The sequence below is a fragment of the Mobula hypostoma genome, chromosome 9 (assembly GCF_963921235.1).
Source record: "Mobula hypostoma chromosome 9, sMobHyp1.1, whole genome shotgun sequence".
Taxonomy (NCBI): domain Eukaryota; kingdom Metazoa; phylum Chordata; class Chondrichthyes; order Myliobatiformes; family Myliobatidae; genus Mobula; species Mobula hypostoma.
Window position 1 is genome coordinate 145,284,100 of NC_086105.1, and position 527,096 is coordinate 145,811,195.

General features: G+C 43.8%; 2 protein-coding genes across 3 annotated transcripts; one reads left to right on the forward strand and one right to left on the reverse strand.

The window, feature by feature from the left end:
* Positions 1-166,438: 166,438 nt before the first annotated feature.
* On the reverse strand, positions 166,439-484,397 carry trrap (transformation/transcription domain-associated protein). Of its 2 annotated transcripts, XM_063059361.1 has the most exons (72): positions 484,371-484,397; positions 483,551-483,772; positions 477,757-477,806; positions 475,546-475,656; positions 472,414-472,518; positions 470,479-470,562; positions 469,384-469,440; positions 469,175-469,300; positions 468,215-468,292; positions 464,190-464,278; positions 460,759-460,855; positions 460,523-460,661; positions 458,088-458,166; positions 456,053-456,287; positions 449,438-449,750; positions 448,309-448,406; positions 444,953-445,147; positions 443,781-443,972; positions 433,477-433,642; positions 431,189-431,445; positions 424,521-424,721; positions 419,293-419,444; positions 414,210-414,409; positions 410,728-410,945; positions 408,209-408,406; positions 403,949-404,209; positions 402,826-402,987; positions 400,095-400,191; positions 398,056-398,177; positions 393,915-394,085; positions 386,331-386,399; positions 383,301-383,420; positions 382,477-382,596; positions 373,659-373,820; positions 371,316-371,497; positions 369,841-370,039; positions 368,958-369,086; positions 360,145-360,411; positions 356,228-356,434; positions 354,630-354,788; positions 353,091-353,216; positions 348,797-348,907; positions 345,815-345,961; positions 338,772-338,985; positions 337,420-337,545; positions 331,211-331,357; positions 316,010-316,209; positions 308,615-308,736; positions 301,755-301,968; positions 294,974-295,153; positions 290,335-290,481; positions 283,810-283,929; positions 279,428-279,715; positions 271,551-271,688; positions 268,262-268,374; positions 267,618-267,753; positions 255,602-255,793; positions 253,080-253,275; positions 244,579-244,614; positions 242,336-242,601; positions 240,396-240,496; positions 234,053-234,254; positions 231,693-231,857; positions 225,112-225,202; positions 218,621-218,820; positions 216,770-217,031; positions 182,331-182,556; positions 180,122-180,339; positions 177,230-177,414; positions 171,365-171,568; positions 170,353-170,547; positions 166,439-167,842 (listed from the first exon to the last, which is right to left on the reverse strand). In XM_063059361.1, exons 2-72 carry the CDS (start codon positions 483,645-483,647, stop codon positions 167,558-167,560), a joined length of 11,517 nt encoding a protein of 3,838 aa, XP_062915431.1. In that variant the 5' UTR covers positions 483,648-483,772; positions 484,371-484,397; the 3' UTR covers positions 166,439-167,557. The 2 variants fall into 2 exon arrangements, with proteins under 2 accessions (XP_062915431.1, XP_062915432.1); XM_063059362.1 differs by lacking the exon at positions 244,579-244,614.
* A 10,024-nt stretch (positions 484,398-494,421) lies between these two features.
* Positions 494,422-524,548, forward strand: tmem130 (transmembrane protein 130). Its single transcript, XM_063057515.1, has 8 exons — positions 494,422-494,786; positions 495,441-495,746; positions 500,346-500,517; positions 501,287-501,429; positions 504,036-504,120; positions 506,773-506,978; positions 513,007-513,119; positions 518,958-524,548. Exons 1-8 carry the CDS (start codon positions 494,738-494,740, stop codon positions 519,219-519,221), a joined length of 1,338 nt encoding a protein of 445 aa, XP_062913585.1. The 5' UTR covers positions 494,422-494,737; the 3' UTR covers positions 519,222-524,548.
* The last annotated feature ends 2,548 nt before the right edge of the window (positions 524,549-527,096 follow it).

Genomic DNA, 527,096 nt, shown 5'->3' on the forward strand with positions numbered 1-527,096 from the left:
GAATCGTGCTCGTGAAACTCCTCCAGGCCCTCTCTAATGCCAACACATCCTTTCTTCAATTGGGGCCCAAAACTGCTCACAATACCTTATAGAACCTCAGCATTACATCCTTGTTTTTATATTCTAGACATCTCGAAATGAATGCTAACATTGCATTTCCCTTCCTTAGCAATGATTCAACCTTAAGGGAATCTTGCACGAGGACTCAGAAGTTTCTTTGCACCTCTGATTTCTGAATTTTCTCTACGTTTGGGAAAGGATTGGAGTAATTGTCCAGAGAAGATGGGGTCAAATCCTACTGCAGTACCCATGGTATGCTGAGGGACAAGATCTACCAGCACGTGGAGAGACAGGTCAGATTTGGAACAGTCAGCATGGATTTGTGTATGGGAAGTCATAGAGTCATAGAAAAGTACAGCAGAGAAATGTGCTTTCAGCCTATCTAGTTCATGCCAAACCATTTAATCTGCCTAGTCCCATCAACCTGCACCAGGACCCTCCATACCCCCACCTATCCAAACTTCTCATAAACATTGAAATCAAGCTCGCATGCACCACTTGCACTGGCAGCTCGTTCCGCCCTCTCGACCAGAAAAGTTGACTGTTTATTCATCTTCATGGATGCTGTCTGGCCTCCTGAACATATATGTAACTAGTGAGGTGACTTTAAACTAGAATGGTTGGGGGGTGGGAATCAAATTAAAGCGGCTAGGTGTGAGGAGGTTAGTTCACAACAGAGGGATGGGAACCAGTGCAGAGAGACAGAGGGGTGTAAAGTGAGCGTAGAAGCAAAAAGTACAAAGGGGAAAAGTAAAAGTGGCAGGCCGACAAATCCAGGGCAAGCATTAAAAAGGGCTAAGAGAGTTGTAAAAGAGCGCCTGAAGGCTTTATGTGTCAATGCAAGGAGCATTCGTAATAAGGTGGATGAATTGAAAGTGCAGATTGTTATTAATGATTATGATATAGTTGGGATCACAGAGACATGGCTCCAGGGTGACCAGGGATGGGAGCTCAACGTTCGGGATATTCAATATTCAGGAGGGATAGACACGAAGGAAGGGGAGGTGGGGTGGCGTTGCTGGTTAAAAAAGAGATTAATGCAATAGAAAGGAAGGACATAAGCCGGGAAGATGTGGAATCGATATGGGTAGAGCTGCGTAACACTAAGGGGCAGAAGACGCTGGTGGGAGTTGTGTACAGGCCACCTAACAGTAGTAGTGAGGTCGGAGATGGTATTAAACAGGAAATTAGAAATGTGTGCAATAAAGGAACAGCAGTTATAATGGGTGACTTCAATCTACATGTAGACTGGGTGAACCAAATTGGTAAAGGTGCTGAGGAAGAGGATTTCTTGGAATGTATGCGGGATGGTTTTTTGAACCAACATGTCGAGGAACCGACTAGAGAGCAGGCTATTCTGGACTGGGTTTTGAGCAATGAGGAAGGGTTAATTAGCGATCTTGTCGTGAGAGGCCCCTTGGGTAAGAGTGACCATAATATGGTGGAATTCTTCATTAACATGGAGAGTGACGTAGTTAATTCAGAAACAAAGGTTCTGAACTTAAAGAGGGGTAACTTTGAAGGTATGAGACATGAATTAGCTAAGATAGACTGGCAAATGACACTTCAAGGATTGACGGTGGATATGCAATGGCAGGCATTTAAAGGTTGCATGGATGAACTACAACAATTGTTCATCCCAGTTTGGCAAAAGAATAAATCAAGGAAGGTAGTGCACCCGTGGCTGACAAGAGAAATTAGGGATAGTATCAATTCCAAAGAAGTAGCATACAAATTAGCCAGAGAAAGTGGCTCACCTGAGGACTGGGAGAAATTCAGAGTTCAGCAGAGGAGGACAAAGGGCTTAGTTAGGAAGGGGAAAAAAGATTATGAGAGAAAACTGGCAGAGAACATAAAAACGGACTGTAAAAGCTTTTATAGATATGTAAAAAGGAAAAGACTGATAAAGACAAATGTAGGTCCCCTGCAAACAGAAACAGGTGAATTGATTATGGGGAGCAAGGACATGGCAGACCAATTGAATAATTACTTTGGTTCTGTCTTCACTAAGGAGGACATAAATAATCTTCCAGAAATAGTAAGGGACAGAGGGTCCAGTGAGATGGAGGAACTGAGCGAAATACATGTTAGTAGGGAAGTGGTGTTAGGTAAATTGAAGGGATTGAAGGCAGATAAATCCCCAGGGCCAGACGGTCTGCATCCCAGAGTGCTTAAGGAAGTGGCCCAAGAAATAGTGGATGCATTAGTGATAATTTTTCAAAACTCGTTAGATTCTGGACTAGTTCCTGAGGATTGGAGGGTGGCTAATGTAACCCCACTTTTTAAAAAAGGAGGGAGAGAGAAACCGGGGAATTATAGGCCCGTTAGCCTAACGTCGGTGGTGGGGAAACTGCTGGAGTCAGTTATCAAGGATGTGATAACAGCACATTTGGAAAGCGGTGAAATGATCGGACAAAGTCAGCATGGATTTGTGAAAGGAAAATCATGTCTGACGAATCTCATAGAATTTTTTGAGGATGTAACTAGTAGAGTGGATAGGGGAGAACCAGTGGATGTGGTATATTTGGATTTTCAAAAGGCTTTTGACAAGGTCCCACATAGGAGATTAGTGTGCAAACTTAAAGCACACGGTATTGGGGGTAAGGTATTGGTGTGGGTGGAGAATTGGTTAGCAGACAGGAAGCAAAGAGTGGGAATAAACGGGACCTTTTCAGAATGGCAGGCGGTGACTAGTGGGGTACCGCAAGGCTCAGTGCTGGGACCCCAGTTGTTTACAATATATATTAATGACTTGGATGAGGGAATTAAATGCAGCATCTCCAAGTTTGCGGATGACACAAAGCTGGGTGGCAGTGTTAGCAGTGAGGAGGATGCTAAGAGGATGCAGGGTGACTTGGATAGGTTGGGTGAGTGGGCAAACTCATGGCAGATGCAATTTAATGTGGATAAATGTGAAGTTATCCACTTTGGTGGCAAAAATAGGAAAACAGATTATTATCTGAATGGTGGCCGATTAGGAAAAGGGGAGGTGCAACGAGACCTGGGTGTCATTATACACCAGTCATTGAAAGTGGGCATGCAGGTACAGCAGGCAGTGAAAAAGGCGAATGGTATGCTGGCATTTATAGCGAGAGGATTCGAGTACAGGAGCAGGGAGGTACTACTGCAGTTGTACAAGGCCTTGGTGAGACCACACCTGGAGTATTGTGTGCAGTTTTGGTCCCCTAATCTGAGGAAAGACATCTTTGCCATAGAGGGAGTACAAAGAAGGTTCACCAGATTGATTCCTGGGATGGCAGGTCTTTCATATGAAGAAAGACTGGATGAACTGGGCTTGTACTCGTTGGAATTTAGAAGATTGAGGGGGGATCTGATTGAAACGTATAAGATCCTAAAGGGATTGGACAGGCTAGATGCGGGAAGATTGTTCCCGATGTTGGGGAGGTCTAGAACGAGGGGTCACAGTTTGAGGATAGAGGGGAAGCCTTTTAGGACCGAGGTTAGGAAAAACTTCTTCACACAGAGAGTGGTGAATCTGTGGAATTCTCTGCCACAGCAAACTGTTGAGGCCAGTTCATTAGCTATGTTTAAAAGGAAGTTAGATATGGCCCTTGTGGCTACAGGGGTCAGGGGGTATGGAGGGAAGGCTGGGGTGGGGTTCTGAGTTGGATGATCAGCCATGATCATAATAAATGGCGGTGCAGGCTCGAAGGGCCAAATGGCCTACTCCTGCACCTATTTTCTATGTTTCTATGTTTCTAGTGTGCCTGGGACTTCTGCAGAGTACTGTCAGCATGGAGTTTGTAAATCTGGTGGGAGTAAAGGACGTAGGGAATTGCAGGGGTGGAGCGCCATGGGAGGGGAGTGGGACAGGTGGCAGAGGAGTGCCAGGGACAGGGGCGGTGCGGGTGCAGACACCAGGGTGTCACTTGATACCAAGCGATTGGTTTATTGATCATTACAGAATGCCTCTCTGGTGCTTCCCTCTCCCTCCCCTCTCCCTGCCCCCTTCCCACTCTGAGACTACAATAGAGACCCATATCAGAATCAGGTTTAGCTTCACTCACACTTATCATGAAATTTGTTTTTTTTGTTGCAGCAGTACAATACAATACATTAAATTACCACAGTACAGTGCAAATGTCTCAGATGCCCTAACTATACGTGGCGCCTCAGACTTTAGCAGAGTACTGTGCTCTATATGTAACAAATATGTGACAGCACTGTATGTTGTGAAATTTCTTGCTTTGTGGCAACAATGCAGTGCAATATATATAAAAAATATAACATCACTTACAATAAGAAACTTATAAAGCATCAATAAGTAGAGCAAGAAGAGAACAAAATATTAAAGTCCTCTGGACTTCCCCCTCCCCCTTTTCCTTCTCCCTGGGCCTCCTGTCCCATGATCTTCTCATATCCCTTTTGCCTATCACCTGTCCAGCTCTTGGCTCCATCCCTCCCCCTCCTGTCTTCTCCTGTCATTTTGGATCTCCCCCTCCCCCTCCCCCTTTCAAATCCCTTACTCACTCTTCCTTCAGTTAGTCCTGACGAAGGGTCTCGACCTGAAACATCGACTGCACTTCTTCCTAGAGATGCTGCCTGGCCTGCTGCGTTCACCAGCAACTTTGATGTGTGTTGATTAAGGTAGAGTTAACAGGTTCATGGACCGTCCAAAAATCTGATGGTGGAGGGGAAGAAGCTGTTCCTAAAATGCTGAGTGTTTGTCTTCAGGTTCCTGTACCTCCGCTCCGATGGTAGCAATGAGGAGAAGACGTGTCTCTGGGTGTCTGAAGTCCTTAATGATGGATGCCACCTTTAAGGCATTACTTTTTGAGGTGTCCTCGATGGTGGGGAGGCTACTGCCACGGTGCAGCTGGCTGAGCGTAAACCCTCTACAACTTCCTCCAGTCCTGCGCAGTGGCCCCTCCGTACCAGACGGTGAAGCAGCTAGTTACAATGTTCTCCATGGTACATCTGTAGAAATTTGCAAGAGACTTTGGTGCCAGACCAAATTTCAAGCTCCAAATGAAATGTATAAAAGTCCTGCAGGGTAATGACTGCTTCTCGTGAAATATATTATTTTACACATAGAATATTTCTATATCCTTCCACTAAGTTACAGAGACACCAGGACACCATTTAACTAGCCCAATGAACCAACTGTCATTTGTAAATCTTATTTACTGCACATACTTCTTTCTGTCTTCATTACAGACTGAAATCACAGGCTCATCTACCAATTCTCTCCCAATTAATAAGGCAGTGAATCAGCTTGGAACAACACCATCAGTGTGGCGATGACTTCAAGGACATCAAAGATCAGCTTGCAACTTGTTCTAAGGCGGCATAAAGAACTGTCTGAAATGCAGAGCCCAGGGGTAGAGAGACACTTTCCTTGCCTCACATCTCTGTGCATCGAGATGAAGAATGCAAATCCGTGAGTCCACTAGAGGCTGGAGGCCAGAGGGCTGGGCTTGAGGGACTCTGTGTGTGTGTGTGTGTGTGTGTGTGTGTGTGTGTGTGTGTGTGTGTGTGTGTGTGTATGCGCACGCGCATGGATGGGTGGGTGGGAGGAAGGAATGGGGTCTCATTTTGATCTTGATTTATTGCAGTTGTTCTAAGTTCAAAGCAACTTCATTATTAAATTACATATATGTCACCACATATAACCCTGAAATTCATTTTCTTGAGGGCATTCACAGTGGAACAAAGCAATACAGTAGAATCAATGAAAAACCACACACAAAGACAGGCAAATAACCAATATGCAAAAGATAACAAATTGTGCAAGTATAAGAATTTTTAAAAAACAAAATAATATTAATAATAATAAGTAAGTAATAAATAACAAGAACAAGAGTATTTTTCACAGTGCTCAACAAAAGTATATTCCAGTCAAAAAATAAGGACAGTAAGTGTGGGGAGAGCCAGCCTTGGATAATTAAGGAAATAAAAGATAGTATCAAATTAAAAGCTCATGTGTACAAAGTCGCAAAGAGTAGTGGGAGACTGGAGGATTGGGAAAAGCAACAAAGAACAACTAAACAAGAAATAAGGAAAGGGATGATAGAGTATGAAAGTAAATTAGCACAAAATATAAAAAACAGATAGCAAAAGTTTTTATAAATATATAAAGCGAAAGATGGCGGCTAAAGTCAACGTAGGTCCCTTGGAAGACGCGAAGGCGAAATTGATATTGAGTAATAAGGAAATGGCTGAGGCTTTGAACGACTATTTTGTGTCGGTCCCAAACTGTCACTGGATACATTCATTGCTTTCCCCTGTTACTTATCTCAACTGGTTGTTGAATATTGTCGACCAAGGCTTGTAAGTGTCTCATGAATAAATCATACAGACATTGGAATCCACCTCCCTGGCCTCTGAGGAATTCAATGTGGCTTCTTTTGTGGTTAATCACGTGTTTCCTTAATGAAGACCGTGCATGTCAGAATGAAATCCCTGTTGGATTGTTGGCATCTGCTCCATTGCCCTCATTCCTCTGAATCTTTCACCATCTCACCCTTCAGGGGAAGTTGAGGGGATTCCAGACTAAGAGCTCCGAGGTGACCTACAATGTCCTGTTTGTCCCCCCGGATCAGATTCAAAGTTCAAAATAAATGTACAGATCAATCGATAGTTGGTTAGATGATAGATCAATAGATAGATAGTTAGATCGATAGATACCGTAAATAGATAGATAGATAATGCTGAAAACATGACTTGTAGAGTCCTTGAAAGTTAGTCCATAGGTTGAGGAATCAGTTCAATGTTGAGATGAGTAAAGTTATCCATGATGGTTCAGGAGCCTGTTGGTTGAAAGGTAATAATTAATATGGCATTAGTAAAGTTCAACATTCAATGTTCAAAGTAAATTTATTATCGAAGTACATATATGTCACCATATACAACCCTGAGGTTTGTCTGCTTGTGGGTGGGGAGTGTTCTACTCATGATGGACTGAGCAGTATCTAATAGTTCATGTAGGATTTTCAGTTCAAGGGTACTAGTGTTTCCGTACCAGGCTGTGAAGCAGCCAGTCAATATACTCTCGTCTCCAAGGAAATCTATAACGAAATTCCACATACACAGAGATTAAGTAGAAATCTCTGACCTCGGTGACTGGGGCTGTCAGTTAGTTCATGACCATTGCTCTGCTCAAGATGTCAATCATTATCCCCCATCTAGATCCAGAATACATTGCATGCAAAAACAAGGATTTTTTTCTGTAGCACACACTAACCTCTCCAGTCTACAATGTGGACACGCTGCTCAAGAATACTAATAACATCCAAAAAGAACACTAAAGAACATAGCAGAGACAGGAATCATTCCTGAATGACACACTGGTGAGGAGACAGTCTTGCACTGTGCCCGTGTGACACACCCGTGAGGAGACGGTCTCACGCCGTTCCCGTGTAACACAACTCTGAGGAAACGGTCTCACACCGTTCCTGTGTGAGGAGGAGACGGTCTCATACCGTTTCCGTGTGACACAACTCTGAGGAAACGGTCTCGTACCATTCCCATGTGACACAACCGTGAGGAGACGGTCTCACACCGTTCCAGTGTGACACAACTCTGAGGAAACGGTCTCGTACCGTTCCCGTGTGACACAACCGTGAGGAGACGGTCTCATACCGTTCCAGTGTGACACAACTCTGAGGAAACGGTCTCGTACCGTTCCCGTGTGACACAACTGTGAGGAGACGGTCTCGTACCGTTCCCGTGTAACACAACTCTGAGGAAACAGTCTCACACCGTTCCCGTGTGACACAACCGTGAGGAGACGGTCTTGTACCGTTCCCGTGTGACACAACCGTGAGGAGACGGTCTCGCATCGTTCCCCTGTGACACAACCGTGAGGAGACGGTCTCACACCGTTCCAGTGTGACACACTGGTGAGGAGACGGTCTCACACCGTTCCTCCATTCCTGTATGACACGCACCAATGAGGAGACGGTCTCGCGCCTTTTTCGGGTTAGATAGCAGCGGGAAGACACATCATTACGGAGCCTCCACGGCTCCTGATCACAAGAAGGTGCGGATGGTTGTAGACACAGTCAGTTCCATCGTAGGCTCAAGCCTCCCCATCACCAAGGTCTGGTCATTCAACAACTCTCACAAGATGCTCGATGAACTCAGGTCGGTAGGCAGCTTTGGAGGAAAATGCACAGTTGACATCACATGCTGAGTCCCTTCATCATGAATTGATCACGGCTCTGTAAATGCTGCCTGGCCTGCTGATTTCATGTGTGTTGCTCATCTGCAGGATCTCTTGTAGATCCATCATTAAAGGCCCTCACCATCTCTTTCTGTATTGGTTAGGTAGGAGGTACAGGAGTCCGAAACCCACACTCAGTGTTTTAAGAACAGCTACTTCCCCTCCAACTTGAGACTTCTGAATCATCCATGACCTCACAATACATCGTATTTATCTATTTTTGTGACTTTCAGTAACTTTTATGTCTTGTACTATATTGTATTTCTGCTGCAAGGCAATAAATTTCAAACATACATTCAGAGGCCACATTATTAGATGCTGTAATGGAACCTGGTGTGGTCTCCTGCTGTTGTCGCCCATCTATTTCAAGGTTCAACACGTTGTGCATTCAGAGATGCTGGTCTGCACACCACTGCTGTAACGTGTGGTTATTTGACTTACTGTCACCTTCCTGTCAGCTTGAACCAGTCTGGCCATTCTCCTCTGACCTCTCTCATTAACAAGGTATTATCTCCCACAGAATTGCTGCTCACTGGAAGTTTTTTTTTGTTTCTCACACCGTTCTCTGTAAACTCTAAAGAATGTTGTGTGTGAAAATCCCAGAATTTCTTCCCTATTCTGATGTTTGGTCTGAACAGAACCTCATAGACCAAGTCTGCATGCTTTTATACACTAATTTGCTGCCACATGATTGACTGATTAGATATTTGCATTAACGAGCAGGTGTACAGGTGTACCTAATAAAGTGGCCACTGAGTGTATGCCAGTGATAATAAACCTGATTGTGATGGTTTAATCTGCTGTTCAAAGTTGAATGCAGACCTTACTGAATGCTAGAACTAAAGGTGAAACATTGAGCTGCTGTGGGAATCGGCTGTGATGCAATGGATATTGCTCTTGTCCCTGGGAAAGAACGCTATGGGATCAGATCCCATTCCAGATATTGATGCTTGAAATGGTAAACTGATATTCCCACTGAGAAGCTGCTCGTCAAATGTTGCCTTCTGGGTTCCACATCACATTGAGTGTCTATCCGTGTTTTTGGTTGGTGCTGCACAGTCCTTGGCTTGTGTGCAGACGGGCAGATGAGATTTCTGATTAGTCTTGGCCTGTCTGCTGTGTTTCCCCCTGCACATTTCCACAATGCTGCATTAGCTGCCAGGTGCTTCAGAATAACTTGAAAAGAGCTGCATGGCAGCTAGTCTTTTGCGTAAAACTCCTGCTCTACTTCATCAGGAGGCTGAGGAAATTCAGCATGGCCTGTTGACCCTCACTGGTTCCTATCGATGCACTATTGAAAGTTTCCTTGCCTGGTACAGCAACTGCACTGCTGGTGACCGCAAGAAACTACAGGGTTGTACTGAGTTGTGTCCACATTACAGAAGCCAGCCTTCCCTCCAAGGATTCTGTCCACACTTCTTACTTCTGTCTACGCTTGAGGGAGGAAACATGTTCCCGATGTTGGAGGAGTCCAGAACTAGAGGCCACAGTTTAAGAATAAGGAGTAGACAATTTAGAATGGAGTTGAGGAAAAACTTTTTCACACAGAGGGTTGTGGATCTGCGGAATGCTCTGCCTCAGAAGGCAGTGGAGGCCAATTCTCTGGATGCTTTCAAGAAACAGTTAGATAGAGCTCTTAAAGATAGTGGAGTGAAGGGACATGGGGAGAAGGCAGGAAAAGGGTACTGATTGTGGATGATCAGCCATGATCACAGTGAATGGTGGTGCTGGCTCGAAGGGCTGCACCTATTGTCTATTTCTGTTGTCTATTGCTTCTCACTGCCATGATAAAGGGGCTTACATAGAATCTACAGCACATTACAGGCCCTTCGGCCCACAATGTTGTGCCGACCATGTAACCTACTCTAGAAACTGCCTAGAATTTCCCTACCACATTGATCTCTATTTTTCTAAACTCCATCTACCTATCTAAGAGTCTCTTAAAAGATCCTATTGTTTCCACCTCTACCACCATCGCTGGTATCCACCCCATCCACCCCGGACATTCTCGCTTCTCCCCTCTCCTACCGGGCAGAAGATAAAAAAGCCTGAAATCACGTCCCACCAGGCTCGAGGACAGCTCGATAGGAGACGTCACAATAAAGTAGTGGTTCGTGCAGTGCTTTACAGCACCAGCTGTACGTTCAGTGTACAATTCCAGCCACTGTCTGTAAGGAGTTTGTATGTTTTCCCCATGGTTAATACTACGTTTTACAGAACCAGCGACCCGGGTTCAACTCCCGCCACTGTTTGTACATTCTGTTCGTGACCACAGAGCTTGCCTCCCACAGTCCAAAGACGTACCAGCTGATAGGTTAATTGGTCATTGTCAATTATTGCGTGTTTAGACTAGGGTTAAATCAGTGGTTGCTGGGTGGCATGGCTCGAAGAGCTGGGAGAGCCTGTTCCACACTGTGTCTCAATAAATAACCAACAACCCTTGCCGATTTGATTTGATGCAAATGACATATTTCACTGTATGTCTGATGTAAACGTGATGAATAAAGCTAATCTTTAATCTTTATCTTTAGCTTATAGCCCGCTGTTATAAGATTGGCTCCCTAGCACAATAAGGTGGATTTTTGACCTCATAATGTACCTGATTGTGTGATTGTGGCCTTGCACTTTGTTGTCTGCCTGCACTGCACTTTCTCTCTGTTACACTCTATTCTGCATTCTGTTATTGTCTTACTCTTGTACTACCTCAATGCACTATGGGATGATTTGATCTGTATGAACAGTATGTGACAAGTTTTCACTCTGCCTCAGTACATGGGGAGAAGGCAGCAGAAAGGGGCTGAGAAGGAAAAGAAATGAGCCCAGATGGAATGGTGGAGTAGACTTGATGGGCTGAATGGACTAATTCTGCTCCTATGTATTATGGTCTTGTGTGATAATAATAAACCAGTTCCAATCCTGATTCCAGTGGCCCCAGTGATAATGTAGGCAGGAGATGCATAAAGGGCCCACAGTGTAAGCAATATGAGGGAAATTGGCCCAGTAATTGTAGGTGCTTTGAAAAGCCATGGCCAGAGCAGCAGCGATATTGTGGAAATGGTGGGCCAAAGGGGTAGGCCATCTGGCCTTCTAACCTGAGGAAAGAGCCTTTGGTCCCACACCACCAGGTTCAGGAACAATTATCACCCTACAATCATCAGGCTCTCAATAACTTCACTCACCTCAACACTGAATGGATTTGACAGCCTATGGGCTCACTTTCAAGAACTCCACAATTCATGTTCTCGATATTATTTATTTATTATTATTGTTTATTTGCTTTTGTTTGTATCTGCATGGTGTGTCTTCTTTTGCACATTGCATGTCCGTCTTTCTGTGCAGTTTTTCATTGATTCTGTTGATTTTTTGTTTGACCGTGAACACCCACAAGAAAGTGAATCTCTGGATAATATGTGGTGACGTATACATACTTGGAACTTTGAACTTTGAATATAACTGTAGCTAATTGTCATTCACAATATCGTGCCCCGCTCTCTCCTCACAATCCCCGATGCTTCTGACCTCTAGGTGTTTATCTATCACCTTCTCAATATGTTCAGTATCTTGGCCTCTACAACTCCCCATGGTAGAGAGGGACAGGTTTACCAAGCATCAGATGTTCCCCTTTTCAGGAAGATTCTTCCAGGCTCCTTCCTGAAGACCTCGTCATCTCACCAGCCAAGTCCGCTCATGTGACATGCTAACGAGATCCAGCCGAGAGCATGGGGGCAGTGGAGGGGCTACGGGACCAAAACCACATCCAGCTGTGGTACAGAAGACCTCAGCTTCAGAACCAACAACAGGCTCTTCTCAATCAACATCCTGCCACTCAATTGCACCCATGTGACCAATTAACCAACTAACCCACATGTCTTTGAAACGTGGGAGGAAAGTGGAGCACCTGGAGGACCCACATGGTCACAGGGAGAACGTACAAACTCCTCACAGCCAGCAGGGGAATTGAACCCAGGTCACTGGCACTGTAAAGCGTTATGTTATGTTACCTGCCACCCTGTCGCAATTGCATCTATGGGCTGGGTCCAGGACAGGTCGTCTGCTATGTTAGCTTCCAGGAAGTTAAAGCTACTGACCATCTACACAGTCAGGCCACACCTGTGGGTAGAGAAACAGAGTTAATGTCCGTAGAAGAAATTATTCTGGTTTACCGTAAAATAATTTCATTGCCAATCATTGTGAGAGAATTTACTCTGTTAGGGAACAGAAATAAAGAGACAGATCTCGGTATATGGTTAACCCTTTATTACGTGATCTTACCACTCCAGCAATGTCAGATTACCTCTTAGGTTTATACAGTAAATTCTGGGCACTAGCCAATAGCTAAACATACTTGGTCAGTGATTTTCAAAGCACTTGTTAGGTATCAGCAAGTGTGCTCACATTCCCGCGCGATACACAAAACTAGAGATACGTGTCTACAGTTTGCTGCTTGCTAGACAATCTTGGAAAAAGGTTAACAAACCCTCATTGCTGGCATGATCTACTGCTAGTTATTGTTAGCCCGCACAAGCAAGGCAGCGTCTGCCTCTTATCCCGTCATTCTCATGACCAAAGCCTTGAGTAATATCTAGCTGCTCAAGCTTGACAACATTTAATTCAAAATAAATCTTAACTTTATAATTTTCTTCCACAGTGTCTCAGGTCCTAGGTTAATTTAAGCCAAATTGTTGACCACAAGGCTGCTTCCTCCTGGGCATTGTTCCCCACCCACCCCAGACCTCCATCATGTCTCATCTCTGCAGCTTCGAGGGCTGGGATTAGGAAGGGGCATCCCCAGAGCCAGTGTGGAGGAGCAGATGGACCTTGGGGTCCACATCCATAGATCCCTCAAAGTTGCCGTGCAAGCTGATAGGGGGGTTCAGAAGGCATACTAGTTGGCCTTCACTAGTCAATGGATTGAATTCAGGAGCCGTGTGGTAATGCTGCAACTCTGTAAAACTCTAGTTGGATCACACATGGAATATTGTATTCAGCTCTGGTTGACTCTTCTGGAAAAGATGTGGAAGCTTCCTAGAGGGTGCAGAAGAGATTTACCAGCATGCTGCCTGCATTAGAAAATGTATCTTGTGAGTGCAGGTCGAGCAAGCTAGGGCCTTTCTCTCTGGAACAGAGGAGGATGAGAGGTGACCTGATAGAAATATATAAAATGATAAGATGCACAGATTGAGTAGACAGCCAGTAACTTTTTGTCCCAGGGCAGATATGAGAGGGTCATCGTTTTAAGGTGATGGGAGGAAAGTATAGTGGTGGGAGGGGGGGATGTCAGAAGTGTAGATGTGTGAAACACTCTGCCAGGGATACTGGTAGAGGTATGTACAACAGGAACATTTAAAAGGCTCTTAGATAGGCACATGGATGAAAGAAATATGGAGGGCAATGTGGAAGGTGTTACATACGCACAGAACAAGAATAATGATGGAGCAGTATGATTAAATGTGTTTCCTGAGTCACGTTAGTAATGGCACACGCCGGGAAACTTATAGTGCGGGAGTGTCAAACTGTGCCCACCGAGACAAAAGACATATACACTCAAAAGCCTGTGCCAGAAGAGAGTGTGTGTAAGAGTGCAATCGATCCATCATGGTTCAGAAGGAAAGGGTTAGATTGCTCTTAGAGTAGGTTAAAAGGTTGGCACATCACTGCCACCCAAGTCAATGAAGAATCTGTACTGTGGTGTCCAGTGTTAGTGTTCCATCTTTGCGTTCACAACCTCTCCCATCAGTCTCCACTGCACTGTGAGAAAGGTGGAGATTTAGATGCAGGGTCAATTCCCCGATGCCCTGAGTACAAAAACTGGTGCCTTAGGAGCTGAGATGCTAATGCAGTATTAAGCTATTGGCTTCCTCCCCAGGCTCATTCGACACAGACACTGGCAGAAGCACGCTGCTCTGTTGGCTTCACCCAAGTACCAGCTGTCCGGGCATTTTAGCTTTAATTACCTACCAGCAAAATTACTGTCAACACAACATTAGTCAACACAGAGGTCTGGTGACAGAGTGCACAGGGTGATTTCACCCAGTCAGCTGAGAACATAAAAGCAAGGATGTAATGCTGAGGCTTTATAAGGCGTTGGTCAGGCCATACTTGGAGTATTGTGAGCAGTTTTGGGCTCCTTATCTAAGAAAAGACGTGATGGTATTGGAGAAGGTCCAGAGGCGGTTCACAAGAATGATTCTGGTTATGAAAGGGTTAGCAATATGAAGAGCGTTTGATGACTCTGGGCTTGTACTCACAGATTAGAAGAATTTAGAAGAATGGCGGGGGGGAGTCTCATTGAAACTTTTCCAATATTGAAGGGCCTTGTTCGAGGGAATGTGCAGAGGATAGTTTCAAAAGTGGGAAAGTCTAGGATCTGGAGTATTGTGTGCAGTTTTGGTCCCCTAATCTGAGGAAAGACATTCTTGCCTTAGAGGGAGTACAAAGAATGTTCACCAGATTGATTCCTGGGATGGCAGGACTTTCATATGATGAAAGACTAGATCACTAGGCTTATACTCTCTGGAATTTAGAAGATTGAGGGGGGATCTTATTGAAACGTATAAAATTCTAAAGGGATTGGACAGGCTAGATGCAGGAAGATTGTTCCCAATGTTGTGGAAGTCCAGAACGAGGGGTCACAGTTTGAGGATAAAGGGGAAGCCGTTTAGGACTGAGATTAGGAAAAACTTCTTCACACAGAGAGTGGTGAATCTGTGGAATTCTCTGCCACAGGAAACAGTTGAGGCCAGTTCATTGGCTATACTTAAGAGGGAGTTAGATATGGCCCTCACGGCTAAAGGGATCAGGGGGCATGGAGAGAAGGCAGGTACAGGGTTCTGAGTTGGATGATCAGCCACGATCATACTGAATGGTGGTGCAGGCTCGAAGGGCCGAATGGCCTACTCCTGCACCTATTCTCTATGTTTCTATGTTTCTATCAGAGGGCATAGCATCAGAATCCAAGAATGTCCTTTTAAAATAGTGAAGAAGAGGAAGTTCTTTAACTAGAGCATGGTGAATCTATGGAATTTATTGCCACTGATCACTGTGGAAACCAAGTCGTTGGGTATAGTTAAAGTAGAGGTTGATAGGTTCTTGATTTGTAAGGGTTTCAAGGTTTACAGGGAGAACACAAGAGAGTGAGGTTGAGAGGGGAAGTTAATCAGCCACGATGGAATGGCAGAGCAGACTCAAGGGGCAGAATGGCTAAATTCTGCCCCTATGCCTTATGGTCTTACAGGCTTGATGTCAGTCAATATTGTAATTGATACTAACAAGGGTTGGAGAAGATGCTGCACTGGAGAATCATTCAGAGATAGAGAAATAGAGCAGGGAGGCAGGCTGTTTGGCCCACTGAGTCTGTGCTATCAACCCCACCAAACACCCGTTTTCTTCTTCCACATCCAGTCCTGTGGAATATCATGAAACTCAATTGGCAAGACAGAATTCCTGACGCGGGAGTGCTGTCTGCAGCAGACATGTGCACCAACCACACACTGCTGATGAAACACCAAGTCAGACGGGCAGGCCATGTTGTCAGGATGCCAGCCGATTGCATCCCCAAGCAGTTGTTCTTCGGGGAGCTTTCCACAGGGAAGAGATCATGTGGTGGTCAGCGAAAACAATTCGAGGACACGCTCAAGACTTTGCTCACGACCCTTGAGATCAATCACCCTTCCTGGGAACATGCAGTCTTGAATCACTCATCCTAGCGCTGCTAGCCTTCTCAATAAAGGCGCCACCAAAGTTGAAAAGAATCGCGACGCTGAAGCACAACGGAAACGACGACAGCAGAACGGATGAGCAGCAGGCACCTTGACGACAGAAGCGTCACACACTTGCCCGTGTGTGGGAGGTACTTCCCTAACCCAGACTGGACTCATCAATCACCTCCAGACACACAAATAACAAACACACCCACTCAAGGATACCAGTGGTCCTTATGGCTCACGCGAGCGTGCGCGCGCGCGCGCGCACACACACACACACACACACACACACACACACACACACACACACACTATTGCTTTCTTCTGTTCCTTGTCCAGTATTACTATGTCTGGTTGGTTGGCCAGTACCTGCTTATCAGTCTGTAATTGGAAGTCCCACAGGATCTTAGCTGTCATTATCCATTATCTTCTCAGGTGTTTCCCATTTGGACTTGGGAGTGTCCAATCCATACACAGCGTAGATGTCCCTGTACACAATTCCTGCAATTTGTTTGTGCTGTTCAGTGCATGCTGTCCCTGCCTGCATTTTGCACCCTGCTACCATGTGCTGGATGGTTTCAGTGGATTCCTTGCACAGTCAGCTTCTTGGGTCTTGTCTGATGTGATAGTTCCCTGCTTCTACTATTCTTGTGCTCAGCGCCTGTTCTTGTGTAGCCATGAGCAGTACCTCTGTGCTGTCCCTCACCCATGCCATTTCCAGCCATTGGTAGGACTTTCTTACATCAGCCACCTCTGATATCTGGTGATGGTACATCTCGTGCAGTAGCTTGTCCTGCCATGGCCTCTGGTCCTCTAGCTTTGCTACATCCACTTCCATTTCCATATCCGATGCCTGCTGCCTGAGGTATTCTCCTATCAGGTTGTCCTTAGGGGCCATCTTCCTGACATACTCATGGATGTTTCGCATTTCTTCTTGAAACTTCCAAGTCCCCATCCTCCTTTATTCCGTGGGTGTAGTCACTCAACGTTGGACATTGGGTGGAATCCAGAATCCTGGGTGTGTGTGTGTGTGTGTGTGTGTGTGTGTGTTTATTACATCTATTGTAATTCAGTTTTTTTCTATATATTCATGTATTGCATGATACTGCTGCCGTAGAGTTGGCTAATTCCACGACATACGCTGTTGATACGAAACCCGATTCCAATCCTGTCCACAGCAACCAACAATTTACAAGGTAACAGTGCAAACAGCCATGGACAATCAACAATTAGCAGAACGGTCACATGTGCAAACATCAATAATCAAACTTAAATAAATATGAACATATGAAGAAACTCTATAATCATCAACAGAAGAAGGAGAGCGGGAAAGACCGTCTAATGGATGTTGTGCAGGGACAGTCAGCGTTTTACACCTGAGTGAGTTCTGTTGGGAAGCTGGATAACTACTGGAAAGAAGCTTACGAGATGACGTGTAGTCCTGGCGTCTCCCTGAAGCCAATTTGGTGAATAGGTGACTACTGGGGTGGGTGGAGTCAGCCGTAATTTTTTCAGCTCTTTTCTTTGCTCCGGCAATGAACAGGTCTTTTAATGTAGGTAGTGGACAGCCAATGATCTTCTCTACTGAGTGGAGCACTCGCTGCAACCTGGGCTTGGAGAGGGAGGACGTGGTGGGAAACTAAACAGTGAAAGAGGTGGTCACAACATTCCCAATGTGACGGCTGAGTAAAAATTCATCAGGATACACCCTGAGAGGTTAAGTTGCCTAAGCTGGTGTAGCAAGAACACATATAGCAACTGCATGATAGCAGTAAGCATACGGTCACACACAACGAAATAGTGTTGGCCATTGTAAATTGCTCCAGCGTGTAGCTGGGTGATAGGATTTGGGAGAGTTCATGGGGATGTGGGAGCAAAAAATGGGATTAGTATGAATGGGTGTTTGGTGGGACTGATAGCATGGACCCAGTGGGCCAAAGGGCCTGTTTCTCTGCTCTATCTCTCTATAACTGAATGATTCTCCCATCACAGCATCTTAAACACACGCACCAACAAATACTGTTTATATACACACACAAAAGCATTCACACATGCATACATACATAGACACAAGTGTTCACTTTTTACTGACCCTCCAAAGTTTGGAATATTTAAATCTACAGTATTATATTAAATCTTTATTTAAAAATTAAGCAGGGTGCGTTATAATCTTCCCATCCTGGGCTGGTTTTCCTTCCTCCTGCCCTGATCAACTCTGAGACCAGACAGCAGGAAGGAAGCAAAGGTTATTGATCCTCCCTCTGGTGATCAAAATCAAAGTCAAAGTCAAGTTCATTGCCACATGCAAAAGTACACATGCACTTAGTTACTGCCTGTTACACCACTGACTTTTAGGGTAATAATGAAGGTCCTCCAGGTGCAGAAGGGTTCTTCATTCCTGTTTCTATTACAATTTTGTTTGACCAGTCAGGGTTGTTAGCCCTGAGCCGAACCCCAAAACCTGGAGGACTGGTGGACCTCTGCGTCTGCCTTCTACCCTTTGACCTGTTTGGCATGGGTGACCCTACCAAGAGCCAAAGCAAAAAGCCCTGACTCCAGCCAACATAGCTCTCCCGGTCACTGAGGCACGCAATCCTCCAAACCCAACGACAAGGTCCTTTTGTTGGACACATGCAGCAGTATCACACACACATAGCACCAGATAAGCAGAGTTCACAAGAAAAAGATAAATTATTCAGCATTTATATAAAAACACAGCTAGAACATGTAAAGTCCATGGTAGAGCAAAGTGATCAAAGTGATCATAGCATTGATCTACGGTTGTGCCAGTTGGTTCAAGAACCGAGCGGCTGAAGGGAAGAAGCTGTTCTTGAACCTGGGGGTGTGGGTCTTCAAGCATCTGCACCTCCTGCCCGACATATATTTTCCTCGTGCAATTTGACCTCTGACACTTAAACTGTGTCTGCCATTTTTCCACCCACATTTCCAGTCAGTCTATATTCTGCTGAAAAATGTGACTAACGTCATCACCAGCCGCAGCTGGGCCGCCATGGTAACATAGGGGTTAGCGCAACACTATTACGGCTCGGGGCGTTCCAGTGTTCAGAGTTCAATTCCAGCACCGTCTGTAAGGAGATTGGACGCTCTCCCTGTGACTGCATGGCTTTCCCACAGTCCAAAGACATGCCTGTTAATTGGTCACTTTCCACTATAGGTTAATTAGTCATTAGGTTAGGGTTAAATAGGTGGGTTGCTGGGTGGTGCGGGTCTTAGGGCCGGGTGGCCTGTTTGATGCTGTATCTTTAATTTTAAAAAATCTTTAAACCAAGTTCCTAGGTGTCAATCTCTCTGAGGATTGATCCAAGGCCCAACGTATTGAGGCACCTGCAAAGAAGGCATGACAGCGGCAATTCTTCATTAGGAGTTTGAGGGGATTTGGTATGTCACCAAACTTCTACAGATCTACTGTGAAGAGCATTCTGACTGGCTGCATCACTGTCTGGTACGGTGGGGGGGCTACAGCTCAGGATTGAAATTAGCTGCTGGGAGCTGTAAAATTAGTCAGCTCCATCTTCGGTACTATCCTCCACAGTATGGAGGACGTCTTCAAGGAGCGATGCCTCAAAGAGATGATGTCTATCATTAAGGACCTCCGTCACCCAAGACATGCCCTCTTCTCATTGCCCTGTACAGCAGCCTGAAGGCACACACTCAGTGATTCAGGAACAGCTTCTTCCCCTCTGCCACCTGATTTCTCAATGGACATTGATCTCATGAATACTACCTCACTACTTTTTTATTTCTATTTTTGCACTACTTATTTAATTTAACTATTTAATAGATATAACATAATTCACGTTTATTATGTATTGCATTGTACTGCTGCCACAAGGACAACAAATGTCATGATGTATGCCAGTGATATTAAACCAGATTCTATCTAATCCTGATTAAGTAACTCCATCAATTTTTGGATCATCTGCAAAACTTCGTGTTGTCAAGGACTTTGAACTGGCTTATAGTTTACTGTTTATCATTTCCAGATTTATTTAATCACTTTAAATTGCCATGATGGGATTTGAACACACTTTTGGATTGATGTCCAGCCAGCCAGTCTTACCCTAAGTATTGTATCCACGAACATTTCAATTTTCCTTTATAATCAGAGAATTATGTGAGTAATATTCAGTCAAATAATGTCAACAGCAGTAAATAATTAAAACCAGCAAACCCAATGACACGGGATAAATGTCTTTATTAATGTTGTTCCAAAGAGTGAACGACCTCTGGGGAGTTTTATTTCTGCAGTGGGAGGTTCTGCAGATTGCAGACCATAAAACCATTTCCTGAACTGCCTTGATAATAATTAATTTTTGTAAGGTGTCATTAGTGCCATATATTTGATTGTACAATAGCGATATCTGGCTTCACAGATAAGGCCCAAGGAGCAGCCAAAACTTTTATCTTTGAGCTCCCAGCAATCTGGCCAGCTCCTATAACCGTGTACGAGAATGGCTTGTGAGGGTGGCAGAGAGGGGGAAACGACTGGAGGGAGTTTTACATGATGACACAGCTTTTAAGATTCTGGTTACTCTTTCGCCTGCTGTGATTTGATTTCTGTGGAAAGGAGCTTTTTTTTTTGTGGCTAGACAGGTCGTGCAATGTGGTTGAATTTCCTGCCCTGGGAATGGCTGTTCGGCAGGGTGGAGGGGAGAGAAGGAGCTCGACCAGGCACGTGACAGATACAGGAGAGGACCCTCACCCAGGACTTGCCCCGTTCTCATTACTATCATTAGAGAGGAGGTACATGAGCCTGAAGACACATTCTCAATGCTATCAGTTTTCTGAACACTCCATGAACCTACCTGGTAGAACAGAGAGATCTGGGAATACAGAGCTATAATTCTTTGAAAGTAGTGTCACAGGTAGATAGGATCATAGAGAGTTTTTGGCACATTGGCCTTCATAAATCAAAGTATTGAGTTCAGGAATTGGGATGCTATGTTGAAGTTGTAAAAGATATTGGTGAGACCTAATTTGGAGTATTGTGTGTAGTTCAGAGCAAGCTTTTTATACACAGGGAATGGGGTGTGCATAGAATGGGCTACCAGGGGCAGTAATGAGAGTAGATACGATTCAAGGGGCTTTTAGTCAGGCACATGAAAATACAGGCAAATGGAAGGATGTGGACCATGTACAGGCAGAAGGGATTACTTCAGCACATACCTCATGGGCCAAGAAGTCTTCTCCCATGTAAAACCGTTTTATTGTTGCCAAAGCCCAGGACCCGAGAACCTGAGTTATCGGGAAAGGTTGAAAAAGTTAGGACATCATTCCCTGGGTTGTAGGATAATAAGGGGAAATTGTGTAGCTATATACAAAATGATGAGGGGTATAGATAGGGTAAATGCAAGCAGGTTTTTTCCCCCACTGAGATCGGGTGAGACTAGAACTTGATGTCATGGGTTAAGGGTGAAAGGTGAAATATTTAAGGGGAACCCAAGGGGGAACTTCTTCACTCAGAGGGTGGTGAGAGTGCGGAACGAGCTGGCAGTGAAATGGAGGCTGTGGATTCATTTTCAACATTTCAGAGAAGTTTGGATAGGTACATGGATGGGAGTGGTATGGAGGGTTATGGTCCAGATGTGGGTCAATGGAACGAGGAAGGTGAACTGTTTGACATGGTCTAGATGGGCAGAATGGCCTGTTCTGTGTTTATAGTGCACTCTGACTGTTTTGCTCCCTCTTGCTCTACTTACTTGTATTTTAATATTTCTTATAGTCATGTTTTTATGTACTGCTGCCACAAAACAATAAAATTCGTGACACATGCCAGTGAAAATAAGTCTGATTCTGAGAAGGGGGTACATCACCACTTTAGCCCAGGGTGAATCTCTCTGGCCACTTACCCTGACTGGCAGTTCAGCAACCATTATTGGTATTGATCCATTGTCATATGTACTGAGATACTGGGAAAAGTTCATATCATATACTGTATTGTACAGTACCCTCAGTGGCCATTTTATTAGGTACCTCGTGTACTGCAGAGAGCTGTGGACACCGCTTAGCATATCACAGAAAACAGCCTCCCCCTTTGTCTTCTCACTGCCTCGGTAAAGCAGCCAGCATAATCAAAGACCCCATCCACCCCACACAGCCTGTCTTCTCCCCTCTTCCATCATACAGAAACTACAAAGCCTTAAAGCACATAACTCCAGACTCAATGGCAGCTTCTATCCCTCTACTATCATCGTCTTTATGTGTCGTGACGTAGGCAATCATGATTGTTCTTGGCAAATTCTACAAAAGTGGTTTGCCACTGCCTTCTTCTGGCTGGTGTCTTTACAAGATGGGTGACCCCAGCCATTATCAATATTCTTGATCGCATAACCAGGACTTGTGATATCCGCCAGCTGCTCTCGTAGTTTCACGTGACCCTGATCGGGGTGGGAGGCTAAGCAGGTGCTACACCTTGCCCAATGGTGACGCAGGCTAGTGGAGGAAAGAAACGCCTTACACCTCCTTGGGTATCTACACCCTGCCACCCCATCCCACTGCTAAGACTAGTTGAGTAGTTCCTTCCTACAATAAGAAAGACTCGACTTTAAAGATAAACTGTTTTTCATTATTTAATGCACCTTGCATCCTCCGCCATCAAATTTCTCAATAGACCATCTTTATCATTCAGTCATAAACATGAATCCAGCAAAACAAAATAGTGTTCCTCTGGGGCCAAGGTGTAAAACACAGAACTAATAGTCACACAAGGCACAAACCACCATAAACGTACACAGGCAGCAAAACATACAGTCACAAAAAATAATCTGATAATAATAATAAATGATTTTTATAATAAAATCTTAAACACAACCTTACTCTTTGCCCTCCTTATTTATAATGGACTGTGTATCACGTCCTCCAAGAGGACCATAACCTTCTCGTGGGTTGGAGGTTTGCGTGCTTCAATGACCCAGAGAGCTACGTTGGCTGGAGTCAGGGCTTTTTGCTTTGCCTCTTGGTGGGGTCACCCATATCGAACAGGTCAAAGGGTAGAGGCCAGACCAAGAGTGGTCCATCTGTCCTCCAGGCTCAGGGTAAAACAAAACTGTTACGGAAGCAACAATGGAAAATCCTTCTCCATCTGAGTGTGACGGTCTTCCTGAGTCTCCACCCAGGACTTGCATGACTGACAGCAGTGAAAACCGCGAGGAAGCAACTGACACAATAAACACGGTCAGAGATGGTGGACCTTCTTGGCTGCCCTAAACACCAGTGGCGTAATGGGCAGTAAGTGTATCATAGAGACAGATAGGATGCAATATCCGCGGCTGACCCCAACCAGCGAAGAGCCTCTATTTATATTTTATATTTTTAGTTGTAAATTTTAGTAATTTTTATGTACTGCTGCTGCAATACAACAAATGTCATACCATATGTCGGTGATAATAAACCTGATTTTGACTCATATTTGCCCATCGCACGTTTCAGACTGCTGAATACATTTGGACATTGATAATTCTCTACAGATGCCCCACGTTTCTTTGTCTCATCCAGTTTTAAGGCAATTACATTACTTCCCCAAATTAACTAACTCAACACCCCATTGGGAATTAATCTTGGGACACAATTTAAATCCACATCAAGCGGTCAGGTTAGTTAATGAGACATTGAGGGAGCTCTCATTTGATGTCATCTGCCTTTGACTGTTCCTTGTTACGAGCAATCATTTGTTAAATCGTGCTTTCAGCTTTTACTAAAAACAGGCGCTCGTTAAGTTGTGCCTCGAAGCAAAAAAAAATGTGCAAGATTGTGGTCAGTTGAGATTACTACATGATCTCCTGTATGTAAGGATAAGAAAGTATTAAGCAGTTAGTAGAAATGGTTCCCAGACCTACCAAGCCACAGAGTGCTGTACAGAACACAGTCATAAATCGTCAGCTTTCATGATGGCTTTTTCACTTTATTGATACCCATTATTTCCATGGAGGCCCATTATACCGACTATAGAACAGCCTTCGCTGCAATGATTTTGTTCACTTTATAACCACAGGCTGCTGTTCTCTAGCTCGGTGACCTGAAATGAATTCAGACTACAGGGCACCGCAGTGTTACAGTAGTTTGGGTGACAGAGATTCGCCCTTACAGAATTCACAGATCGCTGTGAAAGGGGTTGAGAAACAGAATTAAAACATGCCCTTATGGAGTTATACCAAAATAGATACAAAATGTGGGGGGGGGGTGGGGAAATGCCCATGGCTTGTGCAAGTCCTCAGGACTCACACTTTCAGCTTCAGGAACAGTTATAAAAATTTAGATTATAAATCATAAATAGAAAATAGAAAAATGGGAAGTAAGGTAGTGCAAAAAAACCGAGATGCAGGTCCGAGATCTGAGCCGTAACCTCGAAATATCTGGACCTGCATCTCAGTTTTTTTGCACTACCTTACTTCCCATTTTTCTATTTTCTATTTATGATTTATAATTTAAATGTTTTATATTTACTATCGATTTGTAATCCAGGGAGCGGGAAGCGCAGAATCAAATATCGCTGTGATGATTGTACGTTCTAGTATCAATAGTTTGGTGACAATAAAGTATAAAGTATAAGTATAAAGTTATTACCCCTCAACTGTCAGGCTTTTGAACCAAACCTCACTCAACTTCACTTGCCCCATCATTGAACTGTTCCCACTTCCACCGGACTCACCTTCAAGGACTTGTCATATTTTTGATATTTGTTGCTTATTTATATTATTGTTTCTTATTTTTGCACTGGCACAGTTTCTTGTCTGTGCACTCTGGTTGAATACCCTAGTTGGACGGTCTTTCATTGATTTGTCATAGTTGCTATTCTATAGATTTATTGAGTACGCTCACAAAAAAATGAATCTCAGGGTAGTATATGGGGACATACATGCACTTTGATAATAAAATTTACTTTGAACTTTGTACGGGTGGTTTTCTGAGAATGCAAGCCCTCTGTATCAAGGGGATGTGCCTTAGTAGGAAAAGCAAGTGGGCTGATACTGCCAAGGTTACGATGGGCCGCATCACCTCCTTCTCAGCCGATGTGTGTGACGGGAGTGCAGTCACTGGAAGGACCACCGTCTCACAGCACCAGAGATCTGAGTTCATTCCTGACCTCAGGTACTGTCCATGTGGAGTTTGCGTGTGCTCTCTGTGGCTTTGTCTGCTAAGTTCATCATTGTCATGCCTACCAAGATGCAGTGAATAGAAAATAGAACAGTACAGCAGAGTACAGGCCCTTCGGCCCACAATGCTGTACCCACCTTTTAACCGACTCTAAAATCAATCTAACCTTTCCCTCCCACGTAACCCTCCATACTTCTAACATTCAAAGAGTCAAAGTACATTTATTACCACAGTACATACGCAGTGTACAATCCCGAGATTTGTCTTCCCACAGACAGCCACAAAACAAAGAAACACCATGGAACCAGTTCAAAGAAAAACATTAACCCTGCCCCCACCACATGCAAAATAAAAACAAATCGCACAAACGGCAACTAACGAAAGCAGCAAAAAACACACAATGTATGACACAAAATCAAAAGAGTCCAAGCATGAGGAAATCTGCAGATGCTGGAAGTTCAAGCAACACACATCAAAGTTGCTGGTGAACGCAGCAGGCCAGGCAGCATCTCTAGGAAGAGGTACAGTCGACGTTTCAGGCCGAGACCCTTCGTCAGGACTAACTGAAAGAAGAGTTAGTAAGAGATTTGAAAGTGGGAGGGGGAGGGGGAGATCCAAAATGGTAGGAGACAGGAGGGGGGAGGGATGGAGCCAAGAGCTGGACAGGTGATTGGCAAAGGGGATACGAGAGGATCATGGGACAGGAGGCCCGGGGAGAAAGAAAGGGGGGGGAACCCAAAGGATGGGCAAGGGGTATAGTGAGAGGGACAGAGTGAGAAAAAGGAGAGAGAGAAAAAGAATGTGTGTATATAAATAAATAACGGATGGGGTACGAGGGGGAGGTGGGGCCATGCATCTATCTAAGAGTTTCTTAGATGTCTCTAATGTATCTGCCTCTACCATTGCCACTGGCACCCACCACTCTGTGTATAAAAAACCTACCTCTAACACCCCCCCCCCACTCTTTCAACCAAACACCTTAAAATTATGCCCTCTCATATTAGCCATTTCCACCCTGGGAAAAGTCTCTGGCCGTTCCCTCTATCGATGCTGCTAATCATTTACTATCAAGACACCTATCATCCTCCTTCCCACCAAACAGAAAAGCCCTAGCTCACTTAACTTATCCTCATAAGAGATGCTCTGTAATCCAGGCAGCATCCTGGTAAATCCCCTCTGCAGCCTCTCTAAAGCTTCCACATCCTTCCTATAATGAGGTGACCAGAACTGAACACTTCTACCAAGTTACTTCTTATCCATCTTTGCTTCAAAGAGAATATTATGCAAAATTATTCAATATTACAGGAATTCATGATGAACACTATGTACAGTTTCACAATTAGCCCACAAGATAGTTACCCCAAGGTGTCCACTGGTCCCTGAATTCTTCCATTGTATCCATGGACATGGCATTCTCCTTCTTCAGGGACACCATAAAACCATAATTAGGCCATTCAGCCCATCGAGTCTGCTCCACCATCTCAAACCCATTATCCTGCCTTTTCTCCATAATCTTTGATGCCCTCACTAATCAAGAACCTATCAACCTCTGCTTCAAATACACCCAATGATTTCACCTCCACAACTCTCTGTGGTAATGAATTCCACAGATTCACTACACTTTATTTAAAGAAATTCACCCTCATTTCTGTTCTAAAGAGACATTCTTGTATTCTGATGCTGTGCCCTCTGGTCTTAGACACTCCCAATAATGGAAACATCCACTTCACATCCACTCTACCTCGGCCTTTCAATATTCAATAAGCTTCAAAGAGATTCACCTAATTCTTCTAATCTCCGATGAGTACAGGCCCAGAGGCTTCAAGTGCTCCTCATACCTTAACCCTTCCATTCCTGACATCATTCGCGTGAGCCTCTTCTGAATTCTCTCCAATGTCAGCACATCCTTTCTAGTTACGTGGACCAATACTGCTCACAATATTCCAAATGTGGTCTGACCAATACATTATAAAGCCTCAGACACCTGGGCACATTTGTAACACTGGCAGTTGGCTCGAATGGAACTCCCAGTTGTCCTGCCATCCCCTCCATGGACCTGTGAATGGCCACCTTCACCTTAGCCAGGACTAGGGCAAAACTAATTACCAATTTGTACACAACTCAGATGTTAATAGCCTAGGGAGGATCGGTAGTCACCCTTTGAATCAAGCATGGACAAGTAGAGGCAGTGTACACCCAGTGGCCACTTTATTAGGTTCACCTGTACACCTGCTCATTAATGCAAATATCTAATCAGCCAGTCATATGACAGCAAATCAATACATAAAAGCATGCAGACATGGTCAAGAGGTTCAGCTGTTGTTCAGACCAGACATCAGAATGGGGAAGGAATGTGATCTAAGTTACATTGACCGTGGAATAATTGTTGGTGCCAGATGGGGTGGTTTGTGTATCTTAGAAACTGCTGATCTGGAATTTTCACACACAGCAGTCTCCAGAGTTTACAGAGAATGGTGCAAAAGAAAAGTCCAGTGAGTGGAAGTTCTGTGGATAAAAATGCCTTGTTAATGAGAGAGGGGAATGGCCAGACTAGTTAAGCTGACAGGAAGGCAACAGTAACTCAAATAACTATGCATTACAACAGTGGTGTGTAGAAGAGCATCTCTGAATGCACAACATGTCGAACCTTGAAGAGGATGGGCTACAGCAGCCCAAGACCACCAGCGTACACACAGTGGCCACTTTATTAGGTACAGGAGGTGTTTAATAAAGTGGTCTCTGAGTGTATTCTTTGCTGCGCCATTCTGTAAGTCACAAGCCAACCAGCTGCTCTTCTGGAGGCCCTGGTTACAGCACTGAACCTCCAGCAAAGAGCTTTAAAGGCATCCAACTTCTGTTGTGAGGTGCCCCTGGGGATTGTGTGGTCCCTGCACTCTGTTCCTAACAGTTTGTGGAGAACTATGAACAATGATGTTAAACAGCAGGCAAAATTATTCATACAAGTGCATTAATCAGCTCACCTGCTATTGAATGTTAAGCACTCAAACTATGCAGAGGCCACTGGGTGTATGTTCATGGTTTTCTGCTGCTGTAGCCCATCCACTTCAAGGTTCTCGATGCGTTGTGCATTCAGAGATGCTCTTCTGAACACCACAGGTGTAATGTGTGGTTATTTGAGTTACTGTCACCTTCCTGTCAGATTGAACCAGTCTGGCCATTTTTCTTTCTTTAAGGTGTTATCGCCCACAGGGCTGTGCTCACAGGATGTTTTATTGTTTCTTGTACCATTCTCTGTAAACTCTAGAGACTGCTGTGTGTGAAAATCTCAGGAGATCAGCAGTTTGTCAGATACTCAAACCACCCCATCTGGCACCAACAATCATTCCACCGTCAAAGTCACTTAGATCGCATTTCTTACCCCATTCTGATATTTGGCTTGAACCTCTTGACTGCATCTGCATGCTTTTATCCATTGAGTTGCTGTCACATAATTGGCTAATTAAATATTTGCATTAACGAGCAGATGTACAGGTGTACCTAATTAAGTGGCCACTAAGTGTAGCCGATGAGAAATTAGTTGGTACAGAAGAGAAGACAACTGCAATTAATTTAACTTATCAGTACCTGAATCCGCTCAGCTGAATTTATATATTAAACTATTTAAAATCTTGGTGAATTTGCATGTCTCTTACCTCTCTTGTCGATATCTTCTTCCTGAGGCTTAGCATCTAGTGCTTCAGCAGATACTAGTCTAACTCACTGGGCAATGTAACTATTGATATAGCAGTTGCAGCCGTGAGGCGGTATGGTAACTTAGTGATTAGCACAATGCTTTACGTCACCTACTGTGAGATTGGGCTTCAACTCTCATTGATGTCTGTAAGGAGTTTGTACTTTCACCCTGTGACCGTGTGCATTTCCTCCCACATTCAGAGCATTTGCTATACTGGCAATGGAGAGACCGTGAGACAAGGAGCAGATTTGGCCATTTGGCCCATTGGGTCTGCTCTGCTATTCAATCATGGCTGATCCTTCTTTTTCCCCCCTTAGCCCCACTCCCCAGCCATCTCCCTGTAAACTTCGATGAAGAGGGTCCGGAGGTGGTGCACATGCATGATTCCAGGAATGAAAGAGTTAATGAATGAGGAGCGCTTAATGGCTCTGGGCCTAGCTGGAGCTTAGACGAATGAAGGGGGATCTCATTGAAATCTATCAAATATTGAAAGGCCTAGATAGAGTAGACATAGAGAGGATGGTTCTATAGTGGGGCAGTCTCGGACCTGAGGGCACAAACTCAGAATAGAAGGTGCCCTTTTAGAACAGAGATGAAGAGGAATTTCTTTAGCCAGAGGGTGCTGAATCTTTTGCTACAGACGGCTGTGGAGGCCAAGTTATTGGGTATATTAAAGTGGAGGTTAATAGGTTCTTGAGCAGTGAGGGTGTCAAAGGTTATGGAGAGAAGCCTGGAGACATGTGCGGGCTGCCCAGCACAACGCTTGCCAATTTGATTTGAAGCAAATGACACATTTCACTGTATGTTTTTAGAAGTACGTGTGACAAATAAACCTAATCTTTAAATCTTTCAAGTCAATGAGTTGGAAGAAGACAGGGAGGTGTCTGGAATCAACATAAACAGACCGTTGAGTGTCAGGCCAGGCCAGATCAAAAAGTACAGGCCCCCCCCCCCCCCAATTTACCCCAACCCCCGTGCTAACTGACTAACACATCTGGATAAAAGGAGCAATGATGTATTCATGTAACAAGGGAAAAGGCCCTTCGGCCCAACTAGTCCATGCTGACCAAGATTCCCATCTGAGCTAGTCCCATTTGCCTGGATTTGGCTCGCCTGACTCTGAACCCTTCTGTGCAAGTTCCTTTGAAAGATGAAGTTCTTAATGTGTTCCTGCCTCAACCACTTCCTCTGGCAGCTCGTTCCATTTACCGACCACCCTCCGGTTGAAGAGGGTTACGCCCCAGGTTCCCATTAACTTTGTCACGGACAGTCCCAAGACCGGCTGTGATAGGAGAAGGGTTGGGCATGGGGGCTGGCAACCTCACTCCATAAAAATCCAGAGCCACAAAAATACCAAGAGGAGCTCCAAAGTCCCCATCCTTGGGAGAGAAAGGATATTCGAAAATGGGCTACAGCTGGGGACAATTTGAAAGACAGGCCCAGGTCAAAGAACTCTAGTGAGCTGATGTCAACAGCGTATGCCTTTGCAGGAGTGATGAGCTAAGCAGAAAGTCCCTATAAATTTTCTTCTCTCTCACCTTCAACTGAGGCCTACTTATTTGTGATTCCCCAACCCTGGGAAAAAGACAGGGACACAAGAGGCTGGAGATGCTGAAATCTGCTATACGCCTAATCTGCTGGAAGAACTCAAAGGGTCATGCAGCATCTGTAGAAGGAAAATAATTGTCGATGCTTCAGGTCAAAACCCTGCATCAGGGCTTCAACCCAAAACGTCAACAAGTTCCTTTCCTCCCGCAGATGCTGCTCAGCCTTCAGGTTTCCTCCAGCAGATTGTTGCTGGGAGAAAGTCTACTCTATGCATGCACTGCATCACTTTATGAACCTCTAATGCAGGAATTCTTTGCCTTTGTATGCCATGGACCCCTGTGGCAGTCCAGTGAAGCTGATGGATTACAAAAGAAACCAATTACATTGAAATACAGTTATCAAAATACTTTAAAATGTGTGATAAAGTAATACAGGTGCTTCTCTATGAACACATTAAATAAAAGACTATATTTTTAAAATATAAGCAAGTTAAAATTAAATTTTATTTTTTAAAGACATATCAGTGTGAAGACTGTTGTTGCTTCACTTGAATAAGAACATTAAACCGTGGGGTGATCTTTGACAAGGCAACACATTCGTCATGTTGGATGTCCAATCGCAGGGCTCCCTGATAGTTGTCCAGCTATGTCGCACGAGCCTCTGCAGACGGGAAAACTGTGATCACATCCAATCCAGTCGCACGGCTAATAACCACTGTAATTTCCAAGTATCGATGAGCATGCCATGAACACTGTTTTTAAGATGCTTGAAACAACTGTAATATGATATGAAAATATCTGTGATTTCTATTAGTGACAAAGTCACAGGTACTCTGATACTCTTGTGGTTTGTTGCCTACATTCATCATTGAAGGAAATGATAAATCTCAGTTAGAGCTCAGTGAAAATGAAGAGGTAAATTTTTCCCATCCAAGTTCACAGACCCCCTGGAATCCGTCCAAGGGCCCCGAGGGTCTATGGACTCTAGGTTAAGAACCCCTGTTCTAAAATATTCTCCTATGTCATTCTCCTACGCTCCAACAAAAATAAGACCTAACCCGTTCAAGCTCCCTCCAGAGCTCTGTCACTCAAATCTCCGCAATATCCTCGTAAATCTCCTCTGCGCACTTTCCAGCTTAATGGGGATGAAACTGCTGATCTCCTGAGATTTTCACGCACAATAGTCCATAGGGCTTACAGAGAATGGTGCAAACAGCAAGAAGCATCCAGTAAGCAGAAGCTCTCTGGGTGACATTGCTTTGTTCATGAGAGAGCTCAGAGGAGAATGACCAGACTAGTTCAAGCTAACAGGAAGGCTACGGTAACTCAAATTACTGCTACTGTGTGATCCAGAATCTCCAGAGGAGAAGGCCCCGAGTCCTCGGCTTTGCTTGTTGCTCGGTGGCCGGGGCAGGGTCGAAGCGCTCGGCAGAGGATGGTGCTCGGAGAGGCTGTATCGGAGGGGCTGGTCGGAGGCTCGAAGTTTTCGGACGGACTCAGAGTCGGCTGTGGTCGGGTGCTTCCAATGCATCAGCCTGGAGGTTTATGGCAGGGAGAGTTTCTCCCTTTTGCCGCCTGCTATTGGGGACTATCAGGAGTTGATTGGAACTTTGATACTTTTTTACCGTGCCCATGGTCTGCTCTTTATCAAATTATGGTATTGCTTTGCACTGCTGTAACTATATGTTATAATTATGTGGTCTTGTCAGTGTTAGTCTTTGGTTTGTCCTGTTCTTTTGTGATATCACTCCGGAGGAACATTGTATCATTTCTTAATGCATGCATGCATTTCTAAATGACAATAAACGAGGACTGAGTGTCATCATAATCTAATTACCACGTGTTACAACAGTGGTGTGTAGAAGAAACACATGCAAGAGAAAAAAGATGAGGAGTTAGAGTTAGAAGGTGGGGGGAGGAGGGATGAAGTAAAGAACTGGGAAGTTGGTGGAAGAGCTACAGGGCTGGCGAAGGGAGAATCTAATAGGAGAGGACAGAGGGCCTTGGAAGAAAGAAAAGGGGCAGAAGCACCAAAGGGAGGTGATGGGCAGGCAAGAAGGTTAGGTGAGAGATGGAAAAGGGGACGAGGAATGTTGAAGAGGTGGGTGGCATTACTGGAAGTTCAAGAAATCAATGTTTATGCCATCAGGTTGGAGGCCACCCAGATGGAATATAAGATGTTACTCCTCCAGCCTGAGTGTGACCTCATCCCGACAGTAGAGGAGGCCATGGATTAACATGTTGGAATGGGAATGGGAAGTGGAATTAAAGTGGGTGGCTACTGGGAGATCCCTCTTTTTCTGGCAGTGTAGGTGTTCAGCGAAGCCTTCTCCCAATCTACATCGGGTCTCATTGATATACAGGAGGCCACACTGGGAGCACCGGATACGGTAGATGACCCCAACAGACTCACAGTTGAAGTGTCACCTCACCTGGAAGGACTGTTTGGGGCCCTGAATGGTAGTGAGGGAGGAGGTGTAGGGGCAAGTGTAGCACTTGTTCCACTTGCAAGGATCAGTGCCAGGAGGGAGATCAGTGGGGAGGGACAAATGGACAAGGAAGTTGCACAAGGAGCAGTCCCTGCGGAAAGCAGAAAGTGGGGAGAAGGGAAAGATGTGCTTGGTGGTGAGATCCCACTGGGGGTGGTGGAAGTTCCAGAGAATTATGTGCTGGACGCAGAGGCTGGTAGGGTGGTGGGTGAGGACAAGAGGATTCCAGGAACCCTATCCCTGGTGGTGTGGCGGGAGGATGGGGTGAGGGCAAACGTGGGCAAAATGGAAGAGATGCAGTTGAGGGCAGCATTGATGGTGGAGGAAGGGAAGCCCCTTTTTTTGAAGAAGGAGGCTATCTCCTTCTTTCTGGAATGAAAAGCCTCAACCTCTGAAATGAAGAGCAGATGCTGCAGAGATGGAGGAATTCAGAGAAGGCATTTTTACAAGTAACAGGGTGGGAAGAGTTACAGTCCAGGCAGCGGTGGGAGTCGGTGGGTAACCTGCCTCCAGAGATAGAGACAGAGAGAATCGAGAAATGGGAGGGGGATGTCAGAAATGGACAGAGTAAATTTGAGGGCATGGTGAAGGTTGGAAGCAAAGTTGATGAAGTCGACGGGCTCTGCATGGGTGCAGGAAGCAGCACCAATGCAGTTGTCCATGTAGCGTAGGAAAAGTGGGGGGACACACATCAGCGTAGGCTTGGAACTTTAGACTGGAGTCACTCCATGCTCCTGCCACCCCACCATGGATAGCATTCCTCTTGTCCTCATTTACCAACCCACAGGGATAGGGTTCCTCTTCTCCTCACTTACCTCTCCCCACTTTCGGCTTTCCCCAGGAATCCAGCCATCAGGATTGAGACTACCAAGGTGTTGCTCCTGCACCCTGAAGGTGGCCTCATCTTGGAAGAAGAGGAAACCACAAGATCTGGATAGCGTTGACGAGGAGAGGACAGAATATAGTACAGGCCCTTCAGCCCACCATGTTGTGCCAACGTATATACACCTATTCCACAATCAACCAAACCCCTCCCTCAAGGGTGTTTGCATCAGCAGTCGAGTCCAAAATCTGAGGGCACAGACTCAGAATAAAGGGAGACCCTTGAAAATGGACATGAGGAGGAATTTCTTCAACCAGAGGGTGATGAATCATTACCACAGTCGGCTGTGGAGGCCAAGTCATTGGTTGTATTTAAGGTAGAGATTGATAGGCTCTAAGATAGGAGAATGGGGGTTAGAAAACAAATCAGGCATAGAAACATAGAAAATAGGTGCAGGAGTAGGCCATTCGCCCTTCGAGCCTGCACCGCCATTCAGTATGATCATGGCTGATCATCCAACTCAGAACCCTGTACCAGCCTTCCCTCCATACCCCCTGATCCCTTTAGCCACAAAGGCCATATCTATAGCCAATGAACTGGCCTCAACTGTTTCCTGTGGCAGAGAATTCCACAGATTCACCACTCTCTGTCTAATCTCCGTCCTAAAAGGCTTCCCCTTTATCCTCAAACTGTGACCCCTCGTTCTGGACTTCCCCAACATCGGGAACAATCTTCCTGCATCTAGCCTGTCCAATCCCTTTAGAATTTTATACGTTTCAATCAGATCCCACCTCAATCTTCTAAATTCCAACGAGTATAAGCCTAGTCAATCCAGTCTTTCATCATATGAAAGTCCTGCCATCCCAGGAATCAATCTGGTGAACCTCCTTTGTACTCCCTCTATGGCAAGGATGTCTTTCCTCAGATTAGGGGACCAAAACTGCACACAATAGGCATGATTGAATGACAGGACAGATTTGATGGGCAGAATGGCTTAATTCTGTTCCTATATCTTATGGTCTAATTACTCACTTATTGAGCCCCTTGGAACCCTAAGGAAAGCATTCCCTTAATTTCTGCCTTAAATACATCCAACGTGGCCTTCCCTGCCCTCCATGGAAATGAATTCCACAAGTTCGCCACCCTCTGGATGAAATTCCTCTTCAACTCAGTTCTAAAGGAACGCCCCCTTACTTAAGTCTGTACCTTTGGATCCTAAACTTTCCTACTGACACAAACCTCCTTGAGGGAAGAGTTTCATTAATAACTTCAGCCCCCCCTCCCCCGCACTGTACTGGAGAGATCTTTTTTTAATGGAAGTGGTGTGGGGAAGAGCTCAAATCCCTCGAGTGGGATTCGAACCAACAGACATCAGCCTTCCAGACTGACACACAACTGGTGGGAACTGTGTATCCGCTGATGAGATGGGGAGAGACAAGTTACCTCTCAGAGGAGAAGCCCAGAACGACCTTCTGTCGCTCAGACATTGACACACTGAACTGTGAGAATGTGGAGCTCTCCCTCTTAAAATTCTGATCCGGTCCAGAGGCTTTAGAGCAGTGGCTGATAGGTTCCTGTAGGTCATGAGTATTCATGGGAAGTTCCACACTTAAAGACAAAGCACTTGATTGTGTAAAGGCAGATGGGAGGTTAGACAGAATGAAAAAAACAACAGCAAATAATTACTGGGTGACACACACAGACACAAAATGGTGGAGGAACTCAGCAGGCCAGGCAGCATCCATGGGGAGAAAAAAAAATGGTCTGGGCCGAGCTCCTTCATCAGAACTGGAAAGGAAGAGGGAAGAAGCCAGACTGAGAAGGTGGAGTGAGGGGAAGGAGTACAAGCTGGCAGCCGTTCAGTGAAACACAGACAAAATGCTGGAGGAACTCAGCAGGCCAGGCTGCGACTATGGAAGTGAACAGTCAATGCTTCACCCTTCATCAGGACCTGTTTATCCATTTCCATGGAACCTGCTGAGTTCCTCCAGCAGTTTGTGTGTGTTTCTCTGGATTTCTAGCATCTGCAGAATCACTCCTGTGAGGGATAGGTGAAGCCAGGTGAGGGGGGAGCTAGCTGGGTGGAGGATGAAGGAAGAAGCTGGGAGGTGATTGGTGGAAAAGGTAAAGGGCTGAAGGAGAAGGAATCTGATAGGAGATGAGAGTCGACCAGTGTGTGGATTTCCAGCATCTGCACAATTTCTAGTGTTTGCAAATAACTATTGGAAGGTTAATCAGTAATAGAAATGCTTTGACTAGAAATGAAAAGGAAGATCATTAAAATTAATAAAAAGGGTAAGGCTAACACCGTGAGTGTTGGTGCTACAGAGAGTGAGCCTGGGGAATTAATAATGAAAAAAAATACAAGCAAAAAGCAAATAAATTAACCAGGTATTTTGCAGGAAGTTTCATTACAGAGAATACAAGTAACAACCTAGAAATAGCTGTTAACTGGGAATTCGAAGGGAGGGGGTAACACGGGCAAATTACACTCACCGGGCTGTGGTACTAAACAAATGGTTGGAGTTACCGGCTGACAAACTCCATGCTCTTAAATGCCGCGGCTAACGACGCAGTTAATGCATTGACTGAACTTTTCAAAATCCCCTCGGTCTGTGACAAGTTGCAGCAGATCTGAAAACAGCAAATTTCACAGCAAAAGAATTCAACCTCTTCATTCAAAAAGGAATCAGCAAGATTCAGAGCAGTTAGACTAACCTGTGTCAGATTTGAGGGAAATTGTACTTCTGTGAGTTAATTCAAAATAGCATTTAATTATTGTGTAATCTATGGCACGTTAGAATGGTTCAACTCTTTCTAATAAATGTTAATTATTTAATTATTAAATGGATATTATTTAATTAATTATTTAAATGAATCATTAAACATATTTAATAATACAAATAATTTGTATTAGATTTTGAATGATCTTCAATGCTCGTGAGCAGCAGACACATTAGTAAACACTCTGATGTTCGGAGTCAATAAGGTGATACTGGGACTGCCGGAATAAGCTGTGGAATACAGGGCTCATCTTTGCCCAGCTCTCCCTCCAGTTTCACAGTTCTTCTACTGCAATCCATCCCATCACCATCATCCCTACGGCACCACATTATACACACACACACGCGCGCGCGCTCTGACACGCTGCTGGAATATAGAGCAGTACAGAAGATGCTATACGAACTCAGTGGGTCAGGAACTGTCTGGGAAGTGAAATGGACAACTGCACCTCCGCCCACCCTCAGCTGGATCCACTCGTCACCCGTCAGCTCCTGCTCCACCCCTTCCCTCCCCACCTCTTTATACCAACCATCTCCACTCTATCTCTTGTCCAGATGGGGAGCTTGATCTGAAATTTCGAAATTCAAAGTAGTTTATTATCATTATTATCACCATATACAACCATGAGATTCATTTTTTTCCGGGCATTCGCAGTAAGTGCAAAGAAACAAACAAAATTAGTGAAAGACCAGACCCAACGAAACGGACAACAACCAGTCTGCAACAGACAATAAACTGTGCAACTACAAAAAGAGAAGTAACTGATGAAAGTACTAATAAATAAATAAATAAATAAATAAGCAATAAATATCAAGAACATGCAATGAAGAGTCCTTGAAAGTGAGTCCATAGGTTGTGGGAACAGATATCTCCTCTGACAACTCAAGTGAAGTTATCTCCTCTGGTTCAAGAGCCTGATGGTTGAGGGGTAATAAGCTGGTGGTGTGTCTTGAGGCTCCTGTATCTCATTCTTCATGGCAGCAGCAAGAGAGGACATTACCTAGATGGTGGGTGTCCTTTTTCCTGCGACAGTGCTCCGTGTAGCTGTGGGGAGGGCTTTAACTGTGATGGACTGGGCTGTGTCCACTACTTATTGTTGGCTTTTCCATTCAAGGGTGTTGGTGCTTCCATACCAGGCTGTGATACAACCTGTTAATATACTCCCCACCGCACATGTATAAAAGTTTGTCAGGTTTAGATGACACGCCGAATCTTCAAAAACTTCAACAGGTACTTTTAATGTCAGAGAAATGTATACAATATACATCCTGAAATTCTTTTTCTTCGCAACCATCCACAAAAACAGAGGAGTAGTCCGAAGAATGAATGACGGTTAAATGTTAGAACCTCAAAACCACCCCCCAGCTTCCCCCTCCTATGCATAAGCAGCAGCAAAGCAATAAACCCCCTCCCCACCAGCAAAAAGAGCATCATTGCCCCCCATCGAGCACTCAAACGTGCAGCAAAGCATCAATAAAGACACAGACTTGCAGTACCCCAGAGACTACCTGTTCACCTGGTAGTCAACATAGCACAAGCTCTCTCGTTCCATAATAAGGGAAAAAGAGGTGTCCCCGTTTCACAGCGAGAGGGGAGACAAAACAAACAACTCGCTGATGTTAAGATTCTGTTGCGTCGCTTCTTCCGAGTTCTGTGCCCAAAGGACTCGGGTCTCTGGGCACACAGCCAGAAGCCAACTCGCTGCTTTCGATCTTGCATCTCCCACAACACCCCAGTTTTTTGCAGCAGCACCGACCACGAAGCCGCCCACCTCCAGAGCCACGAAATCCTGGAACCCTGAAGGTACTAGTCTTCTGGGCCGCGTCCTTGGCATGCCGAATTGCAGCCAGTTGTGAGACCCCGAGAGTGGGTCCCATTCCCGCAAAGAACCGAAGTCAGCGTGTAACTCCAGGTCAGGGTCTTCAAAAGAACCCTGATAGGGAAAAATAGAGATATTAAAGATAGAAATAGAGCTGTTTCCAAAGATGTAAGCAAAGGAGTCACTGGTAGGTGCCATTGTCCTCCTAAGCTCTCAGAAAGCAAAGGTGCGGCCATGGTTTTTTTGTGATGTCACTTACCTGCCCAGGGCAGATCCTCTGAAATGATAACACAGAAAGATTTAAGGTTGCTACCCTCTCCACATCCCCCAACGCAGTCTAGCTCATGGACCTCTGGTTTCTTCCTCCTGTAGTCAATAATTAGCTCCTTGTCTTGCTGGTTCTTGTTCTGGCACCACTCAGCCGGATTTTCAATCTCCCTCCTGTATCACCACCTTTGATTCAGCCAACCACAGTGGCGTCATCAGCAAACTTAAACAGGGCATTAGAGCTGTGCTTACCCACACAGTCATAAATATAAAATGAGTTAGAGCAGGGGCTAAGCACACGGTCCTGTGGTGCGCTTGTGCCGATGGAGATCGCGGAGGGGATGTTGTTGCCAATCCGAAATGACTGGGACCTGCAAGTGAGGAAATCGAGGATCCAGTTGCACAAGGAAGTGTTGAGGTCCAGGTCTTGAAGGTTATTAATTAGTTCTGAGGGGATGATAGGGGATGGAAAGGAACCATTTCCCTGTGCAGATGTTGTCTGACCTGCTGAGTTCCTCCAGCATGCTGTGTTTGATTCTCACAAGGACATGTGTACACATAAATAAATAATTTGATTGATTAATTAATAAATTGGTTGTTTATGCATTTATTTATCAGATAAAAGATATAAATCTCTGAGGAATAAGCTAGAATGAGATAAAACCATACTATGCAAAATGAGTAGAAAAGCTACCAGAAGTATGTAGATCAGGTGAACAATAAGGTATGCAAGATCGTAACGAGACAGATTGCGAGGCCAAGAGTCCATCTTATTGTACAAGAGGTCCATTCATGATTCTGATAACAGTGGGGTTGAAGTTGTCCTTAAGCCTGGGGGTGGGGGGGGGCGTGCTTTCAAGCTTTTGTATCTTCTGTCCGATGAGGAAGGGGAGACTAGGTTTTCTACACAGACGGTGGCTGGCGCATGGATTGTGCTGGGAGAGGCAAATACATTAGGGGCATTTAGGAGAATCTTAGACGGGCATATGCATGATAGAAAAATGGAGGGCAATGTGGGAGAGAAGAGTTTGATTGATCTTAGAGTAGGTTAAAGAGTAGATTGATCGTGGGCCAAAGTGCCTATACTGTGCTCTGCAGTCTACGTTCTACATTCTAACTTAGGCCCACAGCTGCACAAAAGCAGCAGGAAGAGAAAGATCCCATTAATCCTGCAAGCAGTACAGTGCGGAATTCCCACTGCACACTTCAATCTTCTCAAGTTATTTTTTAATAACCATTGCAGTTGCCTGCATAAAATTAGAATTTGTATTCCAGTTTCACTTTTATTAATAAATGGGACCATTGCCAGCCATATTTCTCTGACAGATGGTTAGGAGCATCAGTGCAGTGTAGCCAGAGAATGAATTTTACCTTGGCTCACTACCTATGTGCTTGTCTTCAGAACCAGCTGATCTCATTCATTCTCCCGGCAGGGTTTTCAATACGTTAAGACTTAGAGATACTGCTCGGTAATGTTATTATGGTACCAGCGACTTGGGTTCAATTCTTGCCACAGTATGTTACGGAGTGTGTATGCACTGTGTGGGTTTTCTCTGGGTGCTCTGGTTTCCTCCCACATTCCGAAGATGTACAGATTAACAGATTTTTTTAGGATGCCATGATAGCATCGTGGTTAACATGACATTATTCCAATTCGGGGTGTTCCAGTGTTTGGAGTTCAAATCCGGCGCCATCGATCAGCAGTTTATACAGTCTCCCCATGACCATGTGGGTCTCCTCTGGGTGGTTCGGTTTCCTTCCGCATTCCAAAGATGTACCGGTTAGTAGGCTCGTTGGTCATTGTAAATTGTCCTGTGATTAGACTAGTGTTAAATACGTAGGTGGACTGGTGCATTGGGCCAGAAGGGCAAGTTCTGTGTTGTACCTTTAAATAAGTAAATAAATTACCCAACAGGTTTGGACTGTGGGAGGAAACCAGAGCACCCGGAGAAAACTCATGTAGTCATGGGTAGAACGTACGTACAAACTCCTTACAGACAGTGGCAGAAATTAACCTGTGCCCTAGGCACTGTAATACATTACGTTAATGGCTGTGCTACTGTGCATCCCCATCAGCTTTGAAGTTCGCTGCTGATCAAGATGTTTTGGTGAACTAGCCCATCTCACCTTTTATTCCTTGTCCCCCAGTTCAATTCTCAGTCTACACAAGGTAATGTTGCAGCTCTATAAAACTGGTTAGACCACACTTGTGGTATTGTGTTCAGTTCTGGTCGCCTCATTATAGGAAGGATGTGGAAGCTTTAGAGGGTGTACAGAGGAGATTCGCAAATGATGCATTTCACTCTGTATTTCAGTGTAAATAAAATAAAGGCATCCATTTTATCTCATCTTGCGAGACCATGGATCTGCGCCTGGAAAGTCTTCACTCTCCAGGGCACAGGCCTGGGCAAGGTTGTATGGAAGACCAGCAGTTGCCCATGCTGCAAGTCTCACCTCTCCACCACACCAATGATGTCCAAGGGACGGGCATTAGGACCCATACAGCTTGGCACCAGTGTCGTCGCAGAGCAATGTGTGATTAAGTGCCTTGCTCAAGGACACAACACGTTCCCTCGGCTGGGGCTCGAACTCATGACCTTCAGGTAGCTAGTCCAATGCCTTAACCACTTGGCCACATGCTCACATTCAGTGTACGTGTGACAAGTAAAGTAAATCTTAGTCTTGACGAAGGGTCTCGGCCTGAAACGTCGACTGCACCTCTTCCTAGAGATGCTGCTTAGCCTGCTGCGTTCACCAGCAACTTTGATGTATGTTGCTTAAATCTTAGTCTTAATCTTTTTTGATGTTCGGCAACACCTTCCCTTGGGTTGAAAGGAATGATAAATCAGGAATGACTGAATACTGGAGCAGACGAGATAGGCTGGATGATCCCATTCTGCTCCAGTGACTTACAGCCTTATGGATTAGAGAACATGTTTTATGAAGATAAGTTGAGCGAGCTGAAGCTTTTCACTTTGGAGTGAAGTAGGATGAGAGGTAACTTGATAGAGGTGTACAAGACTGTAAGTAGCTGATAGGTGGTGTTGTACGCCACCCCCTCTGTTCAGGGATTGGTTTCCCAGTTTGACAAAGATGGCTTCTTTAACCCCTCTTTCAAACCACCTGTCTTCCCTGTCCAAATTGTGCACATTGTTAGCTGAGCTTTGACCTGAGGTGTCAGCCCTCCTTATGTTGGGCCATCCATTTGTGAAGTGGTTGTTTCGTCTCGCCGTTATACAGATCTCTGCAGCTCTCATTCCATTGGATAGCATATACGATATTGCTCTGTTTATGCTCGGGCGTAGGATCCTTGGGGTGGACGAGTTTCTGTCTGAGAGTGTTTGTAGGTTTGAAAAACATGGGATTTGGTGTTTGCTGAAAATTATTCTGAGTTTCTGTGAAACTGCAGCTACATATGGGATGACTACGTTTTTTCTTGTCCTCTTTGCTCCTTGTGTCTGTCTGTTGGGCTGTCTGCTGGGTTTTATTGCTGTCTTGATGAAGGCCCAGTCTGAGACCACAAGCTTTTTTTTTTGATCGGATTGATTCTATTATTTTATTTTTCATTTGGAATAATAAAAGACCAAGAATTAGTAAACGTCACTTACAAAAGTTGAAACAGGATAGAGGTCTTGCTTTGCCTAATTTAAGGATGTATTACTGGGCTGTTAATGTGCAATACATGTCCTTTTGGTTATATTGGGTTGAGGAGAACGATCGGCAATTTTGGGGAGACCTGGAATTGAAAGCTGTGAAACAGTTTTATTTAACCTCATTATTGGGAGTTGCTTTATCTATATGATTAGCTAAGGTCGCTAATTTAAACCTATACCCTGTGATTAAGCATTCTTTACAAATTTGGCTCCAGTTCCGCAATTTTTTTTTAATCTTAAAAAATTTAAGCTTTCAAGGCTTCTCTCAAATGCTTGTGTTCCTTGTCTTTCGCTGTAACGTTGGGGGACACATTCCCAGCACCGTGATGTAGTGTTCTGACAGCCCCCCACTAATGTTCTAGTGGGTGATGAGAGGTACTGGTCTGTGTGGGTTGGTTCCCTGTGAACTTCACTGCCTAGCTGTCCATTTCCTTCAATAACTACTGCATAGTCTACAAAGGCCAGTCTATTGTTCTCAACATCTCCTCGTGTAAATAGGCATATTCTCTTAGACAGGCACATGGATGATGGGAAGAAGGAGGACTATGTGGAAGGGAAGGGTTAGATTGATCTTAGAGTAGATTAAAATGTCAGCACAACATTGTGAACCGAAGGGCCTGTAGTGTTCTGTAATATGTTCTATATTCTACGTACTGTGTTCTATGTACTAAGTTCTATTACTCAGAGCCCTCAGAGGAAAGAATGTGACTAGGTTTTCTATATCGTCTCTTCCTACAATCACACTCACATCCAGAAACCTTGATGATCCTGACTGATTTGCAAATGATTGCTGTGGGAGTTCGTGGCATCAGAGCCTGGAAAGCCTTTTACTGATTTCAATAAAAATCTGGTGCCATGTAATCACTGCTCCCACAGGCTTGGACTGGAAGAATAAATAGAGGTTGAATTAGTGGAGACAGGAGTCTCTCAGTATCAGGCAGAACCATCTCTGGGCCATCTGTGCTATCCTGATATTGAACAGGGGAGGATCTCTGAGACAAGGGGCACAGCACACCACCATTTAGGGTATCAGGGAAAATACTACGCAGAGTAGGAAAATATTACACAAAATGGTGTTCATATTCTCTTGGTGAACACTTTATGAGCTATCTCCTGTACCTAATAAAGTGGCCACTGTGTGTATGTTTGTGGTCTTCTGCTGCTGTACCCATCCGCTTCAAGGTTTAATGTGTTATGCATTTAGAGATTCTCTTCTGCACACCACTGTTGTAATGTGTGGTTATTTGAGTTACTGTCGCCTTCCTGTCAGTTTGAACCAGTCTGGCCATTCTCCTCTGACCTCTCTCATTAACAAGGTGTTTTCATCCACAGAACTGCCACTCACTGGATTTTTTTTTGTTTTTTGCACCATCCTCTGTAAACTCTAGAGACTGTTGTGTGTGAAAATCCCAGATCAGCAGTTAATGAGACAAGCAAACCACCCCATCTAGCACCAACAATCATTCTACAGCCAAAGTCACTTAGATCACATTCTGATGTTTGGTCTGAACAACAACTGAACCTCTTGACCATGTCTGCATGCACTGCGTTGTTGCCACATGATTAGATACTACATTACTGAGCTGGTGTACAGGTGTACCCAATAAAGCAGCCACTGGGTGGACATTTAAACTTCTGTTAGTCATAGAATAATAATCCTATGAATTTGTTAATCTGTTGGGGTGTCACAGTCACATAGCGGTTATTGCAGTGTTATTACAGTGTGTAGCAGTTCAGTCTGGAGCTCAATCCCGCGTCCTCTGTAGGGAGTCTCTGTATGTCCTCCCCGTGGAGTGCATGAGTTTTCTCCAGGTCTTCTGGTTTTCTCACACAGTCCAAAAATGCACTGGGTAGTAGGTTACCCGGTCATTGTAAATTGTCCCTTGGTTGCCAGGGGTTGCTGGTTGAAGGGCCAGAAGAGTTTATTCTGCACTGCATCTCTAAATTTAAAATTCTTCTGCAGAGAACAGTGTTCCTTCTTTCTGACAGATCCCTCATGTCCTTCTGCTGTAAAAGTCATTTGTTGGATAAATATTATTTCCAAATACTGTCAGTTTTGACAAATTTACTCCTTGTGCGGACAGAATGAAGAAGGTGAGATGGTAAATGTAATCCCTGAATAGCTTTGACAATGGGTTATGAACGAAACAGGAATGGGAGCTTTGCATGCATAAGTATATCTCCCGTATGTCTCCCCGTTCTGATCCCACACGCTGTAGCCTTGTTATAAGGCACAGTTTTTTTTGGTTCGTTTGTCCAAGGCGTAAAAAGGTGCAATTCTTCATCTAGAGCTATATATCAATCTGTTTAAAGTCAACAATGTCTCAACTTATCTCTGGGAATTTTCCAAAGGCCGACAGCAGAGAATAGAGTAAAACACTCATCTGTCAGGTGGATTGTGATTGTGATTGACCCTGGATGGATAGCAAAGGAGGGTGCGGGTGGGAGGGGGGTTGTATGATTCCTGAACGGATTTTTGCTTGCTCCAGAATAGATCCACAGGCATGATCTGGAGATCCCAGCAGACAGCCGTGTTACACAATCCTGAGTCGTCCCACCTGTGTTGACTAAGTTCATCAACTGAGCTGCTGATGGAGACACAAAGGTTTTGGAGTTCTTCGCACAGAGGCACGGACAGCATCCGGGTGCAGCCTGTCTTCAGCTGGGAAGGATATGGTGTGTGACCACTTGTGGGTATGTGTATGGGGTGAGTGTGTGCACATGTTTGATGTGTGTGTGTGTGTGTGTTTGTGTGGATGAACGTGTGATATGTGTGTGTTTGTGTTTCGATGCTTTGTGTTGGAGTATATGTGTTATTAGAGGTATGGGTATGAGGTTGTGCGTGTGTCTGTCTGGTGGAGTTTTAAGATCAGAATCAGGTTTATTATCACTGACATAGGTCAAGAAATTTGTTGATTTGTGGCAGCAGCGCAGCACGATACATATAAACAATAATATAGATTATAATTTAAAATATAAAAATAAATATATAGTGTAAAAAGTGAACAAGATAGTGAGGAGACTGTGTCTGATGGCTCATGGACCGCTCAAAAATTGGATGGTGGAAGTGCTGTGAATTTACTATTTCAATTATATTTGAGTAATCTTGTACATGTATTGATCGATTAAGATTTGGTTGGTCAGTAAAGGCACTAGCAAATTTCTACAGACGTACCATGGAGAGCATTCAAACTGACTGCATCACCGTCTGGTGGGGGGGGGGGGCACAGGATGGAAACAAGCTGCAGAAAGTTGCACAATTAGCCAGCTCCATCATGGACACGAGAGTATCCAGGATACGCATCTCCAAAACGGACCCCCATCACCCAGGACATGCCCTCTTCTCGTTGCTACCATCAGGAAGGAGGTACAGGAGCCGGATGACACACACACTCAGCGATTCATCTTCTTCCCCTCCGCCATCCGATTTCTGAATGGACATTGAAACCATGAACACTACCTCATTACTTTTTTTATTTATATTTTTTGCACTATTTATTTAATTGAACTATTTTATATAAATATACTGTAATGCACAGTTTTTTTTCACTCTTTTATCATGTATTGAATGTACTGCTGCCGTAAAGTTAACAAGGTTCATGGCGTATGCCAGTGATGTTAAACCTGATTCTGATCATTGTTTAAACAATATATTATGGATTATATGTAAAACACGTAATTATACATAGAATACGTTCATCGCATACGTCCACACTGCCGCATGATAGGTGTGCAGCTAGTTCAAAGTAAACTTAAAGTTAGACCCGCATTTCGGGCCCCCGTGTCTTCCTTTGAATTGGTTTAATGTTTTGAAATCACAAAACACAAGAAGGGGGGAAGAAGCTGTTCTCAAAACGTTGAAAGTGTGCGCAGATGTTCCTTAAACGTTCAGTGTGAGCTGAGTGATGAATTAGAATGGGTGTTGGGTGATATAGTCGGACTCTGTGTTATGTACATGTGTTAGTTGGATAGAGGAGATGAAGGTTGTGTGTGTGTTCATGTGGCGGGTGGTGTAGTGTGTGGTATGTAGCGTAGATGTGGCAGGTGAGGACGTGGGGCCCTCAACAGCCTTCGGGAATCTCCAACTGAAACAGGACCCAGCTCACCAAAAGAGCCCCCGTTTTTCACAGCGCCGATTAGCTGTACGACCACCGGAATACTCCGGCAGTGCAGTGCGGCAAACTTTGGACTGATCTGCACACAGCAAGCTCTTCCACACCACACATCAGAGCATTAGCCAAGGGAAAGATATCACTGAGGACACCCTATTCCATTGCAACATCCCTGTTTATAATTTCCTCTCATAATAAGACTTTAATCATGTCATCAATTCTGCTATCAATTGATAAAAAAGCTATTTGCGCTGTAGCGTCTGCATGCTCAATTTTGATTTGATACGGAGAGGTTACATGGCAGGAGACGCAGTGGGAATTGTGAATTGGAGCATTAAGTCAGCCAGAGTCAAAACCCTAAATCGATTTAGTTAAATTACTAATGATTCCTGTAGGCAACCTCTTTAGAATGGATCGGAGCCAAAATCAAATCATAATTAGTTTACTTAAAACGTCAGCCTGGGTGGAATCGAAGCAACGGGCTAACTGTATCGTGTGCCTCCCCCACCACGAGGATTGTTGTAGCGTCAGCTTGCGCTATTTATTCTTTTATTAAGTCTGTAATCATGTAATCAATTCCAGCTACCAACGCATTAATGAGCCACTGATGAATTTTTGATCACGCTGTGCGAAGTTTCACTCCGCTGGCCGGTCAATGGGAAAACTTTGTAAAAGTTTGGACGCCGCGGTTAGCGCAAGGCCATTAAAGCCCGCGGCTTGGAGTTTGTCTCTGCTCTCTCCGTGAGCCGCGTGGGTTTCTTCCGAGTCTTCCAGTTTCCTCCCACAGTCCAAAATCGTACCCGTTAGTGGGTTAATTAGTCGTAGTGAACTGTCCTGGGATTAAATCGGTGGTTTACCTGTTCTGCGCTGTATCTCTGCATAATAAAAAATGCAAAAGTTTAATATGGGATCCTGTGGCTGCATTTTGCACTGTAGTGTAGTGATTAGTGGGCACTTAATAATTTCAAATGGTACTGCGCTGCTTGAGAAACTAACCTGACTTCTATCTTGGCACAACAGACCCTTCGACCTATAATATCGGTGCAGAACATTTAATTTAATTTAATTTTTATTCAGAGATACGGCACAGTAACAGACCCTTTGGTCCAACGAGACGTCGCCCATGCGATCAATTCACCCGCTAGCCGGCAGGTCTTTGGGAAGCGGGAGGAAATCGGAGCAGGCGGAGGAAACTCGTGGCTACGGGGAGAAGTACGAACTCCTTACACACAGCGGCGGGGGTTGAATGCAAGTCACCAGCACCATGAAGCGTTCAGCTAACCGCGACGCTACTGTCGCCACATTATACAGTAGTGAATTAAACAAAATCGCTTCTGTCTGCGCCCGATCCATTTCCCTCCTTTCGCTGCATACCCATGTGACCATCTCGAACACTATTGTCTCTGCTTCCAGCGCTATGCCAAGTACTAACCATTCTCTGTGTAAAAACCTCCTTTAAACACCCCCCCTCCTCACGTTAAATGCGTGTCCTCCAGTGCTTGACGTTTCTACCCTGGGAGAAAGATTCTGATTGTCTACGTCTCGCATAATTTTATAAACTTCTGTTAGTTCCCCTCCCAGCCGCTTGTCGAACCTCTCCTCCGAGCCCATACATGTTAATCCATGCCGCACCTGGCATACCTGTCACCTGCAACACTCACAGCACGCTGGAGGAACTCAGCAGGTTGGGCAGCATCAGTGGAAACGATGAGTCGACGTTTCGAGCCGGAACCCTTCGTCAGGACTGAAGAAAGAAAGAGGGGGAAGGATTTGAAGAATGCTTGTAGGTTCAGTTGAAAAACCAGTAATACCTGTCACCTCTTGCCTCTTCCTTTCCTTTCCCCTACGGTCCACTCTCCTCTCCTATCAGATTCTTTCTTCTCCAGCCCTTTGCCTTTTCCATCCAGCTGGCTTCACCTGTCACCTTCCAGCCATCCTCCTTCCCCTTCCCCCACCAACCTTTTTATTCCGGCATCTTCCCCCTTCCTTTCCAGTCCTGAAGAAGGGACTTGGCCCAAAACCGTCTATTCATTTCCATTGATACTGCCTGACTTGTGAGTTCCTCCAGCAATTTGTGTGTGTTGCCCTGGTATACCTCTTCTGCACCCTTTCCAAAGCCTCCACGTCCTTCCTATATTCCTCCAGGAACAGGCTAACCAAAGTATTACATAGCTACAACATGGCTCCTTCCCTTGTCTAGCTCCTTCAGTTTCCTCACCAACAAGCAACTCGCTGATGGGGTAGACGAGAAGTACTTTAAATTCTTAACATCCAGCAGGGCCTTACAATCATGAAAATTATGTTTAAAAGAAGTTCAAGCACACCGCCATCTTACCAGAAGGAATCATCATACGGAAAGCATTGTGGGGAGCTCAATGCAGCCGGCAAGAAGGTAGCAGAGTTGGGGAGAGTTCTCTCGATGGTGTGACCAATGATTACAGATGTTCAGATGGATTTGGGTACTCTGCTTGCCGGAGTTGTGCTGGCTCAGCAAGGAGCAAGGAATAGAAGTGGAACATCGTGTCAAGTTTAATTGTCATCGTGCAGAAGTACAGGGAGGTGAAACCGCATCACAGGCACGTACAGTACTGAGTGAAAGTCAGGCATAATATATATAGCCAGGGTACCTAGGACTGTGGTCACTTCATGTATTGCACTGTCCTGCTGTCTCAAAAATAAAAACAGATTTTTGTCCTTTGCTCTTGGACCAGGCCCCTAGAGTGTATCGAAGTGGCAGGGCCCACGTTCGAGAGTGAGGACTGTCTTGCTGTTTGGCCATTTTAAGCGTCGAGCCAGATTGGGATGGTTGGGTACAGGCAGAATTGAGATGGCGGGGCCTGGGCCTCAGGGTGCATTGAAGTGACAGGGTCACTTGAGTTGGGGTTTGGCTGGTTTAAGCGCCGTGCCAGAGGCGAGGGACGGGCCGGTGCCCAGCTCGCTGCTCCATGAGGTGTACTCGCCTCTGCGCTGAACTGAGGCTGTGGTCTGCAAATAACAGGCTCCTGGAGTGGCTGTGACTGGCTTCGTGGCCATGAAGTCACTTTCGTGGACTTCAGTTCTGAATGTTATTTACTTATTTCACGGCTTCACGTCACCCTGACTGGCAGCAGAGGTTAAGCAGCTACTGCACCTTGCCCAAGAGTGAACTGCAGGCTAGTGGAGAGAAGGAGCACTTTACGCATCCTTTAATAGAGACATACCTTCACTCTAATTGTAAATATACTGCAAATTATAAAAAGAGATGCATATATTTATAAAAAGAAATAAATAAGTAATAGTCATAGTCATAGTCATACTTTATTGATCCCGAAGGAAATTGGGTTTCGTTACAGTTGCACCAACCAAGAATAGAGTATAAATATAGCAATATAAAACCATAAAAAATTAAATAATAATATGTAAATTATGCCAGGAAATAAGTCCAGGACCAGCCTATTGGTTCAGGGACCCTCCAAGGGAGGAGTTGTAAAGTTTGATGGCCACAGGCAGGAATGACTTCTTATGATGCTCTGTGTTGCATCTCGGTGGAATGAGTCTGGCTGAATGTACTCCTGTGCCCACCCAGTACATTATGTAGTGGATGGGAGACATTGTCCAAGATGGCATGCAACTTGGACAGCATCCTCTTTTCAGACACCACCGTGAGAGAGTCCAGTTCCATCCCCACAACATCACTGGCCTTACGAATGAGTTTGTTGATTCTTTTGGTGTCTGCTACCCCCAGCCTGCTGCCCCTGCAAACAACAGCAAATATGATCACACTGGCCACCACAGACTGATAGAACATCCTCAGCATCGTCTGGCAGATGTTAAAGGACCTCAGTCTCCTCAGGAAACAGAGACAGCTCTGACCCTTCTTGTAGACAGCCTCAGTGCTCTTTGACCAGTCCAGTTTATTGTCAATTCGTATCCCCAGGTTATTTGTAATCCTCCACCATGTCCACACTGACCCCCTGGATGGAAACAGAGGTCACCGGTACCTTAGCTCTCCTCAGGTCCACCACCAGCTCTTTAGTCTTTTTCACATTAAGCTGCAGATAATTCTGCTCACACCATGTGACAAAGTTTCCTACCGTAGCCCTGTGCTCAGACTCATCCCTGTGCAAAAATGCAAAAAGAGAACAAAACAAGTGAGGCATTGCTCACTCTTTCTATATGTTGACTCTCTCTAAGTCAGAACACACAGTTGAAGTCAAGCACACAAGTAGTGCTGAGCCACCAACTGTGAATTATGTTAATGCACACCAACTGGATCATGGTTAAAGAAACCTCCAATGTAGCTTATGCCAAGCAAATATCTCCTTATGTCTGCCTAACCTTAGAGCCATCACCCCGATGTCCAGCATGTCCCCTTCTCTCATTGCTACCATCAGGGAGGGGGTACAGGAGCCCGAAGACACACACTTAATGATTTAGGAACAGCTTCTTCCCCGTCCATCAGCTTTCTGAATGGACATTGAACCCATGAACACGACCACACTATTCCTCTTTTGCACTATTTGTTTTCAGTTTTGGTACGTTATAGTAATTTTTTGTATGTCTTAAGACCATAAGGCATAAGAACAGAATTAGGCCATTTGGCCCATCGAATCTGCTCCACTATTCCTTCATTATCCCTCTCAATGCCATTATCCTGCCTTCTCCCTGAAACCTTTGATGCTCTGACTAACCAGGAACCTATCAACCTCTGCTGTGAACATACCCAATGGCTTGGTTTCCACCGCCATCTGTGGCAATGAACTCCACAGATTCACCACCCTCCTCATCTCTGTTCTAAAGGAACATCTGTACATGTGCTTTCTAGTCCTTGACTCCCCCAATATAGGAAACGTCCTCTTGACAACCACTCTGTCTAGCCTTTTCAATATTTGATGGGTTTCAAAGAGATCCTTCCTCATTCTTCTAAACTCCAATGAGCATAGGTCCAGACTATCCATACGTTTCACTTTCCCATCCTTATTTTCATTAGGACCCTCTATTCAAATAATGCCCAATAGCTGTCCAATCCTGACCTCACCATCCTTCCCTCCCACTGGACAAGATTTGTTCCCAGTGATTCACCATCTCTGGCCTATAAGAGGAAATTTCTCCACACTATTTTTTTCTCCCTTCCTAGCCAGTGACCAATGGTTTATGACTGTCTGATGTGAAGTATGTACAGTTGAAATCAGAAGTTTACATACACCTTAGCCAAATACATTTAAACTCAGTTTTTCAGAATTCCTGACATTTAATCCTAGAAAACATCCCCTGTCTTAGGTCAGTTAGGATCACTACTTTACTTTAAGAATGTGAAATGTCAGAATAATAGTAGAGAGAATGATTTATTTCAGCTTTTATTTCTTTCATCACTTTCCCAGTGGGTCAGAAGTTTACATACACTTTGTTAGTATTTGGTAGCATTGCCTTTAAATTGTTTAACTTGGGTCAAACGTTTTGGGTTGCTTTCCACAAGCTTCTCACAATAAGTTGCTGGAATTTTGTTCCATTCCTCCAGACAGAACTGATGTAACTGAGTCAGGTTTGTAGGCCTCCTTGCTCGCACACGCTTTTTCAGTTCTGCCCACAAATCTTCTATCAGATTGAGGTCAGAAAATGATGTCAAGTCTGGTTCATCCTTGGGAGCAATTTCCAAACGCCTGAAGGTACCACGTTCATCTGTACAAACAATAGTACGCAAGTATAAACACCATGGGACCACGCAGCCGTCATACCGCTCAGGAAAGAGACGCTTTCTGTCTCCTAGAGATGAACTTACTTTGGCGCGAAAAGTGCAAATCAATCCCAGGACAACAGCAAAGGACCTTGTGAAGATGCTGCAGGAAACAAGTAGACAAGTATCTATATCCACAGTAAAACAAGTCCTTTATCGACATAACCTGAAAGGCTGCTCAGCAAGGAAGAAGCCACTGCTTCAAAACCGCCATAAAAAAGCCAGACTACAGTTTGCAAGTGCACATGGGAACAAAGATCTTACTTTTTGGAGAAACATCCTCTGGTCTGATGAAACAAAAATTGAACTGTTTGTCCATAATGACCATCGTTATGTTTGGAGGAAAAAGGGAGAGGCTTGCAAGCTGAAGAATACCATCCCAACCGTGAAGCATGGGGGTGGCAGCATCATGTTGTGGGGGTGCTTTGCTGCAGGAGCGACTGGTGCACTTCACAAAATAGATGGCATCATGAGGAAGGAAAATTATGTGGATATATTGAAGCAACATCTCAAGACATCAGCCAGGAAGTTAAAGCTCGGTCGCAAATGGATCTTCCAAATGGACAATGACCCCAAGCATACCTCCAAAGTTGTGGCAAAATTAATTAAGGACAGCAAAGTCAAGGTATTGGAGTGGCCATCACAAAGCCCTGACCTCAATCCGATACAAAATTTGTGGGCAGAACTGAAAAAGCGTGTGCGAGCAAGGAGGCCTACAAACCTGACTCAGTTACACAAGTTCTGTATGGAGGAATGGAACAAAATTCCAGTAACTTACTGTGAGAAGCTTGTGGAAAGCAACCCAAAACATTTGACCCAAGTTAAACAATTTAAAGGCAATGCTACCAAATACTAACAAAGTGTATGTAAACTTCTGACCCACTGGGAAAGTGATGGAAGAAATAAAAGCTGAAATAAATCATTCTCTCTACTATTATTCTGACATTTCACATTCTTAAAGTAAAGTAGTGATCCTAACTGACCTAAGACATGGAACGTTTTCTAGGATTTGTCAGGAATTGTGAAAAACTGAGTTTAATTGTATTTGGCTAAGGTGTATGTAAACTTCTGACTTCAACTGTCTGCAAGAAGAACTTAAGTCAGTATCAACATCCATGTCTTCACTTGTGGCAACAAAACAACAAATTTCATGACATATACTCAGCGGCCTCCTGTACCGAATAGAGTGGCCACTGAGTGCATATTCATAGTCTTCTGCCGCTGTAGCAAACCAAGTCAGAGTTTGTCGTGTTGTGTGTTCATAGTCATAGAACACTACAGCATATAAAACAGGCCCTTGGCCCACCTAAGCTGTGCCAAGCCATTAATCTGCCAAGTCCTTTCGAACTGCACCCTGACCGTAGCACTCCATACCCCTCGCATCCTCTATCAATACCTCTATCAAATCTCCCCTTACTCTTCTACACTCCATGGAATAAAGTTTTAACCTATTCAACCTCTCCCTATAACTCACGTCCTCAAGTCCTCCAACAAATTTGTAAGTTTTCCCTGCATTCTTTCATCTTATTTATATCTTTCCTGTAGGTAGGTGAACAAAACTGCACACAAAACTCCAAATTAGGCCTCACCAACATCTTATACAATTTCGACACAACATCCCAACTCTTGTACTCAAGACATTGATTTATGAAGGCCAACGTGCCAAAAGCTTTCTTTATGACCCTATCTACCTGTGACACCACTTACAAGGAATTATGAATCTGTATTCCCAGATCCCTCTGTTCTACCGCACTCCTCAGTGCCCTACCATTCACTATGTAAGATCCACCCCAGTTGGTCCTGTCAAAGTGCAACCCCACACTAGTCTGCTTTAAATTCCATCTGCCATTTTTCAACCCGTTTCACCAGTTGGTCCAGATCCCACTGCAAGCTTTGATAGTCTTCCTCGCTGTCCACTACACCCCTCCCCCCAATCTTGTTGTCGTCCTCAAATTTGATGATCCATTTACCACATTATCATGCAGATCATTGATATAGAGGACAAACAACAATGGACTCACTCCCTGCGGCAGACCACTAGTCACAGGACTCCAGTCAAAGGAGCAACCACCTACAACCACACTCTGACTTTTTCTGCTAAGCCAATGTCTCTTCCAATTTACTAACTCATCTTGAATGCCAAGCAACTGAAACCTTTTGACCAATTTCCCATGTGGGACTTTATCAAAGGCCTGGCTTAAGTCCATGTAGACAACATCCACTGCCTTGCTTTCATTAACTTTCCTGCTAACTTCCTTGAAAACCTATTTAAGATTTGTTAGACATGACTTGCCACGAACAAAGCCATGTTGACTGTCCCTAATCAGTCCCTGTCTATCCAAATACTTATATATCCAGTCCCTTAGAATACATTCCAATAACTTTCCCGCTACTGATGTCCAGGGTCACTGGCCTATAACCTATAATTTCCTGGTTTATCCTTACAGCCTTTCTTAAACAACAGAACAACATTAGCTTTCTTGCAATCCTTCTGCATCTCACCTGTCACTAAGGATGATATAAATATCTCTGCTAGGACCCTGGCAGTTTCTGCTCTGGCCTCCCACAGGGTCTAAGGAAATGTTGTCAGGCCCTGGGGATAACTCTGCCCTAAGTTGCTTCAAGACAGCAAGCACCTCCTCCTCTATAATTTGTATAATGTTCGTAACTTTGCTGCTGCATTGCCTCATATCTCTAGATTCTGCGTCCATCTCCCGAGTAAATACAGATGCAAAAAAAATTCATTTAAGGTTTCCCCCATCTCTTTCAGCTCCATGCATAGATTACCACTCTGATCTACCAGAGTACCAGCTTAGTCCCTTGCTATCCTTTTCCTCTTAACATATCTGTAGAATCCTTTTGGATTCTCCTTCATCTTGTCTGTTGGAGCAAACTCATGCCTTCCTTTCGTCCTCCTGATTTCTTTCTTAAGTGTTCTCTTGCATTTCTTATACTCCTCAAGTACCTCATTTGTGGCTGCCTGCCTATACGTGCTCTGCACCTCCTTCTTTTTCTCAACCAAAGCTTCAATTTCTCTTGAAAACAAGTTCCCTAAACCTTTTATCCTTGCCTTTTATTCTGACAGGAACATACAAACTCTGGATTTCCACTTACCGAGTACACCTTTGCCAGAAAGCAGCCGGGCCCAATTCACAATTGTCAGATCATTTCTGGTGCCATCAAAATTGACCTTTTACCAATTTGGAATCGCAACCCAAGGACCAGACCTATCCTTTTCCATAATTACCTTGAAGCTAATGGCATTATGATTACAAGATGCAAAATGTTCCCCTACAAAAACTTCTGTCACCTGCCCTGTCTCGTTCCCGAATGGCTGATCAAGTATCACACACTCTTGTTTCTATGTAATGATTAAGGAAACTTCCTTGAACACATTTGACAAACTCTTTCCCATCCAACCCTTTTACAGTATGGGAGTCCCAGTCAATGTGGAAAGTTAAAATCACCTGCTATAACATCCTTATATTTCTTGAAACAGTCTGTGATACCAGTACAAATTTGTTCCTCTAAATCCCATGGACTGTTGGATGTTCTATAGTATAATCCCACTAACATGATCATACCTTTCTTTTTCCTCACTTCTACCAATAAAGCCTCAGTAGACGAGCTCTCCAGTGTGTCCTGCCTGAGCACTAATGTGACGTTTTCTCTGACTAGTAATACCACCCCTCCCACTCTGTCATGTCTGAAACAACAGAACCTCAGAACACTGGGCTGCCAGCCCTGCCCCTCCTGCAACTAAGTCCAACTAACGGCTACAGTGTCATAATTCCACATGCTGATTCATGCCCTGAGCTCAACCACCTTTCTGACAATACACAGCCCAGAACATTGGTCCCACCTCCTCAGCCTTTTGATTCCTGACGTTGTATGTAGGGGTAACAACATCTTTCTCCATATCACTCCATTATCTGTTCTGGCGCTCTGGTTCCTAGCCCCCTGCAACTCTAGTTTAACACCCCTCCCTCTGTGCAGCAGTAGGAAACCTTTCCCGAGGCGCTCCTCTGCACACCACTGTTGTAACACTTAGTTAATTAAGTTACTGTTGCCTTCCTGTCAGTTTAAACCAATCCCGCCATTCTCCTCTGAGCTCTCTCGTTAGCAAGGTGATTTCGCTCTCAGAACCTCCGCTCACTGGAATGCATTTTGTTTTTCGCACCTGTGATAAACCATTGTATATAGGTTGTAACTGGGTTACCTGTCTGGACACCCCCCTCTGCTGACTGCTCCTGTGGCTCCTCCCACAGACCCCTGAATAAAGGTGATTGTGCCTCTGCTCCTCCCTCAGTCCAGGGCAGACACAGCACGGATGAGCACCCATTTTACTGTTAATAAAAGCCTTTCAGTACTTACTCTACTTCCAGTCTTTTGGAGTAATTTAGTGCATCAGCACTGTTCTCTGTAAATGGCTGTACATGAAAATCCAGGAGATCAGCATTTTCTGGGATACTCAGACCACCATATCCGGTATCGACAATTATTCCACCGTCAAAGTCAATTAGTTCACATTTCTTCCTCATTCTAATGGAACATCTGGAGAAATTTCTGAAAGGTCATTCGCTGCTGTCGTTACTGCGCGGTCGGGAATCTTTCGGAGGGAAGGTCTCAAAATCCCCGGCCTTGCCTGCTTTTGGCGACTGAGAAGGAGGTCGAATCGTTCGGACAGAGATGGCGCTCAGTACTCGGTGTCGGAGAGCTGATCAGAGCTCGAAGTTTTCGGATGACTCAGAGTCGGATTGTGGTCGGCATGGCAGGGAGAGTTTTTCTTTCTTCTCCCGTCTGCGTGAGATGTGGAACATTTGAGAAACTTTGAACTTTACTGTGCTCACGGACTTTTTCATCAAGTTATGGCATTGTGCACTGTTGTAACTATATGTTATAATTATGTGGTTTTGTCAGTTTTTTTAGTCTTGGTTTGTCCTGTGTTTTTGTGATATCACACCGGAGGAAATATTGTATCATTTCTTAATGCATGCATTACTAAATGACAATAAAAGAGGACATGTCTTCATGATCATCATAACGAACAACAATTGAACCTCTTGACCATGTCTGCATGCTTTTATGCATTGAGTTGCTGCTACATGATTGGCTGATAAATATTTGCATTAACGAGTAGGTGTACCTAATAAAGTGGCCACTGAGTGTATGTCTGTGATAATAAATCTGATTCAGATTCAGATTAATTGATCTTCTGGTCTGGTTTCTATACATTTGCATCTTCACTCTGTGAAGATTACGTCCGAAGATGCAATACATCAATTAGGCCAAATGATTGCCAAATACGGTTTTATTAAATAGCAAGATGAATTGCAGAGAGGTAAAACAGCATAGGTGATGACTGTACAATTATTCACAGAGCCAGCAAGCAGAGAAGATATTGATGGAAAGAAGGAATTTGCATTTTTATTATGTCTCAGCTTAGAATGCTCAAAATTACATGCTAGGGGTATCAAAACCAGGAGGGCATAGTTTTAAGGTGAGAGGAAGGAGCTTTAAAGAAAATTGGAGGCGTTTCATGCAGAGAGCGGTTGATATCTAAGCGGTGTTGCCAGGAGCAGCACGGGAGCGCATAACGCGTTATATCACCAGCAACTGGGGTTCAAACCTCCGTGCTGTTTATAAGGAGAATCTGAATCAGGTTTAGTATCACCGGCGGAGGTCATGAAATTTGTTAACTTTGCAGTAGCTGTACAAGGCCATACATCCTAATATAGAAAAGAAATTGAATTACATTTAGTATGTATGTATATATTAAATAGTGTGGGCACGTGGCCAAGTGGTTAAGGCATTGGACTAGCGACCTGAAGGTTGTGAGTTCGAGCCCCAGCCGAGGGAACGTGTTGTGTCCTTGAGCAAAGCACTTAATCACACATTGCTCTGCGACGACACTGGTGCCAAGCTGTATGGGTCCTAATGCCCTTCCCTTGGACAACATCGGTGTCGTGGAGAGGGGAGACTTGCAGCATGGGCAACTGCTGGTCTTCCATACAACCTTGCCCAGGCCTGCGCCCTGGAGAGTGAAGACTTTCCAGGTGCAGATCCACGGTCTCACAAGACTAACGGATGCCTTTAACTTATATATTAAATAGTTAAAAATGGTGCAAAAGCAGAAATAATTTTTAAAAAGTGAGGTAGTGCTCATGGGTTCAATGTCCATTTAGGAATCAGATGGCAGAGAGGAAGAAGCTGTTCCTGAATCACTGAGTGTGTGCCTTCTGGCTTCTGTACCTCCTGCCTGATGGTAACAGTGAGAAGAGACACGTCCTGGGTGACAGGGGTCCTTAATGACAGACACCTTCTTCCTGAGGCATCGTTCTTTGAAGACGTTTTGGATACCACAGAGGCTAGTACCCATGATGGAGCTGACTGATTTTACAACTTCCTGTAGCTTCTTTCGATCCTGTGCAGTATTCCCCCCCCCCCCACCCTCACCACAACCAGTCAGAATGCTCTCCATGGTACATCTGTAGAAGTTTTCAAGTGTTTTAGGTGACAGACTAAATCTCCTCAAACTCCTAATGAAATACAGAGTTCGTACATTCTCCCCGTGACCGCGTGGGTTTCATCCAGGCGCTCCGGTTTCCGGTTAATAAATTGTGGGAATGCTCTGTTGGCGCCAGATGTATGGTGACACTTGTGGGTTGGTTCCAGCTGTCATGAGCCCTGCAGGCCTCTGCGGCTTGACATATAGTGTTGGGTTTCTAGGTTTCTCCAGCACCTGTATTTCATAATTGTTAGAGCCGTTAAGGCCTAGTGGTTTCTGTTTAATCTGGTCAAGTTAATTGTGCCTGGCACAAACAAGAGAAAATCTGCAGATGATGGAAACCCAAGCAACACACACAAAATGGTGGAGGAACTCAGCAGGCCCGGCAGCATCTATGGAAAAGAGTGTAGTCGATGTCAACTGTTTACTCTTTTCCATAGATGCTGCCTGGCCTGCTGAGTTCCTCCCACATTGTGTGTGTGTTAACTGTGCCTGGCTCGGGTTTCCAGCATACTATGGTTATTTAAAGAGGGCTCTCGTTTGGCACTGGTTCAGAACCCTTGTGTCTGTGCAGAATAATTTGTCTCGCAGTGTTGCTTGGTCCTGCCTCTGATATTCGTATCCCTATGACTCACCTCTTGGCTTCATCTCTTCACAGGGAGTCTGCCATTCCTCCGCTCCTGCGTCGAGTTGTTGCCAGTGCTCACCGTGACAAAATCTGCTGTTCCCCCGCACTTGGGCCCAGTCCTGCGAGCGTGCACCGTGACACCAGCACATCCTCGAACTGTTTTGGTCGTGGCGCAAACAAATCATTTCACTGTAAGTTTGGATGTTTCGATGTACATGTGACAATTAAAGACAATGAATAGACCAATTATTTTCAGAAAGCCTATTTACTATTGCGATACACAATTTATGGCAGCTACTTACCTCACAACAAGCTTCCATAAACAAGAATCTGATGGTGATCAAGCAATCTACAGTTCAAAGCTCAAATTTCAAAGTAAATTTAGTATCAAAGTTCATACCTGTTAACATATACTACCCTGAGATTCATTTTCTTCTATTTGAGGATTCCATCGGTCAGGATCGACCATGGATGTTGTGTCCCAGCTATCTTGACAGGCAAGCCTGGTCAGTACAATATGGAGAGCAAGCTGTTCTCCATGTAGCAAGCTCCCCCTCTCCTCACGTCTGATGAACCCAAAGGAATGGCAGAGACTGATACAGTTTGGCACCAGCAGCGTCACAGGAGTTGCCAGTCAGTGTTGAACTCAATGTAGGACTGACTTAGGGACCCCAGATTTACTCTCTGAGCCTTCCCCATGAGTGGGTATAGCCGCAAGGCAGGGGAGTTTGATATCAGAGTTTTCCTTCTAGACGAGCCCCATCTGCCCAAAGTGACTGGTTTTAAGGGGCCAGTAACCCGCCATTGCCCCTTCTCCTGTCAGTAGAAACAGTTCTGCTGGGCTTCGTAGCTAAGCCACATGTGAAGGCCAGGAGCTGGACTTAGTTGTCAGAGGCTATTTGAGTCACACACTACCAGGAGAATTTAATCGGTAGTGGGAGCTTATCCCAACTATCACTCCCAGTTATAACAACGTTAAGGAACCTTTGTCTACTTATGTACTTATTTATTAAGATACAGTGTAGAATAGATCCCTCCAGTCCCTCAAACTGCGCTATCCAGCAACCCGTGATTTAACCCTAGCCCAATCACAGGACAATTATTAACCTACTAACTGGTTAGAAGACAAAGCAGAATGTTAAAAGGCAGAGCAGGGAAGTCAGCGCCTGTGGAGCTGGAATCTCGAACACTGCAGCTTTGAATACTCCTTTGGCTCAAAGATGCTTTGGGATGTACTCTGCTCAGAAAAAGATCGATCGAAATAGCACATCCTCCTTCACTCTTGCAAGGGCAAACAAAAGAATCAAGAGTAGCAAAAATAAACTGCTTGAAACTCTCAACAAGTCAGCCTGCATCTGTAGAGAGAGATACAAGAGTTAATTTTTCAAATCATCCATCTTCCTTGGAGTTAAAACAAGTTTCAATTTCAGAGAGATTGATAGAGCAAGTGGGGATGGAGAGGAAGAGATACTGAATGGCTGTGCAAACTCCCTTCTACGGCCTCTGTTTACAGTTCTTGCTGCCTCAGCCGAAATAATCAAAGTCCCTACCATCCCCAGACATCCTCTCTCATCAGGCAGAAGATACAAAAGCCTGAAATCACAGATCACCAGGCTCAAAGACAGCTTCTACTTCACTGTTATAAGACTATTGAACAACCCCCTAGTGTGATAAATTGGACTCCTGACCTCACGATCTATCCTGTTATGATTTTGCACTACTGGCACTGTACCTTCCCTGTAGCTATTCCGCATTCTGTTATTATTTTACCTTGTACTAACTTGATGCAAAGAACAAAAAGCAAAGAGCATTACAGACCACACTGTGCCAACCTCTTAACCTGCTCTAAGATCTACTCTTACTCTTCCCTCCATTTTTCTATCATCCATATGCATATATAAGGGTTTCTTAAATAGCTCTAATGTGTTTACCTCTGCCACCACACTTGTCAAGGTGTTCCATGCACCCACGACTCACTGTGTAAAGAATTTATTTCTGACACCCCCCCTATATTTTCCTCTATCCCCCTTAAAATTATGCCAACATGTATTAGCCATTTCTGCCCAGAGAAATGTATCTAGTTGTCCACTCCATCTACGCTTTTTATTATCTTGTACATCTCTATCAAGTCACCTCTCATCCTTCTCTCCAAAGAGAAAAACCCTAGCTTGCTCAGCCTATCTTCATAAGACATACCCTCTAGTGCAGGCATCGTAGTGGTAAATCTCATCTGCACCCTCTCTAAAGCTTCCACATCTTTCCTGTAATGAGGTGACCAGAACTGAATACAATATTCCATGTGAGGTCTGATAAGGGCTGCGACATTACCTCTGGGCATTGTGTAATGATCTTAACTGTACGAGCAGTATGCAAAACAATCTTTTCACTCTATCTCAATAATAAACCAGTTCCAAGTCCAACACTCTCACTGAGAGCACAGCACTGACTCTGACAGTACAACACCAGTTTTGCCAGTGAGACATCCCCTCTAGCAGTGTAACAGTCTCCCTGAAAGTTCAAACCTTTCCTTAAGGATTTTCAGGATTAAGTTGTTCTGACACAGACTACCATACTATCAACAAAACCACCAATTTCCGTGTCATCTGCAAACTGTCCCCTATGATCACATCCATACTGTTAATATGTATAAAAAGCAGTGCCAACCCCTGCAATACATTCCTGGCTTAGGCTTCCAGTCACAAATACAGAGTTCAACCACCACCTTCTGCCTCCTATCGCCAAGCCAATTCCAGATTCAATTTACCAACTTTCCGTGGAACCCCAGTGCAGAATCTCTCATCCTCCTTCACTCCAACAAGAAGAGCCCAAGCTTGCTTAACCTCTCCTCATAAGACATCTCGGCAGCATCCTGGTAAATCTTCTCTGAACCCTCTCTAAAGCTTACGCATCCTTCCTATAATGAACACGAAACCAAGCGTGTGTGTCTGTTGAGTGTGTATTGTGTGTGTTTGATGTGCATGTGTTGGGCGCATGTTCCAAGTGTGGTCTAACTAGAGTTTTATAGAGCTGCAACATTACATTGGACTAACCTGGTCTCGCTTATCTCCTGCCAGCTTGCACTCCAACTCCTCCCCCCAACTTCCTATTCTTGGTTTCTGCCTCCTTCCTTTCCAATTCTAGTGAAAGATCGCGACCAGATACGTCAGCTGTTCACTTCTTCCATAGATGCTGCTTGACCTGCTGAGTTCCTCCAGCGTTTTGTGTGTGTTGTATTACATTACATTTAACTCAACCCCCCGACAAATAGAATCACAGAGTGACAGAGTACTACAGCACAGAAACAGGCCCTTCAGCCCATCTAGTCCATGCCGAACTGTTGTTCTGTACCTGTACCTGGACCATGGCTCCCATTACCCTCCCATCCATGTGCTTTTACAAATTTCTCTTAAATGTTGAAATCGAACCTGCGTCCACTACTTGCGCTGGCAGCTCGTTCCACACTCTCACCGCCCTCTGAATGAAGAAGCTGTCCCTCATGGTTCCCGTAAACATTTCACCTTTCATCCTTAACCCATGACCTCTAGTTCTAGTCTCATCCAACCTCAGTGGAAAAAGCCTGCTTGCATTTACGTTATCTATACCCCATGTAATTTTGTTTACCTCAAATCTCCCTTCATTCTCCTGTCCTAGGCGGGAGAAGAAGATGGCGGCACGACACAGCGCGCGTGGCCTCTGCGATGAATATCCGTTATCTGTCAAGTAGGATGCCGTGCACAATTCTGATTTGATGGAGGCAGACGTGAGAGCTCGGAGGAACATCTGGTGAAACTTCTGAAATGCCTGTTTCGCTGCTGCTGCTACTGTGTGATCTGAAATCTCCGGAGGGGAAGGCCCCGAATCCTCGGCTTTGCCTGTTGCTTGGCGGCCAGGGCGGGGTCGAAGCACTCGGCAGAGATGGTGCTCGGTGTTGGAGGGCTGGTCGGAGGCTCGAAGTTTTTGGACGGACTCAGAGTGGTACTGTGGTCGGGTGCTTCCAGGGTGCTGCATCGGCAAGTTTGTGGTGCTGGAAGCTCATGGCAGGGAGAGTTTCTCCCCTCTACCGTCTGCGCGAGATGCTGGGCCTATCGGGACTTTGAGACTTTTTTTAACCGTGCCCATGGTCTGCTGTTATCAAATTACGGTATTGCTTTGCACTGTTATAATAATGTGGTTTTTGTCAGTTTTAGTCTTGGTCTGTCTTGTGTTTCTGTGATATCATACTGGAGGCACATTGTATCATTTTTAATGCATGCATTTCTAAATGTCAATAAACGAGGACTGAGTGTCCGCATAATCTAATCTAATCTAATCTATTCAACCTTTCCCTATAACTCAGGTTTTCAAGTCCCAGCAACATCCTTGTAAATTTTCTTTGTAATCTTTCAATCTTATTGATATCTTTCCTTTAAGTAGGTGAACAGAGACGCACTCAATATGGAGGCCAACACACGGATGTTTTCTTCATCCATATGGGATAATTGTGAGGTATTGCATTTTGGGAAGTCAAATCAAGCATGGCCTTTCATAGTGAACGGTAGGGCTCTGAGGAGTGTTGTGGAACAGTGAGACCTCAGAGTACAGGTAGATAGTTCCCTTAAGGTAGAGCCACAAGTAGACAAGGCAGTGAAAAAGGTGTCTGCAGGCCCGGGTTTACATATGGCAGAAGGCTGGAGCTGGAGGCTCGTTTTGCAGTTAAAGGACGGCGTCTGGGAGCCTTTTCCACACTGTATGAATCCATAGTAGTAGCAAAACTAAATCCAATATCATTTGCCACTTGCCTGCGACCGTACAGACTGTTTCACTGGCGTGACACACCCACAGCTCCAATGATTGCTCTGAAAGTCAAACGCTTTATTCAGTCCTTTATTAGCAACTAGTTAAATATACAATTAAGCACTATTGAGCGTTATCTCAGCAGTCAGCAAAAGATATGACCTCCACCACGAGATAAGCAGGAATATGTAATTTACCCCCTTTGCTTTTACCACGCTGCCACTCACGTGACTCGTTATCGTAATAAACTCCATAGCATAGAATACAAAGCACGTAGAGAACAGCTATGTTGATGTTGCATTAGACATCGGTGAGAGATCATTTGGAGTATTGTGTGCAGTTTTGGTCACCTACCTACAGGAATGATGTAAACAAGGTTGAAAGAGTACAAAGAAAATTTACAGGAATGTTGCCAGGGCAAGAGTTATAAGGAAAAATTGAATAGGCTAGGATTTTATTCTTTAGAACATAGAAGATTGAGGGAGATTTGATAGATGTATACAAAATTATGAAGGGTGTAGATACGATAAATTGAAACAGGCTTTTTCCGCTGAGGTTGGGTAGGTCTACACCCAGAAGTCATGGGTTAAGGGTGAAAGGTGAGAAGATTAAGGAGAACATGAGGGGGAACATCACTCAGAGGATCAAGGGAGGTTGGAATGAACTGCAAGCCCAAGTGGGGCATACGCGCTGGATTCAACATTTAAGAGAAGTTTTGGATAGGTACATGGATAATAAGGGTATCCATGCAATGGCCATAGTCCCATTGCAGGTCCCTAACTGGTTTCAGCATGGACTAGATGGGCCAAATGGCCTGTTTCTGTGCTGTATTTCTCTGTGACCCTATGACATGGCTCCTACATCCATGACTCTATAAACAGTACACAGTAGTGTATCAGTTAGCGTACAGTTCATGATGAGAAGATCGGGACTCAATTCCTACTGCTGTCGGTAAGGTGTTTCTAAGTTCTCCCCGTACTGGTGAGAGTTTCCTCTGGGTGCTCCGATTTCCTCCCACTTCATAAAGATGTACAAGTTAGTGAGTTGTGAGCACGCTATGTTGGCGCTGGAAGCGTAGCAACACAAGTGGGCTGCCCCCAACACATCCCTGGATTTAGTTGGTCATTAACGCTAAACGACTAATTTCACCCTGTGTTTTGATGTACAAGTGACAAATAAAACTAATCTTCAATATATCACCTCTGACTCTATGGCTTTCTGTTGGAAAAGGACATTAGTATGGATGGATACACAACGCAGAAATGGTGGGCGGACTGGCTGTTTTCATGCTGTATAAATCTACCATTCTATGACATTTTATAAAAGTTCTGACTATCCTTTGTATAACATAAATTCCATGGTGACAGCAAACCAAGGAGAAATCCAATGTATTATGAAACAAAAATACTCTCAGTGGCCACTTTATTGGACACCTCTTGAACCTAATAAAGTAGCCACTGGGTGTGTGTTCATTGTCTTCTGCTGCTGTAGCCCGTCCACTTCAAGGTTTGATCTGTACTGCATTGAGAGACACGCTTCTGCCCACCACTGTAGTGACGTGTGGTCATTTCAGTTACTGGCAGCTTGAACTAGTTGGCCATTCTCCTCTGACCTCTGACCTCTCTCACTGACAAGACGTTTTCATCCGCAGGACTGCTGCTCACTGGATTTTTGTGGTGTTTTTTTGCACCATTGTCTCTGTAAACTCTAGAGACTGGTGTGTGTGAAAATCCCAGATCAGCAGTTTCTGAGATACTCAAAACACCCTGACTGGCACCAACAATTATTCCATGGTCAAAATCACTTAGATCACATTTCTTTCCCATTCTGATCTTTGGTCTGAACAACAACTGAACCTCTTGACCATGTCTACATGCTTTTATGCATTGAGTTGCTGCCACATGACTGGCTGATTAGATGTTTGCATTAACGAGCAGGTGTGCAAGTCTAATAAACTGGCCACTGAGTGTGAATGCTGGTGTAGCTACACTATCATTTGATGCTCAGATGTGGACTAATAATTTACGAGATGCAATCACTGTTCAGCTTCCCTGCCTAAATTTCTTCTCCTTGGGACTGTTCATGCAGGAACCTCTGTCACACATTCATTTTCTGTTTGATTTGCCTGTGTGCGTAGCTGTGCTCAGTGCTATCACTCCACTCCCTGAAGCAATCTCACTGAGAATTAAAGATCAATTAAAACACGGTTTTAAAATCCACAGGTTTAGTCATTAGGACGGGAGCCAGAACTGAACCCAGTCTACTTCACCATTTGTTCAGATCCTGGACCTCAATTCCCACCACTATTCATGATCCACATACCCCACTCCCCATAATGCCTCGTCCCCCTGAGGATTAAGCTGTCTATCATGCAATAAGGAATACACTGAATGAATAGGTACGCACAGGCCTCTAAGATGACAGAAGCTTCATTTGTCAGAAACATCAAAACATACAGCGAAATGCATTAATGACTAACACATTCTGAGGATTGTGCTGGGATCAGCCAACAAGCCTAGATTCCTAAGCTCTGGAACCTGGGCCTTAGCACTCAGATCTGCAGCTGGATCTTCAACTTCCTCACAGACAGGACCCAGGCTGTAAAAATAGGGGACAAGCTCTCCTCCACAATCACTCTGAGCACCGGTGCCCCACAAGGCTGTGTACTCAGCCCCCTGCTGTACTCACTGTACACACACGATTGTGTAGCCAAGTTTCCATCGAACTCAATATATAAGTTTGCTGATGACACAACAATAGTAGGCTGTATCTCGGGTAATGATGAGTTTGAGTACAGAGAGGAAATTAAGAATCTGGTGGCATGGTGCGAAGATAATAACTTATCCCTCAACGTCAGCAAGACGAAGGAATTGGTTGTTGACTTCAGAAGGAGTAGCGGACCGCACGACCCAATTTACATTGGTGGTGCGCAAGTGGAACAGGTCAGAAGCTGTAAATTCCTCGGGGTCAATATCACAAATGACCTGATTTGGTCCAACCAAGCAGATTTCACTGCCAAGAAGGCCCACCAGCGCCTTTACTTCCTGAGAAAACTAAAGAAATTTGACCTGTCCCCTAAAACCCTCACTAATTTTTATAGATGCACCGTAGAAAGCATTCTTCTAGGGTGCATCACAACCTGGTATGGAAGTTGTCCTGTCCAAGACCGGAAGAAGCTGCAGAAGATCGTGAACATGGCGCAGCACATCACACAAACTAATCTTCCGTCCTTGGACTGACCTTACACCGCACGCTGTTGGAGCAGTGCTGCCAGGATAATCAAGGACATGACCCACCCAACCAACACACTTTTCATCCCTCTTCCCTCCAGGAGAAGGCTCAGGAGCTTGAAGACTCGTACGACCAGATTTGGGAACAGCTTCTTTCCAACTATGATAAGACTGCTGAACGGATCCTGACCCGGATCTGGGCCGTACCCTCCAAATATCCGGACCTGCCTCTGGTTTTTTTTGCACTACCTTACTTTCCATTTTTTTATTTTCTATTTATGATTTATAATTTAAATTTTGAATATTTAGTCATTTTTACTATATTTAATATTTAATATTTGAAATCCAGGGAGTGTGAAGCGCAGAATCAAATATCACTGTGATGATTGTACGTTCTAGTACCAATTGTTTGGCGACAATAAAGTATAAAGTATGAAGTATAAAAGTGATGCCAAACTCCCAGTATCAACATAGCCTGCCTACAATTTATTAAGTCAAGTCAAGTCAAGTCACTTTTTATTGTCACTTTGACTATAACTGTTGGTACAGTACACAGTAAAAACGAGACAATGTTTTTCAGGACCAATGTGCTACATGAAACAATACAAAAACTACACTGAACTATTTAAAATAACACAAAAACTACACTAGACTACAGACCTATCCAGGACTGCATAAAGTGCACAAAACAGTGCAGGCATTACAATAAATAATAAACAAGACAATAGGCACAGTAGAGGGCAGTAGGTTGGTGTCAGTCCAGGCTCTGGGTATTGAGGAGTCTGATGGCTCAGGGGAAGAAACTGTTACATAGTCTGGTCGTGAGAGCCCGAATGCTTCGGTGCCTTTTGCCAGATGGCAGGATGGAGAAGAGTTTGTATGAGGGGTGTGTGGGGTCCTTCATAACGCAGTGTGTGGTGTAAATGTCTGTAATAGTGGGAAGAGAGACCCCAATGATCTTCTCAGCTGACCTCACTATCTGCTGCAGGGTCTTGCGATCCAAGATGGTGCAATTTCCGAACCAGGCAGTGATGCAGCTGTTCAGGATGCTCTCAATACAACCTCTGTAGAATGTGGTGAGGATGAGGGGGTGGGAGATGGACTTTTCTCAGCCTTTGCAGAAAGTAGAGATGCTGCTGGGCTTTCTTTGCTATGGAGCTGGTGTTGAGGGACCTGGTGAGATTCTCCGCCAGGTGAACACCAAGAAATTTGGTGTTCTTAACGATCTCTACGGAGGAGCCATCGATGTTCAGTGGAGAGTGGTCGCTCCGTGTCCTCCTGAAGTCAACAACCATCTCTTTTGTTTTGTTCACATTCAGAGACAGGTTGTTGGCTCTGCATCAGTCCGTTAGCCGCTGCACCTCCTCTCTGTATGCTGACTCGTCGTTCTTGCTGATGAGTCACCACGGCTGTGTCATCGGCGAACTTGATGATGTGGTTCGAGCTGTGTGTTGCAGCACAGTCGTGGGTCAGCAGAGTGAACAGCAGTGGACTGAGCACACAGCCCTGGGGAGCCCCCGTGCTCAGTGTGATGGTGTTGGAGATGCTGCTTCCAATCCGGACTGACTGAGGCCTCCCAGTCAGGAAGTCCAGGATCCAGTTGCAGAGGGAGTTGTTCAAGCCCAGTAGGCTCAGCTTTCCAATCAGTTTCTGAGGAATGATTGTGTTGAATGCTGAACTGAAGTCTATGAACAGTATTCGAATGTACGTGTCTTTTTTGTCCCGGTGGGTTAGGGCCAGGTGGAGAGTGATGGCAATGGCGTCGTCTGTTGAACGGTTGGGACGGTACGCAAACTGCAGGGGGTCCAGTGAGGGGGGCAGCAGGGTCTTGATGTGCCTCATGACGAGCCTCTCGAAACACTTCATGATGATGGATGTGAGAACAACGGGACGGTAGTCGTTGAGGTAGGACACTGAAGACTTCTTTGGCACGGGGGCAATGGTGGCGGCCTTGAAACACGTAGGAATGACTGCGCTGCTCAGGGAGATGTTGAAGATGTCAGTGAGAATCTCTGCTAGCTGGTCTGCACATCCTCTAAGCACTCTGCCAGGAATATTGTCTGGTCCAGCAGCCTTCCGTGGGTTGACCCTGCACAGGGTTCTCCTCACATCCGCCACGGTCAGACACAGCATCTGGTCATTTGGAGGAGGGGTGGTCTTCCTCGCCGCCACGTCATTTTCAGCCTCAAAACGAGCGTAGAAGTTGTTCAACGCATCTAGGAGGGAGGCACCACCAGCACAGGCAGGTGGTGTTGTCTTGTAATTGGTGATGTCCTGAATGTCCTTCCACATGCGCCGTGTGTTGCCGCTGTCCTGGAAATGGCTGTGGATTCGCTGGGCGTGTACACGCTTTGCCTCTCTGATGGCCCAGGACAGTTTGGCCCTCGCTGTTGTTAGGGCTGCCTTGTCACCTGCTCTGAAGGCGGAGTCACGGGTCCTCAGCAGCGCACGCACCTCCGCGATCAGCCATCGCTTCTCGTTAGCGCGTGTAGTGATGGTCTTGGACACAGTGATGTCATTGATGCACTTGCTGATGTAGCTCGTCACTGATGCCGTGTACTCCTCTAAATTGGTAGAGTTGCCATCGGTTGCAGCCTCCCTGAACACGTGCCAGTCAGTGTTTTCAAAGCAGTCTTGAAGAACAGAGACGGCTCCTGCTGGCCAGGTTTTCACCTGCTTTAAGCATCCAAGTCTATGCAACTTCTCCTTGTAACTGAGAATTGGAATCAGGTTTAATATCACTGGCATGTCATGAAATTTGTCATTGCAATATATTAAAATAAAAACTGTAAATTACGATAGTTTCTACATATAGAATGGGAGGAGAAGTTGGCGGCATGTGTGGCCTCTCCAGTGAAATTATATCATACTTGTTAAATAGGGTGCCGTGCACAATCCTGATTTGATGGAGACGGACGTGAGAGCACAGAGGAACATCTGGAGAAACTTCTGAAATGCCCGCTTCGCTGCCGCTGCTACTGTGCGATCGAGAATCTCCGGAGGGAAGGCCCCAAATCCTTGGCTTTGCCTGTTGTTGGCGGCCAGGGCCGGGGTCGAAGCGCTCGGCAGAGATGGTGCTCGGTGCTCAGTGTCAGAGGGCTGGTCGGAAGCTCAAAGTTTTCGGACAACTCAGAGTCGGCTGTGGTCGGGTGCTTCCAGGATGCTGCATCGGCAAGTTTGCGGCGCTGGAAGTTCATGGCAGGGAGAGTTTTCTTCCTTCTACCGTCTGCGTGAGATGTGGGACTTTTGAGAGACTTTGAACTTTTTTTACCGTGCCCATGGCCTGTTCTTCATCAAATTACGGTATTGCTTTGCACTGTTGTAACTATATGTTATAATTATGTGTTTTTTGTCAGTTTTTCAGTCTTGGTCTGTCTTGTGTTTCTGTGATATCACACTGGAGGAATATTGTATCATTTCTTAATGCGTGCATTACTAAATGATAATAAAAGAGGACTGCGTGTCCTTATAATCTAATAATCTAATATTTAAAAAGTTAAATTAAATCAATAGTGCAAAAATTAAAAAGAAGTGGTGAGGTAGTGTTCATGGGTTCAATGTCCATTCTGAAATCGGATGACAGAGGGGAAGAAGCTATTGATTAATCATTGAGTACGTGTCTTCATGCATTTACCTCCTCCCTGATGGTAGCAATGAGAAGAGGGCATGTCCTGGGTAATGGGAATCCCTAATGGTGGACGCTGCCTTTTTGAGACATCGCTCCTTGAAGATGTCCTCACTGCTGGGGGTCAAATGCCTATGATGGAGCTGGGTGAGTTCAGAACTTATCTCAATCCCCCCCCCCTGTACCCCCAAGCCTCCAAGTCTGGGCAACACACTGGTAAATCTTTTCTACGTTCTTTCTAGCTTAATAGCATCTTTCCTATAATAGGGTGACCAAATTTATACACAATATTCCAAGAGCAGCCTGACCGACATCTTATAATACAGCAGTATAAGTTCCCAGCTCCTATATCCAATAGCCTGGCTGATGAAGCCAGTGTTCCAAGCACCTTCTTCACCCTGTCTATCTGAGACATTGCCTTCACTGAACTATGAACTTGTACTGCTAGGTCTCTCTGTTCCTTAACACCCTCCAGGGCCCTACAATTCTCTGTGCAAACGTCTTGTATATATAGCTATAGTGCCCGTGGTAAGACTGTGGTAAATTTGTGTATTGCACTGTACTGCTGCCACAAAAAAGAACACATATGTGAGTGATGATAAACCTGATTCTGATAGGGGTCTCCGTTGTGGACTGAGAGTGGGAAGGGGGCAGGGAGAGGGGAATCATGCTTGGGAGAGGGGAGGGAGCAAGCAGCACCAGAGAGGCATTCTGTAATGATCAGTAAAACAATTGTTTGGAATCAAATGGCCTTGCCTGGTGTTTGAACCCACACCACCCCTGCCCCTGGCACTCCTTCTCTACCCCGGCCAACACCCCTCCCACGGCGTTCCACCCTCACCATTCCCAACACCTTTTGCCCCCACCAGATTTACAAACTTGCCTCAGCAAGGACCTGGACCCTCAGCAATTTGCCTATCACCACAATAGGTCTGACTGGCTCATCACACAGCCTTAGATCACCTTGACAGTACAAGTACCTATGTCAGGATGTTATTCATTGACTATAGCTCAGCGTTTAACACCATCATTCCCACTGTACTGATCGATAAGCTATAGAACCTGGGCCTCTGTACCTCACTCTGCAATTGGATCTTCAGCTTCCTAACCAGAAGACCACAGTCTCTGCAGACTGGAAATAACATCTCCTCACAAGCAATCAACACTGATAACATCTCCTCACAGGCAACCAACACTGGTGCACCTCAGGGCTGTGGCTTAGCCCACTGCTCTACTCCCTCTACTCCCATGACTGTGTGGCTAGGCATAGCTCAAATGTCATCTTTAAGTTTGCTGATGATACAACCATTGTTGGTAGAATCTCAGGTGGAGATGAGAGGGTGTACAGGAGTGAGATGTACCAGCTAGTGGAATGGTGCTGCAGCAACAACCTGGCACTCAACGTCAGTAAGACGAAAGAGCTGATTGTGGACTTCAGGAAAGGTAAGACAAGGGAACGTGAACCAATCTTCATTGAGGGATCAAAAGTGAAGAGGGTGAGCAATTTCAAGTTCCTATGTGTCAAGATCTCTGAGGATCTAACTTCAATGCAGCTATAAAAAAAGGGCAAGACAGCGGCTATAGTTCATTAGGAGTTTGAGGAGATTTATTTTATCACCTAAACACTCAAAAACTTCTACAGGTGTACCATGGAGAGCATTGTGACAGGCTGCGTCACTGTCTGGTATGGGGAGCTGGAGGGGGGTTGGGGGAGTGCTAATGCACAGGATCAAAAGAAGCTACAGAAAGTTGTAAAATTAGTCAGCTCCATCATAACCTCCGGAGTATCGAAGACATCTCCAAGGAGTGGTGCCTCAGGAAGGTGGTATCCATTATTAAAGACCACCATCACCCAGGACATGCCCTCTTCTCACTGTTACCATCAGGAAAGAGGTACAGAAGCCTGAAGATATACACACACAATGATTCAGCAACAGCTTCTTCCCCTAAATGGACATTGAACCCATAAACACAACCTCACTTTTTTATAGATTATTTCTGTTTTGCACAACTTTTAATCTATTTAGTGTACATATATATACTTATTGTAATTGATTTACTTACTTATTTTTCTATATTATTATGTACTGCTGCTGCTAAGTTAACAAATTTCACAACACATGCCGGTGATAATAAATCTGATTCTGATTCTGAAACTTGCTCTCCTCTCCACGTTGACAAATACAATACTGTGTAAAAGTCTTAGGCATCGTAGCTATATATACATGGGCCTAAGACTTTTGCACTTTTGTACTCTAAATTCTACCTTGGTCTGATCTCCAAAATCAAACACCTCACATTTCTCAGGCCAATTCTCAGCCCACATACCCAGCTGATCAAAATTCCCCTGGAAATTTTTCATAACCTTCTACACTATCTACAACAACACCTATCTTAGTATTATTTGCAATAGAAATGGAGATTACATTTCAGTTTAATAACCTTCTATCAACCTGAAGAGATATCTGTGTTTTCTCTCCACAGACCTGCCAGGTACCCCCAGCGTTTTCACAGGATTATGCAGAACATACAGAACAGAAATCGCCAACATCCAAACACAGTAGGGTGCAATGGGTGGCATATTGGTTGGCACAAAGCTATTAGAGCTTGGGACGTCGGAGTTCAGAGTTCAATCGTGCCTGTGAGAAGTTTGTACATTCTCCCTGTGACTGCATGGGTTTCCCTTGGGGTGCTCCAGCTTTACCTCACGTTCCAAGGACATACAGAACGATAGGTTAATTGGTCATTGTAAATTGTCCAGTGATTGGCCTAGGGTTAAATAGGTGGGATGCTGGGCGGTGTAGCTTGTTGGAATGGACGAGTCTGATCTGTGCCGTATCTCTAAATAAAGAAAGAAAAAAAGAAGAGACTGCTAATGCAGGAATTTAAAGCAAACACACAAGATGCTAGAGGAACTCTGAGGGTCGGAGAGCATCTGTGGAGGGAAATAGACAGCTGAAATTTCAGGCCGAAATCCTGCGTGTCGACTCTTCATCACAACCTGCAATGTCACATCGATTGTCCATGATGGGAAGCATTTACGTGAGTTATGTCCATTGCCTTATATGCCTTGGTCTTTCCCATGGGCCTTGGTCTTGTCTGGTGCCAGGTAAACAAACTCCTCCTCCATGTCAACAAGACAAGGGAAGATTGTTCTGAACTTCAAGAGAACTCACACCATTCACGGGGGACGGAAATGGAAACCATGAGCAGTTTCAAACTCCTGGGAGTGCACATCCCACACCACCTCTAATAGTCACAGAACACACTCTACACAGTCAGGAAAGCTCACCAATGCCTCTAATTTTTGAGGAAGCTGAAGAGAGTTGGACTTTGTACATCAATGCTCATGACGTTCTACGGGAGCTCAGTAGAGGGACCATCATAACAAGCTGCATCACTGCACGGTACAGAACCCGCCCTGCAGAGGACAGGAAGCCTCCACAACGGGTAGTTCACACTGTCCAATGGACCACCAACACCAGCCTACCTGGCATCAAGGACATATATGCAGAAAGTTGCAGGAAAGGGGTCAGTAACATAATGAAGAATCCTATCCACCCTGCTCATGGACTGTTTGTCCCACTCCCATCAGGGAGGAGGTTACATAGTATCTACACAAAGACCACCAGACTCAAAAACAGTTACTTTCCCCAAGCAGTCAGGCTGATCAACACCTCCACCCACTAACCCACCCCTCCACACCCCCAACCACCACTACTTTATCATTTGCTGTCAGTCACCTTACGTACAGACACTCCTGTGCCTAGCGACACCTTATAGAAATATAATTAATCCCTGTATATAAGATATCTTACAGATTTAATTTATTGGTTTTATTATTGCATTCTTTTTGAGCTGCATTGGATACAAAGTAACAACTATTTTGATCTCCTTTACACTTGTGTATTGGGAATGACATTTAGCAATCGTAAATCTTGAATCTTGAACCCCTGTCTACATGAAACCAGTCAGAGCCTCAATCACCTCCATTAAAATTTATTATTCCAATTCCGCATGGCTAAAATTCTTCTTGGAACACGGAGCAGATAATCATGGTAAGGTTAGCCAAGTTGACCTTCAACCCCAAGGAAGATCCAAATCCACAAAACTCACTGGGCCAGACATTCAGTCTGAGCTCAAAGGTTAGAGAGGTCATAGGAAGATGAGGTGCCACTGACCACACGCAGGAATATTGATTGATGAGTGAATATTTCACTTAAGTTTTGGTTCAGGGACAGAGAAACAATAGAGAGGCAGACAGAGCAGAGCCTTGGAAACAGATTCAAAGCTTTCCCCAACCTTATTATCCATTAAAGTGATCCCCCCCCCACCCTAAAATCCAATTCAGAGTTACTTAGCAACACACTCAAAATGGTGGAAGAACTCAGCAGGTCAGGCATCATCTATGAAAATAAATAAATGGTCAACGTTTTGGGCAGAGGCTCTTCATCAGGATTGGAAAGGAAGGGGGAAAGATGCCAGAATAAAAACCTGGGCCGGGGGAGTAGAGAAGGAGGATAGATAGAAGGTGATAGGTGAAGCCAGGAGGGTGGGAAAGGTAAAGGGTTGGAGAGGAAGGAATCTGATAGGAGAAGAGAGAGGACCAGAGGAGAAAAGGAGGAAGGAGCACTAGGGGGAGGTGATAAACAGCTGAGGAGAAGAAGATAGAGGCCAAATGGAGAATGAAAGAAGAGGGAAGGGGGAGTGGAAAAGAAAAAAAGAGAGAAAAAATTACTGGAAGGAATCAATATTCATGGCATCAAGCTGGAGGCTACCTAGACGGAATAGGAGGTGTTGCTCCTCCACCCTGAGGGTGGCCTCATTGTGGCAGGAAAGTAGGCCACGGACCAACGTGTTGGAGTGGGAATGGGGTAGGAATTAAAATGGTTGGCCGCTGGAAAATTCCATTTTTGGTGGTAGATGGAGCAGCGGTTCTCAATAAGTCGGCCCCACCCCACCCAATTTATGCCTGGTCTTATCACATGCACATCGAATCCTACAGTAAAATGTATCATTTGCGTCAATGAACAATGCAACCAAGGATTAAGTATTGGCCCTTTCAAATAAAGCTAGAGTCACATTAATGCCCATATAAAGTAACAATAAATCATGTCAGGTGAGGGTGGGGGGGGTTGTGGGTTAACGTCCTATTCCAAAATGAAGGGTGTCAGCCTGAAAACATCAACTGTTCATTCCTCTCCATAGATGCTGCCATCCCTGCTGAGCTCCTCCAGCATTTTGAGTGTGTTGCCCTGGATCTCTACCATCTGCAGAATGTCTTGTATCTCCTTTGAACAACTTAAGGGTGAGTAGAGCCTGAACACCCCATACTATCAGCCTGGCCCTCTGAGTGTCACACTGCTGGAGGCTCCATCGTTGCTGAAACATTCACCAGAGCTGTTCTCTCAATTGTTTATAATCAACAGGAAGATCTCCAGAACGCCCGATGCATCTCTGGCACCAGCCTCCACACCATCAAGTTCACGTGTACAGAAAGGTGCCGGGGAAGGGGCCGTAACACTACGAGGGATCCCACGCACGCTGCCCAGGATCCCACTCACATCAAGGAGCAGGCTATGTGGCATCAACGCCAGGACCACCAGACTCAAAAACAGTTATCTTCTCCGAGCAGTAAAATTAATCAACACCCCCACCCTCCAACCCAGCCCTCCACACCCCCAGCCACCACTGCTTTAACATTTCCTGTCAGGGTCACATTATGTACAGACACTACGTCACCTTATGGGCATACTTATTAATATACTGTATATACTGTAAACTATTTTATTTGTTTTTATACTATTGTGTTTTTTCATCCAGACTAACAACTGTTTTGTTCTCCTTTACACTTGTGTACTGGAGATGACCTTAAACAATCTTGAACCCAGTGTAGCCTCCTGGTAAGCCTCGGGCTCGCTCAGCTCGCTTTCGGCTGGGGAAGCAACCTTCAGCCCCGCCAAACTGGGTAATCACGTTTGTGTGATTGCTGTGTGATGTACCCCACATCGCCAATTAACAGACAATACACCATATGCGATTAAATGATTACACTTTATAGATCTTACTGGAACTATGTAATTCATAGAGATAAACTAATAAAAGGAAAATAAAAGGCGCCAAGCTTATCAAAGTTCAACCACTTCATGCACACAGTTGAAGCTCAATAAACGGAGTCTTCTTTCCACCATTCGATCCCCCTCCGACCTCCTCAACTCGCCGCTTGGGACTAACCACGGTGGTCGACCAGAGTGCGTCCAGCACGTCCAGTCCTCTTCGGTTCTCCTCCTGAAAACCCTGGGCCTCAGACTCCTGCTCGGGGTCCATCCCATTGCCCAGCTTACAGTGTCACGTCTCCTCTCTCTGCTCCCATCGCGCCTTCTGCCCCAAAGCCCGCGAGAAACAATAGCTTACAGACACACAGGAAAGAATAACATCTATCCCAATATAACCCAAACAAGCTGCTCGAGAGAGAACTTTCTCAGCAGTTAACATAACATTTTATTCTAACATAACAAAGAAGCCATTTTTATTAGCCTCAGCAATAACATAAAAGAAGAAACTCCCTTTCACCCCTCCCACTCATGTCAGCAAGCAGAAGGAAGAAGCCAGAGGTCCATAGGTCCATGAGCCAGTCCTCAATGGGGGATCAGAGGTGGAGAGAGTCAGTAACTTTAAATTCCTTGGCGTTATCATATCAGAGGAGCTGTCCTGGGACCAGCACGTAAGTACCATCACAAAGAAGGCACAACAATGCCTCTACTTTCTTAGGTGTTTGCATAGCTGTCGTTACTGTGTGGTCGTGAATCTTTCGGAGGATAGGCCTCAAAATCCCCGGCCTTGCCTGCTTTTGGCGGCCGAGAAGGAGGTCGAATCATTCGGACAGAGATGGCGCTCAGTATTCGGTGTTGGAGAGCTGATCAGAGCTCGAAGTTTATGGATGACTCAGAGTTGGATTGTGGTGGCCATGGCAGGGAGAGTTTTTCTTCCTTCTCCCATCTGCGTGAGATGTGGGACATTTGAGAAACTATGAACTTTTACTGTGCTCATGGACTTCTTCATCAAGTTATGATATTGTTACACTGTTGTAACTATGTGTTATAATTATGTGGTTTTGTTAGTTTTATCAGTCTTGGTTTGTCCTGTGTTTTGCGATATCACACCGGAGGAAATAATGTATCATTTCTTAATGTATGCATTACTAAATGACAATAAAAGAGGACTACATATCTTCATAATCCTATCCTAATCCTAGATTTGGCATGTCACCAAAAACTTTGACGATCTTATATAGATGCAGAGTGGAGAGTACCTTAACCTGATGCATCATAGCCTGGTATGGAAACACCAATGCCCATGAATGAAAAAGACTCCAAGAAGTGGTGGATACGGCCCAGTCCAGCACAGGTAAAGCCCTCCCCACCACTGAGCACATTTACATGGAGTACTGTCCCAGGAAAGCAGCATCCATCATCAAGGACCCCCACCATCCAGACCATCCAGTGGTGTCTTCTCACCACTGCAGCAAGCAGGAGGTAAAGGAACCTTAGATCCCACACCACCAGGTCCGGGAATAACTATTACCCTACAACCATCAGGCTCCTGAACTGGTGTGGATAACTTCAATCACCACAACTCTTAAACTAATTCTACAATCTACAGACTCACTTTTAAGAACTCTTTACATCAGTCTTTGTTTGTGTATAGTTACGCAAAGGGATTTTGGAGTCCTTGTGCAGGATTCCCTAAAGGTTAATTTGTAGGTTGAATCAGTGCTGAGGAATGCGAATGCAATGTTAACATTCATTTCAAGAGGACTAGAACATAAAAACAAGGATGTAATGCTGAGGCTTTATAAGGCACTGGTGAGGCCTCAGTTGGAGCATTGTGAGCAGTTTTGGGCCCTTTATTTAAGCAAGGATGGTTTGAACTTGGATAGAGCTCAGAGCAGGTTGACAAGAATGGAACTCATTGAAAACTGTCAAATGTTGAAAGGCCTCGATAGAGTGGAAGTGAAAAGGATGTTTCCTTTGGTGGAGAAGTCTGAGACCTGAGGACACAGCCTTAAAATAGAAGAATGTCCATTTAAAACAGAAGATGAGAAGGAATTTCTTTAGCCAAAGGTTGGTGAATTTGTGGAATTCATTGACATGGGCAGCTGTGGAGTCTAGGTCATTGGGTGCATTTAAGGCAGAGGTTGACAGATTCTTGATTAGTTAGGGCACAAAAGGTTACGGGGAGAATGGGGTTGAGAGGGAAATGGATCAGCCATGATGAAATGGCGGAGCAGACTTGATGGGCCAAATAGCCTGATTCTGCTCCTATGTCTTATGATCTTATAATATTTTTAAAATGTATTTATCCATTGTATTTCTTTCCCCCCACAGGAAAATTAATCTCAAGGTGGTACAATGGATTCTGGTTAATTGGGACACAGCGGGACATTTTGGCCCAGTTAAGAGACTGCCAAATTAGCCAAAGTTTCATGGAAATAGCTAAAAAGGTACAAAAAGGTACAAAAAGGACAAACTACCACTAAACCGAGTAATGTAATTAAATGAAATACAACAAATTGGAATACTACCAACCCCACCTCGTGGAGATCACAGATGGGGACCCCGAAAGGGACCGAGAACACGAGCTAGCTCATGGAAAAGACTAGAGATGAGACGCGGGGTCATGACCAACTCCATCTTGAAGCGACGAAGAAGATTGAAGCATTGAAGTAAATGCGGGTGGGGGGGGGTCAGCAATCGCTCCCAGCAGAGACCACCGGGTTGGCGGTGCTCGGACCCAGTAGGTGATCGCACCCAGTGGAGGCCAAACGGTCAGCGATTGCTTCCAATGGGAGCCACTGTTCGGACCAGGCTTGCGTTCTGAGTCACAGAAAGACATTCAACGTTCTGAGATTTATGTGATTGGACTGTATTTTATATCGGTCTCCTTCAGGTTTTCAGTGTTTTCTTTCTTGTGGCCGATTGTCAGGTGGGTGATCTGTTGGTTTGCTGTGTGTGAGTGTGGGGGAGAGGGGGAGGGATTTTTTTGATGCTACTGTCACTGTCCTTTTTTGCAAGTGAGGGGGTTGGAAATTGTTATTGTTGATGTTTTTCTGCTGGGGAGGGGCTGGGGACGTTTCGCTATTGTCACTGTCTTTTTTCTGCAGGTGAGGGGGTCAGGGATTATATTGTCACTGTTTTTTTTCTGCAGGGAGGAGGTGGATATTTGTTGCTATGGTCACTGTTTTTTTGCAGGGGAGGGCGTGGGCGATTTTGGGGTCTGAGTGTTTTGTGTCTTTTTCTTTTCGTGTGTATTTCATGGCAATCTGGAAAAGACAAATATCAGAGTTGTACTGTACATGCATACATTGACAACAAATGAACCTTTGAAATTCAGCAGGTGCTGGGAATACAAAGCCATACTCACAAAGTGCTGGAGGAACTCAGCATCTATGGCGATGAACAGTCGACATTTTGGGCCAAGACCTGTCTTCAGGACTGGAATAACTTTGACAATAAATTGCCTATGAACTTTGAAATGGGTTGCGTGTATGTAGCACTTACACCTATTGAGATGAAGTGCTTGGAGTGATGAGAATTAATTCCTCAAATTCAAATTCAAGTTCGAGTTTGTTGCCATTCAACCGTATCTATGTATACTGCCAAATGAAACTGTGTCCCTCCGGATCAACACAGTACATGTAATTCACAGACAACACCGAAGGTAATACTACTACGAATAAGTTAACAAATAATTTATTTAGCCAGACAGTGAGGAATCTGTGGAATTCATTGCCACAGGCAGATGTGGAGGCCAAGTCATTGGGTATATTTTAGGCAGAAAGTGATAGATTCTTGATTGATCAGGGCATGAAGGGATATGGGGAGAAGGCAGGAGACTGGGGCTGAGAGGGGAATGGATCAGACATGATGAAATGGTGGAGTAGAAATGGCCTAATTCTGCTCATGTATCTTATGGTCTTATGGTCCTGTAGTCTAATAAGGTACATTTACAACACAAAAAAGTAAACAGTATAATGCTACTAGTGCTTCATATGGGATGAGAACTGGATGGTAGCAGGGAGTTCAGTAGTCTCACCGCCTGGGGAAGGATTGGACCTGGTTAATGAAGGCGTGGGCCAGATCAAAGTGGCGGTGTTGTGCAACACTGAATCTCTAGAAATAATATCAAGAAACACAAGAGGTTTCACTTTCCCACTGCCCATATAATCACAACCTAACCCAGACATCCCACCTCTCCCGGAAGTTCCGGGAGTCTCCCGCATATTAATAGTGGCTTCCTGATGCCCGCAAATTATATACAATGTCCCGGAAATCAATTTTTTTCAGACAGAAAGCGAGCGCGAGAGAGACCATGAGAGCGAGAGAGAGCGTGAGAGAGAGCACGAGAGCGACCACAAGAGAGCGCGCGCGCGAGAGAGAGAGAGAGGGCGAGAGCGACCACGAGACAAAGCGTGCGAGAGAGTTCCAAAAAAAGAAAATATAAAACGTACGTCACCCCAGACTACACTAAAGTGTACTCCTGCCTAATAGGGGTCAAAAATAATGACAGTGTTGCTCGCTGCACTGTTTACAACAGTGACTTTTCTATTGCCCATGGTGGGTTAAGACTGTAAAAGACATGTTGAGGTGAGTTAGCTGTCATTCGTTCATTAGCATAGCTAACGTTATTTAAACTAGCTGGCTGGCTGCTAAGGAGCTACTCTATTGCAAACATCCCACCTCTCCCGGAAGTCTCTCACAAATTGATGGTGCTACCTCCCTGAAATGAGTTTTTGTCGGGTGGGATGTCTACTAACCAAACAATGATATGCTTTTTATTATCCCGGTCCACAAATCTCCAACAAAACGCCAACATACCAAGAAGGAACCAGAAAGTTAAACTCAAGCTGGGGCCACAGAAACCAGGCACTGCTAAACTCAAAGTGGCAGGGTTGAGTGATGTGGAATCTCCAGTAAACCCTGTTAATTTAATCCTGGGGTCCCCACACACCCAAATACAAAATAAAGATCAGTGTAAACTAAAGGCTGGGAAGTGACATCTTATTTTGAGATGAAGCCTAATAACTAGGCCTCAAAATAATCTACTCCCCAGATGGTCAAAATAAAACCAAGAAATGAGGTCTAAAATACCCTGAACCTTGAAGCGACACGCCTTTCATTATCTAGGTCCGTGGGAGAGACACAAGCTGGGCCTGATCAACCCTGGCTGGGTCACCTGGGTGAGGGTGTCTGCTGTTTAAAGACCCAAAACACCTGAGAACCCCAGGTTATAACACTGATGATGTGTCCCAGTGCACACCAGGCTGATAAGGCCAGGTAGTGCTGAACCAGGTTCATGAAAGGTGTGGGTCAGGTCAAAGTGCCAGGGTCAAGTCACACTGAATCTCCTATAATGAGATCAAGAAACACAAGAGGGATAATTTTCCCACTGCCCACATAATTACATCCTAACCCTAAACCTAACACAATCTCACACACCCCAACCAACACTTGCCTGCATAACCACAACAAACCGTTGCCTACACTTGTTAGTCATTATCATGAATACTCCTTCACTGCTATATTTTCCCATTTTTTCTCTTTTTTAATTTAATTTAAATATATATATGTGTGTGTGTGTGTGTGTCTACACTTTCTACCATACTTTATAGTTTATTATTATTACGTATGCAATTTACTGCTGCCACATAACAACAAATTTCATGACATATATAGAACATAGAACAGTACCTCACAGGAACAGGCCCTTCAGCCCACAATGTTGTGCCAAACCAGCTAAAAAGTAAATCAAATGCCCCCAAACACTAATCCCTCCTACCTGCACAATGGCCATACCGCTCCATGTTCCTCACATTCACATGCCGGTGATATTAAACCTGATTTTGATTCTGATTCTGAATATTCTATATTCTATATTTATTTTTGTTTACTCTTTGATGCAAGTTGTGTATAATTTATATTAATTCAAATTTATACATTTTGTACATGTTATATTTGTAAAGTTCCGTGCAAGGAAGAGAGTTTACATGGCTGTTCCCTGGGTATGAATGCCAATGGCAATAAACTTAAACAAAAAGCAACAGGGAGCAGAGATATGGTTGGCTGCAGGATCTGTTACTGTACTGTAACAACTCTATAATACTGAAACTATTTCTCAAAGTCCGTAGGGGTTGTGGAACCTGAATTAAGCACGTCTTTCAGAAGGGTGTTAGACAGGAGGTCGTCATGGTGTGGAGAAAGAGCAGTGGAAAGGTGCCACAAATCATAAATACAAGTCGTTCTGCAGATGCTGGAAATCCAGAGTAACACACAAAGTACTGGAGTAACTCAGCAGGTCAGGCAGTATCAATGGAGAGAAATAAACAGTTAATGTTTATTAACTATATGAGGGGGAGGAGGAGCTTAGGAGGAACGATGGCCCCTAATGGCAACTCCTCTGCTTACATCTTCGGAAACAGCTCTATTTCCATCTTTAATATCTCTATTTTTCCCTTTCAGGGCTCTTTTGAAGTCCCTGACCTGGAGTTATACACAGTCTTTGGTTCTTTGCAAGAATGGGACCCGTTCTCGGGGTTCCACGACTGGCCGCTATTCCACATGCCAAGAGTTTGGCCTGAGAGTCTCGATCGTGTTCGGAAGCCTAAGATCTTGGGGCTCTGGAGACGAGCGGATCGAGGGTCAGTGTCACAGCAAGAGTCTCATGTGTCGTCGGGGAGGCCGGAAAATCTTTCACTGTTGGGTAGAAGACCCGAGGTCTTCGCGATCTTCAGACACAGATCTCGAAAAAAGCAACGATACAGACTTTTAACATTGTAAACTAGTGGGTTGTTGTTATGTCTCCCGCTCGCTGTGAAAATGGGGGACACCTCCCTCTCCCTTGCCACAGAGAGAGAGAACCTGTGGGTTGTTGAAATACAGATGAACTGCGAAGCCTTTGGGGCAACTTTGGTCTATGTCTTTGCTATCGCTTAGCTCACACTTGGGCTCGGTAGCGGGTGCGCTTATTTTGCCGGTGGGGGGAGGGGGATTGTTGCTCGCTGCCGTTACACACGGGTGGGGGGAGCTGGGGGGTGGTATTTGGGGTTCTCACATTTAACTGTTGCTCATTCTTTGGGGCATTTCTCTGTTTTCGTGGATGTTTGCAAAGAAAAAGCATTTCAGGATGTATATTGTATACATTTCTCTGACATTAAATTTGACCTTTGAACCTTAATGCTTTGGGCTGAGACCCTTCATCTGGACTGGAAAGGAAAGGGGGAAGAGCCAGAATAAGAAGGTGGGGGGGAGGGGAAGGAATACAGGCTGGAAGGTGATAGGTGAGACCAGGTGAGGGGGGAGGGATGAAGAGAGAAACCGAGAGGTGATAGGTGGAAAAAGTAAAGGCCTGAAGAAGAAGGGATCTGATAGGAGAGGAGACTGTAGCACAGGAAAACGGGAAGGAGGAGGGGCACCAGAGCGAGGTGATGGGAGAAAGTTGCCAACAGTGTTACTGCTCTAGGACGGACAATTCACTCCTTCTCAACCATAATTGTGTGATGTTGCGATTCTCTTCATGGACACCAACAGTGTTCTGCCAATCAATCTAACAACAGAGAGAAAAACATGTTTCCCTAAATATGGATAACATCCTAGTGGAATTTTTCTAAGGACTGTGTTGCTGACAAGATGTTTGAAAACTGATGTGAACGTGGACAGTACTTTCACAAACGAGACAGAGCTGTCTTCCTCTAGGGCAGCGCTGAAACACATGCTGTCTTCAGAATGCTGAGATCATTGTATCCGTCCCTTAATGCACTTTTCAATTATTCATAGGGAAAGCTCTACTCGAAGGACCCAGAGACCAGAGAATTTGTTTCATCGCTCCTACGATGCATCCTTTCATTATTCAGCAGGGCTGGAACCCAGATTTCTAAAGCGCACAGTGTTCATGACAAGAAGAATAATCGCTGCCAGAGCTATCCAAATGGAGTCGGAGACACGGACACCCCAGGCGGGGCCAGCATTTATTGCACATCCCCTGCTGCCCCCTGAGAAGAGGTGACCTTCCTTGCTGAACCATGGTAGACCATCTAGTGAAGCTGTCCCATGGTGAGCACTATTCAAGCTCACACCATTCTTCAAACACGTAGCACACATCTCCATGAAACTCTGTCACATCCATCATCAGGGACCTCCACCTCCCAGGCCATGCTCTCTTCTCACTGCTGCCATCAGGAAGGAGGTACAGGAGCCTCAGGACCCACACCACCAAGTTCAGGAACAGTTATTACCCCTCAACCATCAGGCTCTTGAACCAGAGGAGAAAACATCACTCAGCTTCACACACCCCAACACTGACTGGTTCCCACAAACTATAGACTCACTTCCAAGGATCTTCCATCTGATGTTCTTGAAATTTATTGCTTATTTATTTATTTATTATTGTTGTTCTGTTTTGTTCTTTCTGTATTAGCACAGTTGGTTGCCGTTTGCACAGTGGTTGTTTATCTGTCCTGTTGTGTGCAGTCTTTCATTGATTCGATTGTGTTTCATTGATTTACTGTGAATGCCCACAAGAAAATGAATCTCAGGGTTGTATATGGTGACATGTAGAGTACTGTATAAAAGTCTCAGGCACATATATATATGTGTGTGTGTGTGTGTGTGTGATGCACTATTCCCACTGCTGTTCTGCATAGGATTCAGCCCCCCTCAGCTAGATCTCAAAGAGTGGATATGGGTCCAGGTTCAAGACTGGAGTGACCATCAGCCACCTCCTGTACATGGATGACATGTATCTTATTTATGCCAGAATGACATTTATGACATTTATGCCAGAAATGAAAGAGACATTGACTCACTTATCCACCCAACAAGCGTGTACAGCAGAGACATCGGGATGTCATTTGGACTGGATGGTAGTGAAAACAGGCAAACTCATCAAGACTGAAGGAGTCGAGTTACCTGAAGACCATGTACCAAATGTACAGGGCAGCTACAAATACCTGGGGATCCTGCAGGCGCATGGGAGCCAAGATGAGGACACAAAGAAGGCTACAACATCCAGGTATCTCCAAAGTGAGACAGGTCCTTGAAAGCCAGCTGCATGGGAAGAACAGGCTCAGAGCCATCAACACATTTGCCCTACCAGTCATCAGATACCCAGCCGTGATAGTGTGCTGGCCAAGGAACAAACTGGAAGCTGCTGACAACAAGACCCAGAAACTGCTAATGATACTTAGGGATTCCATCCAAAGTCCGACATCCAGTGACTGTATACCCATGGAATAAAGGAGGATGGGGACTTGGAAGTGTCAAGCCACAGTACTGGAAGGCCAGCCTCAGGCGTTTTCATGCCTTACAAGGTGCAGATCGGAAGGCTGTGAGGGGTGCCACTCCTCACAAAGACATTTTGGAGTATTTTTCTTTATTTTACGAGGTCGAGTTGCGAGCTCAACACTCAACCCGGCACGGATGGAAAGCATACTCGGGAGCGGCCCGGCTGGATTCGACACCCGGGAACCTCCGTTCCGGAGTCCGGCGCTGATGTCACTGCGCCACCAGCCAAAAAGGAAGCGGGGGGAGCCAGAGTAAGAAGGTGAGGAGAGGAGAAGACGATAAGCTGGAAGGTGACAGGTGAAGCCAAATGAAGGGGAAGATGGGTGGCAGTACAGGAGGCCATGGGATCTCCTCTTCTTCCTGCTACCATCAGGGAGGAGTTACAGGAGTCTGAAGACACACACTCAGTGATTCAGGAACAGCTTCATCCCCTCTGCCAGCAGATTCCTGAATAGACATCGAACCCATGAACACCTCTAGTTTTTTTCTCTCTTTTTACACTTCTTATTTCATTTAACTTAATATATATAAATCAATCCTCTGTCAGTCAGGGTCGACCGTGGATGTCGTGTCCTGGCTGTCTAGATACACAAGCCTGGGCAGTACGATATAGAGAGCAAGCTGTTGCCCATGTAACAAGCTCCCACCCTCCACACATCTGATGAACCCAAAGGAACGGCAGAGACTGACACAGTTTGGTACCAGTAGTGTTGCAGGAGTTGCCAGTCGGCGTTGAACTCAACATAGGACTGCCTCAGGGACTTCAGCTCCAGATTTTTCCACAGGATTTACTCCTGAAGCCTTCCCATGAGTGGATGTAGCTGCAAGGAAGCAGAGGTTCAATAGCAGGGTTTTCCTTCACCAAGATGAGCTGCCAACCATGGCTGACGATCCCCACCTACCCAAAGCTACTGGTTATAAGGCACCAGTAGCCTGTCTTTGCCCCTTCTCCTGTCAGTAGGAGCGGTTCTGACAGCCTTAGTAGCTAAGCCACACGTGAAGGCCAGGAGCTGGACTTGGTTGTCAGAGACTATCTGAGTCGCACACCATAACGTAATTCACAGTTTTTATCATTATGTATTGCTATGTACAGCTGCCACACAACAACAAATTTCAGGACATATGCAAGTGATATTAAATCTGATTCTGACTTGTCAAAATGGGAAAGGGGAGTTGGCTACTGGGAAATCCGGCCTGTTATGGATGGAGTGAAGGTGCCCTTTGAAGCGATCACCCATTCTATGTGGGGGGAGGGGGCCGCACTGAGTGCACCAGAGAGAGTCGATGGCCCTAATAGACTCGCAGGTGAAGTGTCACCTCTCTCCTTCCACGTGTGAAAATGTTGTGAGGCTGGGGGCAGGTTCCTTAACCCAACACATCGCATAGGAATTAGGAAATGGAGACCAAATGATGCTCTTAGATTCCATTTTCTAGGTAAATCAGCACAGGCTCCGGTAACAGGAGATGGAGTTGCTAGGGAATGTATCTCTGTAGTGAGACTGGTGGAATCGTTTGGCTTGTCACCCTCTGTTTAGTTGTGTGTCAGGAACTGGAGCCTATTTCCATTAACGGATAATCACATTAGTTTACAACTCAAGGCACAGGCAGCAAATTGTCTAGTCAGTTGAACGAGATGAGATAGCTCATTCTACAAGCATTAGGCTGAATCTATTGAGCGCCTCTAACCAAATAAACTATCCCACAACCCAAGAGCCTTTTCAAACTAGATGTAACATTCAGAATCCTGTGAAGGTTATATAACAGATTACAAGGTCTTGGCCAAAGAGAGAGTTGTGAAAGGAAGTCTGAGAGGAGAAAGACGGTGGTTTAGGGAGGGAATTCCTGAGGTTACCCAAGCAACCAAGGAAACTGGTTCCCCTCCTCCTTCCCTTTCTTCCACAGTTCACTCTCCTCTCCTCTCAGATTCTCCGTTTTTCAGTCTTTGCTCTCCCACCTCTCACCTCCTTACTTTGTTATCCCTCCGTTACCCATGAGGCCCCCCCCCACCCAGTTTCACCTATCTACTGGCAACACACACAAAATGTTGGAGGACCTCAGCAGGCCAGGCAGCATCTATGGAAAAGAGTAAACAGTCAACGTTTCAGGATGATACCCTTCACCAATCCTGAGACCCCCACGACTCTGGACTCATAGACCTGATGACGCCATGACACTATGTCCCTATAACCCAATGACACTATGGCTGGATAACTCTATGACCCCATGGTCCTAGACTGATATTGTCAACTAATGTGGCTGGGACAAGCAAAATTCTAATCACAGATGACTTTGATAGCCAGCACAAGGATAGACCCAAAGGGCCAACAAACCTGTCTCTACGCTTCATGCGAGCAAGGAACTTCATTGCACTGTGCTGCACACGATAATAAACTGACCTGAATCTGACTGATTTCAGACTTGCCAACGTTAACAAGGATGTAACACAGAAAATGTCAGGAGTGTCAAAATCAGGGTTATGCAGCGCACCTGGAGTATGCCAATGTCTTTCAGCGTTTAATCCTAATACTTCTGTCTAGTGTTCACCGTGTTAGGCTGTTAGCATAAACTATGTGCATGTCTCTTGTCCAGAACATGTACCCTCGCACATATCCTGTCTGACACCACAAGTCCAGGATCACTACTTAACCCTTAACCAGCCTCACTCACCTCCAGACTTTTCCAATGTGTGGAGAACATCGAAGACAAGAGCCTGAAGACAGTTGTAGACTCAGCCAGCTCCCTTTCAGGCAGAAATCTCCCCACCATCGGGGACATCTTCAAGAAATAGTGCCTGAATAAGGCAGCATCTATCATCAAAGACCCTCAACATCCAGGACATGCCCTCTTCTCATCACCACCACCAGTTAAATTAAGTGGTGGTGGCATCCATTAGTCTCGTGAGACCATGGATCTGCGCCTGGAAGGTCTTGCTTCAGTCTGTGTTAGAGCAGCATCTGCTGTGGCTGTAGAGGCCCACACGGGAGTGACAGTCTCGGCTGCAGTGACTGCACTTGAAGGCGCTGTCCTCCGGTGTTGTCTTGGTGCTATTTTTCCGACGAGTGCACTTTTCTTCAGCAACAAGCCTCATCTTCTCTTCTCCTCTTTTTAGACCTCTGCGTATTTCCAGCCTCCAGTGAGAGCGATGGCTTGCGATGTCCTCCCACCTCTCGATGTTCATTTTCAGTGACTTCATGTCTCTCTTGCAAACGTCTTTGAAACGAAGATGGGGCCGCCCTTGTGCTCTCTTGCCGGAGGCCAGTTCCCCGTACAGCAGGTCTTTCGGGATCCTCCCATCTGACATGCGGTGTACGTGGCCCAGCCAGCGGAGACGGCGTTGTTGGAGCAGGGTGAAGAGGCTGAGTATCTGGGTACGGGCCAGGATCTCGGTGTTGGTGACTCAGTCAGTTCACGTGATGTCCAGGATGTGTCTCAGGCTGCAAAGGTGGAAGGCGTTGAGCTGCTGCTCTTGTCTGTAGTAGAGGCTCCAGGTCTCGCTGCCGTAAAGCAGTGTGCTGAGGACGCAGGCCCTGTAGACTGCAACTTTGGCGTGTATCGTCAGCTTTCTGTTCTCCCAGACTCTCTTTGTCAGCCTGGCGAATGTTGAGGCTGCTCGTCCAATCCGTCAATTGATCTCGGGGTCTAGGGAGAGGCTGTCCGTGATGGTGGAGCCAAGGTATGTAAACTCATGAACTACCTCCAGCTCATAGTTGTTGATGGTAATGGCAGGGGGGAGCTCAACGCCTTGGCCCAACACGTTGGTTTTCTTCAGTAAATAAGTAGTGCAAAAATAGAAATACAAAAGTAGTGAGGTAGCGTTCATGGGTTCAATGTCCATTCAGAAGTCAGATGGCAAGGGGAAGAAGCTGTTCCTGAATCACTGAATGTGTGTCTTCAGGGTCCCGTACCTCCTCTGTAACGGTAACAATGAGAAGAGGCCTGGGTGATGGGGTCCTCAGTGATAGATGCTGCCTTTTTGAGGAATCACTCCTTGAAAATGCCCTGGAAAAGAAGCCTTCGGCCCCACATCACTGTAGCAAAGTGGTTTACAGTCGCAGTGACCCGAGTTCAATTCCCACCGCTGCCTGTAATGAGTTTGTACACTCTCCCCATGACCGTGTGGCTTTCCTCCGGGTGCTCTGGTTTCCTCCCACACTCCAAAGACATGCTGGTTGGTAGGTTAATTAGTCATTGTAAATTGTCCTGTGACTAGGCTAGGGTTAAATAGGGGGTTGCTATGCAACATGGCTTCAAAGGCCAGATGGACCTATTCCCCACTGTCTCAATAAATCAGTTTTAAAACGGAACACTAATTACATCAGCCTCCTGAACCAGCACAGATAATTTCATTCACCACCACTCTGAAATGATTCCACAACCTGCAGACTCACTTTAAGGAAATTTTACAACTCAAGTTCTCAGTATTTTTTTATTTGCACAGTTTGTCTTGTTTCGCACATTTGTGCTTCGTCAATCTTTGTCTGTTTATGTATAGGTTTCATAAATTCAGTTGTATTTCTTCTTCCCCTGTAAATGTCTGCAAGAAAATAAATCTTGAGATAGTATATTATAGCATGTACTTTGATTATAAATTTACTTTGAACTTTGCACGTAACGAAAATCTGTTTTATCTCCATTTTACAGCACGGGCTGGGCAGAGCGAGGCCTTGAGCTAACGACGAGGAAATTCTGGTAACAGAAATTAATTAACTGGCCAGACAACTCTGTTGGATGCGTGGGATTGTGGGGGTGGGGGCACGGTGGGTGGTACTCTTCATCTCCACATTCTGTTTAAGTGGGATTCAGCTAAAGTAATAAAACATTAGAAACTTGGACCCCAGAAGAGTGTCTGAACCCCACCAATGCAGTCAGGAAATTTGAATTTAGTTAACCTGTAAGTGGTGATGGTAGGGATGGGGCAAACCGTGTTGGTCATTGACAAAAACAACGCATTCCACTGTATGTTTCGATTTTCTATATACATCTTCAGGGTCCTCCACCACCCAGGTCATGCTCTCTTCTCACTGCTGCCATCAGGAAGAAGGTACAGGAGTCTCAGGACTCACACCATCAGGTTCAGGAACAGTTATTACCCCCAACCATCAGGCTCTTGAACCAAAGGGGATAACTGCACTCAACTCTATTTGCCCCATCTCTGTGGAGTCAGTTTCAAAGACTCTTCATATTCTCAATATTTATTGCTTATTATAATTATTTCTTTCTTTTTGCATTTGCACAGTTTGTTGTCTTTTGCACACAGGTTAAGCGCCCAAGTTGGTGCGGTCTTTCATTGATACTATTAGGGTTATCGGATTTAATGAACATTCCCACAAGAACATGAATCTCAGGGTTTATATGGTGACATATATGTACTTTGATAATAAATTTTCTTTGAACTTTGGAGTGACAAATTAAGCTAATCTCTAAATCAGTGCATGGAGTCAGAAGGTATAAAAGAGGTCCAAAGTGAATAATTTTCATTGGTGTTCACAAACAAAACAGGCTTTGTTGTTGGAGGATAAGGTGAAGGAGAAGATCTAGTGCAAATCCCAGTATCTGCAGATTATTTGGATGTTGTGTTCAGTCCTGGTCGCCTCATTATCGGAAGGAGGTGGAAGCTTTAGAGAGGGTGTAGTGGAGACTTATTAAGATGCTGCTTGCATTAGAGAGTATTTCTGATGAGGAAAGGTTAGGTGAGCTAGGGCTTTACTCTAAGGAGAATGAGAGGTGACTTGATAGAGATGATAAGATATAGACATGGACAGCCAGAGACTTATTCCCAGGACAGAATGGCTAATACCAGGGGCATAAATTTAAGGTATTGGAGGAAAGGATATGAGAGATACTTTTTTTATACAGAGTAGTGAGTGTGTGGAACGCAATGCCAAGATGGTGGCAGAGGAAGATACATTAGGGACATTTAAGAGACTGTAAAGACACATGGATGAAAGAAAATTCAAGGGCTATGTGGGAATGGTTAGCCTGAACTTGGAGTAGGTTAAAAGATCAGCACAACATCGTGGGCCAAAGAGTCACTACTGTGCTATACTGTTCATTATTCTAAATAATTAAGGGATGTTCAATTCCTTGGCTGATTTAAAGGTGGGTAAATTCTCAGTAGTGGATGAGATTTATCCCAGACTGCTGTAGGAGGCAAGGGAAGAGATGCTTCTGATTTTTAAATCTTCACTGGACACAGTGAGGAACCAGATGAATGGAGGACAGCAAACATGGTCCCACTTTTAAAGGAGAGCGGCAGGGAAAAGTTGGGCAACTGAGGACATCTCAGTCTGAAATCAGTGGTCAGAAAGACAAGGGAAACAATTCTGAGGCAGAGAGTTAATGATACTTGGAAAGATAGGGAGCAATGAGAAACGGACAGCAAGGCTTTTTCAAGGACAGATCCGGCACGACTAATCTGATGGAATTCTTTGAAGAGGTAACAAAATGTAACGAAGTGTTAATGTGTGGAAGGTGCTGCGAGGGGTGGTGGTAGAGGCAGATACATTAGGGGAATTTATGAACTCTTAGATAGGCACATGGATGATAGAAAAATGGAGGGTTATATGGGAGGGAAGGGTTAGATGGACGCAACAGCGTGAGCCAAAGGGCATGCACTTTGCTGTACTGTTCTATGCCCTGTGTTTTGGAGAGAGGAGAACAATAGATGTGCTCTACTTTAGTAAATTCAGAATTTTAAATTCAGTTAAGGTGTCTAGACTCTAGGCATTAAAATTCCCTCTTGAAACCAAGGCAATCCAAAATCTCTCCTCTCCTCTCTTCTCCTTGTAATCCACCTCTTGTCCAGCACTGTCTGAATGATTCCAAAGATGTCTCCACACTCGCTTCCATGAAACACCTCAGGACCTTTTGTGATGTAAAACAAATTATATAAATGCAGTTGGATTCTGTTGTAAAAGGCCAGGGAGATAATGATCCCGGGAATTAAAGGGATAACATATGAGCAGTATTTCATTGGCTCTGAGCCTGTACCGGCTGGAGTTTAGAAGAATGAGGGGAAGTCTCATTGAATCATACGGAATATTGAAAGGCTTAGATAGAGTGGACATAGAGAGAACGTTTCAAATAGAGGGTGAGTTTGGACCAGAGGGCACTGCCTCAGGATGGAGGGGCATCCATTTAGAACAGAAATGAGGATAAATTTCTTTAGCCAAAGGGTGGTGAATCTGTGGAATTCTTTGTCGCGAGTAGCTGTGGAGGCCAAGTCACTGGGCATGTTTAAAGCGGAGATTGATAGGTTCCTGATTAATAAGGGTGTCAAAGATAATGGGGGAGAAGGCAGGAGGATGGGGTTGAGAGAGATAATAAATCAGCCATGATGGAATGGCAAAGCAGACTCGATGGGCTGAATGGCCTAATTTTGCTCCTATGTCTTATAGTCTTATGATCTCATAGTTAGTTCGGAAGGTGGGCAAACTCACCTTTCCCTCTAACTAGTGAGATTTCAGGAAGCTGGAGCCAGATGCTAATATCCCAGATTTTAAAAGCACATTAGATTTCCAAAGCACATTTAGAAACCTACTTTACTCAGCACTGATATGACTGTCTGTCAGATGTATAATTGATGGGACTGGAAGATGTCTTGTTAGACAGAGAATACATTAACACGCAAAATAACAGCAGAATCATTTTGTGTAATATTTCAATTTATTATTAATTCATGCGATCTGGGCTGCAATGATAAGGCCAGCATCTCTCTGCTGTCTCCAGAGAAGGCATTGGCAAGCATCCTCTCCTCCTTGAACCACTGTAGTCTGAGTGGAAAAAGGTGCATTCTGGGAGGGGTTGAGGTGATAAATGCCATTCTGGGAGCTACAGAAAATCCCAGAGACATCATCCCTGGGAACAGAAGGCTGACACCAAGAAGCTGGGCTACACCTGGGTTCGTTCATTATCTGCTGCATTGACGACATAGGCGATCATGAGTGTTCTTGGTAAATCTTGTTACAGCAACTTATACCTCCTTTGGCAGAGCCATATCTCCACCACATCACCCTACACCTGGTTACAACTTGAAAAACTTTTCAAGGATGGAGGACGCTGGCGAGCTCCTGTTGGAGGCCTATACCCCAGTAGGGGTCGTGGATGGGCTTAAGTAAGTGAAGTAAATACAATGAAGGTATGGAAGATTTATGCTCAAATTGGGGTGTGGGAAACATGGGACTGAACTTCCTCCTTGGCAGATTTCAGATTCATTAGTTCATTACGTGTACATCAAAACACACAGTGAATTGAGTCATTTCTGTTAGCAACCAACACAACCTGGACGAGAGAGCAAGAAACGCGTTTCACTGTGTGTTTCCATGTTCATGTGATAAATAAATCTGAATCTGAGAAGCCTGAAGGTCAAAGGCCAAAGGTCAAGTCCTGACAATGTCACGGAGGTGGAGGTCATCAGGGTCTGAGGTCTGCATGAGTCTGGAGATCGAGGCCCAAAGGTCCAACACATGATCGGCAAGTCCCGGGGCGAAGGCCGGAATTGGAGGACTGATGTCTGTGAGGGTGAGGTCAAGGACTGGAGTCCTGGAGATGGCCTGTCCTGTGGCTGGAGGCCAGTCGGTGTGTGTGTGGCTGAGGCAGTGGGTGGGAAAGGGGCTTGTTTTGCTGTTGTTGTCTTTTGTTGTCGTTGTTGTTGTTGTTGTTGGTGACACTTGCGGGCTGCCCCCAATACATTTTTGAATGTGTTGGTTATTAACACCAACAACGCATTTCACAGTATGTTTCGACGTACATGTGACAAATAAAGGAACCTGAATCAAATGCCCAAAGCCAGTCTCCTAGCGAATTGTTTCTTTACCATCTGCAGGAGGATTCCCCATAGAAATGATTGGCTGGGAGGTAAAACAGACAGAGTAACGATTCCCTGTTGGTGCATGAATGTTTAAACTGCCAGCGCACTGTAACAGCTCCTGCGCAGAAATGCCTGCGTTGTTCATTCCAGTCCCACCAGGACGTGAAGCAGCCTTAACTAACAGATGGTTTGAGCTGGAAGTGGAGCAACTTTGAACAAACTTTCAATGCACCAGTGAGATTTCCATCTCTGAGAGAAAAGTACAATTAAGGACAGATCTTGCTGATGGGTCTGTGATAAACGAGGGTATTCTGACCCTCTGAAGACAGTCAGCAGAATTTAGTCAAGTCTCCACCTCCACAGAGAGACAGAGTAATTGGTGTTGGCATTGGTTTATAATTGTCACTATATGAAAAGTTGTATAAGACATTGGTAAGGCCTAATTTGTAGTACTGCATGCATGTTCTAGTTACCTATCTATAGAAAAATGTCAATAAGATTGAAAGAGTGCAGAGAATATTTACAAGGATATTACCAGGACTTGAGGACCTGAGTTAGAGGAAAAGTTTGAATAGGTTAGAACATTATTCCCTACTATTCTTACAGTAGATAAAAGATCACAACATTGTGGGCTGAAGGACCTGTACTGTGCTGTAGTGTTCTATGTTCTACGTTCATTCCCTGGAGCATGGGACAATGAGAGGAGATTTGATGAGGGGCTTTGATAGGATAAATGCAAGCAGGCTTTTTTCCTCTCAGATTGGGAGAGACTAGAACTAGAGGCTGTAGGTTAAGGGTGAAAAGTGAAATATTTAAGCTGAACGAGGAGGAACTACTTCACTCAGAGAGTGGTATGAGTGTGAATGAGCTGCCAGGTAGATGCAGGTTCAATACAACATTTAAGGGAAGTTTAGATAAGTACATGGATGGGAAGGGTGTGGAGGGCCAGTCAGTATGGGACTAGGCAGAATGACATGCACTAGATGGGCTGAAGGCCTGTTTCTGTGCTGTAGAGCTCTCTGTCTCTCAGACTCGATGGCATGTACTCACGGACGTGTGCTTATCCCTCTGCTCTTCTCTACTCGACACGCGTGACTGTGAGGCTAATGCCACCGATAAATTCACCAATGACACCCACTTTTGTTGCTGGACTCTCGGATGCCAATGAGAAGGTGCGCAGGAGTGAGACAGTTCACAGGTTGAGTGTCGTCACAACAACTCCGCACACACACACCGTCAGCAAGAGCAAGGAATTGTTTGTGGAAGCGGAAGTCACCCAATCCTCATTCTGGTTGTCAGCACCCCAGACGATCTACCCTGGGCCCAGCACATCGATGCAACCATGAAGACGGCATGCCAGCTGCTCTGCCTCTTGAGGGGTCTGTCGAGATTTGGTATGTCCAACAAAGACACTTGTGAACTACTGGAGTTGTACAATGGAGAGCACTTGGACTGGTTGCATCCCTGTCTGGTACGCAGGCTTCGATTCACAGGATTGCAAGTGGCTGCAGAGGGTTGTAGAGTCAGCGAGCTCCTTCCCAGGCACAACCATCCCCACCATCGAGGACATCTTCAAGTGGAAATACCTCACGAAGGCGGTGTTCATCGTTAAGGACAAGAATCTTGAATCTTGACCTTGATCTGAGCCAATAGACTGGTCCTGAACTTATTCCCTGAGCCAATAGACTGGTCCTGAACTTATTCCCTGAGCCAATAGATTGGTCCTGGACTTATTTTCCATCTGGCATAGTTTGCATTTTTGTTTGATTGTTGGGGTTTTTCTGTATTGCTATATTTACGCTCTATTCTTGGTTGGTGCGGTTGTAACAGAACTAAATTTCCCTCGGGATTAATAAAGTATATCTACCTATCTGTGTTGGTCATTAATGCAAAACAGTGCATTTACTGTATCTTTTGATGTAACAAGTATAGCTAATCTTAAAAGAAAGGAACTTGTAGCTCTCAACCATCTTCTCAGCATCATTGATACAGACAGTGACATATGAAGACAAGACTTTCTGAAGTCAGTGACCAGCTCCCTCGCCCTGGGGTCAGAGAACTGTGTGTGTGTGTGTGTGTGTGTGTGTGTGTGTGTGTGTGTGTGTGTGGTGAGCGGGCAAAGTGGGTGTGAGAGGGAGGAATGGGGCTTGCTTTATTGACTTCTGTCTTCGTTGCGTTCGGCGTTGCTGTTGCTTGCTGTTGGCGCCAGAATGTGTGACGTCACGTGCAGACTGCCCACAGCACGTCCTTAGGTTATGTTGGCTGTTATGTAAATGACCTATTTCACTGTACGTCCTGTTTTGTTGTGTTCTGTGTGTATCTTCATGAACACTGAGGGCACGCTCTTTTGGTACCAGGCACTTGTGGGCTGACCCCAGTACATCTTTGGGTGTGCTGGTTGTTAATGCAAATGATACATTTGGTTTCGATGTACATATGATAAATAAATCTGATCTGAATTGGAATTTCAGTCTGAATCAGTATGCTATAAAAATGTCATGAATGATTTTCCTCACTGTGAATTATTGTCTGACATGGATTAGCAAAGCAAACAGCAGCATTACCGAAGGAGCTTTAGTCGAAGTTGTAAAACGACTGGCTGTGCGAGGACAGTTTAAGGCAAGGAGTGTTGAATTTACTGCACAAGCGTTATTTTTTATGATAATTTGTCATCCTCCTCAGGGAGAATCTGAGACAGATTCATAGCAGGGGAGATGATCTGGTCCCCTAACAGCAGCACAAAAGGCCGGCTGCAGGAAAGTTTGTTTGCTGATGCCAAGGGTACGGATTTAATTTTAGTTTCATGCTCGGTTTTGAAACAGTTATTTAAAAACAAAGCAGAAAATAAATCACGCTTGGGCTCCACAGAGCTCATTTGCCAGAGAACACAGCAGTCGCTGCTGTGGGTAACAACTGTATCGCCAAGAAATGTGAGGGGCCCGCTGAGAAACAGTTCTAAACTCAACAAGCTGTGCGTGTGAGTGTGCGTGTGTGTGCGTATATAAGACCATAAGATATCATCATCATCATCAGGTGCCATGCCCAGTTTGAGCTTTGACTGACATGGCCACACACTCCTGTTTCGGGTCAAGTGGATCAATTCATTAGTATTCATTTCCAGTTCTCTGGATATAGGAGCAGAATTAGGCCATTTGGCCCATCAAGTCTGCTCTGCCATTTCATCATGGATGATCCAATTTCCCTCTCAGCCCTAGTCTCCCACCTTCTCCCAGAATCCCTTCATGCCCTGACTGATCAAGAATATATCAACCTCTGGCTTAATATACATTCAGAGTTGGCACCCACAGTACCTGTAGCAAAGAATTTCACAGATTCACCACTCTCTGGCTAAAGAAATTCATCCTTATCTCCGTTCTAAAAGGATGCCCCTCTATTCTGAGGCTGTGTCCTCTGAACTTAGACTCTCCCACCATAGGAAACATCCTCTCCATATCCACTCTATCAATGCCTTTTACTATTCAATAGTTTTCAATGAGGTCACCCCTCATTCTTCTGAATTCTATTGAATACAGGCCCAGAGCCATCAAATGCTCTTCATATGACAAGCCATTCAATCCTGGAAACATTTTCGTTAACTCCTTTGAACCTCTCGAGTTTCAGCACTCCTTTTCTAAGATAAGGGGCTCAAAACTACTCACAATACTCCAAGTGAGGCCTCACCAGTGCTTTATAAAGTCTCAACGTTACATCCTTGCTTTTATATTCCAGTCCTCTTGAAATGAATGCTAACAATGCATTTGTCTTCCTCTCCACTGACTCAAGCTGCAAATTAACCTTCAGGAAATCCAGCACAAGGACTCCGGAGTCCCTTTGCACCTCAGTTTTTTGTATTTTCTCTCTGCTTAAAGAAATGGAAAATAGCCAACTGTTTCATTTCTTCATCCAAAGTGCATGACCATACACCTCCCGACACTGTATTCCATCTGCCATTTCTTTGCCCGTTCTCCTAATGTGTCTTAGTCCTTCTGTAACTTCTCTACTTCCTCAAAACTACCTGTCCCTCCACCTATCTTCCTATCATCTGCAAACTTTGCAACAAAGCCATCAATTCCATCAAAACCTACCCTTTCAACCCTTTTAGAAAGTCAAGTGTGTCTGACTTCACGTTCGGACACATTATACATCAGAGTAACTCGAATAAAACCTAAGATCATAAGACACAGGAGCAGAATTAAGCCATCGAGTCTGCTCTGCCATTTGATCATGGCTGATTTTTTTTATCCCTCTCAACCCCATTCTCCTGCCTTCTCCCTGTAACCTTTGACACCCTGACTGATCAAGAACATACCAAGCTCCGCTTTAAATATACCCGATGACTTCGTCTCCACAGTTGCCTGTGGCAATGAATTCTGCAGATTCACCACGCTCTGGCTAAAGAAGTTTCTTCTCATCAGCACAGGTTCCCCTAAACTCATATAAATATTGATCACCCTAATCTGACGTTTTTACCGCAGTGAACCTTCCCTCAATTACCGCCACTGTTGTAACGTTAAAAAGGTCAGAATTGTAGGCAGTAGAGGAAGTCTGGTGTGACCAACAAGACTCCCCTTCTTGTGTGCTCCATCCCTCTTTGTGGCGACACCCAATATCCCAATTGCCTCCTCGTCACTGAAAATAATCAGTGACAATTTTGAATAAATGGCTTTCTGTTCCATCATTCATGTTGGTTTAAAAATGAGTGATTACCTAAAGCAAGGAACTTCTTGCAGTGTGATCTTGGCTAGCTGAAAAAATGGGCTGAAAATGGTAGGTGGAATTTAATGCAGACAAGTGTGAGCTGTTGCACTTTGGGAGGATCAACCAGGGTAGGTTTTGCACAGTGAATGGTCGGGGACGGAGGCGTACGGTAGAACACAGGGACCAGGGAATACAGATTCTTAATTCCTTGAAAGTGGAATCACAGAAGATCATTATACCAAAGAGAGGTTTTGGCACATTGGCCTTCATAAATCAGGGGATTGAGTGCAGGAATTGGGATGTTATGTTGAAGTTATACGAGACGTTGGTGAGACCGAATTTGCAGTAGTGCGTGCTGATTTGGTCACCTACCTGTAGGAGAGCTATCAAAAAGATTGAAAGAGTACAGAGAAAATTTACAAAGATGTTGGCAGGACTTGAGGACCTGAGTTAAAGGGAGGAGTTGAACAGGTTTGGACTTTACTCCCTTGAGCTCAGGAGAAGGAGGGGAGATTCGATAGAGGTATACAAAACTATGAGGGGTATAGATGGGGTTCGGGCACATGGGGCTCATCAGCCGTGGCTGGCAGCTCAGCTAGGAGATGGAAAGCTGATCTCAAACCTTCGCTGCCTTGTGGCTATATCCACTCATGGGCAGGGCTTCGGGAGTAAACACCGATGGAAAAATCCGGAGCTGGAGTCCCTACATTGAGTTCAACACTGACCGGCAACTCCTGCAACACCTCTGGTACCAAACTGTATCAGTCTCGGCGTTCCTTTGGGTGCATCAGTTGCGTGGAGAGGGGGAGCTTGCTACATAGGCAGCAGCTTGCTCTCCATATTGTACTGCCCAGGCTTGCATATCTAGACAACTAGGACACCACATCCTGACCGACGGAGGCCTCAGGCAGACAGATAGATAAGGTAAATGCAAGCAGGCTTTTTCCTCTGAGGTTGGGTGAGACTAGAACTAGAGGTCATAGGCTTAGGGTGAAAGGTGAAATATTTAAGGGGAATCTAAGGGGAAGCTGCTTCACGTAGAGGGTGATGCGCGTGTGGAGCAAGCTGACGGCGGAAGTGGTGGATGTGGGTTCAATTGTCACATTTAAAAGAAGTTCGGATAGGTAAGTGGATGATTGTGGTGTAGAGGGTTATGGTCTGGCTACAGGTAGATGGGACTAAGCAGAAGGTGAGGTCAGCCCAAACTTAATGGGCCAAAGGGCCTGTTTCTGTGCTGTAATGGTAGTAGTGGGATCAGTCAAGTGGAGAATGATGTCTTCCTGAAGGACTGTCCATTGAAAGGTCCTCGGTGACTGTAGAAGTCGATCCCAGATACACATAACTGGGATGTTGGGGTGGATTCCCTTAATGGAGAACGTGTGTTCATGACTTTGTTTAACGTGTGTGGGGGGAGGTTGGTGGGGTCTGATACACAGGCAGCTACCACTCGGTCCTTGACAGATCGAGGTCAGGGTCCAGAGGCATGGAATGAAAGACAACTGGGGACGCTTCACTGCTGCAGTCATCCTCCACCTTCACAGTTGTGATGTGTCATCATCTCCCGCCACCTCCACTACTGACGTCTTGGTTGGATTGCTCTTTGTCTGACACCACCCCTTTGATCTTACCGCCGCGGGTGACCCTGCCAGGAGGCTCATCTCCAGACGGCATTGCTCTTGGGATTTCAGGAACTCACGAGCTTCTCCACCACGACAAGGCGATGATCCTTGAAGAAGATGTGCTGTAGTGCTCTATCACTCCACAGCGCTTTGTGAGATCCAGCAAGACATTGAAATGAGGCTTCTCCTGACTGAACCTGCATTGACCATCAACTGCTCACTAACCCCACTCTGTACCATTAAATTGTCTGACATTTCCGTCAGCTACCTCCAGATTCTACCACTCACTGATGTACTAGAGACAATTTATAGTGACCGATTAATCTGCCAACTTCCACACCTTTGGGATGAGAGACGAATCCGCAACAACCGGGGCAGGGAGAAACACACAAAGTCAAGGAGAGAATATGGTCAGAGATCATGATCTCCTGGAGGTCGGAGATCACAATTTCCGGGAGTGTCGGAGATCATGATCGAACCATATCTCTGGTGCAGTGAGACAGCAGCCCCACGAGCTGTGCCACCGAATATGAGTTCTTGCCCATTATCACTCCCCTTGTCTTAATAACATAATCCCAGCTTGCAAATTAGTATCCATGGACCTGAGACAGTAATTGGTTCAGGAAGGAATGCATGCTTTATGTGAAAGAAGATTCTGGGAACCGTAGTGCTTGAGAGGTTTCCTACAATGGGATATTTCTTCTTCGCTCTACATTATCATTTTGCTCATGGCTTGACCCATGCCACACCTCATTCTGTGTTCCTGATCAGGTTTCCCCTGTGATGAATTACGCCTCTATGTTCAAGGAGGTTCAAATGAAGAGCACATTACGCCAGAAACTCAATCCTTTTATTTTTGTCAGCAGAGAGCGAGTCTGGTCAGACAGTTCATAGTAAATCTGTGCCAGGTTTGTATCAAGTGTCTATTAAAAATACTCTTGATACTTGTCTTTTGTTTTCAATCTCTCCCAGCTCCCTCACCACCTTGTACCACCTCCGGACCTCCTGAAGGCGTCTGCAGCTGATGCTGAGGTGACTCCAGAAAACTTGGTATTAGAGTAACTTGGTACTAGAGTCATAGAATAACAGCACTGAAACAGGCCCTTTGGCCCAACCTGTCCATGCTAGCCAATATGTCTTCCTGAGCTAGTCCCACTCGCCTGCATTTGGCTAATGTCCTTTCAACTTTTCCATCAGTGGGGACTGGCCAAGTGTCTTTTAAACAATGTAATTGTAGGAGGTGGGGTGGAGCTATGTCTCTACCAAAGGAGGTGTAAGGTGATCCTTCCCTCCGCTGGCCTGCAGGTCAGCTTTGGACAAGGTGTAACACCTGCTTAACACCCCCACCCCCAGAGATCAGGGTCATGTGAAGCCATGGGAGCAGGTGGATGGTCGTATGAGCAGCTGGTGCAGATCACAAATCCTGGTTATGCAGGCAGACAATCTCCAAAGAGTATTGATAATGGCTGGGTTCACCCGACTTGTAAAGACACTGCCCAGAAGGCTGCAATGACAAACCACTTCTGTAGTAAAATTGCCAAGAACAATCATGGTCATGAAAAGACTATGATCACCCATATCATAAGGTAAAGGCATCCGTTAGTCTTGCAAGACCATGGATCTGCGCCTGGAAAATCTTCACTCTCCAGGGCGCAGGCCTGGGCAAGGTTGTATGGAAGACCAGCAGTTGCCCATGCTGCAAGTCTCCCCTCTCCACGACACCAATGTTGTCCAAGGGAAGGGCATTAGGACCCATACAGCTTGGCACCAGTGTCGTCGCAGAGCAATGTGTGATTAAGTGCTTTGCTCAAGGACACAACACATTCCCTCAGCTGGGGCTCGGCCTCATGACCTTCAGGTCGCTAGTCCAATGCCTTAACCACTTGGCCACGTGCCCACTCACCAATATCATAGACACAGCACATAACGAACAAACGCCTCTGTCATTTCCTCTGACAGCTCATTCCATAAACCCACCACCCTCTGTGTAAAAATGTTGCCTCTTAAGTCACTTCTAACTCTTTTCCCTCTCACCTTAAATCTATGCCCTCTAGATTTGGACTCTCTACCCTGGGATAAAGACAATTCAGCTTATCTACTGTATCTCCGTCTTGGTTTTGTAAACCTCCACTAGGTCACCTTCAGCCTCATTCTCTCCAGGTAAAACAGTCCCAGACTATCCAGTCTCACCGTTTTTAGCAATTTTTTAAATTCATTCATGGGATGTCAGTGTTGCCAGCTAAGCCAGCACGCATTGCCCATTCCTAGTTGAGGAGGTGGTAATAAGCTGCCTTCTTAAACCACTGCAGTCCCTGAGGTGCTGTTAGGGAGGGAACTCCTTGATTTTGACCCAGCAACAATGAAAGAATGGCAGTGTATTTCTAAGTTAGGATGGTGAGCGACTTGGAGAGGGATTTCCAAGTGATGGTGTTCCCAGGTATCTGCTGTTCTTGTCCTTCTAGATGGTAGTGGTCGTGGGTCTGGAAGGTGCTGCCTTAGGAACTTTGGTGTGTTGTTGCAGTGCATCTTGTAGATAGTACACACTGTTGCAACTTTTCATCAATGGTGGAGGGATTGGATGGCTGTGGAAAGGGTACCAATCAAGTGGACTGCCTTGTACTGGATGGTGTTGAGCTTTCTGAGTGTAGATGGAGCTGCACTTATCCAGACGAGTGGCGAGTATTCCATCATACTCCTGACCTGAGGATTTGGGGAGTCAGGAGGTGAGTTACACGCCATAGGATTCTTGGCCTTTGACCTGCTGAGGTAGCCATGATGTTTATACAACTAGACCAGTTCAGTTTCCTGTCAATGCTAACCACCAGGATGTTGATAGTAGGGGATTCAGTGATGGTGATGCCACTGAATGTCAAGGAACTCTATGTATAAATCCATTAATAATTTTGAAGGACTCTATGCGTGTGTGTGTGTGTACATGCATACATCTTCTCCGACGATAGTCACCTTGTCACGGTGGAGATGCCTGTATCTTTCCCCTTTAGCCCGTAGAATGATTGCATTTCTTACTTTAATGGCGAAAAGATGTATTTTACAACATTGGAAAGAGCTTAATGCTCCAACTACCTTTTTTTGGTTTTCTCAGACGATTTTATGTTTGAATTTGGAGAAAATTAGAAGTAACCTTTATGATTCTTCATTTAAATTTGAACAGATTTGGGGACCTTTTATTCGATATTTTCATTTAATGTAATATTTACCCTTCTTGTTTTTTTTTCACTGTTTTTAATGGAGGTCGGGATTGAGGACGTGATTTTAAGTTTAACTCTGTTTGGTTTCAAGTTAGCCCATTGCTTTGCCTTGCTTTTAGTTAGCTGCACGGTGGGTTTTTTTTGGGGGTTTTTTTTTCTTTTTTTTTCCATTGATATATATAAAATTTAGTATACTATTATGTTATCTTGGTTTCTTATGTTTAAATTACATTGTTTGTAGTATTTTTTTTTGGTATTGATATCTTTTGGAATTTTATTATACTTTAACATTGTATTAATGTTTACATGGCTTACCTTTTTTGTATACTTACTCAATAAAAAGATTTAAAAAGAAAGGAGATGCCTGTGAGTTCCTGAGATCCCAAGAGAGATGCCATCTGGAGTTTAGCTCCTGCTAGGGTCACCAATGTCGTAAACTCAACGGGGAGATTCCAGACAAAGAACCATCCAACCAAGACCTCAACAGTGAAGCTGGCAGAAGATGATGACACATCACAACAGCAGTGAAGGCGGGGGAAGGCAGCAACAGTGAAAGGTCCCCAGTCATCTTGCATTCCATGCCACTGGACCCTGACGCCGATCTGTCCAGGACTGTGTGATGGCTGCCCGTGTATCAGTCTCCCCACGTTAAACAAAAGCCACACTCAAGTGCTCTCCATTAAGGAAATAACCCCTCAGGCAAAAATCATTCTTGACTTGACTGCACGACGAATATTACTCCTACAGTACAGTCTTAGGCACATATGTATATATAGCTAAGGTGCCTAAGACTCTCACACAATAATTTTATGTGCTGCACTGTACTACTGCCACAGAAAAAACAGATTTCACGACATATGCGAGTGATGATAAATCTGATTCCGATATGGGTCTATTGTGGACTGAGAGTGGGAAAGGGACAGGGAGGGGGCAATCAAGGTTGGGAAAAGGGGGAGGAAGAGGGGAAGGAGCACAATGTAGTTGTGCTGAGGGACATTCTGTAATGATCAATAAACCAACAGTTTAGAATCAAATGACTTCTCCTGCTGTCTGAACCCATGCCATCCCAAGCCCCTGGCACTCCTCCTCTGCCACCTGTCCCACACCCCTCCCCCGCAGCGCTCCACCCTCACCATTCCCAACATCCTTTGCTCCCGCCAGATTTACAAACTCTCTCTCCACTCCACATTGACAGGTCTTAGGCACCTATATATATATTTTTTTTTAAAGGCACCCATTAGTCTCGTGTGGAAGGTTTCCAGGGCGTTGGCCTGGGCAAGGTTGCATGGAAGACCGACAGTTGCCCATGCTGCAAGTCTCCCCTCTCCACGCCACTGATGTTGTCCAGGGGAAGGGCACTAGGACCCATACAGCTTGGCACCAGTGTCGTCACAGAGCAATGTGTGGTTAAGTGCCTTGCTCAAGGACACAACACACTGCCTCAGCCAAGGCTCGAACTAGCGACCTTCAGATCACTAGACCGACGCCTTAACCACTTGGCCACGGGGCCGACACTGGCACCTATATACTGTATGTGCATAAAACTTTTACACAGTACTGAACATAGACATTTCTGAACGGTCCATGGACCCATGCACACTACCTCGTTATTCCTTTTTTGCACTCCTTAGCTATTTTTGTAACTTACGGTGAATTTTACACCTTGCTCTGTACTGCTGCCGCTAAATATGACACATGTCAGTGATAATAAACCTAATTCTCGTTGTGGCTCCAGAGTCCTCGCTGCCCTCCCAGGTAACCCATTGCAAAATCTGATTTGTGGCAACTCCTGACAGGCATTGTGAAAGATGCGACATCAATTAAACATTGTGTTCTTGGCTTCAGACGTCGGTGGAAGTGCACAACACACCTCCAAGCTTTCTGCATCCCTTGGCCCTTTAAGCTCTAGCAGTTAATAGTGGCTTGAATCATTTCACTAGCTATAGGAAACCAAATGTGTCCTGTGATGGACATTATAACCCTTTAATGCCTTTGATCTATAGCAGGAAATGCCACAATCTTACTACGAATGATGAACAGTGGTGGATTCCTTGAAGTGATATGGCGCAACGATCTCAGGAGAAGCATTTATTTATTTATTTGGTTCATGATAAAGCGCTGGACAGGCCTTTCTGGTCCAATGAGCTGCGTCACCCAGCAACCGATCATGGGACTAGGACAACATACGCTAAGTAGGAGAGAAGGTTCTTGCCCCCGTCACATCTTGGATACCTCCTGGAGGGACAGAGTACCCAATGCTGGCCTTCTCGCTCATGCGGGTCTCCCCAGCGTACACACCCTGCTCAGGCGGTGTAAGTTGTGCTGGCCGGGCCACGTCTGCCGGATGCAAGATGGCCGCATCCCGACGGACATCCTCTGTGGCGGGCTGGTTTCAGCCAAGAGGAACCGCTGGCCTCCTGTAACTGTACCGCAAGGATGTCTACATCAGGACGTGACGGCGCTGGACACCGGCACCAAGTCCTGGGAGGAGCTTGCAGCCGACTGCACCAAATAGAGAAGCACCATGAACCAACACCTTAAGTCAGACGAGGAAAATGTTCTCAGTGTAGCAGAAGACAAATGGGCCCTTAGGAAGGAACGTTGCATCTCCAGTGAAGCTGTGACCATTTATAGATGCCACCTTTGCAATAGAGCTGGATTTGAACTCTGAACTCTGACACCCTGACACCCTGTGCTGTATAATGTCATGCACTACGCTACCAGGTATTGTACAGTAAGGTGAAATATTATTAAGCAATCAAAAATTTATTCTTCAATTTCTTAAATCACAATATTGCACCCCCTTGACCTTCTTATCAAAATCTCGAAATCTACAACATGTGATTAACATCACGTAATAGAAATGCATCCTGCTAAATATTTCAGTGTTTTTCCCAGTTCTGCTCTTCTCTAAGCCTAGATACCAAGGCAGCTTGAGTGAAAGATTAAAGTTTGCTTTACTTATCACATGCACTGTATATCAGAACATTGAAACATACAGTGAAATGTGTTGTAACACACACAAAATGCCGGAGGAACTCAGCAGGTCAGGCAGCATCTATGGAAGGAGATAAACAGTCGATGTTTCAGGCTGAGACTCTTCATCAGGATATGTGGAAGAGGGAGAAGAAGTCTGTTAGGAAAGGAGGGTGGACAATGAAAGGAAGGAAAGGAGGAGGGGCACTGGAGGGAGGTGATAGGCAGGTGAGAAGAGAAGAGGAAATGTGTCGTTTGTGACAGCAACCAACACAGTGAAGGATGCGCTGGGCGGACGCAAGTGTTGCCATGCTTCCAGCACCAACACAGCATGCCCACAACTGATGAGGGGTGATTGATAAGTTCATGGCCTAAGGTAGAAGGAGTCAGTTTTAGAAAACCTAGCACATTTATTTTTCCTACATTTACACACTTAGTCCAGTGGTTGTGGAGCAGACGGATCCCTTCTTTGTCGAAGTCGGCGTCTTGGACCTCCAGAAAGTGGTCCACAGCAGGGGTGATTGATAAGTTTGTGGTCTAAAGTAGAAGGAGATGAGTTATTAACTTCAAACTTTCTGCATTTTCACTCAAAGAGTTGAACTGCACGTGCATGTAACGAGAGCTGTATAACTCATCTCCTTCTACCTTAGGCCACTAACTTATCAGTCACCCCTTGTACTAACCTTTGGAATGTGGAAGGAAACTGGGGCACCCAAAGGAAATCCACACACTTCACTGGGGAGTGCACAAAGTCCTTACAAACAGCAGTGGGAATTGAACCCCAATCGCTGGCACTCTGAAGCGTTATACTAATCACTTTGCTGCTGTGAAATTCCTCTTTAACTCCAGTTCCTACCGGTTGCCTGGGGTGGTGGTAGAGGCGGATACATTAGGGACTTCTAAGAGGTGTTTAGAGAGGCACATAAATGCGAGGAAAATGGAGGGATGTGGACACTGTGTAGGCTAAAAGGATGAGTTTAGTTGGCCATTTGATTATTCATTTAATTGTTTTGGCACAACATATTGAAACCTGTCAAATATTGAAAGGTCTAGAGAGAGTGGAAGTGGAGAGCATGTTTCCAATAGTAAGGGAGTCTAGATCCAGGGGGCACAGCCTCAGAACAGAGGGACGTCCATTTAGACTGGAGATGAGGAGGAATTTCTTTAGCCAGAGAGTGGCGAATCTGTGGAATTCATTGTCACAGATGGCTGTGGAGGCCAAGTTCTTTGGATATATTTGAAGTGGAGGTTGTCAGGTTCTTGATTCGAAAGAGCATGAGAGGTTACAGGGAGAAGGCAAGAGAACAGGATTGAGAGGGATAATAAATCAGTCATGATGGAATAGCAGTGCAGACTCGATGTGCCGAATGGCCTAATTCTGCTCTTATGTCTTATGGTCTAACATTGTAGGCTGAAGGGCTTGTTCCTGTACTGTACTGCTCTCTGTTCGATGAAATGAAAGCATGTTCAACACTAAAGTTTTTTCTTAAAAAGGTGACGAGAGGGATTGAGCAGCAGACGTCTGACAAAAGAGTTGGGAAAAAAAAAACCAGTAAAAGCAAGTCTGAAAAGCAGAGATGACAATTCCTAACATCAGAACAGAGAATGACTTAAACTTGATTGTCAGTCATCCCCAGGTAATGCACTTGAAGAGAGTGACTAATCTGAAAAATGTAAAGATGCATCTGTATAGAAAAGCAAATCCTTCTTTGGTATACTTACTCACTGGGTTGCCAAAAGCGTAGTTTATTTTATTTTTGTTTTATTTAGTGGTACAGTGCAGAGTGGGCCCTCCCAGCCTCATGCCTTGCCAACACAACAACTCCCATGACAACCCAAACTTAACCCTAACTCAATCAATTTACAATCACCAATTAAGCTACCCATCTTAATGACACATTAAGCTACAGTGGCAGGAAACCAGATCGCCCGGAGAAAACCTATGTATTCTATAGGGAAGACGTACAGGCTCCTTACAGATGATGCTGGAATTGAACTCCAAAATTCCCCGAGCCGTAATAATGTCATGCTAACCACTACCCTACCGTGGCACCAAAAATAGCATCAAGATGTTCCTGTATTTCTAGGACCCACTTCTCAAACTCATTCAACCTAAAAAAATAAACTGAAAAATGAAAAAAGAGTAAAGTTGGAGAGAGGGGCAGAGGGAGAAAGTGAGTGAGAGAGGGAAGCGAGAGAGAGAGAGAGAGAGAGAGGGAGAGGGAGAGGTGTAGGCAGAGAGTTTGAGGAGAGAAAGAGAAGTTCAGCTAACCTCATTCCCCACAATACGAGCCTCTGCACCGAGAACGGGGTCAGGGATGGGGAAAGGCATCATGTGCCTTACGAGCAGAACCATGGGGGTCAGTAGGGGAGGAATTAAAGTCTGGCATGTGTTAAAGGCTAATGGGCACTGAGTAATAGACTGAGACAGGTCACAGTCATTTCACAGAAGACCATTAAACACTATCTGAGAGTAAAACTAGTATCATTTCTGCCTGGATGGTATCCAAAAGCAGCTGCCACAGGTGGGAGCACAATGTTCCACCTCACTGCACCATCCAATTCTCTTCAAAGAGCAAGCGTTAAAAAGCTTCCTTTTATAACATGGTTCTCCTGCAGCTGTTCAAAACACACAGTATCGAATTTAAAGAGCAACGTCTACCTCATCTCAAATTTAGACCAACAGACCAGAGCAGCAGAATTAGGGCCATTTGAGCCGGCAAACTTTCTATCGTGGCTGAAAACTTTCTCCATCTTGCTTCTCCATTTCGAAGTCTTTGCAAGTTTCGTCTACCCTGAAGACATCTTCTTCCTCTGATGAAGGGTCTCAGCCCGAAACGTCGACTGTTCATTTCACTCCACAGATAAGACCATAAGACATAGCAGCAGAATTAGGCCAGTCAATCCATCGAGTCTGCTCCACCACTCCATCGTGATTGATTTATTGTCCCTCTCAATCCCGTTCTCCTGCTTTCTCCCTGTAGCCTTTGATGCTCTGGGTAATCAAGAACTGAGATATACCCAATGACTTGTCTTCCACAGCTGACTGTGGCAATGAATTACACAGATTCACCATCCTCTGGCTAAAGAAATTCCCCCTCACCTCTGTTCTAAAGGAATATCCTTATATTCTAAGGCTGTGTCCGCTGGTCCTAGATTCTCCCATTATTGGAAACATCCTCTCAACTCCTCTCTATCTAGGCCTTTCAATATTCAACAGGTTTCAATGAGGTCACCCCTCATTCTTCTAAACTCCAGTCAGCACAGGCCCGGAGCCAGCAAGTGCTCCTTGTACACTAACCCTTTCATTCCCAGAATAATTCTCGTGAACCTCCTCTGGATCCTCTCCAAAACCATCAAATCCTATGCTGCCTGACCTGTTGAGCTCCTCCAGCAATTTTCGTGTGTGACTTCAGATATCCAGCTTTTGGAAAATCCTCTTGTATTTTAACAATGAACCATTCCCCACAACCCTGCAGAGAGTTGTAAACTCAATCAGCTCCATCATGAGCCCTGGCCTCTCCAGCATTGAGGACATCTTCGAAAGGTGAAGCCTCAGAAGGGTGGCACCCATCATTAAGGACTCCCATCACCATGGACATACCCTCTTCTCATTACTACCATCAGGGGTGTGGTACAGGAGCCTGAAGGCCCCTCTTCTCATTACTACCATCGGGGAGGAGGTACAGGAGCCTGAAGGCCCCTCTTCTCATTACTACCATCGGGGAGGAGGTACAGGAGCCTGAAGGCCCCTCTTCTCATTACTACCATCGGGGAGGAGGTACAGGAGCCTGAAGGCCCCTCTTCTCATTACTACCATCAGGGAGGAGGTACAGGAGCCTGAAGGCACACACTTCATACTTAGGAACAGCTTCTACCCCTCTACCATCGGATTTCTGAATGGACAGTGGACCAATCCATTAAAGCTACCTCAAAGTACAAAGTTCAAAGTACATTTATTATCAAGGTATGTATACTATATACAACCTTGAAATTCATCTCCTTACAGGCAGCCACAGAACAAAGAAACCCAAAAGAACACGTTACAAAACAACCGCCAAACACCCAATGTGCAGGGGAAAAAAAACAAATCATGCAAACAGCAAAAGCAATCAAGCAACAGAAGTTCATGAGAGTGAGTCGACAGCCGTGAAGCCAGTTATCACTGCAGGCAGTCCAGGAGGCCAGTAGCTGCAGGTCACAGCCTTAGTTCAGTGCAGAGACGAGCAAACCTCATGTAGCAGCGAGCCGAGAACTGACCCATCCTTCACCTCCAGCCCTGACACCCTGACATACATTTGACACATTTTCTCTCTTTTTGCACTGCTTATTTAAGTTAATTTTTATATACATTTCTATATGTATATGCTAAACATATATTTCCATATGTTTTATATATGGTACAGTGTCTATATAGCGGATTCCGGTTAATTGGGCCATCAGTTAATCGGGGCAACTGCTTATTTGGGACAACTCTTAAAGAACAAAAACAAACCAAGATAAAAGCTGGGATTCCCATTGTTTACGCCACTTCATTGGTGCAGAACCATGCTACTGAACATTTTGTAACTAGTGTCAGTTGCATGCATTGTGTAGCCATTAGCCACAACACCGTGCTCAGAGTGAACAGTTTTCAAATAGCGTCACGTTTATGTTCAAAAAGCAGTGATTTTTCTCACAGATAGTTGTCAAATAATAAACAGTAGGAGAACTCAGAACTGTTTTACTCACTACGATTTCAAGCACGCAGGCTTGGAGATACCAGTAATAACCAGGAGTAAGAATGAAATGATTTCACTACTTCAACAACTTAGGTACTACAAAAACTTTGAAGGTATCAACAACCTTCTTCAATTTTACAATTAAAAACAAGATTTGGAGGATGCAATTGTCAAAAGCAGTGTATGATGCCAGTCCATTATCTGCACAAGGTGTCTGCACTGATTTTGTTCATTTACAGTCATTCAACAGAACACAGCAGAGTACACAGGATGAACTTCTCTGTCGATAACTGTTAGCAACTAATACACAGTTTTACAGTACTGTAGTAGTTTTGGTAGTGTTCTAATTTTACTCTGTACTTCATTGAAATACATAACTTATTAGCTAAAGGGTAGTTTGTCTTTTTTTATACCTTTTTAATTATTTCCATGAAATTTTGGCTAAAATGTGTCCCAATTAACCAGCATCCACAGTATTATTATTTTTTAATTTAAATTTTTAATTTAATTTAATTTACAGCGTGGAACAAGCCCTTTAGGTCCTTTGAGCCGCACCGCCCAGCAATCAATTCCCGATTTAACCCTAGCCTAATCGTGGGACAATTTACAATGATCAATTAACCCTACCAACCAGTACTTCTTTGGGATGTGGGAAGAAACCAGTGCACCTGAAGGAAGCCCATGTGGTGATGGGGAGAAAGTACAAACTCCTTAGAGACAGCAGCAGGAAGTGAACCCCGGTCCCTGGTTCTGTAAACATTATGCTAACCACTATGCTACTGTGTTACACTACACCGCACAGCTATTGCAAAACAACAAATTTCACAATATATGTCAACGATCATAAACCTGATTCTAATTCTGATTCCCAGCCTGTTCCTGACTTACGCACTACTCTGGAAACACTGATTTAGCCAAGTTGGAAGTTTCAGAATCAGAACCAGGCTTATTATCACCGGCATATGTTGTGAAATTTATTAACTTTGTTGCAGCAATACAATGCAATACATGATAATATAGAGAAAGAAAACTGAATTACAGTCAGAATATATATGTATATCAAACAGTTAAATTAAATAAGTAGTACAAAAATAAATTTAAAAAGTAGTGAGGTAGTGTTCATGGTTTCAATATCAATTCAGGAATCGGATGGCAGAGAGGAAGAAACTGTTCCTAAATTGTTGAGTGTGTGCCTTCAGGCTTCTGTTCTCTTCCCCGATGATAGCATTGAGTAGAGGGCACGTTCTGGATGACATGAGTCCTTAATGATGGATGCTGCCTTTTTGAGACATCGCTCCTTGATGTCCTGGTTGCTACGGAGGCTGGGACCCATGATGAAGCTGACTAATTTTACAACTCTCTGCAGTTTACCCCAATTCTGTGCAGTAACGCCTCCACCAATCCCCATCCAGATGCTGATGCAGCCAGTCTGAATACTCTCCATGGTTCATTTGTAGAAATTTTCGAGCGTTTTAGTTGACACACCAAATCTCCTCAAACTCCTAATGAAATATAGCTGCTGTCTTGCCTTCTTTATAGCTGCTTTGATATGTTGGGATAGTTTCGTTATATTATTGGTTCTAACTTTTTCAGGCTTAAGCTTTATGATCAAATAAATGTGGCATTTAATTGGGGGTTATTAATGATAACACTCAGATACATTGCAGGCACAGAGAAGCACAAACTTGTTAAAAGAGAATCAGTCAAAGCCTTCTCATTCGACGTCCCACTCTGGTTCATCAGTGACTAACTCTAATGGGTTGTGTGTTGTTATTGCTACCGTGAATCAATTAGTGCCCATTTCTCACGCCTGGATTGCTGAAATGTCAGAATAGGCATGGAAACAGTTCCCTGGTTTTCATATTAAACAAACATGGTGCTTAATTGCAAACTGTCTTTTTTCCTGGTTGTTACATCATGAGGGCGCGAGAGGATTATTCCCCATCTTTCCCAAGCAGCGTTTCAAAGAATTCTGATCAACATCTTCTCAGAGACAGCAGATGGCTGCAAGCAGAGCTGGGGGCTTCTCCCTGAGTGATTCCAGCCTCGGACTCCAGTAAAGGCTAAATTCATCTGGGCTCTTCGCAATAGCTGATGCGACACTCCGTTGATCACCTGCTGAGTCTGCTGGGCACAGAGGTAATTAATCACTTTGAAGCTCTCCCCATCACTGAGCACGTCTACACAGAGCGCTGCCACATGAAAATAGCATCCATCATCAAGGACCCCCTCCATCCAAACCATGCTTTCTTCTTGCTACTGCCATTCGGCAGGAGGTACAGGAACCTTATGTCCCACACCACCAGGTTCAGGAATAGTTATTACCCTGCAACCATCAGGCTCCTGGACTGGCATCGATACAATACTCAACCTCAACGCTGAACTGATTCTAAACCCTTGGACTCACTTTGGGGAACAAAGCTGAGTGAGCTCACCCAAAATGGACTCAACAAGCCCCTTCAGCAGAGGTGCTATCCCTCCCTGGACATCCCATATACTCTATAATAAATAAATATTATTAAATCTCGAGAATATGAGATGAAGAGTCCTTGAAAGTGAGCCCATAGGCTGTGGGAAAGTGACGACTGAAGTTGGGTGAAGTTATCCCATGTGGTTCAGGAGCCTGATGGTTGAGGGGTAGCAACTGTTCCTGAACCTGTTGGTGTGAGTCCTGAGGCTCCTGTACCTTCTTCCTGATGGATGCAGCGAGAAGAGAGCATGGTCTGAGTAAAGGAACAAGGATCAACTTTATTCACCATATACATTTACATTAAATGCAGCATCACTGCTGGGCACAGAAACTGCACTACAGTGGACAGGAAGATAGTCAAAACTGATTTCTCCCCCCAAACCCCACCGGCACCAGCCTACCTACCATCAAGGGCATATACATACAGAAAGCAGAAAGGTGTCAGAGAAAGACTAGTAACATCATGAAGGATCCCACCCACCCTGCTCATGGACTGTTTGTCCCACTCCCATCAGGCATCAGGGTGGAGGCTATGTAGCATCCACGCCAGGACCACCAGACTCAAAAACAGTTCCTTTCCCCAAGCAGTAAGGCTGATCAACACCTCCACCCACCAACCCACCCCTCCACACCCCCATCCACCACTGCTTTATCATTTCCTGTCAGTCACTTTACATACAGACGCCCCTGTGCACACTGTCACTTTATGGACATACAATCAGTCTATGCACATGAGCTACTTTATGCCTTTATACGCATTGTATCTTTCTATCGTCTCGTATGCGCGAAGACTGGGCATCAAGCTGCAATGTCGTGAGGTGGGGGTAGCTACAACGTGAATCTTTTTCCATGAATGTGTGACTGTCAGTAATGTGTTTTTAACACCTTGTCCCTGGAGTAACATTGTCTCATCTGGCTGTATTCATGAGATTTCATGTATGGTTGAATGACGATTAAACTTGAATTGAATTGAATTGTGTATTAGAAATGACTCTAAACAATATTGAATGTGTGTTATGAATTTGCTGTGGTGTATTGATCAGGGCGTGACATGCAACAAAAATCAACAACATTCAACAATTACAAAGCATAAAGAATATTTTTTATATAATTTTATTTTTTAAGTCATGTGCACGTGGCCAAGTGGTTAAGGCATTGGACTAGCAACCTGCAGGTCGTGAGTTCGAGCCCCAGCCGAGGAAACGTGTTGTGTCCTTGAGCAAGGCACTTAATCACACATTGCTCTGCGACGACACTGGTGCCAAGCTGTGTGGGTCCTAATGCCCTTCCCTTGGACAACACTGGTGTTGTGGAGAGGGGAAACTTGCAGCATGGGCAACTGCTGGTCTTCCATACAACCTTGCCCAGGCCTGCGCCCTGGAGAGTGAAGACTTTCCAGGCGCAGATCCATGGTCTCGCAAGACTAACGGATGCCTTTAAATTTTTTAAATAAGTTGGACATTAAAGTACAGATATGGAATAAAATGCAGGTAAATACAAAAATACCAGGATGTATTTACAATGTAAAGAGCATTATAAAAAGTAGTTTAAAATGTTCACAGTGCAGTGCTCTGTCAGGGTTAAAAGCAAGGCATTTGATCAGGTACCCCATGCAAGGCTTATTGAGAAAGTAAGGGGGCATGGGATCCAAGGGGACATTGCTTTGTGGATCCAGAACTGGCTTGCCCACAGAAGACAAAGAGTGGTTGTAGATGGGGCATATTCTGCATGGAGGTTGGTCACCAGTGGTGTGCCTCAGGGATCTGTTTTGGGACCCCTACTCTTTGTGTTTTTATAAATGACCTGGATGAGGAAGTGGAGGGATGGGTTAGTAAATTTGTTGATGATACAAAGGTTGGGGCTGTTGTGGATAGTGTGGAGGGCTGTCAGAGATTACAGAGGGACATTGATAGGATGCAAAACTGGGCTGAGAAGTGGCAGATGGTGTTCAACCCAGATGAGTGTGAGGTGGTTTATTTTGGTAGGACAAATATGATGACAGAATATAGCATTAATGGTAAGACTCTTGGCAGTGTGGAGGATCGGAGGGATCTTGGAGTCCGAGTCCATAGGACACTCAAAGCTGCTACGCAGGTTGACTCTGTGGTTAAGAAGGCATACAGTGCATTGGCCTTCATCAATCATGGGATTGAGTTTAAGAGCCAAGAGGTAATGTTACAGCCATATAGGACCCTTGTCAGACCCCACTTGGAGTACTGTGCTCAATTCTATTCACCTCACTACAGGAAGGACGTGGAAACCATAGAAAGGGTGCAGAGGAGATTTACAAGGATGTTGCCTGGATTGGGGAGCATGCCTTATGAGAATAGGTTGAGTGAACTTGGCTTTTTCTCCTTGGAGCGACGGAGGATCAGAGGTGACCTGATAGAGGTGTACAAGATGATGAGAGGCATTGATCATGTGGATAGTCAGAGGCTTTTTCCCAGGGCTGAAGCGGCTAGCATGAGAGGGCATAATATTAAGGTGCTTGGAAGTAGGTACAGAGGAGATGTCAGGGGTAAGTTTTTTTTATGCAGAGAGTGATGAGTGTGTGGAATGGGCTGCTGGCGGCGGTGGTGGAGGTGGATACGACAGGGTCTTTTAACAGGCTCCTGGACAGGTACATGGAGCTTAGAAAAATAGAGGGCTACGGGTAACCCTAGGTAATTTCTAAGGTAAGGACATGTTTGGCACAGCTTTGTGGGCCAAGGAGCCTGTATTGTGCTGTAGGTTTTCTATGTTTCTATGATAAAGGGGGATGGGGAGGGGGCTACCCAGAATGGTTGATCAGATTAACTGCCTGGAGGAAGAAACTTTTCAGATGGCGTTTTCATAGCCCCATAGCGTTTTCTGGAAGGGAGCTTTTGGAAAAAGCAGTTTGCAGTGGGGGTAATGTTCGCAATGATTTTTCTTGCCCACTTCTTTGTCCAGGGCACACGTAAGTCCCGCAGTGGTGGCAGACTGTAGCCAATGACCTTATCTGCTGTCCTGACAGTTCACTGTAGTTTTCATACACTGCAAGAGGATGCTGCACCAAAGTAGATGTACCAGTTAGCAGGTTAATTGTAAATTGTCCTGTGATTAGGCTAAGGTTAAATAGGTACGTCACTGGGTGGTACAGCTCATCAGACTGGAGGGGCCTGTTCTGTGCTGTGTCTCTAAATAATAGTGGCTAATGTGAGGATGCTGTCTATGACAGCAGTGTAGAATTATATCAGTACGTTCTCGGGAAGATGGAATTTTCCCAATTGCTGTAAGAATATCAGACTTTACACTAACAAATGAAATCTCTGCAGAACAATTTGAAGTTTTGCTCAGCCCAGAGCCAAATTTTGTTTCAACTTAGTATAAATATCTCGCGTGTAAGGAGGGCAGAATAAATAAATATATTTCCTTTCATGCTTTGAGGATATAGCAGGTTTTATCCCGCTAATTGATTTTTTAATGATCACTCCGAGGTTGCTATTGGAGAGCTGTGCATCGCTGCTTTGCGATGGGAGGTGATAGAGCTTGATATCTGAATGTTCTGTAGAACAAAGCCTGAGGCCTACTTGAGACAGTGGGAGCAGAACAGGAGATATCATTAAGTCGGTAATGAAAAGACATCACAAATTAAAGTCACTGTTGGCACAGTGCCGGGGAGATTGTTGATACCAAGAATGAGGAGAATTAAAAAGCAGCCAGTATGGCTTTGCTTTTGTTCAGACTAGGAGGAGGCAGGAGATTTGGCAGTGCAGCGGTTAGTACTGCTGTCTCACCACTGCCCCAGCAGGGTTCAATCCCGACCAGCTGTGCTCCTATAATTCCGTTCGGTTTTATTTTTTTTTAACCTTATTGAGATACAACGTAGAATAGCCACTTTGGGCCCTTTGCCCCACTCCACCCAGCAACTACCCGATTTATTCCCAGCCCAATCACAGGACAATTCACAGTGACCAATTAACCTACCAACTGGTACATCTTTGGTCTGTGGGAGGAAGCTGAAGCATCTGGAGGATATCCACGCGTCATGGGGAGAATGTAGGACCATAAGATATAGGAGCAGAAGTAGGCCATTTGGCCCATCGAGTCTGCTCTGCCATTCAATCATGGGCTGATCCAACTCTTCCAGTCATCCCCACTCCTCTCCCTTCTCCCCATACCCTTTGATGTCCTGGCTAATCAAGAACCTATCTATCTCTGCCTTAAATACACCCAGTGACTTGGCCTCCACAGCGCTCTTGGCAAAAAATTCCACAGATTTACCACCATCTGACTAAAGTAATTTCTCCACATCTCTGTTCTAAATGGACGTCCTTCAATCCTGAAGTTTTTCCCTCTTGTCCTAGAACGTACATGAGGAGTGGTGGATAGTAAACCTGTACTGTAAAGCATTGTACTAACCACTACACTACCATTTTCTTTCTGAATACTCCCACATCCCAAGTTTGTATAATTAGTCTTAGAGTCGTAGAGCCGTGGAGTGCAGATACAGGCCCTTCAGCAGAACCAGTCTATATTGCCCCAGCAGAAGTTAGTGCAACACTTTACAGCTTTACAACACTAACGTTCAGAAGATGGGGGTTCAATTCCCACCGCTGTGTGTACATCCCGCACAGGATCACTCCCACATTCCAAAAGGCGTTTGGGTTAGTTGTAGGCACACGACGTTAGCGCTGGAAGCGTGGCGACACGTACAGGCTGCCCCCAGCACATCCTCGGACTGCGGTGTTCGTGTATGTTTCAATGTTTCAATGCACGTGTGACAAATAAAGCTAATCTTCAAAGTTCTGGCTGCCCTGTTACAGGAAGGATGTCATCGAGTCATAGAAAAGTACAGCACGTTACAGGCCCTTCGGCCCACAATGTTGTGCCGACCACGTAACCTACTCTAGAAGCTGCCTAGAATTTCCCTACCGCATAGCCCTCTATTTTTTTAAGGTCCATGTACCTATCTAAGCATTTCTTAAAAGAACCTATTGTATCCGCCTCTACCACCGTCACTGGCAGTGCATTCCATGCACCCACCACTCTCTGTGTGAAAAACGTACCTCTGACAATGAAACGTTGAAATCGAACTCGCATGCATCACTTGGGGTGGCAGCTCATCTCACACTCTTACAACCCTCTGAGTGAAGAAGTTTTCCCTCCTGTTCCCCTTGAACTTTTCACCTTCCACCCTTAGCCCATGACCTCCAGATGTCGTCCCACCCAACCTCAGTGCAAAAAGCCTGATTGCATTTACCCTAACTAATATTATGCACACCTTGATCAAATCTCCTCTCAGTCTTCGTGAAGCGTAATGAGAGGGTGCAGAAGAGATTCACGAGGATGCTGAGCGATAAGGCAAAGGTTGGGCAAGGATAGGTTGTTTCGTTTTGGAGGCTGAAGCAAGACCTGATAGAAGGATAGAAAATGATGAGAGGCGTAAATAGACAGTCAGAATCTTTCCCCCAGGGTGGAAATGTCAAATGTTAACAAAAGACACAGCTGAAAGTTGAGGGGGGAGAGTTTAAAGATTAGGAGGCCAGCAGCTCACTGTTTCGATGTTACATTCTGCTGTGTCACTTCTCCGAGTCCCCTGACTTGAGGACAAACAGGCTCTTACTCCTCAAGTGCAGGATCCTTCGTCTAACAGTGCACACTGCGATGCTTCACTCGGTGATACTGACGAGGAACTGGATCATCCACAGGGCCACACCCCGAAGTTATACATCTTCCAGGCTTCATGTGGAGATATCGAAACGCCAGGCCACACGGCGAGTCAGGGAACAAGAACCCACCACTCATGAAGGACCGGATATGGGTCAAGGGCAGGCAGTTTAAATTGGCAAGGACAGTCACAGTGGACTGAATGGCCATTTTCCTATACTGTACTGACCTGTGTTCTATGAGCCACACTCAGTGGCCACTTTATTAGGTACACCTGGTCATTAATGCAAATAGCTAAGCAGCCAATCACGTGGCAGCAACTCAATGCATAAAAGCATGCAGACACGGTCAAGGTGTTCAGCTGTTGCTCAGACCAAACATCAGAACGGGGATGAAATTCGACCTAAGTGACTTTGACCGTGGAATGATTGCTGGTGCCAGACAGGGTGGTTTGAGTATCTCAGAAACTGCTGATTTCCTAGGATCTTCACACAGCAATCTTGAGTTTACAGAGAATGATGCGAAAAACAACAACAAAAAAATTCAGTAAGCGGTGGTTCTGTGGGCAAAAGTGTCTCGTTAATGAGAGAGGTCAGACCGGTACAAGCTGGCAGTAAGGTGACAGTATCTCAAATTACTGCCCATTACAGCAGTGATGTGCAGAACAGCACTTCTGAAAGTACAACATGTCGAAGTCCAGTGCAGATGCCACTACACCACCAGCTGGCAATGTGGCTGTGATCAGATCGTGTCAACTGAAAAGAGAACAGAGGCCAATTCACAGAATATAAAACATAGAATACTACAGCATAATGCAAACTCTTGGGTCTATGATGTTTTGCCACCTTTTAACCTATTGTAAGATCAATCTAACCCTTCCCTTCTACATATCCCTCCATTTTTCTATCATCCATGGTGCCTATCTAAGAGTTTCTTAATGTCCCTAATATATCTTCCTCTACCACCACCCCTGGCAGTGCGTTCCTCACACCCACCATAACGTAACACCTTCCTCCAAACACCTTAAAGTTATGCCCCCTTGTGTAGTCCTGTGAAGAAGTCTGGGTGTCCACTCGAACTTTGCCTCTTATCATCTTGTACACCTCTATCAAGTCACCTCTCATCCTCCTTCTCCCCAAAGGGAGAAGTCCTAACTCGCTCAACCTATTGTCACAAGGTGTGCTCTCTAATCAAAGCAGTGTCTATGCAATTGGAACATTCATATAACCAGATAACAATTACAGCATGGAAACAGGCCATCTTGGCCCTTCTAGTCCGTGCCGAACTCTTACTCTCACCTAGTCCCACCGACCTGCACTCAGCCCATAACCCTCCATTCCTTTCCTGCCCATATGGTTGTCCAATTTAACTTTCAAATGGGAATTGAACAAAAGCAGAAAAAGAGACAAGTCCTTCGAGGAGACAGAGAAAGGGGTATATCTAGGCCCTGAGCTCAGGGCTTGAACATCACACTGTGTTGTGAATGGCCTCTGTCTGGGCTGCAACACTCCAGTGCACAAAGACTGGTCCTCTCAGGACTGGTATTAATTTAAAGACTCATTTAAGGGATGAAAAGAGAGAGCATAGTGTGGCATATTAGAGCCGCTGCCTTCCAATTTCATACATTTCTTACCCAGATGAGCATGAAAAAAATGGAAATCATTCAGTGCAATCCATTATTCATAAAGCAGTGGCCATGAATTTAATTTTAAACTGTAAATTTAATCCATTCAGTTTCTGCATCATCACACAGTCATCCTTTTAGGAAAAAAGGGAAACTTCTGTTAAGTTCAGAATGACTTTGCAAATACAGGTCATCTCTCCCCTGCTTGGGACCTGAGGTCAGGGCAAAGTCTTCAAGTCGCATAATGGCAGACATAATGACATAAACACATGCCGCTTAGTGTAACACTACTACAGCACCAGCGTCCCAGGGTCAATTCCTGCCGTTCTCCGTAAAGAGCTTGTACGATCTCCCCGTGGCCCTTTGGGTTTCCTCCAAGTGCTCCAGCTTCCTCCCACATTCCAAGGACGTACTGGTTAGTAGGTTAATTGGTCACATGGGTGTGATTGGCTGGCTTGGGCTCGTTGGATAAGTACTGTGCTGTAACTCTAAATAAATAAATACATAAATAAATAACCAAACAAACAGAGAGATAGGTAAATACAGTACTGTGCAAAAGTCTTAGGCACCCTAGATTTTCTATATGGTTTCTGACGGTATGGCCTCCACAGAGCCCTGATCTCAACATCATTGAGGCTGTCTGGGATTACCTGGAGAGGCAGAAGCAAGTGAGATAACCAAAGTCTGCTGAAGAACTGTGGCAAGTTCTCCAAGAGTCTTGGAACAACCTACCAGCTGATTTTTTGATAAACTGCACAACAGAATACTGAAGAGAATTGTTGCAGTTTCAAAGGCAAAAGGTGGTCACATCAAATATTGATTTGATTTAGTTTTTTTACTGCTTACTGCTCTTTATAGTAATTTTTTTTGATATTTAGAAACTTTTCATTTCATTATTTTTGAAAGCATCTTTGATTTACAGGTTTTTTTTATATGTGCCTAAGACATTTACACAGTACTGTAAACAAACAAACAAACAAATAAATAAATAAATGCTGGAAATACTCAGCACGTCAGAAAGAGAAAAACAGTGAATGTTTTCCAATGGGAACGCAAGACAGGTCTGGAACCCTGCCACCCAGATAGATAGGATAGACAAAAAGTATCTTTTTCCCAGGGTTGAAATGTCTCATACTAGAGGGCGTGTATTCAAAGTGAGAGCGGATACGTTCAAAGGAGATGGGCAGAGCAAGTTTTCTATACAGAGAGAGGTAGGTGCCTGGGTGTGCTGTCAGGAATGGTAATGGAGGCAAATCTAATAAAGGCATTTAAGAAGCTCTTAGAGAATTGAGAGATATGGACATTGGTAAATTGGTAAACTGCTTTACTAGTGTCACTTGGATTGAGGTACTGGGAGGTAGGGTGGAGATACGTCTCTACCAAAGGAGATGTAAGTCATTCCATCCCTCTGCTTGTCTGCAGGTCAACCTTGGGCAAGGTATCGCAACCGCTTAGACCACAAGACCATAAACCATAGGAGCAGAATTAGGCTATTTGCCCCATCGTGTCTGCTCTGCCATTTCATCATGGCTGATCCTTTTATCCCCTCCTCTGACCCTCTCCCCAGCTACTGTTGGGAGGCCTGTATATAACTGCCATCAGAGTCCTTTTACCCTTGCAGATTCTTAACTCAACCCACAAGGATTCAACATCTTCCAATCCTGTGTCACATCTTTTACTGATTTGGTGCCATTCTTTACCAGTAGAGCCACACCACCCCCTCTGCCTACCTTCCTATCCCTCCGATATAACGTGTAACCTTGGACATTCAGCTCCCAACTACAACCACCCTTCAGTCACGATTCAGTGATGGCCGCAACATCATCCCTGATAATCTGTTACAGTGCAACAAGATCATCCACCTAATTTCTTATACTCTGTGCATTGAGATATAACACTTCGAGTACTGTATTTGCTACTCTTTTTGATTCTGCATCCCTAATGCACTGATACTCACCCTGCTGGCTGCAGTTTTGTCCTGTCATCTGCCTGCCCTTCTTCACAGTCTGACTGTATGCTAGCTTTGCTTTTTTAACCATCTGTCCTATCCTGAATCCCTTCCCTTGAGTTCCCATTCCCCTGCCAAATTAGTTTAAATCCTCCCGCTCCCCCCTCCACCCCAAATAACTCTAACAAACCTGCCTGCGAGACTATTGGTCCCCCTCGGGTTCAGGTGCAACTTGTCCCTTTTGAACAGGTCATACCTCCCCCAGAAGAGATCCCAATGATCCAAGAACCTGAAGCCCTGCCCTCTGCACCAGCTTCTCAGCCGCACATCTATCTGTCAAATCATCCTGCTTCTATCCTCACTGGCATGTGGCACAGGCAGGAAATCCAGAAATTACTACCCAGGAGGTCCTGCTTCTCAGCTCTCGGCCTAGTTCTCTAAATTCTCTCATAAAATGTTGCAGTTACAGAGCAAGTGCAGTGCAGGCAGACAGCAAGGTGTAAAGACACAATGAGGTAGATTGTGAGGTCAGGAGTCCATCTAGCGGACCATTTAATAGTCTTATAACAGTGTCCTTGATTCTGGTGGTATGTGCTTTCAGGTTTTTCAATCTTCCGCCTGAAGGGAAAGGAGAGAAAAGAGCACGTCCATTGTTATAGTAGTTAATAGTGATATTCCTGTACCACTCGGTTAGCCACTCATTTAGTTACATACTTTACAAGCAGTGTTATCAATAAAGTTCAGTTAGCCACACACATCAAAGTTGCTGGTGAACGCAGCAGGCCAGGCAGCATCTCTAGGAAGAGGTACAGTCGATGTTTCGGGCCGAGACCCTTCGTCAGGACTAACTGAAGGAAGAGTTAGTAAGAGATTTGAAAGTGGGAGTGGGAGGGGGAGATCCAAAATGATAGGAGAAGACAGGAGGGGGAGGGATGGAGCCAAGAGCTAGACAGGTGATTGGCAAAAGGGATACAAGAGGATCATGGGACAGGAGGTCTGGGAAGAAAGACAAGGCGGGGGGGACCCAGAGGATGGGCAAGGGACAGAGGGAGAAAAAGGAGAGTGAGAGAAAGAATGTGTGTATAAAAATAAGTAATGGATGGGGTACGAGGGGGAGGTGGGGCATTAGCGGAAGTTAGAGAAGTCAATGTTCATGCCATCAGGTTGGAGGCTACCCAGACGGAATATAAGGTGTTGTTCCTCCAACCTGAGTGTGGCTTCATCTTTCAGAATGGGAATGGGATGTGGAATTAAAAAGTGTGGCCACTGGGAGATCCTGCTTTCTCTGGCGGACAGAGCGTAGGTGTTCAGCAAAGTGGTCATTTAGCCACTCATTTAGTTAGATACTGCACAAGCAGTGTTATCAATAATGTTCAGCTGAGTACCCTGCATGCTGGTGTACTGGTGTGCTCTGCACCAGCCCACAACATCAAACACAACAATTGTTAGGCTGAAAGGATTACTTTAGTTTGTTTTTTAATTATTAGTGTAATTAGTTTAGATAACATCTTACTAACACGGACAAGTTTTAGAAGGAAACCAGAGCACATGAAGGAAATACACACATGGTCACGGGGAGAACATATGAACACACACACAGACACACACACACACACACACACACACACACACACACACACCCCTGATGAAAGTGGAGTGAGGGACAGGGAGGATCAGGTAAAGAATTCCAGAGCCTGACTACATAATGGATGAAAACAGAACCACCAGTGATGTGGCAAATGAAGCAGGGAACGAAGAGTGAGGAAGAACCAGAAGAGGGAAGGATTAGTTATAATAATTAATTACAATAATAGAGTTTGTTACAATAATGGAGTTGTCAACTGCTGAACAATGCGGTGTTAATAATCGAGGAAAGGATTCAGCATTGTTGTTCAGTGTACTAGGTTTCAAAGGAACCTGCCTGATGAGCTGTCGGATTTGGAGAGAAACAGTGAATACCCACATAAGCAGTCTATCCACAGCAGGGGAACTGGTACACTGTGTTCTAATAGGTGAGGCACAGCAACTGTGTGAACAGGGGAACTTATCAAACTTTTTGACCTGTGATCATTGGCATCTGTCTGGATTGCTATAAGCAATTTCTTTGCAATTTTTATTTCAATATGTTGAAATCAATGATCCCCACCATCCGGGCCATGCTCTCTTCTCGCTGTTGCCATGGAGAATGAGGCTCATGAGCCTTAGGTCCCTCTTCACCAGATTCAGGAACAGTTATGACCCTTCAACCAGGTGACCCCTGAACCAGCGTGGATAACATCACTCACCTCAACACTGAACGGACTCCACAACCTACAGACCCACTTTCAGAGACTCTAAAACTCATGTTCTCAGTACTATTTATTTATTTTGTATTTGAACCGTTTGTCTTCTTTTGCACTTTAGTTGTTTATCAGTCTTTGTGTATAGTTTTAAATTGATTCTATTGTATTTCTTTCTTCTACTGTGAATGTCTGCAAGAAAATTAATCTCAGGGTAGTATATGGTGACATAAACATACTTTGATAGTAAATTCACTTCGAACTTTGAATTTCATTAGTTTTGAATATCAAGGGCATGACTTTCTAGTTAAAACTTTCTTTTGATGATCATTTTTAGAGACATTCATAAAGAGATCCCTGTCAGAAGGATCTCAGATCCACTTCCATAGATATCTTAAAGTTGCCACTGAAGATGTTAAGAAGGTGTGTGGTGTGTTGGCCTTCATTAGTCAGGGGGAACTGAGTTCTGGAGCCACTAGGTAAGGTTGCAGCTCTATAAAACTTAGTTAGACTCTTCTCCGTGGATTGTCACCTTGTCGCGGTGGAGAAGCTTGTGTGGTCCTGTGATCCCAAGAGCAATGCCGTCTGGAGCTATGTTCCTGGTAGGGTCACCCATGGCGGTAAGGTCAAGGGTGAGGTCCCTGACGAAGAACAATCCAACCAAGACCTCAACGGTGGAACAGGCAGACGAAGTTACCTCGAACTCAACGGCTGTGAAGGCGGATGAAGGCTGCAACAAATCCATCAGCTCCAATCGTCGTGGTTTCCATGCCATTGGAATCAGTTGGTTGACTTGTGAAGTATCGTGTGCTTCTTGGAGTGCAACATCAAGTACACGTTAAACAAATACACGTACAGGCATCTTCTCTCTGTGGATCACTTCTTCAGAACGAAGACCATCATCCTCAACTTCAAGGGATAGGCACAGCGACGAGACCACACTTGGAATATTCTGTTCAGTTCTAGTCAGCTCATTATAGGAAGGATGTGGAAGCTTTAGAGAGAGTGCAGAGGAGATTTACCAGGATATTACCTGGATTAGAGAGCATGTCATAGGTTGAGTGAGTCAGGGCTTTTCTCTTTGGAGCAGAGGAGGATGGGAGATGACTTGTTAAAGGCGTACAAGATGATAAGAGGCATAGACAGAGTGGAGAGCAAACACTATTTTTTCTCAGGACAGAAATGCTGATATGGGAGGGAATAATTTTAAGGTGGGTGGAGGCAAGTACAGCGGATATGTCAGAAGTCAGTTTTTTACACAGAAGGCTGTGGGTACATGGAGAAGCCTGCCAGGTGTGGCGATAGAAGCAGTTACATTAGGGAGGTTTGAGAAACTCTTAGTGGGCATGTGTATGGTAGAAAAATGAAGGGGTGTGTGGGAGGGAAGGGTTAGATTGATCTTAGAGTAGCTGAAAAGTTCGGCGCAACATTGTGGACCAAAGGGCCTGTACTGTACTGTTCTGTTCTATAGTCTATGTTCTATATAAAGTGACTGGTTGTCCGTCATGGCTGACAATGACAGATAGATCGATGTAGTTCTGTTTTGTGTTTGTAGGAGGTTGCTGAGTCCAAGGTGTTTTCCTTCTTTCTCACGCAGTGATTGGTACTGCTCAAAAACTCTCCAGGTTGTCGTGAGCGGTCCTAACCAAGGCTCGTCAGCCACTCCGGTTTTGCGCTCTCTGTTCCAGCCATTCTGGCGCAAGACCGACATGTGCAATGTTAGCTTTCACACAGTCTCTGAACCTCTTCCCCTTGCCCAGCGAATGCTCCCCATATGGTAACTGCTTGGCGATTTGGCAAAAGGGCAGAATCAGAATTAGGTTTAATATTATCATCATATATTGTGACATTTGTTAACTTTGCAGCAGCAGTACACTGCAATGCATGATAAATATAGAAAAAAACTGTATTTAAGTAATTATATATCTGTATATTAAACAGTTAGGTTAAACTACGTAGTGAACTGAAATAAATAAAGAAGTTGTGAGGTAGTGGTCATGTGTCCAATGTCCATTTAGGAATCAGATGGCAGAGGGGAAGAAGCTGTTCCTGAATCAGTGAGTGTGTGCCTTCAGGCTTCTGTACCTCCTCCCTGATGGTAGCAATGAGAAGAAGGCATGTCATGGGTGGTGGGGGTCCTTAATGATGGATGCTGCCTTCTAGAGAAACCACTCCTTGAAGATGTCTTAGATACTGCGGAGGCTAGTACCCAAAACAGAGCTGACTAATTTTACAACATTCTGGAACTTTCTTCAGTCTTGTGCAACAGGCCCCTCCCCACACCAGACAGTGAGGCAGCCAATCAGAATGCTCTCCACAGTACATCTGTAGAAGTCTTCAAGTATTTTAGGTGACAAACCAAATCTCCTCAAACTCCTAATGAAAAATAGCCCCGATCTTGCCTTCCCTATAGCTGCATTGATATGTTGGGACCAGGTTAGGTCCTCAGAGATATTGACACCCTGGAACTTGAAACTGCTCACTCTCTCCACTTCTGATCCCTCTCTGAGGATTAGTTTGTGTTCCCTCATCTTACCCTTCCTGAAGTCCACAATCAGGTCTTTGGTCTTGCTGATGTTGAGTGCAAAGTTGTTGCAATGTTACCACTCAACTAGCTGGTATAGCTTGCTCCTGTGTGCCCTTTGGTCACTATCTGAGATTCTGCCAACAATGGCATCTTCAGCACATTTATAGATGGGATTGTATGTAACCACACGTTCATGGGTGTAGAGAGAGTAGAGCATAAGTTCTACGGTCTATAACTGCACTCCTCACTGGTCTGCTAAGAATTAATCAAGAAATAAGAGAGGATTGTTGCAGAGTTAATATGACAATCATGGGAGATTTAAATATGCATAGAAACAGTGTAAATCAAATTGGCAAATATACATTGTCATTGCATTCTAGAGGGCATGAATTCTTAGAAAAATGTCTGTATTGTGATTTTACTTAACATGTGACAGTAATAAACCAACTTACCAAAAACTGCACGAGTCTGTATCCATCTGTGGGTGTGTGGACCAAGTGTATCCACGTGTGGGTAGGTTACAAGTAAAAAATTGATATGGGCTGATCACTTTCAGCAGAATCTGGTCTCCTGTTGCTTTGGACCTATCCTTTCGTCACTGGACAAAGACCCTGCTTATTGCTTAATCTTTCAAACAGGTACCCACATCGAAGGAGCTCATATTTTCTCTAGAGTGGCCAAGGTCGAGAGGGGATCTGATGGAGGTTTATAAGATTATGAGAAACATAGCAAGAGTACACAGGCAGTATCTTTTTCTCAGGGTTGAAATGCCTAATACCACAGGGTATGCGTTTAAGGTGAGGGGGGGTAATTTCAAACGAGATGTGAGGGGTAAGTTTTTTTTACATGGAGAGTGGTGGATGCCTGGAATGCAGAAACATTAGCGATTTTTAGATTAGATTATGAAGACACGCAGTCCTCTTTTATTGTCATTTAGTAATGCATGCATTAAGAAATGATACAATGTTTCCTCCGGTGTGATATCACAAAACACATGACAGACCAAGACTGAAAAAACTGACAAAACCACATAATTATAACATATAGTTACAACAGTGCAACAATACCATAACTTGATGAAGAAGTCCATGAGCACAGTAAAGTTCAAAGTCTCTCAAATGTCCCACATCTCACGCAGACAGGAGAAGGAAGAAAAACTCTCCCTGCCATGCCCGACCACGGTCCGACTCTGAGTCATCCGAAAACCTCGAGCTCTGATCAGCTCTCCGACCCCGAGTACTGAGCGCCATCTCTGTCCGAACGATTCGACCTGAAGAGACATGAATCTGAGGAAAATGGAAGGATATGGACATTGTGTAGGTAGAAGAGATTAGTTTAGTTGGTCATTTGATTACTAATTCATTTGGTTCAGCACAACATTATGGGCTGAAGGGCCTGTTCCTGTGCTGTACTGGTCTATGTTCTGTAACTCCAAAATAAATTAATTTAAAGCAAGAATACAGGAGCCCAGGAAAATATGTCTTAGTTTGTTTATTTACTTTAAGTAAGGCATGCACGTATCATGTGATGACGTGATGACATATGCCATTTATGTACTTTTGCAGATAGCCCTCAATGCATTACATAAACAGCAAAGAGTGCTTAAGCAAACAATATATTCACAATATTACTCAAATATAACCATATAACCATATAACCATATAACAATTACAGCATGGAAAAAGGCCATCTCGGCTCTTCTAGTCCGTGCCGAACTCTTACTCTCACCTAGTCCCACCGACCTGCACTCAGCCCATAACCCTCCATTCCTTTCCTGTCCATATATCTATCCAATTTAACTTTAAACGACAACATCGAACCTGCCTCAACCACTTCTGCTGGAAGCTCATTCCACACAGCTACCACTCTCTGAGTAAAGAAGTTCCCCCTCATGTTACCTCTAAATATTACTGAAATTATTAAATACCACAACATGTTCTATGTACCACACACAAAATGCTGGTAGATCTCAGCAGGTTAGGCAGCATCTGTGGAAATGAGTAACAGTTGATGTTTCAGGCCTAGACCCTTCATCATGACTGGAAAGGAAGGGGGAAGATACCAGAATAAAAAACTAGGGAGAGTGGATGAAGCCAGGTGGGTAGAAAAGATAAAGGGCTGGAGAGGACAGGATGTGATAGGAGAGGAGAGTGGACCACAGGAGGAACAGAAGGGGGAGTGGGCCCAGGAAGAGGTGATAGTCGGGTGAGAAGTGTTAAGAGGCCATGTTCTATGTTCTATGGAGGAGAAAGCAGTCAAATTTGAGCCTTGAGTGACTGCCTAGGAGAAAGATTGACAGCATCCAGTGTAGCAAGCAACCCCGTGACTATCACCTTGACAAAACGCTCATCAGTTTGTTTTTTGCCAACTGTTTGAATTTCCTGTTTATTTAGCAGGGTAAGGATTGCCATCTGTTGTGTTCTTCGTAAAACCACTTGATGTTTACACATCACCGTCAGAGCCATGGCTGGCGCCAACATCTATTGGGCAACAGCATCCTTCCTTCCTGAGCAGGCCCATGCAGAACGCATGTTTTCCGAGTTAGCCGTGAATAGTCAGCTAAGTGGCTTTGGAGCCAGTGCCAGCAATAACTTGGCGCAGTCGTTTAGAACAAGCCAATAGGTTCAGAGCAGATTATTTCCCCTGTGACTAATTAGGCTCAAATTTAAGGCTGGACTCACAACCACCTGATGTCCAATGGGTATCTAATGTCACAATAAACCTTCTGTTTCTATCATTTTTCAGAGCGTATCCTCAATTTAAAACAGCAAGTCACTTAATTCCTTTTTCATGTTTAGAGGGTAACAGTTTTTATTGTTTCCACACAAGGTTTCTCCTTAGAATAGACCTATGAAGGACAAAGGTAAGGTGTATAGTGTTTTCCCCAGGGTAGGAGAATCTAAAACAGATTTAAGGTGAGAGGAGAAAGATTTATAGAAGACTTGAGGGCAACTTTTTCACACAAAGGGAGGTGGGAATGGCAGCACAGTCTCTATCAGCTGAATGACCTGATTCTGCTCCTGTGTCTTAAGGTCTTACGGCAACAGTATCAACCTCTACCACTTCCTCTGGCAGCTCACTCCATGTTTTGTAAGGCCATAAGATCATAAGACATCGGAGCAGAATTAGTCCATTCAGCCCATTGAGTCTGCTCCACCATTCCATCATGGCTGATTTATTTCCCTCTTAACCTCATTCTCCTGCTTTTCCCCCATAATCTTTGAATAATCAAGAACCTATCAACCTCCGCTTTAAATATACTCAGTGACTTGACCTCCACAACCATCTGTGGCAATGAGTTCCACAGATTCACTATCCTCTGGATAAATAGATTCCTCCTCACCTCTATTCTAAAGGATGTCTTTCTATTCTGAGGCTGTGCCCTCTGGTCCTGGACATTCCCACTATAGGAAACGTCCGCTCCATGTCCCCTTTTATCTAGGCTTTCAATATTTGGTTGATTACGATATTTAAAAGCCATTTGGATAGCCACTTAGATAGGAGAGGTTCAGGGTGATATAAGCCAAATGCTGGTGAAACGGATGAGCTCTGTTTGCTAAATTGGTCAGCATTGACGAGTTAGGCCAATGGCCTTGTTCTGTGTCTCTAACTTATGATGGCAGACTATGAGATAAAGAGAGAGGTTGACTGAAGTTCTTACACCCAAGCCACTCAGCTTGGACATATGTTATGGTTCAGTGACACAGCTGGCAGAGCTGCTACCTCACCGCCCCAGAGACCCAAGTTCTATCCTGACCTTGTGCGCTGAATGTGTAAAGCCTGTGGAACATGTACGTCCTCCCTGTGACTGCTGAGAGTTTCAAGGGTGCTCCAGCTTCCTCCCACATCCCAAAGACTTGCAGCTGTGTAGGTTAGTTACCCCTAGTAGGTCAGTGACTGGGGAGAGTTGATAGGAATGTGGGAAAAATCTAATTGAAGCTATGCTGGTTTCAAAAAAATAAGTGGTTGATGGTCGGTATGCATTTGATAGGCCAAATGGCCTGTTTCCCATCACAACCATCAGGCTCCTGATTCGGCCCAGATAACTTCATTCGCCACCACTCTGAATTACTACTCGTGTTCTTGCTATTCTTTTTTGTATCTGCACAATTTGTCATCTTTTGCACACTATTTTGCTTGTCCATCTTTGTTTAGGTATTTTTTTCTTAATTTCTCTTGTATATCTTTATTTTCCTATTAATGCCTGCAAGAAAATGAATCTCAAGGTAGTATATGGTAACAGACAGTATAGTTTGATAATAAATTTTACTTTGACTTTGACTGATCGGGGATTCTTCCTGCTGAGTTACCCAGACACTTGGCCGACCTACATACGTGTGCATAGGAATCCAGGGTCAGTCAGTGGCTCATACACAATATTGCAATGATAAAACAAGACACACCGAGACTTTCAGAATACTGTCTTAATGTTATTCTTTATAAAAATATCAAAGTTCAAGAGCTGCTGATATTTTACCAAAACCCAGATAAATGCTTAAGATATTCCAGACACATTACACTACAAACATCAGGCTCCTGAACTGGCGTGAATAACTTCACTCACCTCAGCTCTGAACTGACTCACTGCTCACTGTCAAGGACTTTACAACTCATGTTCTTAGTATCATTTATTTTTTTATTTGCTCAATATGTCTTCTTTTTGCACCTGGGTTGTTTGTCTTTGTTTCTATTTAAGTTTATTTCTTAAGTTCTACTGTATTTCTTTAGCTTCCCTGTAAATGCCTGCACAAAAATGAATCTCAGGGTAGTATATGGTAAAATATATGTACAATGATAACAAATTTACTTTGACTTTGAACTTTGAAAAACTTTCATGCCCTATGGCCAGCACTGGCTATCGTCACAGCACTGAACTGAACTAAACTGAATACAAACTGGACTCCTGGTTTGAGCTTTGAATTTCTATGTGTTGTTCACTTGCTTTTTGCCTTTTATGCAATTTGTTCTTTTTCTCTGCAGGTTCCATAGTGTTTCTTTGTTTTGTCGTGATGACGGATCTCAGAGTTGTATTCTGTATATATACTTCGATAATAACTGCACTTTCAATCTTTGTTGCATCTTAATATCCCAATGTACGACATCTACTTTTATCTACCTCCTCAAAAAATTCTATTAGCTTTACAAGGCATTATTTCCTTTTCACACAATCACGCTAATTCTATCTAATCATTTGTTGATTCTCTAAGTGCCCTTTTGCCATTTTCTTAAATTTACAACATTTTCCCTGAAGCTGATATCAGCCTGTAGCTCCTCCATTATCTCACTCCCAAATAACGATGTTAAATTTGCCACCTTCCACTCCTCTTGGGTCACGATGAATCCAAGCGATGTTGGAAGTTTATTAATATTGTCCCCATTATCTCTGCATGTCTGAAAGTGCTGGAGCTTTAAGAGGTTTACACCAATTAATTTATCCAGTAATTCATCTTGAGTGACATTAATTACTTCAAGCTTTGTATAGATGTATACCCTACTATTTCCTACTAAAGATACTAATATTGCTGTAAAGATGAAACATAGATGATTTTTTCACAACTCAATTATTCCCTCGTTCTGCATTGTAACGTGTCTAATGCAAACAGTCCTGTGTTATCTTCCCATACGTACTTTTCAAATACATGTTGAAGTTATCAAAAACATAAGAAAATCTGCAGGCACTGGAAATCCAAAGCAACACACACAAAATGCCGGAGGAACTCAGCAGGCCAGGCAGCATCGATGGGGAAAAGTAAACAGTCAACATTTCACGCCAAGACCCTTCTTCCAGTCCTGATGAAGGATCTCGGCCTGAAACGTCGACTGTTTACTCTTTTCCATAGATGCTGCCTGGCTTGCTGAGGTTATTGAAATCTTTTTTTTAATGTTTATTTGGTTTTACCCTCATTAGCAATACCTCTATTTCTTATTTCTGATATTCTGGCCTATTATTCCCCTCAGCAACATTAGAAATTAACATCATCAATAAAGTGCCTTGGTCCAATCACGTTGATGCCACAGTCAAGCCAGCTGTACATCTTCAGCAGCGAGATCCCTTTTGACTCCCACCATCTTTCACCAACGTGCCATAGAAAGCATTCTACCCAGGCGCATTATGGCTGGATACGGCAACTGCGGTGACCGCAAGAAACTGCGGAGAGTTGTGAGCACAACTCAGCACATCACAGAAACCAGCCGCCCCTCCACGGACTCTGTATACTCTGCCTTCTTGCTGTCTGAGTAAAATAGCCAGCATAATCAAATACCTCACCCACCGCAGATATTCTCTCTTCTGCCCTCTCCCATCTGGCAGAAGATAACAAAAGCCCGAAAGCATGCACTACCAGGCTCAAGGATAGTTTTCATCCCGCTGGTATTAGACTATTGAACAGTTCCCTTGTATGATTAGACAGACTCTTGACTTTACAATCTACCTCACTGTGACCTTACATGTTATTGTGTGTTACTGTATTTTCTCTGTGATTCTGCACTGTTTTCGTTTCCCTTGTTCTACCTCAATGCACTGTGTAATGATCTGATCTGTATCAACAGAATGCATGACAAACTTTTCACGTCACCTCAAAGAGCATGCGACAATAATAAACAAATTTATCAGTTCTAATTTTACCAATTTATCCAACATCTTAACTTCCTTGTTTGGTCAAGAATAGATAATTTTTTTTACATTGTCATTTTTATTCCTGAAAGGAATGTCCCTTTAATACGCAGTTGCCGTTGTTTAGTTACTGCCAAATTTTTTAACCTAATTGCCTCAATCTGCCTGAGATAACTAGAGGTTTGTCCTTACGTCAGTTCAGTTCAGATGCACAGTAGGGAGCATCCTAAAAGCTGTATCACTGCTTGGTACAGAAACTGCTCTGCGGTGAACAGGAAGCTCAACATTGGGAAGTCAGAACTGCGCAATGCATCACTGACACCAGGCTACCTGCCATCAAGGACAGTTATACAGAAAGTTGCCGGAAAAGGGCCAGTAACATCATCCCACCCACCCTGCTCATGGACCATTTGTCCTACTCCCATCAGGGTGAAGGCTACGTAGCGTCCACGCCAGGACCACCAGACTCAAAAACAGTTACTTTCCCCAAGCAGTAAAGCTGATCAACACCTCCACCCACTAACCCACCCCTCCACACCCCCATCCACCACTGCTTTATCATTTCCTGTCAGTCACCTTATGTACAGGCACTCAGAATCAGAACCAGGTTGATTATCACCGGCATGTGTGGTGAAATTTGTTAACCTGTGCCTAGCATCACTTTATGGAAAGATAATCAACTGACGTATCTAAACTACTTTATGTATTTATTGTGCTTTTTATTGCCGTATTCTTTATTTTATTGTGTTTTTTTGTGCTACACCAATTCCAAAGTAACAATTATTTTGTTCTCTGTTACACTTTTGTACTGGAAATGACATTAAACAATTTTGAACCTTGAATAGTGTTTTTGGTTTAAGTGTGCCACTCATACGTTGATAGTACACAAGCATATTCGGATGATTTTTTTCTTCAAGAATACTGTATTATGAATTAATACCAATTGGCAATTTCTCATTACACATGGTCTAAAATTGCTTGTTCCTTGGCTTGTTCCATCAGGCATAACTTCAAGATCCAAACCAAATGCAGACTGTGAACTTGACTGAAGAAACTCCAGTGGAATCCTACATCATGGAAATTTGACCTTACAGCATTGAACGTTCAGACGTTCAAAGTAAATTTATTATCAACACATGTATTTTCTTGTGGCCATTTACACGAATAACAGATGCAATAGAGTTTATGAAAAACTATAAATAACGAACACTGACAAACAGCCAAATTGCAAAAGAGGACAAATCATACGAATAATAAATAATGCTGAGAATCTGAGTCGCAGAGTCCTTGAAAGTGAGTCCGTAGGTTGTTCATATTGCTCTACCAAAACATATAGTTGTTGTTCCTTTTCGCACCTTGTGCAGCATTGGCTGGCATCTTTGCTGTTTCCTTAGCATTTATCTGTTTTTTACAAGGCCGAGTTGCTAGTTCGATGCTCAAGCTAGCAGGAAAGAAAAGCATGCAAGTCTGGATTCAAACCCAGGTCTACTCGCCTCGAAGTCTGGTGCTGATGCCACCACATCACCAGCCGGCAACAAAAACATATGAAATACTATAAAAATTTCTAGTTATGGACTGCATGTGAATAAATATGCCAGGAAACAAAGTGAGCACAGAGAAAAGAACAGGTTTACCAAAGACAACAATCGTAGGCCATAGTTCACAGCGAGAGGCCACTTAAAGTACTTGTATTGGAAACTGACAAGGTAAAACTCTTCTATTTATACCTGAACAACAATAATGTTATCAAACAACATCACATCTGTTTCCAGTTAATTAAAACAACAATCCTTTCTCTTCTGCCTACAGTGCACTGAAAATTGTCCCGTCTGCAGACAGCAGCATTGCTGTTCTGGTATGCCTGGTACAGGAATTGCAAGCCATTGGACTGTAGGTCCCTACAAAGGATTGCAAGGACTGCTAAGAGGATCACTGGGGCCTCTCTATCTAAGATGGTTATCAGGAATGCTGCACATGCAGGGTCCTTAGCAATGTCAAGGATCCATCCCACCATCTCTTTGACCTCCCCTCCCCACCAAAAGGCACAGGGTCCGTAGCATTAGGACAAGAAGTATTATGATGGGAAACTACTGAACTTCCTAACACCATCCAAGCATCATCATGTATGAAAAACAAGCAAAGTTCTACTGTTTATATCGTAACTTGTTAAGTCACCTTATGCTAAATGTCTTCTTGAATATATTTCAATATTTGTTAACTTATTTGTAGTGCTATTACTTCATGTGTTGTGTGAGCTATGTATATTGTGCTGTGCACTTTGGTCCGTTGGTCCAGAGGAACATTGTTTCATTTGGCAGTATTGTCATACATGGTTGAATGACAATAAATTTGAATTTGAACTTGGAGAGTAAGAAGATTCCCGTAAGGGTGCATCTCCACTTATAACATAGAATTCAATGGGAAAGAGAGGGGTTTTTCTGGGAAAGCCTACACAAAGTCACACTATATTTTTGCCAATTTGATTTCTGCAGTCTCTGTGCAGATTAAAGTCTCCAGTGATTATCATATTACCTTTGCAAAAGCCTTCTCTTATTTCTTGACGAATTGCAGCTCCATTGCAGACCCAATCAGGCATGCTGTTGTGAGATGCTGAAGAGTGAAGATTATTGCCACACACACTTGGATTAGAAAGAATTTGGTAAATTGGTAATTTGTTATATTATTGTCATGTGCATTGAGAGTTGTCACATGAACAAAGTCACCAGAAAGACATCGCAGAAAGATATGGAGTAGTCTTTATTCGGCAAATGGGGTGGCGCAGTTGTGTAGTGGTTAGCACAACACTCCACAGTACAAGCAACCGGGAGTTCAATTCCCACCACTGCCTGTATGTTCTCCCCATGACCACAAGGGTTTCCTCCTGGAACTTTGGTTTCCTCTCACAGTCCAAAGACGTACTGGTTGGTAGGATAATTGGTCATTATAAATACGTAGTCCTGTGATGCGGCTAGCGTTAAATCAGTGGATTCCTGGGCAACGCAGCTGGAAGGGCCAGAAGGGCCTATTCTGCACTGTATCTCAATAAAAAAGAAATACGAAGAGAGTAGCTACATAAAATGAGACCCTGCCAGCATCATATTGAGACCCTTTCAGAGAAAGAGGCCTGCTCGACCTAACATTACATGACATTTGACCTGCTAAAGATCAAAGGACAAATCTATAGTTACAATGTATCTACAATGCTTCCTTTGAATTACATACAACTTTCACACCTCCTCCTTCGCACCCACACTCCAGATGATGTCAATCAACATTTTCTGGTTTTTCAATTAACTGCTGTTATCACAGCTCTAGGAACCCATTACCCAGAGCGGCATTTTAAATTTAATCTACAGTACATATTCAGATCTGAAGATTGGTGGCTGAAGTTATTTGCTATATGTCCTAACCCCCAAAGATGCCCTAACACTGAGGTACGCTGAAAACTTTGCTGTACATGCCACCTATACAGATCAATACATCATATCAATGCATTGAGACAGTACTAAGTACAATAACAGAATGCAGAATAAATATTTAAGATTAGCTTTATTTGTCACATGTACATCGAAACATACAATGAAATCTGGCACTTATCCCTGCAGGCAACCAAAGTGTTATGCCAGTCCATTCAGGGCCCGAAACAGTCTTTCCAGGTGAGGCAACACTTCACCTATGAATCTGCTTGGGTCATCTATTGACACTGGTGCTCCCGATGCAGGCCTCCTCTATGTTACTTAGTCCGTTCATAAATTGGGGATTGTTTCATTGGGCACTTCTGCTCCAGCTGCCAAAAGTGGAACTTCCTGATGGCCAAAGACTTTAATTTCGATCCCCATTCCTGTTCAGATATGTTTGTACGTGGGCTCCTCTTGTGCCTCCCTGGGGGTGGAGGAGCAACACCTTATTTTCTGATTGGGTAGCCTCCAACCTGATGACACAAACATTGATTTCTCCTTCCAGTAAAAAAATTACCCTCCACTTCCCCTCTTCCTCTATACCCGACTCTGGCCTCTTCTTACCTGTCTATCACCTCCTCCTGGATCCCCTCCTCCTTCCCTTTCTCCAATGGTTCACTTTCCTCTTCTATCAGATTCCTTCTTCTCCAGCCCTTTACCTTTCCCATGCTCCTGGCTTCACCTATCAACTTATAGGTGACCTTCTTCCCCTCCCCCCCCCCACCTTTTTATTCTGGTGTCTTCCCCCTTCCTTTCCAGTCCCGATGAAGGGTCTCACCCCGAAACATGGACTGCCTATCCATTTCCAGAGATGCTGCCTGACTTGCTGAGTTCCTCCAGCATTTGTGTGTGTTGCATCTGGTGAAATGCATTGGGGATGTGCTGGGAGGGGCCCACAAGTGGCACCATGCTTCCAGCGCCAACATAGCGTGCCCACAGCTTACTAACCCTAACCCATACATCGTGGGATTGTGGGAGGAAACTGGAGCACCTGGAGGAAACCCATGCAGTCACAGCAAGAACGTACAAGCTCCTTACAGACTTTGAAATTGAACCCCAATTTTCTAGCTGGCACACTGTAAAGCATTGCCTGAACTGCTACAACACTGAGCCACCACATAAAGCGTTCATTACAGAGAAAAGGCAGTTCAGACAGATGACAAGGTTGAAGATCATAACGAGGTAGATTGTGAGGTCAAGAGTCCATCTTATCATTCAAGACAGTGGGATAGAAGCTGTTCTTGAGCTTGGTGGTATGATTTTTCAGACTTTTGCGTCTTCTGCCCGATGGGAGGGGGAGAGGAGAGAGAACGTCCAGAGTAGGTGGGTCTTTGTTTTATTGACAATGCGAAAATTGCAGACAGAGGCTGTGGAGGGGAGGCTGGTTTATCTAATGCTCATTGGTTTCTATGAATTGAGAAGAAAATTGGGTTGCTAAAGGCAGTGTAGAATGATTTGTACGATAATGTATGGACCCACTGTGAATATGTACAGCATTGTAATTATAATGACTGCATAATCACCATGCACTGTCAGACAGCATTGTGACTCTTCTGTTTAACTACCTGTGTGTAATAATCTCTGTAAGATGAAGCCACTGCAAGTTCCTCCATAATATAGTGATCATTTCACAATCCTGGCGAGAAACCTGGGGAACTCAGAAATATTAAATCCCATTCAGGGTAACTCTTGGTATTTTGTGGACTCACTTTCAAGGACTCTTCATCTCATGTTCTCGATAATAATTGTCTTTTTTTTAATTTATTATTATTATTATTATTATTTCTTTCTTTATTTTTGTATTTGCACAGTCTGTTGTCTTCTGCACTTTAGCTGTCTACCTTGTTCGTATGGTCTTTCATTGATCCTTAGATGAAAGAATCTGATGGTTATTAGATTTATTGGGTACACCTGCAAGAAAATGTATCTCAGGGTGGTATGTGGTGACATATATGTACTTTGATAATAAATTTACTTTGAACTTTGTATTCTGGTTGCTATCATCATATGTTTCCTTCTAGGCCAGGGGTTCCCAGCCTTTTTTATACCATGGACCAATCCATTAGGCAAGGAGTCCATGGACCTCAGGCTGGGAACCCCTGATCTGGGCTGAAGTATCTGTACTACTGGATACAATGTACAATGGCTTTCAGTTCCCAACCATGAGGATGATGATGTTTCTATATATACAATACTATAATTGCCATGTTAATTTCTGTTTAACTATTTTTAATAATCTCTATAAGATGAAGTCACTGTTTGTAAAGATCTCCACAACACAGTGGCCATGGCGCGATCATGACTTCTCTCCAATGGAGGTAAATTATTTCAGAATCGGGTTTAATATCACTATGTCATTAAAATTTGTTGTTTTGCAGTACTGTGCAATATATTAAACATTACTATAAGTTTGTGGGCACGTGGCCAAGTGGTTAAGGCATTGGACTAGCTACCTGAAGGTCATGAGTTTGAGCCCCAGCCGAGGCAGTGTGTTGTGTCCTTGAGCAAGGCACTTAATCACACATTGCTCTGCGATGACACTGGTGCCAAGCGGTATGGGTCCTAATGCCCTTCCCTTGGACAACATTGGTGTCGTGGAGAGGGGAGACTTGCAGCATGGGCAACTGCTGGTCTTCCATACAACCTTGCCCAGGCCTGCGCCCTGGAGAGTGAAGACTTTCCAGGCACAGATCCATGGTCTCGCAAGACTAACGGATGCTTTTAATTTTTAATAATCTCTGTAAGATGAAGTCACTGTTTGTAAAGACCTCCACAACACAGTGGCCATGGCATGATGCTGGCTGGAGGCCCAGAGAATTAATAATGTTAAATCCCGTCCAGGGATCACTCTCGGTATTTTGTATTCCGGCTGCCAGCTTCATACGTTATGCATTTTTGCCAGAAATCCCACCTGCCAGACTGAACGTGAACAATTACTTGGGGAGAGTAGATTTCAAAGAAGAAAACGATCAACTTCCAACTTACAGATAGCCCTGCTAATCAGATCACGTTTTTATAACGGAGAACGAGAACGTGACTTCGTTTAACGTGGGGAGGCTGACGTACAGGCAGCCGCCACACGGTCCTTGACAGATCGGGGTCAGGGTGCGGGGCACTGGACTGCAGGCCCTTCGCTCTCACTGCCGTTGTGATGTGTTGTCATCTTGCGCCAACTCCACCATTGAGGTCTTGGCTGGGATCACTCTTTGTCTGAAATCTCCCTCTTGATCTTCCCGCCATGGATGACCCTACGAGGAGTTAAGCTCCAGGTGGCCTCACTCTTGGGAGTCAGGAACACACAAAGCTCTCTGCTACAACAAGGAGAATTTTTTTTTATAATAAGAAGCCTCTACACATTGATACTTGCCTGGTTAACAAATCAGAAGTGGTGTGTACTTATATAACCATATAACAATTACAGCACGGAAACAGGCTATCTCGGCCCTTCTAGTCCGTGCCGAACTCTTACCCTATCCTAGTCCCACCGACCTGCACTCAGCCCATAACCCTCCATTTCTTTCCTGTCCATATATCTATCCAATTTAACTTTAAACAACAACATCGAACCTGCCTCAACCACTTCTGCTGGAAGCTCGTTCCACACAGCTACCACTCTCTGATAAAGAAGTTCCCCCTCATGTTACCCCTAAACTTTTGTCCTCTAACTCTCAACTCATGTCCTTTTGTTTGAATCTTCCCCACTCTCAATGGAAAAAGTCTAACCACGTCAACTCTATCAATCCCCCTCATAATTTTAAACACCTCTATCAAGTCCCCCCTCAACCTTCAACGCTCCAAAGAATAAAGACCTAACTTCAAAGATTCAAAGATTCAAGATTCAAAAAACTTTATTGTCATTCTAACCGTACATCAGCTCTGCAGGGCAGAATGAGACAGCGTTTCCCAGGGGCAGTGCAATCATAACATAACAAACGCAACACTAAATAAAACATGTAACAATAAATAGTAAAACACAACAGCCACATGTCAGTTAAAATCAGTTATAAGTGTCCAGTGCAAGTTAAAAGTGCCCAAAGCAGAGTCAGGTGGAGCAGCTATTTAGCAGTCTGACTGTCTGTGGGAGGAAGCTGTTTAGTAGCCTTGTGGTTTTAGTTTTGATGCTCCTGTAACGTTTGCCTGATGGCAGAAGAACAAACTTTCAAATACTTGTACTTAACTTTATATTTTTATTAGAGGTTTGTACATTGAATGAAAGTAATATCTCTGCTCCTTGATATCTAGCTTGGTACTTAATTATAGCCGGGTATGGAAACACCTATGTCCTCAAACAGAAAAACCTACGAAAAGCAGTGAATACAGACCAGTTCATCATGGGTAAAGCCTATCCCACCAAAGAACACAGCTACAAGGAGCACTGTCACAGGAAAGTGGTATCCACCATCAAAGCTCCCCGCCATCCACTCATGCTCTCTTTTTGCTTCTGCCATCGGCAAGAAGGTGAAGGAGCCTCAGGATTCACTCCACCAGGTTCGGGAACAGTTATTACCCCTCCAGCATCAGGCGTGAACCAGCGTGGATAACTTCACTCTCTCAACACTGAACTGATTCCGCTACCAATGGACTCGACAACTCCTGTTCTCAATATTTATGGCTTATTTATTTATTATTATGCTTTGTATTTATTGTATTTGCATAATTAGTTGTCTTTTTCACACTGGTTGTTAGTCCGTCTTTGTTATGTGTTCATTGATTCGATTGTGTTTCTTTGTATTACTGTGAATCAAGAAAATGAATCTCAGGGTAGTATATGGTGACGTATATGTATTCTGATGATAAATTTGCTTTGAATTTAATAGATTGACTGAATCAGTACATTAATTTGAATTGTAAGCAGGACATCCTGGGATGCCACAGTTGTATAGCTGTCAGCACAACAATATTACAGCTCGCAGCTTTCCAGAGTTCAGAGTTCAATTCCTACGCTGTTCTGTAAGGAATCTCTGTGTGCCCTCCCTGTGGAATGCATAGGTTTTCCTCAGGGGTTCCAGCTTCCTCCCACGGTCCAAGGATGTATCAGGTCAGTTCATTGGTCATTTTAAATTGTCACGAGGTTAGATTAGGGTTAAACTGGGTTTGTTGGGGATTGCTGGGGCAGTATGGCTCAAAGGGCCCTAGGGGCCTACTCTACTCTATGTCGCTAAATAAATAAAAGAAATATTTCCCCCTTAAGCCTGCTCTGCATTCAACAAGATCAGGTCTAATCTCCTGCTTCAGAGCCGTGTTCCTGTCCTCTGTCTTGATTGACAGGGATGGGAGCAGCTGGAGAGCCCAGAAGTTCTAGGATTCACCTCAGAATCTTTGTCTTTGCTGATCCAGGTGTTAATCCCAGCTTGTCCCATTTGCCAGCATTTGACCCATACCCCTTAAACAACTTCTATCCACGTACGGTCCAAATGTCTTCAAAACATAGAAGTTGTACCCACCTCTGCATCTTCCTCTGGCAGATCATTCCAGGTAAGAGGAGGTTGGGTAGGTACATGGGTGAGAGAGGAATAGTCCAGGTAGTTGGGGCTAGGCAGAAAGCCAGGCATATAAAGACTAGATGGGCCAAAGGGCTTGTTTCTGGGCTGTAGTGCTCACTGATTCCATATGCATTTAGGTTCTATATGTTTCTGTGACAACGTTCCTGATGTAGATTGTTCACAGACAGACTCTACCAATCATAAGTCTTGGTTTTTCCTCCAATCAAAGTTGAGTTTATTGCCATATGCACAAGTACATGTAAAGAGGAAAATTAAGATTATCTTTATTTATCACACGTACATCAAAACTTCCAAACACACAGTGAAATGTTTTAATTCCCACCACTGTCAGTAAGGAGTTTGTACATTCTTCCTGTGACCACGTAGGCTTCCTCCAGGTGCGCCAGTTTCCTCCCAAATTCCAAATCAGATATAGGTTAGTGTTAGTAAGTTGAGGACTGCCTCAGCACATCCTCAGACTGTGTTGGTTGTTGAATGAATCAGTGCATTTTTGCTGTTTCAATGTACCCTCAGTGGCCATTTTATTAGGTACACCAGTACATCTGCTTGTTAAAGCAAATATCTAATCAGCCAATCATGTGGCAGCAACTCAATGCATAAAAGCAAGCAGACATGGTCAAGATGTTCAGACCGAACATCAAAATGGGGACAAATGAAATGTCATCTAAGTGACTTTCACCGTGGAATGATTGCTGGTGCCAGACAGGGTGACTTGAGTACCTCAGAAGGGGCTGATCTCCTGGGATTTTCCATGCACAGCAGCCTCTCGAGTTGACAGAGAACAGTGCAAAGAACAAAAAACAAATCCAGTAAGCGACAGTTTTGTGGTCAAAAATGTATCGTTAGTGAGAGAGGTCAGAGAAGAACAGCCAGACTGCTTAAAACTGACAGGACGTCAACAGAACCATGCATTTGAGTTAACAACATAACTCAAATAACCACGCAATAATAAAAGTAGTGTGCAGAAAAGCACCCCTGGTTGTACCAGTGGCTGGGCTACAGCAGCAGATGACCATGGACATACAGTACATTCAGTGACCACTTCATTTGGTAAAGAGGATACATTCTAAAATGACTACTGAATGTACAGGTACTCGCAACAAATAAAGCCAATCTCTTAGGATTAAAATCTCTTCAGCCTTCTGATCTTTTTCATTCTTCTTCTCCAGCAGTCGTTTACAACTTTCCAGCACACAATTGTGATCTCTGTATTCATAATCTGTTTCCATAGCAACCGGGTCCATAACCTGCCACATACAATTACAAATCCATCAACTAAATCATGATGAAACTTGGTATACACCACAGAGTACTGTGCGAAAGTCTTGGGCACACACACACACACACACACACACACACACACACATGATGGTGGAGCGCCACGGGAGGAGTGTGGGATAGGTGGCGGAGAGGGGAGTGCCAGGGGTGGGGATGGTGAGGGTAAAGACACACCCTAAGACACCAGAAAAGTCCGTTTGATTCCAAACATTTGGTTTATTACAGAATGTCTCTCTGGTGCTTCCCACTCCCTCCCCTCTCCCTTCCCCTTTTTCCAACCATGATTCCCCTCTCCCTGTCCCCTTCCCACCCTCAGTCCACAATAGAGACCCACATCAGAATCAGGTTTACCATCACCCACGTATGTTATGTTTTTTTGTGGCAGCAGTACAGTGCAATTCATAAAATTACAACAGTAATGTGCAAAAGTTTTAGACACCCTGGCTAGAGATATGTGTCTATGAATTTTACACAGTACTGTATAAAAAAAGCATTACAACTAAGTCAAAAACCTACATGAGAAAAACTGAGTCGAAGACAATCCCGAGATAAACATTGTTAGGCTGAAAGACTAACTTCCGGTATTATTTCTAATGGATTCACTTTCTGACTTCTCTCTTACTGGATTTTATTAAACGTTCAGTAAACTGACTTATTCAGCACATTATGTGACTCAAATTGGTAATCATACAGTAATTAGACTCAAGCGATTATAATTCTCAAGGAGCCCAACACCATCCAGGTTAAAGCAGTCAAATGAACTGCCACACCGTCCCACCAACCTAAGCGTGCCCTCGCTCCACACCCAGCACTCAGGCATTGTAAGGTAGAGGTGTACAAGATGATAAGAGGCATAGATAGACTGGCCAACAAGAGACTTTTTCCCAGGGCTGAAATGGCTAATATGAGAGGGCTTAGGAAGGATATCAGAGGCATATTTTTTACCCAGTGAGTGGTGAGTGCATGAAATGTCCTGCCAGAGGAGTTGGTAGAGGCAGATACATAAAGGACATTTAGGAGACTTGAAGATAGCATACAGATGAAAGGAAAACAGGTTATGTGGGAGGGAAGGGTTAAATTGACCTTAGAGTGGGCTAACAGGTCAGCACAAATCATGGGTCTGTACTGTGCTATTCTGTACTAAACTCAGTGACCACTTTAATAGGTATGCCTGTACACCTGCTCATTGGTGTTAATATCTAATCAGCTAACCGTGACATGAACGCAATGCATAAAAGCATGCAGACGTGGCCAAGAGGCTCAGTTGTTGTTTGGACCAAACAGATGGGGAAGAAATGTGATCTGAGTGACCTTGGCTGTGGACTGATTGTTTGTGCCGGATGGGGTGTTTTGAGTACCTCAGAAGCTGCTGATCTCCTGGGATTTTCATGCACAGCAGTCTGTGGAGTTCACAGAGGATGGTGCGAGAACCGAAGAGAGCATCCAGTAAGCAGCAGTTCAGAAGTTGAAAATGCTTTGTTAATGAGAGAGGTCAGAGGAAAATGGCCAGACTGGTTCAGGAAGGTGACAATAAATCAAATAACCACACATTGTGCGGAAGAGCATTTTTGAATGTACAATGCATCAAACCTTGAAGTGCATGGGCTACAACACTAGAAGACAACGTCGGGCTCTGCTCCTTACCTAATAAAGTGGCCTGTGAGTGTTGGTTCTATGTTCTAAGGCTTACTGCTGTGCTACCTGACAAGGTATGGACAGTCGCAATTAAGTCTCTGTGGCTGAGATTTAAAGACTTATCTCATTGAAATCTACAGGAATCCACCGAGGGCTCACTTCCTAAAATGTGTCGGAGACGCAGATTGATAGTGACGGATTAATTGAGTTTTTGTGTGCGTGTGCTCATTAAAGTGACAAGCAGCAATGATGGAGAAGGGAATTTCTCTCGTTGCACAATCCAATCTGCAAAGGTCAATTTGCAGAGAAGCCTTGGTGAACCCTCTAATGTGCAGAGTTGGCAGCCCTGTGCCTGCCGAGGTGTTCAGGCAGATGGCAATTAGAGGAGAAAGGAGCAAACCCTAAACCATTCAAAAATGTTAACTCCGAGTACAAAAGAGTCTTCAGACTCCTTTCTAAATGTTGGTAATTAGACTATTAAACGGTTCCCTGGTATGATCAGATGGACTCTTGACCTCTATCTTGTTATGATCTTGCACCCAGCAGCGTGGACACCTTCAAAAGGCGATGGATCAAAAAGGCAGCATCCATCATTAAGGACGCCTGTTACCCAGGACATGCTCTCTTCTCATCACGACCATCAAGGAACTTGCAGACACATGCTCAGTGTTTCAGGAACAATTTCTTCCCCTCTGCCATCAGATGTATGAATGGATAATGAGCCCACGAACATGGTCTCATTGTGTTTTTTTTTTGCTCACTCTTTGCACTGCATATTATACAAATATAAATAAATATATATTTCTTATTGCAATTTATAGTTTTTATTATTAAGTATTGCAATGTACTGTTGGCATAAAACAACAAATTTCACAAGTATGGCAGTGACATTAAACCTGATTCTGATTATTGTTTACCTCAATGCTCTGGAGAAGTGACACTTGATTGTGCATTTGCTATTGTTCTACCTCAATGCTCTGTGCAATGATCTGATCTGTATGAACCCAAATGCAGGACAGGCTTTTTTCTGTGTCTTAGTACATACACTCAGTGGCCACTTTATTAAGTACATCTGCTCGTTGGTGTAAATATCTAATCAGATGGGATGATTTGAGGATCTCAGAAACTGTTGATCTGGGATTTTCCCACAAAACAGTCTAGAGTTTACAGTGAATCTTGCAAAAGCAAAAAAAATAAAACAGTAAGTGGCTGTTCTGTGGGTGAAAATGCCTTGTTAGAGGTCAGAGGAGAATGGTCAGACTGGTTCAAGCTGACAGGAAGGTGACAGTAACTCAAATAAGCACATGTTACAACAGTGGTGTGCAGACGAACATCTCCAACTGCACAGCGCTTTTCACTGCTCCTGGTACATGTGATAACCGAACCCTGACGTGTATGGGCTATAGTGGCAGAAAACCATGAGGGGACATTCAGTGACCACTTTATTAGGAACAGGAGTTATCTAATAAAGTGGCCACTGAGGGTATGATAATAATAAACCAATACCATATTTGGTACTCTGTCCTTCAGCTGACTGCTTCTTCACTCTGGAGTAAGAAAATGTGCTTCTGACTATGATTGAAGGGCAGCTCAGCTTCTACCCGACTGTTATCAGACTCTTGAATGGATCTCTTGTACAATAAGATGGACTCTTGGCTGTGCGCTTGCTTCATTGTGATCTTGCACTTTATTGCTCACCTGCACTGCTCTTCTCAGCATATTTTATGCTTTATTCTGCATTGCTACGGTTTTACCTTGTTCTAATTCAATCCACTGTGTAATAACTGGATCTATACAAACAGAATGCAATCTATTTTAACTCGATGTTTGGACAACGATTTAAGCACCAGGCCAAATTGTGAAGACTAGGTACAGGCCCAGTCGAGGTGGTGGGGGCAGGCTCCAGAGAGTATCGAGGCAACTGAACCCCTTGTTTAGATGATGATTTAGACACCAGGCCCAATTGAAAAGGACAGGTGAGGGATGGGCCGGTTCAGCTCACTGCTCTGCTCTGCACTGAACCAAAGATCTGTGGACAGACTCTTTGTTGACTTCAGTTCTGAATGCTGTTTGCTTGCATTTATTGTTTGCATGATATGTTTCTTTTTTCTCTGGATATTGGGTATTTGACTTCTTTTTATAGTTTTTCTGAAGTTTCTTTGTTTTGTTAGGAGACAAATCTCAATGTTGTATAATGTATACATGCATTGATAATAAATATACTTTGAATCTTTGAAAGACAAGCTTTGATCACTAGATTCTGGAATAGTTCTGGAAGACTAGGAAATTGCAAATGTCTCTCCACTCTTCAAGAAGGGAGAGAGGCAGAAGAAAGGAAACTATAGGCCAGTTAGTCTGACCTCAGTGGTTGGGAAGATGTTGGAGTCAATTGTTAAGGATGTGGTTTTGGTGTACTTGGAGGCACATGATAAAATAGGCTGTAGTCAGCATGGTCTCATCAAGGGAAGAACCTGTCTAACAAATCCGTTGGAATTCTTTGAAGAAATAACAAGCAGGATAGACAAAGGAGAAACAGTTGATGTAGTGTATTTGGATTTTTTTAGAAGGCCTTTGACAAGGTGCCACACATGAGGCTGCTTAACAAGCTAAAAGCTCATAGTATTACAGGGAAGATTCTAGCATTGATAAAGCAGTGGCTGATTGGCAGGAGGCAAAGAGTGGGAATAAAGGGAACCTTTTTCTGGCTGGCTGCCTGTGACTAGTGGTGTTCCACAAGGATCTGTGTTGGGACTGATTCTTTTTATGTTATATGTCAATGATTTGGATGATGGAATTGATGGCTTTGTTGCAAAGTTTGCAGATGATATGAATACAGGTGGAGGGGCAGATAGTTTTGAGGGAGTAGAGAGGATACAGAAGGACTGACAGATTAATAATAATAATAATAATAAGTACTTTATTGATCCCGAGTAGGAAATTATTTTGTTACAACAGCAACATTTAAAAACACACTTAGCAATAATAATAAACATAATAATAATAACTAATAATAAAGTACAAAATAATAATATACAGTAATAATTTACCAATGTGCAATAAAAATGTGCAGAATGAAAAGAGACTATTGTACTATGATATGTGTTCTCCGGTCACAAGGAGATGAACTGGTGTATATGTTTTCTACATTTGGTAGGAGAGATTTTCTGTAATGATTCTTATGATGCCGGAGGTGAATGAGCCTGTTCAAAAGGGCAAAGAAGTGGCTGATGGAATACAGTGTCGGGAAGGGTATGGTCATGCACTGTGGTAGTAGAAATGAAGGGGTTGACTATTTTCTAAACAGAGAAAACACAATAAAATGAGATGCAAAGGGACTTGAGGGTCCTTGTGAAGGATTCCTTAAACGTTAATTTTCAGGTTGAGTCTGTGGTGAGGAAGGAAAATGCAACGTTAGCATTCATTTCAAGGGCAATAGAATATAATAGGATGTAATGTTGAGATTTTACAAAGCACTGATGAGGCCTCACTTGGAGTATTGTGAGCAGGTTTGGGCCCCTTATCTTTGGAAGGAGGTGCTGAAACTGGAGAAGGTTCAAAGGAGGTTAATGAAGATGATCCCATGATTGAATGGCTTATCGTGTGAGAAGCGTTTGATGGCTCCGAGCCTGTATTCACGAGAATTCAGAAGAATGAGGGATGATCTCATTGAAAACTATCAAATGGTGAAAGACCTTGATACAGTGGATGTGGAGAGGATTTTTCCTATGATGGGAGAGTCAAAGACCAGAGAACACAGCCTCAGAATAGAGGGGCGCCTTTTTAGAATGGAGATGAGAAGGAACTTCTTTAGTCAGAGAATGGTGAACCTGTGGAATTTGTTGCCACAGGCAGCTGTGGAAGCCAAACCTTTATGTATACTTAAGGTAGAGGTTGATAGATTTTTGATTGGTCAGGGCATGAAGGGATACGGGGAGAAGGCAAAAGATTGGGTCTGAGTGGAAAATTAGATCAGCCATGATGAAATGGCAGAGCAGACTCAGTGGGCCAAATGGCCTAATTCTGCTCCATGTCTTATGTCTCATCTGTACTTTTGTACATGTGATAATAATAAACCAGTTCCAATGCACTTTACACAAACTTTAGTTCAATTTTTAGTTATGTTCTCTTATCTTGGCTCCACCAGGCTGAAGGACAAAGTGAAAGTCAAGTTTATTGCCATCTGCATGAGTCCATGTATGCACAGGTGCAATGAGAAATTACTTTCAGCCGCATCACAGGCGTATGGCAACAGAGTCACAATGTTCACAAAAAAAACATAAATTAAGTGAGAATTATACCAGAAGGAACACAATTAAAACAAAAAGCCCATTTTAGTGTAAAGTGATCAAAGCAGTCACAGTGGTGGCGCAGACAGCATGGTCACATAACCTGTGATCTGCCACTGTCTGAGGGAATTTATACATTCTCCTCATGTAGTGTTCATGGGTTCAATGTCCATTCAGAAATCGGATGGCAGAGGGGAAGTAACTGTTCCTGAATCATAGAGTGTGTGCCTTCACGCTTCTGTACCTCCTTTCTGATGGTAACGATGAGAACAAGGCATGATCTGGGTGATGGCGATCCTTACCGATGGACGCCATATCAAGGATAAATTGCAACTTAGAGTCACATGTGACGACAAACCAAGTTATCAGAAGATTGGTGCTGATGAGAGAGATAAGGGAGACAATGGAGAAACATTCAAAATGCTAATAAGAGAGAAGAGAGAGATTAATGAGAAAGAAACACATTTCAGAGTATTGACAGACTGGTTGCTTTGAACCGGAACTGTTTGAAGTTTGCTGGACAGGCGATACCCCAGCAGGGGGATAAAAAGAACAGGTTCGCTAAGGCACGACACGCACCACGAGATCACGAGATAACGAGACCCTGGAAGAGCTGTGTGCCCCCACAAGTTGGTGAGAGTTAGAGGTCTGGTTCGAGGGAACTGACCATAGACTGACAGGGTGAAAAGGGACGATCAGCAGGAACCTGGTGTGTGTGTCCACCCTTGCCCAGGTGTCAGGTTCACCGCGGAAGAACGGTCGTATCCAGAACGGAGGGGTCACAGTCGGTGAACACAGAAGACATAAAAAAGGGTCCGCCCGAAAGCTAACTGCGAAGAATATCAAAGGTCTGTTTGAATCAAAATTTGCATTCTCTCTCTCTCTCTCTCTCCCCAACAGCACAACAGCGATTACTGTGAACTGTACTAAGCTGAACTGAACTCTGCGTCACTTGAGACTGATCATTTTACCCCTAGACTGCGATAGAGCTTGGTTGATTCCTATTACCCTAGTTCTGTGTACATGTGTGTTTTATCATTGCTAACCTGTTAGATTTATATCCTTACGATTAGAGTACTGTGTTACTTATTTCTTTAATAAAACTTCATTAGTTTCTAGTAAACCAGACTCCAACTAAGTGGTCCATTTCTACTGGTTTGGCAACCCAGTTACGGGGTACGTAACACACACCATTCCACTGGTTATAGACACCAGGAGGCCACATCGTACTCACGCTGGTGAAAAACAAGCTTTACTTTCATCCTACGTCCTGGCTCTCTGACAGTGACACACTACAGGTCCCAGTGGAGAGCTCAGCCACATGGTTGTGACCCGATGCAAACATAAGATTTTGTGAATAAAACATGCAAGAGTCATTTTGTGTGTTTAACAAAAGCTGCAACTCTTTACTCCCATTATAAACAAACCAAAAGCAGTCGCCTTACACTGACATCATTACCTCAGACTCTGTCTTTTCCATAACTTTTCCATGGTGGACTTCCAGACCATTCGGGCTGACCGGAAGTGCACTGAGAGCAGTAAGCGTAAAGGAGTTGGGGGCTTACTGTTCTGGTTAACAACGGACGGTGCAATCCTGGTCATATTACGATCGAGGAACATGTTTGTAGACTGGATATTGAACTTTTTGCTGTTGGACCTCGGCCATATTCCACCGAGATGCAACACTGGGCGTCACGGGAGGTTGTTCCTGCCTGTGGCCATCGAACTTTGCAGCTCCTCCCGTGGAGGGTCAGACACCCTGAGCCAATAGGCTGGTCCTGGACTTATTTCCATCTGGCATAGTTTGCATATTGTTGTTTGATTGTTTGTGGTTCTTGTATTGCTATATTTATGCTCTATTCTTGGTCGGTGCAGTTGTAACGAAACTCAATTTCCATCGGGATCAATAAAGTATGTCTATATCTATGTCTTTTACAGTGAACACCACACAATGATGGTGTTTGTGAATTATGAAGAACAGTTTCTATTATGAATGTTATGTGTCATCTGGCATTCATTGCATTATGCTACACGAGGTTTTTAGAGCAAACAGGGAAAGAAGTCCAGGATCAACAGTGAGACCCAACAGTTGTGCGAGAGGCGTCGGATGGAGCCTCAAATGCTGTGTTTAACATTTTATTAATTCAGTGTACTCTTTCATCAGGATCACAATCCATAATACCCTTTAACTAGCAGTAGGTATGACATTTTAGGGAAAGGTCACTGACAAGCTGTGTACCACTGCAGCTTGAATATTCAACAGTATTACGGAGCAGAGTTGGAGTGGGTACGCTCATATCAGTGTCTTTCTCTGCTTCCCAATAACCCGTGAATCCCATCTCCCCCCTTCTCTCCTTCTCCCTTTTCCCATTTCTCATCCTGGTTACCCTCTCACCCCCTGGGGTGGCACAGTGGCATAAAACTTTACAGCCCCATTTGTAAGATCAGGATTCAATTCCTGCCACTGTCCGCAAGGAGCTTGTACGTTCTCCTCATGATTGTTGGAGTTTCCTCCGGGTACTCTGGTTTCCTCCCACATTCCAAAAGATGTTAATTACAGTTAGTGAGTTGTGACTATGCGACGTTGGTGCCAGAAGCACGTCAATATTTGCAGGATGTCCTAGCACATCCTCGCTGATTTTATTTGATACAAACAAAGCATTTCACTGTATGTTTTAATGTACATGTGACAAATAAAGCCAATCTCTTCTCTTCTCCTCACCTGTCGATCACTTCCCTCTGGTTCCCTTCTCCTTCCCTTTCCCCACTGGTCCACTGTGCACGCCAATTAGATTTCTTTTCAGCCCTTTACCTCTTCCATCTGTCACCTCCCAGCTTCTTACTTCACCCCCTGTCCCCAATCTGCCCATTTTCCCCTGTTCCCAATCCGCCCATCTTCCCCCTCACCTGGTCTCATCGATCACCTGTCAACTTGTACTCCTTCCCCTTTCCCCTCTTCTTAACCTGGCATCTGCCCCCTTTCCTTCTGGTACTGATGAAGGGTCTCGGCCCAAAACATCGACTGCTTATTCCCCTCCATAGATGCTGCCTGTCCTGCCGAGTTCCTCCAGCATTTTATGTGTGCAGCCCATGAATCTTGTGTATCTCTTTTTGTGTGTCAGATAAGCACAAGTGAGTAGCCATTGCGTTTTGCAGTGTCTCAGACGTTCAACAGTTTGAGGTCTGCTCCAGACGCCTGTATTAGGCGATGGCCTTACAGGGAAGACTGAAGGAGTGTTGAACTATTGGAGACACTTACCTAAGGTAAAGTATTAAACAAGGATCCCACGGTCACACTTGAAGAGTTACCTCCAAGCATCCCATCACTACCTCTCCAGCAAACTTCCAATCACCTGATCATTATCACATTCCTGTTTATGGGAGCATGCTGTGCACAAATTGACCGCTGAGGGTCCTAAATTATAATGGCCTCCTCCTCTTTACAAAAGTGATTTGGCAGACTGCAAAGGGTGCTATTAAAATGCAGCTTCTCCTTCATAAAGACCTTGATCATTTCTTCTCCGAATCTGTCAGAACAGCTCACCCTCTGTTGGGTTAGTGATGGGAAACAGGAGCTTTTCTATCATTGAGTGCGTTTCTGAACTCTCAGAAACTGAAATAGGAAAGTTTTAGGGCTGGGGTCCACAGAACCCTCAGTTAATGGTAGGGGTCCTTGGCATGAAAAAAAGTTGGAAACCCTTGTTCAAGATACATAGATACTTTATTGATCCCAAAGAAAATGACAGTGCCACAGTAGCATTACAAGTGCACAGATACACAAATATACAGATATTAGAAGAGAAGAAAAAATAAAAAATAAGTTACCTCAAACAGTCTAACAGGAGGGGGTCATCACTTCCCTGGCTATAGTTTGACTCATTATCGAGCCTAATGGCCGAGGGTAAGAATGACCTCATAGCGCTCTTTGGAGCAGCAAAGTTGTCTTAGTCTATTACTAAAAGTGCTCCTCTGTTCAGCCAAGGTGGCACGCAGAGGGTGAGAATCCAGGATTTTCTGTAGGGTCATTCGTTCTACCACAGCCTCCAGTGTGTCCAGTTTGACTCCTATAGCAGAGCCAACCTTTCAAATCAGTTTATTGAGCCTGTTGGCATCACCCATGTTGATGCCATCGCCCCAGCACACCACTGCATAAAAGATTGTACAACAGACTGGTGGAACATGTGAAGAAGGATCTCAGTCTCCTCAGGAAGTAGAGGCAATTCTGGCCCTTCTCGTACACAACCTCCATGTTGGTGCTCCAGTCAAGTCTGTAGGTCCTCACTACATCCACATCCTCATCATCAACAGTAACAGGGAGCAGTGCAGGCTTAGTCCTCCTAAAGTCCATCACCACCTCCCTTGTCTCACTGATGCTGAGCTGCAGATGATTCAGCTTGCACCACTTGATAAAGTCCTCCACCAGGGCCCGGTATTCATCCTCCTGTCCTCCCTTTCTACACCCAACTATTGCTGAGTCATCAGAGAATTTCAGCAGATGACATGACTTGCTGTTGTATCTGTAGTCTGAAGTATACAGGGTAAACAGGAAGGGAGCCAATAGTGCTGCTTATAGCCAAGTCTGACACACAGTTCTGAAGCTGCAAAAACTGTGGATAGTCCATTATTCAGGATACAGTGGAAGTGCAATCTGAATTGAATGGAGCTTTCCCCCTAGCAATGGGGGGGGGGGGGGGGGCACCTGAGAAATCAAAAAACATGATCCTCACAGTGCTGCCCTGCTTATCCAAATGAGAGTAGGCTCTGTTCAGCAGGTAGAAACAGCATCATTGACTCCAATGTGCTCCTGGTAGTAGGACATCAGGAGCTGATCCTCCCTGTCTCCTGATCTGGAGGGATATGAGCCAAATACAGATAAACTGGTCCAACTTGGATGGGCATCAAGTTTGCTTGTGTGAAGGGTGGGCGGTGGTTGGGCTTCAATATTTCTACCATTCATTTTATGGGGCCTCTTATTTCATGGATGTCTGAAAAGTATGAATTTTAGGTTGTATACTATATTTTAGGCATCTGTTAGTCTCGTGAGACCATGGATTTGCGCCTTGGAAGGTTTCCAGGTTACAGCCCTGGGCAAGGTTGTATGGAAGACCGGCAGTTGCCCATGCTGCAAGTCTCCCCTCTCCACACCACTGCTGTTGTCCAAGGGAAGGGCATTAGGGCCGATACAGCTTGGCACCGGTGCCGTCGCAGAGCAATGTGTGGTTAAGTGCCTTGCTCAAGGACACAACACGCAGCCTCAGCTGAGGCTCGAACTCACAACCTTCAGATCACTAGACCGACGCCTTAACCACCTGGCCATGCACCAACACTAGTACTATATACATTCTCTGACATTAAAGGAACTGAACTTTTGATTTTGGTCAGCATGGGCTAGATGGGCTGAAGGGCCTGTTCTGTGCTATATGACTCTGTGACTGGAATTTAAAAGAAAAAATTCCAAGCAAGTGTCAGAAATTAGGGGAATTGTGTTGAAATATATCGAATATCCAAAGGCTTAGATGGAGCAGATGTGGGGAGGATGATTCCTATAGCGAAGGAGTGTAGGACCAGAGGGCACGGCCTCAGAATAGGGCAGGAATCCCACCCTGGAGTTCACTGACCCCTTGCTTCATGGTACCAGATCGTGGCATAAAAAGGTTGGGAACCCCTGGAATAGAGGGACACCCATTTAGAACAGAGATGATGAGGAATTAGAGGGTGGCGAATCTGTGGAATTCATTGATGCAGACAGCTGTGGAGGCCAAGTCATTGGGTACATTTAAAGCAGAGGTTGATCAGTTCTTGATTAGTCAGGGCGTCGAAGGTCCCAGGGAAGAAGGAAGGAGAGTGGGGTTGAGAGGGAAAATAAATCAGCCAAGATGGAATGGTGGAGCAGACTTGAGGGGCCAGATGGTCTAATTCTGCTCCTATATCTTAGGGTCCACACGCACAAGAGCTGCAATGTTTCCCTTTCACAGTTACAGACCAACATCTATCCAGGAACACAAGCCGTTAGAGCTGCATATTAAAATTCAGCTATTAAGCATGCGGCAGCAGGGATAATTAAATGAAAAAGCTACTAATAATGACATGTCCATCAGCACTTACTGAACGGATACCCTTCATCAACCTCAATCAAACAAAACACATCTGATTTCTAAATGACTGCACCAAGTAGCAGCAAGGTACTCTGCAGGAAGACTTTCTTTCTCCCCACAGATGAAAGGAGACATTCCCAAAGTACAGCTCTTTAGTTAATGGGAGATCTCTGTTGGTACCTCGTCTCTCTCTCTCTCTCTCTCCCTCCCTCTACACATTTCCAGAATTGGAAATTAACACCATGAGCGAGAAAGCTCACCAGCGTCTCTACTTCCTCAGAAGGCTAAGGAAATTTGGCATGTTTTTCATGGCCCTCACCAATTTTGACAGATGCATCTTAGTAAGCATCCTATCCTGACGCATCATGGCTTGTTCATAGTCACAGAAGACCACAGCACAGAAACAGCCTCTTCACCCATCAAGTCCGTGGCAAACTATTATTCTGGCTAGATCAGGGTTCCCAACCTGTAGTCCACAGTCCCCTCAGCTAATGGTGGGGGTATGTGGCATAAAAAAGGTTGGAAACTGCTGAAACACACACAAAATGCTAGAGGAACTCAGCAGGAACGGGGTACTGATTGTGGATGATCAGCCATTATCACAGTGAATGGTGGTGCTGGCTCGAAGGGCCAAATGGCCTACTCCTGCACCTATTGTCTATTGTCTATTTTGTGTGTGTTGCTCTGGATTTCCAGCATCTGCAGATTTTCTCTTGTTTGTGATGGGAACCGCTAGCATAGTCACATCAGCCTGCACCCGAACCATAGCTTGGTATGGCGACTGCTCTGCCCAGAAACACAAAAAACTGCTGCGTTGTGGACACACCACGTTAATCAGCCTCCCCTCCATGGACTCCCTTTAAATTTACCGCTGCCTCAGTAAAGCAGCCAACATAATCAAAGATCCAACCATCCCAGACATTCTCCCTTCTCCCTATCGGGCAGAAGACACAAAAGCCTGAAAGCACACACCACCATACTGAACTCCCGCGCTCCTGATCTCCCCATCCAGCTCACTGCTGCCTTTGTCCATTACATGCCTACCTGCACAGCACTTCCTCCGTAACCGCATCTTATACTCCACCTTCTTTCGTGCCTTTTGTACCATGGGGTGGCGTGGTAGTGCAGCGGTTAGTGTAATGCCCTTAAAGTGCCAGCGAGCATTACACTAACCAGTTACAGAGGAAGTGCTGTGCAGGTAGGCAAGTAATGGACAAGGGCATTGATCTTTAGTCTTAAGCCTTCCCAGTCATTGGTCAATGCAGGGTATCAGACCCTCTGCACCGTCACCCCGAGAAGATTCAAGGTCATTCGGCCCTCACTCGTGTTTTACCCCTTTGCCTGCGTCCCTATCTCATCCCTGCACTCTCCAGTCCCCATGGCACCTCAATTCCCCCAATCTCCCTGCAGCCCCACTGCTCCAATGGGATGATAAACCGAGCCAGGTCTCCCTGTACTGAAGACTTCTCAGGATATGATCCGGGCTGCTGAGTGTTATACAGCAGAGAAACAGGCCCTTCAGCCCAAATATCCATGCCAACCAAGTCGTCCATCTGAATGATCCAATTTGCCTTCGTTTGGCCTCTATCCTTTAAACTTTTCCTGTCCATGAATCTGTCCAAATGTCTTTCATTTTTAACTTACCTACTTACTTATTGAGATACAGCGTGGGATGGGCTCTTCTGACCCTTTGAGCTGTGCTGTGCAGCAATCCCCCGATTTAACCCCAGCCTAACCAGGGGACAATTTACAATGACCTACCAACTGGTACGCCTTTGGACTGTGGGAGGACACCGGAACGACAGGAGGAAACCCACACAGTCGCAGGGAAAATGTTCAAACTCCTTACAGGCAGCCTGGTACCCCGGTCGCCTGTACTATAAAGCGCTGTGCTAACCACTAGGCTACCCTGCTGCCCCTTTTAAATGTAATTGTACTCAGCTCTACCACTGCCTCTGGCAGCACGTTCCACATACTGTGAGGCAAAACTTGTCCCCTTAGATTCCACAAAGTCTTTCCCCTCTCACCTTAAACCTGTGCTCTCTGGTTTGAGACTCCCCTACTGTGGGGAAAAGACTGTGACTATTCACTGCTGCAATTGCTTTGAGTTACTTGGCCCCTCTAAACTGTTCCACCATTCCAATGGGATGAACTGATTGAAACCTCATCCCTGCCTGCCCCAGGTAATCTTTCATCCCTTGCTTATCAAGATTCCAGCATCTTCTGGCTTAAAATACTCAACGTTTAAAGTAAGTTTTCTATTAAAGAATGTATATGTCATGATATACTACCATGAAGTTCATTTTCTTACGGGCATTCACAGTAGAACAAAGAAATACTATAGAATCATTTAAAAACCACAAACAAAGGCTAACAAGCAACTAGTATGCAAAATAAGATAAACAGTGTAGATAGATAGATAATTAATTAATACTGTGAACATGAGTTGTAGAGTCCTTGAAAATGACTCCATTGGTTGTGGAATCAGTTCAGTGTTGAGGTGAGTGAAGTCAGCTACACCATTTCAAGAGCCTGATGGCTGAAGGGTAATAACTGTTCCTGAACCGTGAGGTGTGGGACCCAAGGCTCCTGCACCTCCTCCCAGATGGAAGCAGTGAGAAGCAACCATTACCCAGATGTTGGGGGTCCTTGGTGATGGATGTTGCTTTTTTGTGGCAATGCTCTTCGCAGATGTGCTCAATGGTGCAGACAACTTTGCTCGTGATGGTCTGGGCTGTATCCACCATTTTGCGTGACCATTTCCATTGCTGGGTGTTGGCGTTTCCATACCAGGCCGAGATGCAGCCAGTCAGGACCTCTCTCCACTGTGCATCTATAGAAGTTCTTCAAAGTTTTAAATGACATGTCAAATCCGTGCAAACCTCTAAGAAAGTAGATTCGTTGTCATGCCTTCTTTGCGATGGTACTTGTGTGCTGGTCCCAGGACAGATCCTCTGTAACGCCGATGAATTTAAAACTGACGCGCTTCACTCCAGCACCTCTTCTCACTTACACCAGGCCTTATCCAATTTAATCCAGTCTGATTAAATCAGCCAATAGTTAAACACATGGAGCAACCTATTAACACTACTCCACAAGAATTTTATCACCTGCTAAATATTAGACAGCAATCCTGCCTCAAAACAGAAGTTCCCGTGGTGAATCGTTTTGAAGTACACTCAGTAGCCTCTTTATTAGGTGCCTCCTGTATTTAATAAAGTGCCCACTGTGCATACGTTTGTGATCTTCTGCTGCTGTAGCCCATCCACTTCACGGTTCGACATGGTATGTTCAGAGATGCTCTTCTGCACACCACCATTGTAACGTGTGGTTAATTGTTATATTGTCTTCCCGTCAGCTGGAACTGATCTGGCCATTCTTCTCTGACTGCTCTAATTCATAAGGTGTAAACGCTAGAGACTGTTAGGCAAGAGAATCCCAGGAGATCAGCAGTGTCTCAGGTACTCAAACCACCCTGTCTGGCACCAACAATCATTCCACGGTCAAAGTGACTTGGATCACATTTCTTTCCCATTTCGATGTTTGGTCTGAACAACCACTGAACCTCTTGACCATGTCTGCATGCTTTTATACATTGTATTGCTGACACACGATTGGCTGATTAAATATTTGCATTAACAAGCAGGTGTACCCGTATTAAAGTGGCTACTGTGTGTATTAGATAGCAAGTTATGAAGCAATCCTGCTTTAGAACTGAAAGCCCTGTGGAGAATCACTTTTAAGTAGATTCCTGGTGTTGGAAGCCTAGCATGTGTTAACAGGCTAGAGCTACTGAGTTTCGCTCTGGAAGATGTTTCTGTTGCTGAAGGTGATGGAGTCAGAAGGATTTTGCTGAAGTTTAGCTCTGAAATGAGAAGATTCTGAAGTACTTGTGTGACTCTAGTCACAGTTGGGCTGCATCTATGGAAATGAATAAACAGTCTACGTTTCAGGCAGAGACCCTTCATCAGGACTGAAAAGTAGGGGGGAAGAAGCCAGAATAAGACATATACAATCTCTCATTGCTACAGTCGGAAGTACCCACCTGCTTCAAAAGGGTACAGCTCGGAAATCACCCGGGCTGTCTTCAGATTCGTCTGGGGATCCAAGATGGAGCGGGTGAGACGGACCGCCATGCACAAGTCCCTGGACAACAGGGGCAAGAACATCCCCAATGTCGCCCTCACCCTGATGGCCAGCTTCGTATGTGGCTGCATCAGGTTGTGTGTAGAGCCCAGGTATGTGGGAACCAAGTACCACTATGTGCCCAGGTTCTACCTGTCGCCCTGGCTACAAAGGATGGGTCTGGCCCCACTCCCGCGCAACACCCTAGTCAGCTGGTCGTTGCCGGCATACCTGTCCTACGTAGCAAAGTTCTTCCAGGAGAACGCCTTTGACCACAGGGCCATTAGGCTGTGGTCGGCACGTAGTGTCCTGCAGGCACTGCAGGAGAAGGACGTGATGGACACAGTGGGGTGGTTCCCTGAGCAGACTGTCCAGTTCATCTGGCAAAATGCCTCATCGCCAGATCTAACCAACAGGCACCAAGACCTCGCCTGGCTGGCGGTGAGAGGGGCCCTCCCAGTCAGAGCCCTCCTGTACGCCCGGAACGTCGTCTCCGCACCCCACTGCCCACGGGAGGACTGCAGTGAGGAGGAGTCTGTGACCCACCTCTTTGCACACTGCCAGTTCGCAAAGAGGGTGTGGAGGAGGATGGATGGGCTAGTGTCACGTTTTATCCCCAGCAGCTGCGTAACAGAGGACTCTCTGATCTACGGGCTGTTCCCGGGGACGCACACGGAGACCAACGTCCGGTGCTGCTGGCAGATCATCAACTCGGTGAAAGACTCTCTTTGGTCGGCCCGAAACTTGATGATCCACCAGCACATGGAGATGTCTGTGGCAGAATGCTGCCGACTGGCACATTCTCGACTGCAGGAGTACGTGCTGAGGGACGCACTGAAACTCGGTGCAGCCACCGCAAGGGCCCGGTGGGAAAGGACCACAATATAGGTTTCTCCACCCGGGGGAGTGGGAGGGGTCGGTGGGCGGGGAGTATACCCCTCAACAATGATATGCTAAGCTGAACTACTGGAGTGCCACATGGGTGGCTATAAATACGGATATGTACTGACTATAATGGAAACATATGTAAAGGATGAAAAGTTATTGAAATGGTTTATTGTATATATTTATTTTTGAATAAAGTATATTTTGAAATAAAAAAAACAATTATATCAGTGCCCAAGAAGAGCAGTGTGAGCTGCCTCAACAACTATCGTCCAGTAGCGCTCACATCTACAGTGATGAAATGCTTTGAGGTTGCTCATCCTGTCTCAGGAAGGATCTGGACCCACTGCAATCTGCCTATCGCCACAATACATCTACAGTGGATGGGTCTCCAGCAGCCTTTTATCACCTGGACAATGCAAATAGCTATGTCAGGATGCTGTTTATTGACTATAGCTCAGCATTTAACATCATCATTCTTTTAGTCCTGATCGAAAAGCTACATATCCTAGGGTTCTGTACCCCACCCTGCAACTGGATCCTCGACTTCCTAACGGAAAGACCACAATCAGGGATGTGGGCTCTACTCTCTCCACACACCATGATTGTGTGGCCAGGCATAGCTCCAACAGCATCTATAACTCTGTTGATACAACCATTGTTGGCAGAATTTCAGATGGCGATGAAAGGGCGTACGGAAGCAAGGTATACCAGCTAGTTGAGTGGTGTCGTAGCAGCAACCTTGAATTCATTGCCAGCAAGACCCAAGAGCTGATTGTGGACCTCGGGAAAGGTGAGACGAGGGAACACAAGCCAATCCTCATTGGAGGATCAGAAGTGGAGAGAGTGAGCAATTTCAAGTCCTAGCTGTCAATACCTCTGACCCAACATACTGATACCTCTGACCCAACATACCCAATACCTGGACCCAACATACTGATACAACTATAAAGAAGGCAATATTTCATTATGAGTTTGATGAGATTTGATTTGTCAACTAAAACTTCTACAAATGTACCGTGGAGAGCATTCTGACTGGCTGCATCCCCATCTGGTATGGGAGGGCTACTGCACAAGATGGAAATAAGTTGCAGAAACTTGTAAAATTAGTCATCTGTATCCTGGGTACCAGCCTCCATAGTATCCAAGACAACTTCAAGGAGCGGTTCCTTTGGAAGGCGGCGTCCATCATTAAGGATCCCCACGACCCAGCACATTCCCTCCTCAGACTGTTACTGTCTGGAAAGACGTACAGAAGCTTGAAGGCACACACTCAAGTGATTCACAAACAGTTTCTCCCCCTCTACCATGAGATTTCTAAATGGACATTGAACCCATGAACACTACCTCACTATTCTATTTTAACTTAATCAGTCCACAGGATTTGTTTCCAAAATGTATCAGGCTTGTTTAGAGGTTCCTTTGAACCTTTTGGCTGCAATGAGCAAAAGTATGCTTGGAGAAAAAAGGGTGCAGAATTTCATGAAAAGAACCCCTCTCCAACTGTTAAGCACGGGAGTGGATCGATCATGCTTTGGGCTTGTGTTGCAGCCAGTGGCACGGGGAACATTTCACTGGTAGAGGGAAGAATGAATTCAATTAAATACCAGCAAATTCTGGAAGCAAACATCACACCATCTGTAAAAAAAAGCTGAAGATGAAAAGAGGATGGCTTCTACAACAGGATAATGATCCTAAGCACACCTCAAAATCCACAATGGATTACCTCAAGGGGTGCAAGCTGAAGGTTTTGCCATGGCCCTCACAATCCCCTGACCTAAAGATCATCAAAAATCTGCGGATAGACCTCAAAAGAGCAGTGCATGCAAGATGGCCCAAGAATCTCACAGAACTAGAAGCCTTTTGCAAGGAAGAATGGGTGAAAATCCCCCAAACAAGAATTGAAAGACTCTTAGCTGGCTACAAAAAGCGTTTACAAGCTGTGATACTTGCCAAAGGGGGTGTTACTAAGTACTACCATGCAGGGTGGCCAAACTTTTGCTTGGGGCCCTTTTCCTTTTTTGTTATTTTGAGACTGTAAAAGATGGAAATAAAAAAGTTTTCTTGCTTAACATATGAAAGAAATGTGTCATCTTTAACTTCATGCCTTTTGGAAATCAGTTCATCTTTTACTCGCTCAGCTATTCACAGTAACAGAAATTTTGACCAGGGGTGCCCAAACTTTTGCATGCCACTGTATATTTACTGTAATTCAGTTCTTTTCTTTGTATTTATTTATCATGTATTTCATTGTACTGCTGTGTAAAGTTAACAAATTTCATAACATATAAATATGATATTAAATCTGATTCTGATAAAGGTGGGCGGAGGGGAAGGAGTACAAGCTAGAAGGTGATAGGTGAAGCCACCTGGACTGGGGGAGGGAGGTGAAGTAAGAAGCTGGGACATGATAGGTGGAAAAGGTAAAGGGCTGAAGAAGGAGGAATCTGACAGGAGGGGAGAGTGGACCACAGAAGAAAAGGAAGGAGGTGGGGCACCGGGGGAGGTGATTGGCACATGAGGGAGTCAGAGTGGGGAATTGAAGATAAAAGTGTGTGTGTGGGGGCATTACCAGAACATAGAGAAATCAATGTTTATGGCATCTGTTTGGAATATGAGGTGTTGCACTTTCAACCTTTGTGCTTGTTGCTCTGGATTTCCAGCATTTTGCAGAATCTCCTTTGTCACAGCTAGACTTATGGCTTTAGACAAGAATTATTGGATTAAAGATGAAACCAGTGACGTATAGGATACGAGGAAGAAAATAAAGCCCCACTGTGATCGCTAGATAAGATCAGCCAATGACTTTTGTTTGGGGAGATGGGTAAAATGGTAAAGATACACCCAGTGGCCACTACATTAGATACCTCCTGTACCTAATAAAAGTCATCACTGTGTGCACGTTCGCGATCTTTTTCTGCTGTAGCCCATCCACTTCAGGGTTCAATGTGTTGTGTGTTCGGAGATGCTCTTCTGCACACCACTGTTGTAACGTGTGGTTAGTTGAGTTACTGTCGACTTCCTGTCAGCTTGAACCAGTCAGCAGAAGACCACGAACACACTCAGTGGCCACTGAGTACGTGTACTTTGATAATAAATTTACTTTGAACTTTGAAAGGTCTATGCCTTTATTCATTCTATCAAAGTGCATGACCATGCACCTCCCTACACTGTATTCCATCTGCCACTTCTTTGCCCATTCTCCTAATCTTTCCAATTTCTTCTGCAGACTCCCTGCTTCCTTGACACTGCTTGCCCTTCCACCCATCTTGGTATCGCCTACAAATTAGCCACAGGAATCCGTCTATCCAAGATGGACTCTGCTCACTGCTCAAGCAAGGACGTCCTACTTGGGTATGGAGTCCAGAATTACATCCAGAACTTCGGGGATGAAGCTGGACAACTTGTTCACCTGTGCTCTAAACTCCTCGCAGTTAGAGCAAGGGATCCCATCTGCCTCCCTAACTGCTAGCTTCAATGGATAGGTTTGGAACAACATAACCAATAGTAATTATGTTATTAGCTGCCTAAATTGTTATTTTTCTTGTTTAAGCTTACATTACAGTTGTCATTATTTCTTTGTTGTTGTTATTGTGGTGTTCTGTTGAGCACTGCAGATACTTTAGTATTGATAGTGTTCTAATTTATTCTGTACTTCAGTTAAATATGTAATTGTTCCTCAGTTACACAGAAGTTTGTCTTTTTAATACCATCTTCAATATTTCTGTGAAACTTCAGCTAATTGGGGAAGCCGCATAATTGAGCCAAAATATCCTGGTTCTGTTATGTCTCAACTGACTGGTATCCACAGTATATGTAAATAATTGAGCCAAAATGTACTGACCCTGTCATGTCCCAACTGACTGGTAACCACAGTATATGTAAATACACGTATAAATAAGCAAAAATCACACGTTGTGGCATGTTTGCAAATTGAACTACGAACATGAAATACAAGTATCTTTCATTACAAAAGGGTTTATTTTATCCAAAAGATTCTGTACAGAAATGCACTTCCCTTTCACATTGTGGAAGAATTTCAAAACACTGGTTCTAACATTTAAAAAGAAGTGAAAATAAAAATGTCATAAATTACAAAAGAATGGTTGGACTGAGCTACAGACAGTACACAAGATGTACAGAGCCAAAAACTGACTTGTATCAGTAAAAGCACATTCCTTATGAAAAGATCTCCGATACCCCACAAACTCTTTGCTGGGGGCATCTCCAACAGTGCAAAAGAGAGCCTTGTAAATCTTCTGGCATCCATGCCAAGAATCCCATCAGCTCTCCTGCACAGGACCCAGAAGGAATAACATGTCCAATTCCAGTGGCAGCTCCCCTTTGTGAGTGGTGCACAGAGAAAATTAAAATTAAAGCAGCTATCTCATACATTCAGCCAATTTGTCTTGTCTTCAAGTAGATGAGTGGCTGGCATTTAATCAGTGGATGAATGGATTTCAACTGATTTGAACCAATTCCTCTCTGGTCCTGTCCGGAACCCCAGAAGTAACTTGTGCCTTGAACCATGATGTGTCCTGAATTTTTACAAAGTGCAGTATTTGTTCAACTCCCAGCCCCATCTTCACTTGTCTGTGCAAATACACTGTGGCAAGTGGAACTTGAAAATGATGTAAAAATCCTGTGGGTACTTGGCGGCCGGGGTGGGGTGGGGGGGGGGGAATGAGTTTAACTCGAAAGACTTGCTTTTCTTGTGATATACACCGCACCTTCCCTCTCTCTCAGAAATTCGACTCTAAGGCTTGAACACAAAGAGTTACTATTAAGTTGACCTCACTACTGCAGCTTTTATGGTACCACTCAGCCCTCCCAGTTTTCTGTCCTTTCCGAGACGTAGTTGACTGAACTCTCCTCTCTCTCCCACGAGAGAATGCTCTGCTCTCTGATGCAGTGACAGACTAAGGGAGCTGCTGTTTTGGGCACCCCTCTCTCCACCTGTTTTAATGTCCCGTTTAAAAAGCAATCGCCATGCAGCGATTAGACGGTGAGGGGTGGGGGGTGCTCAGAGGGATAACAGTAATTCCCAGTGTCCATAACCAAGTAATAATGAAATATCCTCCCGGGGCAAATGGACGAGGATATCAGAGCCAGGGGTGCCAGGCAGGGTCCATGCGGCAGAGGTTGTCCAGGGTGTTGGCGGCCGCCACGAGCGTGTTGACCTTGCTCTCACCGCCCTCGAACTGAGCCAGGCTGTGCAGTCGGGTCATGATGGCCGTCACCGCCTTCTGAACCAGAGAGACCAGCTGTTGGCTGTCCATGTTCTCCGGCTGGCCGGCGGCCGACAGGGGCGAGGACGTGTCTTCCTGCGTCTTCTTGTGCCAGGCGATGATTTCGTCCCGCAGCACTGCCTTCAGGACGCCGTCCACCTACGGAGGAGGGAGAAGGGTCAGAAGAGGTCATCGCCAGAGCAGCTCCCCAGCAATGGAGAGGTTACGGCAACCAGAGAGAACACACAGCAAGCAGTGACAGCTCCAAGCGGTCCGGGACAGTTCGGATCTGGGACACAGGGTGTCCGTCAGGTGGTGCAGGAAGTTGTGGACGCAGCCTTCACTGCAGGGGAATGGAGGGGGAAGGCAGGGGAGGAGAGGGTGGCAGGTTGTGGGGATACAAAGGAGGGCACTGTGGGCGGAGTGTGTGGGGCAAGGTGCTTGATGTGGGGGCGGATGGGTCCCAAGGGGGGGGCATGGAGGATAAAATGGTGATAAGGGAGGGGCATGAGGGATTGTGAAGGACAGGGAGAGGGCGGGATGGCGGGCAGTTCAGGGAAGGGAACCAGGTGGGGGAGGTAGATGACGCGAAGGACAGGGGGAATGGGGCGAACAGGTGGGGATGATAATGGAGTAATGGAGGGGTCACAGGGTGGGGGAGTGGTAATTGGGCGAGGGAGGGGTGGCAGGGAAGTGGAGAGAGATGGGTGCAAGAGCTGGGGATGGGGTGGGGAGCCCAGCAGGGGAGAGGGAATGGAGAGAGATGGAAAGGGCAGGGATCAGGGAGGGAGAATGATGGAAGGGGATGAGATGGGGCAAGAGGAGGGGACAGGCTGGAGGTGAGGGGGGAGGGCATGAGTGAAATAGGAGATGGGGAATAAAAGGAGAGTCAGTGTGGCTGAGCGAAGGAGAGTTAGAAGCTGCTCGTGACCCATTGCAGGAACATCACACACTGCAGCGGCTGTGGGAAGAATCACGTTTGAATTGTTTATGACAGTCTGTTAACCCAACCATCAAAGCAGAATTTTTCAGTGCGGAGAAAATTAAATGTGATAGGTTGCTAATCAGAAATGTTAGGCATCTGACAGTCCTGGAAATCTTACAGTCTCCTCTCATTCTGATCAAAACTGGATAAAGCTCATCACCTTTCTGTGAAAGACTGAACAAGGATTGTTAAGTCATGGAGCCCAGGATAACGAGACCCCGAGTGGTTAAACACCAAGGCCACTTAGTCCAGAGAGACAGCAAACGGATGTTCTCTGCAGGGCTTGTGTGAACCGTGCCTAGGTGCCTGCTGCCTAGTCTCAAATGGTGGCCACATCCAGGCTGTGAGATAGAGATAGAGATAGAGATAGAGATAGAGAGATAGATAGAGATAGAGATAGAGATAGAGAGAGAGATAGAGAGAGAGAGAGAGAGAGAGAAATGGGTAGTGTGAGAGAGAGAGGAGGGTAGAGAGAGAGAGGGGGTAGAGCGAGAGACAGAGAAATGGGTAGAGTGCGAGAGAGAGAGAGGGAGGGTAGAGTGAGAGAGAGAGAGGGGGTAGAGCGAGAGAGAGGGGGTAGAGAGAGAGAGAGGGGGGGTAGAGAGAGGAGAGAGGGTAGAGAGAGAGAGGGGAGGGTAGAGAGAGAGGGGGAGGGTAGAGAGAGAGAAGGAGGGTAGAGAGGGGGATAGAGAGAGAGAGAGGGTAGAGAGAGAGGGTAGAGAGAGAGGGGGTAGAGAGAGAGGGGTAGAGAGAGAGAGGGGGGTAGAGAGAGAGAGAGAGGGAGGAGAGAGAGAGAGAGGGAGAGTAGAGAGAGGGGGGTAGAGAGAGAGAGAAATGGGTAGAGTGCGACAGAGAGAGGGAGGGTAGAGAGAGAGAGAAATGGGTAGAGTGCGACAGAGAGAGGGAGGGTAGAGAGAGAGAGAGAGAAATGGGTAGTGCGAGAGAGAGAGGGAGGGTAGAGTGAGAGGGAGGGTAGAGTGAGGGGGGTAGAGCGAGAGAGAGAGAGAAATGGGTAGAGTGCGAGAGAGAGGGAGGGTAGAGTGAGAGTGAGAGAGAGAAATGGGTAGTGTGAGAGAGAGAGGGAGGGTAGAGTGAGAGGGGGGTAGAGCGAGAGAGAGAGAGAGAGAAGTGGGTAGAGTGAGAGGGGGATAGAGAGAGAGAGAGAAATGGGTAGAGTGTGAGAGAGGGGGAGGGTAGAGTGAGAGAGAGAGAGGGGGTAGAGCGAGAGGGGGGTAGAGTGAGAGAGAGAGAGGGGTAGAGCGAGAGAGAGAGGTAGAGGACAAGAGGTAGGGAGAGAGAGAGGTAGGAGGCGAGCGATAGATAAAGAGAGTGAGAGAAAGAACTAGACACTGAGATAAAGAGATATAGAGACAGAGAGAAAGAGTGAGTGTATGTAAAGAGAAGGGGAAAGGGAGGGTGTTGATTGGAAAGGAGTGAATGGTGGGCGGAAAGGGCTAGAAGGGACTGCTCTATCTGTTCCCACCTACAACATTAGCTGTGGTTAACTCTTATTAACTAACAGTGAGTGTCCTCCAGTTTTTCACCTCACACAACACCCTTCCTACCAATGGAATGGTAGTACAGGGAGTAGAGTACTCAGCTCAGCCTGTGAACCTCACTGACAGATTTCCCCACTGATTGACTGGTAGAACAGGGAGTCCAGTACTCCTCCTGTGAGCCTTACTTTGAAGTTTGGCTGTGCGAAGCACCTGGCCACAGCTATCATGGAGGCTGTGAGTGGCCCAGACACGCCAATGGTGGTGAGGAACTCGGAGATGTTGGGAGTGAGTCGGAATGGCACGGGGCGGTTGGCATCCAGATCGCCGGTGGAGTCATTGATGTCGAACCTGAAATAGGCAACGTTGAGCTTCCCGGTGTCCTGGAACACAAGGTCAAACAGTGACTCACACAGTGAAAACACACCAACCACCCTGGACATTTTCTCTTTACCTCCTCCCATCAGACAGAAGCCTGATAAAAGACTACTGAATGGTTCCCCAATATGATAAGAATGGACTCTTGACCTCATAGTCTACTTTGTTATGGCCTTGCACCTTATTGTTTGGTTGCACTGCACTCTCTCTGTAACTGTACACTTTATTCTGCACTGCAATAAGATCTCCCCTCATTCTCCCACACTCCAGTGAATAAAGTCCTAACTTATAGGGAACGGTTGAATAACTCGGGTCCTCAAGTCCTGGAAACAGAGAACAATACAGCACAGTACAGGCCCCTTGACCCACAATGTTGTGCTGACCTTTTAACCTCCACCAAGATCAATCTGACCCTTGCCTCCCACAGTCCTCCATTTTTCCATCATCCATGTGCCTACCTAGAAGTCTCTTAAATGATCGCAGTGTATTTGTCTGTACCACCATCCCTGACGGTGTGTCCCATGCACCCACCACTCTGTAAAACAAAGTGATCTCTGATATCCCACCCCATACTTCCCTATCACCGTAAAATTATACCCTCTTGTATTAGCCATTTCCAGCCTGAGAAAAGGTCTCTGGGGGTCCACTCGATCTGTGCTTTTTATCATCTTTACACCTCTATCAAGACACCTCTCATCCTCCTTGTAAATTCTCTCCCCACTCGCTCAAGCTTATTGATAACTTTTCTGTCGGAGAATGCTTGTGCGTCATCTCAACCCCGGACCCAGACTTCAGTAACCAAGCGCTGGAGATGACAAGTACCTGTGCGATCTGCAGCATCTCTGGGTTCAGGCGATTCAAGTGGAGAACAAACTCAGCAAAGCCAATCAGCGCCAGCTGAATGGTGAACATTTTGCGGAAGGTCCAGTAGTCGGTGGCGTTGGGGAAGGTGTGCAGAGCCCATTCCTTCAGCATGCTGCGTGGAACCATGTTACCCTGGACCTCCTTCAGAATATCGCGCAGGACCTAGAGACCGAGCACAGAAACATCACCGAGTGCCTAGGAGTCGCAGATCAACATCGCACGGATACAGGCCCTTCGGACTGACCAGCCCGTGCTGATGACGTACCTCTTCTCAAAGAGAAGAACTGCTATACCTATTTTAGGGACGTTTTGTCCAGGAAAGAACATCTCCTACCAGTTCTGTGATTGAAAGCACGTACATTTTGCAAATTCAGATTTTTTTGACTGCTAATCCTTTCAATACACTACCTCATTTGGTCCGTATGAAGTCTCTACAGGCAGACATGCAATTTAACCTTTCAAGTGATCTGTTCATTTTAACACGGATAGTACGTTGCATTTCCCTGAGTATAAACTGTGACTTGCTCTTTGGAGATCTGATTATTTTTCTCTCCTCGCCGCTCCTGCCACCTCCCCACGAATGAAACGCAAACTTCTCCCAAAAGCACACACTGGAAACACCTCAATGCAGCTCAGATTTAAAGACTGCATCAGACGCCAAAGATCACACCGTAAGGCAGATGAGCAAGTGGATGAAGGGCTACACATAAGTACTGAATTTAAATATAGAAAAACATTCCAGTGTCTGCTAAGGAAGACAAAATGTACTAAAACTTTATTTTTAAAACGGTATTGAACGAAGTACTACTCTAAAACAAGAAATTGCCCCTACATAATGGACATGGCCCAATGTATCAAGTGTACAACACAGAGGTATGCCACTAGGCCAAAGTGCTCCACAATGGCCGTCTCCCAACGCCCTCCATCTCATCATTAGACATTGGAGCAGAATTAGGCCAATCGACCCTTTGACTCTGTTCCACCATTCCATTATGGCTGAAACGTTTTCCCCCTCAATCTCATTCTCCTGCCTTCTTCATGCAACTTTTAACACCCTTATTAATCAAGAACCTGTCAAGCTGCCCATTAAATACATGCAACGACGGAGCTGACTTGATCAGGTATAGAAACAACACGTACACTGGGTAGTTACTTGGAAGGGAGAAACTTGAAGAGACCTTAAGTCATAGGAGAAGAATTAGGCCATTTGGCCCATTAAGTTTGCTCTGTCATTCCGTCATGGCTGATTTATTATCCCTCTCAACCCCATTCTCCTGCTTTCTCCCCGTAACCTTTGATGCCCTGGCTAATCAAGAACCTATCAAGCTCTGCTTTAAATATACCCAATGACTTGGGCTCCACAGCTGTCTGTGGCAACTAATTCCACAGATTCACCACCCTCTGACTAAAGAAATTCCTCCTCATCTTGTCATGAGCTATGGGCATGCTATGTTGGCGCTGGAAACATGGCGATACTTGTGGGCTGCCTAGCACAATCCTCACTGATTTGATTTGATTGTGCTAACCACCACACTAGCGTGCTGTCCCTGTTGCCATCTATTATATCTCTGCCTCACATGATTTTAAACATTTCTATAAGGCCACCTTTCATTCCACGGAATTAAGACCCTGCTGCTCTTTATAAACCGGGACAATACGTTAGCGTAGTGGTTAGCACAATGTTAGTACAGCTTGAGGTGTCTGAATTTGGAGTTCAATTCTAGATTATATGTTCTTCCCTGTGCGTGGATGGGTTTTCTCCGGGTATTCTGGTTTCCTCCCACAGACCAAAGATGTACCAATTAGTAGGTTAATTAGTCATTGTAAATAGCCCTGTGATTATGCTCGGGATTAAACTGTGGGATGCTGGGCAGCATGGCTCGGTGGCCTGGCAGGGCCTGTTCCATGCTGTAGCTCTAAATAAGTAAAAACTCAGGCTCTTGATTCCTGTCAGCATCCTCACTGACCTGTTACAAAGTATGTAAAAGCGTTTGCTAAGCAACTGAACATGAAGGCAGAATGGACCTTGAATATGGAAATGAAGAATAATGGATGGTTCTGAGATACGTCGTCACACATCACGTTGAAAAACGATGATTCAAACAGAATGATTAGCGAGTGAGACCTTGGAGTGTCGATGGGAAAGAGAGCAGCATCAAAGATGGCTACAACGAGAAATATAGTAAACCTGGCATTGTAAGTTGTTAGGCATGGTAAGAACACAAGAGATTCTGCAGATGCTAGAAATCTGGGGCGAAATACAAGAAGAACTCAGCAGGTCAGGCCACCATTTTAATTCCTATCCCTATTCCCGTTCCGACGTGTCAGTCCGCGGCCTTCTCTTTAGCCATGACGAGACCACTCTAGAATGAAGGAACATCACCTCATATTCCATCTAAGTAGCCTCCCACCTGATGGCATGAACATCGATTTCCCCTTCCAGTATTTTCCCCTCCCCCTTCCCTCTTCCTCAATTCCCCACTCTGGTCTCTTACCTCTTCTCCTCACCCGCCTATCATCTCCCCCTGGTGCCCCTCCTTCTTCCCTTTCTCCCATGTTCTACTCGCCTCTCCTATTAGATTACTTCTTTTCCAGCTCTTTCCCCTTCCTACCCACCTGGCTTCACCTTTTATCTATTCTCCTTCCCCTTGCTCCCACCTTACTCTGGCTTCTTCCCCCTTCCTTTCCAGTCCTGAAGAAGGGTCTCAGCCCAAAACATCGACGGTTTATTCATCTCCATAGGCGCTGCCTGACCTGATGAGATCTTCCAGCATTTTGTGTAGGCAAATTAAAACGCTGTTTGGTACTGGATTGGGAGGGTCGAGGACACTTGGGGAGGGGCTAGTATAATAGACAGGTGCTCTCTCAGATTCCAAAGGAATGCAAATGATTAAGGAGAGGCTGGTCTGTGACCTTCAGAGCGGAGTAAATGCAGAGTGAGAGTCTGGCAATTGTGATAAGATTATAGGTTGATTGAAATATTACACTCTACTCCTGGTAGACAGACACCGGAACCCGCTGCACATAAATTACACTGCTCTTGATGTTCTGCAATAAATCACTGTGTTCTGAAGTGACCCTGGTTTCAAAGTCGCGGGTCCTTCAGCAGTAAGCGGCAGATGATATTTTACAGCCTTCTCCTCATCACTTTGCTCTTTGCTGTCACTCAAACCTCCTTGCTCTGCTGCCCTGAAGATCTCCTCCCTCCCCATGTTCTCCATCTAAAACCATCTCTGAGCCAAACTAATTTCAGTACACAGAATTATGAGGGGCAGATAAAGGTTAATGCAAGCAGGTTGGGTGAGACTAGAATTAGAGGTCATAGGTTAAGGGTGAAAGGTGAAGTATTTAAGGGGAACCTGAGGGTGAATTTCTTCACTCAGAGGATGGTGAGCGTGTAAAACGAGCTGCCAGTAGAAGTGGTAGATGTGGACTTGATTGCAACACTTAAGAGAAGTTTGGATAAGTACATGGATGGGAGGGGCAAGGATGGCTATGGTCCAGGTATGGGTCAATGGGACTAAGCAGAATAACAGTTCAGCACAGACTAGATGGGCCAAAGGGCCCATTTCTGTGCTGTCATACTCTATGACTCTTTAACAGCTTTTCCCCTGTCATCAGATTTCTGAATGAACCATGAACCCTACCTCATTAGTCAGCTTTTGCACTATTTATTTTGCAACTTATAGTAATGTTTATGCCTTGAACTGTTCCACTGCCACAAAGCAATGAATTTTATGACATATGTCAGTGATAATAAAACCAATTATAATTCACTACCTCCCATGGCAGCCCGTTCCAAGCACCTCTCTGTATAAAAGCTTGCTCTGTATATGTTCCTTTAAACCTTCCCCTACTCCCTTCTCAAAGTTATGCCCACTAATACTTGATTTCTACCCTGGCAAGGAGACTCTGACTATCTACCCTATCTTTGCTGCTTATATTTTTTCCAAGACCAAAAGCAGAATTAGGCCATTCAGCCCTTCGAGTTTGCTCCACCATTCCATCATGGCTGATTTAACATCCGTCAACCCCATTTTCCTGCCTTCTCCCCGTAACCCTTGATACCCGTACTGACCAACCTATCAACCTCCACTTTAAATATACCCAATGACTTGGCCTCTACAGTTGTCCATGGCAATGAATTCAGCACCATCTCTCTAAAAAGATTCCTCCTCATCTCTGTTCCAAAGGGGTATCCTTCTATTCTGAGGCAGTGCCCTCTGGTCCTAGACTTCCCTACTATAGAAAACATCCTAAGTCTTTCAACATTCAATAGGTTTCAATGGGACCACCTACCCCCACCCTTATTCTTCTAAAGCCCAGTGAGTACAGGCCCAGAGCCAACAAACACTCCTCATATATTAACCCTTTCATTCACAAGGTCATTCTCATGAACCTCCTGTGGGTCCAGCACATCCATTCATAGATAAGGGTCATAAAACTGCTTACAATATTCTTTGCGAGTATAAATGTCTATTAGGTCGCCTTTTCGGGCTTTGATGCTGCAGAGGAAAAGAAAGTTTGTCCAACCACCACTTGTAGTTAACATTCTCTACTCCTGGTGAACCTCTTCTGTACCCTCTCCAAAGCCTCCACATCCTTCCTGTAATGGGATGGATAACTGAGCACAATACTCCAAATGCAGCCTAAACCAAAGTTTTATACAGCCACAACATGACTTCCTGTCTCACAGAACAGCACAGGAACAGGCGGAATGGAAGGAAATGGTTAAGAAGCGGTTAAGTGCTTCCTTCTCCTACGAAGCCAGCACACCTATGCACTACAGAAAATGGTGAATCAGCCCATCCATCACATGCAAAGCTCTCCCTTCCCACCACGGAGCACATTTGCAAAGAGCGCTGCCACAAGAAAGCAGCATTCAAGGACCCCATCTTCCAGGACATGCTCTCTTCTTGCTAATACCACTGAGCAGGAGGTACAGGAGTATTAGGTCACACAGGACTAAGAGTAAAGGCGTTCGTTAGTCTTACGAGACCATGGATCTGCGCCTGGAAAGTCTTCACTCTCCAGGGCGCAGGCCTGGGCAAGGTTGTATGGAAGACCAGCAGTTGCCCATGCTGCAAGTCTCCCCTCTCCACGACACCAGTGTTGTCCAAGGGAAGGGCATTAGGACCCATACAGCTTGGCACCGGTGTCGTCGCAGAGCAATGTGTGATTAAGTGCCTTGCTCAAGGACACAACACGACTAAGAACAGGAACAGTTATTACCCTTCAACCATCAGGCTCCTGAACCAATGTGGATAACTTCTCACCATTATGCTGAACTAACTCCACAACCTGCAAACTCATTTTCAAGGACTCTATAGCTCATGTTCTCAGTATTATTTCTGCACACAGTTAGTCGGTCTTTCTGTCTGTATAGATGTTATTTATTTATTGAAATAGAGTGCGGAATAGGCCCCTTCAGCCCTTTGAGCTGGGCCGTCCAACAATCACCCAGCTTAACCCTAGCCTAATCATGGGACAACTTACAATGACCAATTAACCTACCAAGCAGTATATCCTTGGACTGTGGGAGGAAACCGGAGCACCCGGGGGAAACCCATGCAGTCACAGGGAGAATGTACAAACTCCTTACGGGCAGTGGTGAGAGTTGAACCCAGATCACTTGTACTGTAAAGCACTGTGCTAACCACTAGGCTACCATGCCGCCCATAAGTTCTACTGTATTTCTTATTTTTCCTGTAATTGTCTGCAAGAAAACGAATTTCAGGGTAGTCTATAGTGACATAAAGTATACATACTTCGACAATAGTTACTTTGACTTTGAGAAAACAGTCTCTTCAATGAATGTCATACCTGATGACTGGCTTGTGTTCCTCTGGCCTGTACGGTGGCCAGCCTGTCATAGTAACGGGATATCGGGTTGTCATGCTCAATACCCTTCTTCGCGCAGCGCTGCTTATAGATCTCCACGAGGGAGAGCGAAGAAGGGTTGTCTTCAACCAGCCGCATTTGAGGGGAGACCGCGACCACACGTGGCACTGTGGGAGAAAATCAAAAATCGGATATCAGGCAAGGCAACTATGAACAGTGCTGGCCACAAAACACACACTAAGAAAGAATCTCACTTAATGAGATAATAGCAGCCAGCACCATTAAAATATTATCTCATTGCTTGCAGCGAATTGCTGAACGAAGTCAGCAAGTCCAGAGGTAGTGGCTTGAAGGTCAAGTCCACAAGTCTGGGCTGGGGACTGGAGATGAGAGGACTGATGTCTGCAAGTCTAAGGGTTGAGGCCAATAACTGGAGGACCAGAGGCAGCTTATCCTGGGACTGGAGGCTTGTCTACGTGTATGAGGGGGTCAGTAAGTGTAAGTGTTGGAAAGGGGCTTGTTTAGCTGTTATTGTCTTATTTTGTTCTGCTGTAGTTGCTGTTGCTATTCTGTTGAACATTGTGAGTAACACACACAAGATGCTGGAGGAACTCAGCAGGTCAGGCAGCATCTACGGAAATGAATAAACAGGTCCTGATGAAAGGTCTCGGCCTGAAACTTCAACTGTTTATCCCTCCCCATGGATGCCGTTCGACCTGCTGGTTTCATCCAGTATGTTGTATGTGTTACTCTGGATTTTCAGCACCTGCAGAGTCTCATGCTATGCTGGTACCGGAAAGAGTGGCAATACTTGCGAGTTGTGTTGGTTGTTAATGCAAGCAACACATTTCACTGTACGTTTTTATGTACATTGGATATACAAATGTGAATTTGAATCTGCTGTTCTTCGTGACACAGAGAGACGACATTTCACTGACTAAGAAGAAAGCCACTAGTTTGTGAACATGTAAAGCTTTCTTAAGTATTTGCTCTACTCTAAATGTTAATTGGAATTGGAAATGGAATTGGTTTATTACTGTTACATGAACTATCACAAGATACAGTAAAAAAACTTGTATCTGTTCATGCAGCTCAGATCATAATACAGGCTGTGCATGGGAGAAGCAGTAACATAACGCAGAATAAAGTGTCACAGTTAGAGGATGTGCAGTGCAGACAGACAATAAGATGTAAGGTCATAGTGATGCACGGCAGATTATGAGGTCAAGAATTTATCTTATTTTATAAGGGAACTGCTTTTGAGCCTGAAGGTATGTGCTTTCAGGCTTTTGGGAGAGGGGAGAGGTGAGAATGTTTGGAGTGGGTTGGGTCTTTGATTATTCTGGCTGCTTTGATAAGCCTAGACTCTGGTTTCCGTGATGCACTGAGTTGTGAACTCTCTGGATTTCTTGCAGTCACAGACAGAGCAGTTGCCGTGTCAAGCAGTTATACATTCTGTGGAACACTGATTAAAAATTAAGTTTGATGGATGGATGTTGATTGTAATAAATCAAACCTGCACCTACTACCTTCTGGAAGGACAGAGGGAGTAAATGAATGGGAACATCACCGATATCTAACGTCAGGAAAATCAGAATCAGGTTTAATATCACTGGCATACGTTATGAAATTTGCTGTTTTACAGCAGCAGTACATTCCAATACATAGTAATAAAAACTATAAATTACAATGTACATCTATAAAAATAAATTAAATAGGTAATGCAAAAATAGAGGGGAAAGAATAGTGAGGTAGTATGTATAGGTTTATTGTCTATTAAGAAATTTGATGGCAGAAGAGAAGAAGTTGTTCCTGAAACATTGAGTGTGTGTCTTCAGGCTTCTGTACCTCCTCCCCGATAGTAGCGATGAAAGGAGGTCATGACCTAGGTGATGGGGGTCCTTAATGATGGAAGCCGCCTTTTTGAAGCAATCATCTGAGGAGGGTAGTGCCCGTGATGGAGCTGACTTACATGACAGAGTGGTACCAGAGAGCGATTAATCCACGTGGTTTCATTGAAACACAGCTATCAGATTTACATTGTGTGTTAAATGAGAAGTGTGGAGTGGGACGAGGCAGAGGGAAGGGGGAAAGTGCAGAAAGAGAGATGGAGGAATAAAGGACAGAAATATATACTTCATTTCATAAAGTCTTAAGTCACTCAATGATCCAATTAGTTTGTGGAGAGCAGCCAGTTTCCACACAGGAAGCTCTAACACAGACAGAGATGAGACTCTTGGTGATTTGACTACAGAAAGCATGCAGTGCATAATGTTATTACAACGCCAGCAGCCAGCTTCAATTCCTGCTGCTGTCCTTACGGAGTTTGTACGTTATTCCTGTAACTACATGAGTTTTCTCTGAGAGCTCCGGTTTCTATCCACAATTTAATGAGATATGGGTTATTGTTAATTATTTATTCAGGGATATAGCGTGGAACAGGCCCTTTCAGCCCAATGAGCTGCACCGCCCAGCAACCCACTCACTTAACCCCAGCGTAATCAGAGGACAATTGACAGTGACCAATTAACCCACTAACCGCTATGTCTCTGCAGGAGGAAACTGGAGCTCCTGGAGGAAACCCCCGAGCTCACTGGAAGAACATACAAACTTCTTCCTCCCACATTCCAAAGATGTACGGTTAGGGTGAGGGAGCCAAGGGCATTGGTACATTGGTGCCAGAACTATGACAACACTTGAAGATTACTCCAAGCACACCCTTGGACTGCGTTGGTCAACAACACATTTCACTGTACGTTTCGATGTACATGTGATAAATAAAACTCCTTGGCACAGGTTCCTTGGGCTGAATCTTTATATAAAATGAAATTAAATTGAAATTAAAAGAGACAGACACAGTTCCACACTCTGTACCTGTGAAAAAAAGGTGCCTCTTTGTGGTCTCCTTTCGCTTCTCCAGGCAGGGGTTCAGCAACCTCAGCAGCTGCAGAACGCGCTCCTCCCGCCGAGACTCTGTCAGACAGGCGTCATTCATCACCAGGTACGGGTAAATTTTGCCATTGTGACCCCGAATGTAGAGTCTACGAGCTGCAGTGTTGTGCTTCTGTACGATCTCCACTCTGGGCATGAACCTGGTGCACAAAGGATGTTATTCAGACCGACAAACAATATGCTGATGCACGAGGTGAGAATGTCATGGCATAGGCCATCTGGCTCATCATATCTGTGCCAGTTCTTTGAAAGTGCTCTCCCTCTACTCCCAGCTCCCCTGGCCACATAACCATGGATAGTTGCAACAAAAAGCACAATCCCCTGTGAAGAAATGAGACACAAGAGAGACTGTGAGTGCTCAAAGCTGCAGCAACAATCTGCTGGACTTCTTCCCTAGACCCACTTTCTTATTCTAGTTTCTAATCCCTTTCTTTCCAGTCCTGATGAAAGGTCTTGGCCCAAAATTTTAACTGTTTATCCCTCTCCAAAGATGCTACGTGAGTTTCTCCAGCATCATGTGTGTGTTGCTCAAAACTTCCAGTACTTGCGGAATCTCTTGTGTTTATGCAATGTAGCTACTGTTACTGTACCTACCTCAGCACTCTCTTCTAGCAGCTCATTCAATAACCCCACCAACTCATCTCACTGCTACCATCAAGTAGGATGGTACAGGAGCCTGAAGACACACACTCAACATTTCAGGAATAACTTCTTCATGACAAATGCCGGTGATATTAAACCTGGTACTGATTCTGACCTCTATCCGAAAGCTTGCCTGAAGTTTCCTGTATACCTCTTCCCTCTCACCTTAAATCTATGCTCTTTAGTTTTAGACTCACCTGGGGAAAAGACTATGACTGTATCATCTAACTATGCCCCCTCTTTGTGTAGAACATAGGAGCAGAATTAGGCCATTCAGCCCATCACATCAGCTCCACAATTCCATCATGGGCGATTTTCTACTATCCCTCTCAACCTCACTCTTGTCTTCTCCCTGTAACCTTTGGCACCCTTACTAATCAAGAACCAATGAATTTCCTCTTTAAAATATACCCAATAACTTGGCCCAATGGCCACATGTGGCAATAAATTCTACACACTCACTATCCTTTGGCTAAAGAATTTCCTCCTCATCTCTGTTCTAAAATGACATCATTGTGCCCTCTGGTCCTAGACCCTCCCACTGTCGGAAACATCCTCCCCACATCCACTCTATCCAGGCCTTTCAATATTCAATTCAGGCAAAACAGTCCCTGTCTACTCAATCACTCCTTAGAACTCCAGCCCGTCAGTCTTGGCGATACACCCGTTGATCATTTCTACACCGTTTCTAGCTTACTGACACCCTCCCTACAAAGTTAACAGCGAGGGCAGACTGGACCTCAAGATTAAAACCTCTGTCTGAAGATGTCACCTCTAACAGCGTGGCATTTCCTTGATGTACTGGAAGGCTCTGCTGAGATTTTTGGATTGGGGTGTCTGGAGTGGGATCTGAACTCAAAATCTTCTGAGCTCACTCGCCACTGTGCAGCACAAGAAAATACGCTCAGTGGCCACTTTATTAGGCAGACCTGTGCACCTGCTGGTTAATGCAGGTATTTAATCAATCACCTGGCAGCAACTCAATGCATAAAAGCATGCAAACATGGTCAAGAGGTCCAGTTGTTGTTCAGACTAAACATTAAAATGGGGAAGAAATGTGATCTGAGTGACTTTTGACTGTGGAATGATTGTTGGTGCCAGACGTGGTGGTTTGAGTATCTCAGAGACTGCTGAATTCCTGGAATTTTTATTCACAACAGTCTCTAGAGTTTACAGAAAATGATGCGAAAAACAAAAAAAAAATGCAGTTAGCGACAGCTCTATGGGCAAAAGCACCTTGTTAATGAGAGGTCAGAGGAGAACGGCCAGACTGCTTCAAGCTAAGAGGAAGGTGACAGCAAGCACCTCTGAATGCACAACCTGTTGAACTTTGAAGTGAATTTGCTGCAGCAGCAGAAGACCATGAACATACAGAAATATACTCAGTACTTCCTGTAACTAATAAAGTGGCCATTGGTCAGGGAATGTACAGAAAGGAAGCACCATCATGACACAATAGATGTTACAAACACACAGATGATCCACTAACCGTGCAATTTTAATGTAATAATGTGTTGGCTTGGGCATAAGGAACTCTCCCGGGATCTCCACATCTGCCGTCTGTGCAGAGAAGTTACTAAGAAACCGACACTTCTCCTCGATCAGAAAGAATTTAGGCAGCTGCTTGGTTTTCGCCTCGAGGATCTTTATCCATTTCTTTAGCTTGGAGATGAGATTATGAAGCTTCATTGATCCTGGCACACTGAAGTCAAAATCTGATACAATGAAAAGGACATTCATTAGCCAGCAGCAAGATTTAGCTTTTCTTTATAAAACATTGAGTTTCTCCCCATTATCAACTAACTTTATAGAAATTGGTAGTTCTACTTACAAATATGTGAAAATGTGTGGAAACAAATTTTGTTTCCATTACACATTTTCAATTGCTTTTTTGAAAGTGCTAAAGTAGTCTCATAGAGTAATTTTTCCCCTCCTCTCCTTTCATTCCCCACTGTCTCCCCTCTTACCTTTTCTCTTCTCCTCACCTGCCTATTGCCTCCCCCTGGTTCCCCTCCTCCTCCCCTTTCTTCAATGGCCTTCTCTCCCCTCCCATCAGATTCCTTCTTCTCCAGCCCTTTACCTTTTCCACCTATCACCTCCCAGCTTCTTACTTCATTCCCTCCTGCTACCTTCTTATTCTGGCTTCTGCCCACTTCCTTTCCAATCCTGATGAAGGGTCTCAGCCTGAAACATTGTCATTTATTCCCCTCCCCATACGATGCCTGGCTTGCTGAGTTCCTCCAGCATTTTGTATCTGTTACTCATAGAGCGATACAGCATGGGAGCAGGCCCCTCACCTCATTTCATTCATGTCAACCACAGTGCTAGTACCATCTCCCTGTGTTTCACCTATACACCTCTAAACCCCTTTTGTTCTTTACAGAACACCAGTAAACTAGGAAGGTCTTTACAACAATAGGCAAAGGTTTCCATGGTAACTATGAGATATTTTAATTCCAGGATTTGAATATGTCACTATCTGCTATGGTGGGATTTGAACCTCTACAACTTTGCCCTGAGTACCCAGATTAAACAGGAGATAATACCACTGTGCCACTGCCTGCGCCTGTGAAAAAGTCTTTGCGTATTGGTTAATTCCAGCATTTCAGGCAGCACTGAAGCAGACAGTGTCAGGATGTGTATGGTCATGTACAATGATAGAAGGAATAAAGGTGTATACTATTTTCTAAGCGGGAATTAATTCCCAAATTGGAGATACAAAGGGACTTGGGAGGCCTTGTGCAGGATTCTCTAAAGGTTAGCTTGCAGGTTCAATTGTTGGCAAGGATATAATGTGAGCTTTAAAAGGCATTGGTCAGACTGCAGTTGAAGTATTGCCAACAAGAGAAAATCTGCAGATGCTGGAAATCCGAGCAACACACACAAAATGCTGGAGGAACTCAGCAGGCCAGGCAGCATCTATGGAAAAAAGTACAGTTGACGTTTCGGGCCAAAACCCTTCGGCAGAAGTATTGCAAGAAGTTTTGGGCTGCTTATCTAAGATAGGTGGTAAGGTCCTGTTAAGAAATGGTGGAAATTGTGGAAAATGTATGGTGGTAGGGTTCCATTGAAGATGGCAGAACTTCCACCATCTTCAACAGGACCCCACCACCAAACACATCTTTACCTCCCCCCGCCCCCACTCTGGGCTTTCTTCAGGGATTGCTCCCTCTGTGATTCCTTTCCCGGCACTTACCCTTACAAGCAGCCTAGTGCTACATCTGCCCATTCACTTCCTTCCTCACCTCTATTCAGGAACACAACCAGTGAGGCAACACTTCACCTGCAAATCTGTTAGGGTCATCTACTGTATCCAGTACTCCCAATGTGACCTCCTCTACAATGGTGAGACCCAACGTAGATTGGGGGACCACTTTGTCGAGCACCTTCGCTCCATCTTCAAAAAGCTTGATTTCACAGTGGCCAATTATTAAAATTCTAATCTTCATTACTATTCCAACGGCCTCCTCTTTTGCCACAATAAGGCCACTCTCAGCTTGGAGGAGTAACACCTTATATTCCGAACAGGCAACCTCCAATCTGATGGCATATGAACATTGAATTCTCCAACTTCCAGTAATTCCACCCTTACTTCTTCAATTCCCCCTCTGGCCCTCCCCCCCCCCACTCACCTCTTCTCACCTGCCTATCACCTACCCTTGGTGCCCCTCCTCCTTCCCTTCCTCCCATGGTGCACTCTCCTCTTATCAGATGCCTTCTTCTTCAGAGCTCTACCTTTTCCACCTATCACTTCCCAGCTTCTCACTGCATCCCTCCTCCCCCACACATTTGGCTTCACCTACATCTCCCAACTTGCACTCCATCCCCTCCCCACCCTCTTTATTTTGCCATCTTCTCCCTTCCTTTCCAGTCCTGATGAAGGGTCTTGGCCCAAAGCTTTGACTGTTTTTCATTTCCATAGATACTACTTGACCTGCTGAGTTCTTCCAGCATTTTGTGTATGTTGTTCCAGTTAGAAGACATGGAGGGGATGTTGCCAATAGTGGTGGAGTTTAGGACTAGAGGGCACAACTTCAGACTAGAAGGTTATCCCTTTGGAAAAGAGGAAGAATTTCTTTATGAAGAGGGTGAGAAACTGTGGAATCCATTGCCACAGACGCTGTGGAGGCCTGCCAATGGGTGTATTTAAAGCAGTTCTAGAAGAGTAATGGTGTAAAAGGTTATGGGGAGAAGGCAGGAGACTAACAAATCAGTCATAATGAAATAGTGGAGCAGACTTGATGAGACCAATGACCTAGTTCTATTCGCATGTCTTATGGTTGTAGGGTACTAAACCCTATGGGCTACAAACAACGCGCAGGAGGAGCTCAACTGTAGAGAAAAAGGAATGATTGGCATTTCAGGTCAAGCAAGATAACTTGGAGACAGAGAGACAGAGAGAGAGAGAGACAGGGAGATGGAGACAGAGGGAAGGGAGGGGGGAGAGGGAAGGGAGGGGGGAGAGGGAAGGGAGAGGGGGAGAGGGAGAAAGAGATGATTTTTTGGCCTCAATGTATATACTGTACTGCTGCTGCAAAAAAGCTAATTTTAATGGTATTTATACTCTGAGCACGTTAACTATGACAATAATAGACTTAAGCCTTGAAAGAAGGAACTTTAATGGCAATGCAAGGGGCAGATTTATTTTTTGCAGAGACTGATAGCTGCCAGTAAAGATTCATGTTCATTCATTAAGTGCCGCATCGTATGACGTGGGCGATCATGGTCTTCACCATGATTGTTCTTGGCAAATTCTACACAAGTGGTTTACCATTCCCTCCTTCTGGGCAGTGTCTTTACAAGACAGGTGATCGCAGCCATTATCAATACTCTTCAGAGATTGTCTGCCTGGTGTCAGTGGTCGCATAACCGGGGGGGGGCGGGGGTTGCTAAGCAGCTACTACACCTTGGGTGAAGGGTGACCTGCAGGCTAGTGGAGGGAAGGAGCACCTTACACCTCCTTTGGCAGAGATGCATTTCCACCCCACCACCCTTGGAAAGGTTACCAGAGGTAATAGTGGAAGCAGGTGAGTTTAAGAAGTTTAAGACACACGAATATAAAGAGAATACAGAGATATGGACAATACACAGGGCGGCCCAGCAACGTAGCAGTTAGACTAACACTATTACAGCAGCACAATCCAGGTTTACTCCTGCTGCAGCCAGTAAGGAGTTTGAGTATTCTCCCTGTGACTGTGTGGGTTTCCCCAGGTGCTTCAGTTTCCGCCCACGTTCCAAAGTTGCACAGGTTAGAGTTAGTAAGTTGTGGACATGCTATGTTAGAAGCATGGCAACATTTGCAGGCTGCACCCAGCACACCCTCGGTCCATGTTGATCGCTGGCAAAAATGACGCATTTCACTGTATGTTTCGATGGACATGTGACAAATAAAGCAATCTTATCTTGCGATTTTAGGGCATTTAGTATAAATTGGTATCAAGGTCAGCACAACATTGTAGGCCAAACAATCGGTTCAGCAATGTACTGATCTATACTTTACAAATCTGACTCTGAGAGCAGTCATGATCTTGGCCAGCATCCATGAGACAGGCTGAAGGGCATCTTTCAGAATCAGAATTAGGTTTAATATCACTGACATAAGTTGTGAAATTTGTTGTGTTACAGCAGCATTACAGTGCACTACATAAAATATACTATAACTTACAATAAGAAAAATACATATATAAAAAATTAAATAAGCCGTGTAAGAGAGCAAAAATAACAAGGTAGTGTTCATGGGTTGGTTCATTGTCTGTTCAATGTTGTATAACTCTACGACCTTATTGAATGGGGACAGGGACAGTGGCTAAAACACCTGCACCTGTTTTTATAAACTCAAGATATTCTGCAGATGTTGGAAACCCAGAGTAACACACACAAAATGCTGGTGGAATTCAGCAAGTCAGGCAGCATCTATGAAAACAAATAAGACATCAAAGTTTCGAGCCAAGGCTCTTCTGTAATAGGGCCTCGGTCCAAAATATCAAATGTCTATTCATTTTCATAGATGCTGCCTGACCTGCTGAGTTCCTCCAGCAACCTTGTGTGCATAGCTCTGAGTTACCAGCATCTGCAGAAACTCTTGTGTTTCTGTTTTGCATTATTCAAGAAGCCAGTTCCCTGACGTGTAAACACCAAGATAAAACTGAGCCACCCAGTCTTGCATCTCAAGAGTGTTTAATGCAGCCAGCCACCTCAGGATTTTATTCCAGAAGAGTTTCTAATTAACCTTCGAAAGCCTCAAATCCTCACACCAACTCAACTCTTGTATGTGTATATATCTGCTTCGCCTGCCACATTGTATATCACCATTTCCTTGAATCATGGGGCTTACTGCAAATAATTAATTCAAAGGAATGCACCTAATGCTTTAATCTTAGTTTAGAAGGCAAATGCCGGTATCACTTCAAAAATTAATAAGCGTATTTGCTCACAGCTCACAGGATTGCACAGAAAGAACTCAGCAGATTTGGCCAATGTCAATAATGGGGCTTTCATGGAAACGGCTCAAATCACACTTAATAAAACAATTGCACCCGCAGACTGAATGACTAAACAAATTGGTGAGACTAGAACTAGAGGTCATAAATTAAGGATGAAAGGTAGAATATCTAAGGGAAATCTGAAGAGGAACCACTTCACTTAGAGAGTGGTATGAGTGTGGAACGAGTTGCCAGCGGAAGTGATATTTGCGGGTTTGACTGTAACATTTAAGAGAATTTTGGATAAGTAAGTGGATGGGAGGGGTATGGAGGCTATGGTCCAAGTCCTAGGAAGAGTAACAGACTGGAATTACTAGATGGGCCAAAGGGCCAGTTTCTATGCTGTAGTACTCTATCACTATGAGTAACTATGGTTCAGCGATACTGAAACAATGCGTGAGTCATAAAGCATTGCAGTACTGAAAAAGGCCCTTCGGCCCACTTTGTCTGTGCTGAACTGTTAAAGATTGGTTCACTATATTTGGACAGCAGCCATCAGATACTGCATACTGTGTATTCTTCCTCAAGAGACATGGCAGAGCCCAACCTAATATCGAAAAGACCAGATAGAGTGGACGTGTAGAGGATGTTTGGAATGTGGGAGGAAATTGGAGCACCTGGAGAAGGTGCAGAAAAGGTTTGTCAAGATGCTGCCTAGACTAGAGGGTATGTGCTATAACAGAATGTAGGACAAACTTGGGTTGTTTTCTCTGGAGCAGCAGAGGCTAAGGTTTATTAGATTATGAGAGGCATAGATAGAGTAGATAGTATTTTTTCCCTAAGACTGAAATGTAATATCAGAGGGCATGCATTTAAGGTGGAAGGGTGTAATTTCAAAGGAGATGTGAGGCTGAAAATTTTTTTATACAGAGTGGTGGATGCCCGTAATGCACTGCCTAGGGTGGTGAAACAGGCAGACACATTAGGGACTTTTCACAGATGTCTAGACAGGCACATAGATGTGAGGGAATTGGAAGAATATGGATACTGTGTAGGCAGAAGTTTAGCTGGCCATTTGATTACTAATTTATTTGGTTTGGCACAACATTGCGGGCTGAAAGGCCTGTTTCTGTGCGGTACTGATCTACGTTCTATAAAATCCACAATCACAGTCAGAACACACAAACGCCTCACAAGCAGCGGCAGGAATCGAACCCCAATTGGTGATAGCTGGCGCTAACTGCTACACTACGTGCCGCCCTAGAACGAAGCTAGAATCAGGCAACTGCTGAATTTTAGGGTGCACATTTGACATAACAATGAAGCTAAGATGAGCTAAACTCAGTCTCTACACACGCCGCTATTCCAGCAGTGTACTGTCTGACAGCCAATCTCAGTTAATATCAACTTTTACCCAAGGTTACATCCCCAGTTCCACCTGCGCTGAAACCAATTCATTACACCAGACTTCAATGAGAAATCCACTGAACTGCACAGCCATTGCCTGCAGAGTGCACAGTTCTTCATGTCCCTGACTGCAAACCAGGTCAATGCATTTCTGCTACGATTGCTGTGTAGCCTTGGTTACTGAGTGTTTATCTCAATCTTATTTTTTAATTTATTTGCACAACTTGCCTCTTTAGCACGTTGGTTATCTGTCAGTCTTTATGTATGGTTTTCTCTTCTACTGTATTTCAAAATTTCCTTGTAAATGCCTGCGAGAAAATAAACTTCCGGGTAATCTCAGCGTATATGGTAACATACACTCAGTGGCCACCTCATAAAGTGCACCTGTACACCTGCTCGTTAATGCAAATCTCTAATCAGCCAATCACATGGCAGCAACTCTACGCATAAAAGCACGCAGACATGGTCAAGAGGTTCTGTTGTTGTTCAGACCAAACATCAGAATGGGGAAGAAATGTGATCTGAGTGACTTGGACCATGGAGTGACTGCTAGTACCAGAGAATGGTGCAGAAAATAAAATATCTGGTGAGTGACAGTTCTGTGGGCAAAAGACGCTTCGTTAATGAGAGAGGTCGGAGGGGAATGCCCAGACTGGCTCAAGGAAGGCAATGGTAGCACAAGTAACCACACACGTTACAACAGTGGTGTGCAGAAGAGCATCTCTGAATGCACAACACATCAAACCTTGAAGTGGACGAGCTACAGCAGCAGAAGACCACAGTAGGTTTCACTCCTGTGCCTAATAAAGTGGCCACTGAGTGTATGCGCAGCTTGATAATAATTTTACTATGACTACTTTGACAATGCTTCGTAATAACTGAGCGTTGGGCTTGTCAAGTCAGACTTCAATTGACTGCTTAGCAGAACAGCATCAAGAGCAGTGAAATGATTTTGACTACGTCAAGGTACATTACTTGATCGTGGATTATTACCCTGGTAATTAGCATTATCTACATGCTAAGCAAACCTCTTTCTGCTCCTCAAATCATGCTGTAAGCCTTTAATTCCTTTGTTCGGTTTCCTTTTCTCGGAGTATTGGAGTTAAAAAGCCATTAAGGCGGCTGCTTCTTTTGTTCAGTGGTAAAGGAACAAAAGGAAAAGGTTTTTAAAGTTACAAATGGGATTCTCCGGTCTACTGAGGACGAGAGTAGAAGGATCCTTATGCCTGACTGCTTAAAGCTCAGATCGTTTTCTATAAACCTGGTTTTTTTTTCTTTGGAACGACGGGGGCTGACGGACCTGAGAAAAGTTTATAAAATTATGATTAAGAAAGAAAGGTTATCTTTACGATGATGATGGGTCTTGGCCTGATAGGTCGACTGTTTATTCCCCTCCATAGATGCTCTCTGACTGCTGAGTTCTTCCAGCATTTTGTGTGTGTTGCTCTGGACTTCCAGCAGCTGCAGAATTTCTTGTGATTAAGATTAGCTTTACTTGTCACACGTGCATTAAAACATACAGTGAAAGATGTCATTCTGCGTCAATGACCAACACAGTCCAAAGATGTGCTGGAGGCAGGCAGCAAGTGTTGTCATGCTTCCCCACAACTTACTACTAACCTTAGACATTCTGTCTTCTCCGCTCTCTCATTGGGCAGAAGTTACAAAAGCCTGAAAGCACATACAACCAGGCTGAAGGACAGCTTCTATCCTTGGTAACCAGACCAGACTGCATCAACAGCTGGTATGGGGGGTGGGGGGGAAAGAAACGGGAGACTACTGCACAGAATCGAAATAAACTCAGTCAGCTCCAGCTCCATCATAGGCATTAGCCTCCATGATATCCAGGACATCTTCAAAGATCGATGCCTCAAAAGGGCGTTGTCCATCGCTAAGGACCCCCTATCATCCAGGACATACCCTCTTCTCATTGCTACCATCAGGAAGGAGGTACAGAAGTCTTAAGGCACACAGTCAATGATTCAAGAATTGCTTCTTCCCCTCTGCCATCTGATTTCTGAATGGACATTGAACCCATGAACACTACCTCACTCTCTTTTGTATTTTTATTACATGCTTATATTTTAAATAAATTTACATACATATGTATATATACATACTTATGGTATGTACACACACATATTTTTATATATATGTGTGTGTGTGTATAATATATATATACACACACACACACACATACACACACACACACACACACACACAGTGGCATGCAAAAGTTTGGGCACCCCTGGTCAAAATTTCTGTTGCTGTGAATAGTTAAGCCAGTAGAAGATGAACTGATCTCCAAAAGTCATAAAGTTAAAGATGAAACATTCTTTTCAACATTTTAAGCAAGATTAGTGTATTATTTTTGTTTTGTACAATCTTAGAGTGAAAAACAGGAAAGGAGCACCATGCAAAAGTTTGGGCACCCCAAGAGATTTGAGCTTTCAGATAACTTTTATCAAGGTCTCAGACCTTAAATAGCTTGTTAGGGCTATGGCTTATTCACAGTCATCATTAGGAAAGGCCAGGTGATGCAAATTTCAAAGTTTTATAAATACCCTGACTCCTCAAACCTTGTCCCAACAATCAGCAGCCATGGGCTTCTCTAAGCAGCTGCCTAACACTCTGAAAAGGTAGCCGTTTCCTCAGTTGGTAACGTAATTAAGAAATGGCAGTTAACAGAAACAGTGGAAGTCAACTTGAGGTCTGGAAGACTAAGAAAACTCTCCGAGAGAACTGCTCGCAGGATTGCTAGAAAGGCAAATCAAAACCCCTGTTTGACTGCAAAAGACCTTCAGGGAGATTTAGCAGACACTGGAGTGGTGGTGCACTAGCGACACCTGCACAAATATGACCTTCATGGAAGAGTCATCAGAAGAAAATCCTTCCTGCGTCCTCACCATAAAATTCAGCGTCAGAAGTTTGCAAAGAAACATCTAAATAAGCCTGATGCATTTTGGAAACAAGTCCTGTGGACTGATGAAGTTGGAATAGAATTTCTTGGCTGCAATGAGCAAAGGTATGTTTGGAGAAAAAAAGGTGCAGAATTTCATGAAAAGAACACCTCTCCAACTGTTAAGCATGGGGGTGGATCGATCATGCTTTGGGCTTGTGTTGCAGCCAGTGGCACCGGGAATATTTCACTGGCAGAGGGAAGAATGAATTCAGTTAAATACCAGCAAATTCTGGAAGCAAACGTCACACCGTCTGTAAAAAAGCCGAAGATGAAAAGAGGATGGCTTCTACAACAGGATAATGATCCTAAACACACCTCAAAATCCACAATGGACTACCTCAAGATGCGCAAGCTGAAGGTTTTGCCATGGCCCTCACAGTCCCCCGACCTAAACATCATCGAGAATCTGTGGATAGACCTCAAAAGAGCAGTGCATGCAAGACAGCCCAAGAATCTCACAGAACTAGAAGCCTTTTGCAAGGAAGAATGAGCGAAAATCCCCCAAACAAGAATTGAAAGACTGGCTACAGAAAGCGTTTCCAAGCTGTGATACTTGCCAAAGGGGGTGTTACTAAGCGCTGACCATGCAGGGTGCCCAAACTTTTGCTTCGGGCCCTTTTCCTTTTTTGTTATTTTGAAACTGTAAAAGATGGAAATCAAAAAGTAATCTTGCTTAAAATATTAAAGAGATGTGTCATCTTTAACTTTATGCCTTTTGGAAATCAGGTCATCTTTTACTCGTTTAGCTATTCAGTGACAGAAATTTTGACCAGGGGTGCGTGAGGGAAGTGGAGCGAAAGAGGATGAGAGGTAACTTAATAGGTGTATAAGATGATAAGAATAAATAGCCTGTGCTTTTTTCCCGGGGCTTATACAAGAGGGCATAATTTTAGGGTGACTGGAGAAAAGTATGGTGAGGGGATGGGATGTCAGAGATAGGATTTTACAGAGAATGGTGGGTGTGTGGAATGTACTGCCCGAAGTCACGGTAGAGGAAGATACATTAGGGACATTTAAGAGACACTTAGGCACATGGATGATAGAAAAACGGAGGGATATGTGAGAGGGAAGGGTTAGATTGATCTTGGAGAGGGTTACAAGATCAGCACAACATCATGGGCCAAAGGGCCTGCACTCTGCTGTATTGTTCTAAGCTCAACCAATATGTCGATCTGAGCTAGTCTTATTTAGTTTATAATAGTTGCTACCCATGTACTTCTTTCTTTCTTTTTTCTTTTTAAATCTTTTTATTGAGTAAGTATACAAAAAAGGTAAGCCATATAAACATTAATACAATGTTAAAGTATAATAAAATTCCAAAAGATAACAATACCAAAAAGAAAATACTACAAACAATGTAATTTAAGCATAAGAAACCAAGATAACATAATAGTATACTAGATTTTATATATATCAATGGAAAAAAAGAAAAAAAAAGAAAAAAAAAACCCCAAAAAAAAAACCCACCGTGCAACTAACTAAAAGCAAAGCAAAGCAATGGGCTAACTTGAAACCAAACAGAGTTAAACTTAAAATCACGTCCTCAATCCCGACCTCCATTAAAACAGTGAAAAAAAAACAAGAAGGGTAAATATTACATTAAATGAAAATATCGAATAAAAGGTCCCCAAATCTGTTCAAATTTAAATGAAGAATCATAAAGGTTACTTCTAATTTTCTCCAGATTCAAACATAAAATCGTCTGAGAAAACCAAAAAAAGGTAGTTGGAGCATTAAGCTCTTTCCAATGTTGTAAAATACATCTTTTCGCCATTAAAGTAAGAAATGCAATCATTCTACGGGCTGAAGGGGAAAGATTACTAGAAATTTTAGGTAGTCCAAAGATAGCAGTAATAGGGTGAGGAGAGATATCTATATTTAATACCTTAGAAATAATATTAAAAATATCTCTCCAAAAAGTTTCCAAAGTAGGACAAGACCAAAACATATGAGTTAAAGAGGCTATCTGCCCCGAACATCTATCACAGAAAGGATTAATATGCGAGTAAAAACGCGCTAACTTATCTTTGGACATATGTGCTCTATGAACCACTTTAAATTGAATTAGGGAATGTTTAGCACAAATAGAGGAAGTATTAACTAATTGTAAAATCTGCCCCCAATCATCCACAGAAATGGTAAGCCCCAATTCCTGTTCCCAATCTACCCTAATCTTATCAAATGGAGCTTTCCTAAGTTTCATAATAATATTATAAATCATAGCCGATGCACCTTTCTGACATGGATTAAGGTTAATTATCGAATCTAAAATATATATAGGAGGAAGCATTGGAAAGGAAGAAAGTATAGTACTTAGGAAATTTCTAACTTGTAAATATCTAAAAAAATGTATTCTTGATAAGTTATATTTATTAGATAATTGTTCAAAAGACATAAGGGAACCATCTAAAAATAAATCCAAAAACCGTAAAATACCCTTAGTCTTCCAAGTTTGAAAAGCGCGATCCGTAAAAGAGGGAGGAAAAAATATGTTACCTAAAATAGGAATCGCTAACCCGAATTGATTAAGATCAAAAAATTTTCTGAATTGAAACCAAATACGCAAAGCATATTTAACGATCGGGTTAGAGACCTGCTTAAGGCGTTTCGAATCAAAAGGAAGAGATGAACCTAAAATAGAACCAAGTGTATAACCCTGAACAGATTGTAATTCCAATGCTACCCATTTAGGAATAGATAGTATGTCCCGGTCAAGTAACCAAAATTTCATATGTCGAATATTAATAGCCCAATAATAAAATCTAAAGTTAGGTAATGCTAAACCTCCATCTCTCTTAGCTTTCTGTAAATGTATTTTACCCAGTCTCGGATTCTTATTCTGCCAAATAAATGAAGAAATTTTAGAGTCGACTTTATCAAAAAAAGATTTAGGAACGAAAATTGGTAATGCCTGAAACACATATAAAAATTTTGGCAAAAAAAACATCTTAACTGCATTAATACGACCAATCAAAGTTAAATATAAGGGAAACCATTTAGATGAAAGTTGAGTAATATGGTCTATTAATGGTAAAAAGTTAGTCTTAAATAAATCTTTATGTTTACAAGTAATTTTAATCCCAAGATATGAAAGGTAATTATTAATCAATTTAAATGGAAATTTATAATATAAGGGAAGATGTTTATTAATCGGAAAAAGTTCACTCTTACTAAGATTTAATTTATAACCTGAGAAAAGACCAAATTGTGCTAATAACTCTAAAACAGCAGGAATAGATCTCTCAGGATTAGAAATATATAAAAGTAAATCATCAGCATAGAGTGATAATTTATGGGACTTTAATCCCCGAGTTATCCCAGTAATATTTGAAGATTCTCGAATAGCAATTGCAAGAGGTTCTAATGCAATATCAAATAATAGGGGACTAAGAGGACAGCCTTGTCGAGTACCACGAAAGAGAGGAAAAAAAGGTGAGTTTAAAGAGTTAGTACGAACCGAGGCTACAGGGGAGTGATATAACAGTTTAATCCAGGATATAAATTTCAAGCTAAAATTAAACATTTCAAGCACCTTAAATAAATAAGGCCATTCTACTCTATCAAAAGCTTTCTCGGCATCTAAAGAAATAACACACTCAGGAACATTTTGTGAGGGAGTATAAACGATATTTAACAATGTACGAATATTATAAAAAGAGTAACGACCTTTAATAAAACCCGTTTGGTCTTCCGAAATAATAGAGGGAAGTACTTTTTCTAGTCTATTTGCTAATAACTTAGAAAAAACTTTAGAATCAACATTTAATAAAGATATTGGTCTATAAGATGCACATTGAGCAGGGTCTTTATCCTTCTTTAGTATTAAAGAAATTGATGCTCTATTAAAAGATTCCGGAAGTTTACCAAGTTTCAAAGAAGCCTCAAAAACCTTATAGAGCCAAGGAATCAATAAAGAAGCAAAACATTTATAAAATTCAACGGTAAACCCATCAGGGCCAGGAGCTTTCCCCAGATTCATAGAAAAAATAACATTCTTAATCTCATCCATTGTAATGGAAGTATCTAATAAAGAAGACATATCCTGTGAAATCTGAGGGAAGTCTAACTTATCTAAAAAATCATTCATATATTTAGAATCTCGAGGAGACTCTGATTGATATAAAGAAGAAATAAAAATCACAAAAGGTTTGATTAATCCCCACATGATCCAATATCAATCGATCATTTTGGTTATAAATCTGATTGATTTGAGATTTAACATAATTAGATTTCAATTGATTAGCCAGCAGCTTGCCAATTTTATCACTGTGAACATAAAAATCACTTCTTGTTTTCTTTAATTGATTTACAATCGAGGACGAGAGTAGTAAACTGTGTTCCATTTGAAGTTCAGTTCTTTGTTTGTATAGCTCCTCAGAAGGAGCCATAACATATTTCTTATCAATTTCTTTAATCTTGTCCACAATTGCCATCTCCTCCTGCTTCTGTTTCTTCCTCAAAGCAACGGAATACGAAATAATCTGACCCCGAATATAGGCTTTAAAAGTGTCCCAAAGAGTGTTAACCGAAATATCTTCTGTATGGTTAATTGTAAAAAAAAAGCTCAATCTGTTCATTCATAAAATTAACAAAGTCCGAGTCCTGAAGCAACAGCGAATTAAAACGCCATTGTCTATTGTTTGGTATATTGGCCATAATTTTAATAGAAAGCTTAAGTGGAGCATGATCCGAAATGGTTATAGAATCATAATCACATTTAATCACTGAAGGAATGAGACGAGAATCAATAAAAAAATAATCAATTCTTGAATAGGAATGATGAACATGTGAAAAAAAGGAAAAATCTTTTTCCTGAGGATGCAGAAAACGCCAAATGTCCGTCGATCCAGAATCAGAAAGGAAAAAATTAATCAAATTTGCAGATTTATTAGGTAAAGTCCGTAAAGGAGCCGAACGGTCCAAAGCTGGAGATAAACAGGTATTAAGATCTCCGCCCCAAATCAATGAAAACTCGTTCAAATTCGGAAACTGATCAAACAATGATTTATAAAATTCCGGACAATCCATATTAGGAGCATAAACATTAACCAAAACTACTTTTTTATTAAATAGTAAACCACTAACCAATAAAAATCTACCATTCGGATCAGAGATAATATCCTGTTGTATAAAAGTAACTGAGGAATCTATAAAAATAGAGACGCCTCGAATCTTAGCATTGGAGTTCGAATGAAATTGTTGTCCCTTCCAGAATTTGAAAAAACGTAGTCTGTCCCCCCTCCGTACATGGGTCTCTTGTAAAAATAAAATTTGTGCTTTAAGTCTCCGGAACACTTTAAAAACTTTTTTTCTTTTAATAGGATGATTAAGACCATTAGTATTCCAGGAGACAAAATTAATAATAGACTCCATAAATCCTAAAGTCAACCCACAACAAGGAGGATTGACAATAGGCGCGACCCACAAACCCGGAGAGGAAACAGAACATACAAAAGATACCGGGGAAAAGGACGCAACCAGTACTTCAATAATGTATATAGCCCAAAGAAAAACAAACTAAAACGTGAAGCCCCTCCCACCACCCCCCACCCCAAGACCCCAAGGCAAAATCTAAAGCAGACCCGCCAGAAAGAAGCAAGCGCTAAAACTACCCCCATGACTTCCGGTATACGCTCCCTAAAAAAAAGGTATAAATATGAAAAGGATCAGCTAATTGTAAAACAGTAAAAAAATAAGTAAAAAAAAGTTAGCTCAATTAGAATACACACAGAACAAAAGCCGGAAAATATATATTAAAAAAAACCACAATAAACCTCAAACTCATGAATAGACACAGCAACAAAAAAAAATAGGATTATTAACATAAAGTGATTATAAAAAGCAAAACAGAATAAAATTTTAAAAAAAAACTACAAAATTTAAGGCCGCACAGGAAATACGTAAGATGACAAAAGGGAAGTAACCACCCAGAATCCCCTGGGAAAAGAAAGAAATGACGCAGTTAAAAAGAAAGTTTAGCAGCCATATTAAGAAATCAAAAGTAAACTTTTCTGCCCAAATAGGGCACAGAAAAGTTAAAACCAACCAATTCACAGCCTCCGATCAATGGAGAAAATTAAAAAAAAGGCAATTAAGATGTTGAAGATGAAAGTTGATCCAGATAACTCTGGGCATCCGATGGAGAATCAAAAAAACGAAGGGCTCCATCTAACATGCGAATCCTTAGACGTGCAGGGTACAGCAGCGCTGGTCTTAAATCCATCTTATAGAATTCCGACATCACGGATCTGTAACGGACCCGTTGGTCCCAGATTGGTTTACTGAAATCTTCCACGAATCGGAACTTAAGATCCGAAAAATCAACGAAACCTTTAGATCGAGCGAATCGAAACAGTCTCTCCTTGTCTTGAAAGTAATGAAAACGTAAGATAACATGCCTAGGTCTATCTGACCTAGACGAGTATGATGGGATTCTGTGAACACGATCCAGTAGCGGTGGTTGGTCAGGAAATACAGTAGGGAATGCATCTTTTAAAAGTTGAGAGAAATATTTCATGGGGTTGTTAGCTTCAACGGCTTCCCTCACGCCGATCATTCGTAAATTCTGCCGTCGCATTCTAGATTCCAAGTCAGAGTTTTTAAAAGTCAAAAAGTCAAGTTTCTTCTTCATTACATTAATTGTTTCTTCGATTTTCCCCATCTTAAGCTCACTTTGTTGCGCGAATTTTTGAAGATCAGATATAGCCGACTGATGTTCCGCAATACATGTTTGCATCTTATCAATTAAATCAGCAATTTTCTGGAAATTAGTTGAGATTTCCGTATGAATCAGGTCTTTAACAAAGCCTGCAATTTCCGTACGAATCATCTCCCTAACAGAGGTTGAAATTTCCCTCTGAATTAACTCCGATATCGCTTTCAAAGTCACCGGTGATTCAGTCGGAGGGAGATCCGTAGCTTTCGGTTTAACCGGAGGTTTACCATCCTTGCCGTTTTTCCCGTTCTTAGACATAGCAGATCTAAGTATCATCCAATTGTCAGAGAATTCAGTTTAATTCAAAGTATTGTAAAAATTGATGCCTTAATGGTTAATTAAAGTATAGCTGACCATAGAGAAAAAAAAACTCAGAGGTAATGGAGCGAGTCAAGAACGCGACTTCACTCCATGAGCGCTACCGGAAGTCCTCCATGTACTTCTTTAAGTGTTTATTAAACCTTGCAATTGTATCCACCTTCACAGCTTGCTCTGCTGACTTAATCCATAGACCCACTGCCCTCTTAAAAACATTTCACCAAGCTCCCTTTTAAACCTTTACCCTATCGCCCTAAACCTGTGCTGTCTAGTTTGAGACTTGCCTGCCCTGGGGAAAAGACTGTGGCCGTTCACCTTATCTACATCCCTCATAAGGTCAACCCCCCCCCAAATCTACTACCAAAAGAAGCACTGGCCTATTCAACCTCTCCATATAGATAGCGGCTTGTTAGCCCATTAGAGAAGGAAGTAGGAGAGGATAGACAGATTTCTCTGAGTTTGGATTGAAACACACAACGGATTGGGCAAGGAGATAGATCCTCTTTTTTATTTTTATTTAGAGATACACCGCGGGACAGGCTTTTCCAGGTCAACAAGCTACACCGCCCAGTAGCCCCCGATTTAACCCCAGCCTAATCACAGGACAATTTACACTGACCAATTAATCTACTAACTGGTACATCTTTGGACTGTGGGAGGAAACTGGAGCACCTGGAGGATACCCACGTGGTCATGGGGAGAAAGCACAAGCTCCTTCAGGATGGTGCTGGAATTGGAACTCCGAACTCTGGAACGCCCCAAGCTGTAATAGTGACGTGCTAAACACCACACAACTGTGGCACTGTTCTGCAAGTGAATCAGACAAGCTTTGAATGAACTGAAAATGCTCGATTGCTTTGGTGGAAGTCAAAATCTCTGGTTCATCATATGTTGTTATCCAGCATTCACAGTATCTGCTTCTGGTGTTAACAATATTCTCACAGAGAAGGAGAGATGGAAATCAATGTAAAACTGATCGTCTGTACCAGAGATAAGGCCCCTGTACAATTCTGAAACATAAAAACATCACTACAAGGAAGGAGCATCAAGATTACTAAGGGCAGCGAGTTCACCGTTGAGAGACAGCAGGCACTATTTAATCTTCTGAAATATCTGCTGTCCTTTCAGTCTGAAGACTGAAAATTCTTTATGAAGTAATCCACACCTTTTAATAAGAAATGAGAAGTCCATTTCAATCTTGGAAGCTTAAAATCTCCGCCATATCAAGTTTTTATGCTATTCTGGTCGCATGTGTAAGCTGAGATTTGTATATGCCTTCATCCATTGCTGGAGGTGTTTGAAAAAGGCACCACTATCCCCTGCTCTGTAACTAGTGCCTGATGTGGAGGGGCTATTTATGAAACATTGTGAGGGTTTGAGGTACATAAGCGATGGCAGCTTTTCAAACCTCTGCAGTTGACTGAGATGCAAGACGTCAAACTATTAGAGAGGAATAAGAAGTACGTGCGTGACAAATTCTTGTGTAGATTTCTACACATCTTGATGTTGTTACAATAGAGCACACTACAGCATACTTCAGGTCCTTCAGCCTATGACGTGCCGACTTTAACCGAAGCGAGCAGTTTCAAGTTCCTGGGTGTCAATCTCTCTGATGATATCTCCCGGAGCCAACATTTCGAAGCACCTACAAAGAAGGCACAACAGCAGCTATAGCTCATTAGGAGTTTGAGGAGATTTAGTTTGTCACCTGAAACATACGGAAATTTCGACAAATGGACCATGGAGAGCATTCCAACTGTCTGCATCACCGTTTGGTGTGGGGGGGGGGGAGGTGGGATACTGCACAGAATTGAAGTAAGCTGCAGAGAATTGTAATCCTAGTCAGCTCCATCATGGGCACTAGCCTCTGTAATATTCAGGACATCTTCAAGGAGCGATGATTTAAAAAGGCGGCATTCATCATTAAGGATCCCTACCATCCGGGACATGCACTCTTCTCACTGTTACCATCAGGGAGGAGGTACAGAAGCCTGAAGGCATACACTCAATGATTCAAGAATTGCTTCTTCCCATCTGCCATCTGATTTCCGAACGGACATTGAACCCATGACCGTTACTTCACGTGTTTTCCCTATTATTATGTATTTCATTGTACCGCTGTGGCAAAGTCAACAGACTTCTTGACAAATGATGATGACATTAAACCTGATTTTGATCCTGATGCTCTAAGAACAACGCATGTACGCATCTACTCACTTGGGCAAATTACACTGGCTGGGGGTGCGGAGATCGGGAGTAAACCCAGGATCCTGGAGCTCTGAGACAGCAGCTCTTCTGGCGGCACCAAAGTGGTAGAACATAGAACAGTAGAGCACGGTATAGGCCCTTCAGCCTATGGCGTGCTGACCTTTTAGCCTACAGGTCAATGTTACCTCACCTTTAAGTAAAGTAAGAAAAGTTTATGATGGAAATGGATACAGAATGCCAATTATATCTTTAAAGTAGCTGCTTTAACTTATTTTTCATGAATACAAGATTTTTCCTTATAGTTTTTTGTCCTCTGTACATTTCTTTGTAATAGTTTAGTCAGTAGCTCATAGCGCCCCCATCCCCCGACTGTAGAACCCAACTCATGGCTAAATGTGTCTTCGGTAATGATGCGCAAATTAAGTTTTCCTCAACGTTCAAAGTAAATTTAGTATCAAAATACATACATGTCACACCATATACTAACCCAAGATTCATTTTCTGGCAAGCATACACAGTAAATCCAAGAAACACAATAAAATTACTGGAAGACTGCACCCAACAAGATGGAAAAACAACCAATGTGCAAAAGGCAACAAACTATGCAAATACAAAGCAAAAAATAATAATAAGTAAGCCATAAATATCAAGAACATAAGATAAAGAATCCTCGAAAGTGAGTCCATAGGTTGTAGGAACAGTTCGGTGATGGGGTGAGAGAAGTGGATCCTTTCAAGTTCAAGAGTCTGATGGTTGAGGGGTAATAACTGTTCCTGAACCTGTGATGGCAGCAATGAAAAGACAGCGTGGCCTAGGTGGGGAGGGTCCTCGATGATGGCTGCTGCCTTCCTGGAACAGCGCTCCCTGTAGATTGCTCAATGGTAGGGAGGGCTTTACCTGCAGTTTTGCAATTTCAACTGGGACTAATCAGAGTGTACTGGGTCGACTTTGTGGCATTTATGTGACTTAATGTATTAGAGATTTCCAGACTACCACCCCTCATCCTATACCAATACCACTTGGTATTAAGTGTCTAATACCAGAGGGATGCATTCAAGGTGGGGGGGGGGTAGTTTCAAAGGAGTGTGGGGGCAAGTTGTTGTTTGTTCGTTTGTTTTTTTTACACAGAGAGTGGTGGGTGCCTGGAATGCACTGCCTGGGGTAGTGGGAGAAGCAGATACATTAGGGACTTTTAGGAGATATTTACACAGGCACATGAATATAAGGAAAGTGGAAGGATATGGACATTGTGCAGGCAGAGGGGATTAGTTAGTGATTTGATGACTAATTTAATTGGTTCAGCATAACACTGTGGGCCAAAGAGCCTATTCCTGTGCTGTACTGGTCTTGTTCTATCCCCTCCATCATCTGGTTACCACTCCCCTCACCTAGATCCACCTGTCACCTACCAGCTCTTGAACCACCTCCCTCCCACCTCTTTCCACTGGCTATCCCCCTTTCTTTCCAGTCCCGATGAAGGGTCTCCACCTAAAACATCAGCGAGTTATTTCCCTCCACAGACACTGCCTGAACCATTAAGTTGTGTGTTTCAGCTGATCTTTAAAGGGCCTGCTCAAGGAAGTTTATCGCCAGATGCAAAAGAAATCTGTCTTGCTTTAATTCTTCCACCAGAAACCTGGAAGTGCATTCCCCAGGCTGTCGTATCCGACGATGGCAGATTAGAAATCTCTGCTGGAGTGTTTTCAAAAGTGGGAAAGCTGTTACACTGGGGCAGTTCCACTCTCTTGACCTTGGAAGTCTTCTTGACCAGCGGAAAAAGTAGTCACCACAACTGGGGTGTTCCTTGGTTACAGTGGACGACCATGACTTCTGTGCCGAGTCATGCCCTCGCTGTCAATGAAACGATGCAGAGCCACCAAGCTGGCCACTGGATCTCATCTGTCCAGTCAGCCGAGCTGACTTCACATGCTAAGACAGGCATATCTGTATCTCACTGGAGTATGTGGCCCACTAGCTACCCTCACTGCCAGTTGAAGCCGTGTACTGGGGTGTGGCCACTGTTCCATACAAACTGCTTTAAGCCAGCTTTAGTGAATCTCACACCAAGAAACCATTAATTTACAGCCTCAGACTGGTTGCAGGCAGTAGTCACCAATCCCCTGATTATTAGCTGTCCCTTCCAGATCAGCTGCCCTCTGTCAATGACAGAAGGTTAGCTTTCCTTTTCTACACAAGCTTAATAATTTCTGATCAATTTGGAGAAGACCATCAGTTCAACTTCCTCAGGGTGATGACAGCTTAAAATAATCAACACAAGAGATGTTGGAAAATTTGAGCAACACACTCCAAATATTGGAGGAATTCAGCAGCTCAGGCAGCATGCGCGGAGGGAAATAAACAGTCAACGTTTCGGGCCGAGACTCTCTATGAGGACTGGAAAGGAAGGGGGAAGAAGCCTGATTAAGAAGGTGGGGAGAGGGAATGGAGTACAACTTGGAAGGTGATGGGTGACACCAGGTGAGTGGAAGCTGGCAGGTGATAGGTGGAAGAGATAAAAGACTGAAGGAGGAGGAACCTGATAGGACAGAAGATTGGACCATGGATTCTACCACCTACATCCTCCCAGCTTTCTGACTCTCCCAACCTCTCTTGTTGTGGCCCGTATGCTTTATTTATTTACTTACTTGCACTATACTTTCTCTGTAACTGTAACACTACATTCTGCATTCCATGTCTCTTTTTATTACCTTGATTACTTTTACCTAGACACAACCTGTCAGAATGGTACACATTGCTACAGATCATAGACTCATAGAACACTACAGCACAGAAACTGGCCATTCAGCCCATCTAGTCTGTGCCATACTCTTAATCTGCCTCGTCCCATCAACCCGCACCCAGATCATAGCCCTCTATACCCCTACCATCTACGTACCTATCCAATTTTTTTTGTAATCGAACCCACACCCACTACTTGCACTGGCAGCTTATTCCACACTCACACTGCCATGAGAGAAGAAATCCCCCCCCCCAACCCCCCCCCGTCTTCCCCTTAACAATAATAAACCAATACCAAAAGAGGACTTCATATACAGATGTAGCCTAATGAAATTCAGTAAGTCAGGCAGCATTTGTGGAGAGGAATAAACAGTTGACATTTCGGGCTAAGACCCTTCAGGACTCAAGATAAAGTGTCTCATCCACAACACTGACAGTTTATAAAGGGTCTCAGCCCAAAATATTGACTGTTTATTCCACTCCATTGATGCTGCCTGACCTGCTGAGTTCCTCCAGCATTTTGTGTGCGTTGTTCTGGATTTCCAGCTTCTGCAGGTTCTTGCGTTTATGAAAGTCAATAAACTGCAGACTCCAGAAATCTTAAAAGTAGAAAACGATGGAGGTATTCAGGAGGTCAGGCCACATCTGCAGAAAGTGATAAAGTTTCAGGACATTAGCTGCTTTTGCCTTTTCACAGATGCTGCCTGTCATGGTGGGTGTAAGCCTGAACAACAGCAGGGCCCACTGCCTAAAGGTTCCTCCAGCTGCCACGTGGTACTCCACACCAGCTTGGATATCACAGCAGCAAAGTGCTACAACATGGTGTTGGAACTCGCTAAAGCAGAGCGTGGTATTCCAGTTCTGCCCACAGCCCTTGCAAACGATACAGCGGTAAAGGTAATGGTCATTATTAAATCTTGTACATAATGCACACCCTTTCCTTTGCCTGTATGTTCACAGTGTAAGCAGTAACCTACATTCAGGATGTATCACCATTGTGGTTTTCTCTGCCAGAAGATGACTGTCTTACCTTCACTTTGGCATTCAAGCCCCAAGTAGTCCAATACTAAGAACCTTTCCCTGCCAAGAATATTCCCCAGAACGAATGCACACTGTCCTCTAAGGTACAAACACCTGCAATCGCTAATCAGGGTTCAATTCCCACCGCCGTCTGTAAGGAGTTTGTACATTCTCGCCATGACCTCATGCGTTTTCTCTGGCTGCTCCAGTTTCCTCCACATTCCAACGAGGTACGGGTTAGGGTTAGGAAGTTGTGGGCATGTTACGTTGGCAGCGGAAGCACAGTGATACTTGTGGGATGCCCCTCAGACTGTGCAGGTCATTGACGCAGATCAACATTTTGCTGTACGTTTCAAAATATGTGAAGTGAAGTTAATCTATTACCTTTACTTTTCGCAAATAAAGGATGATCGCTCAACTCAGTCCCAAAAGATGAACCGGTTATCCTAACTCTGCACACACCCCTCTGACATTTTTCAGCCTCTTCAGACAAACTCTCTGCATCTACCCTGTCAATCCCTCGCAGAATCCGGCCACTTCTGCCTGAGAGGAGAGTGGAGTTGAGAGGGATAATACATCAGTCATGATAGAATGGTGCAGCAGACTCGAAAGGCCAAATTCTGCTCCTATATTTTACGGAAGCACCGCCTCCTGCAGCAAATTAGTTAATCAAAGCACTGAACATATTTGTTTTTGCTGGAGAACTGGAAAAGCAAATGTCACTCAGACATCAAAGTACACATGCTCAGCTAATGAGCAGCCAGCTTGAGATATGGAAACGGCGCGAATGCCAGTAGAAATGAAATGAAATGAAAGCTCTTCAAGTGCTTTTTAAACCTGCCAGATTGGACACGAGCTCCTACCTCTGACACTGCCCTGCAAGCCTCAAGAGCAATTGCCTTCCCTTTTAATCAATTTGAATCGAGGCACAAGGTCGGCAATAAAATCCATGAAACCGAGCTGTATACAGGGAGATGAGGAAGAACAGCCAGATGACCCTAAGGATTGCACAGCAAAGCTAACGCATTTTTTCATGGCAACAGACTCTCTCTCAAACAAGATGAAGAGGAGAGGGGAAAAAAACATTATAATTATTTATAGTTGAAGCCCCTGTGAATCCTGAACAATCACCCAGCATGCAAAACCATTTCACCAGTATTTCTCCGCAGGATAGCCAACATTCATTGCTTTCAATCATATGGCTCAGAACTCCCATTATTTGCTGTCATGCCACGGCTGTGTCCCAGAGAGTACATCACGCCAAATATGCATTAGCTATATAGGTCAAATTCATGATTCGCTGCTACCGTCAAGAGACAACAACCAGATCCTTCATTTGCTCGTCCCCTTGGGTATTAAGGGTCCCACTTCTAGCTGTTAAGCCTCGGGGCTGTGTTTATGCTCGCAAACTGATTGGGAAGTTAAGTTTCAAACAAAACCCTGCAACGCACTCATGCTCTAATTGCTTTTCCTTATTTTCTAGCCGTCATTTTTCATTCCCTGTGCTAGTTGCTGCCACTTAGGAGAAAATGCACCTGGTAACTCTCAAAAGTATTTTATATAGCATGGTGGTATGCTCCACCTACTGGCTCCCTTGGAAATGCAGTTAAGGCTTTGCAGTAGTTAGTATCTTCCGTGATATCCCCAAAGTATTGTCAAGATTGCTTAATGTCATTTCCAGTACACAAGTGTAAAGGAGAACAAAATAATTGTCATTCTGGATCTGATGCAGCACAAAAAAACAATAATGTAAAGAACACAATAATAAAAAAAATAATAAATATAAATACATAAGATAGCTTATATACATAGACTGATTGTATGTCCATAAAGTGACGCCAAGCACAGGAGTGTACAAAAGGTGACTCTGACAGGAAATGATAAAGCAGTGGTATTTGAGGGTGTGGAGGGGTGGGTTAGTGGGTGGAAGCTTTGATCAGCCTTACTGATTGGGGGCAAGTAACTGTTTTCGAGTCTGGTGGCCTTGCCCTGGATGCAACATAGCCTCCTCGCTGATGGGAGTGGGACAAAAAGGCCATGAGCAGGCTGGGTGGGATCCTTCATGATGTTACACAACCCATGGCAGTTTTACAGACAGCAGGGAGGCTGGAAACTTGGAACAAAACACACGCCAAGCCAGAACTTAGCAGGTCAGGCAGCATCTGTGGAGGGAAATGGGAGGTCAGCACACTTTATTATTATGTTTTTTATTCAGAGATACAGCACAGTAACGGACCCTTCCGCCCATTGATCCGCACTGCCCAGTAACCCACCTAGTTAACTCTCGCCTATTCAGAGGGTAATTCACAATGACCAATTAACCTACCAACTAGAACATTGTTGCAATGTGGGAGAAAACTGGAACTGGAGCACCTGGAGAACATACAAACTCCTTACAAATAGTGTCGGAATTGAACTCTGAACTTCGAGCTGTAATAGCATTGCTCTAAACGCTACACTACCATGGCGCTCTTTATGTTTTTGGATATGAGAAAAACCCATGCAGTTACAGGAAGAACATACAAACAGCTGACAGGCAGTGGCAGAATTGAACCTGGGTCGCTGTCTCTGTAAAAGCGTTACACTACCCACTACACACCCCTGCTACACTACGTGATTACGCTAAAGAGGGGGCGAAAACAATTCGCAAGGATATTGCTAGAACTGGACAGTTTGGGACTGCTTCCCTGGAGTGAAGAAGGCCGAGTGGTGACTTTAGAGATTATTCAAACAAAAAGGGGTGCAGATAGGTGAAAGTCACAGTATTTTTCCCAAGAGAGTCCAAAGCTAGAAGGTATAATTTTAAGTTGAGAGGGGCTGAGATATAAAGGAGATCTGAGAGGAAAATTTTCACTGAGAGAATGATGACTCAATTAAATGAGGTGCCAGAAGAGAGTGTTGAGACAGTAACAACAGGTAGTTACTTGGATTAGAAAGATTTAGAGGGATAGTCCACAACACTAAGACAAAGGTCATAGAGTCCGTTCCACCATTTGATCTTGGCTGATTTATTTTTCCCCTCAATCCCATCCTCTCTATAAGCTCTGATGCTCTTATCAATCAAGAACCTGTCAAACTCTGCTTTAATTTGACTTCCATCTGTGGCACTGAATTCCACAGATTCACCACCTTCTGGCTGAAGAAATTCCTCCTCATCTCTGTTCTAAAGAGATATCCTTGTATTCTGAGGCTGTGTCCTCTGCTCCTAGACTCTCCCACTATTGAAGTGGGCCAAATACAAGCAAATGGGACAGAGAGGCACCTTGGCTGGATATGGCCAGGTCGAGCCAAAGGGCCAGTTTCAGAGCTGTATGACTTCATGAATCATGAAGGAGGGACAAGAGAGCTGGATCAGCTGGTCATCTGTCCAGTCACAACAAAGTAACTGGGATATAGCCATGTGGGAGAAGCGGGTGGGGGGGGGGCTTTGCTTTGAGATTTAACAGGTTAGGAACAGTTTGTCATGACTGTGCCCCAGCTTTATTCCTTTATTTTTGATGAAGTGATAAATTATGCACATTGCTGCTCCCTGTTTATATTTTCTATTCAACAGGTAGAAATTCAGGCACAGAGCAGTTTACGGCTGTTCAATCATATTGAAAACTAAGGAAAATAATGTTTTTTTACTGACAGGAACTGGAACGTTGTGCTTTGGAAGAGCATGTGCCATTGTGTTTAATATATGCCATTGTAAAGAATTAAATCCTTTTCTCCTACAGTCCACTATCCTCTCCTATCAGATTCCTTCTTCTTCAGCCTTTTACCTTTTTCCTTTTCAGAATCAGAATCAAGTTTATTATCACTGACATATGTTGTGAAATCTATTGTTTTGTGGCAGCAGTACAGTGCAATGTATAAAAATATTATAAATGACAAAAGGAAATATATATATAAATTAGCAACGCATAAAGAGCAAAAATACTAACAAGCAACACACATCAAAGTTGCTGGTGAACGCAGCAGGCCAGGCAGCATCTCTAGGAAAAGGTACAGTCGACGTTTCGGGCTGAGACCCTTCGTCAGGACCTCGTGTTTGCAAAAATACTGAGGTAGTGTTCATGAGTTGGTTCATTGTCCTTTCAGAAATCTGATGGCAGAGGGGAAGATACTGTTCCTAAAACATTAAGTGTGTGTCTTCAGGCTACTGTACCCAATCCCTAATGGTAGCAATGAAAAGAGGGCATATCCTAATTGATGGGGTCCTTAATAATGGATGCCATCTTTTTGAAGCATCATCTTTTGAAGACGTCCTCAGTGCTGGGAGGCTAGTGTCAATGATGGAGTGGCAGAGTTTGCAATCCACCTATCACCTCCCAGATGTTCACTTCATCCACCACAGCCCCCCCCCAGCCTCCCCCTATCCTGGTTTCACGTAACACCTTCTAACTCATACTCTTCCTCCCCACCACCTCTGCCTGCTTTCTTTCCTGTCCTGATGAAGGGTCTCAGCCCGAAATGTCTATTCTTTATTTTTTTCCATTGATGCTGCCCAACCTGCTGAGTTCCTCTAGCATTTTGTGTGTGTTACTGAAAATAATAATGTGTCAGTTTAGGAAAGACATTAAATCTGCCTCAGCTTTGGAACAGACTGAAGCACATCACTGTTTTTTATTAAACACTCAGTGAGCCCCTCACTTTAAGGAATTGGTGAGGCTTTGCACATCTGTTTGGCTGCATGCTTCTCTCTCTCTCAGAGCCTTTCATTACACTTTCATTGACAGCACGGTTAAGTTAACATGATGAGGCTGTTTCATTTTAAAATTACACAGCAGGGGAACTGCACACGGAACTTGCAATTAACGCTGCTTCAAAGCAGCAGAGACATTAGGTACCATGCCGTGTTACAGAACACAGAACAGTACAGCACAGGAACGGGCCATTCGGCCCACAATATACTACTGGAACTATTTAAATGTTTAACTAATCACTTCTGCCTACACAATGTCCATATCCCTCCTAACCTACTGCCGGTTACGCTGCTGGCATTTAAGGCAGCAATGAAGGTCCTCCATCTGTTTGTCCTTGGCCACTCAAGAAGTAGAAGTTTTTTTCATTGCTGTTTCCGTAACAATTTTGTTTCACCAGCCAGGGTTGTTAGCTCTGAGCTGAACTCCCAAACCTGGAAGACTGGTGGACCGCTCTTAGACTGGCCTCTACACTCTGACCTGTCTGGCATGGGTGAATCTACCAGGAGCCAAAGAAGAAAGTCCTGATTCCAGCCAACGTAGCTCTCTGGGTCATTGAGGCACGCAAGCCTCCAACCCACGACAAGATTGTGCTCCTCTTGGTGGCTATTTTCCTCCATTCTCTGCAAATTCAGAGCCTTTTTAAACACCACTACTCTAATTGCTTTCACTACCACTCCCGGCAGAGCAATCCAGGCACCCACTGAACTGCCCACCAATATCTAGACCCTGTAGACATTTCAACCACAAGAAAAAGATACAAGAACTCTACACACAAAATGCTAGAGGAATTCAGCAGGTCAGCCAACACCAATGGACACACAGTCGACATTTCGGCCCAAGATCCTTCATCAGGAACAGAGCTCGTTATGCCATTGGTGCTTTATTGCTGGGTTAGTGCTGGTTTGTGGTGTTCTGCTAAGCATTATGGTAATCTTATGATAGCGCATTTCACTGTAAGTTTCTTTTTTTTTTGCGTGTGCGTGCATCCGTGCGTGTACAATGTTGGTGGGACGATGTCTTTTTCATGCCTTTACAAGGAGCAGAGTGAGAGAGAGAGACTGTGTGGGACGCACCACTCCTCACACAGACATTTCGCAGTAGTTTTCCCTTTATTTTACGAGGTTGAGTTGCGATCTCGACACTCAACCCGGCACAGATGGAAAGTGTACTCGGGAGCGGCCCCAACTGGGTTCGAACCCGGGGACCTCCGTTCCTGAGTCCAGTGCTGATGTCATTGCGCCACCAGCCGGCCAATTTACTCTATGTTTCGACGTACATGTGATTGGGCAAGATGGCATCAGTGACTGAAGTGACTAACGGCAACATCCTGCAGACAGTCCACGAAACTACTTCGTTCTCTCCTTCTTTCCAATATACCTCTGCTACTAATCTGTGTGTGATTGGAGACCGTAACTTACACTTTGATGACATGTTTTTGGGCTGACAGAGCGATCTGACGCTTCTGCTGTCTCCAAAGGAATTTGGCGTGGTTGAGAGTGACGTTGAGTATGCAGCCTAATGGTGGAGCATGAACCCACGATCGGCTCATTATTCATTGATCTTGAAGATTAAAGCGTCATGCAAGATTGAAATCAACGAGGACAAGAGTGTTCTGCGCCATCTGCCTACGTTTGACCAGTCTCCCTCTGCCACGCTGGTGCTGGAAGAAGATGCCAGCATTTTGGGTCTGGGGTAAGGTTTGATCAGTGCCATTTGTGGATTAGACTTGTTTTTAGAGGACTCTGCAGTTCATGTTATATTTGTTTCTAGTTTCTGATCACTCCTTTTTTTTTTAATTGCTATTTTGCATGATTTTGATCAGGGTGAACTGGCTCTGAGGTTTGCAGTCAACGAACAACATGGCTAAATTGAACTGAACTGAACTAAACTGAACAATGAAAGACTGTTTCAAGGACTCAGTGTTTGATGTTTAACAAGCTGTGTATTATTCGCTCGTTTTTTGCTGTTTGCATGATTTGTTCTTTTTTTTGTGCCTTGGGTGTTTGATGTTTTTCTTTGAAAGGGTTCCATGGTGTTTCTTTGTTTCGTGGCTGTCTGTGGGAAGACAAATCTCAGGGTTGTACACTGTATATATACTTTATATAGTGCAAATAGACAACAAAAATAGTGAGGTTGTGCTCATGGGTTCATTATCCATTTGGAAATCTGATGGCAGGGACAAAGCTGTTCCTAAAGCTTTATTAAGTGTGTGTCTTCAGGTTCCCGTACCTCCTCCCTGAGTAATAGGGGTCCTTAATGATGGATGCCACCTTCTTGAGGCATACCCAAAAGATTCTTAGATAGGATCACGGATGATAGAAAAATGGAGGACTTTGTGGGAGGGGGTTAAAAGGTCAGCACAACATTGTGGGCCGAAGGGCCTGTGCTGTGCTGAAATGCACTATGTTCTAATCTATTTTCCAGGTCAATGGCTTTTCCATCAGACATTTTCCAAGTGAAAGGTCAGCGACCCCGAAGCATAAATCCGTTCTTGAATCTGCTGAGTATGTCCATCATAAGACCATAAGGCATGGGAGGAAAATTAGACCATCTAAGCTCATCAAGTCTGCTCCACCATTCGATTATGGCTGACTTATTTTCCCTCTCAACCCTCATCATCTTCGGGGCCAGGTTCCCACCACCTGCAGTTAGTTTGCTGTTGGAACAGAGTGCTGCGTGCTGGGACTGAGGAATTAGTCTGTGTTCTTGGTGATCATCCAATAATCCTTGCTGGTGAACGTCTGAACACGAGGAAGGTATCAGATCTGTTCCAGCCTAAGCTCTCAAGGCTACCCACAGCTGGGCAGCACACCAAAACACATCATCTACACTCATGCACAAGGAATGTTCCAGGCAGAGAAAAAAGGAACTGTGGTCAACATAAGTCAACACATTCTGAAGTTGAAGAACAAGTGTTTGAAGAACTACCAGAGACTAAAATACAACTCAGCTTCACCGTGAGACAGCCTAGGGTGCAACTCAGCATCTTAAAGCAACAGACACCGTGACAAAACTTACAAAAGTTTCAAGATAGTTTATTGTCATTCTTCAGTACACGAGTGTAAAGGAGAAAGAAATAATTGTTACTCCAGATTTGCTACAGCAGAACAAAATCACAATAAGCATAAAGAATACAATTAAAAAACAATAAATATAAATACATAAGATTAGATGTTTTTGAGGCTGGTGTGAATGCTGAGTAGCCTCTTCCCTGATGAGAATGAGACAAACAGTCTATGAGCAGGGTGGGTGACATCCCTCATCATCCTTCACCCTTTTCCTGCACATTTCTGTATATATATTTCTTCGATGTTCTGAACAGAAGCAAAAAGTGCAGAAGTATAGATCATGGCATGGAAAATTGTTTCCAGAATTCAGCAAAGATGGAATCATAGGTTAAGTGTGAAAGGTGAAATATTTATGTGGACACACAAAATGCTGGAGGAACTTAGCAGGACAGACAGCATCTATGGAAATGATAAACAGTCAAATTTTCTAGTCAGGATTGAGAAGGAAGAGAGAAGATGCCAAAATAAAAAGGTTGGGGGAGGGTAAGGAGGCTAGCTGAAAGGTGGCAGGTGAAGCCAGGTGGGTGGGAAAAGGCAGGTGAGAAGTAGTAAAAAGTCAGAGTGGGGAGTACAGGAACTGGGGGGGGGGTGGAGGATATATTTACTGGAAGGAGAAATTGATACTCACGCCAACAGGTTGGAAGGTACCCAGACGGAATATAAGGTGTTGCTCCTCTACCCTGAGGGTGGCTCATCTTGGCAGAAAAGGAGGCCAGGGATCGACATGTTGGAACAGGAACGAGATTCAGAACGTTTGGCCAAACGGGAGGTCTCGCTGATAGCGGATGGTGCGGAGGTGCCCAACAAAGCACTTCCCTAACTTAAGGGGAATGTGAGGAGGTTTGGAGTGTAGAATGAGTTGCTGGCAGAAATGGTGGATGCAGAGTTGACTGCACATTGAAGAGAAGCTTGGATAGGTATTATACATGGATGGGAGGGGTATGGAGGGTTATGGGCCAGGTGCAGGTCAATGGGACTAGGCAGATCAACAAGTTTGCCATGGACTAGATGGGCCAAGGGCGTGTGCTTTTGCTGTAGTGCTCTACAACTGTGTGACATAGGCTTTGAAGAGACGACAGTGATGATGGAATGGGATTAGCAATGAGAAGGTCGGTTACAGGGTAGGGTCGAAGAAACAGGGTTTCCTGTCATTACAGCAGAGGTGGTCACAGGGAGATTTGAACAGAGTACTAAAAATCAGGAATAGCTTAGACACAGTAAGAAAATGTTTCCAAAGACAGTGAGGCAGGGAACCAGAGGGACAGATGGGGGTGGGGGGCAGCAGAGGGACAGATAGGAGCTTTGTCTTGCTGTTGTTGTTTTATTGCTTGTTGTATTCTGTGTTGTTCTGCCGAGCATCGTGGGCATCTTTTGTTGGCAATGGAATGTGTGATGACACTTGTGAGCTGTCCCAATACACCCCTGAATGTGCTGGCTGATACTGCAAATGACACATTTCTTTGTATGTTTTGATGTTCAGGTGATAAATATACTTGCATTTTGAGCATGGAATTCTTTGCTACAATGGATGGTTAAGATTCGACATACAATGTAGCCTTTACAAATAATGGATTTGGAAAAAGGAAACTGGGATCAGAGTCAGCACAGAGGAAATGGACCAAGTGGTGGCCTCTGGTTGTTATCTGCTCCTGTGGGTTAGCCCACACTCAATGCTGACCACAGGCTTCAAGTGGGGAGAAGCGTTCCAGCCTCGGAACACCTCATCAGGGTGGCAAGCACTTAACTCCGGACACCTCCTGCTTCACGCAGCTAGCAGCAGGTCACTACAATTCTGATTTATGCTACGGCACACAGCACTAACTAGACTTCAAAAGCTGAGCTGGCTGCAAAAACGAGCCCTGGCCAGAAGATTTCAACCATCAGGGAGCATTTTCATAATGAAGGATTGCTGCCTTCCTAGGAAGCTTATGGCTCAGTTTAAAAGCTGGAGCGTTGAACATAGACAGTACAGGCCCTTCGGCCCACAATGTTGTGCCAACCTTTTAACCTACTGCAGGATCAATCTAACCCTTCCATTCCACATTGCCCTCCATTTTTCTATCATCCACGTGCCTACCTAATAGTGTTTTAAGTGCCCCTAATACATCTGACCCTACCACTATGCCCATCACTTGACAGTACCAGTCATCACTGATCAGGGTTCAAATCCAGCCATTGCCTGTACAAAGTTTGTACATTCTTCCCGTGACCACATGTGTTTCCTCTGGGTGCTCTGGTTTCCTCCCACATTCCAAAAGACCTATGACACTTGTGAATTGTCCAGCACAACCCTTGCTGATTTGATTTGATGCTAACAACGCAATTCATTTTATGTTTCAACGAACAAGTGACAAATAAAACTAATCTCTAATCTTTACCCCGGCAGTGAGTTCTACGCACCTACTACTCTGTAAAAAAACTTACCCCTGATATCGCCCAATACTTTCCTCCATCACCTTAAATTTATGCCTTAGATAATCCTGTTTTTAATTGTTGCCATGTTCTCAGCTGTAACCTGTACATCACCTTATTTTTAGAGGTAGTATTGAAACTTTCTCCACAAACTTCAGTGAGTCCCGTAGGCCGCAGGGGGAGGCCTCCACTCTTCCAATGATGGATGTTAGCGGGAGGTGGGCTCAGCCCCATTATCTTATGCACATGTCCTATAGGATCTACTGGACAGAAACTGCAAAGCACACCAGGAGCAGGTCATCCACTTCAGGAAGTGGGACGGAGCACACGCCCCTGTCTGTATCAGTGGTTCGGAGTGAGGATGTTGAAAGCTCAAATCCCTCGGTGTGAATATCACCAACAATCTGTTCTGGTGCAGCCACACGGACACCATGTCCGAGGAGTACGGCACGGAAGAGAGGCAGTAGGTACGATGCCTTACAGCGCCAGTGATTAGGATTCAATTCCCACTGCTGTCTATAAGCAGTGTGCACATTCTCATAGGGAATGATCTATCTGGATAGTAAACAAACAAAACTTTTCCACTGTATGTTGGTACATGTAACAATCGCATTTCCACCAGGGTCCATTTTCGTGCCCCTGGTGCAAGCAGGGAGAGGGGCAAGGGGTAATTCCACAGGCACAGTCCTGACAAGACCAATCAGCTCAATATAAACTGGAATTCATAGAGTAAATGGCTGGGTAACTTTACCAGAGGGACACCACAGGGCTTAGTACAACATCTGTCACTCAGCCACAATTAAGTAATTGATTTATTGCTGTCACTTGCACAAAATACAGTGAAAAATCTGTTGTTTTGCAATCCATCCAGACAGAAGCATGCCATTCAAAGGTACATTTAATGTCAGAGAAATGTATACAATATACATCCTAAAATACTTTTTCTTCACAACCATCCACGAAAACAGAGGAGTGCCCCAAAGAATGAATGGCAGTTAAATGTTAGAATCCCAAAGCCCCCTCCCAGCTCCCCTCCCTCCCACAGACAAGCAGCAGCAAAGCAACGATCCTATATGCAAGTACGTTCCGAGTGATTCCATACGCAAGAGCATCTAGTCAGTATAAAAGGAAAACAATTACATGATGCAGAATATAACGTTACAGTTATGGGAAAGGTACAGTGCAGGCAGACATGTCAAAAGTCAAAATTCATTATCAAAAGCGCGTATACATCAGAGCACAAGACCATGAGGTATACAAGTAGAATCTGGCCCATCAAGTTTGCTCCAACATTCCATCACGACTGATCCATTTTCCATCTCAGCCCAAATCTCCTGCCTTCTCCCTGTATCCCTTCATCCCCCGACTAATTAACTTATCAACAACTTCTGCCTTAAATATACCCAATGACTTGGCCTTCACAGCTGCCTGTGGCAATGAATTCCACAGGTTCACCACCCTTTGGCTCAGGAAGTTCCTCCTCATTTCTGTTCTGAAGGGATGTCCTTCTATTCTGAGGCTGTGCCCTCTGGTCCTGGGCTCCCCCAGCAAAGGAAACATCCTCTCCACATCCACTCTGTTGAGGCCTTGCAACATTCAATGAGATCCCTCCTCATTCTTCTGAATTCCAGTGAGTACAAGCCCAGAGCCATTAAACACTCATCATACAATACGCCCTTCAATCACGGAATCATTTTCCTGAACATCCTTTGAACCCTCTCCAAAGTCAGCACAATTTTTCATAGATAAGGGGCCCAAAACTGGTGACAATACCCCAAGGGAGGCCTCACCAGTGCTTTATAAAGCCCCAACATTGCATCCTTGCCTCTGGTATTACAAAGCAACAATTTCATGTCAATGATGATATATCATTGCTTCGGAAGAGAATCACCCGCTCCCCAGTGCCCACTGCCCTGCCAAACACAATGCATAGAGTGGATAACGTAACAAAGCACTGCATGATCCTCACCTGTTGTGAACTGCCCCTTAAGCTTCTGGAAGACAGGGTCTTGCGCCGTGGCTTGAGCCCTCCTGGCCAGGGACTCGGACGCAGCACTCGAGAACATGGTGGAAACGTTGGACACGTTTTCAAGACCGACCCCGAAGGTGCTCACCAGCTTCTTGACGAAGTTTAAGGTGTGGGGCGTGATCTTTGCATCAGACACAGCTCCGCTCTTCTCGAAAGCCACTGAGTAGCACTTGGCCAGTCCTTGCTGTAGCTGTCTCAGCACCTGTACACCAAGAATCATTTAGACATTAGGACAGAAAGTGAGTGAGAATTTACCTTAATATTCTTGAATCCGTGTGAGAAGGTGGAGGATTTGAGCCTTAACCTAGATTCTTAGGACAGCAGGTAGTGTAGTAGTAAGCACAATCGCTTTATAATACCAGCGTGATCAGGGTTCGATTCCCACTGATGCCTGTAAGGTGTTTGTACGTTCTCCCAGTGACATGTGCGTCTCCTCCGGGTGCTCTGGCTTCCTCTCACATTCAAACCACATTTGGGTTAGGGTCAGTGAGTTGCTGGCATGATATGTTGGAACAGGATGCATGGCGAGGCTTGCGGGCTGCCCCCAGCACATCACAAACAATGATGCAAACAATGCATTTCACTGTATATTTCAATGTACAGCTGACAAAAAAAGCCCACCTTATTTATTTATTTACTTAGCTACGGCAAGGAACGGGCTCTCCTGGCCCAATGACCCACACCACCCAGTAACACAGTTATTTAACCTTAGCCTAGAAACAGAACAATTTACAATTAATGACCAATTAACCTAATAATCAGTACGTCATTGGAATCTGGGAGGAAAACTGTGCACCCATGCGCTCACGGGGAGAATGTACAAACTCAGTAGACAGTGCCGGAATTGAACACCTAACTCCAATGGCCCTAGCTGTAACAGCTTTGTGCTAAGCACTCTGCTACTGTGGCCCCTGCCACGGTATCTTAGCTCCTGAAAGAGTGGCACACTGTGGGAGATTGCACCCTTTACACAGAACATTAACCCAAGATGTGTTTTTCTCTCTTAAGTGGAAGTTAAAGATTTTTGGCACTTTACTGAAGGGTGAGGACTTCACTCTGATGTCCTTGGCCACTATTCATCCATAAACACGCCTGAGTTAAAAATGTCTGATTTAATGTTTGTTAAATCAACAAACACAAAACGCTGGAGGAATTGAGCAGCATCAATGGAGAGGAAGGAACAGTTGACATTTCAACTAACACGGGACGGAATTGATCTCTCAAATACCATCTGCATTTTGCAGAAGTTAACCACATCTAATCCTAAGCAGTTCTGGAAAGGAAAGGGAAGAAGCCAGAGTTATTATTTTTTAATTTATTTAGTGATATAGCATGGAACAGGCCTTTCTGGCCCACTGATCCATACCGCTCAGCAATCCACCTATTTAACCCGAGCCCAATCATAGGATAAACTCGGAGATACAGGTGAGAGCTGAGTGTCCAGTTAGAACCAAACAGCCCTGTGGGATGCATGTGAAGACAGTTCCGGCAGATTGGGTGGATGAGACCTACAGTGCCAGGAAGGTGGTTATGGAACTCTCCATGGGCGTGACAAGGCACAGACGAAGACATAGTGAATCACTGCAACCAAGGAAGAGCCCGGTTGTGATGACTACTCATACCACTGGACCTGGACTTCCGAGGTTGAGAGAGTTGAACAATGGCTTTTCCACTTTATAAGCTCTCCTGCACTGGGGAACCCAGTGACAGGAGAAGCAAGGGAACAGAAGTACAGTGCAGACCAGCAAGGAGGCTAAGAGGAGGGAATATGAGAGTGTAAGGAGGACAGACCTCTTCGTGCCAGTTCTCGCGAAACCACACCATCTGATCAACGATGCCCTCCAGCGATGAGAGCAGGGTGGGGTGCAACTCCCGCTGCATGTGCATGATCCGGCTGCAGCGCCACATGGGTGCGGTGGCCCGGATCGGTCCCGGGTCGGACGCCGAGTGAGACTGAGTTCCAACAGAGCCCGGCTGCTGCTGTCCCGAGTCTGCAACACAGAAAATCACAGGGCCATCAGGAACCCCATCCCTGGGTCAGCCGGACCTCAGCTACCCACACCCCTCACAGCATCACAGAGAAACACAAGGCCACAGCGACACAGAGAAACACAAGGCCATCAGGAACCCCATCCCTGGGACAGCTGGATCTCAGCTACCCACATCCCTCACAGCGACACAGAGAAACACAAGGCCATCAGGAACCCTGTCCACTGAACTCCCGGATCTCAGCTTCCCCACCCAACGAGGCAGCACAGAGAAAAACAAGGCCATTCGGTATCTTCTCCATGGAACACCCGGATCTCAGCTTCCCCACCCAACGTCGCACCACAGAACCCTCAGGAACCCCATGCGTGGAACACCGGGTTCTTGGTTTCCATCATCCGTGAGGCAGGACAAAAAAAAACAGAGCCCTCAGGCAACAACTCGTCCACAGACACCCAACTACACACACAGATCTGAGCTTCCCCCACCCTGCACGGTAACAGAGAGAAACAGCACCTTCAACAAACAGCTCTGTCCACCGAACACCCAGCTTCACATTTGGACCTCATATTCCCCCACGCCATACGACATCACAGGGAAACGAGGCCAATCAGCCAATCACGTGGGCAGCAACTTAATGCACAAGAGCATGCAGACGTGGTCAGAAGGTTCAGCTGTTGTTCAGATCAAACATCAGAATGGAGAAGAAATGTGATCTAAGTGACTTTGACCATGGAATGATTGTTAGTGCTAGATGGGAGGGTTTCAGTATCTCAGAAACTGCTGATCTCCTGGGATTTTCATGCACTAAAGTTTCTAGAGTTTGCAGAGAATGGTGCAAAATACAAAAAACATCCAGTTAGTGGTAGCCTGTAGGTGAAAATGTCTTGTTAACGAGAGGTCAGTGGAGAATGGCCAGACTGGTTTACGCTGACAGGAAGGCAACAGTGTCTCAAACAACCACACATTACAACAGTGGTGTGCAGAAGAGCACCTCTGAACACACATGTCTAACCTTGAGTTGGATGGGCTACAGCTTCAGGAGACCACAAATATACACTCAGTGACCACTTTATTAGGTACAGGAGGTACCCAATGAACTGGCCGCTAGATGTATACTGATCAATAGATTTGAAGTTCCTGCTATCTGATTGCTTCCAGAAACTGATCATCCTGTCTTCTCTGTAAATCAGATCCTACTCAGTTACTGACCGAGACTGCCCATCAGCAATGGAATATCTTACTGAGAGCTTCACTGTCATTTAACCACAATAATAAAGGACATCACAGATTAGACAAAGGGATTTTTAAAACACTTCTTTATATTCATAATCCATTAGTTACAAAGCCATAGTCACTTAATAAATTAGATAAAAGGCAAGTGCAGATCTTATATCTTTGGCGTGTGGAGGATTAAATACTGAGAAGTACCTCGGGCAAAACAGTCAATCGCTCAGTGTGAATGTATAAACCAAACACAAAATCTAACTTAACTACTTAAACACTTGATGTAAACTCAAATTAAAATGAGATGATGAAATCCTGGTCTTGCTTCATCTGTGTTTTAAAGCAGCCTTCTCCGCATGGCACATGCAACACACACAAAAACCTGGAGGAACTCCGCAGGTCTGGCAGCAGAGATTTCCACGTGGCCACCCATTTTAATTCTAATTCTCATCCACATTCTGACATGGTGTCCTCTACTGCCACAGTGAGGCCATGTTGAAGGAGCAACATCTCATATTGTGTCTGGGTAGCCTCAAACCCAAGGATTCCCAATCTTTACTTAATGGTATTGGTCCATGGCATCCTACTCCAACCGGATGGCATGAATATTAATCTCTCTAACTTTCAGTAATTTCTCCCTCCACTCCCTTCTCTTTTCCCCTTCCCCATTCACCCTCCGGTGCCCCTCCTCCTCTACTTGCTCATATAGCCTGCTATCCTTTCCCGTTAAATTCCTTCTTCTTCAACCCTTTACCTCTTCCACCTATCACCTCCCAGCTTCTCACTTCACACCCCCACCCTCAACAGCCCACCATCCCCCTCACCTGGCTCACTTATCATCTGCCAGCTTCCTCTCCCCCACCTTCTTATCCTGTCTCCTTCCTCTCCAGTCCTGGTGAAGGGCCTCAGCCCAAGACATCGGTTGTTTATTCCCCTCCATAGATACTGCCCGGTTTGCTGAGTTCCTTCAGCAGTTTGTGTGTGTTGCTCTGGATATCCAGCATCTGCAGAATCTCTTACATTTCTGCTCTGCATTATGTGATTTTTTTTTTTAATTAACTGCTGCCTCTCACTGTATGATTAAAATCTAAAACTGGAAAAGCTCACTCCGGTACAAAAAATATAGTTTTTAAACCAATATTCAACAATAACATTCCTGTAATTTTCAATACTGGGTACGATCATTTCACGAAATTCTGATTCACAATAATTTACAGCCTCTAATGAGTAACGCAGTAGCAGTGACTGGAACATCAAAAACATCTCAGTGGGGAAAGACCACATTTGAATCACATTGGCAGCTGCTAGCACTTTCTTTAGATTATTTCTGAGTACAGAGAGCATCTGTAACTATGCTGGAAACTGATCAAATAATTATTAACTAGGCATCACAGTCTGTTTCAAACATTTCCGGAGATGAATGCCATTAATTGTCAAGTTGTTGTTTCAATATACAACTAATACTTTCAAACAAAAGCCAGAATTAGAATGAACACTAGCACTGCAGGGAATACATTTGATGTGATTAGACAGGCCTGAAAATGCAGTTAAAACATATTTTTCACGCCTAAATCCAGAAAATTGAATTATCATGTTGAGTTTTCTGAAGGATATAAAGTGAAAAGAGAATTTACTTGGTCAGACGGAAAGGAAGGTTCTACAATGGGTAGGCGAAACTGCCCAATGTATTACCGGCACCAACCTCCTCACAATCAAGGATATATACAGTGCTGATAAAAAGTATTTACCACCACCTTGGAGGTTTTCATGTTTTATTGTTTTACAATATTGAATCACAGTGGATTTAATTTGGCTCTTTTCGACACTGATCAACAGAAAAATATTCTTTCATGTCAAAAAATAGATCTCTACAAAGTGATCTAAATCAGTTACAAATATAAAACACAAAGTAATTGATTGTTTAAGTATTCACCCCTTTTAATATGACACACCGTGTCATCACTGGTATAGCTAATTGGTTTTAGAAGTCACATAATTAATTTAATGGAGATCTGTTTTTGAAAACTTGCATGCAGTCAAGGTATTTGAATTAATTGTACAAACCTTTGTAGTAAAAACACACCTGTATCTGGAAGGTCCAACTGTTGGCCAGTCAGTATCCTGGCAAAAACTACACCAGGAAGACAAAAGAACACCCCAAGCAAATACGCAAAAAGGTTATTGAAAAGCACAAGTCAGGAGATGGATACAAGAAAATTTCCAAGTCACTGATTATCCTTTGGAGTACACTTAAGTCAATCATCAAGAAATGGAAAGAATATGTCACAGCTGTAAATCTGCCTAGAGCAAGCCATCCTCAAAAACTGAGTGACCGTGCAAGAAAGGGACTAGTGAGGGAGGCCACCGAGAGACCCACATACAACAACTGTTGTCCAGTTGCAGCTTTATGGGATAGTGGCAAAGAGAAAGCCACTGATGAAAAAAATTCACATGAAATCTTGGCTAGAGTTTGCCAGAAGGCATCTGGGAGACTCTGAAGTCAGCTGGAAGAAGGTTCTATGGTCTGATGAAACCAAAATTGAGCTTTTTAGCCATCAGACTAAACATTATGATTAATGTAAGCCAAATACCACACATAATCAAAAACACACTATCCTTACTGTGAAACACTATGGTGGCTGCATCATGCTGTGAGTATGCTTCACTGTAGCAAGCCCTAGAAGGCTTGGGAAGGTAGAGGGTAAAATGAATGCAGCAAAATACAGGGAAATCCTGGAGGAAAACCTGATGCAGTCTGCAAGAGAACTGTGACTTGGGAGAAGATTTGTTCTCCAGCAATTCAATGACCCCAAGCATAAAGCCAAAGCCACACAGGAATGGCTTAAAAACAACAAAGTTAATGTCCTGGAGTGGCCGTCAGAGTTCAGACCTCAATCCAAATATGAATTTGTGGCTGGACTTGAAAAAGACTGTTTAGTCACGATCCCCATGCAATCTGACAGAGTTTCAGCAGTTTTGTAAAGAAGAATGGGGAAAAATTGCAGTGTCCAGATGTGCAAAGCTAATAGAGACCTATCCACACAGACTCAAGGCTGTAATTGTTACCAAAGGTGCATCTATTAAATACTGACTTAAAGGGGGTGCATACTAATACAACCAATTATTTTGTGTTTAATATTTGTAATTAATTTAGATCACGTTGTAAAGATCTTTTTTCATTTTGACACGAGTCTTTTTCTATTGATCAGTGTTAAAAAAGCCAAATTAAACCACTGTGATTCAATGTTGTAAAACAATTAAATCACGAAAACTTTCAAGGGGGAGTGAATATTTTTTATAGGCACTGTAAACAGAAACTCCACCCACTAACCCACCCCACCACACCCCGAACCACCACTGCTTTATCATTTTCTGTCTGTCTCCTTATGTACAGACGCTCTTGTGCCTCGTGTCACTTTATGGACATACAATCAACCTATGCACATGACACAGGAGCAGAATTAGGGACTCGGCCCATCAAGTCTGTTCTGGCATTTAATCTTGGTTGATTTATTATCCCTCTCCACTCCATTCTCCTCCTTTATCCTTGTAATCTTTGATGCCCTGTCTAATCAAGAACCTACCAACCTCTGCCATGGACAGCTGTGGAGGCCAAGTCATTGAGAAAATTAAAGCAATGAATTCCACAGATTCACCACCCTTTGGCTAAAGAAATTCCTTCTCATCTTTGTTGTAAATTAACATTCTTTCCACATCTGGACTGCCTAGGCCTTTCAATATTCGATAGGTTTCAATGAGATCCTCTCTCATTCTTTTAAACTCCAGCAAGTACAGGCTCAGAGCTATCAAGTGCTCCTTACAGATTAACCTTTACATTCCTGGAATCAATCTCGTGAACCCCCTCTGGACACTTTCCAATGCCAGCACAGCTTTTCTTAGATAAGGAGTCCAAAACTGCTCACAATGCTCCCAGTGCAGTCTGAACAAAGCCTTATAAAGACCCAGCATCGCATCCTCACCTCTAGTACTCTCGAAATGAATGCTAACATTGCATTTGCCTTTCTCACCACTGACTCAACCTTCAAGTGAACCTTTAGTGAATTCTGCACAAGGACTCCCAAGTCTCTTTGCACTTCTAGTTTTTGAATTTTCTTTCTGCTTAGAAAATAGTCTGCACCATTATTCCTTCTACTAAAGTGCATGAACATACACTTCCATACATTCACTTCTTTGCCCATTCTCCCAATATGTCCAAGACCTACAGACACCCTGCTTCCTCAACACTACCTGTCACTCCACCCATTTTTATATTGTCTGTAAATCTGGCCACAAAGCCATCAACTCCATTATCCAAGTCAGTGACATACAGTCAAAAGAAGTTTGTGGCCTAAGGTATAATGTCAAAAGAAGCAGTCACACCACTAAACCCTGTGGAACACCACTACTCACTGGCAGAAAAAAGCCCCCTTTATTCTCACTCTTTGCCTTCTGTCATTCAGCCAATCTAGTATCTTTCTATCACGCTAGTATCATTCCTGTAATACCCTTTGCTCTTATCATGTTAAACAGCCTCATGTGCAGCACTTTGTCGAAGATCTTCTGAAAATCCAAGCAAACAGCATCCACCGATACTCCTCAGCCACTCAAGCCATCATCCTGCCCAGACTAGCACGTAACACGGGGCGTAATCCACAGATTGCCACCTGCAGTATGCATAGTATATAAGCTATCTTATGTACATATTTATTCTGTTATTTTACTATTATTGTGTTCCTTATCTTACTGTGATTTTTGTGCTACATTGCAGTTGGAGTAATAATTATTTTGTGGCTCCTTTACACTTATGTAGTGGAAATGATATTAAACAATCCTGAATTGAAAGACCCTAAAAGGCAAGGAGTATTGTTTGAAATCAGTGGCTGAAAGTAGATACAGGGGAACTCTTGTGGCAAGCACCTTCACTCGCTCTTCTTCCCTGCTCAAGAGCAATGCAGGCTGAAGGGGGGGGCAGGGGAGAACCCCTACTTCAAATGCCCAAATGCTGCAGGCGGACTAGCTCCTGAATGCTGGGAAGGAGATAAAGACAGCGCACTCAGGCAAAGCCTTACCACTTTTGTAGCGTTCTCGCTGTTCAATCTTCAAGGTCAAGTATAGCGTCCTGATTGGAAAGTAGACAGCTTGGGGAAAGACTCTTCCAACCTGCAGGAAATATCCATGACAGAACCATGAACGTGCTTGCAATCTCAGCTGGACACCAGATTCAAAACCAGTTACCTTCCTCAAGCAGTAAGGCTGATCAGCACCTCTACCCACTAACTACCCCACCGACTATTTATCATTTCTTGTCAGTCACCCTATGTACAGACACTCCTGTGCCTAGTGTCACATTATGGATATACAATCTATGTATATAAGCTATCTTATGTATTTATGGTGCTTTTTTATTTCTGTGTGCTTTATCTTAATGTGTTTTTTTTGCACTGCATCAGATACAGATTAACAATTATTTTGTTCCCCTTTACACTCGTGTACCGGACATGATTTTAAACAATCTTGAATCTTGAAATAGGTCATAGAAATTCAGAGACAAGTTCCACTCAACTGCAGCATTTTACAAAATGTGTAATAGTAAAGAAGCAAGTTGAACAGGATTACTGATGAGTCCGGAGTCCATCTGCTTCATTTGCTGTTATTATGGAGATTCATAGGATATGATAATGCAGCTGCAGTCTGACAGATTTAGACTGCGAGGAAATAAGCCATTTGGCCCACTACATTCATTCTTCGCTGAAGATCAACATACGAAGGGGTGATTGATAAGTTCATGGCCTAAGTTAGAAGGAGATGGGTTATTAACTTCAAACTTTCTGCATGATCACTCAAAGAGTTGAACTGCACGTGCATGTAACGAGAGCGCCTTGGACCTCCAGGTGGTCCACTGCAGGGGTAATTGATAAGTTCGTGGCCTAAGGTAGAAAGAGAGGAGTTATACAGCTCTCGTTACATGCACGTGCAGTTCAACTGTTTGAGTGAAAATGCAGAAAGTTTGAAGTTAATAATTCATCTCCTTCTACTTTAGGCCACGAACTTATCAATCACCCTTGCTGTGGACCACTTTCTGGAGGTCTAAGACGCCGACTTCGACAAGGAGGGATACATATGCTCCACGACTGCTGGACTAAGTGTGTAAATGTAGGAAAAATAAATGTGCTAGGTTTTCTAAAATTGACTCCTTCTACCTTAGGCCATGAACTTATCAATCACCCCTCATAGGTGCACCTCAAGATTATGTGCACCATTGAGGACATCTACAAGAGGTAGTGGCATCCATTATTAATGACTCTCATCACCCAGGAAATGCCCTCTTCTCATTGCTGTCATCAGGGAGGAGGTAAACTTACACTCCATGTTTTGTGAACAGCTTCCTCCCCTTTGCCAACAGAGTTTTGAATGGGCCATGAACAATGAACACTACGTCACTATTTTGCTCTTTTTTTGCATTACTTATGTATAGTGTATATTCCTTATTGTAACTTATTATAATTTTTATAGTATTGCACTGTACTGCTGTTGTAAAAGAATACATTTCACAGCATATGTCAGTGATAAAAAACCTGATTCTGATACCTCTGTACCAGTTATCCAGCATCCTTCTCATTCTCCTCCATCAGATTTCTGAACGATCCATGAATCTATCAACACTACCTCGCTATTCTTCGTTTGCACTTCATAGAAGAATGGGGGATCCCATTGAAACCCATCAAATACTGAAAGGTTACAGGGAGAAGGCAAGAGAATGGGGTTGAGAGGGGAACATAAATCAGCCATGATCAAGTGGTGGAGCAGACCCCATGGGCCAAATGGCCTAATTCTGCTCTCTTGTCTTACGGACTTTTTTTATTTAATTGTAACTTTTGTTTGTTCTTATGTCATGCACAACAAATTCCACAGCGCGATAATAAACCTGATTCTGGCCCTGGGTGGAAATGACTATCCAAGAGCTGGAATGCGAGGGATAACACTGTAGATATTTGAAGAGCTATTGCACTGTATTAAATCGGGATGGTTAGGCGGTCACATGAAATCACATTTCTCTCCAAACACCATTCGCAAATTACTGTACTGTTGCTGAAATTTGATGTTCCATCGCCCACCAACTTCAATAGACTGCATTCCATTAGTCTGTATCTTTTGAGTTAAATTCATGCCTTCGATAATAACATTACAAAAATAACTGAGACTGAGTAATGTTGTGTCAGCATTAATTGGTGAAATCCAGCCATCAAATTTCAGCACTATTTACTACGTGCCAAATAGCTGCACTCATGCAGATAATGAGGAAAAAAGAGAAAAGCATAATGACATCAACCAGTCCTTATATTAAGCCACAATTCTCAAAGGACTCAACACTGCGCTCTGGTTTTGCCTATTACAGGAGAATCTTGTGCACTGTTAATAGCAATAACGGTGCAAAATAGCCACTTAATGTACAAGGGTATCAGAATCAGCTTCAATATCACTGGCCTATGTCGTGAAATTTGTTGTTACGCAGCAGCAGTCCACCACAATACATAATAATAAAAAGTTCTATAAATTACAAGAGATATATATAAATTAAATTAAGTAGTGCAAAAAGAATGCAAAAAAAAAGGGTGGGGTAGAATTCATGGGCTCATTGTCCATTTGGACATCTGATGGAGCTGTTCCTGTAACGTTGATTTTGTGTCTTCAGGTACGTCCTCCTTGATGGTAGCAATGAGAAGAGAGCCCCTCCTGGGTGATGAGGGTCGTTAATGACAGATGCTGCCTTCTCGAGCCTCCCGTACCTAATAAAGTGGTCACTGAGTGCGTGTTTGTGGTCTTCTGCTGCTGTAGCCCATCCACTTCGAGGTTCAACGTGCTGTGTGTTCAGAGATGCTCTTCTGCACAACACAGTTGTAACACGTAGATACTTGAGTTACTGTCACCTTCCTGTCAGCTCAAACTAGTCTGGCCATTCTTCTCTGAACTCTCTCATTAACAAGGTGTTTTCATCCATAGAACTGCCGTTCACTGGATGTTTTTTTTAAGTTTATCGCACCATTCTCTATAAACTCTATAAGACTGTTATATGTGAAAAGTCCAGGAGATTAGCTGTTTTTGAGATACTCAAACCTTCTCGTCCAGCACCAACAAACATTCTACAGTCAAAGTCACTTCTGGATCACATTTCTGATGTATGGTCTGAACAACTGAACCTCTTGACCGTGTTTGCATGCTTTTATGCAGAGTTGCTGCCACATGATTGGCTGACTAGCAGGTACATAGGTGTATCTAATAAAGTGGCCACTGATTGTAAATACTGGCAGTGACTTAAGAGTTTGCAGTTACTAATGAAGTGCTGAATTGTGCTGATAATTTTCCTGAATTATATCTCTCATCCTGTTACCAAGAACAGTGACAATGAATAGACACATCTGCTAGAGGAAGTAACTACTCAGCTTCTTGCTCTTGCTCAGTCATTCAACGAAAAGTTAGAGTATTAAAGCAGGTATGTCATGCTGAGGCTCTATAAAGCATCACTGGTCAGACCACACTTGTATTGCGAGCTGTTTAGGCCCCTTATCTAAGAAAGGAGAATGTCATATACAATAGTTCATCTCTATGCGTGAACACACATCATAGTTCAACAGTCTCTGATTTATTATCTTGTACATTATTGCACATTGCTATACTACTATTATATTATAGACAATAGACAATAGGTGCAGGAGTAGGCCATTCAGCCCTTCGAGCCAGCACCACCATTCACTGTGATCATGGCTGATCATCCACAATCAGTACCCCGTTCCTGCCCTATCCCCATACCCCTTCACTCTGCTATCTTTAAGAGCTCTATCTAACTATTATTATTACTAATTTTATATTATCATTATTCTGTATTTATTATTAGTTAGAAGTGTGTTTTTAAATATTGCTGCTGTAACTGAAGAATTTCCTACTCGGGATCATTAAAGTATTATTATTATTGTTATTTAGTTTAGAGATGAGGAGGAACTTATTCCGCCAGAGTGTGGTGAATCTGTGGAATTCGTCACCACTGACAGCTGTGGAAGCCAAGTCATTAGATATATTTAAAGCTGAAGTTGATAGGTATTTGATTACTAAGGGTGTCGAAGGTTATGGGGAGAAGGCAGGAGAAAGGGGTTGAGAGGAATAACTCAGTGGAGCAGATTAGACGGGCTGAATGGCCTAATTCTTATGGTCTAAAATCACAACTCATCTGTATAACTACGGAGGCCAATCAGAATCAATGATCTCAGTTGTGAAAAGACATGGGAACAAGTTCTGGGGTTCCATCAGCCTGTATGTAAAGTGCTCTCTCATTGGGCAGCTGAGCGGCACAACAGACAGAACTGTTGCCTCATGCAGCTCCAACAAAACCAGCTTCAATCCTGACCATAGGAGCTGTCCATGCGGAGCTTGCATGCTCTCTCTGCGACCCTGTGGTTTTCCCTCCCATGTGCAGGTTGGTATGTTAACTGGTGACTGTAAAGTGGACCTACTGGAGAGGGAAGTATCACAGACAGTCACACAGCACTGAAGCAGGCCCTTTGGCCCAACTGGTCAATGCCAACCACAATACCACATCGAAGGTAGTCCTAACCGATCACAATTGGTATGTATCTGTAATGAAATAGCTATGGACAGAGGTGAACCCAAATGCAGAGTAGGTCTAGAATTCACACAGACTTAGAATCGAAATAAACAAGACAAAAGCAAATGAAATCCAAAGGCGAATCACAAACAGTAATACGAGAAATAGAACTCCTACAATTGAGCACAGAATGCTCAGCCCGAGGCTGAGTACAGACTTTCCATGATTGAATACGGCAGACAATAATTGGCAGCCTTAGACTTAAAGGAGGAATGGTAGCTAACCATACTCGAGGGAATTGGATCACCAAAATCTGGATGCCTGTCACTGTTCAGTCAGGACCATGACAGCATCCCTTTCCTATCCACAATGCAACTTCCTTTGACCGTTTTTTCCATATACTTACCCAACCTTTGGATGAAAGAGTTGCTCCTCATATTCTGATTAAATTTCTCTCCTCTCACCTTAATCCTATGCTGACCAAAGTGCTGATCTGCTTGTTCCACTTACCCACATTCGCCCCATTATTCCTCTAACCCTTTCCTATCCATAAAGTTATTCAAGTGTCCCTTGAATATATTGCACCTACTTCAACCACTTTCTCAGTTCCATTACTCTCCACCTTCTCCACGAAGAAGTTATCCCTCAAGTGACTTTTACATTTTTCCCCTCTCACCGTAAAAGCATCACCTCCAGTACTTCGTTTCCTTTTGCTGGGGGGAGAAAAGACTGCGTGCATTCACACTATTATGCCCTATTGAAGTCAGTTTAGCATTTCTAAATTCAAACTACATTTATTAACAAGGTATGTATACTATATACAACCTTGAGATTTGTCTAACTGGCAGCCACAAAACAAAACCCAAGAGAACTCATTAAAAAAAAGACAGTCAAACACTCAATGCGCAGAAAAGAAAAACAAATTGTGCAAACAATAAAAGTAAACAAATAACATTCAGAACTGAAGTTCACACAAATGAGTCGACAGTCACAAAGCCAGTCATCACTATGGGTGATGCTAGAGCCCATCAGTTCAAAATCAGAATCAGGTTTAATATCACTGGTATATATCGCAAGTTTTGATGTTTTGCGGCAGCAATACATAACAAAAAAATATTATATATATATTTAATATATTTAGATTAATATATATATTTAGATAAGTAGTGTAAAAAGAAAGCAAAAAAGAAAAAAAAAGTGAGGTAGTGCACCTGGGTTCATTGTCCATTCAGAACTCTGATGGCAGAGAGTAAGAAGCTGTCCCCTGACATTCCTCATTCTCTCATTACCAGTCCTGCTCCCTCAGCTGACATCCCCTTCCTCCCTATTTTTATCCCTCCACCCACCTCTTCCTCGACTGACATTCTTCCTCTGTTATGATGCCCTTCCTCCATGACATCCTCCCCCCAATAACCCCTCTTCGCCCACTGACGTCTCTCCCTCTGACTCGCGTCCCTCTTTCCCTCATAACAACTCTGTCCTTCACACCTCTTCTGAAACATGTGTTCAAGACACTTTTTGAGGCGACATTGTGGAACTTTTCACAAAATACTCTAGGATACTCAGAATAAGAACCAAATTCAGAATCAGAATCAGGTTTAATATCACTAGCGTATGTTGTGAAATACAGTGTTTTGCGGAAGCAGAAAATTACAATACATAATAAAAAGCTATAAATTACAATAAGATATATACATATATATTAAATCAGTAGTGCAAAAACAAAAAAAAAACTGAGGTAGTGTACATAGCTTCATTGTCCATTCAGAAATCTGATGCAGAGGGGAAGAAGCTGCTCCTAAAACATTGAGCGTGTGTCTTTTTACACTAATTCAGTTTGGTCTGTTATACTTTGCACCATTCTGCTGTTTTGTCCTCGTTGCTACGTTTATTGCTGTATTTACTATGACCATGTGTGAAGCTTATTCTGTGAGTCTCACGCTAGTGAGAAATTTCATTTCACCCTAGGGTCTGTGTGTGTGTGTGTGTGTGTGTGTGTGTGTGTGTGTGTGTGTGTGTGTGTGTGTGTGTAGAAACTGAACCTGGACATACTTGGCTGATGAGGTTGAGGAGAAGTTTGCCCTCTGAGCCAACCAGGCAAGTCAGGAGCTGAGGAATCCAAGCAAGCCACTGGACAGGAGGCACGCCAATGCAGTACTTGTCCACAGCGTCTGCCAGCGTGTTCTTCTCATCGTCAAAACTCAGGAGCCAAAGGACCTGGGAAATGAGGGCATAAAAGAACTGAGGACTTAGAAGCAAATCAGGAGCATCTTCAAAGCCAAAGTATAATTTATTATCAAAGTACTTATATGTTACCATGTACCATCTCGAGATTCATTTTCTTGGGGGCTTTCACAGGATAATAAAGAAATACAATAGAATTTACGAAAAAAACTATGAACAACCATTGTGCAAAATAAGACAAATTATGTAAATAAAAAGAATAATACTGAGAACATGAGTTGTAAAGAATCCTTTAATTTGAGTCTGTAGGTTGTAGAAGCAGTTCAGAGTTGAGGTTATCCATACCAGTTAGGAGCATGAGGGTAATAATGGTTCCTAGTGGTCTGGGACCTAAAGCACCTTTACTTCCTGCCCAAGGTACTAGTGAGAAGAGGGCATGGAATGGGTGGTGGGGGCCTTTGATGATGGACGTTGCTTTCTCGTGGTAGTGCTCCTTGTAAATGTATTCAATGATCGGGAGAGCTTTGCCTGTGCTCAACTGGACTGTATCCACCACCTTCAATAGACTTTGACTTTCTCGGGTGTTGATCTTCACATACCAAAAATAAATACAATTCTGGAATGGAGTAGGAGGGTGGCTGTAGCTTCTCTTTGTTGGAGAGCACAGAACTTAGGATGTGGTCTCAGGAAAAAAGTACGATGAGGAGGAGAAATTTCTTGAAGGCAGAGAACCTTTAATTCCCTGTGCCATGAAGGAGTGGATACTCAACCGATGAATTTATTCAAGGTTGATTTTTAGGTAAGGATAGAAAACATGTGGATTGCCATTATGGAATGTAATTCAGACCCTTTGGTCCATCACGTCTATGCCATTCATGATGCCAATTTAATCTGTACATCTGCCTACTCTATCCCAAAACTGCCGTGCAAGTTGATAGGGTGCTTATGAAGGCGCATGAACTATCGGTCTTAATTAGCCAGGAGATTGAGCTCGAGAGCCAAGTGGTAAAGTTGCAGCTCTATAAAATCCTGGTTACACCACACTTGGAATAAATTTGTTATCAAAGTACACAGGTCACCGTATACAACCCTGAGATTCATTTTCTTGTAGGTATACTCAGTAAATCCAATAAACATAATAGAATGAGTGAAAGACCCCACCAATGGGGCAGACAACCAGGGTGCAAACCACCACAAACTGTGCAAATACAAAAAGATAATAACAATAGATAAATAAGCAATAATAGTTTGCATCTTGTTGTTTGATTGTTTGTGGTTTTTGTATTGCTATATTTACACTCTATTCTTGGTTGGTGCGGCTGTAACGAAACCAATTTCCCTCGGGATTAATAAAGTATATCTATCTATCTATATATCAAAAACATGAGATGAAGAGACATTAAAAATGAGATCATAGGTTGAGGGAACAGTTCAGTGGAGTGAAGTTATCCCCTTTGGTTCAAGAGCCTGATGGTTGAGGGGTAATTCCTGAGGGGTTGGTTCCTGAACCTGGTGGAGGGAGTCCTGAGGCTCCTGTACCTTTTTCCTGATGGTAGTAGTGCGAAGAAAGAATGACCTAGGTGGTGTGGGTCCCTGATGACGGATGCTGCTTTCCTGAATATTGTATTTAGTTCTGGTCGCCTCATTATAGAAACTTTGGAGTGGATGCAAAGATGAGAACTAGGATATGCCTGGAATGGAGAGTATGTATTATGAGGAAAGGCTGAGTGAGCTAGGGATTTTCTCTTTTGAGCAAAGGAGGATGAGAGGCAACTTGATACAAATGTAGGAGATTGTAAATGACATACATCAAGTGGACAGCCAGAGAACCTTTTCCCTCAGGGCAGAAACAGGTAATACCGGGGAGCATAATTTTTAAAGTGATTAGAGGAAAGTATAAGGGGAGGGATGTCAGAAGTAAGCTGCTTTTTTTTTTAAACAGTGTTGAGTATGTGAAATGTGCTGCCTAGGGTGTGGTAGAGGCAGATTCATTAGGGACATCTAAAGAAACTCGTGAATAGGCAGATGGATGATAGAAAAATGGAATGCTATGTGGGAGAGAAGGGTTAGATTGACCTTAGAGAACATTAAAATGTCGGCACAACATTGCGGGCTGCAGGGCCTATGATGTGCGGTAATGTTCTATGTTCAATGTATGATCTTACTCACTGGTTTATGTGTTTGGTTTATAGCCTGTTCTCCAGGATTTCAGTGGATGTTGTCCTCACCTTAGCTAGGTACTTCCTCGATTTGCTCTCATTCTGGTGTCGGCAGGCATGCAGGTAGCAGGTGATGGCCGACACACCAAGGTGAAGCTGCCTTTCTTTGACAAAGATGTTCTCCAGGTAGTCACCCCACATTGCCCAGGCTTTTACCAGCACATCGTGCATCTGAACGGCTGCGGAAAATGCTTTATTTGCTTCCTCAGACCTGTGTGAACAGAGCAAAAGCGAAAATAAGCACAGGCAAAATCCAAGGATGGAATTCCAAGCCCATGGCACTGCTGCTGAGATGAACGGAGGCTCTTCGTCAACGTTTACTCACTAAACATCTGGCAATAAAAATGAAAACTGCAGCAAACTGTCAGGTCAGCAGAAAAGGAAATTGGCTGCAGTTGACCATCACTGCAGGACTTGTATGTGTCCAAGACAAAAAAGCGAGCAAGAAAAAAATCATTGTTGACACTACCCACCCTGCAAACTGCCTTTTTGCAAAAGCTCCCTTCCGGTAAGCACTATAGGGCTATTAAAACAAAAACTTCACGCCATCTTAAAAGTTTTTCCCCCCAGGCAGTTAGTCTGATCAACCATTCTGATTACCTCCCCAACCCTCTCCATGTATTACCCACATCACTACACAGTACAGTAAACACTTTTCATAATGTTGTTTACATTTTAAATACATGCTGGTATCTATGTAGTCATGCACGTTTATTCCATATCCATACTCTAATCTCTAACTTTATATAATTCTTAATAATTGTTAAATGCTTTTTTGTTACATGTTGCACCCTGACCAACACACCAATTTATCTGGTAGACAAAGTTGACCGTTGAGCTGATCTAAATTCTACATGCACTTGTCAATAGCTCTTGAGAAAGCACAAACGGCCAGATTAGCTACTTTTTCAAAGGACTTGGAATAATGTATGCAATTCTGGTTGCTAATGCAAAAGGGAGAATCTGCACATTAGAGATTCTGCAGATGCTGGAAATCCAGAGCAACACATACAAAACATTAGAGTAATTCAGCAGATCAGGCTGCATCCATGGAAATAAACAAATAGTCAACGTTTTAACCAAGACCCTTCAAAGTTCGAGTACGTTTATTATCAAAGTATGTATATGTAACACCCTGGGAAAGGTTTCACCGCTAACGTAACTGTCTTTCTGTAGAAGCTGCGTTTGGGTTATGGTTAGAGATAACGGGCACTTTGGAATGTGAGCCATCCACTAATGGGAGTGTGTTTTCATGTTGTGTGTCTGACACCGGTGTGAGCTGGGTCTTTTGTTCAGTGGGAGATGAAGGGAGAAGACACTGGAGAGAAGAGGTCATAGTTCTTGACCTGGAGCGGGGCCATGATCCGATGAAGGCTGGGGAGATCAAGGGAGGATCGGCGGTGAAAACCGTGAGCTCCAACGTGCACATTAGATATCTATCATACAACCTTGAGATTTGTCTCCCTATGGGCAGCCACAAAACAAAGAAACCCAAAAGAGCCCATTAAAAAAAACGTCAAACACCCAATGTGCAGAGTGAAAAAAAACAAATCATGGAAACAATAAAAGTAAGCAAATAGTGTCCACAAAGAGTCTGTCCACAGACCCTTAGTTCAGTACAGAACAGAGTAAATGTCATGGAGCAGCAAACTGAACTGGTCTGTCCCTTGCCTCGGGCCTCGATACCCTGAACTTTTCAATCTGGCCCGGCACCTGAATCGTCATCCAAACACTGGATTCAGTCACTTTGATCACTATGGGGCCTGGACCGCACCGCCTCTATTCGGCCTGTACCCGAACCTTCTAATTTGGGAGAGTGTAACAGTTTCAGAGTGTGCAGAGAAGATTCACAGGGATGTTGACTGGACTGGAGGACTTTATTATGGGGAGAGGTTGGATATCGTCCACAAAGGAGGCTGAGGGGAGACAGTAGGAACACTATTGGGCAGAATGGGCTGCATGTGGTGCAAACATGTGAAGGTTCTCCATAATGACTGTTTTATAGATTGCGATGCTGGGATGAGTCAGGATGTGAGGAAATGCCAGGGATATTAAGTTCAGTTGCAAATCTACCAGAAGCTCATGGAACAGAAGGAGTTCAAGGATCTGACTGTTTCCTGTACCACAGTTGTTTTAACCGTTACATGTGCCTTTGAGATATTACAATACAATTGCTTCTAGTGTTATTGTCATATGTACTGAGATGGAGTGAAAAACAGTGTGTTCTCCTCTATAGATGCTGCCTGACCTGCTGAGTTCCTCCAGTGTTTTGTGTGTGTGTTGCTCAAGAGTTTCAGGATCTGAACAATCTTGTGTCTTTAATTAATATTTAGTGCTTTTGCCTTTGACAACAGATGAGGTACATATTATACTGATATCTACCTCTTGTGTGAGGGTGGTTGAGTATTTAGTGATGCAGCATCGCAGACATTCACCACCACAGAAAACAGCCACGAAAATAGGCCCCAACTTTACAAGACTGCCGCTTCAAATCACCATTTCAAAGCAAGGGCATGGGGTATCCAGAAGACTGACAGATGAATCGTGCTCCCTAGTGATTGTATACCACAGAAGGAGTTCAAGGACCTGAGCAAACTGTTGGTATGGACAGGCCGCTGCACAGGACTGGATAAAGCTGCAGAGGGTTGTAGACCCAGCCACTCCATCATGGGGACCAGCCTCCCCAACATCCAGGACATCTTCAAATGGCGATACCTCAAGAAGGCATCACCCATCATTAAGGACCCCCACCACCAGGATGTGCCCTCTTCTCACTACTACAATCAGAGAGGAGTTACAGGAGCTGAAGATGTACACTCGAAGTTATAGGATCAGCTTCTTCTCCTCCACCATCAGATTTCTGAATGGTCCATGAACACTAACTCTTTATTGTTGCTCTATTTTTGCACTCACCTCTATAGCTCATATTCTCAATATTACTTATAACATATTTATATTTGTTTCTTTTTGCACTTGCAGTTTGTCTTATTTCGCACATTGATTGTTTATCCATCTCTGTGTGCAATTTTCACTGATTCAATTGTGTTTCTATCTACTGTGAATGCCCGCAAGAAAATCAATCTTGAGATATTTGTAATTTGATAATAAATTTACTTTGAACTTTGAATTTTCCACTTTTTAAAATATTTCTTATTGTACACTATGTAATTATTTTATGTCTTGCACTGCGCCATATGTCAGTGACAGTAAACCTGATTCTGATCACAGTTTGAAGCCAGCTTGAGTGCATGAGGCAGGGAGTGGGGAAGAGGGGCAGATGAGACCAGAAATATCTAAATGGGCAAGGAAGGGGGAAAATGATACGGCATGAAGCTGAGGGCCGTGAACCACTGAATGTGGCTGCTGAGCAATGTGGTTTGTGAGCACGCTGCACTGTAGACTGAAAAATTTCCCAAGTGTTTATCTTGCACAAAGGCAAGTTTAAACAGTAACATGCCAGTGAGGCTCAGCAGGTGAGGCAGCAGAGAAAGAGGAATAACATTTCAGCTCCATCCCAAATCAGAACTAGAATGAAAAATCCTTGACTTTTAACTCTCCTCACGTAGCTGGGGAAGGGGCAGATAAGATACAGAAGTTGTTAACTCTTCCCCTCCAGGCCAGAGAATCTAAAACCAGAGGACATAGGGTTCACATGAGACGAAAAAGATTTAAAAGGCACTTGAGTGGAGCTTTATCCCCTATGTCAGGGAGTCTAAAATTAGAGGTACAGGTCTAAGATGAGAGGAAAAAGAATTAAAATGGACCTGTGGGGAACTCAAAGGCCTGTTCCCTTGTTGTGTGGTGTGATGATATTTACTGGGTTATCCGATGAAAACATCCAAAAATCTCTGGCTTAAGCCATAATCTAGTTGAATGATGGCCAGTGTGATTTCCCGATTCAATGTCGTAGAACAAAGAACAGTACAGCACACCGACAGGCTTTTCAACCCACAATTTTGTACAGAATCAATTAAATTAGTAATCAAATGGCTAACTAATTTCTACTGCCCACGCAATGTCCATATCCTTCCATTTTCCTCACCTTCACGTGCCTATCTAAACATCTCTTAAAGGTCCCTAATATTTCTGCCTCTACCACCACCGCAGGCAGCGCATTACTGTCTTAACATCACTGCTTCAGATTTCTAGCACTGACAGTCTTGTGTAATGGTTAAAGACTGCCTTTAGATTGCCAAAATTAAAAGTAAATGTGTTTACTCAAAGAATTATGCAGCCTAAAGGGGTGGAAGGAGATGTGTGCAGGAGAGAAACACAAGAAGTGAAGTATCAATGAAAAGCAGGGGCACATTGTGAATTCTCCTTGACAATGTATAATTATCCACACATACAGGGCAGAGAAAGGCAGGGATGTACACTGCAGGCTTGGAACATCATACACTTGACAGCTCAACTCCGAGGCAAGGCGAGGAAATTGAGCTGGTCATCAAAGTGCACTCGCTTCAGTTGGGTGAGTATTGTCAGCTCCCAGCTGGAGCGCAGAGATGAAGCAGAGTTACAGATGCAAGGCTTCACACTGGGGAACAGGAGGGGGTGGAGAAAGAAAGGTTGCATTGAATTATCCTGCTGAGGCAGCACTCCATTAAGACCGTAAGACATAGGCGTAGAATTAGACCATTCAGCCCATCAGTTCCGCCATTCCACCATGGCTGATTTATTATCTCTCTCACCCCACTCTCCTGCCTTCTCCCCATAACCTTTGGCACCCTGACTAATCAAGAACCTATCAACCTCCACTTTAAATACACTCAATGAACTGGCCACAACAACGTCTGTGGCATCAAATTCCACGATTCACCACCCTCTGGCTATTCTAAAGGGATATCCTTCTATTCTGAGGCTGTGCCCTCTGGTCCTAGTCTCCTCCACTATAGGCAACATCATTTCTACATCCACTCAGCTGAGGCCTTCCAATATTTGATAGGTTTCAGTGAGATACCCCCTCATTCTTCTAAACCCTAGAAGCTATCAAATGCTCCTTCTATGTTAACTCTTTCATTTCCAGAATAATTCTTGTCATCCTCCTCTGAACCCTCTCCAATGCCAGCACATCCTTCCTTAGATAAGCAGCCCAAAACTTACTTGCTCCATTAACTGAAGGTGGAATATCAGCACTTGGGTGGAGGTGGGGGAGTGGGGAGAGGGATTAGAGTGTTGGTAGCCCATATTCCCTTCTTATTCAAATATGGAAGGATATGAAGCACTTTCTTGTCCCCCGGCTAAGCTTAAACATTAGCTTTGTTTGTCTCAGGTATATCAAAGCATACAATCCACAAGTCTTGCCATGCTTCTGTTGTCAACGTAGCATGTTCACGATTCACTAACCCTGGTATGTATGTTTTTGGAATGCAGGGGGAAACCAGAACACCTGGAGGTAACTCACAAGGTCATTGGGAGATCATGCAAATTGTGAACAGCAGTAGGAATTAAACCCCAATATTACAGACTGTGTTGTACAGTGCTGTGCTACCTGCTAGGATACCATGCCACCCCACTGAAAAGGATACAAGTAAATCCTGTCCCTTAAACCACTGGCACACCAATATTTCTCTCCAAATCACAAAGTTAGGTCAAACAGTGAATGAGACAAGAACCTTCATGGTAACCTTGAGGCACTGCCTCCAGAAAGCAACATCCATCGCCAACAGTCACACCGCCCAGGCCACACCATCTTCTCACAGTGACCATCAGGCAGGAGGTACAGAAACCCACAGTCCCATACCACCAAGTTCAAGAACAGTTACGTCCCTCCAGTTCATCAACCAACCAGCAAAACCCTTATCACCACAGTTTAGCAACACTACCACCACCTTTCAAATGGACTTTGTTTTAGCCTTTGTCATCATTCTTGTAAAAAATTGTGTCTAATTTATGCTTTTCTTGTGAGTGCTGCTTTTATGTATGCACCTTAGAAAATATATAACACATATAATCATACATATATATATACACACACACACACACACACACGTATATCAATATATAAAATACCATGTATTTATTTATATTTAAATTTAATTGGGATACATCGGAACTAGTACATATTAGTACACTTTGGGCCAATTGAGTAGCTACCCCAATTAGCCAAAGTTTCATGGAAATAGTTAAAAAGGTATAAAAAAGCAAAACTATCATTAACTGAGTAAAAATTTATACCTTAAATAGAACAAATTAGAACACTTCCAAAACCTCTATACTACTATACACACATACACAGAGAGATGTACAATTACACACATGCACATACATAGGCACACAGACACGCACACACTGCAAACAATGGCATTCTTTCTTTTAACAACATAGATTAAGTAGTGGCAGATTTTTTACATACTTGTTAATCTGAGCAAGAAACATTCCCTTCAAAGCGTAGAATTCTGCTGTCATCTCCTTGGTGAAGTACTTCAGGTTTGTCGATTCAATGACTTCCAAACCCTGCAGAGAAGAAAGTTGAACACTGAACGATTGATATTGAACACAGAACACTACTGCACAGTACTGACCCTTTGGTCCCCAATGCAGTGCCGACCTTTTAATATATTCCAAGATCAATCTAATCCTTCTCTCCTACATACCCTCTATCATCCATGTCCCTATCTAAGAGTTTCTTGCGTGTCCCTTATGTATCTGCCTCTACTACCACCCCAGAATGGACCTATTCGTAAAGTCCTAAACCAAATATTCTCACTGACCAACTGGGCAGTTAAATTAGTGGCCATATTTTAACTAGATTCTGAAGGCAGTGATTTACCTGACCATTTTTAACGAACCATAAAATCAACTATGCTCACCAATTATTGATTTTGCTGTGTTCTGATAAAAGTGTTCATAAATGTTTCCAATTCCCTCAAGTTAAACCCAAACACACTTCTTTCAAATCATATCTACCAATACACACTATTGTAATTGAGGACCCAACTGAAAACTTTTCTTCACTTCTCACCTATGGTTGTCACGACAGGACGACCCTCTGTTGGGTCACGAGTCCACCAGAGACAAAAATCAAGGAGTCCAAAGTGGACCCTTAACTCAGAGAGGTAGACTGCCAGTCAGTCTGTATTCTCACATATTACGAAAGACTCACCCAAATCCCTACAGATCCTGACTGGTTGCTTCACAGTCTGGTATGGGAGCTCCAATGCCCACCATCCCAGGATTGCAGGAAGCTGCAGAGGGCTGTAGACCCAGCCGGCTCCATCAGGCACACAACCGAGGGCAACTTTAAGAGGTGGGGCCTCAAGGCAGCGGCACACATCACTAAGGACCCTCACTATCTGGGACATGCCCTCTTCTTGTTATTATCATCAGGGAGATGATACAGGAGCCTGAAGGCCCACACTCAATGATTCAGAAACAGCTCCTTTCCCTCCACTACCAGAATTCTAGAGTCCACAAACCCCATCTTGTTATTCCTTTATTTGTGCTACTTATCGACTTTGTAATTAAGAGTTTTTGTCATCATACTGCTGTTGCAAAACAACAAACTTCACATGTAAGTCCTTAAGAAACAGAAGAAGAATCAGACAAATCAACCCATCGAATCTGCTGTGCCGCACAATCATGGCTAATTTATTATCCCTCTCAACCCCATTCTTCTCATAACCTTTGACGCCCTTACTAATCGAGAACTTATTAACTTCGGTTTTAAGTATACCCAATGACTTGGCAGCCTCAGCCCACCCTCTACACCCTGCTGATGAGTCTGCCTGACTTCCAGCAGACACATTTCTAACTGAAAGAGAGTCTTGTCACTACCAACACACAGAGAACAGAGACACGAGGGATTCTGTAGATGCTGGAAATCCATAGCAACACACACACAGAATGCTGGAGGAATCCAGCAGGTCAGGCAGCATCTATAGCGGGGAATAAACTGTCACGGTTTTCGGCTGGGACCATAAGAACAGAATTAGGCTATTCGGCCCACCAAATCTGCTCCCCCATTCCAACATGGTTAATTCATTATTCTTCTCAACCCCATTCTCCTGCCTTCTCCCCATAACCTTTGACACCCTTAATAATCAAAAACTTATCACCTTCCACTTCACAAATACCCAATGACTTTGCCTCCACGACTATCTGTGCCAATGAATTTCACAGATTTACCATCCAGTGACTCAAGAAATTCCTCCTCATCTCTGTTTAGTAATAATAAATGTCATTCTGAAGGAACTCATTATTAAATATCAGAAACATTTGACTGCTAGTTGGTCTCTCCTGCTGAAGGAAGATGTACGTGGAGGCGAGATACCATTATAAGCGATGATTGCCCACCTGCATGCATTCATTCTTGCCCATGACGCCCGCCTGCTGGAGATAGCATTTGACTTGCTGCCGGATCTTCTGGAAGCAGTCCACGATGGGCACGGTGGGAATAGTATGGATGCGGCTGAGGATATCGAGGGCCACGTTCACCAGGCCTTGCTTACGGGCGATCTTGCCATACTGGATTATGGCAGAGGCGGAAGCATGGACTCCTAGCATGGCGTTGTTGGAGTTGGGGTCATGCTGAGAGCTGTTCTCATAGGCCGCCACAATAGCTTTAAGAGGACAGAGAGAATTAAAACTGTACATTACTTTCAAATTTGAAGTAAAGTCACAGAGACAGGTGTTGACAGGTGAGATTATCATTAAATGAGCTCGTATATTGGTGATATAGACTCAATATTATAGAGTCATACAGCACTGAAACAGGTAATAGGCCCTTTTGCCCATTTAGTCCCATTTGCCCGCACTTCAACTAAAATTCTGGATCAGATCATTTTGAAATATTTCAGTAGCGATTGAGAGCTGCTGGTGTACATTTACACATGAAAGATGAGTATTGTATTGCAATTCTCTTACTGACTTGGGCACAGGATGAACTGCTTGGCACTTGATAATATTAGTATAATAATTTCAGTCCGTAAGACATAGGAGCAGAATTAGGCATTTGGCCCATTGAATCTGCTCTGCCATTCTATCATGACCGATTTATTTTCCCTCTCAATCCATTCTCCTGCCTTCTCCTTGTAACCTTTGACATCCTTACTAATCAAGAACTTATCAATATCCTCTTTTAATATACCCAATGAACTGGCCTCCACAGCCGCCTGTGGCAAGGAATTCCACAAAATATTCTCTCCTCCTTTCTCCCATTTTCCCTGCACGTAAAAGCTTATTCCTTTTTATCATCCTCCAGTTTTGATGAAAGGTTATCGACCTGAAACACTAACTTTTTCTCCCTCTACAGATGCTGCCTGACCACCTGAGGGTTTCCAGCATTGTATGTTCTAAAAAAAAATTCACCAATTTCAGCTTTCAAATTTTTAAGTGCTCTGGAATATTGAACTTTTAAGGAAACTGAATTGGTCTTTGAGCACGCAATGACTTTAACACATTCATTATCAATGGCATGGGTCGCTTTCCCTCTCAAAACTGAACAGGAACATCAGGAGCAATTCATAATCTGGATTCTGCAAATGCTGGAAATCTTGAGTAACACACACACAATGCTGAAGGAACTCAGCAGGTCAGGCAGCATCTATGGAGGGGAGTAAACAGTTGCATTTCGAGCCGAAACCCTACACAGTCTAGAAATCTGATTCCCTCTAGTTTCAAAAAGATTGAAGAAAATCTTCATACAAAGTAAAAATAACAGCTTTACAGAAAAAATACCTTTTTTGTGACTCTCATGAGGCAGCGTAGCAATTAGCGCATTGCTTTACAGTGGCAGCAACTCGGGTTCAATCCCGTTTGTAAGTTCTCCCCATGACCATGCGGGTTTCCTCTGGGTGCTCCATTTCCTCCCACGTTGCAAAGACGTTCGGGTTAGTAGGATAATTGGTCACGTGGGTGTAATTGGGCAGCACGGGTTCGCTGGGCCGGAAGGGCCTGTTACTGTGTTGTATTCATTGAGAGGATAATAATGTCTCTGACAAAGTCTCTTTACAGCTCATTCCCAAATAATCTTGAACTGAATGGCTTGCTCAGAGATCACTTAAAAGTCAGCCACACAGTCACAGAGCTACATGTACAGTATATGAGTAAACTAGATTAGTTTTTAACAACAGTCCCATAGCTCTATTGCCATTACATACACAAGTTAGTTCTTTCTGACTAACAAAGTGAATTTAAGTCCCCAGATGCTCTGGGAGGAATTTGAACACATCACCAGATAAGCAGCCAGATGTGCCTAGATACTAATTTCATTACTGTGCTTTTGTACCCCGAATTACCAGTACCCTTAGTTAATTAAATTACATTAACTTAAGCACATGCTGATGTACCCTGAATTCAGAAATCTGCAAATTTAACCAGCTCATTTAAAGGCTCCATTGGCAGGTGCACCACACACAGAACATCTTAATCTTATAAATATATTCGCAGAGAGGAATAGTTTCACACACACAATCAGTTTAAGGTGCAGCCAGGTTTTACTTGGTAGGCAGTGATTTCTGAGGGTTTACACAAACACTTGCATGAGCTAAAACTCAAAGTCGCTTTGATTTTGTTTTACAAACTCGTTTGTTCCCTACCTGGTCTGCGTTTTGTATCTGCTGCAGTGGGTCCCACTGAAATGAATGGAAATGTGAAAAGTAGAAAATTTCCCAGAGTGTGCTATGGACAAAGTCTATTCAGTTACAGCTTCTAATCTCACTGTTTTACTGAATAAAAAAATCCCTTTGCATGAAAAGGAACCAGTAACCCCCTATTGAAATTCAACTTGCAGAGAAAATGATGCATTGAACAAAAGAGGCTATTCATATTCTCAGCAACATTCCTCAATTCCACTTGATCGGCTGCTGGTCTGCATCTCATCTCAGTCTACCAGGCTTTATTCCATAATCCTTCTCTGACATTAACACACCAATTCCCTTTTTTTTTGAAGCTTTCAATTGACATCCACCCTCAGCAGTTTCTGGAGATCCTCTCCATAGATGCCTCAAGAGCTGTTGAGTTCCTCCAGCATTTTGTCTGGGTGGCCTCTAAACTCACATCCATCTCTCTAACTTTTGGTATTTTCTTCCCTTTCACTCTTTTTCCATTCCCAGATTGGTTCTCCTCTTAACTTCTCTCTTCTCCCACCTACCCATCTCCTTCACTGTCCCTTCCTTCCATGGTCACCTATTCTCTCTTTTTCAATTCCTTTTTCTTCAGTCCTTTACCTCTCTCACCCATCACTTGCCAGCTTACTTCACCCGCCTTCCCCCTCACCTGGTCTCAATTACCACTTGCCAGCCTGTACTCCTCCCTCTTCCCCCTCACCTTCTTATTTCGGATTCTTCTTCCTTCCTTTCCAGTCCTGATGAAGGGTCCCAGCACAAAGCCTTGACAGCTCATTCCCCTCCATCGATCTACTTGAGTTCCTCCAGCATTTTGTGTGTGTTGCTTTGGGAGGATGAGTCACCTTACCTGGGGAGACTTTGTTTAAATTCACAATGCAACTTTCCCTCTTTCTGACTCGCTAACAGTGTGCCACTGTAGTGTAGTGGTTAGCTCAATGCTATTACAGCTCGGAGAGACGGAGTTCAGAGTTCAATTCCAGTGTCCTCTGTAAGAAAGTTTGTATATCCTTCCTGTGTCTACGCGGGCTTTCTCCGGGTGCTCCAGTTTCCTCCCACAGTCCAAAGACTTACCAGTTAATAGATTAGTTGGTCGTTGTAAATTGTCCTGTGATGAGGCTAGGGTGAAAGCTATGGGTTGCTGGCCGGCATGGCTCAGTGGGCTGGAAGGGCCTCTTCCACACCATATCATTAAAGACCCCTCACACCCTCTCCATGAACTGTTTGTTCTTCTGCCATCAGGCAAACGTTACAGGAGCATCAAAACTACAACCACAAGGCTACTAAACAGCTTCCTCCCACAGACAGTCAGACTGCTAAATAGCTGCTCTATCTGACTCTGCTTTGGACACTTTTAACTTGCACTGGACACTTATAACTGATTTTAACTGACATGTGGCTGTTATGTTTTACTATTTATTATGTTTATTATTTAATGTTGCGTTTGTTATGTTATGATTGCACTGCTCCTGGGAAACGCTGTCTCATTCTACCCTGCAGAGCTGATATACGGTTAGAATGATGATAAAGTTTTTTTTTGAATCTTGAATATCACTTAAAAATATATATATAAATAAATAAGCTGTCCCAAACTCCTCAGTCTTTGAGCTATCCTTTCTGTATTAAAAGAGCCTCAAACATCACCTCCGCTATTAACTTCTGCATCTGCCAGACTTACAACTTTCAACTTTCTCATTTCTAATCCAGCAGCCACCCTATCCTCTCCAATTTGGAATCCGGAGCCAAGTTTATCCAATTGTCAAAATAGTTTATTATTCACGTGTACAGTGAAAATCTTGCTTACTGTCCATGCATATCTATTTATTACAATGTTACACTGAGGCAGTACAAGAGAGAACGGTAACAGAGAGCAGAATAAAGTGCAACAGTTACAGAGAAAGTGCAGTGCAGGCAGACAATAAGGTGCAAGGTCATGATGAGGTAGATTGTAAGGTCAAGCATGTTAGGGCAATAGTGGTTAGCATAACGCTTTACATCGCCAGCTTCAATTCCCACCGAAATGTAAGGAGTTTGTATGTTCACACTGTGTCTGCAGGAGTTTCCTTTGGTTGCCCTGGTTTCCTCCCACATCCCAAAAAGGGTTAGGGTTAGTGAGTTGTGGGCATGCTGGTTTGGCCCCAGAACTGTGGTGACACTTGTGGGCAGCCCCTAGCATATCCTCAGACTGTGTTGGTCACTGACACAATGACACATTTCACCGTATGCCTCAATGGTTCACTATACGTGTGAGAAGTAAACTAAATTTTAGGCAACACTCTGACTCCATAAGGCAGAGACAGAGGATAGTTCATTTTGACCGGTAGACAAAGGGACACATCCTGTGTAATCAGTAAGAGATTAAAGCCAAGTTTATTGCAGACGTGACAAATAAATCTAATCTTTTCCTTTCCAAGAGTTCACTGTAATGTACTAGGGAAACCTTTCAATAGCTTTATAACAGCAAGATAGTCAAGGAGAGAAAGAACCAAAATTTCACAATACTGATTCAATATACAAAGTGGTGTTGCATTCCTGAATAATTATGCCCCAAGCAAAATCAGAAGCTGCAGTACATTCAGTTCATATGTTTGCTCTGTCACAAAGGTGACCACCCTTTAGCAGCGCTCTGCTGGCAGAGAGCACTTGGGACACAAGAGGTCACAAGGAGCATTATATAAATGGAAGCCTCAGAGAAAGTCAAGCGTGACTGAATGCTGGAGGTCATTTGGGTCAGATCACTCCTTATGGTTAAGCTGAGAACAGAACAAAGATGACTCCATCTCCTTCCAAAACATTAAACAGAATTTGAAAATCAAATTGATGCAGTCAAAAGAGCTATACAAACTGAATGAGCTACAGCAACATAGACCTTGTTCACGCTAAGTGTAGCTATTAATATCAAAATAACTGCAAAAATATCATCACCGCTTTATTCCTCTAAATTATTTTTAAAAATCCATTTACATTAAATCTGATGTGACTCTTTATAACACACATTAGAAATTAGGTATTACAGCTCCATCTTGGGTATGACTCTCCCTACCATTGTGGACACCTTCAAGAGGCAGCGGGTCATGAAGATGGCATCGATGACCGAAGACCCTGACCATCCAGGATATGCCCTCTTCTCATTACCACCATTGGGGAGATGGCACAAGAGCCTGAAGACCCACACTCCAAATGACTTGGAAGCAGCTTTTACCTCTCCGTTATCAGATGTCAGAACAGTCTGTGAACCCATAAATGTTAGCTATTCCTCTCTTTTTTTGCACTAATTTTTTTGTAATGTTGTATCTCCATTTAACTTCTGATCCTGAGGGTTTTCCAGGAGTCAAATATGATGAGTAGTCTTAATTCTAAGATTTCAGTTTATCTTAAAGTATCAAGCAAACTAAATAATGAGCTAAGGAATGATGCTAAGAGGTGTAAGACAAAGGAATAAAGAAGCTAAGAAGCCAAGAAGGCACTTCTGAAAATCCCTCACTTTTAGAGATAAGACAAAGACAATTTCATAGATAGGATTGAATTAATAGGCTACGTAATTAAAACAATTACATCACAAGAGTAATGTGCTAATACTGCGCCAATTAAAAATGAGAAAGGTAATAAATCTAGTTTAGCTGCTATACTGCTTTCTGCCAGTGAATGTGAAAAAGTACAGATCTTATAAATAGTATTATTTTTTTAAAAAGTGATTTCCAACAGTAAATTATAGTAAAAATTACTGCACTGTACAGCTGCCGTAAACCAAGAAATTTCACGTCATCAAATCAGTGATAATAAACCTGATCTTGATATAAGATTTCATCGGTTCTTTAAAAGTGCGTTCAATTAATTAAGCAAAATGTCATAAAATGTGGAATAACAATTTGCATTACAAAGCTGCAACCTAAGTTTTTATTTTTGAAATGATTTACTAACCACAGCGTAGGAGCTTCTTCCCCTCCATCAGATTTTCGGAACAATTCATGAACACTAGCTAATTATCCATTTTATTTTGCACTAATTGGTCGACAAAATTTTGGTATACAAAATTATGTGGAATACAGATAGGATACATGCATGCAGGTTTTTTCCACCGAGGTTGGGTGAGACTAGATTAGGTCATGGGTTAAGGGTGAAAGGTGAAATGTTTAAGGGAAACATGGGGGGGGGGGACTTCTTCACTCAGACTGTGGATTGCACTGCCAGCGCAAGTGTAGATGTGGGTTCGATTTCAACATTTAAGAGAAATTTGGATAGATAAGTGGAAGGGTATGGAGGGCTATGTTGTAGCTGCAGATTGATGGGACTAGGCAAATAGCACGGCCCAGACTAGATGGACTGAAGAGCCTGTTTCTGTGCCGTAGTGTTCCATGACTCTATAACTGTGGCGACCCACTTTCCAGCACACTTGAACCGGTTCACGAAACAGCGCGCACCGGCAGAGAGGCCGGCCCCAAAAAGGGCGCCAGGCCATCTTCACCAGCAGGGGGAAAATCCTGCACGCGGAAAGGGTCTGCGAATATGCATTCCTCACAGCAGTCCCGCCCGGGGAGGGCGGGAACGGGAAGGCTTTAAAGGAGGCTGCGAAGTTTGAATAAATCTCTTCTATCGCAACTCCAACTCACCGACTGCGTGTCGCTATTCTAGCGCTATGTGTAGCACACCCCTACATAACTACTTTCTTTTTTTTTAGCAACTTATAGCAATTTTCTGTCTTTGCACCATACTGTTGCAGAAAAACAACAAATTAATGAACCTAACTCTGATATTAGGTATCATTAGAGGTAATCTTTTGTTAATTAAACTAGATTCCTTAAGGTTCCTTAAGGTTGTTCTAGGTGGGGGTTGGTAACAGGGGTAAGATCCCACTACCTATTAAATGCTCCCAATGACATGGTTATCAGATGCTAGTTGAGATGCAAGTCCAGCTCCTGGCCTTCACAAGTGGACTAGCTACTAAGCCCGATCGGAACAATTTCTGCTCACAGAAGAAGGGGCAAAGGTGGGTTCCTGGCACCTTAAAACCAGTTACTTCGAGCAGATGGGGCTTATCAGCCGTGGTTGGCAGCTCACCTACGAGAAGGAAACTTCTGATCTCAAACTTGCGCTGCCTTGCGGCTGTACCTACTCGTGGTGAAGTTTTTGGGAATAAACCCCATGGGAAAACTCTGGAGCTGCAATCCCTAAGGCAGTCCTACACTGAGTTCAATAATGACTGGCAACTCCTGCAACGCTGCTGGTGCCAAACTGTATCGGTCTTTTCTGTTCCTTTGGGTTCATCAGCTGTGTGGAGAGGGGGAGCTTGTTACTTGGGCAACAGCTTGTTCACCATATTGTACTTCCCTGGCTTGCGTATCTAGACAGCTAGAACGCAACATCCATGGTCGACCCTGACTGACACATATTTAAGTGGAATAACAACTTGCCTTATGAGGCTGCAAACCTATTTTTATTTTTGAAATTATTTACAAATTACAGCGAAGCTTTTTGATTTATGTAGTACTGGTAACTGAATGAGTGTCTCCCTCACCCACTGACAGGCTGTAAGGAAGGGAGTGGATGAACACTGTGAACACGTTCAGTTGAATCATTCACAAACAGACAATCTGCCAGGAAATAATTTCGACTTGAACTCACGAGTGCCAACAGCACAGGAACAGGCCACCAGACTCAGCAGCTACATCAGCTGCTTCCTCCCATCTTACTTCAATAGTCAGATCTTTGTTTTTGCAATGGGTATTTGCTCACATCAGCTCCAGGGCAGGTTAAAGCCACCTGCTACTCACAGACAATGTAAATGGTCTGGGAGAAGGAAAGCCTCGTCAGAAGGTGAAACGAGCTCATTTTTAATTAGCAGACAGCATCGACGACCTGGGGTTATGTAGCCACGCCGAGGAACAGGAGCCAACCTTTCAACTCCTGAATCTCATCTCACCATTCAATTAGATAGTGACCCATCTGTGTTATGAAACCTGTTATTGCTTTACTCAAATGCAAACTATAATCATTCACTTTTGACATTTTCAGTCATTTTCCCAGCCCGGCCCACGCTACAATAGGGCCAAGGGAACTTTTCACATTGCCACCCCACCTTGCAGGGATGAGACGCTTCCGGCCATTCCCCCTCAGCCCTATGGCTCTATTGACTCACTTTCAAGGTCTAGGCATCTCATGTTCTCAATATTTATTGCTTGTTTATTTATTTATTTATTATTTCTTTTTTTTTCCCTTTCATTTTGTATTTGCACAGTTTGTTGTCTTTTGCACACTGATTGATATGGTCTTTCATAGATTCTGTCATGGTCATTGGATTTATCGAGTATGCCCACAATAAATGAATCTCAGGGTTTTATATGCTGATATATGTAGTTTGATAATAGATTTACTTTGAACTTTGACTTATGTATTTTCTCTTGATGTTGAGGACTTTCAACCCACTGAGACATGCCAGCTCAATGAAATACTATGGTTCCCGCTCTCCGTTCAGTTCTCTATAAGCTAATCATTGTTACCACTGGCTCCCTCCAACCCTCCCCCCACCCCGGTACTCTGAACCTTCCCTGAGCAACTTTGATAAAGGGCTTCGACCCAGAACCGACCGAGTTCCTGTGTTTGTTGTAGAGGAACTTTGTTTCTCTCTGTCCCACCTCCAAACTCATTAATTACCTAAATCTATAGTGCTCCCTGATAAAGGTTCCCCACCAGAAACGTCATCCTGATGAAGGGACTCGGTCTGAAATGTCGACTGTTTATTCCCCTCCATAGACGCTGCCCAACTTGCTGAGTTTCTCCAGCATTTTGGAACGTAGAACCTAACATCACAGTACAGGTCCTTTGGCCTAAGATGTTGTGCCAATCTTTTAACTTACTCAAAGATTAACCTAACCCTTCCCGAGCATATAGCCATCCTTTTTTCTTTCATCTCCTAAATGTTCCCAATGTATCTGCCTCTACCACCACGCCCTGACAGCAAGTTCCATGCAACTGTGTAAAAACCTTTTTACACCCCTCCGATACTTCCCTCCAATCGTTTTCAAATTATCCCCCTTGTCTCAGCCATTTTGCCACTGGGGAAAAAATGCTGGCTGTCCACTGTTGTGCTCAAGATTTCCAGCATCTGTTTAATCTCTTGTGTTTATAAATTACCTGAAGCATTTTGCTTACTTCACTCTTTGATCTAACACGAGTGAATACCAAATAGTGCTCATGCAACCGCCCCCCCTTTGGAAACCATCCTGTTTACTTTTCACATCTTTAGTGACCATTCCACAGGACAGAGAAACTGAACATAGAAAACCATCCCTGTTACTGAAATTCTCACACCTCACTGCAGTCCAGGTCTGGTGGTTGGATGCCCGGAGGTGGCTTGTCCTGGGAATGGAGACCTGTCAGTGTGTGTGGGTGGGTGGGAGGATGGGAAAGAAGCTTGCTTTGCTGTTGTTGTTTTGTTCTGTTATTGCTGTTGTTGCCTGTGTTGTTCGGCTGAACACTGTTGACGCTGGAATGTGCGGTGACACTCGCAGGCTACCCCTCACTGCTCCTCAGGTTGTGCTGGTTGTTAACGCAAATGACACGTTTCACTGTATGTTTCAATGTACATGTGATACATAAACCTGAATCTTTTCTACACACACACACACACACACACGCACATACACATCTGTGCAGCAAACACAGAAATAACTGAGGACCCAAAAGCAAAATATTGCAGATTCTGAAGAGCTGAAATACTGTGGAAATACTCCACAGGTCAGGCAACAGCTTTGGAGAGTAAAAACAAGTTTATATTTCTAACCATCTCTGCTTCCCGGCTGCTGAATATTTCCAGCATTTTCCACTTTTATTATGAATGAGGCCCCACTGCATTAACCCCATTCAATTTGTCAGCTTGTAGCATCAGGAGGAAGTCATGTGGTCCTGACAATGAGGCCCAACTGTCTGATCCCCATTTCCTTCAGTACCTATCAAACTCACGATCCACAGGTAACCTGTGACCAAGTATCAAGTCTTATTTATGAAGAAGATCCGGATTTTAATCATTACTGCGTATAAGACTTAAAAGTATGGGATTTTAATTTCTACAAGGCCCGGCCCACACATTCCAAGCCCCCTAACCAGCAGAAGCAGTTTTGCTCTTTTGGGATCTTCTGTTCCCCCTACGATCTATAAATCTTCAAATCAAATTACCTCAGAAGATCCAAAATACTTCTTTATTTTTATTAAGAGATATGCATGGTGATAGGCTCTTTTGGCTCAACGAGCCATGCCACCCAATTACACCTATGTGACCAATTAGACCACTTACCCATACATCTTTGGAACGTGGGAAGAAACCCGAGCACCACCTTCACCCCGGAAACCCACGCAGTCACAGGAAGAACATATAAACTCCTTACAGGCAGTAGCGGGAATCGAACTTGGGTCACTGGCACCGTAAAGTGTTTCATCAACCGCTACACTACTGTGCCACTCCATATCAGGAGGAGTACCTTGATAGTGATGCTGTCTCCACATGAAGATGCTGCTCCAGTGAGAAAGGTCGTCAGACACGATGGGCAAACGATTTCTCCAAGTCTTCACCACCGTCTTCATGTCGTGCAAGCTAGTGTTCCTCCCCAGGTTAGCGGGCTGTAAACCGGCATTTATTTGTGCTGCTTCCTGCAGTTCAATGATTTGCTGAGCTGCCTGCAAGGTGAGCAAAATTCCATTAATCTTGGATGGTAACGAAGCAATGCATCAACCTACAGGAGGTGAAGGGGAATCCGTGGTAATAATAACAGCGTACATTACAAATGCTAACTGGTAATCTTAATCACAAACAAGCTCAGCATGAAAAGTAGCCCTTCAGCACAGCTGGTCAATACCGACCAAGATAGCTCCATTTGCCCACATTTGACCCATATCGTTCTAAACCATGGGTTCCCAACCTGGGGTCCACGGACTAAATCCTTCCCAGCTAAATGTTTTTTAATCCTATGCCCTCCAGCTTTTCAATAGCACCTTAATACCACCGAGGTCTCATCACTAGGACAGTGAGCTGTTTTACTGTTTACCTGTCCTGCGCACTTTACATGCACATTGAATTATATTTTATTAAGTTATTTGTGGTAACATTTTGCTTAATGTGCTGCGTGTGATATATATATTGTGGGTGCACCATGGTCTGAAGGAATGTTGTTTCATTTAGTTGGATTAAATTAATTAATGGCTCCGTCTGTCTAAGTAGACAATGGATGCTCCCGGTAGCAATTTCTCTCCAGGGCACAGACCTGGGCGATGAATATGGAGATCCTGAACTACCCAGACATCAAGATCCCCCTCTCGGCCTCACGGATGTGGTCCAAAGGAATACGAAACAGTACATTTGGCATCAGCTTGGCTGCAGGAGCTGCCAGGAGGTGACGTGATATGTCATCCAACCGCCTTAGGGGCTCCACTCCGGATTTGTGTAGGGTTTACTCTTTAGCCTTCTCTTCTCCAGAAGATACCCACAAGGCAGTGGGATCCGTAACCCTGGACGGGGGCCCATACCGGGTACTGTCAGCCGGAACCAGCTGAGCCCGGGACTTGTGTAAGTCAGGGTTGTCACGCCCTGTAGTAGTGACATATGGAGCCACTACCGGCTACCCACATGGTTGTATATATGTACAGTAAGATACCAATGAACTTCAACTCGTATAAACTGTTATGGTTACGGAGAAAGTGCAGCACAGGGAGACAGTAAGGAGGTCCATGTGCAGCAATCATTACATTGTCACGTACCGTAACAGAAAATAATCTTCTTCAGAGGGACACTGCTCTTTAAAACTAAAATACTGGAGCACAAGGGGGCGAGGGTGATATTTTACTGTTCAGCAACTGAAGGTCACCTCAGTAAGGCTTGAATGAAGTACTACATGACACCAAGCTTCTGAGACAAGATAATAAACCTATTGAAGATTCTGCCAATCAGGGTTACAGTCTAAAAATTAGGATCAGGACCTTCAAGGACTAATTAGGAAAAACACTTCCACATAAAGAAGATAAAGGAAGCTTGAAACTCCCCCTTAGAAGCATCAATTGATGCTGGGTCAACTGTTAATGATAAATCCGAGATTGAAGGTTGGGGGAACTTAGTGTTTGGCCACAGATCAACTATGATTTTACCAAATGGGAACTAAATGGCCCGTTTCTTTGTTCTGATTTATTATGTATCCACAATTCCGTTCCATTGCCTCGCAAATCACCCACTCAACACAGAGGGAAAAAAGAATTCTTAAGTACAAGATACAGTAATGTAGTGATAAATATCCCAGGAAATGGTGAGGGAGATGGAATAAAGAAAAATGAAAATAATCAGATAAACACATTGACATTTTCAAATCCCACAGTGATACGTTGGTAATATTTGGCTTATCGGAGAAGGTTAAGCAGCATTTTAGAATGGAACACACACAAAACGCTGGAGGAACTCAGCAGATCAGGCAGCACCTAAGGAAATGAATAAACAGTTGGCGTTTCAGGACTGGAAAGAAGCCAGAATCAAAAGGTGGGGTTGGGAGGGACAAGGAGGATAGCTGGAAGGTGACAGGTGAAGCCAGGTGGCTGGGAAAAATAAAGGGCTGAAGAGGAAGGAATCTGACAGGAATCTGACAGTGGACCATGAAGAAAGGGATGCAGCAGAGGACCCAGGGGAGGTGATAAGCAGGTAAGAAGAAATTTTAGAACAAAACAGTTTTCGCTCTCTCCCCTCACCCCCCCCCCAACACACACACACTCTGTCACACAACTGGTGGTAGGGAGTTTCTTTCTCTCTCTCTCCCCCCCCGCCCACTGACACACATGCACACATTCACACACACAAATGGCTGTACGACATTGTTCTTTCTTGCTCTCTCTGACACACCCTCTCTCTCTCTCTCCACACCACTCACACAGTTGGTTGTAGGCAGTTTCTCCCTCTCTCTCTCACACACACACACACACACACACACACTCCCACACCTCCCACAGCTGACTGTGGGGATCTCACCTGGAGCAACGGCGTGTGCACGTGTGACACAATGTGCGGGAGTCTCCGCCACTCCCGGATGGCCAGGCTACTGGCCATCTCCATCAGACGCTCTATGAAGTTGAGCTGCTGTTCTTCAGGGTGGCAGATTGCCAGGTAGCCTCGGTACATGTTAACTTTCCAGGCCATCTCCTTGGGGCAACTCAGCTCCACCTAAATGGGAATTAAATGGAACAGTCAGAAGCAGCTAGGGCAAATTCTGCCCCTTAGTGGCATGTAATATTGAGAGGCAGAGGGAAGCGGTAGTGGTGAAATTATAATGCGCGCACTCAGTATCACTTCATTAGTTACATCTGCTTGTTAATGCAAATATCTAACCATGAGGCAGCAACTCAATGCATAAAAGCACGCAGACATGGTCAAGAGGTTCTGTTGTTGTTCAGACCAAACATAAGAATGGAGAAGAAATGTAATCCAAGTGACTTTGACCATGAATAGAAAAAAAATCCCAAAGAGTGGCAGTGCTGTGGGCAAAAGCGCCTTGTTGATGAGAGTGGTGGTCAGAGGAGAATGGTTCAAACTGACAAGGTGTTAGTAACTTAAATAATCACATGTTACGACATTGATGTGCAGAAAAAGCATCTCTGAATGGGCTAGGAACATACACTCAATGGCCACATCATAGGAGGGACCCAATAAAATGGCCACTAGGGTACTTCCTGACATACCATCCAGCGTAAGCTCAATCTTACTTGGGCAAGAGTAAAGTTTCCAGAGTGCTACAGAGGTGCAGTGGGTAGAGTCGCCACCTTAGAGTTTCAGCGACCTGGGTTCAATTCCGGCCCCCTGCGCTGTCTCTGTGGAGTTTGTACCTTCCCCCTCAACTGCATGATCTCTGCGCCCCCACCCCACCCCGGGTGTGCCAGCTTCCCCTCACATCCCAAAGACATCATTAGTAGTTTAACTGGCAGCTGTAAATTGCCCCCAGTATGCAGGTGAGGGGAGAATTGTACAGAGAGTTGCCCCCAGTATGCAGGTGAGAGGGAAGAATCATGTGGAGAATTGCTCCTCACGGGCAGGTGAGGGGGAAAATCGCATGGAGAGATTATGAGGAGGTGGGATAAGAGCGTAGAATTAAAATAAATGGGTGGTTGATGGTCCGCACAGACTTGATGAGTCAAATGGCCTGTGAAAATGTACAATGTAAAGCAGCTCCATCACTAATTTACTGAATATCTGAATGACATGGTCTGCTCATTTTACATTACTCAATGATAAAATTCCTCTTTAAACTGCAGGCCAATATTGTCGAGGAAAATCTCAAAAGCACAGATGTTACTCTTCCATCTTTGCCTTTCGGATTCCTCCTTCTTCAGCCCTTTACCTTTTCCAACTACCCTCTCCCAATATCCTGCTTCATTCACTCTCCCCACCCACCTGTCTACCCCCTCACCTATCACCAGTCAGCTTGTACTCCCCCTCCTCCCCACACCTTCTCATTCTGGCTTTTGCCCCCTTCCTTGCCAATCTTGGCCCAAAATATTGACTGTTTGTTCCTCTCAGTTGACGCTGTCTGACCCTCAACATTCTGTGTGTATTGCTCAAGATCTCCAGCATCTGCAGAACCTCTCGTGTTACAACTAATGTACTCTAACATCTTCCCAACCACTGAAGTCAGGCTGACTGGCCTACTACTTCCTTTCTTCTGCCTTCCTCCCGTTTTAAAGAGCGGAGTAACATTTACAACTTTCCAGTCCCCAGGACCACTTAGAATCTACTGATTCTTGAAAGATCATTACTAATGCCTCCACAATCTCTTCAGCCACCTCCTTCAGAAAGCTGGGGTATAGTTCATCTGGTTCAGGTGACTTATCTACCTTCAGACCTTTCAGTTTCCCAAGCACCTTCTCCTTAGTAATAATAACTACACTCATTTCTGCTCCTGTCACTCTCGAATTTCTGGCATACTGCTAGTGTCTTCCACAGTGAAGACTGACATAAAATACTTATAAAAGTTCTTCCACCCTTTCCTTGTCCCCCATTACCTCTCCATTTCCAGTATCTGCAGAATCCCTTGTGTTTCTAGTTGAGTAAATTAGTCCTATCACACAAAAGCAACAGCATCCAGCTACTCAAACACATAATGGTCTCTCAAAACCAGGAAGGGTTTTGATGGAGCTGATCCCACTGGCAGGGAGGATGAGTAACAGAGAGGAGGAATACAAGATCATTATCAAATGAAACTAGGGCATTGAGGAGTTTGGTTGAAAATTTTTTGTGCACATTTCATGCACTAACCAACTGGCAGGCTGAAGCAGATTCATTAACAAAACTCAAAATGGAAGAGAACATACATATGCTAAAGAAAAACTGCAAGGACCAACTAGAATGAAGATGCTGAGCGTCATGTTACAGTAGATGTGGAGAGAATGTTTCCCTTGTGGAAGAAACAGGAACAAGGAACCACTCTTTGAAAATCAGAGGTCACCATGAGATGAGGCAGAATTATTTTTCTCTGGTCTTTCTATAGAATATTATTTGTAAAACACAGACCATACAACAGTACAGCACAGCCACAATGTTCTGCAAACATTTTAACCTACTCTAAGATCAATCTAACCCTTCCCTCCTACATAAGCCTCCATTTTTCTATCATCCATGTGCCTTTTTAAGAGTCCCTTTAATGCCACTAATGTATCTGCCTCTACCACCACCCCCAGCAATGTGTTCTACACACCCACCACTCTCTGTGTAAAAAAAAACTTACCTCAGACATCGCCTCTATATTTTCCTCCAAACACCTTGAAATTATCTCCTTTGGTATCAGGTTTTTTCACCCTGGGAAAAAGTCTCTGATTGTCCATTCCACCCATGCCCCTTGTCATTTTGTAAACTCTATGAAATTGCCTTTCCTCATCCCTCACTCCAAAGAGCAAAGCCCCAGCTCACTTAAGCTATCCACGCTCTCCAATCCAGACAGCATCCGGGTAAATTTCCTCTGCACCCTCTCTAAAGTTTCCCACTAACCTTTCTGAGGTTAGCTTTCTCGTTTCTGCCTCTCCTTCTGTATTACTCTGCTGTGAAGCTCTTTGAAAAGTGATAAAGATCAGCCTTATTTGTCACACGTACCGAAACATACAGTGAAATACAGCATTTGCGTCAACAACCAACACAGTCCAAGAGTGTGCTGGAGGCAGCCCGTGAGTGTCACATTACTTCCAGCACCAACATAGCACTCCCACAACTTACTAACCCTAACCCATATGTGGGAGGAAACTGCAGCACTGGGAAGAAATCCACAGAGTGAAAGAATGAACATACAAAATCCTCACAGACAGAGGCAAGGTTTCAACCCCAATCCTACAACTACTGCTGAAATAGCATTATGCTAACCCCTATACTACACAATGCGAAGGAGGATGACAGGTGACTGGGAAGAGGTCTATATGATGATAAGAGGCATTGACAGAGTAGACAGCCAGAGACTTTTTCCTAGTGCAGAAATGGCCAATTTGAGAGGGCATAATTTCAAGGTGATTGTAGGAAAGCACAGGGGGATGTCAGTGGTAGTTCTTTTTTAACAGAGTGTGGTGGGTGCATGGAATGTGCTGGTAGATGAAGATACTTCAGAGACATTAAAGAGACTTTTAGATAGTCACATAGATGAAAAATGGAGGGCTACATAAGAGAAAAGAGTAGGTTGGTCTTGGAGGAGGTTAAAAGGTCAAAAGGTCAACCCAATGATTTTCCTTTACTATCTCCCAAGCAGAAATATCTCCTAAATATATCACATTTCATTTTCTGAAATGGTGAGAACAGAGGGTCAAAACAACTAACTGTACTAGAAGGTCTTTATACCCTAGAGCGTAGAAGTTTGAGGGGGAGATTTGATAGAGGTCTACAAAATTATGGGGGTATAGATAGGACAAATGCAAGCAGGCTTTTTCCACTGACGTTATGGGAGACTAGAACTGGAGGTCACGGGTTAAGGGTAAAAGGTTAAATGTTTAAAGGGAATTTCTTCATTCAGAGGGTGGTAAGAGTATGCAATGAGCTGCTAGCTCAAGTGGTGGATACAGGGTCAATTTCAAAGATTCAAAGTACATTTATTATCAGATTTAACGGAAATCTGCTTAGGTACATGGATGGGAGGGGTATGGAAGGCTTTGTCCCGGTGCAGGTTGATTGGACTAGGCAGATTAATGGTTTGGCATGGACTAGATGGGCCAAAGGGCCTGTTTCTGTGCTGTAGTGTTCTATGACCCTAAGGTGCATGAGAAAGGCAGATGTATATCGAACATCTTTCACCACTGCCTCCTTCTCTGGGTGACTGGCTGAATGTACTAATTCTCCTCAAACAAAAAGAACAGGCACTACTGGGTTAAGGCATTGTCACATGAGAAATTTTAAATTACACCACAGGAAGGGCGCACAGATCTGTGACAGACTAAATTTAGAACCGAGGGAAGAGAGCTTAGGCTGTCTCTGGAGCATTACGCTTCAAGGTTCCACACACCAGACGCAGAGAGTAAGTCATGACAAATGAGTCCACATGTAGAGGCAGATGAGACACCCTGAATGCAAAATAATTTTCACTGAGACGTATCTGTGTTGCGCTTTTCAAAAGTGATCTCCTCACTAACTGGTTTGTGATAGTTCCTAATGAGTTCAGCTGTCTCACCACAACAGCGATAGGTAGTGTAGTGTTGTTGTACAAAGCTAGGTGCGCCATAGTAACAGAGTGGTTACAATCACTTTACAGCCCCAGTGATCACTGATTATGGTTCAATTCCCACCACTGTCTATAAGGAGTTTGCATGTTCTGCCCGTGCATTTCCTCCGGGTGCTCTGATTCCCTCTCATATTCCAAAGATGTACAGCTAAGAGTAGTAAGCTGTGGGCATGCTATTTTGGCGCTGGAAGCATGGCAGCATTTGAAGGTCCATTTCTTGGGAGGAACGGTAGTATCGTGCAATTACAGCACCAGCAGTCAGGGTTCAATTCCCACCACTGTCGGTACATTCTCCCTGTGACTGGATGAGTTTTCCCGGGTGCTCCAGTTTCCTCCCACATTTCAAACACATGTGGCTTAGGGTGAATGAGTTGTTGGCATGCTACGTTGGCGTTGAAAGCATGGTGACACCTGCCTCTCACCCAGCACATTCTTGGATTGCGTTGATTGTTGTCGCAACAGATACGTTACACTCTATGTTTCGATGTATGTCTGACAAATAAAGCTAATCTTCAACCTTATTCTATTGGAAGCATTGAGCTCCAACCTGGTGACCAGATCTCAGGAAGAATAGGGTGGGGAGATACCAGTGGCCGCAGATGCTGGAATCTGGAGCAACAAACTGCAGGAGGAACTCAGTGGAGGGTCAGCATTTGTGGAGGAAATTGCAGTTCAGATGAAGGGACTCAAACTGAAATATCAACTATCCGTTTCCCTCTACGGATGCTGCCTGACCTGCTGAATTCCTCCAGAGCTTGTTTAATGGCCAAGAATAACAACTGGGGCTGAAAGGATCCACACTGACAACAAGTTGCGTAGACCTTACTTCCTGGGGTCAAGGAGGTTAAAGGATGATCAAGGTGGTCACGTGACTACAGGATTTACTCGGTCAGATGGAGAGAAACTATTTTGTGTGTTAGGACTCCTGAATGAGAGGACATAACATCTTTCCTCATCGGTACTTAACGAAGGCTGATCTGCCCATTGAATCCATGTCAGCAATGCTGTACATCCCATTCTCCCTCATATTTCCTCAAGACCATAAAACATATTAGCCAGCTGGTGGTGCGGTAGCATTGGCACCAGGCTTCAGGCTGAGAGGCCCCAGGTTCAAATCTAGCTGGCTCCTTGTGCGCTTTCCCCTCATGCTGGGTTGAGTGTTGAGCTAGCAACTTAGCCTTGTAAAACAGACAAACGCTAAAGACTGCTCCAAACAAGGCGCGGTGAGGAACTATAAGATGCAGAAGGAGGCCATCGAGACTGGTCTACCACTTGGTCATGGCTGATATCTTCTCTCTCTCCTTCTCCCTGTGATTATTTTGCCATGTACTTAATAACACTTACAATGCATGTCTTTGGGATGGAAGGACACCCAAACACCCAACAGAAACCATAGTTAAGGGAGATAACATAGTACCATGTCACCCCACTGTTCAACGGCATATTTGGTAGTGCCAGAGACCAGTGTTCGATCCTGACCTCACATGCTGTCTGTGTGGAGTCTGCACGTTCTCTCTCTGACTTCTTCTTCACAAATCTCCACCCAGAGGTTCATAGGCTAATTGGCCATGGTAAATTGTGTGTAAGTGAGGGGTAGAATCTGAGGGGGAAAGTGGGGAGATTAGAACAATCAAGAATAATGGAGGATTAGTGTAAATGGATGGTGATGGAAGATGCAGAGTTAGGAACATAAAACACTCCGCATGCTCCCTAGTGCTTCCACATCCTTCCTATAATGAGATGACCAGAAATGAACACAATACTCTAAGTGTGGTCTAACCAGTTTTTTAGAGCTACAACATTACCTCGTGGCTCTTGAACTCAATCTCCCAACTATGTTAGTGCAATGCTTTTACAGTTCAGGGTGTTGGTGTTTGGAGTTCACTTCCAACATCATCTATAAGTAAGGAGCTTGTAACTATGTGCAAACAACAGGAATTCTGCAGATGCTGGAAATTCAAGCAACATACATCAAAGTTGCTGGTGAACGCAGCAGGCCAAGCAGCATCTATAGGAAGAGGTGCAGTCGATGTTTCAGGCCGAGACCCTTCGTCAGGACTGTGTAACTATGTGCACGTGGGTTTCCTCCAGGTCCTCCATTTCCTCCCACGTTCTAACCACATGTACTGGTGAGAGGCAAATTGGCCATTGTAAATTGTCCTGTGACTATCATCATCATTATGTGCCATGTCATATGATATAGGTGTTCATTGTCTCATGACTGTGATGGTTCTTGGTTTGCCATTGCCTTCTTCTGGGCAGTCTCGATACTAGTCCAGTAACTTAACCAGTGAATTACCCAATCTTGCCCGTACAGGAACGACTTTCCAACACAAACCATGAGATAATGGCAACATGAACTTTTTCTGAAACCAAATGAGGAATCTCCCAAAAACTCTAACAAATGTCTACAGCCGTACGTTGGAGAGCATTCTGACTGGTTGCATCACCGTCTGGTGTGGAGGATCACAGGAGGCTGTAGACTCAGCCAGATCCATCAGGCACACAACACTCCCTAGTTTCAAAGGACATCTTCCAAAGGTAACTCCTCAAGGTCGAATCCATCATGAAGGACCCTCACCATCCCGGACACACCCTCTTCTCATTACTCCCACCAGGGAGGAGGTACAGGACCCTGAAGACCCACATTCAACATTTTAGGAACAGCTTAATTCCCTCGGTCATAAGATTTCTGAATGGCCCATGGACCCACGAGTACTACCTCGCTATTCCTCTTTTTGTATTTTTTTAAAAAACCTTAGCCTACACTCATTGGCCGCTTTATTAGGTGCCCCTGTACAACTACTTGTTAATGCAAATTATGCGGCAGCGACTCAACGCATAAAAGCATGCAGACATAGTCAAGAGGTTCAGTTTTTTTTAGACCAAACAACAGGACAAGGAAGAAGTGTGATCTAAGTGGCTGTGACTGTGAAGTGATTGTTGGTGCCAGACAGGGTTGTCTGAGTATCTCAGAAACAGCCGAACTCCTGGAATTTTCACGGACAATGGTCCCTAGAGTTTACAGAGAATGGTATGAAAAACAAAAAAAAATTCTAGTGAGTGGCAGTCTTGTGGGCGAAAACTCCCTGTTAAAGACAGAGGTCAAAGGAGAATAGACAGACTGGTTCAAGCTGACAGGAAGGTGACAGTAACTCAAATAATCACATGTTACTACAGTGGTGTGCAGAAGAGCATCTCTAACACACAACACGTCAAACCTTGAAGTGGATGGCCTACAGCAGCAGAAGACCACAAACATACACCCATGGCCACTTCATTAGGTACAGGAGGTACCTATATTGTGGCTACTGAGTGTATCATCTTACACTGTAGTGCTGCCAGTAAACAACAAATCTCACATCAGTGTTAATAAATCCTGATTCAGGAGCACACAACTGGAGACAAGGAAGCACGTGCCAGAAAGGTAACAAAGCACGCCTTAGTTTGATCAGAATTGTCTTTTTAGCAACATACAACGCCTGCTCTCATCAGTTCCAGTAAAAGTAGGGTGAATGAAATATTAAACAGAAACAAGCTAATTCAATCCCAGATAAACAGAATAAACACCAATATAGCTTCGAGCCTTTCGTGCCAATCGGCTTCGTAACCTTGCTCTGAACTTCTTAATTTAGTTGTGAAAATGGAAAACAAAGAAAATAATACTTATTTACATCAGCCTGTAGTCATTTAATAACACTGTGTACTGCTGCTGTTTATTGTCTCATTAACAAAGGCTGAAAAACATGCTCATTGGAAAAACCTGACTCATGCAAGCAAACACTCAGTAAATGGAGGAGAAACAGAGGGTCGATAACGCAATGCTGGAACCTGCCCGAATATTCCCAACACTGTGTTTTACTTATCACCAGATTTACTCACTCAAACACATGCTGCAAGACTCTCCCTGGAGGCCACAAAAGATCATATAGTCATAATAGTATCTTTGGGTGGTGGGGTGAAGATACATCTTAACCAAAGGAAGTGTAAGGTACTCCTTCTCTCCGTTAGCCTGCAGGTCACCCTTGGGCAAGGTGTAGCACCTGCCTAGACACAACCACCGGCCCCCCCCACCCCAATCAGGGTCACATAAAGCCATGGGAGAAGGTCTGTAGAAAAATTTGCCAAAAATAGTCATGGTCATGAGACCAAGATCACCCACATCATACGACACAGCACATAATGACAGAGTGAGTGAGTAATACCTTGTGAGGAAAGGTTGAATGAACTAGGGCTTTAAAGTGGAATGTATAACACTACAGACAGAAACAGGCCTTCAGCTCACAACGTTGTGCAAGTTAATTAAACCAATAATTAAATGCCTAACTAAACTAATACTTTTTGCCTACACAATGTCCATATCCCTTCCTTCCTCTGCACATTCACATCCCTATCTAAGAACTGCTTAAACTCCTCTATGTATCTGCCTCCACATTCAACGCACCCACCAGTCTGTGTAAAGAATACTTGCCCTTGCACATCTTCATTGAACTTACTCATTCTCAGCTTAAATGCACGTCCCTAGTAATAGACAGTTTGACCCTGGGAAAAGTGATCAAAAACATTACAGAGGGCGGGAGGTTACCCTGCAGAAACTGTACTCAGTTTTCCCAACACCGGCATGGTGTTACAGATAACAAGTTGGTAACGAACAGACATTCACGCAATTATTCAAGGGCATTCACATAAATACAATCAATTTTCAGATGAGCAAACAGAACATCAGGGAGCACAACTCTCCCTTGTAGCGTACATCCAGGCAAGTGGGAAGACAATCACGTCAGCAGCACAGCGTTAATTATTCAACGGCTCAGAAGGTGTCAGTGATTTTCACCGCCAAGAGGATGAAAGGAAGCCTTGAAGACCAACTCACCCAATCCCAACTAAGCCATGGCTGTCAGGAGAGCAAGAATGTCTCCTCCAAGATTCATAACCAGTCACCATTCTGTTTCTTAAACTCATCTGGATGTGCACCATGTGTATAATCCCAATGCCATACTGCAGGGTCTCTGAAACGACAGAGAAATCCACTCCAGTACTGAGCATCTGTTAGCCTGACTCGCTGCATCAATCATTAAGGACACTCGCCATGCAGGACGAGTCCTCTTCTCATAGCAATGTCAGCGAGGAGGTAGAGGAGCCTGAAGAACCACATTCAACGTCTTAAAAACAGTTCCTTCTCCTCGGCCATCATGCATCTGAATGGTCCATGAACACGCCCTCCTCTTGTGCCAAGATGAGGTCACCCACAGAGTGGAGGAGCAATACCTTATATTCTGATATTTTGTCCAGGAAGCCTCCCACCTGATGGTATTTATATTGATTTCTCCTTCTGGTGAACTATTCCTCCCCCGCGTCTCCTCTATTCTCTACTCTGACCCTTCACTTCTTCTCAGCTGCCTGTCATTTCCCCGTGTCCCCTCCTCTTTCCCTTCCTCCTATTGGTTACCACGCTTCTGGCACCGACATAGCATTTCTGCAACTTACTAACTCTAACCCGAACACCATTGTTGGATGTGGGAGGAAACCGGAGCACCTGGAGGGAACCCACGTGGTCACAGGGAGAACGTATAAACTCCTTACAGACAGTGGCAGGAATTGAACCCTGATCTTCTGATCTCTGCCACTGTAAAGTGTTACACTACCACTACGCTACGGTGCCACCCATGACATACTAAACATCCTCAAACTCCTAATGAAGTACAGCCATTGGCATGCCTATTTTGTGATTGCATCAATACGAGTACCAGGCAAGTCCTTACCGAAGGGCAAAATGCATCCTTTAATCCCAAGGCAAGATATCATTTGATACCATTGTCAAGCTGGAATCACAGGGGAGCTGCTGAACTGCACATGGTTGCCACAGGGTAGGACTATCACTCAATACTGTATCGAGGACAAAGAGCTGACCACCAACTACTGGCCCTCACAGCTGGAAAGCAGGGTGAATAAAGAAAATGAAAGAAATCCCAGACATCAGGCAGCTATTCCATATTTCTGTGGCACATCTTCTGATAGCTGGTGCTGTAAAGTGCTACTCTAACCACCATGCTACCATAACACCCATGACAAACCAAATCTCCTCAAGCTCCTAGTGAAATCAGAGATCAGCCATGAGGTGAGGCATCACCAACAGTCTGACAAAAGTAACAGTGAGGTAAGGAGGCTACAGTGCTTGAGTATGTATCACAGAACGGTGTATAGCACAGTACAGGCCCTTCAGCCAACATTGTTGTGTCGACCTTTTAACCTACTCCAAGATTAATCCAACTCTTCCGACCTAAATAAGCCCCTATTTTTCTATCATCCACGTACCTATCTACGAGTCTCTTAAATGTCCCAAAATGTATCTGCCTCTATCGCCTTCCTTGATAGCGTGTTCCACACACCCAACACTCTTTGTGCAAAAAACCTACTCTGACATTCCATGTTATACTTTCGTCCAATCACTTTAAAATTATATACCCTCGTTTTAATCATTTTCGCCCGGGTAAAGTCTCTGGCTGCCCACTTAAACTATTCCTCTTAACATCTTATATACCTCTATCAAGTCATCTCTCATCCTCCTTCACTCCAAAGAGAGAAGCCCTAGCTCACTCAACCTATCCTCATAAGAAAATGCTCTCTAATCTAGGCAGTGTCGTGGCAAATCTCCTCTGCATCTTAATTAAAGCTTCCAAGGGGAGAAAAAGAAAATGACTGGGGTAGGAAGGGTTTCTTGATTTTATTTTTTATTTATAAGAGATATAGCATGGTAACAAACCCTTCAGCTCTATGAACCTACGCTGGCCAATTTCACCCATGTGACCAATTAACCTACTAACCCATACATCTTTGGATTGTGGGAGGAAACTAGAGCACCTGGTGGAAACCCATGTGGTCTCACGGAGAACATACAAACTCCTTGCAGACAGCAGTGAGGATTGAACGCAGGTCACTAGTGCTATAAACAGCATTTTACTAACTGCTATGCTACCATCTTTTGTATCACGAAGAATTTTAAACCAGAAATGACTTGTAAACTCCACCATGGCTAATGCCAAGCCTGGCTGTGAATGGAGGAGGGTTGGGCAAGGGGCTAGCAACCCCTTCCTGTAGATACCCAGAGCTACAGAAACATCAGCAGAATCTCCAGAGACCTTCTCTCTGGGAGAGGAAGGATCTTCAAAGATGGAGTACACCTGGGCTAGACTGGCCCAGGACAGTGGACTCTGGTGAGCCACTATTGGAGGTTAATGTCCCAATAGAGGTGATGGGCTTAAGGAGAAGAATGGGAGCGGGGCAAGGATATCGAGAGTTGCCTACCTGCACCAGTGCTTCTTTCATAGCTGCCCAGTTAGAAACTCTCCAAGCACATTCCAGCACTAGGTATGGATTAACATGTCCTTTGGACTGGCCATACTCAGTCAGAGACTCCCATTGGTTTAGTTCCTTTGAGCAGCTGTTCAAGATGGAAAAGAATAATGACAGCTTCAGCCATTTTGATTTTTTAATAGTCATGCACAGATTTAACAAATACCAATAATCCCAGACCTTCCAATTCACTGTAGTTAAGGTTAAGGAGAGAAAGCAGGAGAAAGGGGTTGAGAGGAAAAATAAATCAGTCATAATGGAATGGTGGAACAGTTTCGATGGGCCAAAAGGCCTAATTCTGCTCCTATGAATTATGGTCTAAGATCTTTATTCCAGTACCACCCTGATAAATCTTTTTGGCAAACACTCTACACGCTAGTGATCCACAAATGGACACAATAATCCAGGTGATAACTCATTTTGTGATTATCAAAAGGTCTCAGATAAGGCTGTGATTGGAAGAGGGGGTAGACATTGCCTTGGCAATAGGCAAAACAATGGGAAGAGAGCATGCTTCCAGTAGGAACAGCATCTTTAAATTGCCCAGCACTGATGTTTAAAGACCTGGGGGAGAACGGAGTGGCCAAAATACCTACCGATTCCAATGGTCCTCCCACAGCTGGTACTCTGGAAATATGGCAGGCGAGGCGTTGTTTCGTTCATTCTCCTTCCTTGCTTTGTCCATGGCTTTCTCGTAGGTCTCCTGTGCCTATTGAATTGCGCAAAACATCCTTGGTTACACAAGATTTCCAGTCGGAAAGCAACATTAAAAATATAATCGCTCGTCAGGATTAATAGCTGCTCTTTTGCACAGTTCACATCCAGAGAATTTTACGGCTAAGAGTACATAAAGTCTAAGGACATCCGTGCTTCACTCAAACCGAATACCACATTCTTCACCCAGAACAATCCTTCACCTCCATTCTCTGCATGTTTATCAAACCTACACTGCAGTTGCAAATGTGACAAAGTTTGTTCTGTGGCAAATAGTCCAGCTCAAGCTTAGAGTCAGTTACAATGTCATGCAGCAAGTAAACAGACCCTTCAGCCCCAGCTCTTTACACCAATAAAGATGCCCATCTAAGCTAGTTCCATTTGCTTGCATTTTATTTACTTATTTAGAGATACTGTATAGAACATGCCCTTCCAGCCCACCAAACCACTGGGCCCAGCAACCCTTGCCTAATCACAGGACAATTTATAATGACCAATTTACCTACTAACCAGTACACCTTGGACAGTAGGAGGAAATGGGAGCACATAAAAACTTTCTTACAAAAGATGTCGGAATTAAACTCCAAACTTTGACGCCCCGAGCTGTAATAGTGCTGTGATAACTGCTACACGACTGTAGCACATATCCATGTAAACCTGTCCTATCCAAGTGACTTTTAAATGCTGTTAAAGTACCCGCTTCAATCATTTCCTCCAGCAGTTCATTCCATATACTTCGGGTGAAAAAGTTGTCCCTCAGATTCTTATTAAATCTTTCCCCTCTCACCTTAAGCCTATACCTTAGTTCGTGCTCACCTAACCCTGGGAAAAATTCTGCGTAGCTACCTACGAGTTTGCAGATGATACCACTGTAGAGGATTGCATCTCAAATAGTGATTGAATTGGAGAACAGGATGGCGATAGAGAACTTAGTGTTGTGGTGTCATGACAATAACTTTTACCTCAATGACAGCAAAAGAGCTGGTCATTGACTTTAGAAAAGGGGGGTGAGGGCAGTGCACACGCTTCTGTCCACATCAACTGTGTTGAATTTAAAGGGTTGAGTCAATCACTTTATATACAGACACCTTTGTGCCTAGCGTCACTTTATGGACATTAAAATCAATGTATATAAACTATTTTATTTATTTATATCTTTTTTAAATTTTTGTGTTCTTTAACATTGTGTTTTTTTTGTGCTGCATAAGATCTGGAGTAACAATTATTTTGTTCTCTTTTACACTTTTCTACTGGGAATGACGTTACTCAATCTCGAATCTGGAATCTCCTCACTCTTCAAGTTCCTAGACATGAACATCACCAAAAACCAGTCGTGCTCCAGTCACTTTGATGTCACGGCCCAGAAAGCTCACCACACCTCTACTTTGCTGTAAGGTCACCCCTCAGTTTCCTACACCAAGAATCAAGTTGTAGCTTGTCCCCAAACTCCTGGTGACATCCTGATAAATCTTTACTGTATGCTTTCCATTTGTTTGTTATCTGTCCTCTAGCCTGCAAACAATAACAGAAATAAAGGTCCACTCTGTGCCAACTCTGCCTGAGGGGACAACTAGCTGTCCCTGCTCAGAAATCCTCTTTGTTGCGTCCCGATTCCTCCTTTGATTGTCACGCCTTGATCATTGCAAATACTCTCCCTTCCTAAGGAAGGAGTTTGCCAAAAGTCAGCCAGAGATCGACAGCAAGTCTGCAAAATCTGGGTTGCTTGCAGTCTTGGCATCATGGTAACACAGCAGTTCGCGCACTGCCTTAAAGCGCCAGTGAATAGGGTTCAATTCCCGCTATCGTCTGTAACAAGTTTGCATGTTCTGCCCTTGAATGCGTGGGTTTCTTCTAGCTGCTCCAGTTGACCCCCAGGTTCCACGGACATACAGGATAGGGTTAGTAAATTGTGGCCATGCCATGTTGATGCCAGAAGCATAGCGACACTTGTAGGCTGCCCTCAACTCAATGCTTGGGCTGTGTTGGTTGTGGACGCAAACATCACATTTCACTGTATGTTTCAATGTACATGTGACAAAAACTGTAAATCTTTATTTTTTTTCTGAACAGATAAAGTGCAGCAGTAATCGCCACACACCTGATTGGTGGGGGGAATCCTAACGTCTCCTCCCACTTCAGCTAGTCTATCAGGGAACCACTTAAAGAAACCTGCGTATCACTTACTTCCCAAAGCACTTATGAAAATGAGGTGGGAAATGCCTAGGCACAAGAGATTCTGCAGATACTGGAAATCCAGAGCAACATGCTCAGAAGGCTGGAGGTCAGCAGGTCAGGCAGTATCCATGGATGGTAATAAAAACAGTCGATGTTCTGGGCTGAGACCCTTCCTTCATCGGGACTGGAAAGGATGGGGAAAGATACAGTAAAAGAAGGGGTTGGAGGGGAGGGATACAGGAATATAAGATGGCAGGTGATAGATTGGCAAAGCCAGGTAGAGGAATGGGTGGGTAGATTTGGGTGGTGGTGGGGGGGAGAAATGAAGTGAAAAGCTGGGAAGTGACAGGTGGAAGAGGGAAAGGGCTAAGGAAGGAGGAATCTTACAGGAGAGGAGAGTGAATCTTGGGACAAAGGGAAAGAGGAGGGGGAACCAGATGGAGGTGATGGGCAGGCAGGAGAAGAGGAGGCTTAAGAGAGTAGACAGAATGAGAAATGGAAAACAAGAGGAGGGAGGTGGGAGAAATCAATGTTCATGCCGTCCACTGGAGGTTACCCAGACAAAATATAAGGTGTTGCTCCTCCAAACTGAGTATGGTCTCATCATGGCAGTAGAGGACTGATGTGTCGGAATGAGAATGGGAAGATGAATTTAAATGGCAGGCCACTGGAATATCCCAGCTGTTGCAGTGCACAGAATGTATAAGTCGGCTGAACAGACTGAAGGGCCTTGGCCTGAAAAGTTGTCTGTTTATTCCCCTCCAGATAAACCATGCCTGCCTTCTTGACTGATTGTCTGCTCTGTTTTGGCTGTGACCACAAATTTCCCATGAAAACTTTGCAAATCTAATCCGAATCATTGATATAGAAAGAGTTATTAATATGCATTAACTAGAGTTTAGAAAGCATTCACTGTGAAATGAAGGCAAGCAGGCAAATTGAATTGCTTGAGACAGACTGAATCCCAGGGCTCTTAGAGGAGTGCTACTGATGTACCTGCTCAAAGAAGCCATGCTGCTCGTAGGCAATTGCTGTAGCAGTCTCGGGGAACTTGCACCGCTTTTGCCAGAGACCAGCCCACATGTCCTCCTCCTGAAGTAAGGAGTACAGCTCTGCCAGCGAATCCAAAATTTCCTGCAAAGAAATTAAAGTCAATCACTCAAACACCTGCAGATGACGTAAATCCGAAATACAAACAGAAAATGCCAGAGTCAGCCAGTCAAGCAACATCTGTGAAAGGAGGAACATTCAACGTTTCACCACAACTTGTCTACTTGACCCCACCCACCCTGGACATTTTCTCTTTTTCCCCACTCTCTTCGGACAGAAGATACAAAAGCCTGAAACCACATACCACCAGGCTCAAGGACAGCTTCTCCCCTGATATTGTCAGACTACTGAATGTACCTTTGTACAATAAGATGGACTAATTGCCGTAACACTCTCCCTCATTATAATCTTGCACCTTACTGTCTGCCTGCACTGCACTTTCTCCGTAACTGCTGTACTTTATTGTGTTTGTTTCTCCTTGTTCAACCTCAGTGCACTGTGCAATGGACAGGGTGAGTTTTTCAGTACATGTGACAAAAATAAACCAATATACCTTCACTCAGAGGGTTTTCCGAATGTGTACCCTGCTGTTGTAAGACTATTGAACAGTTCCTGCAGCTTGTACGTTCTCCCCATGACCATGTCAGCTTTCTCTGGGTGCTCCAGTTTCTTCCCACAGCCCATAGATGTACCAGTTGGTAGGTGAATTGGTCAGTGTAAATTGTCCCATGATTAGAATAGGGTTAAATTGGGGGGCTTGCTGGGTGGCACTGCTCGAAGAGCGGGAGGGCTTATTCTGCGCTGTATCTCAATAAATAAATAAAAAACAAACAAACAGAAGGCAGATTCTTGACCTCCCAATCTACCTCGTTATGGCCCTTGCACCTGTCTGCCTGTACTTCCTCTGTAACTGTAAAACTTTACTCTGCGTTCCGATATTGTTTTCCCTTGTACTACCTCAATGTACTGATGTGACAAATTGTACACAAATCAAATTTTCAACTGAACAACAGTACATACAACAATAATAAACCCACTTACCAAATTTTCCAATTTATTAAAAACTAAATGTACTTGCAAATTACTATACCACAGTGCTTAAGAGTTCAAGTAATTGGATAAAATAAGGTTTAGGAATAAATGCTTTTCAACCTAGTAAATCATGACAGGGGATTTTGCAGATGATGTAAATCTTCAGAAGCACCCACAAAATTCTGGAGGAACTCAACACACCAAGCAGCATCTACAGTGGGGATTATACAGTTGACATTTCAGACCAAGACACTTCATCAGGTCAATCCTGATGAAGGTCTGAAGGAGCACAGCATGAAATGTAGGAAGGGTCGCACAAAACAGTGCTGAAGATGAGGTAGGTGGTTTACAAACAAAGGCTATTGATAGGGCAAAATTGCATTCAACAGAATGAGTTGCAACGTAAAAGGAGGACAAAATCGAAAAGGGTGAATACAGGACTGAAGGTGTTATATTTGAATGCGCTGAAAGAAGATTACAGCTGGGAGTTTAATGTCCAAGGATATACATTGTATCAAAAGGACAGGCAGGAAGGCAGAGGGGGTGGCGTTGGTAAAAAAAAATGAAATCAAATCGTTAGAAAGAGGTGATAAAGAGTCAGTAGGTGTTGAACCATTGTGGATAGGGCTAAGGAACTGCAAAAGTAAAAATACCCTGATGGAAGTTGTATATAGACCCCCAAACAGTAGTAAGGATGTGGTCTACAAATTACAATGGGAGATAGAAAATGCATGTCAAAAGGGCAATGTTACAATAGTTATGGGGGACTTCCATATGCACATAGATTGGGAAAAACAGGTTGGTGCTGGATTCCAGGAGACAGAATTTCTAGAGTGCCTATGAGATGACTTTTTAGAGCAGCTTGGGGTTAAGCCCACTAGGGGATCAGCTATTCTGGATTGGGTGTTGTGCAATGAACCAGAATTGATTAGAGAGCTTAAGGTAAAAGAACCCTTAGGGGCAAGTAATCATAATATGATTGAATTCAGCCTAAATTTTGAGGAGAAGCTAAATGCAGATGCATCAGTATTACAGTGGAGTAAAGGGAATTACAGAGGCATGAGAGAGAAATTGGCCAGAAATGATTGGAAAAGAACACTGGCAGGTTGATGGCAGATGAGCAATGGCTGGAATTTCTGGAAGCAAATCAGAAGGCACAGGATATATAAATCCCAAAGAGGAAGAAGTATTCTAAAGGAAAGAGGACACAATAATGGCTAATGAGAAAGTCAAAGCCAACATAAATGAGATCGGAGCTAAGAGGAAAATTGGATCAGCCATAATGAAATGGCAGAGCAGACTCGACGGGTTGGATGGCATAATTCTGCTCCTATATTTTATGATCTTATGAAACATTGACTGTTTATTTCTCTCCATAGATGTTGTGTGACCTGCTGAGTTCATCCTGTATTTTGTGTGCATGCTTTTCAGTCCAATATGATTGCAATAACCCGTATCAGCTAGAACTTCTATAATAATCCTGCAGAATATTCCACTCTGCTTCTTGCCTACTTTCCTTAGAAAGTGGGTGATGCATCTCTGGACCTCTATCCCAGAGGGTTACAGAGGCTGGATTATTGGAGGTATTTAAACAGATATACTTTTGAAAGAGCAGGGAACTGAGGGCTATGGGGAACTGGCACAGAAAAGATACTGCCTGGTGTAGATCAGCCACAATTGACACGGCAAAACAGATGGTCGAATGGCCTACTCCTGTTCCTATGCCATTACTATTGCTTCTGCTGCCAGTATCCTTTTGGAAATGTACTCCAGGATACTCTGCATAAAGCATAAAACAGGTTCACTTCAGTTCTTAAACCAAATAGCAAAACCTTAATCAAGACAGTTTAGCAACACTATAACCAACTTGACCACCGTGCACTAAAATGGACATTTCTCTTTGTTTCTAATAGTGTTTTCTTATAACAATTGCATATAATTTATGTTTAAATCTATGTTTTTTTTGTGAATACTGCCCACGTGATGCTGCTGCAAGTTAAGTTTTTCATTGTACCTACGCATACATATACTTGTGCATATGACAAACTCAACTAGACATGAACCCCAATCTTCCAGTCAAAGTAAATAAAACTTTATCTCTCTCCACCAGACCCATAACTCTGTTATGGAGTTAAGAGTGTTGATTAAAGATCACCTTTTTTGTCATATGTACATTGAAACACACAGTGAAATGTGTCGTTTGCGCCAGCAACCAACACAGTCTAAGATGCACTGCGGGGCAACCCTTAAGTGTCACCTTGCTTCTCGCGCCAATGTATTAACCCTAACACATACGTCTTTGGAATGTGGGAGGAAACTACAGCACATGGTGATGGGGAGAATGGACAAGCTCCTTAGAAAAAGCGGTTGAACTTGAACTGCAATCTTATGTTTGGTTCTGTAAAGTGTTACACTAACCGCTATGCCACCATGCCATCAGGGTAACGGACAGAGGACTGGAGTGGGAAATATCCAAAAAAAACCATCCAGGCAGACGGAGTCTTCAACTTGTAATTCATTTGTGGCAACAATGGTGTGGTGTTTTACTTTTGCTAAGTTCTAAGTAAATTTATTATCAAAGTACATATATGTCACCACATACAACCCTCAGATTCATTTTCTTGCAGGCATTCACAGTAAATACAAAGCAACAACAGAATCAATGAAAGACCACACCAATCAAGACAGACAAACAACCGATGTGCAAAAAACAAACTGTGCAAATCAAAAACAAAAGAAATAATAATTTTTAAAAAGTAATAAATATCAAGAATATGGTACGAAAGGTCCTTGAGGGTGAGTCCACAGATTGTGGGAACAGTTCAGTGATGGGGCAAGTCATGTTCATAGACAATTAAGGAATGGAATCTTGATCACGATTGAAACTAGAAAATAGTCTTATTTCCTTTAGAGCAGTAAAGCCTAAAGAAAGATTTAATAGTTGATTGAAATAATTAATTTAGGAGCTATTAAACTGTTTCTCAACCTCATCTGCTCCAAGGAACACAACCCAAATTTCCTTGTGGCACCCGATATCCCCCCTCACTGATAAACCTTCATTAGACAACTAACTTCCCAAATATAAAAGCAGAATCATTGCCACAAATGAATTACAAATTCAAGGATTTTTCTGCTTGAAAAGTTTTCTGATTAAGTGTTTCTCACTACTTTAAATCACTGACAATTAACCACAAAATTCTGACTCCATAACGAACATTAGCAGCTTCAACAGCTACACTAGGGAGGTCAGTAATAGCAACAGTCTACTGGGAGTACTCAGCTGATCCAGCAGTATCAGTGCAAGGAAAGCAAATAGTCAGAGTCATAGAGCACTATCAACACAGAAACAGGCCATTTGGCCCATCAAGTCCATGTAGGCTGGTCTTCTGCCTAGTCCCATCTACCAGCATTCAGACCATTGCTCTCCACACCACTCTCATCCATTGCCTATCCAAACCTCTCTTATATGTTACAATTGAACCTACTTCCACCACTTCTGCTGGCAGCTCCTTCCACTCTCACCACCCTCTGAGTGAAGTTCTCACTCAGTTAAAAGCTTTCTTTACGAATTGTAGACATTAAGGGTTGAAAGCAGACATCAGGATCACTGAAAGAGTGAGAAGTTTCACCAGGTTGGAATGGCACATTTCTTCATTTGTTGTCAGTCCCTTCCTTGGCGGTTGCTATGGATGTGGACAGTGTGGAAGCCGTCAGGGCATGTGATCGACTGAGGGTGAGAAAAAATACCAGTGGAACAGGGGAAGGAGAGAGCAACACACAGATTAAACCAGAACAGAGTGTGGAAGGGGAGACCACCTTCTGCCCACTGCTATCACAATGGTATCCACAAAAGCACGATTGGCCTAAAGACCATATAATATCTATCATGGCTGATTTATTATCTGTCTCAACCGCATTCTCCTGCCTGCTCCCCATATCCTTTGATATCCTGACTAATCAAGAACCTATCAACTTCTGCTTTAAATGTGTTGTCCTCCACAGTCGTATGTGGCAATGAATTACATAGATTCACTACTCTCTGGCTAAAGAAATTCCTCCTCGTCTCTGTTCTAAATGGACGTCCCTCTATTCTGAGATGTGCCCTCTGGTTCCAGGCTCTTCCACTACAGGAAATATTTCTCCACATCCACTCTTTCAAGATCTTTCAATGTTTAATAGGTTTCAATGAAGTACCACCTCTCATTTTTCTGGACTTCAGTGAATACAGGCCCAGAAACATCAAACATTCCTTACATGTTAACCCTTTCATTTCCAAGATAATTTTCGCAAGCCTCCTCTGGATCCTCTCCAATGCCAGCATATCCTTTCTTTGATAAGGCAACCAGAACTGCTGACAATATTCCAAGTGTGGTCTGACCAATGGTCCAGAAAACCTCAGCATTACATCCTTACTCTTATATTCTAGTCCTCTCTAAATGAATGGCAACATTGCATTTGTCTTCCTTACTACAGGCTCAATCTGCGAATTAAGGAAGCGAGAGGGAGTTGAATTTACCAGTGCTTTAAGAATCAGCCCCCACTGGTACCCAGAAAATCTTCATGATACTGTACAAGAAGGAAAACGAACGGCAGGCTTTGTCCAGACATGAAGTGTGCACTTGGGAATGACACCAGCAACAGGTGAAACGAGGCAGCTTGCAGAAATTAGAGACACGGCTGTGTATTCAGACATAAATATCCTGCCAGAGGTACACAAACAATGCCAGTTTCCAGTTGCAACTTAAAGAACTGGAGACATTTCATTTCTGTTTGAAAAGCCCTGATGAGAGCACACCATCATTGTACATCTAATCATGGACTGGAGGAGTACAGGTCGACCACCTCAAATCCAGCTGCGTTGGCTGTTAACGCAAATGTGGCATTTCACTGTACGTTTACATATGCATGTGATAAATAACTAAATAAATTTGAATCTGATTCTAATATAATTCCTCACATCTCAGTCTGAAAGGAAACTAGATCCTGAAGTACATAAGAAATCCAGGTACAACCTACAGAAGGCTATTTTAAGGGCGATTTTGATTGAAGTTAGAAATGGAATCGGATCCATATCAGCTCTGACAGATTTTGCAGGCCATTATTTCCTACAAGGTGAAACGTAACGTCATGAGTGACTGCGATGCTTCACTCCCAGGTGAGCTTATTGTTTTTCATGCACACTTCGAAAGGGAGAATAAAACTACAGCTGTATGAATCCCTGCAGCATCTGGTGACCTTGTGATTTGTCTTGTAGACCAACGTGAGAACATCTTTCGAGAGGGTGAACCCTTGCAAGGCGTCAGACCCTGACGGTATACCTGATACGGCTCTGAAAACCTGTGCCAACCAACTGGCAGGAGTGTTCAAAGACATCTTCAATTTCTCACTGCTGCAGATGGAAATTCCTACCCGCTTCCAAAGGGTGACAATCATACCGATGCCTAAGAAGAGCAGGGTGATCTGCCTCATTGACTATCACCCACTGGTACTAACACCTACTGCGATGAAGTGCTTTGAGAGGTTGATCATGGCCAGAATCAACTCCCCCACTAAGCAAGGACTGGACCTGCTGCAGTTTGTCTATCACAATAATAGATCTACAGCAGATGCAATCTCACTGGCTCTCGCTCAGTCCTGGATCACACTGACAAAAGTAATGCCTAACTCAGGCTGCTGGTTACCTCAGTTCTAATCAACGAGCTCCAAGACGTGGATCTCTGCACGTCCTGCTACAACTGGATCCTTGACTTCCTCACCATGAGCCCATACTCAGTGCAGATTGGAAATACCATCTCCTCCTCACTGACAATCAACACTAGTGCACCTTAAGGATGCATGATTAGCTCACTGCTCTATGCTCTCTGCACACACAACTCCGTGGCTAGGCACAGCTGAAAAGCCATCTATACATTTGTTGATGACAGCTAATGTTAGCAGAAATCCAGATGGTGACAAAGTGTACTGAAGTGAGATATATCAGCTGGCTGAGTGGTGTTCCAGCAACAACCTTGCACTCAATGTCTATAAGACCAAGAAATTGATTGTGGACTTCAGGAAGAGGAATTCGGGGGAAACACATCATAGAGGGATCAGCAATGGCTATATTTCATTAGGAGTTTGAGGAGATTTGGTGGGTTACCAAAGACTCACAAATTTCAACAGGTGTACTATGGAGAGTATTCTAACTGGTTGCATCACTGTCTGGTGTGGAGGGCGCACTGCACAGGATCAGAAAACACTGCAGGACGTTGTAAACTCAGCCAGCTGTATCATGGGTACTAGCCTCCACATCATCGAGGTGATGCCTCAAGAAGGCCTCCATCATTACCCAGGATATACCCGCTTCTCATTAGTACCATTAGGGAGGAGGTACTGGAGCCTGAAGACACACACTCAACAGTTCAGGAGCAGCTTCTTCTCCTCCACCATAAGATTTCGGAATGGACAATGAACATGAGTTCACTATTTATTTTTGCCCTTTCTTTGCATTATTTACTATATATATAAAATTGTAATTTATAGTTTTCTAAAAGATTATTATATATTGCAATGTACTGCTGGCACAAAACAACTAATTTCATGACATACGCAGTGATATTAAACCTGCTACTGATCAACATTCCTCAAACTCATTCCATTAAACACACCTCATTAATTAAGTTACTTGCCTAGTATCTCTCAGGTAGAGCTGTGAAACATTACCATCTGGCATCCCTCCTGTCAACTGCGTTGGTACATTTACTGCTTTAAATGAGTTCAAGTTATCCTTGCCGACTACAAGAGAAGCTTACCTGTGGTGGTGGAGTGATGCTCTCTTGCTCGTAGAACTCTGACGTTTGACGTGGTTTAATCTGAAGACTCAAGCCCTTTTCAAAAGCCTGGTGTTCCAGCATGAGTGTGGAGCGGAACCAGAGGTTGTGTGTCTTGCCCAGGTACTTGAGCACGCAGGGTCTGATGGAAATGTGGGGGACACACTGGGACATTGCTTCAACAAAGCAGTTCAGGGCGCTTGGCTGGCAGTCCCTCTGTATCTGGTGGCTTCCACTGCACAGGAAAGGGCTTATTTCTCCCGCCAGTGCCTAAAACAGGGGAAGGAAATGTTTGGACCTTTAAAATCAAAGACCTGCAGATGACAAAAAAATCTGGTATCAATAAAATGAAAATGCTGTAAATACTATCTGGGTAAGGCTGCATCTTTGAGAGGAGAAACAGGTATTAATTCAGGTCAAACAGTTGAACTGCTGAGGGTTTCCAGATTTTGGTCTTATTTTTATTTTGAGATGGAAAACGATAACAGGCCCTTCCGACCCAGTGAGCCCACACTGCCCAATTACAGACGTGATCAATTAACCTACCAACTCGTACACTTTTGAATGTGGGAGAAAACTGGTGCATCTGGAGGTAACCCATACAGTTATAAGACTGAGCTGACAGACGGTGAGGTAACGCATACAGTCATGGGCAGAAACTCCTTAGACAGTGGCAAAATTGAATCCAGATCACTGGCACTATAATAGCTTCACGCTATGCTACTGTGCTGCCCCCTGTAATTCAGAAATCATATTATAATGCATAATTAAAAAAATAAAAATTAAGTCTTAAATATACTTAATGAGGTAGCCTCTACTGCCTCCCTGGGCAGAGAATTCCATAGTTTCACTGCTCTCTGGAAAATGCTGTTCCTCCTCACCTCTGTCCGAAATCTACTCCCCTGTACCTTGAGGCTATGGACCCTAGTTCTAGTTCACCTACCAGTAGAAACAGCTTTCCATAGGACCACAAGACACAGGAGCAAAATTAGGTCACTCGGCCCATCTAGTCTGCTCCATCATTCCATTATGGCTGATTTATTTTCCCTCTCAACCCTATTCTCCTGCCTTGTCCCCATAACCTTTGACACGCTGACTAACCAAGAACCTATCAACCGCCGCTTTAAATAAACTCAGTGACTTGACCTCCACTGAATTCCACAGATTCACCACCCCCTGGCTAAAGAAATACCTCCTCATCTCTGTTTTAAATGGACATCCCTTTCGTAAATTTTATATGTGTGGACTAGCAAGAGGCAACTAGGGAATGAATGAAGAGACGGTTATTGTCAGGGATAGGAGAAAAGGTCCACAGTTCAAAGTAAATTTATTATCAAAGTACGTATATGTTACTATACATTACCCTGAGATTCATTTTCTTGTAAGGAATTTTGTAAGAACAATGAAATACAATAGAATCAGTGCAAAACCATACACAAAGACTGACAAACAATCAATGTATAAACAAAGACAAACGGTGTAAATACAAAAAATAATAATAATAGATAATAAATAAATAATACTGCGGACATGAGATACAGAGGCCCTGAAAGTGAGTCCATGGGTTATGGGATCAGTTCAGTACTGAGTCAGTTATCCACACTGCTGGTCCCAGGACAGATCTCTGAAAATGACACCATCAAGGTGTTTAAGTTACTGAACCTCTCTACTTCCAATCCCCTAATGAGGACTAGATCATGGACCTCTGGCTCCTTCCTCCTGTAGTGGGTGGGACTCCAGAGCATCGGTGATTTGATAAGCTTTAAGATCTCCAGATGAAGTGCAGTAGGCTTGCAGGCAGCAGAACCTCCAACAGAGATTACCTTGGTTGACTAGCCTATTTTGTCCTGGTGGGTTGGATTCGCATCTTAGATCAGACTTGACCTGGATCTGTTTATTGAGCCGGTTTGCACTTTGGTTTATTTCACTATTTCTCTTTCATCAATCTGCCTGCAGCCAACCAACCAGAAAAGCAAGCACAAACTCACATCTCTGATTGCAATTAATAATGAAGCTGTCTTTTCACTGAACAGAAAATCAAATGCAAAATGATTTTCGAAGAAATATTTGCACGAAATCTGTTAACTTGGAAAGGTGTTTTAACTTCTCCCCAGGGCAGCCAGCGAGATACCAACATCAGTTGCAAATCCTCACAACACTGATCTCGAGAGCCATCTCTCTACGGAACTAATAGTTGCAGTGAAGTGCTTCTTCCTCTGATGTCAAATTTGGATAAAGGATTATATCAAAGGATGAATACTAAATTGTTTCACAGCTCAGACTTGCTGCTGAGGGAAGCTGCCCTTGAAGCTGTGGCTGCTACTGTTTTCTAGGACCAAGGAAGATTGGAAAAACCTCTCGATGTCCACCCAGTGGCCAATTTATCAGCCATCTCCTGTACCTAATAAAGACGCCACTGAATGTATGTTCATGGTCTTCTGTTGCTGTAGCCCATCCGCTTCACGGTTCGATGTGTTGTGCATTCAGAGATGCTCTTCTGCACACCACTGTTGTAACGTGTGGTTATTTCAGTTACTCTCACCCTCCTGTCAGTTTGAACCAGTCCGGCCATTCTCCTCTGACCTCTCTCATTAACAAGGCATTTTTGTCCACAAAACCACAGCTTACTGGATGTTTTTGTTTTGTATTTTGCACCATTGTTTAACCTCTGGAGACTGTTGTGCGTGAAAATCCCAGGAAATCAGCAGTTTCTGAGATACTCAAACCATCCTGTTTGGCACCAACAATCAAATCATAGTCAAAGTAAGTTAGATCACATTTCTACCCCATTCTAATGCTTGGTCTGAACAGCTGAACTTCTTGACCACATCTGCATACTTTTATGCACTGAGTTGCACCCATATGATTGGCTGATTAAATACTTCCATTAACAAGCAGGTGTACCTAATAAACCGGCCACTAGGTGTAAAATGATCGTTGACATCAATGTTCTGACCTTGGAAGTGTGGAAAATGCTTTTTCCGTACAATGACTGAGAAAAAAGCTGCTCAGAATGGAGAGTGCAGAGGAATCTTCTCGTGGTCCATGAGTACAGAGCAGTCTCAATATGTTATAATAGACAAACAGCTTAGGGTTTCAAGGTACATGTCCTAGTGTGATTAATTAATTAGAGAACAGAGTCTACTCCCTTTCTTTATTCTATCCCTTGGAACTTTAAACATGGTTGTAAAATGATCCCGACTTCCTATTCAGGATGGCGCATCCATCACCGGAATCTCCACCATCCTGGACATGACCTTGTCTCGATGCTGCCATGGTGGCAGGAGGTACAGATTTTGCACGACATCCATACAGATCATTTCATTCCATCAGTACACCGAGGTTGCACAGTAGAAAACAATAACAGAATGTCATTTACCATGAGAAAATGTAGCTCACTCAGGTTCGCCGATTGAGGGTAAATGCAAGTAGCTTTTTCCACTGAGGTTGGGTGGGACCATAACCAGAGGTCATGGGTTAAGGGTGAAAAGTGAAAAGTTTGAAGGGAACATGAGGGGAAACTTCTTCATTCAGAGGGTCATGAGAGTATGGAATGAACTGTCAGCATAAGTAGTACATGCAAGCTCGATTTCAACGTTTAAGCAAAGTTTGGATAGATATATGGATGACAGGGGTATGGAGAGCTATGGTCCATGTGCAGGCCGATGGGAGTAGGCAGATTAAGTGCTTCAGCATGGACTAGATGGGCCAAAGGGCCTGTTTCTGTGTTGTACTTTTCTATGACTCTAATGCAGCTTAAAGTGTTACAGTTACAGTGCAAGCAAAGAAGAAGGTGCAAGGCCACATTGAGGTAGATTGTAGGGTGAAGAAGTCCATATTTGGAGAATAGAGGGAGAATGAAACAGCATCAGTGAAGAATTAGCGTGGACCTGGTGAGCTGATGGGTCTGTTTCCAACGTCGTGCAAGTTCAAATTCAAAGTAAATGTATATCAAAGCACGCAAATGTCACCTTGAGATTCACTTTCTTGCAAAGAAATATGACAGAATCATTGAAAAAACACACACAATCTGAGACTGACAAACAATTAATGTGCAAAAGACAAACAGTGCAAATATGACAGACAGACAGATAGATCAACAATGCTGAGAACTTGAGTCCAAAGGTCGTGGAATCAGTTCAGTGTTGAGTTGACGAAGTTATGGTCATCGCATCCACTCACAGTTTGGAAGCTACAGTAGATTCGCATACCGTAAACCCAAAGATAGCCGTAAATGTTTACTTGATTTCAAGTTCACAAAACAGTGGGTCTCTCTTAAATATGAATCGATCATATTCACCCAAAGAGTGTAGAATACTTGTGTTAAAAGATTAGGGGCCGTGTGTACATGTCTGAAGACTCACATGTTGTTGCCGGTCAGATAGTATTTTCCAGAGCCTTGGAAAGAGCTGGATCCACGTCTTCTCAGCCAGCGCGGTGCTAATGTGACACAGCTGGACATAAGCATTCAGCAGAGCACCAGTCTATCAAAGGTGAGAGAAGGGAAAGATGATCAGAATTAAGTAAACAACATTCTCCCATCCTTTCTTCAAAAACAAAATCGCCATTTTCGGTAACAATGAGAGGTGCAAATAAGTGATAGAAAATAATGACAATAATAAACCAATTATGTCACACCATTGGCTTATTTATATTTATATGGCATAAGGCCTTATGTTCTTATATCAAGGCATTCTCATTCACCTCCTTGAAGAAAGTTATTTGAAATTATTCTCGGACTGCTCTACAAATTGTGACCCAGGGATGTGTTGTGCTGTCTTCCTAACTGCCCTCCAGCATTTCAGCCTGCAGTTTAATATGTCAGAATGAGCAGACAGCACTCAGGATGAGTGATACAAGCATCAACAACTCTCAAAGTCTTCATACTGTCAGGTGAAAAATATGACATTTCTGCTTTTAAAATTAAAATCTAGATAGGGGCCTGAGGGAGAATCATTTGCAGAGCAAAAGGGGAAAGCAGAGAGTGTGGGACAGCATTTCTCTACAAAGCCAACATGGATATGTGTAAATAAATCAGCCATGATCAAATGGCGGAACAAATTCTTCTCCTGTGCCTTATGGCGAATTGGCTGGCATGGATTAGTTGGGGCTGAAGGACCTATTTCTGTGCTGTGTAAATCTATGACATAAATTCACTGGCATGGGCTGACAGTTGTACCCCAGCCACCACAAGGACCTGACAGAGCAAGATTGCAATTCAGTGGTGACTAGAAATCTCACACACACACACACACACACACACACACACACACACACACACACACACACACACACACGGTCTCTCTGAACACAAACAAGAATACTGACACGACCTTAGCCTCACCCTTTTCTTGAACCCCTCTCTGTTATACTGTCCTCCACCTTGCTCCCCTCTCTCCTTCAGCCCCCACACTACACCATGTTATGTTGCCCACGTTTGACTTGAGGTTTGGCAGCTGTCAAAATAATTCAGAAGCAGGATCAAGCCCAGTGTTGGTATCAGCAGGAGGTGCCACCTCAAGGCGGCAACATCCGTCATCAAAGATCCCTGCCATCCAGGCCATTCCATCTTCTCACAGTTACCACTGGGCAAGAGGTACAGAAGTCTTTAGTCCTACACCACCAGGTTCAAGAACAGCTACTTCCCTTCAACCATTCGGTCCTTGAAACATCCGGCAAAACTGTAATCACTACAGTTTGGTGATTTTATTTGACTACAGTACCGGTCATATGACCTACGATGATCTGTTGAACTTTTAATCTACTCTAAGATCAATCTAACCCTTTGCTCCTACATAGCCCTCCAGTTTTCTATCATCCATGTGCCTAAGTCTCTGAAATGCCCCAAATGTATCGGCCTACACCACCACCCCATACACCGACAACAGTGTAAAAATCTCTGACATCCCCCCTATACTTTCCTCTGACATGTGCTCACCCCCCCACCCCCCACACCGTGTTTATTTCAGCTTTCCTGGCATCTGCAGTTTTTCATATTTCCACTCCATGTGCAGGGTTACTACCACACATCCTAATCACTACAGTTTAGCAACACTCTGAGATTCAAACACAAAATGCCGGAGGAACTCAGCATCTAAGGAGGGGAATAAACAGTCAACGTTTCGGGCTGAGATCCGTCATCAGGAACACTATGACCAGTTTGTAGTAAATGGACTTCTTTTATTCTAACTGCATTTTGTAAACATTGTGCATAGTTTATGTTAAAATAATTTTCTTGTGAATGCTGCTCATCTGATGCTGTGTGCCCGAGACGCTGATGCACACATGGATTTCTTTTATTTTATTGAGATTCAGCACAGAACCAGCCCTTCCGTGCTGCTCAACAACCCCCCATTTAACCCTAGTTTAATCACAGGACAATTTACAATAAATGCCCAATTAAACTACGAACCAGAATGTCTTTGGACTGCGGGAGGAAACTGGATCACCCAGAGTAAATGCACCCAGCCACAGGGAGAATGTACAACTCCTTACAGGCAGCGGTGGGAAGTGAGCACGGTTGGCTGGTATTGTAAAGCATTAAAGAATATCTATGTTTTTTGTTGAAATTTTGTCTTATGAAATCATCGTTGAAAATGACGCTTTTTGTTATGCTTGTACTGACCAAAATAAATTTCATTCATTCATTCATTGTTCTAAGCACTACGCTACCATTCCACCCTGTGTACTTGTGCACAGGACAATAAACTTGACTTTGACTTTGAATGACATTCATCAATTAAATATTTCACACAACCGAATTCCTCATAGTAGGGTCTCCTTCAGAAGTAACTGCAAAAGAAATTAAAAGAAAAGCAAACATCTTAGTGAGACTCTAAACTCCACCATCAACACATCAACCTTGGGCCAGCAAAATGACACAATAAGGACTGTATAACTAAGTGAGACTGCTTCAACACAAGCCATTAACGCATCGCTCATTGCCATTAATAGCATTTATTTGCATAAATAGGCCATCTGTGCCAATTTAATTAAGTGCACCTCTCAAATATCACCACACATGCACACATCACATCTTTACCTTTTCACCATGGACACAACAGTGGGTCGGGAAATGGACCTTGTTGTCAGACTTTCCGAATCTGTGCCAGCTCTTGACAGAAAGCTACCAAATTAGTCCATAAAACTATATGACATTGGAGCAGAATTAGGTTATTCAGCCCATCAAGTCTGCTCTGCCATTCCATCATAGCTGATGGAATCCCTTTCAAATCTATTCTCCCGCTTTCTCCCCGCATCCTTTGATGCCCTGACTAATCAAGAAGCTATCAACCTCAGCCTTAAATATACTCAGTGACTTGGACTGCACAACTGTGTGTGGCAATGAATTCAACAGATTCATCACCCTCTGGCTAAACAAATTCCTCCTCATCTCTTCTAAAGGAATATCTTATCCTGAGATTGTGTCCTCTGTTCCTAGTCTCTCCCACTACAGGAAACATCCTCACCACATCCACTCTATCTAGGCCTTTCACTATGTGATAGGTTTTAATGAGATTCCCCTTCATTCTTCTGAATTCCAGTGGATACAGGCCCCGAGACATCAAGCGCGCCTCATGCATTAACCTTTTCATTCCTGGGATCCTTCTCGTCCGCTCCACAATTTCTTTGCAAACCCTTAAGTGTCCATCCAATTTTCTTTTAGGATTTACTATTCTGTCTGATTCTGCTGCCTTTTCGGCTTTCAGGCTTCAAAATAAAACCATGTCAAAGCACAAAAAAAGCCAAAGCTTCCAGAACTTCATAAAACTATTGTTTCCAGATTCCAAATGGTGAAAAAAAAACAAAGTTCAAAGTAATTTTATTATCAAAAAACATAGCTATATGTCACTGTATACAAGCCTGAGATTCATTTTCTTGCAGACATTCACAGTAGAACAAAGAAATCAATGAGAAACCACACATAGAGACTGACAAACAATCACGGTGCAAAAGACAAACTGTGCAAATACAAAAAATAATAATAATGAATAGAAAATAAGTAATACTGAGAACACGAGCTGTAGAATCCTCGAAAGTGAATCCATAGGTTGTGGAATTGGTTCAGTGTTGTGACAAGTGAATAAATCCACACTGGTTCAGAAGCCTGATGGTTGAAGTAGCTGCTTCAAGGAGGCTTCAATTATACCTCTGCCTAAGAAGAACGTGATAACCTGCCCCAATGACTATTGTCCAGTACATCCACTGTAGTGAAGTGCTTTGACAGGTTGGTGAAGAAACACATCATCTCATGTCTGAGAAGTGACTTGGATCCGCTCCAATTTATTGATCACTTATTTAGAGATATAGCGTGGAATAAACCCATCTAAGAAAAGATGTGCTGGCAATGGAGAGGGTCCAGAAGAGGTTCATTAGAATGATTATGGGAATGAAAGGGTTAACGTATGACAGACATTTGATGACTCTGAGTCTACTCATTGGAATTTAGAAGAATGTTGGGGTGGGGGTGGGAGTCTCATTGCAACCTATCAGATATTGAAAGGCCTGGTAGAGTGGATGTGAAGAGGATGTTTCCATTAATAGAAGAGTCTGGGATCCAAGGGCACAGCCTCAGATTTAAGGGAAGTCCCTTTAAAACTTAGATGAGGAGGAATTTCATTTGGTGAATGTGTGAGGAGCTGTGGAGGCCAAGTCACTGGGTGTATTTAAGACGGAGATCTCGATTGATAAGTGGGTTAAGGGTTATGGGGAGAAGATGTGAGAATGGGGTTGAAATAAAAAAATCAGCCATGACTGAATAGTAGAGCAGAGCAGTCCCGATGGGCTGAATGACTTAATTCTGTTCCTAGATCTTATGACTATGGCCTTGTTTCACTTGAATTTCTTATGCATTTAAAAGGAAAAAATACGCTGCAAAATCCAACTGCACGGCATCTGTACTTTGCACACAGTAAGTAACAGGAATCTGCTGTGGGTGCGGCTAAGGTACCAGTTAACTCGTTAGATGAATAGAGCTGGGAATCACTGATCCAAGAACAGCAATTTGAATCCCACCATAGAAGCCAGGAAATGTACATTCAATTAATAACTCTGGAATTTAACCGGAAACAAACTAGTTTCAGTAACAGAGTCGCAGTGTACAGAAATGGAGACCTTAGCCCAACTGGTCCATGCCAACTACACTTGTCTCATTTGCCAGCATTTGATCCACGTCCCTCTAACCAGGGTTTTCCAACCTTGTTAGCACTATGGGGCCTTACTATTAACCAAGGGGTCCATGGACCCCAGGTTGGGAATCTGCTCTAAATCTTTCCTATCCACGTACCTGCCCAAGTACCTTTTAAGTGGTGTCAATGATCTCTACCTGCCTCAACCACTTCCCCGAGCAGCCTAATCCATATACCGATCACATTCTGGATAGAAAAAGTTACCCCTCAGATCCCTATTCAATTTCTCCTCTCTCACCTTAAGCATATGCCCTCTAGGTTTTGATTCCACAACCCAGTAAAAAAAGAGTGCGCGCACTCAACCTGTCAGTGTCTCTCATAATATTCATCTTCTCTGTAAAATCACCCCCTTATTCTCCCACACGCCAATGAAAAAATCCCAACCTCTCTCCATAGTACATGGAGACGATACTAATAATAACAACAAAATGGCTGGACTGGTTTAACAACCCATTCTCCAATATTCTCTAATGAGTAAATCTGTGTGTGTGTGTTTTTTTTTACAGTAAGAAGGCAGGAGATTGGATTTGTGACAATTCTGCTCCTCTGCCTTCTGGTGTACATCTGCCTTCCTTATCTTTTCTGATCTATATGTGACTCCACACCCGCAACAGGTTGACTCTCCTCAGCTCAAATGAAGTTAGGGATTGCCAATAAATGTTGCACTGCCAGTGATAACCACATCCCATAAACAAGTTGCTGAGCGAATCACAGGTAACGATGAGTCAGCATACAGGAGAGAAATAGGGCACACATCCAGCCCACGCCATCTTCTTTCTGCTACCATCCACAGGAGGTACAGAAGCCTTTAGTCCCACACCACCAGGCTCAAGAACATCTAGTTCCCTTCAACCATCCGGTTCTAGAACCAATCAGCACAACTCTAATCACTACAATTTAGCAAAACATTGATCACTGCACTAAAGTGGGCATTGATTACATTGTTCTGATTTTGTTTTTTCTTGTCAAAAATGAATATAATTTATGTTTGATTTATATTTTGCTTGTGAATGCTGCTTATCTGATACTAGTGGACACTAAACGAACTGGCAGAACCCTAATCAGCTACAATTTAGCTTCTCACAGCTACCAACAGGCAGGAGGTACAGAAGCCTGAGGTCCCACACCAAGTTCAAGAACATCTATTTCCCTTCAATCATTTGGTTCTAGAACCATCTGGCGTAACTCTAATCACTACAATTTAGCAACACACAAAAAAATGCTGGATCTCAGCAGGCCAGGCAGCATCCATGAAGAGGAATAAACAGTCAATGTTTTGGGCCTAAGCCCTTCATATGCAAGACTATTACGACTTTGCACCAAAAATTGACTTGTTTTTGGTTCTATCTGTATTTTCTAATGAATAATTTATGCTGAAGTTAATTTTCTTGTGATTGCTGCCTATCTGGAGCTATGTTTCTGTGATACTGCTGCAAGTTTCAAAGTTCAAAGTAAATTTATCTCACCGATTACTAGCCCAAGATTCACTTTCTTATGGGTAGAACAAAGATATGCAATAGAATCAGTGTAAAACTACAAAGACTGACAAGCAAACAATGTGCAAAAGATAACAAACTATGCAAATACACAATGTTTTTCATTGCACCGAGGCATAAAAGTATGATAATATATTCAACTTTCAAATGAAAGAAACAAGAAGCAGGTGAGCTTCCACCCATTAAAAGTCTCCACAGTACTCACTTTTACTTCTCTAAGAGAGTCCAGGAACTTATCGTGCCTGTTTGTCAGCATGTGCAGCTGGTTCCCAGCATCCTTTTCAGATTGCTCCTTGGTTTTTGGCGTACTGCTCTGATCTCCAGGTGCCAGCTCAATATCAATTTCCACATCCTAGGTAAGAATTATTGAGAAAAATATTACAAATACTCATTTGCACCGAAGATAAAATGCTAACTCTTATTGCTATGCTTATTGCTTTACCAGGATCAGTATAACTGAAAGCAGCGCCATAGATTTAAATAATTTTAGCCATTTAGACCATAAGACATAGGAGCAGAATTAGGCCATTTGGCCCATTGAGTCTGCTCCGCCATTTCATCATGGCTGATCTGATTTTCCTCTCAGCCCCATTTTGGAGCAGTACAGAAGCATAGTGGTTAGCATAACGCTTCACAGTACCAGTTGTTAGATCAGGGTTCAATTCCCATTGCTATCTGTAAGGAATTTATATGTTTTCCCTGTTACTGCTTGGGTTTCTTCCGGGTGCTCCAAATTCCTGCCACATCCCAAAGACGTGCAAGTTAGGGAGTAAGTAGTGGGCACGCTATGTTGGCACCAGAAGCATAGTGACATGTGTGGCCTGTCCCCAGCACATCCTCAGACTGTATTGTATTAATGCAAACAGTGCATTTCACTGTATGCTTCGATGCACATGTGCCAAATAAAGCTGATCTTTTCATACAGGACACCATCTGCAAAAGGAGCTCAGATCTACAAAATAAACATTTATCAGCAGCTATTCAAAATCGTAGGTGGAAATTCACACAAGCTCTTGTCTCACTGGTTTCCTTCAATCCACCATTCACATCGTCAGCTAACTAGAACGCAAGCATTGCAATTTTCTCCTTAAACACCTCCCACACCTTTCTGAGTATATTCCCTTAAACAAATACATCCTGCTAAGAATTAATTATAGCCCAATGAGTACCTAGAGACCTAGGCCATGGAATTTCCAGATCTGTTTAAAAAAAACAATCTGTCACTGTAAATCCAAATGATGTCTACACTTCATGCTACCTTGGGAAAGCAGGGAATTCAAGCTTAGGGTGGCATGGTAGTGTAGTGATTAGCATAACATTATCACAGCACCAACGACCCAGATACAATACTCCCACTGTTCATCTGTTCTCCCCATGACCACGTGGGTTTCCTGCGGGTGCTCCAGTTTCCTCCCACGCTCCAAAGGCATACAGGTTAGTAGGTTAATTGGTCATATGGGTGTAATTAGGCTTGTTGGGTCAGAAGGGCTTGGTACCGTGCTGTATCTCTAAATAAAAATAAATAAAACAAATAACCAAGGGCCCCCGCCACCCCAGACATTCTTCCTTCTCCCACCTCCCAATGGGCAAAAAATACAAAAGCTTTCAATATGCATACCACCAGCATCAAGAGCAGCTTCTGTTGTTATAAATCTCTTGCATGAACTTTTTAAATGTAAAAGATCTCCCAATATTCCTTGCACCTTATTACAGTCTCCCTGAACCGCACTCTCTGTAACACTACATCTAACCCTCTGCATCAGATTTCCACAAGGACAATGAACCAACCCATGATCACTACACCACTATTTTACTCTTTTTGCACTATATGTAAAACTTAATTTTTAATATACATTTCTTATTGTAATTTATAGCATGTTTTAAGTATTGCAATGTACTGCTGCCACAAAACAACAAATTTCATGATATATGTCAGTGTTATTAAACCTGATTCTGACTAAATTCTGCATTTCTCCTTTATACCATCTTGACCTGTTAGTGTTTTGAAAGATCTTTCTGGATGGTACACAAACAAAAGCTTGTCACTCTATCTTGAGCAATACACACAAAATGCTGGAGGAACTCAGCACGTCAGCCACCATCTATAGAGAGAAATAAACAGTCGATGTTTCAGACCAAGACCCTTCATTAGGACATGAATCATGTATCTGATTCCATGTGACAACAAATAAACCAATTAACAGTATTCCACTATATACAACATCAAACATTGAGAAGATTAGGAAACAAAGCCCACTCCAGTTAGTGGAAAACAGAAACAGTAATTGTTTAGATATACTCAGTGGCCACTTTATTAGGTATACCTGCTTGTTAATGCAAATATCTAATCAACCAATCATGTGGTAGCAACTCAATGCATATCCCTTGCAGATATGGTCTAGAGCAGTCATTCTCAACAGGGGCCCTGGCACATTGAAAGGGGGCCACCGACTGAAAACTGTGAGAAGGGGAGCCCCAAGGGTTTATGGGGGCCCTGGTAACTGAACCGATGAAATACCCGAGCAGCAACCTTCATTGGAGTTAATAGTCTCCCTCCTATTTATAATAACTTTCCAACACACCGTTTGAATTCGGCGCACCTGGTAAATTCATTGCTTAAGCTCCTCCCACACAGCCTCACTTCAGAGTCAGTCGCGAATCAGACTGCACCGGGTCAACGTATTCAATCAAGGGTTCTCCCATCTATTATCGCCATACTTCATTCTCCGAAGATCAGCACGTCTGGCTAGGCCTTTTTTATATATGTTTGGATATATTATACATTAAGGTAGGTTGTGAAAAGTCTTTATTACTGCATATGAAGTCACCGAAAAAAAAATCCCTGGCTCCAGGTGACAGCATTTTTTGTCAGTAATGTATCTGTATTTCACACGCTTATTATTTTCAGAAATAATTCTACCCATGAGTTCCTTGGTGAAAAAAAAGTGTTGGCAGTATTCAGTGGAATACTTATCGTATGGTTTCATCGCATACAGTCTTTTTTTAAGTTTTGTGTAGTATGTCAGAATGTTCAAGTTTTCTTGGTGTTCAATAATAAATGATTTTCTGTCTATCTGTTCGTGTTGTATCCCTGTTTGAAAGGGGGGGGGTCTGGAAACCTGAGAAGAGTTCCTAAGGGGGCAGTGGCCAAAAAATGGTTGAGAATCACCGTTCCGACCAAAAATCAGAATGGGGAAGAAATATGATCTAAGTGACTTTAACTGTGGAATTATTGCTGGTGCCAAACAGGGTAGTTGGAGTATCTCAGAAACTGCTCATCTCCTAGGATTTTCATGCACAGTCTCCAGAGTTTACAGAGAATGGTGCGAAAAGCAAAATAAAAATATTCAGAGAACAACAGTTCTGTGGTTAAAATACCTTGTTAATGAGGTCAGAGGAAATGGCCAAACTGGTTCAAGCTGACAAGAAGGCAACAGTAACTCAAATAACCACACGTTTCAACAGTGGCGTGTGGAAGAGCATCTCTGAACACACAACATATTGAACCGTGATATGGGCTAAGGCAGAAGAGCATGAACACACACTCATTGGTCACATTATTAGGTGCAGGAGGTATCTAATAAAGTGTCCACTGAGTCTATATGGCCACAACACATTTACTTTTCCTGAACGTGGCGCCACAGTTCAGTTTCTCACTGATTTTTTTTTGTATGTGATCCTAGGGCAATGCAGGCTGTTGAAACATTATTTAATAAAGTGTTTCCCTTAAAATAAAGTCATGCTGTATTTCATTAATCTGCCTAATTTAAAAGGGGAAGTAGTTACTCTACCCCAGAGAGAGCACTCACATTTCACGAGGCAAATTCTTCACTGCGGTAACCTTTCTCACACTGACCAACCAAGGCTCAATTTTATAATCTTAAAATGATGTTGGCTTTCTAACAGAAATATGGCCCAGGGCTGGCTGGTCACGTGGGTCTGAAGTTGCTAATACACAGAGGAAAACCCTTTTACAAGCGCTGTGGTGTGCCTAAAGGCAAATGAAAATTTTCCCACATAATTAACAAGAACTGTGTTCAAGGAATCCAGCCTCAATCTACTTTGTAACAGACACAGAGCTAGTCCTGGCTTGATTCAGTTTGTCTAATGCTTTACCTCAGAAATCAGGAGAACAACAGTTCTCATTGAGGGGTGAGTAGCTTTAAGTTCTTGGGTGCCAACATCTCTGAAGATCTATTCTGGGCCCAACATATTGATGCAATTATGGAGAATGCAAGCCAGCAGCTAAATTTCATTAGGAGTTTGAGGAAATTTGGTATGTCACCATAAACTAGCAAATTTCTACAGTTGCCATGAAGGGCATTCTAACTGTTTACATCATCGTCTGGTACGGAGGGGCCACTGCACAGGATGGGAGAAAGTCAAACAGGGTTCTAAACTCAGCAAACTCCATCATGGGCACTAGCTTCCCCACCATGGAGGCCTTCATCAAAAGATCCTCCATCATTAAGGACCCCCACCTCCCAGGACACGCTCCCTTCTCATTATTACCACCAGGGAGGAAGTACAGGAGCCTGAAAACATGTATTCAATATTTTAGGAACAGCTTCTTCCAGTCAGCCATCAGATTTCTGAATGGACCATGAACACTACCTCACTTCTTGCTTTCTTTTTGCACTATTTTTCATATATTTATTATTGTAATCGATAGTTTTTCCAAAACTGATTGCACTACACCGCTGCCACAAAACAGCAAAATTCGCAACATAAGTCAGTGATAATAAATCGGTTTCTGATTCTGAACTTCCACATTGTTTCACTAGTTAGTGGGCTCTGCAGGTCAATAGAAGAGGGAAAAGTACAATTTTCCAGCAACAAATTACCTCCTCTTTGCTCTCACTGTTCTCCCTCTCCCGCGGCTCCTGCTTCACGTGCGTTACCATGGCAAAGGCTGCGCGGTCATGGCTGTCGGCCAGGTTAATGACGTTGGTGATGGATGGCAGCATGGCACCCTGACAACTGGTGCTGATGGTAGTGTTTTTCTCACAAACAGCAAGCAGCAACTGGAGGAAGAGCAGGAACACAGTCATCAAGACCCAAATAACACATTGTCATCAGTACACACAAAACAGCATCCATCATCAGGGTCCCCCACCACCCAGGTCATGCTCTCTTCTCGCTGCTGCCATCAGGGAGAAGGTACAGGAGCCTCAGGACTCACACCCCCAGGATCAGGAATAGTTATTACCCCTCAACCATCAGGCTCTTGAACCAAAGGGAATAAGATAATTTACACAATTTCACTTGCCCCACTACTGAAATGTTCCTACAACCTATGGACTTACTTTCACGGACCCTTCATCTCATGTTCTTGATATTTATTGTTTATTTATTTACTTTTATCATTTCTTACTTTTAGTATTTGCAGAGTTTGTTGTCTCTTGCATACCAATTGAACGCCCAGCTGGTGCAGTCTTTTATTGATTCTATTACAGTTATTATTCTACTATGGCATTAGAGTATGCCCACAAGAAAGTGAATCTCAAAGTTGCATATGGTGACATAGTATATGTAATTCCTTTAATAAATCTACTTCAGACATTTGGAACTCAGCAGGTCAGGCAGCATCTACACAGAGGAAAAACAATCAGACTCAGGTCAGTCAGCCTCCATGGAGTGGAATAAACAGTCAAACTCAGGTCAGTCAGCGTCTGTGGAGAATTAACACTGAACGTTTCAGACTGAGACCCTTCATCTGGACTGGAGAGGATGGAGGAAGAAGCCAGAATAAGAAGTTAGTGAGAGGAGGAAGGAGTACAAGCTGACAGGTGACAGGTGAGGGGGAAAGTGGGTGGGTGGGGGAGAGGGGAATGAAGTGGATAAGTGGAAAAGCTAAATGGCTGAGGAAGGAATCTGACAGATCAGGACAGTGGACAATGGGAGAAAGGGAAGGAGGAGGGGTACAGAGGGAGGTGATGAGCAGGTGAGGTGAAGAGAAGGGATAAGATAGGAACCAGAATGTGGAATGAAAAAGAGAAGGGGAGAGAAGATAAACTATTGGAAATTAGAGAAATCAATGTTCACACCATCAGGTTGGAGGCTTCCCAGACAGAATATGAGGTGTTCCTCCTCCAACCGGAGAGTGGCCTCATCGTGGCAGTAGAGGAGGCCATGAACTGACACATTGGAATAGGAAAGGGAAGTAGAATTAAAATTGGTTGTCACTGTAAGATCTTGACTGTTGAGGCAGATGGAGCAAAGTTTCTCGACGAAGCAGACTCCTGTCTACGTTAAGTCTCCTCGATGTAGAGGAGGCTGCACTAGGATCACTGGATATGGTAGATGACCCTGACAGACTCGCAGGTGGTCGCCTGAAGGCCCTTGTGTTTATCATGATTATCAGTTGTGCCGCAGCCAACCCACACATTTTTGTAGCTATAAACTAATGGTGATGTCTATTGATGGGGAGGAGCACACTTAGAGAAGTTAATGAACCAGCAGTGCAAGGGAGCCGCAGTAACACACTCAGCTGAAATGATGAGATCCCAGAGTTAGGCAACATGCAGAGCTGATATTAACTCAGGAAGATTCGCCAATTCTTTGATCCTCTAATTAGGCAAAGATAAATAGAAACAAACTGTTTCATTTTTCATCCTGCTATTCAGGCCAATGTTTACAGCAGACTTTAATCATTTGGAAACCAAAGCAGAAAATATGAGCAAGTCAGAGGCCACAGAGAGAGAGTTAGTGACTTCTGGAAAGACGGCGCCAGCGACCAACAGCAACACCCTCCAGACAGCTCACAAAATTAGTAGGTACTCTTCTTCTAAGTATACTTCCTCTGAACTGTGATGACTACAGCCGGAATTTTCCCCTTTAAAGATGAATTTTTGAGCCCACTCAACAATCTGGCACTTCTGCGATCACCTGGGGGACTCGGCGCAGATGAGAGCAGAGAGAACAGCTACAGTCATTACTGAGAGTGTACACTCAGTTAATTCCTAATGGCAGAACACGAATCTGTGGTCGACTCCATTACTCCACTCTGATTGAAGCGGTGATAAAAGGACAAGAGCAGAAAACAAATAGGTGATCAGCGCCCCCTGTTTGCGTTTGACCTTTCTCTTCTCACTGCTGCCGGCAGGAACCCTAACGCCCCCAGGTTTGGGAGCAGCTGTTGCCCTGCAGCCATCGGGCTCCTGGACTGGCTTCACTTGCTTCCGCACTGAACGCACTCTGCAGCTGTGGACTCACTTTCAGGGTCTCTGCAGATGATGTTCCTTGTGTTTTTACTTACTTCTTCTTTTAGTGGTTGGATGATTTAACCAAGAGGCTTCAGAGCTGAATTGACTCTGGGCTCCTGGACCAGCTCTACTCGCCTCAGCGGCTGCGTAGTTATGGACTTACTTTCGGGGACTCTGCAGTTAATGTTACTTGTTTACTTTTTATTGTTCCTCTATGTTGCCTGAATTGGGTAGTGTGCCCTATGAGATAGGTTGAGTGAACTCGGCTTTTTCTCCTTGGAGCCACAGAGGATGAGAGGTGACCTGATAGAGGTGTATAAGATGATGAGAGGCATTGATCGTGTGGATAGTCACTGCTTGGAAGTAGGTACAGAGGTGATGTCAGGAGTAAGTTTTTTTTAACGCAGAGAGTGGCAAGTGTGTGGAATGGGCTGCCGGCGATGGTGGTGAAGGTGGATACGATAGGGTCTTTTAAGAGACTCCTGGATAGGTACATGGTGCTTAGAAAAATAGAGGGCTATGGGTAACCTTAGGTAATTTCTAAGTACATACATGTTCAGCACAGCATTATGGGCTGAAGGGCCTGTATTGTGCTGTAGGTTTTCTATGTTTCTATGTTTGCACAATTTGTTCTTTTTTCGCACATTGTGTGTTTGATGGTCTTGTGTGGAGTTTTTCTTTAAATGGGTTCATTGTGTTTCTTTGTTTTGTAGCTGCTTGCAAGATGAATCTCAAGGTTGTTTACTTTATACATACTTTGATAATAAATATACTTTGAACTCATTGATTTGCTATGCTGGCTGGAGTCAGGGCTTTTTGCTTTGACTCTTGGTAGGGTCACCCATGCCAAACAGGTCAAAGGGTAGAGGTCAGACTAAGAGTGGTCCACCGGACCTCCAGGTTCAGGGGTTCAGCTCAGGGCTAACAACCCTGAATGGTCAAGCAAAACTGTTACGGAAACAGCAATAAAGAATCCTTCTACATCTGAGTGCGACCGTATTCCACAGTCTCCACCTGGGACTTGCATGACTGACAGGAAACCGAGAGGAGGCTACTGACACAATGAAGGAAGCCCCTGAACACTGCCAAATCAAGACCAGAATTGGCCAAAGACAGACAGAGGTGGAGCACCTTCATTGCCAGAGGTGTATTGGGTAGTAAGTACAATCTTCTATAACTTATGTATGATTTATATTCTAAGCGTTGTCTGTACCTACAGGACATGTCTGTGATGCTGCTATATTTTCATTACACTTGTACACATCACAATAAACTCGACCTGAAAATATTAGCTCCATTTCTCTCTCTCTGCCAGTGTTCCTTAATATCACACAGCACTGGAATAGGCCCTTCCACCCACATTATCTGCATGAAACATGATACACATTGAACTAAATTTCTTCTGCTTGCACGTGATCCATAACACTCTATTCCTGCATATTCATGTTTCTGTCTAACAACCTGTAAACACCAAATAATCTGCAGATGCTGGGGTCAAAGCAACACTCACAACACGCTAGAGGAACTCGGCAGGTCGGGCAGCATCTGCGGAAAAGATCAGTCGACGTTTTGGGCCGGAACCCTTCGTCAGGACTGTAGAGGGAAGAGGCAGAGGCCCTATAAAGAAGGTGGGGGGAGGGTGGGAAGGTGAAGAGAAAACACTTCACTTGTGAGTCTGTTGGGGTCATCTATTGCATCCGGTGCTCCTGGTGCGGCCTCCTCTACATTGGTGAAACCCGACGCAGATTGGGGGACCGCTTCGTCGAGCACCTCCGCTCCGTCTGCCACAACAGACAGAATCTCCCAGTAGCCACCCACTTCAACTCTGCTTCCCGCTCCCATTCAGATATGTCCATACATGGCCTCCTCTACTGCCATGATGAGGCTAAACTCAGGTTGGAGGAGCAACATCTCATATACCGTCTAGGTCGCCTCCAGCCCCTTGGTATGAACACAGAATTCTCCAACATCCGGTAATTCCCTCCCCCTCCCTTCCTCTATCCCTATGTCACTCTGCCCTCTCCTCCAGCTGCCTATCACCTCCTTCATGGTTCCACCTCCTTCTACTAGCCATTGTGTTTTCCCCTATTCCTTCTTCACCTTTCCTGCCTATCCCCTCCCTGCCTCCCCTCCCTCACCCCTTTATCTTTCCCCTTACTGGTTTTTCCACCTGGAACCTACCAGCTTTCTCCTTCCCACTCTCCCCCACCTTCTTTATAGGGCCTCTGCCCCTTCCCTCTTCAGTCCTGACGAAGGGTTCCGGCCCGAAACGTCGACCGATCTTTTCCACGGATGCTGCCCGACCTGCTGAGTTTCTCCAGCATGTTGCGAGTGAACCTGTAAACACCACCATCATATCTGTTCCCACCACAACTCCAGCTGTCCATTTTTGGCACCCACCACTCTAATGTAAGTAAAAAAGCCCCACACATCTCCTTTAAGCTTTCTCCCTCTCGTCTTAAGTGCATGTCCTCTAGTATCTAATGTTTCTCAGCTAGGATAAAGATTCTGACCCGATCAATGCTTCTGATACATTACGATCAATCAGATTAGCAACACTCCAAGGAAAAGTTGTGAACTATCATGACCTGCTCTTCACCTACTCCCCTTTATTCCACAGCCCATTTTCATCTCCTATTAAATTCCATCTTCTTCAGCCCTTTACCTTTTCCACCAGTCCCCTTCCATCTTCTTATTTCATTTACCTTTCCCCACCCACCCACCTTCCCCTTCACCTTGTTTCACCTATCAGCTTTTACTCCTTCCCCTCCCACCCACATTCTTATTCTGGCGTCCATCCCCTTCCTTTCCAGTCTGGATGAAGGTTCTCGGCCTGTTTATTTCACTCCATAAATGCAGGTGGGTGGGACTAAGCAGAAGATCAGGTCAGCACAGACTAGGTGGGCTGCATCACTCTACGACTCAACCATGGTATTTTGTGCTCACAACATTGCTGTTGGTTTTAGATGGAGTAATGAGGGAGTTCCTGTGGAGACCTGCCAGTTTCAGAAAGGCTCCCATCTATTCTGGACATTATGTGCAATTCAACATTAAATGATTCAAGATCTGACGACACTAATGTTATCGACTGAACATGGTATGGGTTTGACCGCTTATGGGAGATGCCGCTGACAAAGCCATAGGTTAAAAGCACAGTCTATACCGAGACTGCCGCGTCCAGAAAGGCCTCTGAAATATTACGAGCCCTGCATGGGGAGTATGCTTTTTGAACATACCTGCAGGCTCTGTGAAGCTAAGGAGATCTGCAGCAGTTATACACATTCCACACCCTACGTGAAATTCAGCTCTACAACTTCATGGGGCTTCGAGCTGGCATACAGGAGCAGTAAAAGAATGTTACGCAAAATGAATCCCCTTCAAGAACCAGAAAACATTTTAACCCAAAGCAGTTGTTTCTTCAATGCTCTTATTTCATCTTCGTGGCAAGAGAAAATCACATACCAACGTATTATTTGTGCAGTGCATTCGGGACCCACCAATAGACAATCCTTAGAAGAACATCATACCCGGCTGGAGTGATCACACTACCACTGCTCTGCATTTAAATTCAAACTTCCAAAGTGAATCACTTCACTTCACACAGAGAATCACTTCTCCCTACATCCAAACTCAAAATCTCTGCAATATTTCGTATTTCAAGATTCAAGATTGTTTAATGTCACTTCCTATAAACAAGTGGAAAGGAAAAGTGAAATAACTGTTATTCCAAATCCGATGCAACACAAAAAAACACATTAAGATAAAGAACAATAATAACAAAAAACACAATAAATATAAATACATAAGATAGCTTATTGTATAAGATAGATTGATCGTATGGCCATAGGAGGAGTCTGTACATAGGGTGTACATGATAAAGTAGTGGTGGTTAGGGGTGCGAGTGGGGGGCTAGTAGGTGGAGCTATTGATCAGCCTTACTGCTGGGGGGTAGTAACTGTTTTTGAGTCTGGTGGTCCTGGCATGGATGCTACATAGCCTCCTCCCTAATGGGAGTGGGACAAATAGTCCATGAATAGGGTGGGAGGGTTCCTTCATGATGTTAGTGGCCCTTTATCTGCAACCTTCTGTATACATGTCCTTGATAGTGGGTAGACTGGTGGCGATGAGGCATTGGGCAGTTTTGACTACCCACTGTAGAGCCCTCCTGCAATGCAGTTTCCATACTATGCAGTGATGCAGCTTTGTTAGGATGCTCTCTGCCATGAATCTGTAGAATGATGTGAGTACAGATGTGCAAAGTCCGGTTCTTTTCAGGCTCCTCAGAAAGCAGAGGCATTGGTGAGCAATGTGTTCTGGGAGCATGAGAGATTGTGCGAGATGTGCACTCCCACTAAAGTGATCTGGTGTAACCAAGGCACCTGCAAAGGGAAGCTGACAGTGACGACAATTCTTTCCTCACCTCAATACACTGCTTGATCCAGAAGTGACTTCCCATGGCCTCCCAGTTCTGGGAACAGGTGATGTAGAGCAACCGATCGTAGACCCGCCGCCTCATGGAGTTGTCGAAAACTTCAAAGAACTTGGCCCGGATGTGGGGCTGGCAACAGCGCAATCCAGCTAGGAATGCTGGCTCCAGCTTCGCTGTGAGTTCACTGCCAGAAAGGTTGTCATCCCTGCATCAGATATCACAAGCACCGAGGATTCAGCATGTACAGAGTAAAGAAGATTGGAATATGTACAAGTGCACACACAAAATGCTAGATGAGCTCAGCAATCAGTCTGCATCTAAGGAGAATAAACCTTTCTGGCTGAGACCCTTCATGAGTTTCTTCAGCATTCTGTGTGTTGCTCAAGATTTCCAGGATCTGTAGAATCTTTTATGACATTCTCGCCTGTTATGGTCTATCTATGAATCCAGGCACATGCAATCTGGCTGATACAGATCTCCCTTTCAAAAGATCCAGGTTCCTGCTCTCCCATATGGTCAAAGGTTACGGGGAGAAGGCAGGAGAATAGAGTTGAAAGGGAAAATAAATCGACCGTGATCGAATTGTGGAGCAAGCTGTGTACGGAAAAGGTTCAAGAACAGTTACTACTCCTCAACCATCAGATGCCTGACCCAGAAGGTTCAACTTCATTCAACCCAACACAGTTTGCAATGCAGTTTCCGTACTATGCAGTGATGCAGCTTTGTTAGGATGTTCCCACTACCTGTGGACTCATTTTCAAGGACACTTCATCTCATGTTCTTGTCAATTACTGCTTATTTCTTATAATAATTATTGTTTTGTTTTTTTTTCTTTTTGTATTTGCAGTTTGTTATCTTTTACATATTGGTTGTTTGCCTGTCTTGTCATGGGTGGTTTTTCATTGATTCTATTGTGTTTCTTCATATTTACTTTGAACGCCCGCAATAAAATAAATCTCAAGGCAGTATATGGTGACATATATGTTCTTTGAGAATAAATTTACTTTGAACTTTGGAGGAGTAGAAGAAATTTGGAGCAAAAATTAAAGTAGATCCAAAAAAGTCACTGAAGGAAGAATGAAGAAACAGACCAGTTAAGGTGCGGCAGGGATGTGGGGGAGAGACCTTAAGACATCAGGTTAGAATCAGGCCACTCGGCCCATCGAGTCTGCTCCGCCATTCTATCACGGTTCACTTAGTTTCCCTCTCAACCCCATTCTCCAGTATCTCCCTGTAACCTTTGACGCCCTTACTGATCAAGAACCTATCAACCTCCACTGTAAATATACCCAATGATTTGGCCTCCACAGCTGTCTGTGGCAATGAACTCCAGAGCCTCCTCCCTCTGGCTAAAACAATTTCACCTCATCTCAGAGGCGGGAGAGGAGAGATAGTGACAAGGTCAGAAGTAGGGATGGAGGAGAAGAAGGTGGGAAGAAGATGAAAGAGGAGTGAGATGGTGAAGGGGCAACAGAGACAAAGACAAGGAGGTGCAGGAGGAGGGAGCAGCTGGTGAGAGGGCAGAAAAAGGAGAAAAGGTCAGAGGAATGGAGGGGGTGAGTGTGGCAGATAAAAGGGAAAGAGGTGAGGAGGGCAGGAGGAGGACAGGGTGAAGAGGGTGGGAGAGAGGTTAGGAGGAGAGGGTCTGCGTAGGGGAGGAGGGAAATGGGGCAAGGGCAGCAGAAGAAAGGCCAAGAGGTGAGGAAGGTGGTCGGAAGGGTAGGAAGTTAGGATCAGGAGGACGTGAGGTCAGAGATAAGGGAGGGCATAGAGCTGAGGAAGGGAGGGGTGAGGGTCAGAGGGACAGGAGGGAGCAGAGCTGAGAGGGGCAAGGAGGGGTCTGGCAGGGGACTTGAGGGTGTCTGAGGTGTTACAGCAGAGGGAAGGGGCAAATGAGGAACAAGAGAAGCAGAGGAAGTAAGAGCAAAGGAGGGAGGTGCACAGCAAAGGAGATACTGTGGAGAATAACGTGCACCATGTTCTGTCGGAAACTGAAACTGGCTCTCTTCCATCACAGCATCATGTGCCAACTTGATCCGTACTAAGCACAAGAGATTTCAGAATTCTTCGAAGCCAAACTTTTAACAACGTTCGAAGACATGAAACGCATCATCTCAAAATATTTTAGTAGACAGGGCCGCCTCCTCCCCACAGGCCCCTGCTGAGGAGGCTGAACACCTTCTGCGGTGAATTAGCATTTACAAAATGAGATTTCTTTTCATTAGCTGTAAAATGGATTTCAAATATAAATTTACATTTCCTTCAATGCCAACCTCATTGGATAAGGTGATTTGGTATGCTGACATTAAGATAACCTTGCTTCTAAAATATAAACTATTGTATTCAACAGAAGCACCCACGTAAGTGGGAGGCACGAAGGCTGGTGAGTCAGTGTGCCCGGATTTCAAGGTCCCATCATCAGCTAGTCCAGGGGTCAATACCAAACATCAAAGCCAGAAGGATATTTGGAGGGCTGGAAGTCAAACACCAATGCCCGAAACCTGAAAAGCTATGATCTTGTGGCCATTACAGAGTCTTGGATGGCTCAGGGGCAGGAATGGTTACTTCAAGTGTATGTTTCAGAAAGGACAGGGAGGGAGGCAAAAGAGGTGGGGGTGTGGCACTGTTGATCAAAGATAACATCATGGCTGCAGAAAAGGAGGAAATTAGGAAGGGATTGTCCACGGAGTCTCTGTGGGTGGAAGTTAGGAACAGGAAGGGGTCAATAACTCTACTAGGTGTTTCTGACAGACCACCCAATAGTAACAGGGACATCGAGGAGCAGATAGGAAGATAGATTCTGGAAAGGTGTAATAATAACAGGGTTGTTATGGGGAGAGATTTTAATTTCCCAAATATCCATTGGCATCTCCTTAGAGCGAGGGGTTTAGATGGGGTGGATTTTGTTATGTGTGCGCAGGAAGGTTTCTTGACACAATATGTAGACAAGCCTACAAGAGGAGAGGCTGTACTTATCTGGTATTGGGAAATTAACCTGGTCAGGTGTCAGGTCCCTCAGTGGCAGAGCATTTTGGAGATAGTGATCATAATTCTATCTCCTCTACCATAGCATTGGAGAGAGCTAGGAACAGATAAGTTAGGAAAGCATTTAATTGGAGTAAGGGGAAATATGAGGCTATCAGGCAGGAACTTGTAAGCATAGTTTGGAAACAGATGTTCTCAGGGAAATGTACGGAAGAAATGTGGCAAATGTTCAGGGGATATTTGCGTGAGGTTCTGCATAGGTACGTTCTAATGAGACAGGGAAAAGATGGTAGGGTACAGGAACCGTGGTGTACAAAGGCTGTTGTAAATCTAGTCAAGAAGAAAAGAAGAGCTTACGAAAGGTTCAAAAAACTAGGTAATGATAGAGATCGAGAAGATTATAAGGCTAGCAGGAAGGAGTTTAAGAATGAAATTAGGAGAGCCAGAAGGGGTCAGGAGAAGACCTTGGCAGACAGGATTAAGGAAAACCCCAAGGCATTCTACAAGTATGTGAAGAGCAAGAGGATAAGATCTGAGAGAATAGGACCAATCAAGTGTGACAGTGGAAAAGAGTATATGGAACTGGAGGAGATAGCAGAGGTACTTAATAAGTACTTTGCTTCAGTATTCACTACAGAAAAAGACCTTGGCATTGGTCTTAACAATACAGGTATTGACTTAAATAGGTATTGACTTAACAGTGGACTGAAAAGCTTGAGCATGTAGATATTAAGGAAGAGAATGTGCTGGATCTTTTGGAAAGCATCAAGTTTGATAAGTCACTGGGACCGGTGTGCCAGAGGCGAGGAAGGAGATTGCTGAGCCTCTGGCGATGATCTTTGCATTATCAATGGGGACAGGAGAGGTTCCGGAGGATTGGAGGCTTGCGGATGTTGTTCCCTTATTCAAGAAAGGGAGTAGATAGCCCAGGAAATTATAGACCAGTGAGTCTTATTTCAGTGGTTGGTAAGTTGAGGGAGAAGATTCTGAGAGACAGGATTTATGAACATTTACACAGGCGTAATATGATTAGGAATAGTCAAGCATGGCTTTGTTAAAGGCAGGTCCTTCCTTACGAGCCTGTCTGAATTTTTTGAGGACTTGACTAAACACATTGATGAAGGTAAAGTAGTAGATGAAATGTATTTGGATTTTAGCAAGGCATTTGATAAGGTACCCCATGCAAGGCTTATTGAGAAAGTAAGGAGGCATGGGATCCAAGGGGACATTGTTTTGTGGATCCAGAACTGGCTTGCCCATAGAAAGCAAAGACTGGCTGTAGACGGGTCATATTCTGCATGGAGATCAGTGACCAGCGGTGTGCCTCAGGGATCTGTTCTGGGACCCCCACTCTTTGTGATTTTTATAAATGACCTGGATGAGGAAGTGGAGGGATAGGTTAGTAAACTTGCTGATGACACAAAGGTTGGGGGTGTTGTGGATAGTGTGGAGGGCTGTCAGGGTTAGAGCGGGACGTTGATAGGATACAAAACTGAGCTGAGAAGTGGCAGATGGAGTTCAACCCAGATAAGTGTGAAGTGGTTCATTTTGGTAGGTCAAATATGATGGCAAATATAGTATTAATGGTAAGACTCTCAGCAGTGTGGAGGATCAGAGGGATCTTGGGGTCTGAGTCCATAGGGCACTCAAAGCCGCTGTGCAGGTTGACTCTGTGGTTAAGAGGGCGTACGGTGTATTGGCCTTCATCAATCGTGGGACTGAGTTTAAGAGTTGAAAGGTAGTGTTGCAGCTATAAGGACCCTGGTCAGACCACTTGGGAGTACTGAGCTCAGTTCTGGTTGCCTCACTACAGGAAACAATAGAAAGGGTGCAGAGGAGATTTACAAGGATGTTGCCTGGATTGGGGAGCATGACTTATTAGTTGAGTGAACTCGGCCTTTTCTCCTTGGAGCTGCAGAGGATGAGAGGTGACCTGATAGAGGTGTACAAGATGATGAGAGGCATTGATTGTGTGGATAGTCAGAGGCTTTTTCCCAGGGCTGAAATGGCTAGCACAAGAGGGCACAGTTTTAAGGTGCTTGGAAGTAGGTACAGTCGGCCCTCCTTATCCGCGAGTTCCGTATGCGCGAATTCAACCAGCCACGAATCGAGAAAACCTAGAAGTGCTCTTCCAGCACTTGCTGTTCGAGCACGTACAGACTTTTTTTCTTGTCATTATTCCCTAAACAATGCAATATAAAAACTATTTTACATGGCATTTACATTGTATTAGGTATCATAAGTAATCTAGAGATGATTTAAAGTATATGGGAGGATGTGCGTAGGTTATCGTGGATCGGGATAAAAAAAACCGTAAGTTCTCTTAATAAGTAAGTCGGAACAGGTACATCCGGTATTATTTAGCGTCAGTTAGTCAAACATTTGTCTTAGTATATAGTGTATATTTTACCTTTCTATGCATATAAAATACTTAAACGTATGCTTCAGCGCCAGGCTCGAGTTCGATCCAGTGACAGAGCGCTCCCGAGTGCGCTCTCTATCCCTGCCAGGTTGGTGTGAAGGATCAAAAACCCAAAACCCCAAAACCCAATAATTAAACTACTGTGTTGCTTAGTAATAATTGTAGCTTTAATCGGGCAGGGCCGTTCTCATTTTAACCTTTAAATTTCTTACAATCGTTGACTGACTGTAGCCTAACGCTTTTCCGGTGACCGACGGCGTTCCACCTCTTTCTGATCGCTTTATTATTTCCACTTTATTTTAAATCGCAATCGTGATTATTTTCATGAACAGAAACACCATGGATTCAGAGCTCCACCGCCGGGTCCTAATGCCCACCGCACTGACACAGGTTAAATAAGGTCCGGGGTTCCGCTGGGTCCTAAGGCCTACCGCACTGAAACAGGTTGAATAAGAGAATTGAGCATCCGCGTTTTTTGATATCCGCGAAGGGTCCCTTGAACCAATCCCTTGCGGATAAGGAGGGCCGACTGTACACAGGAGATGTCAGGGGTAAGTTTTTTTAAGCAAAGTGGTGACAGCATGGAATGGGCTGCCAGTGATGGCGATGGAGGTGGAAATGATAGTGTCTTTTAAGAGACTCCCGGATAGGTACATCGACCTTGGAAGAATAGAGGGCTATGGGTAACCCGAGGTACTTTCTAAGGTAAGTACATGTTTGGCACAGCTTTGTGGGCCGAAGGGCCTGTATTGTGCTGTAGGTTTTCTATGTTCTATGGGGGCCAGAGATCTGTTCTGGAGTTGGGAGGACTGTCCGTGTGTGTGGGAAGGTGGGTGGGAGGAACGGGACTTGTTTTTCTGTTGTTGTTTTGTTGCTTGTTGTGTTCTGAGCTGTTCTATTGAGCATTATGGACATGCGGTGTTGAAGATGCGGTGATACTTGCGGGTGGCTCCCAGCGCACCCTTGAGTGTGTTGGCTGTCGATGCATTGCACTGTATGCTTCAATGTACATGTGATAAGTAAATCTAAACCAGAAATTGGCAAGGAGAACCACACAAGGCGTTTGGCGCTGTACAGTGGCATGGTAGCTTGGGGGTCTGGGCATCGCTTTTTAGCCGCAGCTTTCACTGATCGGAGTTCAAATCCAACCGCTGACTGTAAGGAGTGGGTTTCCTCAGAGTGCTCCAGCTTTCTCTCACATTCCAACAAAGTATAGTTACAGTTAGTCAGCTGTGGGCATGGTATGTAAGTGCCAGCACAGTCCTCAGAAATTTGATTTGATGTAAATGATGCATCTCACAGTATGTTTTGACGTACATATGACAAATAAAACTTATCTTTAGACTTTTTTCAACAGGAATATGACGAGTTTGGACTTCCCAAGAGTGTTGTGCTAAGACAGGTGTGCAAACTAATGAAATTATTGATTAATTACTACAATTACCTATAGACATAGTTAACGAGGTCCAGGAACTGAGCATTTAATTCAAGGTCATCTGGAAAGCGCTTTTCCGTATAGGTCATCATTTTAACCAATAAAATAGACTTCTCCCTCAGCGTCGGTGTCTGCAGAGAAAAGAGAAATTATTCAGCTAGTCAATGTTTCTCCATATCGCAGCCCCACACCCTTCCCAAGACCACTGACCTGCCCCAATCCTTAAACACTTGCCCTCCATGGGCACTTCCTAAGGACATGTTCATCTTCTGAGGAAAGACAAAAGGAGAAGAGCCTGAAATGCCCTTTAACCTCCTTTAAGATCAATCTCATCCTTCCTTCCTACATAGCCCTACATTTTTCTTTCATCTCTGTGTCTATCTGAGTCTCTTAAATATCCCTAATGTATCTGCCTCTACCACCACCCCTGGCAGGGCGATCCACAAACCACCACTCTCTGTGTGAAGAACTTAACCTCTTTCCAATCACCTTAAAATATGCCCCCTCATATTAGTCATTTCCATCCTGGAAAAAGTCTCTGGCTGTCCATTTGATCTTGTACACCTCTATCAAGTCACCTCTCATCCTCCTCCATTCCAAAGGAAGAAGCCCTAGCTTGCCCAATCTATCAGTTATATATTACAATTCCATTAATTAGGACGTCCATTAATTATGGACAATCTATTAATGTCTACTTAAGACAAAGGGAGCAAAATTTTTAGATCTCAGCAACTGTCAGAGACACGGTGAATAAAGGAAAGTGCTACTGAGAGCTATGTTGATTTCAATGAAGAAGCAGGTCGGGGGGCAGTCATTTTTTCAAAAGATTTGGGGAATCAAGACCTAGAAGGCGTAGGTTCAAAGTGAAAAGGTCAAGAGTTAATAGGAAGCCGAAGGGAATTATTATATTTAACACAAAGGATGGTGTGTAAATGGAATGAGCTACTGGAAGAAGTAGATCAGGCAAGTACAATAACAATTTTTAAAAATATATTAATCTATTTAAAGATTTAGCACAGTGACAGGCCGTTCCATCCCAAAGAGCCTGCGCCAACCAGTCACACTTATGTAACTTATTAATCTTCTAGCCCATTTACTTTTGGATCATGGGAAGAAACCCATGTAGTCATGAGGAGAATATTCAAACACCTACAGACAGTGGCAGGAGTTGAACCTGGGTCACTAGCACTGTAAAAGCATTAAGCTATCCACTCTGATAGCATAGCGGTTTCCACCAGGTGCTCCAGTTTCCTTGCACTTCCAAGACGTACAGGTTAGAAGGTTAATTGGTCACATGAGAATAACTGAGCAGAGCGGTATCATTGGGCTGGAAGGGCCTGTTACCGCTCGGCATCTCGAAATAAAAATAAACAAATATGGACCAAAGGCAAGCAAATTGGCCTGGCTTGGATGGGCAATTTGGTCGGGATGGATGAGTTGGGCCAAAGGGTCGGTTTCCACGTTGTTGACTCTGTGACCTACTGCTGCATTGTGCATTCATTTATGTTCCACTTCGAATCACAGATCCCAAATGAACAAACAGAGGAAACAGGAACAAGAATAAAGCACCATTGCAAACAAGCGAGAGAGCGGTGATAGGCAGGAGGGCAGAGTATCATTAGCTCAGTGCCAGACCTCTGGGGCACTCTGGATCAAGGGCGTGATTCCAGCATTGATTATCAGTCAAGTCTGTCCTCAGCTGATTATTATTTTCTGATATCATATTCAGCACCAGGCGAATGTCTGAGACACCAGTGGATAACACTGGAGGGAGTGGAAGGGGAAGGTCAGTATGTGAGCGTTCTTTGCAAAAGGACATTAATACAGACTAAGCTCTTCCTTGGTAAATAAAGTGAAGTGATCTTCAATGGTACTAGCATTCAGTAGTCCGAATGGTCAGACTGCAGAAGATTGTGAACACCAGCATCACAAAGACACAAACTTGTATCTAATGGCTTAGTATCACGTGCAGTATAACCGTGGTGCATGAAAAACAAAAACTAAAACTGCAGCTGCGGGGGTCCCTGATGATGGATGCTGCTTTCCTGTGACAACACTTCGTGTAGGTGTCCTCAAGAGGGTTTAAGTGTAACGGACTAGGCTTTATCCATTGCTTTTTGTAGGATTTTCCATTCAAGGGTATTGGGTGTTTCCATACCACGCTGTAATGCAGCCAGTCTATATACTCTCCACTACACTCAGTGACCTTCTGAGTGTATGCTCGTGGTCTTCAGCTGTTGTAGCCCACCCTCTTCAAATGTTGACATGTTGTGTGGTCAGAGATGCTCTTCTGCACACCACTGTTGTAAAGCATGGTTATTTGAGTTACTGTCGCCTTCCTGTCTGCTTGCACCAGTCTGGCTGTTATCCACTGACCTCTCTCTCTCTCACTAACATGATGATTTGCCCAGAGAACTGTTGCTCCCTGGATGTTTTCTGTTTTTCGTGCCATTCTCTGTAATCTCAACAAGCTGTTGTGCGTGAAAATCCCAGAAGATCAGCAGTTTCTGAGATACTCAAACCATCCCATCTGGCACCAACAATCATTCCACAGCCAAAGTCACTTATATCACATTTCTTCCTACAGTGTTTGGTGTGAAGAACAGCTAAACCTCTTGACCACGTCTACATTATTTTATGCACTGAGTTGCTGCCACATGACTGGCTGATTAGATATTTGCATTAATGAGCAGGTGTACAGGTGTCTGTGCCGACACCGGTGCCAGGCTGTATCGGCACTTGCCCTTCCCTTGGACTACATCAGTGACGTGGAGAGGGGGAACCCGCTGCATGGGCAACAGCCGGTTCTTCAAATCTTCCCACCCCAGGCTTGCACCCTGGAGAGGACACAGTCCACTAGAGGCGCAAACCCATGATCCCCTGGGATCGACGGCTGCCTACTAGTACAGGTGTACCTAATAAAGTGGCCACAGAGAGCTGCTCGTGACTGCTGGATGCAAGAGTCAGCAGTGTGATGCAGATTGAATTGGATACCTGCTCTAAAAATTAACTTGGTTACATTTAATGAGAAGTTAAATCCTCGTGAACTGATAATCACTTTGCCAAGAGATGGAGTCTGGATCGCAAGTGATGACTTAATATCGCAGATTTTACTGCTGTCCATTTAATTATTCATACTGGATCAGAATCCATTTTAAAATATTAATGCACAAAATATGTTGTAACTTGTAACTTGCAAATGCTAATGAGCCTATATTCATTTCTCATGCACCAAGCAATGAAACTGATGATCATTTATGCTTAGGTCAGGTATGCTGAGTAAGGGAGAAGAGACTTGGTCTACTCTTTCGCAGGACTTGGAATGTAATAGATTGTAAAGTCGTTAGGATGCCCAGCCTGCTTTGTCTAATGACTGTGGAATTGGGGCAAACTTTAGTCTTTTCTTGATACTGTATCTGGGCTAGTACAAGATGCCTGTGTGATATAAGGCATTGGAATAGTTTCCACAATAATTGTTATACAGCAATACAGTACAGAAATAGGTCCTTCAGCCCATCTGGTCCATGCCGACCAGAGCATCCTCCCAGCTAGTCTTGGTCCCCTGTGTAAGCAATCAATAGGTATAGAACATAAAACAGTACAGCACAGTACATTCCCTTCAGCCCATAATGTAGTGCCAATCTTTTAACCTATTCAAAATCAGCTGTCCGCTCTCTTTCTGCCTTGTATCATCTTGTACACCTTTATCAAGTCACCTCAATCCTTCTTCACCCCAAAGAGAAAGGCCCCAGGAGAAGAGATTTACCCAGCACATGCCCCCTTCTCATTGTTACCAACAGGAAACAGGTACAGAAGCCTGAAGCCACACACTCAGTGACTCAGGAACAGCTTCTTCCCCTGTGCCATCAGATTTCTGAATGGACATTGAACCCATGAACACTACCTCACCACACTTTTTTAAAATTTGTTTTTGTACTATTTATTTAACTATTTAATATACATATGTACTTACTGTAATTCAGTTTCTTTTCTCTGTATTTATCATGTATTGTACTGCTGCCACAAAGTTAACAAATTTCACGACAAATGCCGATGATATTAAACCCAATTCTGATTCTGATTCCAGGTCCAGAGTGTATTGAAGAAACTGAACCTGATGTTTGGACAATTTAAGCACTGGGCCCAATCAAAAAGTTTGGGTACAGGCCGAATCGAGACGGCAGTGTTCAGGTCCCAAAGTGTACCGAAGCGACTGAACCCGATGTTTGGACAAATTAAGCACCTGGCCATATTGAAAATGTCAGGATTTCAGGGCCTGAGGTGAGGGACGGGCCAGTTCAGTTTGTAGCTCCACTCTGAACTGAACTAAGGATTCATGGACAGGACCACCTTTGTTGACTTCAGTTCAGAACAATATTAACTTGTGCTTATTGTTTGTATGATTTGTTTTTCTTCTCTGCACACTGGGTGCTTGATGGTCTTCATTTCTGAGAGTTTTGTTTTGGGTTTCTTTGCTTCATGGCTGCCTGTTAGGAGATGAACTCCAGGTTGTATAACGTATACACACAGTGATAATAAATGTACTTTGAAATTTGATCTTATGAGGATTGGTTGAGCGAGTCAGGACTTTTCCCTTAGGAGAGGAGGAGGATGAGAGTGAACAGTCAGCGGCTTTTTCCCTACGGTGGAGATGGCTAATATGAGGGGGCATAACTTTAAGACGATTGGAGGAAAGTATAGGGGGGGATGTCAATGGTAACTTGTTTTTACGTGGAGAGTGGCAGGTGCCTAGGGGTGCTGGTGGATGATAAGTACGTGAATGATTAAAAAAAAAAGAGGACTATGTGCGAGGGAAGAGTTAAGCTGACCTTGGAGTTATTTAAAAGGTTGGCACAGCACAACGGGCCGAAGGGCCTGTAGAGTGATGTACTGTTTTATGTTCTAAATGCCATGCTTGGTTAATGATATAAAAATAATAATCCATCTCCTGATGCATTAGTAATCAGTGGCGTTTCAATGCATTAACAGATGTAAGGACTGTGGACATTACAACTTTTCAAAGCGGTCACGGAGTACTGTTCTGTTCTCCCGTTCCCACCCACAGCCAACATTCTGCAATGTGTGCTGGCTTCAATATTCAGAAACTTAAAACTCAACTAAATAATTGCTTCAAGAAATATTGCAAAATGCGATCAGGACATTCAGGATTATAAAGCATGACATCACGTCCCACCAATTAAGTGTTACATTGCAAGGGCGTGGGACATTACAGAATTAACTACTTAAACCTTGGGTTTCTATATCCTGATGCGCCTTTGGTTAACACACAAAGCTCTGAAATAGTTCATGAATACAAAGATTAATGTATATATCATTACTGTGCACATTTCAACAGACGGGTATTTGGTGGCATTTGTATAAAAATTATCTTTTAATATATTAAATTATTTTTAAGATGTTTCTGGTGAGTTTTCATTAAGTCATGGCATCATGAACAAATGGGAACTAGATTACGGGGGCACCTTGGGTGGCCGGGACAATTTGGGCAAAAGGACCACTTCCCGTGAAAACATCACCCTCACATTATTTCAATGGATTTAGAGGAATATGGTTCAAATACAAGTAAATGCAACTAGCTTATGCAGGCATCTTGGTTAGCATGGATGAGTTGGGCTGAAGGGCCTGCTTCCGGGCTGTATTTCTCTATGACTAAACACACTGGATTAAATAGACATTTAGTGGTCACTTTATTAGGTATCTCCTGTACCTAATAAAGTGACCACTAAATGTATATTTAATCCAATGTATTTAATCCATTTGAGAGCACATTTGAGGTTTTCTGCTGCTGTAGCCCATCCACTTCAAGGTTCGACTACTATGCATTCAGAGATGCTCTTCTGCACACTACTGTTGTAACGTGTGGTTATTTGTGTTTCTATCACCTTCCTGTCAGCTTGATCCAGTCTGGCCATTCTCCTCCATCCTTTCACAAGGCATTTTCACACACAGAATTACTGCTCACTGGATTTTAAAAAATTTTTCTCACCATCCTCTATATACTCTATACAGACTGTTGTGCGTGAAAATCGCAGATCAGCAGTTTCTGAGATACTCAAACCACCCTGTCTGGCACCAACAATTGTTCCATGGTCAAAGTCACTGAGATCACATTTCTTCCCCATTATGATGTCTGATCTGAACAACAATCAAACCTCTTGATCGCATCTGCATGCTTTTATGCATTGTGCTGCTGCCAGATGACTGGCTAATCAGATATTTGCATTAACAAGCAGGTGTACATAATAAAATGGCTACTGAGTGTAGAGAATATATGTAATGAGGAGGAGGAGAGTGAACAGTCAGCAGCTAGGTGAGTGAGCTTGAGTGAGCTAGGGCTTTACTCTTTGGAACAAATGAGGATGGGAGGCGACTTACAGAGGTGTACAGGATATATGGGTTCAAAGGTTCATTTATTATCAAAGTACATAATTCTAAAATTCTTCTTTTCTGTGTAGCCATGAAACCAAGAAAAGGAAGGCAGCACCATCATCAATCTCCAAAAAATGCCCCCTCCCTGCACAAAAAAAACAAACAAAATCAGGACAGGCACATCAACCTCCAAATCCTTCCTCCTGCGCAAAACAAACAAGAAGACTGGAAAAGAAAGTCGATAGGCCAAGTCCACATTCAAAACGCAGAAAACTTGGGCAACACTCTCACACAGACCTTTCCCTCTCTGGGCGGAGCCATCAAAAGACAGGCAGCTGGTGCTCACCTTCTGCACTCGCCTTGATGCTTCAATCTCCCTTGTTGCTTTAATCGGTGAACAATGGAAGCTTTAGCAGCGAAATGGAGTCGAACAACAAATACAGTCCCACAACCTTCTCGCCATGAATTTCGCGCACACTGCCCGTCTCCCAGAACCCTCTCGAAGATGGTAAATCGATGAAGCACCCAAACAGTCTCCAACCTCCAGCATTCGCCTGGATGTTACGATCTCCCTCAACACTTTAATCGGCAAAATGGAGTCAAACATCAGCTCGCAGCCTGCGCGCCATCAAATTCACTCACACTGCATCTGCCTCCCGGAATCCTCCGAGACTGCAGAATGCTGGAACACCCAAACTATCTCCAAACAGCAACTCACAGGCTCCAACAGTTCCAGAACCACATCCAAGATGAAAAACAAAGTGGTTTCACGATCTATCCAGAAGATGTCGACTGAAGGAGCATTGTTAGGCAGGTGCCATCTTGACTGGAAGATAATATGATGCATAGACTGAATGGATAGCCAGAGACGTTTTTCCCAGGTGATTGTAAGAAAGTAGAGTGGCCATGTCAGAGGTGGCCAATGAGTGTAACTTATCACAGAACCTAAAGAATTCTATAAATGCCAGTAACTTAGACTTCAATTACATGCACCTCCACGTGTATTGCTCTCACCTGGTTTACTGCCATGGGAGAATTATTCTTCACCCACTCCTCCACTATCTTCACCACAGCCCGCAGAATCTTGGCATCAGGTGACTTCTCAATGAGAGATGTCAGGATGACTTGTATGAAGTTCTTCCTCATTTCCATGCTCATGACAGCAAGGCGAGTTTTCACAAGCTCCAGACTGAGCATGATCAGCTCGATAGTGACTGTAAGAGAGAAATGTGTTTCACCGTGTTAAAAAAAAAATTAGCTTTATTTGTCACAGATACATCAAAACACAGAATAAAATGCATCGTTTGCATCCATGACCACCACTGTGCAAGGATGTGGTTGGGGCAGCCCGCAAGTGTCACAATGCCAACAAAGCATGCCCATAACTTACTAATCCTAGCCTCTATGTCTTTGAAATGTGGAAGGAATACAGGAGCCTGAAGACACACTCAATGTTTTAGGAACAACTTCTTCCGTCGCACCATTGGATTTCTGAATGGTCCACAAACCCATGAATACTACCTCACTATTTTCTGATCACTTTGTGAACTATTTACTTATTTTTAATATATGTTTATTCGAATTGACAGCATATCTTATGTATTACACTGAACTGCTCCTGCTAAGTAACAAATTTCATGACATGCATTCATGTGATAATGAACCTGATACCGATTCTGAGGAAACTGGAGCACGCAGTCATGGGGAGAACGTACAAACTCTTTACAGATGGTGCTAGGCACTGAACCCCAATTGCTGATGCTGTAAAGTGTTACATTTACTGTAACACTGTGTCACCCCGGACATAGAAAATGTAGCAGAGAAGATTCCAAGTGCCCCACTGTAACCTTGGCATTTTAAAAGTTAAACGACCCCAGCCATTCATAGTTCTATATATAATCATTCCTGCAACAGGGGTATGTGTACATTTTTCACCATGTAAATTGAAACAAGAGGGTTAGGGTTAGGACTACACGTCACATCTCTGAAGCTGCTTTCCTGCAGTTATCCAGCTTCGCAACAAAACTCACTCTAACTGTCCCTGCACAGTCTTTCTTGCTCTCCTTGTTCTGTTGATGATTATTGAGTCTGTTCACATGTTCTTGATGACTGATATCTGCACATGTGACTGTTCTGCTGATTGCTCAGGGCTGTTTGCACTACTGTCCTGTGAGTTGTTGGTTACTGTTGCATTGTTGTTATGGTATTGTCCTGTGTTTCATGCTTGGACACCAAACCACAATCAGTTATGGAATGTACTGGCAATAAAGCGATTCTGATTCTTGCGCATGGTCTCCTCTTCTGCCAAGTTGAAATCATCTCCAGAGTGGAGAAGCAACACCTTATATTCTGTTCTCTCCTTCCAGTAAACAAACTCCCCCCTCCCACATTTTTTTTTATTCCCCACTCTAACTTACCGCTTCTCACCTACCTTTTACTATCTCCTGGGTGCCCTCCATCTTCCCTTTCTCCTACAGTCCACTCTCCTCTCAGATTCCTTCTCCAGCCTTGACTCCCCCCCACCACCTGGTCTCACCAATCAGCTAACCTCCTTCCGCTCCCCCCCGCCTTTTTATTCTGGCATCTTCCCCCTTCCTTCTCAGTCCTGAAGAAGGGTTTCAGCCTGTAATGTCAACTAGCTAGTCATTTCCATAGATGCTGCCTGACCTGCTTAGTTCCTCCATGCTCTGGATTTCCAGCATTTGCACTTTCTCCTATTTCTGAATCTGATAGCTGCTTGGAGCACCATCTGGTGGTATTATAATGGCCAGCTTTGGCAGGCACCATTACCTCATTCGTCTACAGAACAGAGACAATGCTGGCAATGCCAACAAAGAGAGATTAGCTGTATTCGTCACATGTACACTGAAACATACAGTGAAATGCAATGTTTGTGTCAATAACCAACACGGTCCAGAAACGTGGCGAGGGCAGCCCACAAGTGTTGGCATACTTCCAGTGCCAGTATAGTCTGTTCACAACTCACTAACCCTAACCGTATCTCTTTGGAACATGGGAGGAAACTGGAGCACCTGGAGGCAATACCAGGTTCTACTCCTGTACCTATCAAAGTGGCCACTGAGTGTAACTCTGTAACCTGCTGAGAATGCCAATTCCAGCTGCAATAAAACTAAAAAAAGTTCCCAATGCCTCAGCCAGAATTATCTCACATCTTAAGTCCCAGTTTACTGTGGAGCCAAGAGCTGTCCTGTGGACTTTATATAGCCAGTCTTCAAATGCTGCAATTGAGGCATAACCAGACTAAAATGGAGCACACAAAATATATGGAACAATATCCAAGAATTTGGGATAAAGACTCTGCCTGACCTGCTAAGATTCTACAGACACAAGAAAATCTGAAGATGCTGGAAATCCAGAGTAACACATACAAAACACTGGAGGAACTCAGCAGGTCAGGTAGCATCTATGGTATAGAATAAACAGTTTATGTTTTGGGCTGAGCCCCTACATCAGTGTTTTAGCATTGATTTTATCGAGTTCAGGGAGTTAGACAGCATTAGAACAGGACCTTTGGCCCAAATGGTCCATGCCAACCAAGAATCCCAAAACAAGACAGTCCCAGTTGCCTGCATTTGGCCCATAACCATCTACCTGTCCAACTGTCTTTTCAAAGTTTTTATTATATCTGCCTCAACCATTCCCTCTGGCAGCTCATTTTATACAACATACCACCCTTTGTGTAAAAAAAAATTGTTCTTCAACGACCCTTCGAGCCACAGTGCCCATCAATCCCTCGATTTAATCCTAGCCTATTCACAGGACAATTTAAAATGACCAATTAACCTAGTAACTCATACATCTTTGGACTGTGGGACGAAACCGGAGCACCTGGAAGAAACCCATGTGGTCACAGGAAAAACGTAGAAACTCCTTACAGGCAGTGACTTCTCCCTCACCTGGTTTCAACTATCACCTGCTTGCTTGTATTCTTTCCTCTCCCGGCACCTTCTTATTCGGGCTTTTGCCCATACCTTTCCAGTCCTGATGAAGGGTCTCAGCCCAAAATAGCGACTGTTTATTCCCCTCCATAGATGCTGCCCGAGCTGCTGAGTTCCTGCAGCAGTTAAGTGTGTGTTGCTCTGGATCTCTAGCATCTGCAGAATCTCTTGTGTTTATCATTCCTTTAGTGTATTTTCTAGGCAGAATGCAATTTAGGTGTAGGAGAGTCAGCGGTGGAGTTTTGACATTAAATGTCACTACAAGGTAACTTTACAGCAGCTTCAAGGTTGCGGCTGTGTGGGTGATTGCAAAGCATGGTAATGAAGCACAACAGTAAATTAGCATTCACACTTTTGGCCCGGAAACACAAATTAGTGATTAAATGCAATTGCATTCATTTTGCAAACACAAGGGCACCACGTCAATGCAACCACTCTTCAATGCCAAGTCAATTACCGACACTGCTGTCGATGCCTCATGAAGGCAACTTTGCTGCACACCTTTCATAGGAAGCTGCTTCCTCTGATTCACTCAAAATCAATAAACTTCATGATGATAAGAGGGTCGTACGAACAAAGGAACTCCAATAATGACTTCAAGTTTGTTGAAACAATACTTTGCAGTTCTCTAATTTCTACAGATGTACTGTGGAGAGGATTCAGACTGTTTGCACCCCTGGTATGGAAGCGCGAATCCACAGAATCAGAAAAATTTGCGGAGTGTTGTAAATTTAGCCAGTTCCATCCTGGACCCTAACCTCCCCAACTTCCTGGGTGTCAACATCTCTAAAGATCTATCCTGGGCCCAACATATTGATGTAATTACAAAGGCATGATAGATGCTATGTTTCATTAGGAATTTGAGGAGATTTGGTCTGCAGGCAGCAGAAAGAAGGAATGCCTTACACCTCCTTTGGTAGAGATGCATCTCCACCCCACCACCAGAATACTATGACAATATTTTAAGAGCCATACAAACTCAAGTCTTTCTTTCAGACACTAAACATTGCTCAGGACATTACTTTTTATTGGCATTGTAAAAAGGCAATGAAGAACAACCCATTACATTAAAAACCCTCATTGTTAGTAGTTGGAAGAACAATAGAAACAGCCAAGGGTCAGGTCAAGAAGATGAGAAGGTGAAAAAGAACAAAATCAAAAAAGTCATAAGAAATCATAGCCATCTTATACAAAACCTAACTCAGACGAAGATGACAAAACTCTTCTACAAACCGAAAAAAAACTGGTATTAGTGGAAATCCGAAATAAAAATTCCAAATGCTAGAAGTATGTTAGTTCTGAATACACTCCAAATGCTTAAAGTCTAAGGTCTGCTTTCGATCGTTTTACATAGCCGTGCCAAGCTGACCAGTGAAGAAGGCTGGAACAGCGGCACAGAGTACCACATAATGAGGATAATTCAAAGTTCAAAGTAAATTGATGAGGAGGAGAAGATGGCAGCGTGACACAGCGTGCGCGGCCTCTCCGGTGAATTATATCAGTATTCGTAAGTAGGGACCGTGCACAATTCTGATTTGATGGAGACAGACCTGAGAGGCACGGAGGAACATCTGGAGTAACTTCTGAAATGCCAGGTTCACTGCCGCTGCTACTGTGCAATCAAGAATCTCCAGAGGGAAGGCCCCAGATCCTCGGCTTTGCCTGTTACTGACGGCCGGGGCAGGGGTCGAAGCGCTTGGCAGAGATGGTACTCGGTGCTCGGTGTCGGAGGCTCAAAGTTTTCGGACAGACTCAGAGTCGGACTGTGGTCGGGTGCTTCCAGGGTACTGCATCGGCAAGTTTGCGGCACTGGAAGCTCATGGCTGGGAGAGTTTTCTTCCTTCTACCATCTGTATGAGATAATGGGACTTTTGAGAGACTTTGAGACTTTTTTTGCCCATGGCCTGCTCTTTATCAAATTACGGTATTGTTTGCACTGTTGTAACTATATGTTATAATTATGTGGTTTTGGTCAGTTTTTCAGTCTTGGTCTGTCTTGTGTTTCTGTGATATCACACTGGAGGAACATTGTATCATTTCTTAATGCATGCATTACTAAATGACAATAAAAGAGGACTGCGTGTCCTCATAATCTAAAAATCTGAAAAAAAAATTATTAGCAAAGTAGATATATGTCACCATATACAACCCTGAGGTTCATTGTCCTGCTGGCATATTCAATAAACTCATAGTAGAATAATAACCACAATAGGCTGAGTGAAGTAGGTTTTTTCTCTCTGAAGGAGAGTGAGAAGTGGCTTTATAGAGGTGTAGAAGAGGCATAGATCAAGTGGATACACAGAGACTTTTTCCCAGAGTGGAAATGCAGAATGGCTAATAATCTCCCTGCCACCACCCAGCTCTCATCACGTACGAAATGGTAGTAGCATTATACTGTTTACTTCATAAGTTGTGTCATAAATGCATCTTAGCATTTGTTGATTTTTTTTGTGGTAATATTACTTTGTATGTTGTGTGTGTTATATGTACTATGTTGTGCACCTTGGCCTGGAGAAGTGGTGTTTCGTTTGGCTGTATACTGTACATGTATACAGTTGAATAACAATAAACTTGAACTTGAACGGGGGAGGGGACACAGATGCTGCCTGACCTACTAAGTTCCTCCAGCATTTTGTGTCTGTTGCTTTGATCATCCAGCACCTGCAGGATCTCCGTGTTTATGATTTTAAGGTGTTGAAGGAAAAAAAAATAGGAAGCATGTCAGAGCTAGGCGTTTCTACAGAGAATGATAGGTGTGTGGAACGCCTGTGACAGAAGCAGACACACTAGGGACATTAAAGAGACTCTTAGACAGGCACATGGATGGCAGACAAATGGAGGTTTATGTCGGAGGGAAGGGTTAGATTGATCTGAGAATACATTAAAAGGTTGGCACAACATTGTGGACCTGGGGCCTGTACTATGCTGTAATGTTCCATATTCTGTAACATTACAAACCGCTGGAAAAACAAAGCAGGTGAAGAAACGCCTGTGGATGAAGGCACGTGACTAACATTTCAGGCTAGTGACTTTTTAATCTGGAACTGGATAAAGATAACACATACAAAGAGCTGGAGGAACTCAGCAAGTCAGGCATCTATGGAGGGGAGCTCCTCCAGCACTTTTTGTTTGTTACTCTGGATTTGCAGCATCTCTGGAGTTTTGGATAAAGATACAATAGGGTTTAGGATGAGGAGAAAGAACAAAAGGAAGGGATCCATGAGGATTTCTCCAACTCTAATGAAAGGTCATGGACTTGAAACACTGGCTCTGCTTCCCCCTTCACAGAAACCACCTGATCACCCTGTATTGTCTGCTGGTATTTCAGACTTTCAGCATTCCCTGTGCTCTGGTCCCTCCATTTCGTCTCCAAGGATTGTTACCTAGTCGTGGCGGAAAGGCTTGTTAGTTCCCAAGATCCCGAGAACGATCCCGTCTGAAGTTTATCTGTCTGGCACTTAGCTCCTGGCAGGATCATCCACTGCAGAAAGGTCAGGAGGGAGGTTCCAGACAAAGAACAATCCAACCAAGGGCACAGCGGTAGACACGGCAGAAGATAATGATAAAGCACAACAGCAGTGAAGGGTCCCCAGTCATCTTGCTTTTCATGCCACTGGGCTCGAACCCTGATCTGTCAAGGACTATGTCGTATATCAGCCTCCCCATGTTAAACAAAGTCATACATAGGCGTCCCCCATTGAAGAAATCCATCATAATATTCAGGTTATGAGGATTCCAGATTGGCTTCTACAACTACCTGAAGACCCACCAATAACGACAGCTTAGGAGAATATCATAGTTGACGAGTGATTGCACTACTATGGAAATATTCTTTGGTGGGTGGAAGCAAAGGGAAGTGTAATGAGCAACCCACTCAAAGCTTATGAGTGCCATCTGCTGGCATAGGGGAAGAGGTCCATAGTCCCAATGTTAACGTAAGCACCTCAGTTCCAGCTGGATTATGCGACAGTTTTACGTTACTTCTAGCAGGCAGCCTTTCAGCTCTCTGCCTGGGTTTGTCCTCATCCCAGCCAGCAAAGGTTGTAATAGGGAATGCCTCAAGGGGCAGGACTAAGGTGCCAAGAAAACAACCTAAAGATTAAAAATTCAAATTTCAAGATTATTTAATGTCATTGAGTTCACAAGTGTAAAGCAAAATGAAATAATTGTTACTCCGGATATAATGCAGCACAAGAAAAAACAAAATAAAGAACACAATTTTTTTAAAAAATCACAATAAGTCTAAATACACAAGATAGCTTATATACAATAAATGATTGTATGCCCATAAAGTGACGCTAGGCACATGGGTGCCTGTACATGAAGTGGCTCTGACAGGAAGTGATAAAGTTGTGGTGGTTGGGATGTGGAGGGGTGGGTTAGTGGGTGGAGGTGTTGATCGGCCTTACTGCTTGGCAAAAGTAACTGTATTTGAGTCTGGTGGTCCTGGCGAGGAGCCTCCTCCCTGCTAGGAGTGGGACAAACAGCCCATGAACAGTGTAGGTGGGATCCTTCATGATGTTACTGGCCCTTTTCCAGCACTTAAAGCACATCACTATTCAGTTTAAACAATTCAGCAAAAGAAATATTGAGGATTTAGCTTGTAGGCATGCAACCTAGTGAATGTCTGGCTCCACATATTTTTCCCAGTTGCTCATTAAACATGATCAACAATAATAATATTGCCACTTCCCACACATCACTCTTTGCTGGCACACTGCAGCAAGCTGCCCAGCTCAGCTTTCTGCTCCATCTTGTTTACAGAGTGCTTCTAACAAAATGTTCTTCCATGTCAATTACAAATTTACATCATTCTTTTTGTCAAAAGAAATCTAAGTAACTATCAGTTTTAAAATACTACACGGCAGGATACCGAATTGCAATCATTTCTTTAGCCTGGTATCAAAAATAATACCTGTTTAATGTTTATTTTGCTGAATCCTTCCCTTTCAAGATCCCTGACCTACCCTAGAATTCAAATCTATTAATAATTCACAGCCACTTCTCTCTGTGCAAAAGGCTTAACTCTAGTTGCATGTTAATTAACACAGAGGAGATTCTACAACCACCAGAAAATAAACTGGAGGGCTACATAGAGGTTACTAAATCTCAACAACATCAGCAATTAAGACTTAGATAGCTGAAGTGCTGAATCTGTCGGGTTGGGTACCTCTCGATTGCAAGCAGGGCAAAGAAAGCTGCAGAGAAAGAGTTTTCAAACCAGCATTCAAATTACTACAACATGAAATTTATATTTCAAAGCTGTTGAATTTTTACTATCTTAGTTCCATGATATACTGTGCTTGCAATAACCGCAATTTAATTAACACTTCAGATTGACATTTTACTTGTGTTTGCTTCAGGCACATGTGTCCTCTTGCAAACATGTTTAAAAATCTGAAATTAAATGCCTTGTTTCGGAACTGTTAGTGGAGCTTAAATGGATTTTGTTTGCCTTTCATCAATACAAACATTAGCTGCCTACGGTCAACCCAGTCCCCAATACAATGACGTAAATTATCCATCACCATCTCAACAGTCACACCCAGACACAAATTTGCATCCTGCCAACAAAGCACAAATGTACAAATTAGTTCAGGGTTCTGAACCAGAATCAGGTTTGTTATCACTGATATGTGTTGTGAAATTTGTTGCCTTGTAGCAGCAGTACACTATATAAAAATTCACTGTATGTGACAATGAGAAATAAGTGCAAAAACAGTGTGGTAGAGTTCATGGATTCATGGAGTGTTCAAAAATCTGATTGTGGAGGGGAAGAAGCTGTTCCTAAAATGTTGTGTGTGTGTTTTCCTCCTCCCTGATGATAGTAGTGAGAAAAGGGTATGCCCTGGGTGATGGGAGTGTTTAATGACAGATGCCACATTCTTGAGGCACTGTCTTTTGAAGATGTCCTTGATGGTGAGGAGGCTAGTACCCAACTAGAACACTCTGCAGTGGCCCCTCCAAACTAGACAGTGATGCAACCAGTCAGAAAGCTCACCACCATACATCTGTAGAAATTTAACCTTTCCCTTAACCTGATCCCTTTCATAATCGGGAGGGCAATAGATTCAGAGACTTCACAGACCCTTTTCTTCTCCCACCCTGATAGTGCTCAGCTGGGATAAGCCATGGCTAGCAAGCACTCCTACTGCAGATGCCTGAGTGCCTCCTTGCTGACACCAGGAAATGGCGTACAATGGCCCAAAGCATTGTTGAGGATCCCTACCATCCATCCCACAATCTCTTTGACCCACTACCGTCAGGAAGGAGGTATAGGAGCATCAGGACTAGGTCTACCAGACTGGGTAACAGCTTCTTCCGTTAGGCTAAGGCTAATGAATACCCTGTCACCAGCGAGGACTTGTCACTAAGACAGCAAGCTGTTTACAGCCAACCTGTGCTATGCACGACATGCATTTTGAATTACATTTTATTATTTATGGCAACATTATTTTATATGCTGTGTGTGATATTGGTTCTGTGGGTGCACTGTGGTCTGGAGGAACATTGTTTCATTTGGTTGTATATATGTACAGTCAGATGATAATAAATTTGAAGTTGAACTTGAACTCCAAGACCCGGGCCTTGATATCGCCCTTTGCAACTGGATCCTCAATCTCCTCACTTGCAGACCCAGTCAGTCAGTCCCAGTCAGTTACATCTCCACAATCTCCATCAGCACAGGTGCACCACAAGGCTGTGTGCTTAGCCCCCTGCTCTACGCAGTTTATACCAATCACTGCGTGGCTACGTACAGCTCCAATGCCATATTTAAGTTTGCTGACGACACCATCATTAAAAGGTGGTGACGAATCAGCACATAGAAGGGAGAATGAAAATCTGGTCAAATGGTGCCACAACAACAATCTTTCACTCAATGTCAACAAAACCAAAGAGCAAACTACAGACACACTTTTAAGGACTCTTTACAGCACAGGATTACTTTTTATTTACACAATTTGTCTTCTTTTGCACACTGGTTGCTGATCAGTCTTTGTTTATGTATGTTTCTTAAGTTCTTTTGATTTATTTTCTGTAAATGCCTACAAGAAAATGAATGCCAGGGAAGCAGATGGTAACATATACATACTTTGATAATAAATTTATTCTGAACTTTGAACTCTGTCTCAGGATCAGTAATCACACAGTGCACAGAACGATGACAGAAAGACACAGATCCAAATCCCAACCTGGCAGCTGGGGAACTCGATTAAACCTATTCCCTAATACGCTGATGTAAATTATTCTCAGTCATCTCAACCATCACATCCTGGCCAAAATTTCCACCACGCCCACAGAGTACCGCTTCATGTATTTATGGCTGCCTCAGTAAAGCAGCCAACATAGTCAAAGACCCCCATGTACCCTGGTCATTGTCTCACCTCCCCTCTCCCACTGGGCAAAAGATACAAAAGCCTCTCCTGTTGGGCAGAAGATCGAAAAGTCTGAAAGTACAGGACGTACCACCAGGCTCGAGGACAGCTTCTATCCCACTGTTAATCAGACTACTGAACAGTCCCCTGGCGTGACAAGATGGATTCTTCACCTCTACTGACTCGCCGAACAATTGCATTCCCATGACCTACTTGTTTTTTTATTTTACTATTTAGAGTGACAGCACGGTAACAGGCCCTTGCGGTCCAACAAGCCTGTGGTACCCAATTACACCCATGTGACCAATCAATCTCCCGACCTATACGTCTTTGGAACATGGGAGGAAATTGGAGCACCCAGAGGAAAACCACACGGTCACGAGGAGAATGTACAAACTCCTCACGGACAACACAGGAATTAAAACCCAGGTCACTGGCACTGTAATAGCATTGTACGAACTGCTACACTACTGTGTCGTACCTACTCTCTCTCACACGCCTATCAACTTCACCCCCCAATCCTCCTCCCACACCCTGACATGAAGGGTACTTTCAGAAGGCAATTAACTACCAACCAGCACTTCTTTAGGATGAGGAAGGAAACTGGAACCCACACAATCACGGGAAAACATCCAAAAACTCAGCTTCCCTCTGCCATTGCGGAACTACAGATAATCTTGTGGAACGAGTACTGAGGAGATGGAAACTGCTCTGAGAATGTCAACTGGGAGAACACCATGTTCCCTTCCCTACACAGTTATCACCTTGACATCAGAAAGATACACTTGTGGACTTGTATAATGAAAGTGTGTAATATATGGCTGATAACAGGAATTCTGCAGATGCTGGAAATTCAAGCAACACACATCAAAGTTGCTGGTGAACGCAGCAAGCCAGGCAGCATCTGTAGGAAGAGGTGCAGTCGACGTTTCAGGCCGAGACCCTTCGTCAGGACTAACTGAAGGAAGAGTGAGTAAGGGATTTGAAAGTTGGAGGGGGAGGGGGAGATCCAAAATGATAGGAGAAGACAGGAGGGGGAGGGATAGAGCCAAGAGCTGGACAGGTGATAGGCAAAAGGGGATACGAGAGGATCATGGGACAGGAGGTCCGGGAAGAAAGACAGTGGGGGGGGGAGGGAACCCAGAGGATAGTCAAGAGGTATATTCAGAGGGACAGAGGGAGAAAAAGGAGAGTGAGAGAAAGAATGTGTGCATAAAAATAAGTAACAGATGGGGTACAAGGGGGAGGTGGAGCCTTAGCGGAAGTTAGAGAAGTCGATGTTCATGCCATCAGGTTGGAGGCTACCCAGACGGAATATAAGGTGTTGTTCCTCCAACCTGAGTGTGGCTTCATCCTTACAGTAGAGGAGGCCGTGGATAGACATGTCAGAATGGGAATGGGATGTGGAATTAAAATGTGTGGCCACTGGGAGATCCTGCTTTCTCTGGTGGACAGAGCGTAGATGTTCAGCAAAGCGGTCTCCCAGTCTGCGTCGGGTCTTGCCAATATATAAAAGGCCACATCGGGAGCACCGGACGCAGTATATCACCCCAGTCGACTCACAGGTGAAGTGTTGCCTCAGCTGGAAGGACTGTTTGGGGCCCTGAATGGTGGTAAGGGAGGAAGTGTAAGGGCATGTGTAGCACTTGTTCCGCTTACACGGATAAGTGCCAGGAGGGAGATCAGTGGGGAGGGGTGGGGGGGACGAATGGACAAGGGAGTTGCGTAGGGAGCGATCCCTGCGGAATGCAGAGAGAGGGGGGGAGGGAAAGATGTGCTTAGTGGTGTGATCCCGTTGGAGGTGGCGGATTCTGTGATACCTGAACACTTTCAATAGTTTTCTTTGAGGCAGTATCACTGATCCAATACAAAGCACATCATTCAGAAACATCAATGGGAAAAAAGTCTTCATGTATACATTATGCAAGACATTTTGAAATATGAAATACTTATCATCTTCTCATCCACTTCACAAAAATATACGTTGGACTGCAAATCATAAACAACCTGCTGATAAAAGCAACGGATTGCTTGGGAGATGAATGACATTTTAGCCTTTTCTCTAGGGCAGGGTGGTGAACCTATGGCACGCATGCCCAAGATGGCTCGTGGCATACAGGGACGCCCCAGATTCTTTAAAAACCACTCTTAATAGAAAGATTCAAAATCATTATCTATACTGCCAAATAAAGCAGTAAATGATTTTTTTTTTACAACCTGACGATTGTGAGATGTTTTCTTCAGAAATGTCTCACGCCAGCATGCTGCCAGCTACAGTTGAGAAAAGATGTGGTGTTGGATGATGTGTTTTGAAATCCTCGCAGACCTGCTGTACACATCAGAGTTAGGCAAGTAAACAGTTACAATAACAATACTATTCAGAAATTATATTATTTTTCAATTGCCTTTTTTTAAAAAAAGTAATAGTCATAGAATTCCACAGCACAGAAATAGGCTCTTTGGCCCATCTAGTCTGTGCCAAACCATTAATCTGTCCAGTCCCATCAACTAGCACTCAGACCATAGCCCTCTATGTCCCTACCTACCCTATGCATGTACCTATCCAAATTTCTCTTAAAATGCTGAAATGGAATCCACATGTAAGATCTACCCTGGTTAACCCTCCCAAACTGCAACACATCACACTTGTCTGCATTAAATTCCATCTGCCATTTTCAGCCCATTTTTCTAGATGCCCCAGATCCCACTTCAATCTTTAATAGTCTTTTTCACTGTCCGCTATACCCGCAATCTTAGTGTCATCCACAAATTTGCTGATCCAGTTTACCACGTTATCATCCCAGTCATTGATACAGATGACAAACAAAAAGGGACCCAGCACTGATCCCTGCAGTACACCGCTAGTCACAGACCTCCAGTCAGAGGCAACCACCTACAACCACTTTCTGGCCTCTTCTATAAAGCCAGTATCCAATCCAATTTACTACCTCATCTAGAATGCCAAGCGACTGAACCTTCTTGACCAACCTTGCATCCAGGACCTTGTCAAAGGCCTTGCTAAAGTCCACGTAGACAACATCCATGGCCTTGCCTTCATTCATTTTCCTGGTAACTTCCTCGAAAAACTCTGTAAGATTGGTTAGACATAACCTACCACGCACAAAGCCATGTTGACCATCCCAAATCAGTTGCTGTCCATCTAAATACTTAGAATACCTTCCAATAACTTCCCCAATACTGATGTCAGGCTCACCAGCCTATCATTCTTGGCTTATACTTAGAGCCTTTCCTAAAAAAAAAAGGAACAATATGAGCCATCCTCCAATCCTCCAGCACTTCACCCATGGCCACGAATATTTTAATTGTCTCTGCTGTGACACCGGCAATTTCTACACTAGCCTCCCACAGGGTCCGAGGGAACACCTTGTCAGGCCCTAGGGTTTTATCCACCCTAATCTGCCTCAAGACAGCAAACACTCCTCCTCTACAATTTGTACAGGGTCCAAGACCTCACTGTTGCATTTGCCTCACATCTATGGACTCTGTGTCCGTCTCCTGAGTAAATACAGATGCAAAATTAATCATTCTTGAAGAGGTTGCGCAGCTCTCCGGTGAAATGATAACGTATCTGTTAAATAGGACAATTCTGATTTGATGGAGACAGACATGAAAGCACAGGGGAACATCTGGAGAAATTTCTGAAATGTCGGTTCACTGCCACTGCTACTGTGCGATCAAGAATCTCCGGAAGAAAGGCCCCAAAATCCCTGGCTCTGCCTGCTGCTGGCAACCCAGGCTGAGGTCGAAGCGTTTGGATAGAAATGGTGCTCGGTACTCAGTGTCGGAGGGCTGATCAGAGCTCCAAGTTTTCAGACGACTCAGAGTCGGACTGTGGTCGGGCATGGCAGGGAGAGTTTTCTTCCTTCTCGCATCTGCGTGAGATGTGGGACTTTCGAGAAACTTTGAACTTCTTTACTGTGCCATGGCCTGTTCTTCATCAAGTTATGGTATTATTGCACTGTTGTAACTATATGTTATAATTATGTGGTTTTTGCTAGTTTTTCAGTCTTGGTCTGTCCTGTGTTTTGTGATATCACACGGAGGAATATTGTATCATTTCTTAATGAATGCATTACTAAATGACAATAAAAGAGGACTGCGTGTCTTCATAATCTAATCTAATAATCTAAATACTTCATTTATTTCAATCTGTCTGTTATATTAATAGTACCAAAAACTGAATACATGCAAATAAGCAACAGAACTCATCCTTTTTCTTTAAAAAGTCCATAATTATTGCTACTAATTCATTAATCAATGATAATCTCTGCTCAAAATTGTCATGGCGTACGAGATGAAACCTCCAAGCAGATCACCGGAGACTCTCTCCTCCTTATTTGTGACATTCTATGCGAAGGGACCGAAGCATTAATGAAGATCCCTACCACTCATCCCACAGTTTCTTTGACCCATTACCCTCAGGAAGGAGGTACAGGAACATCAGGACTAGGACTGCCAGACTGGGTAACAGCTTCTTCCCTCTGGCTGTGAGACTTATAAATACCTTGCCACCACCGAGGAAAGCAAGCTGTTTACTGTACTGTTTACCTGAGCTGCACACACACTTTTAATTATATTTTATTAACTTATTTGTGGTAATGTTTAGGTTTATGTGTGGTGTGTGATACATGTATTATGGGTGCACCGTGGGTCCGGGAAAATGCCATTTCATTTGGTTGTACTGTATATACATACAGATGGCAATAAACTTGAACTTGAAAATGTTTTCGATGATTATCGCCAATTTGAGCACATGCTCCCAAAAAGGTTCGCCACCCCTGCTCTAGGGAAATGAATTCAATTTATTATGGTTTAAAGACTCACTGGGTGAAAAATAAAATGAAAAACAACAGCATTACCTGTACTAGTTTCGGACGCCCCAGGAGTGGTCTGTGGGTTTAGATGTTCCCTCACCATCTTCTGCAGTGAACGCATGAAGACAGAGATGAGGCGATCAATGTAGCTGGGATTGTTGCTGCAAGCAGACTTCAGGATCATCAATGTGCCTGAAGGTTCAAGAAGCCAAGACAAGAAACCAAATTAGAGCAGGTCTTAATAAAAGACTAGTGCGGTACAAGCACCATACTTTCAGGTTACAGCAAGCCTCCATGGAGTTCGGTGGTGTTGAACCAGCAGATTTTCCAGATGATTGGATGCTACTCCCATTCATAGACAAAACCACTATATTTGACTACCTGCACTCCACTTTCTTTACAACCTTAACCGACACTCTGTGGCCTCTTTATTAGGTACACCTGCTCGTTAATACAAATATCAAATCGAGCAATCATGAGGCAACGACTCGATGCATAAAAGCATGCAGACATGGTCAAGAGGTTCAGCTGTTCTTCACACCAAACATCAGAATGGAGAAGAAATGTTATCTTCGTGACTTTAACTGTGGAATGATTGTTGGTTTGAGTATCTCACATACTGCTGATCTCTTGGGATATCCACACGCAACAGCCTCCAGAGTTTACAAAGAATGGTGTAAAAACAAAAAAAAAAATCCAATTACCAGCAATCCTGTGGGCTAAAATGCCTTGTTAATGAGAGAGGTCAGAGACGAAGGGCCAGACTGGTTCAAGCTGACAGAAAGGTGACAGTAACTCAAGTAACCACGATTGCAACAGTGGTGTGCAGAAGAGCATCTCTGAACGCACAACACATCGAACCTTGAAGTGGATGGACTACAATAGCAGAAGACAATGAACATACACTCAATGGCCACTTTATTAGGTGCAGGACATACAGAAGGGTATCCTGAATCCCATTTTTCTTCATATTACCCTGATAGCATGACCTGTCAGGATGGCACACTTACAAAAGCTTTTCACTATGTCTCGATACATTTGACAAAAGATTAGATAAGAGTAAGGATCAATACACCGAAACACACAATGAAATGGGCCAACACAGTCTGAGGACGTGCTGGGGTCAACCTGCAAATGTCGCCAACAAAGTATGCCCACAACTTAATCCTAACCATACACCATTGTAATGTGGGAGGAAACCAGAGCTCCCAGAGGAAACACACACAGGTCATGGGGAGAACGTACATACTCCTTACAGACAGCGGCAGGAATTGAACACAATCGCTGATTGTTGGCACCGTAAAGCATTGCTCCTCACTGCTATGTTTCAGGCCAAGGCACTTACTCAGAACTGGGAAGGGAGGGGTCAGAAGCGACAATCAGAAGGTGATGGCGAAAGAGTAAGAAGTACAAACTGGCAGGGGATAGGTGAGACAAGGTGAGGGAGAATGTGGATGGCTGTGGGAGGGGAGATTAAGTAAGAAAGTAGAAAAGGTGAACAGATGAAGGAGGAATCTTTTAGATTATGAGGACACGCAGTCCTCTTTTATTGTCATTTAGTAATGCATGCATTAAGAAATCATACAATGTTCCTCCAGTGTGATATCACAGAAACACAAGACAGACCAAGACTGAAAAACTGACAAAAACCACATAATTATAACATATAACTACAATAGCGCAAGCAATACCGTAATTTGACAGAAGAACAGACCATGGGCACGGTAAAAAAAAGTCTCAAAGTCTCTCGAAAGTCCCAACATCTCACGCAGACAGTAGAAGGAGGAAAACTCTCCCTACCATGAGCTTCCAGCGCCACAAACTTGCCGATGCAGCAACCTGGAAGCACCCGAACAAAGCCGACTCCGAGTCTGTCCGAAAACTTCAAGCCTCCGACCAGCCCTCTGACACCGAGCACCGAGCACCATCTCTGCCGAGTGCTTCGACCCCAGCCCCGGCCGCCAGCAACAGGCAAAGCCAAGGATTTGGGGCCTTCCCCTCCGGAGATTCTCGATCGCACAGTAGCAGCGGCAGCAAACCGGGCATTTCAGAAATTTCTCCAGATGTTCCTCCATGCTTCTCACGTCCGTCTCCATCAAATCAGAATTGTGCACGGCATCCTACTTACGAATACGATATCATTTCACTGGAGAGGCCAGGCATGCTGCGTCGCGCCGCCATCTTCTCCTCCCTCCTTACCTCTTCATAGACTGACAGGGCTGAAGAGCACCTTTGCACTCTGTACATCCCTATGACATTACACTTCATGCTGCTGCCTCTCAACGGAAATACACAAAATTTTCCGTGAAAGGATCGAGATACTTGGATCAATCGGGTGCTGAATCCTGCAGGTTAATGGTCTTTGCAAGGCTCAAGACCTGCATCAGTCCAGGCTCCAAAACTCTCCAAAGTTCAGACACGAGGGCCTGTGATAAGTATAGCACACTGGGAGGGCTCAACACTCTGTAAGATGACAACTGACAAATTGCCAATTCCAAAGTTAAAATTATATCTGCCGGTACCGATCATAACATTTGTTGGTGAAGGACGTTTGCCATTTGGAGGAGAATGTAGTGTGATCCACGATGCAACTTCTCACCTGCTTTACTGACAAAACTAATTCAGTGTCAGTGTGAAGAATCTGTCAGTCCATCAGAAGGACTGACAGCTCCTTCACGCCAACGACAAATTAGCTCTACAATATTTCAAAGATAGTCAGCCCAATGTTTATTGACACACAAAACCTACAAGGAACTGTTGTTACATTTATAACTACATCATACAGCTGAAGGCATGAACATTGATTTCTCCTTCTGGAAATCTTTCCCCACCCCCTTCCTTCTTCTTCCCCACTTAGCCTCTTAACTGTTCTCCTCCCCTCATGCTCCCCTTTCTCCCATGGTCCACTCTCCTCTCCTGTCAGATTCCTCCTTTTCCAGCCCTTCGCATTTTCCACCTATCACTTCCCAGTCTCTATTTCATTCCCCCCTCACCCACCTGGCTTCACCCATCACCTTCTAGCTTGACCTCTTGCCCATCCCACCACCCCTTTATTCTGGCATCCTCCTCCTTCCCTTCATGTGCCGATGAAGGGTCTCAACCTGAAATGTCAACTGTTTATTCCCCGCCGTAGATGGTGCCTGACCTGTGGAGTTCCTCCATCATTTTGTGTGTGTTGATCTGGATTTCCAGCATCTGCAGAATCTCTTGTATTCCTATGAGTTAAGTTGTTCGATCCAATAAGGTGCCAAGCACAGCATAGTAAGTTCCCACTAAAAAATGATACTGGAGAAAGACCTCAGGATTTTAAAGATTAGCTTTATTTGTCACGTGTACATTGGAGTGGAATGGACAGTTGATGTTTCGGGCTGAGATCCTTCACCTGGACTGAAAGAGTAGAGCATAAAGAGCTAATACAAAGAGGTGAGAAGAAGGGCTGGGACAGCATGATAAGTGATAGGTGGATCTAGGTGAGGGGAGGGGGGCTATATGTTGTTACAGATTGAGTCAGATGAGACAGAGAAGGGTGAAGATAGTGGCAAAGGGTTGAGGTGATAGGTGAAGGCCACAAAAAACTGACAGATAAAGTTATCTGATAAGACAGGAATCTGGAGTTACTCAGGGTAAAACTGGTCTGAGAGGATAGCGTAAAGAATCACAGCGCCAGCTGCGAGGTCAGGGTTCAGTCCCCACCGCTGACAGAGGATCTTATATGTTCTTCTCCCCGTGACCACATGGTCCAGTTTCCTCTGTCATTCCAAAGATGCAAGGGTTAATAAGTTGTGGACATGCTATACTGGCACAACACTTGTGGGTGCTCCCAGATCCTCGGACTGTGTTAGTCATTGATGCAACCAATGCATTCATTCACTGAATGTTTTGATGTTTTGATGTACATGTAACCCATAAAGCTAAGCTTTATTTGATCTTGATATGATTTAATTTAATATTGGACAATACAACTTCAAGATTCAAGATTCAAGACTCAAAAAACTTTATTGTCATTCTAACCGTACATCAGCTCTGCAGGGCAGAATGAGACAGCATTTCCCAGGAGCAGTGCAATCATAACATAACAAACGCAACACTAAATAATAAACATAACAATAAATAGTAAAACACAACAGCCACATGTCAGTTAAAATCAGTTATAAGTGTCCAGTGCAAGTTAAAAATGCCCAAAGCAGAGTCAGGTGGAGCAGCTATTTAGCAGTCTGACTGCCTGTGGGAGGAAGCTGTTTAGTAGCCTTGTGGTTTTAGTTTTGATGCTCCTGTAACGTTTGCCTGATGGCAGAAGAACAAACAGTTCATGGAGAGGGTGTGAGGGGTCTTTAATGATGTGCCGTCATGCTGTACCCTCAACTTCCCTCATTCCCACGTACGCTTGCGGCTGTATACTGCTATTTTTAAATCTTTATTTTGTTTATTTGCTCTCAGATTTTGCCATCATTGGCATTAATTATTTACTTAACCCTAGTATCCTTGCACTGAGGAGCTCGGTAAGGCATTGCAGAAGACAGTTGGGAGTTAACTAAACTCAAAAGAGACACCATTGCTGCCACTGAAAGGGATCAGTCCTGTTTGAGCGTCACACTAACACGCAGATGGCCGACACAGTAACACAGTGGTTAGTGCAATGCTATTACAGCTTTGGGCGTTCCAAAGTTCGGAGCTCTTTGTACTTTTTCCCCATGAACTGCGTAGGTTTCCTCCCACGGTCCAAAGACGTACTGGTTAGTAGGTTAATTGTTCATTGTAAATTGTACTGTGATTCGGCTAGGATTAAATAGATGGGGTGCTGGGGGTGTGGCTTGCTAGGCTGGGAGGGCCTGTTTCACACTGTCTCACCAAATAAATAAATAAATAAATAATGTTTCTGTTATCTATTAACAGAGACTTTCAAGTACAATACAGTGTTCAGTCCATCACGAGACTGTACACCATCAGGAGGAATTCATTAATGGCCTTAAGCTAAAGAATGTGAGGAGGAAATAGAATTTCCACACAAATGGCAAATCTGGCATTAAATTAAATTAAACTACAAATCTGTAAAGTGAAAAAAATTGCTGGAAATGCACAAGATACCTGTCAATATTTAAATAGGTGAACTGGTGGTTTGGGCATAAAAAACAACCGTCGTCAGAATCACTTATTTTCACTATTTCACAAAACAACCACAAAGTCTTTCAGGTCCAATTGTGCAGTCTGCAGAAATGAGACAGGGGGCCTAAAACCAGAGGTTTCTGTTTAAGGACGGAGTAAGAAATTCAGAATCAGAATTATTATTACTGACATATGACATAAAATTTCTTGCTTTGCAGATATGACAAGGAATATTGTACCAGGAAACCATTGAACCAGCAGCACAGAAGCTCTCCTTGAGCATGCTTTCAGGCTTTTGCTTCCTCTGCCCAATGGGACAGGGGAGAGGAGAGAATGTCCCAGGTATAACAAAACTATAACATGACAAAACAACAACAGCACGCAAGCCTCTTTCCCATCCACCACCTACACACAAGGGGAAGGTCTCCAACCCTGGGACAGATTTTCACTGTACCTCAGTACATATGACAATGATAATCCCAGTATGAACCATGTACTATATTATGTTAGTGTATCTGTTTGGACAGGCAATTGGCTGTACTACCTCGACGTACATCTCTATGGACAGAATGTAAAACAAAGCTTCTCACTGTACCTCAGTACATATGACAAAAATTAACCAATTTACCAATAACCTCATCATAAACTATGTACTATCCTCCAAGCGGACCACAACCTTCTCGTAGGGTTTGGAGGCTTGGGTGTCCCACCCACCCCGAGAGCTATGTTAGCTGGAATCGGGGCCTTGGTGGGGTCACCCATGCATTGGTAGGGTCAAAGGGTAGAGGCCAAACTAAGAGTGCTTCATCGGTCCTCCAGGTTCAGGGGTTCAACTCAGGGCTAACAACCCTGACTGGTCAAAAAACAATTGTTACGGAAACAGCAATGAAGAATCCCTCTGCAGTTGGAGGGCCTTCGTTGCTGCCCTAAACACCAGCAGAGTAAAGGGCAGCAAGTAAAAACCATGTACTATAATATACTGTATCAGTAAATCATTCACAAAATTGGGACTGCACTGCTAGATGGACTGTTCACCTCCGTGAATGGCATGTAATACAGTTTACTCACTGTACGTACAAGCCAATTTACCAAGTGTACACAGAACACGTGCTTAAAGTTTAATCCCGAGAAAAGGGCTGTGGCCGACTTACCAAAAAGCTGATTGGGGTTGGCATTTGTTGCTTTCTCGTAGTTTGTGAGGCCCTCGTAAATCACTTTGCCCACCGCAGCATAGAGACACTCCAGCTCCTCGTACTTGGAGGCCACACTCGATGTGCCTGTGAGAGAGCGAGGGATGTGACTGAGGGTGTAGCGTAAAATAACACACAAAATGCTGCAGGAATTCAGCAGGTCAGCCATCATCTACGCAGGGAAATAAGCGGTCGGTGTTTCAGGCGAGTCCTTTCATCAGGACTGAAAAGGAAGGGGGAAGAAGCCAGAATAAGAAGGTGGGGAGAGGAGTGACTGCAGAAGCTTTGTGACTGGATATCAGATCTATCCATACAATGCTTCGACCTTAACAGCCACTTACTCATAGGTACTGATTGCAAACTTTCAATGGTAAACTCGACCATCTTCCTCAGGCACAAGTTAGTCAAGCCCCCTAGAGACACCTCCTTATATACTGTCTCGAGTGAGCAGGGTATGGGCAAGGCTTAATATTCAATCCTGATTGGCCAAATTGCCTAGTTTGAACTGGCCTTGTTCTGATTGGTTAATATTTTAGGCCGAACCCTCTCTGGGAATGTGTAGTCCCAGGAGGAGGAATACAAGCTGGCAAGTGATGGGTTGTGGCCAGTTGAGGGAGAATGTGGGTGGGTAGGGAAGGGGGAAATAAAGAAAGAAGCTAGGAGGGGATAGATGAAAGAGGTGAAGGGTTAAAGAAGAAATCTGATGGGAAAGGAGAGTGGACCAGGGGAGAAAGAGGAGCAGGGTCACCAGAGGGAGGTGATGGGCAGCTCAGGAGAAGAGAAAGGGTAACAGAAGAGGCAGAATGGGGAATTGAAAAAGAGAGGATAGGGAGGGGAGGAAATTACCGGAGGTTGGAGAAGCTGAAGTTCATGCCATCAGGTTGGAAGCTAACCAGACAGAATATGAAGTGTTGCTTCTCCAACTGGAGAGCAGCCTCATCATGGCAAGAAAGGACACCGTGGACCAATGTGTTGAAAAGGGAATGGGGAGTGGAATTAAAATGAGTGGCCACTGGGAAATCCTCTCTGCTGCAGGCAGAGCAAAAGCACTTGCCAAAGCAGTCGCCCAATCTATGTCAGGTCTCACCGATGCAGAGAAGACTGCATTGGGGACACCGGATACAGAAGATGACCCTAACAGACATGCAGGTAAACAGTTCCTTCACCAAGCAGGATAGTTTGATACCCTGAATAACCTGTGAAGCTGTAGCTTAAAGAATGCCAAATCTGTGCCCTTCCCCTTAACCATCGTCAGCACAACCCACGCCCTCCACCCCCAGCAGCACCTCGCCAAACCCCGATGTGCAACCTACTCGGTTCAGTTGGGAAGACACTCATCAGCCGGGACAGCAGAGTGTGGACAGCCCGCAGCACCTTGTTATTGCCGCAGGTCATGCAAGCCGCGACACCTCGCTGCAATGGCTTGAAGCTGCTCAGGATGGCCGAAGATTGGAGCACAGTCAGGAGGAAGCTCAACACCTCCAAGCCTGTGCAGATGTTCGCCATGTTTGCCTGATTGGGCTGCTCCTAAAAACAGTACAAGCAAACGTGAAAAATACTGGAGGTAAATATAAAACCAGACTACTTTATTTTCAGAATCAGAATTAATATCACCAGCATATGCTGTGAAATTCGTGAATTTTACAGCAGCAGTACAATGAAATATATGATAAATAAATATATATATGTCTATTAACTATTTAAGTTAAAATATGAGGGGTGATTGTTAAGTTTGTGGCCTACAGTAGGAGTCAATTTTAGAAAACCTAGCACATTTATTTTTCAACATAGTCCCCTCCTACATTTACACACTTAGTCCAGTGGTCGTGGAGCATACGAATCCCTTCTTTATAGAAGTGGTCCACAGCAGGGATGATTGATAAGTTTGTGGCCTAAGGTAGAAGGAAATGAGTGTTACAGCTCTTACATGCACGTGCAGTTCAACTCTGAGTGAAAATGCAGAAAGGTTGGAGTTTCTCATCTCCTTCTACTTTAGGCCACAAACTTATCAATCACCCCTGCTGTGGACCACTTTCTGGAGGTTCAAGATGCCAACTTCTACAAAGAAGGGATCCGTATGCTCCACGACTGCTGGACTAAGAGTGTAAATGTAGGAAAAACAAATGTGCTAGGTTTCCTAAAATTGATTCCTTCTACCTTAGGCCACGAACTCATCAATCACCCCTTGTAAGCAGTGCAAAATAACAGAAAATTTTAAAAAAGTAGTGAGATAGTGTTCATGGGTTCAGTGTCTACTTAGAAATCTGATGGTAGAGGGGAAGAAGCTGTTCCTGAACTGCTGAGTGTGTGCCTTCAGGCTTCTGTGCCTCCTTCCCCGTGGTAACAGTGTGAAGAGAGTTTGCCCTGGCTGGTGGAGATCCTTAACTATGGACGCCACTTTTTTGAGGCACCACTCTTTGAGAATGTCTTGAATATTACAGAGACTGGTACCCATGATAGAGCTGACTAACTTTACAAGTTTCTGCAACTTATTTTGATTTTGTGCGGTAGCCGCCCCCCGCCCCACCATACAAGACAGTGATGCAGCCAATCAGAATACTCTCCACAGTACATTTGTAGCAGTTTTTGAGCATTTTAGTACACAAACCAAATCTCCTCAAACTCCTAATGAAATATAGCCACTGATTTGCCTTCTTTATAGCTGTATCAATATCTTGCATTCAGGTTACATCCTCATAGAGATACTGACACCCAGGAACTTGAAATTGCTCACTCTCACCACTTCTAATCCTGCTCTGAGAATTGGTTTATGTTCCCTTGTTTTACCCTTCCTGAAGTCCACAATCAGCTCTTTGGTATTGCTGATGTTGCTGCGACATCACTCAACTAGCTGGCATATCTCGCTCCCATATGCCCTTTCATCTCCATCCGAACTTGTGCCAACAATGGCTGTATCATCAGCAAATTTAAAGATGCTCTTTGAACTACACCTAGCCACACTGCCTTGGAGAGTAGAGAGAGAAGATGCCGGAAATCCCGAGTGAGGAGCGAACTGTGGGAGACACTGAGCCCCTTCATCTCGACTGCACTTTGATGTTGGCCCGACCCAGAACACTGGTGCTGCCTGACCCGCTGAGTTTCTCCTACAGTCTGTTTTGTTTTATTCCTGAAAATGCAGAGTTCTCTCGTTCATCCGGAGAGTGAATGAGCGGAGTCCACATAGGCAGCACCACAGGCTGGGTTTAAATGAGCGTTTTGCTCTGTTCTTGATGCTGGGAGTCACAGGTCTGCTGTGCAGCCTGTTTAGTCAGTGAAGAAATACAGCATGGAAAGAGGATTCTTCATCCCCACTGCGTCTGCACTAACCACCCAGTTACACTAATGTCTGCACCAACCACCCATTTACGCTAATGTCTGCACCAACCACCCAGTTACACTGTGACGAGAATACACATAAAATTAAGATGTTTGCTGGCCTGGGTTAGCATCAGTGACATCAACAAGTGGTCTGCCACCTGCCCTCAGGGGAAGGAGAGATAAGGAACAATGGAGCAGCGTCTGGAGATGTGTAATGAAGGGACGGGGGAGAGAGAGCTGTCTGGAGCGGCTTCCCCTTTGAACCCTGAACTGTTTGAAGTGATGGACAGGCGATACCCCAGCAGGGGGATAAAAAGGGACAGGTTCGCTAAGGCAGGACACACACGCCACCCGAGGTAATAAGACCCTGGAAGCGGTACGCTTCTCACGAGTCGGTGGGAAGTACCAGACAACGACCAGGGTGGAAAGGTACGATCAGCGGGAACCCGGTGTGTGTCCGCCCTTGCCTGGGTGCCGGGTTCACTGCAGAGGATCGACCGCATCTGGAGGAGGGGTCACAGTCGGTGACCTCAGGTGACATCACCAAGGACCCGCCCAAAAGCTGCTTGTGAGCCATCTCGCCGGTCTGTGAGTGAAGCCGTTCTGAGTGATCAGTTGTTCCTGTTCCCTCTCTCTCTTCCCCCACGTTGTCCATCGCCAGGGCAACGATTACTGCGAACTGAACTACTAAACTGACTGAACTTTGAGTCACTTTGAAATTTGGTCATTTACCCCTAGACAACGATAGAGCTTGATTGATGCTGTTATCTTAATTCTGTGCACATGTGTGTTTATCATTGCTGAACTGTTGCATTTATTATCCTTTCGATTACTGTGTTGCTTATTTCTTTAATAAAACTTTCTTAATTCTAGTACTCCAGACTCCAACTGAGTGATCCATTTCTGCTGGTTTGGCAACCCAGTTACGGGGTACGTAACAACACCAATGTCTGCACCAACCACCCAGTTACACTAACTCAGTTCATTTGCCCCACATCCTCATCAACTGCCCCAGATTCCACTCCCTCACCCACACACTGGAAGCAATTCACTCCGGCCAATTAGCCAACTAAATTTGGGATGTGGGAGAAACTAAATCGGGGAAACATACCCAGTCAAAATCAGAATTATCAGAGACATATGTCATGAAATCTGCTGTTTTGGAACAGCAGCAGCTATAGAAAGAGCAAAGAGAGCAAAAATAGTGAGGTAGCATTCATAGATTCATTCTGTTCAGAAATGTGACGGTGGGGGGAAAAGAAGCTGTTCCTAAAATATTGAATGTGTGTTTTTAGGCTCCTGTACCTCCTCCCCGATGGTAGTAATGAGAAGAGGGCATGTCCTGGGTGATGACGGTCCCTAATGATGGAAGCTGCCTTCCTGAGGTATTGCCTTTTAAGGATCTCCTCAGTGGTGGGGAGGCTAGTAAATCTGAACAGCTGAGTGTCTTTACAACGCTCTGCAGCTCTTTCCGATCCTGTGCAGTGGTCCCTCCATACCAGACAGTAGTGCACCTAATCAGAATGCTCTCCATGGTACCTCTGTAGAAATTTGCTATAGTCCCTGGTGCCGTACCAAATCTCCTCAAGATGGCATGCCTACATTGTGATTGCATCAAAAGATAAGGTCAGAGGGCAAACAAACAAACTCCACACAGGTACCAGCAGAGGTGGGGAGTGATCCTCGATCTCCGGTGCAGTATGACAACGGCTTTACCACTGTGCCACCCCTTTCTGCAGCAGGCCGCAAGATGGCTTGGTAAAAACAAGAGTGCTAGCACTCTTCAGAGATTCCAATTCAATAATTAAGATTCTTCTGGATAGCAACTCCCTATAGTTTCCAAAATGGATGTCCTTTAGATTATTTTTAAAAATACGCACCAATTACAGCTGATCAAACGGCAATCATATGGCATCAAATGTCCTGCAAGATTAAAGCCTCTCTCATCTAAACTATGTGCAAGTACACATTCTGCATAAAAATTGATTATATGTAAGTAATTTTTGTAGCGCGTAGCACGTCTCTCAATTATTGCAATCATCGTTGCAGGACTATTTGAATTTCAAATTTGAACCAATACCATCTAGGAAATTCAGTGTAGATGGCTTTTATTTCACGGTTGAGCGGAATCAAGAGGGTGACTTTTGTGATTATAAAAATTGGAGCAAATCTGAAGGCATCATCGTTTTCTTCAGGTTGCTTTAGAGTAAGATAAATATCAGAACAGCCCTTGGCTTGTGTCTCAGAACATCATGGGGTATCAGCAGTGCCGTTAGCAGCATGATCCAGTGCTGTTTGTGTGGAGTTTGCACTTTCTCCCTGTGACCACATGGGATTCCCCCAGGTACTGTAGTTTCTTCCCACATCCCAAAGACGTGTGGATTGGTGGGTTAATTGCCCTGTAGTAAAATCTGGAGGGAATTAATGGAATGGTGGGAAAATGAGATTCCTCTAAGATTGGTGCAGGTGATTGTTTGATGGTCAGCATGGACTCGATGGACAATGTTGACCTGGCTCCACAGCTGTAGCCTGCAACCACTGGGCTCCTGGACCAGCTTCACTCGCCTCAGTGCTGAACTAACTCCATGGTTGTGACCTGCGGCCATCGGGCTCTTGGACCAGCTTCACTTACTTTCAGGGGCTGTGTGGTTCATGTTCTGTGTGTTATTTGTTTACTTTTTTTTACTGTTTGCATGATTTGTTCATTTTTTTCCACACATTGGGTGTTTGACAGTCTTTGGTGTGTGGATTTTTTTTTAAATGGATTCCATTGTGGTTCTTTGTTTTGTGGCTGCCTGCAAAAAGGATTCATACTTTGATAATAAAGATAATTTGAACTTTGAATGGTCTGTATTTTACACTTTATATCTCTGTATATAAGAACAGGATTTAGCTCATCGAGTATGCTCCACTATCAATTTGCAGCTGACTTACTGTATTTTCCCTGTCAACCCCATTCTTCCGGCTTCTCCCCATACCTTTGACACTCTTACTAATCAAGAACCCATCAACTTCCACTTCTGTGGCAATGAATTCCACAGTTTCACCAACCTGTGCCTAAAAAAAAATCCCTCCTCATCTTTGGAAAGGGCCTTGTTTTGCTATTGTTGTCTTGTTTTGTTCTGTTGTTGCCGCAGCTGCTCCTGTTGTTCTGCTGAACATGGTGGGTATGTTATGCTGGCGCCAGAATGGGATACTTGTGGGCTACCCCAGCACATTCTCAGACCGTGTTGGTTGTTCACTGCATGTTTCAATGTACTGTATGTGTGACAAATAAATCTGAATCTGTTATGTTAGTGATAATTCAGAGTGGTTATTCTGTGAAATATCTATAAAGCAAGGCAAATCCTTTTCAGCCTGCAAATGGTGTATTTATGGAACCAGCTGCAGGAGGAAATGGCAGAGGCAAATATATTGGATACATTTAAGTAGTATGTGGACAGGTATATGGATGACAAGAGCTTAGAGGAGGGGTTATCAACCTTTCTTATGCCATGGACCCCCTACCATTAACCAAGGAGTCCATGGACCGCAGGGTGGGAATCCCTGGTCTAGAGGGATAAAGGGTAAGTGCTGATATGGGATTAGCCTGAAATACATCTTGGTTGGTATGAATACATATAAGCCAAAGGGTTTTTCTCCCCTGTGTCAACAACTCTATGACTCCAAATCTAATTCGTTTCGTGTTTTTTTTAAAAGTGTGCTGAGCAAAGTTTTGCCAATTCTTTAAAAAAATTACTAGTTTTAATCTAAGCATTCATGGTCATTATCTGTAAACCTCAGAAACAAGAGCACAAATCTTCATAAACACAAAACCTCCCACAAATTTGCAACTTAAAATCTCTCTAGGCCGTGTGAGTAAGCCACATCCATGAGAATACAACAATCATCCACCACTATCACGAGCCCATGTGTTGGCACATGTGTCTGTGCGCGCGCGCACAAGTGTGCGTATACGTGCATGTAAGTGTCTGTTTTGTGTGCACATGTGTGTGTGTACAAGTATTTCAATGGTGGAAGCTAACAAAAACATTACCATCAGGTACAGGTCTCCTACAGATCACGCTAGAAACGACAAAGAACAGACTGCTACCTTGTGGCACATCCCTCTATAAAGAATGCACACTGCAGTAAGGCAGAAAGATATCACAACCAGCAAGGATGATGATAAACTATTTTATCTTTCTGGCTACGGTTTGCGCCAATGCTTCTTACAGGCTGGAATAAAGCTGAAAGCCGGATTGAGTTCTGTAAAAATGAGGTGAAAGATTTGTCCCCAAATAGATCAAAAACTCAATGCATGAAATCAGTGTGAGTGAAGAGATAACATATTGCCAATGTACTAGCTATAACTCCTCTGTTTGTCCCTCTGTTTTACTGCTCTGCGTATCTTAGCCCGAGCAGACTCTTTCCCTGTCATCAATTTCCACTCATTTCCAAACCATCAGCAGCCTGCAATAGTAACGTTCTTTGAAATAATAACCCGGGATAACTTATCTGCAGTGTTTAATATCCAGCAAAGATAATCTCTTTAGTTTGGTAACTTGTGCAGTAACTTAAGTTAATGCACATCAGAACCTAGTCTGTATCTACCTCGCTCTTTCCAATGGATCGGCCCTCAAGAGTGAAAATAGGAAAATTTTTCTCCAAGATTAGCTTTATTTGTCACGTGTATATCGAAACATACGATGAAATGCATAGTTCTGCGAGGGTTGTGCTGGGCAGCCCACAAGTGTGGCCACACTTCCAGCGCCAACATAGCATGCCCACAACTTACTACCCCTAACCTGTACGTGTTTGGAATGTGGGAGGAAACCCGAGATCTGGAGAAAACCCTCGTGGTTATGGGGAGAAAGTACAAACTCCTTACAGACAGCAGCAGAAATTAAACCCCAGTCTTACAGCCAGTGCTGCAAAGCATTTCACCAACAGCTATGCAGCCACCTAGTAAGAAGTGTGTCCAGCCTGCAAAGTGCATGCAAATAATATAGTGTGACGTGTAGCTCTCTACAAATATAATCTACTTGCAAAATCATACCACTGTCATTAGTAACTTGTCAAACCACTGGAGCTTCAACTCTGCTTTTGGCCACATATCAGATCGAAGAGCCATCTTCAGGAGGCTGACGCATCGCCTGGACAGCATTTCTCCCGGTGAACCCGCAGTGTTGGAGGAGTCATTCACCTGGGGTTCAATTGTCACATGTATCAGACAGAGTGGAAAACAATTAACAATTCACACCTTTATCTTGTCATCTCTTTGCAGGAGACGAATATCACAGAACATTGAAAAGTACAGCATAATACATGCACTTTGGCCCACTACGTTTGCCAACCTTTTAACTTCCTCTAAGTTGAATCAACCCTTCCCTCTCACATAGCCCTCCATTTTTATTTCATCCACGTGCCTATACAAATGTCCCTAATGTATCTGCCTCGGCTACCATCCCTGGTAGTGTGTCCCACGCACCTATCAGTCGCTGTGCAAAAAAACCTACCTCTGACAGCCCCCCCTCCCCCCCTGACAGTTTCCTCCAATCATCTTAAAATTACGCATTTCTACTTTGGGATAAAAGGCACTGGCTGTCCAATCTATCACTGCCTCTTATCATAAGACCATAAGACTTGGGTCTGGAATTGGACAATTCATCCCATCGAATCTGCACTGCCATTCCGTCATGACTGATTTATTATTCCTCTCAACAACATTCTCCTGCCTCCCCCACCCCCCCCCCGTGACGTTTGACCCCCTGACTAATCAAGAAACTATCAGCCTCTGCTTTAAATATACCCAATGACTCAGCCTCCACAGCCGGCTGTGGCACTGAATACCACAGATTCACCGCCCTTACTAAATATCCCATCATCAGCTGAGGTATTTAGTATTTAAATTTGTAAGAGCCTGTTACCATCGTAAAATGAGGTTTGGACTGCAGTAAAGAAAGGCTGCTCCAGGTGGAGAGAGTGAAGAGAAAACAATTCGTTAGCAGGATAATGATCCAATTTTGGCATCTATCTACTACATTTGAAGGGAAGTCTCACTGTGGAAAGGAACTGGAAGTCAATTGGAAGTAATGAGAAGTGACAACCAATGCTCGCAACAAATTCTCCCTCCTTCTAAAGATATGGAATTAATAAGGAAAGCTTTATACTGAAAGCTTTATACTCTGCATACAAATTGAATTGCTATGAAGTGTTGTGACTACTGTTATCTCACTCCCAGCATGATCTCGGATGACTGAGAAGATAATCTGGCATTTTCACTCTCCTTTCTGACTGAAGAAACTACTTTATAAACAATATCCCCATCAACCTTAATTCATGGCAACAGGCAAGCAGCAGAGGCTTAACGTAGCATTTTAAAAATGGTTCATCTGACAGCAGGCACACTCAGTGGTTTATTAGTGTCGGGTAAATTAAATTATTATTTGCTACAACAAACACAAGAGATTCTGCAGATGCTGGAAATCCAGGGCAATGCGCACAATATGCTGAAAGAACTCAGCAGGACAGGAAGCAAGGCAGCATCCATGGAGATGAATAAACACACAAAATGGTGGAGGAAATCAGCCGGTCAGGGAACAAGGCAGCACCTATGGAGAGAAATAAATACACAAAATCCTGGAGGAACACATCGTAGGGTCTCCGTCCAAAACCTCGGCTGTGTATTCCCCTCCACAGATGCTGCCTGACCTGCTGAATTTCCAGCATCTTGCTTGCTATATGCTATAAAACCCTTTTTGGGGATTGGGCTCCTAAGCTTTCTATCACCAACATGCTTTACATGTGTAGTTAACATCAAGATTCAAGATTATTTATCATGTGCCTATAAAAACATACAGTGAAATGTGTTGGGGGCAGCCTGCAAGTATGGCCACGCATCCTGGTGCCAACACAGCATACCCATCAGTCAATTTGCCCAATAGCCTCATAATAATAATGAAGACCAGGTCATCTGCTTTGGTGATGTTGATTCAGATACATATACTGGGCAAATCTCTGCACATTTTGGAAACCACAGATGCTAGAATCTAGAGCAAACAAGAGACTGCTGGAGGAACTCATCTGCAGAGGGAAATGGATAGTCGACAGTTCAGGTTGAGACTCTTCACCTGGACTGAAAGAGTAGAGGGGAGATAGCCAGCTTAAAGAGGTGAGTGGTGGGGCGGGTGGAAGCAGGCAGAACAGGCACAATGGGTCGAATGGCCTAAGGTGGGTCAAGGACTGACAATGGATCGAGCTGAGGAGGGGCAATAGCAGATGGAGGAGGGGAGAGTGCGAATGGTGACAGAGGCTGGAGGAGACAAAGGGATGAAGATGGTGGTATCTGACAGGAGAGAAAGGTGGAGCTTGGAGCCAGGTGACAGAGGGGGAGGGCAGATGAGAACAGTGAGGGGCAGGGGACCCCGTGGGTGATGGGCAGATGGGGCACTGGAAAAGGGGGAAGAAACAGGCTAATGGGGGGAGGATTGTGATGGCGGGGAGGAGGAACTGGGCAGATCAGGAAGGGAGAGAGAATGGGATAAACAGGGAAGGGAAAATTGAAAATTCAATGTCATGTCATCAGGTTAAACAAAACCCAAAGAAATACGAGGTGCCTTTTCTGTAGTTTGCACTGACCTCACCATGACAGTGGAGGAGGTCAGTATGGGAATAGGGAGAGAATTTAAAATGACTGGTAAGTGAGAACTCCAGTTGGCCATGGCAGACATATCCGCAGTCGACCATCTCGTCTGTGGCAGTGAAGCACTTGCTCTACACGCAGTGCCAGTCTACATCACTCACTTGAATCTCTGGAAGGTAAACTGAACTGAAACTCTTGAAGTCCGAGATGAGCTTACCACCAGATGAATTAAGCAAGCTGTGGGACAAGAATCTTGATCAAATAAACACCAGAGAGTAAAGAAAGACATAGGATTGGCATTAGAAAGCCTCTTACTAAATTAACATTTTTTAATGCTATAGTTCAGATCAGACAGTTCAAAGTTCAGAGATTAGCATTACAAAGTGTGCCCTTTACCTGGCAAGCAATCCGGATAAGGAAATTCACCACAGTATCAGTGTGCTGTTTGTCAATGGGTTTTGAAAGCAGATGATCAGCTCCGGTCAGTGACTGGCTACGGCCAAACACCTATCAATTAAAGAAACACAAATTCAGGTTTCTTTGCAATGAGATATAGAATTAACTGCACTGAAACCAAATCCAGCAGACACAAGTTCCAACTAATCTTGGTGTGACCAACTGCAGAGGGAAGGCGTGCACTTGCCTTGTGTACCACACCTGGCTCCCCAAGCATTACCACACTTGTGTGGCAGGAGACCAAGTCTCAGATGATGATCAATTTCACCGGCTGGAGTCCCAAAGTGTGGCCTTCACCTGGCCCAGTGGTTCCATGTCAGGTCCATTGACCACAATCTAGCTCATTATAATACTGTAAGACCATAAAACATAGGAGCAGAATTAGGCCATTCTGCCCAATGAGTCTGCTCTGCCATTCCATCATGGCCGATTTATTATCCCTCTCAACCCTATTTACTTGCCTTCTTTCCATAACCTTTGACGACCTGACTAACCTAGAACCTATCAACCTCCCCTTTAAATATACTCATTGACTTGACCTCCCCAGCTATATGTGATTTCATATACCATTCAGCTAGGTCTCCTAATATACAGTATCAAACTACAACAAATTCAGAGTGGATCAAATTATAAGCACATTTACTACTTGCAAGGAAGAGTCTACCTCCATACATTAAGTCATTGGAAGGTAGATTCAATCTTGCAGCTCAAAACAAACCACTTGTATACATTTACAAAGTCCAGTCATTCACCAACTTCATTTCTTTGAGGTTGTTCCACCCAATAATTGTAATCCTTCCTTATCTGCATGGGTGCATTTGTCTTTAATCAGCCTATCTAGGAGGGAGGAGAAGATGGCGGCGTGACGCAGCACACTCGGCCGTCCCAAATGAATATCGTATTTGTGAAGTAGGATGCCGTGCACAATCCGGATTTGATGGAGACATCCGTGAGAAGTGCAGAGGAACATCTGGAGTAACTTCTGAAATGCCCGCTTCGCTGCCGCTGCTACTGTGCGATCGAGAATCTCCGGAGACAAAAGCCGCAAATCCTCAGCTTTGCCTGTTGCCGGGGCCGGGGTCGAAGCGCTTGGCAGAGATGGTGCTCGGTGCTCAGTGTCGGAGAGCTGGTCGGAGGCTCGGAGTTTTCAGATGAACTCGGAGTTGGACTGTGGTCGGATGCTTCCAGGATGCTGCATCGGCAAGTTGGCGGCGCTGGAGGTTCACCGTCTGCGTGAGATGATGGGACTTTCGAGAGACTTTGAGACTTTTACTGTGCCATGGTCTGTTCTTATCAAATTACGGTATTGCCTTGCACTGTTGTAACTATATGTTATAATTATGTAGTTTTTGTTAGTTTTTAAGTCGGTTTGTCATGTGTTTTCGTGATATCATTCTGGAAAAACATTGTATCATTTCTTAATGCATGCATTACTAAATGACAATAAAAGGGGACTGCGTGTCCTCATAATCTATTCTAATCTTTCGAGACTTCTTCCCCCCTTGACAGCCATGTCACTTTTCTCTGCTGTCAAAACACTCCCTGACATAAACACATCCTCTACTATAAAGTGCACACACACTGCTTGTAAACCTCCATCCAAACCAGCAAAGCACCCTGAGATCACATAAGTTCCATTTTGACACATTATATTTTACAAAAGTTATAAATTCATAAAGACTTCAGGGTTACAGATATATTTCCACAGTGGCAAAGAGTTCCACAGATTCACTACCCTCTGCCTAAAGAGCTTCCTCCTCATCTGTTCCAAAGGGATGTCCATCTATTCTGAGACTGTGCCCATTATCTTACACTCTGTTGTTCGCCTGCACTGTAGCTCTAACAATTTATTTTACATTCTGTTATTATCTTACTGTATTCTACCTCAACGCACTGTGTAATGATGTGATCTGTATAAACAACATGAAAGACAAGGGACAGGATAGAAAAGGTCAGAGAGTGAACCAGCGAACTCCACGTTAGCAGCACTGGAGGTGGGACATGAACTTGGATCCCGGGTGCAGTCAGACAGCAGCTATACCAAATGCGACACCATGCTGCCCCCTCCGCAGCAGGCTGCAAGATGGCTTGGTAAAAACAACAGTGTTGGCACTCTTCAGAGATCCCAATTAAATCATTAGATTCTTCTGGATAGCAACTCCTTATAGCTTCCTAAATGGATGTCCCTTAGATTATTTTTTAAAATACACAAAATTATAAAAAAATTGGCAAATGGCGGTTATATGGCATCAAACGTCCTGCAAGATTAAAGCCTCCCTCATCTAAAATTTCCCAGTAGACTAGTGAACATATAGAGAACATAGAAGAGTACAGCAGAGGCCCACAATGCTGTGTCAAACCAGCTAAATTAATAATCAAATAGCTAACCTTTTCAGCCTACAGATTTTCCACGAATTTTTCAAAAGTCAGTGAAGACTGGTGAAATCCCTAAGGACTGGAAATAGACTAATGTGGTGCCAGTATACAAGGAGGGTGACCACACTGACCCTGGTAATGCTAAATCAGTAAGCCTAACGTGCATCATAGGTAAGATAATGGAATCATTAATAAAGAATGAGTTGGAAAAGCGACCGATAAGAACAGGCATGTTAGCCGAAAGCCAGCATTTGGAAATCATGTTTTCCTAATATGCTGGAGTTCTATAAAGAGGCAACTAAATTTGATAACAATAGAGCAGTAAATATCATTTACTTGGACTTTTGACAAGGTATCTCACAAGAGGTTAATAATCAAATTACAGCAGGTAGGGACGCAGGGCAAGATGAGTGAATGGGTGCAGAATTGGCTTAGAAACAGAAAACAAGTTAAAGTGAGAGAATCATTTTCACACCTGGAAGATGTTAAAAGTGGGTTTCTGCAGGGATCAGTCTGGGGCCGCAACTGTTTTTAATTTACATTAATGATTTAGATAAGCACATAACAAATAAGCTGGTAAAGTTTGCAGATGACACAAAATGAGGGGGACAGACTGATAACATTCAGGCAGCAGAATCAATACAGTTAGATCTAAACAAAATCCAGATGTGGGTGGACAAATGGCAGATGAAATTTAATGTAAGTAAATATAAAGTGTTACATACGGGAAGTAGAAATATTAGATATAAATATGCAATGGAGGTTTTGAGGTAGAAAGTACACTGTATGAGAAGGATTTGGGCATCCTGGTAGACTCATCACTATCGACATCTAGACAATGCACAGAAGCGATTGGGAAAGCTAATAGCAAGTTGGGCTATATTGTAGACAGTGGAGTCTAGAGATGTTCTCCTTAAGCTGTATAATGTGCTTGTGAGGTCACAAGTTGAGTAGTGTGTACAATTTTGGTCTCCATATTTTGTGAGGGATGTGAAGGCACTGGAGAGAGTTCAAAGAAGGGCGATTACTCATCCCAGATCTACAGGATGTGAGCTACAAAGAAAGATTTAAATAATTAAATCTTTTTAGCCTAAGTAGACGTAGAATGAAAGGAGACATGGTAGAAGTGTTCAAAATCAATAAGGGTATAAGTAAAGTGGATACCAGCTGCTATTTCAAAATTAATCCATCAACAAGGACACAGGGCCATAGGTGGAGACTGGTTAAAGGGAGAGTTCAGACTAATATCAGGAAGCATTTCTTTACACAGTGAGTTGTGGACACATGGAACAAACTACCTGGTTGAGTAGTTGAGAACAGTACCTTAGAGACTTTTAAATCTGAACTCAATAGTTATTCCAACACACTATGTGAAGAAGAATTTGGCAAGCTTTGTTGGGCCTGCTCGCATCAAAAATTTTTTACTATTCTGATGTTCTAATATCCTTCCATTTTCCTCACATTCATGTGCCTATCTAAACATTTCTGAAAAGTCGCTAATGTTACTGCCTCTACCACCACCTTAGGCAGTGCATTCCAGGCACCCAATACTCTCTTGTAAAAGCTTCTTCCCTCCGCCATCAGATTTCTGAACGGACAATACACCCATGTGCATTACTTCACTATTTTTTTTCTTTTTCTCTTTCTGCGCTACTTATTTTATTTAATTTTTAAATTAAAATTATTTATTATAATTAGTTTACTATAATTATATATCGCACTGTACTGCTGCCACAAAACAACAAATTTCACAGCATATGCCAGTGATGTGAAACCTGATTCTAAAAATTGAAACAAGTGAATAATTCAAGCAGTGAATCTGAATCAATACAATACTTCACATCTGAACTGTACTCACTGTTCCCGTGTTTGTTCGGAGACGTTTCATGTCCTGAGCAGAATCCACAGACAGGCCTCGTTTGACGTTACCATTGGCTGCACTGGTTCCTTCTCCACCACCGTTCAGATCCGGATCAGCATCAGGCTACAGATTGAGGGTGGGAGGTTGCAAGAATAATGATTTTAATATCCCAAAACCAAGTCTCACATTAAAGCAAGCTACATTTATCTAGCGCCTTTCTTGACTCCAGTGCCCCTTTGAAACTCAGTGGACTGCAGATGAGACGTGCCATACCAAATTCTTTGATTGGTTTTACTCATAGCGAGTGTAACATAAACTCTATTTTTCCATTTTATTTTACTTCTATTTAGATACAGCATGGTAATAGGCCCTTTCAGCCCAATGAGCCTCTGCTGCCCAGTTACACCCATGTGACTAATTAACCTACTTTGGACTGTGGGAGGAAACCCAAACCATCATGTGGAGAACATACAGATGGCAGCGGGAATTGAACCTAGGTCACTGGTGCTACAATAGCATTATAGTTACCATTACACTATTGTGCCACCCTCTTATACCCTTCAGGTCTGAGGTGAGAATATGCAGGGTGATGACATAAAGAAAAGTTTTAAATTATAACCAACATCCAATTCCAGGACTGCTGATCAAACCAACTAGTTAAACAAAGTTCGTATCATATAAAGACAGCATTTAGATTTTACAGCTATCAGACCCCGTCGTACAAGAATTTTGTGAAAAATAGACCAGGTTCAGCATCAAATGCCTATTTAGTACCAGTGAGAAACTCTAACAGGAAAATAAGGGAACCAATTTAAGCAAGCTCCCTTTTTGTACCAAGACATAAGATTAAGCCCACTGGTGAACCAGAATGATGGACCCCTACATTGGCAGGAATAACAATGAGTGAAATAGAAGTAACTCTAGTGATTTTGAAAACAACACTACTCTTTTGGCATCAAGGCAAACAAAACTAAATCAACAGCTCTAACAAAAAAAAATTCAATTCTTCCCACTTTTTAAAGCATTGCATTGATGTGTTAAAATTTTTTAAATCATGAATCTAAAATTTTTAATTAACAGTTGTCTTGCTTTTAGACTGGGGCCATTTAGATCATAAGACATGGAGATTAGTCCATTCGGCCCATCACATCTCCTCCAGCCCATCAAGGTGGATCTGTTATCCATCTCAACCCCATTCTCCTGCCTTCTTCCCATAATCTTTGACGTCCTTACTAATCTACAACCTATTAATCCTCACTTTAAATATACTCAATGACTCATCCTCCAGTTACCTGTGGTAATGAATTCCACAGATTCACCGCCTCCTGGCTAAAGAAATTCCTCATCTATTTTCTCATCCTCATCTCTTCTGTTCTGAGGCTGTGCCCACTGGTCCTTCCCAGGTCCACTCTATCTAAGCCTCTCAATATTTGGTAGGTATATAGGCTAGATGGTGAAAAACTGATCCACATAACAGAGGGCATATTTAAGGCGTAGTAGATTTGGAGGATATAGGCGGCAAGTCTGCTTTCTCACCTGCTGGTCCTTGATCCGTTGCAGCTCCCACTTAATAACAACTTCGGCCAGATCAACAGCCAGCTTCCGCTGTTCGATGGTGACGCTGGGTGTGAAACCAAGCCGCTGCATGGCGCTGACCATGTGCTGCACGAGGTGGTGCCGGACCGGGAAATACACCTGAAGAAGACAATTGTCACCTTTATAAACGTCAAAGCACACACAAAACACTGGAGATACTCGTGAAGGGAAATAACCAGTCAGCGTTTTAGGGCAAGACCCGTCGTCAAGACTGTATCTCCAATAGCTGTATCTCCCAATTAAGACCATCCTGCAAATTCTGGAAAATTGGAGCAACACACAGACAAAACGCTGGGGGAACTCATAAAGGGAAATGAGCAATCGGCATTTCAGGTCTAGACCCTAAATATCCAATAGCTATAATCTCCAACATACGACCACCAGAGCAAATGTTGGAAATCAAGAGCAACACGCACAACATGCAGGAGGAACTCAGCGGGTTAGGAAGCATCTATGGAAGGAAATGGACAGTCGGCATTTTGGACTGAGACTTCATCGTTCTCCCGGCTGTAACTGATGCCTGTGGAAGATAGCTCTTCCTTCCAGCCAAGAGTCTGCAACCAAGGTAAAGCAATGACAGGAAGACTCGATCTCATTGGAATAAACACAAGAGATTCTGTAGATCCCAGAAATCCAGAGCAACACACACAAAATGCTAAAGGAACTCAGCAAGTCAGGCAGCATCAGTGGAAGTGAATAAACTGTCAACGTTTCAACCTGAGACCCTTCATAAGGACTGGCTTCTGCCCCCTTCCTTTCCAGACCTAAAGAAAGGTCTCAGTCCGAAACGTCAACTGTTTATTCCCCTCCATAGATGCTCCCTGCCCTGCTGAGTTTCTCCAGCACTTTGTATGTGTTGATCTGGCTGGGTATGTGTTAAACTGGGCAAGATGGAAAACTGAGATTAATCAAGTTCGCCCCCTACCACCCTGACGTCAAGTGATGAAACAGCAACAGCAGAGCTGACAACTCCCTGCAGTAATTATCGGTTTATGACAAATACAAACAATTGGATCTTTGGAAAAGCCATAATTCACTGTCCAATCCTGAATGCACTTCCTGTAGGTGGTGAATCACCTCCTTCAACCACTGCTGATGAAGGTAATCCCTCAGTGCTGTGGGTTAGGTAATTCCAGGATTTAAATCCACTTATGATAAAGGATTGAAGATATAGTTTTAAGGCAGTGTTTGTGACTTGGAAAGTAACCCAGAGACCAAGGACCTGACGTTTGTTGCCAGTGGACAACAGAGCAACAGAGGTAAGTAATCGAGGTGAGGAAACACCCTGAAGTACAAAACCTTGCTCCTTTTACATTAGACTAGCTTTATTTGTCACAGGTACATCAAAACCTTGAATCATGCAGCGAAACGTGATATTTGCGTCAATGACTAATGCAGTCAGAGGATGTGCTGGGGGCAGTGGCAAGTGTTGTCCCACTACTGCCGCCAACATAGCATGGCCACAAGTTACTAACCCTAACCGGTATGTCCTCAGCACATGGGCGGAAACTGAAGCACTGAAACAGTAGGGAACTTACCCTGAAATGTTGAACTATCAGATGCAAGATATGGACCAGCTGAGGGACCGTGTACCCCTCTTCCACAATGATTTTTCTCGTCCAGTGAGTAAGCATCTGATGGCCATCCTCCATCCGAGCAGGAACAGCTGGGGTCAGAATGGCCATTGCTTGTCGGACCACCAATCGAGCCTCCATCGCGTGGGCTTTTAGCAGACTGAGGAACACCTGTGCAGAATTGTGTTCAAAACTTAGTTAAGGAACACATAACCTGACGATGCATCTTAAACTCATACCCAGTTAGCCCACAGTTAACCCATCACCCTTCCTCAAGCTACAATGGCTGCTGCAATCAAAGCACCTAGCAGAGTATTTAGAGGGAGGGGTAAGAGCTTTAGAATGGGCCTGAGGGAGACCTTTCACCCAGCGTGGTGAATACCTGGAAAGTCCCACATGAGAGTGGTGGAAGCAATCACTGATAGCATTTCAATGTTTGGATAAGGACTTGATTCAAATTCAGATTTATTTATCACAAGTACGTCGAAACACACAGTGAAATGTGTTGTTTGCATTAAGGATGTGTTGGGGTAGCCTGCAAGTGTCGCCACGCATTCCGGCACCATCATAGCATGCTCACAATGCTCAGCAAAACAACTCAGAACACAACTAAACAGAACATAGCAAGTTATTAGTCATAGAACACTACAGCACAGAAACAGCCCCATCGTTCCATCTAGTCCATGCCAAACTATTAAACTGCCTACTCCATCAACCCACACCCTCCATACCTCTCCCATTCATGTACCTATCCCTACTTCTCCTATATGTTGAAACCGAACCTACATCCACCTCTTCAGCTGGCAGCTCGTTCCACACTCTCACCACCTTCCAGTGAAGAAGTTCCCCTCAGGTTACCTTTAAACATTTTACCTTTCATCCTTAACCTATGACCTCTGGTTCCAGTCTCACCCCAACCTCAGTGGATAGAGCAACACATATAAAAGTTGCGGGTGAATGCAGCAGGCCAGGCAGCATCTCTAGGAAGAGGTACAGTCGACATTTCGGGCCGAGACCCTTCGTTAGTCCTGGGGGCTAACTGTCGACTGTACCTCTTCCTAGAGATGCTGCCTGGCCTGCTGCATTCACCAGCAACTTTTATGTGTGTTGCTTGAAATTCCAGCATCTGCAGATTTCCTCAGTGGATAAAGCCTGCTTGCATTTACCCTATCTGTACCCCTTATAATTTTGAAAACGTGCCAAATCTTCCCTCATTCTCCTACACTCCAGGGGAAAAAAAAGTCCTATCCTATTCAACCTTTCCTTATAACTAAGGTACTCAAGTCACGGCAAAAATCATTGTTATTATTTTACCTTATTCTAGCTCGATGCACTGTGTGATGATCTGAACTGCATGAACAGTATGCAAGTCAAGCTTTTTACTGTATCTTGGTACATGTGACAAATACCAATATAAATTGAGGTTATTATTTCAGTCATACCTAGACTAAGCACCAAAACAAAACTTATACCAAGACCTGTCAAATAATCAAACTGCTCTGCTCAAAACTCCAAAGCATCAGCACTAAATGACTGTCACATGGACAAAGTAAAAACAGAATACAAGAGCTGCACTTTGATACAAGACCATAAGGTATAGGAGCAGAATTAGGCCATTTGGTCCATTGAGTCTGCTCCACCATTTCATCATGGCTCATTTAATTCCCTCTCAGTCCCAGTCTCCTACCTTCTTCTTGTATCCCTTTATGCCCTGACTAATCAAGAACCTATCAACCTCTGCCCTAAATATATACAATGACTTGCCCTTCAAAGTCAAGATTCCACAGATACACTATGACCTGGCTAAAGAAATTCCTCCTCATCTCCGTTCTAAATGGACGTCCCTCTATTCTGTTCACTTCGATTTCAGGTACACTCTATAAGCATGTCTGAGTCATCATGGAAAACAAACAAGGTAGCTCCAGAAAAATATGAAACCATTTATGTCCTTAAACCATTTGTGGCTTTAAAGAGTTCCACAGCCAAATTAAACAGTTCTGAAGCTTAATGACTATCGCTTTATTGGCAAGGATGAATTTCAGTTTTCCCTCATGCTAACTTCTGGCAAGTGGGAAAGAGATGAGAGGTTAAATGCTGAGCTTTGAGAAGGATTGGCTGAGGATGGAGAACTCCCCTGATTCCCTACCCTTTTCAGGCAATTCTAATGAGATTTCATACAATCACAAACAGGTATATAACACATTGATTTTATATTGGAAAGCACCTGTGCAACCCCTCAGTACTGAAGCAATTCCTCGATAAACTACTGGCGCACCAGAAGTGAGATTTGACACCCATGGGCGTATGTATCAAGTGAGTGTTGCTGCAATTTGGCTTAATGTAGCTTAAGTGCAAAACTGTTTAATATGCATACTTATCACCTTCCTACTCAAAGACACAAGAGATTCGGCAGATGCTGGTAATCTTCAGCAACAGACACAAAATGCTGGAGGAACACAACAGATCAAGCAGCATCTATGGAGGGGAATAAACATCAACCGTTCACTTCCCCTCACATGGATGCTGCCTGACCTGCTGATTTACTCCAGCACTTTCTGTGTGCTATCTTGAACACTGGTTAACAGAAAACACTAACATTACAAAAACAATTGATTTAGGGGAAAAAGTCAGAGCTTAAATCAGAATTCTTTTATACACTTGGTGGCCACTGTTAAGTACACCTGCACAACTGCTCGTTAATGCAAATCTCTAATCAGCCAATCATGTGGCAGCAACTCATGGTCAAATAAAAGCATGCAGATATGGTCAAGAGGTTCACTTGTTATTCAGACCAAACATCAGAACGAGGAAGAAGTTTGATTTGATCTAAGTGATTTTGACTGTGGAATGATTGTTGGTACCAGACAGGGTAGTTTGAGTATCTCAGAAACTGCTGATCTCCTGGGATTTTCATGCACAACATTCTCTACAGAATGGTGCAAAAAACAACAAACATCCAGTAAACAGCAGTTCTGTGGGTGAAAATGCCTTGTCAATGAAAGACCTCAGAGGAGAATGGTCAAACTGGTTCAAGCTGACAGGAAAGATAACAGTAAGTCAAATAACCGTGTGTTACAATAGTGGTGTGCAGAAGAGCATCTCTGAATGCGCACCACATCATTTCTTGTCAGTGTCACCTTACGTAGAGACACTCGTAAGCGTAGTGTAACTTTATGGATATACAATATCTATGTATACAAGCTATCTTATGCATTTACATTTTACTTTGCTTTATTAATACTGTGTTCTTATCCTTGCAGAGGTTGGTTAGGGGAGCAGAGAAGGTTATTGGGGTCTCCCTACCGTCTGTCCAAGACCTCTTGCAGAGTCGATGCCTCCAGAAGACACGGTACATCATTAAACACCCCTCACACCCTCTCCATGAACTGTTTGTTCTTCTGCCATCAGGCAAATGTTACAGGAGCATTAAAACTAAAACCACAAGGCTACTAAACAGCTTCCTCCCACAGGCAGTCAGACTGCTAAATAGCTGCTCCACCTGACTCTGCTTTGGACACTTTTAACTTGCACAGGACACTTATAACTTGATTTAACTGACATGTGGCTGTTGTGTTTTCCTATTTATTGTTATGTTTATTATTTAGTGTTGCGTTTGTTTTGTTATGATTGCACTGCCCCTGAGGAACGCTGTCTCATTCTGCCCTGCACAGCTGATGTATGGTTAGAATGACAATAAAGTTTTTTGAATCTTTGAATCTTTGATTGTATTTTTTATGCTGCATCATAACTGGAGTAACAATTATTTTTTCCCTTTTACACTTGTGTACTGGAAATGACATTAAACAATCGTGAATTTAAAAAAAAAACAGATTTCACAATATACATCAGTGATAATAATATGTTAACAACAGAAGGTCTACCTGCAAGACGATCTTTTTATGAATCGCGAACTTGGCTATGATGTGCGCCAGCAGCAAGTGGCCACTGTACTTGCATGCTGGGTCCACGCAGGTTTTGGAGAGCAGGCAAGGCCAGGCAAACGTCATCAGCCTCCTCAGCTTACTGTTGCGATTTTTGTTGTTGTCATGTATGTGGTGAGGGGCGTGCTCAACCAGAAGAGTAGCAAACTGCAGCAGGTAAATCCTCAAGGCGTCCAACATTTCCGCGTGCTTCTCTGGGTCCAGAACCTGGGGAGAAAGATAAGCGCAATGACTGATACAGATTAAAGATTAGCTTTCACTGGGTGTATTTAAACTGCAGGCTGATAGGTTCTTGTTTAGTGAGGGTTTCAAAGGCAGGAGAATGGGGTTGAGAGGGATGATAATTCAACCACAATAGAATGGCAGAGCAGACTCAATGCGTCAAATAGCCTAATTCTGCTCCTAGCAACACACATTAAAAATGCTGGTGAACGCAGCTGGCCAGGCAGCATCTATAGGAAGAGGTACAGTCAACGTTTCGGGCCGAGACCCTTCGTCAGGACTGCCTGGCCTGCTGCGTTCACCAGCATTTTTTACGTGCGTTGCTTGAATTTCCAGCACCTGTGTATTTCCTTACGTTTGCATAACCCACCACATGTACATTGAAACATACACTGAAATGCTTTGTTTTGCATGAATGACAAACACAGTCCGAGGATGTGCTGGGGGCAGCCCCAGTGTTCACGTGCCTCCGGCACCAACACAGCATGCCCACTATGTTCAGCAGAACAACAACAATTATAACTAACAACCTGCAGGAAAGATAACAATAAGCTTGAAGGAGAGCTGAGAAAATTAACAAGGATGTTGCCAGGACTTGAGGACCTGAGTTACAGGGAAAGGTTGACCAGGTTAGGACTTTATTCTTTGGAGTGTAGGAGAATGAGGGGAGATTTGATAGAGGTATACAAAATTACGAGGGGTATAGACAGGGTAAATACATGCAGGCTTTTTCCCGTCAGTTTGGGTGAGTCTACAAATAGAGGTCATAGTTTTAGGGTGAAAGGTGAAATATTTAAGGGAAATCTGAGAGAGAACTCCTTCACTCAGAGGATGGTGAGAGTGTGGAACGAGCTGCCAGTGGAAGTGGTGGACACAAGTTCAGATGTAACACTGAAGCTGGTGCTGTCCTGCAGATGCAATTAGATCAGCTTTATTTCACACAGACATATACAGCAACGTACAGCAAAATGCACCGTTTGTGTCAACAATCAACTCAGTATGAGGATGTGCTGGGAGCAGCCCACAAGCGTTGCCATGCTTCCAGTGCCAACACAGCATGTCCACAACTCACTAACCAGTACATCTTGGGAATGTGGAAGGAAACCGGAGCACTTGGATGAAACCCATGCAGATCCAGGGAGACCGCAAAAACTCCCACAGACAGCAACAGCAAATGACTCCCAACTGCTTCATCTCTGGTGCTAGAAAGTGTTGTGCTATGCTACTGTAACAGTCTATTATCAATAGTTAATTAATAATTAACTGACTCAAATGTAAAGGCACAGACAATAAAAAACCACAATGAAAGTTTATTCCCACCTTATGAACTGAAAGAGTGACTGAAATGCACTGTGCCAAGCTAATATAGTACAGGAGCTAGCCATTTGGTAAGATCTTGAACAAGATTTACTAGAGTATCATGTTCCTGCATTAATTCCATCTCTTCAAAATCTAAAATACTGCCTTGAACAGGGGTTCTCAACCTGGGTTCCACAGGCCTCTCAGTTAATGGTATGGGTCATAGCATTAAAAAAAAAGGTTGGGAACCCCAGGTATAACTCAGTGACACAGCCTCCAAAGCCTTCTCGGGTAGTAAGTTCAGTGGCAACCCCTTACTTTAACATGGTACACCCTGGTTCTAGAGGTGGCACAATAGCATAGTTACTACAGGAGCAATGACTTTGGTTCAATTCTGCTGCTGCCTGTAAGGAATTTGTACGTTCTCCCTGTGACTATGTGTGTTTCCTCCAAGTGCTCTGGTTTCCTCCCACATTCAGGTTCAAAGATTCATTGGTCACATGGGTGTAATTTGGCAGTGTGGGCTTGTTGGTCCAGAAGGGCCTATTACCATGCTGTCTCTCTAAATAAACAAATAGACTCCCCAGCCTGGCTTATCATTATCCCCACATCAATCCTATCAAGCTCTGTAACATCAAGAAAACACAGTAGAAGCATATCAGTTCCATAGACTACTGGCACATCCCAAAACCACACCACCCCCGGCCCACTGTCAAACCTATCTACACAGGGCATTGCCTGAACAATGCAGTTTGGACTCACTGGAGTTTAGAAGAATAAGGGGGTTCTCACTGAAATGTATCAAATATTGAATCTTATCTAAATAGTGTGCAACTCCGCCATGGATGGTCCCAAGCCCGGCTGCAAAAGGAGGAGGGTTGAGCATGGGGCTAGCAACCCCATCCCATAAAAACCCAGGGCTACAGAAACACCAACAGAAGCTCCAAAGATCTCAACCCTAGGAGAAGAAGGATATTTGAAAATGGGCTACACCTGGGGACAAATTGAAAGGCTGGCCCAGGGCGGAGGTCTCTGGCGAACTGCTGTCGGCAGCCTATGCCCCAGTAGGGATGATGGGCTTAGTAAACAGAATGGATGTGGACAGGATGTTTCCAATAGAAGGAGAGTCTAGGACCTCTTTCTGGCTTGTTTCATTCTCTGGTAATGATTCAAAGCAAATTAACTCAGTCACTGCTGCCTGTAAAACTCCTGGAACTTCTGGCAATCTATCTCAGTCTACTTTACATGATTCAGCTGTTCCACACATTAACTAGTTCCACACAAGTGTGAAAGCCATGGGCATCCTCAGTCCTCCAAAAGATGGAAAACTCATAGCTGGAAATGTTTTAAATTGTGGGAATATTTGAATTATTCATGGTTAGCATGACTGAACTTGTTCATGTAAGAGCTGAAATGAGTTCCTACAGGTGAGACAACAGACTCTTCTTTGAGATTCAATCACAATTTAACACTGATTAACAATTTATAGCTGTGGTAAACAGGATGAACTAATGAATTAGTCATGGCTATGCAGCAGAGAAATGGGCCCTGCGGCCCAACTGGTCCATGTTGCCTATGATTCCCATCCCAGCTAGTTTCATCTGACTGTGTTTCGCTCGTATCCCGTTGAACCTTTATGTGTAGAGTACTGTGCAAAACCCTTAGGCACATACATAAGGAGTGATTGATAAGTTCGTGGCCTAAGGCAGAAGGAGTCAATTTTAGAAAACCTAGCACATTTATTTTTCCTACATTTACACACTTAGTTCAGCAGTTGTGGAGCATATGGATTCCTTCTTTGTAGAAGTCAGTGTCTTGGACCTCCAGAAGTGGTCCACAGCAGGGGTGATTGACAGGTTCGTGGCCTAAGGTAGAAGGAGATGAGTTATTAATTTCAAACTTTCTGCATTTTCACTCAAAGAGTTGAACTGCACGTAACAAGAGCTGCATAACTCATCTCCTGCTACCTTAGGTCACGAACTTACCAATCACCCCTGCTGTGGACCACCTGGAGGTCCAAGACGCTCTCGTTACACGCACATGCAATTCAACTCTTTGAGCGATAATGCAGAAAGTTTGAAGTTAATAACTCATCTTCCTCTACCTTAGGCCACGAACTTATCAATCATCCCTGTTGTGCACCACTTCTATAAAGAAAGGATCCGTATGCTCCACGATTGTTGGACTAAGTGTGTACAGGTAAGAGGAGACTATGTTGAAAAATAAATGTGCTAGGTTTTCTAAAATTGACTCCTTGTACCTTAGGTCACGAACTTATCAATCACCCTTCATATATAGCTAGGGTGCTTAAGACTTTTGCAGAGTACTATATTTGTCAGCTTAGTTCCTTAAGGTTGTTATAGTCGGGGGGGAAGGGGTGGTGGTAATGGGATAAGCTGCCACTACCTATTAAATGCTCCCAATGGCATGCGCCTCAAATAGCCTCTGACAACTAAGTCCAGCTCCTGGACTTCACGTGTGGCTTAGCTACTAAGCCCGGCAGAACAATTTCTACTGACAGGAGAAGGGACAAAGGCTGGTTACTGGCGCATTTGTCACTTTGGGCAGATGGGGCTCATCAGCCGTGGTTGGCAGCTCACCTAGGTAAAGGAAAACGCTGATCTCAAATCTCCGCTGCCTTGTGGCTATAACCACTCACTGGGAAGGCTTCAGGAGTAAAAAAACTCCAAGGGAAAAGTCTGGAACAGGAATTCCTAAGGCAGTCCTATGTTGAGTTCATGCTGACTGGCAACTCCTGCGATGCTGCTGGTACCAAACTATTGGTCTCTGCTGTTCCTTCGGGTTCATCAGATGTGTGGAGAGGGGGAACTTGCTACATGGGCAACAGCTTGCTCTCCATATTGTACTGCCCAGGCTTGCGTATGTCAACCCTAACCAATGGAGGCCTCATTCATGTTTGTCAACGTGAAGCAGAGAGCAAGTCTGTAAATCTTGTGGAACCAAAGTATGTTGGCACTGGTAAGGATGGAGTGGAGCACCGCAGGAGGGGTGTGACACAGGTGTGCCAGGGGCTAGTGGAGGCAGTGCAGGCCAGGCACACCCAGCCCTGAGACACCAGGCAAGGTCATTTGATTCCAAACAATTGGTTTATTGATCATTACACAATGTCTCTCCGGTGCCTCCCGCTCCCTCCCCACTCCCTTCCTCCTTTCCCAACCATGATTCTCCTCTCCCTGCCCCCTTCTCACTCTCAGTCCACAATAGAGACCCATATCAGAATCAGGTTTATCATCATCATCATCATGTGATCACTCGTGGTTGAGTATTATTCTTCTCCCGGTGATTGATCTGGTCACTTGTGGGTCTTCAGATGACTGAAGAGGCCGGTCTGTGATCCACAAGCCCTACTATGGTGTTGGCAGGTGTAGGTCATTGAAATGTATTTGGTTGGGCCTTTCCCAGCCTCTCCTTACATTGAAGCCACTTAGTCTCAGCAGCAGGGTGGAGGTTTTCTTCGAGCTGTGCAGACCCTCATAGACAGTCCTTCTCCAGCTTTCCCTATCTGGTGCTAATTTCTCCCATCCATTCAGGTTGATGTGGCACTTCCTCAGGTGGCTCTTGATATTGTCCTTGAACTGCTTTATCTGCTGTCCAGGAATGTGCTTTGCATTTTTGAGTTGGCTGAACAGGAGTTGTTTAGGGCAGCGGTCCCCAACCACCGGGCCGCGGACCGGTACAGGGCCGCAGAGCATGCGCTACCGGGCCGCGAGGAACCGATATGATTTGGCGATATGAGTCAGCTGCACCTTTCCTCATTCCCCGTCACGCACTGTTGAGCCATTACGTGCGCGTCGTCCATGTCAGCGTGGGAAGGAGATCAACTCCTCGAGCTTGCAAATGACGGCGGGCTGAAAAGTCTGTTTGACATAACATCTCTGCCGGCATTCTGGATCAAAGTCAACACTCAATATCCTGAGATAGCCACAGAAGCACCGAAAACGTTGCTTCCATTTCCAACATATCTCTGTGATGAATGTAACAAAAACTAAATTGCGGATTAGACTGGACACAAGGAACCCCATTCGAGTATCGTTGTCCCCCATCACCACTCGATAGGACCGTCTTGTTGCAGGAAAGCAAGCCCAGGGCTCCCACTGATTCAGCGATATTGGTGCGTTGCAATGATTTTATATGTTCATACGGGGAAAATATGCGCTGTGTTTAATATCCAAACGTTACTTAAAATGTTATGATGCTATTGACTTATATAACCATATAACAATTACAGCACGGAAACAGGCCATCTCTGCCCTTCTAGACTGTGCCGAACGCTACTCTCACTTCGTCCCACCGACCTGCACTCAGCCTATAACCCTCCATTTACTTTCCTGTCCATATACCTATTCAATTTTTCTTTCAATGATAAGATCGAACCTGCTTCTGACACTTCCACTGGAAGTTCGTTCAACACTTAGCTCCCCTGTCCTCCCCTGATAATTGACTTATCGCTATATTCATGAGAGGAAAATGCGCTGTGTGTTTAATATTAAATTCGCTAGATAAAGCCTTTTAGAAACGAAATTGAGTGTATTAGCCACTTACCACCGATATTCCGGTCGTGATTAACACCCCCTCCGAACAGAATCGCCACACACGATTTGTGGAAAAATAATCGGCAGGTGCACGCATGCACACTGGTGCCCGCGCAAGGCTTCATGGTCATTGTAGTCTTTCTCTGGGTAAACGCAACGTATTTGACTGCTACTCTTGTCCGTTGGCAACCATTCCCCCACCCCCCCAACCCAGTCGGCCGGTCCACCGGTCCGCAAGAATATTGTCAACATGAAACCGGTCCGCACTGCAAAAAATGTTGGGGACTCCTGGTTTAGGGAGGCAAGAGTCAGGCATTCGGATAACATGACTGACCCATCACACTTCGTGTTGAGTCATGATTGCAGCTATGGAGTTAATGTTAGCTTCCTCCAGGATGCTGGAGTCAGTGTGTCTGTTCTTCCAGCTAACTCTCAGAATCTTACGGAGGCATCTTTGATGGTAAGTTTCTATGGATTTTATGTGCCTACTGTACGTTGTCCCTGACTCCACTCCATATAGCAAGGAGGGGAGAACTATAGACAGAAGCTTAATGTTGGTCTTGATATCCCGATCTTCAAAAACCCTCTTTCTCAGCCTGCTAAAAACTCCACTAGACAGCCTGGTCTGCAATTTACTTACTTCAAGGTCAATGTTGGCTTTTGAAGAAAGAAGGCTGCCAAGATATGGGAATTGATCAGTGTTCTCCAGAGGGATGTTGCCAACTTGGATGGCTGGAGGTTTAGGAGCTTGATCTGGAGCAGGTTGGTGCCGGACTTGGGTTTTCTTGATGTTCAGATCAAGTCCCAGGAGCTTGTAAGCTCTGGCAAAAGCATTCATTATGCACTGTAGATCCACCTCAGATTCAGCTATGATGACGTTGTTGTCTGCAGATTGGAACTCAATGATGGAATTAGTTGATACCTTGTCTTTGCCTTGAACCTGTTAAGGTTAAAGAGCCCCCTCCCCCCATCTGTACTATAGAGAATCTGGACTTGGCAGGTGACGAATGGTTGCAATAAAAATGATACGCCCCTGTTTGACCCCGGTCTCAAGCTTAAAAGGTGCTGTTTCAGAACCGCTGTTGCTGATGACTGTTGCACTCATATCATTGTGTAAGAGCTGCAGGATCTTGAGGTATTTCTCCAGGCACCCGATTTTGGACGATACCTGCAGGGCAGGATGATTTACAGAGTCAAATGTTTTTGTAAGGTCTATGAAAGCCATATAAAGTGGGAGGTTTTATTCCCAGGCTTTCTCCTGCAATTGACATGCTGTAAAAATCATGTCAAATGTTCCTCTGGCTGGATGGAAGCCACACCAAGACTCAGGCAGGAGGTTGTCTGCCAGAGGTGAAAGCCAGTCACATAAAATTGGATAAGTACCTTTCCTGTTGTAAGATGACTCTATAATTTCCACATTCAGCTTTGTCACCTTTTTTTTGAAGAGTGTGACAATCGGGGAGTTCCTGAGTTCAGCTAGAATCTTCTGGTCGCACATCTTGACAAGCAAGACATGAACACGATTTAAAAGTTCTGTGCCACCTTCACTGAGGATTTCTGCTTGAATTCCATCAGGCCCAGTGGCCTTGTTGTTCCTCAATTTCTTGTAAGCTCTCTGCAGCTCTTTGATACTGGGAGGCTTACTCATATCCTCCTTCAATGGGTCATTGTGGGAACTGGTTGATGACTTCAAGGTCAACACTGGTGTTACAATTAATTAGCTCCTGAAAGTGTTCCTTCCATCGAGAATCGATGGCATCATTGTCCTTTAGCAGCCTTTGTCCATCTTTGGAGCGAAGGGGGTTTAGGCCCCAGGACTTTTGCACAGTACTGTACTTACCTAAATGCCTTTTAAATATTAATATATCTCTAATTTGGAATTATTATCCTTAACATATGTCGTGAAAATTGTTGTTTTTGCAACAGCAACATAGTTCAGTACATAAAGTATACTACAAATTATAATAACAAATATAAACTCCATGACAACGGTAGCGACCTGGGTTCAGTTACCGCCACCATCTGTGAGGAATTTGAACATCCTCACCGTCTCCTCTGACTGTGTGTGTTTCCTATGTTTGCTCCGTTCTCTCCCACAATACAAACACATGCAGATTACTAGGTTAATCGGTGTAATCGTGCTGCGCAATCTCGTTGGGCCATAAAGGCCTGTTACTGTGTTCTATCTCTAAGTAAATATATATATAAGCACAAAAATAGCGAGGTGATGTTCAGAGACTGTTCAGGAATCTAATGGCAGAGAGGAAGAATCTATTCCTAAAACATTGAGTATGTGTCTTCAGGCTCCTACACCTCCATCCACATGATAGTAATGATGTTCTAGGTGGTAAGGGTCCATAATAATGGATGCCACCTTGCTGAGGCCTTACTTTTTGAAGACGTCCTTGATGCTGGGGAGGCTAACACCCATGAACTTCTTTAGAAACTCATTCCTATTACAAACCACTCTCTCAATAGGGTTCCTATTAAATCACTCTCCTCTCACTTTAAACCTGTACTCTCCGGTTGCTGATACCCAATCCTGGGGAAAAAGACAGTATGCATTCACCCTACGAGGGGAATAGTAGGCCAAGGGGACCTGTTCTGTTCTATGAGTTGGTAACTGAAGACTGGATGGCATGAAATTATTAAGAAGGGACACGGCCGACTCCACCTTACCTTGGTGATGAAAACACTGGTGATGCTTTCCGGGTTGTCCCCCTCAGGGTTTGGGGGTCCTAGCAGTTGCTCTCCTTCCCCTTTATCGAAACTGGACTGGAAAGCAGGGATCAGGATGTGCTGCAAAGCCTACAGAGACACAAAGCAAAACCAGTCAGCACATGGCATCCTGTGGACATACTGTAGGTCTTTCACTGGTACATCCAAGACCAACTACTCCAATGATTAACTTATAAGTGTCATTCAGAGTCATAGAGCGTTACAGCAGAAACAGACTCTTCAGCCCCTCTAGTCCATGCAGAATACCTTGTCCCACAGACCCACACCTGCACCATAGTCCTCCGGATCCATCCCACCCATGTCCTTATCTAAACTTCTCTTCAATGCCCAAAACGTCATCAGTTTATTCCCTCCATAGAGGAGGAGGAACTCAGCAGGGCAGGCAGCATTTATGGAGAGGAACAAACAGTCACTATTTCAGGCCAAGACCCTTCACCAGGCCTGGAAAGAAAGGGGGAAGAAGCAGAATAAAAAGGTGAGGGAAGAGCAAGCAGTACAAGGTGATAGAAGAAACAGTCAGAATGCTGCAGGAACTCAGCAGGTTAAGCCACGATTATAGAAATAAAGTCAACATTTCTTGCAGAGACCCTTCATCAGGACGATGCTGCCTGACCTGCCAAGTTCCTCCAGCATTTTGTGTATTGCTCTGCATTTCCAGCAACTGTAGAGTCTGTTATATGTGTAATTTAAGTTTGATGTTTTTATTCGTGAACATTGCTTATATAATGCTATGTTGCTGTGATACTATTGTAAGTTGTCATTGCATTTGTGCATATGATAATAAGCTTGACACTGACTTTAACAGCACTACAGATATATTCACCTTGGCTTTAAGCTCATCTCCAAAGTTTGGATCATAAAACTCCACAAATCGGAAAAAGAGGGCGCGCTTCTGCGGCACGCTGTAATTCTTCGGGATCTCCTCCTCCATGTATTCCTTGAGGAAGGTCATATTGCTGAGGAAACGTCCTGTGAAGGCTCGAAGCAGCTGGAAGAGCAGCTCAATCTCCGCATAGTTCCGCCTGTGGGAAGTGAATATTCATCCGCAAACTGGTCAGTGCAATTCACCTCCACAGGGCCTGATCAGACCTTACAACCACAGTCAGAATCAGCATCAGGTTTGTTACCACTGACTTATGTTGTAAAGTTTGTTGTTTTGCAGAAGAGTACAGTGCAATACATAAAAATGACTACAAAGTATAATTGTATATTTATATACACAAATACAAATATATACATGTATATTTGTGTATATAATATGAATTATATTAATTCTATTAATTTTATAATACAGTTGAGTCAGGTCAATTGGGCAAAAGATTAATCAGAGCAGCAGTTTATTTGGGACAACTGTTAAAGAACAAAAACTATTCAAGCAAACAGCCAGGATTCCCTTCGGTTATTTTGGACACTCTGCCACTTGATTGGGACAGAAGACTGTTGCTGAACAGTTTCTAACTAGCATCAGTGGTGCGCACTTGTACGATGCTTAGAGCGAACAGTTTTTAAATAGAATCTGTTGCATGTGTTTCTGTTCAAACAGTAGTGATTATACTCACTGATAGTTGTCAATAAGCAGTAAGACAATTTAGAACTGATTTGCTCACTGTGGTTTCAAGCATTCAGGTTTGGAGGTGCCAGAAATAGTTATTAGACATTACGGAGAGAACAGTTTTAAATAGCATCAGTTGTAAAAACTGTGTATAATATAATGTTTACTTTATGTTTCTCTTGAGAATGCTGCTAATCTAACACAATGGCATTCAGAACCAACTGGCTGAACTTTAACCATTACAGTTTAGCAACACATTGAGCATTTTGCACTAAAATTGACCTTTTTTGTTCGAATTGCTTTCTTTCTTGTAAAAATTGTGTACAATTTAAATTTAATTTGTTTTCCTCGTGAATGCAGTTTATATGTGCCACGTGCCTGCGATACTGTTATACCTGTGCATACATGAACTTGACAGATGATATAAAAGATCCATTTCGAACATCTGACTGAATAAGTTACTTTGTTCGATCATACAACGCCGAAAAATTCCAAACAATGGACCAGTAAAGATAATGCAATATCCTCACAATTTACAATAATCTAGCAAGCTGTAAATCACAGAAATTCAGGTTATGGTGCAAATTAAAACAATCTTTGTAACTTCACAACAAGCTTCAAACATTAGATGGAAGTTTAGAGAACTTTCACAAAGATTTTATGCTCAGAGTGGCCATAAATGAAAAATTTATGAAGGAAGTCTTTCATCTGAACCCTGGGAGCAAACAAAAAGGAATGTTCCGTACTTGCAGTAATTCAGCAGACAGAAGGCAAGGAGTTTTGGCTCCTTCCAGTGCGTGGCAACCATGCTTTCCTTGCGATGTCGCTCCTGGAATGCGTCACTCACCCATACCCGTCGCAGGTGACTGACCAGCTGAGGCTGGCCTGAGAGCCAGTTCCCGTCATTTTTCACGATGATGCTGATTATCTATCAGACAAAATGATGGTTAACTGGGTGATAGAACCAACCCACAGTAAAAATCTGTAAACAGAAGGTGGGGGTGGGGGGGAGATTAAATACCTTTCTCTATCAGTCCCTCCTCCTCCACAGCATGGATCGTGGCAGCACACCGCTCCTAGACTCTCTGGTCCAAAACTCTCACTACTGGAAACATCCTGTCCATGTCCAATCTAGGCCTTTCAACATTCAGTAGGTCTCCAAAAGATTCCCCCCCTCCCATGCTTTATTCTTCTAAACTCCAGGTAAAGTACAGGCGCAGAACCAAATGTTCCTCATACATTAACCCTTTCATTCTTGTGAACCTCCTCTTGACCCTCTCCAATCCTACACATTCATCCTCATCATCAAACAACGAGGTTAGGTAGTATTCGCCACCTCCAAAAGCGAGCAAAAATTCTAATCATAGTCACCAAGTCAGACACCATCCACATATCTTACCTCTGCATCGGTGACATCACAACTATTCACAAGGCCTCACTTGAAGCTGTCAAAAAGATCATCGTACCAGCCCATACCATCATCTTCCAGCTCCCATTAGGCAGAAGGTTCAGAAGTCCCACACCACCAGGATGAAGATCAGCGACAACCATTTGGTTCTTGGACCAACTAGCAAAACCCTTATCACTAAGTTTAGCAAAACTGGCCACTTTGATCCCTTTGCACCAAAGTAGACTTTTTTGTTCTAATTTAATTTCTTTAATAATTGGGTCTGTGTACATACATCTATTGAAGCTTCTGGACACATCTTCAGTGATGTTCCTGGAATCATCAGGTGTTTTGGGTCTTTCAACATCATACAACCTCCTCCAGGTGACCCAGCCGGGGCCGATCAGACCCCAGCTTGTGTCCAGATGGCTAGCTACTTATGACTCCATGGCTCCCCTCTTTTGAGCCACAGCCATCTTGAGGCCCTCTCTGTCGCATCGGTGGTACTGCGGATGGCTCTCCTCTTTCTCTCTCCCTCGATCCCTAAAATGCTGAAGGCTCTAACTAAAGAACGGGCTACGAATCCCCTACAACCAACCTCCACTGGGAGACACCTCGCTCTCCATCCAGCCTGCTGCCAGTTGCTGACCAGTCCTGCGTACTTGGAGAGTTTCCTTTCAAAGGCCTCTTCCAAGCTATCTTCCCATGGGACCGTCAGCTCCAGCAGCACCACACTTCCAATGCCAACAGAATATGCCCACAATTAATTAACCCTAACCGTATGGCAATGGAATGTAAAGGGAAACCGGAGCACCCGGAGGAAACCCACGTGGTCACGGGCAGAATACAAAATTTTACAGGCAGCAATGGGAATAGAACCCCAATCTTACAGCTGACACTGTAATAGAGGTACGCTACTATGCCACCAGTATGTATTGGATCTGTGCATTATCAACGGACTAGTATAGGTAAGTGGGCCATGGACAAGATGGATAGGCGGACCATTATCTGTGGTGTTGGCTTTAAGGTTGCAGCTACAACACCAGGTTAAAAACCACCACCAAACAGGACATGCCCTCTTCTCATTACTACCATAACAGGGGAAGTGTGCACTCAAAGCTTTAAGACAGCAAATTCCTTGCCAAAATCAGCTTTCTAAGTGAAGAGTGAACACATGGACACTATCTCACTATTTTTTGTTCTTTAATAACAACTTATTGAGCACTTTTCATACAGGTGGTGTAGTTCAAAGTGCTTTACAATGGGATAAAGTGCAAACATGAAAATAAAATTTAAAAAATAAAGATAAAAATAAAAATAAACATGAAAGTAAAAGACAAAAAGATATTAGTTAAAGGCAAGATTAAATAAATATGATTTGAGCTGGTGTTTAAAAAAATGTCAACTGAATAGCATCCCCTATAGTTCTAGATATTGAATTCCACAGTTTAGGAACGCAGTTCAAAAAAGCTGACTTGCCAGTTAGCTTTTGAGAAAGTGTTGAAATTAGAGAGACCAGCAGAACACCCGAGAGCTCGAGCGGAATGATAAAATAAAACGATTCTGTAATATACTCATTTCCACTACTTTGTGGCAATAAACTCGTATTTGAATAAATATGATAGAAGACCAGAAGTTCAATGCAGCAAAAATACCTAAAGGCTAATGTAATTTAGCAGTACATCTGGAGAGATTCATTCACCTTAATGGCTTGGAACTGGAGATCTAAGCGAATGTTACTGGTACTGGGAGAACCAGGCCTGACCGCAGCTTGCGCTCCAGGGAACAGCAGGTTGACGAAGCGTCCAGGTGTGGCTGCAAGTACGTCACGCAGCGGCTTCGCATCCTTGTGCTTGAGGAAGCTCTGGAAATAAGTGAACACGATAAGGAATCAGAGAAGATTAACTTGATTTGACCCATGACCATCGAAACACACAGTGAAACACATTGTTTTGCATCAATGACCAACACAGTAGAAAGATGTGCTGGGGGCAGCCTGCAAGTGTTCCCGGGCTTCCGGCATGTTTGCCATTTATTAACACTTGCTATCCTGTACATACATGGGAGGAAACCAGAGCTCCCAGAGAAAACTCAAATCAGCACGGGGACACCATTTACAGTCAGTGGCAGAAATTGAACTCCATCCTTACGGCTGGCACCGTGAAATCTGTACTAACCACTACACTACCATGCTGCCCGTGTTTCCACTTTCAGGGTGCTATGGGCTTGACCAGAATGATCTCTGAGCAAATGTCTCCTTCTGGAGAAGAAGTCACCAACTAGAATTCTTTTTTTTATTTTTATTCAGCAATTCAGAGCAAGAAAGCTGCGAGTGGAACGGCTAAGGGTTTCTGGAGTGAAGGCATTTTACTACTCGGGGTAAAAGAGAGGCAAGACTGCACAGGTGTGTGACATCAGCTAGTAGAGCGGGGAAAGTTTAAAAAGACCGCCATATCCAGCAAGCAGCGTTCGGAGTGGGCAGCGGAGTGAGAGGTAGCAGAGTGATAGGGCTTTGGCTCATCGGGCTTAGGCGGTAACAGGACGAGGTAGGTTTACCTGTGCTAATTGCGGAAAGGAAGTGGTATGTGTGAGAGGCCGGTTTTCTGTGCTCGGTGTCCGATGTGGGAGGGCCTGGAGTCTCCCAGCCTCCCAGACGGCCATATTGCACCTGATGTGTCGAGCTGCAGCTCCTAAGGGACCACGTTAGGGAACTGGAGTTGCAGCTCGATGACCTTTGTCTGGTCAGGGAGAGCAAGGAGGTGATAGAAAGGAGTTATAGGCAGGGGGTCACACCGGAGCCACGGGAGACAGACAAGTGGGTAACAGTTGAGAGGGAAGGGGAAGAGTCAAGTACTAGAGAGTACCACAGTGGCTGTACCCCTTGACAGTAAATACTCCTGTTTGAGTACTGTTGGGGGGGGACAGCCTACCTGAGGAAAACAATAGTATCTGCCCCTCTGGCACAGAGTCTGGCCCTGTGGCTCAGAAGGGTAGGGAAAGGAAGAGGATGGCAGCAGTGATAAGGGACTCTATAGTTAGGGGGTCAGACAGGCGATTCTGGGGACACAGGAAAGAAACTCAGATAATAGTTTGCCCCCCAGGTGCCAGGGTCCAGGATGTTTCAGATCGCGTCCATGATATCTTGGAGTGGGAGGGAGAACAGCCAGAGGTCGTGGTACATATTGGTACCAATGACATAGGTAGAAAAAGGGAAGAGGTCCTGAAAAAAGACTTCAGGGAGTTAGGAAGGAAGTTGAGAAGCAGGACTGCAAAGGTAGTAATCTCAGGAATACTGCCTATGCCACGCGACAGTGTATTGGAATAGAATGAGGTGGAGGATAAATGCGTGGCTGAGGGATTGGAACAGGGGACAGGGATTCAGATCTCTGGATCATTCGGACCTCTTTTGGGGCAGGTGTGACCTGTACAAAAAGGACGGGTTGCACTTGAATCCCAAGGGGACCAATATTTTGGCAGGGAGGCTTGCTAAAGCTACTGGGGAGAGTTTAAACTAGAATTGTTGGTGGTTGAGAACCGAACTGAAGAGACTGGGGAAGAGGCGGTTGGCTCACAAATAGAGAAAGCTTGGAAACTGTGTGAGGGTGGATAGGCAGATGATAGAGAAGGGATGCGCTCAGACCGACGGTTTGAGATGTGTCTATTTTGTGTTGGGAACGTGGCCAAGTGGTTAAGGCATTCATCTACTGATCTGAAAGTCACTAGTTCGAGCCTCAGCTGTGCTGCGTGTTTGTGTCCTTGAGCGAGGCACTTAACCACACATTGCTCTAGTGTCTGTGTGAGGAGTGGCGCCCCACACAGACTTCCAATCTACGCCTTGTAAGGCATGAAAATGCCCGACACAGGCCTCTCATGGTCTGAGTCGACACTCACTCCCTCCCTCCCCCGTCCTCTCTCCCTATTTTAACACAAGGAGTATCGTGAACAAAGCGGATGAGCTTAGAGCATGGATCAGTACTTGGAGCTATGATGTGGTGGCCATTACAGAGACCTGGATGGCTCAGGGACAGGAATGGTTACTTCAAGTGCCGGGTTTTAGATGTTTCAGAAAGGACAGGGAGGGAGGCAAAAAAGATGGGGGTGTGGCACTGTTGATCAGAGATAGTGTCACGGCTGCAGAAAAGGTGGACGTCATGGAGGGATTGCCTACAGACTCTCTGTGGGTGAAGGTTAGGAACAGGAAGGGGTCAATAACTTTACTGGGTGTTATTTTATAGGCCGCCCAATAGTAACAGGGATATCGAGGAGCAGATAGGGAAACAGATCCTGGAAAGGTATAATAATAACATGATGGGAGATTTTAATTCCCCAAATATCGATTGGCATCTCCCTAGAGCAAGGGGTTTAGATGGGGTGGAGTTTGTTAGGTGTGTTCAGGAAGGTTTCTTGACACAATATGTAGATAAGCCTACAAGAGGAGAGACTGTACTTGATTTGGTATTGGGAAATGAAACTGGTCAGGTGTCAGATCTCTCAGTGGGAGAGCATTTTGGAGATAGTGATCATAATTCTATCTCCTTTACAGTAGCATTGGAGAGAGATAGGAACAGACAAGTTAGGAAAGCGTTTAGTTGGAGTAAGGGGAATTACGAGGCTATCAGACAGGAAATTGGAAGCTTAAATTGGGAACAGATGTTCTCAGGGAAAAGAACGGAAGAAATGTGGCAAATGTTCAGGGGATATTTGTGTGGAGTTCTGCATAGGTACGTTCCAGTGAGACAAGGAAGTTATGGTAGGGTACAGGAACCGTGGTGTACAAAGGCTATAATACATCCAGACAAGAAAAAAAGCTTACAAAAAGTTCAGAGAGCTAGGTAATGTTAGAGATCTAGAAGATTATAAGGCTAGCAGGAAGGAGCTTAAAAAGGAAATTAGGAGAGCCAGAAGGGGCCATGAGAAGGCCTTGGCAGACAGGATTAAGGAAAACCTCAAGGCATTCAACAAGTATGCAAAGAGCAAGAGGATAAGACGTGAAAGAATAGAACCTATCAAGTGTGACAGTGGGAAAGTGTGTATGGAACCGGAGGAAACAGCGGAGGTACTTAATGAATACTTTACTTCAGTATTCACTATGGAAAAGGATCTTAGTGATTGTAGTGCTGACTTGCAGCGGACTTAAAAGCTTGAGCATGTGGATATTAAGAAAGAGGGTATGCTGGAGCTTTTGGAAAGCATCAAGTTGGATAAGTCACTGTGACCGGATGAGATGAAGATGAAAAGAGGATGGCTTCTACAACAGGATAATGATCCTAAACACACCTTAAAATCCACAATGGACTACCTCAAGAGGCGCAAGCTGAAGGTTTTGCCATGCCCCTCACAGTCCCCCGACCTAAACATCATCGAGAATCTGTGGATAGACCTCAAAAGAGCAGTGCATGCAAGACAGCCCAAGAATCTCACAGAACTTGAAGCCTTTTAAGGAAGAATGGGCGAAAATCCCCCAAACAAGAATTGAAAGACTCTTAGCTGGCTACAGAAAGCGTTTACAAGCTGAGATACTTGCCAAAGGGGGTGTTACTAAGTACTGACCATGCAGGGTGCCCAAACACTTGCTTCGGGCCCCTTTCCTTTTTTGTTATTTTGAAACCGTAAAAGATGGAAATAAAAAAGTAATCTTTCTTAAAATATTAAAGAAATGTGCCATCTTTAACTTTATGCCTTCTTATGACATCTTTTACTCGCTTAGCTATTCACAGTAACAGAAATTTTGATCAGGGGTACCCAAGCTTTTGCATGCCACTGTATCAACAATTTGGTTAAGGGGACCAGGTGGAATATATCCAGGTTTACTGATGAAACAAGGCAGCAGGCAGCGTGGGCTATGAGGAGGACATGGAGAAGTTTCAGCAGCAGTGACAATAGTTAGCAGAATCAAAGGCACATCGGATGGAATATTAGGTTGTAAATTGGCTTTTTGTAAGGCATAGATAAAGCAGATGTGGAAAGCATGTTGCCAATAGAGGGAGTCTCAAACCAGAGGGTACAGCCTCAGAATGGAAGGATGTCCCTTTATAACAGATATGAGGAAGACTTCCTTTAGCCAGAAGATAGTGAACCTGTAGAATTCAGTGTCACAGACAGCTGTGGAGGTCAAGCCATTGGGTATATTTAAAGCAGAGTTTGATAGGTTCTTGATCAGTCAGGGTGTCAAAGGTTACGGGAAAGGGGTTGAGAAGTGAAGTAAATCAGCATGATGGAATAGCGGAGCAGACTCGGTAAGCTGACTGGCTTAATTCTGCTCCGACATCACGAGTTCCGAAATACAGTGAAAAACTTGTCCTGCATACTGTTCATACAGATCAATTCAAGAGAAAACAATAAAAGAATGCAGAATAAAGTGTTACAATTACAAAGGAAGCGCAGGTCAGGTAGTCAATAAGGTGCAAGCCCTAGTAGATTGGAGGCTGGGTCATTGAGTATATTCAAGAGAGGGATTGGCAGATATACGGATATTATGAAAATAATGGAGCATAATTTTAAGGTGATTAGAAGAAAGTATAGGGAGCATTATCATCATCAGGTGCCGTGCCCAGTTTGAGCTTTGACCGCCATGGCCCACACACTCCTGTTTCGGGTCAAGTGGATCAATTCATTGGTATTCATTTCCAGTTCTCTGGCTGCTGTCTCCATCATCATTTGTCTTTGTCTTCCTCTTGCTTTCTTCCCTTCAATCTTTCCCGTAATTACTGTGCGTTCTAACTCCTCTTTTCTAATCACATGTCCAATTGCCTTTTCATGATCTCATACATTATTTCTCTTTTTGTGCTTGCTCTGTTCATGACATCCACGTTAGATATTCGTTTCGTCCATGATATTCTTTGCATCCTCCTCAAAAACCACATCTCTGTTGCTTCAATTCGTTTCCCCACGTTACTAGATATTAGAGTGTTACAACATTCTGAGCCATATAACATAACTGGATAAACGGACCATTTCAGTACTCTAAGGCAGGTTGTCATGCCTAGTTTAGTATTGGTCAGTATACTCTTCATTCTCATAAAAGTGTCCTTTGCCATCCCTATTCTTCTTTTGATGTCCATGTCGCACCTGCCATCTGATGTCACCCAGCTTCCTAAGTAGCAAAAGTTCTGTACTTGTTTTATGTCTTCCCCATTTATTCTCAGCCTGCAGATAGGATTCTCCTTCTTTTTGGATATCACCATACACTGTCTTTTTGCAATTGATAGATAGATCCATTTTTGCACTTTCTTCAACAACTGTATCAATTAAGTTTTGTAGTTCTTCCTCCGTACTTGCAATTAACAGTGTCATCCGCATATCTGAAACTATTGATGTTTTCACTGCCAACTTTGATTCCCAAGGTGTCTCTTATTTTTTGTAATATTGTTTCACTGTATACATTAAACAAATCAGGGGAGAAAACACACCCTTGCCTAACGCCTCTCTTGATTTTCGTAAACTGACTCACTTCTTCCTCTATTCTTACAGCGGCAGTTTGTTCCCAGTACAGATTTCTGATTAGGCGGAGGTCTTTCGAATCTAGATCTAGAGTTTCCTGTAATTATAGGGAGCATGTCAGATCATTAACAAGAGAAAATCTGCACATGCTGGAAATGTCAGAGGTAGTTTTTTTTTTAAAAACAGAGTGGTGAGTGTGTGGAACATGCTGCTGGCGTGGTGACAGAGGCAGATACATTCGAGACATTGAAGAAACTCTTATGCTCATGGTTGAAAGAAAAATAGAGGGCTATGTGAGAGGGAAAGGTTAGGTTAATCGTGGACTAGGTTAAGAGGTTGGCATATCACTATGGGCCGTAGGGCCTGTACAGTGCTGTGTTCTCTGTTGTAAAGTAGGGGTTCCCAAACTTTTTTATTGCCATGCACCAATACCATTAAGCAAGGGGGCCCATGGTCCCCAGGTTGGGAAACCCTGTTCTAAAGGGACAGGGGATTGCTGGACGTGATATTGAAGCAAAAGATTAGCCATTATTTTATTGAATGAAGGAGCAGATGAGAGGGAACAAATGGCTTCCTCCTGATCCATCTTATGTAGCACTGGTGAATTTATTCTCTATTTCACTAAGATACAAAAACATGTGCCTCAAACACAGAATGATTACAATATCCATCAGAACCTTTTTCCACAGCTTAAAACACATCTATAGTTAATGCAAGAGTAATTATCTCTCAAATGAAGATAAGAATCAAACCAGACAAGCTAATGCAAGTCTACCCGATCTCATTTAATGTTCTCAAATCTCAGGAAGTTACCCTACAATGTTGAACGTGCTTTATAAAACACAGAAAGCCATACAGCCCAACTTGCCACTTCAAAAAAGTGCTGGTTCTCTCCTATTGCCCCATTTCCTAACCTTTTAACTTTAAGTTATTAACCAATTCCTTTGGAAAGTTACCATTGAAAATGTGCTCATTGCTATTTGAAAAAGTGTATTCCAGAGCACAGAGTATCACAGAACAGAAGCAAGTCCTTTGGCCCATCTAGTCTGCACTGAACTATTATTCTGCAGAGTAGCAACAACCCACACCTAGACCATAGCTCTCCATACCCTTCCCTTTTATGTACTAAAAGAATCTTCCCTTAAATGTTACAATCAAAACTGTATCCACCACTTTTGCTGGGAACTCGTTCCACACTCGCACCCTCTGAATGAAGAAATTCCCCGAGGTTCCCCTTAAATATTCACCTTTCACTCTTAACCCATGACCTCTAGTTCTGGTCTCACCCAACATCAGTGGATACAGCCTGCTTGCACTTACCCTATCTATACCCTTCATAATTTTATATACATCTATCAAATCGCCCTCATTTTTCTGCACTCCAAGAAATAAAAGCCCTACCCTATTCAATCTTTCCCTGTAACTCAGGTACTCAAGACCCAGCAACATCCTTGTAAATCCTCTCAGTACTCTTTCAATCTAACTGATACCTTTTCAGTCGGTAGGTGACCAGAAATGCACACAATACTCCAAACTTGGCCTCACCAGCATCTTATACAGCTTCAAGGTCATGATAACTTTCTGTGTAAATTTATTATCTTCCCTCCTGCTCACTGATAAATAATTTAAAACCAGATCCACTAACTGAATGTCTTCTTGCCAAAAACCCCCAATTGTGAATTCCTCCATTAATCATTCCTCACCTCTACTCTACGAAGAAAAGTCTCAAATTACTTGGCACTCCCAATACTGCATCGTTCTGATATCTCCCCAGTGGATCAGCTCTCAGAAGCTTACATAAAAATATCATCAAACAGAGCAGTTCTTCAAATTGGATTCATCCATCAAGAGTTTATGGTGCCCAAACTAATTTATCAGCATTAATTTGGGAGGTGGATTCCCTACATATTGGACACTCACTAGAGTTGAATCTAGATGTGATAAATCAAGCTGAAGGTCAATTTTGTTTTCCTTCAAGTAATCATAGAGTCATAGAACACTACAGCACAGAAACAAGCCCTTCGATCATCTTGTCTGTCCTGAACTATTATTCTATTATCCTACGACCTACACCTGGACCACAACCTTCCATATCTCTCCCATCCATGTACTTATCCAAACTCTCAAATGTTGGAATTGGACACACATCCACCACTTCCACTGGGAGTTCATTCCACACTCTCACCACCATCTGAGTGAAGAAGCTCCCCGTCAGGGTCCACTTAAACATTTCACTTTACACGCACCAGTTTATATGCATACTTACAGATGGGTAAGGCTAATCAGTGATACTTTTACATGAACTGTTTATTAGAAGGAAAGTCATCACTGGAGTTAGTTTTTAAGGCAGTAGGAGTCGTGTTGGTGTAGCCAGTAGACAGTGTCAAGGCAGTGGTGACTGGTCCTCCCTCTGGAGCCTCCCGATTAGTCTCGAGTCTGCTCTACACTAATTTCAGCAGAGCTGTGCTGTAATCACAGCTGCTTTACCAGGGGGGCACTTGACGCTGGAGTATTGTGTTCAGTTCTGTGCGCCTCATTATAGAAAGGATTTGGAAACTTTAGAATGGGTGCAGAGATGATTTACTGGATGCTGCCTGGATTAGGGAGCAAGTCTAATGAGAAAAGGCTGAGTGAAGTAGAGTTTTTGTCAATGGAGAAGAGGAGAATGAGAGGTAACTTGATTGAGTTGTACAATATGATAAGAGGTATAGTTCAAGCAGACAGTCAGAAACTTTTTCCCAGGATGGAAACATATTACAAGAGGGCATATTTTTAAAGGGGTTGGAGGGAAGTGTATGAGTGGGTGGGGGGAAAACGGATGTAGGTTTTTATTTTACAGAGTGGTGAGTGTTTGGAATGCAGTGCCAGGGTGATTGCCAGACAAATACATCAGGGGCATTGAAGAATCTCTTAAGATAGGCACTTAGATGACAGAAAAATTGAGGGCTATGTAGAAGGGAAGGATTAAATGGATTTTGGAGTAGGTTAAAAGTCAGCCCAACATCATGGGTTGAAGGGCCTGTATGGTTCAATGTTCGATATTTCACATTCAATGACTCCAGAGGGCTACTGAGCATTACCATAAACATTCTGCTCCATTGAGGGTCATTCAAAGTGGCTTCCATCATAAAAAGCTCCACCGTTTGCGCTGGGTAACGTGTCAGAAACTTGATTAGGGGCTCTCGGAATGGACTCCCAGCCTGCATGAGGGAAATATAATATAGGAATTAAATTCCAGACACAAAAGAGGTTCATTTGTTCAGCCAACGCAGTACACAAGTCAGTATGCAAAATGTAAATACTTAGCGATGTCTCTTCCCCGGTCACTGTTAGGATCTGGATAAAGGGTTCATTAGGATTCAAATTCCACAGTTTGCTGACACATTTTCACTTTAATGAATCCAGTCAACAGCTCAGTTATTTTGGAGCAACATGCAAAAGAGCTGGAGGAACTCAGAGGGTCAGGCAGCATCTACGGAGGGAATGTTTCAGATTGAGACCCTTCAAGGGTCTCCAGCCGAGCTCCTCTACCTCCTTTGTGTGTTGCCATGACTGATGAAGGCCAGTGTCCCAAACACTTTCTTCACTACCCTGTCTATCCAGGGCCCCACTTTCAGGGCACAATGTACAGTGTCACTGTTAAGCTAGAGGCAACAGTGAGAAGAGTTATAAACACAAGTGATTCTGCAGATGCTGGAAATTCAGAGCAACGCACACAAACTGCCAGATGAATTCGGCAGGTCAGGCAACATCTATGGAAAGGAATTAAGAGCTGACATTTCAGGTCAAGACCCTTCATCAAGACAGCTGAAGGTCCGGGTCCTGATTAAGGTAATTGGCCCGAAACGTCGACACATTATTCCTCTCTACAGATGCACTCCAACCAAGTGGGAAGAGTTATTACCTCAATAAGCATGGCCCTCTCAGTTTTCATCACCACCTCCAACAGGGGCTTCACCAGGGTCTGCGGTGCAGCCGGTATCAAGTGAAACAGATTAATGATGGCTGAGCAGATCTTCATTTCCTGTGCAAGCAAATTAGAAAGATTAAAAAGAAGGCCATTGAACCATTAGACCATAAAGACATAGGAACAGAATTAGGCCTTTTGACGCATCGAGCCTGTACCACCATTCCATAATGACCATCTTATTTTCCCTCTCATCCCCAATCACCTGACTTCTTCCTGCAACCTTTGATGCCTGGACCAATCAAGAACCAATCAACCTCCGCTTTAAGTATGCCAAATGACTTGGGCTCCACAGTCACCTTTGGTAATGAATTCCACGGATTAACCATCCTCTGGCTAAAGAAACTCTTGATTTCTATTCTAAAGGGACGCCTTTCTATCCTGAGGCTGTGCCCTCTGGTCCTAGACTTCCCCACGATAGCAAACATCCATAGAGATGGAAAGTATTAACTCATTAACTATGTACACAGTCCTGCCCACTTCTGAAGCTGTTAGACAAGGTCAAAAAATTTAATGTCAGCTGGAAATAACAGAAATGTTCTCCTCAGGTAAACTGATATCTAGGGGAGCATGGTAGCGCAATACTTTACAGCACCAGTGATTGGGATTCAATTCCCACCACTGTCTGTAGGGAATCTGAACATCCTCCCAGTGACTGTGTGGGTTTCCTCCCAGTGCTCCGGTTTACTCCCACATTCCAAAGACTGCTGGTTGACGAGCAAGGGAAGGAGTCAAGTTAGAACAAGATTCCACAAGCAGAAGTAATTGAAGAAAAGGAGGAAGTCGTAGAGGGATTGTCTACTGAGTCTCTGTGGGTGGAAGTTAGAAACAGGAAGGGGTCAATAACTCCACTGGGTGTTGTTTATAGACCACCCAATAGTAACAGGGACATTGAGGAGCAGATAGGGAGACAAATTCTGGAAAGGTGCAATAATAACAGGGTTGTCGTGGTAGGAGATTCTAATTTTCCAAATATCGACTGGCATCTTCCTAGAGCAAAGGCAAGATCGTGCCTTACGAGCCTGATTAAATTTTTTGAGGATATGACTAAACATGTTGATGAAGGTAGAGCAGTAGGTGTAGTGTATATGGATTTCAGCAAGGCATTTTATAAGGTACCCCATGCAAGGCTTATTAAGAAAGTAAGGAGGCCTGGGATCCAAGGGGTCATTGCTTTGTGGATCCAGAACTGGCTTGCCCACAGAAGGCAAAGAGTGGTTGTAGACGGGTCATATTCTGCATGGAGGTTGGTGACCAGTGGTGTGCCTCAGGGATCTGTTCTGGGACCCCTTCTCTTCGTGATTTCTATAAATGACCTGGATAAGGAAGTGGAGGGATGGGTTAGTAAATTTGCTGATGACACAAAGGTTGGAGGTGTTGTGGATAGTGGGGGGCTGTCAGAGATTACAAGGGGACATTGATAGGATGCAAAACTGGGCTGAGAAGTGGCAGATGGAGTTCAACCCAGGTAAGTGTGAGGTGACAAAGTTGCTGGTGAATGCAGCAGGCCAGGCAGCATCTCTAGGAAGAGGTACAGTCAACGTTTCGGGCCAAGATCCTTCGTTGTGTTTACGTAAGTGTGAGGTGGTTCATTTTGGTAGGTCAAATATGATGGCCGAATATAGTATTAATGGTAAGACTCTTGGCAGTGTGGAGGATCAGAGGGATCTTGGAGTCTGAGTTCATAGGACACTTAAAGCTGCTGTGCAGGTTGACTCTGTGGTTAAGAAGGCATACGGTGCATTGTCCTTCAACAACCATGGGATTGAGTTTAAGAGCCGAGAGGGAATGTTGCAGCTATGTAGGACCCTGGTCAGACCCCACTTGGAGTACTGTGTTCATTTCTAATCACCTCACTACAGGAAAGATGTGAAACCTATAGAAAGGGTGCAGAGGAGATTTACAAGGGTATTGCCTGGATTGGGGAGCATACCTTATGAAAATAGGTTGAGTGAACTTGGCCTTTTCTCCTTGGAGCTGCAGAGGATGAGAGGTGACCTGATAGAGGTGTACAAGATGATGAGAGGCATTGATCATGTGGATAGTCAGAGGCTTTTTCCCAGGGCTGAAATGGCTATCACGAGAGGGCACAGCTTTAAAGTGCTTGGAAGTAGGTACAGAGGAGATGTCAGGGGTAAGTATCTTTTACGCAGAGAGTGGTGAGTGCGTGGATGGGCTGCTGGCGACGGCCGTGGAAGCGGATACGATAGGGTCTTTTAAGAGACTCCCGGATAGGTACATGGAGCTTAGAAAAATAGAGGGCTATGGGTAACCCTAGGTAATTTCTAAGGTACATGTTTGGCACAGCATTGTGGGCCGAAGAGCCTGTATTGTGCTTGTAATTTTTCTATGTTTCTATGGATGGTTTTGGGATTTGGGCTCGGAGAACAGTGTAGCCTCTTATAAAACACCACACTTAGATCTCACACATCGGCTTGATTTCTACGGCAGAACACTCAATTTGCTAAGATTAACTTCCTTTACTTCTATGCAAGGAGGGATATGGAGCAGGAGGAAAATCTGATGAAGGGCAAGAATACAAGGAGGAGACGTGTAAAATGCCTCTGGCATCTTCAACACTATCTCCTGCTCCCTCAGTTTTGAGATAGTGCAACTGCTCAGAGACTATTACTCCTTAAGTTAGAAACTCACAAATGAGTCTTCAGAAATGCATCATTTACAAAATCTTGCGTTAATCGTTCTGAAAAGCCAAAGGGCTTGAAGTTTGTCAGAAAGTTATGATTTAATTAACCCTTCCTTGAAATACTAAAGAAGAAAGTTTTGCCAATTATAATCACGTTATAGCTTTCTCAAGGTCACCAGTCATTGGGAATTAACAATCAGTCTCAAAGGCTTCATTACAATAACGCCCACTGAAGTAAATCTCTAATCATAATATTGTTTTCAGTATTGTTTCATTGGAAAGCTTTGTAACAAAGTGCTGCAGTAGTTTTATTTAGGACTTACATTGCCATCACTCCTCTGCCCTCCTTTGTGTGTGAGGACCACCACCTCCATCCACTTACGTAGGTGGGCCTGTGTTTGGAAAGAAAAATTTCCATCCATTAGAAGAGTTTTCAGACAGAAATCAACAGTTCGTTTAAATCAGAATTGGGTTTATTATCACTGACGTGTTGTGGTTTGTTGTTTTGCAGCAGCAGTACAGTGCAGTACATATAATAATTACTATATACTCCACGTACGTTCGTGGTCTTCTGCTGCTGTAGCCCATTCACTTCAAGGTTTGACTGGTTGTGCATTCAGAGATGCTCTCGTGTACACCGCTGTTGTAATATGCGGTTATTTGAATTACTGTCACCTTCCTGTCAGCTTGAAGTGTATGGACATCGTGTAGGCAGAAAGGAGTCATTCGGTTAGGCATTTGATTATTAATTTAGTTGGTTTGGCACAACAGCTTGTACAGCCTCAATGTACTGATGAAATGAAATGATCCATATGGATGGCATGAAAAACAAAGATTTTCACTGTACCTCAATACATGTGGTAATAATATACAAATTTATCAATTCATTAAAGAAAAATCCTGTTATCCTTACTCAGGCAGGACCTACAGGTGACTCCATCTACAGCTTTGCAATTAACTCTCAAGTGCCTTTGGAAAAAGAATTGTAAGACATTCAGTGGTACAAAGCTGCTGCAGTCTACATTCTAACATAATTTCTTACACAATTACTAAACCCATCAGCAGTAAACAAGACCTAAACTTTGAATACAGAGCACATTCCATTGAATTCTCTGTGGTCCAAACTACTCACATGATAACTTGCTCCACCTTCCTTCCCTAGGAAGAACTCAGGAACAAAGAAAACAAGAGCAGGAGCTGGCCTTTTGGCCCATCGAGCCTGCTCTGCCATTCAATAAGACCATGGACTCAGCTCCACCTACCTGCCCTTTCCATACCCTTAATTTTTATACTACACAAAATACTCCTCATAGACTAATCCCCTCATCTCAGGAATTAACCTTGTGAACCTCCTCTGCACTGCCTCCAAAGCCAGTATATCTTTCTTCATGTAAAAAAAAAATCCATTAATTGCAGCCCTCCAACTATCACCTCCGAAACCCCATCGCTATTTCCACTCTTCTCCTCCTTCATATGCTTAATGGTTGCTCTTCATCAAGATCTACCTATCACCTCTGAAATCCCACCAGTACCCCCACTCTCTCCCCTCCTTCACATGCTAAATCATTGCTCCACACCAGGATCTACCTATCACCTTCAAAACCCAATCGTTATTTCCACTCTCCCCTCCTTTATGTTCCTAATCACCGCTCCTCACCAGGATCCACCTATCACCTGCAATCTCTTGCTCCGTGCCTTCCCACTACCTCTTTATATGGCTATCTCCCATTTTATCTTTCAGTCCAGATGAAGGGTCTCGACCAAAAACATCAACTGTCCATTTCCTTCCACAGATACTGCCAGACCCACTGAGATCCTCCAGCAAGTTTGTTTCTGTTTTGCTCCAGATTACAGCATCTACAGTCTCGTGTGTCAACATGAGACAGACACGTTCACCAGTAAGTCACCTGCCCCCTGACTAGTTATGTCCTGGGAGCAGAACAGACATTCTGCCTGAATTGTTCAGGTGCTGAATGGCTCCTTTTTCAAATTTGAGAAATTGCGTACAAACATCCTTCACAATGGAACAATTTGCTGCATTGACTCAATCACAGAGGCTTTCACTAAAAGTTCAGGGTCATCTCGTTAATTTCTATAAGCAAGCTAATTGTAAGTCAAGAATATACAATTACAGAAGAGATTAAGATGACTAGAATGATGCTGCTGCCTCTTACTGGGTTCAGAAAGTTTAATTAAGTTGGCACAAAATATAAAATTGCATTCCTTCAATTACTTCAAAGTAGTTCATCCTGAAAGCACTGAAACTCTATAAATGAAAGCACCTCTGTCATTGAAGCCTAAAATTCATTATGCAGGCAGCAATTAATAACAACAACAGTTCAAAAGTTTAAAGTTCAATGTAAATATATTATCAAAGTACTTGTATGTTACAACAGAATAGATCACCTTGAGGTTCATTTTCTTGCAGGCATTTACAAGCAAAGAAGTACAACAGAATCTATGAAAAACTATACCTAAACAAAGACTGACAAATAGTATGCAAAAGTAGACTGAAAATTTAAAAAAATACTGAGAAAATGAGTTGTAAAGAGTCCTTGAATATGAGTTTGTAGGTTGTAGAGTCAGTTCAGAGTTGTGGTCAGTAAAGTTACCTACACCGGTTCAGGAGCCTTATGGCTGTAGGGTAATAACTGTTCCTGAACCTGGTGGGACCCAAGGTTCCTGTACTTGCTGCCTGGTGACAGTAGCAAGAAATGAGCATGGCCTGAACGATGAGGGAACTTGATGACAGACGCTGCTTTCTTGTGGCAGTGCTCTATGTAAGTATGCTTAATGGCGAGGGGGGCTTTGCCTGTGATAGACTGGGCTGTGCTCTCACCCACTTTCTGTCCCTCACTGTCACCACCCGTTCAGGAGCTCACTATATACTACCTCGAGATTCATTTTCTTGCAAGCATTCACAATAGAATCCAGAAATACAATAGAATCAATGAAAAACTACGCACAAAGACTGACAAACAGCCAATGTGCAAAATACAAACTGTGTAAATACAAAAAGAATAAACAAGTGAACAAATACATACATAAGTAAATACATATATAGATTGCACTCATGAGTTGTAGAGCCCTTGAATATGATTCCATGGGTTGTGGAATCAGTAGAGTTGGGGTGAGTGAAGCTATCCATGCTGGTTCAGGAGCCTGATGGTTAAGGGGTAATAACTGCTCCTGAACCTGGTGATGTGGGCCCTGAGGCCCCTTTTTCCCCTTCCTGATGGCAACAGTGAGAAGGGGCATAGGCGGATGGGGGGGGGGGGGTCGCTGACTGATGTTGCTTTCTTGTTCCAGTGGTCCTTATAGATGTGCTCAATGATGCGGAAGAATTTTCCTGTGATAGACTGGGCGTGTTAACTACTTTTTGTAAGCTTTTCCATTCTTCAACATTTGTGTTGCCGTACCAGGCCACGTTGCAACCAGTCAGGATACTCCCCACTAAGCATCTCTAAAAGTTTGTCAATGCTTTAGATGAAATGCCAAATCTTGGACACAGGTGCATTCATGCCATTGTCTTGATGTAGGACTGGAGTCACTTGGGTTGCGTTGGTTATTAACACAAACGACACGGTTGAGTGTATGTTCCTATATACATGTGATAAGTAAAACACAATCGGAATCTGAAATTACTGCTGACTATTTTTGTTCTCAATTTAAAAGTCTAGTCAGGGCAACTACATCCAGACTAAGAACAGAAAAGTTAATTATAATTCTATGATGTAGTTAAATTCACCCATAGTACTCATATATGGTTAACACTTCTCCTCATCTGAAATCAAAGCAAAATGCTTCAGAAGACAAAAAAATAAGTTGATGACAAAAATCACAAGTGGAGTTGGTTTTTAATGCTGGAATGGTTTGGACGCACTTAAAATGCACGCTTTCTAGTTCATTATAGAGAGGACACTCACCCTACAATTATACATTACCCACAGTCACTGCTTCATGCAATTTTCCAATTTAAAAAGTTCCTGACCAATTGAGGTAGAATATTCACCAACATTATCCATACCATCGTGAAATAAGCTTTCAAACTAAGGACCATGCTCATCAAACTATAATTACAGAAATGATTATTCATTGCTTCATAACTTCGAGGTAACTCTGCCTACTTATAACTGAATTAAATTAGGCAACATTACTACGTGATTTACCACAGCAGGCAAATGTAAAAAAAGCCACTGCATTGAAGTCTCAAACTGAAAATGGCCCTGTATCCAATGGTGACACATCTGCAATGGGTCAGAACAATTAAGTTTGTAACCTGCAGGAAGGCCAATTCGTGTCCAGTCTCCACACTCACACACTGCAAACTCCAAAGAGGGGAGTAAGCCACAAGTTGATCTGACCTCCTGCTCCATCAAATTTCTATAATGTACCATGGAGAGCATCACTGTCTGGTATGGAGGCACTAATCCACGGGATCAGAAAAAGCTGCAGACAGTTGTCGACTCAGCCAGCTCCATCATGGGCACATTTTCAAAAGGCTAAGCCTCAAAAAAGGCGGCATCCATCATTAAGGATCTCCACCACCCCGAACATGCCCTATTCTCATTGTTACCACAAGAGAACAGGTACAGAAGCCTGAAGACAGACACGCAACGTTTTCGGAACAACTTCATCCTCTCCACCATCTGATTTCTGAACGGTCCAGGGACCCATGAAACAGCCCGGTACACCGCTTCGCCAGGCAGGCTAAACTAGGCGAGGGTAGCCGGCGGGCCTCGTACCCCAGTGAGATAGGGACATCAAGGTGACCTGGAGGGAGGGATTTCTATATTTCTCACTGCCTCAGTAAAGCAGCCAAAATAATCAAAGACCTGCATCTACCCCAGACATTCTGTCTTCTCCCCTCTCCCATCCAGCAGAAGATTAAAAAAAAAACTGAAAGCATGCACCACCAAGATCAAGGACAACTTCTAGCCCACGGTACCAGGTTCTTGTATGATAAGATGGTCTCTTGCTTTCTCAATATTACCATTTTACCTGCATTGCATTGGTTTCATTAGCTTTTATACTTTATTCTGCATGGTGCTGTGCAGAGGGACTTGGGAGTGCTTGTGCATGAATCACAAAAGGTTGGTTTGCAGGTGCAGCAGGCTATCAAGAAACCAAATGGAATATTGGCCTTCATTGCGAGAGATTGAATTTAAGAGCAGGGAGATTATGCTGCAACTGTACAGGATACCAGCAAAGCCACACCTGGAGTACTGCGTGCAGTTCTGGTCTCCTTACTTGAGGAAGGATATACTGGCTTTGGAGGTTGTGCAGAGGAGATTCACCAGATTGATTCAAGATGAGGGGGTTGGACTATGAGAAGAGATTTGAGTCACCTGGGACTGTACTCACTGGAATTCAGAAGAATGAGAGGAGATCTTATAGAAACATATAAAATTATGAAAGGGATAAATAAGATAGAGGCAGGAAAGTTGTTTCCACTGGTAGGTGAGACTAGAACAAGGGGACATAGCCTCTAGATTCGGGTAGTAGATTTAGGATGGAGATGACTCTGCTTTTCCCAGAGTCTGTAGAATTCACTGCACAATGAAGTAATGGAGGCTACCTCAGTAAATGTATTTAAGACAAGGTTGGATAAATTTTTGCATAGCATGGGAATTAAGGGTTATGGGGAAAAGCAGGTAGGTGGAGATGAGTTCATGGCCAAATCAGCCATGATCTTAATGACTGGCAGAGCAAGCTTGTCAGGCCAGATGGCCTACTCCTACTCCTATTTCTTACGTTCTTATGTTCTTATTCTGTTATTGTTTTACCTCACACTACCTCAATGCACTGTGTATGGATTTGATCTGTATGAAGAATAGGCAAAACAAACTTTTCACTGTATCCAGGTACATGTGACAATAATAAACCAATCCTAAAGCAACCTGTCCGGCTGCATCCTCAGAGAGAAATTCTGTCAGCAACTCAGGAAAACTCACTATATCTGTAGTTAGTGTGTGACAACTTTCAATATGGTAAATATACCGTACTGAAAGTTGGAACAGGCTCGACAAGCCAGAAGGCCTACTCCTGCTCCTGTTTCTTATGTTTTTAACTGGAGTGAGAGATCTCGATGGCAGGACTCACTCTATCGTGTCTAGTTGGGAGAGCAAACCTATACGTCTTGTGGTACCTCATTGTCTCTCAGAATGGGAATTGGTTTATTACTGTCACGTGTACCAAGATACAGTGAAACACTTGTCTTGCATTCTGGTCATACAAATCTGATTGCTACACAATGCATTGAGGTAGTTGTAGAGCAATCACAAGTTGAGCACATCGTTCTCTTAAGGGCTTGTCTACTGGAGAGGCCAATCCAAGATCCGCATATTCTGCTACAGTGTGGGCAAGAGTAAGTGGTGGCTGTGGTTAGTGGTTGGGTCGTTTGGTTTCTCAGTCCCTCCTTTCGCAGCCGCGGCACAGCGGATATCATTCTCACGTGGAGCAGCTCCCTCTTGGACAGATTTTTTCCAGCTATATCTACTGAGTAAAATCTTTTCACTGTTTTTAGATGTAATGTTGAATTTCTTCAGGCTGATTTTGACACTATCTTTGAAACTTTTCCTTTGCTCACCAGGGGCCTGCTGACGTTCCTTTGTCTGGGAGTAAAGCATCTGTTTTGGGGAGACGTGAGATAGGCATCCGGATGATAATGACCTACTTATCCATCGGAATTGGTGTGGCATTGAGGTAGAACATGGTAAAACAATAAATGTGTAACGCTCCCTCTGTAGCTGTTCCCAGGTATCTCACGGCATCTCAACGCAGAGATCAGCCACATGATCAATAAATGGTAGAAAAGACAGGTTAAAGCCAAAGCTAAAGATTCTGCAGATGCTGGAAGCCCAGAGGAACACACACAAAATGCTGGAGGAACTCAACAAATCAGGCAGCATCTACGGAGAGGAATAAACAGTTGATATTTCAGGGTGAGACTCTTCATCCTGTCATTACAATCTTGCAACACCCCAACCCTACAAACGTCAGGAACAATTCAAATGTAAAAGAACAGCAACACTGTTCTGTTTACCAAAGCAGGTTAGGGTTGGGAAAGAAAAATCAGCTTCAACAAAGATTGATCAAATGTCTGGGACACAATTCTGATCCCACAGACAAGAATACCAGCGTTTTGAATGATTCACGGTACCACTTGGCTTGTTAAATTTGCACACTGAAGTCATGGATGTCATGTTGTCCTGGACAGAGTTAACATTAATGAGAAAGTAAACATGAAAACTGAAAAAAAAGAGACAAAAAGACTCTCTTCTAGGATTCATTGTGCACCACGTTCAATTTTGACTAATGTACACTCAGTGGCCACTTTATTAGGTACAGGAGTGGAACCTGGTGTGGTCTTCTGTTTCTGTAGCTCATCCACTTCAAGGTTCAATCTGTTATGCATTCAGAGATGTTCTTCTGCACACCGCTGTTGTGACGTGCAGCATGCGAGTTACTATCACCTTCCTGTCAGCTTGAACCAGTCTGGCCTTTGTCCTCTCATTAACGAGGCATTTTTGCCCACAGAACTGTCGCTCACTGGATGTTTCTTCTTTTGTTTTTGCATCATTCTCTGTAAGTGCTAGAGACTGAAAATCCCAGGAGATTAGCAATTTCTTATACTCAAACCACCCCATTTGACACCAACAGTTCCATGGTCAAAGTCACTTAGATCACATTTCTTCTCCGTTCTGATGTTTGGGGAATAACAACTGAACCTCCTGATCATGTCTGCATGATTCCGTGCATTGAGTTGCTGCCACATGATTGGCTGACTAGATATTTGCATTAAAGAGTAGGTACAGGTGTACAAGTGTACCTAATAAAGTGACCACTGAGTGTGAATTTTAAGACTTTATCCATACTGCTAATGATAAGAACGATCACCAACTTACCATCATCTGGTCGCAAAATTTATCATTGAAGGAGTTAGGAAAAAGCCTTGTGACAGATGTCAAGCGGTTCACAACATTTAATGTCAGGCTCCGATAATCACCCAGCATCATCAGGAGAGGCCGCATGTGGATGTGGATTTGATCCACTTCAAATGTAGCTCCTTCCAAAAACTGATAGGAAACACGAGTAAAGATAATTTTGGTTAATTGTAGCAATGAAATTCAGCACAATGGCTCATAAAGACAGCACAGCTCAGCAAAAATATTTGGTCCTGCAAAGTAATCTAGATAATGTTTAAGTGTATGAGGTGATGAATACACAGGCACCTACCTTTTCATAAACCTATTATGGCTGGCTGGATGGCGACTGGACTGTTAAACAGAGCAAGCAAACAGACCAACTCCTCCTTTACTTTTCTGATATGGTTTCTTTATGGATGAGTATTGGGCTCACTCACTGAGGAATAATTCAAGAGAAAAGCAAGTGGTTCTGCTAAAAATCTTTGGTCTGGCATTTCAAAACTACTACGTGGCTGGGGATTTCTGGGACAATAAGCAATATTTACTTTTGTTCATACTTGGATCCAGGTCTATTCAGAACTATGTCACACCGAGCCCAAATGCAAGAATATATCCTTACTGAATGACAGCAGCATAGTGGTTGGTACAAAACTTTACTTTGCCAGCGATCACCAATTGGGGTTCAATTCCCTCCGCTGTCTGTAAGGAGTATGAATGTTCTCCATGTCTGTGTGGGTTGTCTCGCACATTACAAGACATATATGGTTAGGGTTAGGACTAGTGAGTTGTGGGCATGCTGTGTTGGTGCCAGAAGTGTGACGAGACTTGTTGGCTGCCCTCAGCACAATCCTCAGACTGTGTCCGTAGTTGGCTGTTATGTTTCAATGTACGTGACAACTAAACCTAATCTTTAAGCTCAATCTTTATCTTGTTACATAAAAAAAATACAAGGCATGGCTTATATCATTGTAGACAGTTGGAAACAGTAAACATGACAGAACTCCTGAAAAGTTCTTGACTTGAAATATTAACTATCTCGGACACAGCCGTCCCGATGAGTATCTTAGGACCGTTTCTGGTTTCATTTTTATGCCAGATGCAACCTCGCATGAGAACAGCACAACTAATCATTTTCCTTAAGAGGAAAGGATACAAAGGAGATGGGCAATAAAAGGCTATTTGCATATTATTTAAATTAAGTTTGTTTCAATGTTTTATTGATTAAAGTGCAATCAATATAAATTTTTTAGAACTTAAAATCTTTCAACTATCTAATTGATTTTTGATCTTTAGGAAGTCAGAAACATGTTTAGTCAGTTTTAATGTTTCTGTATGAGCTAGCTGAAAAGCATTTTAAACACAAGAGGTTCTGCAGATGCTGGAAATCCAGAGTAACACAGACAAAATGCTGAAGAACCTCAGCAGGTCAGGCAGCATCTATGGAAAGGAATAAAGGGCTGATGTTTCAGGCTGAGACCCTTCATTACTCTTCAACTATCAGGCTCCTGAACCAGCACAGATAACTTCACTCACTATGGACTCATTTTCAAGGACTCTACATCTCATGTTCTCGATATTTATTGCTTATTTATTATTCTTTCTTTCTTCTTGTATTTGCACAGTTTGTTGTCTTTTGCAGATTGGTTGTTTGTCCACCCTGCTGGGTATGGTCTTTTATTGATTTTATTATGGTTATTATTCTATTATGGATTTATTGAGTATTGCTACAAGAAAATGAATCTCAGGGTAGTATACGGTGACGTATTTGCACTTTGATAATAAATTTACTTTGAACTTTGAAAAGTTTCTTGCCAGCAACTTTGTTGGTGCGAATGTGCCAGTCTATGCGACAACATGGAAACGCCACACAGTGTAGGAATCTCACAGCTTTGGATTAGGTTGGGGCTCACCAGAAATTTTACAACTGGGTGATCTTCAAAAGGCTGTTTAGTGACTGTTCCATCTATCAGTGGTGAGCATGATTGGCTCATTAATGAGAGCAAGTCCTGGTGTTCAAGTCTCAATGAGCCACGTCACTATCAATTACCGAGCTTATTTGAGAGCAACATAGCCTGGCTTTACACTATTGGGCCAAATTATATGGTGTTCTATAGAGGTGAAACTACTGACAGTTCTGTCACTGTACTGTGACGAGTTCAGTGCCTCTGATACTTCCACACGTGCCGAGTGTACTGTGGAAATGTCAGTGATTCAGCACCCCTTCAGAGGTCTCTCTCTTTCAACAGAAGCAAGGAAAACTATTGAAATAAGCAGAACTAAATAATTGTCAAACCATTTATAGTGACACTAATTCATGTTGAAAAGTTATGCTTTACTAAGTTAGCTGGAATGTGTACTTTTAAATGCTGTACTAAGCCATTGGCCTGCTTACATATTCAGGATATTTTTCATTTGTCACATGTGCATTGAAACATACACTAAAATCCACCATTTGTGTCAATGACCGACACAGCCCAAGCATTGTGCTCAAGGCAGCCTGTAGGTGCTACCGTACTTCTGGCGCCAACATAACATGCCCACAGCTAATTAACCTTAACAGATTTGTTACTTACCAAGTTGTTCAGCACTATGAAACTAACTTCATGTGTACTGTAATATTATAAAAAAAATTAAAAACTTGCCTAACACTAATCACCACAGTTTAGTTTTCTGAGGAAGGGTCTCAGCCAGAAACGTCAGCAGTTTATTCTTTGCCATTGATGCTGCCTGACCTGCTGAGTTCCTCCAGCATTCTGTGTGTGTTTCCAGCAGCTGCAGAATTTCTTGTGTTTATATTAGCAACACTTTGATCACGGTACACTAAAATTGCCTTTTGTTCTAAACATGCTTTTCGTTGTTAAAAAAAAAGTGTATAATTTATGTCTAATTTAGTTTTCTTGTGAATGTTGTTTACATGCTACTAAGGGTCTATGATGCTGCTGCGAGCAAATTTTCCATTGTACCTGTGCATATGACAAAAGATTTGACTTCAAAATACTACAAAATTTCAATGTATATGTATGAAATTTCATCTTAAGCTTAATCACAAATACTCTTAACTTCTAATTTGCATTTTTCAAATGGTCATAAAGTGAAAAGAACATAATTTCCCCTTTCAAGTGCCACTCAGCCATCTTGATGACATCACAGCTGCTGGGTGCCAGAATTTCTCTGAACAAACACTCAAAAACCCAGGTATTGGGGAAGGAATTCTTGCTGTGGATCTACACAAGTCACACACAGTTCATTCAAATGCAAATGGAATTTGAAGTTAGAATCTAAATAATGCAACTTTAATTTTAGTACCAAATTCCTACCTTGCTAAACATTATTTATGTTTATATTTAATTACTGGATAATTCCCCCAAGAAAAGCATTAAAATGACTGGATTATGAGCACAATACATCTGGTACATTATTATTGTTAAGCAAGGCAGCTGTCTGGAGGATTTTAAACTGCTTTGCTGTCATCTCAGCACCAGACAGACTTTATTGCTAATGGGTATTTGGGAAAATATTAATAGTTAAGTAGGAAAGCGAGTATATCCAGCAGCATTATTCCTCTAACAATGAAAATTATTTTATTGCAATTACAAATTTAAATCGCTTATTTAATTCCATTTCTAAAGTTTACGATACAAACATGGTATTAAATATGTGACGCAGAGCACCTGATAAACACCCCCTCACACACATACGCATGCACCCCTCCCCCACCCCCGAATATTGCCTTGTCATTCCACTGTCACTTCAATATCTTTCCCGGTACATTCTCATAATGGGTCTTAAACCGAGCTGATGCACTTGGGTGGCTTCATGTTGCCTTTTCCACCATACACGGTGCAATATTCCATGTCTCTAGTAATGGGGATGTGTAAATGTGTATATGTTGTTTGTATACTGTCTCTAAGGTATATACTTCTGTTTATTTTGTAATATGATTGTAACTGTATTGTGGGACACATCATATGCTAATTCATGTAAAGTCCTAAATTAACGTTGTGGGTTAACTTAGGACTCTACATGAATTAGAGTATGATGAACACACAATTTGACAACACTTGCGCCGGATTTCTCTCAATCTGCGTACAGACAGCAACCCCACCACAGCGTCACTGACCTTCCGCAAACAGGCCTCTCCTGCTTCCTGCAGTTCATTGTTGGTAGAGTTCAGTGCCTTGAATAACGCAGCGATAATTTTTTCTCGTGACTGAGGCAGGTAATTGCAGGCTGCAAGGGCATCTGTTGGAGGGAGAGTGAAAGAGCAAATTAACAGTCTCCACAGATATTACAAAATGACTTCAATTATTGGAAACACAGAGGTGTGCACATTTAAATATCCCTTGATCTGCCACAACACATTTTTTTTTAATTTTATTTTTATTTAGAAACACAGCATGGAACAGGCCCTTTTGGCCCAATGAGCCACACCGCCCAGCAGCTGCTGATTCAACCTTAGCCATATCACGGGACAATTTACAATGACCAATTAACCTACTAACCGGTATGCCTTTGGACTGTGGAAGGATATCGGAGCATCCGAAGTAAACCCACACGCACAAAGGAAAAACGTACAAACTCTCTTACAGCAGACGCCGGAAACGAAGTCAGAACTCCAATGATCTGAGCTGTAATAGTGTTGCGCTAACCACTACACTACCATGGCATATTCTTTGGAGTCCGTGTTCTTAGGAGGTATATCCAAATTTTGCAGCCTGCGGGATTCGGGGATGAGTTTCCTTGAACCAAGAAGGAATCTAACATAAAACTTTTCCCACAAATGGCATCTTCAAAAGATGCGTGCGTTTGGCAGGTTAAATGGCCACCGTAGAATGTCCCTAGTATGTGGGTGAGTGGTAGAATAAAATGGGTTTTGTGCAGGATCAGTGTGAAGGGGTAGTTGAGGGCTGGTGCAGATTCACTAGGAAGATGGACTTGTTTCTGCACTGCATCTCTGGGTTCTGTATTTCTTTGTTTATTAATTTATTTATTTGGTGATACAGCGTGGACTAGACCTTCTGGCCCCCACAACCCCGAGTAACCCTAACCTAATCACAGGACAATTTACAATGACCAATTAACGCACTTGGTATGTCTTTGGACTGTGGGAGGAAATCCGAGCACCCGGGGAAAACCCACACATTCCACGGGGAGGACATACAGAGACACCTTACAGAACGGGGCTGGATTTGAACTCTGAACTCCAGAATCCCCCAAGCTGTAACAGCATCACACTAACCACTACGCTACCTGTGGCTACACTACTGTAACTACAATAATTGCTAGATACATTTTCTCTTACAAAAACAGAACAATGATGGAGAAGGAACATCATAATAAACACGGTTTATCGTGGCACCTCTGCTCCAGCAGCCTTACATGCAATCTCCTGACATCACCCTTCCACCAGATACGTGTTGGAGTAATCCAACATAGGATCTATGTGCAACACACTCAAAATACAGACAGAACAACTACAGCAGAGAAACAGGCTCTTCGACGCATCTAGTCTGTGCCACTGTTATTCTGCCTAGTCCCATCAACCCACACCTGGATCACAGCCCTTCATATCACTCCCATCCATGTACCTATCCAAACGTCTCCTAAATGTTACCTGAATGGACACCCTGTGATTCAGCTTCTTCCCATCGCCATCCGATTTCTGATTGGACATTGAACCTATGAACATTAACTACCTCGCTAGTTTTGTTATTATTTCCTTTTTTTGCACGACTTATTTAATTTAACTACTTAATTTATTTATTTATTTGTTTGTTTCACCGTTTTCTTTTTCTCTCTATTATCAGGTGTTGCAATGTACTGCTGCCATGAAGTTAACAAAATTCACAACATATGCCGGTGATATTAAACCTGATTCTGATTCTGAATTGAAAATTAATCTCAGGGTTGTATATAATGACATACACATACTTTGATGATAAATTTACTTTGAACTTTGACTCCAGCTGCCACTGTAACAACTAATACATAGTCTTTAAAATACTATATACTATCACCTTGCAAAGAAACCTCTAAATGTCTTGAAATTACGTACTCCCCAAAACTACCTCTCAATTTGCTGCAGAGTAGTTGTGAGGAACACGCGAGTTGCTTTGAGAAGATGAGAGCTGCCTGCTCTAAGTTTCCAGTTTCACTTACTCAGGGCAGCAATGCGTAAAGGCACGAGAGAAGGCAGGCTTTTGTAACAGGGCAGCTTCATGAGTGCATTGTCGTCAGCTTCACACAGATTCAGCAACTGCAACAAGACAAAAATCATTCAGCAAATTGATTGACAACCTTCACTACATAGAAGGTATTCAACTCTTGGACGTTTATTACTAATATCTTTGTACCCAGACAATGACTCCCAGAACATACACATTACTGTAAATATATCTTAAAAATTGCCGCTGCTTTTAAATGAATACCATCACTTCAGAAAGAATGTTACAAGCTTGAGCGTAAGGGTAGATTGTTTCACCGTAAAAGGGAACCAGTTGGGAACTTAATTACAATAACCACCCGTCTCAACTCAGATTGGATCATTTACATTCTCCAGATATCCAAGGCTTTTCAAAATCACTGAGACACATCCAAGGCACAACCACCGACACACTCTAATAAACTTGTACAAACGCACAGTTGAAATTATCCAGACTGGTTGCATCACAGTCTGGCGTGACAATCCGAATGTGCAGGAATGCACAAAGCTGCAGAGAGTAGTGGTCTCTGCCCAGTACATCACAGGCAAATCCCTCCCCACTATCCGTAGTATCTACAGGGAGGTGTTCCCTCAGGAAGGCAACATCCACCTCGAAGATGCCCACGATCCAGGCCATGCCATCTTCTCACAGCTACCATCGGGCAGGAGATACAAAAGCCTGAAGCCACACATTCATGTTTCGGTTCTTGACCATAAAACTAAGTTTCAGGCAAAACTCTAAACAGTAGCTCAGTGTAGCAACACTACGATCACTTTGCACTAAAATAGACCATTTTTTGTTCTAGTTGTGTTCTTTTTGTGTATAATTTGTTTAATTTATGTTTTTCTTGCAAACGCTGTTTATCTGATGCAATGTGCCATTGATGCTGCTGTAAGTTAGTTTTTCATTGTACAGTACATACGCATAGACTTGCGCACATGAGAATAAAGTCCACTTTGATAACGGAGAATCATTTGGTTGAGGAGTTGAACAAACTGGGCTCCCACAGGCAACAAACGATGTTGTCCCAGGTTAACGTATGGCCAGGACTCCATAAACCTGTGGACTAACTTCCAAGGAGTCTACAATTCATGTTCTTTAACTCACTCTCACTCACCTTCTCTTCCACCCTCCCTCCCTCCCTCCCTCCCCGTTTGCTTGTTTATTATTTATTTGCAGTTTGTTTTCTTTTGCACATTAGTTGGTTGTCCACCTTTGTTAGTTCAATAGTTCCATTTAATATCAGAGAAATGTATGCAATATACATCCTGAAATTCTTGTTCTTCAGACATCTACGAAGACTGAAGAGTGCCCCAAAGAATGAATGACAGTTAAGATGTTAGAACCCCAAAGCCCCCCACTACCCCCTCCCACACACAAGCAGCAGCAAACAACCCTCCTCTCCTCCACCCACCTCCGCACTAAAACATCAGCACCCTCCACCCACCAAGCATGCAACAGCAAAGCCCCCAAATAAAGACCTCTGTTTGCAGCACAACAAAAACTAATTGTTCACTCGACAATTGAACATACAACAGGTTCTCTCTCTCTCCCGAATAAGGGAAAAAGGGTGTTCTCTTTCACAGTGAGAGGGGAGGCATAACAAAACAACTCACTGAGTGTGTACTTTCTCTATTGATTCTTTTGTATTTCTTTGTTCTACAGTAAATGCCCAAAAGAAAATGAAATTCAAGGTAGTATATGGCGATATACTGTACATGTACTTTGACAATAAATTTACCTTGAACTTTGATCTTCGTAAAACAATGGGGGGGGGGGTTGAGTGTACCCAAGAGGACAGACAGGCTCTGGGTTTAAAAGTTAATTTGAAAGACAAGGTGCAGTACTCCCTCAGGCATCTCCCCATGTAAGATTACACGTCTTTGAGCTCTGCAGCAACTGTCCAGTCTCCTGACTGATGCGCAGAAATGTTGACACCCTAATACACTGGTGAATTGAATTGTCCAAGACATGTATCCACCTGAAGTAAATGATTCTGTCTTCTCTCTGATTGCTAGGTGCATGGATAGACTTGAAATTAAAATGCTAGCGAGAGTGTTGTGGATATAAACCTGGCAACGCTGAACTTATTAAAAAGAATTCTTCAGAATCTATATCATCAGTCACAGTAACTGGATTTTCTTTTTGAATCAATGACTTGTTGGACAGTGACTTCCCATTCTATCACAATAGCTTCAGCAGTGTTAGTGAAGGCAAACTGCTCAAAAGAAGACCACAAGACCTTAAGACATAGGAGCAGAATTAGGCCATTCAGCCCAATGAGTGTTTCCACCATTCAATCACAGCTGATTTATTATCCCGCTCAATTCCATTCTCCCACCTTCTCTCCATAACCTTTGATGCCCTTAACCAAACAACAACCTATCAACCTCCACTTTAAATATACCCAATGACAGCCTCCACAGATGTCTGTGGCCATGATTTCCACAGACTCACCACCCTCTGGCTAAAGAAATTCTTCCTCATCCCCATCCTAAAGTGACATCCTTCTATTCTGAGACTGTACCCTCTGATCCTCGACTCTCCCACTATTGGGAACATCCTCTCCACATTCACTCTATCTAGGCGTCAATATTCAATGAAAAGGTTTCAACGAGATCTCCCCTCATTCTTCTAAACTCCAGTGAGTACAAACACAGAGTCATCAAAAGCTCTTCAAATGTTACCTCTGTATAAAAGACTTTGTGCTCCACCACATTGAGATCCATTGTAAACAGCCTGGGTTGTAGGGTGGTGCAAAATGTATTTCCTTCCATCAATCCAATCTGAGCATTTGCTGGCTGATGTCGTAGCAAGTGTTTCTTAGGTGGAACCATGTCTTGTAGGACCTGGTGGGACATGGAAAAGTCCAGGGTCAGTTTATAATCAGTCCACATTTCAGTTCCACTGACATGTTCAATGCACAACACGAATCACAGAAACACTGTGGCAAAAAATATGCTAATGAACCAACGAACAATCAGCAGAAACTTCAGGGTTTCAACCTGAAACATCAGCAATTCCTTTACTCCCACAGACCTACTGAGCTCTTCTAGCATCTAGTATCTCCAACATGCTTTTTGGAAACTGGGTTCACTAAAGACTAAAAGTCTCAAATTATCCATGTAGCAATATTGGCAAATGAATAATCATGCACATGGCCCTGGACCTCACCAGGACCTCTAACACTCTCAGGAAGCTAAAGAAATTCACATGACGGTGTTAATCCTCGCTAATTTTTATCAAAGCAGCCAACCTGGATGCATCACGGCTCGGTTCGGCAACTGCTCTGCCCATGATTGCAAGAAACTCCAAAGAGTTGTGGAGACAGCTCAAATCATCACGGAAACCAGCCTGGCCTCCATGGACTCTGTCTACACTTCTCACTGCCTTGGTAAAGCAGCCAGTATTATTAAACACCATCCACCCTGGACATTTTTCTCCCCCAGTCCATCGGGTAGAAGCTACAAAAGCCTGAAAGTGCATACCACCAGGCTCAAAGACAGCTTCTATTTCAATGTTATCAGACTACTGAACAGTCCACTGGTATGATAAGGACTATTGACCTCACAGTCTAGCTCATTGCGACCTTGCATCTTATTGCCTGCCTACACTGCACTTTCTCTGAAGCTGTTACATTTTATTCTGCATTCTGTTATTGCTTTCCCCTGTACTACCTCAATGCTCTGATGTGCTGAAGTGATCTGTATGGACAACATGCAAAACAAGTTTATCCACTGTACTTTGGTACACGTGACAATAATAAACCAACTTACCAATGACACAAGATTACATGCAATTGAAAGTTACCTCTTTATGAGGCTCCATGATCTCGGTCACACTTTTGCCTGTCACCTGGGCGAGCACTTGCAAGGAATGCATGGCCTGCTTCCGCACGGTGGAGTTCGGGGAAGTCACTTCGCGCACCAGGTCGTGGGTCACGTGGTGGAAGGACTTTTCCTGAGCCGTCAGTAACTCTTCGGACTTCTCCTCGTCCTTCAGGGGAGTGGCACAGCGAACCAGCAGCTGCTCCAACGTCGTCTTGGCCATTGCAACCGCACCATTTGAAACCTAGGGAGTAGCAGAGTTATCCCCTTGGACAAAACTTCATACGTTCAACAGGAAACTACAGCCAGAGTTTGCAACATGTTTTTTTGTTGTTGGCCTGTTCATGTATCACACTGAGCTATGATGAAAGGTCATTGCCCTGTAATGTTAACTGTTTCCTCTTATGTTGCCAGGCCTGCTAAATAATCCCAGCATTTTCTCTTCTAATTGCACACTTCCTGCAGCATTTTGCTTGTAGACTATAACACCCACTGGCCTACATTTGTTCCCCAGTTCAGTAACACCTTGATTTTCAAATTGATACCAGCTTCCCATCTCACCTCCAACCTCTCCCAATCCATAAAAGACTTTGGAGATCTCCAAACTTCTTCAATCTTCCATCTACAATTTTAAATTACTCCACCAGAGGTATGCGCCCTCCGATGCCTGGGTTCTAAGCTCATATTCCCTCTCTAAAGCTCTCTCTCTTTCTTTTAAGACAAACATTCACGCCTCACCAAGCTGACCCAATCTTTCCTTGTATGGCCCAATGCCAAGCTTTCATCACCATTACTCCCTTGAAGAAGCCTGGAATGTATTACAATGTTAAGGTCACTATACAAATACATGATTTTTTATTCTGGACATAAATTAATGATTAGTGTCACATAACATTGAAAAGTAGTCAGTTGTGTTAATGACCAACACGGTCCAAGTCTTCAGTACTGAGGGCAACCCATAGGTGACAACATGTTTTTGGCATCAACATAGCCATGCCCACAAGTTACTAACCCTAACCGGTTTGTTTTTTGGAATGTGAGGAAAACTACAGCACATGGAGAAAATCCACGCCATCATGGAGAGAATGAACCAACTCCTTACAGATAGCAGTAGGAATCGAACACCAAACGATGGTCACTGGTACTGCAGTAGCGTTAAGCTAATCGCTGCGCTACCGTGCCATTGTTAGTCATAGTCTTGCCACCTCACCTAAAGTCTCCAAACCAAAAATTGAATTCCTATTAATCTTTCCACCGCTGCATATCTTCAAAATGTTTTTTTTCCAGCATTGAACTCTCTTTTGCCAAACATTTAATTTCAGGTCAGATCATCCTCTCTGCAGGACGTATTCAGTGCTAAATGTGAAACTACTTTTCACATGAAATATATGCATGGCAGGTAGAGCTGGCATTGCAGGGGATATTCAGTGCACACAGCAAGCACCGTGCTATATAGAACAGAAATAGCTGAAGGCTCTTTCAGCTCTGTGTCTAACGTTGCTGTAGTAATAGTCTTCTCTCTTTGGTAAATAATTGTGTGCTATCACTGGTTTTTACAAGAATCATTATTTCCTGTAGATGGACAAATGCTTATAAAAGAGACTCACAGTTAAGTATTTCTACAATTATAGTCCCATCTTATCATATAGTATCACTTTTTAAATGATCAGCATAGTTAACTGAGCATATGCATATAGAGTCAGACATTACAGCAAAGAAACAGCTCCTTCAGCCCATCTATACCATGCCAAACCATTAATCTGCTCGGTCCCATCAATCTGCACCCAGACCATAGCCCTCCGTACCCCTCCCATCCATGTACCTATCTAAATTTCTGTTAAATGTTGAAATGAACCCACATCCACCACTTCCACCAGCAGTTCGTTCCACTCTCTCACCACCCTGAGTGAAGAAGCTCCCCTTCATGTTCTCCTTAAACATTTCATCTTTCACCCTTAACCCATGATCTCTAGTTCTGATCCCACCCAACCTCAGTGAAAAACACCTCTTTGCATATACCCTATCTATACCCATTATAATTTTGTATACCTCTCTTAAATCTTCCTTCATTCTCCCATGCACTAGGGAATAAAGTTCTAACTTATTCAACCTTTCCCTATAACTCAGGTGCTCAAGTCCTGGCAAATTTTAAATCCTTGTATATTGTCTCTGCACTCCTTCAATCTTATTGACATCTTTCCTGTAGGTAGGTGACCAGAGCGGCACACAATACTCCAAATTAGGCTTCAGCAACATCTCATACAACTTCAACATAAAACCAAACTCCTGTACTCAATCTATTGATTTATGAAAGCCAATGCGCCAAAAGCTTTCTTTACAACCCTATCTACCTGTGATGCCACTTTCAAGGAATTGTGGATCTCGAGTCTCAGATCTCTCGAGTGCACACAGTGAACAGTGGAAGTCCTACCCAGGTTTGTCTTCCCAAAGTGGAACACCTCACACTTGTCTTCATTAAATTCCGTCTGCCATTTTTCAGTCTATTTTTCCAGCTGGTCCAGATCCCAGTGCAAGCTTGCTGTCCACTACACCCCAGTCTTGTTGTCATCTGCAAATTTGCTGATCCAGTTAACCACATTATCATCCAGATGACAAACAACAACAGGCCCAACACCAGTTACTGCAGCACGCCACTAGTCACAGAACTCCAGACAGAGGCAAACACCTTTACCACTCTCTGGGTTCTCCTGCGAAGCAAATGTCAAATCCAATTTACTACTTCACTTTCATCCACTCAGACTGGAGTTCAGCAATTTGAACATGCATCTAGAACACCAAGCAGTATAGAAACAGGCCCTTCAGCCCACAATGTTGTGCTTAAACCAGTAATTAAATGTCTATCTAAACTAACCCCTTCTGCCAACACAATGTTCATGTCCTTCCAGTCTCTGTACTTTTATATGCCTATCTAAAAGCCTCTTAAATGTTTCTAAAGCTTAAAGATTAGCTTTATGTCTCATATGTACATCAAAACACACAGCGAAGTGCATTGTTTGTATCAATAACCAACGCAGTCTGAGGATGTACTAGGTCAGGGGTTCCCAACCTTTTTAATGTCATGGACCCCAATCATTAACCAAGGGGCCTGAGTACCCCCGGTAGGGAACCTCTGTGCTAGCTGAAGCCCACAAGTGTCTTCATGCTTCCGTCACTAACATAACATGCCCACAACTCACTAACTCTAACCTGTACGTCGTTGAATGAGCAGGTCGGTAGGACAACCAGCCGCTGTAAATTTCCCCTGGTGCCCTTGTGGTACAATCTAAGGGTTGGGAGAGCTAATAGGAACGTGAGAATAAAAGGCGGCAATAAGATAGGTTGCAATGGGTTGATGGCTGGTACAGATTCAATGGGCCGAAAGAACCGTCTGTGCTCTAGTTACCCATACCAAGCTTCACAATGCGTGACTGCAGTTTGAGAACTAGGCAATGCTAGCTAACATGAACTGATTGGAAATTCCAGAACAGAAATTTGTCTCTGCAGTTGCACTAGATAGGAGCTACTGTTTAACGCTGGCAATCTCTCCTCTTTCTTTCAGTCCAGGGGAAGGGCCTTGACCCGAAATGTCGACTGTCCATTTCCCTCCATATATGTTGCCTGACCTGTTCAGTCCCTCCTCCAGAAGTTTGTTATTTGCTTTAGATTCCAGCACCTGGAAAAGCAGCTTGCAGGGTGGGTAGTGGTGAAGTGTGGAATAAGCTGCAGGCAGAAGTGGTGGAAGCGGGGCCGACTTCAACATTTATGAGAAGTTTGCATCAAGAACATGGATGGGAGGGGCATGGAGGGTTATGGTCCAGGGACTGGGCAGAATAATAGTTCAGCACAGACTAAATGGGCCAAAGGGCCTGTTTCTGGGCTGCAGTGCTCTATGACTCGATCACACACACACAAAGCTGCATGCTGTTTATATACACACAAGGCCAGATTAGTTACTTAGATAATCAACTTAACTGAGATTATATGTACTTCAATAACCATTCAACCAGGTTTACACTGATAGCCCAACTCGCATCTAAAAGCCAGTTGATTGAATGTTCATTTACCACTGACACTGCCATGCAAAGTCACAACAGGTCAGCATCTATACAGGTAAGAGATGAACTAGATGGACTGATGCACTGAAGGCACTGTTTCTGTCTTGTAGTGCTCAATGACTATGATTTGAGCCACACAAAACACACCATGAACCTCTTGTGACCACCACATAAGAAAAACATAGTACCTCTCCTGTCAGATCCATCATGACAAAGAGGAGAGCCTTGAGAAAGGTTTGCTGATTCTGCAGGACCCAGATCAAAGGGAGGCGTTCCATTAGGAACTTGATGGAGACGACACCTCCGAGTTTAGCGTACCAGGCTTGTTCGTAACAGCAGGCGCAGAGACGCTCCACGATATATGAGAACAAAGGCAGCAGGCATGCCTAGAGGAATTTTATGAAGAGTCATGTCATAAGTTTAAGACCAGAGCAAGACATTCCAGATATCAGCTTTACAGATGAAATGTTAATCTGTCTGCCCTGTTGCATCTGAGTATATAAAAATAAAATCAATGACACTTCACTGAAGTAGGGGAGTCTAAAGACTATAAGAACATTGAAGCAGGATAAGAGTATTCAAAAACACAAAACATTCTGCAGATGCTGGAAATCCAGAACAACAACACACAAAATGCTGGAGGAACTCAGCAGGCCAGGTAACATCTATAGAAATGAATAACAGTCAACGCTTTGGGCCGGGTGAAGGGTCTCAGCTGAAAACATCAACTGTGTATTCCTCTCGATAGATGCTGTATGACCTGCTGAGTTCCTCCAGCATTCTGTGTTTGTTGCTAAGTTTGCTAGAACTCAAGTCTGCCCTCTCACTGAATATAACCAAAGCCATTCTGCTTGAGGCTCTATAAGGTCACGTTTATTGTCATGTGCACAAGAACGGTGAGGTACAGGTACAGTAACCAGCATCACAGACACACAGGTCCAGATAACATTATGATCTTGTCTCTTAACGTCTATCTGCACTACACTCTCTGTAGCTGTTACAATTTATTCTGCATTTTTATTGTTTTATCTTGTTCTAGCTCCTGTTTAATGACCTGATCTGTATAAACAGTATGCACAAGCTTTTCACTGTATCTACATGCATGTGACATTAAGAAACCAATACAACACACAGCATACATACACGTTAATCCAGACAGTGAAGAGAGAGGAAAATCATGGAGTCTTCCCCAACTTCTTCTGTGACTGTTCCCCATAATCTTCAATTTCTTAATCTTTCAAAAATGCACCAATTTTCACTCAATATCTCATAAAATCTAGCCCCTATAAACTCTAGTTTCCAGAGATTCTGTGAGAAGATCATATGCACCTCGGTTTTAAAATGATATTCTCAAAAATTCTGAAATGAATGCACAAGAAGCCAGCAATTATACTTGGCAACATACAAAGTGCTGGAAGGACTCAGCAGGTCAGGCAGACTACAGCCCAGATGAAGGGTCTCAACCTGAAATATTAACTGTCCATTTCTCTGACCTGCTGAGTTCCTTCAGCACTTTGTATGTTGCTCCATATTCCAGCATCTGCAGTCTCCTGTTATATTCCGTCTGGGTAGCCTCCAACCTGATGGCATGAACACTGACTTCTCTAACTTCCATTAATGCCCCTCCTCCAGTTCTTACCCTATCCTTTATTTATTTATTATCTTCCTCTCTTTTTTCTCTCTCTGTCCCTCTCACAATAACTCCTTGCCTGCTCTCCATCTTCCTCTGGCGCTCCCCACCCCGCTTTCTTTCTCCCTAGGCCTCCCGTCCCATGATCCTCTCCCTTCTCCAGCCTTGCATCCCTTTTTCCAATCAACTTTCCAGCTCTTAGCTCTATCGCTCCTGTCTTCTCCTATCATTTCAGATCTCCCCCTCCCCCTCTCAGATCTCTTACTATTTTTTCTTTCAGTTAGTCCTGACGAAGGGTCTCGGCCCGAAACGTCGACTGTGCTTCTTCCTATGGATGCTGTCTGGCCTGCTGCGTTCCACCAGCATTTTGTGTGTGTTGCTTAATGTTTATCCTTTGGTTTGCTTTTAATTGACAGAGGCCATCTGCTCGAAGGAACACCACAGTGGGAGCTTGCTGTGCGCTAACTGACAGCTGGATTTTCCACACTTCAACAGCACTGCACTGGTTATAAAGCACTCTATGGTAACATGAGGTTGCAAGCAGCTCTGTATACGTTCGAGGTATTTACTTATTTTTTGTTTATTTATTTATTTAGAGTTACTGGGTGTAACAGACCCTTCCAGCCAACAGGCATACCTTCCAGCAACCCACTTATTTAACCCTAGCCTAATCACATGACAATTTACAATGACCAATTAACATCTTTGGACAGTGGAGGGAAACCATAGCACCCACAGGACACCCAGGTGCTCGTGCGGAGAACGTGCAAACTCCTTTCAGACATCATTGGAACTGAACTCCAAACCCCAACACCCGAACTGTAATAGCATTGTGCTATCTGCTAGTTACTGCAATGAAGGGTCCTGGTGACCTGATGAAGGGTCTTGGTCCGAAATGTCAGCTGTTAATTCCCCTCCATAGATGCCGCCTGCCCTGCTGAGTTCCTCCAGCATCTTGTCTGTGTTATCCTGGGCTTCCAGCACCTGCAGAATCTCTTCAGTTTGTGAATACACTGCACTGCATCGTTTAAAGATATTATGCAGCATATTTGTATTCAGAAATTTGGAACCACTGACCCGTTCCTTCGAGCCCAAGATGATGCTTGCCACATCAAAGATGACAGCCAGAGCCACCTCCCCTATCTTGCAGAGCTCCTTTTCTTCATAAGCCATGCAGATGGCGATGGCGTCGATGAGGACGAGGGGGTCCATTCCTTTGGATCCGTTTTCCTCGCTGTGGAACATGGCAGTGCTAGGCTGACTCCCCACCTGGTAGCACTGCAGCAAGAATGGGCCTGCAAGCAAACAGCAGTGAGCATAAATCGTACTGAAAGGGTAAACACAAGACATTCTGCAGATGTTGGAAATCCACAGTAACACACAAAATGCTGCAGCAACTCAGCAGCATCTATGGAGAGGAAAGAACATCAAAGAACAACCTATGAATACTACCTCACTACTTTTGTGCTCTTTTGGCACCACTTATTTAACTTAATTTTCTGTGTGTACATTATATATATATATATACATACACACACACACATATATATATATACACACACACACACACACACACACACACACTAGCAATCAGTGCATTGCTGCCATAAACAACAAATTTCATGACATACAGTATGTCAGTAATATTAAACCTTGATTCTGAACAGTCTAACATTTTGGGCCCAGTTCCTTCATTAGGGCAGGTTGATGAATTGCCAAGTTCCTCCATCATTTTGTGTGTGTTACTCATGCAGCAAAGGAAAAGGCCCTTCTGCCCACAATGTTGTGCCAAATTAAAATAGTGAATAAACGTGTAATTAATCTCTTCTGCCTACACAATGTCCTTAACCCTCCAATCTCCGCACATTTCTGTGCCCATTTAAATGCCTCTATTGTATTTGCTTCCACTACCACCACTGGCTGCACAACCCAAGCAGCCACCACTCTCTGTGTGGAAAACCTGCCCTGCACATCTCCTTTGAACTTACTTTAAATCATGCCCTATGGTACTAGCCATTCCAACCCTGGGAGAAAGATACCAACTCTCTGTCGAAGCCGATCCTGTGAAAACAACTCATCTTCTTCCTTATAACACATCTCCTCTAATCCACACAGAATCCTGATAATCCTCTTCTGCACGCCTCCACATCCTTCCGATAAAGGAGCAACCAGAACTGAAAGCAATACTCCAGCTACGGCTTAACTAGACATTAACAAAGCTGCCAAGAATCCATTTGAATAACCGTAACACTTATAAATCAACGAATTATCAAGTCCAAACAAAATAACTAATAGCTGAAGTGAAAGTGGAGTCCAAAGGGGAGCAAATAAAATCTAATTAATGAAAGCATTAATGGGCTAAAGAAGCCATTATATTATATAAACACAACATGTGAGAAATACCCAGCAAGTCAAGCAGCATCTATGGGAAGTCAAACCAGGCCAGTCAATCCACATTGCTCTGGTCCAATATAACATTATAAAACACTGCTGAGACCACAACAGGACTATCACATCCATCTCTGGTCACCTAACTTTTGGAAGAGTGTGAATGATCTCATGTGAACACAGAGAAGATTTAGAACATAGACCAGTACAGCACAAAAAGGCCCTCTGGCCCACAATGTTGTGCTGAGGCAATTAAATTAATAGTCAAATGGCCAACTAAATTAATCTCGTCTGCCTACATAATATCTATATCCTTACATTTTCCTCACATGCATGTGCTTATCTAAACATCTCTTAAAATTCCCTAATGTTTCTGCCACTACCACCACCCCAGGCACCCACCACTCTGTGTAAAAAAAAAAACTTGCCCCTCACATCTCCTTTGAAATTACCCCTCTGGTATTAGATATTTCAACCGTGGAAAAACGGTATTCTCTGCCTACTCTATTTATGCCTCTCATAATCTTATAACCACCTATCAGATCTCCCCTCAGACTCCACCCCTCCAGGGAAAACAGCGCAAGTTTGTCCAAATTCTCTAATCCAGGCAGCATCCTGGTAAACCTCTTCTGCACCCCCTCCAAAGCCTCAACATCCTTCCTATAGTGGGGTGACCAGAACTGTATTTACTAGAAGGAATGCACTGTGGTGGGTACATGGAATGCACTGCTGGCGATGGTGGTGGATACAATAGGGTCTTCTAAGAGACTCTTAGATAGGTACATGGAGCTTAGAAAAATAGAGGGCAATGCAGTAGGGAAATTCTAGGCAGTTTCTAGAGTAGGTTACATGGTCAAAGGGCCTGTAATATGCTATAGATATCTATGTTCTAAGATCTAGGGAGGTGGAGTCTATTCATTAGTCACAACTGGAGAAGCTGGTTTTTGCCTACTTGTGGCAAAAAAGAGGTTGTGAGCAGATTTTTTAAGAGGTAAAAATCATAATGGGAACACATCAGCTGTCTGTTGATGCCTGATTTCTCCAGCAAGTTGTTTTATTCATTTTTAATTTTATTTAGCAAAACATTGCAGAGTAGGCACCCCAGGTCCTTCAAGCCATGTCACCCCAGCAACTTCACAACCCCAATTAACCCTAACCTAAACATGGGACATTTTACAATGACTAATTAACCTACTAACTGGTACACCTTTGAACTGTGGGAGGAAACCAGAGGACCAGGAGAAAATCCAAGCATTCCACAGGGAGGATGTACAGAAACTCCTTAGTCAGCAGGGATTTTGTGGGTAGAATGGCCTACTGCATCATAGCGTAATGTTTCCAGTTAAAGTAACTAGTCAATTTACCCCTCTGGTGTTTGTGGGAGCTAAATGTGAAGCTGACAGCCTACATATACGCTTTATATAGCGCTTCCTTGACGGTAAAGTGATTTAGGAGGACATGAGCTAGTGCTTTGGAAATGGAAAACCTTTCCTTAATCCAATTTGGCAACTAAATAACTGTCTGTGCAGTTACATTGCAAAACCAGAGTACCTGCATTATTGATCTGAGGAAGTGCTTTCAAAGGTCAAAGTAAATGTATTATCAAAGTACGTTTATCTCACCACCTACCACCTTAAGATTCATTTTCTTGTGGGCCTTCACAGTAAAACAAATACAGTGGAATCAATAGAAAAAACACACACATACAAAGACTGACAAACAACTAATGTGCAAAAAAAAAAGAACAGCAAAAAACAGATAAATAGGTAGATAGCTAGGTAGGTAAAAATAGATAGGTAGGTTAGAAGGTAAGTAGGTAGGCAAATAGGTAGATAGATACAGGAGGTAAGTAGATAGATAGGTAGGCAGATATGTACAATGATACAGATAGCTCAGAGTAGAGGTGAGTGAAATTATCTATGCTGATTCAGGAACAAAGCAAAACAAAAGTAGTGAATGAATATTAATATAGATAAAGACAGACAAGGGTACACTGATGCCACAGGGCCAGAATTCTGCACCCATGGCCAATGTGAACTACAGTTGGGAGTTTCACACACATAAATGGAAGAACAGAGACTTCCCTCCTTCTTTTCCCTTTTCCCTAGATTTTCCAAACCTTCAAGAAGTTGCATTCAATCTCAGCCACCTGGCAGGTGACACCAACTCACCACATTGTTGAGCTACAGCCACCATGGTGTAATGACGGATTAAGCTGGCCACAAAAGGCAGGGCACTGGGCCGCAGGTCTTTGATGACAGCAGACATAAACGCACCCGTCAGGGCCTGTTCAAACGTCTTACGAGCGGGAGTGTCCTGTGCCTTGTAGCGGTGCGATATAATCACGCTAGGTATCGCCTTCTCTGTGAAGCTATGAGACAAAACAAAATTAATTTGCTGCCTGATTACCAAGCCAGGCATGAAAACCACGCAGTGGGTAGAAGCGTTTCTTGTACATTTTGATCGAGTTGACCCAATTCAATTACTCCATTTTAATACTGTCAGCAACTGACTACAAAGAAGATGGATGGTTTAATTTCATCAGCACTATTCAGGAGTGGCTGCTACAAATAAGGTAAGCTTGCTCCAAAATGTCCATGCACTGACAAACAAATGTGATTATTGAGTGACGTTTCAATATTTACAGAGTGCTGCATTCAACTCTTTGCATTTGGATTTGAAAGGCTGAAATATTAATCAATCTGGCAGACATACAGAACTATTATACCAAGATGGAGAAGCACTTCTGACTGCTGGCCCTTGTCACTTGCTACAATTCTGCGTCACTTTAATTGAGAGAGAGAGACTATTTCCTGCCCCCATTATACTCCCCTTTATTCAAGCAATTGGGTACAGGACGTTGGAAACAGGTACCTGGCTGAGCACTGGGTGCATCCTCACCGATAATTCATAAAGTTGGCCCCTCAGCCCAGCTGGTCAGGTTGTCCCATCCAGGTCAATGCCATTTGCCAGCAATTGGCCCAAAACCTTCTAAAGCTTTCCTATCATACATGTCCTAAACACATTTGATAGTTGGTAAAATTCCATCTTCCACAGAACATACTGGTGCAATTCCACACTGGCATCACAGAAAGCATCTTCTCATCAGCCATTACTGTCTGGTTTGGTGCAGCATCCTCTCACAGTGTAAAAAACCCACGGTGAACTGCCAGGACAGCAGAAAAGGTCATTGGCTGCAGTCTACCATCACTGCAGGACTTGGACGTGTCCAGGAGAAGGATGCAGGCAGGAAAGATCACTGCAGACACTACCCAGCCCGCAAACTGATTTTTCCAAAAGCTCCCTTCTGGAAAGCACTATAGGGCTATTAAAACTAAAACTTGATGCCATCTTGAAAGTTTCTTTCCCCAGACAGATAATCTGATCAATCATTCTAGTTGGCCCCCTACCCCCCTTGATCTATTTCCACATTCACTGCACTGCTCTACATTGTAAACACTTTAAACCTCTTTTAGATTGTATAAACATACATGCTGGTATTTATGTACATTCTATTCCATATTTGTATTAATTTTAAATATACATAATTATTTATAATTTATTTTGGTTGCATGTCACACTCTAATCACCACTCCACAGCAAATTCCTAATACATGTAAATGTATATGGTGAATAAAGTTGATCCTTGATTGTATCTGCCTCAACCATTTCCACAATTAGCTCATATGTATCGCCCTACATGATTTACAAGAACCCTGTTCCTCCAGTTCCTATTAAATCTTTTCCCTCTTACCTTAAACCTACATCCTATAGGTCTTCACTCCCCAATTCTGGGGAAAAAAGATTGAGCGCAGTCACCCTAGCTATGACCCCACAATGGACAGACTTCCCACATTTATAACGTGTCTGTGTGTGCGCGCCTCCGTCTGTGTGTGTGACCATGTGCGCGCCCGTATATCCCAGTTAATCTTCAGGAGGGAAAGAGGTCTAGACCAACAGAAGTGCAGTGACTAGACAATGTCTCCCTTCATGTTTTCTAAGATCAAGTTTCTAAGTTGTAGTATAATTGCAGAGCTTCATGAAACTAAACATTGTCCTAGCATTTTGAATCAAGTGGTTTCTGCTTTAAAACACAGCACCATGGGATCTTAAGGTCATAAAATGTAAGACTTTTAATTTATTTCTAACCATCACAATGAGTGGTAATGGCTCCATATTAGAATGGTTCCAGTCTGGCTCCATTTTAAAATGGTTTCCATTCTGATATGGAACCAGACTGTTCATGCAAGAGGCCGTTATCACTGTCCCTTCACAGACAACTTTATTCTAAAACCAAACTAATACAAAACGGGATTATCTGAAATAAATTTGGCCAGGAGCCAAATTATTTCAGTGGCAATAACAGGTAAAATCTGATTAGTTCATGGGCTTCTGCTTGTGTGTGGGTGGGATTGACTTCCTTTATTTCAAATCTTTAATTTTGTTTTCTTAAGATATTTCAAACTCTCAGTAGTTCCAGGACTTGAGGAGCTGAGTTATAAGGAAAGACTGAAAAGATAAGGACTGCATCATGGGAGCGTAGGAGAAAGAGGAGATTTGATAGAGGTGTACAAAATTATGAGGGGTATAGACAGGGTAAATGGATGCAAGCTTTCTCCACTGAGGTTGGGTGAGACCACAGCTCGTTATGGGTTAAGGATGAAAGGTAAAACATTTGAGGGGAACCTGAGGGGAAACTTCTTCACTCAGAGAGTGTGGAACAAGCTGCCAGCAGAAGTGATGAATATAGGTTTGATGTCAACATTTAAGACAAATTTGGATAAGTACATGGATGGGAGGGGTATGGAGGGCTATGGTCCAGGAGTGAATGCATGTGACTAGGCAGAATAATATCTGGCATGGACTAGATGGGCCAAAAGGCCTGTTCCTCTGCCCTAGCGCTCTAGGACTCTTACAAGCAAAATCTGTGAATAGTACGGTGTCAGAGTGTGGCATCTCACGGCAAGCAGCTCCCTACAGATCTAATCAGTACTTCTATTCTAATTATTCTACTTTTTTTAATATCTAAATCGTCCCTTGTCCAAAACTAAAGCAATAAATGCCTGCAGCGATGGGCAGTTTCTGTGGAGACAAATACCACTGACCTTTCAGGTCAATGAAAGGTTAAGAATCTGCAAATTTAAATGCCTGTACTCTGCAGGTCATGAGTACTTCCTGCATAGTCTGTTTTCTTATCCGACTATGCACGTTTATCTGAGCTTAATTCCACCATGTCAGCAATTCAATAACTATCTTCGAAAGCTAATGTTTCAGCTCTATAATACCCTAGTTAGACCACACAGAGTTCAGTTCTGATCGCCTCATTAGATGAAGGATGTGGATGCTTTAGGGAAGATGCAGAGATTTACCAGGGTGAGAAACACACACAAAATGTTGGAGGAACTCAGCAGGCCAGGCAGCATCTATGGAAAAGAGTGAACTGATTTCGCGCTGAGATCCTTCAGCAGGACTGCAAAGGACTGGATCAGGAGAAGTCAGAGTAAGAAGATTGGGGGGAGGAGAGAAATAAGTACAAATGGCATGTGAAAGAAGAAACCAGAAGAAAGGGAGGGGAATGAAGTAAAGAGCTGGAAAGTTGATTGATGAAAGAGATAAACGGCTGGAGAAGGGGGAACCTGATAGGAGAGGACAGAAGACCATGGAAGAAAGGGAAGCGGGAGGAGTACCTTCAAGAGCTGATTAGAAAACATGTCTTGTAAGGAAAGGTTGAGCGAGTTAGGGCGTTTATCTTTGGACCAAATGAAAATAAGGCAACTTGACAGAGGTATTGAAGATTATAAGGGACATAGATAGAGTGGACAGCAAGCACCTTTTACCCAAAGCAGCAAAAGCTTATACTGTACAGAGAACAAATCATAAATACAGTACAAGAGATTCTGCACAAGCTAGAAATGCAGAGCGACACAAACAAAATTCTGCAGAAAATCGGCCAAGTCAGGCAACATCTACAGAGTTCATCCAACATTTTATATGTGTTACTAAAGGACATCTTTTCAAGGTGACTGGAAGAAAGTTTTGGGGAGATGTCAGATGTAGATTTTTTTTTCAAAAAGAGAGTGGCAGGTGCCTGGAATATACTGCTCAAAATGGTGGTAGAAGCTGATACAACAGGGACATACAAGAGATTCGCAGATAAGCACATAGATGAAAGGTCACGAGAGAAGGCAGGGGAGTAGGGCTGAGAGGGAAAGTAGAATTAGCCATGATGGAATGGCAGAGCAGACTCAGTGGCTGAACGGTCTAATTCTGCTCCCACTTCTTATGATCTTACAGGTGCATAGTCGTACTGATCAGGGTGGAAAGGACAGGTGAGAGACTAGAACCCTAAAACCACAGGCTAAAAAAGATACCTTATTCAAGAGCTTTAACAACATGAGCATAAAGTGTGATGAACATATTGTTCGACAGATATCTGGTTTGTAGTGGGTTAGCACAACACTTTCCAAAAGATGACCCAGGTTCAATTTCCTCCACTGCCTGTAAAGACTTTGTACATTTTTCCCTTGACTGCGTGGGTTCCCTCCGAATGCTCTGGTTTCCTCCCAGTCGGTAGTAAATTGATCGTTGTAAATTGTCCCATGATTAGGCTAGGATTAAATTGGGGGATTGCTGAGCAATGTGATTCAAAAGCCTGGAAAGACCTTTCCACAACGTATCTCAATAAATAATTAAATTAGCTGCTGGTTAACATGAAAACAGCTACTCGAGATGTACAGGGATCAGGTCAAGCATGGATCTGACAGAGCTGTAGAGAGTTACTAAGTAACCAGGAAGGAACAAAAGAATGGACTTAGGAGAGCTAGAAGAGGGCATAAGGAGGCCTTGGTGATCATTATTAATGAAAACCCCAAGATGTTCTACCCGTATGTTAAGAACCGGAGGATGACTAGTGGACTGATCAAGGAGAAGAGAGGAAGTGTGTGCCTAGTCAGAGGAGCTAGGGGATGTCCATGACTATGTTGTATAGAAAATATATTCCCTAGTTGACACATGTCAATTCAAACTAAAGTACAAGTGCATAAAAAAGAAATATAATCTTTTCTTTTAAAAAGAAATATAATCTCTTCCTTTCCAAAAAGGAAGAAGTTCTTTTTCAAGATGATTATGCCATCACAAAAACACCAGTAAATTAAACTAGTTGAGTCTTAAAGGAATGTAAAAGGGAACTATTACTGCAAGTAAGACATGCAAGGAACCATTCTCATCTTCTGAAATGAATCTGTGCTTCCGTACTTTGGGTGGGCCAGTAGTTGGTACAGTGAATGCTTGTTATCATCCAAGCTCATCATTGCCACCAAAAAGCATTTGATCACTTCCCAGGCCTGGCGACGGTAATAGGGCTCAGTGTTTGCACTCTTCAGACAATCCAACGCTGTTTCAATCGCCTATAACCAAAAACAAAATGTTTTCACTCACAGTCTAAACCAGTTAATTGTCCCTTATGCATTACTAAACCATCATCAACATATCTGCACAGAATTTGAAGACTCTCAAAAGGATATTTAATCTGTGCTCGGACCATGAAGGCTCGTTTAATCTGAGGCACTGTCCTGCACTGAGTTACACAAGAGCAGTGAGACATCAGTGGATGGCACATGGATGAAAGAACACTGAAGGGTTATGTGGGAAGGAGGGGTTAAACAGATCTTAGAGCAGTGTAAAAGGTCAGCTAAGCACTGTGAGCCAACCGGAGGTGTAGTGGCATACACACCGGTCAAGGTTCAAATCCATGCTGGGTTGAGTGTTAAGCTAGCAACTCGGCCTCATAAAATACAGGCAAATGCTAAAGGAACGACAAGGTTGCTGTCCATTGCACCACAAGGCTCAGAAAGGAAGAGCAAACACTGTGGGCTGAAGGGCCACAGGGTCTGTACGGTTCAACGTTCTAGGAAGGACCTACAGCTGTCTGCTATATTGCTCTAACAGACACGTGTTAGTGGGTGATAGGTAGAGTTTAAAAAAAAAGATGGAGGGGCGGAGATGAAGCAAGGTTTGAAGAGAGTGGGAGAGAAATATATAGTGAATGGAAGGTGGAATGGAAACATGGCAGATTATGTAAAGAAGATACATGTGGTATTTGTGGGAAACTTGGTAGGCACACATTAACTGCATCACTTACAACAGTGACCTCACTTTAAAAGTGGCACTGAAGTGATTTGAGATGCAGTGTTAATTTGCTTTTACCAGGCAATGCATAATTTCACACCAACTTCCAGAGATGAGCATCCACAATTCATGAGACTATCAAGGCATCAGTTCTTACCACAATGTTGCCCTGTAAGACTCAACACTACTGTTTATACACAGTGCCATCAAGTGGCAGACTCACACTTCAAATACAGAACAGAAGCACGGTGGTTCTACATTCTGTACTAGCTGAACCACACTGACAATGCTTGGCTTCACAACCTAACTCATGAACTAAAGAATAATAAAAACAGCAGATTGGAACTGTGTGGGTAGCACAGATGGCCAGGGTTCAAATCCCACTTGCACCACCATCAAAAACTCAAAATCTCGATGGATCTCTAATACTAAAGGGTATGTTTTTAAGTTGAGAAGGAGAAAAGTTCAAAGATGTGCAGGGCAAGAGTTGGTTTTTTTTTAAACACAGAGATTGCTGGATGCTTGGAATGTGCTTCCAGGGGTGGTGATGGAGAGATTGAAGAAGATCTTGGGCAGGCACGTGAATATTAGAATTGGAATATTAATGTCACAGGTACTGGTGGAGGGCGGTAGGGTGGAGATACATCCCTACCAAAGGAGGTGAGGGTGCCCCTTCCCTCCACTAGTCTTTAGGTCACCCTTGGGCAAAGTGTAGCACCTGCTTAGCCCCCCCCCCACTCCCCAATCGGGGTCACGTGAAGCCACGGGACCAGGTGGTAGATGACTGTATGAGCAGCTGCTGAGAATCACCCGCGACCACTGACACCAGGCAGACAATCTCTGAAGAGTATTGATAATGGCTGGGGTCACCCATCTTGTAAAGACACTACCCAGAGAAGGCCATGGCAAACCACTTCAGTAGAAAATTTGCCAAGAACAATCACGGCATTGGAAAGACCATGATCCCCAACTTTATACAACATGGCACATAATGATGATGTGCTGACTTACAGTGAAAAATCTGCTTTGCATTCTGTTTTTACAGATCAGATCATTACACAGTGCATTAAGGCATTACAGGGGAAAACAAAGCAGATGCAAAATAAAGAGCAACAGCTACAGAGAAAGTGCAGAGCAGGAGCAAGAGCATAATGAGCGAGATTGTGAGGACAAGAGTCCATCTTATCTTACTATGGGACAGGGTAGAAGCCGTCCTTGAGCCTGCTAATACACACTGTCTGGCTTTTGTATCCTCTATCTGATGGGAGGAGGAAGAAGAGCGAATGTAGGGATATGGACTATGTGCTGGCAGAAGGGATTAGTTTAATTCATAGTCGTTAGTTCAATTAGTCTGCAACAGACATTGTGGCCTGTTCCGGCTCTATGGTCCGTGTTCTATGACCTGCAAGGCAGAATTAACAGATGTGTTTCTTTCTCCACTGCAGTCTGCCCTCTAAAATAGATGTGAGAAATCCCATGCCTCTTTTTGGGATAAGATTTTCCCCACAGTGTCCTGCCCAAGATTTATGACTCACAAACGTATGGGTTAACGTGTGAGCAGCATTTCATGGTTCCTGGTCTGTACTCGCTGGAGAACAAGGTGGGCAGGGGGATCTCATTGAAACCCATCAAATACTGAAATGCCTGGATACAGTGGACATAGAAAGGATGTTTCCTACAGTGGGGGAAGTCCAAGACCAGAAGGCACAGCCTTGAATAGAGGGAGATCCATTTAGAATAGTGATGAGGAGGAATTTCATTAGCAGAGGCTATTGGATTTGTGGAATTCATTGCCACAGAATACTGTGGAGAACAAGTCATTGGGTATATTTAAAGCAGAGGTTGATAGGCTCTTGATTAGTAAGGGTGTCAAAAGTTACAGGGAGAAAAGAGGATGATGGGATTGACAGAGATAATAAATCAGCCATGATGGAATGGCAGAGCAGACTCAATGGGCCAAAAGGCCTAATTCTGCTCCCGTGTCTTATAGACACTTAAACAGATGTCTGAAACAGATTTTCTGATCATTAACACATTAATCTTTGTGGGAGTTTGCTTCACACAATCAACAGCTCTGTTTTCTACTTAGCAGCAGCAGCCCCTCTTAAAAATTATTTGATCCCAGCTGAAAGGCATCTTTGAATGTCCGGAAAAGGACAGAAGTAGTGCATCTTTCATGGAAGTGTAGCGGTTAGCGCAATCGCTTTACAGCACCAGTGAGCAGGTTAAGTGAGGGCATCAGTCAGCTGAGAAGCAGTGACAGAAATCTGAGGGGGTTTTCCAAAGCACACAGAATAAATGCATCCTGATCTGAGGAACTCCACAGTGTCAACCCACCACCCACGGTTAAGTAAGCAAGTTAACAAGAGTATCAACATAAAGCAGAAAAGAAGAACAGTGTTAAATCAGATGGTCAACCAGGAAATCAATTGGAGTAGATAAAGCTAGCCGAAAATGCAAAAAAAAAACCCATCAGACTGAGGAAGAAATATGATCTAAGTAACTCTGATCATGGAATGATTGTTGGTGCCAGACAGGGTGGTTTAGGTATCCCAGAAAAAGATCTCCTAGGATTTTCACACACAACGGTCTCTAGAGGTTACAGAGAGCAGTGTGAAAAACAAAAAAAAATCCAGTGAGCAGCAGTTCTGTAGCCGAAAACACCTTGTTAATGAGAGAGGTCAGAGAGAATGGCAACAGTAACTCAAGTAATCACACGTTACAACAGTGGTGTGCAGAAGAGCATCTCTGAATGCACAATACATTGACTAGGAAGTGGATGGCCTACAGCAGAAGACCACACAAATACGTTCAGTGGCCACTTTATTAGGTACAGGAGGCACCTAATAAAGTTGCCACTGAATGTATTTATAGAAGATTTAAAACAGCAATTATACGTAGTACCTAGATAGCTATGTGGAGGGGTACAGCTCAGAGAGATATAGTATAAACACAGGAAATATGGACTAATTGGGTGAACACTGTGGTTGGCATGAACTGGTCAGGCCGAAGGGCCTAAGATATAGCTGCTTTGCTCTGTAACCTGTGAGAGGGCAGAAAAATCACAACCAGCATTTAGAAATCAGTCTTTACTATGCAGGATACAAATATCACCCAAGCAATAGCTGTAAATCAGGAATTTGAAGAAAGGGAGGTCCTCAGGGAAGATCTAACAACCAGAAAACCAGCATACAGCACACTGTTGGAGACAGAGGCTGATGCCTCTAGGCCCTGATGGACTGTATCCTAGTGTCTTCAATCAAGTGGCTAATATAGCGTAGCAAGTTAGCATAATCGCTATACAGCGCCAGAAATCACTGTTTACGGTTTTATGCTCCCAGACCAGATACAGGAGCAGAATTAGGAATTTCAGTCCATCAAATCTGCTCTGCCATTCAATCATGGGTGACTTTTTTTTTAAAAACCCATTCTCCCCTTTTCTGCACATAATGCTTTAACATTCTTACCTTTCAAACCCTGCCTCAACTATACCCAATAACAGCCTCTATAGCCACCTGCAGCAAGGAATTCCACACAGTTACCACCTCTGGCTGATGAAATTCCTCTGCATCTCAGTTTTAAAAGGGCATTCCTTCACTGCAAGGCTGAGTCCTCAAAATGCTAGACTCTCCTACTAATAGAAACAGCCCCTCTACATGCACTCTATCCAGGCTTTCCAATACCCAGTAAGTTTCAAAGAAACTCCCACACCCCTTAACCTTCTGAGCTCCACGAGTACAGGCCCAGAGACATAAAAAGATCCACATGCTCCTGTACCTAATAAAGTGGCCACTGAGTATATTTCTGTAGCTTCGTGGTCCTCTGCAAGTTCGATGTATTGTGTGGTCAGAGATGTTCTTCTTCATGCCACTATTATAACGTATGATTATTTGAGCTTGAACCAGTCTGGCCTTTCTCCTCTGAACTCCCTCATTAACAAGCATTTTTGCCCACAGAACTGCTGCTCACTGGATGTCTTTTTTTTTGCTCCATTCTCTGTCAACTTCAGAGATTGTTGTGTGCGAAAATCCCAGGAGATCAGCAGTTTCAGAGATACTCAAACCACCCCGTCTAGCACCAACAACCATTCCACTGTCAAAGTCACTTAGATCATTTCGGCTACATTCTGCTGTTTGGTTTGAATAACAACTGAACCTCTTGACCATGTCTGCATGCTTTTATGCATTGAGTTTCTGCCACGTGATTGGCTGATTAGATACTCACATTAATAAGGCATACCTAATAAAGTGGACACCAAGTGCATGTAAACCCTTTCATTCCTGAGACCATTCTTGTGAACTTCCTCTGGACCTGCTCCACGGCCAGTACAACTTTACAATAACCACAGACCTCACCTTCTCCATTGGAAGCTGGATTGAGGCTTTGCAGTCCAGAAACTCAGCGGTGATGCTTGGTCCCTGAACCTCGGTGACAACGTACTGCAGCTTCTGGGACTCCTTCAACATCTTCCGGTTGCTGCCCCCAAACTTCCCCAGCACACGGTAGGCCACGTGGGAAATGCTGTCGGCTGGGTACCGTAAAGTGCGCCATAAAGCCTTTCAGGAAAAACAAAACAGGCTTCAATTCATAATCTGACATTGGTTATAGACAGAGCTTGCGAGTTTTGTCACTGTCTGAAGTGCTGAAAGAGTAACCGCTAAATGCAATAGAGTAGTGTGGCTCTGGGACGAATACCCAATGATTCAGTCAGAAACAGGCCCTTTGGACCAACTCATCCATACCGACTGAGCTACCTACCCAAGTTAGCTCCATTTGCTAGTATTTAGCCAATATCCCTCTAAACCTTTTCAATTCATTTGTGTCAACAGCCAACACAGTGAGAGGATGTGCTAGGGACAGTCCACAAGTGTTGTCACGCTTCCGGCACCAACATAGCATGCCCGCAGCATCCCTAACCTATACATCTTTGGAATCTGGGAGGAAACTGGGGCAATCGGGGGAAACCCAAGTAGTCACAAGGAGAATGCACAAACCTCTTACAGATACAAGTGGGAATTGATCCCTGACCACTGGCACATTAATAGTGACACACTAACCGCTCTGTTACAACGCTGCCCTATATGATGCCCACAGTCATTTCTTTCTTTGAGTTAAACATACTAGTTCTCCTGCTAACTCCCCTCCCTTCCCATCACAGTAGCACAGTGGTTCTGGAACGCCTTACAGTTCCAGGAACTTGGGTTCAATTCCTCACACTGCCTGTAAGGAGTTTGTACGTTCTCCCCGTGACCACATGGGTTTCCTCCGGGTGCTCTGGTTCCCTCCCACAATCCAAAGAGGCAGCTGTTGGTAGGTTAGTTGGTCATTGTAAGTTGTTCCGTGATTAGGCTCGGATTAAATCGTGGGTTACTGGGCAGCAGGGTTTGAAGGGCAGGAAGGGGCTATTCTGTGCTGTATCACAATAAATAATAAATAAATAAAAATCTCCTCTTCCCATCCACTACTATTATGATTTGATGAGGTAAAATCATCCAAATGGCTTCCTCCTGTCTCTGCTTTTTCTTCTTAGTTTCATTAAGCAGCGTATTTCAGCCAAAGCCTATTCCAACATCATCATTAAAGTATTAACCTGTGATCAATAACACTCATGGCTCTCATTAAAAGTTAAACATTACTAAATTTGGCAGAAAAGAAGTTCACATTACACTCTAAGTTCTGTTCATAAATAGTATACAGCCAGTGTTTTCCACCAAGACTGCTTCAGCAGTATTACAAAGATTAAAACGGCGATGCAATGCTGTAAATTAAATGGTATTGATCCAATTCAATGGAATTTACGAGGCCCAGCGTTTTAATGGCATTTAATTCTTGAAGCTTGGAAGTTTACAAAACTGAACTACTAGTCCAAGGCTATTAGTGTTATGGAAAGCACTTTCGCAAGCTTCATTTGCCACATCCACCCGTGAACGAATAGAAAGGATTTCAGTGTGGCACTGCTTTTAACTGCTCCAGATAGATATTTTGTCATCACTTGATATTCTTCATCTTTGACATTGTCCTGCACCCTACAATTCATTTTTTTTTTATTATTCAGAGATACAGCACGGAACAGCCCTTCCAGCCCAATGAGCCAGCTGCCCAGCAACCGACCGACTTAACCCCAGCCTAGTAACAGGACAAACTAACTGATATGCCTTTGGACTGTGGGAGGAAATCGGAGCACCCGGAGGAACATACAAACTCTTTTCAGACAGCGATGGGAATTTAACTCCATACCCTGACGCTCCGAGCTGTAACAGTGCTGCACTAATCGCTAAGCTACCATGTCACCCCTGCTGAATACCTAAACAAGTTCAAGGGGGAAGTGATGAGGAGTGGTGACTGGGAAGACTGGAAAAGGGTTAAGAGAGGGTGAGCAACAGTTAAAAAAAGACAAAGGAGGTAAAACAAGCTGCTCATCAACAACGCATAGGTCATGAACTGTATCGGATCGATCGCGAGAATGTGGCAAGAGCACACGCGGTGTGGCCAATTGATCATGCAGTGAATCAACTGGACTTCCTACGCGGGGGAGACACTCCCTTTTGGCACACATTTGCACATTTTCAGTCACAGCGGACACTGTGAGTTGCTCAGTGTGTACGTTTACTAACATGACTCAATAAAAACATTTAATTCTAACACTCTGTTGTCGTCCTTACTCCTCACACGTAACAGAATCTATCAAAGAAATGAGAGGTTCATAAAGGGCAAGGCAGAACAATAAAGTTAAGAAAATGGGGCTGACTCTTTGGGAAAATAAAACATTTTCAATCCAACCTAAGCCTTCAACATTACATTGATCAGAAAAGCTGATCCGAATAAAATAGAATGAAGACTTAAAATATTGGGAATTGGCAGATGTACGAAGAAGATTAAGAGTGACAAAGGAAATCTGCACCCAAAAGATAACTCAGTTATAGGAACAACATTAGGAAAAGACTATACAAATAGACAATTGGTTTTATTTCTGAAGAGAAAAGGGATTAATGTATCTGAAAGGGAGTTTGATCTATTAAAGACCTCGCTTTGAATCATCAGACTCTTGGACTTCTAAAAATTTGACGTCCTTGATATTCATCTGCTTCAAATCTTCTCAAAAGATTCTCGTATCAAAAGCACAGATCTTCAAGCAGAAAGATGTAATTTACTCTGCTTTAATAATCTCCTACAATCTAATCCATTTACTCTAAATTGTCCAATGATTCATTTTTTAAAGCCCTAATATTGTCACTCTTGGTCTGTTACATTTATTCCTCAATTCAAGCAATTGGACATTTTGAAATCAGTTCTGGAAAAGAATTGGATCAGACTGCACACAATGGAGCAAGGTGTACATAATTCATGTATTTTCCTTTTTATAAGTACTGCTCTTTCACTTATTCAGCTTCGTAACTTTTTTCTGGACTTTGTGTTAAACCCAAATATGATTATTCAAGTCCCTCTGGATACTCAGTACTTTACCTGTGGAAAAAAAAATGACGCCCTTCTCTATTTTAACCAATAAAATGGATAACTTTATGGAAGCCTGAGGACCCACACTCCATGTTTTTAGAACATCTTCTTCCCCTCCAACAGCAGATTCCTGAACAAAGTTATCTGCTTTTTCAACCACTTATTTTTGTAACTTATGTCTTTGCACTAGACTCCTGCTACAAAACAGCAAATTTTCACAGCATACCTCAGTGTTAATAAACCTGTACTGATGAAAGGTCTTGCGTGAAACATCACATGTTTACTTCTTTTCCATAGATGCTACCTGACCTGAGCTCCTCCTGCCTTTTGTAGGTGTTGCTTAATAATCCCGATTCTGATTTCTATCAATACTCCACTCTAAAAGAACCTTGCTCTCTATTTAATCCACTTTCCTTTGGAGACATTTTGAATGCGCCTCAGAACTCTGTTTCCCACTTAGCTTTGTGCTGTCAACAAACTGGGATAAATTAAAGTCAATCCTATCGTCTAATTTGTCGCAATGCACCACCAGCATCAATTCATGTTGTAATTTACCATTTACCTCCCATTATTTCAAAGGCAATCAGGTTACCTCTATCAGGAAAGCAAAGTAACACAGATATTGGAAAACTAACAAAAAGACATTTTAAAAAGAACACACTACCAAGAGAAACATTATGCCATTCAGCCCCTTGAACCTGCTGCTGATTAGATTGTTGAATTTTATTTTCTTTGCAGCTTAACAATTAATTGTCTGCTTGTATTTTATATGATACAGGTTTCCCCCGCCATCCAAAGGTAGAGCGTTCCAATGAAATGGTTCGTAAGCCAGAATGTTGTAAAGCAAAGAAGCAATGACCATTTATTTATATGGGAAAATTTTGTGAGCGTTCGCAGACCCAAAAATAACCTACCAAATCATGCCAAATAACACATTAAACCTAAAATAACAGTAACATATAGTGAAAGCAGGAATTATATGATAAATACACAGCCTATATAAAGTAAAAATACTTCTCCACAATCATTGCCTGCACTGTTCTCCGTAGGGAAAACCTCACGCAAGCGCTCTTGCAAAAACACAGCGCAAGTGCTCTCGGCAGAAAATCTCATGCAAGCGCTGTTGGCAAAAACACGTAAAAATACACAACTTATATAAAGTAGAAATAATGTATGTACAGTGTAGTATCATTTACGGGAATCAGGAAGACATCGAGCACACTGATGATGGTGTGTTAGGCTGAGTCGTCGGAGGTCAGGGTGGTGCCATGACCCCCAAACCTCCAGGCCGCCGACCGATACCGATCTGCGAAGCATGCAGGGGTACAGTGGTAGCTAGGAGGCCACAGCACATGTTTAAGAAAAAGCCGAAATAAACATGCTAATTAATTAGGTGCCGCCCAGCACGTAAATGTCGGCCCACATCAGAGGCGATTGCCAATTGCGTCGCCACTGATCTGGGCCGACATTTACGTGCCGGGCGGCACCTAATTAATTAGCATGTTTACTTCGGCTTTTTTCTTAAGGATGTGCTGTGCGCCTCCCGGTCACCGCTGCATTCTCCGCGATTCGGTATCTGTCCGCGGCCTGGGGGTTAGGGTGGTGGGACACTGGGGTGTCATCTCATCGTCGTCTGTTTCCATTAGGGCAGGCAGCTCATCTTCTCCTATGACTGCCTGCCTCGATGTCAAAGGTCGAGGTTCGTCGTCTGCTGTGGAAGGCTTGAAAAACGACAGTATGCTTGACTGCTGAGCCTCGTGCATTTTTCTATCATACAGTTCTTTGTAAGCACTCAAACCATCCTGCAAATATGCCCTAAACTGACATACCCTCTCAAAATTAAAATCGTACTTTATCATTGCAGTGAAAATCTCACGCAGTTGCCTCACGTTCAGTTCCTGGACGACTTCACTTTCGCTACTGCATTCGGTTTCGATTGTTATCCTTTCCTCTTCCAATTGCATCAGCTCTTCATCTATCAGTTCTTGGTCATGGAATGCCAAAACCTCTTCAACATCATCTTCATCAACTTCCACAAGCCAAACTCACTTTGTCCTTACTTCGTTCACCACGATCAAAACGCTTAATTATGTCTAGTTTTACGCTAAGTGTAACACCTTTATGAGCTCTTTTAGGCTTTTCCGATACCTTAGAACTCATCTTGCAAACGGCTGCTCACAGGCACATGTTTAAGCAATGCCGGCGAGAATGCAGTTCCAAATCCGGGGGACAGCGGCTGCTGGGGGGGGGGCGCACTGCTTTTTTTCGCGCACTGCCTTTTTTTGTAACAGTGGAAACACCTTCTGTTAGCGAAAACAGGGAACTAATGTAGGTCTTTCGTCACAGTGAGGTTTCGTAGAGCAAACGTTCGTAAAGCGGGGGACACCTGTACTTATATATTAGTAATTGCTTAGTATACTCCCTAGCAGTCACAGTATATACAAACGTTTGTATTTGCAACTGTTTATATGTCCTCTTGTGGTAATATTTGTATGATTCTGGAAAGCTCTGGAAGCTTCTCCATTGTCTCATTATTTCAAATGGGACTTTCTGATTGGCTGATTCTTATCTGTGAATTTGAATGGAATCCTTCTTATCAATGTAGTATAAAAGCTGACCACGTAGCGGCGCCATCTTTTTCATTTTGCTTCCATCTCCCTTCATTTAGTAAACCTCTAAAATTAAAAACACCCATCAAATCTATACCAGCTCTTAAACCCATTCCATCAATCCCTTTCCCACACTTGCATCCCTCGAAGCTCTGTCCTCTCCAAATAAATTATCTATTATCCGTACACAACAATACCCATAGACATCACCAATGTGTCCTCCTCTACACTGGTAAGAGCCAGCACAAATTTGGTGACCACATTGTCGAGTATCTGTGTTCTGTACACCCAGGTAATCTACGGCTCCCAGATGCAGGACATTTCAAGTGCTCTCCCCACTCCCCATTTCAATTGTTCTCCCCTCTGCCTCCTCCACTGCCAAGGTATGACTAAAGCTAGCGTTGGAGAGAGTCCAGAGGCAGTTTATGACAATGGTCCTAGTAATGAAAGGGTTAACTTTTGAGCAGCGTTTGATGGTCTTGGACCTGTATTTGCTTCAGTTTAGAAGAATGAGAGGAGATCTGATTGAAAGCCACTGAATATTGAAAGGTTGAGATAGAGAGGAAGTGGAGAGGATGTTTCCAATAATGAGAGAGTCTCGGACAAGGGAGCAAATCCTCGGAATAGAATGACGTTCCTTTTGAACAGAGATGAGAAATTTCTTTAGCCAGAGGGTTGAGGATATCATTGCCACAGACAGCTGTGGAGGCCAAGTCGTTTTGTATATTTAAAGCAGATGTTGATAGGTTCTTGATAAGTAAGGTCATCAAAACTTATGGGGAAAAGATGGGGAAAATAAATCAGCCATGATCAAATACTAGAGCAGACTTGATGACCTGGATGGTCTAATTCTCTTCCTATGTCTTCTGGATTTGTACGTAACCATGCCACCATAGCATCTAGTGATTTGGGAAGCAACAGGTCTAATAGGGTCATCCGATGAGACGAGTGCGTTTTACCTGCATGAGCTCAGCTCGCACTGGCTGGATGTGGTCATATAAGAAGTCCGGCTGCAGGTTGTCGACACACAACTCCAATGTCCGCAAGCCCTGGCTGACCAGCGTCTGGGATCCGTTGAGTGCTGATACCAACGGGTCCATCAGCATTGGCAGGTAAGGCAGGAGGGAGCTGAGTCGGACAGGCACCGTTAAGCAGAGCTCAACGAAGAGATCTTTCATGTGCTGCTTATGCAGACCACTCTGCAACATGTTCAGCCCTGGAATAAGAACAGAGTACGTACAGCAGCCACCATATCTTCTAACAACAAACAAGAGAAAATCCAAGCAACATACACAAAATGCTGGAAGAACTCAGCAAGCCAAACAGCATCAATGAAAGAGTACAGTCGATGTTTCTGGTGAAACCGTTCAGCGGGACTACTGAAGAGTCTCGACCAGAAACATTGACAGTACTCTTTTCCACAGATGCTGCCTGGCCTGCTGAGTTCCGGCAGCATTTTGTCTATGTGGCACCGTATCTTCTACCCTGGTCCTGCCTTTGGCATTTATTTGGTGGAAGAGATAAAGAGCCGGAGAAGGGGAAATCTAACAGGAGAGGACAGAAGAGTATAGAAGAAAGGAAAAGTGGAGGAGAACCAGAGGGAGGTGATGGGCAGGTAAGAGCAGAAGGTGTAAGAGGGAAAAGGGAATGGGGAATGGTTGTTGAAAGTGTGGGGCGGGGGGGGAGGCAATTACCAGAAGTTTAAGGAATTGATGTTCATGAGCCTGTTGCGGTCATCAACTATATCTGGTGCAGCCTACTGTATATCGGTGGGACCCGACGTGGACTGTGAGACCGCTTCGTTCCCTACAAAAAAGTGGGATTTCCCATTGCCCACCAATTTCAATTCTACTTCCCATTCCCTTATGTCAATCCATGGTCTTGTCTACTGCCACAATGAGGCCACACTCAGATTGGAGGACAAACACCTTATATTCTGTCTGGGTAGCCAAACATCGATTTCTCAAACTTCTGGTAGTTGTTCCCCACCACCTCTCACGCCTTCTCTTCTTATCTGCCCATCACCTCCCTCTAGTGCTCCTCCCCCTTCCCTTTCTTTCATGATCTTCTACACTCTTCCATCACATTCCCCCTTCTCCAGCCCTTTATCTCTTCCACCAATCAACTCCCCAGCTCTTTGCTTCAGCTCCTCCCCCTCTCCCGGTTTCACCTATCACCTGCCACTCTGTCCTTCCTCCTACCCTCTCTCCACCTTCTTATTCTGACTCCTCCCCTTCCTTTCCAGTCCCGGTGAAGAGTCTTGGTCCGAAACGTCGACAGTGTATTCCCCTCCATAGATGCTGTCTGGCCTGCTATCCTACTCCAGCAGTTTGTATGTATTGCTCTAGATTTCCAGCATCCGCGGTACCTCTTGTGTCTATGGCATTTATTTTGACGCTTTTCTTACAATATTACAAGCTTCTGCATGTCGAAAATCAGGCATGCTAAACTCGCACAATTCTGAGAAGATTAAATATTGAAAATGAATAGAGTCTGCAAAGAGTTGTAGACTCAGCCGGCTCCATCAGACACAACCCTCCCTGCCATTAAGGGTATCTTCAAGAGGCAGTGCCTCAAGAAGGGGCCATCCATCACTAAGGACCTCCACCATCCAGGTCACATCCCCTTCTCATTACTACCACTGGGGAGAGGGTACAAGAGCTTGAAGATCCACATTCCATAATTCAGGGACAGCTTCATCCCCTCTGCCCTCTTCCTGAATTATCAATAAACCCTCAATGTTCCTTCTTTTCCTGTTTTATTTAGTTATTTATTTAGTGATACAGCATGCTAACAAGCCCTTCTGGCCCCACAAGCCCACGCCGCCAATTAACCTTCAAGTCTTTGGAATGTGGTTCCTGTATTATTTGTCGTTAATTTAATGTCTTTGCACTGTACAACTGCTACAAAGCGACACATTTCATGTCACTTAAGTCAGTGATAATAAATCTGATTTTGATCCCTGATTCAGTTTAAAAAAAAACATCAGGAAGTAGTTTAGCTCTCAGCGTTATAATTTGAGGAAAGCCACTTTGAAGTGAAGCGTTTTCAGCTCTGTATCTGCAGTGTATGCAAGAAAGCAGGATGAGGACCCAGTGGGGATCATCTTCTGCAAGGAACCTGTGCCAGCAAGTGCTCACTTCAATTAAATCCACAATACATTCCACTGAAGCTTGAAATAAATTGATTGAACATGGAGTTATTTCCTCAGTTAAATAGTCAGAAGCTAATGTAATTGCGTCCGTACCTTGCAGCAAGTTAGGGAGTAATGGGAGAAACTCCTGGTAAAGGAGATCGTGGCTGCCACCTCCAATGGATCGGAAAAGGGCTCGAAGCAAGAGAAAGTAGTTGTATGGTTCCTTGGCCGTCTGTGCAAGCTCCATTGAACTGTTCACAATCTTGTGCAGATGTGGCTATAAGACAGACAGAATTATGTTAAAGGGCTTCTTATTTTGATTTTAGTCGCAGCACAGCAAGTAACACTCTCCTGAGTTCCAGCTCCACTCTAAGGATGAGCACAAAACAGCGTGGTCAGAATTGTAGAGAGTACTGTGTGCAACTCTGGTCATCCTGTTATGGAAAAAACATGGTTAAACAGGAAAGAGTGCAGAAAAAGTTTACAAGGAAGTTAAAACCATAACACATAGGAGCAGAATTAGGCCATTTGGCCCATTGAGTATGCACCACCATTCAGTCATGGCTGATCCATTTTTCTCCTCCTCAGCCCCACTCCCTGGCCTTCTCCCTGTAACTTTGATGCTGTGTCGAGTCAAGAACCTCATCAATCTCTGCCTTAAATACACCCAAGGACCTGGTCTCCACAGCCACCTGTGGTAATAAATTCCACAGATTCACCACTCTCCGGCTAAAGAAATTTCTCCGCATCTCTGTTTTAAATGGATGCCCCTCTATCCTGGGGCTGTGCCCTCTTGTCTAAGGCTCTCTCCTTTCCAAATCTATTTTGCCAAGGCCTTTCAACATTCAAAAGGTTTCAATGAGATCCCCCTTCATTTTTCTAAATTCCAGCGAATATATACCCAGAGCCATCAAACGTTCCTCGAATGATAAACTTTTCATTCCTGGAATCATCCTTGTGAACCTCCTCTGGACTCTCTCCAATGGCAGCACATCTGTTCTTAGATGAGGAACCCAAAACATTGAATACTCAAGGTGAGGCCTCACCAGTGCCTTATAAAGCCTCAGCATCACATCCCTGCTCTCGCATCCTGGACCTCTTGAAATGAATGCTAACATGGCATTTGTCTTCCCTCCACCGCCTCCACCTGCAAGTTAACCTTCAGGGTGTTCTGCACAAGGATTCCCGTCTCTTTACATCTCAGATTTTTGGATTTTCTCCCCGTTTAGAAAATAGTCTGCACATTTATTTCTACTACCAAAGTGCAGGACCATGCATTTTCCAACATTGTATTTCATTTGCCACTTTCTTGCCCGTTTCCCCTAATCTGTCTGAGTCCTTCTGCATCCTACCCGATTCCTCAACACTACCTGCCCTCTGCCAATCTTCGTATCATCTGCAAACTTGGCAACAAAGCCACCTATTCCATCATCTATATCATTCATATACAGCATAAAAAGAAGCGGTCCCAACACCGACCCCTGCGGAACACCACTAGTCACTGGCAGCCAACCAGAAAACGATCCTTTTATTCCCACTCACTGCTTCTTACGAATCAGCTAATGCTCTAACCATGTTAGTAACTTTCCTGTAATACCATGGGCTCTTGACAACTTGGTAAGCAGCCTCATGTGTGGCACCTGATCAAGGGCCTTCTGAAAATCAAAATACACAACATCCACTGCATCCCTTTAATCTATTCTACCTTTAATCTCCTCAAAGAATTCCAAAAGGTTCGTCAGACGATATTTTCCCTTAAGGAAATCATGCTGACTTTGTCCTATCTTGTCCTGTGTCACCAAGTACTCCATAACCCCATCCTTAACAACTGACTCCAACATCTTCCCAATCACTTAAGTCTATAATTTCCTTTCCGCTGCCTTCCTCTTTTCTTAAAGAGTGGAGTGACATTTACATTTTCAGTCCTCTGGCACCATGCCAGAGTCCAATAATTTTTGAAAGATCATTACTAATGCCTCCACAATCTGTACTGCCATCTTTTTCAGAAACCTAGGGTACAGTTCATCTGGTCTGGGTGACTTATGTACCTTTAAGTCTTTCAGCTTTTTGAGCACCTTCTCCCTTGTAATAGTAACTGCACCCACTTCTCTTCCTTTACACCCTTCATCATCTGGCACACTGCTAGTGTCTTCCACAGTGAAGACCGATGCAAAATACTTACTTGGTTCATCGGCCATCTCCTTGGCCCCACTTATTATTTCTCCGGCCTCATTTCTCCGGCCTCATTTTCTAGTAGTCCTATGTCCACTCTCATCTCTCTTTTATTTTATTTTTTTACATACTTGAAAAAGCTTTTACTATCCACTTTGATATTGTTTGCTAGCTTGCTTTCATATTTCATCTTTTCCCTCCTAATGATTCTTTTAGTTGCTCTGTAGGATTCAAAAACTTCCCAAACCTCTTGTCTTCCCACTAACTTTTGTTTTGTTGCATGCCCTCTCTTTTGCTTTCACTTCCCTCGCCAGGACTAGACAGCCTTTATTATAGGAAGAGGTTGGCCATGCTGGGTCTTTATTCCTTGGAACGCAGGAGAATGAAGCATGATTTTACAGAAAGTCATGCTGAAGTGAAGATTAGATGAAGATGTCCAGTCAGGCTTGCTCTTTATTCCTCGGAGTAGGGGAATGAGGGGATGACCTTATAGAAGTGTTTAACATTATGAGAGGCAAGGATAAGATGGATAGCAAGTCTTTTCCCCAGGATAGAGGAGTACAAAACTAGAGGGCACAGATTCAAGGTGAGAGGGGCAATTTTTACCACACAGAGGGTGGTGAATATATGACATGAGTTACCAAAGGAAGTGGTTAAGGCAGGGTCAATGTTCCTAGATAGGTACATGAAGGGGTGGGGCTTGGAGGGAGATGGGCCAAACAGGGAATTGGGACTAGCTGAGTGGGCACTGTGGTTGGCACGGTGTGGTTAGCCAAAGGGCCAGTATCCATGCTTTATTGCTCTGTGATAACACTCTGGCTGGCACTGCCACGGCTGCACTGAGGGAATGCTACACACCCAGAGGGGCTGTCCTTTGGAGAAGAGAAACCATGGCTCCCCTCAGTCAAAAAGCACAAAAAACTTCAAGGAGCAGGAGCAAAGGAACTCCAGCCAAGCTTTATCTCACATCATTAAAAAGCAAATTTCTGATCATTTGTTATGTTTTTAGTGTACAAAATGTTAATTTTTTTTGGGTTATAACAGTGATAACACTGCACTGGCAACAAGAGGATTTGGAACATCTTGAGGCCTTAAAAGATTAAGCAGACAATTAGCAAAGACCCCACCCACCCCAGACATCCTTCCTTCTCCTTTCTCACATCGGGTAGAAGATACAGAAGCCTCAAAGACAGCTTCTACCCCGCTGTTGTAAAATGGTCCCCTAGAATGATAAGAAAGACTCTTGACCTCGGAATCTTACTTGCAGTAGACCTTGCACCTTATTGCCTGCCTGCATTGCACTCTCTGTATTGGCAACACTTCATTACGTATTATTTATTATCCTCCCTTGAATTACTTCAACGCACTGCTGGAATCAAGGATCCAGGATCAACCTTATTCCCAAAATATGCGTATATGTACGAGGAATTTGCTGTGGTGTTTTGGTCAGGGTACGACATACAGCAAAAAACATCATTCAATATTTATAAAGATTAATTGTCCTCATAGAGGGATCAGAAGTAGAGGGAGTGAACAATTTTAAGTTCTTGGGTGTCAATATCATTGAGGACCTAAACTGTTCCCAACTATCAATGCAGCAATAAAGAAGTCAAGTCAGCAACTATATTTTGTTAGGAGTTTAAGGAGATTTGGTATGTCACCTAAAATAACCGCAAATATCTACAAATGTACCGTAAACAGCATTTTGATTGGCTATATCACCATCTGGTATGGAGGTGAGGGGGGAGGCTACTGCACACAGTCAATGTAAACACCAAAGAGTTGTAAAATTAGTCAGCTCCAGCATAGGCACTAGCCTCTATAGTATCCAAGACATCTTCAAGCAGCAGTGCCACAAAAGGCAGTATCCATCATTAAGGACCCCCACCACCCAGGACATGCCCTCTTCTCATTGTTACCGTCAGGAAGGAGGTACAGAAGCCTGAAGGCACACACTCAACAATTCAGGAACGGCTTCTTCCCCTCTGCCATCCGATTCCTGAATGGACAATGAACCCATGAACACTACCTCACTACTTATATTTCACAACATAAGCCAGTGATAGTAAACCAGAGTCTGATTCTGAATAAAGAATTATATAAAAATAAAGTAAGTACTTCTATGGAATAAAATGGGACAAATAACTAACTAAATATCATCATGTTTTTACAATGTAAACATTATAAATAGTGGTTTAAAGTGTTTATAGTGCAGGTAACAGACAGAAATGTGCTGTATGCATGGTACGCAAGATTAAGTTTTTCACTGTACCTCAGTACATGTGTCAATAACAAATTAATTTATCAATATGTTATGATGTTCTTCCTGAGTATTGCACACTTCCAAGTTCAAAGCATGTGTATGAAGCCCCTCTTCAGAATCAGTGCCATAATCAACCTAGAATTTAAAATTATTCAATTAAGACCTCATCCGGCATTTTGTTAGTCACAGATCTTCTATTGCAAACCCATTCTCTTTCAAGTCTATCTGAATGCCTTGTAATTCCCTTCCAAATGAGATTAAACTTTGTGGCCCTTGGCTACTTCCTGCAAAGCATTTGCAAGTTCTAATAATACTTTGAGTCGGGAGAATGAAATCTAACCCTCCCTGTTCTCCCTTTAGTGAACGGTGCAATTCTTTTACTGTGGCCTAAAACACACATTAAATTCAATACCTCACTGACAGCCTCAAAAGACACCAAGATATACAGAAACCGAACTTCAAGCATTTACTTTTTATGTTTGACCAGCTCTAGAAACATTATCCTTGCAGGTACTCTGGGGAATATCCAGTGCTGTGAAAAATGCATTATAAAAAAAGGGATGGTTGAGTAACATTTTATAAGGCCAGCAACTGGAGCTCAATTCCCACCACTGTCTGTAAGGGGTTTGTACACTCTTCCCATGAATGTGTGGGTTTCCTCTGGGTGCTTCCGTTTCCTCCCACTTTCCAAAGACGTACAGATTAGTTTCAGAGAGTCGTTGGCATGCTATACTGGTGTCAGAAGCATGGCAATACTTGCCGGCTGCCCCCAGGATAACCCTCAGACTGTGTTGGGCATTGATGCAAATGACATATTTTACTATATGCTTCGAAGTACATGTGACAAATAAAGTTAATCTAATCTAAGCAACACACACAAAATGCTGGAGGAACTCAGCAGGCCAGGCAGCATCTATGGAGATGAAAAAATTCTCAACGTGTCGGACCGAAACCCTTCAGCAGAATTTGTCAAAGCTTGGAGATACAAATAAAAATGAAGTAATCAAATCATGCAATTGAAATTATATTGTCTTCAGCATCTCAGCTGCTCAATAACAGCATTATGGAAACATACCTGACACTGAAGTAAAAGAGATGCAAGGACAGATGACCAAAAGGTTGGTCAAAGAGGAAGGCTATGAAAAAGAAGCAGAGGAGTTCAACGTCCAATTTTCAAAGTACTTGGTAGAGCACAAAGATAGAGCAGACAACAGGTCATAGTTTAGAGGAGCACACAGGACTTCAAGTATCATAGGAGGTTACTAAGCTGGATAAGAGGGGACACGGAGAGATATGAAAACAGGGGAAATTTCATTTTGAAGATGCTGCTAAACCTCAAAGAAAAGATCTTCTGATTTTTCCAACCTGCTCCAGCTCCACAAAACCATTATACTACCCTATCACAATATCTACACTGTCCGAAGCACAAGAGATTGTGCAGATATTGGAAATCCAAAGCAACAACTGCTAGAGGAACTCGGCGGGTCAGACGGCATCTACGGAGGGAAATAAACAGTCCAACGTTTCGACTGGAGATGTTGACTGTTCATTACCCTCCAGAGATGCTGCCTGACCTGCCGAGTTCCTCCAGTATTTTGTGTGTTGATCTACGCAGTTTAAGTGAAGCAATTATGCATGACCAGCTGAGAAAACCTCTTATCAGTTAGTTTAAAAACTACAGAAAAATTAGACATCCTCGGGAAAATTAAAACTTATGTACTGTCATCGTCACCTTAGAGACTATTCATAAATTTCAAAAGGCTGGTGGTCCTTCCCTGAAAGTACATTAACATACAGATCATAGGAACAAAACATTTAAATTTCTGTTACAGCTCATTAAATTCATTCAACCTTGAATTTCCTGACAGGGTGAACAAAAGAAGAGTGTTTCACTAATATATTATTTTAAAGTGACCTTCATAAAATAAAATTACATATTAAACCATTAATCATCAAGCAAACCACATTTCAAAACAGTCACATCATTTCAATCCATCAAGAGTCAATTCAATTTTTTCCCCTACACATACAAATTCGAAAATACCGTACAAGGAATTTGAACTACAAGAAACATTTAACCTAATTAATGGAGAAGAAGAAATGAGAAAAAAAAGAGCAAGCCACCTAGCTTTGCCTACACACTAGTAACCAACTGCTTCATACAGTGAATGGTCTGGAAAGCACTGACAGGGAAGTGGTAAAGGCAGATTCAGTTGTTGCATTGGAGAGGACCCTGGATAAGCAGCTGAAAGGAAAGAATTTGTTAACTAAATATATAGATATACTGCATTCAATTGAAGTGGACCAACAAGCCAACTGGCCTCCTCCTTTATAATGCATAATTCACACAATGGTCATTAAGTGGTGATTCACAGAGTACTCTTACATAGAAGACTACAACACAAATGTACAGAATCAATGTCACACTGCAACTTGGAAGGTGAAAGACTAGAACTAGGGGACAAAGCCTTAAGCTTGGGTGGCATGGTAGCACGGCAGTCAGTACAGCACAATTACAACACCAGCGACTAGTGTGCAATTCTGCCACTCTCTATAAGAAGTTTGCACGTTCTCCCATGACCGTGTGTGTTTTCTCTGGGTGCTCCAGTTTCCTCCCACATTCCAAAGATGCAAGCATTAGTAGTTAATTGGTCACATGGGTGTAATTGGGTGGTGTGGGCACATTGGGCCAGAAGGATCGCTTACCGCGCCGTATCTCTAAATAAAAAATAAATAAATATAATTCAGGCAGAATAAATTTAGGATGGAGATGAGGAGAATAAGGATAACGAGCATTCATCTCATGAGCATGCCAGTAAGGCATTTGATAAGGTTCCCCACAAGACGCTCATTCAGAAAATAATGAGGTATCGGATCCAAGGAGACCTTGCTTTATGGATCCAGAACTGGCTTGCCACAGAAGGCAAAAGGTGGTTGTAGATGGTTCATACTTTGCATGGAAGATGGTGACCAGTGGTATTCTCCAGGGATTTGTTCTGGGACCCCTCCTTAGACCATAAGATATAGGAGCAGAAGTAGGCCATTCGGCCCATCAAGTCTGCTCTGCCATTCAATCATGGGCTGATCCAATTCCTCCAGTCATCCCCACTCCCCTGCCTTCTCCCCATACCTTTTAATGCCCTGGCTAATCAAGAACCTATCTATCTCTGCCTTAAATGCACCCACTGACTTGGCCTCCACAGCCGCTTGTAGCCACAAATTCCACAGATTTACCACCCTCTGACTAAAGTAATTTCTCCACATCTCAGTTCTAAATGGAGGGCCCTTCAATCCCGAAGTCGTGCCTTCTTCTCCTAGATTCCCTTACCATGAAAAAAAACTTTGCCATATCTAATTTGTTCAGACCTTTTAACATTTGAAATGTTTCTATGAGATCCTCCCCCCCCATTCTCCTGAACTCCAAGGAATACAGCCAGAGATGCCAGACGTTCCTCATATGGTAACGCCTTTATTCCTGGAATCATTCCCGTGAATCTTCTCTGAACCCTCTCCAATGTCAGTATATCCTTTCTAAAATAAAGAGACCAAAACTGCGCACAATACTCCAAGTTCGGTCTCATGAGTGCCTTATAGAGCATCAAACATCACATCCCTGCTCTTATATTCTATACCTCTAGAAATGAATGCCAACATTGCATTTGCCTTCTTCACCACTGACTCAACCTGGAGGTTAACCTTTAGGGTATCCTGCTCAAGGACTCCCAGGTCCCTTTGCAACTCTACATTTTGAATTCTCTCCCTATCAAAATAATAGTCTGCCCGTTTATTTCTTCCACCAAAGTGCATGACCATACATTTGCCAACATTGTATTTCATTTGCCACTTCTTTGCCCATTCCTCTAAACTATCTAAGTTTCTCTGCAGGCTCTGTTTCCTCAACACTACCCACTACTCCACCCATCTTTGTATCATCGACAAATTTAGCCACAAATCCACTAATCCCATAGTCCAAATCATTGATATACATCATAAAAAGCAGCAGTCCCTACACCAACCCCTGTGGAACTCCACAGGTAACCGGCAGCCAGCCAGAATAGGATCCCTTTATTCCCAATCTCTGTTTTCTGCCGATCAGCCAATGCTCCACCCATGCTAGTAACTTCCCTGTAACTCCTTGGGCTCTTGTCTTGCTAAGCAGCCTCATGTGCGGCACATTATCAATCTATCCAACTAATTCCTTCAGAACCCAAGAGTACATTCCATCTTGGATTTTCCCAATCCTTTTCGTGATTTTTATAAATGACCTGGATAAGGATGTAGCAGGGTGGGTTGGTAAGGTGGGGGTGTTGTGAATAGTCTGGAGGGTTGACAGAGGTTACAGCACAGCATTGATAGGATGCAGAACTGGGCTGAGAGTGACAGATGGAGTTCAACCTAAATAAGTGTGAAGTGATTCATTTTGGTAGGTCAGACTTGAAGACACAATATAATATTAATGGTTAGACACTTGGCAGTGTGGACAATCAGCAAGATCTTAGGATCTGTGTGCATAAGACACTCAAAGCTGCTGCGCAGGTTGACAGTATCGTTAAGGCGGCATATGGTGTGTTGGCCTTCATCAACCATGGGACTGAGTTCAAGAGCCATGAGGTAATGTTCCAGTTATACAAACCTTAGTCAGACTCCACTATGTTCAGTTCTGGTCACCTCATTACAGGAAGGATGTGGATACTATAGAGAGAGTGCAGAGGAGATTTACAAGGATGTTGCCTGGATTGGAGAGCATGCCTTATGAGAATAGATTGAGTGAATTTGGCCTTTTCTCTTTGGAGTGACGAAGGTTGAGAGGTGACCTGATAGAGGTGTATAAGATGATGAGAGACATTGATTGTGTGGATAGTCAGAGGCTTTTTCCCAGGTCTGAAATGGTTAACATGAGGGGGCATAGTTTTAAGGAACTTGGAAGTAGGTACAAGGGGGATGTCAGAGGTAAGTTTTTCACACAGAGAATGGTGGGTGTGTGGAATGCACTGTCAGCGAAGGTGGTACAGACAGGTACAGTCTCTTTTAAGGGGCTCTTACATGGGCACATAAAGCTTAGTAAACTAGAGGGCTATGCCGTAGGGAAATTCTCAGAAGTTTCTAGAGTAGGTTCCATGGTCGGCACGACATTGTGGGCCAAAGGGCCTGTAATGTGTTGTAGTTTCTATGTTTCTATGATCAAGGAGGAGGTTCCAGACAAAGAGTATTCCCAACCAAGACCTCAGTGGTGGAGCTGGAAGAAGATGATGATACATCACAACAGCAGTGAAAGGGGAGGAAGGCTGCAGCAGTGAAGGATCCCCAGTCATATTGCACTCCATGCCACTGGACCCTGATCCTGATCTATTAAGGACGGGTGGCTGCCCGTGCTTCGGCCTCCCCAGGGTAAAAGTCACGCAGAGGTATCCTTCATTAAGGGAATCAACCTTAGCACCCCAGAATCCCGGACGACAACTCCTCCAGAGAAAATAATATTCAACTCGAGTGATCGCACTATTAGTCTTCCTCAAAAACACCACATCACCACAGTGTCACAGTGGTGAGTGCCTGGAATGTGCTGCCTGGGGTGGTGGTAGAGGCAGATACATCAGGGACATTTAGATGGGCACATGAATGTGAGGAAAATGGAAGGATTTGGACATTGTGACAGTAAAAGAGGTTAGTTTAGCTGGCCATTTGATTACAAATTGGTTCATCACAACATTGTGGGCCAAGGAGCTCGTTCCTGTGCTGTACTGTTCTATGTTCTGTCTTCTATCAATCCTCAGTTCTGAACATGGCATCGGCAGACATTTAAACAAAGAACTTAAGAGAAAAAGCCACTGGGGCAAGGCTATGACAGTGATACATCCCCCTTCCAGTTCCCCTGTCAACTTCCAATACCCATTTGTTACAACTGCCGGATCTGATTTAGGAATCATCTTTGTATGGTGAAAACACCACACTCTGTGCACCATACAATCTCAACCATCCTCACCTTCAGCATCTGTTCATTTTCAGCTGCAAAGAGAGACACCGAGCCAAAGACCAGCTTGAAGAGCTTGAGGTAGAGGTTGGAAAGCTCCACGTTGGAGCCCATCTCTGGGAGGCGGTCCAGGAGGTACTCTACCAGGATGGTGGCGAAGAGAGCGGAAGTAGAAGGATTCGCCAAGAAAGAGTTGGCCACAATCTGTAGGAAAGACAGCAAGGCGGTGAGTCTCAGGGAGGTGCATCTCAGTCCATCTTAAATGGTGAAAGGTAAAATGCATACAGTAAACAAACTGCTGGAGGACCTCAGCAGGTCAGGCAGCATCTGGAGGGGTCAATGGACAGCTGACGGTTCAGAATGAGACCTTTCATCATGATCCAGAATATCGGTCATTCCTTCCCTCCACAGATGCTGCCCAACACACTAAGTTCCTAGAGTCATAGAGTGATACCAAACAGAAACAGGTCTTTTGGCCGTCCTAGTCTGTGCTAAACTGTTATTTTGTCTAGCCACATCGACCTGCACCCGGACCACAGCCCTCCATACCTCTCCCAAACTTCACTTAAATGTTGCGGTCGAACCCGCATTCATCATTTCTGCTGGTGGCAATTTGTTCCACACTCGCACCCCCTCCAGGTTTATCTTAAACATTTCACCCTCAAAACTAAAGTTTTGCAAAAGACACGAAGCCAGGTATCAGTAAAGCAGGCCACAGCCTCAGTTCAGTGCGGAGCAGATCCAGACAAAACTGGCCCTCACCTTGCCTCCGGTCCAAACATCCTGACCATTTCAATCTGGCCCGGTGCTTAACTGGGCAAACGTCAGGTCATTCCTTGCTCTACGACCACTCTGGGGCCTGAACCCTGCTGCCAGTTCGGCCTATACCCAACCTCTCTAATTCGGCTGGCATTTAAATTACTTTATTTAATTACCCTCTGAAACGGTGTCAGACTCAGTTTAGGAGGCAATTCTTATACATCCCAATTATATCATGAACCAAGCCTATATCCAATTAAAAGCAAATAAAAAATTATCCAGCATTCTGTATTTTTATTAGATTCCAGTATCAGCAGAATTTTGAGTTGGCTTAAACACTTTTCTCCTCTGATGGCTGCTGTTGATGTGCCACTCATGCGGAATAATGTATCTTTTAAGATAATGACATGAAGATCATACTTTACCTGAAGTGCGTAGTTCTTTGAGATCCTTTCCACCATGTATGGTACAGTTGTCTGAAATATCTCTTTAAATGTTAAAGGATTCATCATAGTGAAAACACCAGCAAAATGCTCCAAAACTTCCTTCTCTTCCTTCATCCTTACTGTCTGGCAGTTGGCCACTCGAATGTACGTTTGTCCATTCCCAGCGATCTGTACCTAAAATCAAAGAACACCACTAATGAGATCATCATCGTCTTCTGGGTTCTACGGAGCTTTCTCCTGTAGAGCACAGGGAAGCAGTGCAAGTATTAAACAGCCTGTTAGTTACAGCATCCACACTGTATCAGAGATCAAAAAGGAATGCAAATGCTGGGAAGCTGGAACAACACACAAAGGAACTGAAGAAACTCAGAATGTCAGCGTTCACATCCTTGGGTTGTGTTCACATCCCTGCACATCCTTGGGTTGCGTTCGTGGTTAATGAAAATGGAACAATTCATACTTATGATAAATAAATGAATTTCAATCTAAATCCGACAGGCAGCACCTAGAGAGGGAATGTGAAGTTGACATTTGGGATTGAGACATTTCATTAGGACTAGGCTAAACGTCCCATGAATGCCCTGTTCCTAACGAAGGGTCTCCACCCAAAATGTCAACTGTACATCTCCCTCCACAGACGCTGCCTGACCCACTGAGCTCCTCTAGCTGCTTTGCAAACGGCCCAAATAAGTTTCACTACATAATTATAAAATTAGAAAATAAAAACGAGGAATATTCGCAACTGGTGGCTCTACAGCACCACCCCCTCCCCCACCAATGCCAAACCTGCTCCATCAATCAATCCATGATTTAATTCCTTCCCTGGGGTTCATTTTCCCACTCATTTCAATGTTATCAATGTTAACTTCATTTCTCACTCCACAGATGCTGCCGGATTTTAATCCAGGATTTCAGCGTCTGACGTTTTTCCTTTCACCCCACACGCACACATTGATATGTTATGACATGTTATATGGGGGGGGGGGGGGTAAAGCGGATCTTCTCAGATATTTCCAAAAGGAAATTAGACCAAAATACAAATAGGAACATTGACTGGGTTATTAGAAAGTCAGGAAGACCTTGAAAAAGACCAAATAGTGACCCTAGTTTGCTTTTGATTCCTCACGCTCAAAGCATGCCTTTCCCATCTCATCATTCACAACCAATGTAAAAACGTAACTGTGCATATATCCATAGTAAACCTGCACAAAGTTCACTCCTTCCAAAATCCCTCTTGCTTATAGCCAGCTAAAGCAGTTGAAAATGAACAGAATCTTTATTTTAAATCAAGGGACACATTGAAATATATCACAAAGACTCGGTCAAGAGAGATTAATAGATTTATGTTTTAATTCCAGGCTCCTATTAATCAATAAGTCCTATGTACCAGCATAATTTAGTGTGCTCAGTTTGTTATTTATTCATCAATGAAGACATGACATTAACAACAGACAAGTGGCCAGCTCGATAGTCAGCTTGTCCTCGCAGGAAGGGGTCTCATTGAAACCTGTCGAGTATTGAAACGCCTATATAGAGTGGATGTGGAGAGGATGTTTCCTATAGTAACGAGTCTAGGTCCAGAGGACACAGCCTCAGAATAGAGGGATGTTTCTTTAGAACAGAACTGAGGGTGGTTTCTTTAGCCAAAGGGTGGTGAATGTACGGTATGTTTAAAAGCAGAAGTTGATAGGTTGTTGATTAGTAAGGGTGCCAAAAGTTCCAGGGAGAAGGCAGATGAATAGGGTTGAAAGGGATAATATATCAGCCATGATGAGTGATGGAGTGGATGTGATGGGCCGAATGGCCTAATTCTGCACCTATGTCTTATGGTCTTATATAATTGAAACTGGACTCAGTTATCCGGGATTCAGGATGTCCAGATGTGGAGGGGGGGAGAGGAGGGGATTGCAGTTGCTGGCTACAGGCTGTCCACTGATAGCGTAAAGACTTTAAAGATTTTTAAAGATTAAAAATAGCTTTATTTGTCACATGTACATCAAAACATACAGTAAAATGCATGATTTGTGTCAACTATCAACGCACTGCAAGCATAGTGGCACAGGAAAAGGGAGGCAAGTTAGCATAGGGGCTAGCATATGTTATTACAGTACCAGCGCATGGGTTCAATTCCCACCACTGTCTGTAAGGAGTTTGTACATTTTCCCTGCGACCAGGCCAGTTTCCTCCGGGTGCTCCAGTTTCCTCCCACATTCCAAAGATGTATGGCTTAGTAGATTAACTAGTCACATGGATGTAATCTCATAGCACCTGTTACCGTGTATCTCGAAGTTAAAAATTAAAATTGTGCTGCACACAACCCGCAAGTGTCACCATGTGCCTGGCGCCAACATAACATGCAGGAAGCTCACTAACCCCAGCCCGTACATCTTTTTGGAATGTGGGAGGAAACTAGAGCACCCTAAGGAAACCCAAGCAGTCACATGGAGCAAGTATAAACTGTTTACGGAAAGCTGTACGAATTCAACTCTGATAGCAATCGCTGGTACTGTAAACCGTTACCATAACCGCTACCAGAACAGAATACTGAAAAGTTATTACTATATTTTTATATTGTACTTGCACAGTTCATCTTCTTTTATTGTGCAAATACAATAAAAAAAATAATAACTTCTCAATATTGCTCATTTGCAGAGTTTATCTTCTTTTATTGCGGCTGGTGGCGCAGTGAGATCAGTGCCGGACTCCGGTGCGAAGGTTCCTGAGTTCGAATCCAGTCCGGGGCTTTCCATCCGTGCCTGGTTGAGTGTCGAGCTCGCAACTCGGCCTCGTGAAAAAATAAACTGCACTGTGAGAAGGACGTGGGGGACCACTCACAGAATCTTTCCTCCAAGACAACCACTTGAAAAAGCGGTCGTCGAGGCTCTGGCAGAGTATGGCACACACAAAAAAAAAAATAAATCTTCTTGCCTTCATTGGTTGCTTGTCAGTCTTCATGTGTAATTTTTCACTGATTCTATTCTATTTCTTGGTTCTACTATGAATGCCTGCAAGAAAATGAATCTCAAAGTAACATATGGCGAATATATGTACTTTGATAATAAATTTACTTTGAGTATGGGTCTTCAGGCTCTTGTGCCTCTTTCCCAATGGTAACAGAAGGGGGAGGCATGTCCAGAATAGTAGGGGCCTTTAAAGATAGATAATTGACTTTTTTCAAAAATCCAACTGAATTGACAATTTTTTTATTGTTGTCCCATATGACTCCAGGCTTACAGTAACATCTCTCTGAAACGACCTGGCAAAACACTCGGATTATAGACAGTGTCATCCCTGCTGGCAGCAACTAAATCCCATCACAAGGGTCAGTACTGTACCTGGTATATATCCAAAGCCTGCATGGCATATTTAACCAGCTTGATATAAATCTGTGTTTCTTTTGGCTGTAACTGTTTGTTGGGAATGAATGAAGCCTCTGTAAAGGGAAGAAAACAAATAAATCAGAACCTGATGACCCCACACAAGAGCTCTCCACACAGCACCTCATAAAATGTTATCACTTTGAAGTTCTTATTTAATTACATCTCACACTGATTTACCCATTTAGGAAAAAGGCTTCACCACCACATCCTGCTGATAATCTGCATGGTGAGTAATTATTAATTATTAGGGTCACAGGCTTCTGATGCCAATCTCCACATCTCTGATACACGAGTCTTAATGCACAGATACAGACCCTTTGGCCCAACTATAATGTTCACACAGCAAGTCCCAATTTCCTGTGTTGGGACCATTTCCCTTCAAGCATCTCCCCTCCGTGTACCTATACAAATGCTTCTGAAATATTATTGTACCAGCCTCAAGCACTTTTGTGGCAGATCATTCCATATATTCGCTATCCTTTGCGTGACCCCAAGGACACATAAGTCTTTCCACTCTCACCCTAAACCCAGGCCCCTGGGGGGTGGCAAGAGAGGGAGTTGGGAGAGAGGACTCAACCCCCCTTTCAAGAACCTATCAACCACTGCTTTAAATATACCCAATGACTTGGCCTCCGCAGCCATCTGTGGCAATGAATTCCACAGATTCAGCAGCACCTAGCTAAGGAAATTCCTCATCTCTGTTGTAAAGGGACACCCTTTAATTCTGGGCTGTGCCCTAGTGTCCTAGACCCTTCCATCATTGGAAACATCCTCTCCATGTCCAGTCTATCCAGGCCTTTCAATATTTGGCAGCTTTCAATGAGATCCCCCCCCCGCAACTTTTTTCTGAACTCAAGCAAGTACAGGTCCAGAGACATCACATTCACAGGATCATTCTTGTGAATCTGCTCTGCACCCTCTACACTGACAGCACATCCTTTCTCAGATACTGGGCCCCAAACCACTCACAATACCACAAATGTGGTCTGTCCAATTCCATATAAAGCCTCAGCATTAATGCCCACTCTTATATTCTAGTCATTTGGAAATGAATGATAAATAAATGTGATAATCTGTCCTTTACCTCCTGGCGCTTTGCATGAGGTTATGCCCCAAGTAATTGTCTTTACTCCACAAACCAGCGTCTTAACCAAGCTGCGACAATCAGACACTTGGAAAGTCTGCTTCTCCTCCTTGTCCTTATCTCCATGTTTGTCCAAGGCTGGAGCGGGGAGAGTTGGCGTCGGTGGGGCAGGAGGAGGTACAGACGAGGTGGGAGTCGCTTGGGCTGAAGCAATAGGGGCATCAGTGGCCATCAGCTCTGACTGAGGTTTGCACTTCTTGAAAATTGTGGACAACTGATAGCGAGAAATGGTGTGAAACTTCAGGACAAACACCTGGAATTGAAGCAGAAATTCCAATCAATCGCGGAAGTGGATTTCAGCTGAAGGAAAGAGCTCAAACAAGCAGAATTAGAAGTTTACATCAGTAACTACCTCAAAATAATTAGGAATAAGCTGCAATAGTTAATAATTAAGCTTTAATAAAGAACTAAGTTGCAATACCTAATGTCTTAAATTTGGCATAATATTGCCAAATATCTGCCCCTAATATCTAACCTTAATTCATACACATAGTGGCCACTTTGGGAAGTACCTACTGCATCATGTTGTGCATTCAGAGATGCTCTTCTGCACACCACAGTTGTAACACATTGCTATTTGAGTTACTGTTACCTTCCTGTCAGCTTGAACCAGTCTGGCCATTCTTCTCAAATGCGAGGAATTCTGCAGATGCTGGAAATTCAAGCAACACACATCAAAGTTGCTGGTGAATGCAGCAGGCCAGGCAGCATCTCTAGGAAGAGGTACAGTTGACGTTTCCGGCCGAGACCCTTCGTGAGGCTAGTGCTGACGAAGGGTCTTGGCCTGAAACGTTGACTGTACCTCTTCCTAGAGATGCTGCCAGGCCTGCTGCATTCACCAGCAACTTTGATGTGTGTGGCCATTCTTCTGACCTCTCTCATTAAAAAGTGTTTTTGCCCACAGAACAGCCACTCCACTGGATGTTTTTCTTTGTTTTTCGCACCATTCTCTGTAAACTCTAGAGACTGTTGTGTGTAAAAATCCCAGGAGGTCAGCAGTTTGAGATACTCAAACCACCCTCTCTGGCACCAACAATCATTCCACATTTCTTAGATCACATTTCTTTTCCATTCTGATGTTTGGTCTGAACAACCACTGAACCTCTTGACCATGCCTGCATGCTTTTGTGCGTTGAGATGCTGCCACGTGACTGACTGATTAGATATTTGCATTAATGAGCTGGTATACAGATGTACTTAATAAAGTGATCATCAAGTGTATACTGTGTGGAAGTTGTGCCAAGGCAAAGTAATGGGCAGGAAAGGATCATTTACAGACAGTGGGCAGTCAATCCAGGCAAGAAAAGTCTTTGAAGAGCATAACTCACCTTTGTACACCAGGGGATCAGAGCCATGTCATACCAAGATGGGATAAGAATATAAACAAAGGATGTAAGGCATGTACCAACTAGTGGACAATTACATTACTCAATCTGAAGTGTTACGAGGAGCATTAGATGGCTCTGGGCCTGTACTCTCTAGAATTCAGAAACATGAGGAGTGCATCGCTTTCAAACCTATCGAACGTTGCCTCAATAGAGTGGATGTGGAGAGGAAGATATAGGGTATATTTAAGGCAGAGGTTGATAGATTAGTCAGGGCATGAAGGGATATGGGGAGAACGCAGGAGATTGGGGCTGAGAGAGAATTAGATCAGACATGATAAAAATCGTGGAACAGACTCGACGGCCAAATGGCCTAATTCTGCTCCTATATCTTATGGTTTTATTGTTGGCCTTTAATGTGCAGATTCTATTGGTTATTAACATCTGTATTATCATACTGTGATTGCAGATTGATTATGTAAATAAGGAATTTGAACATGCACATGGTTACCACTTGGTCAATATCTGTGTCCATCTTGTCAATTTCTATATAAAAATGGCATATTTTGTTTGGCGACAGGGGCCACGCTGTTCTCCTTGTGCACAAGTAAATAAAGTGTGACTGAGGAACGAGTCCTGTTAAAGAGAATTTAAACAATTTCCATTTATTTTTGAGAGATTTATGATCATTCAGCTTCTGTTTTCAGCCACTCTGGTGACATCACACCAAAGGGAGGGAGGAGAAGATGGCACCCGCTCCGAAATGATATCTGTTTTTGTTAAATAGGGGCCGTGCACAATTCTGATTTGATGGAGACAGACGTGAGAAGCATGGAGGAACATCTGGAGAAACTTCTGAAATGCCCGCTTCGCTGCCGCTGCTACTGTGCGATCAAGAATCTCCGGAGGGGAAGGCCCCAAATCCTCGGCTTTGCCTGTTGCTGGCGGCCGGGGCCGGGGTCGAAGCGCTCGGCAGAGATGGTGCTCGGTGCCGGAGGGCTGGTCTGAGGCTCAAAGTTTTTGGACAGACTGAGAGTCGGCTGTGGTCGGGTGCTTCCAGGGTGCTGCATCAGCAAGTTTGCGGCACTGGAGGTTCACGGAAGGGAGAGTTTTCTTCCTTCTACCGTCTGCGTGAGATGATGGGACTTTCAAGAGACTTTGAGCCCATAGTCTGTTCTTTATCAAATTACAGTATTGCTTGCACTGTTGTAACTATATGTTATAATTATGTGGTTTTTGTCAGTTTTTCAGTCTTGGTCTGTCTTGTGTTTCTGTGATATCATACTGGAGGAACATTGTATCATTTCTTAATGTATGCATTACTAAATGACAACAAAAGAGGACTGCGTGTCCTCATAATCTAATCTAATCTAATCTAATCACACTGCTGGACCGTGAGAATCCTGCTGGAAGTGACACTTGACGGCGAGTGATGTGCTAAGACACAGCTCTTCCTGCACACGGTTACAGCTAAATGGGCATCTTTCTCCCAGGTCAGTGATGATCTATATTGCATATTCTGATCTATAAGTACAATTTCCTCACTTAGAGGGTGGTGAGAGTGTGGAACAAGCTGCTAATCAAAGTGTTGGATGCAAGGTCGATTTCAACACGTAAACAAAATTTGAATGAGTAGAATCACCCCTCATTCTTCCAAAAAATATGATTTCTTTTTAAATTAATCCACTTATGATAGGACAACCATCTCATTCCAGGAATTACCCAGTGAATCTATCCTGACTGCCTCCATTACCGCTATGTCCTCTCTTAAATAAGGGGACCCCTTGCAACAGATCTTTCAGAACAGTAAAAGTCCCCAGAACCATCTGCCAGCGGACGCGGGTTCAATTTCAACATAGAAGAGAAATTTGGATAGATACATGGATGGGAGGGGCAAGGAGGACTATGGTCTGGGTGCAGATCGATGGGACTAAGCAGATTAATAGCACCTACCAGATGAGTCGAAAGGCCTGTTTCGATGGTGTAGTACTCCATGATTCTATGACCATGACCCAATTTTCCATTTACATCTAAGGAGGTATCTTATTTGCACTGTATTTAACAGCAATGCTAGAAATGCAGCATACAGAGATTTTGCTTGGGTACGTCACACCCAATGCACCCTGAATGCAAAAGGCTACAGAGACTCTGGGCTTAGCCAGTTTCATCCTGTGTCCAGCTCTCCCGCCAATCGAGGAACATCCACAAGAATCAAGGTCTCGGGAAGGTGATGTCCATCATGTACACCCACCATCCAAGCCATAATTGATGCTGCCTCCAAGGCTTGAACAGCTTGAATTTCTGGAAGCAATTCGGAAGGTACAGGATATATACATCCCAAAGAAGAAGAAATATTCTAAAGCCAGGACTACACAACCATGGCTAACAAGAGAAGTCACAGGCCAGCCAACATAAAAGCCAAAGGGAGGGCATATAATAGAGCAAATACTAGTGGGAAGTTAGCAGATTGGGAAGCTTTTCAGTACCAAGAGAAGGCAACTAAAAATGTCATTAAGGTAAAGATGGAATACAAAAGAAAGGTAGCCAATAATATTAAAAAGGATACAAGAAGTTTCTTCAGATACATAAAGTGTAAAAGAGAGGCAAGAGAGGATATCGGACCACTGGAAAATGATACTGGAAAGGTAGTAATGGGGGGGGGGAGGGTGAAACAAAGTAAGTATTTTGCATCAGTCTTCACTGCGGAGGACAGTGTGGTGGAAGTTCCAGGTGTCGGGGGCATGAAATGTGTGAAGATACCACAACGAGAGAGACGGTTCTTGGGAAACTGAAAGGTCTGTTAGGTAGATAAGTCACCTGGACCAGATGGTAAACACCCCAGGGTTCTGAAAGAGGTGGCTGAAGCGATTGTGGAGGCATTAATAATGACTGGAAAACTACAAATGTCTCTCCACTCTTCAAGAAGGGAGAAAGGCAGAAGAAAGGAAATTATAGGCCAGTTAGTCTGACCTCTGTGGTTGGGAAGATGTTGGGAGTCGATTGTTGAGGATGTGATTTTGGGGTACTTGAAAGCACATGGTAAAATAGGCCATAGTCAGCCTGGTTTCCTCAAGGGAAAATCTTGCCTGACAAATCTGTTGGAATTTTTTGAGGAAATAACAAGCAGGATAGACAAGGAAGAGTTAGTCGATCTTATGTACTTCGGTACTCAGAAGGCCTTTGACAAGGTGTCACACATGAGGTTGCTTATCAAGTTATGAGCCCATGGTATTACAGGAAAAAATTACAGCATGGATAAAGCAGTGGCTGATTGGCAGGCAGTAAAGAGTGGAAATAAAGGCAGCCTTTTCTGGTTGGCTGCCGGTGGGGTCTGTGTTGGGACGATTCTTTTTATGTTATATGCCAATGATTTGGATGAAGGAATTGCTGGCTTTGTTGCAAAGTTTGGACTATACAAAGATAGGTGGAGGAAGGACAGGTAGTTTTGAGGAAATAGAGAGGCTACAGAAGGACTTAGATTAGGAGAATGGGCAAAGAAGTGGCAGATGGAATACACTGTCGGGAAGTGTATGGTCATGCACTTTGGTGGAAGAAAGGAAAGGGTTGACTATTTTCCAAATGGACAGAAAACACAAAAATCTGATACGCAAAGGGACTTGGAAGTCTTTGTGAAGGTTTCCCTGAAGGTTAATTTCCAGGTTGAGACTGTGGTGGGGAAGGCAAATGCAATGTTAGCATTCATTTCAAGAGGACAAGAATATAAATGTAAGGATGTAATGTTGAGACTTTATAAAGTACTGGTGAGGCCTCACTTGGAGTATTGTGAGCAGTTTTGGGCCCCTTTATTTTAGAAGGGATATGCTGAAACTGGAGAGGGTTCAAAGGAGGTCTACGAAAATGATTCCAGGATTAAACGGCTTGTTGTATGAAGAGTGTTTGATGGCTCTGGGCCCTAATTTAGAAGAATGATGGGTGACCTTACTGAAACCTATCGAATGGTGAAAGAGCTTGATAAGAGTAGATACAGAAGGATGTTTCCTACAGTGGGAGTATCTAAGACCAGAGGACACAACCTCAAAATAGAGAAGCGTCCTTTTATAATGGAGATGAGGAGGAATTTCTTTAGCCAGAGAGTGGTGAATCTGTGGAATTCCTTGCTACAGGCAGCTGCGGAGGTCAACTCTTAAGTATATTTAAGGCAGAGGTTGATAGATTCTTGATTGGTCAGGGCATGAAGGGGCATGGAGGGGAGGCAGGACATTGGAGCTGAGGGGAAAACGGGATTAACCCTGATGAAATGGCAGAGCAGGCTCGATGAGCCAAATGGCCTAATTCTGCTCCTACGTCTTATGGTCTTATTGAAGACCCACACTTCAAGCTTCTACTTGAAAAACCCTAACACTACCTCTGACTACTCTTTTTCTTTCTCTCTTTCTCAATCTGGCACTAGTTTACTTAGTTGTTGTTTATTATAATTTATGTTCATTTAAGCTCACATTAAGTTTTGTCTGTCCTCTGTTTTTTAATGTACTATTAAGTTTATGGGAGGCACAGTAATGTGGCTGTTTAAGCACATCCTCTTCCAGGGCTAAGGCCCCATGACATTAAAGATGCTGGGAACCCCTGCTCTTAACAGCTGACAGTGCTATATCAGCAAAGTGCTGCTGGACACCATTGAGCAGTAATTTCATGGTTGCAATGGCGACACAGTAGCATAGTTAGTGTAACCTTATCACAGCACCAGTGGTCTGGGTTCAAATTTGCCGCTATCCGGAAGGAGTTTGTACATCCTCCCCGTGACCACACGTTTCCCCCAGGGACAGTTTCTTCCCACTGTCCAAAGACGTACAGGTTAGTAGATCAATTGGTCACGTGTGTTACTGGGTGGCACAGGCTCATTGGGCCAGAAGGGCCTGTTACCAGACTAAAAATCATGACATTTATACTCTGTACTTGACAACATGATGAACTTGGGCACTGCACCGTGTGCCTGGACCTGCCCAAGGCCTCCACCTAAGGAAGGGCCGAGCTTGAAGAAGCGGCCGCGGCTGGAGGCCAACACGGACTCGGGCTCGAGTTTGGTGGGGGTGGCGGCAGGCGGTGCCAAGGTGGACAGTGAGAACAAACTGGAGGAGAGGCTGTACTCAGTACTGTCGCAAGATCGAAGAAGATGGAGGTGCACAGCTGCCAACCCCGGATTCGGGACGGCACCCACTGACTGACTGACTTGACAACAAAAAACTTGAACTGATTAGTTCACATCCCATACCTCCAACATCCTCATCAGAATATCTCTTCCGTTCCCATTCTCCTGCTCGCTCTTGGATCGAATACAGTCCACCAGATTCAACAGCAACTTGCAGGACATAGTCTGGATGCTGCTGGGCAGCGACTCATCATCGATGTTCTTCGCAAACAGCTGAACAGCAAGGGCCAGATCATTGAGTGGGAGATGCTGACGGACATGATGCACCAGGTCGGCCAGGGTGCTGTAGGCCAGAGGTCTGTTTGAGCAATGGCAAAAGAGATGCAAGTCATGCACAAATTTCCAGGAGGTGACACAACAGGGTGGAACAGTGGTAGATTCTCTAGCAAGCCAGGTTCAATCAGTGTGAAGTTTGCATGCTCCGTGACTACATGGGTTTCTCCGGTTTCTTCCAAAATTGTGTGGGTTGGTAGATTAAGCAACCACTAAATTATCTCTAGTGCATAGGTGAGCAGTAAAACTTGGGCAAGTTAATGGGAATTTGAAGATGATAAAATGTTTTTTGTTTAATTTATTTAGAGATACATCATGGTAGCAGGCTCTTCCAACCCAACTACACTCATGTGAACAATTAACTTACTGTACAAACCCATATGTCTTTGGACTGTGGGAGGAAACCAGAGCATCTGGAAGAAACCCACGCGTCACGGGGAGAATGTACAAACTCCTTACAGATAGTGGCAGAAATTGAACCTGACCCTCTGGCGCTGTAATAAAGTTGAGCTAACCACTACTTTACCATACAGTTAGGAGAGGATTAATGTAAAAGAAAAGGCAGAAGGTTGAGCTAGTTAGCATCCGTTATAACTTACTGGCTGGTGCTTTTAAACTCAAGCAAGTTTTTCATTGCACCTCCGCATACATGTACTTGTGCAGATGACAACAAACTCGACTTTGACTTGGACTGTGATGATGCAAGTCAGAAGATGGGCAAAACTAGTACCTTGGATGACCTTGCTAACAGAGAGCAGGACAAGAAGTACCACCTATGGGTGTATTGGACCAGAGAGCCCATGCCTTGAAAGTGCCTTTGCTGATCCATGCATCTCCTGAAAATAAGTACAGCAATCTGGAATTTCCATTTCCCAAGAATGCCTCACACACAGCAACACTGAAATAAAAAGCCTCACAGGCTCCGGAGTTCTCTCCAACTATACACTCAGTGGACACGTTATTGCATACTTCCTGTACCTAATAAAGTGACCACTGAGTGTCTGTTCATGGTCTTCTGCTGTTGCAGCCCATCCACTTCAAGGTTTGGCACCTTGTGCATTCAGAAATGCTCTTCTCCACATCACTGTTGTAATGTGTGGTTATCTGAGTTACTGTCTCTGTCCTGTTAGCTTGAAACAGTCTGACCTTTCTCCTCTAACCTGTCTCATTAAAAAGGCATTGTTGCCCACAGAACTGTCACTCACTGGATGTTTTTTGTTTGTCACACCATCTCTGTAAACTCTGGAAACTTATGCATGGAAAATCCCAGGAGATCAGCAGCTTCTGAGATACTCAAACCATCCTGTCTGGCACCAACAATCATTCCACGGTCAAGGTGACTTAGATCACATTTCTTCGCCATTCGGAGATTTGGTCTGAACAACAGCTGAACCTCTTGACCGCGCCTACATGTTTTTATGCATTGAGTTGCTGCCACATGATTGGCCAATTAGATACTTGTGTTAAAGACCAGGTGGACAAGCGCAGCTAATAAAGTGGTCACTGAGTGTATTTCAAATAAAAGCAGAAAGTTTTTCCAAATAAAGTAGATTGTCCAGTACTTTTAGGAGATAGAGGTGCCGCTGAAAAATTCTACAATAATGAAATTCTAAACATACACTTGTAAACATGCTGATATTAAGATGTCAGCACACTGACAACTCATTAGATGTCAACATTAAAGTAACAAATCCTCAATTTTGGTGCCTTTCAATGCATTAAGGCTACTGGCAGCCAAGTTATTGGTAATGTTTAACTTCTCCACACAGGTAATCTTTAATTAAAAGTCCTAATACATTCCCAGAGTCCCAAGTAAATGACTTACCGCAGCGTTTCACGAGCAGTGTACCCCGAGCCTATTAGCACAGATTCATCAAACAACTTATCCATGCATGGAATGAATTCTATAAAAAACAAATTGTTGGTGTTATGTGGAGAATGATCACTGGTGTTTCATTAATACAAACATAAAAACTAATTAAAGATCATTAACTCTTCCCTTGTGAAAGATTAACAAAATTAGACCGTATAAACATGTTTACACTCCTGCTACTACTGTCCAGCATAGTAAATACTTAGTTTCACAAAGGAAACAGCAACTACAATGTCTGTTGTTAAAAATGTATAATCTGGAGATAGAGAATTCACTGTTCACAATATGGAAAATAAATTAGCCCAAGGGATGGTTTAAACATACACTGCCATGTAGTCACCAGAATAAATATTAATCCTAACAGTAATTATATATGCATAATACTGTATGTCTATGGAATCAGCTTACAGAACAACAATGAAATGCATAACGACTACTACACTGTTGCTGACTTGAGGACTTGTCTACAATCTCGTAGTCAATGTCAGCAAGGCCAAGGAATTGATAATGGATTTCTTGAAGGGGACTTTGAGAGAACACACTCCACTGCTCATTGAGGACAGGAACCTGGGGGATGGTGATGGGCAGGTGAGAAGGAGTGAGAGGGAAACCAGAATGGGGAATGAAAAGAGGGAAAAAGAGAGTAAGGAGAAATTACCAGAAATCAGAGAAATCGATGTTCATGCCATCAGGATGGAAAGAGATTCATCAACAAAGGCTGTCGTACACAAAGTCATTCCAACAGTGAAAGACAATAAGAACCCAATCAGAGACTTAGAGCCATACAGGGAACATGCCCTTCAGCCCATCATGTCAATAACTGACCATAAAGCACTTATCCATGCCTCTACAAATATTGTTCGATAAAATGTCATATTGCATACAAATGGACAAAGGACCCTTTGCATTGTGTTCTATAACATGGCAATTCAAATGGGTCTTCTGTCCATTTGGAAAAGATGTCTCCAAGACAGAGATTGATAAATTTTGAAATATTAAGGAATTAAGGGCAGGAAAGTGAGGTAAATGATTAGCCTTGATTTATTGAATGGTAGAGTTGAGTTCAAGTTCAAGTTGAAGTTTACTGTCATTTAACTGTACACATGTAGACAACTAAATGAAACATTCCTCTGGGACCGAGGTGCTAAACAGAGTACATACACACCGTGCAAACGTCTTAGGCACATATATACAGCTACATATAGGTACTATAGTAATTTCATGTATGGCACAGTACTGCTGCTGCAAAAAAAAACAAAATTCATGACATATGTGAGTGATAATAAACCTGATTCTGATGTGGGTCTCCATTGTGAACTGACAGTGGGAAGGGGGCAGGGAGAGGGGAATCATAGTTGGGAAAAGTGGAAGGGAGAGCATAGGAAACAGGAAGCACCAGCGAGACATTCTGTAATGATCAATAAACCAGTTGTTTAGAATCAAATGATCTTAACTGGTATCTCAGAGCTGGGTGTGTCTGCATCCGCACCAACCCCACCCTTGGCACCTCCTTTACACCTGTCCCACGCCGCTCCCACATTTCTCCATCATTACCATTCCCAGCATCCTTTACTCCCGCCAGATTTACAAACACGCTCTCCACTCCACATTGACAAATACATTATTGTGTAAAAGTCTTAGGCACCCTAGCTATATATCTACCAATCTCTACATATTATATATGTATCTACATATTATATATGACATATGGTTAAATATACAGTATTTTGCTAATAGCACTGTCATAGTAGAGTGTTCAGAAGTCTCACAGTCTGTGGAAAGAAGCTGTTACCCAGCCTAAAAATCCTTGCTCTTATACTGTGGTACCTTCTGCCTCATGGTAGGAGATCAAAAAGATTGCAAAGAAATGGGCTGTATTCTTGCCTCTTTTTCTGATGCAAACCTGCATGGTCACACTCAAGAGCTGGGAAGGGTGAATTAGTCTCAGTAGTTCTATTTGGAAATATGGTTACAAGCTAAATGGCCACTTTGTGCATCAAAATTTTCAACATTCTGTGACTTAGGATACAAGATGCTGAAAGTAGGGTAATAAGAAAACAAAAATTGTGCTGTTAAAATAATCAGCAAGACACTCCAGTACAATTTTATTATTTTCTTCTTCTTAGACTTTCACACAACTTTAAAAACTCAGTATTATTTATTACTTAATTATCTATTATTAATTTGTTTCTCTTTACATACTTGCAGTTAGTTTCCTTATGGTGTTTTATCCATCTTTGTGTGTAGTTTTCCATTGATTCTATTGTGTTTCTTTGTTTATACTGTGGATGCCCACAAGTAAATGAAATTCAGGGTGGTGTATGGTGACATACAGGTACTTCAAAAATAAATTTATTCTGAGCTTTGAAAATCTCAGAAATACGTACGGTTGCGAAGGTCGGTGGTTAGAATGTGCTTGGCTGCAATCAGAAGTTCCTTCCGTAGATGCGCAGTTTCAGACGGGCAGTTAGATAACAGTTGTAGCATTCCTTTTACCATCTGTTGAGAATATTTCCCCACCAACTCCTACAGAAAGAGATGCAGAATTGGTAAATTCAGAATCAGATATAGAATATCTTGCATTGTTCAACTAATACGACAATTCAAAGAGAAAAGGGCATACCTGATAGATTCTTATGATATAAGCCAAAAAGGACAATGTTTTAATCTGTGCAGCGATGAAATCAGCATACAGTTCCTTGTTGTAAAGTTTATTTTGTCTATAATAGAGAGTATATCAGTTTAGGTTCAAATCTAGGAATTCAAATATCTAATTTTATTTGTAAAATAAAATGCACAACAATTTATCCAGAACAATGTAAAGCAATTAAAAAGATCTCTTTTCTACTTAACGTCTAAAGGTGAAAATCTACATGCACTATAATCATCCAAAAGATATTTGGCACTGTTTATGGAATCCCACTAAACCCCTACTACATCCATTATTGAAATTACAACAATGGTTTAGTTAAAAAAACTTTCGTATCTATCTACGTACAGCAAAGATCACCAGATGAGACCAAAATTGAACCCAATCCAATTGTTGACCAATTACTTTGCTGGAGAGCCTTTACAAAAGTATTCAATAGCTGGGGTGTTTCTACTTGGAGAGAAGCAGGATGACGGATGACTTGATGAAAGTGTATATGATGATAAAAGCCTTCAATCAAATGTACAGCCAGACATTTCATTTTCCCAGGGTGGAAATGGCTAATACAAGGGGGGCATAACTTTAAGGTGTTGGGTGGAAAGTATGGGGGTGAGATGTCAGAGCTAAGTTTTTTTTTTACATGGGGAGTAGTGAGTGCAGCAAGTACATTAGGGGCACTTAAGAGACTCTTAGATAATCACATGGATGATAGGAAAATAGAGGGCTATGTAGGAAGGAAGGGTTAGATTGAGCTTGGAGTAGGGTAAAGGGTTGGCACAACATTGTGGACTGAAGGGCCTGAACTGTGCTGTACTATAATCTTATTGTTTTCCCTCAAAATAGTTGCAGCATCAACCCATTCAGAGCTCTACCTTTAATCCCAACCACTGCTAAAATGCATAATGCCTCACAGTAGAGGAAGTACTTACCTTAGTGATTAACATATTCTAAACCCAAGACAATCAGAAGTGAAAGCAGGACACCTGACGCGAGACTTGGTTCACTGCATACTCTGGAGACCAACCTCAAAATGGCCTAATTGTGTAAACTATAAACTGGCAGTCCCCGTGGAAGAAATCCAAATTAGGAGCCAGTTAGGAGGGCTGCTTTTGATATCAGCTAAATTCATTTATATTGACTAGCATAACAGACAAATTGAGCAAAAAAGATAGATTGAGTTAGCAAGGAAGGACAAAGGAAGACTTGAAAACAAAATGTCCTGTCACCAAAAACTCTAACAAACTTCTACAAATGTAGTGATGCCTCTTTGTCCTAAAAACTTTAACTTCTAACTTCATTAGCTTTTTTATTTATATATAATTCTTGATTCATTATAATTGTTAAATGCAAATTGGATGTCACGCCCTGACTAACACATCACAGCAAATTCCTAATGCATGTAAATGCGAATAAAATTGATTCTTGATCCTGACTGGATACATCACTGTCTGGTACTCCAATTTGAATGTTCAGCAACTGAAGTACAGACAGAAATAGTCTGTTACAAATACATTACAGGCACATCCCCTATCTACAGGAGACCTTGCCTCAAGAAGATAACATGTATCATTGAAGATGCCCACCATCTGGGTCATGCCATCTTCTCACAGCTACCATCTTGCAGCAGGTAATCCCACACCACCACATTTAAGAACAACTACTTCCCTTCAACCACTTAATTCTTTTTTTTATATAATTTTTTTATTCAATTTTCAAACTTGGTTACATGGAATAATAGTATCTACCCTCCCCCCTCCCCTTAACGCTTCCCCCCGATACATACCCCTACCTAAAAGAAAGAAAAAGAGGAAAAAAAACAGAAAAAAAAAGACTGCCTGAATATTGGAAGGTCTCCACATGCTCCATGGGATTCAAAATAAATTTAATATATGTATTTGTTTCTTTTCCCAAAGGACCAACATCTTTATCATCGGAGAACCTATATATACAATCCTATCTTTTGTAAATAAGGGTGCCAAATATTCAAAAATGTATCATATTTATTTCTTAAATTATAAGTAGTTTTTTCAAGTGGAATACAGCTAAAAATGTCATTATTCCAACGATCCATACTTAAATACGAATCCGATTTCCAAGTAACTGCAATAGCCTTTTTGGCTACTGCCAATGCAATTTTTATAAATTCTTTCTGGTATTTATTCAATTTAAGATTCGGTTTTATCCCTTCAATGTCACCTAATAAAAATAATATAGGGTTATGTGGAAGTTGAGTTCCAATAATTAGTTCCAATAAAACTCTTCAATTTATCCAAAAAGGTTGAATTTTGGAACAGGACCAAGTAGAATGTAAAAAAGTGATTACACCAAAAACATTGATCAGATAAGTTTGAATCTAATCTATTTATTTTTTGCGGTGTAATATATAATTGATGTAAAAAATGTAAAATGTAAAAATGTAACCACTTCATTCTTGAACCAGCCAGCACAACCCTAATCACTAGTTTAGCAACTGTGACCAAAATGAACTTCTTTTGTTCTAATTGTCTTGTAAAAAGAGTGTATAAATTATGAACCATTTACGTTTTTCTTGTGAATGTTAATTATATAATGCCATGTGCCTGTGGTGCTGCTGCAGCTGTTTTTCCTTGTACCTGTGCATGCATAGCACCATTAGACAGAGGAGCAGGAAAAGGTCTGCTGCATGCACAGTTGCAATAAAAACCTTGGTTGCAGCAGCATCACAGGTTTCACATATGCAGTTGTGCAGATGACAATAAACTCCACCTTTACTTTGACTGAACATTTCCAAAGCAATATATTCACAGGATTTTCCATTTTCTTTCATGTGCACTTTGGTATTTCTTATCATGAGGCACAAAAATGGTTCAATCCAGGATACAAACCTGTGTATTTATCCTATATAAAGACACGCACCACAGAAATACTGAACAATGTAAAAAACAACTCTAAGTCTTCCAAAAGTCAGAAACTTCATGATAAGGTTGGTCAAATCCCCCGGAAGATTATATTTTTCATCAAGTATCAGTTTTTTTGATCTGTGCTACTAAACTGTAGAACTCAATACCTAAAACTATAAGGGATGCAGACTCAGTTGACACTTTTAAACACCAGCTCAAAACCTATTTATTTAATCTTGCCTTTAACTAATATCATAGCGTCTTCTATTTTCATGGTTGCACTTTATCCCATTGTAAAGCACTTTGAACTACATTACTTCTATGAAAAGTGCTCAATAAATAAGTTATTATTATTACTTGTCACTAGGTCATCTGGGTGCCTGCTTCACTACCTTTCAAAATTACACTAAACAGACTGCACGACACCAAATCAAAATGTGGTCAAAATGATAATAAAAAGATGATTTTTTTTTAAATGAGAAAAACCCTGTGGTCTACAGCACCATCTGGAGGAAATCCACTCACCTTGCTTGAGGTGTGATTTGTAGCATGATGGTGCTCATTATTAAGGGGACGAATTCGGATACAACATTGTGGATACTCTGCTTGTACAACTGAAATGAAGTAGGAACAACATTATATTTTCGACTAATTAACAGCACAGTAATGCAGCTGTTAGTGTAATGCCAGTGACCCAGGTACATACCATCCACTATGCTGTTGTGGTTTGGCGGTGGTTAGGGTAAATCGGGGTTCAATTCCTGCCACTGTCTATAAGGGGTTTGTACACTCTACCTGAGACCAAGTGGGTTTTCTCAGGATGTTTCAGTTTCCTCCCGCAGTCCAAAACCGTACAAGTTCGGGTTAGTAAATTGTGGGCACGCTACGTTGCCACCAGAAGTGTGGCAACACTTGCAGGCTTCCCCCAACACATCCTCAGACTTTCTTGGTTGTTGATGCAAATGACACATTTCATTGTATGTTTCCATATTCCGATGTACGAGTAACAAGTAAAGCTAATCTTTATCATTAAAACGCAAGGCAGGAGAAGGGGTAACAAGCACTAAGGAAGTAATCACAAGGCAAGAATCCAACCACAACAAGCCTCCCCTCATTTACCCGATTAAGGTTAGTAATTAGGGTGGCCGTGCAGCAATAGTATTACTCGCTACTACATAAGACTATAAAAGATAGGGGCAGAATTAGGCCAAATAGCCCGTCCAGTATGCTCCACCATACCATCAATGACTTGGCCTCCACAGCGATCTAGCTGAAGAAATTTCTCCTCTAAAGGGACATCCTTCTACTCTGAGGTTGTCCCCACTGGTCCGAGATCTCCCCACAAAAGGAATCACCCTCTCCATATCCATTGTATCTAGGCCTTTCAACATTTGGTAGGTTTCAAAGCATCACATTGCAAGGATAACAATCAGTCATGCTGATTTGACAGGATCAGCAGCCCAATGACATCGACATTCCTAGATTTCACAATGATGCTGGAATTCCAGGAAAGCAGCAGGTTAAGCAGCATAAAGCATGATTTATTATCCCACTAATCAAGAATCTATCAAACTCCACTTTAAATATACCCAATGACATGGACTCCACAGGTGTCTATGGCAATGAATGCTTCTTTGCAATGGGTAAATGAGAATAAATGGTTGAGGATTCAGCTACTCGCTTATATTGATGTAACTGCTTAGCAGAAAAAAGCATGAGGGAACTGCCTTATCACAAACAAGAGAAAATCTGCAGTTGCTGGAAATCCAAGCAACACACACAAAACGCTGGAAGGACTCAGCAGGCCAGGCAGCATCTATTGAAAAGAGTACAGTCGACATTTCGGGCTGAGACCCTGCAGCAGGACTGTCTTATCCCTACAAGAGCCTTACCTTTTACGTCGGTAAATTACCTGAGCACTCAGCCACAATAACCAGTAGCTGTATCCTAGTGCAGAAACAATAACAGCTCCCATACACATGCTAGAATACTACACCAATTCAAAATGCATTAATGATTATGATAATTTGCTTAAACCATGGGTTGGCTGCACTACCAATCAGCAAACTAAAACTCATTTGGACCATGAGGGGCATAGAGAGGGTAAATACACACAGTCTTTTCCCCAAGAGTTGAGGAATCAATAACTAGAGAGCTCAGGTTTAGGGTGAGTGGGCAGAGATTTAATAGAAACTTGAGGGACAACTTTTTCCACAGAACGAGTGGTCTCATAAGTCATTGGGAAGAATTAGGCCATTTGGCCCATCAAGTCTGCTCCGCCATTCAACCATGATTGCGGAATTCAAGGCGGCACAGGTCGACCACTTTCCATTGCCTATCATGGCTCTGCCGTGGAGAGGGTAAAAAGCACTAAGTTCCTTGGTGTGCACACACAACAGACCATCAGCCTGGACCCATAACACTTCCTCATTAGTTAAAGAGGCAAAACAGCGTCTGCACTTTCTGGGGATATTGAGGTGTGCAAGGCTCCCCACCCCCATTCTAACAACATTCTACAGGAGCACCATCAAAAGTGTCCTGTCTGGCTGCATCGTTGTGTGGTGTGGAAGCTGCAAGGCATCAGACCACGATACTCTACAGGATAGTGAAAACAGGGTCACTGGGGTCTCCCTCCCCCCTACTTGTGATATTTGCTGGGGGTGTTGTTTACAAAAGTTTTAAAAAAGGCATTTTTGAGGATCCTGACCACCCACCCCACAATCTCTTTGACCCAGTACATCAGGAAGGAGGGACAGGAGCATCAGGACTAGGACTGCCAGACTGGGTAACAGCTTCTTTCCTCAGGCTGTGAGACTAATGAATACCCCGCCACCACCGAGATCTCATCACTAGAGCAGCGAGATATTTAGTGTTCAAAGTTCAAAATATATTTATTATGGAAGTACATATATATCATCATATACAATCCTGAGATTCTTGCAGGTAATCAGAGTAAATATAAGAAACACAACAGAATCAATGAAAGACCACACGAAACAGGACGGACGAACAATGTGCGAAAAAAAACAACAAACTGAAAATACAAAATGAAAGAGAAGATAGTAACAATAATAATTAATAAAGAAATATCAAGAAAATGAGATAAAGAGTCCTTGAAAGTGAGTCTATGGGTTGTGGGAACAGTTCAGTGATGGGACAAGTGAAGGTGAGTGAAGTTATCCCCTCTGGTTCACAAGCCTGATGACGGGTAATAACTGTTCCTGAACCTGGTGGTGAGAGTCCTGGAGCTGCTGTACTTTTTCCCAGACAGCAGCAGTGAGAAAAGAACATGGCCTGGATGGTGGAGGTCCTTGATGATGGATGCTGCTTTCCTGCGATAGCGCTCTGTGTTGATGTGCTCATTGGAGGGGAGGGTTTTACCTCTGATGGACTGGGCTGTATCCATTACTTTTTGTAGGCTGTTCCGTACAAGGGCATTGGTGTTTCCGTACCAGGCTGTGATACAACTAGTCAAAACACTCTCCAATATACATTATAGAAGTTTGTCAGTTTTAGATGACAAGCCGAATCTTCACAGACTCCTAAGTACAGAGTCGCTAGCATGCTTTCTTCATAATTACACTTACATGCTGGACCCAGGACAGATCCTCTGAAATGACAGCACTGAGGAATTTAAAGTTGCTGACCCTCACCACCTCTGATCTCCTGATGAGGACTGGCTCATGGGCCTCCAGCTTCCTCCTCCTGGAGTCAATAATCATCTCCTTGGTCTTGCTGACATTGAGTGAGAGGTCGTTGTTGTGGCACCACTCAGCCAGATTTTCAGTCTCCCTCCAATATGCTGATTTGTCACCGCCTTCAATTCAGCCAACGTCAGTGGTGTCATCGGCAAACTTAAATATCTACTGTTTTAATGTACTGTTCACTCACACATTACCTGCGCTGCACATTTCACATGCATTTTGAATTATATTTTATTAACTCATTTGTGGTAATATTTTGTTTTATGTGTTGTATATGATATACATATTATGGGTGCACCGTGGTCCAGAAGAACGTTGTTTTGTTTGGTTGTACAAATGTACAGTCAGATGACAATAAACTTGAACTTATCCCTGTCAAACCCAAGGGGAGGTGTTGGCAAAGAACAGAAAATGGTAAGACTGAGATTAGTTTTATTTGTCACATGCACATCCAAACACATGATCAAATATGATCATTGGAGTCTGAGCACGTGTTGAACGCAGCCCACAAGTATTGCCGTGCTACTGGAGCCGACACTATCATCTGACCAACACTAACCCGTACATCTTTGGAATGTGGGAGGACACCAGAGCTCCCAGTGGAAACTATTTGAAGCCAGGGGTCACAGGGAGAATGTACAAACCCCCTACAGACAGCGGCGGGAATCGAACCCCGGATCACTGGCACTGTACCGTGTTACGTTAGCCACCATGCTAACACCACAATGACTTGCAACAGGGTGGGATGTCGAATGACTTTACAGACAGAATCCGAAAATGCCACAATGTCCCAAGCATTAAAAATACAATGGTGCTTTCAAAATAACAGGAAATTATAGTAACTACCTGATACATGAGAACAACAATGATCGGCAGCTCAGCCAAGACCTTGAGCGAAAGGGAGCCTTTGGGAATTATGGTATGCTGAAAGATAAATATTTCATATAAAGATGGAGTCTGACATTAATCTAGAGAGAAAGCATAAGCATTTCCTAAGAATAAAAAGATGCTTGGAACGGACTGCCAGGAGTTGTGGTAGAAGCAGATACACTCAGTGGCCACTTTATTAGGTACAACTGCTCATCAATGTAAATACTCAATCAGCCAATCATGTGGCAGCAACTTTGTGCATAAAAGCATGCAGACATGGTCAGGAGGTTCAGTTGTTGTTCAGACCAAACATCAGAATGGGGAAGAAATGTGATCCAAGTGACTTTGACCATGGAATGATTGTTGGTGCCAGACAGGGTGGTTTGTGTATCTCAGAAATGGCTGACCTCCTGGGATTTTCACACACACTCTAGAGTTTACAGATAATGGTGCAAGAAACAAAAAAACAGCCTGTGAGCAGCAATTCTGCGGGCGAAAACACCCTGTTATTGAGAGAGGTCAGAGGTGAATGGCCAAACTGGTTCAAGCCGACAGGAAGGCGACAGTAATTCAACAGTGGTGTGCAGAACAGCATCTCTAAATACACAACATGCCAAACCTTGAAGTGAATGGGCTGCAGTAGGCGAATGCCACACTGGGTTCTGTTCCTATACCAAATAAAGTAGCCATTGAGCATAAAGTAGTGGTGTTAAGAGGCTATTAGACACAAGACCTTCTCCCTCACTATCCTGATCAAGCTACCCATCCCATTTTGTGCATCTCTTCAAAAATTTAAATGTTTATGCAGATTAAAATTACCACGATTTTTCAGAAGTTTTTACAACCCGTTAAAAGAGACACAGTTGTCCAAGTTTGGGTTCAAAGCATCTAGTTGCTAAGATGAAGTACAATACAAGTCTAGACAGGTGTACTTACCGTTCTTGATTCACTATCCTCTCGCTCAGGGTTGGTCTTGACTGCAACCTGCGTAATCATGCCCACCATCTCTGGGGAGGGGACAGTGTTGTCAGCGATTGCTTGAGGCTTCTCGAAGTATCGTGTCTAGGAGGAAGTAGAAAAATTAAGGATATTGCCTCAAGAGGTATTCAGGAATGTTACAGAACAATCCCCAGCAGAATACATACCACGACTTTTGGGAGATCATTGTAAATCTGCTTCACAAAATCAAGGAAGTGGTGAATCTGCACGGAAACAGAAATTTTCTCAGTAAACTGTGCTCATTTATATACTGCATTCTCTAAAAATATCTCAGAATCCAAACTCAACCAGAAACTTTGAAATTATTTAAAATTTCAAAGGTATTTTAAAGCATTAAAAAAAAACAATTATGAATCTATTTCCTTGTCAAAGTCACCTTATGTTCAGATACTCCTGCACCTACCATCACTTTATGTACACAGTCTATGTATACAAGTTAATCTCATGTATATACAGCCATACTCAAAGAGTTACTTGTACATTGAGTTTTACAGGATTTATTTTATATTATAATTACTTTCTTTCGTGGTTTTTGTGTTTTTAATGCTGCAGTAACAATCATTTTGTTCACCTTTACACCCATGTTCTGAAAAACGTTAATAAGCAATCTTTGACCTTGAGAACTAGGATACGGTTGAGTTTCTGGATTAGTGTCGAAGGAATTGGAATAATGATCTGGGAACATGAGCTTGAATTCCATCAGAGCAGCTGGAGAATTTAGTTAAAGATTGGTATCAGTAACTGTGATCTTAAGACCACCTGACCCTCGCATAAAGTCGTTTAGTTTGGGGAAGGAGTCCTTGCCCAGAAACTCCTCATCAACTCCTCTTCAATTCGCTCTCTGCAACTCCATTACCGACTCCAAACCATCTCAACCTCACTTTATGTCAAGTGTTCCATACTCCGACTTTGCATCGCATTTGCACAGCTCGATCCAAGTCAACTTCACCCTCGCTCACCTCTTCACCGTTTGCGGTGATAGTTTACCACAACTTACCACAGAAAGTGTTATTAATAAAGTATTTAGTCATATTTCTTGCCTTTTGAACTACCAGTAACCTGTTGCCCGACTTCACTAGCGCTATCTTAAACCAGAAGTCACAGGTGATAAGCACTGAATGATGATCTGACCAGCAACACCCACATCTTAGGGATAGAAAACATAAGGCAGTTCGGCACCAAACATGACACAAAATTGACTAATTTCTATACGGTTTGGTCTTTTAAGCAAGGGCACTTACTTCCTGCGTGATTGGCGGTCTGAACTGTTTGTGTAATTCAATGATGATACGGAGGCAAATAAGAACGTTCTCTTCATTCTCAACCTAGAACATTACATTCAACATGTAAGCAACAACAGAGGTCTTAAATCTTTCACTTTTCACCTCACCTAAGTTTTTAATTTATAATCATAATAAAATAAGCACAGTGTGACACCAAAGTGCTGGTTTCACTAAGCAAACACGAGAGACTGGAAACACTGGAATCTGGAACAACAATGTGCTGGAGGAATTCAGCAAGTCGAGCAGCATCTGTGGGAGGAGAGGAATTACTGACTGCGCTGACAGACAGCAACACCTGGAGTTTCTGAGGCTTTATCACGTCTGCTGTGTCAAAGGTGAGGGAACAGGGACAGTCCAGTCTGTCTTTGATCCATTTACAATCTTCAGTGGGAGGAAAAGAATTGTTGAGGTTTTGGGTTGAAACACTGCGTCTGCTCTCTCCTCCAAGAGACTGTTTGTTGCTGGGTTCACTAACTTCAGATGGTGGACGAACCACTGCGATCTGGGATAGGGCACCTTTCATATAATCTCATATTTTGCGTCATAAAAAGTCTATTCCCACCTATTTCCACTGTCTACAAGGGGTTTATACATTCTCCCCATGACCACGTGTGTTTCCTCCTGGTGCTCCAATTTCCTCCCACATTCCAAAGATATACATGCTAGACATCCGTTAGTCTCATGAGACCATGGATTTGCGCCTTGGAAGGTTTCCAGAGCGCAGCCTGGGCAAGGTTGTATGGAAGACCGGCAGTTGCCCAAGCTGCAAATCTCCCCTCTCCATGCCACCGATGTTGTCCAAGGGAAGGGCATTAGGACCCATACAGCTTGGCACCGGTGTCATCGCAGAGCAATGTGTGGTTAAGTGCCTTGCTCAAGGACACAACGCTGCCTCAGCCAAGGCTCGAACTAGCGACCTTCAGATCACTAGACGAACGCCTTAACCACTTGGCCACACACCAACACATACATACATACTAGAATTAGTAATTGTGGGGATGCTATGTTGGTGCTGGAAGCACAGTACCTGTGGCAGGACAAAGTAAAGCTAAATCTAGGGAGAACCAACGTTCCACTCGTCATATATTGTCATGGCAACCAGTTACTTGTGCGCTAGAGACAGCGGTGGGATTTGAACCACGATCGTGATTACTGGCGCCGATTGCATTACACTAGCTGTAACGTTACCGTGCCGCCTTGCTACCTCTCAACACATTAAAGTCCAAACTTTCAATGCTGGCTGCATCACAAACTCACCCTGTATCGTGCACTAATAGTAATACTCTAAAAAGAACTTCACTGATTGTAAATATATTCAGTGGCCACTTTATTAGGTACATCTGTACACCTGCATCAATGCAAATATCTAATCAGTCAATCAAGTGGCAGTAACTCAATGCATAAAAGCACGCAGATATGGTCAAGAGGTTCAGTTGTTGTTCAGACCAAACTTCAGAATGGGGAAGAAGTGTCCTCAGAAGTGACCGGCTGTGGAATATTATTGGTGCCAGACAGGGTAGTTTGAGTATCTCAGAAACTGCTGATCTCCTGAAATTTTCACACACAACAATCTCTAGAGTTTACAGAGGACAGTGTTATAACATTAAGAGTGTAGCAGTTCTGTGGGCGAAAGCACCTTGCTCATTAGAGAGGTCACAGAATGGCCAGATGGCGCAAGCTGACAGGAAGGCAACAGCAACATAAATAACCACACGTTACAACAGTGATGTGCAGAAGAGCATCTCTGAACCCACAACATGGCGAACTTTGAAATGGATGGGCTACAGCAGCAGAAGACCAGACTGGGTTCCACTCTTGTACCTAATAAAGTGACCACTGAGTGTATAAATCAATTGAAAAAAGAAGCAGCAGAGAAAATGTTGTCAAACTTACTTCCAAAAACCGGAACATCAGGGACAAGATATTTTTCGTGTGGGAGCGCAAATGCTCATTGGTTGGAATTCTGTGAATAATCTCAAGGACGAGTTTTCGAACTTGCTGGAAATACACAATACATGAACTAAAATAAGAATACACCAGAGCTCAAAATCAGATCCATTGTATTGCACAATATCAGCTGAAATGTTTATGCAGAACCTGAGGGGTAACTCTGTCACTTAGAGGGTGCTGTGAGTGTGGGAAAGGTTGCAGCAGAAGTGATGGACGTGAGTTTTATTGCAGCATGTAAGAGAAGCCTGAATAAGTACATGAATAGGAGGAATATGAAGGGCTATGGTCCAGGTACGGGTCGATGAACTAGGCACAGTAATAGTTCAGCATGGGCTAGGTGGGCCAAACTACCTGCTCCAATGCTGTAGTGATCTTTGCCTCTATGACACTAATATGATTACAGCTCTGGCATTATCTTAATGTCTGAAACAATTCTGGACAAATTTTGGTGAAATGTTTGCCTGACCTTTTAAAGTACACAAGTATTTGAACTAACTTGGAATTTTCAACTACATTCATTTCAGAAATGTTGAGGATGAAAATTACCAGAGTGTAACACCATAATACGTAGGATCAGAATTAGGCCATTCAGCCCATTGGGTCTGCTCAGCTGTCCAATAATGGATGAATTAATATCCGTCTCAACCCCATTCTCCTGCCTTCTCCCTCTAATCTTTGAAGCCCTAGCTAATCAAGAACCTATCAACCTTCACTTTAAATGTACCCAATGACTTGGCCTCCACAGCTGTCTGTAGCAATGAACGCTTTTTTGCAACGGGTGAATGAAAATAAATGGTTGAGGATTCAGCTACAGGCCAAAATTGCTGTAACTGTTTATCCTTGCAAGAGTCCTACCTTTTACCCATAAGACCCTAGTATACAGGAACAAAATTAGGCCATTTGGACAATCAAGTCTGCTCCGCCATTTCATCGTGGCTGATCCATTTTCCCCCTCAGCCCCAATCTCCTGCCTTTTCCCCAAATCCCTTCATATAAGCAAAAATCTATTACCCTCTGCCTTAAATATACCCAGTGACTTGGCCTTCACAGCTACCTGTGCAACAAATTCCACAGATTCATCCCTCTCTGGCTAAAGAAATCCCTCCTCATCATAATAACCAATAGCTGTATCCTTGTACAGAAAGCATAGATATCTCCCATACACGTGCTGGAAGACGACACAAGCTCAAAATGCACCAATAATTGCAATAATTTGCTTAAACCATAAATTAGTTGCACTAAAATTAGTTTATTTATTATTTTATTTATTGTTTCCTCTCTGCTAGATTATACATTGCATTGAACTGCTGCTGCTAAGTTAACAAATTTCACTTCACAAGCGGTGATAATAGACCTGATTCTGATACCAATCAGCAAACTAAAACTCATTCGGACCACGTATAAAATCATCAGGGGCATAGAGAGGGTAAATACACACAGTTTTTTCCCCAGTGTTGAGGAATCAGTAACTAGCGGGCACAGGTTTAGGGTGAGTGGGCAGAGATTTAACAGAAACCCGAAATGCAAATTTTTTTTCCCCCACACAGAGGGTGGTCCATATATAGAACAAGCTGCCGGAGCAAGAGGGTGAAATAGGCACATTAACATCACTTAAGCGGCATAGAAGAGATCTAGAGGCATATAGACCAAATCCGGACAAATGGGACTAGCTTAGATGGGAATTGTGGTCAGAATGGACCAGCTGGGATGAAGGGCCATTTTGTATGTTGTCTGACCCTATAAATTGGTAAATTGATTTACTATCGTCATATACAGGTGATAATAATAAACCAATTTACCACTGGGTCTTGTAGCACACTGGTTAAGTTACTGGATCAGCATCCAGAAACCTGGACGCTTGACCTGATGATACGAGTTCAAATCCCACAGCAGCAGCTCAGTATGTGATTAAACAGATCTGAAATTTTGGGCACCACGGTAATGTAGAGGTGAGTGTGACACTATTACAGCTTGGGGCACCGAGTTTGGAGTTCAATCCCGACATCCTCTGTAAGTAGTTAGTACATCCGCCCCATGGTTTGTGTGGGTTTTCATGGGTGCTCCAGTTTCCTCCCACAGCCCAAAGATATACCGGGTAGGTTAAATGGTTATTGTAAATTGTTCCACGATTGGGTTAGGATTAAATCAGGATGGTTAGGGGTTGCTAGGCGGCATGGCTCAAAGTACAGGAAAGGCCTACTCCACACTATATCTCTAAATAAAGTACATAAATACAGTATACCATGATACAGCAAAAAAACTTTGTTTTACATGACATAAATACATCTCTTCATCACAAATACACTGATGCAGTACAAGGGAAAACAATAACAGAACACGGAATAAAGTATTTCAGTTTGAGAGAAAAATGCAGTAGAGGCAGACAATAAGGTGCAAGACTATAAAAAGGTAGATTGTGAGGTCAAGAGTCCATCTCATCATACCGAGGAACCAGGTGGGAAAGAACATTAATTACCACACAAAGCAAACTATTAATGTGCAGTTCAAAGCATAACAAAGCAAGCAAAATTTAATATATCCAAATTTAAAATAGTTAGTTTTACACACACATACCAATAACCAAGAGATGTACAAGAACACACCCCATGAATATGCAATCCAGAGAAGGACACCAGATACTATTATTCTACTAATAAACAAGCGGAAGTCAAGACAGCAAAACACCAAGCTGCCATTTTGGCAGAGCAGCTTCCTTAACCCTAAAGGATGCTCTGCTTTGAATATATAGCAGCACATCACTTATCTTGCGAAGTGAAGTTAGCCTTTTGGTTTCATAAATAAGATTCAAGAGACTGGAAGTTTAATTTTTAAACCCGCTAGGCCAGGAGTCGGCATCCTTTTTGCCCCCATGGGCCGAATCGCGTATTAATGAGCCAACGGTGGGCCAGATAAATGCCATAAAAAACTTGAAATATGGGAATTATCCATTTAAATACTTCTAGTTATGTTTTGCCTCAAATTAATGGATAACGCATGCTAGAAGGCTGCCTACCCCTGCGTTAAGCAAAATGTGTCACTTGACAAAACAAATCCTGAGACACCTCTGCCACGTACCTGGGCAGACTTTTCCTGAAGGAACTGCACTTCCCCATCTTGTAGGAACGTGAGAAAACGAGGAATGATGTGTTCAAGGAAAGTTGAGTACTGTGGTGAAGTGGTGACATTCTAAAAAACAAAGGTACAGAATTTGTTTATAATCTGGGAAAAAAACATCAAGGTTAACAAATCTAATATTATTCCCATTCAAACCACTAAAGTTAAAAACTAGCTTCTAAGTTTTACATAAGAACCAGCATGTTTGCTCTTTAAACAAAATTATCTGATATATTTTTACCATTTTATCTGTTTAAATTGAGATTCCTAGAAAGTAAAACATTACAAGGTTCAAAGGTTCATTTAATATCAGAGTATATATACAGTATACAACCTGAAATTCGTACTCTTCACAAACATCCGTGAAACAAGAAACCCACAGGATGAACGACAGAAACGTTCATAGTGAAGTTAAAGCAAATCCATAAGACCAAGGTGCCCAAGGTATAATTCAGAGAAGGAATGATCACCTGAATTTTAAATTCTGCTAAAAATCTGCACTTTTTTTAATATTTGTTCATAAAAGATGTATACAAATACAAAAAAAAGTGCATGGTTCTCTTTTCAATTGCAATGTCTATGTATTCACATATTAGTAATGTTCGCACATTGTATGTGCAAAGCACCATTGACATTTATGTGGCCTCCTGAGATGATACAAGTTTCAAGTGTTTGAGGGGCTTCTACACCAGAACTAGCTCCTTGATGTCCAGTGGCAGAAGGAGCCGTGACTGTGGTCCTCCCCCACCTAGCCTTTATGTTGGCTGCACCGAACTTCAGTGCGTCCCTCTCTGCACGTACTGTCGCAGTCTGAAGTGTGTCAGTTGGCAGCATTCCTTTATGGACGTCTCAATGCTGGAAGACCAAAGGGCATCTTTCACCAGAGTTGATCACCTTCCAGCAGCATCTGACATCTGTGTCAGTGCAATCTCTGGGAACAGCAAAATTTTCTTTATCCAAAAGGTGATGACAACGTGGATTTTGAGGTGAATGGTACATACAGGAAACTGGAGGGAGAAAGGAATGGCAGGATATTCTGGCACAGCACAGTGCAAGGGAAACCCACCATGAACGGTCCCAAGCCCGGCTGTGAAAGGAGGGTTGGGCATGGGGCTAGTAACCCCAGCCTGTAAAAACCCAGAGCTACAGAAACGCCAACACAAGCTCCAACGACCTCATCCCTGGGAGAGGAAAGATCTTCAAAGATGGTCTACACCTGGGGATAATCTGAAAAACTGGTCCAAGACAGAGGACTCTGGTGAGCTGCTGTCAACGGCCTCTGCCCAGTAGGGGTGATGAGCTTAAGTAAGTCCGCACAGTGCAAAGGAGTGGGAGGAGGTTCCAGTTAAGAGTGTAAGAAATGGAAGCAGCATCTAGCCAAATGCCACTCAAATCTGCTTCACCGTTCAGTAAGATCACAGTCTCGACCCCATTTCCTCTCTCTTTTCCCTTCCCCATAGTCCTTGGGCTGAATGACCTAAATTTATGCTGTAAATGCAATAATGGTGTGACATACATTCAGTGGCCACTTTATTATGTACCTTCTTTACCTAAGAAAGTGGCCACTGTCGTCAGCTTCTGCTGCTGCAGCCCATCCACTGCAAGATTTGATGTGTTGTGCATTCAGAGATGCGCACCACTGTTGTAACATGTGGCTATTTAAGTTATTGTCACCTTCCTGTCAGCTTGAACCAGCCTGGCCGTTCTCCCCTGACCTCTGATGTTTTCAGCCACAGAACTGCCACTCACTGAATGTTTCTTTTTGTTTTTCACACCATTCTAGAAAACTCTAGAAACCATTGTGCGTGAAAATTCCAGGAGGTCAGCAGTTTCTGAAATACTCAAACCACCCTATCTGGCACCAAGAATCAATCCATGGTCAAAGCCACTTAAATCACATTTCTTCCCCACTCTGATGTTTGGTCTGAACAACAATCAAACCTCTTGACCATGTCTGCATGTTTTTATGCATTGAGCTGCTGCCACTGATTGGCTGATTAGATATTTGCATTAACGAACAGGTTAAGTTAATAACATAGCCACTGAGTGTGTTTGCTAATTTGTTCATTTAAACCAGGGCTCTTAATCCATGTTCAGTAGGAGATCCAAACCTCAGGAGAAACACAAACAATTTAAAATTCACACCGAACATCATTCTTGTAGGGAACTTACTTCAAAGTTTTCACTGACTTCCTGCATCATTTTTAGTTTGGTTTCATCAGCTGCAGAACAAAAAAAGAGAACAATAAGAACAATATCCCGTTAGATCTGACACAACACTTAGTCTACTTTGCTTTTGATATTACTGTTCAACAGAAGCAATCAGATCTTATCAGTTTCACTAACATCGCCCGTAATAGAAAGTAGCATCACTGTCATACCAGTGTACACACATACTCACACGCACGCACACACACTCACGCACACAGCCACTTTCTATATAATCTCAAGGGCTCTAGCAAATTGTCTCCATCATTTTGCTTCTGTTTAGATCCAAAATAAATTTATTCTCAAAGTACATATAGGTCACCAGATTCTACCCTGAGATTCACTTTCTTGCAGGCATTTACAAGTAAATAAAGAAATACACTGGCATGTACTGTATATAAAACACTACCATAACAAAGACCGGCAACTAACCAAAGCGCAAAAGAGAAAGCGTGCAAGTAATTTTTAAAAAAGTAAATTAATAATACTGAGTTGTAGAGTCCTTGGAAGTGAAGCTGTGTAATCAGTTCAGTGTTGTGGTGAGTGAAGTTATCCCCTCTAGTTCAGGAGCCTGATTGCTGAGGGGTAATAACTGGTCCTGGGGCCAGCTGGTGGTGTAGTGGCACCAGCACTGAACTTCAAGGCAGATGAGCCGGGTCCCAACCTGGGCAGCAGCAGTTTCTGCACGGAAGAAAGGCCTGGCAATCTACTTCCATATCTTACCATGAAAACCCTATGGACCCTATGGTCCATGATGTCACGAAGAGTCGGACTCGACTAAACAACTGAAGAACAACAACAAACTGTTCCTGAACCTAGTGGTATGGGGCCTCCTGCCTAAGCTTTACGTCCCACACCACCAGAATCATCCTGTCAATTTTGATAAATGGCAAGGTTTAATTTCAAAACAATTAATGAATTCCTTGTGTTATTATTCCAGTTGCTAATGTGAATCAGTGGCATCTTTAATTCCTATTCCCCATTCCCATTTGTGCAGTAAAAAGGTACATAAATCGTTAAATCTATAAATAGAGGGGCAGAGGTCAAAAAGCAGCGAAGCGTCAAGAATCACTGGTTTGTCCTCGGCTGCAGAACCGTGTCCAATAACCACACGTTAGGAAAGATGGCACAATGGTGAAGAAAGTGTGGAACAGACCCTGTGTTGAAGAACATCACACACACGGAGAAGCTGCCGCTGCACACAGAGAATTAATTAGGTTAACTCCTTTTCACAACAGCGAAATCAGTTAAAAGATAGGCAATAAAAGAGCCCAGAAAGAGGGTGAAGGACATGATGCTGAAATTTTATAAGGCATTGGACACACTGCACTTGGAGTATTGTGAACAGGTTTGGGCCCCTGTATCTCAGAAAGGATGTGCTGGCATTAGAAAGGATCCAGAGGAGGTTCACAAGAATGATTCTGGGAATGAAAGGGTTAATATGCGAGGACCATTTGATGGCTTTAGGCTTGTACTTGCTGCAATTTAGAAGGGGAGGGTGGAATTCTCACTGAAACCTATCGAATAGGTTAGCGTGGATGTAGACAGGATGTTTCTTACAATGGGGGAGTCTAGGACCAGAGGGCACAGTCTCAGATTACAAGGATGTCCCATTAGAACAGCAATGAGGAAGGAATTCTTTTTAGTCAGAGAACGGTGAATCTGTGGGATTTATTGCCACAGATGACTGGAAGCCGGTATTGAGTATACTTAGAGTTTGCTTGCTCTTGCAGAAATGTGGCTCCAGGACAACATCCCTTTCCTCGTACAATCAATCCATACACCATGACACTCGGGGACTTGGGCTACACATTTTTTGTGACAATACGTATTAATGTCGTAATTTTAAGTGCTATATGTTGCTTTGTGCTGTGTGTGACCGTTGGGGCTATGTTTTACAACTCGGCCCAAGAGGAACACTGTTTTGTTTCACTGTACTCATGTGTATGGTCGAATGACAATTAAACTCGAGCTTGAGGTTCTTGACTATTAATGGCATCAAAGGTTATGGGGAGATGGCAAGAGAATGGAGCTGTGAGGGAAAGTAAATCAGCCATACTCGATTAGGGGTGCAAATTCAATGGGCCAAATGGCCTAATCTGATCCTACATCTTACAGTCTAACAAAATTTGTAAAACAGAAGTCTAACAGGGTTTGTAAAATATCAGTGTTGCTGAGGTTACCTCAATAATGTGCTGACTATGATCATCCACAGTTGAGAAAACCATTTTAAGAGTTGCAAAAATAAACTACAATTAATCAAAGGAGAAACCAGCCCAGAAGTTCATTATACAAAATTAAATGTTTTAGGATATTAGGAAAGGTGTTGGGCCTCTGCCTAGCTAGAAAAGATACGATCAAATCCAGAGTAACACACACAAAATGCTGATATTCAACAGGTCAGGCAGCATATATGGAGAGGAATGAAGAATTGACGTTTCAGTCTGAGACCCTTCATCATTTCCAGCATCTATAGAACATCCTATGTTTTAAATCAAAACCATACAGCCTAAGGTTCACAAAACAGGTTTCAATTCCAGTGCTAAGAAGAGATACACCCATAGAAAAGGTGTTTCTAAAAGAACATGGGGAGATATAGAAAAGATAGAAAGCAATTAGCCAGGGAATTAACAGGTGGGGGGGGGGGTCCTGCTAAGGTGAATGCCCCAGTAATACTGCGAAACTTGAGTTACACTTTAAATGAGTTACACTTTAAATTTCAGTTTACTGTCTTGAACAATAAAGCAGATATCCAAATGTTTAGAATGGGCTGACAAATGTTCATTTCAGGCTTTGCAAAGACAATATCCCTTTGGCTCATTGAGAAGTTCTTCCCAGAATGCCTCCCGGGACCAGGCAAGGTAAAATTTTTTAAAAGGCTCATGCATGGGTTGGACATCTGATTAGCTGGCAGGCAGTGTGACAAAGCCCAAGGAAGAGACAAAGAGGGAAACTGCAGTGAGATATTCATGGTGCTCCTGCCCAATGGGGTTTAATCTGACAACATGGAAATACTATCTGCATGCTTGTCCTTGAATAAAATTTAATTATAAAATTTAATAATAATCAGGTTTAATATCATAGATACACAAATTTAACTGAGTAGTGCAAAAAGAGAGCAAAAACAGAAGTATGGTGTTCATGGGTTGGGTCGTTGTCCGTTCAATCAATGACGATGGCGGGGAAGTAGCTGTTCCTAAAATGTTAAGTGTGTGTCTTCAGGGCCTCTCAGTCCAACCCTACATCCCCGTCACGAGAGGTGGAAACAGGTAAGGCCAGCCAGCAGGGCTCTGGTGAAGCTGTATCAGCCAATCCCCCTGTACAGTGGATGCAACGGATCTGACCTCCCTTTCTGGGATTCATCATCGACGGCCTAGGCTTCACTGGCAGCCAATTTATATCTGGTTCACTGGGAAAATCTTTAGAGTCAGGAATTAAGTATCAACTTATCACCATACATATTTTCATATTTTAGGAATTTGCTGTGGTGTGTTAGCATAAAATCCAACAAAAACAACATTCAAGAATTATAAAGAATAATATAAAAATAAGTGAGAGGTTAAACTACAGATATGGAATAAAATGTACATAAATACATAAACCCTGGTTAGAAGCTCATGGGTTCAAGTCCTGCTCCAGGAAATCTCTGTGGACACACTCCAGCAGACCTCACTGGACACAGTCAGTACACGGGGAAACTCAGCACTCCAGGAAACGTCAGTGGACAGTCCAGGTCCCACTCCAGGACACCTCAGCAAACACAGTCCAGGCTCCACTCCAGAAGACCTCACCAGACATAGTTCAGACTCGACAAGGTCAGCACAGGAGAGAGGAACAAAACTAGCAAAGACCCTCTCTAGAAGACCTCAGCAGACATAGTTCAGACTCCGCTCCAGGAGACCTCAGCGGACAAAGTCAACACAGCAGAGGGGAACAAAACTATCAAAGTCCCTGATCTCAGCAGACACAGTTCAGGTCCCGCTCCAGGAGACATCAGTAGGCACAGTCAAGATCTGGCTCCACGAGATCTCAGCAGACACAGTCAAGATCTTGCTCCAGGAGATCTTAGCAGACACAGTCAAGATCTCACTCCAGGAGACCTCAGCGGACACAGTTCAGATCTCGCACCAGGAGACCTCAGCAGACACAGTCAAAGTCTTGCTCCACAAGATCTCAGCAAACACGGTACAGATCCTGCTCCAGAAGACCTCAGCAGACATAGTTCAGACTCTGCTCCAGGAGACCTCAGCGGACAAGGTCAGCACAGGAGAGAGGAACAAAACTATCAAAGTCCCTCTCCAGGAGACCTTAGTGGACACAGTTCAGATCTCGCTCCAGGAGACCTTAGTGGACACAGTTCAGATCTCACTCCAGGAGACCTTAGTGGACACAGTTCAGATCTCGCTCCAGGAGACCTTAGTGGACACAGTTCAGATCTCACTCCAGGAGACCTTAGTGGACACAGTTCAGATCTCGCTCCAGGAGACCTTAGTGGACACAGTTCAGATCTCACTCCAGGAGACCTTAGTGGACACAGTTCAGATCTCACTCCAGGAGACCTTAGTGGACACAGTTCAGATCTCGCTCCAGGAGACCTCAGTGGACACAGTTCAGATCTCGCTCCAGGAGACCTTAGTGGACACAGTTCAGATCTCACTCCAGGAGACCTTAGTGGACACAGTTCAGATCTCACTCCAGGAGACCTTAGTGGACACAGTTCAGATCTCGCTCCAGGAGACCTCAGTGGACTTAGTTAAGCATAGGACAGAGTTGCAATACTGTCAAAGTAAGGGGGAAGGATTTAAACCAAGATCCTATTTATCACGATGAACACGAAAATGCCTCGGCAATGACGATAGAGGGGCAGTGAGTCTATCCAATCATTGTAATGTTGGAACAGCAACAGCACGTTAAAATTTCACTGGCTGGAAAGTACTTGGGATATCCACTGCAAGGACTCAAAAGCCAGCAGAAAGCCCACGTTGCCAAGGCCAGTGAACCCGCATCGCCAAGGCTGTAGATCAGAACAAGACTACAAAAACGCGTCCAAGACATGTTCGTTAGGCAGATGTAGTGAAGGAAACTGAACCAAGATGCAGAACAGTTGCAGAAAATCAGAAATGGATCAAAGACCAAGAGGCATAGGGTGGTGACCCGGATCTGGGCCATACCCTCCAAATATCCGGACCTGCCTCTTGGTTTTTTTGCACTACCTTACTTTCCCTTTTCTGTTTTCTATTTATGATTTATAATTTAATTTAAATTTTTAATATTTACTATTGATTTGTACTCCAGGGAGCACGAAGAGCAGAATCAAATATTGCTGTCATGATTGTACGCTCTAGTATCAATTGTTTGGCGACAATAAAGTATAGAGTATAAAAGTATAAAGTATAAGAGGCAAAGATCACACCCAGTGACTTTTTCCCAGGGCAGAAATGGCTCATACCAGGGGCATACTTTTACGGTAATTGGTGGAAAGTATAGGGTGGAACATCAGGGGTAGTTTTTCTTTACACAGTTAGTGGTGGGTGCATGGATGCCAGGGGTGGTAGTACAGGATATTGAAGAAACTCAGAGATAGGCACACAGATAATAGAAAAATAGAGGCCTGTGTAGGAGGGAGGGGTTAGATTGATCTCAGAAGAGGTCAGCACAACTTTGTGGGTACTGTGCGGTCGTGTTCAATATTCCAAAATGGCCTCTCCCCGTTCCTGCACCTTCGATACAGCAGATGTAATAAAACCACAGAACTTACGTGTGTTGCTGTCCGTCAGCGCAGCCACAAACTGAAGGTACTTCTTCATTAAAGTGGTCTGGTCCACCACTGCTCCTGGGGTTGCCACAAACGCCATGCTGGTTCAAGGTGTCGCACCAGTTAGTTTCCAGAAAGATCTCTCACACACCAAAGCTGTACCCAAGGGGTGACAGGGAGAGGGTTCCCTCACACCAAAACTGTATCCAAGGGGTGACGGGTTACCTGCAAACAATGGGAGGGAAGAAACTATTTACCCTCTTTTACAATCAACAGGTGATGGGAACTTCATAATCCAATTATAGATCTTAATGTATTGTAATTCAAAAAAATACAAAATATAATTCTATTTGACCAAAATATGGCAACCAAAAAGATGGGAGTACATTTTTGTTATTTACTGCTAGTCCTAGTGAAGAGCAAGAAACGGGAGACGGTATTCCGAACTCCAAATCCCAACCCTTCATTCTTCCCTTTGCTTCCTACCACCTGCCCCACCTCCCCACACCCATCTAGCCCTCCCCAGTCCCCCTCAAATGTTCTCACCCCCTTCCCCTGTTGTTCACCTCTTGCTCACTCCCTCCCTATCCAAACCTCCTGTTACCCATCACCCTCTGGCCCACCGTCCCATCCATTACCCCAACCTTGCCCCCGATCTCTCCTGTCCCACCCCTCTGCCCCCACTCCCGCGATTGTCCCAATCCCCCTCCCTCCCTCCCCACCCACCCACTCCAGAACTTCCTCTATCTCCTACCCTACCCCACCCCTCTCCCTCCTTCCCCGGCCTCACCATCTCTCCCCCATTTCCCCACCACCATCTCACCTCGTCCCCGCGCTCCGCCGCCCGCCAGCCTCCTCACCGCTCCCCGCTGCCTCCGCACAGACAGCCCACTATCCCCATATCACACACCCCACGACCCCTTATCAGTGCCTTCCATCCTACCACCACCCGCCGTGCCACTCGCCCTCCCTTCGGGCTGAGCGCGAACCTTCGACAGCCTCCAATTCCAAAAATATTTTGGGACTCGTTTTCTCTGCGTAGAGACCAACGTGCGACTGAGCTGTACTCAGACCATCGAAAGTGATGGTCTTCCGCAACATCATCAAGTCGCGACAAAAACCGAATATAACATGAACTTTATTTATAGTTACTGCAATCAGATACATTGGGAAAGTTCTGTTTAGTTCAACCAACTAAAAGCCGAATTAATACCCCGTGTTTGCACACAAAATCCCTCACTATTCATTTATTGTGTAACTATAGTAATTTTATGTTTTGCGATGTACTGCTACAAAACAAATTTCACATTATGTAAGACAGTGATAATAAACCTGATTCTAATTCCTTCATAACTTGTCAGAGTCATTTTGATTGTGCAAAAACCACTGGGCAAATTATATTTGGAGAAAATTGTAGTTAAACTAAAGTTTTGCCATACTTTTTAGATTCGCAAAGGAAGTAAGGTGCATATATTTATTGGATGTCAGATATCTATAATCGGCAATTTCTGCTGCGGGCTGGCATGCAAAATAACAACTCCCTGCATAAGAGAGGAATGGGCAGAACATTTTGTTCGTGTTTTTCTAGTGCAGCATGTGCAGTTTCGACTCTGCATCTTCAAATGTATTTTTGTTGCGATCCAACTGAGCAGGATGTCACGTGGTTGTTCCGTCTTGGTCACGTGGCCTCGATCAACCTTTTCAATAAACTTATCTTTTGAAGTGGAGTCCTGTATATTTTCCCACCCTCAGGTAGTCTCTTGGCAGTGAGGATAACTTGTTTCCATTCCGACTGTAACGAGTGCATGTAAAACTCTGCATGAGTTTATTTCACGTGCGGTAGCCCTTCCACAGCAGCTGCTGAATTGCTTGTAGAGCGAAGAAATCAGCATATATCTATATATATCTACGTTCATTCAGTGGCCACTTTAGAAGGTACACCTGTACACCTGCTCATTGATGTAAATATCTAAGCAAAAAGAACGAAAATAGTGAGGTCATTGTCCGTTCAGAAATGTAAAACGTTGAGAGCCGTGGACGGCACATCACGGAAACCAGCTTCCGTTCCAAGGACTCAATGTTCAAAATAGATTTATTATGAAAGTACATATATGTCACCGTATACAACCCCAAGATTCATTTTCTTGCAAGCATTCACAGTAATACAAGAAACAGGATAGAATCAATGAAAGACTATATCCAAGCAATCAAGGTGCAAAAGACAATAAACTATGTAAACATAAAAGAAAATAACTAATAATAAATAAATAAATAAGCAATAAATATTGAGAACATGAGATGAAGATTCCTTGAAGGTTGTGGGAACAGTTCAGTGATGGGGCGAGTGAAATTGAGTGAAGTTATCCCCACTGGTTCAAGAGCCTGATGGTTGAGGGGTGATAACTGTTCTTGAATCTGGTGATGTGGGTGGTGAAGCTCCTGTACCTTCTCCCTGATGGTAGCAGTGAGAAGAGAGTATGTCCCGAGTGGTGGAGGTCCCTGATGATGAACGCCGCTCTCCTGGGACAACGCTCCGTGTAGATGTGCTCAGTCATGGGAGGACTTTACTCATGGTGTACTGGGCCGAATCCACTAGGATTGTCTGTTCAAGTGTATCGGTGTTTCTAGACCAGACCATGATGCAACACAGTCAATATCCTCTCCATCACACATCTATTGAGGTTTGTCAATGGTGTAGCTGAAGCCTGATTGAAGCAGGTGGATACTCAGACTGCTGGAGTGAGAGGTTAAAGATCTCAGTGAACACTTCAGTCAGTTGGTTAGCACAAGTCCTTAGTGCTCGGCCAGGTACCCCATCTGGGCTGGATGCTTTCTGTGGGTTCACCCTTCTGAAGGATGCTCCTACGTCGGCCTCAGGGACTGAAATGACAGGGTCATCAGGGAATGTGGAAGCCTGTGGAGTTTCCTCCATGCTTTGATGGTCAAAGTGAGCATAAAGGGCATTAAGCTCGTCTGGGAGCAAAGCCTTGTCACCTATGTCGTTTGGTTTCTCTTTGTAAGAGGTGATCACATTCGAGCCCTGCCACAGATTCGAGCATCCCTCTGAGATTAAAGGTTGGAATTGCCACTTGGCATGCGAGGTGGCTTTCCAGAGATGGTGCTTGGACCTCTTGTATCGTGCTTGGGCGGCAGACCCGAATGCCATGGATCTGGCTCTCAGCAGATCTCATGGTTCATCCAGGGCTTCCGGTTGGGGGGGGGGATTCTGGAAGATTCTGTGAGGACACACTCGCCTATGGCTGTTTTAATAAAAAGTCCGTGACAACCGTGGTGTGTTCATTCAGATCCTCTGATGAGTCCTTGAATACGGCCCATTCCACCGACTCGAAGCAATCCCGTAGCCTCCCAAAAGCACCTCTTCATTGTCCCTTTCTCTGGAGCTTTCCTCTTTAGCTTCTGTCTGAATGCTGGCGGGAGAAGGACACCCAAGTGATCAAATTTCCCGAATTACAGTCTAGGCATGGAACGGTAGGCGTGCCATATCGCAGTATAGAAGTGGTCAAGTGTGTTGGAACTTCTGGTACTGCAGGTTATATGCTGAAGGTAACTGAGCAGGATTTATTCAATCAAGCTCGATTGAAGTCCCCGACTATGATATGAAATGCATCGGGGTGGGCTATTTCTTGCTGATGGCAGCATTCAATATCTTCAGTGTCCGATTAATGTCAGTTTTTGGAGGTATGTAAGCTTTGGTCAGAATGATGAAGGAGAAATCGCTTGGTAAGTAGAACAGTCGGCAATGATTCAGTCTAGGTTGGGAGAACAAGAGTGCGACAAGACCGCCACATCCGTGCACCATGAAGAGTGGACTCTGTCCACACCTCTTGCTGCCTTGGTAAAGTAGCCAGCATAGCCAATCACCCCACCACTCTCTCTTCTCCACCGCACCCCCCCCCCACCACCATCAGCAGAAGATACAAAAGCCTGAACACTCTAACTACTAGGCTCAAGGGCAGCTTCTCTCCCACTGTTATAAAATTATTGAGTAATCCTCTGGGTACAATAAGATATTCTCTTGACCTCACAATCTTCCTCATTGCATGTTATTGTTTGCCTACACTGCACTTTCTCTGTAACTGCCGCACTTTATTCTGCTCTCTGTTATTGCTTCTCCCTTGTACTACCTCAGTCTATTTCTGACCTGTAATGATCTGTGCAGATGCTGTGTGAAACCAGGCTTTCACCTTATCTCAGCATATGTGACAGTAATAAATCAATTCTCCCATTTACACACACTCATACACAGGTTCAAAGGTTCATTTATTATCAAAGTACACAACACTGAAATTCTTCCTTCTTGTTTTCATGGCTATCTGGAGAAGAAGAATTTCAGAGTTGTATACTTCAATAATAAATGAACCCTTGAACCTTGATACATGTGCGCACACACACACACACACACACACGCAGAAGAACTTGCCCCACACCCTTTCCTCAGCCTCTATCCCAACAAGTAATGGGAATCTTACTGAGAGAGTGAGCTGGGAATGGCAGGAGACCGGAATGAGTGGGAGGTGATGGCAGAGGAGAAGAAGTTATTCCTGAATCATTGAGCGTGGGTCTGCGGGCTCCTTATCTTCTCCCCTATGGTAGAAATAAGACAAGGGCCTGTCCTGGCTTGTGGGGTCCTTAATGATGGAAATGCCCATCTTGAGGTACCACTATTTGAAGAAGACCTCGATGGTGTGGAGGGTTTGGCTGAGTTTACAATCCTCTCCAATCCTGTGCATTGGATCCTCCATTCCAGACAGTGATGCAACCAGTTGGAAAGCTCTCCACGATATATCTGTAGAAATGCACAAGTCTCATTGATGACATACCAAACCCTCAAAATCTTGATGAAGTAGAGCTGCTGCCATGCCTTCTTCGTGATAGCATCAATATGTTGGGCTCAGGATAGATCTTCAGAGATGTTGATGCCCAGGAACTCGAAGCTGCTCAGAATGTCCACTGCTGACCCCTCGATGAGGTCTGGTGCATGTCCTCCCAACTTTCCCTTCCTGAAATCCACAATCAATTCTTTGGTCTTACAGACATTAAGTGCGAGTTTGTTATTGCAAAACCACTCAGCCAGCCAATCTATCTCATGCTTCCTCATCATCATCTGTGATTTTACCAGCAAAAGCAACATCATCTACAAATTTATAAGACCGTATAATATAGGAGCAAAGTCAGACCGTTCTGCCCATCAAAACTGTTCTGCCATTCCATCATGACTGATTTATTTTCCCTCTCAACCCCAAGGGTGGGAGGAAGCAGAAAGGAAACTATAGACCTGTTAGCCTTACATCAGTGGTTGGGAAGTTGTTGGAATCGATTGTTAGGAATGATATTACAGAGTACCTGGAGGCACATGACAAGATAGGCCAAAGCCAGCATGGTTTCCTGAAAGGAAAATCCTGCCTGACTAACCTACTGCAATTTACCCTACAAGCAGGGTAAACAAAGGAGATGCAGTGGATGTGGTGTACTTGGATTTTCAGAAGGCCTTTGACAAGGTGCCGCACATGAGGCTGCTTAGCAAGATAAGAGCCCATGGAATTACAGGGAAGTTACTTCATGGGTGGAGCATTGGCTGATCAGCAGAAAACTGAGAGTGGGAATAAAGGGATCCTATTCTGGCTGGCTGCCGGTTACCAGTGGAGATCCACAGGGGTCAGTGTAGGGACTGCTGCTTTTTTACGATGTAGGTCAATGATTTGAACTGTGGGATTAAAGGATTTGTGGCCAAATTTGTCAATGATACAAAGATAGGTGGAGGAGCGGGTAGTGTTGAGGAAACAGAGAGCCTGCAGAGAGAGTTAGAGAGTTTAGAGGAATGGGCAAAGAAGTGGCAAATGAAATACAATGTTAGAAAGTGTATGGTAATGCACTTTGGTGGAAGATATAAATGGGCAGACTATTATTTAGATAGGGAGAGAATTCAAAATGCAGAGATACAAAGGGACTTGGGAATCCTTGTGCAAGATACCCTAAAGATTAACCTTCAGGCTGAGTCGGTGGTGAAGAAGGCGAATGCAATGTTGGCATTCATTTCTAGAAGGTACAGAATACAAGAGCAGGGATGTGATGTCGAGGCTCTATAAGACACTCATGAGACCACACTTGGAGTATTGTGTGCAGTTTTGGGCTCCTTATGTTAGAAAGGATATACTGACATTGGAGAAGGTTCAGAGAAGATTCACGAGAATGATTCCAGGAATGAAAGGGTTACCATATGAGAAATGTCCGGCAGCTCTTTGGCTGTATTCCCTGGAGTTCAGGAGAATGAGAGGGGATCTCATAGAAACATTTCTAATTTTAAAAGGCCTGAACAGATTAGATATGGCAAAGTTATTTCCTGTGGTAGGGGAGTCTAGGACAAAAGGGCAGGACTTCAGGATTGAAGGACATCCTTTTAGAACAGAGATGCAGAGAAATTACTTTAGTCAGAGGGTGGTAAATCTGTGGAATTTGTTGCCAAGAGCAGCTGTGGCAGATAAGTCATTGGGTGCATTTAAGGCAGAGATTAGCTAGGGCATCAAAGGGTATGGGGAGAAGGCAGGGGAGTGGGGATGACTGGAAAAATTGGATCAGCCCATGATTGAATGGCGGAGCAGACTTGATGGGCCAAATAGCCTACTTCTGCTCCTATATCTTACTGTCTTATGGTCTTCTGCCTTCTTCCTGTAACTCTTGATATCCTTTCAAATCAAGAACCTATCAACCTCTAAACACGAGGAATTCTGCAGATGCTGGAAATTCAAGCAACGCACATCAAAGTTGCTGGTGAACGCAGTAGGCCAGGCAGCATCTCTAGGAAGAGATACAGTTGACGTTTCGGGCCGAGACATCGACTGTACCTCTTCCTAGAGATACTGCCTGGCCTGCTGCGTTCACCAGCAACTTTGATGTGTGTTGCCTATCAACCTCTGCTTTAAATATTCTAAATGACTTGGCATCCACAGCTATCTATGACAATGAATTGTGCACATTCACCTCCCTCTGGCTAAAGAAATTCCTCCTTATCTCTGTTCTCAAGGAACATACTTCTACCCTGAGGTTGTGCCCTCCAGTCTCAGGCTTTCCAATTATTAGAAACATTCAATAGCAGGGAAATATAGGACCAGGGTGGCATTTGAGCCACACAGTCATGTGAGTAGGGAGAATGGAGAATTGGGCCAAACATTCATCCTGGAGGTGTGCCTGTGTTGATTGTCAGCAAGGAGGAGATGTTATCATCAAGTTGATGGTCTCCCTTGAGTGAAATGCTGGGATCAGGTGCTGAAGTGCTAGGACAGTTCTGTATCCAGGAAGGCATCAGCCATGGATGTCCCCTTGGGAAAAAGGTTAACAACAGCAACTTGTATTTGTGCAGAGTCTCCGCTGGGACAAAACATCTCAAGATATTTCACAGGAGAAGCAGGGAACACACCAGGTGACACAAAGCAACAGTCAGGCTGATAGAAGGTGGATGAGAAAGAAGAAAATGGAGGCCCAAGACCAAACCTCTTTAGAACAGAGAAGATGAGAAATTCCCTAACCAGATGGTGGTGAATCTGTGGAGTTTACAGATTTCACGAATCATGAATGTTTGGATCAAAGCTCAAAGGTTGATTGTGTTATGCTTTATAGCTCTGAAACTAATTGAAAGAAAAACATAGGAGCTGGAATGAACAGTCCACTTCTCTCCCTTTCTTTCATGAGGTGCACACATATGACAAGATGGCATCATAACATATCCCATTCACATGCTTTTACATTAAACCCATAATTGATTATGTGTTGTTGTTCGTCCATCGTTGACGTCGAAGAGGACCTCGACACCATAATGATGGTGTCGAGACTAGCGCGTGATTTGGAGTTAAGTGAGGGAGAGTTGCGCAGCGTCAGCCTCACTCTCTCTTCCCAGTTCCCATCTGGATCCAGTGGCAGGACAGAGTCTAGACGGCTGGAGATGGGACTAGGCGCAGTGGATGACCAGGACATCTTCTGTGTCTTGTCCTGCTCTACACGTTCCACGACGCTTGCAGAGACCGCCTTCTTGACCGTTGGACCTTCCGCTGGTCTCATCCGCTCAATCCGACGGAGTCTGTCTTCACATGCTGAGATAGACAACTCCCTATCTCACCGAGAGTTTGAGACCCGTCGGCTACCCTCACCTGGTTTATCCGGCTTGTCGAAGCCGTTGCCCGGGGTGTGGCCGCTGTCGCATGCAAACAGCTACGGGGAGCCACAGGTGAGAGTTGAGTGCCAGGTGGGGACCAAAGGTGGACTAACTGCCCTGAAAAGGACGCGACATGTTCCCCCACCAGAGGTGCTACCCCTCCCTGATACCCCATATACATAATTGATTATGTAAACAAACAAAGAATGCTGAATCAAACAATATATTTTCACAATATTACTCCAATGTCACTGATATATTAAGTACAGAACAGATCAGAGATCCAAATCAAAGCCTAAAAGTCAACTGGAGGTCCAGAAATTGAGGCCCAATGGCAGGAGTGTGGATCTGCAAGCCTTTTGACCCCACTGGGGACATCAGAACCAATGGTCTGAGAATCCACAAGTCCGTTAGAGGCTGCAGGCCAAAGAAAAGGGCCTGTCCCGAGGTTAGAGAACTGTATACGCGAGCAGGTGGGAGGGAAGAATGGGGCTTGTTTCACTGTGGTTGGTATATTCTGTTTTATTGTGTCCTGTGGTATTCTGTTGGCATCGGAATGTGTGGCGACACTTGCGGGCTGCCCCCCACTTGGGTGTGTTGGTTGTTAACGCAAATGATTAAGTTCAATGTACATGTGATGAATAAATCTAAATGTAAACCTAAAATCTAAATCATTGCCACAGAGGGCTGTGAAGGCCAAGTCATTGGATATACTTAAAGCAGAGGTTGATGGGTTCCTGACTGGTAAGGGTGTCAAAGGTTATGGGGAGATTACAGGGTAATGGGATCGGGAGGGAAAATAAATCAGCTATGATGGAATGGCATGGTGGACTTGATGGGCCAATTGGCCTAATTCTGCCCCTATGTCTTACGTTCCTAAAAGGGAGTGAGTTCCAGAGCTTAGGGCCCAGATAGCTAAAGGTGTGGCTGCAGTTAGCAAGTGATTCTATTCAGACAGGACCAAGACGTATGCAGAGGACTGGGAGTGTTGTAGGTCTGGAGATGGTCACAGGGATAAAGGAACAGTGTGAGACCAGGGTTGGATTTAGATCAGCGGATGGGGGTTTTAAACATGAGGGGAGAGTTCCAATGTCAGTCATGATGGGCGAAGGTGTTAGGAGACACGGCAATGTACAAACTCGAGCTCCCACAATATCTGAGATGGGAGGGCAGTCAGGAATGGTCCAGTGGAGATGTCAAAGGCTTGTGTGATGGATTGGAGGAGAAGGAGGGGAGGTGTGGCCAAATCAAAGGTGGTGACAAATCAGCATATAGGAGGGAGATTGAAAATCTGATTATAGTTCAGTCTTCATTTCTGTATAATTTTTCATTGATTCTATTATATTTCTCTGTTCTACCGTGAACTCCTGCAAGAAAATAAATTTCAGGTGACATATACATACTTTAATAATAAATCTACTTTGAACCCTGGTGGTGGGAATGCCAGTGTTGAAAGGTCTGACCCCATGAGAATGGTGTTGCTGGGGTATTGGGGCTGCCTTATTATCTCTCTCCCTAGGATAGGAGCAAGCAGACTTCAACAAGAGCAGGAGCCGGCTGTTTGACCCTTCCAGTCTGTTCTGTGATCCAATGCGCCAGAGATCCGGGTTCAATCCCGACCTCCAGTGCTGTCAACTTGGAGTTGCATCACCCAAAATGCCGGAGGAACTCAGCAAGTCGGGCAGCATCTATGGACGGGAATAAACTGTTGACCTTTCAGTCAGAGACCCTTCGTCCTGATGAAGGGGCTGGGCCCAAAATAATCAGGCCATTCATACACAATCAGATTATTGATATTTCCAGATCTTTTTTCAATACTAATCACAAACACAAGCGATTCTGCAGATGCTGGAAATCCAGAGTGACACACATCAAATACAAGAGAAACTCAGCAGGTCAGGCAGCATCTATGGAGGGGAATAGACAGGTGATGTCTTGGGCCGAAACCCTTCATCAGGAGTTCACATGTTCTCTTTGTCACCTTGTGGGTTCCGAGAGTGCTCCACTTTGCTCCCACGTCCCTTTGATGTGTGGTTTAGTAGGTTAGTTAATTGTAGCTAATAATGGGTGCTCTCCATTAAGAGAATCCATCCCAACAGCCCAGGTTAAGTCCTATCATGTTCAGCAAGTGGTGAAGGGGGCAAGATTGCGCGGTTTATATGCCTTTCAGAGTATGTAGATAGTCAATCAGCCTCTACAGCTACTGAAGACCCACCAATAGACAACACCTTACTGGACCCAAGTGATTCCACTGCACACTACTTTAGTCTTAAATCAGCAGGGTAGAAGATATCCATCAACCTTGCTTTGCCTGCACTGCACCTTCTCTGTTACCGTAACACTTCAATTCTGCACTCTGTTATTGTTTTCCCTTGTCAATATCTCATAGCTCAATATTATTTGTTTATTTATCTATCCATCCATCCTTTGCTTTTTGTTGTATTTGCAGTTAGTCTTCTTTTGCACATTGGTTATATGCCTGTCTTTCTGTGTAGTTTATATTATGAAGACACGCAGTCCTCTTTTATTGTCATTTAGTAATGCATGCATTAAGAAATGATACAATATTTTTTCATTGATTCCATTGTGTTTCTTTGTTCTACTGTGAATGCCTGCAATAAAATGAATCTCAGGTAATATAGAGTAGCATATTCATACTTTGATAATAATTTACTTTGAATATTTATTGTACTACTTCAATGCGCTATGTAATGATTTGATCTGTATAAACAGGATACAAGAGAACTTTTTCACTGTATATACAGTATGTGACAATAATAATCCAATACCAATACCCCTGAGGTTAGGACGCGGGGGGACAACGCCTCTACCAGCTGTTACGTTGCGCTGCCTGGTAGAACAGAGACAGGGAAAGGGACAGGATGGCTTCCCCTTTCGGTTCGGCACAGGCTGGCGTGGGCTGGCAGATGGATCATGACGCATAGGAAGTGCAGAGGCTGGTTGATGTTGGGCGAGAATTGGGAACGCTCAGTCCGGAGCTGGAAGCTCTCAGGTCGGGAACCATGAACGTTGTCTCTCTCGTGTTCCTGTTGAACGCCGCAGTGCCGGCAGGTGAGGAGCGGAGACGAGCAAAGGTGGACCCGCACCGAGAGAGATCAAATCGCCGTGTGATTTATTAAAAGCTCGGCTTGTATTTAGGATGGAGGAGGCGAAATAGGTTGCGACCTCAACCGCAGCCGAGGGGAAATGTTTCCTAACACAAGATGTTGGAAAACTTCTACGCCCCAAACGCTGAAGGCACTCGGTATCTATAGAGGGAAATACACACTCGCCGTTTCGGACCGAGGACTAGAATGGAAGGGGGCAGAAACCAGAATAAGAAGGCGAGGGAGAGAGGGAAAGGGCGCAGGTGAGGTGAGACCAGGTGAGGGGGACGGTGGGTTGAGGTCCTGATGAGGGGTCTCGACCCGAAACGTCGACTCGTTACCCCCCTCCACAGGGGAATTGTAAATGATCTTCCTTAACCAATCGTAGAGATACACGGTACAGTAGCAGGCTATTCGGCCAGTCGCGTCCATGAATTCTTCCAGCATTTTGTGCGCGACACTCAGGAACCGTCCCCTGGTTTCAGCAGAAACCCGATCAGTGCGGTCTCTTCCAACCAACCTGTTTGCATTTAATAGCTGGGCTTTAGTTCGCGCTGAGCGCTTTGCAGTCATTATATTCGTTATTTTAACCCACATTTTCCCCGCGCTGTTTTTGCAGGAGGTTCTTCGCTCTATTCCTTGGTTCTGAGCAACGACAGTCCCATCACCACAGGCGCAGAGGGTTTGGTGGAGGCCCGGCTGATAAACAGGGCTGGGACGCAACTTTCTCCCCGTTCTCTCGCCTTCCACTGGGACCTGCGGAGACCGCTCTCCGTCGTGCGCCGCTCGGAGGGAGCGCTGAACAGCACCCTGGTCGTCCGCAGCCGGGCTCCGGGGTTCTACAGACTCCGCGCCTGGGTGAGCCGAGCGGAGTGCCGGAGGTGTCCTTCGCTCGCACGCGGGGCCACAGTTCTGCATGTGACGGGTGAGGGGAAGACCTTCAGACCGACCGACCGACCGACCGACCCGCCCGCCCCCGATGCGTCTCCCGCAGAGAGTCCAAGCGCCCGCTGCCTGCAGCACCAAGTCTAATAACTTTTACCCAGGGGCGTATCTACGGAAAACAGCGCCTATGCCAAGCACTGAAATTACGCCCCTGTCCAAACATCTGACACCCATCTTTTAGATAACTTTACCATAATATTAGCTCAAAAATACAAGTCAAGCTCGCTAATCTTTCACCTTAAAACGCTGCCAATTCTGCAGGCGCTGGAAATCCAGAGCAACGCACACAAAATGCTGGAGGAATTCAGCAGGTCAGGCAGCGTCTATGGAAATGAATAAACAGTTGATGTTTCGGGCCGAGACCTTTGTCCGGATGAAGGGTCTCGGCCCGAAACGTCGACTGTTTATTCCTCTCCATAGACGCTGCCTGACCTGCTGAGTTCCTCCAGCATTTTGTGTGGGTACTCTCCATAGTTTCGCTGTTGTTTTGTGACTTGTCGTGTCCTGTGTGTGTGTTTTTTTTGTTGAGCATTGTGGGCCGGCATCTTTGGTGCCGGAATGTGTGGCGACACTTGCGGCTGCAGCCCCCCCCCCCACCCCGCACACAATCGGGTGTGTAGGTGGTTCAGTAAAATGGTTCACTGTATGTTTCGATGTGCATGTGGCGTAGTGGTTAGCGTAACGCAACGCAATTAAAGCTCGGGGCGTCCGAGTTCGGACTTTAAATCCTGTAAGGAGTTTGTACATTCTCCCCGAAACAGCTTAGGTTTCCTCCGGGTGCTCTCGCTTCCTCCCACAGTCCAAAGACGTACTGGCTAGTTGATTAAATAGCCATTGTACATTGTCCTATGATTAGGCTAGGCCAAATAAGACCATAAGACATAGGAGCAGAGTTAGGCCATTCAGCCCATTGAGTCTGGTCCACCATTCCATCATGGACCATCCCGGATCCCACTCAACCCCATACACCTACCTTCTCGCCATATCCTTTGATGCCCTGACCAATCAGGAAACTATCAACTTTAAATATACCCATGGATTGGCCTCCACTGCAGTCTGTGGCAGAGCATTCCACAGATTCACTACCCTCTGGCTAACCACCCCCCCCACCTCTGTTCTAAAAGGTCACCCCTCAATTTTGCGGCTGTGCCCTCTAGTTCTGGATACACCCACCATAGGAAACATCCTCTCCACATCCACCCTATCTAGTCCTTTCAACATTCGGTAGGTTTCAATGAGATCCCCCCACTTTCTTCTAAATTCCAATGAGTACAGGCCCAAAGATGCCAAATGCTCCTCATATGTTAACCTCTTCATTCTCGGAATCATCCTAGTGAACCTCCTCTGTACTGTCTCCAATGACGAGACATCCTTTCTGAGACATGGGGCCCCAAAACTGTTGACGATACTCCAAGTGCTGCCTGACAATTGTCTTATAAAGACTCAACATTACCTCATGGTTTTTATATTCTATTCTCCTTGAAATAAATGCCAACATTGCAATTGCCTTCTTTACTTCGACCTGTAAATTAACCTTCTGGGAGTCTTGCTCGGGAACCCCTAATTCCCTCTGCACCTCTGATGTTTGAATTCTCTCCCCATTTAGATAATAGTCTGCACTATCGTTCCTTTTACCGAAATGCATTAGATTAGATTAGATTATGAGGACACTCAGTCCTCGTTTATTGTCATTTAGAAATGCATGCATTAGAAAACGATACAATGTTCCTCCGGTATGATATCACAGAAACGCAAGACAGACCTCATACGTTTCCTAACACTGTATTCCATCTGCCACTTTTTTGCCCATTCTTCCAATTTGTCTAAGTTCTCTGCAATCATATTAATTCCTTAGCGCTACCTACCCCTTCACTTATCTTCATATCATCTGCAAACTTTGCATCAAAGCCATCAATTCCACTATCTAAATCATTGACAAGCAATTTGAAAAGTAGTGGTTCCAATACTGATCCCTGAGGAACACCACTAGTCACTGGCAACTAACTAGAGTAGGCCCCCTTTATTCCCACTCGCTGCCTCCTGGCTGTCAGCCATTCCTGTATCCATGCCAGTCTATTTTCTGTAATGCTGTAGGATTTTATCTTGTTAAGCAGCCTCACGTGTGGTACCTTATCATGTGTGGCGCCTTTTGAAATCCAAGTAAATGACATCCACCGCCTCTCCTTTGAACACTCTGCTGGTTACGTCCTCAAAGAACTCTAAAAGATTCGTCAGGCAAGATTTCCCTTCACAGAAACCATGCTGGTTTTGACATATTTAACATTAGTCTCCAATTACCTTGAAACTTCATCCTTAATAATAGACTCCAACACTTTCCCAACCACTGAAGTTAGGCTAACTGGCCTTTAATTTCCTTTCTTTTGTCTTCCTCCCTTCTTAAAGAGTGGAGTGACCTTTGCAATTTTCCAGTCCTCCGGGACCATGCCAGAACCAAGTGATTCTTGAACGATCATGACCAATGCATCCGTTATCTCTTCAGCAATCTCTCTCAGGTCTCTGGGATAAAGTCCATCAGGTCCAGATGACTTATCCACCCTAAGAACTTTCAGTTTGCCCAGCACTTTTTTCTTTGCAATAGTAATGACATTCACTCCTGCTCCCTGACACTCATGGACCTGTGGTATACAGCTAGTGTCTTCTACAGTGAAGACTGATGCAAAGTACTCATTAAGTGTATCTGTCATTTCATTGTCCCCCATTACTACCTCACCAGCATTATTTTCCAGTGGGCCAATATCAACTCTCACCTTCCTCTTACTCTTTATAGAACCAAAAAAAAAAAACTTTTGGTATCCTGCTTTATACTTTTGGCTAGTTTGCCCTAAGTTTTCACCTTTTTTCCTTCTTATAGCTTTTTTAGTTGCCTTTGGTTGGATTTTAAAAACTTCCCAAACATCCAACTTCTCGCTCATTTTTGCTACCTTATATGCTCTTTCTTTGACTTTAATGCAGTCCTTAACTTCCCTTGTCAACCACGGATGCCTGCCCCTGTCACTTGAGAATTTCTTCTTCTGTGGGATATATCTATCCAGCGCATTGTGAAATATTCCCAGAAACTTCAGCCATCTCTACTCTGCCGTCATCCTTGCCAGTATCCCCCTCCAATCCAGTTGGGCAAGCTCCTCTCTCATGCCTCATTAATTCCCTTTATTCCATTGCAATACTGATACATGAGACATGCTTCTCTCTCTCAAATTGTAGTATAAATTCAATCATAATATGATCATATCTTTCTAAGGGTTCCTTTCTATTAAGCTGACTAATAAAATCTGGGTTATTACACAACACCCAGTCTAAGATAGCCTTTCCCCTAGTAGGCTTAAGGGCAAGCTGCTCTAAAAAGCCATCTCGTAGGCGTGTGGCCAAGTGGTTAAGGCATCGGTCCAGTGACCTGAAGGTCACTAGTTCGAGCCTCAGCTGAGGCAGCGTGTTGTGTCCTTGAGCAAGGCACTTAACCACAGATTGCTCTGTGACGACACCGGTGCCAAGTTGTATCGGACCTAGTGCCCTTCCCTTGGCCAACATCGATGGCATGGAGAGGGGAGACTTGCAGCATGGGCAACCGCCGGTCTTCCATACAACCTTGCCCAGGCCTGCGTCCTGGAAACCTTCCAAGGTGCAAATCCATGGTCTCATGAGACTAACGGATGCCTATAAAAATAAAAAAGGCATTCAACAAATTCCCTCACCTGTGTTCTGACACCAACCTGATTTTCCCAATCCCCCATATTAAAGTCCCCCATTATAATTGTGACATTACCCTTATTACATGTCCTTTCCGGCTCCCTTTGCAATCTCAACCCCACATCTTGGCTATGATTTGGAGGCCGATATATGATTCCCATAATGTTCTTTTTTACCCTTGCAGTTTCTAAACTCCACCTACAAAGATTCAACATTCTCTAACCCTATGTCTCCTCTTACCAACAGAGCCACATCACCACCTATGCCTTCCTGCCTCTTCTTTCAATACAAAGTATATCCTTTGATGTTACGATCCCAGCCACAATTCAGTGATGCCCACAACATCATACCAACGAATGTCTAATTGCACCACGCGTTCATCCACCTTATTCCAAATACTATGTACATTTAGATACAGCACCTTCAGTCCTGCATTTTTCACCCTTTTGAATTTTGCCTCTGTGGTACAATTTAACTCTTTGCTCTGTCTGCATTTGTACCCAATCACTGGCTTGTCCTTCCTGTCTATCATCTACTTATAAACCTGCTGGCTCATCCCCAGCTCTATCATACTGGTTCCCATCTCCCTGCCATATTAGTTTAAACCACTCTCAACTACTCTAGTAAAGCTGCCCACAAGAATATTGGTCCCTCTCGAATTCAAGTGCATCCTTTTGTGACCTGCTGAGTATTTCCAGCAGATTTTGTTGTTAGAATTATAAACAATTTTTATCATATGGTTAAACAGCATCAATAATGGAAGTTGTCTAATGATGCATTTATTCTCAGTTAGCGGTCAAAAATTTTTAAGAAATCTTCGGCATCGGTTTGTGCTACTGCTGAATATCAGATCTAATTTCCTTTCTTGATGCAGACTCTGTAATGGGAACTGTTTCATTGACACAAACGAACAGAAGTGTCACTTCTTTGACCAATGGGTATGAACTGGCCACAAACACACGAACAAAAATCTCATTCATCCTCTACGACCCCAGCGGATACTTCAACACCGCGTCGTTCCACTACCGTTGGCACTTTGGAGATGGGTGAGTTCATGTCCCTTCCCTGTGTGTTGAGTCTGGAGAAACATAGAACGTAGAACAGTGGAGTACAATGTAGGCACTAAGGTTCTCAATATTGTGCCAACCTCCTAACCTACTCCGAGATCAATCTAACACTTCCCTCCTGCTTAGCCCCGATCATGGTCATGTGAAGCCATGGGAGAAAGTGGTGGATGGTCATATGAGCAGCTGGTGCATATCACAAGCCCTGGTTATGTGACCACCGACGCCAGGCAGACAATCTCCGAAGAGAATTGATAATGGCTGGGGTCACTCGTCTTGTAAACACACTGCCCAGAAGAAGGCAATGGCAAACCACTTCTACAGAAAAATTTGCCAAGAACATTCACGGTTATGAGACCTTGATCGTCTATGTTGTTCGACATGGTACAAAATGATGATGATACAAAATTATGAGGGGTATAGGTAGGCTTTTTCCACTGAAGTAGAGTGAGATTAGAACTAGAGGTAATGGGTTAAGGGTGAAAGGTGAAAGGGGAACCTTCTTCACTCAGAAGGTGGTGTGAGTGTGGAACAAGCTGTCAATGGAAGTAGTGGATGTGGGTTTGATTGCAACATTTAAGAGAAGTTTGGATAAGTACCTGGGCGGGTGAGGTATGGAGGTACATCGTCCAGGTCTGGATCAATGAGACTCGGCAAAGTAACAATCCAGCTTGGACTAGATGGGCAGAAGGGCCTGTTTCTGTGCTGTGGTGCTCTGTGACATGTGTTTTTATTCTTTAACTTCACACAGGGAGAGAGCTGTCACAAATGATTCAAATGTATTCCACGTCTACTCAAAGGCAGGCGTTTACCAAGCTCATGTTGACGTCTTTGCGTCCCTCAGCCGCTCCCGGAGGAAGACTGGCATCTTCGGTGCCACACTGAGCCTTCTAGGTAACGTTGGGTCTCCTTAGCACCCTATTGAGCTATGTCCCACGGTGAAGCAAAACCAATGCAGAAGGTGAACCTTTGTTCTCAGACACAAGTTTGAGTTGGGGAGGGGGACTGGGGGTGGTAAAGGGGTTTGTTTTGCTGTTGTTGCTTGCTATATGCTGGTCACATGTTCTGTCAAATATTGGGGCATGCTATATTAGCACTGGAATGTGTGTTTATACTTGTGGGCTGCCCAGAGAGCATTCGAAGTGGCTGCATCACCATCTAGTATGGGGTTGGTGGCTACTGCACAGGATCGAAATAAGCTGCAGAGAGTTGTAAACTTAGTTAGCTCCATCATGAGCACCAGCCTTTGTAGTATCCAGGACATCTTCAAAAGCGATGCCTCAGAAAGGCGGCACCCATTATTAAGGACTCCCATCACCCAGGACATGTCCTCTTCTCATTGTTACCATCAGGAAGGAGGTACAGAAGCCTAAATGCACGCACTCAACAATTCAGGAACAGCTTCTTCCCCTCTGCCATCCGATTTCTGAATGGACATTGAATCCATGAACACTACCTCACTGCTTTTTTTAAACTTCCATTTTTGTACTACTTATTTAATTTAACAATTTAATTTTATTACAGTGCCTATAAAAATATTCACCACCCTTTGGAAGTTTTCATGTTTTATTGTTTTACAACATTGAATCACAGTGGATCTAATTTGTCTATTTTAACACTAATCAACAGAAAAAGACACCTTGTATCAAAGTGAAAATAGATCTCTATGAAGTGATCTAAATTAATTACAGATATAAAACACAGAGTAATTGATTTCATAAGTATTCAGCCCCTCCTCCTTTAATATGACACGTCAAATCATCACTGGTACAGCCAATTGGCTTTAGAAGTCACATAATTAGTTGAATGGAGTTCTGGTTTGGAGACCTATATACAGTCAAGGTGTTTCAATTGATTGTAGTAAAAATACACCTGTACCTGGAAGGTCTATTTGCTGGTGAGTCAGTATCCTAACAAAATAAGCACCATGAAGACAAAAGAACATTTCAAGCAACTCCACAAAAAGGTTTTTGAAAAGCATAAGCCATGAGATGGATACAAGAAAATTTCCAAGTCACTGAATAACCCTTGGATTAGAGTTAAGTCAATCATTGAGAAATGGGAAGAATATGACACGGCTGTGAATCTGCCTAGAGCAGGCCATTCTCAAAAACTGAGTGGCCGTGCGTGAAGGGGACTAGTGAGGGAGGCCACCAAGAGACCTATGACAACTTTGAAGGAGTTACAAGCTTCAGTGACTGAGATGGGAGAGACTGCACATACAACAACTGTTGATCGGGTGCTTCACCAGTCACAGCTCTATGGGAAAGTAGCAGAGAGAAAGTCACTGTTGAAAAAAAAAACTGACATGAAATCTCAGTTAGAGTTTGCCAGAAGGCAGGTGGGAGACTTTGAAATCAGCTGGAAGAAGGTTCTATGGTCTGATAAAACCAAAGCTGAGCTTTTTGACCATCAGACTAAATGCTATGTTTAGTGTAAGCCAAGCATCGCACATCACCAAAAACACACTAACCCTACTGTGAAGCATAGTGGTGACTGCATCATGAGGCCAATCTGCCAAGATCCTTATTATGATCCTATGTACTTGTGACATGTTAATCTTCAATTCTGTAAAGTTTGATTTGATGGTTGGAAATGAAAGGTCCCACATAAAGGGACTTGGATGGCGTGAAACAGTCTCTGTGGTTGTGGACTGTAGTCATCGACAGAGCGCTAAACTGAACTAACTCGGTGGCTGCCACTCCTGCAGTTGAAACAAATAAACTCTTCTTGGGCTTCCAGCTGGGTACAGATAACGATTTTAACCGACGTTTTATTTCAATGGCTTCCTTCACCAGGCAGTCCCAAAAGCCAATGGTGTGCACAGTAGTTTTGTATTGTTGAAGTCAATCCTACGGCCGTTGTGAATACAACAGCTTCGATGGCACCAAACTACTGTGCCATGCCAATTGCTTTTGAGGCCTCCTGGTAAAGGAAACCATTGAAATAAAACTAGAGAAAAAGTATTGTAACAAAGACAAAGGCCTCACTCTAAGTAAGAATTGGAATTTGATTGTAATCAAGGCTGGACAGCAGAAACCTGATTGGATGAGGACTAACCAATCAGGAGGGATGGACGATAGGGGTATAAATACCACCGCACTAGACATGCCCAGGCATCATCCTTGATGAATATGGCAGATTTTGTCATAGAAACGTTGGTTAAATTTGTTAACAGTACCCGGCCAGAAGCCTGTGAAGAGTTTATTTGTCAGATATGCCGGGAAAGCACTAGGTCCTTTCTCTGCAGTTGGAAGTTTAATATTCTGTGTGTTATTTGCTCACTTTCTGCTGTTTGTGATTTGTTCTTTCTTTTGCACATTGGGTGTTGAATGGGTTCCTAGGTGTTTCTTCGTTTCATGGCTGCCATTGGGAGTATGAATCTCAAGAGTTATATACTGTGTACATACTGTGATAATAAATGTACTTTAAACCTTTGAACTGTAGTATTACAGTAACACATCACATCACTCAATCTTCATTTATCTGCCTCATTCCAGATTCAATCAAGGCAATTGAGATCGAGCGCGCAGATGACAAGCGTGCAAGTGACGTCCACGATTTCCAGCTGCATGTTAATGGCAGGTAAGAGCCTGAGCAAGTTGGTATTTGGGGCTACAGATGCTAGAATAGGTCCAATCCACGCTGAAATTAGACTAGTTGGAGACTAGCTGTAGGTTTGATGGCCCTGACAATTGGCCCCATTGTACCCTGACAGCTGTCAGTTAGATAACCCTGCCAGCTTCATTCTCCCGCTCTTTCCCCAACACCACATGCATCATAGGAGCAGAATTATGCCAATCAGCCTATCGAGTCTGCTCTACTATTCCATCATGGCTCAGTAATTATCCCTCTCAGCCCCATTCTCCTGCCTTCTCCCCATAACTTTTGATGCCGTTACTAATCAAATTTACAAATTTACTCATCAAACTTACAAACTCGCAGAACAGACTTGACGGGCCAAATGGCCTAATTCAGCTCCTATATCTTGTGGTCTAATCTCAAGGACCTATCGACCTCTGCTTTAAATATACCCAATTACTTGTCCTCCACAGCCATTTGTGGCAATGAATTCCACAGATTTACTATCCTCTGACTAAAGAAATTCTTCATCACTGTTCTAAGGGATGGCCTTCTATTCTGAGGCTGTGTGCTCTGCTCCTGAACTCCCTCACTATTAGAAAGATCCTCGTTACATCCACAGAAGGACCATGAGCTGGGAGTCCCTGAAAGTCATTCCTCAGCTGCTGAGGCAAACGAAGCCTGTCCAGGAAGCTGATGGCCACAGGGAGGAAACTGCTTTCCAACCCGGTGGAGAGAGGGACCCAAGACAGCCATAGCGAGAAGAGATGGAGACTGGTCAAACACAGGCAGGCGGCTGTTTGTTTCCCACTGTCAGCCTCAACGGTTTTAATCCTGCTCGATGCTTTAATCGGCGCAGAGCAGTAGAGCCAAGCACGGACTCGTATTCCACCACCAGGCCTCGACGTGGTGTCCACCCCCAGCGATCGCCACCCCGGCCGTAGTGACACTCTCGAGGGTCTAGTTTGCCAAATCCTCAGGAGGTCGAAAAATCACCAATTCATTTAATCGCTCAGACCATATAGGAGCAGAATTAGGCTACTTGGCCCATCCAGTCTGCTCCGCCATTTCATCATGGCTGATCCGTTTCCGTCTCAGCCCCAGTCCCCTGCCTTCTCTCCATATTCCTTCACGTCTTAAAGAATCTGCCTTAAATGTACATGAAGATTTGGCCTCCACAGCTGCCTGTGGCAATGAATTCCACAGATTCACCACTCTCCGGCTAAAGAAATTCCCCCCCATCTCCAGCCTAAATGGACATCCCTCTGTTCTGAGGCTGTGTCCTCTGTTCCTGGTTTAGTTTATGTTAGAAACAAAACCACCCCCTCCCCGCCCCCACACCACAACCGGGGGGTCACCCGTGTGTCCCCTCTATCCTCATTGGGCAGACTACACCTTCCTGGCTGCAGCTATTGAATTCTCTCTATGCAAACTTCTCCATCGAAAGAAGAGAATAAAACTGTGTAAATTGCTCCATTGTGGCCTCATCTCGTTCTCACTGTCTCAGTAAATCAGCCAGTATAATCAAAGACCCCACCTACCCCAGGCATTCTCTCTCCCCCTCCCCAACCCCACTGGGAAGAGGATACAAAAGTCCAACCACCAGGCCCAAGGACAAATTCTAGCCCACTGTCATAAGACTAATGAACAGATCCCCAGTACAATAAGATGGACTCTTGACCTCACAATCTACCTTGTTGCACCCTATTGTCTGTCTGCGCCGCACTTTCTCTGTAACTGTGACGCTTTATTCCGCACTCTGTTATTGTTTTCCCTTGTACTACCTCAATGCACCGATGTGATGAGATGATCTGTATGGACAACATACAAAACAAAGTTTTCCAGTGTACTTCGCTACATGTGACAATAACAAACATAGAATGGAGAATGTCAGGGCACAGTACAGGCCCTTCAGCCCACATTGTTCTGCCAACCCTTTAACCTGCTCCAAGCTCAGTCTGACACATGGCCCTCCATTTACATTCATCCTTGTGCCTTCCTAAGGGTCTTTTAATTGTCCCTCTCAAGATGATAAGAGGCACAGATCGAGTGGACAGCTAGAGACTTTGTCCCAGGACAAAAATGGCTAATATGAGGGGGCGTAATTTTAAGGTGATTGGAGAAAAGTTTTGGGCAGGATGCTAGAGGTAGTTTTTTCACAGGGAGAGCAAAGGATGCACGGAACGCCCTGCCAGAGGTGGTGGTAGCGGCAGATACATTAGGGACATCTAAGAAACTCTTCGGTAGGCACATGGAGAATGGAAAAATGGAGGGCTATGTGGCTGGGAAGGGTTAGGTTGGTCTTAGAGTAGGTTAAAAGGGCATTATAACTTTGTGGGCCAACAGGTCTGTACTGTGATGTATGGTTCTATGTTCTATATTCTAATGTATCTGCCTGCACCACCACATCTGGTAGTGTGTTCCCTGTACCCACCACTCTCTGTGTAAAATACTTCCTAACTTCCCCCTTTCCTCTAATCATTTTAAAAGTATGTTCTGTCACTGTGATTTTATCAATCTGCATAAATTAGCAGGAAGGAGTCTTTAATGCTGTATTTAACTTCACCAGTTGTTTGTTAGAGAGCTGATGTGAAAGAGGGGAGTGGGTGTGAGCTTTGGTGAGGTAACCGGTTCTGATCTGCAATTCCCTTGCAGCCCGCCACTGCAGATCTGCTGGCTGCTGTCCCAGGACTGCGCCCCCGTCGTCGTCCGCAAGTGTCGGCCAGTCCGCCTGGAGCACTCGCGCAACTACAACCTGAGCTACAGCACGGCTTCTCCAGGACCGTACTCCTTAAGCGTGCGGGCTGAGAACAGCGTGAGCTCCTTCCAGACCTGCTACAGGGTGACCTCGTGGCAAAGTGGTGAGTCCGTTCTGCTGGCAAGGGGACCCCTTTTGGGAGACAACTAGGATTGGGTAAAAGCTGATACAACTGCGAGCAATATTATTATTATCAGTATAACTCATTCTTCCAGTCATTGCCTGGTTTGCATATTTGTTTGCTTGCAAATTTGTCTTCTTTTACACTTTGGTTCTTTGTCCCATGATGGGCTGAAAGGCCTGTTTCTGTGGTGTATGACTACACGAGTTGTCCAGAGTCAGCAGCCTTGCGTGTGACTGCGTTCTGCCGTGCCACCCACGTGCAATCACTCTCCACGGCTTCGGGAGGAGACTGAGTTCAGTCTTGGCCACTCTCACTTCTGCTTTGCTAGGAGCTGTCACAGGAACTGATCCTAAGCACAGGGGATCCTGCAGATGCTGGAAATCCAGGGCAACGCACGCGAAATGCTGGAGGAACTCAGCAGGTCAGGCAGCGTCTATGGAGAGGAAGAAAGAATCCAGGTGTCTAGAAGCGGAAATTCCTTTCCGGTTCTGATGAAGGGTCTCGGGCCAAAACGTTTGCTCTTTATGCCTCTACATCAGGAGTTCCCAACCTGGGATCCACAACTCCTCAGATACTGGTAGGGGTCCGTGGCATATAAAAGGTTCTACATAGACGCCGCCTGACTGCTGCGTTCCTCCAGCCTTTTGTCTGTGAATCTGATGGTAGTTTATGTGTTGCTGTTGAATGCTACCAGACACCACCGACTCGTGACGACCCTGTGGATCGTGTAGTTGTCCGCAGGGTGCTTTGATAAAAACACTGCTTTGAATTTGACTTTGGTGGTGAATCGCAACCCAAGTACGGGAGGCATGCGTTTACACTTCTTGATGAAATACTATCGCAGTCTGAAGAAATTATTTTTTCCTTGTCGCTGGAGGACGTGGAAGTTGCAGTAAGGCTTGAGTTAAGGCAATGTTCACGTAAGGATGGTTTATAATCGACGTTTCAGGCCGAGACCCTTTATCAGGACTCCCACCGGCAGCACCAGCTCATCTGACAAGAAACTGTTCAGGCCACACGGGGAATTTTAAGGGCTGAACAAATCAAGAAATTGGAGTGACTCAGTTTCAGATTAGCTTATTGTCACACACACCACGTGGTGCAATGAAATTCCCTGACTGTGTAAGGGAATCAGGTTTATTATCACAGTATGTTGTGAAATTTTGCAAACATGAGGAAATCTGCAGATGCTGATCCTGACGAAGGGTCTGGGCCCGAAACGTCAACTGTACCTCTTCCTAGAGATGCTGCCTGGCCTGCTGCGTTCACCAGCAACTTTGATGTTGTGAAATTTGTTATTTTACGTCAGCAGTACGGTGCAATACATAAAAATATTATACATCATATCAGAAATACATATAAAAAATAAATAGAACGCATAACAGAACAGCACAGAATCAGGTTTATTGTCACCAGCATGTGTCGTGAAAATTGTTAACTTAGCAGTGGCAGTTCAATGATAATATTGAAAGAAAAAAAAATCAATTACGTTAAGTCTATATATAAAATAGATTAAAAATATTCCAAAAGCAGAAGTAATGTATATATTTTAAAAAAGTGAGGTAGTGTCCAAGGGTTCAATGTCCATTTCGGAATTGGATGGCAGAGGGAAGAAGCTGTTCCTGAATTGCTGAGTGTGTGCCTTCAGGCTTCTGTACCTCCTACCTGATGATAGTAATGAGAAGAGGACATGTCCTGGGTGATGGGGGTCCCTAATAATGGATGTCGCTTTTCTGAGGCTCCGCTCCTTGAAGATGTCTTGAATACTATGGAGGCTGACTAATTTTACAACTTTCTGTGCAGTAGCCTCCGTGCCCCCCATACCAGACAGTGACGCAGCCTGTCAGAATGCTCTCCATGGTACACCTATAAAAGTTTTAGAGTGTTTTAGGTGACAAACCAAATCTCTTCAAACTCCTAATGAAGCATAGTCGCTGTCTTTATAGCTGCATCGATATGGTGGGATCAGATTAGATCCTTAGAGATCTTGACACCCAGGAACTTGAAACTGCTCACTCTCTCCACTTCTGACCCCTCGATGAGGGTTGGTTCATGTTCCATTGCCCTTCCTGAAGTCCACAATCAGCTCTTTCAACCTACTGACATTGAGTGCCAGGTTGTTGCTGTGACACCACTCAACTAGTTGGCATATCTCACTCCTGTACACCCTCTCGTCTCCATTTGAGATTCTACCAACAATGGTTGTATCATCAGTAAATTTACAGATGGCATTTGAGCTATGCCTAGCCACACAGTTATGGGGATAGAGAGAGTAGAGCAGTGGGCTAAGCCACAGCTCTGAGGTGTGCCAGCGTTGATCGTCAGCAAGGAGGAGATATTATCACCAATCGGCACAGATTGTGGTCTTCCAGTTTGGAAGTCGAGGATCCAATTGCAGAGGGAGGTACAGAGGCCCAGGTTCTGTTGCTTATCAGTCAGGGCTGTGGAATGATGATGTTAAACACTGAGCTATAGTTAACGACCAGCATCCTGACGTAGGTATTTATATTGTCCAGCTGATCTAAGGTCATGTGGAGAGCCATTGAGATTGTGTCTGCCATTGACCTATTGTGGCGATAGGCAAATTGCAGTGGGTCCAGGTCCTTGCTGAGGCAGGAGTTCAGTCTAGTTATGACCAACTTCTCAAAGAACTTCATCACCGCAGATGTGAGCGCTACTGGTCGATAGTCATTAAGGCAGCTCACGCTGCTCTTCTTGGGCACTGGTATAATTGCTGCCCTTTTGAAGCAGATGGGAACTTCTGTCTGTAGCGGTGAGAAAATGTACAGTCCCCTTGGCCCGTGAATGTTTTGCCGACATTTTAACCCACTCCAAAATCAATTTAACCCTTCCCACCCACAGAGCCCTCCATTTTCAATCATCCGTGCGCCTATGTAAGAGAGTTTCTTAAATGTCCCCAATGTACCTGCCTCTACACCACCCCCGGAAGTACGTTCCACGCACCCAGCACTCTCTGTGTAAAGGGCCTACATCCAACAACCCCTCTCTACTTTCCCCCCAACACCTTAAAGTTATGTGTTTATTTGTTTGTTGATGTATCATTTATTTATTTATGTCTGTTTATTTGTTTATCGAGATGTGGTGTGGCATAGGCCCTTTTGGCCTTTCAAGCTGCATTGCCCGCCAACCTCACCACCCTCATTTAATTCTAGCCCGGGGTCCACAGACCCCTCTCTTAATGGTAGGGGTCAGTAGCATAAAAACGTGAGGAACCCCCACCTTAGCATAATCACAGGATAATTTATGATGATCACTCAAGCTACTAACCTATATTGGGAGGAGGCTGGAGCACCCAGAGGAAACTCACAGCCCCTTGTGTTATCCATTCTGCCCTGGGGAAAAGTCTCTGGCTGTCTACTCGACCTACAGTAGGCCTCTTATCATCTTGTACGCCTCTCATCCTCCTCTGCCAGGAGGAAAGCCCTAGCTTACTCAATCTTTCCTTGTAGTACCTGCTCTCTGATCTGGGCAGCATCCTTGTAAATCTCCTCTGCACCCTCTCTAAAATGTCTACATCCTTCCTATAGTGAGGGGACCAGAACTGAGCACAATTCTCTTAAGTGTGGTCTAACCAGAGTTTTATAGAACTGCAACATTACCTCATGGCTCTCGAACTCAGTCCTCGGACTGATGAATTGCCAACACACCATACACATTCTTAACCACTCTATCAACCTGCATGGCAACTTTGAGGGATTTGTGGACATGAACCCCCAGATCTCTCTATTTCTCCACAAGAATCCAACTATTAACCATGTATTCTCCTTTCAAATTTGACCTTCCAAACTGAGTCACTGTACAGCTGTTTGGATTGAGCTCCACCTGTCACAACACATGCTGGCTTTGCATCCTGTCCATGTCCCTTTGTAACCCACGGCAACCTTCTATACCATCCTCAAAACCACCAACTGTCATGTCATCTGCAAACTCACTAACCTGCACTTCCACTTCCTCATCCAAGTCACTTATAAAAACCACTAAAGACAGGGGTCCCAGAACAGATCCCTGCGGAACACCACTGGTCACCCACCTCCAGGCAGAAAATGCTCCATCTACAACCATCCTCTGCCTTCAATGGGCAAGCCTATTCTGAGTCTACACTGCCAACTTTTCCTAAAGCCTCTTGACTTTCTAAATGAGCCTACCATGAGGAACCTTGTCAAATGCTTTACTAAGATCCATATACATCACATTCTTTACACAACATCTTTAATGTTCTGTTTTGTCACTTCCTCAAAGGATTAAATTAGGCTCACGAGGCACGACCTACCCCTTTCAAAGCCATGCTGACTATCCCTAGTACAAGAAAAGGAGGAAAATAGTGAGGTAGTGTTCATTGTGCATTCAGAAATCTGATGGCGGAGGGCAAGAAGCTCTTCCTAAGATGTTGAATGTGCATCTTTAGCCTCCTGCACCTTCTCTGTGAAGGTCGTAATGAGAAGGGGGCATCTCCTAGATTAAGAGAGGTTCCTAACCTTTTATAATGCCATGGTCCCCTATCATTAACCTAGCGTCCCTGAAGCCCAGGTTGGGTATCCCTGGTCTAGGTGGTGAGGGTCCTTAATTATGGATACCACTTTCAATGATTAATGCTGTTAATCACATTTACATTGAAACACACAGTGAAATGCATCGTTTACATCAACGGCCAACACAGTCTGAGGATGTGCTGGGGGCAGCCCACAAGTATCATAGAAACATAGAAAATAGGTGCAGGAGTAGGCCATTCGGCCCTTCGAGCCTGCACCACCATTTATTATGATCATGGCTGATCATCCAACTCAGAACCCCGCCCCAGCCTTCCCTCCATACCCCCTGACCCCCGTAGCCACAAGGGCCATATCTAACTCCCCCTTAAATATAGCCAATGAACTGGCCTCAACTGTTTCCTGTGGCAGAGAATTCCACAGATTCACCACTCTCTATGTGAAGAAGTTTCTCCTCATCTCGGTCCTAAAAGGCTTCCCCTTTATCCTCAAACTGTGACCCCTCGTTCTGGACTTCCTCAACATCAGGAACAATCTTCCTGCATCTAGCCTGTCCAATCCCTTTAGGATCTTATACGTTTCAATCAGATCCCCCCTCAATCTTCTAAATTCCAACGAGTACAAGCCCAGTTCATCCAGTCTTTCTTCATATGAAAGTCCCGCTATCCCAGGAATCAATCTGGTGAACCTCCTTTGTACTCCCTCTATGGCAAGGATGTCTTTCCTCAGATTAGGGGACCAAAACTGCACACAATACTCCAGGTGTGGTCTCACCAAGGCCTGCTTCTGGTGCCAACATAGTCTTCTCACAACCCACTAGCCCTAACCCCATGTCTTTGGACTGTGGGAGGAAACTGGAGCACCTGGAGGAACCTCACACAGTTACATGGAGAATGTACAGACTCCTTACAGACATTGTCATGGCTATCCCTTGAGGTCGAGGATGATAGTCTTCATTCTGTTGATCTACTTATGGGCTCTCAAGTGGCTTATGAGTCCAATCTTGTCCAATCCTTACAGACATACTCAGGAATCAAATGCTGATGGTGATTGCTGGTGCTCACCTGGTGCTCACTGCTCTGCTCCGGTACCACCCTAAAGATTAACTCTGGATCTCCCAATCTCCCTTGCCATGGCCCTCATACATTCTTTGTCCGCCTGTATTGCACTCTAAAATAAACAAGTCTTCGAATTAAAACTACTCATCATTCCAGACTTCTGGAAGAACCCTAAGGATCAGAAGATAGACGGAGATCCAACAGACACCAATTCCTGGACTCCCGTGTCTTCCTTTGAATTAGTTTAATGTTTTGAAATTTCAACGCTCAGCAGTTCCCTTCCACATCCCCAAGACATACAGACTGGTGGGTTGTGCAGGAGCTGATGGAATGCGTAGGGAATAGAACGGGATTAGCTTGATGGTCAGTACACATTTGATGGGCCGAAGGGCCTGTTTCTGTGCTCACTCCACTAACTCCCCCCTCTTTTACTCCCAACAGGTGTTGACCATGTGTGGTTCATTGTTCTCAGTGTGACCCTGTTCACTGTGGTTCTGCTTGTCACCCTGTCCACCATGGTGAGGAACCACAGGCCCCGGAAGGACTTCGTTGAGGTAAGTTCAGGCCTGATCTCTAGTCGTGCTGAGTAGCTTGAAAGATAACGAAAGGAAAGAATGATTTACCCAGAGACTGGTGAGCTGCCAGACGAATTGTTGAGGCAGGTACATTAACAACATTTAAAAGGTACGTGGATAGGAAAGGTTTAGACTGATATGTGCCAAAGGTGGGCAAATGGGACAAGCTTCGCTGGGAATCTTGGACAGCATGGACCAGCTAAAGGTAAAGAGATTGAAGACTATCTACTCTGCTCTTAAACGCATCTCCCCCATTTCACGTACATCTGCTCTCACTCCATCCTCCCGCCACCCCACTAGGAATAGGGTTCCCCTGGTCCTCACCTACCACCCCACCAGCCTCCGGGTCCAACATATTATTCTCCGTAACTTCCGCCACCTCCAACGGGATCACACCACTAAGCACATCTTTCCCTCCCCCCTTCTCTCTGCATTCCGCAGGGATCGCTCCCTACGCAACTCCCTTGTCCATTCGTCCCCCCCATCCCTCCCCACTGATCTCCCTCCTGGCACTTATCCGTGTAAGCAGAACAAGTGCTACACATGCCCTTACACTTCCTCCCTTACCACCATTCAGGGCCCCAAACAGTCCTTCCAAGTGAGGCAACACTTCACCTGTGAGTCGACTGGGGTGATATACTGCGTCCGGTGCTCCCGATGTGGCCTTTTATATATTGGCGAGACCCGACGCAGACTGGGAGACCGCTTTGCTGAACATCTACGCTCTGTCCGCCAGAGAAAGCAGGATCTCCCGGTGGCCACACATTTTAATTCCACATCCCATTCCCATTCTGACATGTCTATCCACGGCCTCCTCTACTGTAGAGATGAAGCCACACTCAGGTTGGAGGAACAACACCTTATATTCCGTCTGGGTAGCCTCCAACCTGATGGCATGAACATCGACTTCTCTAACTTCCGCTAAGGCCCCACCTCCCCCTCGTACCCCATCTGTTACTTATTTTTACGCACACATTCTTTCTCTCACTCTCCTTTTTCTCCCTCTGTCCCTCTGAATATACCTCTTGCCCATCCTCTGGGTCACCCCCCCCGTCTTTTTTCCCGGACCTCCTGTCCCATGATCCTCTCGTATCCCCTTTTGCCTATCACCTGTCCAGCTCTTGGCTCCATCCCTCCCCCTCCTGTCTTCTCCTATCATTTCGGATCTCCCCCTCCCCCTCCAACTTTCAAATCTCTTACTCACTCTTCCTTCAGTTAGTCCTGACGAAGAGTCTCGGCCTGAAACGTCGACTGCGCCTCTTCCTAGAGATGCTGCCTGGCCTGCTGCGTTCACCAGCAACTTTGATGTGTGTTGCTTGAATTTCCAGCATCTGCAGAATTCCTGTTGTTTGAGATTGAAGACGTATGGGTTAGGGTTAGTGAATTGTGGGCGTGCTATGTTGGCGCTGGAAGTATAGTGACACTAGCTGTCTTGCTAGACCCCAGACTGTTTGTTGTTGACACAAATGATGCATTTCACTGGGCGTTTCAATGTTTCAATGCACATGTGACAAATAACAATAATCTTCAGGGGAATATTCTGCTATTGTAATTACCCAGGGCTGCCACAGGATGGCAGTGGAGTACACACAATAGATGGCCACCATGGTGTTTCCCTACCACCTGTGTGGCTGGACGTGTTGCTCGAGCAGTAGGGAAGGCGTCTGCATGCTTGCCTTTATTATTCAAGGCGCTGAGTTTGAAGGTCAGGAAGCTATGTTTCAGCTTTATAAAATTCTGGTTCAGCCGCATCTGGAGTATTTCATACGGTTCTGGTGGCTCCACTACAAGGAGGCTTTGCGGAGGGTTGACCAGGATGCTGCATGGATCAGCGATCACGTACTATAAAAAATGGTTGGACAACCTTGGATTGTTTTCCCTAGAGCCGCAGAGGCTGGGGAGAGATCTAATAAATGTTTGTAAGATTGAGAGAGTAGACAGCACCTGTTTCCCAGGGTTGAAGTGTCTAGAACCAGAGGGCGTGCATTTAAGGTGAAAGGGAGAAAATTCAAAGGGGCAAATGTGAGGAGCAAGTTTTCTTACCCGGACAGTGGTGGTTGCCAGGAATGTGCTGCCTGGGGTGATGGTAGAGGCAGATACGACAGAGATATTCTGAGACAGACACATGAATATGCAGAATTGGGTGTCATGAGCGCAACATTGTGGGCTGAAGGGCCTGTTTCTGTTATGTCCTGCTCAATGTTCTATGGATGATTTTGAGTAATGCAAGCTCTCCATAACATGCGGTGGCACCCACTGTATCCCATAGCAATCTTCACCGCCAAATCGTCCTGTGCTGCAGCTATCCGGAATCCTTGGACCTTGGTATGTTGGGCTTCAGGAGCCACGAGGTTAGGCTGCCGCTCTATAAAACCCTGGTCAGACCACACTTGGAGTACTGTGTTCAGTCTGGTTGCCTCATTAGAGGAAGGATGTGGAAGCTTTAAAGAGGGTGCAGAGGAGACTTTGCCTGGATTAGAAAGCTTGTCTTATGAGGACAGATTGAGAGAGCTTTTTGCTCTTTGGAGGGAAGGAGGATGAGAGGTGACTTAGTAGAGACGTCCAAGATGATAATAGGCATAAATCGAGTGGAGAACCAGAGACATTTGCCCAGAGTGAAAATGGCTAATACCATCATCGTCATTATGTGCCGTGTCGTATGATGTGGGTGATCACGGTCTATGACCATGATAGTTCTTGGCAAGTTCTACAGAAGTTGTTTGCCATTGCCTCCTTCTGGGCAGTGTCTTTACAAGACGGGTGACCCCAGCCATTATCAATACTCTTCAGAGGTTACCCGCCTGGCGTCAGTGGTTGCATAACCAGGACTTGTGATATGTACGGCGGGGCGGGGGGGCACAGAATTTTAAAGAGATTGAAAGATGCCAGACATAAGTTTTTTTAATACAGAGAATGGTGGGTGTGGGAAACCCCTACCAAGGGTGGTGATAAAGACAGATACATCAGGGACATTTTTAGAGACTTTTAGATAGGCGCATGGATGAAAGAAATAAGGAGGGTTATGTGGGAGGGAGGGGTTAGCTTGATTTTAGAGTAGCTTAACAGATTGGCACATCATCATGGGCTGAAAGGCTTGTACTGTGCTGATTTATGTTCTATGTTCTATGTGACATGTTCTGTGTTCTAACCCTTTGAGTTCTGATGTCACAGGCCCACTCTGGGCTGCTGCTTTAGGTAATTCTGATTAACAAATTAGCAATGTTTTATGTCCCTGCATCTATCCTGTCATGTTGCTGTAAAACATGTAGGTAATATTATGAGAATGAAGTTAATTACAATTTATTGCTCATTAGTACATGGCTTCTGTACCCATGGACACTCAATCAGAATCAGAATCCGGTTTATTATCACTGGCATGCGACGTGAAATTTGTTAACTTAGCAGCAGCGGTTCAATGCAATACATAATCTATCAGAGAAAAAAATAATATATAAAATAAAAATAATCAATAAACAAGTAAATCAATTACATATATTGAATCAATTAAAAACGTGCAAAAACAGAAATAATGTATATTTTTTAAAAAGTGAGGTAGTGTCCAAAGATTCAATGTCCATTTCAGAATCGGATGGCAGAGGGGAAGAAGCTGTTCCTGAATCGCTGAGTGTGTGTCTTCAGGCTTCTGTACCTTCTTCCCGATGGTAACAGTGAGAAAAGGGCATGCCCTGGGTGCTGGAGGTCCTTAACAATGGATGCTGCCTTTCTGAGACACCGCTCCCTAAAGATGTCCTGGATACTTTGTACGCTAGTGTCCAAGATGGAGCTGACTAGATTTACAACCCTCTGCGGCTTCTTTCATTCCTGTGCAGTAGCCCCCCCCCCATACCAGACAGTGATGCAGCCTGTCAGAATGCTCTCTATGGTACAACTATAAAAGTTTTTGAGTGTATTTGTTGACATGCCAAATCTCTTCAAACTCCTAATAAAGTGTAGGTGCTGTCTTGCCTTCTTTATAACTACATAGATATGTTGGGACCAGGTTAGATCCTCAGAGATCTTGACACCCAGGAACTTGAAGCTGTTCACTCTCTCCACTGAGGATTGGTATGTGTTCCTTTATCTTACCCTTCCTGAAGTCCACAATCAGCTCTTTCATCTTACTGATATTGAGTGCCAGGTTGTTGCTGTGGCACCATTCCACTAGTTGGCATATCTCTCCTGCACGCCCTCTCGTCACCACCTGAGATTCTCCCAACAATGGTTGTATGGTCAGCAAATTTATAAATGGTATTTGAGTTTACTATCAATGTTTAATATTGGATTGTTTTTACGTAGTGTTGTTTATACAAGTGTGATATAATCAGGGTTTGAAGCCTAGTAGTCTGGGATGTTCATAGTAAAGATATTTCCAACATTATTAATTGGTCGTTCCTTAAGGTTGTTATAGCCGGGGATGGTAATGGAGACGAGCTCCCACTACTTATTAGTTGCCTCTGACAACCAAGTCCAGCTCCTGGCCTGCACATGTAGCTTAGCTACTAAGCCCGATCGGAACCGTTTCTACTCACAGGAGAAGGGGCAAAGGTGGGTTACTGGCGCCGTAAAACCAATCGCTTTGAGCAGATGGGGCTCATCAGCTTATCTAGGAGAAGGAAAACTCTGATCTCAAACCTCCGCTGCCTTGTGGCTGTACCCACTCATGGGGGAGGCTTCAGGAGTAAACCCTGAGGAGCTGGAGTCCCTAAGGCAGACCCACGTTGAGATCAACGCTGACTGGCAACTCCCGTCAAACTATCGGTCTTTGCTGTTCGTTTGGATTCATCAGCTGCATGGAGAGGGGGAGCCTGTTACACAGGCAACAGCTTGCTCTCCGTCTCGTACTGACCAGGCTTGTGTAAAACGTAGACAGCGGGGATGCTATATCCATGGTCGAACCGAACCAATGGAGGGTCTCAAAGTAATGGTGCCTTTCTTGAATTAGATTAAAAACCAAGAGGGAGGGCATTTGATAAACTGGATGTCACCGAACACTGTTAAATGCAGACAAAGGGAAAAGAAAGGGAGCAAGTGTGCATTTATGTAGCACCTTTCCTCTCTTCCTGATGCTCCAACGGGCTTTTCAGTGACTTTGGGGGAGACGTCTGCCTTGTATCTGAGCATTCTGATTGCTGCAGATTAATGGGTGTTGCGTATCAGCACAAAATCAAAGGGGCGAAGGGCCTGTCATGTGCCCTAGTGAACTATATTCTATGTGCATGACTTGTACATAGTCCTAGGCACATATACATAGCTAGGGTGCCTAAGACTTTTGCACAGTACTGTAGTAATTTTATGTATTGCACTGTACTGCTGCCAAAAAAACAAATTTCATGACATCTGTGAGTGATGATAAACCTGATTCTGATCTGGGTCTCTATTGTGGACTGAGAGTGGGAAGGGGGCAGGGAGAGGGGAATCATGGCTGGGAAGAGGGGAGGGAGTGGGAAGCACCAGAGGGGCATTCTGTAATGATCAGTAAACCAATTGTTTGGAATCATATTACATTGCCTGGTGTCTCAGGGCTGGGTGTGTCTGCACCTGCATCACCCCCACCTACACCTGGCCACGGCACTCCTTCTCTGCCAACAGTCCCTCACCCCTCCCTCACCACCTCCTTCACCCTCCACCCTCACCATTCCCAACATACTCTGCTCCCGGCAGATTTACAAACTCGCTCTCCGCTCCACGTTGACAAGTACAGTACCGTGCAAAAGTCTTCAGCGCCCCAGCTATCGATACGTGCCCAACAACTGTACCACAGTATTGTAAAGACCTGACTGTGATTTTTCTAACTCCTGCTTGACCTCTATTTTTCAGGTAGCGGATTTTGACTTCTGTCCGAGCGAAGGGAAGCTGGCGCAAGAGAGGCGAGCTTGGTTGGGGAAGACCTCTTCCCCCTGCTACGGATCAGGTCTATCACAGAGCCATGGCACCGGTGAGACTCACGCCCTGCTGAGGTACAGCGGGAGCCTGCTGCAGGGTTACCGCACCTGGGAGCGCTGGTCCGCTGCGCCCGGGACTGGCCGCTCCCCCAGCACCAGCAATGCTCATTCGCACAGCACTTCTGGGAACATGGGGTGAAAGCCAGACGGCACAGTGGCAAAGAGAGTAGAGCCGTGGCTTCACCACCCCGGAGATCCGGGTTCGAACCTGATGTCCGCCTCTGTCTGTCTGGAGTTCGATATTGGTACTGTTTTTATTAGAGAGAGATCACATTGGGGGAAAGATCCCCCTCATCCTTCTGAACATTAACTAAGGGCCCAGGGACAACAAACGCTCCTCAAAAGTTAACTTTCTGATCCTGAGATCATCCTTGTGAACCTCCTCTGGACCTTTTCCAACGCCAGCACATCCTTTCTTCGATAAGGGGCTCCAAACTGCTCACAATACCTCAAATGCAGTCTGACCAATGCCTTATAAAGCCCCAGCATTGTATCATTACTTTTATGTCTGGTCCTCAGAATTAGAATCAGAATCAGGTTTAATATCACTGGCATATTCAAGATTCAAAAAACTTTATTGTCATTCTAACCGTACATCAGCTCTGCAGGGCAGAATGAGACAGCGTTTCTTAGGAGCAGTGCAATCATAACATAACAAACGCAACACTAAATAATAAACATAACAATAAATAGTAAAACACAACAGCCACACGTCAGTTAAAATCAGGTTATAAGTGTCCAAAGCAGAGTCAGGTAGAGCAGCTATTTAGCAGTCTGACTGCCTGTGGGAGGAAGCTGTTTAGTAGCCTTGTGGTTTTAGTTTTGATGCTCCTGTAACGTTTGCCTGATGGCAGAAGGACAAACAGTTCATGGAGAGGGTGTGAGGGGTCTTTGTCATGAAATTTGTTGACTTTGCGACAGCAGTACAATGCAATACATAATAATTGAAAAAACATGAATTATAGTGTGTATATATAGTTAGATTAAATAAGTAGTGCAAAAATAAAAATTAAAAAGTAGTGAGGTAATGTTTATGGGTTCAATATCCATTCAGAAATTGGATGGCAGAGGGGAAGAAGCTGTTCCTGAATCGTTGAGTGTGTGCCTTCAAGCTTCTGTACCTCCTTCCTGATGGTAACAGTGAGAACAGGGCATGTCCTGGGTGGTGGGAGTCCTTAGTGTCAGATACCACCTTTCCGAGGCATCGCTCCTTGAAGATGTCCTGGATCCTACAGAGGCTGGTGCCCATGATGGAAATGACTAACTTTACAACTCTGCAGCTTATTTCAATTCTGTGCAGTAGCCCTGCTCCCTCCCCCCACCAGACAGTGACACAGCCAGTTAGAATGCTCTCCACCACACATCTCCAGACAACTGTGAGTATCTTTGGTGACGTATCAAGTCCTCAAACTCCTAATGAAATATAGTTGTTGTCGTGTCACCCTCATGATCGCATCAATATGCTGGGCCCAGGATGGACCTTCAAGGTTTAGTGAAAGTTTACAGTTGCAACACTGCTCAACCAGCTGATCTGTACGCCTCCTCATCACCATCTGAACCGATCTGTCTCACTCCTGTACGCCTCCTCGTCACCATCTTGCATCCTACGGGTAACAGTTGTGTCATCGGCGATTTTATAGATGGTGTTTGCACTCTGTCCAAGCACAGCATTGGGTGTAGGGACAGTAGAGCAGTAGGCTGATGTAGTATCCTTGAGCAATGCACTAGATGGGCTGAATGGCCGGCGTTGTTAATCCAGAGGGTAAATGAAACAACAGTAGGCACTGACACAGTTCAGAATCAGTGTTTTTTGACAAAGGACTGATAGAAATTAACATATTAACGGGCGCCGCAGTAACGCACAACGCTATTACAGCTCGGGGCATCAGAACTTGGAGTCCAATTCTGGCGCCGTCTGTAAGAAAGCTTATATATTTTTCCCATGAGTATGCGGGTTTCCTCCGAGTGCTCTGGTTTCCTCCCACAGTCCAAAGGTGTACCATAGGTAGGTTAATTGGCCATTGTAAATTGTCCTGTGGTTAGGCTAGGGTTAATTAGGTGGGTTCAATAGGATGGAAGGGCCAATTCTGTACTGTATCTCTAAATAAAAAAATAGAAAGACTTGACTCTCAGAAATTTGATCTGATTGGGCTCTGTCAGCTTTTCCTTTGGCCAGAACCCTCCCGGAATTCCGGGTGTGTGAGCTGCGGTCCGGAAGGGAATGAAAGGGTGAGGAGAAGTGTGATGAGGTCTTACAGTTCATGCCGGATGATCTCATCGCCACAACGGTAAACAAGATGCTACTCACTGTTTCTGCAATAAATCTTCCTGACAGCAGCGAGGACACAGTGAACCTGTGTTAGATACTCACGAGGCTGCACACTTTGTGAAGATACATCCTCTCCTTCACCACATTCATCTTCGGCTCTAATGTATTGTGTTGCTTCAGTGCTGGTTGTTGGAGTTAGGTGAAAGAAGAGATTGGATTTATCCAGGACTTTTTCCACCGAGGTTGGGTAAGACTGTATCACATAACTTAAGAACATAAGAAATAGGAGCAGGAGTCGGCCATCTGGCCTGTCGAGCCTGCTCTGCAATTCAATAAGATCATGGCTGATCTGACCATGGACTCATCTCCACTTACCTGCCTTTTCCCCGTAACCCTTAGTTCCCCTGCTATGCAAACATCTGTCAAGTCTGTCTTAAATATATTTATTGAGGTGGCCTCTGCTGCTTCATTGGGCAGAGAATTCCACAGTTTCACCACTCTCTGGGAAAAGCAGTTCCTCTTCATCTCCATCCTGAATCTACTCTCCTGAATCTTGAGGATATGTCCTCTATTTCTAGTCTCAGCTACCAGTGGAAACAACTTTCCTGCCTCTGTCATCTATCCCTTTCATAATTTTATATGTTTCCATAAGATCTCCTCTCATTCTTCTGAATTCCAGCAAGTACGGTCCCAGGCAACACAATCTCTCCTCATAGTCCAACCCCCTCATCTCCAGAATCAACCTGGTGAACCTCCTCTGCAGCACCTCCAAAGCCAGTATATTCTTCCTCTGGTAAGGAGACCAGAACTGCACGCAGCACTCCAGGTGCGGCCTCACTAGCACCCTGTACAGTTGCAGCATAACCTCCGTGCTGTTAAATTCAATCCCTCTAGCAATGAAGGCCAACATTCCATTTGCCCTCTTGATAGCCTGCTGCACCTGCAAACCAACCTTCGGCGACTCATGCACAGGCACGCCCAAGTCCCTCTGTACAGCAGCGTGCTGATCTTTTACCATTTAAATAACAATCTGATCGTCCATTTTTCCTTCCAAAGTGGATGAACTTGCATTGTACTCCATTTGCCAGACCCTTGCCCACTCACTTAACCTATCTATATCTCTCTGCAGACTCTCTGAACTAGAGGTCATGGGTTAAAGGTGATAGGTGAAATGTATAAGGGGAACACGAGGGGGAGCTTCTTCACTCAGAAGGTGATGAGGTGTGGAAGAGCTGCCAGCAGAACTGGTGCATGCCAACTCGATTTCAACATGTAAGAAAAACTTGGATAGGTACGTGGATAGCCCAGGTGCAGGTCAATGGGACTAGGCAGAGTATTGGTTTGGCATGGACTAGATGGGCCACAGTGCTCTAGGTCAAAGAAGTGGGCAGGGAAAAAAATCATTGCGGACACTACCCACCCAGCAAACTGCCTTTTCCATGAACTCCCTTCTGGAAAGTGCTACGGGGCTATTAAAACTAAAACTTCACGCCATAGATGTTTCTCCCCCCAGGCAGTTAATCTGATCAACCATTCTAGTTATACCCTCCCCCCCCCCACCCCATCCCTATCTATTACCCCCATCACCGCACTGTAAACTGCAGTTTTCTCCCACAGTCCAAAGACGTACCAGTTAGTAGGTTAATAGGCCATTGTAAATTGTCCTGTGATTAGGCCAGGGTTAAATAAATAAACCAGGGGTTTCCAACCTGGGATCCACAAACTCTTTGCTTAATGGAAAGGCTCCATGGCATAAAAAGGGCTGGGAACCCCTACTCCAAACATTTTCTCTCCATGTACATCTTTGGAATGTGGGAGGAAATCAGGGTGGTTACAGGAAGAACATCCAAACTCCTTACAGACAGTGGCCAGTTTAGACTCCTGTACGTACTTCCCTCCAGTCTGATAAACACCCAGCCAGCTGGAGAGGCTGTGAGCACCTACACTGTTAATCCCTCAGTATCACAACGTTCTCAATATCATCAGACCAGCTAATCTCTTGTCCTCAAAGTCCTTCCATTAAAAAAAGTATAGTCTAAAAATAACCAGGAGTAATAGTGTGGAAAAGACAGAGTCATCGGGATCTGTAGGGACACACTTGGAGTCATTGAAGACATACAGCGCAGAAACAGGACCCATGGCCCACAGAGTCCATTCTGGCCATCAACCTCCTATTTATGCTAACCCTACACTAACTGCATTTCATTCTGCCCAGATTCCCATCAGTTGCCTCCAGCTTCTACCCCTCACCTGCACACTAGAGGCAGTTTATTGCAGCCAATTCATCTACCAGCCTGTCCATTTTCAAGTCGTGGGAGTACACCAGTGTCTAGAGTCAGAGTCCTCACTGGCAGAAGTCATCCCCCCCCCCCACTCCAGGTCACTGGGGTGGAAGGCAGTGCCAATCCAACAGTCAAGGCCCAAAGGTCAAACCTGTTATCAGCGAGTCCTTGGGTCGAGGCCCGAAAATCTAATCAGTGGTTTGAGAATCGAGGGTTCGAAACCCCAGAGCTTGGTGAGGTAAAAAGCCAAAAGGCCAAAGGAGAATGTAGAAAGTAACGGCTGGTTAGGGAAAAATCATTCATATTAAGTCATTCAAGTCATTGAAGCCGACTGAATATTGGAAGGCCTAAACAGAGTGGATGTGGAGAGAATGCTTCCTACAGTGGGAGAGTCTAGTACCAGAGGGCACAGCCTCAGAATAGACAGAGATGTGGAGGCATTTCCTTAGCTGGAGGGAGGTAAATGTGTGGAATTCATTGCCACAGGTGGCTGTGGAGGCCAAATCTTTGGTTTTCACTGTAGAAGACACCAGCAGAATGCCAGAAATGCAAGAACACCAGGGGGCAGAAGTGAGTACTGTTGGTATTACTAAGGGGAAAGAGGTTGGGAAGCTGAAAAGTCTGAAGGTAGATAAGTCATCTGGACCAGATGGACCTCACCCCAGGGTTCTGAAAGAGGTGGCTGAAGAGATTGTGGAGGCGTTGGTGATGATCTTTCAAGAATCACTAGATTCTGGAATGGTTCTGGAGGAGTGGAAGATTGTAAATGTTACTCCATTCTTTACGAAGGGAGGGAGGCAGAAGAAAGGAAATTATAGGCCAGTTAGCCTGACTTCAGTGGTTGTAACTATGTTGGCATCTATTATTAAAGACAAGGTTTCAGGATACTTGGAGGAATATGATAAAATAGGTCAAAGTCAGCATGGTTTCCTGAAGGGGAAATCTTGCCTGACAAATCTGTTGGAATTCTTTGAGGAAATAACAAGCAGGATAGACAAAGGAGAGTCAGTAGATGTTTGTTTGTTTGGATTTTCAGAAGGCCTTTGATAAGATGCCTCATATGAGGCTGCCTAACAAGATAAGAGCCCACGGTATGACAAGGAAAGGCACTAGCATGGATAGAAGATTGGCTAATTGGCAGGAAGCAAAGAGTGGGAATAAGTGTGCCTTTTATTGTTGGCTGCCAGTGACTAGTGGTGTGTCACAAGTGTCGGAGTTGGGACTATTGTTTTCGGGTTATAGGTCAATGATTTAGATGAAGGAATTGATGACTTTGTGGCCAGGTTTGCGGACAATATGAAAATAGATGGAGGGGCAGGTAGTGTTGAGGAAGCAGGGAGATTGCAGAAGAACTTAGACAGACTGGAGAAATGTGCAAGGAAATAGCAGATGGAATATAGTATCGGAAAGTATTTTCTAAATGGAGAGAAAATACAAAAATCAGAGGTGCAAAAAGACTTGGGAGTCCTTGTGTAGGATTCCCTAAAGGTTAATTTGCAGGTTGAGTCATTGGTGAGGAAGGAATGTGAGATGTTTGCATTCATTTCGAAAGGACTAGAATATAAAAGCAAGGATGTAATGCTGAGAATTTATAAGGCATCGGTAAGTCCACACTTGGAGCATCGTGAGCAGTTTTGGGCCCCTTGTCTAAGAAAAGACGTGCTGGCATTGGAGAGTCCGGAGGAGGTTCACGAGAAAGATCCCCAGAATTAAAGGGTTAACATATGAAGAGTGTTTGATGGCTCTGGGCCTGTAGTCACTGGAGTTTAGAAGAATGGGGGGTGGGGCGGGGATCTGATTGAAACCTATCTAATATTGAAAGACCAAGATAAAGTGGATGTGGAGAGGATGTTTCCTTTAGTGGGGGAGTCTGGGACTTGAAAGGACATCCATTTAGAACACAGATGAGCCTCTACATCCAACACATCATTCTCTATAACTTCTGCCATCTCCAAAGGTTTTCCACTCAGCACCTTCTCCCCGACTCTCCGCTTTCCAGGGATCACCCCCTTCATGATTCCCTTGTCCACCCGTCCCTCCCCATTAATCTCCCTCCTGTCACTTACCCTGCAAGCAGCCAAGGTACAACATCCGCCAATTCACTTCCTCCCTTACCTCATTCAGGGCCCAAACAGTCCTTCTGGGTGAGGCAATGCTTCACCTGCAAATCTGCTGGGGTCAGCTATTGTGTCCGGTGCTCCTGGTGTGGCCTCCTCACTGTTGTGACCCGTCATAAATTGGGGGAATGCTTCATCAAGTACCTCTGCTCCATCCAACAAAAGCGGAATTTCCTGATGGCCAAACATAATTCCCGTTTCATTTCTAACATGTCGGTCCATGACCTCCTCTGGTGCCAAGATGAAACCACCCTCACAATGGAGGAGCAACACCTTACATTCCATCTAGGTAGCCTCCAACCTGATGGCATGAATATTGATTCTTCTTCTGGTAAAAAAAAATACCCTCAGTCTCCCCTCTTCTTCTGTTCCCCATTCTAGCCTCTTACCTTTTCTCACCTGCCTATCACCTCCTCCTTCCCTTTCTCCTGTGGTCCACCTTCCTCTCCCATCAGATTCCTTCCTCTCCAATCCTTGACCTTTACCATCCTCTTGGCTTCACCTTTCACCTTCCAGCTAGCCTCCTTTCCCTCTCTTCCCACCTTCTTATTCTGGCGTCTTCCCCTTTCCTTCTCAGTCTTGAAGAAGGGTTTCGGCCTGAAACATCGACTGTTTATTCATTTCCATAGACGCTGCCTGACCTGCTGAGTTCCTCCAGCATTTTATGTGTGTTCCTTTGTTTTTCCAGCATCCACAGAGTTTCTTGTGTTTAAGAGATGAGCAGGAATTTCTTTAGCCAGAGGGTGGTGAATCTGTGGAATTCATTGCTGCAGACGGCAGTGGAGGCCGGTTCATTGGATATGTTTAAAGTGGAGATTGTTAGGTTCTTGATTAATCAGGGCATTAAGGATTAAAGGGAAAGGCAGGAGAATGGGGTGGAGAGGGATAATAGATCAGTCACAATCAAATGGTGGAGCAGACTCGATGGTCTGAACTAACTAATTCTGCTCCTGTATCTTATGGTCTTATGTGATTTTTTTTTTGTTTTGTGCTAAGTTACAAAAATTAATAAATAATGCAGAAGAGTAATAGTGATGTCATGGGCCATTCGGAAATCTGATGGCAGAGGGGAGGAAGCTATTCCTCAGACACTGAGTGTGGGTCTTCAGCTCCTGTCTCTCTCCCCAGTGGCAATAAAGAGAAGAGGGTGTTTGTCGGGCTGTGAGTTTCCCTCATGATGAATGCCACCTTCTTGAGGCGCCCTGTCTTGAAGATATCCTTGACGGTGGGGCTGGTTGTGCCCGTGATGGATCTGGCTCAGTCTTCAACCCGCTGCAGTTTTTCTGACCCTGCGCATTGGCACCTCCACACCAGCTGCTGAGGCAGACAGTCAGAACAATCAGCAC

Coding starts and splice junctions, on each gene's coding strand:
- trrap (XM_063059361.1), bottom strand. CDS start 483,647: ATGGCGTTTGTGGCAACCCCAGGAGCAGTGGTGGACCAGACCACTTTA. Junction 475,657..477,756: donor AAGTCAGTGAAAACTTTGAA/GTAAGTTCCCTA, acceptor TTTGTTTTTTAG/AATGTCACCACTTCACCACA. Junction 279,716..283,809: donor TATCTGACCGGCAACAACAT/GTGAGTCTTCAG, acceptor CCCCTGTTTTAG/GCACTGGCGGGAGAAATAAG.
- tmem130 (XM_063057515.1), top strand. CDS start 494,738: ATGAACGTTGTCTCTCTCGTGTTCCTGTTGAACGCCGCAGTGCCGGCA. Junction 494,787..495,440: donor GAACGCCGCAGTGCCGGCAG/GTGAGGAGCGGA, acceptor CTGTTTTTGCAG/GAGGTTCTTCGCTCTATTCC. Junction 495,747..500,345: donor CACAGTTCTGCATGTGACGG/GTGAGGGGAAGA, acceptor TTCTTGATGCAG/ACTCTGTAATGGGAACTGTT.